We start from the raw sequence: 504,226 nt of genomic DNA on the forward strand, positions 1-504,226 counted from the left end.
CGCCCGCCCCGCTCCGCGCTGCCCGCGGCCGCCGCGACCGCCCCGCTGCCGCCGCGCGCGGCTCGGCGCACCTACGCCGCCATTTTGTCTCGCCCTGTTGTACTTAACGTGAATCCGACATGACACTGATTACAGCCCAATGGAGGCTCATTAAAACCTTACCTACCCCGCGCCCCGCCCACCGCCGCCCGCCATTGGCCCGCGCCGCGCACGCCGCTGCGCGCTCACGGGCCGGGGGGGGCTGTCCGTCACCCGCCCACACCGGCCCCGGCCCGCCCAGCAACCGGCCCGGCGCTCCCATTGGCGGGCCCTGCCTGTCAATCACGCGGCGCGCCCCTTCCCCGCGGGCTCAGCACCGCCCGGCGGCGGGAGGGGGCGGGGCCGGCGGCTGACACTGGCCGCCGCCGCCGCCACACACTCGCCCACCCGCTCGCTCCCGAAGTTTGTTCGGGAGCGCGAGCGCTGCCGAGGCACCGGCGGCGGCCGCCTGAACCAGCTCGGCAGGGCGGGCGGGCGCGCGACACACACTAATGAGCCGCCTTAAATATTGAGCGTCACGCGCGTGCCTCAGAGGCTGGCACCGGCCCGGGCGGGCGAGATGGAGCGGCACGCTCCCAGCAGCGGGCTCCCAGGGCGCCTGGCACTGGCAGCCGCTTATCGCGCACACACACCCCGCTCCGCCGCGGGAGGGAGGGAGGAGGGAGCGGGAACGGGCACCACGACAATGACTCCCAGCTCTGCAGCCACATGCAGGTCCCTGCAAGTTTCGCCATGCGAAGCGCAGGGACTCCTCTGTCACCCCGTCTGCGAAGGAACAATCGCCGCCTCAGAGAGACAGGGTGGGAACATGCAGCACAAAACCCTCAGCCATCCACTGCCGCTCCGCTCCCCCTCTCCCCAGCCCATGCAGCCCTGCCGCTCTCCCTCCCTGCAGCGCGTTGCAATGCATTCACCCAGCGCAAACACGTGCAGCAGCCTCCGGTGCTAAAGGAAAAAAAGTACCCAGCCTGGTGACAAGCCCCCTGCGCTGGGAGAGGGGAGGGAAAGGGGGTTATTATGGCAAATTGCAGCCTGTCACCCAACGCAAAACAAACCCCATCGCATGCTTCCTATTATCCCCCGCGTAAACTCCTGGGAATCTAACCTCCGATGCAGGTTCCCCCCTTTGCTCGCAATGACCTCCTTTCTCTGCCCGTGTGTGTTTCTGCAGCAGCGGTTCCTGCGGAATGTGCTGCCCCTGAAACGCGATCGCGGCTCCTCTCTCTCTCTCGCTCGCTCGCTCCCTCCGCTCTGTCTCTCGCTCGCCCGCTCGCTCTCTCTCCTGGCTGCAAGCAGAGCCAGGAACACAACAACAACACAGCCTCCCCCCACCCCCTTCCCCAAACACATACACACTGGAGAGACCCAGCCAGGAGAGCCAGACGAGCCGGGGAGGGGGTGGAGGGAATCCCCAGCCAGCGGATTGATTGCACCAGTTACCTTCCCTAAGCCCCTCCGCGAGAGGGGAAAAAAGAAGATGAATACAGAGAGAATACCTTGTCTCCCCTCCTCCTCCTCCGCGGGGCTCCTCTTCTCACTCCAAAACACTAAAAGGTGGACGGGCAGATCAGACACACGCGTTCGGCTCCCGGCGGGGGAGGGGAGCCACGCGAGCAATTATCATTAATTTAGAAATTAAAACAGAAACCCACCCCAGACCTCCAGCCTCCCCGGTGCGGGCGGACGCAGATTGCGAGGACTGGTGCTAAGACACAGGACCTGATAACAGCTAATTGAAAGGTTAATCTACATAGGCTGTGACAGAAGAGGTCCCTCCCCACTTTTTTATCTGCTGTTGGCAAGTGGGAAATTGAGCTCCCCCCACCTTTTCTGCCTCAATAAAATAAAAAAAAAAATAATTTAAAAAAATTATAAAAAGAGGGGGAGAGGGAAAGGGGGGAAGGCGATAAAGTTTGGGGGGCGGCGCGTGCCCTGGGCGGGAATTGGCTCCGGGAATTGGCCAGCGGCGCCTCCCGGGGGCCCCGAGCCGCCCCGGGGGTCGCGCTGGGCTCTCGGTCCCGCGTGGAGCCATCGGGAATGCCTCGGTGGAAGCCCCCACTGGCAGCCCTTGGGGCTCCAACATTCCCCCGGGCCGGGGCAAGAGGGCTGTGCCTGAGCTGCCATCATCGGTCTGAGGGATGGAAGCAACGAGAACAAATCACAGATGTTGTCCTCCCATGGAGTTTGTACATGTAACAAGATGTTACGAGGAATGGATATTAAATAACAAGGTGATAACACGTAGGCTCTTAAAGCTGGGTTTTCCCCGCGCTGTCTTGGCCGGTGCTGCCAAAGGCCTCTCACCATGTCAAGGTTTTCAGCAATACAGAGTATGCTGAGTTGGAAGGACCCAAGGGAACCATCGAGTCCTACTCCTGGGTTTGAGTACTCCTTGTGATGGTTTTCTCACCTGTGGGCAGCAAACTGCACTTTTCACCCAAACTGCACTTTTCAGCCAAGCGTGGCACTACAAAATACCATGGGCTGCATCCCACAGGGTACCACACAAGGGAGGGAAAAGCAGAGCACCCACCTGAGCATCTACCCAAGCAGGCACAGCTAGACATTCCCCATCTTCCCAAACCTGAAACATGATTGTTCCAGACGTCTCCTCAGCATCCTCTTCTCCACATCTTGTGGATGACATGTTGTGTTAGGTGCCTGCTTGCAAAGTTTCCTAAAATATCTGGTCCTGAATAAGAAAATATAAAAGTAAAATTCTAAAAAAAATCTCCTTAAGAGTGGGTGGAAAATGACCTTCTACAATAAATTACGAAGGTCTTCCCTGGATGATGCACTGCCTGTAGACTAGTAAGGAAACAAAGTTTCCATAATAATAAAAAAATCCATTAAGATTTAGTGCAACTTCTTTCAGAGTCAGTTTCTGGAGATACTGTGTAAGGAAGCTCTTTGGTGATGTTTCAGAGCACTGTAAAATTGTATGACCTACTTACAGAAAGCTACCTGGTGAAAATAATATTCCAGCATGTATCTATCACACCATAACCATTGACTGAGGTTTTAGTCTTTTAACTGCCAGATGCAGCCTTTTAAACATAAAGAGGGAAAGTGAAATGTGTAGTGACCTAATACTTCTTGGAGAATCCGTCAAGGTTCATGTATTATGCAGGACCTGGCAACGATTTAAAATAGTTCTTAAATTATTGGAAATGTTATAAATCATTTCAGCACAATTTGTAGCACAGCGTCACCTTTGCAACACTATTCTGAATGTTGTGTCAACATTTCCATCAGAAACTTTTTTTTTCTTTCCGGGAAATTTACAACTTGGTTAGCGGTAAAAACATAAAAATAATTTCTTGAAACTGAAACTTGGCATGGCCACATCCCAGTTCAGGAAACAAAACACTGGAGAAAACTCGATAATATGCTTGGCCATTTTGGAATTACGAGTGTGTCATGAAGACATAAGTAACAGCACAGAGAAAAATCATAAAAGTCTCTGGTTTAAATAATTCCATTCTTTATTCTCCATTTAACTATTCTCCTAAAATAAATTTTATAGGATGATATGTCATTGGGTGTTGTGGTCCAGTTTTTAACATATTCAAGAACCTTTTGTTTGCAGAGAGTCCCATGGATCTTGACATTTACAGGTGTACCTTATATTATGTAAACTGTGAAGTTAAGCACATGAACTTCTTTATCCATGAATCATCGTCCAGCAAACTCAGATCCACTGTCACTGTAAATTATATTATTTTCCAAAATTATAACTTCAAAAGAGCTACATCATGGCAATTTAGTGCAGTTCAGTTTGAGATAGTACATGTTACACAGAGAAACCTAAGCACCTGGTGTGCTTTGAACTGAGAATGTCTATAAGCATTTTGGTTTGTCATCTAGACAAGAAATATTTTTGGTTTATTGTATGAAAATGCCCTGAAGCCTATATTAAAAATATCTATGGAAAAGTAATAAGCCCATCAAGGAAGTTAGTGCAAACAATAAAATTTACACTTTAGTATGTATTTTATGGGCAGACTTTGTGGGATTTCTCTCCCATTTCTCTCCTACAAACTGATGAAGTACCACTAATTCCCCCAAGGGGTAACAGGTGTCTAAACACTTATACATCGAATACACCCATTCCACGTGCTAAAATCATGTCCTTAATATTAAAAAAGAGTATCTAAAATCAAAATAACTTTCCCATGTATTCTTGTAGAAAGAACTATTTCACTATTTCACTACCATTCCACTTTGTTCTATTAGTCTCTTTGCTTCTATTATATTTTAAATAATCTTTTTTACAGGACTTTCACCCCACACACACCCCCCATGGAAAAATATATATGATTGTACATCTACATTGTAGAGTATGTAGTAAGCATATGCTTCTCCTCAAAAGTCCTTAGAATTATTCTAAAAATGCACTAACACTGCTATTTTTTGATCACAAGTGAGAGAAAGCAAGAAGCTAAGGACTCTGCATGGTCTCAGTTAAATTCAGTTCTCAAAAATTGAAATCTGAAAATTGCTGTATGGCTGTGGTGTAAGACATGCTGGAGACTACTGCTTAAATAAAGCCCAGACATGTGCAGAACAAATTCACCAGTATAAAAAAGAACACCAAATTAGAGTTTGAACACTTGCTTGAAATCAGTAAGAAAATTCTTGTGCATGAGATTACTGCCATATTAAGAATTTCCCTGTGAGGGCTTTAATCACTGATGCAGTTCCATTAGAACTAGTGGGGCTGTTACATATTTAGAAACAATTATGTAGTTGTCCATGTTGGTATGGTGACAGATCCCTATTTATCTTTGGAGATGCTGGAGGGTAAAATCTTGGCACCCATCGAAGTCTGGCAAAACATCCCATGACTTCAACCAAGCCAGGATGTTCCTTCTGTTATTACCACACACAACCACATATCTGACTACAGTCACCTGGAAATTTCATCCCCTGGCATATGCTGTTGATAGAAGTGACCCTGGGGAGAAAAGTCATCCTAAGAGTGCAACAAGTTTTGTCCAGCCTGTAGTCATCCTGCATGTCCCTGCCTAGGAGCTGAATGCATAAATTCTTTACCTGCACCACCTCCTCTGCTTAGCTCACCTGCCAGCAGCTGCCCTGCAACTCTAACCTTCAACCTCATATTTCTTCTGGACTAAAACAGCTTTTCTTAATATTTTTTTTTTCATTTGTGATTTTTTTTTTACCCCAGCCTTTTATATTTTAATTTAATCTGCAAGATTGATCGATGAAACTACGTCTGCTCCTCTGAACACAAGCAGAATGCTTCTTGGTTTATGTATGGGATAGGCATTGCTGCACACAACAGAGCATCACCGCCCAACTTCAGCACTATAGATTTCATTAATATATACACACTCATATATTTATATGCACACAAAGTGAGTAACCTGTGAGCATGTTTTCTGATCATTTGCTATCTCATCTAGTACATTTAATCAAATTGAATAATAGTGTAAAATAGTCTCCTGCTGCCATTTTACTGATTCGGGTGCTTTTTAATTCCTGAAACTAGCAGATTATAAGGTAAATGCTATAGCAGTTTCAACTCAGGAGTTGTAATTGGCATAATACTGTAATTTGGAAATAAGTGTTTGTGGTAGATCAGCTGTCATCCCACAGGGATGGAGACAGTGACTGTTTATAATAAATCCCACATGTTCCTTTCTACTCTGGCAAATATACCACACTGCTATATCAAAGTACTTTACAATCCTTAATGAATTAGTTCCTGTAAGAGCTTTGTTAGGTGAGTGAGGATTATTTTTCTTGTTCTCCAACCAGAGACAGACAAAGTGTAAAGCGAAGTGGTTAGAAGAGGATGCTGGCCTCAGGAAAAATCTGGGCACCTGAGTATTAAGGGCTCTGCTCTGGGCACAAGAGATCCAGTTTCAGAGGTCCTGTGCTAGTCGTGGAGAAACTGCTGGCCTGTTAACACTCATTTCAGACCTTAGTGGAACATGTCTTTTTGCTGCATTAACTACGCTACATGTTAAAGAAGCCATGGGATGAATAGAATTTGGGAGTGCAAAGGGAAATGCTGAAAGCAAAGAAGGATAAAAGCAGGTGGCTCTTATACATGACAATGTCTATAAGATGATGTCTTTCATATACACAGTGTCTCACAGTACTTGATGTGGAGGTTCTATGTATGCATGAGAAAGGATTAGTGAGTGATTAATAGATGTTTTAATAAATGGCAATCAATTGTTACGGGTCCAATGGGTCAATAGGGTTTTTTACAACAATAGCTCATCGTCATCTGAAACACCATACCAATGTATTTAACCTCTATATTCTTTACATTGAAACACCTGCTAATCTTGTGTTAAACCTCACAAATGGAATCTTAATATAATGTGTGACTCAAAACAAATTTGCTGGAGAGAAAAGGATTAGCACCTAGGCTCCACAGTAAATTGTTAGTTATAGCTGCACTGAATTTAAGTTTCTCCTTTTGCCATGTAAAAGGCACTGATATGACAGGAAGCATTTTGCTGCTGAGTGCAAGAGTGGTGTTTTGGAGGCTAATCCCAAGAGGAGGGCTGGGATACTGCTGGACTCTGTACCATCCAGCATCACTGAACTTGATGCAGCCTTGTGTTTTTACACACATTTAAGGCAATACTTCGTGAGGACAACTGACAAGATAAAGGATGAAACTGAAAATGAATAAAGATCAGTTTGCTCAGAGGTAGTGAAAACTGCCATAATCAGGGGCTGCCCAGGTCCTTCTTGCTACTGTCCTGCTGCGTTTAGTTAGTCTGGTGAAAGGGGAGGATGCTGATGTTTGCAGGGGCCATTTTAACACCTCAGCTTGTCTTTGTGGGCTTTAAAGTAATTAACTCTACAATCATTACCGGTTGACTTTGTCGACAGGTTTAGGTTTCCCTCCTGCTGTTCCCTTTGGGGATATTGGGTTGTCACTTTATGAGAGGGGGGATTCATTTTAAGGTTCACACCAAATCCCTTTCACAGCTTCCCAACAGCTCATTGTGTTCTCCATACTGCTGGAATATTCTCCTGGTCTCTGTTTTAATGAACATGACTTATATAACATTTTCCAGATTGAACTGGACAAGCAAGAGGGAGGGAGAAGGGGGAAGCTTCTCCAAAAAGACAGGTAGCACACTTGCTAAGCCCTTCAGATGAAAAGAGGGCCATCCTTGGTACTTAGAAGTCAATAAAAGAGACTGCAAAGGCAGTTTTGCTAAATAAAGTTACTTTGACCTGCAAAAGGATTCTGACAGTCCTTAATGTAACTGAAAGAATCCTCACAACTTCCAGCTGTGATATGGTGTACTATATTATAGTGCAGTTTTAACCAGAGAAAAATTTCCAGATCTGTAGTTGTTGCAATTTTTTATTGATCAAAGATTGCCAAGAAACATGGAGAGAAAAAGGTAGGAGAAAGCTTGACCATATTCTTGTTAATCCTACTCTCCTCCAGTTTCCCCTACATATTTTTTTAAATCCTATTAATAAGCTGAAGAAATAGTAATGACCAGAGAGGCTGCTACCAGCCACACAATTTGGAGACTTCTGCTGCCACCCAACTCTTGGAGCATGGCAGCACCAGAGTTCTAAGAGATGTGACTGATAGGCACAACGACCACTTTTCAAACTCAGTGACAGTGAAAACCCTCACCTACTGCAAGGCTGGTTGGAGTACTTCCCCTTTGAACTTCTGCTCAGCACCTCCTGCACACCAACATTCTCACTAAGGGTGGGAGTTTGGGAAATAATCCATGTGGCAAACCAGCTCTGAAATTGCTAATCCCAATTGCTAAGCCCAGGCTTAGATAAAACTTTGGTCTGCTCTGCAATGTTTGGAAATTGAGCAACATCCATTCTAGTTTTTCTTTTTGCAGCTTGAACCAAGAGGAGTTTGACTGGTGTCAAGGACCACACTGCTATCTCCAGCTGGATTTTTAGTGGTGTCTGTATGATGTTTTCTTTATTTTCTTTGTTGGCAGCATTAGTTGTGAGGTTCCTTTGCTAAATAAAGCTCTGGCTGCACAAACAATTTATTTCAGTCACTTCCCATAGCTGCCAGTACTGCAGCAACTCAGGCTCTGTTAGCTAGACTAGAAGGCCTGTCAGAGTCAGGTGGCAATACACCACATCATTTCAAATACCCTTTCAGGAACCTTTAGATCTGCTCAATGCTCCCTTAAAAATTGCCACTGGCTTGCTTGTATTAGGGCTCCCAACCTGACAAACTCTGGTTGTTAAATTATCATCATACACAGAAGGATTTTGTATTAAATATCCTTGGGAAGGAAAATCTGAGTAAAAAGGGGTTTGGAGGGCCGGAGAGACTTGTTTTTCTGTGTCAGGTAATACGAAAATGTGAAGTAGAAGCTAGGAGGAACCAAGGTAATCACATATCAGTGTTGGAAACGTGAAGTGTCTTCATATGCATAGAACTACACAAACTCCCTCCTCAGGGGTACACAGGAGAGGTAGCTGATGATTTATCAAGGTGCCAGTTGCATTATCCAGCATAATGAAGGCCTTTGTTTATTTAATAAAAAAAAAAATAAAAAAAAAAGAAAGTTCTACTTCTGAGCTGATGGCAGGACCTGGGCAGGCTGTGAGCTTGTTCCTCAGCACTGGCCAGATCCCCTCTGTTATCCTGATATTATTCCCCTTTGTTATTCGATATCCCACAGTGCCAGCTAAGTCAGGAGTTGTCACACTCCTCACTGGTGCAGCAGGATACAAAATAGCTGGGGGTGGGGAGGAAGACTGGAATGGTTAGGAGGTGGAAGGGAAAAGGCCTTTTTTTTTGTGAAAACAGTAGCACCAGCTGCATCCTGCAAGTCGCTAAATTAGCCAGTCAGTTGTTTTTCTTTTAATTTTTGTGTGAATTCAAGAATAGGTTGTGGATGTCTTGGCAACTCATGAATGAGGCTCTTTATGAAAGAATTCACCTTGCAGAGGGGCTGCTGTCAGATGCACAAGCCTCTTTCCATTAATTAAGCTGCAGAACATCCCCTCTTTTTTTTTCTCTATCCCTCTCAACGCCTGGATAATCAGACCCTGTGTCTTTCTGTAACATCCACCACTGCCTCTCTCTCTCCTCACAGTATTTCACTCACTCTGTTAATTCTGGGCTGCCAGATTTTTTTTTTTTTTTAACACAGCTTATTGCTGCTAAGTGAGATATCATGCTGCCTGAGCTAATAACTAAGATGAATATTCTGCTCCACTGCAACTAGTAGCATTCTCTACGCATTATCTTCAGCTGAAGGGTGGCCTAAGAGCAAAGTTGGATATTTTCAAAAGCTCAGCTGGGAGTTAATCAACTCTTATTGTTTTTCGACAGGAGCTGGATGCTTAACTTGCATCCAGTGAGTCATCCCCTGGCTTGTCACCCACACACAAACAGCCCCACAGAGGGTGCACAGAACTTTTCAGACGCGCTGGAAATGACCGGCCATTAAAAGAGTGTGAGCTGAACTGCATCGGGTCAGGGAGTGACTGCAGATGTCATCATGCCTGAAGAGACACTCTGGGAGTGAAGGTGGGTACCTGCCCAGGAACCTCCATCAGCTCTCAGCTTTGCTGTGGTCTGAACAAGATGTGTGACTGCAGCTGAGTAATCTGGAAGTTTTTAGTGGGGATGTTTAGATATTCATGTGTGCAATTATGAATTTACACACCTTGCTTCAGGGAATAATCCCAAATCTTATAAGAAATGAGGAGCTGACTATCATACCTTAAGTGTTTGCATGTTTGGGCTTAATTTTGTATGGCTGATTTAAAATCCCCGTCATGAGGAATAGAAAAATATGTGTATGGTATTAATGACAGGCTGTTATAAATGACCTGTTCATTTTCCTTCACTTCCAAGTAATGCTGAACATTAATTTCCTGCAAATGAAGCAATCTGAAGTAGAGCACACCAAATAATTAATCTTTGGAAACTCTGGACTAAATTAAAATAATTTGAAGTTAAATAAAGAGCTCATCTGTGGCCCCAGTGCTCTTTCTGGGAAGCAAGGGATACATAAAAGAATCAAAAAGAAAGCAAATAGTGAATTACCTAACAGAAAAGGAATCTACAAATATATGTAATAAATTCCCACATTACATCATAAAACTAACTTTCTCACAAATGCTATCATTGCAAATGCCAAGGAGCATTGGAGACCTTTCAATTAATAGTAAAAGTGAATAAGCAAGTGGGAAATTATTTGCATTGGACATATGCATTTTATATTTTGAGGCTTGCTGGCCTGTTTGGATTTTTTAAAAGATATTATCAAATTATTGATTATACTAGAGGTCTCCTTATACTGAGAATTGGGTGTGGTAGAATTTGAAATACCATTTAAATGATAAACTAGAAATTCTCTTTATTAATTCAGGCAGCATATTAAAGAATAAGTACCCACGATAAACTTTATGCTTTTATTAGCAAAAGTTGACTTTTTAATTCAGTGCTGCAATTTGGTTAAAATTAAAACATAAGTAGAGTTGAAGAGTTATGTAAATTGGGACTATTCAGGAATATAAGAAAAATAATTCCATCATTACTAGATCCAGGAAAAATGAATGTCTATATTTCAGAAAGGATAGAAAATAAGCCTACCAGTCCTTTGTTTCTTTAAGAGATTCACTTGTCTTATTTTTTTCAATCTTTCCTTGGCTGTAAATCTACAGCTATCCCAAACTATCAGAGACAAATAGTCTAATGGGAAATAATGTGGGTGAAGAGATGAAATACGATACGGGCAGCAGGATCTTTTGAGTTTTAAAGGCATGGCATTGGATCTAGACGTGCTGAAAACTCCTTGCTACAGTTTTCTTGTTTGTAAAATAGGAAAGATATTAGCCTGACTCTTGGCAAAGCTCAGAAATGCTCCTGTCTGTATAAATGCTGAGGATTATTAGAGAGAAGATGTTCAGCTTGGGAGTGGGGTTCTGAATATAGTGATGAACCCACTCAATTTCAATTGCTGCATATGAGCTTCTTTCTTCTTATAACAATTAACCTCTTAGAAAAGAATTAACACCGAGTTTACATGTTGACTCTATAGACATTGGATAATTGCTTTTAAAAAAATCATCTATAAGTCCAGGAAATTACATTTCTCCTTTTGCTTCTAAAATTACAAACTTCTGACTTCCCAGCTGGTAATACAAGCAATCAAAATCAGGTCTCTTGAGTGCAGTTGCATGACACACATGAACAACAATCTCATTTCATAAAGAATTAACCCACAGCCAGCTCCGTTAACTGGCTCCAGTTCATGCCACAAAGCCTGCCTGTTCCAGGCACTGTAGTTCCTGCTTTGCACAGGCAGAAACGCACTGGTGAAACAACAGCAAACCTTTTTGGAGTCCTACCCTAACAAACCTCCCCGGCAGAGGGAAAGAGTTTGGAATGAAGCACCAAACTGAAACCCAGAAGCTTTGGCTTCATTTTCTGTCTTTGTTACAGGCTGCCTATCAGAAAGGCAGTCACTTAACCTCCCTGAGTTTCATCTTCTATCATACAGAGACAGTAATGCCTCCTTTGGCTGTCTTTTTGATCTAGAGTATAAAGAAAGTGACATTATCCCTCACCCCCCCATCTCAGCTAAGACGTCTAGGCACTACTGTGATTCTAATCAGTAACAGCATTAACTACTGTTTAAACAGAAGGACCTACTTCAGTTTGAAACTTCCTTTATTTTATCTAGTTAAAAATCTCTTCACAATGTCTCTGATTTTTTTTTCCTTCCTTTTTGAAAGAAAATAAGAAGAAAGAAGTGACTTGTTTTGGGGTGAAGACTTAGTTCCATAAGTGCTCCAAGCATAGGGTCATAGAGAAGAAGCAGAGAACATAGATCCAAATGAGGAAAGCTTGGTAAACTTAATTTCTTTCATCTGGACCTCTCCTTAAAATGTGTTCTCCAGAGCTTAAATTTGAAGATGATGTGCAAACGAAAGCCCAGAACAAACATGTAACTCATTTGTGTCCTTTTCTCAGTGAGCTACCTTAAAGTGACATGGGTGGAGGTTCCCTCAATACATTCCCAACACTTCATGGAATACACACCTTGCAGCTTTCTGGTATTTTTTCTTGATGCTCAGTCTAAATCTTTCTCTAATGTCTTTCAAGACATAGCAAGCTTAATTATCATCCTAAATCAGTTCTTCTTAGTGTTTACTGCAAATGGTAATCTTGGGTAAGCAATTTGCATAGTCCTTACTAGTAACCAGTTAGGCAACCTGTAGCGACTTTCCTTTCTGTTTTGAAAGAGTTTTTAACTGGATGATTTGAACAAACTACACCACATTCAGTAGTGCCAAAGACCGCCATTTAGAGGGTTTTATGCCACACTATCCTGTCTAGAGAAAGGTTATTCATACATCCAGAAGACTGGCTTTGCAGGCACATGTACGTGTTTGTGCTTGAAACTTCCAGACTGACAACCCTTCAAATCCAGTTGCCTTCTCTTGGGACAGAAACATGAACTTTTATTTCTCTTTGATTTGAGAACTGACACCACTGTGATCTCCATTATGAGTCTAGCAATATTAAAGTGTGTTGCTCTTTACAGGCAGGACTGACTGCTTGAGTTGAATGACTACATGCTGACCTTGGGGGAGCTGCAAGGGTATGTGTTTGCTTGGCTTTTAAATTCATCTTCTCCAAGTGTGAGGGGAAAGAAGCTTTTAAACATTGCAAAATTCACATGGATTTCAGCAACAATTGATTTCAGGAGCAACTTATATTTTTCAAGATGGCATTGTGAACTGATGAGGCTTAGTAAAGTTTTCTTTAAGACCAAAAGATGTGACAGTTCACAAAATACCCAGTGAAGAAATAAAATCATTCCCCACCACACCAGGAAGCACCAGCAACCTCTGATAAAACTCTCTTCAGCACAAGTCCAGAAAATTTTCACTCCATACTATGCACATACTTCAAGACAGACAGGTGTCTGCCAGTGCCCAAAGTCTGTCTCCTCTTAGGAAGAATTACAGTGGAGCAGAGCAGTCCTTGCCAGTTCAGCAAACAGGGAGGGGTGTGTGGTGTGCAGCTCAGCTGAGGGGCATCAGAAGGACTCAGTAAGAGCTGAGCTGGCACGTTCCCCAGGCCTCCAGCCTGTGCTTCTGCCCACCCTGGTCCCCTGGTGCACTGCTGGGCAGAGCAGCCCGTCACTGTTCTAGGTACAAGGCTTCTCTGTTACGTGGACAGCCCTATGGCTGTATTTAAGCAGGCAGGATTATTATTTCCTATGGCTAGACAGAGTTAACCCTCTCAAGAGACAAATATGAGCACTTGTGACAGAGACAGACGAGTGACATCCATTCATGGAAAGAAAAACAATCTTATGATCATACAACTGAATTGTTTCTAATTAATTAATGATCTATATTTCATACTGCTGGAGCAGAATCTGAGACACACCAGAAAGAATCCTTCATGTGGCCCATTCTAATAGTGGCAAGGGTGTTGAGACACAGATTACTCCCTTATTAACAACCTTTTTTGAGCTTGTAACTCATCCCTTAGTTTCATTCTCTTGTTGCTGGCCACGAGAGGTTGGTACTATGTCAGGGAGCAGCTCCCTGCACCCCAGGAGCTAAAGGATATCCCAGGACTGGCAGCAAGGGAGCAGGGAAGGGCAGACCCCGATATTTTACCCAAAATCAAACTCACCAGGCAAGTCTGTGGTGATGAGGCAGGTCCCAGGTCAGGCCTGGCAGGGTCTGTACTGGCTCCAGTGATCCTTGGCAGGGCCAAAGTCAGGGCCAAGCTGCAGAGCTGCTGTGGGCTGGGGCCTGGGAACACAGCTCCCATGGCCAGGCACAGGTGTGGCTGCAGCTGAGCTCCTGCCACACAGCCAGGGCTGAGCCAGGATGGGCTGTGCTGGTGGAGGTGCTCCAGCTGAGACTGCTCAGGGCTGTTAATGGTCTCCCAGAGAGATGCTTTGTGTCTTCAAGTTTTCTTGGTAACTACAAGTCACGAGAAGTGCCATATATTGGCCTGCCAGATAGAGCAGGACTTTAACGTTGCACAAAAAATAATCTGATCCTACAAACCCGTGTATATGTCATTGAGATCTTATTACAGCCTGGGTAAGAGGATGCTGGGTGTTTGCACTGATGAGGCTATTTCAGTATGATAAGCTGCACTAAGTGGGCTCAGTTGTGCATCAGTGGAGTGTATTTGCATATTGCACTGCCAGGGAAAAGAAAACCTTACATTTCGCAAGAGTTTTCGACGCACAAAAATGCCACTGCAAATATCTGAGTATGTGAATGGTTCCCATGAAGGCAATATTCCATGGAAGGTGCTAGCAAGGGTGAATTAAAGGGTATGTGACATTTCCAGGATTTGGGATGCTCAGAGGAAAACTCATCTATATACTTTCAGAACTTTTTACAATATCCAATGCCTTTTGATTTATAACATTTCACATGGATAAAGACTGGTAAATATTTTTGGCTATAAGAATTCAAATAGTCTTTTGAAAGAACCATTATTAGAACCAGGCTGAACTCCAGCCAAATATTCCTATTATCTTTCAGCCCTTGATATATGCTTTCCTGTAGAAAGGAAGCCTGGAAGAAGTTTTTTTTCTCCCTACCAGCTGCTGATTTTCAAGTTTGGTGTTTGTTCATTTGGGTTGGTTTTTGTTTGTTTTTTTTTGTTTGTTTGGGTTTTTTTTTTGGTTGTTGTTGTTTGTTTGTTGGGTTTTTTTGTGAGATTTGTCTTTTTTTAAGTTTCAGGGGTTTTTTATATTTTATATGTTTTTAAATTGACAGAAGAAGGCAAAATGTATCTTATATTCTCAATTCTATGTTGTATTTTGATCTTAAAATTCTCCCATAAGTCTAATGCCATCTTATTCCTACATAAATACAAGTATTTTAAGCCAGGACCTTGAAAAGCTGGCACTACATGTAAAAATCTAAGAAGACAACTTTTATATTAAAAACCAAATGACTTCATATCTCTATAAAATTGTAGAGACATGCTCATACATGCATATGCACACATATTTTTGGTGCAATGATATATGGTTTACATATAGGCTATTAAAATAATGTAAACAAACTAAACAAAGCAGATTACCAGCAAAACGTGCAGTAACAGGTTTAAGATCCCAGTTGTGTTCTCTAAGCAAGTTGAGAAGAGTCACAACATCAGTGATTTCTCTCTGCTCCTACAGCATTTGTGTTCAATGCTTTATCTGCAAAGGGATTTGGGGGACGGGGACAGATCCTAAGGCTCCAAGATTGTTTCTCCAGCCAGATTCAGGCTGGGTCTTGTTTGGCTGCAGTGTAAAAGCACCTTTCACCGAGTCTGAATGAGAGACTCTCTGCCTCTCTGCAAACAGCAGCTCTGACAGAGGGACAGCAGTGTGGGAGAGGCCTTTAGGCACCTGTGGTGCCCTGGAATTTAAGCAGAACCTCTGATATCAACCAATAGCCCAGGTGGAGCACTCATCCCTCCCTCGGCCATCCCAGAATGGGGCAAACAGGAGGAACCCTCCTGCCCACAGCTCAGTGCAGGCTGGCAGGACAGGGCCAGTGCAGAACAAAGTGTTACCTCCAGGCATCTCAGGGGCAAGGAATTAATAAACAACCTCACCCACGAGCTGAGAGTGCAACAGCAATGAAAATGAAAGTGATTGTATACTGTGTTAATGCATGGATAATTCTCCTAGCAAACAGAACAGAAGGCACACAAAACATTGCTTTGGTAAATGGTGTAGAAAAGGTCTGTCAGCTATAGGTGTCAGATATATCCTTTGTAGTTTCACTGAGGTATTTTACAGCAAAACAATCAAGACAAATATGCAGATCCCAATTATGGGACAAGAATCTTCTTGCAATGTGGTGCTAGGAGTTCTCTGCCAGTTTGCTTTGCAACATTCAGGTTTTTTTATACTGTGCTGGGACTGTCTGAGAGATCAGGTCCCAAGTAAGACCCCAGTCCAGCTGCCAGGTGTGTTTGTGTAGCCTTGAGGGCACAGGGGTTGCCTGAGTGAAGTGGAATCACTTTCCCCATTTAAACTGCGCACGTACAGAAAGAGCTTGGTGTTTAGTTTGGGGTTTTTTTTCTTTTTTGTTTTCCTATTTTTAATTTTTGTTTTTGGCTGTAACAATGTACTTCCTTTCTTGCTGATCAGCTTCTGTGCTTTAATATTGATGACTCTGCAGCTGGACTCCCCAGGTGGTCGTCCATCTCACATCAAGCACAAACACAGGGTGCTCTCCATCCCATATCCACCAGAAGGTTCACCAGCAGGTGCTGAGTAGCCTCATGATTTTGTCAGACCCCATAGGTTTGGAAAAATCATTTGCCAGACCACCAGGCAACAAGCAGCAATTACATCTGGCAAGCCTAAATCCAAAAGGGAAAAATATGGGATTTAAAGCCATCAGGGACCATGCCACACCACAAAGCAACTTTCTGACTCATTCCATGCTTCAGCAAGGGCAAACCTGAGAGCAGGTCCCCTCCTGGCTGCTCGGCTGCCTGAGCTCAGGGCCAGCCTGGAGCTTGCAGGGCTGAGAGCTGCCCCACTCCTTTGCTGGCCTTGGACACAGCCAGGGCTGATGCCACTTCCTACAGGACTTGCTTTTAAGCCAAGCCTCTTCCATCAGGCCCCATCTGAGCTAAAGCTCCTGCTGTGTTGCAGGAGCCTGTCCCTGCCTTTGGGCCCATTGCTCTGGACCTAGACCCTGACCTGGAGCTGAATGCAGCCTGGTCTCAGACCTGCCTTCTCACCAGGAACCTGCCTGCTGTTCCCAGGGCTGTGCCTGCTGCTTGCTCCCTGCATGGAGCTGCCCTGCTTTGCCCACTGGGAGCTGTGGGACTGCTGAGACTCCTGCACTGCTGGCCCTTGGTGTGCTCAGCTTCCAGCTCACCTTTCCTTGCAGACAGCCAGCTCTTGCTGCTACCTGACAGCCTGTTCCTCTCAAAATCTCCACAGCTTTTTAAAGACTGATGATCTCAGCAAAAATGTTAACCCATTTGTCTTCACAGAAGAGCAGAAATGGTGGATTCAACCAGGAATCAAAGCTACCACTAGTGATACTGAACCATGGAAGGAGAAAATGAATAGTCTTACATTGTTTCCGCTGCCCAGGGATAAGAACTCTGGCCTGGACACTTTGGGAACTCTTTTTCTTAGACCTCCAGCCTTTCTATATACAAAGTATAGACGTGTCCTGGAAATAATGCCATCAATTCACAAGCAGAAGAAAATAAATTGTGAGATCAGTGGCACTTAGAACTCTTGGAGTCCAGTGGGTCTTTCAGTTTTGTGCCCTTCCACCCAACATTGGAACTTGTATCACACAGGTGCCATAAAGAGTATCACTGCCCCAGCAAGTGGCATGAGACTAAAAAAAAAATATTCAGAAATTGCTCTTTGAACAGTAAGTAAGACAGAGGGGATCTCAGGAAGCTGTGGTCAACCCATCAGGATCTTCTTTTCTTCTTCCCATTCTTTCCTCTCATGCCTTCCTCCCTCTGCCCCTGTTGATTTTGCTGGAGATTCAGCCTTATTCCTGGGCTGAATCTCTAATTGTGCCTAGTGCTACACTCTGCAGCAGCTGCTCAGACCTTTTCCTACCACTGTGTTGTGATGCAGTCATGATTTTGCCAGAAAAGTGGTGTTTGCCTGCCATGAACCCGAAAGAGTTCAACACTGATTAGGAAGGAAGGCTGGCTGGCAGGCAGGCAGCATGACTGACTAAGCCTGGTTTCCTTAGGAACCCAGACTGAAAAAGTGAGAAAGTAAGAGCATGTGTGTTCTGGTAGGCAGTGAATAATCCATTAAAACTCTTAATTAAAAATTTAAACATGTGTCTGCTAATTACATCACCCTTCTCCTGCCCTCAAAAAGCAGCAAATGAGCATGGTTGCACACCTGCCTGTGTGTTTATTTCCTTAGGATGCTGCTCACTTGCTCAGCAACACAAATACCAGCTCAGGTAGCAGCTGCCATTGTAAAAACATTCTGGGGGAAAGTGATGACAAATATTTTCTTTTTGTTAATGAATGGCCAAACTGTTCACAGAAATCCTGCTCACTGTTGCTGCATGTCCTGAATTTGTTGATGTTTTTCACATATCAATCCTGATGCTATGAGTTCCTATCTCAGGCAGGGCTATTTAATGCCAGCAATACACACTTGGCTGAACAGCTACCTGAAGACCTGTAAAAAGAGAAAGAGATGGGGTAAATGTCTTAAAAAGCAGGCTGAAAGGATATGGAAATGAACATGGGCATTGCCTGTAATCTCAAAACCTGCAGAGAATGGTCTGCCTAGGCTCTGGACCCTCTGGAGCTTCTCAGTCCTGCAGGAAGAATGTGGTGCTTCCCATTTGAAGCACACATGGGGTGAGGAGCCTTCCTTAGCCTGGTAAAGGGACAGCTCACATTAACTGTTATCCATGCAAATGGGCACTCCCAGCAAATGAAAGCTGCTTCCCCTCTGTGAGTTACCCTGCAGTGAATCTCCTCTGGTGTACGTAGCCTCCTCAGCTGCTCTCAGTTGGCTGGGTTGCAGCCACTTGACATCGGGCCACAGCCTCTGATTTGGGAAGGCTGTTTTATTCACTGCCTAGAGGAGTAGGATCATGTTCAACATTGCTGTTGTTATTTATTACAGTCATGAATTTGGCAGGAATTAGCCAGATTCTGGCAGGTAGCGTATGTCTCTGTACATCAGCATAACTGCGCTGCACTATAGTGGGTACACTGGGTGAAAAATCATTTCCCTGGTTTTTGGCTCCTGTCAAAACAGGCAGAGGCCAGAGCAGGAGGGCATGTGTGTCCACTGGCACACATATGGACACTCTCACCAGATGCTCCCCCAATATGTTCTCCTTGAGACCTGCCTTCATACCATGGTCCTGCTGTGGCACAGACTGCTGAACCTCTGAGGAAAGGGCCAGCTGGGATGTGGGATTGTTTCCTTGGGGGTACTGAGAACCTTGCTGGTACTTCTCGAGGCCCTCTTTGACTCAGCCTAAAAAGGACTCAGCAAGAAACTCTGAACTCCTCCACCCCGACACTGTGCATCACTAACAAAGCACTGCCTCAAGACTGAATGACCTTATGAGGTTATCTTTAAAGTGATATTTTAATGTATTCACTGACTGTTTAAAAGCTTCACAGATGATGTCTTGGGATTATGTACCGGAGAAAGCTTTATTATCCTCAGGAGTACAGACAAGGAGACAGCTGCTCCACTGCTGAGTTTCCCATGTTGAGAACACGTTGATCCAAGAAGGATGGAGTCAGGCAACTCAATTTAGGGGCTTCCATAGTGACTGAATGATTTTTCATTGAAGTGAAGCATCTTTTATTGCAGGGTAAAGATATTAACTGGCCCTTCATTTTAAAAAATGGGGGGTTGTTAAAATCTGAGGTATATGCAGAGTTTAGGATGCCATAGGGCAAATCTAGGAGCATATGAAAACCCCAAGCAAGGCCACAATGTTTATTGGCTCCCGTCAGAAATATTGGGGCTGGCAGGATTGGGCTCTTGTCACAAGGGAGGGAGTCCAGAGGTGCAATTCAAAACAAAGGCCTGTGTTTACAGGGTGTCAGCACCCAGTCCCAGGGCTGAAATTCCTGAAAGCTCACCTTTGCTCCCTTTGTCTTTCCCCACCTTGACAGGAGTGTGGTGTGAGTATCTGCATGGCTTACTTGGTAGAACCCTGCTGGACAGCCCTGCCCTGCTTTGTGGGGTTCAGGGTAGGGGAGCTGGGGTGAGGGAGCAGGTCAGAGAGGCAGGTGACTGACACAGGCTCATCCACTCTGCTAAATGCCCTCAGGTCACTCTGCTGGCCAATACTCACTCTGCTGGCCAGGCTGAGTTTTCTATATTGCTTTTACCCAGCTGGAAGACCGTAGTGGCAGAGCCCTTGAGGGCAGCCTGAGGCTCTTCACTTGTTTGTCCTCTCCAGCCCAGACTGGACAGCACAGTGTGGTGGGGGAAGCCAAGACACAGGCACAGGGCCTGGGTTTCTGCAGGCCAGCATCACCACCCTGTGTGCTGCAGTGGAGGAGAAGCACCCAAAGCTTACACCAAAGCCTGCTCTGAGAGTGGGAGGATGTGTCCACAGCTGCGCTCTCCAGACAAAGCTCAATTATGTTCCATTTGTGTAAAGAATGAGTGCGTTTAATCCATAAAGAGTAACAAGCAAAAAGTCATTTCACTGAGTAGCAAGATCATCCACCACTTGGGAGTACCCAGAACTATTTACAAAATGCTTTCATACTTCAACAAGGAAGAGGCTGCATGTTTCTGACTGTGAAGCAGAAGGCAATCCTATAATAATGCCTCATCTTTACCAATCATTCCAAATTATTCACATGAAATATCCTGCTTTCTCTTTTGGACTGTAATGAAGCTCCTGTTGAACCAATTATTCACTAGCTATTCATGTATTGTCAAAAAGGAAATCACAGAAGCTTTGTCATTAGGAATAAGATTTGATTGGCAAGGCACATGGCTTTGGGGTGGGTTTGCTTATTCCACCTTTTTGCTCTCAAGCCATAGCTTTCAGCTGGCAATTTCCACTGCTATAATCTGATGGAAAGTGATAAAATGCATCAGACTGCAGTACTCAAATGAGAAAACACTCCAGATTAGTAGGAATATAATTATGTTTTTCATGACATTGATTTTTTATTTTCTAACTGATAAAAGTAAACAACTGAGGGGAGGGGGGGAGTGCCAAAAACCAACATTTAGACTTTAGTGGGATAATTAACTCAGCAATTAAACATATTTTGTATGCAGCATTTGTCCTCCAGAGCACACAGCATATGTGACGTTTGTCCTTCATTCAAATTCTTGCTTCTTGCAATCTTTTTATTTCAGCAGGAGTAGCAGCCGGTGGGAGTCCTGCATGAAGGCCCCTTCCACAGCACTTTCCTTTTAAAGTTGAGTATTCACAGCTAGGATTTGGAAGGAAAGGGGCAGCCAAACAGAATTGTGAAATGAGCAGAATTGAGAGGCAACAGGCATTTCAGTCTGTTTTCTTCTTGCCAGTGATGTTTGAGGGGAAGCAAACCAAGCCCCTTGTGATCCTTTCTGCCCTGTGTGCTACCCAACAGCTGCACAACTCTGTGATTGGGGCTGCAATGGCAAATGCCCTGTGCTCTGCTCCCACTCAGTATCACGGCATTGGGATGGGCAGGTTATATCCATGGAAAATTAAAGAACAAGAATTAAAGCAAATTAAATCAAAGAGGCCAGTCCTAGGGCTCCCTGCTGATGTAAGAGAGTTGATTTCTCACTACGGTGTGAAATATAGGAAGACACATAAGAAACAATGGATTGTTAGAAATCTCACTGGCCTTTTTAGCACAGGCCAGTTCTTCGGTCCTCAGTTCATCAAAGAGTGAGTGAGTCTTCAGGGAAGCTGATTTTCTCAGATTTTCTCTCCTGTGATACAGAGGAGATATCCTCCCCACTGGCCCATCTTTATCCCTTTTAGAAAAATGAGGTCATTAGGAAAAAGTTCCTCATCTAGAATAAATAAAGCATACGCCTTATGACTTTGTAGGCAGGATGAAGAGGGCCAAGCAAACACTGTGTCAGGAAGAGGTGAGCAGATCTGTCATGCTCAGGATGACACAGTGCTTCTGTATGTCAACAGAAACTGCAAAGCTGCAGCTGATAGTGTGCAAGTTAATACCCAAGCACACCACAATTATCTTTTTTCTTTGAAACAACAATATGCAAAGCTTTCTTAGGGCAGAACTCTGAGCCTCAGGGAAACCCAAATAACTTTCAATTCCATGACACTCCCATGGCCCAATTTAAGCTGCTGCTGCTGCTGCTGCAGGGTAGAAGGGCTAACTTCTGAGCTCGCATAAATTTCTATAGTAAACACACTATGACAAGTCATTCCAAATTAATTTCTCCCTTTCCCAAGCTGAATTTGCTGGGTTATGTGCTAAAATCTTGTTTCTTGCTTTGTCCTGAAACATTGTGGTGCATAATAAACATCAAGTCTCAAAAGGCTGTTTTACTGCTAATTTCAGGCAATGAAATATATTACGTACATATTCACGTTACATGCAAAACATTCTGTATCTGGAGCACAGCCTTCCCTAAATCCAGAGTGTTCATCTTGTGAAATCTGTCACCATTTACAGAATGCAAAAGTCGCACTGACAAATGCTTTTTACTATCAGACATAAAATGTGTTTGTTATTGTACTGACCTTGGGAGACAAATAGGGAAGCTTTGTCCTTACCCTGCAAGACAGCCACAGCAGCTGGCTATGCTTTAGGACAGGCCAGACTAAAATAGGTCTGTCCGTGTGAGGCTGATAGAAGAACCCTGGAAATTCTGCAAGTTATTTGAGCGCCATTAATAGACCCCAAAATAAATAATATCTCTGAAAATGAATACTAAAGTAAAAAATTTAATTTATAATTCACTGATCCACAGACTAACAACAATCTATTTTTTTGAAAAAAGCTATTGTGAGTAACTGCGTAATATCTCTGAAAATGAATACTAATTTTAGATCAGTGATTTAATTTATAATTCACTGATCCACAGACTAACAACAATCTATTTTTTTGAAAAAAGCTATTGTGATTAGTAACTGCCTCACCTCTTAAAAAACCCCAAACCTACTCTTTTTATAAAGCTAACTGGGGCAGGAGGTGTGTTTGAACTCTGCCTTGTTCTCTGGAGGAACACTATGTAGCCAGAGCAGCACAGCCTTCTAATCACATACATTTGGTAATTATCACCACAGAGGAACAGCCAGCAAATATAGAGGGGATGAGGGAATGTAACTATTCCCAGGGACCCAAAAAATAGGTATGCTCCAAGTAGAGCAATGTTTAAGTACAGTGAAGTCTTACTTGTAGCATGGATAAGAAAAATAATAGGTAGAATGAGAGGTGATTTTCAAGCTGAACTTTTCTTGAAATATTCTCTCATATGCTGTTATTATTCCACAGTAATGCTTCTTTTAGGGCAATATTTTACACCAATGTTACCATCTCCATGGCACCACAGACAGGGAGGCTTTCTAAGCACACAATTTCTCTCACACTCAGTTTAGGAGCTCTTCCATTTTTTAATGCATTTACACTGCACCACTGACTTGAGATATTTGATCCAGAATAATGATAATGCTTTGCTTTTCTTCATTACAGCCCTTACCCAACCTCCTTTACAAATGTCACTCCGGAGTGCCAGGGCCTTGGGAGGCAGAAAGCCCAGCCAAAACTTGCCTGTGAGTACCTGGTAAAGTGAGGACCTGAAGACAGATACACTCGATCCTTCTCTCACTTGAGAGGCAGCTCAGGTCGACATGACTCTAAACTTCGGAGATGATCTGCCTGCTAAGCTACAGCACATTTATGATTTGCAGGCTTTGAGTTTGACTTGGCTTCATTTTTTAACTTTTGCATTTGGCAGCTGACAGCTATTAACTGTCACACTCCAATAACCAGGGGGTAGTTAGAACAGCATTAAATATTAGCACTGTGCAGCAAGGCTATACTTCATCTCAGCACACATGAATCCCGTGCTCTTTTCACACTGGAAGAAAACCCACCTTATTGCTATTCAAATCTATCCGTCTTTCTTCCCACCCTGCCATTACACATGCAAGGCTCGTCAGTGTCACTGACACAAAAAAACCCTCATGCTTTATGCCAACACCAGTGACACCTGAAAAAAACCCCAGACACAAAAGAATTACTGGTTTTTAAGAATTTTGCTTGTTTGGTCTTCATTTTCAAAAAAAGGTCACTTATTCCATGTCTTCATAAAAGTATTTCTCCTGCCCTGCAAGGCTGTTTTATTTCACAGGAGCAACATATAGATAATTCTGTATGAAAAGTGGATTTTAGTAACTGAGGTTTGTCCATTTTGTAAGTCCCTAGTAAATTATGGAGCTATGTTTTGAAGACAATTTTTTCCCCTCCTCATCTAAACTGCCATTTTGAGTCTAATCTTTTAGCAAATATCCTACATAGGCACTCCTTGTGGTCCGCTTTTAAAAAAGCAAAATTTATTTTGGCCTCTGCAGGAAGCATTTAAAGCACATAATGAATAATGTTTGACACAGGAGTCAGTTAGCAGTCATTTTAGATTAATAACACTGCCCAGAAAAAAAACCTTGCAGGGGATTAGACCAAGGGAAAGATGCTTAGGCAATAACCTCTGAGCCAGCTGGTTGCTGAACTATTCACAATAGACATAACTATCTCTGAAGGTCTTAAGTGTGAGAATTATCTCTGGGAAGAGAACAATGAGTTAGGGAGATATAAAACAATAGTCTCATGCTCTAACACAAGCAGTTAGCACTGCACATGTTCTCTTCTCAGTTAATCTGCAAGACTTTCAGACAGTAGCAGTTGGTGCCCAAATTAAGACTTCCTCTTTCCCTTTGATCTTATGTAAAAACTAATGAATTGTATAATCTCCAACACCTCTGAAATCCCGCTGGTTAAAGGGAAACTCTCCCTACCTTTCCCATGCCTGTCTCAATTCGCTAAATGGGAGCTATATTTAACAGCAGGCCAATCACATGATCACTGAAAAGGAACAGCACAAGGATCTGTAATCCTAATGCTCTGGAGCTGTGATTGCTATAAATCCTTTGCAGAATGATTTCCTTTAAATCCCAAACATGTCATCACACTTTTAATTAACATTTCTTTATGAAAACTGTGGATAAGACCCTTTAAATTAAAGATTGTTCCCAGACTTGTCATCTTAAAACAGTGTGCATTCCTATTGTCATTTTCATGTAGCATATTTTATTTCACTTTCATATAAGTAAAGCTTTTTACTTCCCCTTTCCCCTCCTTTGCCTCTCCTATCTTAACCCTCACACAAGGAGTAAGAGTTAGCACTATTTTTCAAGGGTAAGCAAATAGCCCTACCTTAGTTCACACACAAAACAGAGCATTCAAATATTCAAAAAACCAGCAATGAACACAGGCAGAGATGTGGCTGATACTGCCTTACTTGAATTATTCTTACCACTTTCAGTTCTCAAGTTTACCATCTAATTGAGTTTATCATCTTACATATAGAAAGAGATTGAGAGAGGAAAGTGATTTGCCCAAAGTTACACAGTGGCTCACCTGCAGAAACAGAAGCACAGCCTTTATTTCCTGAGTCCCAGCTTATCATGCTGTCCAGCTATCTAGCATCTGGCTTTCAGAATACTGGGCCTGTTTCCTTGCCTGCTAGTCTGAGCAGCATTGCTACACACCTGGTATTAAAACAAGCCTAAAATGCCCAGTGCTGGGCTCAGGAGATGCAGTTCTATTTCCAGCAAAAGGAAAGTTTTATACAAGTGAGGGATGCTTTGGCTGTTGGCTAGTGGGAAGTGGATTTCCAATATTTGTTTTCCTGACAGTAACCCAGGTAAAATTCTGTGTTTGAATAATGGCTGAAGTTCAGTGACAGAGACACTTCTGTTATCCCATCTGGGATTTGAGAAGTGGCACACATCACTGGCAGACAGCTCTTTCAATGATGTTTTTCAGAAAGCCCAGTTTTCTAACACACCTCTGTGTGGAATAAGCTGGAAGAAAGAGGTAGACTATTTGTGACAGAGAATATGAAGGGTGACAACATTTTCCATTATATAGATAAACCCCCCCTTCAGCAAGAAGCAGGAAAGGAATACAGATCCTGCAAAAATTCCAGAATGAAATCATCAGGCAATCTGACAGCACAACCTGAAATTATTTAGCATGATTTAGCAATATGTTTCTAAGTATCTATATAACATCCAAAAATATCCATTGACAGATATTGGAGACATAATGAATGGCTAAATAGAGGAGGTCAGACTCTGATGCCCTTCTATGAATGGGGTAGTAGTTTATTCCACAGCTGCTCCCACTGGCTTCAAATCATACTTTGTAGCTGACACTCAAAGCCAAATGTCAGGAGCCCAAGCTCATTGAACAGATCAGTGGAAAAGCTCAGAACAGAACCTCTGACTTGACTCTCTTACATCCTGAACTGAAACCAGGGAATAGAGGAAGGTGAGAGGGAAGGCGGGAAGGGGAAGGCAGGAAGGCAGGAAGGCAGGAAGGAAGGAAGGAAGGAAAGGAGAAAGAGTCTCCACAATGTTATGACTACTTGCCTTTACATATCCTCCTTTTCACAGTATACAAGTGTCTTGTAGTTTCTTTGGTAAAATAAGCAACGTTTACATATTTATATTCATCTTAAATCAGCCATAATTATCAGGCCAGGACATTGGTAAAGTTGTTTCAAAAGGAATGGAAAGTGTCATGGACGTAAAGCAAGAGGAACAGCAAATTCAACCATCAAACCATTGGGGTTTTCCTTACTGACAGGCAAATTCATGCAGTAAGAGTGGTGTGGCATATGTGACCATATATTAAAAGCAGGGACTGCAACACATCCATCTTCAGCCTGTCAGTTTTTCTTGATTAAAACATATCACATGGATACATCAAGTTAAGAAATTAGAAATTAACTATGAGATGTAAAAAAAAAATCACATTCTTCTAATCAATCCATAAAGCCTGAAGACCATGCACATTGCAAACGTTTAGTTTTGTTTGCCATTCTATTTTCACTCCAACATATCAATTTCTCTTCCTCTCACCTATGCTAGAACATGAGAAATGTACAGCCTGAAGCTCTTTTGAGGGTGGCACTATGATGAAACCAGAGCAGTCTTACTTGCACAGAGCTGTACCCGTTGGCAGAGAGACAAGGGCTGTGCATGGAGCCTTTCTCAGGTAGCCAGTGTGAGCCAGAGGCCCTGCAGAAGGGAGGGACTCACCGCGCCGTGCCCGGTGCCGCAGTTCCACGCACCCGTGAGCAGCTGCAGAAGTCGCTGGTTGATGCACTTGCAGGAATCCCACACCAGGTGATCTCCAAGATGACAGAGCCTGTTGTCCAATGTGTCAGACAGGACGGTGACCAACAAGGGAATTGGAATCTCAGCCTTGATTCCTCCCCATGCTCTTTGCAATAGATAAACAGCAATAACAGCATTCAATCTCTGTGTGTCCTTTGTTCCATCCTGGGCAGTAAAGTGTGAACCCTGCACTGACTTAACATTCTATGGTGAATATCAGCCTTTAATTTTTCATCTCTTCTGTGGTACAAACACAAATTTGATGTTCCTTCTCTTCCTTACTGCTGAGATCACCCATGAACACCCACCTGGACACTGAAAGTCATGTATAAAACATTGAGATTTAGCAGGCACTGTGGGTTAAGCACCCATGTCTTGTTCCCATTTCAACAGGATACACAGAAAAAAGACAGACACATACCACAACAAAACCAGGAGATACTGTATGACAATTTTTTATTTATCAGTATCAAATTACATAGCAAAGTAATGAATGCAGTGTCAGATCACCTTTTTGAATACTGTAAATACAAACAAAATCCACCATATTGCTTAATTATCCAAAGTAAATTAAAAGTTTAAAAATGTGCGTTTCAGAGATTCCATTTGGCATGTCCTGTCAATATATCCTGCATAAATATTTCTGTACCTCATTTTCATTATGTGTACCTTAATGCAGCCTCTAGAAAACACACATGGAGGAGATAGGACCTATCTGTATGTTTATTTTCATCACCAACTCATGCATCTGCCCTGAAATCACTGAAAGTACCTATCTGCTAGCTCACCTGACAGATAAAAGTGACTGTACCTATAGACCTAGAGATGTACTGAGAGATAAAAGTGGCCAGACCCAAAGCTACTGCCATCAGTGCAAGATGGCTGAATGCAAGATATCACAACTGTTGATCAGGTCTTTAAATTACTGACAAAACAGTGATGTACTTTCATGGAAGCTGGACTATCTGATGGCCAGATCTTGTACACACCAATATGTATGGAAATTATTGGGACGTTACCACCACTCTTTACACAGGTCTGACTCTATTAGATAGATAGAACAACTCCCTGTTTATAAGGTTAAGTTATGAATAAAGTCAGGTCTGTTGATTTCACATAAGTTGAATAGGATTTGGCCACAGCTGGATATAAACTAGATAATTCAACAGAAGTATTTTAATGGTGTTAATCAGCAGTGTCATTTAAATGGGACTTGTTGGAAACTGTGTAAATAGAACACTTTTTCCTGATGGATGAGATAATAAGCTTCACTTAGCACTGTTCCCAAAAGTTAAGACTACTGAGACGTGGTAGATGTATGAAATGGAAAACACCATAGAAATATACATTTTGTTTAGAATACAATGAACAGAAGTACAGAAGCGTTGATGCAGGTACTGGAAAGGTAAGGAAAGAGAAGGAGGAAAAATTTAGGCAGCAATCCCATGGCAACACAGAAGTTACTCTTGATCCCTCCAATTCACCACTATCAGTGGAAGTCAGGCTTCTCTGGGAAGGTGCAGCCTGAGCGCTTGATAATGATGCTGGCTGCGTAATGTCCAGCCCGGATGCACTCAGTCACCGGCCGGTCGTAGACGAGCTGGGACAGAAAGCCTATGGGACACAGCGGGAGAGAAAGAGAAGGAAGAAAATGGTCACATTAGTTTTTTGAGTGTATCAGTTTGTTACAGGGCAAAGCACTGAGCTACTGGCCTGTATGTGCCCCTGCAGCCTGGCCAGTTTCAATTGAGAACTGCTCTTGAATGAACTGCAGGGCTGGAGTGGTGGTGCTGCTATTTCTTCATGAAGTCTCCATTTGGTAGCTTCCAGTAAATTAAAGATTATCAAGACTGATCATTATTAGTGTTCTCAGAATTATTTTAGCAGAATTCCTGCTCTCTTCTTTATAGAGATAACCCCTGATTTCTCAAAGAATATTTTAAAAACAAAGAAGAAGTTTTCCCTGCTGAAGAGAGTTCCTTCTGCTCTTACTGGCTACAGCTACAGCCCCAACACAACTGTGTGCAAGCATTTCTCCAAAAAAGAGAAAACACGTAATAGAGAAACATTATATTCAGAGTTACAGGTTCTCACAGTGCAAAGAAGGTGAAACATTTTTATCTGATGAAGAAAGTTAGATGATATCTGTTGCCTTTGATAATGGACATTTAATCTAAAACTAATCTAAAACTTCAGCAACAGTAGGTACCCCTGAGCATGTGCAGATACACCCCTGAACAGCAAACTTTGCAGAGAGCCAGGTGCCTCTCAGAATCAGGGCACACAACCGTGGCTTCAGCTGCCACAGCCTGCACAGCCTGGAAACTCAACAATCACTGGGAGCTGAGTGCTTTGAAAACCTGAGCACCTCCTAAATGAACAGAGGTAGGCAGTCCTAAAAAGGCACTTGGAGAAGTTTAGTACAAGCAGCAGCAGAAATTTTATGGATTGAGTCCCTCGTTTCTGAAGCATTTTGTCTTGGCTGAAGCTATTGTGATCAAAAGCATGACAGAACTTATGGCAGAGGTGAAATATGTATTTTAAATTTGGAAGAGGCTTTCAAGATGTGAGAAGTAAACTTAGTATCTTATAATTTAAAACTCCACTCATTCTAGAGATAATATTTTATTCACTTTTATCCTGTTTTTAATATGTTTCAGATGCATCTCTCTTCCTTGTCCAATCACAGAAGGAAAGTGAGACTTGCCCAAGAAAATCAGAATTCTAGCAAGCTGAAAGATGTTCTTTTTAAAGATTTCATCCACCATTTCAAGTTTCTGTCATGCTCAGGCTTTGTGCCTTGACAGTACAAATGTAGTCTTGAAACCATGTCTCTGCTAAGTACTATGTAAAACTCGTAAGTACCAACTTTTGACATATTACAAATTTTGATTCTAAGCTGATATGTTTTGCTAGCTTGCTTTCATATTCACTTTCTCTGTTCATCTGGTTTACAATTGGGAAAAGGTTCCACATCGTACTGTGATGCTGTCACTTAACCTGTGCTCTGCTTCTAAATATTTCATTTTGTGATATGCTACAGCATAATCTCTGAAGATAATAAAAATATTTCATCCTATGCAATGACGTCTTCTCTTTGGAGATTAAATATCATGTGAAACAAGAAAAATAAGGTTAGATTAATATACCTGTTTCCATCAATTACCAATATCTATCTTGGCTTCTTGGTCATGACTGGGATAGTGAAAAGAAGCCTAACTGATACAGTTTTCTCTAAACTGCACCAAATTGGAGAAGAGTTTGAAACTGCAAAATGTATAAATCAAACACTTTTCATTGGAACAGGGAGGCTATAGAGAGTAAGCAGATTACTTAAAAAAGGAGAAAACTCATATGTTTCTGACATCAATACTTTTATAGAGAACTATGTATTGGCTGGAATTTCACAGATATTGACTGACACTAGCTGGGAAAAAAATGACTCATTCACCAACAAAAGGTAAGTGCATAAGCACAAGCAGAAAAGACAAGAGTTATCAATATACAAAGAAAAGAATCTGAAACAGGAAGAAATTGTGCTGTGAGTACTATCACTGATGGCAGTCAGGGATGACAGACAACACAACTGTGGCAGGATGGTCCAGCTGCAATAGTTGGGTAACAGTTGAGAAATTCAAACAGCATGCCTGGCAGAAATCAGATCGTTTCTGAATAACAAGATGAAAATGGTCTGCTCTCCATTAAATTAACATGCATTCTTAGGAGAAACTTTCTTGGATATGTGGAGGGTGTCAATCATTAAATTTAAACTGCCTGGGAGGCAGGAGCTTGCCAGTGTGCTTCTGGGTGGTTAAAACTTGAGAGAAAGTTGTAACCATATGTAAAATGAGGCTGTTAAGACAGTCCATTTCTGACTCAGTAAGTATGAAGATGCACTGGGCAGGTCTCCAAAGGCAAACATGGGGCTAGGTTTTGTGCAGAGCATGAATTCAGAGAGAGAGGTTTATACAAGAAAGAACAACTACCCTCTACGTTTATGATCAAGGCATCAAACATACATGAAGATGAGAAAATCCACAGAACAAAGGACTATAAAACATGAATTACTTTTCAATACCAACTAGACTGACACTGTCATCACCTCCCAGGTTCATTGTAGTTTCAGGTTAGTATGAGTCTTTTGTCTTCAGTGAAGCTACTTCTTATTTATTTTGATCTAAGTGAAAGCAGAGTCAGGTGAAAAAACATCTTGTTCTAATTGGGGATAGAAATGAGAGATCTCTGTGATTTAAGAGTGTTGCAGAAATGACATTAAGTACAGCTGTCATATATGACATATGTAGAAACTGCATTGGGGAGTTTGCCCTCAAACCATTCTCTTGTCTGCTGAGTTTCTCTTAAAAGGTATGTGTTTCATAGATGAAATGGAAATAGCAGTATCTGACACAATACTGCATCGAATGACAATACAAACACACATATCACAAACAGAACTACATCACATAGTAAGACTAGGCAGTTGGCAAAGCAGACCCCGAGGGAACACCAGAAAGCAGTGTTGTTTGAGCAGAGAAGCAAAGAGCTCTATCAGGTTGGCTGCCTTAGCTACAGAATGTTCTTTTTAGTTAATGCAGTAAAAAGCAACATGGTCAGAATATAATTCAGAGTTTGCCTCCCCCAGTGTATAAGGCACAGTGATGCAAAAACCCCATGAGTCATACTCTCAAGGCATCGATTCAGATCTGAGTTCCAGCTGAAGAAGTTACTCCCCCATCTGTTTTTCACCATGCTGCTTTGCTGCTGGTATAACCTGATACCCTGTCAAAAGGAGCCAGATCAGTTTAAACAGTAGCTGTTGAGCAGGGGATCTTTGCTAACACAGCTGATTGAAACTGAAGTGGGTTAGTGAGCACTCAAACAACCCAACCAGCTAGCAGGGCGGCAGAGGGAAGATGAGAAGCAGTTGAAGGCTGTAATCTCTTAAGGTGCCATGATTGGAAATGCAAGAAGATAAGTGAACATGGCTTTAGACTTCACACTCCTACCACTTCAGAGACCAAAAGGACAGGATTGAACTCTGATCCTGTATCACAAGCCTGGGATCACACACCTACATCATCCCAGCACATACTAACGTAGCTCAGCATCTACTTCATTCCTTTGTGGTCTGAACAGAGTGCAGAAAGCAGTAGTAGACTTTGGCTACACCAGACAGCCTCACTTCAATATTTTACCAAAACAACTTCAGGCAATATTGTTTACCATGTTCTAGCTGCAGCTGTTGTGCAGCAGCATTTCTGCACTGCTGGAGCTGTGGATGCTGCTGCAAGCTTTGTGCATCACTCTCATCACACGAGCTTGAGGCTTTCCTGTCTGCCTCCTGCCCTGTTATCTAACATGCCAACTGTTTGTGGAAGAAGGGAAAATGCAGTGGCAGGATGTCTAGCAAGCCACCTTGATGTAATGAGCCATCTTGGTAAGCTTTCAGAGTAGACTGGGATGCCTTTTGCCCTTCACAGGCATGGATAGCCAAGTAACCAGCTCGCACCCACTAATGGTGAGAACTTCTTTGGAACTGGGTCCAATTCATCACACTTATCTTCCTAGAAAAAAGACAACTTTGTTTCAAAAGTTGCTTTAAACCTTGGAGTGGAACAAAATGTATTTGCATTCTCAGATGACAGAAGGGATTATAACACACCAATAGCTGTTTTTGGCCCTTAATTATTTCTTTTCTGCTCAGGAGAAAAAAAGTGACTCTGGAATCACTTTGCTTTGAAAAGTGTGCCTGAAATAATTGAGTTAATCTTTATTACCTCCAGCTTCCTTACTACATAATCTCAAAGACAATGTTTGTAATTGTTAGGTCTACAAATAGAATGAGGGATGGAAAAGTGAAGTTGTTTTGTTCCTTTTTGTGCTCCCCCCAAATGGAAAGTCCTGTAAGGCAAGTGCCAGAAGTGGTGCCAGACCCAACTGAGACCAGCTGAAATCTCTTTGGGGGTGTCAGTAAAGTTTGAAAAGACACAGCAGGATAGTCCACTGACTGATACAAAAGGTGTTGTATTCACTTTGTTACTCCTTAGAGTTGAGTAGAACTTAAACATCATTAAAGGAGAGCCAAGTTGATTTTCTAGCAAAACAGATATTTCAGAGGCAATTTCACTGAAATCAGTGATTTCTTTGAAAGTTTTATTTCCAGACTGTTAGTGATAATTCTGAATGAACACTTAGAACCAGTGCAGTTGGGCAGAAATGTGGGAGTCTGATAGTGGAGATTTAAAACAGTTCTGGTCTGCTCCAGTAATGGTTTAACAACACTTTAAAACAGCTCATATTGAAGCCAAATGTTTCATTTCAAATTGTACACTTGAAAATTAATTTTAATGACTGTTAATTACTAATGCTGGCTGAAAATCCATTTATAGCCTCCGACACCCAGCTCCCCACTACTTGGCTTTCTGCAGTTTCTCTCACACTCCCAACCTTTATAAAATGCCCATGGCAAAATTAATTTTTTTTTTTAATGCAAGAGAGAAAAGCTGAAAAAATCCAATTATCAAATGCATAACTTATAAACAATTACAGGCTGACCCTGAGTCAGAGCCCCTCAAAACCTTTTTGCTATGTGATGTTCCCAGACAATTCTGCTTCCAGATGAACCCTGAAGTATATGACCTATGCTAGCCAGGCCATTCACCTTCAAAATTGTCCCAGCCACAAAAAGGATCCTCACCAGGATTAGCTGACTCCTCTTTTTTGTATTTAAAATTTCTACAGCCTAATTTGTGAACTGCACTTTTAAAAATGGTGTCATTTCCCCATGGGGACAGTTGCAAGCACCTTTTCACACCCTTGTTCATATACAGAATTTATCACAGTTGCTGGGACGCTTATCTATTTTTATGTGATCCCACTAGATTTCCAGGCCAGGAGTGTGGGAAGATGCAGTTTTCAAGAAACATTACCCAGTCAATGCCTTGTGGCTGATATGATTGGGGCTTTTTTGAGGTCTTTTAGCACTGTTGGAGAGGGCTAATGTTGTAGCATGAGCCTGGTCAGTAGTAATGGGGTGGTTGGCAATGCTGCTGCCAAGAGACAACCAGCCACCCTAGATTTTGTAAAAGATGTTGGCATCAGTGCATTCTGCAATACAGTCACTGAATGACCGTACGTCAACATGCTGAGGTTTCTCCTTTTTTAATTTTGTGGCAGATGGTGGATATTACAGCCAAGAACTGTGGTAAGCCAGAGGCCCTGCCCATTGCTATCAAACCAAATGTTGGCTATTCTAAATGGAAACGTTTGTGATTAAGGGTGGGATTTGGCTTCTGTTTTCATGTCTTTTGGCACTGTGGTCTGACACATCAGACTTACAGTATATAAGACAAATTAAATGTAAGCGTCTTCAAACACTCTATATTTCTTTCAACCTTTAAGCACTTTAGCACTTTCTCTCACGAAATTTATTGTAAAAATGATGCCATACATGCATATATTTGTTATTAACTACAAATGTATATGCATAGAAACATGTGTCTTTTTCTCTCCTTTAAATGAAATGGCTCTGTGCTTATACAGGACTCTAGTGCCAGGCTAATTACAGTTGAGAGAAAAAAGGTTACCAACCCTTCCATAAAAGTGGTCATTTAAGATGTATATCTAACCAGTGGCAACCTTGAAATCCCTCACTGGAAAGAACATTAGAAAATCCTTCCTGACTATTCCACTGGAGGAAAGTTTTAATAAAAACTAATTAAACTACAAAAATCTCAAGTGGTTAACTGATTTTAGGGGCTAAATTTCTGGCAATTCTAATTATCCTCTTGTGGCTTCACTTAGTGTTTCACAACCATGACAGATGACAATGAAAAACTGCAGTTAAATTCATCCTCCCTGACACCATGCTAAGCACTAGCTTCTCCCTCTCCAAGTAAAATCAATACCATGTTTGAGTAAACACGTTTACAGCTTTATTAGGATGTCTTGCTTGTTCTGTAACAGCGACTTGAAGCTGTGGTAGCAAATCGACTCAACTCAGTTAAACCTAGAGAGCTGAGTAAGAGGCTCATCGATAAGGTTGTTATATAAATAAACTGCAGGAGACCAGAAAGCTGGAACAAACAGCTTGGTAAATGTCAATATTTTTACTTCCAGAGAATGACAAAACCATGAGATCACGACTAAAATGTTTCAGAAGTCTATATTTACTTTATTTATAAAATGGTCACGTGCTAAAAGCATTTCACTGCTTTTGTACAAGAAACTTCTTATTTTATAATCAGCAGCATGAATACTAAACCAAGCACGTTTTAAGAAATGCAGTGATATTGGTATCGCTACGCCTATCCCTCTTGTTTTCTTCTTATTTATGGATACATTTTCAATGCATTGAGTTTCTGTAAGGATCACTCAGATGGGTGTACATATTTTTCAGTCTGAGGTTATACAGTCATTTATGGACACATGCAAATAATACAATTTTGCATTTACTAGACAACTATGAATAAGTGAAAGGAGTGTTTTCAGTTTAGCAGCCTTTTCCTGGAATGGAGAGGAGGTGTTGAATACACAAAACAAAAAAAAGAACGCAGTGTCTAAAGCTTTAAAGCACTACATGTGGAAAATGTTAATGAAAGATTTCTGCAGAAATGTGACAATAAAAAAAAAAGATATAAAACTTCATTACATCCCTATTATTCCATTAGGAATCAAGGCTGAATAATTTCATTGCATTGATTGCACGTGATTGCCACTGTTTGGCTCTACTGGGCCAGCTCACTGCAGCTCAGAGAACAAGGTGTCATCACAGTTCCCAGGGCCTGTACGTGCCCAGGCCCACCAGAGACTCCCTCCAAGGAAAGTCAGCAGTGTCATTTCTCTGATGTTTTCATTCAAGTAGGAATGGTGTATACAGCTCTGTGGTGGTTTGTTCCTGAAGGCTGTGCCATGGATTGAGAAAATAGACCCTGAGGTGAAGCCTACTTAGATTGATGTGAGATTTTCTATCACTGCCCTGTGCCTTGACTGCATACTGTCCACCTTCTGAGAGGGAATAGCTCAAAGCTGGAGCTTTGTTATATTTTGTTATAAATATAAGCAGTATTTTATACTCTGACATCCTTCCACATTAATCATCCTCAGTGGACTCTATAACCTGTTGCATATCGCCTCTATTAAATTCCCCAGTGCATCTTACTGTCCAAGAAAAGAGCCATTTCAGTCTATAATATGCTCCAAGAATAATGTGAAAGAGGAAAATGCTAACACACTTATAACTTCTCATGGTTTGGTCCTATTTTTCATTTTTGAGTCCACATGATGAGCTTTGGGAAATTTCCTTTAGGATCAGGATCTGGTTGCCTTAGGCTTGTCTCCGGCAGCCTCCAGGGGAAAACATTTAATTAAAAAAACCCCCTCCAAGCTTACAAGGAGTATCCAAGGCACTGCATGTGCCAAACCAGAAACAGGTATTTTCATTGCAAGTATCTTCTCTATTTGAAAAAAATACTTTCCAGGCTGATATTTATATATTTATCTTTGTTTTTCCTAAAAGCATTCCCTAGAAGTGTTCTGCAAAATCTAAAATTCATAAAAACTTTTGAGACAGAAGAGTAAAATAAGCTTTCTTTTATTAGTACCTGTGGAAAGTTTCTGAGCCTCAAACCAGATCTGTTGTATTGACACTAAATGGAGCCAATTATTATATCTACTGCTTGGAATAAAAGAAAGAGAACTGCACTAACTTACTATAGATACAATGAACTTCTAAGGGCAATAAAATTGAATAATATGTCCTATCCTCTACTCAGTTTTTAACGTATACTCAAGTGCAAAAAAGGTTGCACAAATGTAACTTCATAGCCAAGATTCATATGCACGAATCCCAGGAGAGTTTTATTTGCAGGTGTGCTTCCACACAGCCAAGCCAGCAGTTTGTAAAGAGAATCAGAAAGCAACACCCAGTGCAGAGGGAATATGGGAGCTAGGCAGCCTGTGAATTTCCTGACTTTTGTGGGCTGAAAGAGCCTACCCTAGCATTATATTCATAATGCTCCTATTTTAGTACAGTGACACTTAATATCTTTTGCCTCTTTAAATATCTGTTACAGTTCTGGATTGATAGCAAAAATTTACTGATCACCAATAACAGTAATGTCCCTTTCCACTGGGTCAGGGATCAGTGTCAAACCAACCTACAAGCACTGCTACTACCTCTGCTTTTAACTGGGACCACATTTTTTTCTTCTAATTCCTTTTTACTGCAATCTTGCCATCTTCCCACTTGAAGTATGAGCCCATTGCAGTGTGGGGGAAGTGAACAAATTCTGGGAGACTTTACCATGCTGTTTATATAACTGAGGAGCTGTAAGTGAGAGAGGACCCAGCTTGTGAACACCATGGCCTGAGAAGTGTCCTTATGGTCATTGTGCCCATGCCCTTAGCACCCACTGAGGCATGTTAGATGTCAAACAGACAATATATTTCAGTGTGTTTTTGTATTTCATTCTGTGGTGTTTTATCTCCTGTGAATATAGCATCAGCTAAATCTGACACATCATTTCTTAAGGGACTATATCCTGCCCTGATTCCCAGGGGAATGTTCTTGATGATCCAATCTGACGAGTGCCTCTGTCTCTATTCAGAATACATTAAAATAACACAAAAATATTGCCAACAGTCTGCAAGCAAGGTAATAGTAACTCATTAAAGTAATTTCTAACCTTCCACATGAACATTTTCCTTATCATTACATGATTTTCTAACACATGACACATTAACATAAAATGAAATGTTATGAGGGTAGGCATAGTAGGCATGACAAAGTATTTTAAACGGTGATGACTTGCTTTGAAGCGTTAAGTCAATTTGTAATTGTCCCATAGCTATTACAGCAAAAATTGGAACTTTGTAATTGGTTTTGAAAATCTATTTTTAACAGAGTAGGTTTGTTTTTTAAAGTGTACACAACCTATTTGACGTTTATTTTTCATAAAACCTTGTCCAGAATGTCACTGAATTTATGGCAAGGTAAATTAGGCCTTTTAAAAACCAATTTTGCAAAATATTAATCCTCTTGCTGTGTACTGAGGCTCCCTTAACACTGATGGTGTCACTGACAGGAAGAGAGACACAGAGGCTAAAGGAATCAAGTCCCACTTCAGTCTAATTAGAAACTTCTGAGGGTTTTTAATTCCACACGCTGATCCTTTTAAGTGGATATTTTGCTTCTACATGTTATTTAAGAAATGACAGCAAGTATACTCTGTTATGCCTTACTTTTATTCTACTATGTCTTTTTCTAGATTGCCTTTAAATGGAACAGGTGAAAGTGTGAATTACTATATTTACATTACTGTATTATAAGAATACATATGTAATGAAATTAGGAGGAACAGTTAGAGACCAAGAGAAGGGTAGCAATTAAAACAATGAAAACAGTATAATCACAATTATACTTGAACAACACAAACAGGTTTATGTGTAATATCAGCACAGAAGAGGGTATTCTTTCCAAAGAAATAATTTGGAATAGAAAGTGGTAAACAAAGAAGTAGGGAATTAAAAAGAAAACAGAAATATTTCATGTTTTTTCTAAGTGATATCTATTTTATGGTTTTAAGTAGCTGCAATTCAAACTGTGGGAAATTTCAAAAATGAGCCAATACTAATGTTGAAATTACTAGCAACTGGCTACACTATTGATCAGAATAATTATGTGCCTCTAGCTGAGACTGAGAAAAAATCAACTGGGAGCATATAATCTGGTGATTTTCTAGTTTGTAGAAGGTCAGTTCCAGAGATAAGGTGGTGATCTAATAGCCTGGGTTTCTGTGGGATGTTGATCTGACAGAGTTCCGAATGCCATCAGAACGCAGGGGTGGTAAGTCATGGACATGTTGACAGGCTATCCCCTAGCAAGCAAAGATTGATGCCCTCTCTGCAGCTCAGCTATTATACTCCTGTATGCTGTTTATAAACCAGGAGTGGTAAAGATGGGCAAAATGGGCTGTCAGTCAAAGTGCTGATGACACTAAGTATTTTTATTTCAAAGCTTCCTATCTCACCCGCCATGATCTCAGTAACAACAGGATTGCTCAGAGGCAATTAGCCACCAAGGCTGTACAAATGAAAACCAAGAGAGTGCTGCTTTCTGTTATAACAGTTATCTGTACTTCAAAGAAAAGCCAGAATGATTCAAAGTAGTATCCCCTCTCTCTTTGCTGGTGAAGATAAATTTTGTAGCAAATATCAGCCATTACAAGTTACATGTGCACATGTATTTAATTGATATCACCACAAAAAATATCCCTTGCTCCCAGTAGCTCTGCATCTCAGAGCTCTGGTGTTATCAGAAGGGAGTACTTCACAGCAGTGACATTTTGTCCACTGTATTTCCCTCTATTAAATGTGATTAAAAAATGATGGCAACTTCCCAAGGTATTTTACACAAGTATAAAAATCTTATAAAAATTAAAGACTGCTATAAGTGGATGAAGTAGCTTCTAATAACATGATCCTGGTGTTCAGTAAAGAATTTTTCCTAGCTCCTTGTACTCCCGTTTCAACAAATCTAGAATGTTCCAGAGGCAGTGAATACTGGAGGGAGAGCAGCCCTTACAGCACAGATTTATACAGAGAGGAAAATACAACAAATAAGAGAAATATTCATTATTAGTGTAAACAAATTCTTTCCCAGTCTTCAAGAGCCCTAGAAATCTATTAAGTACCTTTCTTTTTAATATAGTCACAAGCTTAGTGATAATTTAGTGTTCTAAAAAACCATTCAAATCTGTCTCTGCTGAAGGCATTATCAGATCTTTTTGCATGTTTAGCACTCCTGGAATAGCCATATAGGAGCTATTCATAAGAGCTTATTTCATTTCTCACATGTGCACATGCCTCTATCCCCACAATGCTTGCACAAGAAATACATAAGAGACTTATTAGACAGAGTCATGAGTACAGTCCCCCTTTGCCCTAGAACAGATTTATTGCAAGAGGATGGAATTCCCATACTTTCAGCTTCATTTTTTAATTTGGTCAGCTCCTACTCTGAAGCCACCAACATTGCCCTCTGAAGATGACCGAGTCTGGATTTCCAGAGGAGCAGGAACTGGCACCTGGGAACTTAATACCAACAGGATTAAAATTCAGAGGACCATAACACAATTTAGGTGGGAAGGGACCTCTTTAGGTCACCTGCTTCAGTCCCTGGCTTAAGGCAGGGTCAACTCAGATGATGTCAAATCCCATCCAGGTGATCTTTTTAATTTTAAAAATCACTGGATTCCTTCCATAAATGATGGGTGCTACACAGCAACAGCATAAGAATTATTATTCTGGTTTTAATTATGTTTCCATTTTTATCAATATTACACTTGTTTAAATCCACAAGCTTCAGCCAAGATATTCCAAAGCAAATCTAGTGTGTTCAGAAAACAGAACTAGACCTTTATTAAAAGAGGTTTCTGAATCGAACATTTAATATCAGAGGAGTAATGATGACCAATTATTCTGTGCACTCTGTATTCTTTGTGAACCTGTATTTTTATTTCTTGTACTGTGGTTTTATAGATACACATACAGGTATACACATAATATATTCAAAGACCATTTCATGCGAAATATAGTATTTCAATAATGCAGAAGTATATCAAATAGTTCTGAAATCAAAGCTGGATGTCACTCTATTGAAAAACATTTGCATTTACCTCATGAACAGAGGCTAAAATTTGAACAGTGTGAGAACCTTTAGGCAAACTCCTACAAGTCTAAGGTCTTTATTTAATTTGTAGAGACATTTAGATTAAGATGGAAAAATAATGCTTGGAATTAACCTCTCTATTAAAGATGAGGAAATGGCTTTACTGAGACAGTTTGGCTCAAACAGAACAAGAAAGAGAAAAGTATCTTTAGTAAACCCTGTGGTCCCTAAAGAGGAGATAATGATACCATGAGGCCCACTCACACAAGGGCACATAAAAGAGGATGCCTCCTCTTTTGCTGCTCTCCCTATCTCTATCAGAGTAATTGTCTGTAGCTGAGACAGGAATTGACCATCTCATAAGGCTCATGCTGGTATTCACAAGAAAGAGAACTGCTTATTCTGGAAGAATGTGCACCAAAAAATTGTGACTGTAGCTTTCAAACTCTAGCTAGGAGCTTTATGAGATTCCCCAGCACATGACAACTGCCAGTGCCATTTTTAAATTGACAGGTGGTTTGAGCCATTGACCTCCCCTTTGATACTGACAGAGGCAAATTGCTATCAGCTCCTATCTGGCACTGTACAATGCTTAATGAAGAGCTCCTTCTACCCTGGGATTCGTTTTCCTTGAGAATGGTATAACATCTTCATAGCATGGTGATAAGTAATACACTTTCTGCGATCGTTCTGTCACTGCCTTATCATGCTACTTGAGAATGATTTGTGGTTCCATTTCATACTCTAGTACTTTCCATGCAGTATATGACTAAATCATAGCAGATTATTAGGTCAATATATTTATATTGATGGAACCTGAAGAAACATTGATTTTACACCTTCTCCTATTCATTTGTTATGAACTCTGTACTCAGTTCCAGTGACTAGACAGATTCTAGGGGAGAGATTTTGCAGGGAACAATGGCAGCAACTATCAGAACAGATGCTTATTGTTTTCATTAGTTACGGTGGCAATGACAAAGGGGAGTTCAAACAGAAGGCAAGCCTGCTCTGGCTGAAGAGAGCAGGATGGCATAAAGGAAAGCATACGATGGTCAAACTGTTCATATTTATTGCCATTCAGTACGCTTTGATTACCATCATTGCAATGGTTCAAACTGGGGCTGACTAGTAATAAATAAATGTTAATTTAATGAGCTCCCCAAACTCTACAAACTAAGGCTGTAATTCCATTAAGAGGACTCTTGTGGCATAAGCCATGTCAGCAAAGCTCAAGTGATTTTTCAAAGTCATAAGAATCTGGAGGTGGAATTGTAACTTTAAATTATGGGTATTTTAGGGATTTATAACCAAGTATCTGCGGTACTCCTGAAAACCACAAGAGGTGCTGAGACGCTACAAAGTAAACCATTATTTCTTAAACCTGTAAAAGGTAGCAGTGTTGCTGGTAAGCAATAAAAGCAGAACTGTATTAGTGTTGTTTAGAGAGGTGATTTTAGCATAGAGATACCCGTAGCAATTTTAAAACCCAATTTCTTATTCATGCAATGCACCAGCCTGAGTGGCAGATGACCTGATGCCTGAAGTAAGAGGCAAGAAATTCAGAGATATTCCTGGTGCCAACCTAATAAAACCACATTTCAACTGAAGAATGTGGTTTATTTCTTGCTGCTAGCTGTTGGGGTGAGCTAGTTCTCCTTGGAGGCTGGCAGCTTCAGAAATGCAGAATGCATGAATCAACTCACAGAGTTACAACTGCCCAGAAACTTTGTGTCTTTAAACTTTGTCTTGACTTTAAGGTCTCAAGAGTTTCAGTAGTTAGACTGGTTCTAGTGAAAAACAACCACACAGTTTTCTTTTCTTCAGGTTTTACATGGAGAAACATATGAGGGGTGATTTGCCAAGTTGGCATAATTATTGAAAAGGAATTTCCCTATGATCTGTGAGTTATACCTCTGGAAAAGAGTGCCTCTGTAAAAGATCTTTCAAAATATGATAGAGTCTAACAAATCTGACCCCCTAATACAAAATAAATCTTGTGTGATGGGGTTAGTTCTCATTATATCCCATGTTTCCATCTCAGCCAAGACACCTGCTCCAGAAAAAACACTGCTCAGTCGTGTTAATATACTGGTTCCAGAGAAGTACGGGAAACTTTGCCATGGGAGTCTTGTTCTCTGCTGCTTGAATAAAATATCTAGGTTTCCAGGAGGGGATATTGTCACATTGAGTGACTTTTTAGTTAAGGGATTAATTTTGAAACATTTTACTACAAGGAATCTGAAATCAAAACATTACATGTACTGTTGCCTAGGTAGTAACAACTGATGAAAACCTCAATCAAAAAAAGAGCAGAAAAGCACTGACGAGAATATAACTTTCCTGTTGTAAAAATTCTGTCAGGACAGTAACACTGCAGCTGGCTCAGTGCTAGACCCAGTGCTAGAAGACATGTATGTTGGGCAGTATCACCTACACTACTGCACAGGGCTTGCTGCTAAGGAGATGTTCAAGAACTTCTCCAAATGTGCTCCAAAGACACAGCTTGAAAACACACGACAGGTGTGCCACAGATAAAATACAGACATTTCCCCCAAATGAAACACAGACCAAATCAAAGCCTATCCAGTCCAATATCCTATTTCCTACATATGGGAAGGAAAATTAAGTGACTCCTTGAAGAAGGAGACCACAGTACACATAAGACTAGAATCAGCTGTGTATTTAGACTGTTGCGTCCCAATTCTCCCATCTGGACTAAACTCAGGAAAATCTATTTTCTGAGGAGAATAAATGATCAATTTATTATTTATGGAGTGCCAGAGGAGAACTGAGATATCCCAGAAGCCAATGGAAGAACTCTGGACAGGTATTCTAAAGCTCATGTTGCATTGAGTCACAGGAGATTCTCAGGTAAGTGTCTAACTGCAAGGACAGCTCAGACAGATTTGCCATGGCTGAGCTGACTTCCATTACAGAGGGAAAACCAGCTGTGGTCCTTTCCCTGACAGTGAGGGAGAACTGTACAATGCACTGGACTGCCTTGCACTTGTGGCCCAATGAAAAAGCATCTGATGCCTCGGGTGTTTGTGGGGCAACTGAAGATAATACACATCCATAAGCTGTGATACAGGACTTTTGTTAAGATTATCCCAAATATACAGGATCTTGCTGTATCTTAACACTTAGAATGGTAAGGGAGAGTTAATATTTTAGAATATGTCCCTTCATCCCTCTCTTCCACAGCTGAGCATTGTCCTCATCATTTTTCCCCTTTGAGAAAGGAATCTCACAATTGATCCAAGACCAGCCTGACAGGATGTGCCCCAACTCCTTACACTGCTGGTGGAAGGCAGTAGTTTAGAATAGAGACTGATCTGGTTTATATCAGCCTTTCCATTCAGGATATTCTGATTAAAGTAAATGTTTTAGCCCTTCTACAGAAAACCAGCAGTTATGACTGTACCAGGGAAAAGGATGCAACCTAAAGAGGAAGGCTTTTGAGAGTTCAATTTTTATATTTGATCTATTATATTATAAAACAGTTCTTAAAGCTCTGATTTAGTTGCAATATTCTTTCTGCAGCTAACATAGGAAAGAACAAAATTAGGATTATTAAAACAGAAGTCCTGATTTCAAGAGGCCTAAAACTGAAGAACGGAAAATAAATACAAACGGAGATAAACATGGCAGACACATGAAAACAAAATAGGCAAGACCTATTCTCTCTTCTTTTCTCTGCCCTCACAAGAACAGCAGCTTTGTGGCACAGCTGATAAACAGAGCAAGTGTATACAAGGACAAGCACTTGAAGATGATCTTATTTATATTATAGTCACTGTTACCTACTGGTTCAAATTTAGTCTTGTTTGTGATTTAGGAACAACAGACAGTGACAAGCATGCCCTAAAAGGTGTATGAATAATATGACCTAATGTGTTTCCCTCTATTTCTGTCCTTTTTGATTCATGAAAGCACTGAAGTAATGAGTAAAAGCATTCCTATTCTCAGACAGATTTAAGTGTATACTGAACATACATCTTTGGTTTAAAGGCTGTATTAAGTAAGGATGGAATTACTCACGTGCTTAAGATTAAGCTTATGTTGAATATTGTTTTGAAGTGGGACACAATTCTGAAGCTTTAATTTGGTAACACATTGCTTGCTATCCCCTTCATAGCTACAAGAGTGAGCCCTGCAATTCTATTTATAAAGTCTCTTTGTAATATTTCCAGTAAATTAGTGACTAATGGAGCTCCTTACAGCTACTACAGACTGGATATTGGAGCCTTCAGGATGCAATAGTGCATCACAGAACTACATGGATGAAGGTTACAATGAATGACAGAAATCTTGGATTAGATTGAGTTTTGGCTTATATAGAATAATTTTTTTAAACAGGCACAGACATAACATCCTCTTTTTTCCTTAGAGCTTGCGCCAAAAAAAATAGTAAGTTTGCAAATGGATATTAAGCAATGCCAGATATTTTCAGGGTTTGTTTTAACAAATTAACCCTTTGCATTCTTTTCTGATGTCCAAATAATTGTATCGGAAGCAGATGTTCTACCAAAATTTACATGATCAGAGACATTATGCTCACTTATTATCATACTGTTTAATATTCACTACAACCTGTTTTAAAGAACAACAATGTGTTAACATTTAAGCCAGGAGGGATTTCTGTACACTATATAGTACTTGATGCAGCTTGTTTATGCAACAGTCTGACAGATATAATTAATCTCATGAAAACTACCAGAGTACAGCATAATGGCATATTATTTTTGAAGTAATAGAACACACTTTCCCTTTGCAAGTCAGAACTTAATTAAATCATATAACTTCAGGATGCAGAGAAAAGCTGTAAAAGAATGAAGCTTGTTCTGAAGGACAGCTGAATGAAAAAAGAGTAGATTTTATACAGAGAGAATAATAAGATAATCTCCAAACAACAGAGAGAAGTAAGAAATACCTCCAACAAATGCATCTCCAGCTCCATTGGTATCCACAATTTCACTCTGATCACTCACCAACACAGGGAAAGTAGTCACTTCATTTTCTGCAGAGAAAGGGAAGAATAAAACATTAGTTACTTGGGAATCTGACTTTGAAATGCACAACAAACAGGGAAAATCAAAACAATTCAAAACTATGACCTTTAGCATGATAATTTGGGTAAAAATAGATTTGGTTTGTATTTCTGTCTGTATTTACTTCATAGGAATATGGGAAGACATTCAAACAAGCCATAAGTTGTGGGCATTTTCATTATTTACTTCTAGCCTAATTTACTTCCTCTACCTCCTAATACTAAGGACAAGAGAAAAAGAGTAAGGAAAAGAGTAAAATAAATAAATTAAATCAGAAGGAACAACATAAAACAGCTGGACATATGGCCAAAACTGAGAAAAACCCCTCCTGCCAACACCAGTGCTTTCTAGTAGTTTCAGCAAGGCGAGATAGCCTCCAGCATGGCCAGTACATGCCTCCAAAAGATCAACAGAAACTGCTGCATTGTTAAAACCAAAATAGATGTGAATTAACTGAAAGAAAACTGTGAAATAAAAAGCAAAATCAAGTGTAAATCAAAGTACTTTCAAATGATACCAATTTAAAAGAAACCATATATGTAAGAAGCCTTGGAACTTGCCATTTGACTAGATTTGGTTTCAAGATTTCAATGATTTCACTCTCTTCCTTAGTATTTATATTTTAAAAACCCCAACTATTTCCTTCAGCTCCCTGCCCTCTACTGGCACTCATTAAATGTATTGCAATAGGTGGATACTCAGCATCTTCACCTCCAATTCACTGCCACACCACAGTTCAGCATAATTACACCACTTAGGTATGATAACTTTAGAGTTCCAGGGTTATAAATTTAATATATGCCACTAATTAATCAGCTATGGCTTTCCAGGTGGTAATGTCATAATGACGTGATAAAAATATAATTACCACCTTGTCACAATACCTTGTTAAAGTGTAAATTACCCCTGTAACAGAGCCAATGGAAGTTCTGCCTCTGGTAGTCAGTATGCATTAAACTGTCTCAGAGCAAACAGATTGTCCTTTGGCAGACAGCAGGAATTACAAAAAGGGGAGGGGGAAGAAAAGCCTGTCAACCAGTGAAAAGAAAAACCATCAGAGCCGTTTTCTTTTAATTTTTGGTAAAAATAGAAATAAAATGGAAAACAGAGCTTCCAGTAGCTGCAACCTGGAGATGAGTAGTTTCTTCACTGTCCAGCAACAGAGCAGATCAGAAAAATCACTCTTACACTGACATACACAGGAGCAAACAAGGAAACCTAGTTTGGCAGGCATATAAAGAATTCACAGTCTCAAATCAGGCAAGTCTGTGTATGCTGCAGAGGTACCAGAAGGATCCTGGTTTCTGTGAAATGCAGTGTATCAGCTCTACTGCTCTTCACCATCTGCTACTAAGTGAACCAGGCAGATATAATGATGCTGCCTCCAGAGGGAACTGTTGGCTGGCCCACCAGGAGGGGAGGGGAGCATTAGCAACAACCATCCATGAGAGGCAAAGGAAAAAGGGTAATGAAAAACATAAGATGAATATTCCAATTAAAGAACAGGTTTCAGTCAGTTCTCAGGGCATCCTACTCTCTACTCTGTTAAGAAAGCTATTTAGAAATGTGCTTCAATGCTGTGTTGTGCTCTTAAGATAAGTCTTCAAGAGCAATGTTTTTTAGTAATTTTAACAGCATTCATTTGAATTGGAAATCATGAAAGAGAGGTCTTACATTAAACTCTGCCAGACAAGCAGAATGTATTCATCCATTTCACAAGAAGGTATATTGATTTGCTCTAGATAATACTAAAACAATGAACAATGTGCTAAGTCTGTTGAAAACACATTGTAATAAACTAACCTGCTCCTTCCCAAGTGTGCATGGGCACACACAGATGTTCCATGCTAAATGCACAGCAGACAATTGCATACGCATACAAATGTCTGTGTTTGGGCACACAGAGTGAATAGTGCACACTGTATTTTGAAAGCTGTAAATGGGGTATGGCATCAAATAAGATTCTGTTCAAGCAAACTAGCACAAATTAAAGTTCTCATCATCATCTTTTCCCTTTCTTTTCTTCTGTCTTGACTCCTTCCCTCAGCTCCCTCTAGTATGTGCAGGTAAGTATTGCAGTAGGAGCTCCTATTTTATTCTTTCTGTAGTAGATATAATTATAAGTAACTGAATTAGTCTAAAACCCCAAATCTTTTAGGAAACTCTTCCTGTGTACAATTTTTTGGAATTTTTTTTTTCTGGTCACAGTTTTCAATGTCTACTTGGGTAATGCATTTTCTTTCTGCAATTTCCTATATATTTTCAAGCAAAGCAATAATCTCAAATTTTGAAGTACTGAAGTTTAAGAAGGAGCCAGCATGGCTTTGGAGCACATACTGAATTACAAAATATTACCATCTGCACATATCCACTAGGCAAATTATTTTTCTTTAACCTTAGAAGAACTTCTAGCACAGTAGAATCAACAAAACTACAGCTGACAATAATATATACTGTAAGATCAACAGAAGAATACCGAGGTTTGGGGATTTTTCCCTTTCCTTTACAATAAATGAAGTAAGTTAGAATTAAAGCTGCCATTAAATTACATTGCTATGTCTGTGTAATAGCACCAAAAGAGCTAATTTCTCTTACTGATCTGTGTTTTGTAACAACTAAACACAACAAGATGAATCACAATGAAGCAGAAGTCTCTCTTCTGAATATCCTTTTTTTTTTTCAATTTAATATTGCTTTAACTTCATTTTTGATCCATTATGTTGTAAAACTCCCAAATCCATCATAGCGGACAGTGAGACACCTTGGCTAAGTGCACCGGTCGTCAGTGGCCTTGCTTTTCAAAGTCACTTCTGATTTCATTCATCATTCTGAGAGCTTAGGAAATAAAGAATAATTACATAAGTGTTTTGAAGTCCAAGTGCTGCTGCTCTGGGCATAAAATCCAGTGTTCTATTTTTATGTAACAAATATCTTCTATGATACAACATATTCCACTTGGATATAATTTCCTGGAAGCCCAAAATTGCAAACTGCAACAAGGTGTCTACAATTAGGGAAATTTTAGAAATAAGCATTAATGAAATCTAAAATTTTGGGGCTTTGATTCAACTTTCAGTGACTTTACATTTCTCAGGAACTCAACTCTTTCAAATTGACATAGAAATAATCAAACCCAGACATTAATGTGACTGCATAGGCCAAAGACAAGGCAAGTTCACAGGTAAGTCAGAAGGATACAGCTCATTGGTAAATTTAGTTCTTGTTAATCCCTCACATTACATATATAAAGAGGTGAAATCTCTAATTTCCTCGGCAAAAATATATTCTAGCATACCCAGTTTAACATATTATTGTAAGTAAAACAGTCTGGAGAGATAATAACTGGACAGCAACAGTAACTGAAAAAACCCAGTGCTCCTTCCATTCTAATACTCTTAAGCTCCCAAATGAATACAAGCCTATTTCACAATGTTATCAGAAACAATCGAACTCCGATGATAGGTGCAAATACTACAGGTCTGTCTCTAAACCAAATTGGAATCACAGACTACATGTCTACTCTTAGTACAGTAATAAACACCAGCAAGCAATCGTTACATCCAATTAGGCTGAGTACTTTCCTTAACTGGGTCATTTACCAGTCTCTCTTGCTCTTAAAAGTAGATTAAATGTGTAAACTTACATTTAATTACCTGTAACAGAACTCTTATGGGCAACATGTTGGAGTGTCCTTAATTTTGTTTTAAAATAAAATGAAAGGAAGAACGTAGACCTAAAATACATAGAAAAAAGTCTAGCTATTTCCTCAAATAATCTTTTGATCCATGGCTTGGTAGTGGTAGTACAGATGCTTACAAGATGGAGTCACATTCATGTTTCTTTTGTGAGCTTTAACTTGTAAAATAAAGGAACAACTGTGAAACAGAATTCTGTCCCGTCTCCTCCCCACCTCCACCCTCCCTAACTTTCTTTAGATCAGGGGCCAAAAAAAAAAAAAAAAAAAAGGGATAAAAGAAAAAAAAAAAAGAGAAAAAAGAAAAAAAAAAAAAGAGATAAAAGAAAAAGAAAAAGAGACAGGAAGAACTTAACAGAACATAGAAACCTGAACTCAAAACCCATAAATGTCTCTGGGCAGCTGTAAGGTAAGAAGTAATGAGAAAAGTATTTGAAACCAGACCATATTGCTTAGGATGATTTTTAGCTCTCACCTGTCTCCAGAAGGTAAACCCCAAAAGGCTACAGGCTCTAAGTCTCTGTATCTTCTTCAGCACATCAATACATCTTCAAAAACCCTCAGTACAGCAACACTTTCTCCTGTTTTGTTCAACAGTAATGGAATGCTGTTGCTGTCCTTCACACAATGACACCACACGTGCTAATGTACATCAAAGAGACACTGCAGCTCCCCCATCCTATCAACACAGCCCTGGCCAAAGCTACAAGGCAGCGTGGGGCAGGGCACTGATCCCCAGCTAGGAATCCTCCACACCTGCAGGGATGATGTGCTCCAAACCCAGCACAGCTGACGCAACCTGTCCCTTCAGAGCGAACAGAACGAGAGCCTGCATTTGCAGGCTGGCGCTTGCAGGAGCCAGGTCTGGATGGCCACTCTGGCACTTTGTGGTGTGTGTTGGGCTGGCCTTGTTCTGCACACCAACACATCCTCCCTCCACCAGCTAGCACCACTGTGGGCCTGGTGCTGCAGCTATGCAGGGCTTGTCAGAAAACGAAGGAATCTCTTTGTGCCATTCAATGGAGTTACAGCATGACAAGCGAGATTCAAGTCAGCTACCTGCTTTGGGATCTTTCTATCTAGTATTTTAATAGTTCACAACAAATGATGCTGTATTCTAATGAACCCTGTATGTATCCAAAAAATCTTTATAACTAGTAATGCAGAAGTTGTTTATTCTTTATTGCTATAATAAACAAATGACCCAAAACAAGTTACAGAGCAGTTGTCATTTATAATGCTTTTAGTATGTCTGTGGTATGATACAAGTAATGCAAGTATTAATTGAATTCCATAATAAGAACCCCAATTAATGGGTCTCTTTAGCAACAGAGCTAAAATTCTCTTTGCAGTTTGCTAAGCAAAAGTGTTGATCAGGATGCAAAGTGCTGTCCCTCAGAGGCAGCTAGTTCATTTTCAGTAGAAACAGAAAAATAATATGATGCCACAGACTTTGAATCTCCTGTGGCTCTAGTCATAGTCCCACAGATACCCGTAGGGGAAATGACAGTGTGCAGACCCCATTTTCCTCTGTCCTAGGAGGTAAATGAGACTTGTCTTCTCCTTACAGCTCTCCTCAGACATACAAATTGTACTATTATCTGGTCAAGAGCATTTTGATTCAGAAGTCGTATTTGTAGCCTCTTACTGGAGTGTGATTCATAGGATTAGAGTTAATAGGAGAAAGAAGGTTCATCTGAATCAACTTGTACACTCACACACATTAGCAATGATGTAAAATTAAACATTATTTTTGCACACAGCATGTATCCTCTGAACCTACACCAGATTCTCTCTGCAATCCTGTTAATTCAACACCACTGCTTTGAAATAACTCTTGATTTATATCAGCACAAGATTGGACTCAGAACTCTGTTACAACAGAGTTACAACAATTGTGAGAAATGTAATAGCATTGACTAATGGCTCATGAACATCTTCTATAGGCAAAATTTGTTTTGTTTACTTTATTGAAGTAAGTGGGACACACTTAAATGTCATGATTTTCTATATCATCAATGCCAGTGCCAACACTTGAATCTCTACTTTATTTCTCATATTAAATAATTTTTAGCACAAGTAAACAGAACACTCTGCTTAAAAAATGGAGAAGAAAGAGGTCAACAGAAAATACTAGTTCTGCTTCAGTTTGTTGCTAATAAAACATTTTTAAAAATATATATATGTGCATATATATATATGGAAAAACTGCCCTAAAGAACAAGCTGCTGAATTTTTCTGGCATGTGTCACAATGTTTAAGGTTTAGAATGGCAATGAACTCTGTTGAAAAAGCCTTACGAGCACACAAGAGTATTGCCATTTGCCCGCCAGGCACTGATTTCAGAGGCAGCTGAAACTGCGCCCACTGAGCTGCCAGGACTGCACTGCTCTAGCTCGGCATGGCTGCTGGAGACATAAGGTCCTGCTCAGAGCTCCAGCCTCTCCTCTGACTTCTGTCTGGGCTCACACAGGGCTTCAGCACTCAGGAAAGGCCAGGGGTGTGGAGTCAAGGCACCAAAACCAACAAAAGGTTCTGCAGGTATTTCACTGCTACAACACAATGACTGTCCGGAAGTACTGTGAAGAGCTCAGATCAAAATCAGTCCTGGAGACTGGAGAGATGGGTTACAATAAACAAAGCCCTTAAATTGTATGATCCTGGTCTCCATGAAGAGCAATCTCTACCACAGTGAGCTGAGCCACACCAGCGAGCACAGGGTGACACAAAACCACATCTGGCCTTGGACAGTAACAAATGTAAGTCTCTCTCCCTGCACTGTAAACCCCACATGCATTGCTGTGGACACTGTACATCTTAGTTGATCCTCACATGTCAAAAACCAAGCCACGCCCCTCCACCATTATTTTTTTGAGCTGTGTATAGGAATTAGAAATACAAACAAATCTATTTCTATTTGTAAATAGGCAGCCAAGACTTGTGAACACACACAGATGATGAGAGCTGGAATGTCAATGCCCAGTGTAAGGAACACATCACAAAGGTGTGTCTGGCTTACAGGGACACATGTTTTCCTCACACACACTCTTCAGCCTTCTGAAGCGTGGCTGTGAGGACTGTGCAAAAATGAAACATCTCTCGGCTGAGAAACCAGACCTTGTGTGCATTCACTGACCAACAAACCAACAGGAAACATGTATGCTTGTACTTCACTCCGTGGTATTCTACAGATGTATTTTAAACCACTGCACAGCTAGGCCACCAAAACACCGTCCTATGGGAGAGTCTTCTGACAAGTATCAACCTATAAATCATGTCAATGCAATTCCTACTCAAAAGCTTATCAGGGCATTGGCTAAAATCAAAACAAAACCAAAATAAGAGAGAGAAAAACACATTATAATTTGTTTTTGAGTAGGACAAAAACTGTATTCTGCCTCACATTTTTCATACATTAAGCATATTGCCCTAGCGGGGTAAACACACCTGTCAAAACTTGCAATCTTTCTTAGCTATACCTCAGTTTCAGAGTGGTGAACACAGAAATCACATCATTTAAATAAATGCCATGTTACATGACAGCTTTTTTTATGCTACACGATAATCTGAGAAGCATGGGTTGTCAGTGGAGGCAGAAATGGGCCCAAGGCACTTCCATTTCACTTGAGCATCAGTAAGACTGAAAAGAGAAGGAGTGAGCATTAGGTCACTACAGAGCAGTTCTGAAGGAGATTTTTCTTCTGGGAGAATTTATATTTAGTTTCATAACTAAAATCAGTCCATTGGAATGAGAGAGACAGCCTTCCCTAGATATATTACTAAAAATAAGTTAATGTATATATCTGCTTCTCCTTGAAAAAAAAAATTGTTACTAGCTGAACATTCATGAGGTAGCTATACCACAGAAATTCTACAGCACTGCTGTTAAAAATTCAGATTACATGTAGAAATTTCCATTTTTCACCCTTTTATCTCAGAGCTCAGCTCTAGAATTTTACAAATTTTTTTTTCTTCTCATTCTGTATTTGTAAGCTCCATGTTTCCTTTAATTAAGATCTCCCAAGACTACTTGTTTGCCTTTGAAGAATAAAACATGCTTACTAAATGAATTTTATCAGACTTTAACAGGTTTTAAATCTATTTAGAAGATGTCACTGCAGCAGAGGCCAAAATTTGTTCTAATGTCAATGAGAAAATATCCTACTCTTAAAATGCCAGTTGAAACAGAGAAATTCTGCTGTTTCTAATGGAATTCTTTAAGGGTTATACCAGCCTAAGATAAAAATCTGACACAAAATAAAGGAGCTTATTTTTCCTCTACATTAGTTGCAGATAATTTCTTTGATAATTAAATACCTCAAACTATGATCTCTGTAGTATCATGTTATCGGTTTAAAAGTATTACCAAACCATTGTCATAAACAGGATGGTAAATCTATCACCTTTTTAAAATAACATCACTTGTCAAACTCAACTTTTGAGCCTGTATTGATTTATTCATCCAGTCTCTTATTTCCTTTCTGTTTTAATTCTTAAATACCTGTGCATTTGCACATTGAGGACGAAACAGGAAGAGTGGTGCTCTCCTGTAGCTCTGAGCTTTCCGAGCAGGCCTCTGGTTCCCAGGGAATCCAGCAGTGCCCCCTCCACGGGGAGGGGGCTGTCCCTGCCACCAATGTATCTGACTCCAGCAAAGGCTGAGCTTCAAGCCTAAACTATTCCTAAAGTTTGGCTTGGCCTTAGAGAGCCATTAGTCCTTTCTCTTTTTTATCAACTTCTAACATACTTTAATTTTTGTATACATTTCCCTCAGCTATTTGAGACCACAGCTTCACAGACTCTCATCTTCTTCTCCTCTCACTTCAAGCAGTGCAGTGTCTCCACCAGAAGCCAACACACAACACAGTCCAGTACAGATATCTAATATGCTTTGTCCTTCCAAACACCTGTTTTGACTGCACACACACAAGGCTATTTTATGTTTTCTGTATGCTACTTTTCACAACAAAACAACTGTGCCCTGATTTTTGAAATGTTCAAGCTATCTAGACAAGCAGGAAATCAAAAACAGTTCTTAGGTTCTTTTATAATATTTGGTTTTAGTCAAGTACAAAAATGTCAGTGCAAAAGGCAGATACTTATATTTCATGATGTGTCAGAAATTAAAAGAAATTGCATTTTTAGCATTCTACTAACTAAAGCGTTTTATTGCTCACAAAAGGATTTTCATATTTTTGTAGCAATTTACAGCAGGCAATAGGTATTGTAATCTAATCCACTGCAATTGTGTAATTTTTGACCAAATTGCTGTTGATAAATAATGCAAGTATTACGTTATTAAATTTTTTACAATTAGGTGACTAAGAAAGCTGTTTATTGCCTTCCGTTATACCCTCTGTTAATAAGATCGTTGTTGCAGATGTTCATGTGTGCTGCATTGATGTTTAATGGTGCATGATGCTCTAGGTGGTTCCCATAACCTTGCTTTGTCTACTATGAGCTGACTCAATTGATATGATAATAGAGAAAAGAGGTCTGAAACAAGCTGGGCTGTACTGGCACAATTTGCATAACCTTTAAATTTGCCATCACTTGATAGCCAACTGCTCCTAAAAATTCTTATTCAGTTGTCAGCGATGACAATGTACTGTACAAACAGCATTCTGCAGTTGGACAGGTGTGGAGGCAAGAGAGGGCATGCACACTTTGCTGCACTGTTATATTCTATCAAGAAATGTACTTATTATCAAATTTATAAAGCCAACAATTTGGAGTATAGTTCTGCAGTTCCATTTCTGACCAATTGCTATTAGACACAACGCATGGCCTGGCATCTTTTCAGGTTCACAGTGCAGGATCACAGTGTCACATTACAAGGCACATAAATATTTGGTTCCATAGACTCCTCTCTGATTTACTTTTGACTGCTAATCACTGGGGTAGGCAGAAGAATCAGGACGGATTAGGAAGGCAGTGGGGGGCACAGGGTAGTGAGCTACAGCACACAAAATCTGTGTATGCAGCTTCCCAAACTTTAAATCTGCTGTCAGACTACTCTGTGCACTCTTTTTGAACAAACATTAGCATTATATCGCTGAGCAGGTATAGCCAAAACATAAAAATATAAAACCAGTCCATGTTTACCCTATTCAATAATCTGCTGCTATCTGTGTATACTCTGTGCCAGGTCTGCTTACTTTACTGTCTTTATTATTCATAGCAAAGAAAACAGTTATGGTGAAAATAAGACCGACTCTACTTTCATTCACATGGTATCAACTACATAAGCATTATTTTTGGCATGCAAAGGTTTATATCTTAACTGCCACTTCATAGTCTATAATATGCTCAGGTGTGTCAAGGCCAGGTCATTGGTATCAGACTGAAATGCACAGCCTATGTTTCACATATGGCATTTAAATAATTTCCACGTTCCATTATCTCTAAAACCCGCTGTGGAAATCACTGAGCCAAACTGATCATAAAATCTCACAATTCCATTTTAGACAATTAACCATTTCAAAGCACTCCAATTAGCCTCCCACGTGCCCTCAAAGTTCATTCTAGACATTTTGTCCTCTTACACAAAATAAATTCCAAGTCCCCAAAGTCAGACAAAGCAGGACCCATTCAAATCTCCCCTTTGTCTGCTTTTTCTACTATTGAGGATCTCTGCTCTGTCCCTCCTGGAGTTAAGGATTTGTCTTCCATTCAGCCATCTACTTCCCACAACTTTCATTGTCTGAAATTGGATGCTACAGCAGAGAAACTTCTAATCAAAGGGTCAGTTCCTGCACTTAATTTTCATCCAGGGGCACCAGAGATACCTACATTTTACTCTCCTTCCATTCTGTGCAACTGTTCTATAGAGACTACTTGAGCAGGTGAAGATTAGAGGCTTAAAAACATAAGTTCCATAATTTATGGCAAAGATAGCTATAGTTTAAACTTTTCTACATTGTTCATTCAACTGTAATCACAAGATGGAAAACAAAATCTCTAAATTAAAGATGATGGGCTACCAGAGTCTGTAGGGCACCTTCTGAGTACAGATTCTGCTGTTCAAACTCATCTGTGATGATTTGTTATGAAGTGAACTGCTAACTAGTAAAAAACAGGCTAACACTGCCAAAATAATGGAAAAAAATATCACCTACAGAAGGTAATCTGCCTAGGTGCCAGTGGTCAAAGGGTGCAGTTCTTTGTGCCCTTCGCTTCCACCACACACGGACCTCCAGGTAAAATGTGTTATCAAATCTTTCTGCTTACATGAAGTTTGCTTTCTCTATAACCTCCAGGTAAACTACAAAAATTGAATCACAGATTCCAGACAAGGTACAACACACAAAAAGACACATGAATCAGTATAATCCATTAATATTCATGAATGTTTTAAGTTCTCCATGACCATAATCAATAGCCAATGAAGTTAATGAGATCTTTCCATTGATTTCAAAAGACACAGGGTTGAGCCTCAGAGACAGCAACATTCTCTCAAGCACTCTCAAGCTGATAAATTCACTTTGATAATTTGCCTCTTCCCACACAGAATTTCAGGAATGAACGAGAGATTCTATCTTATTTCAAAGTGGTTGTGTGGAATGAGCAATATACCATTATAAAGGTCCATATGGAGCATTTAGTATCTCTAACTGTGGAGTAGTCAAGGCCACAGTAGTTACCCATGTTGTTAATGCCAACGTGAGATCCATCAATAAGATCTGTTATTTATTTAAGGAAACACACACAAAGCCTGAACGTGTCATCCTCCCAAAAGTTTGAGATTTTGATTTGCTTTAACTTTGGTCCCTGGAAAGCAGTGATTCTAACTCTTATGTCTTCTAACATATGTAAGCCCATCCAATATATTCAAAGATTGATAAGCAGAGTTTTTAGTTCAAACTGGCCTTGACCTTGGGCAGTGTGACATTATCTGAAAACCATTAATGGTCTGAAACTAAAGGAAAAGCTCATTAATAAAAGCAAAACCATACAAAGGTACAAAGGCAAAACAAAAAAACCAACAACCCCAAAACAACAAAAAAAGGAAGTTTTATTAAAACTATTGATCCTGACCTAGGGCACTACAGACATTGATCTTTCCACATCTCCACAGGAAAAAAACAACTTAAGCCAACAAATTATTGATCTATTATGAAACCTGCTGAACAAGCCATACATTTAATTTCTTACAATGAAAAAAATGATCACACCAAATTAGGATACCGAGAAAATCTATTTCTCAAAAATTATTGGTAAAAAAATACTATTGGATTAATTTCATAAAACAGACATCCTGTTGGCATGATTCAACCCTAAAATGTTGGGAGGTGAGAAGTGTAAGCACTGTAAACCTTTAAAGCACAGGTTTCAGATTTCAACTCATTAAAACACATGTTCTTAAGGAGAAATGGCAAGTGTCCAATACTGAATATTGCAGGAACATCAAATGACTGCACAGAAAAGGACAACGGTGAACTTTAAACTTCAAGCATAAATTTAATTAAAAGTGTTTAGGATTATTATTTTCTATGAAACAGAATACTACAGATTTGGATTCTCTTCAATTTTTTCAAAAACTCAGACAGATATATTTAGACTGACATAACATTGTAGATGTAGGAACAGTTGCTGAAACACCAAAAGTCACCAGAATTCCCTATTTGGTGTACATGGAGATGGGTGGGTAGGTAGGTAGGTGTCATTTTCAGAAAACAGGGATAACCTTGACAAAGTTATATCAATTACATGTATATGTGAAAAGCACAATTTAAATTTGGAAGGCTGCTCCACTTCCAGTGCTTCCCAATTACTGATTCTGCTGTTTCACCATCCTTTCAGTTGAGTTCTATAATAAAATTGGTGGTTTTCAGCATATGAGATAATAGAGTTTGTTTTCCTCCTGTGTCTCTGTCCCCACATTCTTTGCTCTTTGCTTTGCAGATATCATTCTACAGCATTATCAGCCAGTGCTGAAGCTACTTCTTTTCCAGCTTTGGAACCAGAGTCTTTGTTGCTAGATGGAAATTCAAAACAAAGCACCATGTTTAATGCCTCATCCTCCCCAAAACACTGCAGTTTAGAGGTACTTTCCAGAAAGAGAATGCTTATTTGGGATTTAATGGCCCCTGAATCAGTATGTTACTGTAAATTCCTTCAATTTTGCTCTCCAGAGTCAAACAAGAAAGGCCTGAAGTGATTTAAGGGGTTGCCTTACCAAAATCCCCCTTCCTAAGTCCAGTTTCAATGCTAACTGTGTGTGTCTGCTCCGGGGTAGCACCTCCTGCCTATATGCACCATTTCTGAGGGAGCAGTGCAGCAGGCACCATCTTCTTATGAGATATTTAGATTCATTTGGGATAGTAAAAACAAAAGTCGAGTGTGAAGAACGGCAAAAGTGTCCAAGATTAAAGGGCTTTAGAATTCTTTGTCAATCAATGTAAAAAAGATGCCCATTTAAAAAATGATCTAGCTTTAAATGCACAGTGATGGGCTCTAAACCACAAATTACCATACCATAAAGAAAATTTGAAGTTATAACAGATAATTCTATGAAAATGTCAGATCAATCATAAGTGGCAGCTAGAAAAGCAAGTAAACTGTTAGGAACTATTAAGAGAGGAATACAGAACAAAGAAAACAACAAAATTATGTCACTTTGTAAATTCCTCAGGAACTTGCAAGTTGAACATTCTGGTCCCCCACTCACAAAGACTAAGCAGACCTGCAAAAAGGCACAGTGAAGGGTGGCTCAGAGTGTCAGAATTACGGATCAAACACAGAACAAGTAAACAGAATACAAAAAGACTCTGTAAAAAGACTAGTGCAGGGGAGGTAAGCAAGAGTTCTTCAAAATCAAAAGTAAAAGGACATTGTACATGAATTGGTTATGGACTGGCCAAGCAGCATCAGCAGTTGAAGGCAGACAGGAACACTCGTAAATGTCTGAATCCAAACAAATAAGGGGATGTATTTATTTACATAACACAGTCTCTGTGACACTCCTTATCACAAGACATGTATAATAAAATCCTATTCTGGCCTATTCAGCACAAAGACAACATCTCTAGTTCACAAATCCCCAAACAACATTTTGCTGGAGTGTAACATGGAGCTATTACTCCAGATTTGCTCTGGTTTTATCCTCTTTCCTGAGTTCCCACTGTTGTACACTTGCAAACATCATGTTTGAGATAGATCTTTGATCTGCCTCAGTCTTGCTTCTACTCTTTCACTCTGTATTGCCACTCCAATATAATACAATTTCTACTACCTAAGCAGTGGATTTATTTATTAATAGTTATGTCTCCAAGAATCCTTTTTAGAATTACAATATAAAAACTGAATTCCTAAATCTATGTATCAGTACTTGAGAAACAAGTACAGAAATTCTTCCTTGGAAGAATAAGTACAGCCTAGTTCTAAGGAATGGAGTAGGGGTCCATATTTATTGTTATTTAATAAACATGCATTTTTCCACAGCCTAAGAGGTACTTTTTCCTCAGAATTCTAGAATGTAAACTCATTGTAGCACCTGAAAATGGAGCTAGGTTTGATATTCCTTACTCCTAATGATTATACATGAATAAGGGAATTCCCATCTTACTCTCAATTTTCCGGCTAAATTGGTGTATTGACACAGTAGAATAGAGAAGATAATTTTCTTAAATCAATATGAAATTACTGAAACACACACATGTGCCTATTTACATATGTGCATACACATTCTTTGGGGTGCAACAGTTGGTACACTTTTAAGTCCAGTCAAGACACCTGTATCCAGGAATTTAGGTTTTAATAATGTGTTTCACCTGTCTAATAAAATGCTCAGTCTTCCACTCCCACGCAGCACAAAAGCATGAATGGTCTCAGTTACAAAAGGTATTACTAGCTTTGCTTTTCATTAATCCCTACCAACAAATGCTAATTATTAATTTAGATTTTGTGGTTTCAAAAGACACAAAAAACCTGATTATTTTGGGCTTTCTGGCTCACTTGTTAAGCCATTAGGGAACTAAAATGTCCTTTTTTGTCCTAAAACAAATCTTGTTTTTGAAATTATCCTTTCTATTTGTGAATATAAATGGATAGGGAAGAGTGAAAGTATGTAATTGTGTGAAAAAGAGAGCACATGGTAATAAAACTCAGCTGCTGTTCCCCTGGGTCCAAGGTACTACTCTGGTGTGTATATACGCATAGGAAGACTAGTTGATAAAAAGGGCTAGTCAAGGTTTTCCTGGAAAGCCAAGCATGAAAGCTGTAAGCAAGGAAAAAAAACCCAAATATCTTTTCTTGCTTCTTAGAGAAGAACACATTATAGTCAAGAACTTACAGAAGAGGAGCTGCAAACAGACCCACCATAAAATGTCAGCAGTGTCAATAGTATTAAAAAGTTCTATGTTATACAGATAGGCTTACAGGGTAACATCTTGGTCTGTGATTGCAGCACAAGCTGACAAAGAAATCCTGCTGACCTCTGTTTACAGTGAGCTACATGCTTGAAGATCAGCCCTCTTTATTCCCCCCCATCATGCTATTATGATCTAAGAATGGCTCTTAAAATCTCTCATTCCATATGCAGAATGTGATAAACCTTCTTAAAGGAAAGGTTTTTAAAAAATCTCCTAAAATACTTAAGACCTAACATATACTTAGAAAGTAAAAGGAGTTTTATAATTCACAAAACATACTATAATTTGTCATTATTTTAATTAAGAACAGGTTTTAGTTGTATTCAAACACAGAAAATTTAAATTTTATGAAATGATGAAATTTATGAGCATATCTGCATATATTACCACAAGAACAGTTGTACTGGGTGACACCAACACCTATACAGCTCAGACAACACATAGAGCAAATGCCTTCTATTTCTTCAACAGCAAGAGCTTGGTAGGCAGGTTCCAAAATTTGGTAACATTGCAATTTTATTGTGACATATTAACTTGGCTACACTGCTCTGACTTTAATTTATGAACTAGATCAAACAACAATGATAACACACAAAAATCTACAGAACTGTTTCTGCATGCACATGTGGTAGGTGCACTAACGAAGTTTTAGGATGAACCTCTCTCTTTCTACCACATTTGCCTGGACTGCTAATAGATTTCCCGAAATATCTCAAGAAATATGTCCCAAAAAATGGAGATTTAAGTGGTTAGTAAGCCCAACCTGAGCTGGCTTTGATGCTTGAGTCCTTAGAAAAATCCATTTTCACTGTCATAGTCTAGCAAATGAGGTTATTACAAACATGCCCTTAAATAGAGGTGGTCCTGCAAACACCAGTGGGAAAAAAGAATGGAAAATTCTATGTTCACCCCTGAACACGCCAGATTTCATCATTCATAAATTGAAAAATGCTGAAGTGATTTTCTTTAAATTTGGATTGTTTTTCTTTCCTCTATTAAAGCTATAAAACAAGCCAAGTTTAAAGTTTGTAGCTTCAGCTGGTCTTGAATTATGCAAATATTTCAATATAAAAGCATTTTCCATTGCTGAACTGATTTTGCTCAGACTTTCTGAAGATTTCCCTTTGAGCCAAGACCAGTCATAAAATGTATTTGACTAAAAGTAATTTGTTTAAAACTGTTATGAGCAACTCTGACAAACATTAGAGCACAGATATAGATAGGACATATATGTTCCAACCAGAGCTTATGATTTTTGGTACATTTCTTAAAAGCTCCAACTGCTGAAATCAGGAGACTGCACATGTTCATTAACTTTCCCCTGCTCTCTTATGTATTCCTTGTGGTTATAGAAGCAAGTCTTGAAATGTCAAATATATCCTATAAGCTTAGTTAAACCTCAAAATTCAGTCAAATCTGGAATTTCAGGCCTGCTAAGGAGGGATATCATGGAACAAGGCTGTGATAGTGGGATCAGAGTCTTGATAGCCAAGTAATTCCCAGGACAGCTGAGGAGTATCCACACAAGAAATTAACCCAATACTGTTCCTCAAATAAACTTTTTTTGAGAAAGTCCATAGATGCCATTTTCAACTACCACTCCCTTTCCCTAAGCATAATCCTCTGTGCTGAAAGGTTTTGTCACAGGTGTCTCTCACAGGCTGGTTTTTCCAAAAGAGTTTTATCAAAATTCAGTCATGTTGGGGATCAATGATAGAGGAAATTACAATCTTTTTGTCCGTGCTCATTCTTAAGGTCACTCAGAATGTCCATCATCTCCCAAGTTTTTCAGTAAAAAGATAAAATTCAACATCACCAAAAATGCACCTCTGGCTGCCCAGAGATATTGCAGATATTCCCAGCCCTGGAATCATTCAAGGTCAGCCTGGACAGGGCTTTGAACAACTTGTTCCAGTTGAAGATGTCCTTTCCCACTGTGGGGGGCAGGACTAGGTGACCTTTAAAGGTTCCTTTCAACCCAAACCCTTCTACAATTCTATGACATGGAGAGACACACCACAATCATTCCCTTGTGCTCAGTGGAGTCTTATTACAAGGTGACAGTTAATTAAGTCAACACTTCATCTGCCACAGCTCCTGTATGCCAATCCTAAACACTCTTTTCCTTCCCTCTAAAACACACTGATCACACTCAGCTTGAATTTGAGCTCGCCTCTTCCTTGCAATGACAGAGAACAGGAAGGAAGGGGAGAGAAAAGGGGCCTTGGGGCTGGAGTACTGTGATGGAGCAGATATGAACAGACAGCAGAAAGACCCAATGCACTCCAGGACAAAGACAGAGAAATTTTTCCTCTGAAAACACAAATAATTCCGACAGGCAAAGAAAGTGGACTGACAAATGGGAATGGCTTAGATTGAGACTGCTGATGTAGTTTTTGCTTCTTACTGCTTCATTGATCTGCTCCAGCTGCATGGACCTCTAAGCTGTCTGTCAATCCATACCTGACTTCCTACAGCTTGTGGTCTGTTTGAGGTAAGCCACCAGTATTTTTGGTTGACATTAAAACAATGTTGTATAAACTGCAGCAATTCATAAGACGACAAAATCTTTGCAGTATGGCTAGGCCAGATTTTTGGAGGAAGGTGTTTTTTCAGCTGTCTTAGTCTAAGCTCTCTCTCTCATATGTAAGAATTATATTCTCCAATCTGTTTGGTCAAATTTTTCTTTTGGTAATGTGCACAGAAGCTGTGCCCTTCTGCCCTATGCTCCTCTCCTAAAATACCTGTTGATACTTCCATTCTCTGGAATGCCCAGGAAGCAAGAACTGTTGCCACAGTCCTCTCCACATGTAGTGACCAGCTGTATCTGAACTTCTTCAGATCACACACACATCTACCGTGCCCTAGAAAGTCCAGGTCAAATTTTCAGCATGTATCATTCTGTGCCCCCTTCATGAATGGCCTGGCAATCTGCAACAACCCCTTTTATCCATCTTATTTCCTCTCCTTCCAACCAGAACTGTATCCAATTATATCCCTTCACTATTTCCATAACTTGATCCTCATTTGACCTACACATAACTCTTCAAAGAGGTGCACGCTCCTCTCACAAGCCAACCCTGCCATGGCTGCCTTGGCTTGGAACATCCTTAACAGAACCTCTGAGAGAGCAAACAGAGCTCTGTTACAGATGTCCTCACAGCCTCTGTGCTGCCTGCCTGTCTCATTTTGCCATGCATGGGGGCAGGGGTAGAACCTTTGACAGAGCAAACAGCTCTGTTACAGCCTCTGTGCTGCCTGCCTGTCTCATTTTGCCATGCATGGGGGCAGGGGGAAAGGGAAGGAGGATGGGGGCGGCCATCTGGCTGTGACTCTTCACAGAGCACAGCCTGATCCAAGCCAGGCACGGTTGGCCCTCCTGGTTGCCAGGGCATTGCTGACTCATATCCACCTTGCCACTGGCCAGGACCTTCAGGTCCCTTTCCACAGGGCTCCTCTCCAGCCTCTCCTTCCCCAGTCTGTACACACAGCCAGGGTTGCCCTATCCCAATTGCAGAATCCAGCACTTGCCCTCATTAAACTTCATATAGTTGGTGATTGCCCATTTTTCTAATTTGTCAAGGTCTCTCTGCAATCTGTCGAGGTCTCTGCATAAATATGTTGTTCAACATAACAAACATGTTGTTCTTATTATTGTTAACCTGGACAAAATATAAAGCAGAAGGTATGAACAAGCACACCCAAATCCATAGCTGACTTTGCAAAGAGTACTATAATCTAGGCACAAGCTCTTTGAGACTTTACTGTTCCCTCAGAAAGGCAATATAAACAAGTACAGCCTGCTTTTTCAAAAACCATACTCCCGTGCATTAGAAAAAAGATAATAATTTTATACTGGTAACTCTTAAATGTAGTATTTTTTTCAAGATAATTTAAAAACTTTTATACATTCCACAGCAGGTTTTAAGTGTAGACCTAGTTAGTTCTTAATTAAGTGCATTAGCAGCACTCTATGCCATCCTGTGGTATAGAATATCATGTGCTAAACTAAGGGACACATTTTCCTTCTTTCATTATTATTTTAATGTGAGGAGGTGGGAAAAAGATGGTCCACACCAAAGGAAAAGGGGGAAAACAATAACAAATTGGTATATCTTTCGAGAATTGCCCCACAGGCCAAACATTTTTATGTTCTTAATCATTATTAAATGACTTAACATGACACACAGAGCCTGGCGAATGATTGCATCCTGACACAAGAACGAATTACAAATGAAATGAAAGATCAAGCTGTATTAGAGGACTGCCTCTGGGAAATGAAAATCTTTAATTCTCTTTTATTATTGACATTTATTTGGCTGCCATGAATAACAACATAGCAAAGAGATTCAGCTATGCTTATGCACTGAATAGCTTATCCCACGGCTCAAAACTGCCTTAACATTTATCATGTTTGCTTTTGTAGCTGACACCATTGCATACAGTCTCTATCCATCTCACATTTATCATGCATATAAAGTGCATTCTCTAATTTAAGTTCATTTCATAGCGAACAAACAGCTAAGATTAGCAAGTGTCAGTCCTCAAATAAGCTCCCGGTTGTAAAAATATCAAAGAAAGGATTAATGGATTTGTTAACAACTCCAGTTTGAAGAATAAAAAAAGTACTCAGTGAAAATTAAATAAGAGCACAGGAGGGTTACACATAAGATTTAGGTTTACCACATTATTACTAGCTCATGTATAAAAACATTTTTATGCTGCTATTTTTCAGTCAAGAGTACAATACTCAAGTGGAGTGCCTCCACATGGGCCATTCACATCAGGCAGTAACTTTGTGGAAGGAACACTTCCATCATCATCAGTGCAATACAGATACCCAACTCTCGGTGACTGGTATCTATTTCCTTTAAAACAGTTTGTAGCTAACAAAATAGGGGAAGGAGCAAACTGTTGAAGAAATAATTCAAACTGCTGCTAGGAATGATCTTTATAGCAGTGACATACCTGCTTAGTGCATAGCCCTGAATCCACAGTCTGAAGCCAATTCTGATTTTGAGGCAAATATTGTATGAGTAAGCACCAGTCCCCCAGGTGCAAAGCTTCCTCTACTTCATTTGATTTCCAAAGGAGGAATTCAGCCCAGCCTAATAACTCACCTTGTGAAGGAATGAGCTACTAAAATGGCTCGCCACAGCACATGTTTTTAATAGCTTTATTTAGTCTAGCAGCAGAGGTGGACAGAATTAAAGAGACTGTCAAAAGGTAGGCAGTCATGTTTATAATGCTTAAATCTGTGCGTCGTACATCATCAATTTAGACAGCAGAAACTACTTGCATCCCTGCTAGAACACCTTTTTCCCACGTACTCTTTTGAGAATTGAAGAGCAGACGGCTGAGAAAAGCTAAAGTGAGACTTTCTGCTCAAAGCAAAAAAAGCCTGGAAATTCACTTAGTACTGGATTTCACTTCCTCCTCTTTGCAAATGTTTAAATATACTACACTGTTGCACAGCTGTTCTCAGCAGGCACAGTGTATTCTTGTTTGCAGCAAAGATGGCTACACAGATAAAATCTCAAGTCATAAAAATCTGAGTAAAACCAACTGCATCAATATTTTAAATCTATGTTAAAAAAATGTTCAGAACTAAATTCTCAGGCATTCTTGTGAAATAATAGCTTCTTAAATTCAGACTCTTGGAACAATTAAAAGCATAAAAGACAAGAAACACGGAGTAACATCAAAAGGCAAATGCTTGACTACCATTTGAAAATTGTAAAACCTCAACTTGTAATTGATTAACCGGAATCTTTACTGTGAGTGACAGTGGAGATTTGAAAAGCATACCTGTAGCCAATATAGTGTCGTCTTTGCCTTGGGTGAAGACAACAATTCGCTGCCTTTTAGTGTTCACCTTCGGCAGGGCTTGTGTCTTCCGGGCTATCTCTTTAATGTCTTCAGTCTATTAAGAGAGAGAAAGAAAATTCTTGTTACAGCATACTGGAGTGGTGGGAACTTTATTAGCAGATCAAAGATTTATTTTCTTACAGCTAGGTATAAAATAGACTTTACTGTCAGTAGAGGAAGATTTTTAAAAGGAAAAAGGGCATTCTCCTAAGGGCTTATGTAGTACTATGAGACTATTGTTTTTAATCTTGATAATGATAGTTCAGCTATTCCAACCACTGCAAAACTCCAAAGCTAACAAAGGAATTACAGAGCATTTCTTAATGAGCAATTAGTGGGTTTCTTTGCTGCTGACTGGATTCTAACCATACCTATCATAAAATTAAAAATAAAATTGGTAAGAGAGTACTTTGGATAAACTCTGAACCTGGTTTTCATCCAATTTATCCAGGTTTCATACTATTGTAACACCTCTGACTTCAACATGTTTACAAATACATTCTCTAAGTTCCCTACAGTAACTGATGCCATCAAGCAAACTGCACACTGTACCCCTGAGAGGGTGTGCAGCCCAGCTCCCACTTGCTGGTTGCACAACTGAGATGCAGGCAAGCAAAGGGCAAAAGGCATATTCAGTGGGGCACAGAACATAACAATTTTTCTGAAGGAAGGCTCACCTGCAAAAGTTTCAGAAATCTTTGTTTTAAAAGGACATTGTACTTTATTCTGCATGTAGCTAGGAACAGAGAACCTGGCAGACTGAACCAAATCTCTCATTCATCCAGTGTCTTATACATCAACAATTTTGGAATGTTTCAAACAATGCAGTAAACTCTAACAACACTACTTGTCACCAGAATATTATAATTTCAATTCTCACCATTGCCCTACAATCTGAAACAAAAGGGTTTCAATTTTTAATTGACTTGGTTTTCAAGCTAATCTATAATAGGTATTTGTGTTATTTGTATTAACAAACCCTTTTATAATGCTATATGGGAAACTTTTGTTCTCAGATTTCTAACTCAAGTCAGTGTGTTCTACAAATTAACTTTGGTGTAATTTATTTCTTGCCATAATTGACAGATATATTTTTTTCTTCTATTTTTCTAATATTAGGAAAGGAGTAAGTATGACTGCAATTATTCTCTGTGCTATTTACTGTGTCCCACTTTGTTCACATCTGTGTTAAATAATACTGTCTTTTTTGCCCAGTTTCTTCTTCATACAAGGAGCTGTAGTGAAACATAGCAATGGCCTAGCCTTGAATATATGAAAACATAATAATAATTTCTGCATTGCTTTCTGTGCTCTTTGTTATGAATCCAAACTCACTCCTTAACACAATTACTATTAATAGACAGAGAATATGCCTGGGTTAATATATTTACCAGCACCCCTTTATGTGAAAATACCTACCTTTCAGCCTCCCTTGAATTCCTACTCTAACCTGGGTAGTCAGTGAACCCATGGATTTATATACATTTGGCAAACATGAAAATAATTTCCTTTTATTTATTAGTCTCTTCACCTCTTTTAAAAATTCTGTCCTACTTTTCATTTCCATATATGATACTCTCACTTGTGTTATTTCTTCCCTCCTCCTGCTTAGACAGCTAATAAAGCTTTCAGAAGGCAATGTCTGCTACCAGAACTGAGCACATTTACAGGAGCCATCTTACCACTAATTCTCAGAAGGCAAGGAGTCTCTTAAAGAAGACAGAGAAAAAAATTGAAATTGTTGCTCTTCTGTTTTGAATTTTTAAGAGGTTTATGAACAGCAGGTATCAGCTGGTGGCACAAGATGTTGAATATGGGATGGATGGAGAATGCAGCCCCCAGCCTGGTAATTCACAGGCTTGCCAAAGCCTTGCCACAGGAGGTTAACCTCAATTCGGAGCTACTTCAGGCCTTGGTAATTAAGAGATACACAAGCTTGAAATTGTAATAAAGCATCATGAAGATCAAAGGAAACAGGGGAGAGGTGTTTAGTTTTTGCTTAGTAGGAAGTGGCTACTAGTGACTTTATTAGGCACATTTTCAGTGGAGCAAAGCAAGCGCAGAAATCAAAGAGCTTGAATATATTTGTACAATGTATTTATGGGCACGATGAATTTTAAAAGAAAAATGATGAAGTTATAATAGGAGAAAATGGCATGATCAAGAGATGACTTCTTAAGCTTAAGGAAGAAAAAAGATTAACTTAGATGAAGAAAAGAGGACCCCAAGGAAAGAGATTAGTGAACAGTGATGGTAAGGATGAAATAATGTAGACAGGGAAAAAAAGTAAAAAGCACATATGTTTGCAGGAAGAATTAAATAAGCATGTAACAGTAGAAGGAATGTATTTAGGACAAAAAGGTAATTATTTTAAAAAGCAGAAATTTCAAGACAGAGAAGTTTGGACACTTCTGATTTTGCAGACTTTAGAAATAATTGAACAGTGTCTTCTGTGAAAAGTAACTTGACTATTTTTCACCAAAATTACTTCCCATACTAATTTTTTTTAAAGGAAGAGAATAAAATAGAGCTTCATGTGAGTGTTGACTATGTGAGTATTTACAGCTGAAGACTGCAGAGGTACTAATGCCTCTTATTTCATTGTTAGGCAAACATCATCAAATGTTGTCATCTCTGATTTCTATTCAGAATAAATAGCCAAAATGTACAATATTTGTTTTGCAGTGATTTTTACCTGCCCATTTACTGAATCTTTCTTACACGTCCTGTGTCTATGGACACGGCTGAATGATAAGACTGCACTGGTTTGTGGTCCTAAAGCCTCTACACACTCCCCAAATTCACAGGATTCTCCCACGTCCCCACTTACATACTTGAATCTGATTTAACATAGCTGACATATAAATCTCACTAAAGCATGATTTGCCTGTTGATGCTGCACCTGAAAACCTGGCAGGTGGCATTCATGGCAGCAGGTAAGTGGGATATCTGCACGTGAAGGAAGCATGCCAGACAGCCAGGTCAGACACAGGCATGCCAGAACCACTGTCAACCCGTGTCTTCTGATTCCTGCCTCCAAACAGATCCCCAGTAGCTGGGACTGCCATAGCCCTGACCTAAACAGGCATAAATCCTTCCACAACAGTGCACTTATGCAGTGTACCTCATTAACTTAAAGACCTAAAGCTGGTCCAGGGTAACAAAACTCTCTCTAATACGGCTCCCCAATGAATATGGACTTAGAGGAGACCTCTAACAAGAAAAGTTATTTTGCATGGCTGCTGCTACTAACCCCTTAGATATTTACTGTCCGGTTCATTTCAGTTTTCTTCTTGGGTGGACAGACAGAACTGAACCCTAAACTTGATGTTTAAAGTAGTATTTTGTTTTCCTAGTTTCTACATAGAAGAAACAGGAAGTTACTTTTCTGTAAAAGCAAAACCTGAGAAGCCTTTGTTATTTGAAAATTATTAGACATGTCATTAAAATATACAGCATATATATATATACACACACACACATATATATACATATATATGTATATATACATATATATATATATGTATATGTATATACACACACACAACTACACACACACTGTAGATATATGAAGTTTAAAAATGCCATAGAACATAAAATTCACCAAAAAAACTCCAACCCCACAGTGATGCTCAGGAAGAGACAACATCAGAAGTAATGTCCTATTTTTTATTATTACAGATAAGTGTTGGTCAGGGGGTAAAGTGAAGGAAATAATGGTCTTCAAATATCATGACTGATTTTACAAAAATACTTTGTATTTCAGCAAAGTACAATGGAAAACTAACTGTGGGAATGGTGCAGCATAAAAATTAGAATGCCTTTGAATGGAATTTCCCTTACAAAGAAAAGACCAGATTTGTGTCATGGAGGTGTTGTCTCTCACCTATAACAAGATTTCATTTCTTCAGAAAAGGTGTTTATTTTACTGAAATTCTCTTAATTGTACTTTTTTTTTTAAAAACTGTTTCAAATACACTGAACTAATTTCATGTGTAAAAGATGAACTTAGTATACAAAGCTGTTGGAATTACTGTGAGTTAGAACAAAAAAAAACATAAACAAACAACTAAACAAAAGAAGCAAGTCACCAACTGATTTTCTACGATAAAAGATTTTTGATAAAAAATAAAAGTCTTTCCAGGTGGCAATTCAAATACAGCCACCAGCAACTTTTAATCACTTCTATGGAAAACATCCTCTTGATTTTTGTCCTGGTCAATCAAGTGCCTTCCTTTAATTTGCCATACTTTACCAGTTTTCTATTCTCAATATAAAAATCAAGCTTTTGAGGATTGCTGGGAATTTCTCTTGGTTTATTTGAAAGATTAATTGAAGCTCTTCAAGTTTTTCATAAGATGCTTTATTATCAGTGTCTTTTTTTTTTTTTCCTCCACAGCACAACAGGAAAACAAAACTGTGGACACTATCAAGTTTTATGCATCTCTGTCAGCAAACTTGACATGTGAGTCGTTGCCAAGCAAGGGAGTAATAAGAGATAAGATCATAATCATTGTGCACTTTACTGATATGCTGTAATCAAATGTGGCAGATTTAGGATGTTCAGCAGGAACTGTGCTAAAATCTCTAAGCATGCACTAATGGAAAGGTTAATATGATGGTAGTTAGCAGACACCAGCAAAAGCAGTTTGTCACTAGAGCTGAATTTAAACCAGGCACATTCAAAGTCTTTAGCTCAAGGGGGCAATAAAAATATAGAATGGGTAGACTTAATACACTACTTCCTTTCTTTTTATTGTCTAGCTACCAGAGGGTACCAATAATTTCTTATGCTTCATATTTTGGAGGCATCTGTGAAGTTCATTCATTAGCATAAACTCAAAGTGTATTTTTATGCCTAACAATACAGATTATACAAATGAAAATTGACAGTGATAAAAAGTCTTGATTTCTACAAAGCAGCCACGTGAATTTGGGAAACATTAAATGAAATTGGACAGCCCACAGTTTTAATAACTAAAACAGTGATGGCATTGATGTACCTGCTGGAGTACGGTTCTAAAGAAATCTAAATTGTAGAACAAAAGCTGTCAGTCTTTCCCTCTTTTTTTCTATGCAACCAATCACACACAGAAGTGGCACACTCTGCAAGCAGTGCGGTTTGAATTGCGCGGCTGCCATTATTTATGCAAAATGGGTGTTGAGCAGTCAAACTCCTTTCTGTTGTTTTACACTGCAAACAAATCAATTAAGGTGGCTCTTATTCCAGTGAAAAAGCAACATGTAAAAGGATTTATGTGTGTTTGGTTCTGCAATTTAGATTTCAGTAAGATCACTTACTATCTGCAAAATTAGCACAAGCCTTGTCACATTAATTATAGTATTTAAAAACTGCCTGTTTGAATTGGTTAGAGACCAATAGCTGATGGTTCTCCAGATTAAGCTATCTGAATGCAGCCAATGGGAGGTACTAGTCAAATAAATATCTTGAGAAGAGGAAATCAAAAGCTCTGAAAATCACTGTAAAATCAACAGTATTTACTTTAAGAAAGTAGAGGATCAGACATTTTTAAAGCTCAGATGGAAAACACAGACTCGAGTATGTTTTGAAACAATTTCCACACTACCTTTATTCTAAAAAGCAGCTGTTTGTAGAAGCATGGTTTACATTAATCAGTACCTAACGATTTTATATACAACCTTTCTAAAATTCATTTGCATAATGATAATCCGCATATGGCAGGGTTGAAGTTATTTAAGCGGTGTTATATTTCACTATTTAGTGTTGCTTCACCACTGCTTTAGCAGTGAATCCTTCTGGAGTGTAATGCAGCTAATGAGGTAGCTTTTTAACTGAACAAACTGACAGGTCCCATATCTGCAGAGGCAGCTTGAAACCGTGCCCAACCTCTCGGCTTCCCAAGAGGCTTTTCAAAATTCAATAAATAACATCTGTAGGCGATGTTGGGTGCAGACCTAGCAGAGTGCGTCATAACACTGAGCTGGCAGAACAAAGAAACCATGACGACTGCCAAGTTTCCATGGCAACCGCTGCGAGGCTTGGAGAGTATAATAGCACATCAATCATTGTCCAAAAGAACTTCATTATCAGCAAGAAAAAAACCTTTAGGATCTGTTTAGTGTGCAATTGTGGGTTAACTCACCTCAAAGCCTTGCTCTCTAGCAAAAGTGGCAGCTTCCTGAAATAATAAAAAAAGAACAGTTAATTATAAAGTGCTAGATAATGAAGAAATAACACATTTTGAAACTCATTCAGCCAGTTTTCCTTTTACACGATTATCTCAATATAGCCATATACAGTTGTGCAATTCTGATAGTCGCACCAAAAGCTTCTCCCTCTTCCCTCAAGCCCAACAACAGTAAAATGTCAACACATTTCACAAGTTCAAATAAAGAAGGTACGATATGTTTTTTTCCAAGCAAGGAAAGTTACTTCTGCAGATAGGACCTGACTAGGAAACATCCCTCAGACATATTTTTAATTGAAATTGTATCATATCTCCATTTATGAATGGCACTTCATGGGATACATGCTATCAAGCCATTAAAAAAATAATTTGTCATCTACAGTGCATTAAAAAATCAGGATCACTAAATGTGTTCAGGCCCTTGTGGTAGAATCAGATGAACATTTAAAAATATTCTGATGTCTTAATCACCGCTTTAAGCAATTTAAAGACATTCTTTTCCTGAAAGAACAGAGGAAACATCATGGTATCACTATGTGCTCATGTCTTATTTATATTAATTGGTGCAACTAAAAATCTGTTTTGAAATAAAAGCAAAGGAATGGAAGACAATAGCAATGTTTTTCCCTTACTTACTTTCTATCTTAACATTGGAAATATTACAGAAAACCCTTGAAGTCTTTATGATTTAACTTGCATTCCAGATTATCTTTGCCAAGTAATATTAATAGAGGGATAAACTTGAGCCAAAATGGTGAATTGATCTAACTAAACAGAAATAACTACTGTACCAAACCAAGCCAGTGTGCCTACGAGAGGTTTTAGTGCTTCAGAAAACACATAGTTGTGGACCTACATGATCTGTCAATTTGGGGGCAATAGAAGAATTTGAAGTGGGTACAATTGATTATAACAACAGTAAGTTGAGGTTAATAAAATGTGATAAGCTGAAAAGCACAACTCCTCAGGCTGCTTCACTGCAGAAACATAAGGCTGACCGGGTTACCCTTAGCTGATGTTGACAGAAAAACTGAATCATGGTCCTGACAATTGGGTGCGGGCAAGGTTAGCCACTTTGACAATTTACTTACAATTGAATCCCTTCTTGTACATCACACAGTCAATGACATTTGCTAGCCCGGCTGTCAAGAAGGAGTGTAGGGTTCAAAGATATCATGCAGTGTTTTCCTAAACCAGCATGTGATTAACAAAGCCTATGCTCGTATGAAAAAAGGAGCCTTGCAAGCTTCCACTCTGTAGTGATGCACTTACAAAGAACTGCAAGACAATCAAGAAAGCCTCAAATGGGACCGTGACACAGAAAAAAAATAAAATAAGAGAAATAAGGGAGTGATAAGGGGGAAGAGAATAAGAAAATTGACTAAAAATTATGTCTTGTAGCCAAATAATTTCTTTAACCTCAGGTTTTTGGTCATACAATTGAAATCGGAAGTTACACTGATCTGTCCTAAGGGATTTCTTTAAAATCCCAATACAGCAGGACATTAACATCTGTGTTAAACTATTGTCTGGCCAGGAAATTGGACACCGGTACATGAAATAAAAACTGTTCCAGTGAAGTGGTGCTTTCTTGTGTGGGAGACTTTGAGAGAATTCATCTTAATTTTCTGTACTGGGGCACCCATGCATAGCACATGTGTTTTGGAAGACCTGGCCCTTCCACAAGAAAGGATAAATGATTGCACATTTGTTAAAAAGTATCTCATCTTCAGATTCTCCTGTAAGAGCGTCATCTTTTAGCCTGGTCTGCTGCCCAGCTACGTGAATAATGGCAGCCAGCATAAAATCATAGATTTTCCTGCAGTTGACCTCTAATCTAAGGGTGCCTGAGCACGCCAAAGAACAACAGCAATCTTAATTTTCTTCTCTCCTATCAAGTGAACCTCAGAATGACTCCTGAGCAGCTTATTTCAGTAAGGATTGTGCCTACAGTCCCCTAAAAACCAGCCTCTCTCAGAACGAGATCTCTTTAAGAATTAAGGCCTTTCCAGTAAAAAAAAAAAATTAATAAAGCTCAAAACACACATTTGGACTGTAGAGTTTAGTGCTTGTGAAACGCTGAGAAATGTGAGGCAGGCTCTGATTGCCAGGGACAGTTCAAAGTAAATTAACCAGATAAAAGCGATGAGAACCTTTTAGTATCTATTCACAATAACAGTGAGAACAGGAAACAAGCAGAACCCATCTGTGCAGCCCTAGGGCACCTCATACTGAGCTTCACGGCTCTAATAAAGTAGTCAGGTTAAAGTCTAAGTGGATGTAACATGTGGAGACTGCTTGGGTTACAGCGGCCAGCCGGGGCGTTCCCTGGTGCAGGTGATAATCAGTATGATAATCACTATATTTACAGGCTTTCCATTTTATATCTGACATTGAAAATCACGAAGAAGGAGGGATTAAGGAAATAAACAACCCACACAGAAGCTTTACCGCTCCCCAGAGAATGCAGCATTTTCATTCATGCGTGACATGCGACAACAGCAGAGCAAAACAGCGACAGAACAGAATTTTCTTAGGAGGCTTCATTTCACATCAGGAGTTCTTTCAGTTTTGATAAACTTTACACATTATTCATTCATTACTCCAACTCAGCATTTTCAGAGCTGTTTTCTGTTACTGCCTACAGAACATTTCATAAAACCCTCTCCCCACCTTATCACTGTTTCATACTAAATGTATTAAAAACTCACACTCCTTTTTCTATATAACCTTTTTACTAACTGTGACAGCAAATTTATTGTTGCACCTCCTAAAGTAAAATGAGATTTGTTTTTTGTTGTGAAATGTCATTTGGCTCATGCTGTTTGGGGAAAAAAATCCTAAGTACACTCATGCTGACAAAAACTGTGTGCAATGCTACTTAATGGGAGTAACACAATGTCACCAAAGTTAACACACACCCTCTCTTTGCACAATAGTGAGCACTTTACACAGGAAAGTGAGATTAATTAAGGAGATAACAATAAAAAAGACAACTTCCCTTAGTGCTGGCCTTGCTGTTATGTTAGAATTTGCTTGCTAGCTGAAAACTATTTACATTCTTGAAAGTATTTTACTGCTGTTGGAGTGCCAGCTGAAAACTATTTCCATTCTTGCATGTATTTTATTGCTGTCTGAGCCCCAGCACTAAGTAAAAGGAACTGTTTACAATCTACACACAGGCTAATTTTAACAAGACTTGTTAAAATCCTGAGCCCTTTTATCAGAGGCAGTACAAACTATTTGTTTATAAGTAAACAGAAACATGCCCTCCAAACACAGAACCCATCAGCCTCTGCAACCCTAGGAGTAACATATAATCCTATGTCAGCCCCCTGTGTTAGAATACTTTTATGATTATAGAGTTAAAATGGCTCAACTTCAATAATTGCATGTTCAGTTTGCCATGAGACACAGAAGGTCCACCATATACTGAATATTCTTGACACATCCAAATTTTTTTGTGTTGGTACCAAGGTTTTATGATTACTTGATCAAATTACAGCCAAAATGGTAACAACATGCATAGTGGGTTAAAATTAATTCATGTCGCCAACATAAAACTCACACAATTGCACTGAGCAGAATTTGAAACCATGTATTGCCAAAATTAGCTGACAAAGGCTGCTTCAAAAACACCAGCAACATTATTATCTACAATATGCATTTTAACCTTTGTATGGGAAAAAAAAGGAGCACTGAAAACTAAATTTGCATTTCATTGCCGAAATCAACATTATCTCATAAAGAAATGATAAAACAGCAGGACAGCAATGATACCCTTGCACACTGAATGCATTTCCCATAATTGCACAAAAGAGCAAATGCAGGGGACGCTGAAGATAATCCCTCCCCTGCCATCCTTCTTGGTAGGGAAAACATCACACAGAATAACCTCAACTCACATATTACAGTGTACCCCCTGGATTTACTGTTTTTAATTGGGAGATTACTGACAGGTTTTGAGGGAGTTCCTACTTCATTAACTGTAAACTTCCTGACTTGCCCAAAATATACCCTGTTCACATTTGCAGGAATACCATCCTCTTTTCTCTGCACAGCAAGTCTGTGATGCAGAGGGTTCAGCCCAGCCCATGAATCAATGCAACCTGAAGCCTGCACACACACAGAGCATGTGGAACTCCACAGGAAGGTCCTTGCAGCCCAGGGCAGAGCAGAGTGCATAACAACAAAAAGAAATAAAAAAGCAAACTCACTCAATGAGAATCAATAAATGATCATGAGGACCATATACTTTATGTCAGCATTTGATGGGACAGTTCCTACTGGCAACAACCATGTTTGATTGTAATTTGAATACTACTTCCAACACTGTACCTTATAAGCCTTTCTAAACTACTAAAATCTTCTAAAAATTACTCTTAAACATTTTCTTCCTTTCTTACATTTCAGAAGTATTGATTGTTAGTTTTCTTCTATTTACATTGTTTCCTTGAACACACTGAATGCTATGATTTTCTCGCTCAGGTAATTTCCTTTTTTTCAGTGTAATCATTTACTACCATTCCTCCCACTCCTGAGTTCTAATCCTGGTGTAAAGTTGTGTTCTTTGCATCCTCCCTTGCTTTCCTACAGATTGTACTGCTTGTGACAACAAAGTTACTTTCACAAATCTAACATTAAAACCCTGTTATCTAAAAGGAATGGATGACAACTGAAATAAACAAAGATATAGGGAAGATTTTTGTAGAAGTGATGCCCACTGATATTGATAACTTCATTCTGTAGAAGACAGACTCCAATAATCAAGGTGGTCTTAGATTGATAATTTCCTTTCTTCAATGTAGGTGCTGAAGATTCATATTTCTGAAACAGACATTTTTATACATGATTTCCTAAAGCAGAGCAGACTTGTAAAACAAAAAACCAAAACCAAACAAAAAAAAAAGTTTTATTTGTCTCTCTGCACTATAGAGATGTATGTCTTTATTGTAATGTAATTACTAAGACTTGTAGTTCACCTTTCCTTAAGTAGACACATTTGTCCTTTGATCTGTCTGTCCCTTCTATCATCTTTCCCTGTCCCTGACAAAGAGCTTTCTTATACAATTCTGTGGTTTTAGACCTATACCGTTGTTTTATAAATGTCATAGGTACTGAGAACCTCTGATTTCACTGGCATCTGTTGTGTCCTGTAAATCTGAGTATGAGCCAAAAAAAAGATACTCTCTTTTGTTAAAATCGCTCTTCTTATTTTCTTGGAACATAAGTAATGAAGAACGAATTACCATGTGCCCTCCTTTTGGTATTTCCTTCCTAAAAAACCTGTCACAGTGCAGGAGATCAACTAGTTTTTAAAAAAGAGACCTAGTGAGCTGTGCCATGCCATATCTTGTACTCTTCCAGCTTCAGGCCAGTTTATACTAAATATGACCCTGGGCTTAAGGCTCAGGGAGGACAATGGATTTTCAATTGCTGCCTTTGAATTATAACAAAGATGTCATAAATACATCCACTAACTTCACGGCAGAGTTGGTGGAGTGTTCTTCTATCAAATCATCAGGTATTTAATACAGCCCATGAACGTGCAGCAATATGATCTGTCTTTATACCACTTTTTCCTGTATATGATTCACAAAGTCAAACTAAGGTAAATCTGATTTTATTCCCTGCCCCAATTTTAGGGAAGTAATATATTCATGTACATACACATAACAGAGATAAAACAGCAAATCCACAGTTCTTAACATGGTGAGTTAACAGCATATAAGAACTACAAGTACTTCCATGTGATGCAAATAGGGGTGATGTCAAAGCTGTGGTAATGATAATCATGACTTCCTTAAGGAATTAGAGGTAGATTCCACTAAAGAGTGCTGATCAGTTGAAAACATGATTTCAACAAGTGGCTGCTATTATTCTGCTACTTAAAATAAATGGATGAAAAGTCTACAGGACACAGTTCCAGCTGGATCACTAACCTTTAGTGCCAACAGTACATTTATTGTAGTTAGTGGTAAGATACATGTGTTCATCTTCAATCAGTGCAGAAGAGCTATCAGTGGTTACTCAAAACACTGTAGATAGTCCTATCCAGCCTGTTCTGTCATTGTAGTTGGATTTAGACAGGCATTACTTTAAGGTCAGCTATTACTACATTTCACTGTGTAAAGGCAATACAACCTCATATGCCTTTATTAAAAAATGGCCATTTATGAAGGCATTAAGGCTCAAAGGTAAATGTAATTTCATGCTTTTCCTTTTTTTTTCTTTTCCTCAGAGATAGTTGCTTTAATATGGGTCAATAATAAAGAGATTGAGAACAGAAGACAAAAGAACCACCCAGTATATTTTCTGAAACACATGGTGAAATTCTGCTAGAGCTGAGAAAGTTTGCGATACACATGGGGATGTGCTACACGGATGTAATGCTTCAATATGATTTTTGTTTGACAACACAGAGGTCTAATCCTTGATTCAGTCATTAGTGTAAATCTGTTCATGTTTCAGAGAAGATCAGTGAAAATGGTCAGAGAAAGGACAGACCCCACATACAGCTTGAGAATCAACACTGAGAACCAGCAAGTATCTCCCCCCTCCCAGGTTATTACTGGAAAAAACACAGCTGGCATCAATTGGAAGGGCAGATTATCATAAAGGAACACTGAGGGGTTTTTTACCCCACTTTCCTTTTCTTATGAGCAGTACTAGACCCTAATTTTATTTTTTTCATGAAGGATAGATAGTGAGAATTCATATCATATCCTAAAATATTATTTCAGCTTGCTCCAGAAATACTGAAGACACTGGCAAATATATGCACACTGCCTTCACCCAGTAGCTGAAAATATAAAATAATAAGAATCAGTTCAAGTGAATAATCAGAATAAGTATAAATACCATATGGGGTTAAAGTTGTAGTGTTCAGAGGGGGCTCTGGCAGAGTACCAGAGGGTTTTGTCTGAAAAAGCCTAGTGTGAAAAGAATTGAGAAAGAAACATATTTCCTGTCCTGCTTGGTTTCACCCTGGAGTGTTTGTATCACGTACAATTCATTAATATTCAAGCTATTTATTCTCCTATTCAGGTTACTACCAGAACTATAGTTCCTGCCAGAATCTTCTGTGGAAAGAATCACCCTGAGTCAGAGCTTAATGCCATTACAGGGTCTGCCACGGCTGCAGCAGGGATGTGCCTCTGAGCCATTTTGAAATTTTATGATGGGTAAAGTGCTATTACTTACATCTCTATCTTATATCCTTACCTAGAGAACAGAACTTCTTATGACTCTGCATGTGTCTCTCTCCTCACATATTACAAGCATGAAATTAGTAAACAATACTTGTTTACACCATTTCTCTATAAAAATATGTCTGTTTCTACCTTAAAAATAAATGCATCAAAATCAGAAGTGAGAAAGAAGAAAAAAAGACACCCCTTCCTTAAATATCATTGAATCAGGAGAACATAATAAAAATGAAAACAAAAATATTAATAGTTAGAATATAAGAGTTTTATTTGTATATAAAAATAGAAGATGTGTGGGGTCTTTTGAATCTTTAATACTACTCATGGAATGCTCCCAGTGCTACCTTTCTGGCTGGAGGGTGGCAAACAGAAATAAAAGCTTGCATCATTTTCAATGAGGCCTTCTGTGATTGTAACCACTTAAACTAGCCTGAAATCAGGCTAGACATTCTCATCTAGCAATTTCAGATGAAGAGAATAATCAGATACTCTGCTAGAAGTGCTAGGATCTAGCAGGATTCTCTCTAGTCCTGGTAAAAGGTTAATGTATTTTTAGCAGTGAAATTGAGTTGTTTTATATACTTTGTTTAGTGTGATGTCATGCACAGCCATTTAGAATTATAACTCAGGCAGTGGCATTGGGAACTCTGTAAAAAGCAATCATTGTGTCACACTCTTATGTGCTGGGCTTGCTTTGCTTGTTAACTCTAGCAAAAAAATAAAGTTGCTCACTGCAATCTTCACCAATAACAATATGTTTTAAATTGATCTTCAAATTACATATTTTACCTTTTCAATGAATTTCAAACCCAGCTGACTTTAGGATTCCTGTGCTGCTTAATGTAAATTCAATGATGCATTTATCTGTACTCAAGATACGAATACTCAAGATGAATTTTGTTTTCTGAAATTTTCAGTTTTAGCTAACTGTAGCTACTTTATAGAAGGAAAAACCCAGTTCTCAGTCTGTACCAGCAGAGCCCTCTCACAACATGGTCACTGCATAACAAAACAACATTTCAATCTGATCACAGTTAGATCACTGTGGTCCTGAGTGAAGAACCTAAATTCTAATTCCAGATGTGACTAGGGCACTATTTATCATCTTGGACAAGTTGCTAATTTCTTGGATCAATTTTTAAAAAATCCATAGGAGTTAGAATTTAACTGCTTTTGACCATTAAGTATTTATGGATGAGGGAGTTTGGTAAAGTTTATTTTTCTGTTAGAAGCCATCCTGAACTTGAGACAGGTTCAAACATATCAGAGATTGAAAGAACAGTCAAATAATGAAATTAAAGGCATATGATTCCAACATATTTTAAAATGGTATTACAAAAGACATGCAGTGGTTGAGTTGGGGAGGGGCCTCTGCACATCATCTGCAGAGTCCAGCCCCATCCTCAAGCAGGGTCAGCTAAGGCAGGCTGCCCAGGACCACTCAGTTTTGATTATTTTCAAGGATGGAGTCTCCACAGCGTTTCTGGAAAATCTGTTTCAACACTCGACCACCATCAGAATAGAGCTTTTTTCTTATGCTTAAATGAAATGTCCTGTAGCTGAATGTGAGCCTGTTGTCCCTTGTCATGTCACCTCCCACTGCTGTAAAGAGCCTGCCTCCATTTTATCTACTACCTCTTGTTAGTGTGCCTTGATAACATCCCCCTGACCCTCCTCTTCAGGCTCTCACTCTCCCCTCCTCATACAACAGATGCTCCAACCCTCACTCATCTTTGTGGCCCTTTGGTGGCACCACTCCAGTAAGTCCCTGTCCTTCTCACACTGGGAGCCCAGAACTGGACCCAGCACTGCAGACACATCTCATCAGGGCTGAGCAGAGGGGAGCAATCTCTGCCCCCCACCTGCTGGCACTGCCCTTCCTAAGCAGCCAGTGATGCTGAGCCCTTCCTTCCTTGTTGTGCAGGCACATCACTGCCTCATATCCTTTTTTTCCACTGAAATTCTGAGGTCCTCTTTTGCAAAGCTGCTTTCTACCCAACTGCTTCCCAGCCTGTCCTGGGACTAACATTCCTCCCTAGGAAAGAGGACCTTCCATTTCCATTTGTGGAACTTCATGAGATTCCCATCAGGCCATTTCTTCCCTCTGTCAAGGTCTTTGAAATTTGATATTATACCGTGATTTTTCTTGAAGAAGCGGGATTCAGAATTCCTATGACAAATGAAACTACAAGCATACTGAGCATTCCATTTTACTTTTAAGACCCTTAAGAAAAAATAACAAAGAATAAAATTACAAAAAAGGTAAAAATAATAAAATGGTGTATGAATATGCATTAATTTCTATAGGAAAAAAATTTTGAAATTAGATATCGTAATGATGGAGATGTACATTCCTGCATTGAAGATCAGTAATCTTTCACCTAATGCATAAAATAATTATGACAACAACTTATTTGTCCAAAGTGCATAGTTTAGCAATGCATTACTCCATGGATAACTGTATGCAGATCCCTTTCAGTGTGATCATTTGCCCCAAGATGTACTGGGTAAGCAGCAGTAATAATATTGATATGCTGAATTCACAGTGGTTTTGCCTGATGGGTATTTGCCTTCCCTGTTAAACCAGCTTTATGTACACACATATATATACATACGCATACATGACTTTTACAAATGCATATATAGATAATGACAAAACAAATGTGATCTCCCTTTCCAAAGATTCTTATGTTTCAGTTTTCCATATGCACCCATTTTCCAAGCCCTTCCTTGTTAAATCAGTGGTTTTCACAAGCAGATATATTCACTAGACCTCCAGCTAGGGAAAAACATGGTGTCTGCAATGGCATCCCACCCATTTATTTGCACCCTCGCCTTTTCTGAGCATTTGAAGGTTGTGAAAAACCTACAGCTATAACTTGAGATACAGTGGTTATAGCACCATTCATGTTAAATAGTACTGATAGATCTTTTTGTTACTATGAAGTTATTTTACCTTGTTAATATAGTTGCGATGACTTATTATCTGTTCCTCCTTCAAAATATTATTTGATATATTCATAGTTATAAAATATTAAATTATAAATACATTTTTCTTTCAGCTTAATGACTGAAGTTGTTGTACAATTTGCTATGTTCATATGTTCATAAACTCACATAGATAACTTGTAAAGTCAAGCTGAAAAATGAAATTTGGACTCAGTCCACACAGAATAGAAATGAAAGATTTGGTCAACATCTTAGTAAAATAAAATTGTGAGTTTTGACTGTGTTATTTTTACAAGAACAGTTCTAAATCTCTGCTAAGCAAGGATACCATCCTAGTGGCACCAGTTGTATATTCTAAAGGATCATAAAAATCCATCACAGTTTTCAATCAATAAAGTTTTATAAACTTGGTACAAAATGATACAAAAAATTACCATTTCTGATTCCACCATATGTGCATTCTCCACATACTTCCAGACTCAAGGAAAATTTTTTTAAGCTTCAGCTATACTTCAGAACATTTATCATTTAACCTCTAAATCTATGACTTTAAAATGCTACATTTATTTTAGGATTTGTCTCACAACTATTTTTTAACTACTGAGATAACAGATTGACATTAAATTTTAGTATACATTTATATATTTGTTAACCAGTACTACATGCTTAGTATATGTAAGCAAATGAACCTGCAATTGCACCTGATACCTTTCTTATTTTATACATGACAACTGGAAGACTACAAATTATTCTGAGGCTGAAATTAGTAGTCATAGTAATAGTAGTAGTAATTCAGTTTTGGACAGGTTATTTTTAGCTATGTACTTGCTCAAGCCCTTCACTGCAGATTTCTCACACCTCTGAGTGTTTCAAAGTATAAATAATCTATTTTTTCCTCTGCCTCTAGCATTACATTTGTGTTTAAATATAACAGAAGTTATTTCAAGCTATTTAGTTTGACTCACACTTTCCAACACAAAGGATTCCTGTGATTTCTTCCAAGATGCTGTGTCTCTTCCATTTTATGCAAAATTTGAAAAGAGCTGTAGGGTCAGCTCAGTGCTGTTCTTTTGTTCAGACTGCATTCTGAATTGGGCTCTAGAAATTTACTTCTTTCTCTTACATTGGTAATAAATTTTTTGGCCAAATACCAGATAACAAGTGAATAAGAACATTCTAAAGCAGTAGTGCTATACTCTCAGAGCAGAAGTAGTGGCAATAACAGCACACCAGATGCTGCATTGGAGTTTTTTTTCCTTCTTCTTTTAAAGACAGTTATTTATGGATTTAGGGAAATGAAGAAAAAATAGGCTGGGGCCTCTGAAAAGTGGCACAAATTTGTAGAATCGGATTTAGGGAAATGGAAAAAAAAGAAAAAATAGGCTGGGGCCTCTGAAAAGTGGCACAAATTTGTAGAATCTCCTTGGTTTGAGGTTTATTTTTTTTCTAAAGAGCTACAAGGAATATAATGCTCACATAATGTACTAAAATCTAATTATGTTATAAACAAGTCAGAACAGATATTCAGCACTAGCAAACATGTATACTACAACTCCCTAATTCCTTACCTCTTGTCAGATTTTTATTTCATGCATGCTCCTCTTTCAGTCACATTAATCAACTCTTCTGAACTGTGCTTAAAGAAGCCACATATGATATCTACTATGCCATGTTTTGAAAATCACCATGTTCTAAAAAGGCATTTTGATCTCAGGTTTAGACCAGGAAAATGAACAGTTTATTTGGAGCCTGGATGGCTTACATGGCAAGCAGTGAACAGTTTGCAGAGGATACTGTGCTAAAAGTGTCACTTTAAAAAAATAATATTGAAGCAGTTCTTTACAAACATGGCACTTGTCCAAAGCACATATGGAACGTAAATATAACCGTAAAATTTTATGCACCAGATTTGACCAAGGTCTTGAGTGCTAATTTATATTTTCTCCATTTTGCTGGAAGACTAGCTGCATTTGATAAAGCTACTTCATAAGGACTCTGTTCTCCTAACATTTACACATCACACATCTGGACTTGGAAAAGGATTCTGAGTGAAAGAGCCAACTAATGCAGATCTTGTTTATGTTATGTGCAATTACTCTTGTGTCATGAATCTCCCTGGGATATCAGAATGTGCTGAAGACACTCAAACAATATATACTTCAAATAAAAGTGCAAAAGCCTGAGTGTTTCTGTCCCTGTCAACGATCTTGGTACACACGATCATGGAAGAAAATTAATGGTATTTGTATTTTCTAACAATATTGCACTTCATTTTTATTAATTATTTGTATGTAATTAGAGCTGCCCTCAGCATCTGAAGATCTCTGTTTGGATTGTTTTTCTCTCACAACTCGCTCACTGCAGCCAAGGGAACTAAGTGATGGCAGTTGCAACACTCAATTCAGTTACATAAACACATCTTCCTTGCCAGATTCCCCTGCGGTGCTCCCATTTCATGAAGTCAGTCTGTAGCATTTAGTAATGTACTGTACCAGCAAGTTTCTTTTCATGTCACAAAAGATTAGGTCCTCTGCTCCTGGCAGCAGAGCAGCATGTGTGTGAGCATCACACACATGGAATCTACCCCACACCAGGTGGCTGCACCAGCAAGAGAACAGAGAAGAAATACAATACTTGACTAGCTACAGAACAAGAACTGGATGTCAGATTTTAGCAGGAGAAAGAAGAAAGACAGCCTTCACCGAGAAAATAAAGCAGATTTATTCCTAAGCCTGTTGCAGTGTCAACAACAATTATATGTTACACCTTCAACCGTACACAAGATGCATTTGCTTCAGTCTGTACTGAGTGTATTTGGCAGTAATGATAAATAATGCTCTGGCCAGACTGTCCCTGTAGATGTAAACAGTTACACTTTGTAACATCACAGCTGGAACAAACACACCTCTGACTACGAAAGCAGTATGTGGTAAAAGAGGTGACATAGACAGAGTGACCTAATCCATCACACAGCCCCTCAGCTGCAGGGATGAGAGGCTTTCTGGACAAAGTTTCCCCCACACCGGCCCATCAGCGTGAAGCTGGGTGGTCACAGTCCATTGATTTGCCAGATCTTACCTTCCCCATGGACAGGTCACTGGCAAAGGCTAGCTGGGAAATGAGTGGCTGTATGTCTGTGCAAGGATCAGGCACAACACGGGTCTCTGGGCATGTTTAGAGCAGGCAGTGGAGCATCACAGAGGGCTCACAACTACCTGAGCTACCAGGCTGAGCTGGTCATTCATGCACAGTCACAGAGCTGAAGGTACTTTTGAAGCACCAGCAAATTGAATCATCTAGTTTTGCAGGTTGCCTGTCATGGGTCAGTTCAAATGTCATTGGTTGAAGAGTACACCTATGCACTTCAAGGATTAGTTGTAAATTCCACTTGCTGCCTAGATAAATATAAAAACACTGAGGGTTTTTTTCTGAGAAAGAAACATAGGAGAATGGAAAGAATCCAAACAAACACTGGAGTAGCTGAAATTACTTATTAATGGTTAAGAACTACAACACAGTGAAAGAGGCTTTTTTGGATCCTTTTACACAATTCTCAGTCAACACTGAAGCTGTGTAGAAAAGCTTCCTTCCTTCTTTCTAACTTAAGACTTCATTTTCCTTTGGGGTCCTCTGATCAGGTTAAAGAGTCTAAACAACAGCACTGCTATATTAAGGTGGAATGTGGTCCACCTGGTCCACATGTTCAGTTCAAGGACTTAGGGAGCTTGGATCAAACTTCTAGCTAAAGTGATTTCCTTACTGTTCTGTACAACTCCTACAGATAAATGTAATCATTAACAGTACCATGTCCACATCCCTACCCAGCAAAGTGAGATTCTTTCTTTGTGAGAATTCTGACACTACACAATGCAAGGAAGACAAGATCAAGCATTACATGAATGTAGATCAATTTTACTTTCACATTTTCACATGGAATTGCTAAAGGCTGGCTCCAAGTGTTGACATGTTTGCTCGGTAATTCACGTGCCATGCTTCTCTCCAGTTAAACAGGAAAAAACCCACTCCTGTTCCAGCATAAGATTGTCCACAAGTGGACACAATACAAATCTGAGTTAAAGCTGTTGTGCTTAAAATGCTGTGCTCTCTCAGTTCAGATTAATGTTTCCTAGTAGACCAGTCTGTATTAAAGGAGAATGATGGATATGGTGGATTAAGTCTGCAGTCCTGCAAACTGCTTTTCTTCAAGTATCCATACTTGTAATTGTTATATGTATTCAGGTTAACTCACATGCCTACACATGGGAAAATCTAGCTATAAGAAGAGTGGCCTACATGTGTGGTAAGTTTTCACCTTTTACTTGCCCAAGTCATATTGAGGTAATGCACTACTGCCCAGTGGTTAATGCTGTCTTGGGAAATGTCGTAGCCGGCTTCTCAATTCTACTGGTTAGTGAGCTGCACACCAAGGTATAGAAGTTACCACCTAAATTCTTCATAAATTTGCCATTTCTAAAGTAAAAGAAGCAGCAGGTAAAAAATCACACCACTTTCTGTGATGCTATTTTATATAATACTAACAACCTGTAAATAGCCAAAGGATAGTTTCATTTAGTTAACACTTAAAATCAGATAAAGTGCCTTTCTTAATAGTACACATTATTTCCTTGAAACATTGCAATATTCCACAGAAGACTACAGGTTAAGTATATACTAGTGGAGTCTTTTTTGATAGGAGCCAGTGAAGTTTTTCTTGCAGCTTGGTGGCAAAGAATTTACAGTACTAGGGATGCTAACAACCCAACATCCATTTGCAATATAAAATCTTCTGTAAATCAGTGTGCTGCTGTTTGTTTAGAAAAGTGTGTGACACTCTCAACTTCTACTTTCAATACTTGTGCAGAAACTATTCACAGTTCAGGTGGCATTTAGGTATTTTGTATTTCAGAGCTAGCAAAGAAGTCTGGTGACATGGTCATTGCTATGGTAACTATACTTTTGTAGTAAACACTGAAGTAAGTAGGTACATAAAACATGTATAAGTTGTCACTATATAAGTTACTGTTGCCCTGGGGCTGCAATAATTTCCTTCCTTTAAAATCGTTAAATCTAGCCATAAATACTTGGTATCTCTCAATGTCCTATAATTTCAATAAGATGACAAGGCTCCTCGTACATAATATAGTGCAAACACACAAGCACATCAATTTATCAAAATAGGAACTTTCTGAAGAAGTAATTTATTGGTCTGTAAGTAGCAAAGTATGAACAGGCTTCTGGCCTGAATAAAGAAAACCACTTCCAGGTTTGCACTCAGGCAAGACTGAGCTGTTGTAAGTATAAAATGCTAAGGTAATTTTTCCATCACTGGGAAATACAGAGCCATTTCCAGGCAGAGAGCTTCACTGGATCTTCTTATGTCTTTCCCTTATTCTTTATTTCCTCCTTTCCTCAAATTATCCACTAATGGCTGAGACGTTGAATTAAAAGACAGGCTGGACCTTTTCTCCTTCAGCTAACAGCAGTAATGCGCAGAAAAAGGTTTCGGTCCCCCCTTTGTGTTCTGCTTTTTAACATAAAGAATGCTTAACCTAAAAAGGTCCTCCTTTTGTCCCAGCAGAGCAATATAACACTATTGTTAATGTCTCATACACAAACTTGTTTTGCAACAGTGAAGCACAAGCTTAACATGTAGCTTAACACAAGCTTCTCACACATAGTGACAATGAACTGATACTCAGAGAAGGCAAGCACAGTTGTCTTCCAGTTTAGAGCAGGACTGTAACTCTGCTGGTCTACCCATGGCACAGAATGAAGCAGGCACTGATAGGTCAAGTGGATCCCTTGGGATCATTTCCTTGGCTTACATCACATGTATGGCTTGGAAGTCTTAGGCTTCAGAAACAAAGCGAACGCTGTTCTGCGACAGCTGCGTTATATCATCATATCAAATGGATTAGGATGGCCATGGAGACTGGAAGGCCCAGCCAGCTATCAGTGTTGAGGGAAGTACAGATGAATAAGTCTCTTACAGAACATACACCAATGTGTGCCCAGCGACTGGACACACATCAACAGTCACCCTTGTAAACTAGAGAATTCTGCTGCTGCAAGAAAAAAAAAGGTGCTAATTTTATGTATGATGAGAAAGTATGCACTTTAATGTATAATTGATGTTCTGGTCATCTCTCTAATGCCAATATTAAGTTCTTCACTTAAAGCAGATATTTGACCTCTCTTTGCTATGATATATACTGTATCATAACCTTACATACTTTGAATATATTTTCTGAGTGTACAGGAACTTATTTATGAATCCTTTGACAACCAGGTCCTTTACCACAGATACTCACTGGCTGTATCCCAAAGGGTTTACCAATTTACTTTCCCAATAAGTAATTATCATTTGAAATTTGACATTTGGGCTATATTCAAAGATGGAAATTTGTACACAAGGTATTCATGTTGACCTTACCTAATTATATCTACAAGGACTAAAACAGTGCAGGCAGCTCTAACATGGGATCATTGAAATGGTAGTTATCAGTCCTCGCTGCACAAGTCCTTTGCTGATATAGAAGGTACACAAGCACAGATTAACAGGCTGCTGCACTGTGGCTGTTTGTCTAATGCTCTGTTACATTTGGAAATCTTTTCCTATGAGTCAACACCAATAAAAAACAATTTAAGGTTGGTACCACTTGAGAAGAATAGAATTTTTGCATTGCTGTGTAATCCTCAGTCTCTTCTTTAGAGTTCACGTATGATGCTTTAAAAAAACCATAATGATAATGATGATAATGATAAAAACAACAACACTATTAACAATTAATTATAATAAGGACAATAACAATAATAATCCAGGATGAAAATTTACATCAAGTCAATATCCAGTAAAAATCAGGGTATGAACGGACAACGTCAGTATTAAGAACTGCAAGTATGCTATAAGAATTTTGCAATCCACAGCTTGAATATAAATTCAGAAAGCCCAGGGTAAGGCTGACATTGAAAAAAATTCAACTAAATTTTACCTTTTACTAAAGGTAAAAGATAGACAAGCAAGTTACTCATACATTAACTCCTGCTTGCCTTGATACTATGAATGAAAACATACATGAACAAAGACCAATGTTCTGAAAACATAATTCCCAGCTAATTTACTTCTCCAAACACTAAAATATTTAGTAGTAACAATAGCTATTCTGCAGTTTTACTACAGGATACCATATCATTAGTGCTCTCAACAGTAGGACTGAGACACCTCCCCGACCCACAGCTCCTTCATAGTGCTCTTGTGCTGACAGAGAACCAACTTAACAAAGAGCCAGCTACTTCTCACTGCTCTTGCATCACACAAACCCTGCTGTCACATTAAAAACTAATGTGGAAATGAAGGGAAGCCCAATCTCCTTTCCCTTTGCTCCCCTGCATAAGAGTTAGGTATAATTCATTTAATGTATTCTTAGTCCACAAGCTCTCACTCGTCCCTTTGCTCCCCTGCATAAGAGGCATAATTCAGTTAATGTATTCTTAGTCCACAAGCTCTCACTCTCTTCTGCTAGAATTCAACAGTTGTTTTAAAACATGGGGACTACTACTGAAAGTTGCTGGAAGTATTCAGGCAGAAAGCTGAAAAGATTGACAGTGAATTTTTTTACTTATATAGCAAAGACTAATTTGTATTTTACGCTGTTTCAGCAGTCTTTAACTGTTTTCTTCAAAATCACTGGCTCAGTGGCACCATATGGAGCATGTTGAACTTAAGGTACCAAGAATGTGTCCAAGATATATCTCACTCCAGTGTGTTAAAACATTCCACCCTGCAGCTGTCATTATAGGAATATAATTCATACCCTAAAGTTTAAAGAAAAACAGTGTAGCTTACTATGCTTACAAAAATACAAGATTCTTTTGGTTCCAAGTAACAGTCAGTAAATGGAAAACAGTTAATCTTAAAAACTGCTGTCTTAAATATTTGAAATTTCAGCTGATCATGAACTGCTTTAATTCTGCACTGTATTTAAGACTGAAAGCAAACAAAAAAAAAACCCCACCATGGAAGAGAATAAGAGAATTCCTAAAAAAATCATATAAAGGGACCTGTATATCCCACTTTTGCACAGAGCATCATTACTTTTTTTCTTTTCCATTCACTGCATTTATTTTAAAAATTGATATATGAGATTACAGAGCACCTTAGCTACATTTTGTAATGGCACTGAACAAGTGTATCATCAGTGTCATGAGATTTCACCTCTCTCTGGTCATTACTTCTCTTTATTAATTTTCTTTAACTCTGTTTAAAATGTAAGTTTCTCAGGACAAGACATGCCTCTAACTCTGTTTTGCACAGTGTATAGAACTGCAAAAGTCAGCTATAAAGTTAATTGCTGTAAAAAGGATAGGAGATAGGCAAGAAAAAAAAAAACACATGATGGTCTCTTATAAAAGCTGTCTTGGGATGGACACACAATTCAAATAGTCAGTTCACAAGACAGTAATGCAAGATGCCTCAGAAAAGGATCTGCAAACCCCCATTTTTATATGCCAACCCATAATCTAGTCTGTATAAGATATGTTTCAGGTGAAAACTATTTTAGAGATTTTAAAAATTTTATTGATAAAATTTCTCACGGGCCTTTCTCTGCAAAGCCAGGAAGTTGCATGAGGCTCAGGGGAAAATGTTTCAGAAATCTTCTAAGGTTATCTCACGATTGCTTACTGACAAACAGCAAACTCCTATAAGGCTTAATACCCTGGAGGCCTCCGTGGGCAGGCAGTGAGCTGTGTGTGCCCTGCCCCAGGCTGGGCATCTCCCCTGGACACCACTGCCAATCTCCCACATGCAGCCACCCAAGGACCACGGGCACTGGGCTGGCCTGAGCACTGCGTGCCTGTGGCTCCAGCCAGGCTAACAGGAAGGAGACTGATCATATTTGCAGAGAGCTTACTGGGAACATGGGAAGGGCTTCAGTTTATGACAGCAAGAGGGAAGTTCAGTGGTTTGGAGCACAGAAGCTGGCTCCTGGGAGACAGCAGCAGCTTAGACTCAGTAATAAGTGCTATCAAAGACCTGGGTATGCTCTCCTCATAGCTGAGACAGGCAACATAAGATCCACACAACTGTCTGAAAATGTGGAATTCAAATAGAACAACTTTGCAGAGTTATACAAAATTTGCACCCTAGGCTGTGGCTGGATATGAGGTGCTTGATTCTAGAAAAATGAAGCCATTAAGGAAATGTTATGAAAAGGTAAGTATTGCAATTTACTCCAATGTCAATTTAAATTAGTAACAGGGCTTGGGCAGCTTAGCATAAACAAAATTAGTTACATCTCAAACAGCTTTCAGGATGAATTGGATATGTTTCAAATCTCCTTTTATGAATTTTATTTACATAAAGAATAATTTTTCTTCCTTGTAATCCTGAACAAGGATTTATTGCAGAAGATCTTACTAACAAATAAAAAAACAGTAGCACTAAAAATATTTTTCAAATCTAATTAAAAAAAAATTTGAAATATTTCTACATATTATATAAGTTACGCAATTCTCTGCGTTCACCTAACACTCAAAATCATTACATTATCATTGAATGCACAAGGTTGTAAAATACAAAAATTAGGGGGTTTGCTTTGTGTTTCATTAAATTAAACACAATTCTAAAAGTTGTTATCTTGAACAGCATCCACAAGAGAGAATGTCTGTATAGCTTACTCCTCAATTAAGCATTTCCCTGGTCTAATAACATTGTTCAATAATCTATTACCTGCTCTCTTCCCACTAAATCTATACAAATGTCCTCCAAAGTAGGTAACTTCTGTTAATTTATGTTGTAATATTTTACACAGTGCATTTTTCAAATTCAAGTAACAATAAAGAGAAACTTGTTTAAGAGTAGAAGAGGTTAAGCATGGCAAAAAAGCTATAACTGACATTTAAGTTCTTGAAAAAAATCAACTCCAAAGGAAGAGGTACGAAATTAATCCCTATGGCCTGAATAAAGTCTGTTACAATGAAGACCCTCCCCTAAAATACTTCATATCTTTACCATAAATGAAAAGATAACTTTGGGATAGGTTATGTTGTCACTTCCTTGCAAACTTAAAAATTATCCTAAGAACACGTCTGAAGATGGTGTTAACACCCTTAAGACTTGGATCTCGATTTTAGCTTGTTCCACCTGAAATATATACATGTACCACTCATCAGAGTTCTTGTTTGAAATATTAAAATAACTCACCTGCAAGTAAAGCTAATATGGACTCCTGAAACATAGAGTTTTCATGGGGTCTAAATAATGGGTCCAACCTCCCACCCGCTTCTACACTTTAGAATGCTCCTAAGCATGTCCATCCACCTCTCAGGTGTTCAGAGAGGGGTTACAACTGGCAGCATAAGGCTATGCACTTCTTCAGCTCTTTTCATGACTTTAGATTCTAGAAGAAAGGAATTTGGTTCCAGATGATGAGTGTTCTTTTTTGAGCAGTGAGATTCAGTAGTTTGACTCATTATCGTAATTCACATACACCAAGATGCAGCTCTATCCAAATCTGGCATTTACTTTGATGTTCAAATCAAATGCATAGTGTTTGGCAACTATATATGCAGAATTTAAATTGACTGATCCATTTATCTGAAGCTGGTATGTGTCCAAGACCACTCACAGATGTATTTCTCCTGCTCTAGTAGAAATTCCAGCAAGAGGAAAAAGACATGTTAATCATAGCTGCTCCAAAATAACACATACAGCAAATATTGTGTGTTAAGACCATCTGACTGCCCATCTATGTTTCAAAAGAAGTTAAGAAAAACCAGGTAAACTGATGGTAAAGGATACCTGTGATTCCATGAAAATTCACATATTTTTTCAGTTGCAGGGAGGTCCTCCTTGCAGAGCAATCAGGACTACCACAACAACACATTTTATGGCTACCATGTAATTTCTCATGAAAATTCCAGGTTGGTTTTTTTTTTTTAATTTTTTTTTTTTAAATTTAAAGGACTGTTGGACACTCTGGAGACATCAACAGTCTGACAGACAAGTTAAACATGCCCTGGTTTCTCTGCGGAATTCTGGAGCAGAAATATGCTTTATTAAAAGAGATCCTGAAGAGAACCTAATTCTGTCAGGTCTCTTACCTGCCAGGGATCAAAAATACTGTCCCATAGCCTGGCCTATCAGATTCTCAAAACCAGAATCCTAGAGAAGGGCAGCCACAAAGAGAAACGAACATGCTGTTGATTGGTGCCTACAGACTGGCTTAGACTCACAGGGCAATAATAGCAAGATGAAGAAGCAGAATTTCTCAGGTTCTCAATAAAGATAGTGAGCTTCCATTGAATTGAGATCCATGAGTTTCGAGCATCAGAAAAATTTAAAATAAAATTCCTAACTCCAGAAATACTTGGGACACCTTCAAACAACTTATTCAACTAGCAAGGCTATACCGTGGCAACAGCAGAACAGCTTGAGAAGGACTCCAAAGGAAAGGATGATTTGGGATCCTAAGGGCCTTCCCCTGGAATGTGTTCCACCTTGCCAATGCCCTCAAGTGAGTTTGCCACTGCTGAAGGTTTTTGCCTATTGTGAAACACAGCCCAGCTCATTTGGTGGGACCAGAAGAAGATGCTGATGAATGGTTCCTTTGCAAGGGTGGACAGGACGTCCTTCTCCTTAGCTGTGGAGGAAGAAAGAAACTTTATACTTGTGAAATTATGGCCTCCAAAATAACATAAATTTAAGATGATGGACACAACTGTTTGTAGAACTTTGTAGGGGGTTCCCTTCTACACCACTAGAAACATAACCAACAAACAGACAGGTTTATATATTTCAAAAGTTCTACTGTCCCAGTCATCGAACTCCTACAATTCTGTCCTTCAGAGGGAAACTCCTGCACCCTGAAACCACTTCAGCATGGAAAGCAAAGCGACTTGCGGGCACTTGCTTCCCTGATGGGATTGCATATGCTGCTGGTTTTGACACAGAATATAAGGAGTCAAAGGAGGGTTTGAGCACTTAAAGAGCAACATTTTGACAATGTCACTTATCGCATATGGATTAGCAGTAGTTTTACTGAAGTACAGGTTTAATGGACCATTTCTCTCGAGAACTAAAAAAACTCCAAATGTAATGACTAGGAGGGATAAGTTCTGTTAACTTACAACAAAAAACTTATACAGCAAAGTAGTATCTCCACATTGCTTCCCTGGGAGGTCAGTACTTAAACAAATGTTTTTTTTAAGTCAGAATATGACCTTTAAAACTGAAAATACAGCTTAAGGACACACTTTGATGTGGCTGCAAAATTATCACCCAAAGGCTATTATAAACGGGGTGGCTTAAGTTTATAAATAAGGCAAGGTTTTAGAGATCAATTAATGCCTTTGGGAAAACCAGGGATGCTTTTATCTATCTGTCAAATATTTTAGGGATGCTGCAATATATTTTTTCTATTTCTTTTACAAGCTTATTTCCTGCTTTTAGGAAAACTCTGGAAAAAAATTAAAATTAGCAAAATATTTTTGCAATCCTTACATATATTTATGCCCCATTGCATACGCTTCATAATATATGCACAATTAGCTTTCAATTTAATGTCATTGCCTAAACTAATTATAACTAAATTATAATTAAAAAATAAAATACAGATTTTCATTAGTAATAGTTTAGCATAAGTCCATCCTCAATGCTTATGTCAGCACATGAAGGAAAAATCTGTCTTCATTGATTTACTTATACATAACAACTTTCCAATAGTCTTTAGGAAACATCAGTGGATTAAATTTATTCTTATAAAATCTACAGAAGGAATCCTCATAACAGAAGATTATATAGCTAATTGGAAAGAAGAGAGGGTTCAAATGCCTAATTTTGCTCTTTGTTGAAGCAAGCCAGAAAAATGAAACTAGCTAATAGATTTATAATGAGATGTGAAACTCTCTTGAGGGAATAAAAATATTATATGAGCTATATAAACAGAGGGAAGGAAGGTGTTGACAGAGAAAGATAACATGAGAGAAAGAACAAGGCTGAAACTGCAGTTTTGAAAAAAATAGTGCTATGCAGTAATACAGAAAAATAGGTTAACATAATAACGATATTGCCAATTCTATTCTAAAACCCGCAAACCATGTTTTCAAGATTCTGAACATCAGCATGGACCTACTACTGTCTTCTCAACTATCCTTCCCTTTTCTCCTCTTTCAAGAACCTTTGTTCAGACTCAAATTTATAAGCACAGGAAGCATCAATACATACTCTTCAGGTAAAAATGGTCTCTTTTATACAAAAACCTCTGTCCAAGAACATTTACAGATAATATACAACTTAGCCATTCATAATAACATTTAAGTCAGTCAATAATTGTTTCTTTGCTGTAGTGCCTGGGAAACCCTAACAGCATTGGCTGCTTATATCTGATGAAACAGAGAGGTTATCATGCTTTCTCTTTCAAAGTCCTTTGTACCACATGCATTACCCTCTCATCTAATCAGATCTAGTGATTGTGTTGTTTGAGAAAGCTGCACCAGCTCAGTGATTAACAGCGGTCTGGCCCACAGAACTCACTCTTGCTCTGGATGTAAAATTCTTAATCTGACTAAAGGGGGCAGATGACATCATGTGATAAGGGCAGGTGAGAGAGGTCTGCATCTGCTCACAGTTAGATGCTATCCATGGGGATAACATGGCACTGCAGCCTTACAGTCTACTGCAAGGACTATCTATAACAGGGGGAGAATCTCCGGCACAGGTTGCCATAAGAGGCTTTAGCATAACCTAATCTTCTGAATCAGAAACCGGCTGTATCTGCCCCAAACAGGGCTTGAAATGTGGAGGCATTGAATTAACCTTAGCTGGATTGGAAAACAAAGCTTTATTGTAATGTATTTTTCACCTGCATTGTTATCTGCAAATATCTCTGTGAAATTGAAAAGTTCTGAATTTACACTGATTTGATGAAGCTTTTGTGAACATTTCAGCTTCTATTCTTCTTGTTTGTATCAACTGTGTAACTCAATTTTATTCATACTTTTATTTTTGCAGTTCTTAAATTATACATTAGATATTATATGTTATACATTTTTGCCCCAGTGATCTGAGTATTAAAAGGCATATGTAGTTTACCTTTGAAAGGCACTCAGAGACATATGTTAATATTAGAGTAAAAACTGAAAGCCAGATTCTGCAGGTTTTTTCCTCCAGACAGGTGAGTTTTGTCCAAGATGTATTCAGCAGCTGAACACACTTCAGGACACTTAACTGAAGAAAAAAGTTAGAATTCAATCTTGCTTGTTCCTGGCTCTGCTCTTGCTGTATGACCTTGGGCAAATAACCTTTCAATTGTCCACCTGTAAAACAGTCAAGACTACACACCCACCTTATTGGTTTATTCTGAGCTTTAATGTTTATGAAGTGTTATGAGATGCTCTGGGAAGTGCTACAAAGTGAAAAGGGTTATCAATCATTGTCAGTAAAACACAAGCTGCTGAAATACCGTGGAATCTGCTTTCCTCTCTCAAAGGACATTTTGTCTTGTGCTGCGTGTTCTCCAGTATGCACAGTCTTAAAAGCACCTCAACACTGCATAGCATAAGGAAGGATAAATATCCCTAAGCATTCTGAGAGACTAGCAGAAAATATTTTTAGCTTTAAGAAATGAAGTCTGTTGGAAAGTATAAGCTTTCCTTCTAAATACCTGCTTGTTTTCCATAACAGGAAACAAGAAAGACATTTTTCGATATAGGCTTCCTAAATTGCTTAAATAGCTAGACATTAGCTGAAAGCAGCATTAAATATAAATTTAAATACTTGGCTCTCAATTTTCCTTTCATTCATGATGTACTAGGTAAACTATACTAAAATAATTACTTGCTTATTACTCATGAATTTCAGTGCAGCAGCTGAGACAATATAGATAAATAAGATGATTAATTGAGACAGAATGAATCACAACAAAATATGTTGTTGTAAAAGGTATGGTTAACTCCACAGTGATTCATATCATTTCAGATAACAGGGCTTTTATCAAAAACGGCTGCAAGGTTGGGAAATGATTTAAAAGCATTTTATCTTAGAGAGCCACTGCAGTTCACATGGGAGGGGAAAAAAAAAAGAGGAGAGAAGAAGCAGCAGATTCAGTGTCTGCAGCTGAAATAGCCTTGGGCTGTTTCAGCATCCTTCCCACAGCACATCTTTACAACACACCACTGACATTATCAACCTCCCTTGTGCTAGAGACTCTCTCATTTTTCAGATGGCCACAATTTATTAGATATTTCACTACTGAGAAAGTTAATTCTATGAATTAAGGAGCAATATTACAACACCATAGTTGTCCTGTAATTGAAAACACATCTACCACAGGAAAAGGGCATAAAAATTCTACAAAGACATAAAATAAAAATAGTATTTATTTTTCCTTCATTCAAAATTACAATTTTTAATTTCCAGGCTCCCACCAAAGGTTTTGCAGAAATCTTAAGTGTAAGATTTATAAAAAGAAATACTATCTGTTTACTGCAGTTTGGAAAAGCAAACACCAGCAGCAGCTGACCTTAAAAACCTCTACCTGTTAAAATAGAAGGGAAGATGAGATGTCTCCTTATGAAATTTTTTCCCATGTGTATTTAATAAACTGGGTCAGAATATCTGACTACGATTTTTAACTGAACCACAGACTCCCTGTAGGGAACTGTGCAAACCTCAGTCTCTCACCCAGCTTAGGAACTGAAGATAATTACCCTCACCTGTGGGGCAAGTTTCTGATAACTGAAAGCACAATGAAAAATAAAATATCAGTATATAAATTGAAATGCAAAACACTAACACCCAACTTAATGTCATTTAAGATTACTGTTTCTGAAAAATTAATTCCAAGTGAACAGATGTAGAAGGTAAAGGCTGAACTCTTAAGGACCATCACTTGCTAACAATCAGTGACTGAAAATAACCTCTTAATATAGACCAGGTCCAGTAAGACAAGAAGAAAATGTTTCTTAAGGGCTCTTTACATAACATACACGCAAGTCAGCAGTACTAAAATGAGCATCTTCAAGATACTCTGTTTCAAATACCATCTATTATTTGCCTTTCAATAAAAATTATAAATGCTTACTTGAAAATACTTCAAACAGAAACATCAACTCAGTGATATCTTGCACGGCCAGCAATTCTTTGCTATGTTCCTCACTTCTTAGTCCCATCTGATACTGAAGAACAAACTGAAATGTTGGTCTCTATTTCATATTTTTCTTGGAAGTCAAACTGTATTTCCCTTCTTCTCCACACCAAATTACATCTGCCATCTGATTTTCTCCTGACTCCTACTTCTTAATTGTTTCCTCAAAGTCAGACAACTCACCAGTGTAAAAGGACACTCGTGGTTGTGGAAAGCTACATGCTAGGTCTAGAAACAGTAGGAATTGCACTGTGTAAATTCAAATCAATTCAGTTATGCCATTATGAACGCACACTAGTTTGAAGAGAATCACCATGAAGCTCATTTATCTTACAAAAATGATTATGTCTCATTCAAGATTTTCCTGGGCTGTGGGCAGATTCCTAAGCCTGCAGGTATCAATCTGATCCCAGGTGATAATGCAGCAAAGTTGCAGATGGAACTGAAGGTTGTTCTCAGTGTCACATCTTAATGCAATATATCAAATTATGTGGAGTGAGAGTTTGCAGCACGGAATAGACAAATTTGTTTGGAAACTGCCATCTAGGTGTAAATCCTAGTGTGTTGAACACAGTTTATGCCAAAAACCTTGCTAGTATTTCCATTCCCTCCCTCAGCTAAAACAAGCACAAATCTACAGACTGCCTGCAAGTTCAAAACAAGTTTGTTAATCTCACCAAAATCCTACCAACCCCTTGGTTTTATATTTACTGATTTTTATCACCATAGAAGAGAATTCTCCATGTAATTGAAGAGAATTGCCTTTATAAGTACTTAAAAAAGGTATTAAAGGTTGCTGTCCAAACCACCTACATTTGTAGGGATCTTTCTGTTAGTATTTGATATCTCAATTGAAAATATTTTAAACAAAGGAGGCACAATGAGAAGAGGAAATGATGACAAGACCCATTTGCTATCTTATTCCAAAGGCAGTCATCTCTCTAAAGCTCAGGATTTCTAACTCTAGAACCACCACTCAAGCTATTGTCATTGCTTCTTAAAATGTACAAGTCTTGTACACAACCTGCTTTTTTTTCAGCACATTTGCTGTCACACAAGCAGCAATTTCCCAATGGACTCACAGATGCTCTGTCTTTGTAAAACTTCAGCTTATAATCCTGTAATTAATTTGTTCAGAGACTGGGTGTTTAGAAGTAACTGCTCTTCACACTAGAGACAAAGAGGATCAATTTTTAAAGAAGAATTCTTATCTTAGTTTTCTTTATTATTTTGTATTAAAAAAAAATTCACGATTTCTCATTTACATAACCTCCTCAACCTCTACAGATCACAGTACACTGAATACCACAAGTTATATCATTGGTTTGTTGTTTTTGTTGTAAAGCACCAGATGAAAAGCTCAACGTGTCTATAACTCCAAAGTTTCTAAATTTTAAATTTTTTCAGTGATGTCCTGCCTACACATAGCAAGAGAACCCAGAAGGTCTTTACCACATCAATATCAACAAATATTCCTTTGAGTCACGAACTGGTGCCAGATACGAAGATCAATCATGTGAAGGCCTTGTAGTCTCCCTAAAATGCTGAAGAAACTGCTATTCAGGTGCACATGCAAAAATATACAGACTGTTCCCCCAAGGAAGTTCCTTCCCTGAGGAGATACCATTGTAACTCACATCTTTTGGGGTGACTGGAAATTTAATTCAGATTTCTGTGTCCATTATGGACTTTGGTGGGTCAGGTATTTAATATACATCACCAATTAGCCCTAACCAGGAAAATGGAAAGTGATACATACAAATTTAGTCTCCTTTACTTGCCTAGAATAATTGCTGTGTAGGAAACTTTCTACAATGCTGCATAAAGATGTTGCCTTCAAAACTTTCACTCTTTTGACCAGCGTGTTACTGGAAGTTACTCTGAGTTGTAAAATATGTATTCTAAGGTGAGCTTTTACAGCCAAATTAAGCAGCAACTTGTGACAAAGCAGTTATCATCAGGAGATAATTGACCTTATTTGAGAGTTAAGCATCCTGAGGCAAAGTAGAGTGTGCTTAATCCTGGCAGGTTAATTATCCAGTGATTATGGTAGCTTGGAAGGTATTACTGCTAAGAACCATTTGCAAAATGACACTATTAAAAAAACCTTAATTTAATAAAAATTAAAAGCAATGACAATAATCAAGTTCTTCAGTCATGTACTGCTAGATAATGACTGCACAATGGCCCTACTTGGTTACTGCAATGACCATATAATTACTCCTTTCCTGAATGTTCTGTACTAAATTTGTTATATGAAGTACTGTTAATAAATACAAAAAATTCAAGACAAGATGTTTTGGTAGTTTACAAATGAGATTTAAATAAATTATCAAAACACCAATGGTCACTGAGTTAATGCTGAAATTGATACATATACTGAGCTGTTACCACAGCATTCAGTGTCTAAACTGCATTTAAGGGTATGCTGGCATTTACATTCAAAACTAGAATATTTATTCTGAGAGGTTTATAACTTGCCCATTTTAATTACCATCTGGCTGAAACTTGAAATAACCAATCTCCATTGAGATGTAAATTTTTAAGTAGAAGATGTAATTTAAAATCACTTTGCCAATTGTTTTTAGTTTAGGAACGGCAGCAATTTGGAATTTTGCTGCACTTGGATGTTTTCGTATTATTCAAAAAATAAACAGCTCAGTGCTAACAATATAATTTTATTGGACTATAATGTGAAGATAAATATAGGGAAGAATAAAATTGTGTCTAAGAGTATTGTTTGTACTAATGAAGTAACAACCACACCACCTAGTAGGCTTTGCTTATTTGTTAACTTATGCACTTAAGCTGATGGAAAATGCAGCATAAAGCAAAAGGAAATCACACCAAATGGACAAAAACTTGGTGTTGGATAGCTGAAGTGGTTTGTGGCCCACCAAGGTATATACAAACCGAAAAAAAATATCCTGAATATGTTTTTAGCTGAAATTCATATGGGAGGAAAGAAAAAGCACGAAAACCAAGGGTGGAAGCTACAAAGGCAGAACATGCCAGACTGAGCTTTGAGTTTTGCAGCTACACTTTATCAAAAACCATAGGCAGAGAGCAGAAATACTGACACTGAGAAAACACAGAAGCTACTCAAAACTAGAAGTACATCATGCCAAGAGCATGGTTTCAAGTCACACAGAAAGGCAAGACAATAAACCACTGCAAGCAGCATTTCAACAACTCCAAAGCAGCAACAGCCAGCAGGAAGCTGAGACTAAAAAGTGACCAGGGTTTCATGACTAATGTAAGCAACAAAGAGGCTGCTACTCTGAAGTATTTATATATATTGTACTGCCAAGTTTAAGGATGATCACCTAAGTTTAAATAATATTTTATCCTGAAACACACCAAAATGCTTCAGAAATTATATACAGAAAATGCAGGGAGTCTTTCAACTTTAACAAACACAACAAACACAATATGTTTGACAGCAGATGAATAATACCATAACGAACTGAAATGACAGAGGTGAATAATGTAGTCTGAATAAAATTTCTGAAATGGGAGTATCACCAGTATCATGGGCTTCTGCTTATAAAGTACACAAATGCACAAAAAGCAACAACCTACGAAAAATAGCACCTAATGAACCACTATGATCTGAATTACCCTAATAGGTGAGTGCAGCAATGTTTATATAAAAGACCCTCAAGTTTTAATCCCAGAAATTTCTGGGAAGCTCTTCTACTCTAAAATTATCTAGACTTGGTATTACATAATCTGTGAAGTCTGACAGGACTTTGTGTTAAGATTACAATACTATTTAATAAAAATAATACCATCTTTGTAAGGACTGTATCAAGAAAGATGCACAAAGGAAATAGCAAGAACATGCCTGGAAAATCCTTTTCTGTACAGTTAACTTTAGTTAAAAGGGTTTCCCTTAGCCCATGCATTTTAAAATATTTTCTTTGCTTTAAAAATAAGTATTTTAATTTTTTTAAGTCCTATCTATATCTATAAGATATTTAAATATCCATAACAATGCTAGCCCCTATGTGGACAATAGTTTAAAGACTGACTTGTGTTGGTGCAAGTCCCTTTGTCACAATCAGGAATAACTACTCACAGGAGTAAGTTGCTTTGCCATCATTTTCCTGTACTCCAGTAGTTATCTTGAGTGACAAACCCACATTTCATTTAGGTGTGTCACACATTTCAAGGCTTTTTTCAACATTTTCCTGCTGAGAAAACTAATAAATATTTAAGAACATATTCTAAAGTGAAGAAAAATCAAAAATTATGAGGGAAATCTGAATTAATTTGGTCTATTAACATGTACTTCCAGGCAGAATTTCATGCAATGTGTTTGCCAACTTACACAGCAAAGATAAGCCTTCCTCTGATGGACTGCCAGTCCATCCACCGTAAAATCAATGAGAACCTTTTAAACCAACCCTCTATTCCTTAGTTTTCTCCTCCCACTTCTCCCCAAAGAGTCATCTTCATCAGAGAAAATGCTATTAATAGCAGAACTATGGGCAAGGAATGAAGTTACAGGAGCTCAGTGGCAGCCCTTTATATGTTTTCTTGCAGCAGAGTTAAATTCAGGATGAGGACGTTATGGACATGGACATTTATTACAAAGCACCAATGTGTTGGGTGTTTCCTGCTAGAATGAGCAAGTTGTAAACCTCTAACAGGTCAAGTGACATCTTTGGCATCTACTGAAATATCCAGTCCAGTGACCATAGATTTAACTTTCTAGTGACACCTCACACGGTCAGATTCCCTCTATAAAAAAAGAAGGACCATGAATTACAGAATCCTCCAGGTTGGAAAAGACCTTCAACACCATCAAGTTTAACCTTTGACTGACCATTACTCTATCACTGGATCTGCAGCACTAAGTGCCACATCCAGTCTGTTCCTGAACACCTCCAGGGATGCTGACTCCACCACCTCCCTGGGCAGTTTGTTCCAATGCCTGACAACCCTTTCAGTGAAGAAATTCTTCCTGATGTCCGACCTCTGGCCCAGCTTGAGGCTATGTCCTGGGGAAGTAGGTTCTGAGTCACAAACAGCTAAGTGCAAGAGACAGAGACTCACCGTTTCATTTCCAAAAAGAACATCCACGTAAGGCATGACCTTCATCATCGGCTCTTTGTAGAACTGGCTTATAAATGGTGCAGAAAGATTCAAGCTGAAGATCTTGTTGTTGGCAGAAGCCTGAGCAGCCACTTTTAATACTGCTTCTGGTGACACTGTCAGGAAGAATCCCTGCAAGCATCAAAACAAATCAGTGTATGTTACTAATTTTATATTAGGTACCACATGAAGCATGCTATTTCTGTAAAATCTCTCCCAACCCACGTTTGTCATACACGTGCACAGATAAAAACTTCTGGGAAATACTGCCTTTCCATTAAGGTATTAAAGAGTTGACAAAGAATCTGCATATACCTAGCATCACATCCTTTCAAAATGAAATGTAACTCCATACCTCTGCATTCCATGGACTACACTTTCCCATGGCAGCTAAGACTAATGTTCATATCTTAAAATGTGATGTATTATAATTCTAAATGCTCCTTTATAGTACTAGAGTCAATCAGACTGTGCTGCTTAATTCCAAAGTCCAGTCTGATGGCTCTATACACAGCTAGGAGTCTAATTTAAATCCCTAACTTAAACATTAGTACCTTGTTTACAATAAAGACCTTGGAGTGCTGACTTTGTAGCACTTGTTACTGTTTTGCAGAAAAAAACCTAGGGATTTTCATGTTTTTATACAGGTATTTTATTTGCCCCCTTCTTCCAGAAATACTTTCCGTTACCCAGAACATCCACAAAAATCACTACTTGTCTACTAAATTGTGAATGCTGATTTCAGCCCTATGAAGAACAAGGCTGCCATTTTGAATTTAGCATTACAGATGGATACCCCAACCACGCATGGTCCAGAAGCCATGTAAAGATCCCCTACAGTTTCATTAATCTACTAATTAAACAAAGGCTTAGACTCACACTGCATGTTTTATTTGTATAATTCTAAAACTTATTGAGGCTTAGACTCACACTAATTAAACAAACTTTGCATGTTTTATTTGTATAATTCTAAAACTTATTTTACTAACTGTTCTCCAAATTCAGTAAATAATAGCAATTTTCAAGCATGAGCAGCAAGTGTTAAATTTAAGGCTGGAGATAATGTCTAAAGCACAGTGAGAAACAACTTTGAGGAGGGTCTGACAAACAAAACACCATCTCAGTCCTATCTATAACATCACCACCATGACACTCCAAAAGATGTAACAGTGACACAGTCTTATTTTCCAGTTTTCATCCATATGATTATGCCTTTGAATCACAGAATAGCTATATTTTCATCCTGCAAACTTCAGTTATCAGATCATTTTAGGCAATATAATAACTAGAAAAAATAAGCCTATAGATTAAAGACTACTTTGAGAGTACATCTATTTATTTCTCCTTACTCCAAACTCTCCAGTCTAAAATACATGACTGATTTCAAAATCTGGGCATGATTTGCTAGTTGACAATCAAAGTCCAAAGGGCATAAGAATCCTATGCATGCTATGGAGCTAGTTAGTACTCTGAAGGACTGGAAGCCTGTACACATCCAGGCTTCTTTGCTAATTTTACATTCAGAAGAATTAAAATGAACAGTTTCTATAACTTCTAATCTCCATAGCAATCTCTACCATATTTCAGGTTTTTATGTAATGAACAGAGAGATGGATTTTTAAAAAAAACTGTTCCAAACACAAAATAAAAATCTTTTAAGGGTGGTGTGCTGCCAGCTCTGGATAAATGACAGATTGCTCTCCAGTGGTCTCTGTAAATAGTAACCTGGTCAAATAATTAGGCTTCTTACCAATTTTAGGCTGAAAACTTCATCTGAAGTAAAATACATCTGATTGTAATTTAAGGTACAGAACACTATCCCCATGAGATCTAACTCAGGCCTGCATCCAACTCCATTTTCCTTGTAAAGGCATCATAAAAGCGCTGAGATACAGACAGGAGAGTTTGCTTTTTAGATCCTGCAAAGTAAAGGCCAGGAAATCTCAAAGGGTATTGCTCTGTCTTCTGGGTTTCTTAAAAATCACTTCTGCCATTTAATTGCATTCCTCCATGGTTTTGTTTATATTTTTAAAATAACTGTTTGACATTAAAACATCTAGAAATTAAGAGTTCTGTGTATGACAACTCTTTTCCAAGTATAACATTTTTTTGCAAAACAAAATTGTAGCAGTACAATCCACATAATAGAATTAAGAAAGCAGGGAGAAAATAAAATTTGATCTGAACAGATATTGATTTAAAGAAACCTAATTCAACCCCCCTCTTCAGGTATTTAAACTGACTTTGTCTCTACTTTTAGTGGAATTCCATGCAGCTATGGCCAGTGTAGTTACAGTAACCCAGCTTCCTAAACTTAAATTACAACCAGAAAAGCCACAGGCCACCCTACTGCGGCATGCTACAATTGTGTACAGGAATGAATTCCCCTAAAACCCCCAGGTTTTCTTATATGTCACTGGGATTCAGAGCAAAGTTGCTCTGTGACTTCCTTAGAAACTCAGTTTGCAGGCCCTTGCAGCTGCCAGTGCTTTTGGTCCAGAGAGATGGATACAAAGGAATGCCTAAGCCAACTACTCTTACCTACTCTAACAATTGACTGTCAGCCAACATTAGCTTAGAGTGGGAGAATAAGCATGTCCTGTATCACTGGTATAAAAGACTTTGTATTTCACCAGTAGGAAGCTCTATTCCCACCAGCAAGAAGGTTAAGGGACTCCTCAGAAGATATTCTATACCCACCTACATACCTTAGACTACTACACAGAGTTCTGGGGTCCTATTTACCAGCAAAACCCAAAGATACTTAAAAAAAAAACTATGAGGAAAATACCTTTAGTCAAAGGATGAGACAGTTAACAAACACAAACTCCAACAGCCTGGAAAACGTACATTACATGAAAAAGATGCAATTACTGTGTATGTATCTACTTTTGTGCGGGAGGGGTGAGTACTGCTTTCAGTTCTGGGCCCCTCACTTCAGAAGGGGCATCGAGGTGCCCAGAGCCTGTCCAGAGAAGGCCAACCAGCCTCAAGAAACATCCAGAAAACTTGTCTTACAGGAATGGGTGAGGGACCTGGGATTGTTCAGTCTCAAGAGCGGGCCAAGGGAGGACCTCATGGATCTCTACAGCTGCCTGAAATGAGACTGCAGTGAAGTGCAGCCAGCTCTCTTCTGCTCTGCCTACAGAGGACAAGAGGAAATGGCCTAAAGCTGAGACAGAGGAGACTCAGATCAGATATTAGAAGGGTTTTTTTCATTGTTAAGGTGGTCAGGCATTGGAATACGTTGCCCAGGGATGTGGGGAAGTCACTATCCCTGGAGGTGTTTAAGAGGCATCAGGATCTGGTGCTGGGTGATGTGATTTAGTGGTTCAGGGGTTACAGTGGTAGCGCTGGGTTGGATTCAATGATCTCAAAGGTCTCTTCAAACCCTGATGATTCTATGATAGAAGGACATGTGACAATTGGGCAGTACAGTCACAGGAAGTGAAAGGCAGGAATACTGTATACTAAGAAAACGTATAAAATATTAAAAGCTGTCAGATATATTAGCAGCACACAGCATTCCTTTGGCACGCACTGATAGAGTATACCAGATGCTACTGCTTCATGATGTGCTACTATTTTCTGCTGCTCGAAATGTAATGAGCGTCTTTTCTATGCCAGGAGGAAGGTACCATTGCACCACAAGCTAGAGAGCAAGGCTGAACCAAAATCCAGACCAGGAAAATAGGATGGTAGGTTGAATTATGCATATGCATGCTTGTATGTACACATGCACAAAGCAATACCATTCTTATGCACTGTAAACAGCCCTTTTATTTAAGTAAAGTCCTTTGGTGAGGAAAAAACCCCATTTTTCTTGTGGGAACAAAAAGGAAGAAATAAGAAAAATAGATTCATGTATTGCAGACACATGGCTATGGGATACAGTCACTTGTTTGTAACTTAAGAGCTTTTAAACTTCAATAAGATGCATACAACAGCAGAGAACAAAGTCAATAGAGAATATCACATTAATCTCACTCCTACAATATTCAGGAATTCTTTGATGCACCTCATAAGATATGCCAGGGTACTGTGAATATTGGATAGTCTTTCACATTCATGTCTTTTCTCTTTGTAGACACTGGCATTACCAGAAGGATTTGGTGAGTTTACACATCAGTAATTTGTCTTGTAAGCCACCTCTCTCATTTTTATCACACACACAGACCCAAAAGGTTTCTTCTGACCTACACTAAGCCCTTACAGCACCAGCTATAGCAGATGTGAAGGCAGCAAATTAAGGGTGTCAAAAGTGTCAGCAGCACAGAAACAGAGAGTGTTGAAGAGGTGACCTCATGAAACCAGCACAACTCTGGCTTTGGTGAATGCAATTCTGTATGAGGTGATCTGCCCAAGCTGAGAGGCCTTGCCTTACACTGCATTCGTGCACACACATTCATCTGGATTACGCACATGGAATGTTTGCATGATCAGGATCAAGATTTTTTTTTCTGAGTATTTCCAAACAAACGCAGGGCAAGATGATAACAAACAGCATTGCAATTTGGGATTTATTACTGCTTAATTGCAAAGAAGCAACATTGCCTCAAAAACATACAGAGATAATAAAAATTGGGATTTCTTTCTAACTTACTACCTGTTAAAATGCATTTCTTTCTTTCTAGCTCTCCCACTTTCCTTGCCACTCCTATTTGCAGAGGGGATTACATGAAAACAACTTTATCATATGAATGACAGGATTTTGAACCATGGTATTCTGAGCTGATTTGGGAATGCCATTTGGTAACAATGTAAAATCAATAAATCATAAGTGTGAATCAAAATATTTAACTTTCACGAAAATAGATACAACAGTCTGCTGCCATTTAAGACAAATTATATTCTGCCAACAGGAAAGGAACACATCATTTAATCCAAAATTATTTTATAGCAAGCATTTACATAAAAATATAATTATGATGACATCACAGTCCCATCCATCTAAAGGGTGGAATTTTTCAGACACACAGAAAGCTTGACAGTTACGTAGTGACAGTCCTGATAAATACCACAATTCAGTAAAGCCCTACAGAAATCATCTAACTTCAAGTGTGCTGGCAGTTGCAGTGAGAGAGTGAGAGTGCTGAGGTGCCAGAAAAACTTGCTCCATTATATGACAGACACAACCAAGTGAGAGCTTTTGGACCTGATTAAGTTTCCTATATTCTGCACACAAAGAGAGCTTGAAGCCACACACTTGGGCAGAAGAGGCATCCCTCAGCTCTGCTCTGCCATCAGTCTCAGCTGCTGCAGTTTAGCAAAAATTCCAGGGTTTGGAAAGAGTGAGGCCAAACACACGGCAGTTCCTGAGCTGGAGAATGACCCACCAGGTAACTGCTCCAGACCAAAGAACCTCCACAAGGCTTCCAGGTGCTCTTACAACCAGAAGAGTCTGAAAGACTTTTGTATTCCAGCCTCTGAACTGCCTGAGCACAGATGGGGTGCAGCCCATGTACCACCCACTGTGAGACACGGCAATGAAATCATCTTCCCTCAGAACAGGAATCAGAAGGAATCTTCTTGGAATGACAGAGCAAAAACTCTTCATCTGTCTTAGCACTTATGTGAGCTTAAAAGGGCAGGGAGCAGTTTAAAAACTACCTTTAACATTGAAACATCTGAGCACATCACTTGGAATGTGCAAGACTGTCAAGTTAGCAGATTTATTGACCCCTTACCTCTCCAATCTCTCAGTTTTGAGCATTTATCCTTGTATTCTGTTCCTGCTTGAAATTATTGTTAAATTATTTTCTTTACTGAGCTATGAATAAAGTAAAGAAAAGAATAGTCATGATGATGCAGATAATAAAATACTTTTCTTTACTGAGCTACGACAGAATAGTCATGATGATGCAGATAATAAAATACTCACAGTATGGGGAAAAAAACCCTTCAGAAATAATTAACAAACGCCTACAAATTAAATAATCAATATGACCTTTACTAATAAAAGTTCTTGTGGCTTTAAAGCAGCATTTTACTTTCTCTAGAAAGGACAAAAGCTCTCTGTAAGTATCCACCTGGGAAATGTTCGGTCTGTAAATTAGTGAAATACATATAATGTTATTTTAATCCATGTACCTGTTCTTCCTGTAAAAGGCAATTTAGGAATTTAGAAAGTACTTAGACCTAGTATCAATTGCATTTTTGAACTGTATTTTATCTCAGTGATAAATCTGATCTCAGTGATCAGCAAGCAGTTACTTAATGAAACAAAACCCACTGCTTGTTGTCCAGTTCCTACTGGAGACAGTTGTTTTAAATCAGGAAGCAAGGACAGCAAGAATGCAACAATTTCTCTGAGTAATTGTTTTGGCTTGTTCCTGTACGCCTTGTTTATTTTTATGAAAGTATTGCTTTATAACTGGAAAATGACTAAGCCATAAACTATTGTTTTATCATTCTGAGTGGCCAGTGTTTCTGTTTTTGATAAAAGCCAAGTTTCAAACAGTTTTCAGGAACATAGGAAAAAACCTAACTGTCAGTAAATGTGCTTATATTGACCATGACATTTTCCTCTATGATGGTGCCAACATGTCAGAGGGAGAGGATTGCTTTCGGACTTGAACAGCTTCTTTGTTGCTGAAGTGAACTCTCATTATTGCCATATTTGTGTCTATCAGTAGGAGAAAACCTTCAATATGTGGCATTGCATGCTAAAGAAAACAATTATTTTATGCATATATTATCAATCTATTTTTAATTTTAATCAGTTTGGAAATATTTTTCAATTCTGTTTACTACTGTTTAAATTTGGCACTTTCGAGGAGTTGTTCTAAGCCACACTAAGGAAAAAATAATTGTGTGACTTTATGTAGGAGATGTGTACTCACAGTGTAGATGTGAAATTTAATAATGAGGTGTAACACATGTGCCAGAGAGCAGCAATATACTTTTGGTGTAGAGAAACATCATCCCAAATAAAAAAAAAATTCCTCTATTTCGCTGAAAAGTACAAAGTTACTTAAGATCTAAATTCATCTTGCCAGAATGAGCTTAAGAATTTGGTTTGACAATGCTCCCTTAAGTTGGCCCCCCTGTGAAAAAGCAAAAACACCTCACAAATATGCTCTCTCAAATTCAGTATATAGTTTTACATGAGTTTATTGAACTCAGGGATTAAGATGTATACATTTAATTATACTGAATTTTTAACAAAATTTTTGAGGAAGTACTCAACATCATCTGGGAGCTAGGAGTCCAGAGATTTTATTACTTCAATTAATAATTCAACCTCTTTTGCCTCTGTTTACCCACTTGCAAAATAGTAATAATGATAAATACACCTCCATTGGCAGAACCAGCTGGAGGTTTAATTACTTAACATTACTGAAATGACAGAAATTTTGTGTTGAAAGGTATTATAGAGTATAGGGTATTACCATCAATAAAATATAAGCTGCAGATCAAGCAAGCTATGATAAAGAGCAAGCCACTTCATTCCTCCTAGTGTCCCAGAACCACTTTACCACACTTTTTTTCATTGAAAACCAATTTAATCCTTACTGAGAAAGCCATGCATCTTAAAAATTTGTTAAATTGCTGATTAAAGAGAGAAACTATTTCTTTCACCTTTCATCCTTTTAAAATAACTCTTCATTAGGTTTGTCTAATTTGATTATTAATATGAGGATGATGTTGTGTTTAGACCAAAAAACAGACTTGGACATACTTGTTATTGTTTAATTAAACAATATCCAGAAGTCTAAAAATTGGCATCAATATTATTGATGATGTTTGGAACAATGAGATAACTGGTTTTCAACCTTAATTGCCAAAATTTTGAGCACAATCCCAGGATCCTCATCCCAGCAAATAAACACTTCAGGAAGCATAGAATAAGGTATGGTTAATTTAGGCCCTCGATGATAGTGCAACATTTGCTTTTTTGTATATGGTTAGTTCCGTTAATATAATGTGGCATCTCATAAATTATGTAAACATCAACCATATGTTGAATTCATTCAAGTTTGGTGTGTACATAATATTTACAGTATATTAGTAAATTGAGAGAATCTATGTAACTACAAATGCATAGAGAATTTCTAATTCTCTAGACAGTTAATCCTCAGTTTGAAAGCTCTCTAAGTAAATACTTTAAACAAGCCCATTTCTTGCTTATTAAAATAGCCTTGAACAAGAAGAGAACAAATAGGACTATTTGCCTAATTAAATGTGCTTACATCAGCACAATGGTCTGTTTCATGAATACAGGTTAAACACTCAGAGTCAAACAATGACTGATATTAGTAGATAATCACTACTGACTGACTGGGTGTCAAAAGGAAAAAAAAAAGTCTCACCAAGCTCTTGCTCTGTACTGGTATACACTGCTATACCTGCGGCCTCTGTCATGATCCCCAGGTGATGCAGAGGAATGCAACAGTTACATAACAAACACAAGAATGAGTCCAGTGCCATGGACAATAAGTCCATCTTACAGATTTCCCTGTCAAGACTGGGGTCACGGTACAAAATGTTTCATTGCAATTCAGGTCTGAAAGCAGATACAAAGTAATAAAATATAGGTATCTTTCTCCCTAAGCGCTCTAATACTGAAACACTTCAGCAGAAACCTTTCTTCCCTCCCCCAGCTACCTCTGAGATCTTGTAATTTATAAGAACACAGCAGCATGGGGATTAAATATTAATCAAAGTCATTACCATCATCGTTAGAACATATTTCAAGAGCCCCAAAGAAAGAGCATATTATTTCACTAATAAAGATCCTATCATCAGAAATATGTAGCATGGTAGGTATGAAGAGGAAAAAAGAAATGATCAAGTGGTAAGTCAAAAGATTTCTGAAGCTTATAGCACTATTCAAATGCTAACTCATCCTTTAACTGAGTCTGTTTAAACAAGGCAGACTCACCATGGGCAAAACTGAGCTCTATATGGAACCAGAGAACCCCACAGTATATTTAAAATAAGTAACTTTGCTGAAGGAAAAAACCCACCTATGCTAATAAAATATTTTTTTTTAAAAAGAGGGACCCAAACTCCATCAATATATTAGTGAAAATCTGGAGCAGCTCCAAAGCTTCAGTGGATTTCTGAATTCATTTGGTGTGCAATAGGGCTTTCCAAAGCACAACCAGGGCACCTGAAACCAACACTGATCACAGGATGACTTATTCTTGGCATTAAAGAAATTACCAGCCTTATGAAATAGTAGAACTTCCATTATTTGTAAATTAAGGTATAAATGATTAATAAAACAAATACCTCTCCCAATCCCAAAGGTACTTCCTAACTGATTTCGAAGGGCTGACATAGTAGTTTCATGTTTAAGCACCACTATTGCATAGAATTAAGTGCATAGTGCATCAGAAGAGCTAAAAATATAATTGGCATAATAAAAATAAAGGATATATTTTTTCAATTTCTGGCTTAGCAAGTCGCAAGAAAGTGAGTTAAATATTTCTTTCAAGTATCACTCTTCTCACAACTCTATCCTCTGACCACAATTCCAATAAAATGTCTTTCCCAGCAAATATAACATTTACTATGAACATGCAATTAGGTCCTAATCACTTGGATTAATTACCACATCAGGGTTTACAATAAAACATTTATTGCTCACACTTCCACACATTAAAATTAATTATTTAAAAGAACATTAATGTTATTGCTTGGCCTTTTAATTTTCATTATAGAAAACCTCTTACATGGCTTTGTTTCTGAACACAAGTAAATGAGGGTCAGGATCTATGCTAATTCTAATAATTATTAATATAGTTGAAATGTGGACAGTTGCTAAGCTCTAAACAGAGATATATTCACTTAAATTAATTTGGGTAATAATAACTGACTGTAGAATATTTTGAATACAATGAGCTATGTAAGTGTTTTGCATTAATTATTACAGCCTAAATAAGTACTTCCTTCAAATTCCAAGGGTGAGGGGGAAACACCCTTAATTATTAGCTTTTTAGATACAAATAATACATTAAGTTTCTATTTCTAATGAACTTATGAGTCCATACCTCAGAAACCTGCTTTTAATAGCACGACCTGTAACCAGGGAGAACAAAGTAAGTCTTTTACTTTCAGATCTTATAACCTCAGGGGAAACTTCCCTGCTAAGACATTATTTACTGTAAAGACATTATTTTTTGTAATGTCATATTATTGGGGGAGTAAGAGACTTTAGTAGGGGCTTCACTTTGCACTGCTATTCAGGATACTTCAATACCCTAAGTAAGTTTTAATTTTCTACTGAATAATTTCCATGCTTCTCTACCTGAAATTGACTCCACTCCAATCACATTATTTGCCCACCTTCAGAGAAAATCACACTCCAGATCCATGCAATATGACAGAACACTTTTTTTTAAAATTTAATTGAAAATGAAATGTTTTAAAAACAGTTTTAGATCAATAAAAGATCACATTAGACAGTCAACCTATGACAGACAACTAACCTTTCTTGATGCAGAATATCAATGAGATTACAAGTCAAATGATTCTGAGAACAGGAAGCCCCTGAAACTTAGGGAGCAAATACTCAGGGAGCTCCCTAAGAATGTGTGACAACACCCCCTTGGAAGTATAGGGCAGCCAGGTTCCTTCTGAGCCTTCAGGAGCAGGAACTTGAGCTCAGTGGGACCCTTGAGTGGATGCTGTGCTGTCCCTGTGCAGCACTGCCCATCTCAGAGACTGCATTTACAGCACTCCTGTGCCTGGCAGGTGGGCTCAGGGAGCACTGGCTGAGGCTGCACAGAAAGGCAACACAATGCGATTTTTCATAGTAGGATTTTGTGCTACTGATTTTAAAAATACTGTGCAGTGTTACATACTTCTTCTGAAACAGAAACATATGGGCACTATTTTTTAATGTATGGCAAAAAATGGATTTTTAAACTGCCATGTAAATGAGAATTTATAGTTCCGAATCAATTTACAGATTAAAAACAACAGTGCAGAATACAACTAGCAATTAAGAAAATCACTGCTAACTAGTAATTAAGTGACTTCTTAGGACTCATTTAAGTCTCCAAAACTTTTACTTTACGGAAACAAGGTTACATTCAAGGAGATACTTCCAACATGGCAATTCTAGTTTTATAAATCAGACCTAACCTCCTGAACCAATGTTTCTTCTTGCCCAAATTAGTTTGTGTGGTTTAATTCAATCAGCTTATTTTTGAACTGTTGAAATGCATAGGGAAAAAGAAGAGATTTATATGAGTTCATGTTCTTAAAAATGGAATTTAAAATTATATAAATCAAACTGCTTTTGAAACTCATGTTAGTTTCACAGTATAAAGAAATTTGACATGGAAAAAGAATTTTTGTGACAGGGATCAAATACTAGAACATGCTTGGAAATATTCAAAATGACTGAACAGAAAGCAACTGAAAACTTCAAATTTGCCCTAGCAAACCTCTAAGGGTCCCTTGCAAAGTGAATTACTGTAAAAATATGTATATCTATGATACACTGGATCTGTGCATATTTGAAAAGTATGGACAAAACACATGTGGACAAACAGTCTGATGTTCTATCATCTTCTACAAAAGTATCTCAAAGCAGAGCATCTCAGGTGGTCCTCTAACAATCAGAAATTAGCTATTTTACCCTGAAACAAACACCACAAAATGCACTTTGCAAACAAACCACGTAGATGCGTTAGAACACCTGAGAGTTTGAGATCCTTCTGCAGCCCTTCCTCTTCACATGGAGCATCTCTGAATTCCAAATTATGAACTCAATGTGATCTTAATAATGCCTACAACCCTATATGTAGATAGTCCTTTGAACAGGAATGAGCTCTGTTACAGAATATTAATGAAAATATTAATTATGAAAAAGTGTTTCCAGTTCTTTTTTACCCTTTGCTTGAATCTTTGCCCATTCAATTTGTGGCCCTGAAAATAGAATAAGAAAAATAGACACTAAAGCTATCATAATGTATTTAACAGTGTTAACTTGTGTGCTAATTTATACACTATAACCATGATTTCTGGATTAGACTATCACTGAATAACTTTGACATATTTGAGGCACATAGCTAAGACAAATGAAAAAGCACTCCTTTTAAAATCAGCATTTGAGCTCATGTTTCAGTGCTTTTACAAGAAAATGAAGTTGGGATCTCTCAAAATCACCTACTTAATTCAGAGAGTTTAAATCCCTTCCTTATGCTAGATAAACAGAATTTCTACTTTTTAAACAGCCAAACCAGAACATTTTGAAACTGTGTAACAGAATAACCTCATTTTAGGGAATAAAATTATTATGGGCCATGTCAAAGTAAAATGTGGTATGTGTTCTTCAAACATGGAAAATGTCTGTCTCAGTGTTTGATATATTTTTATGCATCTGTATCAATGACATGCCTTAATTTACAGAAAAGTCAGATGATTTGGTACTTATTGGAGCTTGCTCTCTCTTCAAAACAGCTAACTATGGAAATGAAGGATTTCCTTTTTACTCCTGTCCCTGTTGATGCCTCCTGATCAACATCTCTGGTCCAACCCAGTCAAGAATCTAGTAAGAAAACAAAGCTAGCAGAGTGGAATCAAACACTTCTGTAAATAATAAGAAAGAGAAGTGATGATGGTACCTTGAAACCAGTGCTCAGCAGTCATAGATAAATTCTTTACATTTCTTCAATTTTCTGATGTTCAGAGCTCTAATTTTCTTCAGTAAAGGCAGCTGAGACACAAATTAGCTATTTTTACAAAACTTTGCCCTGGAGAGCAGTATTTATATGATACTATCTAAGACATCTTCTGCAGAACAAAATTAAGCTTAAGAAGTTTCCTTCTAAAACAGATGTTCAGAACTGGTACAAATCACAGAAAAACTTATTACAACAGTCACATTTACCCATAGCAATAATCACTGATAATCAAAGGGTTAAGTAGTTGGCAATGACATAACAACAGAAAAAATTATTTGACAAGATTCCACCCTCATTCCAATCTCTACCAAAGCATCAATTGTAATTATAAATTTTCACCAAAGATGTCAGATTCTTATGTTAATCTCTGCACAATCTGACATTGCCATTCTTCCACTTGTATAGATGTGAACAGTTATCATTTTGTTTGTATGTCACCACAGACAACATAATCAATAGTTTTCATATCTTTCTGTTCATACTTTTTGTTAAAATGAATTTCATGAGTGCTGCTTACTTTTGTTCCACTATGAAACTTGTTACTGCTTGAATAGAGAGTACTTAATCTCAACAATAAACATTATAATGTATGATGGAGCAGTCAAGGGAAAAAAAAAGTTTCAACATTTTTTTTCAGTCCCCATTTTAACACAGTCTGTCCTTATCAAATTAATATCTAACAACAGTGACACAAATGCAACACAATGGATGGCTTTGTTCATTTTATTTGTACTAATCTGAAGCACAAACTGCCTTTCACTCCTTTTCCTTTTATGCTCCGTAATTCTGTAGTATGGAAATCTTATTTCATGAAACTCAAAGCAAAAAAAATTTAACTGGAAGTAAATGGTTTATAAAATATTACATGTCTGGATCAATGATTTAAAGAAGATCCACAAAGAGATGGATTGCTTGTTTATTGTTTCCATATGCAAAGAGCCACCAGGAAGGCTGGAGCGCCATTCTTTCTGACCTGTCACTCAGGTGAAAGAACCATGCAGCACATTCAGCTCTTCCTGCACTTCTACAGCAGTACTCCCTCACCTCTGAGCTGCCAGCACTGGAACAGAAACAGACACTGATAGATTTTCATAACAGTTGCAAATGACCCTTATTGAAAAATTGTTCATCACAGGATAGTGGCTCCTATGCAGGTAAACTTGATCCTTACTGTGCTGATCCATTTACTTATTCTTCATGGATAGTACTTTAGAAAAAGGTAATTTTTTTAATCAGTCACCAGAGACACAAACTGAAATGCAAAGAGGAGAATAAATTTCATGCTGGCATAGACTTTACTTCAGCTTTTACTAATGATCACTACTGCTCCAATGGTGACACTGGTCTGGATTTTATGTTTGCTGAACTTGATTTAGGAAGCTGAATTTCTTGATACACTTCCCTACCAGGCACCAGCCAGGGGAAGCTTCCCTTCCAGGCACCAAAAGAGACCAAACTGCTCCAACAGAAAGAACTTCTTTTGGGTATAATGACTTAGCTAAGGTTTGAGGCTCTAGCTTCACCAAATGAGTACTTTAGACACTTAATACCCAATGAACAATGTCCAAATCTTCTATCATCAGCACTCAACTGATTTTATCCACTGTGAAGTAGAACGAGTTAAGAATTCTTCCACAACTTACCAGCTTACAACTGACACACATAAATTATAGAATATGCTTATATCACCTAACTGCTAGGTTTAGCCAGAGGCAATTGCTGTTAGAAACTGCAGGTCTGGCCTTGTCTAGAAGCAGAGAAATTACAAGTTCCCCTTGAATGAGAGCCTCAGGCCTGTGAAGCTTATGCACTTAACTTTGTAAATCCAACAGGACTCAAGCCTAAGCCTAACGCACATCCATAACCTTGGAGTAATAATACTTCAGGCTGCTGAAACAGCAGACTTCAGAGAACGGTTTGCAACACAGCAGTAATTGTGAATATTTGTAATAAAAAATCTCTGAAGTGTCTTCTGACCCTATTTACTCCTGACAAACTGCATTCATACACATAGGAGTTGCAGAAGTCTTCCTGTGAACTTGCTTTTCTAGCAATTTGCTCTCCACAACAATTTCTTACATCTCTTGTACCCTGCCATATCTCTGATCACTCTAATCGTGGAGAGAAAGTAACTTTAGAATATTCACTGTTAATAGTAGCCCTTGGAGAATTTTCAACAATTTCAAGACTCTGACACATTTTAGAATTCAGATATTTAACACCACTGATGATTACCAATTTTCCACAATTACCACCATAACCATTCTATGAGGATTCTATGCTGAGAAGAGGATAGAGATGACAGGAGATACTAGAAACTTTTATAAAACATCTTCAGATCATCTGGCATTTTGACAGACTTTTCTGCTCTTCCGACGGCCTGCTACAAATTTGTATTTGTCTTTGGATATTTTTCTTATGGCAAAAGAGTCTGTTGTGAGGAGACATTACCTTGGTTTTACTGCAGTGAATTATGCATCCATTCCGAGATCATGCTCTCCCAAATGAACATCCAAGCCTGCTAAAAATGTCTGCCAACATACTGTGAAGATCTGGGAAATGGCACACCCTCACAAATGCCAGATGTAATTCTGCCCACAAGAAAAGTCAGATGGATTCCTCCAATAAATTCCTACTTCTTTTGTCTGCCTCTTGGTTGATATATGATACCACTGCAGATGTATCCAATTTTATTAAAATTTGTCCCATCAGCTCTACTCCAAAAGGAGAATTTTCAGATTTACCCTGAGTTTGTGCACATTTGTTACAAGTTGTTTTTAAGCTGAAACCCAAGTGTTAAGCTTTATCCCATTTAGTTCAGCAATGTCCATATCTGGTTAGGCAGTCTTCTGTGCTTGTGGGTGTGAAAAACAACTGTATTTTTCTAAGACTGCTTGGATATTTGAGCTCCCATCTCAGTAAATTTTTCAGTTAGCCTTGAAACTGGAATTATTCTGTTGAATTTGGCTAAATTTGAAAATCTTCATAAATCGTGGAGTTCAAACTACAGTACATCCCATGGGACTACATGCAAGCCACAAAGATCTCCCCACAGCTAGCTCTTCATATCCTAGCAGAAGCTTCACTAAAGAACTAAACTGGAGAATAACAGTTTTTAGTGTTTAAAAATTAATACTGAAAGCTTTTCTTTAATGAGTGGCTAATAAAGTACTTCACTATGGAGGTACTGGTAAATCTGTAATTACAGATACCACTCAATTCTCCAGTTCCAAAGACATCCCTAATGTTAATGAGTACACAGGAAATTCACACAGTTGAAAGCCAAAACAGTTGTCTACGGTCTTTTCTCAATTTGACACTAATCAAACTGTGAACTACTCTAAAAACCTCATGTCTGAAAAATCACCACATATTAGAAAAGTATCCATGAGAAAATTAAATGAAGTGGCAATTCAAAGTAATTTTTAAAAGGTTTTGTGAGTGAATGTTTACTAGAATTTAAGCACAGTAATTTACAAACAATCATATACACTGGAGAACAACTGCATTTGCTACATATTCAAGAGTTTCCTAAGAGGGAACACTGAGGAGGCTAGGTCAATTTTTTTTTAATTGGGAAGTATTAAGACTTGATATTGAACTAATATCGTAACATCTTGCACTGAATTACCCATACATTTAAAGACTGATTAAATAACTCCACATAAATAAATTCCCCTCCTTCCTCTACCCCCCCAAATACAGCTACCCAAATACACTGCTTGGTCTGCACTGTTTTATATACAGAAACGAAGCTTTTAATTCAACTTGTCCTTCTGTAGTATTACTACCCCTTAGAAAAGCCTGTGTTTTGTTTCTAAAAATGACATTTTTGGCATTATGCCCACATTACTTAGGATTCTGAAGATATTGTCCACAGTCATCCTCCCACTTGCACTCATTCATTTTGCAACTAATGTTTGCAGAGACTGATGATCTAGAAAGTCCCTTGTGGTAAGATTTTGTATTCCACTTTCTTTTTTCCCCACTGAGGGTAGTAAGCTCTATTCTATTCACATTTAAAGGAGCACAGAGTGTAAAAGTTAGTGATGCCCACGGGAAGATACTTTCTGTTTGGGACAAATAAGAGATTAAGATTGTGTGAGAAACAGGGAGATAAACTTCAACACAAGTGTGAAAATGAGTTGGGGTTACCATTTTTGTCACTGTGGGGTCACATCTGGCCTTGTGATGGTGAGTCTTAGTCTGTGTATGAAATTAATGTACACAAAAAACTTTATTAATGGAAGTATTAATTACTCCAAGATGATAACACACCTTGGATCTAAATCAGATACTGCTCAAGAGCACACCAGGGATAACTAAGTATTGTTACACCAGTGCCTTTCTCACATTAAAGATTCTATACATTTCAGTTCTTGCAGAAAACTATCTAAAAGCATATTGGGGCTTCCTGTAGAAACAGAAAAAACCTCTGAAAGGGGCCTTTAAAGTTGGCAAAATCAGTAAATTTAATCTATCCACTTTCTTCTGACCTTTAAACCTGACCTGAAAAAAGTGTTCGGCAACATAAATTTGATCTCTAAAGGCTGCTGCAGATCTCATTTTCTGCTGTTTTTCCATTAGGCATTTATGGGACTTGCTGGTGTTACAGGGGACTAGTAAAATGTCGAAGTAATCCTGCAGTTCCTGTGTATGAATTCAGCTTTTCCCTGTGAGATGACAACATTTTTTTTGTCTGCCAGGGTTTTTTCAGATACTGGAGAATAAGATTAATACCATAGGTGTGATGCTATTTTTTTTTCATTTGGTAACATTAACCAGATCTAGCAGTTCAAGTGTTGAAACAAAAGAATTCTTTCCTGAGCCAATAAGGTGGCTTGGTGCACATCTGCGCTAATTGAAATCACAGCATGGCTTTTCAGGATAGGAATTGTATCCAAAGCATACAGAGGATTTGAAGATCTTGGTTGTGTGTTTGTACATTCTCACAAGTGCAGAGGAAAGCAGCTGCTTCCATTTATGAACTGTGCTGATACATGTGCCTCAACATACCAGTGACATAATGTGCAACTTAGCAAGCTAGAGACTGGCCAACTGTTTTAACAAGGGACAGGAAAGGACAGGTATAGAAGGCAAGACAGTAGAAAAGAATTTGTAATAAAGACATCTAATTTTCAAGCAGCACATTCTATAATTTATGCTATAATTTTCAAGGATTAGACCTAGAGGATAAAAATAACAGGTTAATACATCATCCTGCCCCTTCATCCACCAATAATGGCCCTTGACTTCCAAGTTCCCTTCTCCCATCTTTTTGGCTATTGCACTTCTTCCATAATACAGCCACCAACTTCCAAATTTTGATGTAAATTCTTCTTTCTGAAGTGTTCTTTTTCTCTTGACTTTGCTAACCTCTCCCTTTTAGATGCTCTTACCTAACAACTCCTTCAGTACCTCTTTTGCAAGATGCCCTTCTGTAGTACTGAACATGGTTCTACAGAGGTTGAACACATCCTCTGCCCCCCTCCTGTTTTGAGGTAATCATCACCAAACACATTTCAGCTGGCAGTGGAAGGATCTTTATTTCTTCTCCTTTCTCTGTTTTAGTCCTGCCTTACCCTGTACTAGCTGAGATCCGTATTTTTAAACCACATTCTCAATTCAAGTATTTTTTTATGTTGCCACTTGAATTCTTCTCATAGTTTCTGCAGAAATTTTCCCTTACTTATTAGTCACACAGCTTAAATTGAGCAGACATCACCTTATTCCAATTGCGTATGAAAAAGAAATACAAATAATTTTCCATTCATCACCTTCCTGAATTGAGTGTTTGGGATTTGGCTTCTCTTGGCTCTGATACCCATCTTAAACCAGATTATCTGTGAGCATACAGTGCTTGCTACTTCACTTTTGAAACAATCAGCTATCTTTTTTTATCCCATTCTGTCCCACAAGCAGGTGGGACAACTTCCTACAAGCTCTCCCATTCCAGGTCCACTGTAAAGCTTTTAGCACTGGAGATTTTGGGAATACTGGAATACTCAGACCAACATCATTGCTATGTTCTTATTTTTATGTGCTGTCCCTACTGCATGCTCTGCAACAGGAAATATTTCTTTGAGTAGCATCCCAGCAGGGCTTGGATCTGTCATTGGGCTCCAAGGCACTACAACAATAGGATGAAAAAAGAATAAATCTGTGTGAAAGTTTATAGAGAAAGTTCCTGAAAAAGAGAGGAAAGAGCACAGTTTTGAGTGTGTTTTACTCCATACAACTCAGACAAGACTGACCATATGCTGCAATTGTAGTAAAACAACAGAAGTAATGGAGGGGGAGATAGCTGCAATTCTTTTGTTCAACAGAAAAGTAAAATCACTCATTATTGATTTAGTCCTGGAAAACCATAAAAGTATTTCTATACAATAATTAAATACTGCACAGCAGAGAGAATTATACCAAAGACAGTTAGGATCCTCACATTATTACAAGAGAAGTAAAACTTAGTTCAATCAATGAATTTCGGTGTCAACAGAAGAAAATTAAGATTGTGATCACATAGAGTCATAAGCGTTCCTATGGAGAAAAAAAAAAAAAATATAATTAAAGGTGCTAGTTTCCACATCAAATTCCACTTTGGATGTGGTTAAATTCCAGCTTGGTTAAGTATTTCCTGTCTATTTAATTTCATCCTGTAGATCCAGCTGCACATAGTTATTCCACACTTCCTGTTCTAAACTATCACACAGTGCCATTGTGAGTTATTGAGCAGCTTCATTCTTTTTGATTCTTTATATGATGTATCAATTACATAATCTAGAAAGTGCTTTGAGACTCTCTGAGAAGTCACCAGAGCTGTCAGGCTGTATCCTTAGCAAACAACACATAGCACAAACTTTCAAAACCCCTGACTTTCAAAAGGTAGTATAAGTAAAGAAGGAATTGTTAGATTATGGCAAATCATGCAGTGACACCCCCACCCCAAAAAAAAAAAAAAAAAGCCAAGTAAAACTTTATTCCAGACTGAGTTTTCCGAAAAGTTACCTCAATTTCATCATAAAGATCTTGCAGTTTCTACAATAGTATCAGAGGGGAAAAAGAGATTTAGAAGAGATTTAGAAGTAATTATACAAAACTAAAAAACTGATAACTCTACTTTTCTGTATTTCCTCTCTTTCACTTTTTTGCATTATATAAGAAGTAGATGACCAAACACAAGTAGGCCCTGCCAATCAGTAATACCTTAGCATTCCTACCAGCTCACAAAGGACCAGAGAAGCGAGTCCTCACATAACACCTGGTCTAAAAGCCTTAAACACACTTAAAAATACTGATCAATATATAAAACTGCACCATATACAATCCCCATAGGGAATCAGTTCACTTTTATGCTGTAGTAAGAAGTAGAAATAGCAGTCCTTGACTATCCAGCTTCCACAGACTTGGTAAACCTGGGCTTACCAAATAGGTTGCTGCTATTGACAGTTTTTAATTTTTTTAATCCTCTCTTGGCTGTACCACAGTGACGAGTGAATTCTGCAACACCCACATCAATCCATTGCTTCAGAATTTCCCTTCCTAAAGACTGACAGAGATTCTACAGTAAAGTCCTCAGAGCAGAGGACATCACCTTAGACATCACCTATAACCACGCAACCTGCTGATGGGCACATGATTCTTGTGGGGACGGAAAAAGGGCATGGATATAACTTCAGCAGAATGCAGCCTCCTGATGTCAAGTGTTTATTAAAAGGAATGAAACTAGTTAATGCAGGCACCTGGACACTGCATGAATTCTGCACAAACATTTTATATAAATAAATACTAGCTGGTAACCAACACACAGGAGCATAGAATTTATTCTGGTTTCAGCCACCAATACTTATATAAGGCCTATCTACACATCACCACCCTTTTCTCAAGAAACCTAATTATAACACCACTTTTCTACAACAGTCTAACAAACAGATTTTGAACCAAATTGATGTTCTTTAAGAAAGCCAGTGCTCACTGTGTCTCTAAACCTAGACAAACACAAAGAACAACATATGCTGCCTTATGATACCACAAGGCATCAAAGGGTTTGGATGTGGTAGCAATACTGGTGGAAAATCCACTTCCTACCAATACCAGGGACAAGTAAGATGTTAGTAAGACTAATTAGTAAGACACATTAGAAAGACAAAGACTTGCTATGATTCCTTCAGCACATTTTAGGCTAATGACCCACAATAGTGAAAGACCTATTGGTTTTACAATGCAGATCAATACTTATATGCAGTGAACAGCTTTTCCTGACTTCTGTTATACAAATTACAAGTTGCTCTGGAGAAATGGTAACAGCACACTGAATAAATGTAATTTCTCTTTTGTTTACTCTTCTGTAAATCACAGTACTAGAATACCAATAAAGTTTCTCCGCTCTAGTGAGGAGAAATGGAAGAACTTAACACCATGTAAAGTTGCAAACATGGAAATACATGTCAATGAATCCATGAATGTAAAAAAAACCCTGGACACATAGAGACACAACCTGGGAGACATCAGCTAAGCTATTTTCACATTCAACCTCAAATCAATTTTGCTGCAACACACACACAATGTTTCACATCGGGATAGCTTACAATAAAATTTACTTTATTCTTTCTAAATGTATTTGCTGATGTAGAGAAACATGACCAAACAATGAGTCTCGATTTAGCAGTAGAAACACAGAAATTATATTTGCTTTTTTATTAGAATAACATGTGAAAGATGTATTACAGATTGAACTTCCTTTTGGAAACTTTAGCTGCCCTGGGAGACAACACAGCCTATAATATTTCTTTACTAAGAATATCCATAATAGTTTTGGGAAGGTCTTAAAATAAAATTTAAAATATGCATGAAATATATGTTTTTCATGAGTTCTTTTTTTCCCTGTCTTTTCCTTATGAGCTCTAAACTGCCAATTTTAATGTTTTAATATTTAATTCAATTCACTTAGTCTTTTCACCCTTTGCCTTGTAGGACTTAGGAGAGAAAGGTTGAAAAGTTACAGAAAAGGGGAATTTATCTAATTAAATGGAAATCTTTTAATGATGTTATGAAACCACTCACAGCAATGTTTTAGATTTGCTCCTGCTGTTGTTTGAAGCTGTGGTGTTAAAAATGCCCTGGTTAGAGTTACAGACTGCTCTAAAAAACTGTGAGGAATTTATGTAGGATTTAAAACAGACACATGCTTTTAAAGTCGAGAACCTTCAAATACTACAGCTAATCCACACAATAATTCAACAACCAACCATGCTCAAATTCCTAACAGATACCATATGCAACCTGTAATAAAAACTGCATCAAGGTATTTCAAGCAATAGGATAATTTCATTTTCCACTTAAGAACCCTATTTACTTTTAATTAACAAACTCTTATAAGGTGCATGAAAATTATTCCATCATTTTGTATACAACTCTTATACTGGAATGGCTCCTGAAGATATTTTACATTCTGAAGAGATTGGGTTATTAAGTAGATTCATTTTGAGAAAATTACTGATCATTTATCTAAATACACTTGACAAACACAGACCACAACAATGCCTTTTATTTTCTGTAACTATAACAAAAAGATAGGACAGTGACACATCTGGTTCAGAAGAAGCAAAGGTATGTTAAAAAGCAATAAGAAAAGCAACCTCCATAGTTCAATGTCATATCCTGTAATGGAAAATGGTGCTTTGACAATATAGGAACAAACCATAAGGATACACTGAATTTAATGGTTTAGCCTTTACATTTTTCTATCTACTTTTTCATTCTAATATTCTCTCTCTCAACATTCTCCTCCTCCCCAAGGATTACACGTCTTCTGGAATTGGACTTTCTCACAGGAATAACTGTGGTAATAAAGCTGAACCCAAATTCCTGTAGTAGTTAAAAAATGTACTTCATACAAATAACAGGATGTAATTCCTCTTTTGACTGTCTCTTTAGTTAAGCAATATATTTAGTTGGCTAAATAATTAGGCCATTGCTAAATGTGAAGATTTTTCAAATGTGAATCTAATTAGCCTAAGTAAAGAAGGTATTTCATGGGAAATTATTTTTTGCCTTCAAGGAGATGGTTCTACACTCAGTGAAATTGTGTCATCTTATTAACACTCAGCTTGTCTGGTATAGGTCCTGAATGATTTACTCCTGTACTCTGTTCCAAATTACAGATTCAGTAGTTCTTGAATACTAGCAATCTCTACTGAATTTCTCAGGAATTAAATTGCTATACTTTGCAGAAGCAAAAATTTGACAGAGTGAATATATTTTTTAAAAACCAGTACAGAATTCTATTATATCAAATGCAAAATTTCTTTTAATAACGGAATTAATTGTTCATTACTATGATGGGAACTTGGTGCTCTTAACTGAGAAGGTTCAACTTCAGATCAGTGAAGTCCAAAACAGCTGACAGCCACGAGCTCTCAGAATGCCAGAAGACAGACACAGTTTCCCCCCCACATCTCCTTGAACATTTAAGGAATAGCTGACCACTGTCAGATACCAGGTATTTGGCTACATGGACTTTTGCCTTCATCTACTCTGATGGAATTGTTTTGCAGATATGAGCAACTGGAAAGATTTTAATGTATCCTTGGGCACAGCAGCCTTTTACTCTATGAACAGATTATAATTCAGCACAACACAGCTATTTAATAAACACAGCATGCACTAAACAAAGTATTTAAACTCTTCCATAAAACACCAAGAGCTCAGTGGTAATTCCTAAAGATGGCACATATAACAATACAGCTGTACAACTCCAGAGACCAAAAAATCTTACACTGTCCACCTGAAGTAATCATAGTATTTTGCAGCAACTTAGATTTCCTCTCATGAGACCATATGAAAAAAGAAACAAAATTAATAAATACCCCACATGACAAAAAATTATTTGTCCTAATAAAATTACTTTCATTTTAATTCACTTTATAACTAATTAAATGGCCTAAATTTTGGATATTTCCTACTTCTGCTTCTGACTGGCCAATTCAATTGTGAACTGAACAATTGACGAAGCTTTCTTTGGACTACAGAGTATCATTTCCTCTGTAGTAACACTTTGAGAAACTTCAGCAAGTTACTGGTGTTCACTGAGTGGAAGCATGATCAGTCCATCTTTCAAAGTCTGGTGTACATGTCTCTTAAAGAAATTATGTGGGACATAATGCTGTACTTCAGCTGGGACTTCCCTTAAAGAACTACTTTTCAGAGTCCAAACTAGAATTAAATAATTCTTACTCTTACAAATTAAACATTTCAATTAAAGTATTTCTAAATTATTGCTTAATTCTATGTTTGAAAGCTGTGTTTTTATGCATTTATAAACTACTCAATAAAATGGTGCTTTGTCTTTTTTTTTATGAACAGATGAAGGAAAGTTGTTTTATGAACAGATGAAGGAAAAATGATCATAAAACAAAGTAATTTCTAAAAGCAAAATTATTGACTTCAACTGAAATGCTTTCCAAAGATTTTTAATTGCCCTAAATTTGTGAAAAACTACCCAGGAGATCAACAAATTCATATCAATGAACTGCATTATACTATTGAGAGAACCCTTGGCCTCAAGCCAGGGAGAACAAATAGAAAGGACCATTTTCACTTGGCTGCAAATTATCAAAAAGCTAAGAGAAAGCTATGCAGTTAAAGTGACATGTTTGTATGGTGGGAAAAAGATCAAATATTGATCGTCCAAGCTGAGGTAATTAGAGCAGTTGTCAAGGAGATGTGATGCATGTCGTTAGCCCTACAGAAATGCATCTTTGTTTTATATTGAGTGAATTAGCTGTTCAGCAGTTGGCAGCGATTTTTTCTTTTCTTTCTTTAAAAGGCCATACACCATTCACTAGCAACATATTCCTGCAATACAAATTTTAAAAAAATAAACATACACAAATACATGTTAAAAGCTTCTTTTAAATACTCAAAGTTTTTCTACTTAGGCTTTTATGGCTATTTTGTCAAATGCATGTGTAAAACATGCATCTTCCCATGCTTATACCAGTGTAAATCCTCCAACTGTAAATGGAGAGAAATACGCATGGCATGGAATGAAGCGCCTGCTGCTTTATTAGAACCCTTCCACCTCACCCTAGGCAGCAAGTCCTTGCAGATTAATGCCAGTCCACTGAGGACTGGAAGCACACACCACCATGGACACCACAGAGACCCATCTGCTGGAGCAGGTGCCACTCATGCATTTCATCCAGCATTGCATGGTGCCCCTCCCCAGGAGCGAGCCCCGGTGCTGAGAGCTCAGTGTGCCTCCCCTCTGCCCCAGCAGCAGAGCCCAGGCTGGCAGCAGCACCTTCTGCCATGGCCCTGGGACACTCGTGCCAAGGAAGGTCAGAACAGAACGTGGCACCTTCTAGAAACACCTCACTCTGCAGGGTTACCAGACTCCCCACAAAGACATGGGCCAAACCAACAGCTTCAGCTCTGCAAACTGGATTTCTACATTTCAGTCACCAAATCTGTATCTATCAACAAGGAAGGTCATTACAGATAAGACACACAGCCTTTGTGGCAACTGCATGAGTCTGGTGTAATCTCTTCAGAAAAAGAAGTGTTGTTTCTGGTAGACATTTACTAAATATCCTCACCTACTAGACTAGTGGCAACCCCCCCGTCACGCCCCAAAATATCCCCAAAGATGAGATGCACAAGATCTCAATTCACAACCATAAAATACCCCCAGGAAAAACAGCCCATGTGACACCTAACTGGGAACATCATTTGCTATATCAGGGATTTCCCTTCAGTGTCATACAACTATTTAAGTGGTTTTGTACTTCCAGTTATAAGACTGTTCTCAGTTGTGTGTGTATGGCTGTGTAAAACTTCTCACTTGGGTCAAAATTTGTCAGCGCTGGATGTCTTCTTTAAGCTAAAATAATAATCTATCCAGGAAATGTTACACAGAGGACTTGAAAGGAAGGCATGAAGTAACTCTGACTTGCATTCAATTCTCCATAGGATGACAAACATGTGAGGACTATGCTTTATCTTAATGTGATACTAAACTATGTTTTTAAGTAGTAAAGACTGAAAGATATGAATTTGATCAAATGCAGCAATTTATTTTTCCAAAGGGAAAGTCACCTCTACAGTTCTATCTTGCTGACATTTCTCTCAAAAAATCTGGTCTGGAAACCATCAGAATAGAGAGTACAGCAAACAGCCACCTTCCAGAATACTGAACTAAGCCTCAAAGGCTTGTTTCCTTACTGTGATGAATCCAAATTTTTATTTTTTAAATACTTATCACCATTTTAAAGCTTCAACAGTAAGCACTAATGATAGATTTTCATACTGTTTTCAAGAATTCAAAAAATTGTTATAAAGAGAAAACAAAACACAGCTGCTCAATCCACCACCAAAAAAACCCTCAGCATATTAATATACAAAATGAAATAGCCTGTCTTTACTGCTTTGCCATGTCTTTAGTTTATTCCAAGTAATTCAATAAAAATAACTAGCTTTAACAGAAGCAGACCAGGTAGTGGAGTTGATACTTTTTCACAAGCCTCTGTTCTTTTTAAGCAGAGCTGTATGGAACGCACAAACCTTTTGCTTCCTTTGGTCATTTACTCCTCCCTACACAAAATCAGATTCCTGGAATACCTATTTGCTGGAAAAGGAACACATTATCACCACCTAGTTCAAATACTATCCTTCTTATAAAAGACAAATGAAAGCAAAATCTTGAGCCAAGTACAATATTTCATTGGTCTGGATGCCATGGGGCTCCATAACATGGCAATGCTTTATAAAGACCTACTGAGCAATCAGACACGAGTCTGAGAAACTGGCAGCCATTGGACTGCACGTTGTTAAGGAAACTTCCCTGTCTGACCATCCAGGAGCCCCTCTGGCCGTCACATCTGCATCACCCATGCTGGCACCGAAGGCCCTTCACAGCAGGAGGCTCCAGTGGGACTCCCTGTTCATCCCCCACGCACCGGCAGACGAGGTTTCCTCATCAGCTGGATTCCCAGGCTTCCCACAGCAGAGGCTCAGATGACCAAATCCTTCAAACAGTTTAATCTTGGTGTAATAACTAAATAACACAGTAACAGTTTGAGCTGGTCCCAAGAAGGGACCATGGACAAAGAATCACTGGGCTTGTACAGGCTCACAGTCCAAGCATGGGAAGGTCTGGGGTCCTCGGCTCCTGCCGTGTCCCTGAGTGAGCTGTCCCCTGGCTGGGACACAGCTCCCTGAGCCCTTCACTGTGCCACGTGTTGGCAGCTCACAACCTCTAGACTGGGCTCCCACCCAGAGCTCAACCTGCAGCTGCACCCTGAGCTAGCACTGAATGTGCTCCTTAACAATATCCTCCCTGATAAATACTTAAAGTACCTATTCCACATTTGCATTCCTGTCATAGCCCAACCCAGAAAAGAGTCTTCATTCTTTCTGCCATTAGAATTTGATTAAAAACATGATGATCCCTAAGTAAAAGCTATCCCTCATATTGTGAAAAATTGCCCAGAAGAAAAAGTTGTTGTTTGGATTGTTACAGAATTTTATTTTCTTACTGCATATAGAGGGAAAATATATTTCTTATTTGTCATTAAAGTAACAACTTCCCTAGTTTGTCCTAATGGACCCCTAGATTTGGTATTCCATGAAAACGGAAAGAAAAGCAACTCAAAAGGCCAAACAAAACACTAACCCAACAACCACTGAGCATAGCTCTGATATTCCAGTTTCTTATATCACACACTTGGTCAATACTTGTCACACAAAACAGCACAATGATTCAGAGTAGTCTTGTCCTTCTAAGACAACATTTTCATGCATACTGTATACTGTAAGTTCACACTTATTCTTAAAGAGACACCAACATTATCCAACAGAGGCAATATAGTAGTAAAAGAATCATGCCACTAAGACTCTTTCATAGATACTGCCAGCTAAATGTTGAAAAATGCTGAATTTTTAATGTAACCAACTGCATATTTACTATCTTGATCAATAATTAAAGTATACTTGTCAGAATACATAAACAAGAAACGTGATTTCAAATACCTTCATTTATTATGTTTGTTTACTTGCTTCATCCAAACCTGATCATATTTACTCATCACTGAAGCTAAGAGTTTCAACAGCACAGTAAATACCACACATTGTGTTTAGCATAATGAGACCTTTAGATCTGCACAGTATTTCTGTTTCAGTACCAGTGCTGAAATTAGGATTCTTCTTACAATATAAGTCAATTTTTCGGCCAACAAAAATGTTGTTTCAAAAACAATCAGCTCTTTTATTTACTACAGGCACAAGGCAGCTGGCCTCTGAATAGGAACAAGGAAAGGGCAAAATTTTCCTCTTCATATCCCACTCACAACGGTAGAACTTTAATTTTCTGTGCTGAAAACTGCATTAAGCTCACAAATGTCTCAAAAAGGAAAGCCCAGCAATGGGCCCTATCTCCATCTGCTTAATAGCAAGCACAGACAGTTCAATGGCTGCAGAAAAGAAATCATAAGGTGGCATGCACTGCCCTTTAGTGGTTGGAGAAATCCTCACCCATAAAGTACACAACTGTTAGGTTATCACTAAGAACCTTACTGTGCTTTTCCAAAAAAAGTCCCAGTATGTGCTCCCCAAACTTGCATTTCTTGACAACATGAAAACCACTAGTCTCATTTCAACATAACAAACAGTTCAACAGGAAAGGATTTCGGGGATATGTCTAAATGTGCCATGGTTTCTGACTCATCCAGTTGAAGAGCAGGATAAGAAAGGAGTAGGCTTGAGAAGACAGGAAAAGAGAAGAGCTGAAATTAAAGAGGAGAAATTTATTTATTCATCATTGTAACACTGGACACTCTCAAGAGCTTTTAAAAATATACTGGCATGTCAGTTATTAACTACTTCTGAAACTACTCTGGATGACCATCAGTATTACAAGGCACCCAAGTAGCTTTGAGTACTGAACCCTTAAACTTCTCTTTCAATTTACTGATGTTTTTGTTTATGTAACTTCACATTTGTTTCCCACTCATGCCTTTAGATGGCCAGTGATAATTGCTATTTGACTTCAACAGAGTATGTAATGCTTCAGTATTCTTCCACAGTTATTTTTTGCACCACCCACAGTTCCAAAATTGCAGGAAACAGCAGCATGAACTCTGAAAGACCTGATCTACTCAGACTGTCTACAGGTCAATGGTTGTCACAATTTCCTCTGGTTACTGTGAGACATTGAAAGGTTTAAGAGAAGTTTAAAGCTCATTTAAAGGAAACACTACCACATCTAGGCCAGTAAAGGGGGAAATGAATTTAGTTTAATTTTAACGTCTTCTGTGGACTAGCTGACCAGTCATGACTGTCATGTAAGTTTTATCTTCTACATGTAAACAGAAGGGACATATTTATTATCATGCATAGCAAACATTCAGTTCTGAAAATGCTTTTATATTAGCCACCTAAGGAATTAGTCTCAAAGTCTCCTGAATTTTTGTCTGAAGTCTTTCCTTAACCTTGCATTTGATAAATGAGTGAATGCCATCCTGTATTTTCCTCAAAGCTACAGTGAAATAATGTTTACTGTGAAATTCCCAGGTGCACATTCAGAATTACAGAAGATGACCTGCTGGCCCTGAAAACACCAAAACTGAAGTTGCAGATACAGAACATGAAACTGCTGTATCTTCCTGATGATTCTTGTATTTCAATAATGATTACTTAAGTCTCAGTACATTTCTTCTGCCTCTATCAACATAAAACCATTCAGCAATTCACAGAATACCACGAAGAAGAGTGAAGAAAACACAGAAGTGTATCACATGCAATTTTTGCTTGGGAAAAAATAGGGCTGGAGAAGGAATGTGCGTGTCAGATTATAAGTCATGACTACATGGTAAATATTTGTTAATTACATCATTAGGATGGCATACAATTAAAAATATGCATTTTCTACAAAATCATGTTATTTCTTATTATTCAAATAGGAGCAGATCAGTACTCAAAGTCCTTCCAAAAACATTTCATACTCACCCTGTGACCATGCAGACCATGGCACAAGTCCATAGTCCCTCTTAGGCAACTGTCACCTGATTTATTTTGGTTTTTCAAAAGATTTTCCCATAGTGTTATTACATGGTTATTTTACAGTTTTGAGTATAGAATTGCCTTTTGTGGTAATTATTATGGATTTGGTAAAAAGGGTATGCACTGAGAATCCAGTGGCAGTTGAAAATTCTGCTAGCTGCTCATTTACTTACGCAGCCTGCCAGGAAAAAACCAATACGAAAGCCTTAAAACCAGTCTTGTATCCCATGTGACTGGAACACTAGAAAATATTTTAACTTCATTATGTTAAATTAATGTTCTAAATCTACATCGTTCCACTGCCTTTCTTTCTTAGGTACCTAATATATGTTACCAAAATGAAAGGCAGTTTTATAGTATTTTCCCAAAGAAAGAAGATGCATTTCCTGTTTACAAAGGGAAAAAAATTACACTTTTACAAAGCTTAGATTTTCTCCAGCTCTCTCCTGTATGTGAAAAACTTTTACATTTTGCACAGAATGAATTTTTAACAGCATAGCCTTGTTCAAAGATGGAATTGAAGTGTGGTACTTTTTTCTCTTTGAACATTTCAAAACTAAAATTAGAGTGCGAAGTAAAGCAGTCTTCTTCATGCATTAATGTGCTATTGACCAGCAGATAAAGTAAGAGGATAAGACAATTAGTGTTGACAAGTAGTCAAGATAAGAAATTAGCCCTTAAAACATGCGCCTTAAAAACATTATTGCTTACTAAAAACATTATTGCTTAAAACAATTTATCCATTCAGTTATTTCCACTCTTTTCTCAGAGTCAGCATAGTGAGGCTGGACTCATCCTGTTTAAAATCTGCAAAACCTGGCATTCACTGTGTTTTACTGGATAAATCACTTGTGAAACAGAGGCAGCCAGTTGGGAGTACTAGACAGAAGGTCTTTGGCAGAACTTAGTTAATGAATCTAGACCATGACATCCAATGGAGCACTTGGAGCACCTAAAGAATAGCAAGGAGTTAAATTCTATAAGCTTTAAGTTATTATGGGCTGCTTTCCAAAAAGCATGACTTGCAATACTTGAGCATGCAAGCCAGATTTCATTTCTGGCTCCATCTCACAATGCTGTAATAGTTTAATTCAGTTGAACTAGAGATTCTCTTTTACTATAAAAAACAAGAGCTAGAACAATATAAGTGTTTCATTAACTGCAGCAAAATGAATTAGCAATTGATGAGAGAAAGGAAAATCAATAGTGTCCTGCAGCAATTCTGTATGTGTTGGCTTCTTGCAAATTCTGCTGGTTGTTGAAAACCCTACAGTGACAGAAGATGCTTTTTTTTTGTTAATAATATATTATATATTACAATGGTTTTTATTATCTTTATCTAAAGTATGTGTTACGTCTAGTGTATGTGAGACCAGGAAACAAAGTTTTCCTTAAGTTTCTCTACGAGTACTTTGCAGGCTGAAAGTACCAAATCTAACATTCACTAGTGTAAACACTTCATGAGATAAAAACTAAATGTTATTTCTTATGTCTGAAAAATTGTTTTAAAAATGACAATCAGATTTCTAGTCTAATAAAGCAAAAATTGAAGTTACATTCAAAATAAATTGCAAACTATATATAAAGTAGTTACCATCCCGGTATCTTTAGGAAAAACAAAGCTTGAGACTCTGAGGGATTCCAGTTAGAACAGGAAGACAGGCATCTCTGCGTACACATGTATGGAACAGATCTGTACCCTTGCTCACATGGCCAAAAGTTCCTGATGGTGACATCTCTCATGCAGTCATCACCTCTTTGAAGCACTGCCCAACAAACTGATCTTGGGACAGCAAAGTAGAACTTTGTCAACAACAAGTCAAATAACACTAATACTTTGCAATTATAACAGAAGCTGAGACGGTTTCACAAGTGTTATTGAATTAAACCAAACAAGTTTCCCAGACAAAATTCTGCAAAAAATTCTAATTGTACAACCAAGAAGCAAGGTGTTTTTTATGGCTACAGACATGAGATGAGTATTTAATCTCAGACAAACTTTCATTCCCCCTCTTCCTCCTAATAATTCTGGAGAGAACACTTACATTTTGCAATTAAGAGAAGACTCACATTAATTACTTGCTTCCACCTTTGTCACCTTCCTGATCTTTCTTGCAATCTGCCACACGAACATTCAGTCATATTGAAAGGATGACACCACACCAATGCTGCTTTGTGAGAACTTTGTATATGCACTGAAAAATGCAGTGAAACAACTGACTTTTTGGTAAAAACGAATTATAAACTTTATTATTTACTATTACAAAGTGATGGACATCTGAAGACCCAAACACCTCTTATTTAATTTTTTTTTAGCTCTCAAATGTCCTGAAGAGCTTGTGCAAAACCCACTGTTTTGTTTTTATTAAAAAAACCTAAGTGTATCCTAATAAGCCAAGCTTTTTATGATGAGGTAAGAGGTACAGCACAAACAAGCGTGGGTGAAGCACCTTTCTCTTGCTTTTTCAGCTACATGCCATTTTCTGCTATCTACTACACAAAGTAAGCCCAGAGATATTAACTGAAAATGACTGAAGAACATGTATTGCAGAAAACCTGTTGAATAAGAATGAAACTGATTGCCATTCTTAAAAAACTGAATAGGCAAAAAATACAGAAATTACCTGATTTTTCTCTTTCTTTTTTCTCTTTCCTTTAAAAAGAGCTAGTGGGCACTCAAGTCATCTGCCTCTAAAGGACGAAGAATTTTTCATTCTAAGAAACTGCAGTTTTTTCAGCTTCGTTTTAATAGTTTAAGCAACAAAACCAGTTCTCTATGTGTAGAAAAGTAACTGCCTGATTTTGCTGAAGTTAAATGAGACAGTCCAATTTTCAATGAGACAGGAACAGACTGTAATGCACATTTTGTATAATCTCTTCCAACACAAAGACAAAATGCACATAGCTTTTATCTGCTCTTTTAAGGAACCGCACATAGATGGACAACATTTAGCCAAATACACGAGGATCACTTTTTCTTATTCATTTACCAACATCCTAAATTACAAAAACATTATACTCACAAATGTAGTAGCAAACAGTACTATCTGCCTTTGCTAAAAATGGACTGCTGTTTTTGAATCTGTTGTGCATTATGTTTCTTAACCTGAAAGTACTCAGGAAGAATTACAGCCCAGAATTTTCTTATGCAAATACATAAACAAGGTGAGGAATCTTCTCCCTTCCCCAAACCACAAGTTTCATTCAGTCTCACACTGAATGAAAGAAGCAAGTTACAATGACATAGTTAACAATTCATATAAATAACTTTAACAAGAATTACTCTGCAATCATCCCTTATTTACAAACACGTGCTTTAGTATGTAATTAATCATAAAACAAATATACAGTATATAATATTATAATTAAGTATAGATTTATTAATGACACAGAACACTTGTAACTAATTAATGCACACAGTTAATCATTAAGTATCTTGCTAAGTGCTTATTAGGGTTTTCCTACCCATGGACATCTGATATTTTTCTTTGTCAGCTGCCTGATATCTTCACATTTCAAAATAGCAAGGAATATAAAGGAAGGTAAGATCTCTGAACAAATTATTTTGTAAGATGAATATTATTTCAGATTTCACTGTGCTACTGCTTTACAATTAGAAATGACCCAACAGCTTATATCTTGGAATACGTACAATCCAATAATTTAATATCTCAAAAGCAGGGAGTTCTGTTAGATCCAGATAACTTCTTTCTATTTTTTGTTAGAATATGCATGGGTTTTTTTTTTTTAATAGATATTTGCACACAAAAGTAGTTATTTTTCAATGACAAATCCTTTTATGGATTGAGGAAATTTTCTCTACACCAAAAATATGCAATAACTCATGAAACCCAAAGCTAGAAACTCATCTACAATTGACATGTATAGAATTTAGGATAGTTGTGCATTCTGTGCCAATGGGCTGCTGTTTCTTATTAATAATGTTTATTATTTATTCATGTTGTGGTAATGTTCAAAGTTTCTGATCTAGATTGCAACTTCATTATAGTACAGGTGATCTATACAAAAAGGCTGACTCAATTCCTTCCCTAAAATTCTAACTTCAGAAAAACCGCAAGTGAACAAGATACAAGCAACGTAATTAAGAGCACAGAGAAACAGTAGTTACCTACTGTTTTTATAACCTCTATAAATTCCCTATTGCCTTTCCATTTCCTCCTCTGTCACTGTAAATAACATAACAATTACATCTCTTTTCTCAATTTCATGTTTTAGCTACAAGAGAAAAAGAAAAAAAAGAAACATACGGCACTGAATGAGAACTGCTCAATTTACTCCCAGGGATAGTTGTACAAATCTCCCACAGATATTTAGCAGCTCCTGGTACCTCCTCCTGTTCAAGGGGAGTGATGGCTATTGCCATGTATGCCACGATTGGTCATCCCAGACTTTGGAATCAAGCCAGCTGCTGTTCCTGGTGCCTTCTGAACATAGTACTGCTCCAAGGATGTTCCTCTGCCTTGCCCCTGTGGGACACACCCTGACTAAAAGCTGTCTAGGGGTTATACTTCTTTCATTTCTACTCAGGTATTATGGAATGTTTTCCAAGTGTCAGCTTCATCGCTGTGAATATTTTTGGTGTGATTTCATATTTTCAGCTGAAGACACACCCTCTGTATTCCTTTCTTGCCCATCTTTCCCCATCACCTTGTTTCTCCATCCCTGTCTGCAAGTGCCCTCTTTCTGCCTTTGTTAGTCAATAACTTGTCAGCATTTATAAAACAGTACAAGTGTCTGGAAACAGGAAATGAAGCTCAAGGATTGGGAGCACAGAGGTATCCAAACATATATTAATATTTCCATTGGTTGTGAAACCTGCAGACATGACAGGGCTTGGTTTAAATGTATTTTCCTGTAATAATAGTGAAAGTAACAAAGGTCCTCATGATCTAATCTCACTGGTTAGTAAAATCTTCACTAGTATCTTAAAATATCAGACAGATATTATAAAATTCATAACCAATGGATCACATATTCTTTATCAAATGCAGAAGACTGGATCCTAAAATACTAAGATTTTTTAATTTATTAAATGAATAATTCTGTAAGCTTTTCAAATATTTCAATAAAATCAGTGATAGGTTTTTAGCAGAAAGCTGGAAGAGATGCAGCTGCTTAGCATGTTTGTTTAGGTAGCTTTTTTTTTTTTTATTACATTTCCAATAATAGAATACATATCCTATTTTAAAATATATTTTATCATGAAGGGAACTTCTACTACTGCAAATACTGGAATAAATCTTGGTGGCATTAATGTGTAATTTATATGACAGTAGCTACATGATAGATGTCCAGAGAATCTGAGATCAAAACACTGAATAAGTCAAGAGCACATGCATGTCATTATCTTAAGAGAAACAGTATGCTCCATTTCTACTTCTGAAGAAATGATTCAAATTTCAATCCAACAATCCGAAATTTCACTTGAAAACAATTAAGCTGCTTTCTCACTTTGAAAAAAACCAGACATCATTAATATCTAGCAAGCACTAATTTCTACGGTGTTTGGTTTCTTGGCGTTCTAAGAGGATTTTTTGTTTCAAAAATAAACAACCCCCCCAAAAAAACAACCTCATCATGAGCAAAAGCTAACGGATGACTAAAATTGTCATGTTCAAATTGCCCAGAGAAGTTTTTCTTGACCTGAGACCTTGCAGAAATAAATACATATACACTTATCTCCCATGCAGAAAACAGGACAAAAATGCATTGTGAGCAGTGCAACACAAGCACTCATACAGTAACAAAGGCACTGTAAACAGAACATATATTAGAACTTTCTATCAGAAACCAGTAAATGTGTGAAGCACAATATATAATTTATTTTTTTTTCCAGGAAGAAATGCATGCTGTGGGACTGGCACATTGATCTCTCTCACCGGCCGCAGAGCCCCCGGCCAACCTCAGCATAAGACAGCATCAGATGAGTAACAGGCACTCATCAAGCCTCTTTGTCATGCCCTTATGATTTGAAATCCCTGAGCTGAGACAGGACAATAAATAAAATAGAGTTAGAATTATATGGTTGATGGTCAAAGACACTGATAAAAATGGCAAGTCCAGTGAGCAGTGATAGCTTCACATACACAGACAATTCTACCAGTGAAACATGCTTTAAAACACACCTTACAATTTCAGGGATGCTGTTTCACTTTAAACTATTACAGGTATCTTTCAAAACCACATGTGTAAAGACAAGCCAGAGGCAGATCTTTACCTGGGAACCTTTCAAAAGGAATTCAGAGTACCCCAAATTATTTTTGTTTTAGTATCAATTGAGGTGCAACAAAAGAAAATGCTAGTATAATACTGGTGGAGGGGCAGGCATTGAACTCCTTTCGCTGGTGACAGTGACAAGACCTGAGGGAATGGCCTGAACTTGGATCAGGGGAGGTTTAGGTTGGATACCAGGAAAAGGTTCTTCACCCAGAGCGTGTTCAGCCACTGGACCAGCTCCCCAGGGAATTGGTCACAGCACCAAGGCTGCCGACAATGCTTTCAGGCACATGGTGTGATTCTTGAGGTGTCCTCTGCAGGGCGAGGAGTTGGGCCAGGAGTTTCATAATCCTTGTGGGTCCCTTCCAACTCAGGATATTCTATGATTGTAGTTTTTGCACATCTCACTCCCAGCAGAACGATGTGTTGCCATTACAGTGCAACATCTGAAATTAATTTTGGATTTTAGCTTTCTTGTGCTTAAAGATTTTTCCAATTACTTTTTTTTGGCATGAGCCAAAAATGGGCAACATATAGTATTTGAATTAGTGTTATTAAGTGTATTTGATCTGCAAAAATAGATATTTCACTCCAAAGGAGGCTCTGATGGATGAAATAACTGGGCTTACATAAAGGGACTTACATAAAGGGTAGTCTGCAGCTCTCCATTTTTTCTTATGTAAACTGTTGCATTTTCCCACATAGCTGAGCTTCAGGTGTTCATATCCATATTATTCTACCCAAACCCTAAACTCGTCCATGTTAGCAAACTTACTACTTCTACAGAAACCAGAAGTAGCATGGAAACAAGGAGCAGTAGCACAGTTGCTCCTATGAGCTCCATACTCAAGAAAAGTCTGTCTACAGAACAACAACTTATTACAAAATTTTGAATGTTTCAGAACATTTTGGAAAACAAGCCACAACCTTCAATACTGAGCACAGCTATACTTATACAAAGCTTTATCCAGTCCCACGTCCTACGTCCACAAATGGCCATGAGGGGACACACACGGGGAAAACAGAGAACAAGGCATGCTGCATTTTTCACTTTCCCCATGTAATCATTCAGCCTCCAGTTGTTTCCAGCTCAAAAAATTTCCTGAGCATGTTGTCTTTTCTCATACAAGGCTGTGGATCCATCTTTCAAGAACTCATCTTGTAAGTAAATATTTTGCATCAACAAATACCTTTGCCAAAGCTGTACCACATGTCTACTACCTGTATTTATTTTGAATCTGGTTTCTACTAGCTTGACTAAGTAACACTTTAGTCTCACCTTGTAAGAGAGTGAACAGTTGATTCCTGTGTGTCCTCTTACACTATGACTGATTTTTTCAGCTTCTGTAGTTTCCTTCTTTCAATTGTTACTCTTTAAAAAAGACAATTATGAACAATTATGTTCCTCCTCATACAGGAGCATTAATTATCCAAGGTGTGGATTTCTCTGATGACTTAATATATTTCGTCTTCTGTACCTTTTTGTCTAGTCCTTGCTTTATGGTTCCTAATTTTTGGGTTGGATTTTGTTTAGTTTGCTTTTGTTTTGTAGTCCTGTCAGCCAGCTGAGGACTGTGCATTCCTTCCTAATGCAGACATAGCTGTATTAGTTGGAGATCCCTCTCCCACAGGTTTGTTGAGTCCCTCTAACAGCTAAAATCAGATTTCCCTTTGCAGAAGCCATACTGACTTCTCCCACGTGAGCTATATTTAGCCAGGCATTCACTAATACTGTTTTATTAGTCTCTGCTAAATTTTCCTGGTAAAATCTCCATCTCAAGTGCATGCAAATACCTAGAAACTTCAGGGACAGCTTCCTGCTTGAACAACAGGATTATCTCTAATAATCTAAACTACAATGTTGAACTACTTGCTAGGGAAAATATTAATACAGAGATTCCTTTGTGTATGATTAGAATCCTTAGACAGTGTGTTCTAAAAGACATACTCCTTTTTTCAAAGAAAGGAAACACTAGATATGATTTTATCTTGACCTCAGGTAAGGTGGTAATAGATACAGCTGTCAACCAAACCAACAGAAAATATTTTTAGACCCTAAGTGTATTTTCAGTTTCAACTTTCTGCCCCCAGAATTACTTTTTAAAAAAAATATATTTTTAAAGTAAAGATATGACTGATAAAAATATTTGCTACAGATGTGAACACAGTCATACATGCTTCTTCTATATTAACATATGGGAAATGTACTAACATACATTTCAGCTACCACTCTAACTATGAAGCTTGCATTTTCTGGTAGAAGGATGAAATACAATTGTATCATCTCTGATTGCCACAAAGCTGCAGGTTAAAGTCATTTGTATTTATTAAACAGAAAGATACTGGGAAGTCAGAAATAAATATAACTGACCAGGATAAAACTTATCAGTTATCAATAACTAAGGAAAAACCACCTAAAAGTTTATTTAGCAACAGCTCTGACAAATCTATTCAGTAGTCACCAGAGGTCTTCTCCAAAAAATACTCCCTTCCCCACAAAAGGTATTTTTTGATTCTAAAACATTGTTGCTGGCAGTTTCATGGTGCTCATGATCTCCCATGGTTGGATTAAGCCTGGTGAAGCCTGGTTTGGCTGAGGAGCTGGCTGTGCACAGGAGTGACCCAGCTGGATTCATTTGTTCCTGGTAGCAATGTGTCTATGTGCTCCAACATGTCTAACTGGATGGGATCTTCTGTGCATACCAAGGGTTATCACCGGACTTTTACTTCCATTAAGCTCTCAATGGAGGCTCTTGCAATCTAATCTTACATGTGTTTTGTGTTAGTCACATTTGCAATTATCCAGGTTACCCCCACCTCCTCATTACTCCCCATTACGTTATTATAATTGAGACTTGACTAATTGAAACCATAGGTGCAGTTTTAGAGCAAGACATAATTTTCCTGTAATAATGCACAACTCGCCCTTCCTTCCTTCCTCCAGCGGAACCATGGGAAATTCAGAGACGACGCTTTTCAGTAAAAAGCTTTTAAATATTGATCATATGCAGAAAGTCTACTGACGAATTGAGGAATCATCACTTTCTTACCCTTCACCTCTCTGTTCCTCAAAATATCAAAAGGCAGAAATTTGATGAATAAACTAAAGACACAATGCCATCTCAGGAAGGCATCGCACAGGAGACACAATGGAGAAAGGACATCTACCTTTGCATCTCACATAATTTTTGACTTCCCCAGGGGATGGATGAGAGCATTTCAACATATGCCAGAGCAGTGCTAATTGCTGCTCTGACGCATGGTGGTTGCCTTCTTTCAACAGCTGTTCTACAGCACAGAACACAGAGTTGAAAGTGCTCCATCCTTTCAGGCCCAGATGCTCCCATCCCCTCCCCCAGCAGACTTCCAGTCTGCATTTTGGGAAAGCCCTGGGGAAAAGTGGCTCAAGGGGCTTGTTACATTGCCTTTGAAGCTGGAGATCTACTGCAGAATGAATGCACCATTACAGACCTGCCCTAACACATAATGCATAAACAAAGGCAACTCCAATTTTATGTAGAGTTTAAAAACCAACAAAGCAAGCAAAACCAATTAATATTAATTTTTATATAATTATGCTAAGTAGCAAAATTATAATAGGCCCATTTCTTTGAAATCTTTCAAATTTAACTTTCTGTGTATATAACAATTTTTATTCAGTTACTACAACACCATCTACCCACCTCTAAATAAAAATATATTTTTAAGACTAAGTTGTACATTAATGTCTTGGAAGTTCAAAATAATATATTACAAGTATAATGGTATTAGAAATGGGGGTCAATTACACATACAATTTTTTTCATTTTTAAAAATGGAAAATGTGATCTAAACAGTTGGACCACATTTACTTAAAAGCACACATACTCTTGGCAGTGCTAGAGCAAGTAACTCCTAACCTCTAGCTTCCCCAACTGCTCTTCAATATCCCTATACCATGGCCAGTTTTATGGGAGAAATGTTTCTGGGGTTGCTTGATAATTGACTAAAACCCCAACATTATTTTCTGTTTCTTTCACTCAGCTCAGTTCCCTACTTCATTTCAGAGTGCAGACCAAAAGATTATATTAGTTCACAAGTGAAAACAGAAATTAAGGATAGGGAGAACATGCCTGGGATACACTATATTCTCCATAAGGAAGGCACAGACATTTCCTAATTTTTTTTAGATACAGATATGGGAAAACACTGCTTTTTTTGTTGTTCTTAAAGACTAAGACTATAATGTCTGCCATGGAAATGCTGCAAGCACTTTTAAAAATAATGCATTTATACATAGCTGTACAACCGTACCATGCCACACAGCAATTTTTTTTTTCAAATGACCAAATGAATTGATACAAATTCACAGCTGAAGGACTGAAGGTGTAAGACAATTAGTGCTGGTGGGCACAGACATTTTTCTGTGAACAAGCCACCTGTATGGCAGGCATTTGGGGGTAGACACAGAAGGGAAGCAAGAGCAGACTGCACTGCTATCCCCCCTCAGCTAGGAGGCTTTCAAGGCCTGCTGATCCTCAGCACAATCCTGCTGCTCTCCCTCCACTCTGCTCCTTCCCACTAGCCACAGGCTCAGATCTTGCCATCCCTGAAAATTACTCAGACTCAGAATCATGTTTTCTTCTGCTTCTTACCATTGTTTCCTTCAAGTCTGGAGTCACTCCTGGGGATTCCTGTAACCTTGAGTATCTACAGCTTAATTGGCCCATGGATTTCTGTTTTTTTCTGTGCTTGCAGAACCCTGATTTAACTGCCATCCCTGCCTGGGGTGTGCTCCTCCCTGCTGGCTGCACAAATTTTAGGCTCCTGCCTTCCCATGCAAACCAAAGGCAATGCTTCCCAAGTGGTCAGTGAGGAAAAAATGCATCATCTCCTAGTGCTCAGGCACACCCATATCAGAACCTAAACACACAAATGTGTTCATTACACATAAAGTAAAAATTACTATTACATTAACATTCACAAGACCAGGGAATACACTTCATCCATAGCTCTGAAGTGACAGCAAACAAATATGGAGATGAATGCTGATTTGGGAAGCCTACACCTAAATACAGACACTGGAACTGGAGTGGGGAAGAAGTGCACTCAGATTTCTTAGAGCTCCCACAGTCTGAAACAATTTGTACATGTAGTTTGTACAGTTACACACTCAGGATACAGTCATGGTTTCAAGCTGGCAGCCGGTGTTCAGGGATGAGTTTAAGTATTAACTTCAAATTATTTCTTTAAAACATAAATACAAAAAAAATCTTAAACACTGGAAAAGCTAGTCTTATATATAAGGAGTATAGTAGAAGTTTCTGCACATTTCTAGTTAAATGCTGAATGCTTTAAGCACTGTTAGAAACATAAAGGCAACACCATTTTTGCCACTAAAAGAGGCAAGGAAGTTGTTCTTATCTACAGTATATAAGTGCTATTGTGCAGTATATTTTGCAACATCCTTAAAATGAGGCAGATCAGATTAATTGCACTCACAGGCATCACTGAAACCATAAAGCAAGCAGCAGCTTCAGCCAGAGCTCTGAAACTATTTTGTAATTCTGAAATTATCACTATCATGTACTAAGGACACACTTGCTCACTACATTATTATTTTACAACCAGTTCCCCCAGGTACTGGTAGCTTTCCAGATAAATTAACTTCTAATATGTTATGGGAACATTGTTATTTCGGGTCAACATTTTCAATATGAACTCATTGTCTCCATGAAGCAAAGAAATATTATAATCCATTAATATCTCTTTCAACAAAAAGGATGAAATCTTCCCCTGGTTATGCTGATAAACACTTTGGTGTCAAAACTAAGCCTCTTTATCATGATAACCTAGAGTAATGGTCTGCTGCTCCAGGCACTTTACTTTACAGATGAAAAATCAGTTCTACTTTCATGGAATTAGATTAATGCCATAACAGGAAATACTTCTGGGGCTGAACTTGCTTCATGCCTTCAAAGCTGGCTGTAAATTTAAAATACTTCCTGAACTCAAAAGATAAGACAGGAGAGAAGGAAAAAGAAAAACAGTGAAGTGACCCTCTTTCTGATGAAAAATATTGCTTCCTGAAAAAGCTGTCGAAAGCTACTTGCTAAGGGCATTGTGCCCCAGAAGGCCCAGGGCAAGTCTGGTTTAGTTGAACATGAGGATACTGGGTATATATCAGACACTTGCCATAAATCTGTTCTTTCTGTAATCCTTTACAATAAACTTTTCTTTTTTAGTCATCTTACTTGGCAAAAGCTGGAGTAATAACTTTCTCAGCTTCTCACAAATACAAAACAGCTTGCTATTTTATGTACAATATTTTTCAAGGATAAGAGTTTTGCAAACTGAAAAATGCTGACCCCAAGCCTTAAAATTGGATTTCAGTGGTGAAAATGGACATCAAGCAGCAAATTCAGTAACATCTTTATACATAAATAGCCTAACAATAGAAGATGTAAGGCACTCTTAAGAGAGGAATTTAACATTTATAAGAACAGAACCCAAAGTCTGATACAAAATATTACTATAAAGGTAGACTTTAGGGAATTCTGTGTTAACTTTGTCAGGACAGGGAAGGATTTCTTTTGTTCCCTTTCCCATCAGACAGTATATACTAAGGAGTGTGGTATACATTTGATGTGGCATGCATTTAAATGTATGTAATATCATGTCATTAAAAACCAAGGATCAAATATCTTAGTGAATTTCACAGTTAAGTACTGAATAACAATAACATTTACATACTCAGAACCTTCAGTCAGAAAATCTGAGGAAGATAATAAATATGATTTCCATCCTTTCTAGATCAACAGTTGTGCCTACTTGGGCCAACATTTTTATGGATTATATAATCCTTTTTGCCTTTTATGTTTGTTGCACTCAGTACATTTTTTCTAGCAGCTGGAAAAAAACTCCACTTACTGTCTTGGCTCCCTGTTCCCACTTCCCCCTGTAACATTACTTGGCTAGGTTTATTCCTGTGCTAAGGCACCCTTCACTTAACCATGAAGCAAAATTATTAGTTTGAAAAAGTAAACAGGAAAGGAAGTTTATTGACCAGCTCAAATCTACAGCCAGCACAAAAGGGAGAGTCAGCTACCGTCTTGTAATGATTCACGTTCAGGCTTCCATACCACGTCTTGAGAACTGCATGCTATTTCTGAATGCCAACTTTACCTCCAGGTTCAAACAGGTAAATAAGGAGCCCACCCACAAATCACTCCCAGCCTTCAAAGGTCATATCAGACCCACAAGGTGCATAGCCTGCAGCTCACTACTCTCTATTCATCTCTAAGCATCAATTTAATCAGTAGGAAAAACCACAGAGGTTTGCTAAAGATAAGTGGGATGTGAGAAAATGCTGTGAAAAGGGCACAGAAGTAATGCAACCAACTGACTTTTATCACAGAATTGTGTAAAGCATGCATTTACACATTTTTGAGAGATCAGCTTGAAGCTGAAACACATACACAGCTGTTCAAATTTTCAGAAAGACTGTAGCAAACCAGATGTTTTTCTTTGTAGATTATAACTGAACCTTTCACAAATTAGAATTGGATATATTATTCTGCTAGTACTTTCTGTAATATAATACAAGACTAGATGCTGGAAAAAAACCCCAGCACTGCAGCAGGACCTAAGATACAGGCAACAATTCCATCTTTGACCTTACAGTATGCTCAGAAGTCCAGGAAATAGAAAGAAAAAAATGTCAAAAATCTATTTTAAGATCCCCCCACTATGAATTGCCCCCTAAATACCCATTATTATCCCCATATACAAAATCCATTCATAATAGCCAATTCTCGGAATTAGAATTTTTTGGTTGTTTTTTTTTTTTGTGGGGAAATGATTTCAATACTGCTATGAGTGTTCTTTTTGGTTTTAAGTCCCCAAGATCAAGTACTTCCTCCTGGACACCTTATGCTATGGCAGACACATGCTGCAAATCAGGGACAAACAAGCTTAGCAGCAGGGAAATGCAGGATTTCAGACTAGCTTTACTCAAGTAAAATAGTACTTTTATAAACCACATCTACATAGTACTGAAACTTTCCTGTAAAAAATTGCAGGTACATTGCACCAGTTAATGCAATAGGACTAGCTGCTTGTAGGACAAAGCAAACTTGCTGAACAACACATCACTGGCAGTTAACTCCTCTGAAAGCCATACAGATTTAAGAAGATTGTTAGGGAAACAGAAGTAGATCTTGTATGTGTTTTTCCTATCAATGTTTTATTCCTAAGACATATGGAAACCACAGGATTCAAAGGGAAAACATAATATCACATCTGCATATTTATCTTAGGTAGCCTTATGGAGCAGAATATGATCTTCTCCACTAATTTCTATAGAAATATTTTATGCTGATGCATTATTAAAGAATAATAAGAACATTGACTTCACAAGAAAGTTAAATTAACAGTGATTTTCATCTCTGGGGTGGCAAATGTATGAAAAAGTCACTATTAAAAGAAAAGGTAGGATATTACAGTGACAACAGAAACACACACATAAAAAAAGCAATAATAAGGAATATAAACTAATTGGTAAACTAATCTTCTCCCATGGGTTTTTTTTTTTCCTTCATGGGTTGCGTTTGACTTTCTTTTAGAGATGGTTTTGTTTTATGAAAGTCTTGCTGAATCTGAGACCTTAATTTTCTACAAATAAATATGTGAGTTTGATGTCAGGATTGCTGATATGCAGGGTTTGTACAATAGGCAGGTATCCTGCTCTGTGACACTGGCGTGGGACGCCTGCACTCCAGAAGTGTCAAGTTTCCATAGAAATCTCTACAAAGCTATAGATAGCACTGCACCCCATCTCTAGTCCACAACACATCCTTATATTCACAGACATCTGTTACTTTTCTCTTTCCTTCCACAGCACTGACATTCCTCTTACTGTGGCTGCAGACCACACATGAAAATACTGAGGCTATACAGGGCACAGGTCACTTGAAAGAAGAACCATTTGGATCTACTATATGGAACAGTATGAATTAAGGACATCCATTTCAGTAACCTATTCATTTGTTTTTCTGAAGTTAAAAGCATCATTATGAAAGGATTAAGCTCCTCTGCGCAATGGATATGTCATGTGGAAACTTCAGTGTAAGACTTTAGCCTTATCTATTATTCACATGTGAAGGAGATTTTTATAAATTAACATTACTCCTGTCAGAATGTTGTTATATTTGCATGTGTTGAACAAAATGCTGCCTTCTTACACCTACACTGACTAGAAATAGAGCAAACATTTCAGTCTTTTCATTAAAAAAGACACAGAAATACTGCTGTCCTAAACCTCGAACCCTCAATTTAATAAAAGGGAGGCTTTTCAAGCCTGAGTAGAAGCTGTATCTTTTACTCCTTGAATCTTTCACTGTGAAGTTTATTACTTCAATTATTGTAATACATCAAGTCTAGAGTAAGACAAGATCCATAAGCAGAACATGTGATCATGACAGGCACCAGCTGTAACACTCATTCATCTACTGGTGTCTGTATTTGTTACAAAAGGGGTGGAAGACTTCACTTGAGTGAGCTCAAACAATCCTTTTCTGTCCCACATAGATACCACATCAATATCCACTTTTGTAAAAGACTAGTCTTCCAGAAAATATTTGTTTTAAAAGAAAAGAACTGGAATACTCAATTTGTTTGGTATATTTAAGAAAATACTCTCCGGATTTTCCCCTGAGAACATATACTTGGTATTTATGAGCAAGCTTGTACTACAAACAGTGATTCACAGGAAAAAAAAATTCTTGAGGTGGCAACAATGTTACTGCCTACCATTAGCCCTTTTTATGGATGGATTTTTTTAATATATATTTCAGAGTTCAATTCTAAGTGTGAACATTATCTTTTGGAGTGTTGTGCTGTGGGTGGTAAGGGAAGACTGTCAGCTGGATGCATTTTGCCACAGCAGAAATGTTTATAATACAATATACAGTAATATTCAACCTAGAAAAACTCAATTCCTACTAATGTAACTACTCTGAATGTGGATGCTGACAAGCTCCATGACAAGACTTCTAATTCTTTGCCACATATACTTATGTGCCCCAAAAGGACTGAGTAGCTGCTTAGGAGACATGAGATAGTGTTTCAGCTAACCCTGTGAAGAGCCCCAGGCAGCTCTGTCCCACACCACAGTGCCAGGGCACAGCAGCTCAAGCGCTTTTTTACACACTGTGTGTCCACCCTCGCCCAAGGTAAGTGACCTACAGTGAGGCAGCTTGGGCTGAGAAAATCTGACCTAGCAGTGTAAATGTACACAATGTCCTTGTACAGCAGCACAGGGCCCTTCCAGGGAGCACTCAGTCTGAGTGCAAACATTGGACATCAACATTTATTTCACACCAGGCTCTGTGTGCAAAGGTTATGCTGACAAATGCATATTTGTAATTCAAGAACAGACATAAAAAGATGTGAATGAGTTTTTGAGGGTGAAACAGATTAGAAGATCTGTACAGAAAAAAAAATTAGAACAGGCTCTCATGGCAGACAGGGCAAAACACTGGCATGGTTTTACTGAGACCACTAAGACCATATCCAAACAAAAAGAAATGAAATTAACTGGGCAGAAATACAGCCCATTCACACTTCACAGAAGCCATGCTCAGACTATTTAAGAAACGAGCAGCCCTGCAAAAAAAGCATGCCACAAAGTATCTCTGAATGGCTACCACATCCTCCTTGTCTTCCCACTATTTCCCTTCTGAAAGTGTTTGTTGATTACTTTGTTAGGTTTATCTATAAATCTAACCTTACAAATCATAAGTGGTCTGTACAAACAGCCTGTATGAGTAAGAATATTTGGTTCTAGAAAACATGAAATTATTTTTTAGCCTCATTTTGAGCAAAGCTACAGGCAATTGGTAGGGTTAGGTATTAGGTGGCAGTGTGACAAACTTATTTTCAGGCTACAACTGATTCTTTGCAAATGACTGACTGTTCTGGCACTAGTAGGAGGGTGGCAGCGTGACAAAATTATTTTCAGGCTACAACTGATTCTTTGCAAATGACTGACTGTTCTGGCACTAAGCCATGTGTAGCAGCCCACATTTTATAATTACCAAGTTTGTTTTGTTGTTTGGGGCAATTGTTTCATGTTTTCTTTGTTGTTGTTGTTTGTTTTACCTTTCTGCTACTGGATATGCAATAGTCTTAGGCTTTTAAAGCAGCAGAAGTCTACACACTTGGGAGATATCCACATATGCAACATTTTGTGAGTTGTCTAAACAACGTAAAACAAAACCACAAAACAACTCTAAAAAAACCCCCTTTGCATACCAATTCAAAACAATGAAAGCAAGATTGATATTCTTTTTTTACATACAGGATTTTCAACTTCCTGAAAGCTAAACTATCAGAAACCACTTACAAACAAGCAAACTGATTTCTGATCAGAGAGTCTTTCAGTTTGCCCTCTTCTTCACCAGCAGCACCAAACCAGACATACTGACTCAGGCCTTAAGGCAAGGACTATTCTCCCATGCTGTGAATTGATTCACTCATTTTGTCTTTACCCTCCCAAAAGCTAGATGAATGATTTTTTTTCTTCTATCTTTTGGGGCTCCAATTCTCCATTACTAGAGTATTTAGGAAAGCGAAACACTAACCAGATACACCCACAAAAAGTTCACCTTTTTGAGAAAAACTCCTTGCTCAGCAACTGTAAAAAAAGCAAAATTCAGGAAATAATTCTGAATAAATTACAGTCATACATCCTCAGCTGAAATATAGTGTTCAGTTCATGGGAGGCAGAATCAGGACTCTGCGATTGCAGGGAAACCTGGTGTATGAAAACAGAATAAGAACCACAACTAAGAAATTTAGAGCCAGGATGCCACAATCATGTGGCATCATATAATTAAGAGATACTATGTTTTATACGAGATTGAAAAAATTGAAGGATAATTTATACACAAAAAGAAATATAAATCTACATACACCTGCTGTATTAGGGCTTGTCCACATTGCAAAATATATATACACAGTAAACTAGACTGTAATAGAATCATAGTTATTAAGGTTGAAAAAGCCCTCCAAGATCATCAAGCCTCATCTCCAACAGAGTTTGTACTCCGTGGTAACTCACAGCAAGATTACTCTTGGAGCTTATCCCTGTTTTTAGGATGAAAGTACATCTTGTTGCTCCCTCGATGTGGAGTACCTCCACCACCACTGAGTGGGACAGCTCAGCAGAGTGACTGCCATGCTGCTATTGCCCGGCTCCTGCAGGCAAGCCTTGGGACTTCACAGCCTTTGCACACATTAGCCTATTCCACCTCAGAAGGTAGAAGTGTTTTCTCACAGCCCACACTAATGAGATCCATATGGGGTCACTCTCACATAACTGCTTACTCCATGTCAACCACCTCATAGAGCATCATTCTTTCTAAAAGCCACAGCCAGCTTCGAGCTTCAGGAAGGACACAGAGAACAATTACTCAGTGTCTCTGATGCTGTGGGGACTAAAGGACATCCAATAAAACCATGTGGCGAGTTCAAAATTAAAAAATTCTACTTGATCCATACACTACTTAAGTGTACAATTTGTTACTCCAGGAGGCCACAAAGGCAGCAGTTAAAAAAAAACAAAACTATTTACATTTACTTGTAGAAAGCTGATAAACCTCAAGAACTCTTGAGCAACATGCCACTGCCTTTAGCTGTGGAAGACCCTGAGCTGCAGATTACCGAAAGCTGAGAAGGTATTTTGTGCATATTTCCCTACAGTATGGCTATGATCTCCTGCTCTTCCCTTAGCACTTTCTGTATTCTATCAGCTTGCTCAAGAGCTGTAAATGTCGCTCCTGCTTTGTTCCAGTTTTATTTCTCATTTACTTTTCTATTTGATTCTGTTGAGGAAAATATTTAAAAGAAAATAAACAGTACCTAAACTGTTTTATATGTTTGATTATCTAATGAGAGTGATATAAAAGGAACAGTTTATGTAATAAACAGCATTGATTTAAAGTAACTAGAGGGGTTGAGGCTAATTCTTGGTTTTGAACTTAAAAGGAAAATCAATGACAGTAACTTTGTCCAAACCATGCTGAACATTTGTATTAAACTATGTCCCTGTAAGTTTGGAGAGCACCTTAAACTATCAAGATCAGAGCACAAAGTAGCCCTGAACAAAGCATTGCTCAAAGTAGCATAAGTCCCATTTAGCTAAATCCAGCTGACAGCGGTCCTGCTACATCCCAGCTGGAGCAGCATGGTCACCTCGGAAAGCAGCCTTATCCAACTGCTTTCAAGCCAGTCATGAACAGCTACAACTGCATGAAATATCAGCTTTGAAAGTGATAATAAATGTTGTGCATTTCATAGCAAGTTAAGTAGTTTTCATTATTTCTGTCACGTACACCACTTCTTGGGAGAATTCACTTAAATCCACAGGAATTTCCCTAACTAAATCCATTTTGACAAAGCAGCACCTTGCAAGTGTGCTTAATTTTGCATCTGACTTGTTAGTATCTGAAAATTTATTTTCTGAAATGAAATTATTTTTCCTTTCTTTTTTAGGATTAGCTTGCCAGAGTCAGATGACAAGTTATATTTTTATTAAACTCAGCAACATTTATATTAAAAATTCAAATATCCATTACGAATATATGACAGTGTTGAATAAAATTTTAATAAAACTTTAATTAGCAATTCTGCAGCATAGTCAACATAATGCATCAAATATTTGGGTGATCTTACCAGCACATAATCTCTTATAGAAGAGATATGAGATGTATATAACAAAAGTATGAGTAAAACTGGGGAAAAATTACACTTAAATTTATGGCTACATTTGAACCACCAACCACAGGCACTCACATTAGCAAAAGCACAGCAACCACTGCTGGTCTGGGGCTCCTAACGCCAACAATCACTGAACTTTAACCACATATGTCTGGAGGAAATGATTTGTTTGCTTTATTGTACTTAACCAATGTTACCCTCTCAGGAAAACCACACTGTAAACCGAATGAGGTATCCCACATCCTAACAAACTATCTTCAATATGTCGAATAAAAACATGAGTAGCATTACCTATGGTACTTTAAACTCTCTTATAACATACTCTTTGCCCCCTCTCATTTCCCTCTATACTGTGGAAAAAGTCACACCTCCTATGTATGACAGCTGCTGCAGACTGTACCGTTCCAGCTCTTTAGATGATTTATGGGGTCCATGACTCAGTTTTAAAGGCCCACGTGACTGTGGGCTACCGAATCCTGCAGCTCATCAGCAAGAGGGATTCCAAGAATGACAAGATGAATTTTTATATTTTACATCGAACTACAGCAAGCAACAGAAATCTTTCATGTGACACAAGCAAATTAAACCATAAAATAAATGACCAAGTATAGAGAACATTATCTTGAAGGACATTTTAAAAAAGAACCTCTGGAGACTAAACCAACCATCCTTGCAGTGTAAGCACTCTGCTTCCATACACTTAAAATCCAGCATTTTGTTGCAAAATGGCAGCAATCTTTTTAACATGGCAAGTTAGAGGGAATAAAGATGACAAAAGAATGAAATAGAATTTTTCTAGCCCATTATTACCAAACAGCAGAGTTTATTAGTGGGTTGAAGGATCTGTGGTGTTCCATTATTTGCAACATTATGCCAAACAAGGCTATACAAAATAAGACAAAGGCAGATCAACCATATGTGTGCCCTTTTACAATGAATTTTAGACAAAAAACACTTTTTATCAGACATTACAAGCTAAGAGCTTTTGAAAAACAAACAAACAAACTATAAAGTTTAATATAAAAACCAGTGCACTGAGTAATTTTGGGAAAGCTGTTTTCTCATCAGAGGTTTTGGTAATGAAAAAATTTTATGGCAATTACAAAGCCAAATGAGTCATTAATAATAATCCTTAACATCTGGGAAGAACTGGGTAGTTTATTATAATATATTCTCAAACATTTGTGGCAATAAACATTGCACAGAAGATGAACTCACAATGTTTCACAGGATTTCTAAAAGCTTTTCATTGTTTTTCAACAAGAGATTTTAATTTGGGAACCTCTTTTATGCCTGCTCTAAAACTTCTTACACATTTGTCATATCAGGCAAATATTAACTCCCACTAATTTGCACAAGGCTTATTTCTGTACATCATCCATTCCAGGCCAGTCATCATTTTTGAGTATTGCTAGGCAAACTTATCAGTGAAGGCAAACAGAACTCCAAGCAAATAATACTCTTGTAGAATTTACAGCTAACACATTTTATGCATTTCATCAAAATTCCATATTTAGCTACAGCTTTTCAGCTTGAAAGGACTGTAAACACAGTCCTAGATTAGGCCCAAAATCTGTACAGGATTGTTGTGTAAGATTTTGCCTAATTCATAATGCATTTTTTCAGTTTATTCAGGTCATAGTAAGTATTTAATCTTATTTCATCTAAAATAATTATGCATATAAGCAAAACATAAGAGTACACACAAAGTAACCGATATTTCTTTTTATTTAGCTGTGGGCTACTGTTGCCCTTCTGGTACAGATGAGTCACTCTGCAACACTAATTTTTTGCCAGTGGCCACATCAACAAACCAAAGTTCTTATTATCTTGAACCCCATTTCCTTGCTGTACTAAAACCAGAAATTTATTTCCACTAGACGTTTTGAATTGGCAAAACCAAAACCACAACCACACAATAATACTAAGTTTTTTTGGGTTTGTTTTTCTTGTTTTAAGATCCTTCCAGCTACCAGTGGAAGCATCTTCCAGGAATTCCCTGTGAAGATATGTATTTTCTATTATTTTTAAACCTAGGCCTATTGTTAAATTGAAAACTTATCTGAATTGTAACAAGAGGACAAGACAGATGCAATATTAAATAGTGCCTATTTACAATAAAATGTCAGTGACTACTTTTAGCATTATAATATATACAGTACTAATAAGATAGAGAAGACAAAATGATGACTGAGCTTAGATTTTCAGAAAAAAAACCCTCATACTATAACAATACTGCCTAATTATTGTTAGGAGCAGGAAAAAAATTACTTTCCAAATTGAAATTGATTCATCAGTTGTGTACGCACAAATCTATTTATGAGTGAAAAAAGAGCAAGCAAGAGCAACATCTAAGGTTTGCTCTGTTCTAACCTCATTGGGATGTGAGAGAATGGGAAGAAACATGGAAATACTCTTCCTTCCTGGCAAGTATCACTCAGCACCAAAATATCCTGCATTCTGTCCAAAGGCCTGAACAATTTCTCTATATGAGTAAACAAAGAGGTAAGGATGACTCTGAAAGCAGCTCAAATATATATTGACTGTGATTCAATTACAGCTTTTTAGGTATTATGACCATTTATAGCCTACAGCTAAGAAAATGGAATTCACATACTGGGTAACATGCTGGGTGTTGTCTTCTACATGTAAAAGTCTAAATTCATCCCAGAATTTTCTAGTCAGATGTTATTACATTGTACTATCAGAATTAAAACATTTGCCTTCAGGGCAGATGTTAATTGTCGAGTCGCTTTCTAATTGGTAACACAAGTTTAAAACAATTATAGCTCACCAAAATCTATTTTCAAATCTAAAACCAATAGCTTGAACAGTGTGAAAAACACATTAAATGCTCTACCATGGTTCACCAACTTGTAAGTTGTATTCTACTATATTAACATTATCACAATATTTCTGAAAATAAAACATTAAAGCACATATATTCTTTTTATGCAAAAGAGAAAGACACTACATTATAACATGCCCAGGAGAAATTTTTCCCCAACATCTAAGGATTCATACTTTTCTTTTTAACCTCTGACGCTTTTGTCTTACTTTTCATTATTGTTTCCATTTCAGTTCTCGCACTAGGTCAAAAAGCAAGAATGAGAGGTGCAAGCCATGAATCTTTTGAACTTAAAAGCTGCAATAGTAAATTATCAGTTCAAAGTCCTTCCTAGTCCAGTATAGCATCCCAACAGCAACCACACGTGGATGTCTAGACAAGACTAAAACAAGAGAAGCACATACAATACTCTTGCAGCTGCCAACTATTTTCAGCAGAGAAGATTTCCTACACAGATCTGCAGTTGCAGAAGGACTGGAATACTCTTCTGATACTCTTTCCTGTCAAGCCAGAGGTGATATGACTGCTCGTGATACGAAAATCAGCAGACACAATCAGATTATCTATTAATTAGTAAACAAGTCTCCACAATGCTATCAATCTCAGGTTACTCTGTTAAAATCTAGATATAATTCTCAAGTGGTTTTGTTGCTGTACCTGTCTCCTCCAACCTATGATGTCACTTTAGCAACAGAGCAGCCAATAATCCCACGTTTTTAAAACAAAATTGAAATTAACTTTCTTACAGATGAGATCAATTCAACCTAGTGCTGTGAAAACCCCAGCAAGACAACTGTTAAGCCTGTAATTCTACATTCTATAAAACAGGATATTTGGTTGGGGAGCTTGACTGAAGTTTAATATAAAATTGATACAGTCAACTGACTGAATAAAGCAGAGAATATGCCTGCAATTACAGGGGCGTTTAATACCCTTTTTACCCTTTCTATTATCTGTCTACTAAATCATAATACTGGATGTTTTTCTGTTTTTACTTTTACCACTGTACAACACTTGGTACCAACTCTGCAATTGGGCAGATTACTATAATGACATTCTTACTCAAAAAAAAGAAAAGATGACACATGCTTTCAATTTTACCCACATAATTTTATCATCATACTGATGAAACTAAGTGCTTATTATATTCATATTTTGAAGGTCTGTAGGCTTTGTAATAAAAGAAATTCAATGTTTTCAAGATAATTAGAATCTGATTATTTTATTTAATGTTTTTTACCATGCTAATGTTCAAACATTTGACTCTGCAATATAAATTTCACAATATTCCAGAGCCGAAAAAATTTTAACATTTTCTGCTCCTCTTCCATGAACTGCATTTTCTACTTCTGCTGTTACTGTGAAATGCATTAAAGGCAGGTCACATGATTTCCCTCATGTCAACAAATGATGGCTCAATTAGGCAGATAAGAATCTACAGTCCTCAGCAGAAACTCTCTTCTGCCCATTCTCAGCAGTATAAAGAAGCACTTAGGGACAGCACTAGTTCTGGGGAATGAATCCTTTATATACCCACTCACTGAAAATTTCTCTCTTTCTTCAGCGAAAATTGGATCCTTCTTATTGTTGAAAATTTTCCATCACTTATAGTTTGTAATTATTTTTCTACATTCAGTTGTCATTCATTATTAAAATAAATAAAATAATGAGGAATTTAAATTTTAGTACATTGGTCTATTAATTCTAAGCTGGAATTTTTCCTCTTGGAAATAAGCTGTCTTAATAACTAAACAAATAAAAGGTATTTTGCTTTGACTTCAGTCCTCAAAGGACAGGGGAAATTCATATTTAAGGAACAAAGTTCATTCTTACCTTACTTTGCTGTGATCAATGACAGTATGCACAGCTATAAATGCCAGTATTGTCCTGGGCACCCTCAGTAGATGACAAGGTTGTCTCTGCTTCATTCCAATTCCTCACACAATCTTCCATATCCACTACCTGCCACTGTTTTGCTGAATTTCTTTATTTTAACTCTACTGTGAAGAGAAATCTATGAAAAATACTGTGGTCTCCCTTATCAGTTTATGCAGAGAGCAAGACAGAGTATTCAGTACCACCCTCTTTCTCCCATTTCTTACATTTGCCTCATTCTTTCAGATTTTATGACTCTTTATAATGCTTAGCCTTTACTTTTCACAAAACACCTCAGTGTTGTTCAGCACCAATTATACTCCATATGGTCTTAAAAAGACATGTTCAGAGGCATATGCTGAGGCATATTTCATTATAAATACTGTTAACTGCTGTTTCCCACCATTTTCAAATATGCAGGAAAGCATTGTTATATTGCATCTGGCAACATCATAGTTGGAAAAACTATTAGGAGCAGTGGCATCCTGCAAAACAACTTCTGTAACTTCAGCATAAAAAAGTGGTAACAAGACACATCTCATCTACACATCTTCAAGGGTGAGAATTGTTAGCCACGTACTAACCGTGGGAAATCTGCTGACTTTGGAAGAGTTTTGCCATATTTGTGGACCATGAGGTCTGAGTATTCATGGTGAATACTCACCACAGTGAGTCTTCACAGTGTCTATGGCCAAGTGCTTATTAAATTGTTTTGTTCAAGCAACTAAATTATTTAGAAACGTAAAAAACCCACATTGTCCTTAACCAACACAGTCCCACCAATAGAAACATGGTGCGAGTATGACTGGGAAGGTGAGAGCACTTCTGCTGGGGCAGCAGCTGTTACCAAGTGACTCCATATTAGGGTGCTTATGCCAGAAAGAAGTGTAAATCCCCAGGACAGTTTTCCACAGCAGCTGCATCAGCAACATCCTTCTATTATGGAAAAATTCTGAGGGTCTTTATCTTTTGTTTAAGTCAAACATTTGCGAGGCTTAGTACTGATGTTTTTATCTTGTTCGTATTGCTAAAATGATGTTTTATCTGTCAAGCACTACCTGCTACCATGATGGTCTGTATATTCCTTAGAAAGAAACAGTGTCTCATAGCCACTCTTCCAAATTAAAAAAAATTCTTCAAAAGCAGTACTTATTCCTTATTCAGAGAATGTAGTATTTCCTTGAGCATTCTACCCTTAATTAAATGAAAAAGAAAAGAAAAAAGGAGGATCTTCTTTCTTTTGACCAAACCAGACAGTCTGAAGCACATTTACCAAGGTGACCTGGTGCACTGCTGATTGAACAGTAGCCTGACCAGAAGGATTAAAGCCACACCACAAAAACTCCTCAGCAGCTCCTTTCAAATGAACTCCCAGAGCCTGCTTTTGGGATCAGTCAACTCCTGTTTCAAATAAACCTGATAAACAAAGCTGGCAGGACTCAGCCCTTCTGCCTCCTAAAGGCCCAAAGAATTTATCACAAAGTTATAAAAAGCCCAATCTGCAAGGCATACTATTTATGTGTTTAATGTATTGTCACTGAAAATCCACGCAGAAGCATTTCTGCAATACTCGTTTTTTTACTAGTTTTTTTACTCCAAGTACACAATTACTAAGGACAATATAGCACAAAATTCTTCTTGACACAGACTTTTAGGATATTGATTAGTTATGCTGTAAAAACATTTTTACGTTCTATAACGGTTTGTTTCTTGCAGAATCAAAAAGTAGCCTGCAGGTTCCTATCCTGTTATTTCAAAGCACCTGTAGCCTACAGTGACGATCAATGCCCCTCAGCACAATTTAACTTTTGGGATAAGAAGCAGCATATTTGAATCCCCTTGCATTATGTGCATGCATATTTTAACATTCTATAATTTTACTGCATGTTACTGGCTTTGAAATATCATGTCCAAATGTTACTACTTCAACATTCATTTCAAAGCAAATAATTCAGCACAACCACTTTCAAAAAAAAAGTTTTGTATTTAAACAACTGCACTGTCCTTATTATGCAAGGAAACAATAAATGAAACTGTAATTTTCACTTCAGATCATGTAGCGGGCTATTATAAATAACTTAGTTCTAAAGTTATGCACAGTCTTTGCTGCTAAAGAAATAAACTTTTTTCACGTAAAACAGAGCACAGTTGCTGCAGAATTTGTATGTTTTTTTAATGTAAAAGTTGATGACATAGATACAATACATATTTCGGGGTTATGTAGACTATGACATTTCCTCATGTTAATGAGATCAAGTCCTTTAGAAGAAAGAAGGAATCTCACATTTCAGCCAACTGTACTCAGAGTGGAGACTATGAATTTATGATAAATTTTGGTGGGCAGCAAACAAAACAAACAAGTTTAACTCAAACTAGAAAAATTCACAAATTTGAAGTTTTGGGCTTCAGAACAGTCTCAAATTAGTAATTATTTTAAAATGTTATCAGATAAGTACTGAAACAAAAATTAATACAAGACAGAATCAATATTGTTTCAGGGCTTCAAATGCCTTGATTTCATGGCGCTTCAGTTTTGAGATTTTGCTCTAAGAAAGTTGACATGGTAACAGACAAAATTCTTATAAGGAGAACATTGAATAAAGCCTGACATGCAAGAGAAGCTACAGTAAAAATTTCCCTTCCAACTGAGTCACCTCACCACTTAGAGTATGAAGTCTTCCCTTTTTAATTTACATTTAAATAAGTGTGTTAAGTCGGCCCAGACTTTACATACGACTTGAGACTCAGTGTCCCTGAAGGCAGAGACACCTGGGAGCAGAGGTCTCTGCAGTGAGCTGTGGGTGGCACAGCAGGTCCCTGTCCCTTGTGAACACCAATGCTCAGCACTCCCCAGCCTGCTGCTAAGCCTGATTCAGTCTTTGCAGACAAGTAGCTTACAACCAAGAGACTGATTTAGTATTTCAACAGATTTACATATTCTATTAATGAAATAAAAGCATGCCCTTTCCCTTCTTCTCCCCAACCCCCCTCCTTTAAAAAGCAATATACTTTTAAAAGGGTAATGCAATCACAACCATTATGTCAATGAAAATTACACGCTGGGTTTATCTCTGTAGGTATCTGTCAAATACAAAGCATGCACAACATCTTTGGAGTAATAATGATGTTTTATCATTTTAATTACAAACACTTTGAAAAAAATCCCTAAAGTGTACCAATTGGGGTGGTCTGAATTAACAGTAGCTTGATAGCCCAATGGTAGCAAAAATAGATTGAGCTACCAAATTTCATAGTAGTTATAGCAGCTGTCTTCTTGCCTCAGGGAACCTGGGTATTTAACAAAGCAGACAGCTTGGCATTGGCATCTGATTAGTAATGTGGGTTTTGTTGGCCAGAATATGCACAGTTCTATTGTCTCACTGTTTGGTTCGGAATTCAGAGAGCTATGGAATCATTTCATTTTTACAGTTAGCTTCTGTGTATTCACTTGCAGGTATTGTAAAAGGTTATTTTCTCACTTATCACTTGCTCCAAGTAGGGAATATTGTCTTGAAACGAGCAATGAAACATGACAGGATTTAAATGTCAGGGTCAGTCGCTTTCCCATTTTTGTGCCAAAATTTTGTTGAACCAACTGTGTAAGTTTTTCTAATTGGGCAGAAAAGTGAATAAGGTGAAAGCCTGTTCTCCCCTTATCACAAAATTATTTGGAATTTAATATAATTGTAAAACATCATTTATTCTAGCCTAACTTTATAAGGTAAAATTCTCTTCACAAAAGAAGTCTCAGAGGTAAAATCCAACTATTGGGGCTTCTGGGAGAAGGGACTGATTTTTATTTTTCTAATCCCACAGTAGCCTGCCAGTTTGGGTAACTACTAGGGTAAGAGAATCTCTAGTTCAAATCTAATCTGCTTAATAGTAAAAAATCTCAGTTAACATGCTTCATCTAGAAAGGTTTGATCTCAGGACATAACCTTAGCACATACAACAATATTACTCCAAGGTTTGTGTTTGAACTTCATACAGCCAAAAAGACCCCCCACGTGGCTCCTCTCTCTTTCATTCTTTAAGTATACATCACAAATTATTGGGGCTTGTTGGCAGAGTTCAAATCACTGAACTCATTGCAAATAGTCTATTTCAGCTAGAAGTACATTCTTTTACTCTATCAAATCCATCTGAGGTAATAAGACTTGATGTTTTATTCAACAGTGCTGAGGAAAATTGTTGCACAATAGGTTAATTCAAAATGGCAGCATAGAAAATGCATCTGTCAGTGGGGATCAAATTACAGGGCAAGCTCCTCTCAATGCTTAGAAAAACAAGTCTGCAGTTCTACAGATTATGTGCATGTGTGTGTTTAAAGGGGTGGGAAAGGAGCTAAATATCTGAGCTAACCTCCAATTAAAGTCAATCATAAAAACAGCCAATTTAATGAGTACGGATTTCTTTGGGTAATTATAACACCAACCACTTTTTTTCTCCCTCTCTTTTAAATCTGTAATTCTGCCTTCTTTTTATTGCTTGCTTTGTCATTAATCGCCTCAGGAACTTGATTTCCTAGCAACAGACTCTGCCACCAAACATTTGGCTCCTTTTCAACATTTTCTTTGTGAAAAATGGCACTGCTATTGCCGCCTGGCTGTTGCAGCTAGACTGGCTGTGTAAGTGTTCTAATAAGGCATTCTTCTGAAAAAACCACACAAAAATCACATGATAAAAGGAGCGATGACTGAACTTCACTAATTACTGTGCTGAAGAAACATATCTGCAATTTAAAGGCTACTGGGGTAGGAGAAGAAGGACTGAAAAAGAAATATGCATGTTCTTCATCTTAAAAAATACAATTATTAACATAGAGGTGAACATTTAGAACTAAATATTTTTACAATGTTAGATTGTCCTTAACTTTATCCTATAGAAACAGGAGGTACAACCTTTGTTAAAAGCTGATGATGTATTTTTCTCCAAATTTCACAACAAAAAAATAACAAAGAAGTTTCTCATTCATTTTTTCAAATAAGTTAGTTGAGAAAACACTAACAAGTTATGCTTGAGACGTTATACTTGAAATGGTAGCATAATGCACTCCCTAAATATATCACAGGATTACACAACATGTGGCTGGTTTAGACACAGCTTTTTTTGCATTTTGATCAAAGAAATAAAGCTGTGGATTTCTGTATTTATGAGAGAGAAAGGCTTCTTTCCCCATATTTGTTTTGGAAGCCAGTAAATGGCAGATTTACCTTCTGGTTAGACACAGAGTCTACCATCTCTCCACAATAAATGCATCCCACTTCAGCTATGACTTCCAGAAAACACAATGCCTCAAGATGGTGGCTTTCAGTAAGAGGATATTATCCCAGGCCACCAAAACAGGCCACAACTAACTGTTGCTAGCTGCACCTTCTTCTCTATGGCTAACATATTCAGTATGGTGTTTTCCTGGCCATAAAACCTATTCATTATTGTGAGAAATAGTTTTGCATGTCAAATGGCATAACACACCAGTTCCAGAGCACTGTGGCAAAAGTTATCAATGGGAAAAAAACTATGGTGAAGTCATCCAAACAAATGTCCTTTTTAAGAGATATTTTGCTTCCTGCCAGTATCTTGTTTCCAGTGATGCACACACAGACCTAGCACATCTCAAAGGAAAAAGCCTATCACAATCCATTGTAAGTCATCATACTCATCATAGCAGTAAATTACAATAAAAATACATTCACTGAATATGCCTCTAAATGGAAGAGACAGCACAAAAGAAATTTCATTTATACTTACATTGTTGTAATAATCAGCATTTTTTCTCAAGTAGAATAACCAAACCCATGTAAAATACTGTAGAATGTTATTTAAGCTTTGCTACTCATTGCTGACATCAAGCTTATGTTTTGACAGACTCATGTTGAAACCAGATAATTCCTCCATCAAGCCCACTATACAACCACAGTATCTCTCTGCTTAGACAAGCACTTAGGCATTAAAAGAAAATAAATATAAAAATACCACAATGTTCGTTGAAACAGACCTGGGTGGTTGGAGTTTTGAAAATTTCTCCAGCAGATAGGTGTGTTGCATTGGGTTCATTATGATTTGCTGTAATAAATGGCATTTCCTCCTGGAAACCTGGCCTAAGCCCAGAATTCCTGGTCATTATCAGAACCGTCATTATCATCAAAATAAATAACACTTGATATTAACTTTGAAAGCACAGAAGATACTGAAGGTGGTGAACGTAACTCAACTGTGGGCTAACAAATCTAAGCAGCATTAGAAAATTTTATACTTCATGTGGTACAACTAAAGGGCATCATCACTGAGAAACTTCAAGTATTTGCTATGCAGAAGTAGGAGAAGAAAATAGTTTAAACTTTTACAGATGATGAAATAACAACAGCAAAATAACAAAGAAGATTTGTTTGGGTTTTGGAAGCTCCTGTAATGATCCATTCTAAGCTAAGACTCACGTTACCACAGATTGGAAACACAACTGCAGTCAATACTGCCATTTCAGATGCCTAGTAAAGCAAAGTTCTTGGGAAAGAAAAAGAAACCAAACAAAAAAACCCAACTGAAGCACAGAAGGAACTTTCAAGAAAAAATACATTACTTCAGCACCAAGAAAATATGAGCATTAAATGCCAGTGTTCCATCCACCTCATAATCAACAACTGCAAACATTGAACAAATGCAGGTGTTGGACCAAAGGACAAATTGAATCAAACTAAATTACTGGCTGATATAAGGATGGCTAACTGGAACAGGAGAAAACACATCTCCGGGAAGCCACCACACTTGTAAACAATCATGTTCATGTACAGGGAGAAAGTTAAAATTCAGCTGTCTGTATGAACAAGCCATATTATAATATGTATTAACTGATATAGTTAAGATTTCAAAAGGTTAAGTGCAGCTTTTAATGAAGGAAAGCATTTTCTCCTTTTTCATTTTCTTCCCTTTATGGAAGAAGAAATGCAAAATTTCTTACTTATATACAGTAACACAGAGTTACCCTTTGGAGCCAATTCACTAAAATTCTCCTCAATTTTTTTCTGCTCTTCTAAGTAACTCTTATCAACAGATTTATTTTTTTTTTTTAACCAAAACCGCTGAAAATAAAAATATCTTTGCATTTCAGGCCTTTGTAAAATATGAAAATTACCAGCTATATACTGCAAGTTGCATTAATAATGTCAAAATGTTTGTGTGCAATGTTAAAGAAGCTGAACACCAGCAACTCCCACAGATGCCTCTTAAAACAAGACAAGGTGCACAAATATGGAGTTTTATCACCAAAGTTTGTAAGATGCAACTCTGACAGTTACGATTTCTAAAATGCAAGTCCTGACAGCAAGCAGAAACTCGCAGAACAAAAAAAACCCAAACAAACCAAAAGAAGAAAAAAAGGGAAAAAATATTAATTTGCCTGTTCCTCCCCCAAATTTACAATTAGTTTCATGTTGTGTCCCACTCACAGCTCCAGAGACTGAATGACAGTGTTTAGTGCTATGATGACTCTCAACTTATTCTGAAATAAGGCAAATGTCTGAGGAAGAGACATCTCCTAGCCTCAGTAGGAACCAAATAAAATTCCTCACAGCGAATTCTAATCAGACACCAGCAGCACAGCTAGCTGATGCACAGCGAAATGAATATGACAGACTGGAAGATATTATGTCAATGGTATAAATTTCCACAAGTATAGGAATTATATCTGGAGAAGGGAAAGAAATTGCATAGAGTTTGACAGTACATGTAGCCTATCTTAAACGATACAAAAAAGAGTAATTTTAAAGGATTAAAATATACCTTCAAAGTTTACCATCTTTGAGAAAGCTGGGTCAGCCTCTGTATTTTGCTTCTATCTGTGATTTTCTGGGTCCTATTCTCTGCTATCTTTTCTATAATTTGTCTGCTGGATCTGATTACCAGATGGCTAAAATAAATGTATTGTATTCATTCATGGTAACAGAAGTTGTTTTTAAGGGTTCTGCCATGGCTTCAGTATCTTTCCCTTTGTACCTACTCCTCCCTCTGGGAAGTGATTAGATTTCAGAGCTAAGTTTCACGTGAGGGTCATTCTGTTGAATGCTGCATTGAAAAGCATATTATCTATTCTAGGAAGAACATACAGATGACCACAGGATATCAGAGACCTGTCCCAAAGCAACAACTGCTCAGTTCTGCCAAGAAAATAGATTGTTTGATAATGTGAGGACATGGATTTCCAGAATAAGTATCTGTCACTGACATACACTCTAATGCAATCCCAGAAATAGGTGACAGTTGGATAGAAAGAAGGAAATGAAAAGCAACATATGCACAGTACAAAGTCAAGGAAGGTAACAAGGCTAAAGTCAAGACAGACAACAGCAGACAAATTAATGACTCAGAGCTACCCTCCACCTCAGGAGTGGTAATTGCTCACTATATGATTTTGTTTAATCTGGTAATCACTACAAACCCACAAGAAGCTAAATGAAAGAAAAGGGCATGAGCACACTGTAGCATGAACTATGGATGGTTCTACACTTCTCCTGTGCTTCAGTAAGGTTACATATGCAACCTGTAATCTGAAGTGATAATACTGTCCTAGAAATCTGAGTCATCCCATCCTTGAGTGTTTTTGCTATACATGTGAACAAAACACCATTCAAAACATCTCCTGCAATCATATACTTCCCTAATCTGAATTTCATGTTGTAAATATATAATACCATTTATCAGCAGTTCAATTTAATTTTTTTATCCATTATCACATGCTCATCTTGGGGTTTATTTTCAGTTTAGTACAATAATTCTGTGTCCTAGACAAAGTCTGGATGTTGTAGAACTGGCATCTGAGAAAAACAGCTTTTAATATATACAAGAATCAGTGTAGTGAATCACCTAGTCAAAATCTAAGTGATCAAACTGACTGAACACACAAGAGTGACTTCAGAACTAAAATAAGAGGAAGATTTTATCTTAAAAAGTACAAATCTGTTTAGCACCTCATGTAATGTTTCACAGTTTTCCTGAAGCATCTCCACTAAGCTAAATTTTTCCAAATTGTACATTGGAAGCTTCATTGGGAATGATATACAGGCAAGGGAAAATTAAATAAAAAAACCCAACCCCAAACTTAGTGAAGTAAAACTTTTGGAAATAATTGTTGTTCTTCTTTATTTAAACTATACTCTTAGCATTTCAAATTTTTTCAGTCAACAGCAGGAATTCCCAAGCATGGCATTTGGAAAATAAAGAACACAGAACATGTGAAAAAACCTGCAATAAAAATTAGTAGACAATACACCTACATATATTTTAACCACAGCACAAACATATGGTCATAGCAGTGGGATGTATTTTCTTTGTACACTGAGAAGGTTGTAAGTATGTTTTGACACTTATAAAGGGGCAGTCTTGGCCATACCCAAGAATCAATAACAACCATGTAAAGCCTACAGCAGTGCACACTAACTGGTTGGAGGAGACATTAACACTACCTAAAAGAGGTAACTGTATTTTCAATGAACTTGTTCCTTCTGGGTAACCAATTTTTTACACTTCTTGCCAGCTGTTCCCATACAGCTCAGGTAGCAGAATGGAAACAGTTGTCATACAGAATCCATATATTACATGCATGTTATGAGGTTTTAATCTGTCATAGATGTTCCATGTTTGTTAATACTGATCAGTCATATCAACTTAAGAGAAAGGTGAAAACAAATTCACCACTGCTATTTAGGCGAGACATAATCTACACAAATACATTTATCTGGCTTGATTCATTCTGGATGGTAAAAAAAAGAATGCTAATTGAGAATCTGCTAATGCCCCATCCTCAAATCCCCCTTTATTCCAAAAGTAAGATTTAATCATTAAAATCAGTTTGCCCCACCACCCACATTTAAGAGATTTGTCAAAATTATTGTTTCTGAAATATTGAGTTATAAGGTGCCACAGTAATTACTATGGAATAAATAGCAATTAAGATTGTTCACACAAATAAGCTCAAACTGTTTGCAGTGAATAATTATGCTAATAGTGTTTTTCTACATAATTTGTGCATCCTTCACAACGATTTACTAGAAAATGTGAAATGTAAATTTGATGCATTACTACAAAAGCTCTGAAAATATGTTTAGTTCTTATGATTTTTCCCATCAATTTAAGTGAACATACAACTAAAACATACTTCTGCATTTGTATATCTGATTTTCAAGAAAGCAAACTATGCTGAAATTGAAGTAGTCATTTTCTTTCCCCGTTTTCCTGTAAAATCATTCAAAACCACATGCAACAGACATACTCATTGCTTAAACTTCAGGATACTGTAACACAAACTTCAGCAATTTGAAAGGGGCTGAACTTACTGCGATATAATAAACTTTGGCCTTTTCCACCAGCTTCCAGTTCTTCTCCAAATCAAGATGCTTTTCCTTCTTATAGCAATTAGCAGCAGCGAGGTTAGCTACAAGAGACCTGAAAGTGATTAAAGAACAAGTATTAGACCCTCTGTAAACAACAGTACTGCCAATTTCTCACAACGAACACAATTTCACAAAGATCCTACAGAACATAAAAGCAATTAACAAAGAGCACCACAAGCCACATATACTTCATTTGACCATTTCATGAAAAGTAAATAATATATTTAAATAATAGGTTAAATATAATTTAAATCTTACATTAAATAATGTATCTTAAAGCCAACTACATAGTTCAGGTAACCTATCACTATTATATTCTTCTGAAGGTCCCTTCATTGGTTTTGAATCAGCCTTAATTTCATTCTGTGATCAACTCCCTCTGTATGCTTTAGCATCTACACATTTCCATTAGAACTCCTCTAGTACCTAACACCTAAAGAAAAGTAGTTACTCCAGTTTATCTTCTGAAAACTAGTTTCCCTCACTAGAAGCAAAAGGTTGATGGATGTGTAAGTCTTGCCATTTTAATTTTCCAATGAATAGTTATATTATTTTAAAATGGGCTTGTTTTGGGGTTTTTTCCCCCATTAGGTTCACATTTTCCTTTAGCAAATAAAAAAGGGTCAGGTTCCTACTTTTAGATGATGAACTGTTAAAAAAAACTTTGGCTTAGCTGTGGATTACTGGAACACTACCAAAAACTCATTTGTACTTCCTTCTTGCCTAAGAAGTTATAACACAAGCTGTGGGACACAACTTCCATTACCGAGAACAAAAATACTTCTATCACATTGCTTCTGTTACATGCAAGATTCATTCTATTTTAAATCATCCTCTTAACCCACTCCATTCAGCCTTATGAAACACACAAAACTTACACACGTACTCCTAAAAAGAGGTCATAACAAGACCTCTACCTCTCCACTCTGGCTACCATGACCATGTTCTTCTATGCAATTGTATTATGAGAATGTTTAATAATGTGCAATATTTGAAGAAAGGGCATTGGTAAACAGATTATTACCATGCTAGCATACAGAGCTTTAAATATAATTTTCAAAATTTAATAGTCAATGGATGCCCTTTTAACATTAACACATCACTATTTTGTGATATTTAAGTGCATTAGCCAGATAATGAATGTGTAATTACAGATACAACATTTGGCTATTGAAAACTTTGGTCTTCTCAAGGTGCATGCAACCAATGTTGTATACATCATCCCGTTCCATAGAAGTGCTACTACAAACCAGAGATAGCTCAGGTGGGAGCACACTGCTCATCTGCCTTCACCAAGGCACGCTTCTGCCTCCAGGCTCATTACCATGGCCAGGTGTTAGGAGGTAAGTAATGAGACATTCTTTACTTAATGAAAAACAAACAGAAGACCAAAAGAAAACTTTTATGAACAGTGCAAGCAACTCTCCTGGTAAACTTCCTGAAGTACACATCACTGACAATCCTTGTCAGTTAAACAGATCACATATATAAAATGACAATGAAGTTAGACCAACTTTATCTGAATATACCAAAATTACTGTTCTGTGTTATTTCATCACATGAGCAGATTTGGGGCTTATCTCTTTAATTCTAAAATCTAAATGCAATGAAAACTAATGCACATTTGGAAAAGAGGAAAAAGGAAAAAATGAGAAAAATTTATGAACAAATACACCAAGCCTCTGCAGCATTATAAGCAACAGGGAAACAAGTTTCATCCTTCATGAGTATTACCATTTCAGTGACAAGAAATCCAGTGGAGAACCAAGTGAATCCAAGAAAGACATGTGCATAACTGTGGTAATCTTCTGTAAATCAAACTTTAAAGCAAATTAAATCTTTCAGTTTTGGCAAACCCTAATATCCATCAAGGACACAGTTTGAAAAAAAAAATAAATCTTGTCTGTCTACGTATGTTGCTAAGTGAAAAGCAATTATGTTCCAGAAAACTGAGCAAAGACTTTCTATATGTTTCCTTTCACTTACCACATGCCCCTGAAACTGTAAACCTAGCTCTGTGTGGCTACATCCAACTGCAGAGATGCTCTGCACATATGGGTAATAAAAGACTGCTACACTGACGACAAAGCACCGAACTTTTCCAAATTAAAACTGTAAGTCTGACAGCACTCAGTTCAACATGTGGGGCACAGACTAGGTAGATATTTTTCACTGAAATACAGTAATTGGAGACAGCCAGAGTGCTTCAATTGAAACAGCTTAATGGAGACACTGTGCATGTGGTTATTTCTAAGCAGAATGCACAAATCAAAGTCATAGACTATGACAGAGCATAGGTATTACTTTAGAGTTTAATCATGTGTTAGGATTTTCTTGAAAAGCTCTGAGAAAACAAAGCATATTAGTATTGCTAAACTAGAGAATTCAGGACGGTAATCACACATCAGATCAGAACCCTTTCCTGCAAAAAGCTAGACAGAGTTAGCAGAAGCAAGAAACATTTATATCAGGGGATTGGGAACATAAATATATACAGCCACTTCCTAGGAAAAACAGAAAGAAGTTAGCACATATCTGAGCTGGGACAAGAGATTAATCAATAGTGTTATCAACTGGGACAAAGTTGAAATTATTCTTACCAAAATAGAAAATGCTAAAAGCAAAACACAATCAGAGGGTAATTAAAGATTGAGAATAAACTTGCTTTCACATGATGGACAATTGCACAATAAAGCCTTCAGCAGCAACTATCAGCTATTTTTTCTTCTCTCAAGGAGCAGGAACTCCCTGACGCTCTCAAGCATCGCCTGACATGAAGCCACTGTCTAGTAGCTGAGCAAATATTTGATATTAAGAAAAGAGTGGTTTATGTTATCAAACCAAAAATATTGCTTATTAAGTCAAAGAAGTGTTTGCAGACATTCTTATGAACAAATTTACCTAAACTTTTAAATTCCATTGAGATGCACATTTTTCTTGAATTTATACATGTGCCTATTGATAGTCTTGACTTCAGTTTCTCATCATCTTATCTAGAAAATGGTGATTGCTGCAGCATGTATACACAGGCACTGTGTGACTGCAGGCAGAGAGAATCACAGAACAAAAACATCTTTATTGCTTTTCTTCTCTTTGAAAAACTGAATATGGATCTTAGAGACGAAGGGGGAAGCCTGTAGACATAATTAGTGTCAAAACTCCAGATGAAGATGAATGAACTTCCTTCCTCCACAGAGTATGTACATTCATTCCAGAGAGTAAGACATTATGTACAACATTAAATTGGGAGGGACAGGTTGATAAGCTGGAGGACAGGGCTGTCTGTCATTCAGTGTATTTGCAACAGCCTGAAGAATTGGAGTGGCAGAAAACCTGAAGGTAAATGCAGTGTCATGCAATTATACACAACAATAGGGGCTGATTGTTGACATGATTACACACAATTTTCCAGAGAAGGACCTGGAGATGCTGGTGAGCCAGGCTTGGAACATGAGTCAGCAGTGCATGACACAGAGAAGGCAAATCACATTCAAGTGTATATGAGCAAACATGCAAACAGGAGGACAAAGGAAATTATATATCCAGAATGGAGGAGAACCTCTGTCTGCACACCTTATCTGGAGTTTGTGTCCAGCTTTGACTTTTCCATTACAAGACACTAACATGGAGCAGTGAGTCCAGCAGTGGGCCATCAATATTATTAAGAGGCTGGAACACTTAAATGCAGAAAAGCTTTGGGTGAACCTTAAGAACAGGTACCTAAGGGGAGACCTTCCTGCTTTCTTCAAATATCTAATAAACATTTACAGAGCAGATGGAGCCAGACTCTTCTTGAACACAAGAAAGAACAGACACAAGCTGGAAAAAAGAATACTGCAACGGAGTACCATCAAAATAATTTCTGCCATGGAGAGTGCTCAAACATTTGAACAGTTTGCCAAGAGAGCTTGTGCAACCTCTATACTTTGTGATATTCAAAACCCAGCAGGACACGGCCATGAAAAACCTGGTCTACCTTTGAGGCTGGTCCTGCCTTCTGCAGGGGTTTGTCTCAGATGCCTGCTTTAATTAAAATTGTTCTGGAGTTCTACATGTTATATGGAAAACACTTCCTCCTCTGACTCTCATTTCAGTTCATGTTGCTCTCACCACCTTTTCTAATTCTACCCAGAATATTCACCAACTTCTCTGGAATTATGGTGTGGACCTTAATTAGGGGACTGCTATGTCGCCTTAATAAATTCTACTAACTCCTGATACTGCTTTGAAAGGAAAAGAGCAGGTCCTCAGGACCAACGGCATTGAAAGCCACAGAGGGAAACCAAAAAGGATAATGACAGACATTTTTATCTTATTCTGAGCCAAAAAGAAAATATTCTTCAGGGTAAGTGATGCAATTTTCATTATTGATTCAGTATGTAGTACCAGAAAATTTAAATGCGTCAGAAATCAGGGAGGGCTGATGTGTGCCAGTAACGTCTCAAAATAAGGCTAACCTGATTGGCTGGTTTGAAATCTCTAAACAAATTGTCAGAAGGTAATCAGCAAAGAAGTAGAATACAAGTTCAAGAGTTCTGAGTAGAAAGTGAAAGAAGAAAGCAAAGGTCAAGAAAAATTAATAGCAAAAAAGTAGCAATGGAAAACATCAAAGACAAATCCAGAAGAAATTCTCAAAAAGTAGACAAACAGAATTACAGGCACTAGGAGAATTTCTCAACAAGTGCAATAGCAAAACAAAAAGCTTTTTTCTTGTATAAAATGAAATTAACCCTTTCAATCTGGCTATATGCTGACAGCTATCAGCATACAGCTAAACTCAGTCTATCACTAAATTCAGTATCACCTGAGGTATATTTCTCATTTGCCAATCAAGTGTAAGCCTTATGTACCAATCACCTTACACATAGGCTGCATGAACATACTTGTTAACCAGCTGTTGTCTCCCACATACTTTCTCTCTCCAGAGCAAGTGGAAGCTATCAAGTGCAGGAAGAAGCAGAGATATTATTATCTCACACTTTCTGGCCATAATACAACTGCTATTCTCTGAAAGTATATTAACACTGCCCAGCCCCAAACTATGGCCTAGGCAGTCCTGTGTTGTCTCAAACCAGTGCTAACACTTCACCGCTCAAATCACAATTTTTCAAGGCTGGATACTCCAAGCCAATTAGGCTACATTCACCATGCCAGCTGCATTTGTATCTTCAGAAAATAACAAAGGCCCCTGACCTGTTATCACTAGTGATGCAGGCAGCACAGGTTCCTGTTGGCTCTTCACTCTGCTCATAGTAATGGGCATCCACATGAGCTTCCTCAGCCTTCTTCTTCAAGATCTCTCCAAATTTATCTTTGCCGATGCACCCAAAGAAAGTTGCAGCTTTGTGAGGTTTCTGAATCATCCACTGCAGATTGGCAGGAGAGAAAAAAAAAAACAACAAACACAACGTTAACTTATCTGGTATATTATTTTTGCCATTTTTCTCTCCACTCACCATATTTAACTGTGCTTACATTTCGACTTAAAGAATATTTGTATGCCTGAAGTGAAAAACATCTTGTACAACAAAGGAGGAAAGGGCAGCAAAGAAAACAAAATTTACCCTTAATAATCCCACTGAGCCTCTAACACCTAATGTAAAACCTAAATAAATGTAGCTCATGATAAATAAAGTACATTAGTATGTTTTTACAAGGTATACAAAAAGAAGTTCCCTTGCTCAAAGGAGTTGCCTCTACACTTACATTTAATCAAACAACATATGGTATCTTCAAACAAAAATTGTAGAAAATACAAAACAAACAAGGAAAAAAATAGTCCACAAAACCCCTCCAAACAAACAAACTAAATAAGTAAAAAGAGATAGCACATAAGAAAAACAAGACATTTGAGAAACGTAAGCAACATCATGCAACATTCATAATATATATAAAAGCTAAGTGCTACTGAAAATAATAATTTTGCCTATCATTTAATTGCATGCACAAAGGAAATGCTCCCTCTCTACACTGTTAAACCACACATGAAAGTATCTAATCTCCAACTTTACTGAGAGCTACTGTATCACTTGAATTGTAAAGAAAGATGTAGATGCAATGTTGCTAAGGTGCCAGGTCATTTCATAAAGTTCTCCTTTTATTAATAAAAAATGTATCATACAGCTGTAAACGTTACTCCATTTTCTGCTAAGTTAAAAACTAGCATTTATCAGCAATGTGAAATCAAGAATGAATTCAAAAAATAAATGTGAAGAAACAATCATAGGCCCTACTCTGCTGGTGGTGAGTCAGCCAACTGAAGTCATTATAATTCATTCTAATTACAGTCAGCAAGCTTATCCACTCAATCTATAGTATGAATTAAAGGCTACAGCAATTTTCTGCTATACTAAAACCCTACTTATAATTGTTTCCTAATCAAGATTTAAATAAATGATAATGTCTCCATTACAAAGCAGCATTAGTAGTAGCTGTGGGTTGTAGAAAGGTCAAGTAACTAAGTTGCAAATATATACTTAGTCACATCTTTACTACTATCAGCTCCAGAGGGAAGAGAAGAGAGAAAAAAAACCCAAGCCTTTAGTCATGTAAAGCCTTTATCAATAAGACAATGGTGGACAAAAGTTGCCAGGTCTCTTTCTTGCAGCAATTTTGAATAAAGTTTAAGGAGAAAAAAGATTTCATCATTTAACGGTTGCAGCATTAAATCTGTCATTCATGAAATGTATATGCTCTGCTTATCCATTCCATACCATTCCAATATAAATTAAGAGAACCCCTAATAAAATAATTAATACATTTCATACAAGGATATCAATTATATCCTTGTGTTTGACACCTTTGCACGTACATAATATGCATTTGCACAGTGTTCATTTAGGATGTCTCAGGAACAATAATCCTTTCTATTTGGAGGTATGATTAAGTGGAATAGATTATTTAAAAAGATGAAGACTGCTGTGACCAACTGTAAGCAAATATGGAACAAATTTCCACATGTGTAAGAACAGAAGTACCTGAAGCTTTGTGCCCAATGCAAACACACTTTACTGTCACAACTAAGAATTAATAGAGATCACTATGAACAACATTTATCAAAGAATCAAACCCAAAAAAATTTCCAAAAACATAAACTATAAACTTCAAACTGCATCTTAGACTTACAACATTTTATCATATGATGTTACTTTATATATATATATATATTTATATATAAGTCTGACAACATTTATAGCAGTAGTAACTAATATTTCACAGAGATCTCTTAAAAAAGAATTCCCATTCAAATATCACAAGTTTCGGCTATTGGCACCAGCTCAGTTTGAATTCAGATGTGATACATGCCATATATAAACTGTCACAATCCTGACTTCAAATTTAAGTCATACTTGAGAATCAAAAGTCACGATCCCGACTTTCCTGAGACGAATCTCTGTATGTGGTGCAGACTACTTCAGCAGCTTTACTCATATTCATGATTATTTAAAAGACAGGTATTACAAAGTGAGAGGATACTCCCACTGTACAGGTATTATTTTCGTTTGAGTATATGAGTTAAGCAACACTGAGGAAGATGGGAAAGCAGTTCAGCAGTGTTTCTGCCAAGACCTGCTCATCACAGACCTCCAGTTACCAAGACTCCTTGGAATGATCTCCTCTAATTACCACAATAAGAGTGGTGAGGTGCTGTCAGCTGCAGAACTCCCCAAGCTGATTCTCCTCTCCTCAGCGAAAAGGCTACATATTAGTAACAGTAAAAGCAGAAATCACATTACAGACTTGATGAAGCTGAATGATAGAAGTATCTCTGTGGTACACCACTAAAGTTGCACCTCATGGAACGAGCCACAGCAGGCATCTTTTGCATACATGTGAAAAAAACCAAGAGAGGCTCTTCAAGGCAGGCACTTGGGGATTTCTTTATTAATTTGACCCAGAACTTGATTTTAAGTTCAAATAACCTGATACGGAAAAACAGGCTTCTTTGGGCTACTTCACACACTGTTGTTATTAGTGACTCTGTGGCTAAAACATTCTGAATGGGAATGGGAGTTAGTCACCACAAGATGTTTATCACTGTGAAGCAGCCATGCAGCACTACAGCCAGTACCATATGCCGGCCAATAACAAACTGCACACATTAATGCCAGGTATATGGTTCTAGAGACTGAAAATTAGTTTTATAGATTTATGTGAAATAGAAGATTTAATTGAATGAAAAAGACTCTCAACAGAAACAGAAAATGACCCAGCTCAGCAGGAATCAGCATAATGAGTTAATTATCCAGGGTTTGGCCAGGCAGAGAGGCAGCTACTAACAAACTGTATTGACAGTCTGGTCAGGAGAGGTTGGCACCTGGCCACACCATGAATCCTCACCAGCACCCAAGGGAATTTGAGGCTGCTAATGGTCCAAAGACAGAAGTGTCAAAAGTAGGAACTTATCATGAAAGAACACGACAGCCTCAGGAATGGGATACCACAAAGGAAACTCAAGGAGTAGTTTATGAAATCTAATGTGTTTCTCTGCTCTAAAGTTTTCATCTGTCAATGCAGCTTGGACATCAGGTACACACAAGGACAGGTGCTGACCTTTTCAGTTAGCATAAACATCTGTGACAGAGAAAGGAGCACAGGAAATAGAACACCTTTCAGATGTTATCTTGAGTTAAACAGATTGCATTTTCCTCACATTTTTGTTGCATGCACTCTGATGAATGCAAAGAAAACTTTAATTTCAATTATTATTTTTATATTTATGCCTTGCCTTTAGCACAAACCTGTCTTAAAATTCAGCTGATTTGAAAATAATCTAATATTAGGTTACCATATCCCTACAGACACATTATTTCTTATGATCAAATACCGAGGCCAGCACTTGCAAAAGAAGCCAGCACCCTGGCTGCTCTAAGACACACTAGAGGGTGACAAAATACTTCTCTCCTTATTTTCATGAGGTTAACTTGGGTTCACAGCAGCAGGACTATCTGTTCATGTGGTTTTTGATGATCAGAGTTGAAGAAGATGAACTCTCTGGCAAGCTTTAGCTATCAGAGAAGTGTAAGAACCTTTGTGTTCCAGGGAGTGGGTGGTAATTGCAGAGAACAGCACCATCTTTTCTTGCAAGACGTTGAGATGCCAAGAAAGCTTGGTAACAAGAAAAGCTTCTGAAGAGTTGCGACTTTGTGAGACTGCCTGGTGTGAACTATGTCCCACTCTTTCACTTCCTCAGACTCGAAGATATAGTACACCTATTTCCCACTTTTGTCTGATTAGAAAATGGCTTTTGGAAACAACCTTTCTCCTTTCTTCTCAGTTACAGAAGCACTCCTAGATGCACTTCTAACATTAGAAGTGACTTGGCTTTGATTGGATACTCAGTGCTGTCTTTTGAGAACCAAAAAGGGTCCTTTCACACCCCACCAAAAAAACCAAAAAAGCTCCTTAATATTATGTGAAAGAAAATCAGTGGCCTTATACAATTAGAGAAAGGGAAAGTTCTTAACTTTGAATTTCCCAGGCTTACACCATTTACCTTGAGAATGTCATCCTTGACATTCTCAAGATAAATAGTGTAAATCTTGAGAAATTCTTGAGAATGTCACTTCTGCCACAGGAGCAGAGTCCAGCATCCCCTATTACAACACTTGCTCTGCATTCAAAGCTTTTCTTTACTGTTCCTACAAAGTTCATTGTAGAGGAGGACCCACCTAATTCGCCTCACTGTCTTCAGTTGCAAAGACACCTTCCTTGTAAAAGGAGAGTTTTCTTATGCTGGGTCTCAGTAGATATTACCATAAGACTTAAAAAAGAAACATCCCACAGATGAACCTTAGCGCAGCTTTACAGCCTTCTGTCTATAACAAAGATCCTTTAGAAATCATTTCATTTAATCCAACTCTCTGCTTTGCTTTAAGTGCCACCATTAACTGGACAACACTGATAACTGGAACAAGGAGGCTGATGAAGACACTCACAACCACATTGTTCTCTGCCTGACTTCCTGAATTAATTTTTTAAGTAGCAGCTAGTAGTGCATTTCCACGTCTGTCAGTCATCATAAACTAACAACGCCAAAGCATCCAAAGCCTTGCTTAGACTGACATACCTTCTCTGCACACAGGAGTTTTCAGCTGTGGACTTGAATCCCAAATGCCTAGAAACTGACAACACAACAGGAAGCATTATGCCCCTTCACAGTGAAGGATCTTCAAAACTCATTAACACTGAATACAGACATCTGAAGTGCATCTGAAGTATGTTATTTGAAGCTGGACTCTTCTCTGCATGACCTGTCAAATCTGATCTTATTTTAAATTGCAGTTCACAGAGGAGAGGACTCCAAGGACCTAAAATTAGCTAAGATTTAACATGCCTGCTAAAATCTAAGCTAAACAATGTGAGCAACTACTCATGAAGTGTAAATCAATACAGGAATGCAGCATCCCTTATTTTGATATTCTAGGTTTTAGAATAAGTCCATGTATTTTTCAAAGGGTTTCATCCATCTGTTGTGCCCCTCACCAGTTGTGTCCCTGTTATGTCCAAGCAACCAATATATATATATACAGTCCATTAAATCTCTGTCCATTAAACCCCTTTGAAATACTTTTAGGAATATTTTAGATGTTAAAGGAAATTACACTACAACTTATCTTAGATGGCCATGTAAAATGAGAACACACGGGATAAAAAATCAAATCATACATCTTAAAAACTCAGAAGCCTGATAATATGCAAAACAATACTAAAGAAAGAAAGTGTCACTGTTCCAAGTGGGCTCACTTATTTATTGTGTATGATATGATACACCCAGGGCTCAAAAAGAATGCAACAGTCTGTTACCGTTACACATTCAATTTCACAATCATTTAAAATCCCTACTGTGGTGGGGTAACCCCAGCCAGCAGCTAAGCCTCCACTCAACAATTCTCTCAATCCTCCCTCTTTGAGGGATAAAAGAGAGAATGAGAAGTGCAACAGTGAAAAAAACACAAGGCTCAAGAAGAAATGATGCAAAGACATTAATTCACTACCTTCCATCAGCAGATTGATGCCCAGGCACTGTCTGAGCCCATGGCTACTTGAAAAAACAGCCCCTCCCTTCCAGTTTTATTGCTGGCCATATTCTATGTGGCCTGGTTTATCTCCTTGGTCAGCTGTCCTGACTGTGTCCCTTCAAAACCTCTTTCCCTCTACTTGCTGGGCGCAGCAGAGTGAAAAAAGCAGAGAAGGCCTTGATGCTGTGCAAGCACTGTTCAGCAATAGCTAAAACATTGCTGTGTTAAATAACACTGTTTTGATGACAAACCTACAACACAGAACCACATGGGCTGCTATGAAAAATTAACTTCATCCCAAGCAGACCCAGTACACCTAACTCCAGAATCACTGTTATGAGACAACATCAGCAAGATACTGGAAAACACAAGTTAGTATCGTTTGTTCCAATACCTTCGCAATTTTCTTCCTTTCTCTTATTTTCATTGATAGATTTTTAAACATTGAGGCAGCTATTACCACATAGCAGCCATATAAGGAAAAAAGTGGGAAAAGGAAAAAATAAGCTTATCTTTATAAAAGCAGGCTTGTGAAAAAGAGCCCCATGTCCTGTACAGTAATTCTTCCATCATTAGTTGAAGCTGCCAAATCTTGCATGAGGAAGTGATATTGTTAAAATGCATGACAACACCCTCAAGCAACTTCCAGGCAAATTAGATAAAAGTGATAACATTTTTTAAAGGAAATTACTATTTAAAGCCTTGCACTGAGACCAATATCTAAATCTTTTCAGCATTTGGCTCAACATGTGCGATACAAACCCCTGCACAGGAACATCTATTAGTTTTAACGTGATGCCACAAGAGCCTGTTGCTACAGCTTTTCAAATTAAGATGCCTATCAAAATACTAATCATTCAGGAGCAGAACTTCATTCACTTCTACATTTACAAACAAATTTAACAAACTGCCTCTAAAAAAAAACTTCTATAATCCAAATAACTATTTTCAGTGCTGCTATTCTACTGTATTCCATTTCCTATTCATCATTGCTCTTCATCTGCTTGTTCACTGTTTTATTTTTAGTCTAGCTTGTAAGCTTCTTGCTGTACAAGGAAATACAAGCATATTTTGTGTAATTAAACATGTTGTAGCCATATCCCAAAGTTTCAATGTGACCAAAAGCAAGTGCTCTTTTTTACTGCACCCTTTAAATAACACTTAATTCCAATACACCTTACTCCATCACACTCTTATGCTGTATTTATAATGTTACAGTTCTGCCTCAAATACCTCAAGTGCTGTAGCCTCTCTTCTGAAGGTTAATTTATATTATCTGAGGCCAAAAGCAGAATGTCTTCTGCAAGGCCTTACAAGGCACACTACTGAGACCAGCTGCCCTTGTGTCCTATTCCCATTTGAAGGGCAGAACCTGAGACAACAAGCACTGCCCCACTGCCTGATCTGATGTGTCACTCCCTGTCCTCAAACTTTCTGCATTCCCATCCCAAAACCAGGTTAAAGATGATAGACCTACAGAACAGGGCTGGTCACACCAGTTCTTCATCACTGTCACAGATGACAGTTACTTGAAGGGTGTCACAACAGAAAGAATTCCAGATTTACTTGGGACTCTTCTGCAGCTGTTTCAGTGAATACAACTATTTAATTAAAAATCACCCATATTGCAAAGCTGTGCATGAAGTAAGGATTGAGAGTATCTTTATCAGTAAAAGAAATCAAAATATACCAGCATCCTTCTTGAAGAGTGGGTGTGAAATAATGAAAAGTGGCAAATAAAGTACAACATAAAGTCTTGCTCCTCTCTGGTCAGAAGCAGAAGTGCTCAGATGTGAATAGGATATAAAAAACATGAAAATGGAACATCATACCCAGGTATAGTAAGACAGGCGCACTGGGCAACTGTAAGATGCTGTTAACAATGCCTAAGGCTACTCGTAAAGAATTAGCACTTCAAATAAATTTTAAAAACAGATAAGCAATTGAAAAATACCTTAAAATTCTCCAGTGTAAAATACTGTATATGTATGTAGGTACTACTCTAAGTGAAGTTGATGCTGTTGCAAAGTGACATTTTTAGGATATTTAATGTATGATTTTGCATATCTGTAATAGTAAAAAAAAACTTTTCAAAACCTATGCATATGTCAGCCACACTCCCCTGCTAAATGATGTGCAGTCTCAATGAATACACCCACACTCAGAAAAGGACAGCATAAAATCCACAAGTGGTGAGATTTCTTTCATTGTCTGGCAGCACAGAATTCACACAGCACAAACTGTAAACAGCTGCCTATCAGCTTCTATCAGCAACAGTATCAAAAACAGATGGCAAAGGTCAAGTCAAAGTTTATTGACAATGATGAACTTGGACAACCTCTATTAAATTACTTCTTCCTTTAAGGTGTATGTGATCAAAGCAGCAGAGAGATTTTCACTCAGTCACATAACAAGCTATTTGTTGAGATTGAAACATCTGGTCAATATCTTCTAACACTGCAATTTCATGCACAGTTAGCAATAGGGTACATTTCTTTTCTTCTTCTTACAGGGTCCATAAGGGTGGCACATATGGCTGATCATTTCATTCAAAAAGGTTTCAATTCCAGGCATTACATACAATTGTCTCTATGCTTTATAGTATTTTAAGTCTACCTACCATCGTTTTCCATCATCACTGCTGTCTGCTCTACTCTTTGCTATAAAAGCCCACAAATATGACAGAGCACTTAAAGCTTAAAAGCTTTTGACTAGTGGAGTTAGAAAGCAGTAAAGGCAAGGGAGTTTTTAAAGTGGCAGGTCTTCATCTATCTGTTGTCAGGAATTCCCAGTGCATTAAACTATTTACCAAAGCTCTCGTAACACAGATTATAATTTTTGTTGTAATAGCAAACCTTTCATTTTTAAGGCACGCCACAGCAATTGGAAATCACCCTTTTTACTAATTTAGAAATTATTATACATTTTACAAACATAACATACATCGTATTTCAAGCAAATGTGTGCTAGTTATAAAAATTTGACATAAGATAAATCCTGTTTCTCAATCTGAAGTAGGAGAAAGACAAAATGCTATCTACCCCAAAGGCTAAAAAATGCTTGCCTTTAAAATTATGCATCTATGTTGCCACAGCAACAAGTACTGGATAATGTAAAATGTACTTCACCCTTCCATTTCTAAATCCCAATCTTTCTGGACAAAAAATGAAGTAGGGCTAGTTGCAAGCCTGCCTAAACAAAGTACATTTCAATGAATTTTCTGTTACTACTAAACAACCTTCTATTTTATTCAGTCAATATTTGATTTCCACATCTTGTTCCCACAGTGACTGACTCCAAGTAGTATCTGAACCTTAGACATTTACCCAGCAGTTGTAGGAAGATATTAATTCTAAAACTCTTTACTATAATGATGCATCATGCCCAGATGTTGTACCAAAGACACAATGGAGGCGTGGGCTGGGAAAGAAAACAGTAGATAATTTCCATGAGGGAAAAATGCACAAAATGCTTGAACAGAGACTTCTCTCAGAGATGTCATTGAAGATGCCTCAGGAGTGTGTTGCTTATTTTCACTATTTCTTAAGCATATAAATACCGTATGTTATCTGTTCCAGGCACAAGAATCTCTTTTTGCAAGTTTTGTCCATAATGTCTTTAGATTTACTGTGGTGGTACAACCAATACTTTCACCAAATTAATTTAGGAGGGTTTCTATTTGCCACAAAATAAAAGACATCCTATTCTGATTCCCAAGATACATTTAAAAAATAACAACATAGATTTATTTTAAATTGACGTATTTCTTCCCTCACAGTAATTTTTATATTTCATTGTAACAAATCTAATTTTTTTAAAAAAATTATTTTAACAAAATGTATTACAGAAGTCACATATAATTATTTGCAGTTGAAAGCAGCGCTTGACACTACCTGGATTTCTTGGCACATAGCTCAAACACTCCAGTAAGTTGAAATAATTTTCACAGAACAGATAATTTAGTTGCCAACTCCTGTGTACTTCTGAAAAAGAACTGCAAATTGCTCTTAAATTTGTTTTTTTCCTGAATTCAATCCTTGCTAAGGCACTTGACACTTTACTCCCACGATCAGCTCCACCTCAGCACTGAACTCCAAGACCTAATCTGCAAGGAGTGGAAGGCAATGGAAAGCTTACATTTACTAAAATGCTGGTTTTTATTTAAAAAAAAACAACCAACATTTTGGCCAGTCATTCAGCAAACTATTGTTTTCTGTTCAGGGACATGGCTGCTTTCAGCAGCATCAGGTAAGCCAACAGCCCCATACCCTGCTTGCACTGGCTGCAGGGCCTTCGACATCCAACATAGTAGGCAGCACGTACTTCATGTGAAATTCCAACTGTACATGTGTTAATTAATTTGGATCTATGATTAACTTTCATTACTCTGGTATTTTGTATCATTTTCTATACAGCACAAAATGTATTATATTGGAAGTTCATAAGTATAATTGTATTTAACTTAACATCCACGGAAAACTAAAATCAAGGGATTTTGGACCATAAGTATCTTGAGATACCTCCCTTCTCAGAAAGACAAAAACTGCAACATCATTTACAGGATTCCTTATGGAGTTTCTATCTTATCATTATTGTTACCTGCTATATTAATAGTAATTACATCATTAAATGATTTGCCATCAATAACAACTTGTAATTCCATCTATTTATTCACTTCTGAGGAACACAGTAGATTAGGAGGTCAAAAAGATAACCTGACAAAAAAAAATCCAAATTTGCTTTTTTTAAATACAGCATGCAAGATTTGGAAATGCTTCTTAAAACAAAAGCACCAAAGTAGCCACAGGCACGGAACACATGCTTCAAGCAGCCTCTGTACAAAAAAATGCTAATGCATTAGAAGATATAATTCAACAGCAACAACAACAAAAATCTATCTAAACTTCACTAAGAGGAGAATCTGTCAATAAATCAACTGAAAGATAAGGACAAGTATCAATATTGAAATATACCAGCTATAATGAGCATAAAACTGTTTCCTTTATGCAAAAGCTAAGATGAAAAGGTGAACTCATTAGCCCCTATTTTTAATTTTCCAGAACAAATCCCTATACATTTCAGATGCTTTTAACCTAAAAGCCTATTTTCTGCTCATACTTATTTTGACGGAATGTGATTGATATCAGTGGGATTATACCAGTATGCATTAAAAGAGAATTTGGTCCTATTATCTCAATTCTGTTGGTAAATTGTTAGTTCTACATGGTGTACTACTACTCAAAATTAAGTCCTCAGGATGGAAATACTTCGCTGCATTAGTTGGCTGTGAGGACATTAATTAGTAACCATAAAACCATCTGAAACCAAGTAGACCAGATCAATGCCAGATGCTGGTATGAAAGTTCTCCCTATACATATGATTTCAAAGGCAGCATCACCACCTTTTATTTCTAAGAAAATACAAACACATTTCTTTTTACCAGTTAATGTATGAAAGGTACTTTTACTAAATCAAAGTAATTTAATATAAAAAGTTGAAATTAAGTTAGAGCAGCCAGATGTTAACAAAAATTATTTCTGCAGATCCATTATTTTAACAACATTTATCCCTTTAGTAACATGACATAACCCACACTCTAAAAAATGCCACATTAGTAAAAACAATTGGGGATAATACAACAATGTGATTACTCTTATTTTGAGGTGGTCTAGGACTGGACAAATTGCTACTGAAATCTAAAAGCCACCCATGACTGGCCAGTAGCAGCAGTGGCCAGTAACAGCAGATATCCAGGTTTATAAGGAGCATTCCCATGCTCACAGGTCGTTGTAACTCATATGAGAGTAGAGCAGTGCCCCGTGGATAGATGGTATGAGATGACCAGGATGGGTTCCCTCTCCAGCACCTCACTCTCCAAGGAGAAGGTATGGATTGTGTACTGTCACCTCATCACATCATCTGACCAGGGACTAGTTACTATCACCACCACCGCTTCTATTTCTAAAATGATTATTTACACTTCCTTTTGCCTTTTTTAATGTTACTATTATTTTCCAGAAAATCAAACACAGCGTCACATTAAATGAAATTTCAGAGGAGCATGACCACCATTACCAACTTATCAGAGGGCCTGACAACTATTTACATTTAAATTTAGCCTACTAAGCTGAATATTTCTAGAGATTAAATGCAACACGGTAATGAAAAGTCTTCATTTTCACACCTTTCCAGTTGTCTCCTGGAAGTGCACATCCACTAGATTTTTGCTATACAAATAAATCCAGAGAGCAGAAAAGAATTTCTTAATTTCATTTCTATGGACCACTTAACAAGTCTTGATCTAAAAGGATCACTTGATCCTATCATGGACAAACACAAGGCAAATACTAAACAATATCCTCCTTCAAAGGGTAAATTAGAAATTAACCCAAATTCAGCTATTTCATGTTGATATATTCAATAGCTGCTCCTATTCCACCACCATTCCCAAACCAACAGAAAGTTACAAAGGAAACAATTATCTTACAGCTAATCTTTGCTGAAAGACTGTGTCATGCCTGCCGTGTCTAAATCCAGATTTATTAACTCTTAGGTTGCTTCCTCAAAAAACAGAAATAACTGCAGAAGTGAGGATTCCTTCTTGATTTAGTGATACTAAAAGCTCACCCTCTAGAGCAGTATTTTTTATGACTTTTCTCTCAACAACTCAACTCCAGCCCCAGCATACCATCTTCTAGAACTTTTTATCCAAGCCAAAATAAACACTTGATTTTTCCAAATTTTATCTGTTAAAATCCCTGTCTAACTCAGCATTTTAATATTTTTGAAAGGTTAGGATGACAGATGTAGGAAAACAATGCTGTCGCAATCATTCCTGCAATTAAATGACTTATAGCATCAATCACATCAACTTCTTCTTTCTTTCCTCTGCTAAAAGCCAAAAGAAGAATTCTCATGTCAAAAAATTGTATCCAATTTCCTTGCTAATCTATTACCCATTTTAAAAATTGCTCAAGCCAGAAGAAAAGACAGCAATGTTAAAAAATGAGAGCTATAGATACAACAAATCTTGGACTGTTCAGAACAAGGGTTTAAAAAGACAACAACTCTGATAGTACTGTAAGCTGCACATTCAGAAGATACCAAAATAGAGAGCTGTAAAAATCCTTTTTACCCTGACCTTACCAGACATCACACACATCTAGACAACCCTCTGTGTTACAATAAGCTAATCTTCAACTTCCCCCTCTCAGAATAACAAAACCAAACCAAGCCTCCAACAAAAAACCAAAGCAAAAGACCAAGCAAAGACCAAAACAAACCTCAGCACTGATACAGAAGTCTAAGCTTACTGCAAAAGTGCTTTGGATTCCCTAAAAACAAAAACAAACACAGAAATACTCTTAAATTGTTACTAATCTGTCTGTCCACATCAAGCCAGTTTGCACATTTAGGATTAGCAGATTTCATTCCTGTACACTGAGGAAGAACTGAAACTGAGAAAAGGCATTTCAGGCAGAATTCTGCAGCATATCAATGAATTGCAACAACTGGCAGTGTGCAGTGATAGATCCCACTTAGCACTAGCAACTTCTATCAAGTATGTAGAAATCAGCTCATTTATGGAATTCAGACTCTAACACTGCACATGAAATTTCTAAGAGAAAAATCCTGAGTTTTGCTAAGATGGAAACTACCTTAAAATAAAGAAGCAGTTATAACTGCAGCACATATGGCTGAGCATTATACAGTTATTCAATATTTTGTCACGTTACCAGCATAAATATATCTCAAGATGTACCTTCTTTATTGTAATTCACAGCTATTGTACAATCACCTCATTATAGCAGGGGATTACTTCTTACTCACAATTGCATCACCAGAAGACCATGCTGACTTAATTGATTTCCCCTGTAAAAATTCTAGTTTTCTGTCTAGGAGAGTACACCACCTCAAAACTTCCTATTGTAGCTACTTGCAAAACAATTGCAAATTGTTCCGCCTTGAACAACCTATTATTCCAAGACAAGGTCTCCTTGAACTGTACTAATGAAACAAATGTACCTGGAAGAGAACCAAGCTATTGTTACTATTACATGGATAAAATTTCTTCAGTCAATCACAATATATTGTTCCCAGGCATGCCTATAAAACTGTTCTGCTTTCATTAAGACACAGAAAATCTTCAGCATCCCCCTAGAAATGTAAATGAAAGATGAGCCCTGGGAAACCATTATAAAGCAATTTTCCATTCCTACGTTTTGTACCAAACTCCATTGAAAGCCTAAAATTTGGTTCAGAAAAAATGGTAGATAAACATTATCTACCATCTTAACATTGGTAGATAAACATTATCTATCTATCTCAAACATTCATTATACTGTTTCATATCAAAAAGAAAAGAGATTCTGCATATTCAAAACTAAAATATTCACCTAAACCAAGCAAGAAATACATACAAATAGTTTTATATGTGCTATTTATTGTGTTCTGAAGACAATGCCTAGCACAAGTCACAGTAAAGATGGAATTGCACCTAGTATTTGAAAAACAAAATTACTTCAAGTCGATCATCCAGAAGAATTTTTTCACTGAAAGGTTTATTAAGCATTGGAAGGGGCTGCCCAGGGAAATAGTGGAGTCACCATCCCTGGAGGTATTCAAAAAACAACATGGTAATTGGAGCTATGGTTTAGTTGTTTTGGTGGTGTTTGGCCAAGGGTTGGACTCAATCTGGAGTCCAACCTTAATGATTCTATGATCCTAAATGTGCAGTCTGAGATCTGGATCACTCAGTGAACCCTTCTACATGAACACTAACAGAAACTATGGTTTAACTTCCACACAAATTGCAGGGTGTTACTTCCAAATGAGGAAAGAAAAAAAAAAAATCAAGCTAGTCTATCTACAAATCCATTTTTTGTTTCAGATCATGCTGCACTCAAGCAGGCATTCATATTTATTTTGAGATGTTATTTGACACATGAACACTAACAGAAACTATGGTTTATCTTCCACACAAATTGCAAGGTGTTACTACCAAATGAGGAAAGAAAAAAAAAATCAAGCTAGTCTATCTACAAATCCATTTTTTGTTTCAGATCATGCTGCACTCAAGCAGGCATTCATATTTATTTTGAGATGTTATTTGAAGTAACAGATGCATGGCAGAGAGAACAGGTTACAGAATTTCCAGAACAGCCAAAATAACTGGATTAGTTTGTGTTTGATAGTGGGGCTTAATATAGATGCAAACAAGAAAACAAGAACTCCAACTACCCGTAACTATCTGACTCAAGATACAGAGAACAGGAAAAAACCAAGCACAACACTATTAACGCAAATGGAGCAGCAGAAGGGGCTTGAATACATACCACAGTGGTTCTCCTAATTAAAGTTCCCAAACTATTTCTGTGAGTAATTCTTCATGAAGTTAGTATAAGCATGTTAGATGTCAAAATGGCTAGCAAAAACAAATCATATTTTTCTTTATAAGCAACCTTCAAAAAAGTCTCATTTCAGCTTATTTAATTGCACAAATAAAATATGCTCCTTTTACATCTCATGGAACCATTAACCAGTCTTTTGTCATGCTACACAATCACCATACTTATACAGGAAACACCCAAATTTAACTGATCTTCTAATAGTTCTGTCTCAGCAAATCAAGAGGTTTCAGCATAATACAAAGCAAACTAGTCTATCACCCTAATAGGTTTTTTTTTTCCCTTTGAGTCTAATGATCACATTTCAGTAACCAATGAACCAAACACAGCTTAATTAATTCCTTTACTGCATTGGGAAGTTATTCTTCTCTTGACATTCCAACACAGCTCCCATTAATGCTAATGGAAGTTATGCACGTTCATTACAGTGACAACAAACTCTTTCCAATACGCTGTATAGAGTCTGCAGGCAGGGGGGAAGATACTTTGATAAGAAACTGTGCTTCCCAACTCTAAGACAGAAAAGCTCTACGCTTCAGATCCTGAGCTATTGATTCACAGCAGAGAACAGCTCTAAGTGGGGACAGTCCTTGTGACTGCTGGGAACTACTTCTGTTTCCTTATTCTGAACAGCTTAACTGTTTCATTTGAGAGCTATACAGAGAAATGCTGAAAAGCAAGAATTTTGTCTTAATTTCAACCTATTTAGATATAATAGCTTAAGTTTAAGGTATTAGAGAGTGTCCAAAAAAGGGCTATGAAGACAGTGAAGGCCCTTGAGGGGCCATGTGAGGAGCAGCTGAGGTCACTTGGCCTGTTCAGCCTTGACAAGAGGAGACTGAAGACAGACCTCACTGCAGTTACAACTTCCCCCCTTCTTTGGGGGAAGAGAATGGGCAGACACTGATCTCTACTCTGGAGTGACAGTCACAGGGCCCAAGGCAATGGCCTGAAGCTGAGTCAGGGGCAGTTTAGGTTGGATATGAGAAAAAGCTTCACCTGGAGAGTGGTCAGGTACTGGAACAGCTCCCCAGGGAAGTGGCAACAGCAGCAGCGTGACAGAGCTCAGAAAGTGTTGGGACAATGCTCTTGGGCACATGGTGTGAATATTGGGGGTGTTCTATGCAGGGTCAGGAGTTGGACTTGATGATCCTTGTGGATTGTGGATCCTTTCAATTTAGGATGTTCTATATTCTATGAACTTTGAACATATTAAGAAAACACAACTTCTAACTATAAAGAATAAGAAAAAATCATATGATGGGACAAAAATGACAACATATTAATGTGGGTGGATTTACAGGTCTGAGAAACAAACCTCAAAAGCAACACACAAACAGAATAAGATCCTGAGGAAGAAGTACAGGTGTAACTGGCAGGGAAGAAGCTGAAATAGTTTTAATATATAAAGAGAAGTCTGAGTAGATTTAGATGACAAAATGTTCTAGACACAAAATAATTAGATTTAAGAGTTTGACACTGAATTTAATTTGGCTAATGGAAGCTTACCTGCAACTCTACCTTTTTTTTTTAAACTGCAATTTGTGCTGTCATTTTGTCCATTTATTATTTCTTTATTCTGAAATACTGATGAGAGTAAAACAAAGTTATATATCAGGTGAAAAACTGTATGGTTAGATTCCTTCAATTTAAGTTTTCAGAATAAATTGTAACTAATATATTTTTAAATACTTCATAACAACTGTGATACCCAGTTCAGTTTTACCACTACAGTTTGTATAATCTAAACTCAAGTTATTTTTAACACACTGAATAGAAGACTGGATTGTTTCAGCCACAAAAGAAAAGTTTCTTTGAAAGACTGCCAGAAATACTTCCATAGCTGATATGTAGCTGACACATTAACCTGCTAAATGTTTGTGGAAGTACTAATGACTAAGCAAGGAATATCAAAGAGAGTGAATAAAAGAACAAACAGCTGCCAGCACTTGGCATTCCATTCTGCTATCATAGCTCATATGATTGGCAAAGGAAGTTACACCTACTTTATAATAATAATACTACATTTGGCAAAGACTTCTAGATGGAAGTATTCCAGCACTCACTTTTCCAAAAGGTGTTGTATGATTCATTAGAAAGATCAAAATAAAATACACTACTACTCTAACTGCAGTACTGCAGAGAATTAGAAAATTAACACAACCAGATCAGCAGTCCACTAGGATATATAATCAGTATTATTTTGACACTGAAACACGTTTTACTATCACCTGATTTTGATCTCATTGAAAGCACTCACTTTAAATATATATTAATGGCCAACTGACTTGGTGTTGAACACGTTACTGAAGAATGTCTTTTTTCTGGATGTTATGATACAATGAGATTCCAATTTTAATAATCCATTCTACATTAGTAATGGTAGGAAAATTTAAAATTTCAGTGGACTATCTATTGAAAAAATCCAAAAATTAATACAGAAAAGCTACTTACAGCTTTCAAAATCCCCCAAAGATCCTAAGTAGCACCAAAAGTAAGTTGGACTTTATACCTTACTTTTATTCTTGGTCTAGTAAATATTCAGTGTAAAATGAACCCAGTTTGTGATGATCAATATTCACAACTTATGTTTATTTTACCCAATATGCTAATCGTGATAATATAATTTCATGTGCCTTCAACATTTAATAGATTTCAAGTACTGATTGTAAATAATAAAGTGATATTTTAAAAAATTATGATTTCAAAATATATGTTGGAAACCTGTAGGTTATAGAATCATTATTATGATGATGACAGGAAGTATCATCATAAATCAGAAAAAATGAGACAAATATTGAACTTAAATTGAATCCCTTAGAGTTACCAAAAAACTAATTAATCAGCCATAGGTAGTTTAACAGATTAGGCCAATATAAGTACAATTTATAAAAAATGTACGCTCTCAAGTAATACAAGGAGTTTGTTTTCAGCACGTGAACATAAACACTACTGCTCACATAAAAGTAATTTAAAAATTAAAGTTCTGAATTTAAAAACTATTACTTTTAAAATCTGAAAACACTAGTTAAATACGCTGTCACAAAACTCACAAAATAATGCTTCCTTAAGTCCTTTGTGGAATTTATAATGTGAATGAGTATTCAGAAATACTGTCTTCAGTGTCTTTGTCTGACTTAAGACATAAATAGAATCACAATATCATAAATATTTAAGCAAATGAATAAAACAATTCCCAAGGGGGGAAAATTATTTGTTTCATGTATTTATTTTTCAGTACCCTCCTGTTAGTAAGCAAAAGTCTAGGGATCTCTTATCAACAAAAGCACTACCATCCCCATGTGCTTAATTAGCTCTTGATTGGGATGAAATGGGAGAGTAAAAATGAGCTACATGTATTCTACTTAAGCATTTGTACCAGGAATAATTACTAGTGTAAAAATTGATAAAATGATAATTCAGATTCAAACACAAGGCACCACAGGAAATGATGGTGCCATTTACTCCTTGCTGAACACACCTACGGAAAAGAGACAATCCCTCTTCCCAGTAAGAAGAATGGACCAACTGCCTCTCGAATAAGGAAAAAGCATCACGAGGCCACAAAGGACTGAGTGTGATTCTCTGGCAGTCTTTGCAGGGCACACCAAGGCTACCACTCATGCTGATGGCAGAAGCTGGCTCAGCAGAACCAGACGCCAGGCGTGTGCGCTGCATGCAGGGACTGGCAGCAGCTCCCACCACCCACCCTGCCTTACTCCCACCTTCACCGCGCTCTCCAGTGTGCTGCTCTCACGCCAGCTCCAGCAAGGCCTTCCAGGGCTTTCCCAGAAAAGCAGCAGCCACTCCAAGGGAATGCATTTACACAATATTTGTTCAACATACTGTGCCCAACAGCTGCCTGCCATTGGCTTTCCTGCTAGTTTTCACCTACCCTTCACATGCATTGTTTTCTGCCTGTGTTCCAACACTGCAGCACAATTTGAGCATTTTGAGCAGAGAGGCACAAAATTTCAGCTGGCAGCTTTACAACAGGCATTCTAAAATAAAAGCCACATTTACATGTCCCCACCAACTTCTTGACCATCATCCCAAACCCTGAAAAATGAAGGGTATTTCCTGATATAATTTATTTAACTTTTATAATTTAACTTTTAATATTTTTTTAAAAAACAAACCATCTTAAGTAAACCAGTGAAGACTTTACACCACACACTACCAAGTTTTCATCTGGGCGCTTAGGAAAGCTTTGGAAATGTTTATTCCAAAACAGATAAAAACATTTGTTGCAGGATAAAAATTATGCTCCAGATCGAAAACTTGAAAAATAGCAGAGTTCTACTAAAAGAAACTATCAATCTGTCATTTAATTAAAACTAGTACAAACTTACATGGCTCATGAAGTAAGAATATGAAAAATGCAGAACAAATTTTCAATACAGCTACTGGAAACACCATCAAATACCTCACGCATCATTTCTCACAGAACACATCTGCTTCAGATGCTTCAGTTTAGGATACCTATACTTCAGTATAGGATACCTATTGTATCCTATAATTTTTTTACATGCCCACAGATATTAACTATTTAACAGGCATGTAAAAAAATTATAGGATACAATAGGTTGACTACTGATACAGTAGACTGACTACTGAAACATCATGTACTGCCAATATGGGGAGAAGGAAATAGCTCACACACTTAAGACAAAACATGGCATGGGTAAGTGAAGAAGTGCAATGTGACTTCAACATCATGCAAGACTACAGGCACTCTTCTTGAACAGCTGAGTGAAACATATGGAAGCAAAAGGGAGAAAACTTGCATGGACTTCATAAAGGTAGATCATGTCAGACAAATAGGACATTTGTCTTCGATATTTAATATATCTGGGCTTGACTGAAGTATTTGATTTAATGCTGTAGAGGGAAGTATTAATGAAGCTTCAGAAACAGCAACTGGTAGCACACAAATCTCAGGAAGTAACAAGCAGTAGTGCCTGGTAAAGGGTTACGCTGAAATAAGGATCATGAGGCCTCGAGCAAGTTAATGCTGTAGCTCCTCCAGGATCACCCCTAGGACAGATCTTACAAAACACTAATGAAAGACACCCCAGAACAGTGGAAATGAGACTTGCTTACAAAGAAACTCAATAAAGAAGAAAATCAGAAAACTGTACAGAAGAACAAAATGACTTTGAGACCCATTGAACTGTGAAAAGTGATATGAAATGTTTCCACATGAAATGCAAGCTCACATGCTAAATGCGCAGTAAGTTTGTATGTTGGTTTATCTTTTGGAGAAAGATCTGGACATATTAATTGACCACAACCTTAGACAACCTGAGATGCTGTGAAAGACACTGTTTCTGAAATTACAGTAAGCAAAGAAACAAAAAAATCAGGATGCATTTCCAATATAGGGAGTGAAGCATTAAGGCTGTTGTAAGCATCCCTGTCATGACCACAACCAGAGTCAGTCTGGTCACTGTTTACAGAACAGAAAAATAAAAATTGAATAGAACACTAAGATTATAAGAACAAAGAAGGTATAAATGGATCCAAAAATACTCTAGCTTTGTGTAGCTTAATAAAAAAAAAAGATTACAAGGATTTTATACTTTAGATGATACATCTTTCTACAGTGAGATTACTAGGTCAGTGAATGAAGGGAATGCAAAGGTGTTGTTTATCTTGACTTCAGCAAGGTTGTTGACAGCTTCTCTCATAACATTTCTCAAATGATGAAGTATGGCCTCTGTAAATGCACCATGAAGTGAACTGAAAACCATCTGAGCTTCTGGGCTGAAGGTACATAGGTTTTAAATTTTTACCTTAGAAACTTAGTAATCAACACACCTTGAGAAAAAAATGATAATGGAAGAAACCAAAACCAACCAGCTTCCAACTCCCAACCCCCGCCGCCCCAGTGATCAACTTCCCTCAAACACCAAAGCCCGAAATTGCTATTAGAATTTTTTTAATGCCTGCATTGAGAATGATTTCTGCAATTAAAGATCACATTGTACAAATAAGCACCAGCTAAAAGTTGCTAGTTTTCAAATGTACACCTGCAAAAATGAAAATATTTAGAACATGTGAAGCCACCTCTCCTCAACTTCTGGGTCTCAAGATCAGTTATGTAAGAAGCCTATCTTTTCTTGATTCTATTTCACTCCAAAGCATCTTCAGTGCCCCACCAACTATGGCACATCATAATTTCTGAGCAATTGATTTCATGGCAGCAAGCAATTAAACATACTTCTGAATAAACATTCAAAATCTACAAAAGTTAAGGTTTGGGGGTTTTTTAATAGATTAAGTTATCCATTCAGTGTATGACTGTAATAAGGAATTATCAAACAATTTATGGCATAGAATAATGACTACTAGTCATTATCAAATGTTTTGCATACACAACAAAACAAGTATCTGCAGACATCATCTTAAAACTGTTTTCTACTGAAGTGCATTCAAGTACAGCAGTTTGTGGAGTTATCCTGCCTTTTCCCTGGCAGTTTTTAACTGTTATCACTAAATTTACTCTCTTGCAAACAGCAGCTGTCCACACAATACACAAAATTGAATTGTAATTACTTTGGAATTGCAGTATTTTCTTACACATTTGACCTATGCTGGCAATGAACATATGCTCTTTATTGGCTTTTAAAAGTCAGCCTACTTCCAACAGTGTAAATGGACTACTGTAAAGTTAAGTAAAAATCTGAAGTTACTACTTTATCACAATACCCTTTTAGTAAGCTTTTACTAGACCCTGATCTCACAAAATGAAAAAAACATGAAAATATTGTCCTTCGCTTCTCATCACACTTCCATAAAATACAAGCAACCAAGGATTTTCTGAAATGGCTGTTGCGACAATGACACATTGCTTCTGAATTTAAAACTTTCATAAAACACCTCAAAAAAATGCTGAGGTATCTAACATAATATATTTTTCCAGGGAGAATACATGGATACTCTAGTTAAAGATGATGTGTTATTAATTTTTGCTAAACCAGAGAAATTCTGCCAAATACTTCATTTGGTAATATCCTGCATGGAAATATGTCAGAAAAGCAAATATATAATAGCTGTAAGCAAAAACACCTTGCAAGGCAAGGAAAAAAAACCCAAAAAAACAACTACTTTGGGGAAAGAGTTATATTTAACTGTTAAGAAGCCATGGGACAACTTTGTCAGAAAAGCAAATATATAATGGCTGTAAGCAAAAACACCTTAAAAGGCAAGGAAAAAAAACCCCAAAAAACAACTACTTTGGGTAAAGAGTTATATTTAACTGTTAAGAAGCCATGGGACAACTATATTTCGCTTAAACTGATAAAACCAGACATGTATTTTTTTGACAACAAACATATAGAAACTGTCAGTTACACTGTCTAGCAATCTTTCATATCTGTAACAAGTCTTTGTAGCCACATTTTCAATCCTAAAAGAAGGCAGCAACTTAACTTTTAAAAATGTTTCATTTTACTAGAAATAGCTTTTGTCAGGATTTCTTCAGGGTGAATCCACACTCATAAAAATTTTCAAGTCTACATGCCTAAATAACTGAGGTTCAGTATTGAATATAGTGGCTGCCATGTTCAACAGAGTTAGATAACTCCTCCATCCATTTCCATTGATTGGAGATAAAATACTGAATGCTAACATTGAAAGGAACGTGCTCACTCAGTGGCTCACTCTCAGAGTGTTTCTGTGTGACAATTTAACCAAAAGAGAATGTGAAATCTTTCATGAGGAGCTCCCATTCTCATGTACAGTAAAACCAGTGATGGTCTCTGACACAGCTGAGACTGGCTGTATCAGTCCCCATTAGCCAGCAGGATAAAGGATTTAAAGAACTGCCATCACAACATTCAATTCTCATTTAAATAGTTATGGTTCTTCCAGCTTTACTGTTAGAGAGTGGGGGCATAGAGGCGTGCAAGAATCATTTTATACTCAAAATACATCTACAATTCCAAATAAAACTTCAGACATTTATTCAGTTCTACAGACACCTAAATGGTTCAGAAGACAGCAGTCAAGACATAAGATGGGAAGAAGAGCTAGATGGCAGGAATGCCCTTGTACACTTGTGTGGAGGCTAAAAGACCCACCAAACAAAAAGTCCCAGATATGTAAGAATGGTACTTCAGGCAATCTGCAAAAACCAAGAGAAAAAGCAAAGGGAAGCCAGGAAGTGGCAGGCATCAGGCCCTGCCTGTTGGTCAGCTCCCTAGCAATGTGCATCTCCTTGATTCCTCAGGCCTTTTCCATACACATATCTTAAGTACAATCTAGCAAACATGTGCAGGATGAAGATTTCTGGGGTATGCCACCCACTCTTACTATTTAAAATTATAAAAAATAATCAACATTTATTTAAAATGCCAAAACAAGTGGTTCGTATTCTTTGTAAAATTCAAAACCACTCAAAAAGTGGCCAAGTCAGTTTGGCTTCAATCTATGGTGAATCTAAATTCCTTTTTTACCTAGTTCAAGAACTGAAACCAGCAAGTCAAATAAAACTACTGGAATAATTTTCTGTGACATCAGGTAACCATAAGCAGAATTAATACTGTAAAAATAATTTCTGTTTTAATAATCTTCAGAGCTAGCTCCTGTTCTGGGCAAATGCACAGTGGTAAAACAGTTTTTCTTTTAGTAGCACTGTGGGCTTCCTATTCTTCATGTTATAACATTCAGTACAAAGTTAAGAGAGACACATGATCTTATGCTCACTTCATTTCCTTTTCTACTGTAACTATATGAATAAGACAATTTTTATCAGTCATCCACTGCATTTCTAATGTTCAAGACAAAAGTACTCTAAAAACAAAATGAAGACATTAAATACAATGTACTTAATCACTTTGATCTGGAACATGGCTGTTTTAGAAGAAAATAAGACAGCTTTCCTGCATGCATAAACAAATATCCCTACTGGGTTTTTTTCTTAATTGGCACATGAAAAACACAGGTCTTGGAAAAATAGAAGAAATAAGATTTACCCTAACCTGTATGCAATGTTCTTAAATAATATGTAATTTTACCACTTTTGAAAATGTTAGTTAAGAAACAAAATTGATAAAAAGAAAGTAACAACTGCATGCCACTGTTGTAGTTTTTCACTGAACTACCAATAACACACACTGAGAAAGACTGGAGTTGAAAAATTACTGCCTGCTAAAATGGATTTAGTACAAACCAGAATGCATAGTATAAAAGAAAATTGATCACTATGTACAGAGTGCTATAAATGAGCACAGGGCTTTACAGATAAACATTAACAGGGTTCCTACCCCTTAAGAGCATATAATTGAACTCAAATGGGATACTCTGAATGACAATTAAGGATTGTGAGAATGAGCAGAGACATTGTTATTGCAAAGATGGATATAGAAAGAAACAACAGAGACTTGCATACTCCCTGCTTGATTTCCTGCAAGAGCCATAATTTGCACACTGCTATTGTTCTGATGGCTGTATGGATTTGTCCAAAGGAAAGACTACGTACCTTTAATTTAAAGGGTAGCAACTGACTATTAGAATGATCAGATTTGATATTTCTTTTATTAATACAGAACACTAACAGAAAATATAAGAATTTTGTAATTGATGCAGTTCACTGTCTAAAGTAAAGCATTCTTTTTCATCTCAGAACAAATGAATGTAGTTATAGCATGCATTTTGTTCACCTTCTGGCTGTGGTGGAACAGACTGAAAGCTGTTTGACACAGCCAAGGAGATCAATATAGATGAGAAGACAAATGACCACCAGCTGTGTAGAGTACATCACAGATGCAATACACAAAACCCAGAAGAGAACAATCAGAAATAAATGACGTGAAGTAGGAAATGGTCTCTGTCAAAAGACAATTTTAGAACAGTTCTTTTGAGGGTTCTGAGGCAGTTCACACATTAATTCAGAGAATGAAACTGTATGTGAACCTTAAGAAGTAAATAGGACAGCTGGGGCTAGTCCTCCATCACTGGCAACAATATAAAGTTAAAAAATAAAAATCAAGTGCCAGGTGAGGTCATAGGCACTCTAAAAGACAAGCTATGAACATTTTAATGCAAATACTGCATTTGAGAAAAATCAAGCAGATACTTTTTATAGTTTTGGTAAAAAGCTACTCCCAATTCCAGAATCCATTCCAAATGCACCAGCATGCAAAGAACTGAGAAGATGATCAGAGACTTTCTAATAGATTGCATAAAAAGGGATAAATTCAAAGTTTTCTTCAAGAGTTAGATACTAGACTGGGAAGAAAATTCTGAGGGAGCAGATGGCCTTATTGTTAATACACATGATGAGCACTAAAGAGAAAACCCCAAACACCCCAAGATAGAAGAGGAGAAAGGTAAAGCACAGGTAAATGTAAAACCATCAAACCAACACAGCAGGCCTGAGCACTGAAGTACTCAAGTTGTTTGACAAGTACTTGAATAAAAGCTGCTTGGGTGGTTGTTTGGGGGGGTCATTGTTTTGTTTGGGTTTTTTGACAAACAGGCAGAAAACTTGAAATAAGTAGGCAAGAAGAGAAATACTGATATAGCAACAGAAAATACTCCTTTTCCAGTAAAATCAGTTTAATTTACAAGATAATGTTTAGGTACCTACAGAGACAAAAGGAGATATAAGAGTATCTGAAAATTTTTCAGACAAATAATGAAGTATTCTTAACCATCCATTAAGATGTTGAGTTTCAAATATCATTCCTTGACACAAGGGGAAAACCACCTATTTTTAAACATCCTCATTTCTTATCCATGAGAAAAGGTGTCCACCCACATGTAACAATATCACAGTGCAGAAGAACAATTCAACCACCGAAAAGGAAAAGGAACTGTAGGATCATCCAAAAATCTACAGAGTTGTTACTTATGACACAGAAGGCAAAAAAATAAGGTGAAAGGTATGTATACCATTGTAAAACTTTGTTAATATATCTTTAATTGTATGCTAACTTTTCTCCCTAATACCCAAAAGTATTGCAATTTTTTTCATCTGGAAATGGAAAATAGATATGCATGAAATAAAAGATTCATCAATACTTATCTTAAAGATAAATTAAGCTACAAATAGCATTCCATATTTAATCTGGCTCAACAAAGGAACATCTGAAAGGGGTGGCAAGGAACAAACAAAACGCCATATGATTAGGTAGCTAATGCTTTTGCAGTACACCTTCATAAGCATTTGATTCTCTTAGTGATGGCTCATCTGTTAGAGCCTCTGGTTTAGTAAGTAGGAATTAAACACCATGAGAGTCACATTCAACTACACAGATGGGCAAAAGAAAGCTGTAAGCAGCAGCAAGAATGAATTACTGAAACATGACACTACAAGCAGCACAAGCAATGCTCCCAACTTCTGTAACACCATAACAGTCAGTGCAGCACCGAAACATCAAATCTCACTGGTGCTGTTGCTTTAAGCCTTTTCAGCTAACACAGGTCCTGAAATAATATAAAACTTGAGGAAAAGCTGGAGTGCTATTTTAACAGGATTTTCAGGAACCCATATTATACATATGTTTATGCTGTTTAAGAAGAAGGGGCTTAGAGGTGCCACTATACCAATATTATTATTCATATATTTGAGAGAGGAAAACTGCATTTGGTCTGCGAGTCCAGATTGTCTGATCTCACCACAGAATTTCAACTGTGACCTGAAATACTTCCTTCAATGTAGAACTGCAGTGTACCACTTGAAAAAAGCTTTGAAGCAGGTATGACCAATTTCTTCTTTCAGTAAAATGCAGTGACAAGCTGATAAAAATTTGTGGATTAAAAACCAGTTAATACACAAGAGTGATGAAAGCAATGCTGGCATTTGCAATGTTTTTGTTTATATTTGTTTCTTTTTGAAGAGAAAATTTGAAATATGAGCAAATTTTCAATGTGTTTTATGCAGAAAAATTGAAGAGAACACAATACTTATGCTAGAAGCAAATCACTGAGAAAAAGAAGTGCATTTAAATTAACCACTGAGAACAATATACACATTTAGAGGGATGGGTATTGAAATGTCAATTCCTTATGCTATTTAAACATGTAATAAAAGCAGGCTAAACATTTCAGCTTCATGCATAGAATCTGTTTTACAGCACGCCACATAAAGTGAATCTAAATCTATCTCTTAATTGTAGCAGATGCAAAATTAGTGAAAGCTTATCCTTTAGTTATTACAGGACTGCACTCATGTCCATAAATACTGGCTTCAAGTGACAGCTGTATTATGCAAAATCCTCAGTTATAAGAATCCTGATAGAAGCCTCACTGCTTTTATTGGATAATAAAATGCAAGTCACTCCAGTGGAACCATTAGAAGTAATTTTTTAATATGTCATTAACACTACCTCATAAAATAAATTATTGATTTGAAAGGGCTATGAGGTAAACAGCCCACATTTCCTGGTGGACAATTTACACCTAAGAATGCTGTAGTATAGTATTTTTACTTTTTAAAAGGTGACTTTGCCCCTGTTCTTATGCCACACACACTCTATTGGAGGGACTTCTCAGGAAATTTAATTTCTAGAAATAATGTAACGCCCAGCATTGGCCAGGTGCTGAATTAATAGCTGTATTACTGATGATAGTACTCCGCAGGACTACATATTTTCCACTTCTACAGTGTGTTTTCCGTCTGAAGCTTAACATGATGCTGTTGCAATAAGATTTTATGTAAGCACACTTGCCAGTACACATTGTACCATTACTTTATACAAGTTTATAATACCTCTAGGTTTGAAAATACACTTGTTTCCCCCACTAAGTATAATTATTTTCCTCTTTTTCGCTCTTTCCCAACAGTTTTCCAAGTTACCTATAAAACTCTTACAATTAAGTGAGAAGTATATTTTCTTGAGATTTTTAAATGTTTTTAATAAAAACAGAGTAAAGTCTCAATAGCTTGCATGGGCTAATTAAAAAACACTTTAAAATATGGTATTTGCAACATTTCTTTACAAACACCCAGACACAAACACAGGCAAACCTGCCTGTTCCATGCATGCACATACAACCAGAAGCTCCATTTGAACTTCTGAATTTTGAAATACCTCCAACACTTTTTAAATTGTTTATGGAATATAAGAGTCCATTCAATGTAGTGAGTTAGAGAAATAATTTACAACTTTTATGCACTTGTTTAGAGCTGCTTCTGAATCGCTATTCCTGCCAATGTGCAGCTCTTGGTTTGTACTGTGGCTATTTTAGTGCACTGTGTCTCAGCTAGGAGAGGCTTAATCACTTTAAATCATTTTCCCAGCTGGATACCACAGACTTTTCACCTTCCTCATTAAAAAAAGTGTATTTCACACCCATTTAATGCATGCTGGTAAATGTGAATTAAATCTGCAAGTCTTCCTCTATTTGTCAATATTAATATTGAGTTGATATATGGGGGGAAAAAAATCCTATGAATAGCTACAAGAGCTTGTTTTCTCCTGAAAACAAGCATAAAACCAAAATAGATTTAAAGTGATGGAGAAAGTGTTCCACTCAACATATATCTTTTAATTTTTACATTCCAGATCCCAGCATTTTGCAGTTCTCACCACTAATACAGCTGATTATGGTAACTTAAAATATTTTTCCATCTTGCAATTAAGAAACTATTAAATACTGGGACATGTTAATAACTCTCTCTCATTACCACATTAGAAATCATTATTGTCACCACACAGTATAATGTAATGCTGGATTAATATAGTGGAAAATTGCTAATCATATAATAACATTTCAATGTTTTTATTACATTAACAAAACTGATTAGGAATAAAGTGCAAATAATAAATAAGACAATTTTACAAGCAAGTAGAAAATTACAAGCAAAATGACAGCCCTGAGAATGCTGCCATACCAAATAATATAAATATCAATTATGTTATGCTTCTGGCTAGAATTTAAAATACTTCAGAGTTGCTGATACACAGCACTTTTGGAAATTAAATCTATTCTTCTATGTCTTAAATAAAACTAAAAACTGTTATGGCCTTTTCTAATTGCAATGGAATTTGCAACCAAATGTGAATTATTTTAAAGGTTGGAAACCATCTACAATTTTAACTTCTGTTAAATTGTACATATTTTTAAGTGCTACATTACAGCAAGAAAGTTAGCAGATAATTTCAAGTTTTGGCTAGGAAATAACTCTGTAATTTTAATAATTCCCTGTAGCATATTTAGATACTACACTTTTGACTTAGCATGCATGAAATGGAAAATGCCAACAGGATCCCATTTTTGTTAACATCCAAGTGATTTTTTCTAAGAACTTTCAAGCAACCACAAACACTTTTAATTTAAAACATCCTTTTTGTAGCATGCAAGTTCCAAAAAGCATGATGAAATAGGAGATTACAACACAAAAGTCTTTCCCTTTTATCAGGCTTAATCTTGAATACTCTTTTAAAGTATGAAAGATTTATTATAAATGGATTCATTAGTTATTTAAATATTCTGAACAGTGCATATTGCTTCAAAAGCAGTTAACAGCATATATTCAGATGCTTCTGCAATTTCTTTTGAAATAAAGAATGCAAAACAATTGTAAAACAACTTTTACTAATTCTAGCAAGTCTACTGCAATGCAGCTCACAGGATTTGAATTTATCTGAATAAAGTATAATTAATCTGACTTAATCTAAACGTAACTTTAACATTTAAAGATAACAGGAGACTTTAGACCTTTATCCATTTCAGTAAAGATGTTTTCAGAAGTACTAAAAAGAAGAAAATATTGCTAAGTATTTCATTTTCTACTTCTCAAGACAATAATACTAACCTAATGAAAGTGAAACTTTTATTTCCCCTTGCTTCCAGCCTCTCTGCTAGATTCATATTAAGTTACAGTACTAACAAATGTTGTTTCCATGGATCAACCATGTTCCCTCAGTCTGAGTCGAGACAGCTTTTGGCACTCAGTTACTGTTAGAGGTTAACTCAAGCTCCATGCAATGCCAAAAGCCACTTTGGATTGTTCCCTGTTGTTAAATGTCCTCTCTTCTCACTTGGTTTTAAATTAGAGAAGAAAGTGGATCATAAATCCAGTAGATTGGGAATTTCATTTAATTGTGCAGAAGGGTATATTTATTTGACAAGACTTTTGTCCAGACTGCTCATGATGAAAATGCATCTCCTCATCAGAGAGACAGACCTGAGCACATCCAAGAGTTTTGCTGCAGATCATCTAATTAGGGTGCTAAGAAATGGCAAAGGACATTCTGAATAAGGATTTCCTGTACCCAGTGACTGCAGGGACTACTTCAGTATTCTTTGGGCTGATTATTTTTTGTCATAGAATGGTTTAGGTTGAAAGGGACCTTTAAAGGTCATCTAATCCAACCCCCCTCTAATGACCATTTTGAAGTAGACCTAGATCTTGAAGTAGATTAGGTTGCTCACAGCCCCATTCAACTTGACCTTAAATATTTCCAGGAATGGAGTAACCACCACCCAGAGTTTCATTCTATCATTCTAAAATTTTTCTTCCTTATATCTAGTCTAAACCTGCCACCTTTTAGCTGAAACACATTATTCCTTGTCCTATCCCTATAAGGCATATTAAAAAGTTTGCCGCTCCCTCTTTCCTACGAGCCTCCTTTCAGTACTGAAAGACCACAATAAGGTTTCCATGGGGGTGCTTTCTCCAGACTGAACAAACCCAGCTCTCTCAGCCTTTCCTCACAGGAGAGGTCTTCCTCCCTCTGATCATCTTCATGGCCCTCCTCTGGATGCAGCACCCCAGGTGAGGTCTCACAAGAGCAGAGTGGCAGAATCACCTCCCTCAACCTGATGGACACGCTGCTTTTGATGGAACTCAGCCTTTGGGCTTTCTGGGCTGCAAGTGCACACTGTTAGCTCATGTCAAACATTTCTTTATACTTCAATCAATTTCTTTCTTACCCTATCAGATTTGGCTCAATTGGTAAAGGCTCTTAAAAAGCTGGCTCTTGAAAATCTTGGAGTTTCATAGGAAGGAAAGAGTATTCGTTGGCAAAGGCATAGCTGAGAGGGTGAAGTATCACAAAACACGAGTGAAACTTCATTTTCTGACAGATGAAAAGAAAAAGCTTCTCCATATTTTGTTTCTTAAACTTATAGAGATACCAGTCTTCCTCTAGTAAATACCAGCACCAGGTATTTCCAAGTGTGAATACATTCATGATTCCTATATACAGTTGGAAATACTATGTTTTACACTGCTAGGAAACCTTGAGAAATGCAGAGGAAGGAGTAATGGGATTACAGTGCTCTGTAGAATTAAACCCTTTGTCAATTTCTAAGTTCTCGACTTTGAAGATCCATTCTTGCAATGCCCAAATTAAAAAACCACAAATACAGAAAAACCTACCTAAAATGTTAAAAAAGGACTTTTAAAGTAAAACTAACATCAAAATTAATTGCTATTATTTGCTAGATTATATTTTAAATGTTTTTTAACCTAAATGTTAAAATGTTAAAAAAGGACTTTTGAAGTAAAACTAACATCAAAATTAATTGCTATTATTTGCTAGATTATATTTTAAATTGTATGTTCCAGTTCATTTTCCATATGAGATATTTAAATACTTACGGTCCTTCATTTCAGTCTTATCACCATGCTTGTTCAGCACTTCTTTAAGAAAAAAAACCCAAAGCTCCAGAACGAAAAAAACTTACCCTGACATTTATTGTATTAAATTCTATTACAGAATCACAGACTCACTAGGTTGGAAGAGACCTTCAAGATCACCGAGTCCAACTCATGCCCTAACACCTCAACTAAACAATGGCACCAAGTGGCACATCATCCTCTCTTTTTTTTAAACACATCCAGGGATGGTGACTCCACCACCTTCCTGGGCAGGCCACTCCAGAACTTTATCACTGTTTCTGTCAAAAACGTTTTCCTAATATCCAACCCATATTCCCCTTGACACAGCTTGAGACTGTGTCCTCTGGTTCTGTCAGTAGCTACCTGGTGAAAGAGACCAACCCCTGCCTGACTACAACCACCTTTCAGGAAGTTGTAGAGAGTGATAAGGTCACCCCTGAGTGTCCTTTTCTCCAGGCTAAACAACCCCAGCTCCCTCAGTCCTTCCATAAACGCAAAGGGTTTATGTTCCAAGCCCCTTGCCAGCCCTGTCGCCCTCCCCCAGACATCTGGATGTCCTTCCCAAACTGAGGGGCCCAGAACTAGCAAAAGTGTAGTATCTGCACACTAGGATTACTTCTCTCATGAAAGACTCAAGTAATGGAATTAAATCCATATCTTATCAAGGTGGCTCATATTTTGGCATGGGGTATTTACAGTTTATTCATTTTTATCTGAAGTGCAATCTCAGAACATTGTTCCTCTGAAGAATGAGGTGATAATTCCTGAAATTTGCAGGAACAAGGGAAGACTTGAGAGCAGGTATACAGCAACTCATTTATTCTTACAAAACATATTTGTAAACCAATCATTTTCTATTCTATTGATAAAAAACAACCACTTAAATTATTGATATAATACTTTTTTTGTGTCCTGAAAAAATTTTCTTTTTTATTTGTCGCAGTGGAAATTTAAGAGTGTCTACAGACTCTGCCTTGCTGTAATTCAAAAGCATTGCTTCAAAACCAGTTTACTCACATAATCACTGTTTTAAAATTAGAGGTTTAATAGATCCCTAAATTATTTTGTCATATAGTAGATGGGGCTTTCAACTTACACAAAGAAAATATTATACCATAAAAAGGCCAACACTCAAACAAGTTGGAACAGGCATTAAAACTCTGAGTTTACCAACAGAAGCAAAGGTATTCTGGCAGGATTCCTCACCTTAACTGCATGGTGTCTAGGTAATGCTCCACATGCCATGAAAGATCAATCAGAGATACGTAATTGTTATAACACCTAGACACACATACTGCACTGAAGACAGCAAGTTGGTACACACTGAAAAGCTGTTACTTGTGCTTGCAGGATATTTTATTTCCTATTAAAGAAACATCAACAGTCTTGAAAGTAAAGAAAGCAACATATTTGAACAAAAACATCCATTTGTTTTGTTTCATTATCCAAAAACCCGAAACATTTGAGCAGATGCAAGTTAAGCTGCTACTATGATTAAATAACTGCTCTAGTACCACAGATAAAATCAGTAAGGAGAAAGCACATTTTTGAGAAATTTTACAGTATTGTGGATCAATCCCAATTGTAAATCTTTTTATTTCTAAGTTGTTACTGGAAGTGTTTGAAAGAGAGGTTATTTCTACAGACAGAGTTGACTTTTCTCATCTATTACTTCCCCTCCCGCAATCACCATCATGAGAAATTGATGGGTGCACATGCAACTTAATATACTGAGAGACAGGTACAGAATGAGACTCTGAAAGGTCAAAGAGAAAGTAGGTGAAATAAAACTGCCTGACAGCATTCTACCAAGCGACGCTCCACTTCCCCAGGAACAAATACTTTTACCTTCTAGCCCAACCACAGAGCTAAATATTTCTAAAGCTTCAACAACAAAAACCAAAAGACAAATGAAACCCACACAATCCAAACCCAAAAATCTTTCTTTTCCACTTAGCTGCCTTTCAGTCTTCTCTGGACACTTTACTATGTTTATCTTGCTTTTTTCTTGCGTCTGTAATTCTTTTACTCTGTAGAAAGCATTAAATAAAAATGGTTCTTATCATAAATAGCTAGTGAATAGCTACCTAGATTTCAGTTACCACTGAAAGCTTACAGGTGGTTCAGAAGATCTGAGCTCACAAATTTCTGTGCAAGAAAATTTCTGGAGGCTGATCATCAGAAAAATGTCTAAGCGATGTTCCAAAATTATATAAAACTCTCATAAAATATATTGCTTTACACTGACTTGCCTTATTTAGCCCCTGTTAGAATGCACACATTAGAGTTCACACCTAGAAATTACTTCCCTGTGTCTCTAAATTTGATTATTTATTTCCAGTTGTAATTTTTAACAGCTCCTCTGTTTCTGTGGATGACAGCCATCATGGGAGAGGTAGAGCAGTGAGCTTTAATATTTAACACCATGCTCTGTAGCCAGTTTCAGTATGGAACAGCATGCTGCTAGTAAGCTGCAGCTTAGAACTGAAACTTTCAGTTGAACCTTAAGTTGCCATGTTCTGGACCAGAAAGCATTACTTTAAGCCTTAGGTCTTTTCCAGGTATATGACTGTTAGTCAGAATAACAAGCATGCAAGTCTCAAATGTAAGATCTGTGTGTGTCACAGTAACAGCACAGACTTGTAGTCAATAAAAAGCAAATTTTAAAAGCTCTGTCCTAGACTGGAGATCTTAAGCTGTATATAATTTTTAACTGTGACATTTGAAGCACTAACTTCCAGCAAAGGTTTCATCTTTCCATTGGTATCAGTACTACAGTAAGTTCAGTCCAAATATATTGATTTTCATTTATGCTCAGATTCTTCAGAAGCCTTTGACACTCCCTGCACTGACTTAAAGGAAATATACAATTATTTCATGTCTGCATACTGGCAATATTTGATAACCTCCTGGGGTTTCATGTGAACTCAAACTACCATGGAGAAGAAAACAGAAGTCTGAAAGACTCTGTACAAGACAGCTCATGCAACAAAGATGTCACTTCCCATAACATGGAATTACCAAACTTCCTGCTACTGACAGTAGCAACAGCATTTGGATCCCTGAGCTGTGAGACAAACAAATAAGAACATGACTGTGGAAAAGTTGTTTCCGCCTCTTCTTTTATTACATCTCTGATTATAACCCTAATATTAGCTCTGTTAAAATTAATGCTTACCCATATCCAAAGCCAAACTAGTGAAAGGGCCAAGTGGAACAGCTCTACAAGAATGGCACAAGATGGGCATTTTTTGGAATTGTCCTTCAGTCTGCTTCTAGAACAGATTCTTCAGAAGTGAACAGCTATCATTCAATGAGAAATACAGAAGCATCAAGTGTTTTTATTTTTAATCTTCCCTTACATCTAAATTACATTTCATACTTATATGTCATATATATTACTATTGAAAAAAACAATAACACTCTCCTTGAAAAAGTGAAAGAGATGCAAATATCTACACTTCAAACATAACTCTATGTTTTAGGCAGGATCCTACGTCTGGCAACAACACTTCCAAGCATATTGCAAAACCCAAGCAAAAAAGGAACAGTTTGGAACTGTTTATAAGGTACTCTTTCCAGAAGGACAGTGGAGTCTGCTGCTTGTTGACAGAATAAGCAGCACCTGACAAATTTTGTACTAACAAAGAGACATCAGATCCCCCCTAAGCAGAAAAACTTTCTAAAAAGAAAACTTTCTAGTAATGACATCTTGCCACTGTGGTCTGGGTCCCACTGTTTTAAGAGGGAGATTTCTACTGTCCTGACAATAACCTGGAGTGGCTCCCTTGGAAAAAGAAATGCTCCCTTCTTCAGATCAGAACAAGGGAAGATTACAGACTCCTAAGAGGTACAGTGGGCTTGTATTAGAGAACAAATCCAAAAGCAAACACTTGCAGAGATCTCAGGGTGAAGAGGAAATTGCACAGAATTTGTCTAGTGTCAGAAGCCATTTCAGCCCCTAGACTACAAAGCAAAACCATCAAAAAAGCCCTAAAAAGAAAGAACAGGGTGGGATTTATTTTAAAACTTTTTTGTTTTGGCTGCCTCACCCATATAATTTTAAATTATAGCTTTAGAACTGGGAATATTTGATGTTGTTTGCATGCTCACAACAAAAAAAGGCATGGAAAGAGATCATGGAAAGTGGAAGAGGTCACTTCTTATGAAGCCAGACACATTATAAAAGAGAACTTCGATGCCAGTGGTCAGAGAGTAGTTCAGAGCATGAGTTAGAAAAACAATTTTATGTCTTTTTTGTGTCTTTGATGGAACAGATTTGTATTTTAATAGGCAAAAGCCTGCTTTCAGCTGACTAAAAGCATCTTAAAAACTAGACATTTTTCATAATGCTAATTAAATAAGAAAAATCTGACAAGAACCTAGGTCAGACAACTGTCAAATTCTTCCTCTCCTTCTAAACCTTCTAGAAAAGAAGAAACAATAATTAAAACTCATCTTGATATGACTAACAAAATAGTTTATCAGTATGTCTCAAAGAATGGACAGGAAAAATTACAAGACTAAAAACATTACAAGAGTAAAAGAAAAACAGAGAACCCAAAATGCCAATTCACTCAATCATGTTGCAATTAAAAAACAATCATCTCACACATCTTATTGCTTGCTTGTCTTGGAACATGCTCAACTACTATACCTAAACATGGGTAATAAAGCATGCCATGCCATTCTCCATTTTGTGAGGGAAGCTGCTTTGGAATTTAATTATTAATCTTTAAATTGATCTAAAATTTAACCTGGCCACAATATTTAACAAAAGCAAACCTTGATGTCAAGCTTGTGCTGCCTCACTAATTGCTCTACTGAGCTTCTTTTATTTGCAAGAAAAATATTAGGCTATTGACACAGGGGTCTCTTGGAAATGTAGCTTCTGATGACCAGGTCACAACTGCCTATTCTTATAAGTATCTTAATTCTCTGTATCTTCAAATCTTTGAACTGTATATAAGAGTTAAATAAAATACCACAAAACACATCTCATGGACAGAAGCCCACTTTTTTTTTCTTCTATTTGCATATATATTCTGAATTTGTGTGTACAGCTCAGATTTTAAAACAGAAACCTGCTTTATTTTTAGCAGGGCAGCTTTGAGTCATCTAGTCTACAATTCTAACACAGTTAGATTGTCACAGAAAATCACACTTAGTCTACTTCACAGCAGCATTCCCAGCATAAAGCTCAAATTTACATTATGTATGTAAATTTAAAAACTGTCATTGCTACAGTTTTTTAAATCATGTTAGTTCTTCTGAAAAATTATATGTGTCATACCTAAAGCCATTATCCAACCATACCAGAAATAGGGTAGCAGAAAAAGAAATTTTCCTTTGATTCCTGCCAACTTGCTCTTATTTGTGACCCATCAGTCTCTGTTCATTCTGATCTCTGGATCCTAGAACATGCTTAGTGGAAAACAGGGCATGCAGTTTCTTACAGAATTACTGCAAAGAATTTAAACAGTAGATATATCTTCATCAATAGCAATGGCAAAATTTTAGACGTTCCCAGTTTGTAGGGCCAAGGCTTGGAATAAATAAACTGACAAGGTTATGAATCTAACTAAATAGGCAGAATAAATGCTTATTTTAGACTAATTATTTGAGAATAATTTCTTTGGAAGTAAACCAAAACTTTTCACGTACTGTAAAGCACATAATTGTTTAAAAATGCAATTAATGATACGATAATTAAGTACTAGATATAATTGTAGCATAGGTATATTTCTGCAGTGTTAATTTCTTTCCATTTTGTATATTTCCATTTAATAAAGTTTTGAAAGTAATAGTTGGAAAAACTTCACAGTGACTTAAATAGGCAAGCCCTGAAGACTTAATCATGTGTTACCATCTTATGTCACTTATAAGATGGGAGTAGGGCAGATTGTTATAAGCAGCAGTAGTTAGCAACTTTTCACAGCAATTTTAAAAGGTAATGCATGTCACCATGTTATCAAGGTACCTGCATTTCATACATGATAACCAATACCAAAATTAATTTGAGGAACAGTTACTGTAATTAGACTAATGCTAAATCTTGGACTACCTCACAAATATCTTTAGGAATATTCATAAACAAAGGATGCAATAATCTGAGATCAAATTCCCTCTCACAACAGTGCAGGGCCCATGCAGACATAGCTGGACACCAGTGAAGGATCCAGATGAATTCCTGTAATGTGCATCCCCTCGGGAGGAAGAGCTGATTTCCTGGGTTCTCAACTAGGTGACCAGCTCTGACTTACAGAAGGAACACATTTCCATGACAGAGTTTAGTGGTATTTAAGCAGCAGCCTACCACTGTCTTTCCCAGGAACCCTTGCCCTCACTGCAGCAACAATTCACTGGCTCATGACGTATCTACTGAGCTACCCTAGGTGACAGCCTGGTAAATTAAAATAAACCAGCACCTATGTTCTCTCAGAATTCCAGCCTGCAGGCTGCAGCAATTCAGCAGCTGTTACAGAATAAGCTGACCCATTTTGAGATCACAGATGAGAACTGCTGAGGCCACACAAAAGTCAGGTCTGTTCATCCATCACACCCACTGTAGTCTCTATTTGTACACAATGTATTTTAAAAACTTGAACAATCAATACTAAGAACGTTAAACATTCATATCAACAAGTTTTCTTTCTCATTTAATAATTATCTATTGTAGACTATGGAATTAATCTACAGTCATGCAGAATTTACTCCACAAAAGATGCATGAAAAAGGAAGAAAATCTTAGCTAATCTTAAGAGTTGCAGTGAGCTCTCAAAAACTGTTTTTAAAAACCAAAACTCATTTATTTTATCTACAAATGAAGAATATGAGATCGCTGATTTCAGGCTGTATTTTTAAAAGACAAGCTAACCAACTTAATTGATCTTACAGCTCAATTATACCACTACAAAGACAATAAAATAAAGATGTTATTCTTAGGGTTCATAAATAAGTGTCAGCACATTAATGCTACCATTGGCAGAACAAGAATACATAATTTTATTGAATTAGTTTATTTGTCAGACTGTAATGTCATGAAGAAACTCTGTATAATTGGGTGTAGTCATTTCACTTCAGTAGGATCTCAACTTCACTCTGCTTATACTGATACGTATGTAATATAAACAAAGTCTTCTATAAGTAAATACAATTCAATTCCACAAAGTCTGCTTCTAACTCCTAAAGATGCCTCAGTAAATCAGAGTGGTTTTCTTATAAGAAAAATGGAAAAAAATAAAACTGTGTAGAAGCAAACAAGTTAAATAATTCAGACATTGTTCAGTTAGGCCAGTGAAGATGGAGGAAGAGTGATAGATCCTTAGGAACAGGATCTTGCACAGCAAGGCAAAGGATGAAGAGTGCAGCTATTACACATAAAGGTCTCTTCTTCGCTCACAAGTGAAAAAAACCCTCAGTTAAAAGCAGAACACAAGCACAGCACTTGAAATGAATAACTGCCAGCTTTCAGTACTTTATGGGTACAATACAGCAAAAAATTAAGTGGAGCTGCTGAATATTTTTTTGTGCTTTAACAAAATCACATTATACAAGAGCCACATTTTTACCCTTCAGGTCTTGTGACCATTTTGAATGGCACTCCAGCAACATAAGGTAAATACTCTGGTACATTTTCTACTACAGTTGAGATGATAACAGGCCTAATCCATCCAAATATTATTTTTGCAGCAAGAAAAATAAAACTGTGAAACTCAATGCATGTCAATGAGATCAAATTTTACAAAAGTTTTTTTTGTTCGTTTCTTTTTTTTTACTGGACATATGTACCAATAACAAGATAACCTACAGGCCTACTCTTATGGGTCAGGGTGTAAGTGAATTGCTAATTGAGCAGTCCTAGGATTAGACTTCTCTGTGGGGAATTAATTGCATTGTCCCATATCCTTTCTTTGAAGAAAGCAGCATAATACTTGTTACTGCAAAAGCCACTGAATCACAGTCTGTTCATGTAGTTGACAGTCTGTCCCTTTGAAATCATGCTCAGGATCCTAAAAAAACCACTACTGTACCTCCTGACAAATCAGTCCTTACCTCTGTGCCCTGTTAAAAAGTTTAAGCAAATTCCTGTATCAAATTTCTATTCTGATAAATCACTATTACCTCCATCATATCCATAAGAAAGAGAAAGGTATACTAAGTTTTTACAGGCCTACAATATAAGTTAGCAGTAATCAAAAGTAGAAAATGAGACATACAACCTATTGGACTGAGCACAAATCATTGAAGGACAGAAAAGAATGGTTTCAGGCAACAAACCTGTGGATACAACAAAAAGAATGTGTAAAGAACTTATACCAATATATTTAAACTTTCTGAGGGAAGAATTTCCAGGAATAGTACATGATGAAGCCTGCACGGAGTTCTCAGCTAACAGCAAGATTGTCAATGTTTGTGTTAAGGGGGAAAAAAAAGTATACTTGCAACAGGAAGCATGCCAGAGATGTGCAAGAAACCTCTTTAACTTGGCATTTCAGATTTCCAGGGCAATTAACTCCCCACTGTATCACATCACTTAACATTAATTAATTGCTAAAGATGTAGTTATGTAACTTATTGAGCTGCTAAGGATAAAACAGCTCCCGAGCTCCCAAGGCTTGAGTGGCATGCCAAATTAATATCAGCGAAGCACAGGGATTTACCCTCTCTTCTGAGATTGCCAAATCAAGCACTCATTCTCCTTCCAGTGTCAACCAGTGGGAGCAAATCAAATAAATGTCAGTCAAGCCATCAGCCCACTGCTGCATGGAAAGTTTTATGGGGCAAAATGTTCTGATAAAGTCCTATTGTCATTCTGCACACAAAACATCATCGGGGGGTTCACATCATGGCACCTTGGGAAGCAGGTCCCCTTATTGTGGGTTACTGATATTACTGATACTTTCAGATTTTTGCTGAAAAGGACAAATCCCAGCCTGCACTAATTACTGCATTGCCTAGAAACAGCTTAATTTTCAGGATAAGATAAATTAGGCCATGTGCTAATTAATATCACTCATATATAGCATGTCTTACAAGTTAAAGGTGGCATTGACTCAGGGAAATACAGAATAAAAAACCAATAAAGTTTGAGTTCCCTCATTCAGCATTCAGGTGGACATTAGCTTAGACACAGAATCTAAATTCCTTCGTTGCTTTTGAAAAATTAAAAAATATTACAGCTTCAAAACATGAGGTTATCGTAGCTAAAGAGGCATATGAGCTGAGTCAAGCAGCAGGCAGCTGAAATGCTTACCCAGAAAGCACCAACTGCCACCATTGTTATCATAGCTAAAGAGGCATATGAACTGAGTCAAGCAGGCAGCTGAAATGCTTACCCAGAAAGCACCAACTGCCACCATTTATACAGTGTCTTCTGATTCCATGTGGGTAACTGATGTTTGATTACTCCAGAATACAGAAACAGTTTCTAATAATTTAAATAAATTACAATTTTGGATGGATGCACAGAGGCTGCATATGTACACCAAAGCTCACTCAAACACATGAAGAAGAGAGAGTTTCAAGGTTCTATCTGAATGGATTTAGCAGGAATGTGATGGTACAACTCCTTTTCTGTTTTTCTAAAATATGTCACATCCAAAACCACTTTGAAGATCATCTTCCTACAATGCTATTGATGCTGCTGCCCAGGAGCAAGACCTGAAAAAACAAGTGAATATGGTTCTGGTACATCAAACAGACAAGTCCATGAGACCAGCAGTGAAACCACTCAATTCCACACCAAAGTGATGCACATAAGGACGTTTGTCTTTCACTGCTTAACAGTTACCATCTAACAAAGTCTGTTGTCAAACTGACAATGGTGTAACTGGAACTCTCATTTTTGAGAGGACAGATTTAGGGATCTGGCATTGCAGAATCTGAAAAACAAAGAGCCACAGGCTCTTTGGACGTTTATTTTCTGAGCATCCTGATATTGGCTGAAATTATATTCCCAGGTCTATAAATATACACAGAGTCGTACACAGCTATTTTCCAGCATACAGAAAAAAGCCTCACTATCACCAGCCTCAAAAAGTCAGGTCCTCCAGTCCACTGCTGCATCTTGCATCATCTGTTCCATAACCACATAAACAATGGATGAGCTTCCTTCACAAGCACAAAAAAAGCTTGACAAGTTCCCAGCTTTGTAATCTGGGGGGAAATTTGCTTACATTTTTGCAGAGTTTGTCATTAGAATGAAAAGGTTTTGTTGCCTTTTTTGAACCGTCCACGTAGCTCTGAATAAGGCTTTGAAAATCATACTTACAGCTGTGTAAAAGGTCTGGCAATTTTCTCTAAGACGTTCCAAAAAAATCTGGGCAACTCTCAAATGTTACAAAATTTCTCTGACATCTGTACTGATCAATTTAGGCATTATACCAGTTTCCCAAGATGCATGTTTTAATCCTGATGAGGAAAGGCTGTCTGTCTGTAACAAGCAGGGACACATCACTCTGATGTTCGACACAGACTGGTTCAGAAACACACATGAGTGACAGAACGTGCTTGAGAGAATAAGTAGCTCGGGAAACTGATGCCACCGGTATGCGGCACTGTCTGCTGTGACACTATCAACAGGACATCATCTCTGCCATAGTGGGAATAGCCACTGCTGTATTTCCAGAGAGACAAACTTAAATGACTGTTTTTGTTAGCTCTGAGGCATGTTTTGCTACTCCTTCAGCACATATACATCTCATTAATTAGGAATGATCACACAGAGCATTGAGGTTTAAGAATTCCACTAAATGTTTAAGAAATCCACTTAACTGACTAGCAGCACTTAAATTTTAGTAAGGTATAAATAAGAAAAAAAAACCAGCTGTAAGTCCCAGCTCTTTGTCTGGTTTATCTTCTTTTACAACAGGTTTATCTTCTTTTGCAACAGGTTTGAGAAGCAGGCATGTGCACTTGCAGGACAGCCCATGGCACTGACAGAAGATCACACTGAGAATGCTAGCCCAGCACGGCAGAAACATGTGAGATCTGACACAGAAAGAAGCACACACCCCAGGATTTTTCTTCTGAAGAGAGGGCAAGGCGATTACCCCTAAGTTTATTAAACCATACCAAACAGAAAATGGTTTAGAGACCTTTTTTGTACATTTTCTTAAACGCTGGATTAAACCACTGAAAATATTGGAAACACATGTTTGATGGGGCCACCAAGCCCATATGAGCAGAGCTGCTTAAAGAACGAAAATGAAGCTGCTAAAAGAATATCAAGAGTATGGCCAAAACTAACTCTGAGGAATTTAACATTCTGGTCCAAATGGTTCAGGAAAGCAAAAAACCTACCTCTCTGAGCAAAAAAAAATTACCTATTTCCTTTTGGTCAGAAAGATACAGAGCTAAATATTCTTTGCTTCACTAAGTAGGAGGGAAAAGTTGCTTAGGGGACTTGCTTGCACTTTCTTGGAGTGATAGTCCAGAAAGAGTTTTTGGAGAAAGCTATTTGTTGTGTAAGTGGTTTTACGCACACACTTAAGCAGCACATTTCTAGTTGATGGCATTGTTGATTTCATTAAAAAATGACAGTTCCTGCAAAGTTGTGTCAACATGAAAAATGCAGAGTATGCTTGGGGTGACCCCTCTGATAGCCTTTCCTTTATCTCCATGCCAGTTACGCATGTTCAATACGCTTTAAAGCCTGCTCCTGAGCCAAATTTTGCCTCCTGCTATGCCTCAGTCTAATCTGCTGCAGAGAAGTAATCCAGAAATTCTCACAAGTGAGGAAAAGATTAAATTCATTAGTTATATGCTCATTTATACAGAATAACAGCAGAGTGAGGAGCAAACCACTAAAGGACTGATGGACCCCTGTGTTATGGATCTTTTAGATTACATTCAGTAAGTACTGTTTAACCAAGGGTATTTCTTGGCAAATAGCTATAAACTTCATTTTAAAAGCCTGGAATCAGTTGCAATGAAGCTACTTAGATGTTTACAAGATGACAGCTCATATTATTTATAAAATGCAGCTCTGTGCCTGCAAGTAGATAAATTTTTAATTTTACATATTATTTTTGGATTAAGCATGAAGTGACCCAGTAGACAGATGTGCTTAATATAAATCCAAGGTTTGGCTAATTACACACATAACAAGTAGTAAAAATTTAAAATAGTTCCAAGCCTTTAGAGCATACCACTTTTTATAAACAAGCAGGAATCTGTTCATTTTTCAAAGCTAAATTCTCGTACTTATGAGTTCATTAGAATGCTAAAACGCACAATCCCTTTAGATTAACAGAACAAGTTAATCATAATGGAAAAATGAAAATTTGGATTAATTTACAAGTGCTTGAAATAGAGGCTGATATTCAGAAAAGTGCCATACTTCCCTGATGTGAATTCAAAAGTTCAACATAATTTAGTGTATTATTCTCTCTTAATGTTATCCCTCATTTAAAAGTCATTCCAATCAACACTTTATTTACTCTTAATAAAGACGTACTCTAGTTCAAAGCCAAACTTCTTTAAAGTATCTAATGACAGGATGTAAGCTTTTCTCAAAAATATTGTACAGCTCCAAAATTGAAAGGTTACAATTAGATGGCAAGATGTAATGCAGAAAGAAAAAGGAAGTTATGATGCTTTTGTCAGGTGTCATTACACAAACATTATTGTGAATTCCCAAGAGTTATCTATATGAAAGCTTCCCAAAAATTATATTTTACATTTTTCCCTTTACCTGCCAGTCCTACCAATTCAAGTTGAAATGTGTCAACTTCCAAGCTCACATTGCATCAGCAATAATAAAACTTCTGTAATGAGAATTTCACTATTCTACCAAGGATTAAAAAATAACAGAACACAGGTTTCTCTAGCTGCTAAGTTAGATTCACAGCAGTACTAGAATTGCTAGAATAAAAATAAGCTTTTAAGAAATAGGAAAAAAACCAGGAGCATCCATTCTGAGGATGAAGATTGTGGCATTCTTTGTAAGTTCTTCCAGAAAAACAAAAATGAAAATGTGTTGTTTGTTGCCAAGGTCATGTAGTTTAAAATCCAAGCTATAAAATTCTATCAAGTTGAACTTGAAATCCAGCACTTCTGTTAGAAAGATAAAACATCAAAGACTATTTGTTGCAGTTCTAACCTCAGCACTCCAAAAGCAAAAGAAATGCTGATAAAAATCTCACAAATACAGCCTGGTCACCAATACTTGCCCTCTCTGCATGTGTAAGCTATTTGCTTTACATACTTTAAAGTCATGAGCCCTATTAAAAGACTCAGAAGTTTTTTCCTTTCTAGATCAATGTCTGTTGTTAGATGGGCACAGGCTTAACTAAAATTACGGAAGGAAGCTGAGTAGTAGTAAAACACTGTCTCTATGAATCTGAATTTAGTTTGTTGGCAGAACCCTAAAATAATACATTATTTATGAACTGCATGCAGTTACATGTATGCATATTTTATAGATTTAATATAATGGATCCAATCATCTGGAGAGATTGCAAGAGCTCAGATTAAAGCAAGATGTCACATATCATATTAGATATAAAGCCAAAATTTAATGAGACAAGTAAAGGTCAGAGAAGCACACTCCAGACTCCAGTTTCAATTTGATACCCCTACACTTCTTGTTCTTAAGCACGCATCACAACTTCAAACATACAGCAAACTAAAAGTTAGTATAAAGGGATAATTCTAATGCCAAGCAAACAGCAAAGTTAAACTTAGGTTTCTATTCCAGAAATTAAAGGATTGCAATTCAGTCATCATCTCTAGTCCTCATTTTCCAAAGTATTATCAAGGAATTTTTAGTGACTGATGCCTGATCAATTGAAATTTGATCCTAAGTTATCAACATGGCTTCTTGGTGGGTTAAGAAAAAAATTTAAAAAACCAAAAACAACTGCATCTAATAGTAATATAGCACCATTAGAAGTACATTACCTGCATTTTACTGATCACCTGGATTCCATCTGTTTTCTGTATTGTATTGCAGTCAGGAAAGCCCTTTTCTTACTCCTTTTACCCTCTTCCCATTGTTTACATTCTGTCCCTATTTTTCCGCTGAGTACTAAAGTCTCAAACAAAAAGATGCTTCAACAAGAGTTGTTTTTAAGGCCTTATAAGTACTCAATCTGTCGTGGTTAGCTATCTTTATTTGCAGGTGAACAAATTAACATGCAAGAAGGATTAGAGTTGACAAGGAAAGCAGATTGGTAAGGGAGAAACAAGAATGGGACAGTGAGGGAATACAGAATCAGAGCAACAGTGGGATTTTTATACAGTTTTTCTCTCTCCATATTACTTATTACCTCTTCTCTCAGTTTTGTCATTTCTCTCACATTCTGTCTCCACTTTCTTCACTTCTTTTCGTCACCATTACTCTCTTAATATGAATTAGTATTTCAAAAGCATAATTTGCTGTTAATTTAATCTCATTAAGGAATGACTAAACTGTTGTCTCATTTATTTTATCTTTTCCATTTTTATGCCTGCTACTGTCATTTCAGGAATATATCAATCAGTTCCCCCCTGCCCCTTTCACATCATGAGTCAAGCCATGATTATAATGATTCCCTAACTCTTTCCAGGATCAGTTCAAAGAACTTTAATATTACAGAAAACCTAACCATAACAAGCTTTAGCACTGCCCTTCAATACTTTTACATTGTTCTTTGTACTCTCTTTCACCATTTGCAGGTATTTTTAAGAAATATTATTGTACTTATAAAAATGCTTATATAACACCATTTTGAAGAGCGTTATATTTCTGAGTTTCAGCCCCTTGGTCATTTATCTTCCATCCTCTCAATGTTTACTCCAACAGTCTTCTGTATTTCTTCTGCAACATAATTTTTCTTGTGCTCTTTCCTTTTACAGAGCTTTTCCCTCTAATGTATGGTGTGACCCTGCTTCCACATTTCATTTCCTGGAAATATGACTTCTCCATTGTACCTTAGAAGCATTTCTACAAAAAAAACCCCAACTTTTCTACTGAGCCTCCTGTGTCCAGACCTTTCTCTTTTTCTGACCCTGCTGAGATACCCTGTCCACATAAAGTCTGCTTTGGGCAGTTGACAGGGCCAACCTTCAGCTTTCTGATTTTCACAATGCTCTCTGACTATTGTTCAGTCCTGCAGAGTGCCACATGCTCTCCTGCTCTGCTGCAAGACAACACTGAAAAAATACAGAGATTCCCTTTTGTACCCTACCAGCCAAATTCCTCCTTCTCGGCTACACTTCACATCTTTCCTTTCTGTTAACATGCTGGAAAAAAAATAAAATCTAACTCTGTTCTTCACAGCTTAACTGTAATTCTGGTTAATTCTTTGTAAACTTCTAAAATCTTTGCTTCCTTTATAGTTTATGCTGCTTTAAATTTTAGTTCCAAACACCATGATTTAAGCTTCATTTTCTTCCCAGTTTTCTTCATAGTTCAGAACTTCTTCCTATTGGCTCTTTCTGTGATTACCATCTCAAATTTTTCACACATGACAAAACAGTATTTCTAAGACTTTTTTTCTTAAAGAAATTGGCTTACCCTGCTGAGAAACAGAGAGAGCATTTCTTGAGTAGATGATATTACCTTTGCAGGTACAAAGGAAACATCCAAAATATATGAGCACATGTAGCAGATGATGATGTGCTCATACACCATGAGCAGATGATCACCACATGATCACCGTACACCATGTAAGCAAGCATCTGACAGGTTCATTTTCCCTTTTTAAACGCATTATATACTCTAAAGTTTCTCCACCCATTGCCAGTTGGTATTTTTGTTTCAACATAGTGTTTTCTGACCTTTAAAGAGCATCTACCTAGCTGAAACAAACAATTCCATAACCTTGAGCTGCTTCCTAAGTTCTTCCTTTTTTTTTTTTTTTTTTGCACTTTTCCTATTACAGTCCTCTTTCCACTGAGAACTTAACTTCTAAAAAAGCAATGTGTCAGACTTCAGGGCCCATTTGTTCATTTTCAACCATTCTACTCAGTAGCATTTCATTGTAGTCAGGCTTTCAAGGACGCCTTTCTTTAACATGTCATTATTTCTGACCAACTTTTAAACAGTTGGAATAAACTCTTCTAGGTTTTAGCACTCATTTTATAGCACACTTTTTCAAGCTTTTCCCATAATGTTGAGAAATTAGTAAGAGCTGTATTCTTAGGATTTCTTCCCCACATCTTCTCACAGAGAATCCACATTCACCCTAAGTGTACCTTAGCACTCTGAACTTATTTATTGGTCCTTTATTTCTCAGTCACCAGATAAGCTTCCTAAAATAGTGTTCCTTTCTCCCATTACTTTCAACAAATTAATTGCTCTCTCTAAGGTTACTTAAAAAAAAATTCTCTCCAATAAGCCAATGAATATTGCTGCAAAAATTCTTCCGGAATTTAATTTTATTTAATTTTTTGTTTACATTTCAACTACTTTTTTCCTATCCTTGCTTTTTTTTTTTACTTCTCTAAAGCTTACAGAATAACAGCTCCTTTCAAGATTTCCAAAATTCACTTTTTTTCCTCTTTCTCACTCTCCCATCTCTCTTTTCAAAGTCCTTTAGTGATGTTATGTTATTCATGCACAACTGTTTAAGTTTCAATCGTATTTAAAACAGAAACTAGGAGATGACAAACCTTCTGGAGACAAATACAATTCCAGATGGCAACTGGAGCTGAATGAGGCTCCCAGCTCCGAGCCAAGATAAAGGAAAAGTTCACTGACAAAACCTGATCAGTGTAAGAAAGGCACATTGCCATAGAAATAACTACATTTCACTGGTTTAAATTTGATCTATTTCCTCGACTCTATATGGGTTCTGTGTACTTCATAATATTATTGAACAATATCTGGACTGATAGATTAATGACAGTTAAAGAATGAAACATAGTTTACTAATAAATTAGCTAATGCCACAGAGGTCACTTCAAGGAGAGATGGAATTAAAATTCTGGGCTCTTTCAGCACTTCAAAGTTTAGACTCTGAGTTTCTATCACATACATTCGCTTCTAACCTCCCCAAAATAAATGCAGCAACAGAAGCAGAATTTCATGTCTCTCAACTAATAAACAGTTCCAGAACTCCCTCCAAAAGGTTCACCTCTAATCAGCTGTCATGAAAAGGCACCACCTTTACACCATTACCATATGTCAAGCAACAGTGATATCTAACAGAAAATTATTCCAATAACTTGAGCTCCATTGATCAAGAGATTTTTCAAAAATATCGGATGCAAAAAATTGTCTTGACCCCATGGTTAAAAAAAAAAAATCTCAGAAAGCTGACTATATTTTAAAAACATAACCATTTCAGAATGCCAACACTATATACATTAAAACATATGCAACTTTTTTTTTTTAAATCCAAAATATTTTCAAGACATTTGTGGGTTCTGAAAACTTTAGTAAGGAAGCAACAACTGTTTTGTAGAAAGGAGCAGTAATTATGACAATAATTTTTTCCTTTTTATGGGGAAGCAAAGCAGGGAACAACCTTTATTATAATATAATTTTATTTCTTCCAAATGTGCATTTAATGTTATCTGGCAGTCAGTTTTAACTACATAGGGCGCCTCAAAGTTAATATGCCAAGATCATTAACAAGAAGATCCTAAGTGCCATTTGTGTATTTTTCAATAGAATTTTTACATCTCTCACAATATGAAAATATGCACACAGGTATGCTTGAAAGTGTTGTGACAAAAAGCATACTTATGGAAAACCTAATATACCTGAAACTAAATTCATCATTACTGTTGTTCATCATACCCATAGCCAGAAACATTACCGTTGTATAAAAGAGAGTTTTACGTTTCAGTCTTTTATGGACAAACTTTGAAGTTCTTACAGGATAAATGTGGTTAGAATCACAGAACAATGCAGGCTAGACAGGATCTCTGCAGTTCTCCAGTCCAACACACCAGTCAAAGCAGAGACAGCCTCACATTTAGATTTGCCTGACCAAAGGACTCATCCTGGTACATTATGAAAATCTCCAAGCACAGAGACTCAATAACTTCACTGTTTAACTACTGTCATTGTGACTTTTCTCACTGTAAGATTGCTAACTGCAACTAGCGACCTTGTCCTCCTCTTCTCCTTCCAGCACACATGTTTGACAAAAGCTTTTTACTCTTGGTACACTGGAGGTGTAGCTATAACCTTTGCAGAACACTTGGGAAAAGACTAAAGAGCACAACTACAAAAGAAGTCACATACAACACTACCAGCACAGGCTGAGCAACAGAATCACAAGTAGCCACTCTGCAGTGCTCGTGATGAAACAGACAACACAGAGCAGATTCAAACACAACACTTGAAATTATCAATAATTCTTTGCTAAGGAAGAACAAACCTGGGCCACTTTAACGGAATTTTGAGTGGAGCCACCAGCATGATATTCTACTTTGAACTTTTTCACAAGTTCTTCAAATCTGTCAAGAAAAAGTAGAGAAAAAAATTAAACTCTGCAATTCTTTTCCCCCAAAACAAGTAATGAAGATTAGAAGTAGATGACATCACATTACTTGAAAACAAGAAATTCACATAGATCGAGTGTTACACATAATGCAAGCAGGAAACATTCATTTAGAGTTTGTCTAAACCACAATACAAAGTATGACATCAAACTGAACTCTTCACCTAAAAGTTGTGAGTGGAGTAAACAACCGGGGTGGGAAAATTATCTGGAGCAGAAGCTCAACTGCAAACTGTTAGAACTGAACTGTTAGATTGGTAAAATATATGGTTGAAGAAAAATTACATAAATAAAGATATTCAGATGCTTATTCCACCTCATTAAATTTTATATTCTGTTTCTAGCTTAAGAGAGACGATTGAGGCGATCTGGTGCCTAGTTCAAAATTAACTTAACCCAAACAATAGTGCTATAATTTAAGATTTCATATGAAACAGTACATTTTGACAGATGAAGAACTTTGATGAACAAATCCAGCAGTATGTGAGAAAATTTAATAACAGAAAAGGTGTCTCCAGGTGAACTTTCAAACCCTTCAAGCCATCTTACTATGAAAATACAGAATTCTCTATCAACATTCAGGAGTATATTAGGTTTGAATACTAAAACAAATATTTGAACTTTTAACAGAAGTATCTACCCTCATATTTCAGATCACACTTTCTAGTTAAGACGCAGTGTTCTTTGTGTAGGATATGTGTTACAGCTCTGATCAGAGGATACAACCACTCAAGAACAGTCTTCTCTCTGGTCACAGGCTCTAGAAAAGGGAACTGGAATGATGGAGTAATGGAGACTGCAGGGAGGCTGTGCACAAATAGTGCATCACGCCTTTAAATTCCAAACACATTTCAAAATGAGTGGATTAAACAGCAGGATTAGCAACCTCAGAGGATGTCAGACTCAGAAGTACTCCTGCAAGCCAGTCAAAATGCTTACTGTAAACTTTGTTTGCAGATATGAGGTTCAAAATTACCTCCATTACCCTAATTTTAATAGCATGTATTTGCTTTTATTATTAACTTTTCACGCAACAAATTAAGCTTGCCCAGTTAGATGTATTCCAATATATTTTATTGTGTTTAGCTTTGTTTTAAGGTGTGACACATCTTTATTTCAATCACAGTGCAAGTTGAATGCTATCTACCATTCCTACCCTTTCTCTCCTCCTCACAACTCCAATCTTCTTACATTATGTGAACAAGAGCTTTGGGGATAGATTTGTCAAATAGCAACTTGTTTTTTTAAAAGGTTTTTATTTTCAATACCATCTTATTAATAAGAGCATTTTTCTTTTTGCAGTACTTTCCATTTTAAGTGTTTGAGTAATGAGCTACTTACCCCTAGCGAACTACCAACGGGCAGACAATTAGAAAGAATCAAGAACTAAATTACTACATATGCTTTTCACAGTTATCCACACTACTAATTATCCACCAGTTCTAAGTCAAGCAATTGAAACCTTAAATGATAGCAAGTAGCTGAAAGTGGGAAAAAAAATAACAAAACCCAACAGGTCTCTTAACAATTGTTTTTCAAGCAAAGACAAACCATTATGAACCAATTAAGAATTATGGCAACATTTTTTCTTCAATTTAACTGACATTTTGCCTTTCCACTCAATTTGAGTAGGTACTGGGCAAGTCACATGGTTATTTTTGTATTCTTGTATATCTATAAGCATGCAAGTTGATACTTCAACTCTTTTACCTAAAGGAAATTCAAGACGTTTCCATGTCCACATTATTTAATGGCATGTTAAACCTTGTAAACACAGTATAGTTCAGTTGAGCACCTATATAAGTAGCTCTGTGTCTAGGAAAGTATGTGTTCAAATAATTATCTTGTAGTTCAAATGAAGAATAAAATACACACCATTTGAATTTGGAGGAAAAAAAATTGGAAATTGCCAAAAAATACCATCTGTATTATAAAAACTTCAAGGTGACAGCTATGCAATCTAATAAGTAATCTGAACAAATTACTTTACAATTACTTAATACAGCAAGACAAATGATGGTTAAACTACTTAAAATTTAACACAAAAACACATATGTCCTTTTCTTCATGGTGAATTTAACATCTCTAAATATGTGTTACATAAAATATAATGAGTTTATACAGCTGCAACTAAAGTAAATTTTGCTGGTCATTTTCCATGACACGTCAGAAGGACAATATAAATTCTGTTGGTTTAATCTATAGGAGCCTGAATTGCATCAGAATTGAATGACCTCAAAATTCAGCATGCTCATAGTTTTTTATCTCCAGATGAACAGTCAGACGGACATTTTTCCGAATGTCAGCAGATGGCACAGGCAGCGTGGGAACACAGACTTTGTCACTGTGTGCTGCCTGCCTGACCTGCAAAGGGAAGACTCATTCCTGCACGCCTCAGAACCACGGAGCTTGCTTTTAGAAAACCCTCCCCTTGAAAGAAGCAAGTCCAACTGCAGAAACTGCTCCACAGCTCAGGAATGCTGAACAGAGCTGCTGTGTGTCCTTCAGAACTAAGCTGTTATCACACTTAGGATAATTCAAGAAAATTAGAATCTTATGAGCATAACAGAATATTATTTTTGCTTTATGCTCCATAATTGCTGGTTTTTCTGAGTATTTCTAAGGCTGTTCTGTATCTGAGAACCGTGACCCTTTTTCTGACCTCACAACATACCATTACCTCAAATAACAGAATAATAAATCCCACAATCGGCACCATATAAAGGGCCTCTATTTTTAGTACCATGAATTTGTCCACCACATTAAAGCATATTTTAACAAAAAAAGTTTGCATTTGCAGCAGCATATGTTTTCAGCTGTGGTACTGATGATCACCTCTAGCACTGACCAAAGAGGATATGTTAATGTTTTGCTCAGTTACAGTAAAGGCAATAACACTTCTGTCAGTTGCTTTTTTTTCCCTTCTTCAAAAGAGAATGTACTCCTAATTGAACTTGATACTGAAAGGTGAGGCTGTTCACTGGCCTCACTTTTGACAGAATTAATGGTTATTTTAAAAAAAATTATAAGGTGGTAGTAGAAGAAGTTATTACACAAAAGAACACAAACAAGAATGAGAATATAATCTGCCCTTTTTTTTAACAAATACACCTCCTTACTTTACAGGAGGTGGAAGCTGATTTTTAGAAGGCACAGACTCTTCTAACATATGCCATGCCATTACCTCAAACTGGAGACAGCTGTTAGAGTTTCTCCCAGTAAATATCACTGCTGACAATTGCACCACCCTGTTTGACTCTGAGACCATTCATAACCCGAGCATCACTAGTCACTTTCTCTGTGTGCTCTTACTAAACTATGTGTAAACCTTACACTATTCCTTCTCATAGCACCTCTTTAAAAAGCATGATTTACTATACTGTAGAGAAAATGCATTTGCTGTAATATCTAATCCCTTCAGACACCTGCAAAGATCATCCGTGCCAGCTCCCCCTCTGACCAGCTCTTGCCTCTCACAGCCCCAGCTCTCTCACAGCCCCTTCTCAGTCAATGCAAGCAGAAGTCACTTCTCTACATTTTCAAGGCCCTGCAGTGCCATGCACTGAACACACCATCCTTCATTCGGTACATTCACATTTACAACAGCCTCCGGGCACAAAGCTGTCAACAAAAATAGCTTTTCTCTCACTAACCCATGATATCATCCAATGTCCAGTTACTAGAATTTTCTGTGACTATTAGCAAAACTACTTTAAATCTTCCTTCAAACTATCTTTCACCATAATGTCATAAAAAAGTCATCAGCAAGGCTGTGTGATTTCCCGAGGCTACTCTCCAGCCTAATAACTGGCAATCCTCTCGTGGATCAATACCCGTCTCATAACTTGCTTTATACTCAAATTCTGAGGGGTTTGGAGCTGGGACTGTCTTCTTGTTACACAGCAACAGATACACTCATGTATGGCTCACCATGGTTCCAAAATCAAACTGACAAGAAAAATAAGCACATAAAACATTCCCTACAACCAAAAACAGTCAACATAAGGCAGTGGAGCTACACTATGGAAAATTAAAGCAATTCAAGTAATGCTGTTAGGTTTTATGACATAATTTATATTAAACTAAAAAAGCCCTTTTTTGAAGAGGAAAATAGCCACAGAATACCAGTCTTACATTAAGAGTGCACCAGGAAAAAAACAATCCTGATGCATATGTCAGAAGCTACTTATCTGCGAGAAATAGAAAAAAGTAATCTCTTGTTTTTCAGCAGGGTATGTTGCCCTGGATATCTTTTGATATATCTGCTTATTACCTAAGATGTACTCAATAGCACACATCAGCAGGAGCAACACATGAAAAAATCACCTGCCAAAAGCAGGTAGAGAGGAGAGAAAAGTAATTTTTTCCCTTTTGAATGCCAGATAACCAGATAATGACAGCCTGAATGTAAGACAAAAATCAGACTACTTCATATAACAATAATAAAGTATTTTCAGTGGACTGCATATTTTGTTTGGTGTTATAAAAATCCTCAAAACCATTAAGACTGAAACCTCTTAAATAATCAATAAAAAGTTGCAAGCTGCAAACAAGTCTGTAACTCCTTTTCTTTAAAGGTTATGTTCTGGCTGAGGATGCGGCCATTGTTGATACCTCTAAGAGAGGGAGGTAGACAAGGATTTGGTATGTTTTTAAGGTATTGGATGCATTTTAATTAGACTTTAATTAAAAATCATAATTAATGGTGATTCTGACACCTTTGCCAGATATTTATTTTTACTGGCAAGAAGCAGTCATATTAAGACATGGCAATAGCTTTAAATGTTCAGCTGTGAGAAGAGCCAGACTAATACGCTGACAGTTAGATGTTTGATCCTTTTAATTGCATTTTTTTAAAAAATCTACTTAAATCTTCAAATTAAGTAACCTGTGTCCAATTGCCTATTAAATCACTCCATAAATTAAAGAAGAAAGTATGTAAGAGAGCGAGAATCATATTTTACAGCCTGTTTTAATAATAATAAAAGCTCAGTAAAACTACAAGAACAACACCAAATATTATTTCAATCTTTAAGGAAACCCTGAAGGAATAAACCAACACAAACAAGGAAATAATGCCAAACCTGCATGCTGATTGTTTTGCAGGGCATGGCAGAAGTAGTTATGCGTACATCTGGACAAGCCTGTCATCTGTCACATTCTCAGTTTCATCACAGCCTGGGCCAGTGCCAGAACAATGCAGGCAGCCACACCGCCAGGCAGATGGGGCACATGTTGTTGAAAGACAACCTTCCCTGGTCAGTGTTAGCAGGCAAGCTCAAGCCCTCATAATCTCATCCTAAGGAAAATCTAATTTACATTTCAGAAAAAAGGTCTAGTCTTGAGATTCAAACATGATAATTAAATCAGAGAGTATTATTTTAAAACAGAAGAGAGAATATTTTAGAACTGATCCTGTGGGTTTTAAAAAAGCACAATTCATATTTTTAACTGTAAATAGTGTATCCAATTTCTCTACCTATATTGTACAACTCTGTGTTCAAAGTTCAAACCTTAGAAAGGATAGATACATATATGAACACTGTCATCCCTACTCTTTGAGATAGAACAAATTGAGATACAGATGTAATTGGTTGCTCTTACTTAAAATTGAACCTGAAAGAGCAAAAATCCCCTTTTGAAATGAGGTACAATCACAGAGGTACATGAGGAAACTTCATAACAGCTGCTTGGCAATGACTGACTTTACGCAGAGCTAGTTCTTCTTATTAGCTTGGCACAGAATTAAAGAGCTTGGGAAGGGGTAGGGGAGCAAAGGGGAAGAACGAAGCATGCTAAGAAGGAAGTATTGCAGACAGGTTAGCACCATAGCCATATAACACAACAGAAAGCTAAATTTGTTAGGAATAGGACTGCCACAATTGAATAGAGCAGATCATCATATTTTTCTCCTTTATTTACTGAAGTTCACAGAACGGTGACTCTTCATGGAAGCATTTACTGCTGCAAACTAGAATTTCACATGAAGTATTTTCCTAATCACCTCATCCAAACAAACACCAAATGAAAAAAGCCAGTAATTCCAACCAGGTTAGGATTATGAGTACCAAATGTTATTATATGAAAAAAGAAAAAAATGCATAGGCAAATTGCAAGATTCATAGCTTTGAAATATTTTACCACAAATGTTAGTGAGGTTGAAAAAAATGCACTTAAATGTCAGTTTGATAAAAGCCAAAAGAACATTTTCCACATGTGTTTGCATTTAGGCATATTGAAACAAGATGGAAGAAGTAACAGTCATTCAAATGTAAGGTTAAAACATCAGCTCTTAAGATCATGATTTAAAGAAATTTCTCAAAGTTGGGTTGTTGTTTTTTTTTTCAGCAGAGGCAAATTTATGCAAGTGTTCTTGAAAAGCCCCCCCTTATTCCAGATTATCTGGATGTCTTCCTCCACATTATCTCAAAATATATATATGATTACACTCAGAAGTATCAGCCACAAGGCCAGTTTTTCTGCTGATATTTTATAATGGTGTAGGAAAATGAAAACAAACAACCCAACCCCAAACAAACAAGCCCCACAACCCCCCCCACTCTATACCACTAGATAATTAAAGAGCACATTTCTGATTCTGTCTCTAAACACTACAAATACATACACTATAGATGTACAGAGCACCTTTTCAAGCCTTAAAATTTGTGTATAATATATAACTACTATAACATCCCTCCCTCTATTAAATTTCTATTCAAAATATTTTAAGAAGTTTCATATAAGGGCAGTAATCAAAACCACTATTAATAAAGAAATTCTGTCAATTCAGTAATTCCCTACAACTGCATGCTTTCCTCCCACTGTCTTTTTGAAGGAAGATCTTCCAAAACAACAGCCAAGACTCAAACATTTTGTTGATACATCTAGGGATTTTCACCATAGAGCTTGTTGCAAAACACCGTAGCAAGAAACAGCTCTCTGCCCTTATGCATAGCCAATAAGGATCAAAAGGCATTGCAGGCAGGGAAAAGAATGTAGCATTTACCTTCTTCATCCTTGAATGCATCAAGTCTGTTCTGGAGCACTAAGGAACATGGTCATTTCCTTTGTCATTTCTCAGCACCATTACATTTACACTTGTTCCTGATGTTCCCAGTATACATCTGGCAGCTTGTGTGCAAGAATACTACCACTAAAAAAACTATGGCATTTTCTGTTTGCTTCTCAGAAGTAGCATGGGAAGAATATGTGCTTTATGAGACCTACCAGTAAATTTCTCATGTCCAAATTTACTTGCTAACTAAAAACAGTGAAAGGGAAAATTGTTTATCATCTTACAAAGTAGTGAACTTAATCCTTTTATCATCACCATCTTTGATCTACAATAAAAATGCAGGAACAAAAGTAACACTAACTGGTTTTGAAAGTAAGACTAGATTTACAAAATTAAAAGCAAATTAGAGATCATAATCCTAATTATGCAGCAAATATAAGAGACTGCAATAGATGTTTCCCACTTGGCACAGCAGAGACCAGGTGTTAACTGTCAATAAACCTTTAGTGAATGCTAATTGAAACTGCTGTTTCACAAGCATCAACTTACTCCAGCTCACATCAAAGTGAAAATTTGTTTAACTTAATAAGTATTTGCCAAGAATATTTTAATATGAAGAGTATTTAGTCATCAAGAGGTCTTAGATCATATCTTTACTACAGTTTGGATTATCTAAAGCTCTAGTACAAATCATATTAAACTGGAATGAACTGACAAGAAAACTCCACAAAAAATCCATAGGCACACTCACACATGGTAGACAGAAATGTTTTACTATAGAAATTTTATAGTTTGTACTTTAATCTGTAAATACATAAAAATTGTAAAAAATGTGTTAGGTGCAAAGTTTGGGTTCCAATTTAGAGCCAAAAAGATATTAGAAAGTTTTGCAGAGCTGTTTCAAAACCAAATTATAAACTAATTGTTCCCATGCATCACTCAGATTAATAAACATTCAATCTAAGTAATATTCTCTATTAGCACAAAATCCAACATAATGGTAACAGTCGTTAACCAGAACCTAAGCCAATTTTTTTTGCATTGCAGTAATATAGATGGTTCGTGTCAATGCAACTCCACTGCTGAAAGACCTATTTTTCTTCAACCCTTGTGCTATTTTAAATTCTTTAAATTGGTAGACAGTTGGCACATTTAAACCAGGAAAACATTAAAAATAGATCAGGAGATATGAATATAAGAAGACAGTATGCATCCACTCCAAGCTCCTATTAACATGCAGTGAACTGTAATAGTTTTCCTCATGAACAAATGATGAGTGCAGAAAATCCTGCTTTGAGCACAACCATCAGTAAATACCAAGAGATATTTCGTGTTTAGTTCTCTTTATCCTCCCTGTTTCTCAGTACAGCTCTGTCTTCAATATACATTAAGACAGTCACCTACTGATAGTAGGAAAAAACTTGCATGCTATTGAAGTTAAACTGACTCTGATATTCACACAAGCTTATTTATAGGTTTCTCAACTGTTTTGACCCAACACTCCTGTCCACAGTGTAGATATTTGCCAAATTTCTAAAATGTCAAATAATTTATCTTAACTAACCCAGTCCAAGCATTGCGAGTTAATTAGGAGCAGCACACACTGGTAATATCAGAATCATTACACTGAATTGGTTTAAACAATTTTGTAGAGTGATCACAGCAATATGAGAAGCTGAGTTAAAACAGTACACGTTGAATGGTCAACACCTGCTAATAAGGCAAAAATATTTATCTCAATAAGGTAAGATAAAGTATTCCTTTTTATCTCAGTACTTCATTTATAAATCAAGGGCAAACCCAAACAGCTTAATAATCAATAGAGAGTAAAAATTATTAGCTCTAAAGGAAATATCCTTTCACCACCAAAAAAGAAAGGAGTCTTCAGATGTGTAAACTGCTTTACAGGAGGAAGATGCCTAAACAAAATGAGACGTGTATAGATGGTAAGTGGCATTAGAAGTACCAAAGGTGACAAAACACTTGATACTCAAGGTATTCTTTAAAACATTCCATTATAGAAGAGCGCTTGGGCGTCTTTTTTATCTTGTCTTTCAACAGTTTGCCCTAAATATTTGCTTTTTTTTTTTAAACAAATGATTCATCTGCACTACCAAAGTCTGAAAATTCAATAACACAAAAACAAAGCAACCAGATCAACAGCTTTGATTAGTTACTCTTACTTTAAGTTTTTTACTTGAGTGTTGATATTGTCATCTCCAAAACAAAGCCTCCCATGCTACATCAACACAAAACTTTGAAACCTTGAGGGAAGAAGTTGAAGGAGAGACTACAAATTGCACACAGAAAAGTAAAAAAAAAATTAAATACAGTCTTCAGTAGGGAGAAAAGCAGAGATGCTGGTTAATCCTTAAAATAATACATAATGTTAATGAATTTGGAGTTCTCTCAAAGATGCAAGCTTTTTGTAGTGCTCCTCTACTTAGGAATCTTTTCAGGAGATTCCTCTAGAACTAGGGAACACATTTAAATTTTAGAAAGTCTATGATGTTCTCAATTAGGAAGCAACTATATTTTCCTCTCTCTCTCTAAAATGTGACTGTTTTCAATTAAACTTCTTCCTCAAAAATGTTTCACTATTATACCATTACCAAAACTTACTTCCTAAGTTTTCCAGTTTTTGAGGCTTTCATATACATGATAATACAAAAATAATAATAATACTGAGTGCATGCTTATTCTTACAGGGAGATTAGTCTCCATTTCAGCACATTTTCTAGTTGAAGTTTTAGTTACTTGACAGAGTATCTCCTGCAGAGATTAGCCTATTATTATTTGCTACAGACCCTCTCTGAAAGCAAGCCCATTTTCTCCAGATGACTCATTAACAGGCACGACAGAATGAAGTGTTCCAGCCTGAAATGCCAACAGCTAAAAATAACTCATCCCACAGCCTATGACAACTCAGTCCGTCTCTTCACTCCACAGGCACCATCTCAGAGGGTCACCTTTTGGAGGGGAATTAGCATATGCAATGAACGGGGGAGGGCAGGGCAAGGCACAGGGTCACCAACCTAACCAAACAAAGAAAGAAAATCACAAGTTACAGCAAAGCTACAAGGAGATAGTACTGCATAAGTCATTTTGAAAATCAGTGTTCCACACAGCACTTAAAAGACTAATTTCACAGCAGAACAACAATTAATGGACTGAAAGGAAAAATACAAATATTTGACACAAATAAGAGAACTCTGTGTTTTCCTCTGAAAAAAGTAATTTTGACTTTCTCTGTCTGCATGTACCCTGCCACTGCAACACTAACAAGACATGTTTGGTGACATCCTGTGTAACTTTTCATGCTTTTATTAAGAAGCTTATGGTCAGCTGTCATGTTGCACAGAATTCCACCAGCCCTTTTGCTGAACAGTATTTCTAAAAAAATAGCATTTTGTCACAGGAGATGTGCATTAAAGAATTGTCCTCCACTCCCAAGAAGGCTGCAATGAAAGAGAAAGAAACTTACCTTCCTACCTTTAGGCCTGCAAAAAAAATTAATCTCTTTATGAAGTACAGAAATACATTATGGACCTTGAAATCATAGACTAGCTTAGGTTAGAGAAAACCTTTTAAGGTCAACTAGTTCAAGTGCAATAAGTAAAGTATCTTTACCTGGAACAGGTTGCTCACAGCCCCATCCAACCTCACCATGAATGTATTGAAGGATGGGGCCTTTCTCCTTACCCCTTCCAACAGGTGTGTGTCTTTCCTGTGCTGGGGACCCCAGAGCAGGATGCAGCACTCCAGGTGAGGTCTCACAAGGGCAGAATGCCTTCCCTTGACCTGCTGGCCATGCTGCTCTTGAGGTAGCCCAGGATGCTGTTGGCTGCCTGGGCTGAGTGCCCACCGTGGCTGGCTCATGCTCAGCTTGCTCTTTGCTCATGACCACAAGTCATCCTTGGCAGGGCTGCTCTCAGCCCCTTCACACCCCAGCCTGATTGAGAGCAGGGGCTGCCCTGAGCCAGGTGCAGGACCCTGCTTGTATTGGGAACTGCTGAAGCTCATCAGGCTCACATGGGCCCAGTTCTTGACACAACAAATCCCACCTAGGAACTCAGCAGCCAGTGAAAGTTAATTTCTTTGTCGGGAAAGCCACTGAAAAAAACACCTGTGCATAACTACCTGGTAATTAACTGCTTCACAGTTACCACGAATTTGATAATAACATTTTCTTCACAAACTAATTCTTAAGAAAAGATTGAAAAAAATTGAGTTTAATGGAGAAAAGAAATATCTAGAAACAATATGGACAGCTTAACAATGACTCTTCAACAACAAACACTAAGAAATGCTTGCTGTATTTCACAGCCCTTCTCTCTAGCCTCAAATACTAGTAATTAAGCCTTTGAACTGACTGGATGTGACCATAGCTACATTGTTACATAAAATCAAGCAAAGGAACCTGAGCCACTTCAGTTGTTTTAAGCAGACTTGGTCACCATGGCACACTGCTTTATTATTGAGAATACTTGGTGTATTACACTAATGTTAGTGTGGCTGAACTGCTTGCAAAACCACAATTGCTCTTATGCCCAAGGTGGCTGGTGTTTGCCACACTACAGCAACAGTACCCAATCCAAACACATTTCAAAATGTAGTTTTTGCTGGCCTTGTGAGACAATCCACAAGGGAGCATTATTGAGTAGAGAGCTTAAAGATAGTGTCACTACCTATACACGGTGGGTGACTCCCCTGTAACCTTGAATACACCACTCTGTTCACAGGCAAAGTCAATCTTTTTCTAGCAGTGTAGCATAGGAAGAATGTCTCAAATTGCGCAAAACTATTTCCCTCTCCAATGTTTATTCATTAATTCTACAAAAATAGTAAAAATATAAAAGCCTCCCTACAAACACTTTCTAACATTAGAGAATAGTAAAAAAGGAAGTTGAAGAAACAAACATTCTCTCTCTAGGTTAGAATGACTGAAGGTTTTCTGCAGAGAAATTATTTGTATCAAGACCATGTACGAGTCAGTAGCAATGGAAACATATAAAAACCCAAGCTGAACAGATGTAACTTACATTTTCTCACTTTGTATGCCATGTAATCTTTCAAGTACGAATTTCAACCAAGGTGAATTAAGACCAACAATTAAACCAATTTTATCTATTTTATTGAAATTCTTAAAAATCAGGCTTTTAAAAACATGTTCTTAACAGGTTGTAGTGAAAGTCACAGTCAAGTAATAAATTCAAAATCAGAGTCTTCAGTTTTAATAAATAGTTTGATATCATGGTGAACTCTAATTTGTTTGCTTTTCCTAGGGAGTAGGAACAAAGCAGCTTTGAATCACAAACAATGCCCTGCAGTCAGTAAAACTCATGAGGTATTAATTTACAGTTTCATCTGTGATCAGTTAAACTGAATGTGAAATCTTAAACATCTTTTAAAAAAACACCACAAATAGCTCAATAAGATTTTTTTCAACAGTGCTTTAACAAAAACCATACATTATTAACTACTATTGTCAAAACAAAGCCAAATGCAAGTTGTATTTAAAGCCTGCATTCTAGTAACTAAACGATTGTGAAAAATGTTATCCTTCAATAATATCTAAGAAGTTGATACAGAGGTAACCAATACAGTCTTCAAAAATCACTTTACTGACTTTTAAGTCATACAATCAAAAGTAATATTAAAAATTAAAAACTCCAGTTATCAGAAAGAAGTATGTGTATGTGCATATATATAAAATACATTGTATGTATGAGTGCATGCATTTAGATCACAAGTCAAACCCTTGGAAGAGAAAAAAGAATCATGTGTGAAAATTGGAAAAGTTACACAGAAGACCAGAAATTAATTTTCCAGGAGATTCTTCAAATCTGCTGTACAGGAACCTGCACAATTGTCACTCTCCCTCTTTTCATTCATATGCACATATTCCATCTTCTACAGTGTATGATGCTCTGTGCACAAGGACATCTTGTCTTTTCAGGATCACCTTCCATTTCATACTGTGATCTGAACAGTTCTACATAAAAAATAGTGTATGATCATATTGTCAAAGACCACCGGCATGGAGATACCACTTGTTATGAAGACTAAAGAATTTAAGACAATCCCACTGCTGACAGCTACTGTCACCTTAGTGGAGAAGGCAATAACTGCCTGTATAAATGGGGATGGTCAGTTTCGGTGTAGAACAAGGCAAATTACTTCAAATCACTTTCAGAGATAATGAGGAGGCACATCCACACTGAATACTCCCAAAAGCAAACCCTTGTGTGTCATATACAATCATCACGCTGTTACTGGAACTGATATTAACCATGCATTTGTTAACTTGAGAAAGAACAAGTACATCCACAAAATGAAAATATAAGATATTGCTAGACAAAAATACAGAAAAAGAAAATAAGTCTTAGTCATGATATTTTTTGTTCCTGAACAGGCAGAATCACAAAAAAGCATTTCTTCAAATCCTTTTGTTTGCAAACATGCATGTTATCCATAACAGCAGGCCTGAGGATACAAACCATTATCCATGTGTTCTCTTATTCCTGTTTTTGAGTAATGGTTTCCAAAACATTTTTCCCAACCTAATTGTCTTCCTGCTTTTTTTTCCAGCAAAGATACATGAGAACTTATCATAATGTCCTCTGAGCAAGAAAATTTAACCTTGTTTATTATTCAATTTCATTCCTACCTAGTATTTTATGAAATAGCTGTTCAACTCCTTTAATCCCCTTCAACTATTTCTGAGAAGCACAGAGGTTTTTTAAGTGATCTCATCTGCAGACTTTGTTTTGTTAGCTAGGCTGTCTCTTCTATTTGGAAGAATTTTCTATTTGTCTGGTTCATGTCTTCATTTGGTAGCCCTTTTGGAAACCATATTAGCTCTGTGTGGCCTTTTACTGTTCAAGGTAAATGCACCCTGCAACTCAAACTTTTAGAGAGTCTCCAGGTGGCAGATTTCAGTCATTCCTAGGCCTTGCACAAGGAGAAGGAAAAGAGAATGTGCAGACAGCTCCTTGCACACGTCTGTATCACTGGTAAGTGCAGTAGATAGGTTAAACTCCTATGAAGAGTTATATATGGATAAAGCCTTTAAAAGTCTGAGTAGAATTTACACATTTAATTTATAACTAATCATTTCAATAACATTAGAAGTGAGACAACTGCCTCTATTAGATAATTAGGTATAACATTCAGAACAAGCACCATGATCTGCTTAAATCTATTATATTATCAGTGGTTTCAGCTTGTAACAATAATCTGTTCACAAAGAACTAGTTTCAGTTATACCTCCCTCAGGAAAAATTAAATCTTCTATAACACATTATTGATAAGAAAGTATTTATGTACACTGTTTGGCCTAGTAACTTCCTTTATTTTCCCCTACTTGAATGCACCAATTTTTTGGTTAATACAGTAAATCTGTTGTATTAAATCTGAACCTGATTAATGATGCACTGTATCAAGCTAAGTAGAATTCAATTAGTGTATAATTGATTAGTGTGTAATTGGAGCAGAGCTCTAGATTTACCAACATTAATTAGGACGGCTTATTACAGATAATTTATGTTATCATAATATAAAACAGAAAATAGAAGTACTTGGTTTATCAAGAAAGCTTAACTTAAGATCAGGTGGACATCCTCACAGATTAGAGAGCATACAAACTAATGCCTGCAGAGTTCTTCAAGACACGTAAATCATAACAAGCTGAGTCTTTTAAAGAAAGTTAAATTGCTGATTAACCTTTTACCCTGGATTTCCGAAGCAATTAGACTGTTCATACTAATTTACTATAATAGACCATTCTAACAGAAGAGGGTACATCTCGAAAGCTGCTACAATTAAACATCAGATCCTTTCAGTCAGTACACAATATTGCCAGACTGAGAACAGAAGGATGATTACTACTATCAAAAATTAAAACCAAACCAAAATCCACCCCAAAAAACCCAAACCACCTTGCAGGTTATAGTGAACAAAGCATATGCTTTTATTAAAGCAGCAGAGGGAAATCAGCAGCAGCAACTCAGCTACTAGACCTCATCCATATTTGCTTAAAGCTCCTGTGGATGGTAACTCCAGTCTAGACACAGGGAAGAACCTCACATTCCCCTGAGTACACTGCCACAGTAATTATGTTCATTATCTTGCATGCTAACAACAAAGATATAATAATCTACCAGTGAATAATTCATACATTGTCAGGTCCCTCTATGATGTTCATTACTAATGGCACTACTCACAGCACAAGTTAGAATGCAATTTTTTTAAAGACGCATTTACTATATAAAAAAAATCTTGAAGTCTTCTTTACCTTCTTGGCAATTTAACACCCAGTAAAAATATGGGTGGTTTTAAATAATTTTATTATATATTTAAATTAATATCAAGCAAGACAAGTGAAACAACCAGTTGGTAACTTCACAGATAAAAGTTAAAAAAATACTTTAAGAAGTAAGACCTTAACATTTTTTATTTTAATCTAACACCAAAAGAAGACTCAAAAAGCTTCAAGAACAATCAATGGTTCTCTCCCAATGCTCTCTTCATTCATGACCAAAATTAAAACATCTTACCACTATTTTTATCTAAATAAAGTACTTTTGTCTAAATACTTGCTCTCTTTATCAAAGAATCTAAACAAACATCAAATTTAAGAGCATACATTAACATAACTGACCTACTGGCCCGCTATAATCAATAATTACAGCATTTGTTCATTATTAAAACTAAATTCAATCTCTACACCTACTACTTTGCCTCCCATTTCCACTTGCATTTATCAATTTCTTTTATTGTATCTGCTGAACTTTGCTTGGAAAAGTTAAAATCAGTGCATCTTGATCTTTTTTCAAAAACTGTTTCAGGTTTAGAACTGCCATAACTTATCTTACAACCCACACATAGAACTGAATTCCCTGAGACAATGTACTTAGCTTCAATAACCCCAACGCAGTAAGGTACAAAATGCCCCTCTTCATTTTTTTCTAACTCCTGCTCTCAAATTCTGTACTAGTCCCTCCCAAATATTGTTATAGGCTAACAGATAGTCTAACTACATTTACTCTCACAGCTTAGCACCAGTGCTGCTCTCTGCATATACAAGATATTAAGTCTATAGTGAAACATAAGAGGAATAACCACAATTGATCATAATGTTCTGATTTAGTTTTTGCACACTTGGGAAAATCCATTCACATTAAACAAACACAAAATCAGTTTTCTGTTGAAGACAATAATGAATTAGCCGATGTCAAAAACATGACTTTGGCAAAATCAAACACCAAAATGATGAAACTAATATGAAATTAATTCAAAGCATATGCATCAGCAGTACCCTTCAGCAATAAAATATTTAGCATACATAATTGGTTCTCAGGCTCCCCTTGCACATTTCTATGACCATTAACAGAGGATGCCAGGTAGCCCAGACCTAGGAAACTTCTGGCTTCAGTAAGGAACATCACTAACTAGGACACAAGCCCCCTGTAACAAAGGGCACCTTCACAAACCTGGGTCTATGCTTGGCAGCATTAAGAATCTAAGACAAATAAGAAAAAGCTCAATATGCAGACATTCAAATTCAGTTGTACAAAAAAACATTTAAAGTTTAAGAGCACCCTGTTGATCAGAGGTCACAACTTACATGAATGAATGAATAAATGAGTGTACTTCTTGCCATTAAGTAATCCAAAGTAACAGAATTAACTGCCTCAAGTAGTTAAAATTTTTCTATAACATAAGAGCATTTTCCAATGTCACCTACACTTGGTAATCCACTATTTAAGTTGCTTGAAGACTGTTATACTCCACATCTGTGCAATTTCACTTTCTTTCATTCAAAACACAGTGTACATTTCCTCATGGCCTACCTGTATTTGCTGGCTCCACAAACTAGCCACAGCATTAACAGTTTACCCAGAATATTACTACCAATTGTAAAGGTTTAGAAACAAAAAGAGTTCAAATTTTACTTTCACATGCTTCCCCCCAACTGTTGCTTCATGGGCTAATTTCAGTATCTGACATCTTTTCAAACTTTCCAGTATACTTAACTTCCTAATTTTCCTAATCAGCATTTTCTGAATCTAATATGCTAGCGTACCATTTTCACTTATTACACAGGAAAAGCCTTTTGTTTTGAAGGTTTTATTAAACAGACATAATGCTTGCCAACCAAATCTTCAAAGCATACTGAAAAAGGAAAGGAAAGAAATGCAATGGTAAAAGATGTGATGGTATGTGGAAACACATTTTAACAAGAACTTCAGAAATATTGAAGTATGCTTGATTTTTAATAGGTTACAATGAAATTATTCCCTGAACAAACTGTGATAGCCCTTTTATTTCTTTTCCAGCACTGCTGTCACTCCATTATCTACTTTATTATACAAGTACTCATGCTCCAGTTGGTCTCTAAATAAATCACCCTCATGTAAGTAAGAGAAACTAGTTCCATTCTTAAATTATGAAATTTAGATCAATTTTCTGGCACTTTAAATCAATGTAACTAATGGTCCAATTTCAAATCAATTTGATGCATGTAATTTACAATAAGCATGCACATCTTTCCTCTGAAAGGCTAACAAATGAATTTTACAACGACCACACCATGACTATGATAGTAATTCAAACAAGTTAAGAACGCTCAGCTACAAAGTTTAAGAAAAACACCCTAAACAAACCAACAAGAAGACACAAGCCTCTTCCTCCAAACCTTGGAAATTTAGCACATGGGCAGCACATAACAGGTCAAAGTGCTGCTCTTCACCACAGTGACCCAAATGTACTGTCTGTACTATCCAGCCCCTCTCATCCACAGAAGTCAGTCATTTTTTTCATGCCTGGTCTATTGACAATTTGAGACACACTGGTACTTTTTCCAGAAGTTTAAGAAGAGAACTGATTTCTCTCTCTCTCTCTCTCAGTCACCAGTGATACAATAACAATACTCAACAGAAATCCCAGTTCACTGATAACTCACGATCTGGTAGCCATAGAAAAAACCCAAAACTATTACAGGCTGAGGAACAGTCATCAAAAAAATTCAAATCCTATACATTAGAGAATCAAGCTACAGTCTAGATGCTCAAGTCTAACCTCAAAACCAAAGCCACAAAATAAATCCCAAAGAAACAGCTCAGTAGTCTATCAGTTCAAGAAAACTGATGATTTAACAGGCTTCAAAGCAAATAACAAGAAAAAGAAAATAAAAATTAAACATCAGAGAGGACAGTAGATGCATCTTCTATAAAGTTCCTCCTCCCTTCTGTCAAAACTCAAACCACTTTCTCTCATTTATGTCAAGAATGAGAGGTGGCAACTGCCAAACAATGCTGCTTGTATCACTCACTACCTGGATGGTGCAAAAGCACAACTATTCCATGTCTTTCTTTTGCTACTCCCAACAATTTTTTCTATGTTCTATTGTTATTTAATATCTGTGAACTTTGTTTTACTGAATTGATTTTTCAAGCAGCAATTATTCTGACATCTTAGTATTGCAACTGAAATTAAAAATAGAAATTATACAAAAAAATCCTGCAAGTGATGTTGGTCTCTATTAAAACAGTTCATGTTAAGCCTAAATGTAGAACTTAACTTGAACTGCAAAAAGAGGAACCAACTATTACTAGTCCAGAACCAGTTCCTGTAGAGCTAACTTTTTATAAAATCTTAACTGTATGAAAACACCCATAAGCTAACAAACAAGCATTATTAACATCCAGTAAATGCATTCCAGTCCAGTCCTGATTTCTGTATTTTCCTTAAATCCAACATTGGTAGTTATTCTTTTCCAAGAACAGTGTGAACTCTTCACCATGTCTTCAATCATTTATTCTTCACATAAGATAAAAGCCTCAAATGCATTAACTATGAGCTTAGCAGCAGCAGCCCCACATTTGAAAGGTTAAACAATGCCAATATAAGCATTGTTTAATAGCAGCACATTGCCCCAGGAAGTCCTAGATCTAGAACTCATTTCAAGCTCCTATATGTGGAGCCATGATGGAGCCAGACTATCAGATGGCTTTAGCAGTAGCCATGCATTGCACAACTATTTCAGGGCAGCTGTCAGACTAGCTCTTGCCTGCTCTCAGAGCCCTAGTTCACAGCAGCTGAGGTAGATAAGGCATGCTCCTGGCATATTCTATTTTGTTTTGTCCAAAGGAGTTCGGTGTATGTGCTCACAGATCACTCTGCAATGGGAAGTGAAGTGAAAAAGGTGGGGACAGATGAAAAAAATCAATTCAGAAGAGGAAATCCAAACTAGACACTAATATCAAGGCACCTACAGAACACATTAGTTCCATCTGTCCAGACAGAACCCAGATTAGCTAAAGGTCTTTTCCTCAAGGGCTAATTCCCCACTGTGTTTTTAGGATTATACATAACATCCATTTCCCCAATTTGTATTCCTGCATGTAATTCCAGTGAGTCAGCTTAATTAAGCATCCTTCATTTATGTATGAACACTGACTGAGATAACCTACAGTCTACTTAAACAAACAAACTAAAGCAGCATTCCAAGTCCAATTTCCAGAGCTGTAGTAACCTACAGGTAGCATTACACATCAGACAATCATGATACTTCCCCTCATCTCCCAAAACCAACCATAATCTCACCTTTCCACTGCAAAGAGCACAGAGGAGGTAAGGTTATATCAGAGTGTCTGCCCCCAAGGTAGGGTACTTGGAGCAAATTACTTCCACTCTATCAGCACCAGAAAGGATTAGGCTAACACTCCTTTGCATCCTTGAAGGTCAAGCCTATACCACCTCATTCCAAACCCGTATTTGCATGATGAGAGAGCAGGAAGAAAAACGAAGTCCAAATGAATTCTGAATGAGAAATTGAAACATCAAGCAAATTTAGAAAGCAGTAAACATACATATCTTGGCTAACAGAAATGTGCATATTAACATATAATACACAAAATACGCTCATTTTAAATTGTTTAGATATACATTTAACACTTGCAAACTATTCTTCAAGACAAACACCAGTTGAAGTCTGCACTTAATTCAATCAAATGTTCTTCATTAGGATCAAAGTTCATACAATTCAGCAAAGTTGTTTTAAATAATGCCAAGCATTCAGAGACAAGTCATGATGTAATACGCGAAATTTCCCCGCTCTGCTCCCTCTCATTTTACCTTTGGGTGTTTAATGCAAAATTTAACATCTGCATATGTCCTCTCCTACCTCAGTTTATTAAGGACTTAACAAGAAAAAATAATTCATATCATTAATTGTCAAGATACTGCTTGCAGGATTTTCATTCCTTTATCCAACCAGCTTACCAATTTCAGCATGCTTCATCTTAGATCAGTTTGCATGCCTTAAAATTCCAGACTGGTTTGATCTTGGTTAGCTTCTCTTTTCTATTAAAAAAAAAAACACTCTCCAACAGTCTGCATTTTCTCCCTATCAAGGCTGTTGTCAAGTCTGGGACAACATCCCTAACACTGAAGTTTTAAGGCAGAAGAGGCAAGCTGTTCCTGGGAGAACGCCAAGATTTCCACCCTCCTCTTTTACTTGTGCACGTGTCTGCACACAGTGAAAGACAGAGCTCCCCCAGACAGGACCAGTCACAGCACAACTGAAACAGGACAACTCCAGCAATTCCATCTTTTTCTGAAAGAGTGGAACAACAACAAATGAAAGCCAGCTTACAGATTTAACACAAGTGCTATATGGATAACAGATGAAGAAGAAATCAGGATATATTACTTAAAAAAAAATAATCAGAGGAGCATTACAAAAGGCCAGTTTTCATCCTCCTTATAATGCATCTATTAAGGATTCTTACTCTTGCAAGACAGAGCATTTGTACAGTATCCCAAGATGCATGAGGTTACACTAAGGTGTAACCCTGAGTTCTAACTTCTTTTACGTAAGAGGTTGGAAATGATAGTGGGGAAAGAAAAGTTGAAATAATTGCATAACTGAAAAAAAAAAAGGAGAAGGGTGTTCCAATAATTAGTGAAGATTCATGAATTTACAAAGATGCTGGACCCAAAAAACATGAGGCCTGGACAGACGGTATCTTTAAAGAATTGTCTTATTCATCAAATGAAGCTGGATGCTCTCAAACAATATCTATTTTATAAAATCTATCACAACTACTGTACATTATAAATTTTAAAAAAGACATGTTACTACTACATCTTGATGCTGAACATCCATCCTATCTATATTCACAGTCACACTGACTAAAACATGAGTTTGTGATGTGTTACTTCATTAGACTCAGAAAATGAATCTCTAGTAATAAGAATTTAATTGAGGCAGACCTATGACACACTGAACATGAGAGCTCCATGTGGGAATATACCTATGATTTCATATTCCTTCAAACAAGGGACCATTCTGTTTCACTATTTCACACAGGAGCTGGACAGCATAGCAGCAGTCACATAATAGAACATAATGACTCCTCCACATGCAGATCAAATAATCAAGAAAAACCCTGAAAAACTGAGGTGTATCTGGTATCTGGTGTAGCTAGGTATCTGGAATCACATACCTAGCTACAGTGATTCAGAAATTTCATCCCAGTTTATTGACACTTTTTTGTATGGCCTGGTCATTTTTGAGCCTATAGTAAAAAAAGAGGAATTTGAAAAAACTAGAGGGGTGAATAATGTGCTTTTTTCCCCATCATCAAGTAACATTATCTTATAGTGACCTACCAAAAAAAGTGATAAAAACTATGATCAATGAAATCATAAAATACATTAATCAAATTCCTTTAATACCTCATAGAGACATGACATTGTCCAATAAACATGCACAGAAGATTTCCAATTTCCAATTACACAAACATGGATTCTTGCAGATGATCTCAGTTTGTCCCAGGAAGAGGGACACAAAGAAGAACACAAAGGTAATTTTTCCATTTTTTCTTTCTGAAACATCATCTTCAGGTATTCAAGAAATGAAGAAACAAAAAATATATCACACTAAAAGGAGTCCATCCAGCTTACAGGTCCATGTACATAGAATAAGATTACCATTGACCAAGATCTTCACTTTATTTTAAGCATTTTAGGTCCTTTTCAATGCTAAGCAATTTTTTAAAACTTCAGCCAAGAGGAAATTTAAAAAAAACAAACCTAAAACAAGATCTAACTTCCCATTTGCTTGTATCAAGTGGGAAGAGTTACATATTCCATTAAACTATTTAAACAAAACAAAGGGGATTTTCCACTAGAATTATATCTCTTCTGAACCCTCAATGCAAGAGGAATGGGTCCATTATTCATAATCTTTTGAGGTAATGTCCTAGACATACTTAGTCTAATACTTTGCATCTCTTTTCAACTTCTACTACCCACAACATCTACCTGCTTCAAGGAAGTACAACCTTCCAAGACTGTACAACCAACCAAGGAAGCCCAACAGACACTCCAAGTGTGAGATCAATACCACTTATCACTGTCATTAAATACTTTAACATGGAGCTCCAAAGTGTGCTGGTCAACTCCCTGTAAACTCCTGCATTTCAGCTTCCAGCAGGGATTCCCTGCATCTTCTCTTGCACCCCTCCTGGCACCAACAGTCTCCATGTAGACCCAAGAGTAGTGGAACATGTCCCTAAGCCTCTGAATTTCTTCCCAGACTTCCTTCAGAAATAATCTGTCAACACTTCAAGGCAGCTCCTCACAGTCTAATTCCATCCTGCCTTATCCCAACCCTGTTCTTGATCAGAGCTCTAGGAAGAGAACCTAGAGCTTGCCTTCTCTTTGAGAATTTAAGACACATAGCATTACCTCATATGACTATACATTTACTGTTATCTCAAAAGTTTAAGTTGCCATTGACTATGTCAGTGCTAGATAGGGCTAACATCTACAACAGCAAGTACACACAGCAAAGGAGTTGATGTGTTGAGACACGAAAGGAGAAAAATTAACATAAATAATATTTTAAAATTGCATCAGAAAAAGAAGACTGAAATATATACTTGTTAAACAGAGACTTTGGGACAGGTTGCCTGACAACAAAAAAAAAAATTTAGAAAGAAAAACAAGTTTAAAAAAAAGCTAGCTACTCTCATATTAGAGAATTCAAATAATAAAAGGAAAATTAAAACTCCAGGACAAATGTAGCATAAACAAACTGAGATCTTTTGGGTGCAAATTGAGCAACCATACAGCTTCTGATTTCAGCAAGTAATGAACATATCCAAGAAACAGCCTCTTAATAACCTGCTGAAGGTAAAACTGCTTCTAATAAGGAAGCCTGTTTTCCTAACAAAGCATATTTCTATATTTGTAATATCAACAGACTTACTTCTCTGCCATGTTCTTGAAGTCCCTTCAAAGTACCTTTTGACCCTCATTCTTCTCCCCATCTCCTCCAGCCCAGCTGCTTGGCTGGTGGAAGGGAAAGAACCGCTGAGTTGTGGTTCCCTGCATTGTGGTTTTCTGAGCAGTGCCCATCAGCTGTTCCAGTCCACCAGGCCTGATCCTGCTGCAGGAAAAAATGTCTGCGTTCCACCCGCCTTTCCTGACATGTGACTCCCTTCTTTATCAAGCCCCTAACTTGCCTGAGACCTTCACCAACTTCTTACCCTACACATTTTTCTCTCCCCTGTCAAACATGGTTCTGATATTGCCCACTGAGCCTAAGAGTTATTAGAGACAGACACAGAATAGCTCAATTGGTAAAACAGACAGGCTATAATACACGAGAAGATGTGTTGCCAAATCTCATAATTTCTTCTGAAGTCAGGACTGACAACAGCAATAGTTTTCTTAGGTTCTAGGGACTTTCTTTCCCTTCCTCTCCTCTCCCAGGCCTCTAAAAAATTTACTCCAGTTGCTCCAGACAGATCAAAATATGTGAATGAAAATGGAAGGGAAAGAGAAAGCAAGCACAAGAAAATTTTTAAGCCAGCTTATAAGAAAATTGGAGTATGTTTTCAATTGTTCATAGCATATTCAAAGATTAATTTCAAAAATTTATAAAGCCATTTTAACACTCAAATCTCTAGCTTATCAAACTGCAATCTTTAAAAGAAAGTGCACCTTTTCAAGTAGTTATTTACTTCTTGAAATGCAAATTTGTAAGAAGAATTCATTTTCTCCACCCTCAAAAAAACATGAAGGGCTTTCAAAAGCTGATTTACCTTCTCATTTATACAAGGTAATGCAGTATATTTGCATAAAACAGTCAAAACTTTTTTTTTTGTAATGTAATAGGTAGCTAACTATGTAACCCCTGCCGTTTTAAAAGACAGTCCCCTCGTTAGGAAACCGTTCAAAGTGACAATTTCAGTAACTCAGCATCTCTTTCTGGATAATTAGATGTATTATGAATATGCAGATTTCACACAGCTGATTGGCTTAAATGTATCCCATTCCTCAAGAACATCACCTTCCCTACAAACAACTGTGTTAGCAAAGGCAGGCTGTCATCCAAACTTGTTCTAAACATTCATCTGCAAAGCTCAAATACAGATCACACCAGACAGAATTACCTGCCTTCATGAAGGTGCAGGCTGTGGATAACTATTTTACTACTGGTGACCTCTATACATAGGACTTTGTTGCAGCAGATATTCACAAAATCTTTCAGGGGGACAGGGGTGGAGATTTCATGCCATCCACATTATCACAGAAAGTAAGTTAAATAACATAACAATAGCACCATCCAGTGGCAGTACCTTCCCTTTGAGATATTCATCACTCGTAACACTCAGCATAAGCCACTGAAGCAACTTTAAAACAGATAAGTAGAGTACTTCCACTTCTAATCACAGTTTTTTGAGCAGCCACCATCCAGAGAATAGAGGGGTCTTGATAGGAAATGCAGTACCTAGCAAAGAGTTTGAAAAGAGCAACTGCGCATACAAATAACACGGGGGGAGGGGGGGGAAATACCAAAAAAAGTAACAAATATAATTGTGCAACTTGTAAATATTGCAACATCTGTAATTCAAATTTGTTCTGATACAGAAACCTTCTAATATATTCACTGAAAGTTGAAAATACTTTTACCTGAACTAGGCCATTTCTTATTGCTTTTTAGGCAGAAAAATATTCAGTGTCTTCTCAGTATATACTTTAAAATTAAAAACCAAAACAAAAAGACAAACCTGGCCATTTCCTCTAAAAAAAATATTTGAACAATGGTATCCTGTGTATTTTACACCTGCTTCTTCCTCCCTCTAGTTATTTTTATTCATACTAATTTAAGATTTTCCCTTCTATTCACTCATTTCATGTCCTATTTTCTCAGAAAAACAAGTATTTTATATTTTCGATACCAGAGTGGTAAACTTTACTCGTGGTAAGCACATGTGGCAGAGCCAAAAGAAACCCCATAAAACAAAGAGGAAAAAGGCTGTTGTACAGTAATTACTAATGCAATAATCAGAGCAACAGAAATAAAGAAAGTACTGGTTTTAAAGATATTTTCAGGGTATTTTTCTCAGAGTAGACAGTAGATAAACAGTCACAAAGTTGAATAGTTCAGTGTCCAACCCTTGACACGGGCACATCCTTCCAGCTTAGGAAGGATTCCCATAAAATGTATCAACCAGTAACACATGTATTTGGACAGCTATGCTGGAATTATTTTCTCTTCATTGTGAAGCAGGATATTCACACTGCAAAGTTTTAACAAAGCTGCTGTTTGTTTCTAAACATTCTCATAGCTGCTGCTGGAATTCTAACCCAAAGTTTTTTTCTTAGAATTCAAGAAATCTGTGCAGGACTGTGTCAACAGATGGGAATTGGTAGGCTTATTCACTGATGCATACAGACTGATATATCACTGTTGTTGAGTGCTAGAAATGTTAGCTCAAGAGATCGCCTACTTTTAGAAAAGTTCTTTAAGTTAGTTCAGAAGCTTTCAACAAATCTGTGAAAAAAATTGTCACTACAGCTTAAAATCACAGTGTTAACTGCTGGAATTGCATAGCCTGTTTAGATACTGAATTTCAACTTAAAGCACCCAGCACATTTTTGTGCTAATACTGAATTTCCCCAAATATTTTTTCCCATCGTGAAAGACTGTGATTCTGCCCTCCAATCTTTGATAGTCCAATATTGGACCTGAACTACATTGAGGACAAGCAAGATAGGAGAACATATGTGCCTTCAGGAGGTTTTACACAGACATTAGAAATAAGAAATTGAAATTAAGTAATGCCATTATATTGCCACTGTCTGTAGCTCTCTTGTCACTCCCCTCACAACCAGAACCAGTGACATTAGTTAAAGAGACAAGATCAGGCCAGGACTGACATAATGGGTGCAGGGTGCTTCAGATGCTCAACTGGCACAGGCAGTTTATGTCCATCACCTCCCACACACCCCTGCACTCGCCTGTATAAGGTCTGTGTGTTTCAGCTGCTCAGCAAAGAACTGGCATCTGCAGCTGCAACTGCAGCAGCTGACTCATGTGACCAGAAGGTACCACTGAATCCCTTGCAGCAGCTGCACTCCATCTGTGATCGCTGGTTTGGGGACAGAAGCTGCAGTGTGTCAGTTGCTGTTCCCACTTCTTGTAAACAAGGTCATCTGATCATACAGCCACAACAGCATCGGGGCAGGAGACCCCCTTCAGAATGAGCAGATGGCTCCATCGTTCAGGCACACAGCTTCTGAAAGTGCAGCAAGTTTCCCAAGCAATTTAGAGCCAGCTACATTCCCTGTTTGCTTTGGCCACAGATCCATAAAATTACAATCTTATCTTGTACAAAGCTTCAAGAACAAATCAATTTAGATGTCTGAGAGACTATTACATGATACAATGATTATTGAACTATATAAGTATGTAGGTCAGACAATATTTCCTGGCAAGTCTTCAATATTATTCACAAGCAGGAGGAAAGCAAAACAGACATACATCTCTCTGCAAATGCAAAAGTGCACATCCAGACCGGACACATAACCTTAAGACTGCTAAGCAGGAGCTTCCAGATGTTCTGATTAAATCAGATGGTCAACTTTATGCGACCTCTTCCATCACACTACTAAAATGGCTCAAGTCTCATATTTTCCTCACACTACAGGCTACTCTGTCTGCTCTATGTTTTTACCTGTAGGGGTGCATGGGTGCACAGAACCTCACCCTAGCAGAAATACATGTGCACATTCTCTTTGCACACAGCCTTGTGCTACGCAGTCCTGGCTCCCCTGCTTAAAACCATTGCCTTTTACCCCCATTGCAATTCCTGTGCATTCTGTAATCCATCCAACTCCCTTTTCACTGTTATGGGCAATAGTTCTCTTTTCCATCCTGCAAGCAAACTTTTCAGTAGGAATGAAGGAGCACACCATTACAAGTAATGTAGTAAGATTGCACTGTCTCCACATGACATCTTACTATTTCCAAGGACCCTTAGAGACAGCTAGACAAATATCTGCCAGGAATGACAAAGATGCATCTCCAGTTGGATTGGGGGATTGAAACTAAATGATCTCTTGAGGTCTCTTTCTACAGTTCTATGAAAGGAAAGGCAATTAATGGGCAGCTACTAAATTATTTTCACACAAGCCGTTTAATCTGCTCTGATAGATGACCACCTTTAAAATAGCAGAATTCACTATTCTGAGCACTAATTGGTACTCTTGGGGCTAAGCTTAACTCAGAAAAGACTGAATGGGCAATAGAGACTTATCTATTCTCTCACTTGCTAACAAACTCTACAGCTTATTTTACATTTTATTTGTGGTGCTTACATCTCTAAATGAGGATACTTTTAGAGCCAAATTAGCAGAGAGAGTGATACTGCATTAACTGCTTTGGAAATGGAACATCTGATGTGATTCTGCCATTTTTATAATAGGGTAACATCAGTGGGCATTCTCTGGCAAGTCAATTCTTAAGAGTTTCACTAAAAAAAAAAGACTTCAAGTGAGAAAATTGAAGTCCCAGCACAGGAAAAATTTATACCATGTTATTAATTGCACACAAATGTCACAACAATAAAGCTCATTACCTGATTATTTAGGAAAAATGCTGGCATTATATCCTAACTATGCCTCTTATGGAATTATGAAAAAACAATACACAATAAACACATACTTTATTGATGTAAAAAGAGCAGGCAAACACAAGTGCCACCAATAAATAAGTCCTATTCTTAAAATCCTAAGAGTTCACAAAAGCCTCAGGCTACTCAAAAATCAAATGAAATGTGCCTGCATTTGAAAATTCAGTTATAGTGTATCTTCTTTTACAGTAATTTTTTTTTTGTCACTAAAATGCAAAAATATAGGAAATTCTCCATCTACTCTCAGGATTATTAAAAAAATTACTAAGAATAATTAATATTTTTATTCTCTTTGGTATTGACCAGCTTTTAGATAATTATACCAGCAACACGTTAAAAACCAGAACAAAATCAAAACTGAGTTTAGAGATGATTACACTCTTATTCTGGGTTTTGCAATTTCACTTACCAGTTAACACAGCAATCTGAACATGAAAGATGTTTGTGGTCTGTATTACACAAAAAATTCCCAAGCCCCCACATCACTGAGGTGTATCTCATCTCAAGCTCAAGCTGCATGCACATGAAATACGCATTTCTTACCTCCACTGGTTTGAAAGAGTCTCAATGGAAGCAGAAAGCCCCCTCACCTCAAGCTTAGAAGTGTTTAAGCAAAAAGATAACAGTGCTCTGTCAAGTCCCTTCAAGTGGTTAAAAGCTTTAGACATTTTACACCTTTTACTACAAGTTTCAAAGGGCTGCCACCAAGGTGGCAGCGGCTCAAAGCATCCCCTCAGCTGGTGGCACTCCCAGCACTGACCACACCTTCGCTGGGGCTTTCAAACAGCGCCTCCACTTCAACAGCTTTGATGTTATGTCATTAAAATCAGAAAAAAAACAGAATTAAAACAGGATCTGCCAACAGAAGATTATCTGAAGGCTCTCCTTCACACACAGTATACTTAAGGCAATAAAATTAATGTAATTCCACAAAATGGTTGGGTGAGTAAACAGCTTTTATGCTGATTCTGGTGCTATGTCTAGAGGACTGTGAGCAGAATACATGTAAGAAATACAGTAAGAGAACGGAATAAAAATCCCATATTAAATTCTCACTCTTTGTTTCAGAATATGCAGTTCTTGCTCCGTAACTTGCAGCTTGAGGTTAAACAATTACTCTGACAGCTCCAACCTATCCCACAGCCATCTTTAATACATTCTCTTCTAAGAGACACTAAGACAAATGTATCTTCTAGGCTATTAGAAGGTCCAATTAATAATTTCTAAATTTTAGAAAATCTTAAGCTTAGTGCTACATTGCATAACACAAAAATTAATACTCTCAAGAGAGATCTTGTCCAATTCTAAACTGTGCAACAAAGATGCAGAAACCTTAGCTACTTTAGCTAAAAAGCAGCAATCCAAGGAGATTTTGCATGTTCTGTAGCACAAGGCTGCATCTTATTCTAAAAAGAGTGCACCCCATCTTCTATTGGAAAGAAAGCACTACAGTGACAGAAATATGCAGCAGCATGGAAAAAAAATAATTCTGCACATTCAAAACTCAGTCTTCAAATACATCTGTCACTGCACACAACGCCATCACTACTGCATTAGCACCACACTTCATCAATACCAGGAGTCAGTGCTGTTGAAACATTAACACCATTCTTTAACAAGCTGTAAAAATAAGAGAAGCGCCAAGAGAAGTGATGAGGAAAGTCGTCTTCTGGACAATCATGTCTTACTGACTGCCCAAACTGCATCTATTGAAATGAACCCCAGGAGGACAGGAGGTGCAGCCATCCTGTGCTGTCTGTGAAGCCTTTGCTCTACACTGGCTGAGAGGCAGGCTGAAGGGCTTTACAGGAGTTCAGATCACTTGAGCCTTCCAAGTCTGAGAGTTCAGTTCAGGGCTGTGGGTTCTCTGCTCAGTCTGTGCAGGAGGGTGAGCTTAGGAACTGGCAGCAAAAGGAAAAACATTATTTCCTTGCTTTAAAGCATGTATGTCTAGTACAGAATGAGGAACAGCAATCACTGTCAGGAATATTATCAAGAGCTAAAACAGAATAATCTGGCCTCATTAACTCACTACAGGGAAGAACCAAATAGGTGGTCCATGTCAGTCCACCTATTTCTGCACAAATTGTCAAAGTAAGAAATCATTACAAGAGATCAATTTAACTCAGCCACTACTGCGAGAGTTCCCGTAAGCAATGAAATTTGAGCTGGAATGTTAGAAAACATCTTCCCCTTGAAGGATCTTTTGATATCTCTTCTGTACCACCTATGATAAGGCTGTGGTAATCAAAGCAGAGGACAGAAGACATCCTCTGCTGAAGGTAAGAAAAGAAAAATTGATGTATGCAATTAAGAGCAAGACTACAGAAAAACAGTGAATCTGACATTAGGAGCTTTTAAGCAAATAAAGTTTCAATCCTTTAGCATCTGTTTTTACACTGTGTGTGTCACATACATAAAATATTTTGGATTCTCCATTGGCTTTCATAACCATCCTTCTCTTTCCCCTCCAGCACTCCTCCTTCCCACTACCATGGAAGTGTTGTATCACACAACAGCCTCAGATAAGCATCTCAGGCTACAAAACCAAGCTCCCCAGAGGAACATAAGCCTTGTTCTTAACTGCCAGCCATAGCTTTTATCAGAAGTTTTCTTCTATTTTACATCAAATAAGCCCTGTGCCATACAAGAATGAATTAACACTGATTTCCAGGAGCTGTTTAACAATACAGACTGTTCTAATAGAGCCTTTAAAGCCACGTAGCAAAGCTGGGCTTTAATGTACTATACACACAAAGGAACATGAACCAAGGCAGGAGGCTCAATTAAAACACTGTACTGATACATACACACAGTTTTAAAATACTGACACAATCTGCTTACCACCCTGTACAAGTATTGTGCAGATTACTTATTTAACATCTCCAACAGCAGGATGCAAAATGAAATTATATGCTAAAACTAAGCTGAAATTCTCTATTTTAAATTTAAGCAGATGCAAAGACTGCTCCATGAAAGAAGTTAAAAGTATGAAAAATGAAGGAAAAGTATGAAAAATGAAGGGAAATATAAAGAGGGAGGAATCTGTAATAAATTCTGTAGCTAACCATAAATTATTATTTTTGTATATCTGACTCAAGCTTTTATGTGTGTGTGTATAATACACAGAAGTGATAAAACAATTCTAGAGAAATCAAACTGCAATTTGAAGTAGTTTCTACAGAGGGAGCCAACAACTCAAGGAACTGGATTAAGAAAACATTCCAGATCAGTACAGAGCTCTTGCCAGCCATCAAGCTCATTCCTTAAAAGTTTCTCAAATATTGACAGCACATTATCCAGATTCTTACTCTACAGAATTCCCAAGTACTTAATGGAAGTTTAATTAAAGAAGTGCTTAATTACATGTCATGGAACAATCAGAGTCAATATATACAGAATTTTATTTGCTTGGGGAACAAGTGGCAACTAGTCATTCTAGTCATTCTAAATTACTATTTATTCACTAAAAAGTGAAGTTTAAGAATTTTCCTCTCTAAAAATTCTAAAAATATTTGATTTTGTAAAAGCCAGTATCACTTGCACAGTAGAGATTTTTATTGAAATTTTCTAATGAAACTCTACACCAGGAAGCAGGTGAATCTGATACTTGATTAAAAAAAAAAAAAAAAGGAGGAAATCTAAAATAAAGTCGTGTAAAGGTGCGAGCTGGCAGGTTTTTCCATTAATCTGGGTGCCTTGTTATAACTGTCATAACAATTTTCCACATTAATTCATTGCCAAATCATATTTCATAATATATATTAATCCACTCAAATGTAATTACAAGTGAGGCATATTATATCAAGTAGCTCAACAGCTGTGACAGATTCATATATCACGTCATCCATACAAATCACACATATTGTCAGCAATATATGTTGAGAAGGCCAACAAAAGACTTAAAGCTTCATATTTCTGATATTTTACTCTCTCTTCCACAAACAATTTTCTACCCTGTATTTTAGCTTTAGAGGGAAAGAGGATGGATAAAAACCATTTTAGAGGGACTTCAGCCCAACAGGACAAATCTTTAACCCCACACATGGGGAAGGATTTCTGAAGACAAACTGCCCCCTCTAGTGGCACAGAGCTCTTGCTGTTTGCAGCAGCCTTAGACGGACTGCTGCACCCCTCTGGTGACACAGAACTCAGGTCTCACTCCTTGCAAAGTATCAATGACACACGGTTGCACTCTAATTGTGCTCGGGGTCGAGTCCCTTAGCTTTTGTACTGAAGTACTGTGATGGGCAGTGACTAACACGGGGTAGCCCCCCTGCCCCAAATACAAGGAAACTGCTCTTCAACATTCCTGTGACATGGCTCTAATCCCTTTGACATCCTCGAGTTCTCTGACATACCCAGACTACTTCTAAATCCCTACTGTAGATTTCTCTACTCTCTGCCAAGCAACAGAGGCCCCCTGTAATCCCCAAACATCCCTATTATGACTCCAAGATTGACCCTTCCACTTAAATATCTATATTGCCTAAGCAAAACTAGAAAATACGCGCACATCACCTCCTGCCAGATGTTACAGGTAAATTAAAACTCCATCAGTCACCCAAACAGCCATCCTCAAATTTAAGAGTGCCTCTCTCCCTTGTTCAGTTTCACTATGAAAAATATCAAGTGTGCAGGTAAGAATGAAATCCCTCTCAGCTAAATTAATCCCCCTCAGCCAACTTGCAGCAGAGCAACACATCTGCTCTCTCCCTTCTCACCAACACATCAAAAACTGACTGAAGAGAAAGAAAGCTGATATCTATCTTCTTCCTCACTTCATGATCTTGATCTTTCAAAAAAGAAAGCTTAAAAAATCAGAAACACAATGCGGATTCCACATTTCTTACTCTCTCCTTCAACTAACTTTCAAAAGTGTCCCATCACAGGCAAAACTGCTTAAACAGAAGTTTATAAAACTGTTCAACCAGCAGTCAGTCAAAGCTGCACTAAAAGAAGTGTTCTGAAGCATTGTTTACAGACTCAGTTGTACTACTGAATTCCAAACAACGTTTTTAAAACTCACAGTGACTATATTTCAGTCACCTGTATTCATACAAGCTAGTCAAGCTACCAAAATTTGGCTAATAACCCCTAGTTTAGTAAAAGAAAATATTAGTAAGAAAACTCACCTCCTCTGTCAACACTTACCCTACACAGAAGATGAACTCTGTATTCAAGTATTCCTACTCTGTATTGAAGTATTCCTACTTTAATATCAAGACATCTTGCATCACACCCCATTGCTGGCTACACCTAGACTAAATTTATTGTCCTAAAATTTTTTTGATGTGGAACCATAGTAAAAAAATTTAAAAATATTAGCCTAGGCAAGAGCATACACAAGTCTCTACTTGTTAATATGACCTTCAGTTAAAGCAAATCAGGCCAATTCTGAGAATTAAAAATAGAAACAACTCTTGTAAAAGGACCATACAATGGGTCAGGAAAAATATTTTTGTTTGTCTCAGAGTTTATATTTTTTATTGTCCTCAGAAGGAGAAGAAATATATGCAACATTAAGGCCTCTTCAACTTTATTACATCTGAGTTTCCCTAGCAGTCCTGCAGGACTCAGAGTTGAGGGGGATAAGCTGGGTTAGGGAAGGTGGGAAACACCTGCAGGACATCCCTTGAGCACAAATGCATACTTCCCTTGTAAAACACCAATGCAAACAGAAGATACCAGCTTTGTTATTCCCGCTGCAGAACAGCAGACTTGCCACTGAAAACAAGTGTGTTGCTCATCTGATTCCCTACAATATGGGCATGGCTTGGCTTGATCACCAGTGCTGATGGCTCTAACCTGCTAATTTTGATGGAAACAGGTTGAGCTGTGGGACAGTACCCTCCACCCTTCATAAGGTACATTCAGGAGTTGATTGGGGTGGGGAAGGAGTAGACATTTCCAGCTAAATTCTGAAAAGAATGTATATATGCACAAACTTAATAGTTTTAATGCTAATAAATTCCTGTTGAACAAAAGAAGTGTACACAAAATGAAAAGATAAATTTAGAAGGGTGCTACAGTTGAAGTGAATTGAAAGCAGGAAAAAAAAAAAGGTGCTCTTTCATACCTTAGTGCTTAAAATAGAAGTTAAGCATGATGCCATGCCTGTAAACCAATGCCACTCTTAGTGGCTGTACTTCTCTCTCTAGATAACTAAGACTCAAGGACTAAAGGATCAAGCCAAGTCAGGGTAGCAGGCTCAGTTACCTTTGGAGGTAAGGAATTCATTTCTGAAAAAAATTTACATTTTTATGAACAACAGCTACACTGAAGTATCTCTGAGAAGCTGAAGGACATTTGACAGCCAGATAAATCACCATGATGGATTTCAGATGAAGAATGCAAAAATTTCTTTAGTCTACTAGGGAAGACAATATAAAGGCTGCTGACATTTCAAAGACTGAAAGATAAATTATTTTAAGTAGGAGGATTTTAGAACAATTTAGTAATATGTAGAAATTAACTTCGTATTTGACTTAAGAACATTACAACAGGGTTAGAAGCATATCTTAATTATAAGGGCACTGTACTCAAAAATAAGTTTATAATCACTTCAGCAACAGTTACCCTAGTGGTAAGTTGTCTTTCATGTTTTTTACAAGTGGCATTTCTTTTAAACATGAAGGTCTACTTAAACATCAGAAAATGTTAATTAATTATCTAACAGCCTATCTATACGTTAAATCAGAGAATTTAGCTTGAAGGACTGAAAGTGCTCTGAAGTTCAACAATGCATAATCTGTTGTGTTCACATGGTCCAAGGAGAAGAGTACACAGCATTAGAAATGTTCCAAAGGTCTCTCCTGAAAACAACATGACACTGACCTACAGGAGTTTTTCCCTGGTCAAATGTCCAGTGACATTCAAGACGACAAGACTGGTGGAAAAAGCATGTTAACCTCTTTCATTATACCCAACAACATATCAATCATCTCGGGAGCTAATGCAGTGTGTACAACAAAACACCAAAGAAAGGCTTCTGTTGCAGCTGATCCATGTAAATGTTGAGTTTTACTGAACTTTCTGTATTACACAAAATGTAATAAAGAACTACTTAAATAAAATTAGTTCAATCCTCCATTTAAGAAGTGACTGTGCTGTAAACATATCAGTAACAAACATGCAATTAACTAATATGCAATATACCTAAAATAAAAAGCTGAAAGATAACTACTTCAAATGAAATATCTGACATCAAAAGGCTCAGTTTAATCAGTATCTATTGAACAAATAAAGCTTGTGTACACAGTACAACTTGTACTGTCCAAAATACAGACCTGGATGTGATTTACCTTGTGTTTAACCCCTCTGCCTTTTTTCTGCAGTACTTTTAACACTTCTAGCTCATAGCATCCAAAATGGGCTAATGGGTTAATCAAAGCTCTACTGTCCATAAGTGTTCTATCACTAGAGAGTGTGCTGTGCAGAAAACCAATCTTCTCACTCATCAAAGGAAACTGATGTTGCCTGTCTCTTGCCTGGAGCTCAAGTAGTTTTAATGTCACAGGTGCATTACCATGATGTACTAACTTAAGTTAAATGTTATACGTCTTTTTCTATCCTCTGAAAGAACAAGGGACATTTGGTTAGTAATTAAATCACTAAGGCTTTTGGAAAAAAATATTTCCCAGAGGAATTAAATCCTTGTTACCAGAATACATTTTTACTGTTTGAAATCTTTGACCTTTCTAAAAGCATCCAAAATTTAATATGGGAAAACTTGACAGCTATAGATGTGATTTCATCTGAAACAGGTACATTATCTTACACGAGGATAAACTCCATAAGTCTTCTCGATGTATCATGAAATAATGCAAAACAATGCTAATGTAATAATGGAAACAAGAGAGTTATGTGCAAGAGCCTAAAGTTTAAAATAGTAAGGGGGAAAAAAGGGGTGTTATTTTTATATCTAAGCATGTAGATAAACACAAAATTCCCCACTATCTCTACCCTAAAAACAAGAAATCTGAAAGTAATCCTAGAAATCTGTATCTAATTTAGAAATGAACATAGGCATTTAGGATGAACATTTAAATGAGGTATTTAAATTGCATTAGTACCAACTGCAGTTAATTAAAGAATTTTCAGAAGAAATTAATGAAAAATTCTTAAATCTCTTTTTATAACAAAGTCTTCAGACAAACTTTGAAATTTACAGCAGACTAAATACTAAAGAACAAAAAGTAACATTTTTCCCTCAGGTATTTAACAATAAGACGTGTATATACATTAAAGAGTATATAGGTAACATGCATGTATATCATCACAAAAAAGCTTACAGTTCTTTGTGCTTGTCTTCTGCCAAAATTTGGTCATTTGGCTTCAGCCCATACCTTGGGGAGGGGAAAAAAGAAAGAAAAAACAAAGTTACTCACGTGAGAATATGACCATAAAATGAAGTTTTACAGTTTTAAATTATTAAACTGTGTTTGTCGATTCAGATACCACAGGTATTGCAAACGGTCACAAAACTTTCTAAAAACTTACAATGTGTTTATCAAAGTAAACTTAACATCACACAAAATTTTGCTTTATATCTTGGCTTCAAACTCTACTGGATACTTCGTCTGACACTATCTACCAAAAATCACTGCAATACTTACTCTTACCTTACATTCATCTTTTAACTTGAATCTGCCAAAACATGAAAGGGAGGATTACAGACAATAGAAACACTAAATATGGCTGTAGTGTTTCTCCCTGTACCAAATAAAACTGTTAAAATAAATACCAAAATAATTCTGCAGGAAAAAATACAATTTAACAACAGGCTATTTAGGGAAACTTCTGCAGTCCATACAAGCAACTTCTGATAAAAGCTAGTGAGTGCTTGAGAGAAACTTTCTTTTCTAGCTTAACCTAATAGCTGATTTAACAGAATGGGTTGCCAGCACTGCCTGATCAGAGGGAAATGAGAATGCAGTCTCTGCCAGGACAGCCTACTGCCAGCCTGCACTGTCACTCACTGTGGAAAACCCTTAAGGACTGACCTCACTTTTGTTCTGCATCAGAGTAAAATCTTCTGACATCTCAAAATAAATTGCTCTAGTATTCTGCGGGGTTTGTTTTTTTCTCTTGCATTTGGTGGGCTTTTTGGTTGATTGATTTGTAAACTATCAATCATAATGTAGCTAGAAGTCAACTGTCCATTGGACAACTCTGCAAATGACAATCTGCTGAAGGTTCCCACTGTCCCTTTCTTCTCTGGTTTTGTTCCTTACTCGAGACAACTGCAGAACTGTAAGTTATTCCTCCTGAGGAAAGACTCGGGTCACCGACAACTACACTCAATCTACCTTGCAAAATTATTTTTGTTTATAACAAATAGGCAAAATATCCTTTCTCTATTCCTGACAGCATTTTCTGATGATACTCTCTGAAACTCTTATTTTCAGCATCCATTTAAAATGCAAGCACCAATGCTGGACACATTTTTCAAGCTCACTAGTGCTCACTGCACTCAGACATACAAGACACTGACTGACTGATTTTTATTGTTTACAAACACAGAGACTTCCCCAGGTTATTTGCTACAGTATCATGCTGACTTGAATCCATTTATCCACTTTGCTGCTAAATCCTTGGTGTAGACACTCCTAATCAGGATACAGCGGTTCATCCATGTTCTCCTTCCAAGTGCAGGGCTTGTGTTTGACTCAGGGTAAGCAGGGTTTCCTGCACAGATTCAGGTCACTGTTTAAATTACCAAATCTTCTTCATACTTTACCATCCTGTCAGTCTTTAAGACACCCATTTTTACTCTTATGATCTTACATTTACTTCCAACTTAATGTTTTCTGTAATCAACCACATCAGGCTCTTTTTCTTAAATGAGAAAGGGTCTAGCCCAACACCAGTCTCTTCATAATGCTGCTACACCTACCTGATATCTCCATTTGTCATGTCTTAATATGAATTTCACTGATAGCAAATACGTATCAGAGAAAACACAATGAGTTACCAGGAAATTCTAAAAGGAACATCTTTCAGAAGTGGAAGGACACTATCTCTTGTTATGAAACTTAAAATGAAATCAGGTCTTTGTCCAAGGATTTATCTGTCATAGACAGATGCACTAATATGCAATCCATTTTGCAAATGGATCATTTTTCCCATTAACAAATATAGCCACAGAAAGTCACAGACATTCTTCATTAAAAATTAAGCTGCCTGCTTTTCCTCTACCAGTAGTCAGACTACTTCAGCTTCAACAGTATACCATTTTCTCTGCTGAGAAACAAAATCTATCTTTGAGCTTTTCAAGCTTCCAGAATATTTGTAACTACACCTTTTTTTTTTAACCACAATTTTACCCCCACAGTTATTTAGAGGGGAAAAAATTCAAACAAATAAAACCTGTCACTACTTACTCAGCCTAGTAAGTCAGCTACGACAGAAATCATGTAACATAAGGGGAATGCTGTTCAACAGTTGTGTGATTTTGGGCTATGTTACTGACATACCGCAGAGGGGCTGGGAGGGACACAGTTGCTACCCCTAAGGTTTGCAGAATGGTTCATTTGGTGAATCTCAGCTTCCACAATCTTTTTCACCATCACCACCATCACCTTTTTCTACTGTGCAAACAGTTTTCTTAAAATATTCTTCCTTGATCCCTAAAAACATTGTTTTGATAGCAAGTTGTCAAAGAAAACTTCCCACAAAGGGACATGCTTGTAGAGTTCAAATTTTTATGAGTACTTTACGCATTAAGATTTATATTACATTTCATACACAGCTGCTGAACTATTTAATGAATTTAAATGTGCAACTAGCACAGTGAGCAGCTTACGTAATATTTTCCAAACATATGCTTCATAGGCAAGATTGATAAGCACCAGTTAGGTCTTCCTAACTAATGAAGGTTAGATTTGTCAGAATTTCTCTGAAGAACATTTAGGAGCTAACAATACTAAGTGCAAAATCAAAGCCCAAGATAAGCAATCAAAAAAAAATTAAAATAAGGACATCTAAACTGTCTAAGCAACCAGAACAACCAATTGTGTATTTGTTATAGATTTAATTGCCTGATATTGAACTAGTGAGTAGAAGAGAGCCATATATATGGAAGTAAGCAAAGGAGTGACCACAACTTCATTTTTTTCTACTCTGAAATTCAAAGTTCAACACATCGTAGAACACAAAATAATTATTATTCTTTTCAACTATCCAGTAGCAAACGCTGATAGTTTTAAAATGTTAATAGTCTCTTCCTCACTGCTTGAGGTCCTATTTAAAAAAAGGAGTCTTAAGAGTAAAAATATGCAAAAGGGTCTACATCCTGACTGCAGGTAAGTGTCAGAACGCACTGCAGTGCCTTTCAAAAATTAAACATTTAAGCCCTTTGATTTTTCCTTCACAAACATTTCATCTATTGGAAGAGTAGCCAGTGTTCCAGACACCCCTTCAGAACAGCAGCTGTCCATGAAGCTGGGCAGCAAAGGGTTGGACTGCAGCGATTCCCACAGCGCACAGCTGCCCTGCACACCGGGCTGCCCTGCTGCCCTGCACACCAGGCTGCACAGCTGCCCTGCACACCGGGCTGCACAGCTGCCCTATGCACTGGGCTGCACAGCTGCCCTGCACACGGGGCTGCGTAGAAGCGTCCCAGCTACAGATAGAATTGTAGTTTCTATTAACACCTATCACCCATCTCTAATGACAGTTTCAATTGTGAGTTTCACAGTGCAATACAGTAACTTTTCCAATGTCAAGGTAATTTTTTTAGACAGTATTCTTTCTGACCCTACAAAAAGACATGTTTACACATTCAACTTACCAGGACAAATGAGCAATCTCATGTGCCTGTAATTCACCAGTAAACAAAGACACAACTAATTATAAATTCACAACTATTGAAATCTCAAATATTTTTCCTCTCCACAAGCCTGGAAATAAAGTAAGACCCAGACTATTGCAGGCATTCTGAGGACATGGTATCGGGGAGTCAGACGATGTTGAGGAAATTTGCCCTAAGTACATCTAAACACACTCTACGAAAAAAATGCCACAGCCACTTGGAATAGATCTATTACAGCAGCTAAAGTACAACTCTGACCAATACATTCAATTTTGTTACAGTGGTAGAAAAGGTGGTATATTCTTCATTTCTTCATGTACATTGAAGAACTTGCCTAGCATTTACCTGCATGTTTATAATCGCAATTTCAATTTCTGCCAAAATGTATCATTTTTATTATATGCCTGTTTTTCATTTTTTAGAGCATACCAGAACTTCCAAGTTCAACTTCAGCAATTTTTAATGATATAATGAAATAGTAATCCTACAACTCCAGGATTTTTTCTTTTCCAGCTCCTAATACAAGACACAATGAAAATTCACATACTTGGAGAGTAGTGAGCATTTTTACAGAAATATTTTTAATGTAACGAACAGCCATAAGGCACAGTTCCTTTCAGGCAGCATCCAATTTCACAAAGCCTTAACCAAATTAAAGAAAACACAGCCTGCATAAAATATTGACTGCTGATAAATTCCAAACATATATCAAGTTCAGATCTACTCTATCAAAAATTTCCTGAAAAGATGGTAAAATTCACCTGTCCAAAAGCCCAATATGTAACTGGTAATGAGCAAACAGGTTTAAAAAATGGCAATAGATCTTCACAGCTAGAAAATCAGGTCACCTTTCAAAATTTTTGACTTGAATCCACCAATCTAAGCAAAAAATAAGTAATAATTGCACAGATATCAAAATGAAAATCAGCACACACATATATATGCTTGGGCGAGAAGACTCAAGATAGAATGCAGACCATCCACAAGGAAGTATGAAAAACTGCTTATGTATGACAGTAATATTCTGATCACTGTTTTCAAGAGTACTTGTGAAGAACAAGACACTAGAGATAAAAGTATTTTTCTAAGCATTAGCCATCAACGTGAGTAGTCAGCAAAAAACCCCTATATTTAAACTATTTCCGTGGCACAAAGCTGGGACAGTAAAGCATTCCAGGAAGCCCTAAATATATATCTGCACTGACATTCCTCTGCTTTGGTTGATGTACAAATAAATACAAACTTCTCGCCTCAGTACATGGCTCTGGCTAACCTTGCTCACCTTTAAATGCACTTGGGCTTTGCTATTCCATAAGCTTATTCTATTTGACATGCTTTGCTGCACTTACTGCTTTAAATATTCCCCAGATTGATTAAAAATTCAATACATGAAAGGGCAGATTTTGTGTTCTTTGAACTTTGCAGAAAAGTTATCAAAAAAAGGAACAGAGTGTGATTTCTCCATCAGACACCTAACACCCATTGGTTGCATTAACTGGACAATACAAGTAGATTTTATTTACACTAGGCTATGCTTCGTCAATAAAAGAAGATACCTGTTAAGAGAGCTCAGCAGAAGCATTTCTTCATAAATTTTCAAAGAAGTCATTAAGGAACCTTAAGGATTTCCCTATAGTCTTGTTATATTTCAGATTAATCTAAAGAAGGTTGCATAAGAATGATTCAGCAATTGTGTTAACTTCAACTTCCAAGTGATGTTAAGGCTACCTTCACTGGTTTTAAAAAAAAAAAGAACCGCAGTCCTTTTTTTTCTTTTTTCTTTATTATTAATCTTGTCAAAACCAGAACAAGCGTCTTTGGGACACTGTATTCCCATGTCCTTTTCAGAGTATATTGACTGATTTCTATGCAGCTCTCACATCCCACGAGATCATTCAGGTCAGGAGCACAGCCATGTGTGAACCTGCTACAGCAGGGCATCCTCATGAGCATTTACAAGCCAATGCACACAGCAAGCCCAGCTCACAAAATATTTCTAACGCCTCAGATTTATGGGGGATGGGTACAGAAGGTCAGCCTGTTTCTCAAGTTCCATCTGCAATTTATCAGACAGAATAAGTAATGCTGCCATAAGTGCTAACTCCATTTCTTCTGACTTGATCTATACAGAGATCAAAAAGCAGTAAGGAAATTTCTTTTCCTACAGTAGTAAAATAGCACTTGAAGTATTTCTATATTTTTGACAAGGCTAGAGCTGCTTAGAAATTTCAGTTAAAGCTAATGCAGCCTTACTCTTTCCACTAGCACGCAAATACAGTGTGAGTGTCATGACTTGTACGTATTTGGATCATTACCTTGAGCTTGCCAAACCAGATTCTAGGGCTGTGAATTTTCTAAATCCAGACAAAAACAAAAAATCCACAACCCAGACCATACCAGGGTTTTTAGTTTAGCAGCCCAATTCATCATGGACCAGATGAAACCAGCTAAACCAAACTAAAGTTTTCTGTAACTGGCAGATACAAGTACCTTAGTCCAAATATTTAAGACATGTTTTTCCCCACCATTAAAAAAAAAGACACACACAAACAGTAAAGGCCTTTGATTCATATTCTGAAAGTCTCAGTGTCTTCCCTGACTTGCAGTGTTTTTACTCCACCAGTTTGATACATTTACTTTTTTTTCCCCTGTAGATTCCACTGTTGCTTAGTCCCCCAGTTTTACCATCTGAAATGCACCACACTCTCGATCCCCTCAAAGTTTCTTCCCTTCTTTATCCTCTGGGCAGCTGGTCCTCCCTATCTTTTCACATTCCTTCTTGGCCTCAAGTTGACAACAAAACAGAGATCTTTTCTACACTAATTTCTGGGTTAAGTGACAGCTCATCATTTTTCACTCTTACTTAAGGATGATCTCGTAACAGGCGAGACCATTTCAGAAAAATTCCTTACTGAATGGATAGTGTTTTGTTGACAAATATAAAAGTCCAGATTGCCATCCCTGAAAAACTGAAAGATTAAAGACAGACTGTACAACAGCAATACAATCCCAAAGAAAGCTTGCTTCCAGAAAAAAATCCCAAGTTTTACAAAAGTCCATTTATACCAACAAAAGAGGAAACTGCTTAAAACACCTTTCGGACATTTCTTTGAGAAAATATTAGAACTGTTATAGAATGCATAAATCAGACTGATTTCAACATGGATCAGTGCTAGACCCAACACTATGCCACACAACCACGAGTGAGCTGGCCTTAAGTATAGAAGCTACCAATGAAATCCACAGATGACAGGAGACTGGCACAGGTATGTCATGACAACAGAGCATTCTAGCAGACAGTAAGAGTTCAAAATACTGACACATGTGAAGCCAAATAGGTAAACTAAATGCATAAAAATATGGGTGAGGTTAAAGGCATCCCACTAAGTAGTAACTTGGGGAGAGGGGAAATGAGATGTTATGAGCTGCAACTAATTCAACCTGAGCTTCCAACTCACACCAAGCATTTAAGACCGCATGAACTACTACAATACAGAAAAAGGAACAAGCAAAAAAACAAAACCAAACTTATCAAAAAGACCCCAGAGTGAGCTGTCAGTGTCACTAATTATTTCATTTTCCTCAATTTTCAAACAGAAAAACTTGTAGCTAAAGTGTTCATCTTCAGAAGAAGAAATGTAGGTAGGATGAAAGCACACACCAGTGGTAGTGGAAAGAAGACTTGAAAAAATAGAAACAGAAGGTTAAGATACTTCAATCTTAAATTCTATAGAATGTAGAAAACAAATTACTTCAGAAGAAATAAATTAGTTCATATTTAATAGGAAATAAGTTACTTCATAGTTATCAGTGACAAAAGATCAAGTTCGACTTGGGAAAGGGCAAGTAAATTGACTGGCAGAGAATTACACTGCTGAACTAAACAAAAGCATCTGCTTAGGGAGAAAACTAACTGCAACTCAAACCACAGGTACTGGGCACTCCATTTAAAAAAAAATCCAGACTTTAAATCTTGTTATGGGAATAGATATGTCAGAGCTGAGAGAATTAAGGACCTCCTTGGAGAACACATGGAATAAATGTCTAGTGTTTTCCTTTTTATTCAGTTCCTGCCCACTGTTATGACTGCAGTCTTATTTGGCTGCATGACTCCCTAACAAACCTCTCTTCTTCAGAAAAAACAGTTGGAATTTCTGAGAGAAAGCAATTCAAAAAATATTAGCAGATTTTTTTTAACACATTACTTATTATGAAAGATGGATTATGGATTTGAATTAGCTTAAAATGACACTACTGAAATCTAAAAGAAAAAAGAAATACAGTTATTCATGTCATAAATTAAAGCATAAATTTTGTCTCCCCCACTTAACGCGTGGATATGATCACTACTTTGAATATAAAAATTGCTATGTCCAGTTTTTCTGATGTTTTTTTTCTTTCACCCTTGATCAATATATTCCTAGCTGTTTCTGAATTATTCAGTGCAATAAGGTAAGACGCCCCACTGATAATATGGGTGAAAATCAGGACTTTAATCAGCTATTAATATTGTAAGACAGATTTAAAGGGCTTTTGAAATTGAAGTCAAAACAATAATAGGTTTAAATGATTAAAAGGGATTAAGAAAGCCAGGAAAGTTCAAAGCCTGTTAATCACCAGACTGTGAAAAACTATGATCATTTAATAGGGTCAGCCCTATCACTCTGGACTTAAGCATATAGAAGTGGCCTTGTCAAAACAGTTTCCTTAACTACAAACTAGGGAGCTAAAAATTTAGGACAGCTAAACATATGCTGTATAGAGATATAGATGTTTTAAAAATTATTACTAAAAACCATTTTTCTGACTACAAGTACCTTTTTAAAAGCTGTACACACTCTGTACATTTTTTTAAATTGGTACCCTGAATTCTAGACTCATTGTACCAGCAGAAATACATTTTGTTGACCTTTAGTAACTTTATCAAGGGATAAATTGTTGATTCAATTTGTGCAGAACTATAGGTATTCTCCTTACAGACTGAACTCTTAACATACTCCATTACTATTATTCCTTTGAGCCTCAAATATTTAAGCCACTTCTTTAGTTTTTCTAGTTCTTCTTGCATTGTTCCTGTTCTGAAATGATCATCTAACATTTGCATACGTATTTTCTTCAAATAGAAGAAATTTCTTCAGAAATTAACACTCATATGCAGTTTAATTAATTTTGATTATAAATACAAACTAGTTTCCACAATCATGTCTTAAAGTTTACTTGCATTAAACTTACTGAAAAACACCAACTAAATTAACATGTAGATAACCTAAATGGAAGGGTTTCTTTTCTTTTCCTAGTTACCCACAATTATTTGCTATTATCACTTGAAAATGTATTGTTCGGACAAACTTGTACCAGCTCTACAACAGATCCTGTCATCACTAGTACTGAAAATCCCCAAATAGTTGCCCCATGAGGAGCTGTGCTTTGAGAATTTTATATATATACACACATGTATATATCTAATTCAGAGAAGGCACAGTAGTGTGGTTGTTTATGCAACCCTCAGATTGATATATTTCTTCTAAATATTGATTATTTAGTCTAAATAAAGAGTCCCTGTTTGCCATATATGAATAGCACTGCCAGCTACTCAATTTACACTTGAAAACACACTCTTCATAGTCTTCTCAGAGAAGGCAGACTTATAAAAAGCCATAGGAATGAACTTCAAAAGGCTCTATACTTACAATAAAATACAGCTTCATACTCTGGATACACCAACAAAGACAGTAACATTACACTGCAAACATAGGACCATGCTGGGCTCCATTAACACAAAGTACATTTCATAACTGAATTACAACTCTGTCCCCATATTAGATCTGTACTATTTCTGTCTCCAAAAAGAACAAATGAAAACAGAATCTCTAAAATACAATTATTTTAGTATCTCTAGTACAAAGAAACAAATGCCACGTCAATAAAAATCAATTAAGACAGAGCAAAAGACATTTATTCGTCAGCGAAGACCTCACAAACCACAAAGTCAGCCCAGAATATTACCTTCAAGCAACAAAATCCTCCAGAAGGAAGGAACTGAAAGTTCTGAGACTGTATTAAATCTTGATTGATATTAATATTTAACTGTCTTCAAAATGCTAAGAATTGACCTTATCATTCATAGGTAGACACAGAAAAAGACTGGTGTACATTTAATAAAATCCACATTGTTCCCATTTAGAAATTATATGGAAACTAACAGCAAGTCTTACATATCAGTTAAAACCTCTCTTATTTCTTAACAAAATATAGTTTAAACTGTGTTCCATTTTCCTGTTACACAACTTCATCAATGTGCTTCTGGTTGTGACAGGCTAGGCTGAAGTACTGACTTCATATTATTACTGCAACCTAAATGAGTCTCAGTGCTGTCTAAAAGCTACATCTCTCTCATCAGCTGTCTCTGCACCCAAGAGCTCAATACAGGATAGTCCAGCTTACAGTAACTTAGATAATTGTCAGGGAATTCATGTACCATAACTTGCCTTCTCTAAAATTATTTTAAACACTGTTTAGAGCAAACAGAAAGCTACAAATAAATGTGACAGCTACTGTGAAATTTCAGCCATGCTCAAAGAACATACCCAAGCCAATGAAGTCATCAGCTTTCTGGGAAAAAGTAGCATGTGGAAAATGGCAGAGAAGGCTTTTTTACTGCACTGAAAATTTTGATTTTACCCTGAAAAATGAATAAGCAATACCAAGATGGAGATTTAGGGAAGTGTTCTTGAGAGATTAACTCCTTGCTCTGTTGCCACTGGGGCATACTGAGAACTGCAATTACTCTTTGTGGGAAGAACTGTTCCTCCCTTTTGCCTCAAGACACTGCTCAGTATATATTAATTCTTCACCCACAGTGCTACCTGCGGCACCAAGTCCAGACATGCAAGGGTTTGGCAGAGGAAAGAGACTGACTGAGGTATTGGGACAGCTCCTTTAGGACTGTCACTTCAGGCCTAGGTGAGTGTTTGTAGAATTAGGACTGGTTGTAGAATTACATGCAGTACTTGACAAGTCCTGACGATTCTGTTTAGAACTTTGGGTGTTGTTTAACACTGCTGCATATAACATCACAAGCACATTCCAAAACAGCTTCAGTGAAACACACCGGAAGATAATCTGGCAAAAATGGGAGTTTCTGCAATCGTATTTGGGGAAAGGTCTTTGATCTCTGGTCTACACAGTAACTATACAAAGTAAACTGTCAGGAGACGTGAGATTTTGGAACACTTTGTCACTTTTGCTGGGAAATATTAATGGCAGAAATCAGAAGATTTACATTTGTAACTGTATTTCTCATGTTGACACAGATCAGAAAAGGAATGCTAGCCTGAAGCCAGATAGGACACCAGGCTTAACTTAGTATTCACAGGTGAGACTGCATGCAGCCTTTACTTGGAGTGGTCTGGAAGTTAATTTGGGTATAGTTTCATTTCTAAAGGAGGAAGGTGACTGTACACTTTCAGACTACAGTGACAGCCTAATGTTGGTAATCTTTATTGCCTACCTTCCCACCAGTGCAAAGTTTCTGTTAATTAAAAGGAATAAAACCCAGCCTCAAGATTGAAGAAATAAACAGCTTCAATAATACAAGAAGTGAAAAAATGTTCATGGTAATATTTGTATTTCTGTGGCTTCATGCCACTGTTCACTTGTTACACCTTGTCATGTTAGACAGTCATTTGCTCCCCTTCACACTTCGTCCCGTGCACCTCAGATTCTTACATTGAAACTTAATCACTTTTGCTGTCACAAAACAAGGGAAGAAATAAAAGGGAAAAAATTTACTGGAATAATCTGTTAAAATAATCACCAAAAATTGTTTAGCACTACTCCCTAGTATTCAGGCGCCATAAACCGCAAGTTTCAAGTAAAACTAAAAAATGAAAATAATTTGTATGCTGACACACTGAAGAGAGGAAACAAGGGTTTATAAAATGATCCCCAGCTCTGCATTTAATCTGAATTTATAAGGGAACTGCAGACTTCATAACATCCTGAAGTCTACAACACAACCAGATCTCCAGTAACTTGGAATACTGATGATTCTGCCCTGACAGAAATAACATAAAAGAGCACTCAAACAGCTAGTTTTTCCTACTCCGCTCTTGGCTAAGGGAAAACAAGAACACCAGTAATTAGGAGGAAGATGGGCTGCCTCCACCCTTTCCCCGTGGCTACAGCAGAGACCACAAGGCCAACAGTTCCTTTTTTAAATCCAAAAAGGAGCAGGACAAGAAGAAGCAAAACACAGAGCAGGCCTGGGCAGGGTTCTGTGCCGAAGAACAGAGGCACAGGATCAGGGATCGTCAGTGGCATAAGCACCTCACACCTCAGGTTACAGTTACCTGTAACACCAATGTGGTATCTGCACTTTGTTCAGGAATAGCCTGACGTAACAGCAAGTTACTAAAAAGAAATGGTAATTAACAGTATTTAATTTCAAAAGGAAGGACAAGTTTCTCTCTTCTTCATTAATGTGAAGTGGGAAGAAAAACCGTTGAGATTGTATATTGCCTGACCTGAATTAAGCAAAACTAATCAAGTAATAATGAGCATTATAATTTACTTAAATACCTAATTTTTTTTGAAACTGAAGTTTTTAGAAAGATGAAAATCTTTGTGTTCCAACCAAAATGTTATCACTAAAAAGCCATATTTTCTAAAAGATGACAGATCAATTTCATCTAGAGTAAAAAACCTGAGACTATGTAAAATAATTGCTAATTTTTGACTGGGCTTTTTTATTCTTCAAGTCACAAGTGATGAACCAGTTTCACTTTATTACTGTAGCAGGAAAAACCCCTCTAATCCGTACTATGCTATTGAAAATTTTGGGCTGGACAAGCAGGATGGGAATGGAAAACAATATTAAAATTACATCTTAGAAATCTGTAATTAAAAAGAATGCCTGAAACCATATCCAGAATATGAATCACAATGTTTGTTTACTGTATCCTAAATAAAAATCAGTCTTGTAATTGTGCAATCTGGAAACTCTAAGATGCAAGGTTCTTCAGTACAAACAGCAAGTAACACTTTCAAAGAGAAAGTTTTAACCATTGAGTTTAAGATGGATTCCGGTTTTCTGCTGACAAGATCCAGCTTTTTCCACCAAAGACATCTTCAGCAAGGGTCTTTTCATTTAATATTATTGCCTAATTAAAACCAGACACATAGACCTCTTCATAGACTCTTCCACTTAAAGCTCCTTGTTTGCATTAAAGAGGGAAATGGAACCCATTATTTTATCATTTGTCTTGTAATGAAAGTCACAAAGTTTTGTTAAACAAAGTTTTGTTAAACAAATTTTCACTTGTAAGCAAAGGGAAAATACAGATAAGCTCTGTGTGTGTGTGTATCTAGCATGTGCTTAAGGTTATTCTAAAGAATACAACTAGTCCATTAGACATGTTCTACTGACATACATTAAATCTATAATGATTTAATTCTTCTGATGAATGGGAAAAATAAAAGAATAATTCATTATTTACAGTTTATTACTAAACAAGTATTTAAGAAAGTGAAAACACACAATAAAGAAAAGAGTGGGATATTTCCCATTGGTGAACATCTTACATTCTATTTCACAGGAAAATACATAATTACAACCTCATCTATAAACACTGCTCAAGCCCTATATACTCTGAAAACATCAGCTCTCCTTGCAGTACTGTCACTCCATAGTAGATTTTTCAAACAGCCTTTTCTAAATGGATCAAAACTAAAATCTTTCACACATTTAAACTACATATTTCACTAAATGCACTAGGAGAAAGCATTAGGGCTGTAGGAAGCTTTAATTATGTTGTCAGGAGTACTACCAAATTTATAGACATATTAGTATGAAGAGGACCTTCTTAAGACAGCTATCCATCCTAAGTTTTTGCAAGCAAACACTGTAGTTTTTATCATTTATCAGCAGTCAGATGATGCAATTGGGCTCAACAGTTTCAACAATGTTCTATGTTCAGACCTTGTGACTAATTAAATGGACTTCTAGATATACAACTAAAGCCACAAGGTAATAATATAGCACTCAGCTATTCAGCTTCTTTGCCAGATGACCCAATGCAACAAATACTTTCAGGATTAATCTTTCCCAAGAATTACTGAAACAATGGAACATCATACACCAAATTATCTTCTGCAGGGGGAGGAAAAATACAGGGCAAAATTTTCAGGAATATTTTAAAGTTTTTACCATGTACTCTACATACCTTCATCACTGTACAGACAGTACACACTAAATCCAAAACACACAGCACTGCAACACCTACTAGAAGGAGAATTAACCCTGTCTCAGCCAAAACCAGGAAAACAGGTAACACAATTCCCAGCTCAAAGCAATACAAAAACCCATTAACCTCTCCCAAGGGCTGATGAAGAATCTAAGTTAAGACATTAATCATACTGAAAAGGCTGCAAGTCACTTAAATCTGGGGGGATTTGTTTAAATCAAACAAAGCCCATGTTTGCAGCCTGGGCATTCCTGGATACTGCAACTTCCAAGTTACAAAATCGCCATTTGTCATTCTCATTTTTCAAGCTCACTCCAACATGCGTTTTTGGGCAAGGGTTTGTTTTGCATTGAAGCTGAGTTTGGTGAACAGAGAATCACCTCTGAGTGTCTAAAAGCTATTTAGACCCTTGGCCACTTCATGAGAGTTAACTGCATGAATGGCCTTCTGAATTTTTTTGCTATCGGAAGCCATAAAGGCTTCTGTTAAGACAGGAGCAAAGGTAACAAACTGAAAATGTTGAGACTAACACAAGTCACAGTTCATACAGACCAACCTAAACTTAACACAAGTAAGCACAAGTTTTTCGTCATTGTCAACTGAAGCTGCTGCAAACTTTTTCATAATTTATATAATCCAAATTTCCACAAGACTGGAAAAAGGATCAAATATGCACATCATCTTCGCTTTCATCACGGCAAACACTAAAACAGCTTCACACAAGAATGTTTAATTTACTAGATGTTAATGCTGTTCCATCACATCACAAAAGTTTGTGCTCAACTATAACTCATCACCCTCTGCCAGTACTTTGCAGTGAGGAAAGGTAAAGGATGCTCACACATCTTGGGATCTCCAGGAAAGACCCAACCACTTTCAGTGCTACAGTTAAGTTGGTAGCACACTGCAGGAGATCCATATCCATATTGTGAAATTATGGATCACAATGACAGAACTTCTTCCTTCACTGAGATATTCTCTTTTCATATAGCAATCGTTACCACCACTCCAAAGGCCCCACTCATTCTTCCTTTCCTGTTTCTTCAAACGTGTTCTTTCCAGTGAAGAGGAAAGAGAATACAAACCCGTTTCTTGATTTAAAGATAGCTTGTATTTACATCAGAAAAGGCAGAGAAGGATACTAAGGAACAGATGGTAGAGGGCATGAAAGTTATAAAAATTCCAATCTTTACTGAGCATCCTAAATGAACTTGAGCAAAGATTGCCACAGATCCTAATTTTAAGGGGGAAAAGAAGAGACCAAAAGAGAAAAATACTTGTCTGCTTGGGCAACCAACAAGAAACTTGTAATCCTGGACCATGATGGTGACAAAATAGTCTGCAGGTGTTAACTATAATGGAATTTGGCAGCCCGAGTAGTAAACATACCTCAGCTTATGAGATCATGGCTCTGGTCACGAGCCCAGAAATACAGTGAAACAGAGTGAAATACACCAATATGGTTCTTGAAACTTGCTGTGATAAATAAAACATATATCCTAATTTTCCCCTATATCTCCACTTCTTTTTAAGAGCATAGGCTGAAAGATATTTCCATACAGGTGATGGCAATTAGAGATATTTTCCTTGCCTTGCCCCTGATCAGGGAAGATACGAGGTTTCACATACTGAGAAGTTTCAGGACTGGCACAATAGTCCTGTCAATGTCAATTTGTCAACATTGATTCTCTTCTCCCCTTCAGATCATGCAGCCATAGACCCAGCAGGAGAAGATTTATCCATACCATGAACACACATTTCTCAACCACTGAAGTGCACTTGACGTGACAAGCAATGCCCAGATCTCTTCAACCTAAAAATTATCTACAACTAGGTAAGCTAAATTCAGTGTCAAAAACTGAATATTTGCAAAACAGATTGCTCTAGGGAGAGCAATGAAACACATGCCATCTCCTAACTTTTAACAGCAGGACACTGGAGCATTTACAATAGTTAGCAATACTGAGTTTAGTCTTAAAATGTCATTGACATGTTCATCAGAATTTCTTTGCCCATTTTAGCAGAGTTTAATATACATAGTGTAGATTAAGTTATTTTTAAATGCCTTTTGGAGTTAGAAGGTAAAAGAATCATTCCTGTTAAATGTCATAGGTAGAAGCAAGTACACCAAAAGCTTTAATGAATACCTGTTAGCAAAGTTATTTTCACAGATTAGCATAGCTATAGTTAGCAATTCACCCACAATGCATTAGTTCTTCTGTTCCTTCCTCTCTCACCCCTAAGAAGCTGCTCTTTGAATAAGTATCCATATCTTGATAAATTAAACAAAAATACTCTTAGGTAATGGAGTTGATGCAATCTAAAAGGAGACAAAAAAACGAAAACAAAACCACATTTCTGATATTTCTTTCATGCAGATACTAAAAATACCCAAAAACATATGGTGGACTATATTTATTTCAAGTCTTCTTTCCAGCTCTGTAAACAGAAACTAAAGTGGTTTGTGGTATCACCAGTTTTCAACAGTGCCATCAACATTGCTAACACTTTTCCAGATTGTCTCCTTGAAGAGAGGCAAGAAATGAAACCCAGAAATCATAACAGAGGCTAAAGCTTCTCTGGCTCAGGTAATGCCAGCCTGCTGATGTGGTCTGAAAAAGCTCAGATGGGCATGGTGAACTTCTGTTGTGATATAAATTAAAAATGCCTCTCCTAGGAAAGGCTTAAACCCCCCAAAACTTGTTGGGAAAGCAAAAGACTTTGGAGATCACATTAAACCAAAATCCACTTTGAAAGCAAAGTATCAGGGTTGTGCTAACCCAAGCCAAAAATACCCACCCAGACCTCCAACACTGCTCAGTTCCTCAAACCAGTATTACATGGCAGCAAACTCTTTAGAATCTGCAAGAGGACTGCATTATATGTTTATTTTCAAGTTTATTTCTATGGATTGTAGGCCCACTAAATATTGTTTAAAAGACTTTCTATACTTCCTTATGCTATTTAAATTTGTACTTTCTTAACAGAAGTCACAAAAATAAGCTGTTTACAGGACTCATTTTAATACTCCTATTTCATTGACAATATATGTTGATTAAACTTGCAACATCAAGTCCTTTATTCTGAATTAAGGTATTTATTCTTAAAACTGACTGTATGAGAGATGGATAAAGTAACAGAAACACTGTCAAAGTTAAATGTATAAAATTCTTATGGGTGTTTACATAAACTTTTCTTATTCTCCTAAGTTACCTTCTCAAGTCAGAGCCCTGCTGGCCTGACAGTCCCATTAAACATTCCCATCCAGCAGAAGAGGTGAGAAACAGAATCAAGGTTGCCAGGATACCAAAACCTGACGCTACATGGCTAAAGATGGGTGCATGTCTTGCTTGACAAGAAAAAAGAGAAACCACAATGATCAACAATTTTCTCTTTCAAATGCTTCACTGTCCTGAAATGCCTATGCTCTTGCACCTCCCTGCAGCATTTGAATAGATAAGTTTGTTCTAGGAGTTGTTCTACAGCTCCATTTTCTATTTTATCTCCCTTCCCAAGCTGAGGAGGCGTGGGATATGATCCCCATTTCAGGAAGTGTTGCAAAAGGTACCTGGAGTAGAAACACTCTTGTCCGTTTGTTAAATGGACTTCTCTGCATATCCTGACAAACAGGGAGAGGGATATTAAATCAGGTGCAGGAGAAGGTAAACAAGCTCCTCAGTTTTGAGGTTATTACCAGAGTTATCACACTATCAGCAGGCTCCTGTGAAACTGCTGGAGGAAGACTGCTTATGGCTTTCAATAATGCAATACCCCACAAACGCATTTCAGCAGTAAAAAAATGCTCACAGAGCATATGCTGCTCCAGGAGATAATTTAATTTGTCTGACAGGACTCAAATTTGAGTACATAAGACTTCTAATTTTTAAATTAAATTAAATTCTGCACAGCACGTCACAGCCAGTAAAAAGCACGATGCACTCCTGAAGGATTTCAGGACTGCAGTAGAGATCCCATCATCTCTTTTATGTCAGCAATTTATAAGGATTAGTTGGGGAGTACTGTTGGGTTGGGAGAAGGGCATTACTTATTTTTAGAGACTGGCTTTCAGGTTATTTCAATGGAAACATGAGGCAGAGAATTATACCAGATTAATTCACTTTTTTGAATATTCAAGACATAGACCTGATTTCTAAAGTTCCAGGTGTTGGAATTTGAAACAATCCATTACATTCTTGTCTTTTGTTTCCAGCTTACAACATAGAGGCTTTTACTTAAACAAGCCTTATGATAAAATATGAGTGATGAAATATTGATGACATGTTATTGCTATTAAAAGCTGCAGAACCAAATATTTGTGGCTGACAATACACATTCAAAAACAAAAACTCTGGACCTGTTCCTTATTTGGTGATGTGAACAAAAGAAAGAATAATAAGAGAAAAAATTATTAACACTGTAAAAATTAAAGAAAAAATTGCAAACACTCTGAAAGATCAAAGCTTCTTACAAAGCAGAGAAAAAGTGGCAACAGCAATGAAAAATGGAGCTCAAGCAGAAAGATTTAAAAGAACAAATGTATTTTACACCTCTGGAAGAGACAGATCTCTAAGCTGATGCAAGAACAAGTAAGCTTAATGCCAATTAAGCAATCCAGCAATATGGTTATATGGACGGTAGCGTAACAAGTAGGCTTAGCAAGATAACAGACAACCTGATAAGAAGCAGTCCTGTTCCTGACTGATAAACTGGAATATTTTTTTAAAGGTGTATTTGCACCTCTAAAAAAACCTTTTCTTGGTGTGTTAGAGAAATGGCCTATTTACCCTACAGACATCACTGAGGAAGAGTACAGTAACAGTAAATTAAAAGTAGCACACGAAGATTCATATAAGAGCTACCTAAATCTTACTGAAATTGATGACTCCTTCAAATTAAAGACTAACAAAGACAGCATGAGGACATTAGAATAAATCGATAAAAAACCATGTGAAAACACTGAAAGTTTTCATAGATACCATCACCACAGTTTCATAGGGCAAGAACAATCTAATGACAGATACCATGCTGGCTACTTCCAGCATAAGGCCAGAATCCCAGAGACCAGCCTAAACACAGCATTATACAAGCAGGTAGCCCACCATTTATTTATAGGCATAATTCTGGAAACAAAACTGACATTTAAACAAAAATAGATATCACGCCTTACTTGTCAAGGAAGTCCTTGTCCACAACTGCACAGATATCAAGCAGAGGATTTCCCATTCCAAACAGGACATTTTCACTGTAAGAGAAGCAATTATTTCACATTAGCTTTGCACTGGTTTATTCTTTCCAGTATATGTAAAGACTTTTTTTTTTTTTTATTAGTTTCCGGTATACGTAAAGACATTTTTTTTTATTAGAGAGAAAAACAAAAGAATACACATTTTGCCCAGCACAGTAAACACACACTGACCTGGAATATACAAATCTGAGTGAAGTACCATCCTACAGTGATCTTTGATCAATACACAGACTGCAATAATTAACACATTATTCTGTTAAACTGTCACTTACTCAGACAAAGAATTTAAGCTGCATGCCATGTTTTGGAGTTTTAAAGGATGACATTCAAGTTGTAATACCAAATTTTAGACAGAGGAAGCATCACACCAGAGTAATAAGAATTTCACTGAACCCACTCAGTTGTTGGGTACCAACAAATAATTAACAATTTAAGTCTCTTCTACTAAACTGAAACAAAGAGACTATGGATTCTGCATTGTCAGCCATTTTAAACAGTGCAGCTGCTATTGAAAGTTGGATGTACTTTTTAAGCAATTTGACAGTCATTACCATGACTTCTTTCACATAGAAAAAAGATATCAAAAATACTGTGAACAGTATTCTTGAGAAAGATAGCTTTAACCTCTTTTTTTAGATTAATTCAGAAACCATGTGTTACATTTTCCTGAATAGCATGTACTTGGGTGATAATGCAGTAATACCAAAGGATTAGATACGTGGCCTAGTGTCAAGTAGGAGTGATTGCAGCTGTTCTCTAAAACTACATCCAAACCCATCACATTCCTTGCCAAACTAACACCTACTGTCTCCAACCAGCAATGCACACCCATGCTCCAGCTACCAAAGGTAGCTTCAGTATGACCACCTATATGGGGTTTGTGTGGCCAGGTTTTGGTAGCCAGGAGCCTACAGGGGTGGTTTCTGTGAGCTCCAAGTAGTGGCTTCTGGTAGCTCCAAGATGGGCATGCCACTGGCCAAGGCTGGGCCAATTAGAAATTATCATTATGCCTCGGTGATAAACAGATTTCAGAAGAAGGGGGGAAAAGTTCTTGTGTGGATGTAATGAGGCCAGAGTAGAGCAGGGTGAGAACATGTGAGAGGAACAGCTCTGCAGACACCATGGTCAGTGGAGAAGGAGGGGCAGCAGGTGCTCCAGGCGCCTGAGCTGAGGCTCCGCTGCAGCCCATGGCGAAGATCCTGGTGAAGCAGGATGTCCCCCTGCAGCCCATGGAGCTCCACAGGGATGCAGAGATCCCCCTGCAGCCATGCAAGAGACCCACTGGAAAAGGTCGACACCTGAGAGGAGACTGGGATCTCATAAGATGCCCGTGCTGGAGCAGCCACCTGGCAGGGAGCTGCAGACCCAGGGAGAGAGGAGCCCATGCTGGAGCAGGCTTCCTGCTAGGACTTGTGACCCTGTGAAGGAGCCATGCTGGAGCAGCTTGTCCTTGCAGGACTGCACTCAGTGGAACAGTGACCCACTGTGGAAAACATTATTAATAACCTTGATACTGAGACACAGCAAACCACACTTTAAGTATCCTAGTTTTTGTAGCTTTAAGGACAATTCTTTAGAGCCCATTTCACTGTAAAGAAAATGTGGAAGATGCTGCTCGAAATGTGTGTTTGATGCTGCTTGCAGAAGATGGAGCCAGAAATCCAGCTCACTCCTAACTGGAATAGTTAACATCTGCTTGGTAAAAACCTGTTAGACTGACTAAATACTTTTGTCAGTGTGACAAATAGCACAGTGTTTGAAATAGCATAACCATAAGTTACACCTGGCTAGAAGACAAGAAGAGTGAGAGACAGATGACAGCTCAGAAGACATAAGGATAAAGGGGATTGCAGTTGAAGTCACAAGACAGAATATTCTCTCTGTTGTAAAACCTAAGTATTGCATAAGTAGTACTGTAGGACAATGAATGAAGTCAGAACTTTTCAAGTGTTGAATGCAGATTTGTCCCAAGCTATATGTTCCTGTACTTAATGTTTACCTGATTCTCACATGCTATGAAATTCTACACATCAATACACATTTATACATTCTCTCTGTTGTAAAACCTAAGTATTTCATAAGTAGTACTGTAGGACAATGAATGAAGTCAGAACTTTTCAAGTGTTGGATGCAGATTTGTCCCAAGCTATATGTTCCTGTACTTAATGTTTACCCGAGTAATTCTACACATTAATACACATTCATAACTACACAAAAAAAAAAAAAAAATCAAACTGATTCTCACATGCTATGAAATTCTACACATCAATACACATTTATAACTACACCAAAAAAAAAATCAAACCCATATCATGGATAACTTCTGTATAAGACAAGAGCCAGCACTTCAGTGGTCAGCATGCCAGAAAACAGCAGCTGTACTTACAAAAAAAAATCTGAAATACAGCTGACATGCTGAGGTCACCACCTATGAAGAAGTTACCACATTCAATGGAAAAGCAAAATAGAAGCTAACAAACATGCATTGAGCTGTGGGCTACAGAACCTGCAGGTCAATGTGCTCAAAGCAGCACAAGAGCAACTTTGTGCAGAAGCTCTATGAAGCCAATAACATGTGTACAAACTCCTCACATGTCAGCAGCAGCAGGAACCAGAACTTTCGGTGCCATTTAATCCAGGCAGCTCTTGACATCACATGCAAGTCCTGTTCATTCCCAAGCCTTCCTTCACCCTCAATATTTTATAATCATCCCCATTCAAGTATTCCAGAGGCCGTATGTAGGGCACCATTTGGAATCAAGTTTGAAAAGCCAAGGTAGCTATCATTAGATTAGTAAATGTATGTTCAGAAACATTCCACTGAAACTTCCAGGCAAACTCTCCTCAGATTCAGTACAGTTGTTTCTCACAACTAAATGCAGGACAGCAGAACTTGACAACGTTTTAAACACATAAAATTTTGAGTAGATTAACATTGAGTTTGCTGAAGAAATCAAGTTAAGTGTTATAAACTATTTACCTATTTTTGCAAATAATCTAAACAAATAAGGTAACATGTACTAATCTCTAGCTCTCTGTCTTCCAAATTAATACGTATTTCTACTTTTTTGGTTCTTTCTAAGTCCTAAGATACTAGAACTTCTGTGCTTAAAAATATGTATTAACATTCCACTGGGGAAAAAAAAAAAGAAAAATCCATACACTCCACCTGGACTGGGGACTAGAGTTGTATTTTTCCTTAACTGTCACCTGTATTTGACAAAAATACCTTTATGGACAAAATGGGAAAAGTCTAAAGAAAAGTCTAAGCACAATTTTTTAAAGGTCAACAAGCAGATATTTAAGAGTGGATTCCATCTCGGAAGTCTTTTCCAACATAACTGATTTTGAGATCCCCCACTGTGATCAGCATTTTCTAATACAAGCTTTCTGAACCAATCTGGAAGGTCCTACTGTTAAAGAGGAAGACTTGACTGTGAAAATTGTTAGCATGTTCAACCTGACTAACCCAACACTGGCTGCATTTAGTGCAATGCAAATCACCCTTCCCTTCCTGAGGAGCTGCAAAGTTTGCACACTGTTACACTATTGCACTGCTTGTGGCACTACATGAGGTACAGCAACTACTTGGCTTCAGGTTGATCCTCAGTAAAAATAAAATAAAAATTAAAAAAAAATCTCATATACTCTGTAAAGCCACATAAGCCTCTGCAAAGGCATAAAATAAACAAAATATTTATGATTCTGGAGAATGCTAAATTTACGAATCTCCAGAGTGAAAAACTGAGATATTAAACTGCTACATTCTCACCAAGTTAAAGACTTTGAACAATAGATTTTAACCTTATAGGCCTTATCTTTGTAGTTCAGTCACACTGGACATCTGCAGTTATTAAAATTTCAGTGATTTTTTTCCAACCAGCTAGAGATAAAACATAGTGAGGAAGCAGTAATAATTTTCCGAAATCTGAGATTCCACAATACATAGGTTATTTGGGAACACATCTCTACCACAGACACAGAACTCACTTTTGTAGTCCCTATCCTCCCCAGTCCCTTCTTCACTGGAGTATTGGTATCATTCAAAAAGGATGTTCTTGTTTAACTCAACTAACCTATTGCAAAAGAATATCTGGATCAGGTCTTCAAGAAGCAGGTGATAACTCCTTCACTGGTACAAATTAAGGGCACATATAATTGACTATACAGTCAGCATCCATGTGTACACACATACAGACACACAAAGAGTACACATATATGAACAAGATATATACTTTTTAAACTCCAAACTACAAAGAAGATGTTCATACAAATCTAAAAGTTGTTGGACAAAAATACACCATCCATCTATCAGGCAAAACCACAGAACAGTAACTACAGAGAGCTCTGATGTACATCACATATACATTCATAACTACTGACAAGCAGCATCATATTTTAGGAGTTTGGATTTCACTTAGGACTACATGAAGTGTGAGTTGCAATTATGAATTCAAGCAATGTAACTCATTAGGTATAAATAAATCTTCACTTGTTAATTAGGTGTTTTGTTCAGACATTACTAATATGACTGATTTTACAGAAATGGCCAGTGTTTCACACCTTACTCTTCCACAAGTGGCAGAAGTAATACAATTAAACCAAAGTGGATAAAAACCAAACAACAAATCCAAACAAATAAACAAAAAAAGAACCCACAACATCAGTAATGAGCCACCCTTGAACCTCTTTTAGGAAGTCAACAAAATTAACTGCAACTGAATGAGCAGGAAAGCTGTGTCCAATCTCCTGCTCTACTGCTGCAGGCATTATTTAAAATGTGGTCCTGATTCAAGTTGGCTGCTGAGCATTAGCAGCACTATATCCAACTATCACACAATATTGTTATCATCCCAGGCTGCTGCGCACTTCCGTGGAAGAGCAACATCAAAATATCAGTGAAAGCTTATTATTAGTTACTGGCACAGAGACAGAGGAATATTTTGGGCCTTTGGATACTGGCAACTCAGAAAGCCTTAAACATGACTGAGACATTTGGGTGTGCAATTGCATGGCAGCACGCTGTGTGCCTAGTCTTCCTTTTACAAATATAAGATATGGTCTTGTAAGATCTAAAATATTAGTATTTCTAAAGGGTTTCACTATGCCCTTTAAAATGAAGCAAAACAAGGCATGTTTTAAGCCTGTTCTCAGCATATCCATTTCAGTTTAAAACCCCCTATAGCACAAGATTTGAACTTACCTAAAGTTACTTATATATGTAGTTAAAGCAAAACAGCACCAGATTTATAGCACTTAGCTCTCAACTAAGAGCATCCTTCTCTCATCCAACATACCCATGTAACATCACTACAATTAGGATGTCACTTGCAACAGTAAGTAATTCATCTAACGCAAAAATACCTTAGAACTATTATTCCTTCCTTCCAGAGTTCAGAAAATTTCTTGCATCACTGGTCAGCAAATCACTTTAGCATATAGACTTAAACATACAAGGTGGCCTGCAGGACTGCTCACATGCTTTCCTGACATGGGTCTTAAGCAAAGACAATATTTGGCTAAGCAGTTACATATTTACATATTGACTTAGAGAAACATCTTCAGTGAAGATTTCATTTATTATGAAACTTTCGTAGGGTTCTAAAGTGACACACTCACAGGCTCCAACTCTGAAAACAAGCCTAAAAGCTGTGGCCTTATATAAGCAAGGCTGCCGCAGAAAAAACTGTTCCACCACTACCCAGCTCCTCACACAGCTGCGCTAACTCCGCAAGCCCCAACAGTGAAATACTACTGCAATTTCAAAGTTATGGTCTCGGTCAGAAACAGTGTAAATGAAACCTGATACAGAGAGTTTGGAGGCTGGAGAGGGGAGATGGGAGAATTGCCTTGATTATCAAATTGAACTTGGAGTCTGTAATATTAGGCATTTCTTTAGCAGCAAATGGCGTGATCAAAGGTTACCGATTTACCTCACAATAAAACCCCATCTTAAGTGTTTGGGGGAGAAAAGCTGTTCACAGTAACTCCTTTCACTGAATGTTAAGTTACGGGGGTTTGTCATTCTCCGGGTTTCGCTGACAGGCTGATATCACCGCAGTTCCGACAGCCTGCCAAGACCCTAGCCTGCTATTAAGACCTTGCTTCTCGTTATCGGGGATTCTTTTAAAACCTAGTCCCAGTCACGGCAAGCTACAGCGAGGGTTCAGGGTTCCATCGCGGCAGCCGGGGCCCCTCGACACGCATCCTCCCACGCCCACGGGCGGCACCCCGCGGCGGGCGGCGGCCGCCCACGCCCAGGCGCTACCTGTGACAGCGGCACCGCCGCCGAGCGACGCCGCACGCAGCCCCCGGCCACCGCCCCGCCGATCACCTGCGGGCCCGGCCCGGCGCAGCGCTGCCCGGGGCTCTCGCTCCCGATGCCGCTGGGCACCGGCATCGCGCGGCGCCGCCGGGAGCGCCCACCTGCCCGCGAGAAGCCGACGCGGCGCCCCGGGAGCGCTGTCCCCGCCGGGCTGAGGGGCCGGCGGGGCACCGGCACAGCTCTCCCTCCTTCCTCGCCCCAGGGGAGCGGGCGTGCAGCCGCCAAACCAACTCGCGGCAGAGCGAGAGGGATGGGACGAAGCCGCGCTGTCCCGCACCCTGATTACACAGCGGGGAGAGGAGCCCGGCTACGGCGGAGCATCGCGCCGGGCGCCTCCGCCCCGCCAGCGGGAATGCACCGGCACCAGCCGCCCCTTCCCCCGGGACGCGGGGCTGTGCTGCGGGCGCTGCGCGAGGGCTCGACATTACCTGAGAGCGGCCATGGCTCCACGCGCGCCCGGCCGCCCGCGGCAGAGTCTCCTGGCAGCGGCACCGTCACCTCCCCGCCCGGCGCCCGCGCCTCAGCCGCGACTGAGCGCCGGGCAGCGCTCGGCCGGCCCACGGTTCGGCAGCGCCCGGTACCGAGCGGTGCCGCCCGCCCGGCACCCCCGGGCCCCTGGCCGCCATCTTTGGTACGGGCGGAGAGCGCGCGCCTCCCACACAGCTCCTGCAGCTGCGGCCCCTCTGCGAGCCCCGGCGGCGAGTGTGGGAGACAGTGACAATTGGCCAAGGGAAAAAAACCAAAAAGTTTAGCGGCGGTAGCCCCGCAGATGTGCGGAGCTCGAGCCGCACGGCCCACAGTAAAGATGGCCAGAGGAGCCCTGGCAGCGCTGCCCCTCGGGTGTCACGGGCCGTGGGAACCGAGGGGACCCCCCGCCCTGGCTCTGTCCTGGCCGCGGGCTGGCGCCCGCCCCGACACACCATCGCTACACCCTCGACACGAAGGGGTTTTCATTCTTTTTATTCAACTGCGCCTTGGGTCAGACGCGAAGCCGCCGCGGGTGACCTCCTGCGGAGCCTGCCTTCCCCCGCAGGCGGCGGCCGCCGGGCGCGGGCAGCGCTGCCGAGCCCCGGCGCTCATCGCCTCCCTCATTCCGGGCTGCCGGAGCGCCTGGCAGCCACCTGCGGAACGCAGCGCTCCGGGCGCCCAGCCGGCCAGAGGACACGACGGGAAACACGGGAAGAAAAGGGCAGCCCGGCATTGCTCACCCCCTTGGCTTATTCGCCTGACGCTGGCAGAACTGCTGTATCAGAAAGGGAAAGCCTCGCTAAAGCCAGGTTTCTATCGTCACTCCTCATTTGGCTGTCAAAGTTACTGCCACATTGTGCAGATTTGGCACTTACTTTGTTAACTTACTAGCACCAGAAGCACTGATTCATGAAAGTGAAGCCAATAGGTTGTTTTTGCCAAAAACGAACCCCATGTTGTTAAGTACTGCTGTGTCACCTCTAACTAAATATTTAAGCTTCACAACTTCATAATCCTGTGGTTATTAGTCCGAAGTTTCCCTTCCTTTCCATCTACAAAATGGGAATATTGTACTCAGAAACATTAAAGGCAAACTTTCCATCTATTTCTGATTTTGTGGTCTCTCAGAAGAGATGATGCCAAAATATGACAAATTGATGAAGGTCAAGGACCTGCACTGTCACATGAAAATAACAGAAAAAAATATGCTTAATACCTGATGTAAGACAAATCTCCTAGGTTCTCTAAATCAGACACTCAAAAAATAATCACCACTTATTGAACTCGTCACAAAATTCTCATTATTGTAGTGTGTCAGGGGTCCTGAAAAGTCAAATAAGTGTAGGAAACACATCCATCTTTTTACTGTTATTGCAACACAATGTATAAAAGAGGTCCTCAAATCCTGAGGGAGGATTTTGAACTCTACTGAAATGCAAATACATAGATACATAATGGTTGCATCCTCTGATTCACATTGAACAATTTATTATATCTGGTGCTTAATAGCTAAAACTCTGTTTTGTAGCCTAGAAGGTAGGAGAGGAGGATCCCATCACCAGCAAACATAGCAATATCTACATAACTTGTTATTGTACATAACTATAGGATGCAGCTGTCGTCTTGATTCTATTGCTGTATTCAAAATATTAAAAACATTTTTTAAATATCTAGTTGTAGATTCCCTCATAAATAATTGCCTGATTTTAACAAGCACATAAAGAGATGCAAGGAGAAATAGTTATAATACTTCAACATGAACTATATTTACAGTAATTTGCAATATACAGCTGTATATTACAAATATTAAGCTACAGAGTAAGAGGCCAAATGACGTACCATCAAATGTTTCTAAATTTTACCACTTGAGCATATTTTCTCTAAAAAATGTTAACATCTTTTCATGGAATAGCACGTATGACACCTCAACAGCCGTCAACAGCACTTTATAAGCTTCCAGCTATTCCCTGTGCCCAATCATCTCACCTGTGCTACCACATACACACAAGTTCTACTGCTACTGACATCTTCGAGACACCACCTGCCCCTACTGCCACTTATCACTGGGCTTCTAGTCATTTGCCAGGGAACTGCTACACATCCAGACCTAACATTAGCCTAAATAAGTGGAGAAACGGCAACCAACCAGAGCATTCCTGGAAAAATGGTCTGTTATGACTTATGATCATTCAGAAATGAACTTAATGCTTGTGCCCCAAGTCCAGCTTGCAGTCAGTCCCACCATGTATGTGTGGCCAGCCAGTTTGAGTTTGCTGAGCCTTCCTGCCCCTGACCTTCCAAACTCCCTCTGCTTGCATGGAGCAGCTGACCTTGCTTTCAAATGTGATTTGGCCTCAGAAATCCCTGAGAGAAACGTGAAATTCACAGCTTTTGTATCTGTGAAATGTACAGCTGTTGTTACTATACAAGAGAGAAATCTTCATGACCATGTAAGTTTCTCTATATATAAACAACTTCCTCAGGTGATTTCACTAAAATGTTTCCTTTCAAGAACACTATGAATTCAAAATAAACTCCACCCCTACCTGATAAAATAACAGGCAGGCATTTGAGAACATTTAAAATTGTACTTCAGTAAAGTTATCCATGAAACTCTACAAATTATATATTTGTAACTTGTGTATCCAAGAGATAAGCAATCCAGGCCTTAGCCTTGGACTAATGTGTTACACTTTACACCACCAATATTTGGTATAAATCTTAGAGTTTGCAATATATAAACAAAAAGTTCTCTATTAACCCCCATATTTTCACTCAATTTCTTCAAAGTACAAAAGTAAGGTTTATCACAGATAAGCTGCCCATCTGTTTGCAAAACAGAAGGGTGATCTTTTACGTAACAGCCCCAGCAGACACCATCAAATGGGACTAGTGAGCAGCAAGTCCACAAATTCTCTTTCAATAACAGCATTTTGCAGAGCTTGCAGATATCTTCTGTTATAACAGTTGTTTTGGAAACTTTTCTACAGAGAGAATTTAATATCTTGCAACATAAAATAAGCATTTTTAGCTTGTATGGGTTCTACTTGCAAAGCACTAAAAATCTTTTCTTATTTTTAAAATTCTGTAACATCATCCCATCTCTTTTCATGTAGCTTCACAGAGTGTTCACCTGCAAAAGCAATGGATATAAATCTGCTAACTCTTCAGCATATTGCAGGCATCTATACTTTTTTCTATTTTATTCTAATCAAACAGCATAGCCCTTGAAAGAGTTACAACTGCTTTGTGCCGTTGAATGTACAAGGAAAAAAAAACCACAACAATCTTTCACTGTAAATGAAATCCCAAGGTAGCATAACGCCAGCAAGTAGCTTTATCTTACCATATCCTTCAAGTGCAGAACAGCTTTGACTGTGGTCAAATAATCATTATGGAAATTATTACAGTTCAAAGTGGAAAAAATCCCTTTCCTTTCCCTGAAATCTGAGTAATACCAAAGACTTCTCTTCTTCACACAAAATGTGTTTATATTATATAAGTAATAATATTTTGTACTACTATTATACATTATATTAATAATTTTTAAGAATCAACTTATGTAAATGAAAAATGAACAGCCTTGAAAAAAACATTGTGTTCACATTGTATCTGCAAATTCAATTTACTTTTTTCACAAGAAGATAAGGTTTTTCCAATACACTGTCAGCAAATAGTAATTAATGACCTTTAGATAGCAACCCATTCCCTGCTTCTGAAACTGGTTTTGTGAAATATTTGTGTACCATGCCTGTGTAAGTAACTACTAAAATTCAATATCACAACCTTGTATCACAAGCCAGAATTTTGCTTCCAAGATTTCCACATGAAATATGCCTTATCAACAGCAGAGTAAGCCAAGTCTTGTGCTACAGAAATTCACATTGCTATACTAACACCACAGTCAGCTAATTCTACATTCATTCAAGTCTCTTTCCTGGGCATCTTCCTTGTCTGTTCATAAGTGATATTAGTAGATCCAATGAGGTAATCCCACACAAACTGTTCCTTTAGTCGAAAAAGAAGGAACTCAAATATCAGGAAAACACTATTTCAAGATTCAAGGTGAAATAGGCCTATTTACACTGGCTCTTCTCTCCCAGGTAATCCAGTTTGCAATCAGCCTCAGGGACAGGACTAGTCCCAGGGACTTAAGGGAGGCCAGGACTTATCCCAGCAAGGCAGAGCTGCACCTTTCTCAGGGCATTGGCCGAGGCTGTGATGTCTGAACCACCGCTGTGGCTGTGACTGCTGCCCAGGTGGGCTGCAGGTAACACCAGTAAGGAAAGAGAGCCTGTGGTCCAGAGAACAAAGAGCCATCCCACAACCTCCTTTTCCTCAGGTTACAGCTCCCTACAATAAAGCAAGGAATTACTTCCATCAAAAGGATGAAACGCCACAGCAAACAAGAACACAAAATTGTGGAAACATGACACATGCTGTGCAAAATCCCAGAGGATTACATCAAAGGCCAGGTGAAGACACTTGACAAGGGTAATTTGAGAGTTACACATCTGAACAATGGAAACCAGTGCCTGCACTGCAAGAGCACAGGAGTTTCCATGCCGCAAGTCATTCCGGTTTTGGATGTATTTCTGTCAACACAGCTTGGAAGGGAAAGTAACTGCTGTTACATCCTAAATAAAACAAGATTAGCAACATTTGTTGCTAGTGTCCTCTAAAGTATTTGTTTGATTTCTAAAGGGGACTAAATATGCATCTGAAGAAAAAGTCTATTGCTTTAATCCTGGGAACAAATGTGGCAAAGTGCTTGAGTTTCAGATCTTTCTTTGACCTGAGGACATTACGAGTACCAACATGGAAAATGTTACCTGTGTTTGCCGATTAAGAAACAGAAAAGTAAGAAAACTATAAGCCATGAAGACAAAAACTGAAATGAATACAAATGGGGAGAAAGGTGAAATTAAAAAAACAAACAAAAAACAAAAAACCAAACCAAGAGATAAAAGAGGAAGAAAAATTATTTACTAAATTCTAACTGAAAGCTTAGTCACAGCTAATTTAAAATATTCAGAATCTTCTTTCATTTATAAAGAGTTGATGAAGGAATAAGCTAAATTAAAAGTCAGCTTATTTAAAAAATTAAAAATGCGTGAAATTAGCAATATTTTTTACAGCCGCTAGTATCAAGCTTTCTAAAATCTAGTGGAACAGTAATGACAAAGGACCACTTTTGATAACAATTATGCACAGAGTATTTGACAATTTATTCTTAAAATGAAGAGATGTCTAATAGTAGCAGAAGAGGAGGAATATTGTACTTTTTACTTTTAGTACAAACTATTTGCCAAACTCAATGCTTACACTGTCATCTAGATAAACTGATTTGTTCAAACAACTAGCCACGTCATGACTATCCAATCAATAGAGCAGCTGCAGAACAGCCAGAAGGTCATAATGCAGCACAAGGGACTTGACAAGTTTGTGTGCAGAAGGAAAAAATGAACATGCATAACTCTGGACAGACACGTACATATAAGTTCAAACATTTCCACGGAAAACATCCAAATTCTTTCATAACTGTACTAGGCTGTGAACAGAATCTGCCTGTGGTTTTCACAGACATCCCTAACAAAACCAAATATAAAAGGACACAAATCTTTAGTAATTCTCCTCTAAAGTAACACCTCATGATGTTTCTAGTAAGTTGATGCTGCCACTCAGTGACAAGCCATTTGCAGTTTTGCAAGTCCATTTTCTGTTCAAACAGTGCATTTCACACACGTACAATGATATTCTACTTCACACAGCAGAGATGCAGTCAGAAGCCCAAACAAGGCAGCACACACTGATGGCCTTGCCTAAAGCCCATTGGTTTCTAGTAGGGATTTGCAAAAGTCAATAAAGACAATGCAAAACCTGTGGCCCAGCAAATGAATGTCAGCACAACACATTGTTGAGCTGGGACTGCCAGTTTGGGTCTCGGGCTTTGTGTGCTGCTCACTGGGTGGCAAAAGCCAGCCATCCTATACTGCTTTCAAACAAGTGTAGCTTCCTGAACCCAGTCAGCTTTGCCTGCCTCATGAGGGAGCAATATGTGCTTTCCTTTGAAAAGATCAAAAGGGTGTAAAAATGTATCCATGAAACCTCTATGAAGCAAGCCAGTTTGAGAGAGAAAATGACCAAAACAAGACAAAACAGGGGAAGGAAACATTTGCTATTATTGATGAGGTATGGTGTGTATTGCATTGCAGAATTATTTTTTATTTCATTTTTTATACTAAAATAGTTTTCATAGTAATCACAGGAAAGGTTGAGGTTGATATCATATGGGAGGATAAATATGGTACAACCATCCTTGTTGAATCCATTAGACATGGTCTTCTGAAGAGACTGGAAAGCCCCAGATGTACATGTTGAGAACAAGGAATCATTCTCTATAATCTCCTCAAACTCTTGGTATAACAAGTACGATGTTATTGAGCCCCAAAATTTTCAAGTGATTTTTCACTTCTTTTCTAATCTCTAGAGGAACTGTTTCCAAGCTTATCTAGCAGTGTTTTGCATGAACAACTGAATCTCCTTACAAACACAGCCAAGCCATGGAACCTCGACCAGTCTGGTACCTTCTCTAGAGGCTTTTAAGCCCCACAACAGCCCTCAGCCAAACACATTCTTGCCACTACATTCAAATGAGTGTTAAGGTCTGCTAAATCTAGTCCAACCACCAACTGCTTCATGAGTTCAACCTGTGGCAAACAGCACACGTTAACTTTATTTGATCGCTGGTTAATTACGGCATTTCTCCTCTTATGAAACAGAGCTGGAGCCTATTTATACTTTGGCTTGAAATAACTTGCAACAGAATTAGCATATGCAAGTTCTAACAACATTCCTCATGTTTTATCTATCATACCTTACAGAAGTAGTATTTGCAGTTTAGTCAGTCGGTATCAGAGCATGCCACCACTGCCTTTCATTCCACTGCAAACAACCTTTAAATTTTTAATGCGGTACACCAATAATATTCTTAAATTTTAAAATTTTTTCATGCTTCATCTTAAAACGCTGTTTCCTCTAATAAACTTTATAAACAGAAACATTGCAGCTGATGGCCTTGCTGTTTCTTGCCTCATCTTGCTTTAAGGGCCATGGAGATAACTGCTGCTTTTTGACTACAACCTTATCTTGCTGTCTGCCATTTATTTGCTTTCAGAGCTCAGTTACATCTTTCCTCTTCTACTATCTGCAACTGAGCTTGTCAACCATGATTAAACTTGAAAAGTCACTTGGAGGCTGAAGAAGCAAGTACCCTGACTTTGACAAATTTAATTGATTAGCTCTTTCTATAAGGACATCAGTACCAAAAAAGACTGTTCTCATCTCAGTACTCAAGTACATCCCCTTTATGCTATATTTGAGTGAGTTATTAGTTATCAGTTATCGCCAAGATAATTTTGGACCTTTCAAGGCTTATGTCATTAATTCTCTTCATACACTGAACGCTTGGATGGAAGTCACGTATCTTACAATTATATTCATATCTGAATAATCCTGAGAAAACAAACTTGAAACTGTACAAAAAAAAAACCCCAAAAACTCTACAGCTCTCAATACTCAGAGTTCTCATCTTGACTGTGCATCCCCCATTGAGAAACCTTACATTTTTCTGCTATGACATTTAAAAATAAATTACTTATGTCTGTGCAGTCCATCATTCAGATGGGATTGAGTCAGCGCTATTGTACTCTAATCACTGAAATGAGGAAATACAGCAAATCGCACAGATTATTTCAGTATGAAGATATTTTAAAATATACGTTATGTCTTGAAGAAAATGTAACTGTTAACGCGGATTTTCAGTTCCCTGTCCAAGGGGGACAGAGACCCTCGCACGAGAATTAATCGGGGCATTTTTCATAGGCTGTTTTCAAAGGGGAGGCAGACGCAATGACAACCCCAGCTGTGCTCTAGCACGGGGCCATCGTTCCGAGCAGCGTTCCGTTTCACCGCATCCCATCCAGATGCTCAGCAGCACGTGTCTCGCCCTCCGCCGGGGGCAGCACCGGCCGCCCTCCGGCACCCGCAGGGCTTGCTGGCGAAGCAGAGCCCGTCCCGGAGCCCGTTACCTCAGCTGCTTCTGCTCCAGCTTGAGCTTCTTGGCTTGCGGCTCCCCCGCTGCCATCTTCGCGCTGGGCGGCGTGCGGCGCGCTCGGCTCCCCTCGGCCCGCCCGCCGGCCCCGGCCCGCATCTTGGCCGCTGCCCCGCTGTCCCGGGAGCGGGACGGGCCGTGCCGGGCCGGGGGAGGTACGTGGGGCGCGGGAGGCCCGGGCCGTGAGGGAGTGGGGCGGCGCTGCCCTTGCTCGGGGGGACGGGATCCCTGCCAGGCGGGAGTCACCCGTGCCCGGTGCCGGCCGCGCTGGTTGGCCGGAGCCGGGCAGGGGCGACATCCCCGCCAGTGGCGGTACCGGGAGATTGCCACGCAAATCCGAGACTTTCCGCTTTACTCGCCTCCGTTTCCGTTGTTCGGTGCCTATTTAAATACAAAATCGTGCCGTGTTCGAATCCCACCTCCCCCTTCCGTTGTTGTGGGCTCTGGCGGAGGTGCGGAACCGCCCGGCGGAGAGTGAGCAGGGTCGGGCCCGAGCCCCGCAGCGGCGATCTGCACCGCTCCGCTCCGCTCCAGGATGAGGCGCGGCATGAGGGGATCTGCTCCGGCTGTCAGCGCAGGCAGCCCGGCCTGCGGCAGGGGCGGTCTGGAGCCGCCGTTCGCGGCCGAGCCCGCAGCAAGGCCGGGCCGGGAGCGGCAGGGCGGGTGCGGCAGCGGCGCCGGCTCACCTGGGTCGATCTTCAGCAGCCCTGCTGCAGCCGTGGGGTTTCTATCGTGCTCTACATGCTTCATTAGCAAGCGGCCCTGTTAGTGCCCATGTCCGGAATCTGCGCTGGGAATAAACCCGTTATCTTCCACTGCTGTGCGCTGCACATCGCTCTGCCCTGTTCAGTACCCAGCGGTAACTGAGTGGAGGTTGTCGCTTCTTTTCTTTTGTTTCAGTTCAAATCTGCTGTGAATTAGTAATGCGTTTACCATCTTTTCAGTATGATGAATCGCTCGTACCCATTAAGTGTTAATCAAACTGGAGGAATAGCGTCACCATTCAATGTAGCTTTTCTACAACTAGCCAGGCAAAAAAAAATCATACTTGAAAGATGAAAATTTGTGTTCATTAGCAGGCAGACTGGAGTATGGGAGAGGAAAAGGTATTTTACAAGAAAAGCAATGCCAATTTCAATTACTAATGCAAGAGGTAAAATGATGGAAACAATGTTTCACAAAGTAACTGACTAGACAAATCATGAGAATGATTCTGTGGCAGTTCCCAGCAGGTTTGAATCATACATAGTTTTTCATTTATTTATTAAAAAAAAAAAGAGGAAATATCTGAATGAGATTTCTCTATAAAAAATGTCTTGCATTGTGTGCTAACTCTAAAACACAAGCAAACTTGAGGGGGTTTTTTGGGGGGGAAAGGACAAACAGATTCTTTACTGCCTGTATGCACATATCTGAAAATTCTTTGCAAATGGCAAATCAAACTTGAAGAATACTCCATGCCCTCTCATGTTTGATTAGCTGGTTTTATTCGGAAATTAAATTTTCTGTTGTACAAGACAGTTATGCACCAGCTAAATCCCAGTTGTTGTCTCATATACAGATCTCCTTACATGAGGAATCTTTAATAAAAACCTTGCCATGAGGATTCAGAAAAAAAGAAATTGAAGTCCTTGAAGTAGAGAAGTCTGAACAGTAGGAGATGAGTGGTAGCTGTATTTTATGGCTGTAATACTGGCAAGAAACCAAATTAAAATTTGTTTAAAATGTGAAGTTCCCTCCTCTTATATCCCTTTAATTTTCCCCCAAATTACAGCTTCACATATAACTTTAAAAAGAAAGAATACAGCGACGATAAGTTAAATCTTTTTTATGCTTATTTAACATAATATATGAAAGGCAGCCTTTTAACAGGAGCTGCTTAGAATAATAAGAGTATCCATGAGACTCATTCATACAAGATAAAAGAATTAGAGTGCTGCTTTGCTCTGTCTTCCTGGAGGAGAAGGAAGGTACAAGTGCTTATGTGCCTTCTTTCCGCCCTCTGTGCACTGGTTGGGGCAGAGTGTGCACACATTGGGAAAGGTTGCCATGCACAGCAGAGATCCAGGGATGCTTGCTGGCCCTGATGGAGTGGTGCATGGCTCTCTGGCACCCTGCTTGTCCTTTCTGGAGCCTTGAGTGCCTCTTCAAAGAGAGCCTGTGAAAGACAGTAGTATAAAGCTAGTAGCACTGTTGCTCTGGCCTGTCAGACTTACTGGAGGAGTGAACTGGGCGAGCATGGTGGAAAACATCTTCACAAAGAGCTACTGAGTTGGGGCTTTGATAGCCTATGATTGAATCCTGATGCCTTGTCCATTCAGAGTTCTTCATGGTTTGGCTGGAATATGAGCCAAATTATCAGTATTTTCCTGAAAATACTATGAACACTCGATATGTGAACTGATACTCACTTTATCTGTCCATTTGGCCCTGTCAGTCTATTCAGTACTGCTTTCAGAGAGTGAATTTCTTCAGTCATCCCTTAGTAGTCCTAAAACTGCTGATTCCAATGTAAGTTGTGTTCAAATGTTCCAGCTCCATGTAAAAATGCAGTTTTAGCAAAGAATTTTTAATTGTTTTGGTGCGGGGTTTTTTCCTAAGAAACTTGCTTTTCCAGCAAAGCTTTCTATTCTTGCAGGTCCCAAAGGGAATTGCAGTTATTCAGGATCAAATATTGTTTGGTTATTCAGAATCTAATATTGTTTTGTTGACAAGAAATGGAACTCTCTTGCCAGCAGTTACAAGATTTATGCTGAAACTAATTTGAACAGAGGCACCATGTAAGTGTATTATTGGAAAGTTCATCAGACAGTAGATTAAATGCTGCACAAATTCTCATGCAGGCTGTAATTGTTACTGGTAAAAGCACAGAGGAAGTTGCAAATTTTGTTATGGATACCAAACACTGATTTAAGTCAACTTTAGAGTATTCTCAAAGGACTACTTCCTCTCAAAAACAATTTCAGAAAGTTACTAACAGTGTTTTAAATGAGAGCAAAGATAAATAAATATATACTGAACATCTGGGAAGCAAAGCATTTAGTCTTTAATAGGGATGATCTTGCTGATAAAATATGTCTGAATACTTGTACAGACACAAGCACTTCATGGTGTTGAGTAGATATGAAGTTTTGCTTGACTAACAGAGCAAAACTTGTTCTTAGCAGTTCTTAAAAAAGATTGCAAAAATGTTTTTACTTTGATGTGTAGATACCTAAGCTGTGAGCATCTTATATGTAAAAAGATTCATGACACTTGAGCCGCATCATTAAAACACACAAACAATAATAGGAGCATAAAAAACCCTGTGAAATTACAGAACGTTCTTGTTTTACTAAACCTGAGACTTACAGATTTATCAACTTGAATCACAGCTGCTAATGATGTGTCAGGTTGGTCCTGCCAATTATACAGTATTTCAGAGCTGCCACGTTGGCTGTCTTGAAAGTGTTGTTCAGGTGTTTAATGGGACTTCTCTTTATTAGGTTTGCTGGTTTGAAAGCCAGTGAATGGGGTTGGAGAGGTCAGGAACACATTTGTGGCACATATTGAATTTATAGGAAAAGCTAAAGTGCTGACTACCTACAAAAGTACTAGCTTCAATAGAAATAGAACTGCCTATTTTAGCTTATCTCTCCAGATTACTGTAAGTATTTGATTACTTTCCATTCACTTGTCACTAGAAGTCCATTTCCACAAATACATAACAGAGACTCAGACAGTCTACCACCACTAATTCTTCCACCCTTCAGAGCAGTTCTGCCAAATTCAGGGGACATTGAAACTGTAGAATACTTTCCTAGTGATGGTTCTATTTGGAGCTATTTTCAGTAATTAGTACTAGCTCTAAAGGGCATTGCAGAGGTCAGTGATAAATTCCTCACTTTGTGGTTTCAGAGCTTTGTATGTTTTTTCAGTGTTATGAAAAAGCAGCTGTTGACAGTATTTCTGCATTAATTACACTTTAGAGTACTTAATTGTAGCTAAGGACAAGCATGTGCAATCAGTCTTTTTTCCCATACTTGCAACCTCTCTCTCTTGCCAGTGAGCTCCACTTTTGTCTTGTGAGCCTGCTGTGCCTTTAGTCCAGATGTTTCCATGCCAAGAATTTGAAAATCAGTAACACTGCAAATCCAGATTTAGTCAAAAGAAAAGTTAGAGATGTGGAAACAGCTCATTGAAGGCATCTTAGTTGAAATATGTTTTTCTTCTATGTGGACTTCATATTCTAGTAGGATGGAAATGACTGAGATTAATGTTTTGCATGTCAGACAAATGATGGAGAGTTTGTGAGAAGAAGCTGCAAAACTTCAGTTGCTGCAGAGCCTGTAAGGTGCCTTGCAGTCAGGCAGTAACATGAAGGGCTGTCAGTCTACTGAAAATGAGCTTGAACACTTTGCTTTGGCCTAGATGCAAATAATGATCCATGTGCACCTTCAGTCTGCTCTTAGGTAGGCCTGAAAGCAGAGAGATGGGAGGCATGTCCTACAGAATAGTCCTAGAAACATCTTCAGTACCTTACATAGAGTGGGTTTATGCTGACATCTCAAAGTGGTGTCTGTGTACACTACTACATGGAGAAGAATCTCATGATTCCTAATTCTGGTGATGTAGTTTTGCTATTGTTTTTTAAAACTTAGGAACTTTGTTTCAAGACCTTTACCCTCAAAGTGCTGCAGCTCTTAACACACTTTGCTGTTGACCTACTGGTGTGAGGAATTTTAATGTTACTGGATTGATTTCTTATGTTCAGCATTTGTCAGTCTTTTTTGCTTTTCAAATAGTGTTCTGATGAGACAAAAAAGTCAGGTACTGCAAAATTAGTATAGGGATCTCTACATGTGTGAAATGAAATCTAGCACTCAAAAATAAAGTAACAGAGAAATCTTCAGTACTTGGAGCAATGTAAGTAATTTTTGTTAAATAATGGTTTATATATCTTGTATTGATATTTTTGTAGTGCTACCAGTTCTAAGATATTCAACATGAAATCTGTCTTTAATCAGCTAGTGCCAATTGCTTGGCAATGTATGGGATAAATTAAATTACTTAGTCTTGTGTATAATAGACTGATGTCCCCACTGCTATAGGACCATCTTTATTCTACTCAGCCCTGGGAAGTGTACCAGCTGAGCTGCCCCTTGACTGACAGGGCAGGGCTTGTGCCTCTGGAGCTGCCTGCTCTGCACTTAGGCTGCAAGGAGAGAGCTTCAGTTTTCCAGAGCACTTCAAATTAGCAGCAGATTAGCATACTGCTAAAACTTGTGAAAAAAGAAAGGAGTGTGTGAGAGGATTTGAAGGGAGGTCTTATGCTAGAAACAGAATATGTATTATGGGAAATCTGTGATTCCTATCTTCCTATTTAGAAGATGGGATAGGCAGCCAGGGGGGATTTTACTGCTCATATTCCACAGGTACTACAAAGCTGAGTGTGCTCTCTGGATCAGTTTGCTACTCTGGTTCCCCACGAGGCCACACAAACACTGCTGTGAGCACAGCTGGTACCTAGGCAGCTTGGGGCAGATGGGTAAAGAAGGGCAGTGGCCAAGTGCTACCTCCCCTTCTGGCTACCCACACCCTCCCTTGATTGCATATCAAGTCGTGGTCTAATATCCCACGTGGAATTCAGGCAAAAGAAGGGGCCCTGCTCTTACAGTCATTTGGTGCACCAGGAGCTTGCTGTCATTGTGTGGTCTGCTGCACAGCTGTGCTTGTTAAAAGTATATTGTGACAAATGCATTTCTGATCTGTAGATGAATAGAATCTGGATGAATGTTAACAGAAGCACTACAAACACATGTGTCTGATACTCTTTGTCAGCGTGTCATTGGAAGCTGCCTGCTGTCCAACATAGCTCCTCCAGAGCAGGCTGTGGATCAGCTCCTCTGGAAGTGGAATCTTACCAGTGCTGCTTGTACTGGACTCCTGGATGAATGTTAACAGAAGCACTACAAACACTCACATGTGTCTGATACTCTTTGTCAGTGTATCATTGGAAGCTGCCTGCTGTCCAACATAGCTCCTCCAGAGCAGGCTGTGGATCAGCTCCTCTGGAAGTGGAATCTTACCAGTGCTGCTTGTACTGGACTCAGATGCAGCTTTGTGTGCATTTAATAGGAAGTGGGTCTGATATTTGTTAACAGATATGCTGTTGTAGCAATTTAAAAATGTACAGAGATCTATTCTAAGCTTTACAGCTGAGCACCTTCGTATGTGTGGGCAGCCATGGTGTCGAACAATACTGACATTCAGTTGTTGATTATACTTGTCACCCTTGTGTGACTATCGAGGAGATTTTGGAAGGCTTTAATGTTCAATGCTGGCTAAATTCAGAATGTGTTTACTGGAGCTGGATTAAGCAATTGTGTCAAGGCTCCTTTATAAAAATGCTGTGCTCACATTATTAACATTTTCTCTTTTTTTTAACAAACTAAATTAGAGATTAATTTGGTCCAGGAGTAAGAGTGGAAACATGCAATAACACTTCATAGCTTTGTTTCCTTTCCCACTTTTAAGCAAATTTGCAATCACAGTTTCTAAAAGAACTTCCCTTTACATTCCCTATTGGCTTAGATGAATATTTTTGTCCACCTTTTGACTATTGGTCTTTTTTTGTCGACTACCAAAGACAACATGCTCTTGGCAGGAGGTATCTGAGACCTGGCATGGCCCCAGTGAAGATGAGCATGTTGTTGTCATGGTTGTGAAGGAGCAGCTGGAGTTCAGAATTTGAAAAGCTGGATCTTGGCTCTCTCCCCACATCTGCTGACTTAGGTGGAAGGAAATATCATGCTGACAATCTTCCTGAGCTGTCCTTTTTCACTGTCTTTGATGAGCTTTGGAAGACATACTTTTGTTTTGTGGAAATCTGGAGGGCCAGACCATTTTTCATTGTTACAAGTATATTGGTAAATGACTACTGCTCTGGGTAGTTCAGATTCAGACATAGCAACACAAACTCATTCTGGGTGGGTCTAAGTGCTTAATTGCAGAATGAGATTTAGTCATACAGTGTTTATACTCCTAAAATCTCTGTGGGACTGGGCAATGTGCATCTAGATGCTTCCACGCTATTTTTACATTAGTGTGCCAAAGTTAACAGAGAAGGAGCTAATTTTATCTGCATTTTAGGACAATATCCTGGGCAAACACGGTAAAGTTAATGAAAACTATGATGGGTTTTTGGTAGGTGTGTTTGGCTTCTTTTGGACATGGAGAGTTCATGGTGGTCTTCCTATTTCAAGATGTGGACACCCAGTAATTGTCTGGTCTGTTTGAAGTCATGTTTGAATTCCTCCAAAGGGTAACTTTCAATTCTGGATCTCCATTGCTCTTGCCTGCCCATTTCCACCACATGCCCTGTGCCAGCTCCAGCACTCTCTGGCAGTGAAATAACAGGTCTGAGTGCTTAATTGCAGTATTCTGGAATGAGATTTAGTCATACAGTGTTTATACTCCTAAAATCTCTGTGGGACTGGGCAATGTGCATCTAGATGCTTCCACGCTATTTTTACATTAGTGTGCCAAAGTTAACAGAGAAGGAGCTAATTTTATCTGCATTTTAGGACAATATCCTGGGCAAACACGGTAAAGTTAATGAAAACTATGATGGGTTTTTGGTAGGTGTGTTTGGCTTCTTTTGGACATGGAGAGTTCATGGTGGTCTTCCTATTTCAAGATGTGGACACCCAGTAATTGTCTGGTCTGTTTGAAGTCATGTTTGAATTCCTCCAAAGGGTAACTTTCAATTCTGGATCTCCATTGCTCTTGCCTGCCCATTTCCACCACATGCCCTGTGCCAGCTCCAGCACTCTCTGGCAGTGAAATAACTTGCATTAGGAAGCTGGTCTGACCAGCAGCTCCTTTTGCTGGGTCAATTTCTGGCTGGACTATTTTCCTAATGTAGTAGGTCTAGTAGCCACAGACCTACTCAGATCAGTACCTGAGAGGCAGAAGGGAAGAACAGCCAGTGCCAGGGGCAGCTTCTTCAACTACAGATGAGTTTATGCTTGACATGGAGTACCAGGTTAACTTCACCTTCAGAAGCTGCTGTTGGGGTTACAGTTTGGTTTGTTTTCTAAGCCCAAGTTTTAACGTAGTTTTCAAGAGGATCATTATGCTGCAGGTCAGCTAAAGCATTGTGTCTGTCTCATGTGAAGGCTGAAGAGATAAACTGAAGTTTGCTAGCATTTGTCTTCTCTGTAGATCCAGAGATAATAGTCTATTCATTTTATCAGCTACATAGTTCACTTACTATCACATTGAAAGTTGAGAAATAGGCTTGGAATTATTTTTTTAATAGGCACATAAGCTTCTTGCCCTATGAATAAAAAGAAGGATCAGTGGCTGAGGCATGTTATTTGTAAATGTTTAAAGAGATAAGAAAAAAGTTACATTCCTTACCTGCAATTCATACTCCTCTTTTACGTAAGTGACTTTTTAAGTGAAAAACATTTTATGTAAACATATTTCATGCATGCCAAGCACATTTGAGACAATTTTATCCATTAAATCAGATTTAAATGGCTGGTTTTGTGTACTTTTAATGAATTCCAACCCTTTACCCAAGTGCAGCTTGGCATAGATCATAAGACTAATCTGCCAACAAGTAAAAAGCACTTTTCTAGTACAACAGCTTAAAGCTGACAAGCTAAAGAGCTGTATCTTTAAGACAGAGCAATTCTAAGTTAAGTGGGCAAGTGCCAGGCCAACTACCATAGGAAACTTTCTGTACAAGTAATTCTTTCATGTCGGCAAACACGTTTGAGTGAGTGCCAGCTCGTGGGAGTCAGCTTTTCTTAAAGAAATAAATTGCAAAAACCAGATAGGGATGAAAGTGGAAAATGAGGGTGCTTTCTTCATGCTTGAGTTATGATATACATTAGCAATTTAATCCAGTGGCAAATATTTTTTGTGGAATATTCTTGTAAATAAAGAAAATGGAATTCAAATAAAAGCAACAAAGTAGATGTTTTCCCTAAATTCACAGTGCATGTTAATAAAGAGTCCCATCGTAAGAAAGGGAATCTGGGATATGAAATGTCAGTCCACATATCCTTTTATTTATATTCTTTTAATGTGTTTCCAACAGAAAATGATCCACAGCCTGTTTCTTATAAACTGTTCTGGGGATATCTTCTTGGAGAAGCACTGGAAGAGCGTTGTGAGCCAATCTGTGTGCGATTATTTCTTCGAAGCTCAGGAGAAAGCAATCGATGTTGAGAATGTGCCTCCTGTCATCTCAACTCCACATCACTACCTCATCAGCATCTACCGGGATAAAATCTTCTTTGTGTCTGTCATACAGACAGAAGTGCCACCACTCTTCGTAATTGAATTCCTGCACCGAGTAGCAGATACTTTCCAGGTCTGTCACCATTCAGTGGTTTTAAAATTCAGTATCTGAAGGAGGTCTGTGTGGAAGCCAAAGAGGGACTCTTCATCAGGAACTATAGTGATAGGACAAGGAGAAATAAGTACAAACTGAAAGCGGGGAAATTTAAGCTAGATATTAAGAAGAAATTCTGTTCTGTGAGGGTAGTAAAATAGTGAATGGAACAGGTTGCCCAGAGATGTTGTGGATGCCCCAGCTGTAGCAGTGGTCAGGGCCAGGCTGGATGGGGCTTTGGAGCAACCTGATCTAGTGGGAGGTGTCAATGCCCATGGCAGGGGTGTTGGGACCACCCCATAACATTCTGAGATTCTATGTTTCTAAAATGATTTCAAGGGATTTTTTTGTATAAAGTTCTTCTGTGAGTGACTTTTCTGTCTGCAGTTTTTAAGTCAAGAACAGGCTTACAGAGTACAAAAGAAAAAAGAGGTTTATTTTGTGCATTTATTTTAGGCACCAGAACCCAAATCTGACTTTAACAATATGATGTCATCAGGGTATAGAAATAGTCAGTTTAGGCACTAAAATGCCTTAATATATTGGAGGGTTTCTGTAAGAAAAAACCAAACAAACTTCCTGTTGCAAAGCATTCTAACAGGAATAAAAATCCTCTCTTTTGTAATCTCTGAACTTGTTTAGGATTACTTCGGCGAATGTTCTGAGACGGCAATTAAGGACAATGTAGTAATTGTGTATGAACTTCTAGAAGAAATGCTAGACAATGGCTTTCCACTGGCAACAGAATCTAACATATTGAAGGAGCTGATTAAGCCTCCCACAATTTTGCGCTCTGTTGTCAACTCCATCACAGGTATGAAAATATGTAATTTCAGCAATGATGGCTGTTAAAAAAAAAGCCCCATCATTTCTCCTAGCTAAAAAATAGTAAAATGGTGTGAATTTGTAAGGTGAGGACACTGTCCTGCCATTTCTCATCGATAGGAGTTGAATAAAAACATGTCCCTCCATGTCAGCAGTTTATGCCTGGCCCCTTTGCTGTCCTTGGAGGCACTGCCTGGTTCAGCCACAGCTGCTGAAGTCCCTCAGGAACAGCAGCTCAGGACACACAGTCAGGACATACTGGAGACAGGTGCTCTGGGATTGGTACAGAGCTCACCCCAAGCCTTGAATAACTGAAGGCACTGGAGAAGGTTAAGCATTTTGTAAGAAATTCCTATAGGAAGGTATATAATAGATATGTAATAAATCCTTGATGGGTGGGAGCAGATACATGAAGGGAAGCAAATAGCCTGTCCTCCTCTTCCACCCTGCCCCCACCACCAAGCAGCACATGGATTCATATGGATTTGATTTCGCAACTGATTTCAGGCTGTTGAAAATGGGTCTGTATTGCAGTGATGAAGCCAAATGTCTGTCAGCTGAGCTGGTGGAATCTGCTTGTCTGGCAAGCGGGTGCAAGGGAGGTGAGCCATGAGTGTCACGTGGGGGCAGAGAGATGTGAGACGGTCACTTGTACATTGTGTTAGAGAAGGGAGTATGTGTGTGCAGGGCCACACACATAATATTCAGAGGAGCTGGTCTTTAAGGTTTAGTCTTTGGGTATAAATCTCATCAGTTTTAATTTCTGTTATTTGGAGTTTAATTAGTTTTTTTACATGTGGATTGGAATGCTAGTATTTACACTTATGAAAATAAGTGTTTTATCCAAAACTTTATTAAAATTCCGTAGGAGCCTAAAGTGCCTGCCCAAGGCAACCTGCATTTTGTCACTGTCAACAGCTCAGCTCTAAGCAGGTGGAAACAGCAGCCTGAGATGTCTCCTGTCTACCTGGCCTGGCAGGACTGCTGCACCCTGCAAGGCTGCTGAAGGACAGACACAGAAACTGCTCCTCTTCAGAGATGCAGTGGGAGTGAAGAAATGGTTGCAACTCCTCCTCTCTGAGTTGTAGTACATATAGGGGTGGACTTGAGGAAGGAGTTTTTTTGAGTAACTATTTCTGCTAGCTCAAAGGAATGAAAACTTGTTTTTTGCCTGCCAGGCTAGGGTCTGCCCAAGCAAGTTTTGTAGAAATGATACCTGCTGCCCATCAGCTTCTCAGTGAAGCTGTTTCACGTGGCACAACACCACACTACCATGTTCATTGTGCTAAAGGGCACAAGTCAGCATGAGCCCTATCCCAAGACCTACTTCTAGCAGAGGGAGTTGTTTACACTGTGCTGGGATTCCAGCATCAGTCACCTAAGCCTCAGAAGTGATAAGATTTTTTTTTTCTTTTTAAAGTATCAATTTACTTTATAACTAGGTAGCTCAGGAAGCCTTCTACTCATGCTGGATGGTATTGAGAGCCAGGGGCCAAGGGTGAGAGCAAGGCAGGCAGGGACAGTGGTATTGGTCAGGAGCCCAGAAGGTGAGGCAACAGGTCAGGGACTGGATCAGATGATTAACAGGTCATCTACAGCTCAGTGATTGCCCGTAACATCCATCAGAATGGGACAGGTCAAGCCAGAAAGTCCAGTCTAGGCCAGGGTCTGGATTGATTTGACACATGGTCAGGTATAGACATGGCTGTCATGTTGATGCAGAGTAGCTCAGATAGGTACCAAGGGTGAGATCCTCAGCCTACACCAGCTCCAGGCAAAGACTGTAGGAGCCCTCCCTAAGGCTTCTTACACATCTTTCTTACTAATGACTCTTACCTGTTAATCAGCCCTGAAGTCATCCAGCTAAAACTCTTACGAGAAGGGGGAAGCAGGCTTAAGGCTCTCACAGGGAGCTGTCTTGTCTTGAAATTAGGGATTAAATCCTCCATAAGATCTAGCCCCACATCTACTCCCACTCAAACCTCCTGTTGACTTGAGTATTGTATTTTGCTGTGCAAGATGTAGTCTGAAAGCTATTAAGTCTGGACACATGGCTCCAGTGCCTTCATGTCACCTCACAAATAACACTGAAGGGTCCAGGCTCTAGCCTACAGTACCTGGGGCAAGCCTTGCCTTGATTTTTAATTTTGGCAGTCGAAATATTCCTTTTGTAATTAATTACTGATTTTAAGTTCCTTTTAATTTTTAAGGCAGTAGTAATGTGGGAGACACACTTCCCACTGGACAGTTATCCAACATTCCTTGGCGCAGAGCGGGAGTCAAATACACGAACAACGAAGCCTATTTTGATGTCATTGAAGAAATTGATGCAATTATAGACAAATCAGGTAAGATGTCTTGCAAACGGGTATTTGTATCTCAAGTGTGTTTACATGTAGCTAATGATGTTTTAGAGAGAATACAGTCCAACCCTCTTATTTTTTTTGCATATGTTCTACATGCATGCATTTATATCTTAGGTAGAAATATTCCATTTAAAATGATGGGCTTAAGTGTATTTCTTCAGTTCTTGTTAAAACAGCAACATGCTCTGGGCTGCTTCGAGAACATCCACAAGTATGTTTTCTGTTTGTATATTGATTATCTCATAACAGATATAAATGGGGAAAAAAAGTAGTTAAAATGTGATGAGAAAATTATCTCCCATTGTTCCTGCCAACAATGTACTGTAGTCCTTGAAGGCCCTCAAGTGAGCAAGACAAAATCCTTCATTAGCTTTCTTTTGATAGCAAGCTAAAATTGGTGCAAAATAGTTGGACAGTATTGTTTTCCTTATATGTAAGGAGCCAGATATTATGAAGCATAATAATACTCCTTTCTTTTCTGTGAATAGAACATTTCCAGCATTTTCAAATTTGTAACATTTTCAAATACAAAAGTCTTTTTTCTGAAATTTAACTTTGAGGAGGAACCTGATAACTTTTATGCCAAGAAAAATAAAAAAAAATTATGCAAAAAGAAAACTGCAAAGCTGTGGGCAGGAACCTGCTGTTTTGTTCAGTATTGGGGCCAGCAGCTAGCAAGGGTGAAGACTGCAGGACACCCTTTTGTGGTAGTATGGGGCAGGGAGCAAGCCTCTGATTATTCTTTCAGTGCTGCTGTTGTAGCAGTGTCAGTGTTGGTTTGATTCTGTACACCACTTCAGCAAATGCTTTGGCCACCACTGCAGTGGATAGTCATAAATAGCCATTGTGCAGCTCTTACTCTCCCCATCTTGAAGCTAAAGGAAGAGGTGGCCCTTATAGGGCCCTTAGAGAACTGCTGATGACTGTGTTACTGTCCTAGCTCCTTAGGATTCCCAGGAGCAGTGTGAGTGCTTAGTCTGAGAAGGTACAATCAACACCATGGTGAATTTCTGTGTGTATTTCAGGCCAAGTCAGTGTGCACTGAGTGTTTAATTTCCTACTGAGGATCTGCTGCAGTAGTCATAGCTACTCTTTTCTGCTCTGATCCCTTGGGGACCAGCAATGCAAGAACCCCTCTTTATAGCCTTCACCAAGACTAAGATAAGGTTGCTCCCCTAGAATAGGGAGGTTATCTCGTTTCACAGGGATATGGTCGACTGCTTTAACCTGAAACAGGATCACTTCTTTTCAAACCAAGTATAAAGCCACCATTTCTCCTTTCCCTTGCCTAGATAAGCCAGTTTCTACCTATCTTCTAAAATTACCTTTGCATGTGGAGTTAATTAATTAGTCCAGGGTCCTGCTTATGCCTTTCTATACTTAGAGGATATTTCAGGAAATGAGCATTTCCTGGGTAAAATGCTTGGTACTCTTGCTTTGGGGTTTGGGTTTTTTTGCTATAGATTTATTTAACATCAAGATGAATATTTAATTTCATTGTTAAACAACCATTACTTGTGAAAGCCAAAGTTAGCACCAACTTACTGCATTTTGACATTGACTGTTTTTATGTGCTTCAACTTCTAGTTTTCTGGAGACCAGGGACAGGGATGAAAAAAAAGATTCAGAGCTGCTGTGTTATGACAAATTCTTATTTGCTTATTGCTGGCAACCAGTTCAAGCACATCCAGTACAAGTTCTGTGTAACAGCTGGCACAAGTATCATGAACCAGTTTGGGACAGGCTGTTTGCTCTGGCTCATGTATTTTAGCAAGCTGCCCAGGACACAGGTAACTGGAATGACCTTTCCTAGCTGGGCTTGGCATGTTGTTGAGTGTTGTGCAAATGTCATCTGTGCCCTCTAGCTGCACTTCAGCACATCTGTTAAGCCTTTCATAATAATGTTAAGTCAAGTGTCTTGTTTTTCCCTGCAGGTTCCACAGTCTTTGCAGAAATCCAAGGCGTTATTGATTCGTGTATTAAGCTCTCAGGAATGCCAGATCTTTCTCTGTCTTTCATGGTAAATTCAGCCTATATTTGGGAATCTTAATTGCTCAGGATTTCTTTTTCTTAGTGATCAGAGTTAAATAACTTTAAGATCACTATCACAATTTCATGTGTTACACATATGAAGTAACAAGTTTTGCATGATATTGTAGAAGCTGCATTGTTCAGTAGTTGGAATGGCTTTTGTGTGTACATAAAAATACCCTCACAGGAGCTGCTGTACCGGGTCAGATCAGAAATCCATCTAGCTCAGTAACATGTCTCTGACAATGGCTACTCAGTCTAAGATTAGGAATTGGGTAGAGTTCAGTAGCTAGCTCAAGCTGCTGGTACTTGCTGAGATTTCACTGACCGTGCCTCTCCTTGCAGAACCCACGGCTGCTGGATGACGTCAGCTTCCATCCGTGCATTCGGTTCAAACGCTGGGAGTCCGAGCGAGTCCTTTCCTTCATTCCTCCCGACGGCAATTTCAGACTCATCTCCTACCGCGTCAGCTCCCAGAAGTACGTTTCCATCCAGCCACACTGCTCCTGCAGCCACACCACCTGCTGCTTTCCACCTTGTACAGGGGGAATTTGCATTGGTCTGAAATGTGTGTGCTCAGGTTTTGTCTCAGCTGTTGCTCTGTCCCTACTAAAAGAGGAAAACCGTTTTTCAGTGACCTGCAGATATTCAGCAGTAGTTTTTCAGTGGAATAAATCACACGACAGCGATATTGGGCTATTCAGTCCTAGTAACTGTAGTTGATGAGTAAGTCTCTGTTTACATGGAGGACTCTGAGCTTCATGAGGACAGTAAAGCAAAAAAGTCCAAATTGCAGATATTTGCAAACTAAAGTCTGATCTGACTAGTGGCTCTTCTGAGATTTGGGTCAGTGAGATTACTTTAAAAAAAACAAAACAAAACAAAACAGCAACCAGATGTCGAGAGAATAGGACAAGGTATTTGGATGAAAATAAGAAAATATTTTTCCTGTGATTCTCTGCTGATAAAATAATTTCAGCCATGATGCTGAAGAGCAGAGTATCACTTCACTTATTACTTCTGAAACAAACCAGTTCTAACTTGAACACCTACCAGAAACACAAGAACCATTTATGAGAAAGTGCTTTAATTTCTCAAGCAGAGAAGTAGCCAGGATGCATTCAGCTACTGTCTTCTCTTTCCAGCTTGGTGGCAATTCCGGTATATGTGAAGCACATGATCAGTTTTAAGGAAAATACTTCTTCAGGAAGATTTGACGTTACCATTGGACCAAAACAGAATATGGGGAAAACAGTAGAAGGAGTAGTCATGACAGTTCACATGCCAAAGGCTGTACTTAACATGAACCTCACTGCTACACAAGGCAGCTATACATTTGACCCAGTTACTAAAGTAAGTCTTGAATTTTTATTTATTTAAATATTGAAGATGGCATTACTACAAGTCATCCATATTGCAGAATACTGGAACAGTGTTCCACACTTGGGAGAGCTCACTTAAGCATATGTTTCTGAATTAAAAATTTACCTTTAAAATTTGCTTTTTCAAACTCAGGTACACATCAGCTCTGATTTCTGACTTTGACAGGATGCTTTTCCTTCCCTTCCTCTCTTCACCCTGCTTTTTCACCCACTAATATCTTTCCTTAGTGGATGCAGCAGTATTTTGCTGATAGTTTTAGCCATTATATTTTTTGCATATATGTTGTGGAAACATATTTTCTGAAGACAATGCACTAGCCTTGAAAATGGGCAGACAGAAAAACTGAAGCAGGAGATGAGAAAAAATTTCTTCTGAAAGATCTGCCTAAAGACACACAGGAAAATGAAGTGTCTGAAAACACATCTCTTGGGCTCCTGATTCCTTGCCTCTGAGTTGGGGTTTGAGACCTAAATTTCATAAAGCTCCTGAAGCCTTTTAGTACCCAGGAGCCATTTTGCTGAAAAGCGGTTTGAGCCAAACCATTCTGCTGGCTCTAATACCCTGCTCTGAGCTTTCTGCTGCCCTTGTAATATCTCAGTCAGCAATTCATTAAAATTGTTAGGGAAAGCTCTCCAAGTAGCATTTTGTTTCAAAAACAACAGAGCTTGATCTTTTTAAAAGAGAAAAAATATACTTTTCTTTTTAAAAGAAAAAAAATAGTTTTTTACCAACAAAAAAACTTAAGGTGTGCTTTCCTCTCTGCAGAAATAAATTTTACTGTGTTTTTATCAAGAGCTGGGATAACTAGGTGAATTGAAACTGCAAAAAATTTTAAAAGCATAGAGAATTGAGGGCTTTCTGTATTTATGACTTTATGATAAGAACAAACAAACCACCTCTTGTGGGTGAGTAAAGGACCTGCTTGGTTCCACATTTCTCCAAGGTTCCACATTTCTCCAATGACTGTAAGAATCAATGGCAAACAAGTGAGCCTTGAGAAAGTTAGTCTGGTTTAGACAATCTCCTTTGGTCCAGTGCCTTGCTCCTACCCTCCTCATTCTTGTGTTTAAGTTTCTATGGTCTTTGTGCTGGTTCCTGTCTTGGCTTCATGGATCCAGCTGACCCAAACAGGCATCAGGGTCAATTATCCTTAGCAAAGGGAGCAAGATGTTCTCAGTGCACAGACCCACACAGACAGGTCCCATATCTGCAGGAGCCCTCTCCCAGCCAGTGAGGGAATTCTCAGGGCTCCCAGGCTACTGTTGGTACCCAGCCTGCAAACTAAAAGCTGGACATAAACTTGACCTCATAGGTTGTTTCCTAGAATGCTACTACTACTATTATCTCCTTCCTCACAAGGTGCTAACGTGGGATGTGGGCAAAATTACCCCTCAAAAGCTACCAAACCTGAAGGGCATAGTGAACCTGCAGTCTGGAGCCCCCAAGCCAGAGGAGAACCCAAGTTTAAACATCCAGTTTAAGATACAACAGCTTGCAATTTCAGGTGAGTGGGGGGGTATTACATGAAATTGGTGCTGGCAGAACAAGTTGGTGTAGGAAATGAAGTGGAAAACTGTTAATCATTTAATTGGAGGTGCAGATCTGAAGTCAGCTTGATCCAAAATGATAAAGTCTGATTTACCCAAACCTGACAGTTACCCTTGATGGAAGATGTCTTTGCTGGGAATTGTGAATTCCCAGTTGTTTTGCTCAAGAAAGACTGGGAGAAGTATACAGAAGAATGGATTTTTCTTTGTTGACTGGTGCTTTAAACATGCAAACATATCCTTCTAGTGAAGATTGATGGATGATGATTTAGTGTGCTGGTCCTGACATGCTTTAGCCTTATGCCACTAAAGCTCTTCCTAGTGGTCATAAAAATGCATTAATTTTCAAGAATGCCCTTCTTATTCTTTCCTTCTGGAGCTGATTAGTTTTTCATCTTTGAAACAATTTGTAAGTAAAAGCAGAATGAAGTTTATAGGGTAAGTGCAAAAGTAAATTTAAAGCAGACAAGGCCTCAGTCTGCAAACACTTAAATCATGTGAGTTGACCCTGTGTAAAGTGCTTCTCCTAGCAAGCTTTGCAGGATTAAGGCTCTAACAATGCAAGAACTCACATTCAGAGAGGCAGAGGAGGAGGATGGCTGAAGGCAGTTGATGAGAGTTGGTGGTAGTACATGGTACCTTTCTGGATAGGTACCAGGCTATGGTCTTTTTGGCCTCCAGACTATTTGGAGTGAACAACAGCTCCTGTGTAAGAACAGAATCCTGCAGTTTCCTCCTAAACTAGTTTAAATCTAGCAAGATAGAGCTGGTCCAGTGGCTGGACACCAAAGATAACAGACCTGTGAGAAAGCACAGAACAGCCTGAAGCTGTAGGTATTTAACAGCTACTGGCCTTCCTCAAGGAATAGCAGAGGGATTGCTGGTTCTTGCAATTATGACTTGGAGTGAAAAGAATTCTAAAACTTGTCCTTTGCTTCATCTCCATGATTGGAAAGGAGTGCAGTGGACAGGAGCTGTGGAAGATAGACTCGGTTCTTCCATAGTTCATCTCTTGCAAGGAGGATGTTTGCTTATGGAGTAGAAGACAAACAAGGTGCTGCCCTGCCAAGACAGCTGTGATTAGGTGACAAGAACGTTCTCATCTGCCACTCCAAACCAGATGAACTTGTGAAAGAAAGGAAAACGAGCTTCCTAACCAATCCTAATGTGCTCTCAAGACAGCCGGATATCTGATCAGACTGCTGTGATTCCTAGCATTCTGCTGTTAACTTTCTTCTTGTCTCTGTCTTTTTTCAGGACTGAAAGTGAATCGCCTTGACATGTATGGAGAAAAATACAAGCCTTTTAAAGGGGTCAAATACATTACAAAAGCAGGAAAATTCCAAGTCAGGACATGAGAAGATGCTAAGAGGAAATTCCCCTTAAAAAAACTTGACTGCTTAGTGACTTATGTTGGTTAGGTGCCAATTAATTAATAGAACACTGATTAGTTTGGGATCAAAGCATTTGTGCACAGCAGCTCTTCAAATGAAAGCATAGCTTAGGTTTTCTTAATATAGCTTTAAAATAAGGTACTTTTTTTCTATTACACTTTCACTCTTTTTTTACTGAATTGTTGTGCTGGTGAATAGTTTGATATGGGCAACCCACAGAATGTTGCAAACACTACACTGCCAGTCGGATACCAAAGCCCTGAGGTCAAGCACATTTTGAAGACCAGACAGGCCACTGGAAGTCTTCTGGTGGCATGTTTTGCTGCTGCAGCCACCTGCAAATCAAGCTCAGTTCCACCCACAGCCAGCTGCAAGCTGGCATTCCACAAAGCAATGTAATCTCTTCAGAAATAGAGAACAGCAGTGAGAGGGGCAGGGGTCCCCCCAGGGCCTGGGACATTGCAAGTGTCACTCCTGAAAAAGCTTCTGATGAAGTAAAAAATAATTTCTGTGTTGTTTACAAGAAATCGCCTTTCTTAAGAAGCATTTGCCTTAATCAGCTTTCATTTCTGCCAGCTGCAGATGAGCTGATAAAAATAACATCCTGCATTAAATCTGGGAGGTGATTGTTGCTTTAGTAATCCATTTTCTTTCCATTCAATCCCATCATCCCCATCATTTTTTTTAAGAATAGAGTTGCAGAGAGCAAGATCTATTTTTTATGTGAAGCCTTTGCTTTGATTTAGGTGTTCCACTTGTCTGAAGTGGATGCCACCAGGTCTGTGCAGTGTGTACCTTCCAGCATAGCTTTTTAGATAGCACAGTAGAAGTGTCAAGTGTATTTAATGGTTGTGTGCTTTAATGTTCTGAAATAAAGGGAACTCCACTGCAAATATGTCTCACCTTATGAAATGTTCATCTCTTGTAAACGATTCATGGTGCTCTTAAGCAGGAGGCATCTGATACACTATTAAGCAATGACTATTTGCTGTATCTTCACTGAATTTGAGCACTGTGCAGCTGCTTAGTTTTAAAAGGCTGTTAAAAGCACAATAGGTAAGGTCTCTTTCATATTACTTATTTTTAAACGGAGGACAGCTATTTATTTATGATATTTCAAAGGCTCAACAGTCAGAGCAAAGCTGAGTGAACTTCTTGTTATACACCAACAAAACCATCTCTCTAAACCAATACATACTCCAGAGTAGCTATCAGGTTCCAAACCATGCATTTGGCCATTATTAATTAAGGATGGGATACTGGACACCCTTTGTTTCTCTAACCTGTTTGGCTTACTAATCAGTGAGTAGGTACTAGCTTTGGTTCCTACTCTTCATCTGAAGCAAAGTCACTTAGTCAAAATTTCAAATACTGGGACAAAAATGATCCAGTGTGGAAAGAAGAGGGGAAATCCATCTGAACCCTGGCAGCAAGTCAGTAAGGAAAGAAATGGGCATATAGTCTCTGTAGCTTCAGTAATATCATTAGGGTAAACTTGGCCATAAACAACCATTTTGAATTTCTAAAATTACAGTAGATAAAACAGCACCATGAAGAACCAGTGCTCTGTGTTTCAGCAAATGGCATCCTTCATTACTGTACTTGTAGAAGAAATGTCTTCAGAGGTAATGGCTAACCTCCCAAGCTGAAGTCTGAGCAGCTGGAGCTGCTCTGTGCATTAGCAGCCTGGAAATGCTGCCCCATGGCCCTTCAGAGCTGACACCCTTCCTGAGCTGAGACACACAGGAGTGTCAGAGCTCCAGTCCTGACCCCAGCACTGCCCCCCAGGTGTGACTGAACAAACCCTGTCTGTTCCAGGACCTTGGGCACCAGGGAGGCTCCCACAACAGCTGTTATCAGGGGCAGCCCTGCTCACCACCACAACTCACTGTCACTCACCTTCAGTTGGGCATGGAGATGTGTTTTATCAAGGAAATGGTTGCAAGTGTGTGAGGCCAGTACCTTTTCTTGTACAGGTGCTGGTTTCCTTCTGTATCCTTCTGTTATGTAAACACACAAAGCAGAAGGGGGCCTGTGTTCCTGTTCTGTTTAAAAAAAAAAATGTACTAGCACTTTTCTGAAGAGTAGAGTTTAGAGAATCAGATGGTATCATTAGCAAGGTTTTCTGCTAGGTTTTCATCTCCCCTTCTCCTCATATCCAGTTCTGGGAGTGCTGACAAAGCGGTTTTCTGTCAGGGTCTCATCTTTCAGATATGGAGAGAACTGTGAACAGTACAATACTCTGAATTTTACCAATTATTACTAAATACCAGGTGCCCTCTGGGACTATGGGGCTATGTTTGGTCCTACAGTACCAATAAACATTGTAAATGTACTAGCACTTCTCTGAAGAGTCGAGTTTAGGGAATCAGATGGTATCATTAGCAAGGGATTACACTGCTAGATTTTGATCTCCCCTTCTCCTCATCCAGTTCTGGGAGTGCTGACAAAGTGGTTGTCTGTCAGGGTCTCATCTTTCAGATATGGAGAGAACTGTGAACAGTACAATACTCTGAATTTTACCAATTATTACTAAATACCAGGTGCCCTCTGGGACTATGGGGCTATGTTTGGTCCTACAGTACCAATAAACATTGGTTCCAACAAGTCACAACATTGTGTGCTGGTAGAAATTTTTAGCAAGAAAAAATGTAAGATGTTCTTACAGTGTCAGAGTGAAGGAAATATAACAGTGGTTTCATACTCATCACCCTTGCATTCATTTTAAGAAGTAAAGTTCACATTAACAAGATGCTGGTCAGAGTTCTTCCCTTACTGGCAGGACCAGACCAACCCCATTTTAAGTTTTCTTAACAGATCACTGTCAGGTCTCAGGAAAATCTGTTCTTTCCCACTGAACACAGCTTCCAGTAAATTATTTAATTACTAGTTTGACAGGCACAAAAGACCAAAAAAACCCCTTTGTTTAATCTTCTCATGTTTTAGAAACTTTGCACTTTCTTTCTATTCAGAACATGCAGACACAACTGTTCTTTTGCTTTAGTCTTTTTCTGCTCTTCTTGTTGCAGCATCATCCACTGCTGTTATCATTAACACTCAGAAGCTGATTTTTGTACAAATGCTTTTTTATTGTTTTAACAGAACCAAAGAAAGGTTGAAAACATTAGACTATACAATACATTTTGGTTTATAAACAAAGTTTTATAGTGGTAAAACATTTCTAAGTGACATTCATGGTCTTGTTGAAATTTTTGCTGCACTTCAGCTCTGAAGACCAATAGTGTTCAAAAATGCAGTAATTGCATAAGGTGGTCAAGTATCTCAGCTTCTATAAACAGTTTGAGAACTTAGAGCAAACATTCTGGAAGAATATCAAAGGCAACCGCAACCATGATTCATAATTCTCCTGCAAACATTCCTCAATAAACAAAAAGTGATCTTTGGCATAAACAATTATGTATTAAAGGCATTAGTAATATTGCATTAATATCATTCAAGCAACTAAACAGTGATCTAAAATAATAATAATTAAAAAAAAATCTCAGAAGCCTGGATGGCAGGAGCAGGATGAGGGGATGTGAGGAGCATTGAAAAGCAAAACAGGAAGACTATTTAGAAAATCCCTTTAAAATAATCCCTACATATTCAGTGTTATGTACTATTAAATAGAAATTACTACATTAAAATTATGCTAAAGTTTTGATATAAACCAACCAAATGCATCCAGGTTAAGGCTCTGGCACCCCTTCCTTCCTCTTCCTGTTGCAGGTAACTGCAAGAAGAGAGTACTAGGGAAAGATCCTAAGTACCAAATATTTCATGATACCCAGACACAAGGAGCAAATTCAAGAAGAACACGCCTTCTCTTGCTGAGGTCAGTTTGAGACAGTTGTATTATCAACAGTTTAACTTCCCTTTTTAGACAACAGTGCAATGAAGGGGGTGGAGGGGAGAAGGTCCAAGCACAGAATAACTGTTGCAGGCAGGTAGAGGACAGCTGAGTGTGCTGTGTCTCTTCCTTTGAGCTGTTAAGACTGAGAAGTTTTTTCCCAAGGACACTTCTATTCAAGGTGGTTTGATCATGCAATGATTCTCAGCGAATTAAGAGGGCATTATGAGGTCAGTGCTGATTTGGGCAAAAGTCTGCAAGTATTCCTTGCAGATGTAGAAATTCATTCTCAAACAAGTTTTCCTTTCCATTAAATGAACAGATATGAATATATGTGTATCTGTATATATATGTATATATATGAAGGCATATTCAATTATGGAAAGATATAAAACATAAGTCTGTTTTAATAAGGGGAGGGAGTTTGAGGGGGTTTTATTGTTATTATTTTGTTTGGGATTTTTTTTAAAGATACAGTAACACTTTGTTCAATTCACTTGAAAAAAAGATTTTGAAGACTCCAAACTCCACAAACAGTAAAAATAATGAGGTATGTGCAGCATTAGGAACCACCATTTGCTGGTAGGCACCAGCTTACCTAAAGAGGGTTTCATGTCCCTGCAGAGCTCAGGTTTCAATAAGCTTATGCATTTTTGGAAAGAAGAGCAGTGAGGCTAAAGGTATTTTTAAACTGAGTATCTTTATCTTTTAATTTTCAACTTGAGTGGCTGGAATAACATTAGATAGAGGGATGAGGGAAATAAAAATAATTGCATGTGCTCATTTGGTTTTCAAAACGAATGAGCCAGCATGTGGCATTTTCTGGTCCTGGACATGCAGCTAAGTTAACAGAATCAGGATTTTTCAGCTCAACACATTGCTTCATTGAGCAAGGAAAGAGTTCCATGATTAAGGTCTCCAGCCATAAGGCTCAAGCTGTCAACAGTGTGCCACTAACAATCTGCAAAACCTTTCCATACAGTACGAGAGTTCTGGAATGCCTTCCTACAGGGTGACAGGAGGGGAACACAGACAGCTCCAGTTTCTGCTGAAGTACTGTTGCCAGGCAAGAATCAAAAGCAAAAAGCATTTCAGACATGGAGCTTTAATCCTCAGTTTACAACTGTTCTTCTGCCCCACCTTCCCTCTTTTAATCAAAAAACCCCAAACCTTCCATCATTTCTGCATGGTTTTAGAATAGCCAGATAAAGTCCTGTTGAGAAGTTGAATGTTTCTGTATCTATGATTGTCCCTAAAAAACTGCCAAGTAACCAAGTGTCCTAAACTCTCAAGACAAGCTTAAAGTGAGGTCCATGTTTTATATCATCACATGGAAACTACTGGAATATACAGTGCATAAATGAAATGTGCTTCTGGGAGTACAGAATTCACTAAGAGAATCTTGACAAGAAAAAAAATTAAATATAAGAACTGTCTACTGTTGGCAGCAAATTAGAGGTCTTGGATATCAAAGGTGTTCCAAAGACATTTGAAATGCAGTATCTTATAATTCATACCCTTAGAATGGGGCATTAGCCATAAGCTAATCTTAAACTCATGTATACAGCACCTTCTGCTGTTAATACATCTCTTCTGTTTCCAAAAAAGGCATTTTATGTTACAGAAAACAATACTAATGTGGCAAGTATTTATTGATACCATGGGGTCTTTCTGACCCAGCGGAGAGTGAATCCAGCATCTGTTCTTATCTTAATGGATGCTGCTTCAGCTTCTCTCACAGTTTCCTTCACAGACTGCATGAGATTCTGGGCATTATGAACCAACATCTCAGTTGCCTGTCAAAAAAAGGAATTTCCAATATATCAGTAAATAGCATGATTAGGACAGTAGCATGTCAACTCTTTGTGCACAAAACCTCCCAGTACAAATATATTAAATCTGCTGCCTGAAACTATGAAAATACAAGTGAAGTAACTATCTCTGGGAACCAGCATTACCCTGACTCAAAACAAAACCTTCCCGTTCCTCACCGTGTACTTGTACAAAATCTGAATACAACCTTCATATCACTAAGTAGAATAACCTCTCTCAGAAGCCAAAGCTGTGAGATTTCTCCTGAAAAGATGCATTTGGAAGGTAACTGAGCTGCAGGGGACTCGAGATGATGCTGGAAAATAAACGTTTCCCCTGGAATCCACCCGAGGGCGCCCCTGCCCCTCCCAGGTCCAGTCTGCGGTGCCGAGTCCTTCCCTCAGCTTTTTACTGGCCAAAGCAGAAGATTAACAAGTTGTTCGTCACAAAATTGGAACCCGAGTAGCATTTTGGCTTGTTCCTCTATTGAACTGTAGTGCTGGAGCCAGAAACCAAGGTGCTGTACTAAAGTTATCCTCCCTACACAGCTGAGGTGAGCTTCAACATCAAGTTCCCAGAACACATCTGAGAACAGGTTGTATATTTGTCTCCATAAAAGTGATCAACAATTCCATGCTACCATCAGTCTTTACACCTCTTACCTGTTCTGACTCTTCATCACTGATATTAGTTCTGCCCAGCATGGTAGCTTTAACAGTGGAGAGAATTTTCAGCTGTGTACTGATGGTTGGGATTCGCTCACAGACCTAAGCAACAGGGATAAAAAAACCACTTCATATTATAAATGGAACCAATACATTATGCATTCATTTTCTTCAGATAAACTTTATTTTCTTTTACTATTAGACAATTAATGAGCATAGAGATGATCCTACAACCTTCAAGACTATCTGATAAAAATTGGCAGGATATTTGAATCTTATTTTACTTGCTGTGGGAATATTTGGCATGGACACAACATTTTTCTGTTCTTCCTTTCAAATTCTGCTTGGTTAGGAATAGCATGATATATATACATATATTTGCCTGAGACTGAAAAAACATTGTTGCATTTCTGTTACTATTCTTTGATACAAAGAAACGAAACGAAATACAATACAATGCCAACATAGGACAGATCAGTATTTCTAGCACAGTATTTTTTCAGAAGTTCTTTTGACATCAAATTCTAACTTTACAGAATATATGTTCACATAAATACATATAGATATATATTTTTCCATGGGATCTAAAAAGACAGACTTCGACAAAACTTCCCAAGCCAAGGGAAGATACCCATGATCTACTGGCACAATTCCTGTGCTCACCCCCACTGAGAGAGGCACAGGAACAGCAGCCTCGGAGCGGTTACCTGCAGGAGGTTGGTTCTGATGCGCTTGTCCGTGCACTGCTTCGCCACCTCCTTGGCGAGCCGGGTGACCTCGTCGGACGCCTTGGCGATGTCCTTGGCGCACTGGATGAGGGCGCGCTTGTTGCCGCTGCCGCCTCGCACCAGGCGCGACATCTCGGCCATGAGCAGCGCCATGCGCTTCGCCGCCGCGATGATGTCGTTGCCCTGCACGGAAGGACACAGTCACTGCTCCTGCCAGCACGTCGCTCGGCAGAAACACTCCGAGAAGTTAAGGATGGAAGAACCACTTGTGAACACGGAAGGGGTTTCTTCAAGGAACAGGGAAGATCTGTACTAACTACTTGTTTCTGACTTTTTTTTTTAAACACTCAGGGAAAAAAGCTCACTTCAAAACTGAAAAAGAAGTTGTAAAGTGTTAGTTTGTCCATGGAATGAATTACTGCTCTGATGACTCGATTTTAAGATAAAGCATGTTATTAGCATTTGAAATTCCAGATTTTCCCGCAAAAAAAGACTTCTTTTAAAGTTAAAAAAAAAGTGCTAAACAACCTGTTAAACCAGTTGTTGTCGTAACAGTTGAGCATGGAGTTTTCAATGGCATCTGAAACTGAAGTTGTTAAAGCACCAGCTATGCTGCTAATAATGCCAAAGGATAAACGGAAAAGAATCCAACACACAACTTTTATCACTGGTAATGTGGAAGTGAGATGCAACTTTTACTTTTTTCAAGATTATTCCTTGAAAATAAATGTTTTTTGATACAATCTCTCCCTTTAAAATAAAGCCTCCAGGAGAGAAGAACATGGATTATCAAAAGATAATCTAGTGATATTTCTTATATGAAAATCAGGATTTCTTGTACATCAAAATTTACAGTCACAGAAATACATCTGAGAAATATTTGATACGTGAATTAATTGTGACCAAGGCAAACCCGTTTCTTACACACTGTTCCAAAGAGAAACCTAGTGCAAGGGAAAGCAAACCTAGCTGATTGATTGTTAGCAGTCTGTCAGTACATTTAGTGTATTTATCTTATTCCCTTTCATAGAAAGTTGTTAGTCAAAAGAGAACCATTTGGTGCTTTGAAGCATTCCTACTGTGTGGATGAAATAGCAGAGTGAGTTTAAGTATTAGTACACGCTTTCCCTGGAATAATCCCACAGATTATGACTGATGAAGTTCAGAGCAAGGAGTACACAGTGAGAACCCATCTGAGCCAAGGTATCCTCTAGCCTGTGCACACACTTCTGTGACTCACTACGAGCAAGTTGAAGATGATATCCCAGGCATTTTACAGATAAAGTGACCAAACAGCTGAACTATTCGTTACCGTGGCCTATTAGCTAAACAGTTTGCTACTATAACCAGTTAGGATATAAATGACATAACACAGAGCTTTTCCATGTTTTCACGTAGAAGGATCAGTGTCTAACAAGTTATCCAAGCACCAGAATCTGAAAAGGACAAGAACATTTTTAAAGCCCTTTTTATTAAAATGGTTTAGTATAACTATCTACGTAAGTATACACACACATACAGATGCACACTCCCCTAACTTTTGTTTGTTATGAGACACCAACCTTATTTTTTGCAGCATGCTATAAAAAGTGCCCAGTCTTGCAAACATTTGTGCTTAGACAGAAGACACGCTACTTGTGAATGTCTGAACCTCGTTAGATTTCCACTGGTTTCATACAGACAGGATCTCAATTCAGCAGCTAACAGCATTCAGTGCAGCTTCTTCAGAAAAGAATTCTCTCAAGACCAGCATTTGCAATACAGCCCAGTGCAAGCCAGCAGTCAGGCAGTCTCTTCCACTAACACTGCCATACAAAGCCATTCCTTGTTGGAAGGGATGTTAATTGGCGGCATCAATTGAGGCCAAGCACAATAGACACCTTAAATGACTTCTTGAATTCTGTAACTGCTGTATCCGGAAGTCATTAGGAAACCATTAACCAAGGCTTCCCAGGTAGCCCACATGAACGGAAAAAGGAGCCGAAGGGGAGGAAGACAATCCCTATTAAAATTTGAAAACTGCCATAACAAAGAAGACCAGGCAGATGCAAAGGGAGAGGAAGTCTTTGAATATTAATAAGTGACCCCAATCAAGCTTCAATCCGGCACTGACAAACAGATCTAGCAAACTTGTGAAGCCACTCTCAGTCCTTAAAATGAAGTGCAGACACACTTATTCATTCAGGATGGCGGGGCCCAGCAGGGATCAAGAGTGATGCAAATGTGTCAGCGTTCCAAGTGGCCGGACGCACGCGGATCAGTCCCGGGACTCAGGAGTACCTTACTAGACCACTTGGTTGCTTCCCGGTGTAGAGACTGAGCAGCAGCCAGAATGGGCTGGTTAACGGGCTGATTGGTTGGCATTAACAGCAGCTCAGGCTCGTAATCATCTTCAATGTCATAGGGGAGAGTGAATTCAACATCTGCATCATCCTCCTCATCTATATCTACACCAGCCTCAGCCGCTTCATTAATCACAGTCACATCAGGCTTTGCAGGTGGCAGCAAGGGTGGAGAAACAGGGGACAGTTAGTACAAGAAGCAGAATTTGGTAGAAGAGCACAAACTGAGCAGTTTTAGTGACCAAAACATCCTCTTGGCCTCTCAGGATCTGACAAGACAGCTCTAGGATCAGGTCAAGGGGAGGAGGGGAAGGATAAGATTAGCAGAAGGGAAGAAACAGTTCACCTGTGAACCAAAGTTATCCAAAATACTAAAAAATTACAATTCAAATATGCAGCAACATTTTCCATTTGAGCATTCAGCTTCTATAGACAGAGGCTGACCCACAGAACATTTTATTAGCAGGTCAACAATGAAATGAATGGCCTTTCTGTCTCAATGGAAGCTGTTCTGACTGCACAGGAGCAGGCACAGCAGCTGATGACTGTGGTATTTGTGCAGATACAAAGCTTTGTATGGAAGCCCATTCATATGTGTGATAAGAGCAGATAGCAGCAGAGAAGCCACTGACACTGCTTGCTGTAGAGTAAAAAAAAAAAAGAGATGGGATGGAAGACACTGTAGAAGCAAGTACTGAGGTACCACACAGAACATGTAAAAGAGCAACACAGGGTTCAAAAAAGAAGAGGTGATGTTGAATGCCATGAATACTGTGAATATTACAGTTCTTAAAGAAGACTGAAATGGAACTAATTAAAAAAGAGGATTATGAAGCACATGATACTGTTTTGCCACGATATGTTGTATCCATTACCTTCAAAAAGAAAAAAAGAGAAAGGGGGTTCAAGCAAATAAATTATGTCAGACAAGTTCTCAAGGAAGAGGTAAGAGGTATAACAATATAGGCATTAATAAGACAGCAATATTTCTATACAAAAGTGGTCTACAAGTTTACTAGCTGTATTTCTTCAGCTAAAGCCAAGTGCAATAAAGTAAAGGGATGTTACCAAAAACTCCATTTACAACTGTGTTTTGCTTAAGATACAGTCTTTTATAGGAAAAAAAAACCCTTTGTCAACAACAACATACAGGAATTTTGGAAGTTCTAACACTTGTAAGCCAAATCAACTTGCCTTCAAAGGCAGCTTTTATTTAAGTCTTAGTCTAAGGAAAAGTAACCAAATAGTCCTCATTTTCTGATTTATCCAAATGAGGGGGAAGCCAGGGAAATTAAAGCAGTAGACATTGTTCAGCTGGTGTTCCATGAGAAAAATGGAGTACATGAGAGCCCAGAATCCACCCAGTGAAGAGCAGCTTTTGTAAAGAAGGAGAAAAAACATCTTCATTCTTAGAAGAATGAACAATGTTATCAACATTTTTTAAAGACTAAGTACTTGGTCCACCCACCCCTCCCACTTTACTACAGGTAAAGTACCAGTAGACCGTGATCAGCAAAAAGGTGAAAGAGTTGAGACACAATCTGTTGAGACTTCATATAAGCAAGACCTTATAGTGTGATCAGCAAAAAGGCAAAAGAGAGTTGAGACACAATCTGTTGAGACTTCATATGAGCAAGACCTTATAGTTCTGTTTTTTCCAGGTCTAGCCCATATTCCTCAGTAGCACCGTCCATTAATCCCTCTCCCAACCAATCAGGTGAGTTCAGAGACTACAGAAGTGTTTTTAAAACTTCTTCCTCCAAAACAGACTGAGAATAACTGAGCTCCTATTGCTAAATTGATGCTGTTAAAAAAGAATTAGAAGTACAATTGGCAGGCTGACTTACTGGTTTGTTAGTCTCAAATGGAAGAAACAGCAATGAATACAGTGTTTTATAATCTAAAGTCACTGAGCTTGGAGGTCTTGTATAATCAGCATGGATTTTTAAGGTATGCTCCTTGGCTTTGCACTATTTAATTTAGAATGCATATAGTATATATATGGTAAAAGCATTTTGTTACCTACTCTATATTGTTAAGTTCAGGAATTCCAACATCAAAACACTTTTAGGAAATGGAAATTAAAGCTTTTAGCCTCAACATCACCTTCTGAGATCACTGATATATTCCAGTACTGTCTATTTAGTAATATAAAAATGTGTTTGGTATATCCAGGAGTATGGTGAAAATAGAGATCTGGATTTTGGATAAGAGACACCCAAAGAGATTTGCAGAAACTTCTTTTGTATTATTTTATCTGTGCTTCCAAAACAGATGTTCCTTTAGCCCAAAGCACTGAAGTTGATTCTGTAAACTATTCAAGTTTCTCCTTACTCACCACCTAACTTAGTGGAGAAAAAGGGAGAAATTATAAAAGCCAAATTCTGACCCTTAAATTTACACTTGCAGAAGGCTAAATCTCTGAACTTCTTACTCAGCTTCTGCCAGAGAAAAAAAATAGCTCTTGGGGGAAGAAGGGACAAAAGAAAAGCAAAACAAAGTGATATGAGACCAGCAAATTCACACTTCTTCATAGCACTGAAATGGGAAGGAAATTCAGGATTTCAGCCTTAATAGGAAAGGCAACTCACTCCAAAAGAATGAGACCAGGCCACCAATATGTGGTCACTTTACTCATCATAAATGCATCAGATTAACTGCAAAGTACCTTGCAGCTTCTTCCAGAATTAAGACAAACCAGGTCACGATTTCTGCAGCTGGCACCTGCACCATCCATATGGACTTTTCCATACAGACTTTTCAAAGTCAATTAAATATAGCAATTAGCTTGTCAGACTGCACAAGCATAAGTATTAGTGACTCTCTAGGCAATACCAGCACCAAGGATCACAAACAGCTTGACATACAGAGCATATTTGTGTTCCCAGGGGTACGTTAATAAAGCAGTCTAGCAATCCTAAGTATTGCTGACCCTAGTTCACTCTATCTTGAAAGGGTTTCTAATTTCTCCTACACCAGTGTTTTTACTATTTAGTCTGTGAAAGACACTGTCAGAAGACAAGACACACTGATCCTGAAAATAAAATTAAAAGAGAATCCATTTAGCACAAAACACTTACAACAATTTCTTACCTTGCTAGACCATTTCCGAGCTTCATCATGCAACTGTCTAGCAGCCATCATCATGGGCTGATTGATTGCTTCTCCTGCCTTTTGCTCTGGGAACTCTTCATCCTTTTCTTCAGGTGGTGGTGGTCTGGGTGGGGGAACCTCACCCTCTGGCAGTGGTGGTTTCGGAGGAGCAAGCTCATCAGTCAGCTGAGGAAGGGAAACATCTTGGTGAGTGCAGTGAAACATAGCAAAGATTGAGCGAACAATGGTGTCATGGCAAGACATGACTGTATGACCTCAGGTATTTTTCCAGTTTTTCAAGTGCTTCCTGTTAAAGAAAATACCATGTTTTAAACTTTCCTTTTGAATGCTGGATTAATATTTTTTAGACTTGAGGCTATTTGTATGCATGGCTGGCCAGACAATACCTTTTATTGCTAAGGAAGAATAATATACTTAAGTAATTTCAGTGTAATCCACACCTCAATGACTACTGCGTATTTTATTACAAACTGCCTACACTTACATGAAGGTGCTCAAGGTCAGGAGGAGGAGGAGGAAAATCTGGTTCCTGAGGCTGGAAGGCTTCTCTGACTTTGGCCACAGCTCCCAGAATTTTGTATCCAGAATCCAAGAAACTCTTCTGCAAAGCTGAACAAAAATTCCAATACCAGTTTAATACCAATTTAATAGAACTTTGTAATACTTAGAACACTACCCCCAAAAATTACTCCTATAAAGTACTGTGCCAAGTACACTAATATGGGTGTTTAAAAACTACCAAATTGTTTACAGCAGACTTGCATGCTTGAAATGTTAGTGTCATATGCAACATGCATACAATAAAGCCTTAGTTCAATAAGAATCACTATCAATAGCCGAAGTAACTCCCTGAACAACTTTTAGAATCAAAAAATTTACATAATAATTTCTTCCATAAAGTAGTATTACTTAAAACAAGTAACAAATGCTTCTAATTAAGAACATGAAATCACATAACATATTAGAATGCTGAATCCTTTTCCCTTGAATATGCCAAAGGCCTTTGATTGCATTTTAGAACAGCAGGATGCAGCAGTTAATGGTGTGAGCTTGATTTCATCATTCTGAGATATAAGTGTGCACCATATTTACATAAAAGGAGATACACAGCTGTATAAAAAAATTGAGCACTACTTCACATCATCTCCAGTCAATAAAAGGCACATGTTAAATTAGCTGACTGGATTCTTACCAGGATCAGAAATGTTGCCTGCCACAGCTTTAGCATCCATTACCATGGGTGATATAGTTTTGCTCAGCTCATCAGAGGCTGCTTTAACAGCCTCCCGAAATTTAGGGTCTTCGGAATTTTCCACCTCCCGTTTTGCCACCAGCAGGATGCGGTTTGCTCGTCTGGCAATGCTGGTGGCACCTGCTACCAGCATCTGAGGTTGCATGTTGGCCATTGCAACTTTACATTTATCCAGGTCTTTCTTAATAGCCTCTTCTGATGCATCCAACAGAGATTTAGTATCTATGGCTTCATCCACCAACCCTAGAATAAAATTCAAATACATTAATATTCTACTTTCATCCGTGGAAAGGGATATTTGGTATTCCAGAGATAGCTCAAAACCAGAAAAGTATTTTAAAACTGGGGTCGGGGGAAGAGTAGAAGAGGGCATGGAAATCAGATCAAAGCATTACTGCAGTTTACCTCATTCTGTTGTACCTCTGTGACAGTCACCATGGTGAAGCTTGTTAATGACAGCCCAAGCTCTCATTCCTCTACCATGGAATGTAGTTTCAGTCAAGAGCTGGCTTACACAGTATATGCAGCAGAGACTGTTTCTTCACACCAAATTTCTTTAAGCATATTCAGTACTTTTTGTACTCTCCCATTCATTCCAAAGGAAATATCCCTCTGGCTGTGCTTTTTACACAGGGGTTGTTCATAGTGACAAAAGGCAGTGAGATTTAAAATACCCAGGATTTAATTACTGGGATGAAGGAGGAGATAATACAGTCAGCTGTTCAGTGGGTCAGTGCAAAGGATCTGCACTTGGGAAGTATTTGTATCTGGGAAACATTTCAGTGCCTCAGCAGGATCAGTAGCTTTGTCTTATTCTCCATATCCATCAAGCTGTTACAATATTTTGAACATATTTTCTTTCCTTCAGTTAATTATCTGTCCTATTTCAACATGCCAAGATTATACAGAAGAAAACCTCTAGTTGTCACAGTGATATGCTGCTAGAATAGCAACTGCAATAAAAAATGATGGTATTCCGATTTTCTCAAAAAAGAACTAAAGCAGGGTTTGCTCCTCTGCAGCTCAGTATTAACAGATAAGAAGCCAGCTGTTTTGTATATTCTGTAACATATACATATTCCTGGAGTCAGAAAGCACATTCTCACTTAATTTATTTTTAATCAGTCATTGTTCTTTGCATGTTTCATCAATCCAAACAGCATGGAGAAAAATCTATACAAGCTAGTTAGCTGCAGGTAGGCTCTTCAACAGAAATTCCTACTTTACCTGTCATTTTCTCTACATTATCAATCCATTGGTTTTTCATGGTTTCAAAATGTTCATAAGCAGCTTGATTTCCAGGATTTCTCAAGAGGATACGAGCTGCTGATACTACCTGCCAACAGAAGACATTTTAAATTATCAGTACACATCAACATTATATACATGCTTGAAAATGCATTTGTTTTTTCAGGACTGGATGTGCAGCTCCACATTTGTAAACCTAGTTCATTAATTCTAGTGCAGTATGTAGCTCCTTGAAGACCTACCATACTTCTGAAATTAGCTGGCACAAATACTTTTTTCTGGAACTTCAATTACGTACTAATTTATCTTACAAACAATTCTTGAAAGCACTAATTTATCTAAGAAACTCTTGAAAGCTTACTACACTAAAGTGTAATAAGCATTACACTACTAAAGTAGTATAATGTTTATTAAATTACCAACATTTAGATAGAGGTTCATTTTGGAAAAAAAAAAGGAGCATTTTTTTTCCACTTACATATTTTACTGAGCCTCAAAATCATTTTGTTTCAAGTGTAAGTCACAGACACTTCTGTCCAAGAGTTGAAAAATAAAACATGTCATCTGATGATTTTGTTCTGCTTTTAGTATCATGTATAGAAATATTTGCCATTCCCTTTTAACAGTGTCAGCACTATGTTCCTTGTTGGTATTAACGACCATCAATCAACAACAATCTCTTTCTTTGAGAACAAAAGCATAAGGAAAATTCCCCAGAAGTCATCCCCAGCCCTTTTAACAGCCCTTCAAACCCAGCAAGCACCTGTGGGGTGAGCTCCCTTGCTGATTTCACTGTTGCCTGAATGCCCTCCACAGTAGTTTTATTGGCAGTTCCAACTGCAGCTGCTTTTTCTGCTGTAGCTCCCAGTCTAGCAGCATGGTTTTCAAAGTTTGCTGCTCTTTCTTCAAACACCTACTTGTCAGAAGAGAAAAAAAAATCATTAAAAAAAGCCTAACCTCCTTAACAGAATACACAATTTCTTCAAAGTGTCAGACACCTACGTAACATTCCCACTTAACTCATCCTGAGAGGATGCAAAAGGACACAAAAGCTTTGAAGGCATTTGGTTTTTTTAATTTTTACATTATCAGACTTTCTTCTTCACTAACTCAATGGGACAACTAAGGAGATGGCTATACACTTTATAGCTTCAAGGTATGAATTTCAGTAATTCCTGGTGACTACTGCTGCAAAAAATACTCTATTCAAACAGTTTTAGCTCAGAGATTAATCTTCAAACCCATAATACAAAAGTAACTATATTTGAAAGGTAAATAAGGGGCTTTACACTAAAAGTTCACACTGGAAAAAAACTGCCTCCTTTTACAATGCTTAGATATTCAAGAAACAGAATACTTGCACAAAAAGCTATCCTGCCATAAAGCTGAATTCTCCAAGGCCTTGGGAATTATTTTGATCATGTATTCAAAAGCCAAAATAGCCAAACAGAACTGCCAGACACTGCATTTTAGGTACTTCACATGGAGCCAGTGGCTTTCAAGTACAGGAAACAATATCCAGCAAGAGAACAGGTTTAGTCTGTTGATTAATTCTGGCATGAATTTCACTATTGTAATCAGCTTATGTAATGCTGGGATATAAAAATCCACCATCCAGTGTGTCAGGGATTTTTGCACAAGAATTTTGCAGCAATGTGTACCAACAACATAGGGAGACTTTTTTGCCATTTGTGAAGTCAGGGACAAAACTGTTTCCAGGGTTATACAATTCACAGTAAAAGGGGTCTGAAGAAGTTTGCATAGTAATCTTTATGTTGTCAGAATTAATAAGCATGTTCCACAAACTTGATAAAAAATACCAATTCATTTTTCAGAACACTGATTAATTTTTCAAAATACCAATTCAGGTAAAATTAAACAATAACTGAAGTTTTACATGGACAGAAAAGACCACCTGAGTATACTTGCCTCATCTCTGTTGGGAGCATCAGAGGGAGCAGTAGCTGCTACTGCTAACAATTTAATAGGAGTTGTGGTGTCACTAAAAACATCAGAAACTTCCTGGGTCATTGCTTCTTGCATTCGTGCTTTAAGATCCTTAAAAAAAGTGGAAAATTATTAGCATATGATAGAGAGATATAAAGTTATAGGGGTTCAAATCCCATAAAACCTTCTCGCAAAAAAATGCCTGTTCCAATGGCAGACATTAAGATACAGTTACCCTAAAATATGACCAGTTAATCACCTTTTACATAATTTGAAATATACAAAGCTTACATACCACTCCTTGAAGCAGTAGTAGAAGCTACGAACAGCATGATATGAGACCTTGTCTCTCAAACTTGCAATGCTAGCATACTATTTTCTTTTAAGAGAGACTTAAATTTTCCTTCTGAACTGTTCATCTGAAATTAACCCCATGGCATGATAACAAGGCCTTTCTGGAAAGTTTGCTTTAAACAGCTAAACCAACAGGTGTGTAGCTGCACTGTTGTTTTCATGGAGGCCTCGCACACACGAGGCAGGCTCAGAGCAGCGAAGGGCTGCAGTGCATCATCGTGTGCTTGCCTGCACAGAGCAGGTGCTTACCTTCAGCGAGTCCTGGAGCTGAGCAGCGATGGCCCTGGCCTGGGGGGACTCGCCCTCCCCCCGAGCAGCCAGCTCAGCCAGCTGGGCAGAGAGCTGGTCCACGCGGTCACACTTGGCCAGCAGGTCCTGCCGGTACGGGCCCATCATGACGTTGGCCAAGCGCCGGCCTTCGGCAACCAGCCCGCGGATGGCAGCCTGGCCTGCAGGGGACAGGGCACGGGCAGTGACACACAGGGGCACAAACACCACCGGGAAACACCAAGAATTACACCCAGCCCGCGGATGGCAGCCTGGCCTGCAGGGGACAGGGCACGGGCAGTGACACACAGCAGGGCAGTGACACACAGGGGCACAAACACCAGGGAACACCAAGAATTGCACCCAGCCCGCGGATGGCAGCCTGGCCTGCAGGGGACAGGGCACGGGCAGTGACACACTGGGGCACAAACACCGGGGAACACCAAGTACTGCACGCCTGTGTGCACACATCAGGACTCTTGGGTTTTTAAGAGCACTTCCCTAGGTGGTATAAAAGATCTTACGCAGTTTATCACTGCATAATTACAGTTCAAAACCACAGAGGAATTCAACTGTCTCCAGTTTCTTTCTGCTTAATTTGGCAACTCTGGCTAGAGATACATCCTTTTTGATTAGAGTGGTCTGACAAAATTAACCATGGAAGTTGTCAGGTATTTCTACATAACTAATCTGTTGACTCCAATAGAAAGCATTTAGAAATTTCAAATACTGCAATTCATCCCCACATTAGAAGATGAGCAGCAAGAGGGGAATAAAAGACAAGTAGAAACATAACTTAAAAAGCCAAATGCCCTCTCCCAGAATTCCAGAAGCCATAAGTAAAAAGTGTTAAGTAGTCTGGATTGGAAGGGACAGTGGGGGTAGGGAACACCTTACAAAGCCTCCAGTGTGTCAAAAGCTTTTCCATTAAAAAAATTATTTTTAGCATTGGTAATTTCCTTCATTCACTTACAGATGCTTCCTGGTCATTCACAGGAATGTAAGTCTCTGTTCTTTCAACAATACAATAGCAGTATTCTTTTAAAAGAACTCGTGTATTAAGTACAAAGGCCTACTGAAGAATAATTTTAAACTAATGCACAAGTAATCCAAGTTTGTAATCAAGCTTTAAATTACTTAGGAAGTTGTCACAGCATCAGACTTCCAAGAATCACTCAGCACTACTGGCATCTTTTACATTCCTAATTTACTTTTCTTAGGAGTATGCTGCCAAGTGCCAGCAATTCCTGAACCAGTGTTATACACTCATCAAGAGCATAATGGGATTATCAGATCCCCTTTCTCTTTATTATTAGTATTCTCCTCAGGTAACCCAGAAACCATACAAGAAGTGATACTTTTTGGTCAAGTTTATGAATGTTTTTCTCTTCTCACAAGGACTTAATTACTCAATTTGCTGGAGTAGGTAAAAATTCAAATTTGAGATACGATATTTGCATAATAAGGAAAGCAAGGAGCAATCTTTTGTTTTCTCTACAGCACATGTTCTTCCATACTTTAGGAAAGAACACAAAGAGAATCATGGGCCAGCTTAATTCTGTAATTGCAGTCAGGACTTAACTATAACTCTGCGTCTCCACACCAGTGAAGTTTCAGTACACCCTCAGCATCTCAGGAGCAGTAGTTTCCACCACAAAAACTGGCAACAGGTTTGATTCTAAACCTGGGGGGAATCACAGAGAAACACTTACCCACTCCCCGATCAGCAACTGTGGGATTGTCTATCCACCTCTGAGCTTGTTCAATCTTGCCCTCCAAATGGACAGCTGCTTTCACTGGCCTCGTATTTGCTACAGCCCTGTTTGTTTTGGACTGTAAATTCTGAAGTGATGTAGCTATTTGCTTAGCCAAAGCACGGGCCTCAGGAGAGTCACCCTTCCCACTAAGGATTAAAAAAAAAAAGTGTAGTTATAGAAAGATCATTTACAACAGGAAAACACACAATAAAAGGTACTTGATATTTTTAAATAAGGTTGAATTTGACACTTGGGTTAGACTCTGAGAAGCAATTCTTTGCTGTGGTACCTGGACATTACATATGCTCAGCACAGCACTGAGGTGGGGGAAGGCATAGACTGTCATTGCCAATACTGGTGTAAGAATTGATTTCCAGTTTCTATGGCTGTTTTATGAGCAACTGCAATCAGCCACAGAGCAAAGGCTATATATAAACCTGACAAAAGGTAGCACATTAAGACCTACAGCAGCTAAAGCTCAATAAAAACTTGATTAAAGCATCTAACTAATGAAGCAAGAAAAATATTTATTGCAATATTGCAACCAGCCTTAGGTGAAGATCACAGTTTGTACAGTAACAGTTTCTTTCTCCTCTTCCATTCCCAAGCAGCCTCTTTGCAAGTGATACAGAAATTAATTTCTGAAAGTCTCATCTTTTGTATAGTTTGCAGTTACAGCTGAGAACACTGACAGCAATGGAAGTGGTAGATATTCCACCCTGATATTTAGTGAAGTGCTTAGCAAAAACCAGTGATGACACCCATCTGCATAAACAAACCTATCTTTTTCATTACCTTGTTTCAACAGTACAAACAAGCTCACTTTTGGCTTCAGTTTCCTTCTCATATATTCCATAGGCAGTAGAGAAAAAATGCTTCTATGTAATACGTGTCTGGGTTACCTTTTTTTAAGGAAGCTAGTGCAAGCTGGGCTTTGAGATAGAAACCACTAGGCTGAACAACTTAAAAGGGTTTATTTTAATGATCTGATCTGAGCAATATTCTGATCTTGCTCAGCATTGGGAACTGCACATGAAAGTAATTCAAAGAAATAAATGGTGATAAAACAAATACTTACTGTCGTCGCAGATCTGACAGCTTGGCTGTCAAAGCAGAGATTTCCCCCAAGGAACGAAGGATATCATCTCTCTCTTTAGGCTCCTCACACAGTTCTGCAACTTTCCTTGCTTCAGCCATAATTCCCCGAATATGCTCCTCTCCTTCACTGCCCCCATTAGGATCTGCAAGCCAATTCTTAATAGAAAGAAGTTGTGTTCAAGTGAAGACAAAGTAATGCTTATTCTACACATGATTTTATAGAGAAAGGAAATACCAATACAGCTTTCAAAACTTTATTTAACAGAAAATACTTCTCAAAAGCAATTTCTGATTTTTAGGTACCATGAAATTATTCTATTGCCTCATAGTTTTTCTGTTTTGGAAAAAAAATGCCAAACTAGATGAAATCTAACCAAAGATTTTACATTCTCTCTCTCCCTTCAACATTTGCCAACAATATTTTAGAAGCAAAACTGAATCACTGCCTTTAGAAACTGATTATGTGGCCTCCCAAAAAAAATTTAAATGGATGCTCTTGAGCCCAGGTGGTACACAGAGCTTCTCCTAAAAAAGTCCCATTACTATTTCATTTGATGCATACATAATATTAATGTATCGTTATACATTGATACTAGACACATATAGACATTTAGATAAGGTGTATTATTTGATGACCATCATAAACATCACTGGGTAAGACTGACCATTGAGGGATATTAAGAGCAACAAAAATAAAGGATCAATTGAAAGAAAGTTTTAGTTCCATTAACATCATTTCTCTTCTGTCATCAACATACAGTTCTAAATCCTGAACTCCACTCCCAAAACAGAACCCAAAGAAAGAGCTCTGGCTTTATCCACAAATAAGTCTGTTCAATCTAAAACTCTTCTTTTCTTTAATAGGATTAGTTTATATGCAAATTTAGGGTGTTCCATCATTTTAATTTAATCACCTTGCAATTTTTAGCAATGCCAAGTAAGCTACTAAAAAAGATCATCAACTGAAGCAAAATGGACCATATGCTGTAAATCATTGAATTTAAGGTCTTTCTTTGTTAAAGCAAGTATCCCCTCTATGTTCTTCCTATCAAGTAACTGTGTTTTGTTTGGAAACAACAACAGCAGTTCAGAAAAGCAGCTCTGACAGTAGCAATGTTCTGAAGTATTTACTAATCACTAGTGGTACCTGAGCAGCATCAATCTTCTTAGCAATTGCCTGCTTGGAGTTGGTCATGGCCTCCAGCTTGCGGGCTGCGTTCTCCACTTTGGCAGTGAGCAAGTCCAGACCCTGGGACACCTGCTGGGCTTTCTGCATAGCCATGGGTGTAGCACCCTGTCCTCTGCCCGAGACAAAAAGAGCACCACAGATTCAGCTCAGCATTGACAAAAGGTATTTTCTAGTCAAGAGGCAACAAAACCTGTTTATGTTTACTCCCAGAAATTATTGCAAGAGAAAGTATTTAATCAGATTTTGCTTCCTCTTTAAGGAAACAAAAAATAATTGAGGAACAGAATAAGAGATAAAAACTAAGAACATATTTTCCCTATTCCAGAATGTGACATTTTGCATTCTCAGAAGAAATAAACACTTTTAAGAGTCAAAAAGTAAAGCAATTTAAGGATATAGTTCCATTAAAGTACCCAGGACAAGGCCTCTTTTCTCCTCATGTACAGACTGTTGCAGAGAGTCAGAATATGCAGGAGTTGAAGTCTTGCCACATCTAAGTGATGACAGCAAGTCAATTAAAAAAAATAAATATGAAAATAAAATGTCTTAGCTGCCTCAATCATGTGACACACAAAGTTCAACAGAATTTGCCAATGAAGGATAGACAACAACCACCATATGTGATCTAACATCCCAAAATCCCTAAAAAGTAGAATATCCATGTATCTTACAGTAATTGGGGTATATCCTCTTTGGAGAACAGACTTAACAGGAGAGTTTAACATTTCCTTTCTGCCTAATTTGAAGGAAAGTTATGTTAGACACAATCAAACTCAGAATTACCTACTTTAGCAATTCTGATCCTCATAATATGTAATTAACATTTCTCTTATTAAAACATGTTATTCTCATCAGAAAAGAAGAGATTGAAGTAAAAGAGGTAAAATACAGTTCTGGCCTGCTTTTCTAGAAATTAGGAAGTGACAACTGCAGAGAAAACATTTTAATAGCACTTGGGAAGTGTCCATGCCAAGCAAGAGCTTTACCTAGCCCGGAGGTCAGCCAGCTGATCTGTCATTTGGCCCAGGGTTTTGCACGTGCCCAGGATCTCTCTGCGCTCTTTGCCTGCACACAGCTCTCCTGCTTTGCCAGCTTCATCGAGGATCTGCCTTATGGCCTGCTCACCAGCATCCCCTGAGGCACAGGGCAGTCAGGACAGCACACAAGACATTCCGTGACATGTATGACCAAACTACTGATATCATCATGTCACCTGAACTGTATTAGGTTCAGTTGTGAAAGCACATTTATCAAAAATGGAGATAGACACCAAAAAACAACAACTCACACCCAACTTTTATAACTGAATTAGTTTGGCTTTGATTTCAGAGAAAGTCAATCTGATAAGGTCTTTCAACATTCAAATGCAACAGGCTTCTATCGAGTTTTGTTTAATTAAAACATACATACAAAGGTAAACAAACCCCTTATATAAGTAAAGGTGATTGCAATTAAGCATATTTATGGCAGATTTTCATACTAAAAATTTTATGTCAAGACAAAGAAAAACAATGCAAGATATTCTGTTAGGGAAATCTTAAGTTAAAAAATTTGAAAATACAAAAGAAGGATTTTAAATATTAGCCATGGCTACAATTAAGTACTATTCAAAACATAAGGTTTTGGGTTTACTGCTGGAATGCAAATTAAGAACATGTATGTTCCATGGAATACATGTATTTTAGAGACCATTTAGAAGCAGAAAAGCCTTCTCGGTCATTAGATACAACTTGTTCAATTCCCAGTACCTAAAGAAAGGAATAAATACAGGCACCTTCAGAATGATCCACTGTCTAAGGGTTATTAATGCTTAAAGACCATTTTGTCTTAAACAAAAGAAATAATGAGACCTTCAAAAATCAAAAGACTTTATGCTGTTGTTTGTGTTTAAATATTACCTGGAGGTGCATTTGGATCTCTCAGCCAACCTTTTGCCTGATTCATCTTTGAATCTATTAAGGCTAAAGCTCTCTTCATGGCTTCAGTGTCCTTTACAAAAGAGAAACCAGCAAAATAATGCTCAAAACCAAAATATCAAAGCACAAGTAATGAACACAACCAAATCTGACAAAGGTTCTATAAAACAGAGTCTACTTACAAAAACCCATTTGTATAAGCAGCTCAAAACCCATTTTCAAACTAGTTTTCAAACAAGAAGCATAATTGCTTCTTTCCAGTTAGAACAGACATTTTCATTTCACTCAAAATGCAAAAATTATGCATGCAATTTTAGTGGTTTTTGTATTTCTTTATTTACTAGTGCTTTAATTCTAAAGTTGGAGCTCTAATAAGCACACATCTTGGAGTTAGTTCCATTTTACTTCAGGGCACACAGAAGAGTTGTGATGCAACTGGAGTATCAATATCTGGTAATTGGCCAGTGAATTTTACTACTTACTTCAGTGTAGGAGGCTGCACATCTGCATTTCTCACCTGCTCTGCTGCTTAAAGTCAAACAGTTACTGTTTGCAGAGAAGTAAGACTACCAGCTAATTTCTCAAAGTCTCAGATACGGAGTTGAACGTCTTTGGAGACAAACACATGTATTTACGTGTGATTGTTTAAAACTCTGAACTCCTCTGCCAGGATGACCAAAGAAGCTGTTTCTGTCACTATAATGCCACTACTGTTCAACACCTCTGGCTGCAGGGGAAGCAATCTCCCAGTTCTGATTTCTCTGCACAGGCTGTACATTGTTCATGTGTCATCCCTCCACTAGAGGCCACAAGTTTTCCATCTTACATAAATGAGTGAAAGCAGTTAACGTGTACCCAAGTAAGAAGTTGCAGAAAAGCCAATATAGCTTTTAACCACACATATCATGGAAGTGATTTGAAATGCATCTTAGATCCCATGATTGGTATAGAGATGACAGAAAGAAGCCTGGCTCTCATGTAGCATCTGAATCAAACTGCTCATGTCCAACGATTTTAAAGAGAAGCCTACTACCATCAGTGACCAGAATCTTGCTATAGCATGTGCTACCCTGACAGCACTAAAGAAATGCCATATTTTGTGGAGTTGTTCATTCTGTAGGCTTAGTCTCAAACATACAACACTAATATTCTGACATTTTTATTCAGGTATGTTGGTCTGTCAGCTATTCATAAGGTGCTATAATATAATTCAGCAAGCAACTCTCTAAAATGTCATGTGATGTAGCTGAATATTTTTAAAGGCTCTTGAATTACAGCCTGAGAGAGAGCACCAAAAGCAGAATTATTTTCACCTGGATGACTGGGTCACAAATCTAGAAACTGGGTCTCCAAACTTACTTGGGACCTGTTTGAAAAAAACTTCTGAAAGGTCAGATATACAGCTAGGGGTGGGAAATGGGCACGTTATTTTCAAAGTCATCCTCTCAACAGCTCAAGCATTGTGCATTCAATGGATTATAAGAGACAAGCAAATATTCACTGAATATTCAAATGTGTATATAAATCTTACTACCTATGAAGGTAGGTGTTACTGTGTTCTGGTGTTTATATCAGGCTGAAATCACTTTAGCATGAAATGAATGGTCTATTTCAGGCCTGTCTACCCAGAAATAATTTGAAACAAAGTGAATTTCTTAAAAGGCAACAGATGTTTCTTATTGTGTCAATGAGATGGTAGGAGTGGGCGGAGAAAAGCAGTGCTGGGAAAACTATCATTGCCCCTCCCTTTTTACTCTCACAGCCTTTTGTATTGTCTCAGCTGCCTGCAGAGTTGCAGTTTCAGCAGAATTATATAGAAGAGCCTGTCTACCCAGAAATAAATTGAAACAACAAAGTGAATTTCTTAAAAGGCAACAGATGTTTCTTATTGTGTCAATGAGATGGTAGGAGTGGGCGGAGAAAAGCAGTGCTGGGAAAACTATCATTGCCCCTCCCTTTTTACTCTCACAGCCTTTTGTATTGTCTCAGCTGCCTGCAGAGTTGCAGTTTCAGCAGAATTATATAGAAGCTTCTGAATCTGAAGTCTGATATCTGAGGACAAAATCATGGGTGTTCCAGATTTTGCAGTCATGACTTTTTAATTGCCAGCACTGCCCCAGCAGCAAGAGGATCCATCTGCCCTGTCATAGGGAGTTACATAACTGCATTGCTCTGCAGGGTGAGTCTGGCTAGCCTGGGTTCCTCTGCACTCATGTTGGCAAAATACTGTCCCCTTTTCCTATTTTAAAAAAAAAAAATCTGGTGAAATCCTAGTATAGCAGTTGAAGTGTTTTAAGACAACTGCTCAAAGCACCAACTTCCCATCTGCAGAGCCCAGGGAATCCCTGTCAGCTATAGCCTGATCAGGAGTTTTCATTGCAGTGAGCTGAATAATGCAATAGAAAACTAGAATGCATCCTTAACTAGGTTTGTTGGTACAGCACTTCTGTGTCTGCCAGAGTTGTGGCTGGTGTCAGATACCTGGCAAGCAACAAAGCCATACTAAAAGGTCTGGACTCACCAACTAATAAAGGTTATTAAGAAAGAAGGAAGACAAAAGCAGAAACACTATCTAAAAAAAACCACAGCAACTTGCTTAAGGTCTCACCGCTTAGAAGTGTCTTGATAGTCCTGATTTCTGTAGGTGTTTAAATACTTGATTCCTGCCCTAAACAGCCACATATGTTTAAAATGTAACTCTTTGGGATTTGCCAACAGAACATTGTTTGCAAGCATGAATATTATTTTAATTCCTACTGCTCTTCTGCAAAAAAAATTATAGTTTTATCAGCAAAAATTGATTCTTTCCCTCCTCTCACTGCCAACAGTTCCCCTGTTACCAAAAGGAAGTTTATTAACAAAATCAGCACTACTGCATTTTCAGAAGAGGTAAACTATTTCAGTTAATCACATTAAATAACTAGGGCAACAGTGTCTGAAGGGAAAAGAGAAAACTGGATTTGTTCCAAAACAATTCCTAAAGCAAATATTATTGAACACACTTCCATGCATCATTTCTGCCAAGAATTTTGAGCTTATTCAGGGAGCAGGTAGTATTGGCTCTGCTATGCAAAAGAGCAAAATAAATCCTACACAATTCCTTGCTGGATGTAAAACACAACCTCTGACTCAATAAAGTGGTCTAGTCTAAGGATATCTGCATTTCATGACCAAAGAAGGCAATGTTGGAGGAAATGGGCAAAGCCAGTGTTCTGGCAAGATAGACAGCTTAGTCACCATTCAGGGTTCAATCCTGCACAATATCTCTCAGCTTCTTACAACTGTTAACTCCCTCCAATTCCATGGAAATGAAAGATATTTTAATCGAGTATTACTTCAAATTAATTTAAAATGAACACTGACAATACACAAGAGAAAATTAAATTCCTCTGTAAAACAAAAAAAAAGAAAAAAGTTCAAAGCTATGAATGAAAAAACAGGTACAATTCTTTTCCCCAAGATTTTGTCCAAGAATAGTATTTCAGTTCTAAAGCACCATACTATTTTTAAAATCCAGTGTAAACAGATTATTGCAATCCAGTAATAGTAATGTGCAGAGTCCAGAAAGACCAACAGAATAGTTTACCTACTGCTACAACTCCTACAAAACCTACCACTTTAGCTCCATACCTTGTTCATTCTCCACTCTCTAGACAGACTGTGACAACTCAAGGTATAAATAACTCCAGATGAAATAAACATAAAGTCCAACATCAGCAATAGCATGTACTACACAGATAAAAATTCAAGGCTGGGCATCCCCAAACACCTTACTTTATTCCAGAAAAGCATGGGGAAGATCTTTTCTTTCACCACCACGCACAAAATGCATGCAACAGTGACCTCAACTGCAACTAAACAGCTCCTTCATCTCCCTCCTAGCAAAATAACAAGTCAATTATTAGATATATGTGCAAATACAGGATAATGTCTGTGATAGGTGGCTGTTAGCAAACTAGTTTCTGCTTCTTCATTCCACTGCATTTTTCAATTCAAATGCTTTGTCATCACTGTTTGATTAATGCCCAGTGCTTCAGTTACAAATCATCAGGATTCAAAAACAAAATACAATTAAAAAGTTCTTAGTTCAGAACAGAATGAAACTTTGATTATACTAATCCACACAACATACTTATGCATTAAGCATAATGACCAATATTTTCCATTAGGAAATACTGCTAATATACCAACTGTTTTCTTAATTAAATCCTTTATTAATCTGCCTCACCCACAGTGTAAGAGTTTCCTAAGCCTAAATTGCCAACTCTTTGCAACAGACATTTTTCTTTACCACAAAAATTTCCAAATTTGTTGTGTAAAATAATATTCATATTTCATAAAATACAGGAAAGCTTAAATCCAAAAATAAAACCGAATTGAAAAAGTACCTGTACAAGACTGCACCTAGAACAAGCTTAGACCTAAAGAACATGAACCATCTGAAATGAAGGAAGGCTATGGGTGAAACACTATGGAATAGGCAAAATTTCTGACTTAATAAAGCTTTCTGGCCATGCAGAAAGCTCATTCCTGTATGACTGGACCCTTTATTTGTCCCTACAGAGACTCATTAACATAAAAGCATTCAGCAAGAATGTGCTGTAAAATCTTGCCCTAACTCTAATCAGATTCAGAAAGAGTCTTGATGCAGATCAGCTTGCAATTACCATTCTCAGTGACAGCCAATGCTACACACAGCTAGACAGAGCTATTATGATCTTTTTAAAACTGTGTGTGTATCCATGAGTATAATGCCAGTGTCACAGCTGGCACACAGAAGTTGCACAGCACACAGTCTGCACACAGCACAAAATCCCACAGACATGCTTTTTTTGGGTTTAGTACAAGGTAGAGGTGGAGGGTGTGGAAGAAAGCTTACCTTCTAAAGGTGAGAAAAGGGTAAGAAACAGGACAACAAAAACAGAGATGCATACAGTAGTCATAATAAGGAAGTGATAGTGACAAAATAAATCAAGAGGCAAACTAAGGGTCAAGTGCCAAACAACATAGGCCAAAGTGATTTTATATCTTGGTTACATCAATGTTAGATTTCCTGCTAGGCTAAATTTACTAACCAGTCTGGCTTCAGGTCTCAGTAAGTTTTCTATAACATTTATGCTTTTTTGTTGCTCATAGCCTTAACCCTTAAAAAAATATCTTCAGCAAATTTACTGCCAAGTACTCAAAAAGAACTTGGCAGGAATTTCAGTTATGCAGCTGCATTTATTTGTAAGCCTACAACACTTATGATTCTGTCTGTCAGACCTGCTTTACAGTCTTCTAGACACTTGAACATCACTTCAGAGCAGCAATTAGCTCCAGGTAAGTGGTTGCCATCACTCACAGAGCTGAACACTGAGGTGTAGGAACCAATCCTGTCCATAAGCCAGCTTCACAGACATCAAACTGACCCAGATAGCCTCTTCAATCTAACACATTTCTTTGAGATAAGACAAAACCCTGAAATTTACTCTCATGCCCAGAATAAAAATGGGACAGGGAGAAACAGGGCATGTGTTCAAGGAGGAAGCCCCCAAAATTGACTAAAATGTCTCAATTCCAAGCCTTCTGCACAAGGAATACAACAGTAGCCTATCTTTTCTGACAGGATCTAGAAGGAAAATCTCAATCTCACTTATGAGACCAGTTGAATGAACAATAACTTTTATACCTAACTTTTCTATGTCAAAAATTATTATGTAGGGTAGTTATAGAAATGGAAAATATCCTTCTCTGAGTGGAATACACTATATTCCAGGACTTTCTAACGATGCTGAAACTAAAGCACGAATAAATCTGTCTTCTGTTTGACCACTGAGTTACAGTAAACCATTGAACTACCTTCAAATGCCACACTAGCTTAACTTTATGTATTGAGAGAAAGCTCATTTTGAAAGATACATGAATGTATTTATCTCTGAAGATATCTGACCTTTTAGAGATTATATGATGTGATTACATAGTGTTACAAAACTGATGCACTAATACATATTTCAGTGGTCTCAAAAGCAAAAATTTAAAAGGGTAAAACACAGTAGACAAAAACTAGACTTCTACATACAAATGTTGATATGAAATACCTTGCTTGCCCAGGCATCTTCATCCCAGGAAGTGAGTTGCAATACACGAATTATTTCATTTATCTCAGCACTCATTTTCTCTACTGTGAAATTGCGATTTTTCAAGGCCTCTTCTATTCCCTGGCTTTTAGAATTTTTTGTGGTTACAAAAATCTTCATAGCTGTAAAAATACCAGAGATTAGAAAAAGGTATATGCAAGACCAATCAGTGGTCAAGTTGACCTTCTACTGTATTTATATGGAACATTTTCTTTTGCTTGGACCATTCTATCTGAAAGAGATTCCAGTTTTAACACAAGAAGCACAATTACTTGCAATTGATTACAGATGTCGAGATTATTTTTAATTAACATAAAACACAGGAACTCCACTTCAAAACAGTAATTCAAAATAGTATTAAAACAGAAAGCAAAAAATACCTGAAATAAGTACTGGCAATAGCTCCTTCACTGTATTCATGGAGTTTACCAGCATAACCCTGTGTTCCTGATGAGTTAATTCCTGTTGTCTCTCGTCAATCATTTTGGCCATCTTTGTCATTCCTAAAGATTGAAGTAATGGAAAACTGAAACACTTGAGATTTCTAAAGAATAAGGCATAATGATTGATGAAAACTCTATTGAAGTTTAAAACTTTTGTATTAGTAGTTGTTACTTTAAACACATTCCAGATACTTCAGAGATATCATTTATTCAAAACCTAGCCACACTATGTAAAGTAGAAAGACTACTCAAAATTCTTGATTTAAAATCCTATCAATAAAATAGGATAATACTTGAAATTACTGGTTTAGGACATGAAGTCACTTAATGAACACTGAAAACTGATTTAAGGGGTGGAGGGAAGGTGCCATGTTTTCTGTTAAGATTTGATCCATGCCTTAAGTGAAGGACAAAAAAAGGAAACATCAGGATTCAGTTTGTTTGCTTGGAGGTTCTACCAGAGGTCAAGAACTGTATTTATTTACATTTCATATTTGCTAGAAATATTTCAGTATCCTAGAAGCCTGAAAAAAATTAGAGTTATTCTAGAGCAGTAACTAAGACCTGTGAGGTTTACCACCTAGTACACGTGGAAACTTCAGACACAGCTTCATAAAAACTTAAGATTATTTAAATTGGTGCTGTTGTGCTCCTACTCTTTTCTCCTCCAGGGTATAAAACTGGAAGGAAGTTGCATATTCTTTGGTAGAATTACCTTTGCGCTGGTTAGCATCTTAGGCACATTAATACTGCTTTCATGACATCACTGAAAAGTAGTAGGATCCTCACACTGACAGCCCAGAGAGGCAAGCTGTGCAGAATCACATTTCCTTTCAAATGACAAAAGCCTTAATAGGTAATCATGTTCCTCTCTCTAGCTCCAGCATAAAACCTATAAGCACTTCAGTGACTTGAAGTGTACCTGCTGATACTCCTGTTATTTATACAGCATTCACATGAATGGTTAAGTTCAAATGCTCATTAATATAACTACAAAGAACAAGGACTCTGGGCTTTATATTTTGTGGGCATGGGCTGCAGATGTTGAGCAGCAGCCAGCTCAGGCAAAGACAGAGTTTCTCCAGTATTCCAGAAGCACAAGGTTCACTATTTATTCAGAATACCATGAGTTTAAGAGATCATTTGCAATAAAAGTAACAGGCCTACATCACACTCTAAGAAACTAAGACACTTACCCAAGACCTCTGTCATACATATGTAACAGCAAATTATGTATGTGAGGTTCAGTGAAAAGACCCAAATGCTTGTACCTGAGCCCAACAGAGCAAACTGAATTTAGGGGAAGCTTCCATTTTAAAGATATGTAAGGCAATAACCACAGAGAAACTAAAAGTTTATAGACCAAGTCAAAGAAAGTTTCAGGGAAAGAAGATTGCCCTTTTGTTTTATCTTTTCCTGTTCAAAACTAGGCAAAAACTATTTAACTGAAGGTAATTTCTGATGGGAAATAAAAGTTTAGAAAATATTATACCTCCATATGGAACTTCAAAGTTTTTCCACATCTAGAAACAAGGTCAAGTATACACTTGTTAAATAAAAACAGCATAATCTAGAAACATGCTCTGTGCCATGACAGCTCTTAGTCATTTCATTTATCACCTAGCCACATTACACAAGTATTTATAAAGTACTAAACTAGATTCCTGCCGGTTTTATATAAGCATTCTTTAGTTCAGTGTAATTTTAATTCCAACATCTTCCTACACTACCACCACCTCTTGATTTTACAGAATGCATTTGTTAAATACTTCAGCTACTTCATGCTGAAGCCAAAGCATTTGAGCTGGCAGATGACATAGATTAATGGTAGGTTTCCTCTAGAGCAATAAAGAGATAGAGCAGCTCCTCACTTACCAATCACTTCCACCACTCAAAGTGTGAGTTAACACAGCGAAGTAACCAGTAGTGAAGGAGCATCAAAAAGTAGAGAATTTCCATAACAGCTGGGCTTTTGTATCATACTTCAAGACAGCAATTTCTGCAACCTCATTAAGATGTTAACATATGACATGTAGCATATACTATTCCAAGAAATTCTTACTGGGCCTAACTATCTCAGCCAGGGCAGACATTTTATCAGCTTAATGGATTTTATATCTGTGAGTGCTTAGTTACACAGCTTATTCTTTCTTTTTTTTGTTTTATCCTTACTTCCTTCACAGTACAGGAAAAGTACAGTGCATATCATTCACATGCACATCTCATTTAGCAACATCTTCTGCATTCTTAAAAAAGACTGTGAAACAGAAAGAGTCATTCTTTCCAATAGAAACTTCCAAAGCAACTGCTTTACCATCATCCCAGGGTTCAAAACTTGGGGAAGGAAGATGCTGGCAGGGAGTAGAGGAAAAGACTATACTTAATATATTTATTAAAGACTGGAGCAAATCAAACCTGGCCCCAAATTCTTCGTGTAAGTCACCAGATCCTCCATTGTCTCTACCACTTCTGCCACAGTCAAATATTCCAATATTCCTTTGCAGACACGGATGATTTTACGGACCTAAGACAGAAACATCCTGTTACTTCTTAGCTGAAGCTAAGTTACACTTGCATTAGAAATGCAAACCTGTTATTAGAACAGTTTAGTTATAGCACTTGCTAATAGGACAAATGGGCAATCATAAAGGTATGAGATGCTGAATAAGCTACCCAAATTCCATTAATGAAGTGCTGTAGTGGCAAGCCAATATTCAATCAGCTTTCCACTACTCAGAAATGCAAAATCCTTCTTCTAATATTTTCACTTTGTATGATAAATGAAGGATAGCATTGAGAAAATAGGTTAGAAAGAGCTTCATCTATGTATGCTGTCACGCTTGAACTTTTTCATCACAATTAACTTAAATCACAAAGCAAAGCTGCTTAGAAAGCCGACTTCAGACTTTCAGAGGAAGTATCATTTACCATACAGCTTTACATATGGATAAAGCATTACCCAACATTCCAGCAGGGAAGATAGATCCAACATCTTAAACTTTCCAGAAAAATCTGTGAAGGCTGTACTTCATTTGCTTCTGGACCTCTGCCTCAGCTTAACTTTTTTCAGTCTACGTTTGATTCCCAAACAGTTCTCAGTCAGTAAATATTCTAACCTCTGAACCACATTACTTCTGACATCACTACATACAATTATTATGGGAGAAAAGTTAATTGACATTTAATTTGTATCAACCACATGCAGTGTTTAGCACCTAAAAAAGACCAAAGGTTCTTCTGAAACTCATTTCAGTTTGGCCCAATGTTACTTTATATTGAAACATAGGACAGACACCTGTCAACTTAAGTACTTGTGAAAAATCAATCATTCCTGAATAATGGCTTTCTTTTCATTAACAAGGAGTTGTCAGGTGAGTCCCACAAAGCATTAAATTCACAAAAGTCAATTCATTTCCTAAACACCAGAAAGAGAGATTAAAAGCTATTACCTTCCTTGAAAGCCCCATAACACTTCGATTAGTAACACTTCTATTAAAAACCATTTCAGAGGAACACGCTAACATTGCCATGAGATAGTTAAATGAAACAAGGATACCATGTTAGATTACTCAGAACAGCAAGAAGAGCAACACCATTCCATAGGTTAACCACACAATTCTATAGGTTAACCAATTGCAGCAGAATTAGGACTGCCATCAGCATTTCTAATAGCATCATCTTTCTTATTCAGAAATAAGCAAGACTACATCCCCTGAAAGAGCATGAAAACTATGATTTGCAACAAAAAAAAAATTCAAACGGGAGACATTTACATTTCCTTGCAAGTGTGACTTTTTTTTTTATACATACGAGGATGGACAAACAGCACTTCTGAGTCAGTTTCTGGCTAGTGCAACAGTCCAAATGCAGCAACTGTTAGATTTATCAGAATACATATTCTGCCTGACTAGCCAGACATTCCACATTTGAATTACCTCCCATGCCCCAAGGCCAATTAAATTGCCAGATAAAACTATGATTTGTAACAAAAAAAATTCAAACATGAGACAGTTACATTTCCTTGCAACTGTGGCTTTTTTTATATACATATGAGGATGGACAAACAGCACTTCTGAGTCAGTTTCTGGCTAGTGCAACAGTCCAAATGCAGCAACTGTTAGATTTATCAGAATACATATTCTGCCTGACTAGCCAGACATTCCACATTTGAATTACCTCCCATGCCCCAAGGCCAATTAAATTGCCAGAGCTAATGAGCCAGACAAGCACATTAGAAAGTGGCCTAGGGCTTTTCAAGGAAGGGATACAGATAATATAAGGATCAGTAATGGGTAAGGTGAAGGGAATACAGAAAAGCATCAGGAAGGTATCAGACAGGTGATGAGATCTGGCCTTTCTGAGCAATAATCACAGGCAGCACCTAAATATTATGTCACGCAAAAATGCTCCTAACAAAACAGAGCAACAAGTCTTAAGCTCCTTCAGACAGAAAGGAATGCAAAATATGTTTCCAACCAAGCTGAGACCGTCAAAACCTCATTAATCTATTTAATAGTTTGGTTTAGCTAATTTAGTTGGGGGACATTTTAATTAATAATGCCCTTGTGCAGGCACTTAAGTCAGTCAGGCTGGGATTCCTACCTCTGCTTCATCGAATGTCAGGAGCAAGTCTGATGTTCCAGAAAGGATTCCTCTTGACCCATCAATGAGATAGTCACGAGCTGGTACTGAGTAGGGATCTGCTTGCAGCATCTGGGCTGCCCGCACCAGTTTGGTGCAGGCGTTCTCCACTCTGTGGAAAGCCAGCAGACAACACTTGCTGATTACCTTCTGTCTGTGTGACAACAGGCTTGAGAAAATGTTGCATTTATTTTTAACTTTACCATCTGAAGCATCACAAGCAAACTGATCATTCTACACCTTTATGGTTTGAAAGGCGAGAGTATTTATTGTATTTTTTCTAACAGAAAGTCACCAGCAACCATACAATCCATTTTTCCAGAATTCCCACATAGGGAACATCTGAAGTACCCCTTACAGAGCACAGTGTCATTCAGGAGAGCTCCCAACCCAGCAAAATACCTTACATTCTTCACGACAAGAGCAGGGAACAAAACAATAATTCTTTTAGGACTTCACAATCAAAGTAACTGTTAACTTTTATCAGCCTTGTATATGCATTGCTATTCAATTCACTGTGCTCTAGTCAATGAAGCTGTAGTCCAGGTCTTCAGAATGTTAACACTCATAGAAAGAGCATTTTAAATAACCACAAAATGAAGTGGTAAGGTACAATGTTCAAATGCATCTTGCAATTCCAGACATAAAAGCAGAAATATTTTGCAAGACATTACAGTATGTAACTACAGTAACACAAAAGGTACTTACAATAAGATAAGCTCTGAAATTAGGTTCCATCAAACCATTTAATATAACAATTTTAAAATATCAAAAATTGGAAGACTGAAAATGTTTTGATTTTGTTCTCTTGTAACAAAAGAGAACTTTGTGGCACCTTTGGAGAATAAAATATTCAGACTTGCCTTTCATGTTAGCTATGCTACTCATGACTGTGGTCATTGACTGCACTTTCCTTCACTGTCTCCCATTTAAGTGTAGTGTAATTGATAATGCACTGTGCATGTGAATGCCATGTGCTCATTCAATAACATGAGGTTCCAACAAATATATGTGTCAATATATGTGGCAATGCCACCTCTTATGATCACTTTTACATGCTTGTCACATAGCCCATTTTCTACTGACCACTTGGGCACACTCTTATCATACTTTAATAAAAGTACTTTTGAAAAGTTATAGTTAACTCATTTCCCCTCCCCCACCCCCGCCACATTCTTTGCTAACACAAATATTAGAACTTAATGGTTACATCTAAATTTAACAAGTAGAAATAAGACACCCATTACAGGAAAAAAACCCTTTTGTCCAAGAATAAACTTTTCAGCTAATAGCTCTCTAGAACAGATCACATTGGACCAGCTGCATTATCATAACCAGGTCTTTTTGGGAGACATCTGCTCAGTGTATCAGATGGCAGAGGCTCCTAACAGAGCAAGAAAATGCTGAAGGACTTCAAGGCAGAAAGTAGAAATGGTCTGCTCATCACTATGCAATGCACTTAGTTGTGTTATCAAAGTCAACTGACTTCACTAAATTACATTTCCATGCCTGCTTCTCACATTTATTCTCTTCAACTCCGCCAAGAAAGGGATTAAACAAATCACCTATTCAGCAGCTCAGAGCTATAGGCTCAGAAATACTTAATTTCCTACAGTTTAATTTCATGGTTGTCTGTTTAATACTGATAATTATCTCAAGGCTGCCTTTTTCATTTGTTAAGACAAGAATTAACATAAACGCGTATTATACCAGAAGCCATCATAATTAATGAAAATAGTGTTTCTAAAGATTCGAGGTTTTCTTTTACAGTTTTTAGGGTTGAACCTCTTAAAAGTAAATATTAATTTCAATAGTATAATGCCTATTTTGTATAAACTTCCCAATGCACTTAAAATGCTTCAGGAGTGTAAGCTGTGTACAAGAAAATCATAGTGGTGTTTGAAAATCAGACATTTCAGCTCCTGCAAAGCACACATGCTAGGAAGCAAAAGATTAGGATTCATTTACTTCCATGAAAAAATCCCAACCAACCAAAACAACAACACAAACAACCAAAGCCCCTAAAAATGCAATGAAGGACTCGTTCTATCACAAGAATCAAACCTTCAGAAGTTTAGAACAGAAGTGCATTGTTATGTTGATGTTTCTAATCTCTGTATTATATTGAAACATAAAAAACCCAACAGCACATCTTAGTAAAAAAGAGTATTTATTTCTGAGGCATGATTACAATAAAGCTATCTTAACACCAGCCAAATTCTTTGTGGGGAAGAGACTGGTCACAATATTTCTAACCACACTACTTTGGATAGTCAATCCACTTCATTGCTGTTAAATGTATTCCCTACAAAACATGAGGGGAAAAAAGTAGCTTATGCTAAACTATCATTTTAGATTTTAGGTTTTAGGATTGACCTCTGCTTTTTCCTAAGTTTGTTTTCCAGTTTAACCACTACAGTTTAGATTACTTGCAGTACTAGAAATAGAAAGTAAAAAGCAAATATTTTACATTAACAATAATTAGTTAATACAGACACCAGCATTGCAGCTACAGCTCAGCCACCAAAATAACGTTATCATAGAATAGCATTATTGATTCATTTGTTAAATGAGCTTTTCCATGAAAGTCAAACAAACTTTTATTCTCAGTGTAAACAAATAGTGTAACCCTGTTCTTTGCCTAGATACTGCAGTTCTTCACTTCTTTGCAAGAGAAGCTTAACAAGTAATAGGAACACATTGCAAAACATCTGATGTAAATTATATGCATTACTTATACTCCCTGGTGATTAAGACAATTAAGATAAAGAACTCAGCAATTTTTAACTCTAAGTCAACAGTTCCAACGTGGTTTATGTCAGTAGCAAGTGAAGGGAAGCATGATAACTTGCTGGTTGCTGAAAAGCTATTTTGCTGCTCAGTCACACTCCTACTGAAAAGCTTTACAGATTACCATAATATATATTTATTATGAACCCTTGATGACTGTATCAAGTCTTTCAAAATAATAAACAGATCTCTTCATCCTCCAGGACTGGTGATCCTTTTGAATGGAGGAAACACGGACAGGGAATGCAGTGCTAGCACATGTGTACTGCTTCTTACCCATCATCCATGCACCAGTACAAATTCTGCCAGAGCACTCCCTTAAAATGGAATGCCAATTCCTGAACTAATGCTTTAGAAACAAAAATTCCCTCTCAGGAAAACAAAACCAAAAAAACCCTCATCTGTTTCAATTCTGTCCTATACAGCAGTCAAAGATAAGGCTCCCTTTGTAACTCACTTGTGACTATCATTTGTCCCCACAACCAAGACACCCCGGACAATACACTCCCCATGTTAACAAGAAATTGTTAACTTGCACTAATTCATTTTTATATAAACTCCAGATTAACGAAAACCCACAAATGAAACATGCTGCTCATAAAAACATTCCTAATTCATGTTACTGCATCTAGGATAGCAAGTACTCTGAGGAGTGGGTGTCATTACTCTGACAGATACCTTTGGTTCCCATTTTACATAATATCACAGCTCATGCAGTCATGAATTGCTGCAGAAAAAGTTCTTTCACCCAGCATAAAGTGGTATTATTCAGCAGTACTTGTGTCACACTTCTACAGAAATTTAATTATTCAAGTCTTGCACAATTTGCTACATTTTGATCAAAGGCTTAATACAGTATAGCAATTTTTAAAAATCTCTTTTCCTTAATCCTTTACTTGTCTAGGTGAAGAAGAATCTGGAAATTAACTAGAAATTCCACACATCCTAGAAAATGAGCACAATCAAAATTACACATTTGCATACAATTAATAAAGAAGTAAGAAAAAAGCTTTGATCTTATTTAATTAAATAAACACTCCCCTCAAAAAATCGAATCCCCCTGCAGCCACACAAGATCACACAGCAGGAACACGGCATGATGAATACTGTAGTGGTTTGTATCAAAGGCCCATTTAGCTCAGCATCCTGTCTCCAATAGTAGCTGCAAGTAAAAGCCTAAGGAAGGTTAAAAGCAGGATAAGCATTTATCATGCTTCCTCTAGGCACTCTCCCATCCTTCAACTATTTCCAGCTCTTGGGACTTCCTGCAGTTTGTGCATTTGATGACCCACAATGGATCCCTGTAAGTACTTAGCTATTAACCTCCAAACCCACATAAAGAGTTTTAACAGTACTCAACCAGCTGTACAAAGAATCTCTCCCTACTGTTGGCTTACAAACTGCTACCTTAAAGCAATTCCCCCCATGAAGTTCTGCACAGGAAAACCACAAGTTTTCACCTTCTCCACACAACTCATACTTAGACATTGTCAGGGTCTCAATCCCCTCTGTCATTTATCCCAGGCTGAAGAGTTCCAGTCTACTCAACTTTGCCTTATACAGAAGTAATTCTATGTCTTTGTTCTCCAAGCCCTTCTATGAGCTTTTCCAGTCCTACTACAATCTTTCCAAATTTGTGTGACTACCAGGACATGCTGTATTCAAGCTGCAGAACAAATATACTGTGACATTTTGATCTCTCATTCTTTGATGATAAACCTAATGTTTTATTTACTTTTATATTATGAACAGGTAAGGATGCTCTTCACCAACGTACAACAGCTCAAAGACTTTGCTCAGTATTGGTAAAGGTCAGTTCAATCATCCTATCTGCCACCAGACCTGCTGCTCTCCCAAGCATGCATAACTTCAGATATTTAAAAGTAATTTAATCCACACTTAACATCAAGTCACTTCAATTAATAAGGTACTGTAATTTCCCAGAGTCATCCATTAAACTCTGTCCTGCATAAGACTTGGTGTCACCACTCAGTACTTTTTCCTCACAAGTCAGCCTGGTCTCCAGAACATTTATTAATAGGGTGAAAAGCACAAAACCAAGAGCTCCACAGTCCTACTGACTTCCTCCTGCCATTGTCAGGGTTAACCATATAATCTTTTCTTGCACTTTCAACTTTTTTTCATACAAAAATTTTTCAAATTACCCTGCAGCTACTTCACCTTCTTAAAAGCCTCTAGACCCTGCCAAGTTTGGAAATCAGTGTACACTGTATTACCTGAACTACCCTTTCCCCTGTTTGTGATATTTCTAAGAATACCAACAGATTTATAAGGCAGAATTTCCCTCCACAGAAACACTGTCACTCAAAGCACACTATGTATAGGTGAGGTCTCAGTGTTCTCTAATACAGAATTTCTCATCATTTATTCCAAAAGAACATCAGACCTATACATCTCCTGTTCCCCAGATTTCTCTAGAAAGTTTCTCAGACTATAGCATCCCTTTGATTGACATACTGGTGGTCTCAAGTGACAGTGCTTCACCAATAACTCAGCTATTTCATTCTTTAACTCATATGCTAATACCACCTGGTCCTAAGCATTATTTTAATAATTCATTTTGTCATCCTAAAATGCAATAAACTAAATCCTTATTCACTGCCTACCATAAATCTTCTCCTTAGACATCACCTCCCTTCTCCCTTTTATTATTTTCCCAGTTGTCTCAATTCTTTCTTTTTGACTATCTGCCTGTTTGGTGTTTGGAAAGAACAGTAAAATACTCAGAAATTCTGTATACACTGGACAATGCTAATAAAGAGATTCCTATAGCTAGCAGAAGAAAGTCACTTCACTAGAAGTCTGTTCAGGTGGCAATAAGCAGCTTGGAAATTCCACAACAAGCTGTGATGTAGCATTTTTAAGGCTTAAGGCAACAGAAAGTCAGCTGTCCTTTACACCAAGACATAGAATTAAGAATGTCTGCTGTAAGGGGACTGTCTACTACACTTTGCAATGAGTCACTGCTCTTCAAATGTTTTAGATTTCCACGCAGTTATGCTATCAGCTGCCTATACTGACAAATTCACACTTTCCCATCAGCCAAATAAATAGAAAAAAGATTGAGACACCACATTGTCTCTGACATTTCAGGTAAACCTACAAGAGCACACAGCTAAGTACCATTGTTAACCTGATTAATTTTCGTAATCATTTTTAAAGGGAGAAATACCACATATATGTATTCATATATACAGAATGTAACAAGACAAATCCCTGCTGCCAAAGAGGTTGTTCCTGACATTGGAACAGGTTTCCTGTACACACAATACAAGATTTACAATAAAATTAGTTTACTTGATAAATGCTGGTGGCATATCCCTTTTCAAGATCTGGTCTTCTGTTGTCTGCACAGTTTCTTTTCCAACCTGAAGGAGAAAAAAGACATACTTAAGAATCAAAATTTTAATGTCAAGGCCAGATAAAAGCAAATCGTGAAATAACAAAAAAAAATGCTTTGTACTAATGACAGCTCCTTTCACCAGGTTCCTGTTGCTGTGTCTACTTTTGAGATCACAATATACTGTGGTTAACTTAATCCTTTAGAAATCATAAGTTGTTTCCTATCGATATCTCTAAATTAAATGAGGACACACCAATACACTTCTTCCTACTCTCCATAGAAACAATACTGGTTTTTTCCTGCACTTAGTTGTAAAAATTTAATCTCTGAAGGTTTCCCTCTGAGCTAATCTCCACAAGTCAGAAATCAAATTCCAAGATAAAAAAATTTATCCCGCTTTTGCTAGCAACTTAGTCTATTAGAAAAATGTAGTTAATTACTGAGAATGCACCCCACATCCACACCATCCTTTAGGCAAAAAATAATTATGCAGAAGCCAATAAAGAGAGTAAGATCTGGAGCTTTCTATACACTAGCTCTTGTGTTACACAATAGAAGTCTTTATAATTGGTAGCTGACTCTCTGAACTGTGAGATCACCAACTTGACAAAATATTTCCAGCTCCTTTGTTCGCTGTATTTTCCCGCTGAATAAGCTATTCAGAAAGGCATCACAAAGCAGAAGGTCTTTAAACCAGACACCACTTTGTGTTAAGAGCTGCCAGACCTGCTCAAGCTAGACAAGATAGCCCTGAAAATCCCTGATCAGCTGGTGCTTAAAGATTCACTGGGTTTGGACAGAAGATGCAGTGTGTCAGTATGCACAGCACTTGCCAATTCTAATGCCTTACAGCCTTCCAGAACCACTGTTTCCTTGCAAATTTTTGCTGCTTGCCAAAAACTGCTTCCCTGGTCTGCTCCTTTTCAGAGGAACTTCACAGAAGTCCACTGGCCTGAGTATTTTATTTGCTTCAATGAGATTAAGCCTAGCCTACTTAATTTTTTTTTTTGGACACAAAAAATTGAGTAATTCCCAGTAACTCTGGATTACACATTGTTAGACAAAAGATTCTCACCAGGTGAAAGTTAAGAGCAATCCTATATTTACAAGGACCATGCCTTCAAGATTTATTTTTCTGCAGCTGTACCAACCTGCATACAGTTGAGTATATTGAAAAAAACAGTAATTTTAAAGAATGCAAAAAATAAAGCTTACAATGTGGGGGGCACTTCAAGTTGACAGCCATTTTAGCAATTGTTATTTTATATTGTCCGGGTGTATTAGACCATACAAAAAGCATTTAATCACTCGATCTAGAAAGGATAAATCTCTTCCATAAAAGGCTATACATCCAGGTTCAGTAATCAAAGAAGCATTATCAACTAATTGTAGGCAGATGTATATCTACTTTATATGTCTACAGATGCACATATATATATATACACACAAACACACGGACTTTTTTGCTATAGCTAGCAAAGTAGCTTTAGTCTCCAAATAGAAGTAACATCTAGGAGAAGAGTTAACTCCTCTTCTGTTGTTTGGGGGTTTTCTGTGGAGACTTTTAACCTCAGAAAAACTGTCCCAAACTCCAAAGACATTTCTCTTCCAAGTCCATCCATATCCTCAGTACTGCATACCACAGAAAGAACACAAGATTTCAAGCAGCTTCAATAGTGCATCAATTGAAAAGGCCCCCTACCTTTCTAGTAAAAAGGACTTTCAACCTTGTTTTAAGCACCAACATAGAATGTACTCCTGAACTTGTTTAAATATAAAACCTTGTTTGCATAGCTGTTATTTAACCTTTCCAGTTATTGCTCTTTGCAGTCATTGCCAAGGTATAGAAATGGCACGTAAAAAACAAATCTACTCCACATAACACTTAACAGGAAAAGTTTCAAAACATGAAGACATTAATAAGTAACAATATACATCCTCAAAAAAATTGAGTGGGTTTGTCCTTCTAGCTTTGTGGTTAGGGGTTTTTGTTGCTTTGTTTCCTACTTGGTTTTCACAAGATCCTCTTTCTTCAGACTGGACTTTACATGGCCTAAGCAAGTTTTGGAGACATTGCAGAGTAACACAAGGTAACAACTACCCTCTTCACAGTCCAACACCAAGAAAATGAGGATTTTTTTGTTTTCCCTTGAAGATGTAGTATCTTCATTCCTTATTTCAGACAGGTAGCTTGTCCAGCTTCATGTTAATACAAAACAATCATCTGAGAAACATTTTATTTCTAGCCAACAGTACACATGTAGAAAAAATGACAGGAATCCTGCTGTGGTTTTGGATATTCTGACCTCCTAAGATAATCTTTCCTTAACTTACTGGGAAGTGACAGAGTGATACAGAAGCTTCTGCTATTACACAGTGCTGGAGTGGCACTTACTCATGGTTCCAAAGAAACTGCCCTGACTAACACACTAAAATAACCATAATTTCAACATGCACATTACAGAGTAAGGGGAGCTCTCAAGCAAACCTGACCAAGACAGTTTCCTAATTACAACTTCTACCCCATATTAATTTTCAAACTCTTTGGAGATTACAGACAAATCAGCTGAATAAAGAGTGAGCTACTTTCCTTCTTACTCCCTGCCCAAAAAAGCAGGGAACAAGAGGCAGACAAGTCAAGAAATTTAAAGGAAATGGGACACACAAAAGTCAGAGGGCATATATATGGCTGCTGAAAAACTTGCTAGGAATGTAGCTATAAGCAGGAGGAAGAGATTGAGATTTCCTGCTCCTGCTTTTAACTTTGTTTGTCAGTCTCCTACAAGTCCTATTTGCCACTGATTAGTATGAAACCAGTATGCTTTAGGCTTTCTGATGTGGAGACTTTTCTTCATGGAAAAGAAAGAAAAGGTTTTCTGGCCAAGTTTCTTCCTTATAACCAGTTTTGCAGTTTTTTAGCATATTTGTGTCTACTGCAGGAAAAATAAGACAAGGTCCCTTGCCCACCTTCTCAGCCTGCTAGATCTAGCAAACAACACCTGCTCAGCGTGAAGGAGAAATAACTTCATTTTCTGTAATTCTGAGAGTTTGTGTAAACAGACAAGCACCCAGCATCTAGCCCTTTTTACTTCTGCAGTTTGCAAGTAAAAACTGCACATATAACATCAAATAAAACACAAAAATAATTAAGATGGGAGTCCAAAATTGATTGTTTAAGAGTAATTTTATTTTTTTTAAACAAAGACTCCTCTGAATGCCTCTGTTGACAATACTAGTTTGACAATTTGCCAAATGCTGGAAGAGACATTTTCCTCACAGCTTATATGATTTCCTCTGTTAAAAGGGAAGATGACCTTAGAAGAATTAGTTCTTGCAATGTTCCAGAAGCTTAATTCAAAACATCTGTCATTTTAGCAAGAAGCCTAAAAATATTCCTTCACCATCATCCAGGGAACACAGAACAGCCCTGGCTGTTACCCCCATGGCTCCCCCAAGACATAAGCTCAAGTATGAGTTTTGCTTGACAAACCCAAGTGCCACACAAAGTGATCTAAGTCTGTATGCTGTAAAAGCAACTTTACCAGAGGACAACTCAATAAAAATCCACTCTCTGGTTTATGCATTCATCCATGTCTTGCTTCCAGGAATGACTGTGACACAACAGTAGGAACATTAAATCTCAAATAAAAAAATGTTTATTCACCAGTTCATTCCTATCAAGTTCCCTACAACTCCTTGACAAATTTCTTTAGATAACTATCCTGAAAAAATAAAAGTATTTGCTTTAATTCTACAGTGACAACAGTCTCTACTTTTGCACAGCCACATCTAGAATCCATCTCAAAACGGAATTAACCAGTATTTTCCACACATCCTGCATCTTAAAGTTGAACAGACCTAGATATTGTGACTAGGAACAAAGAATCAAGTTGATCTAGAAGCAAGCCAAAGTTACACCAAATTTATTCTAACTCCTTGCTGGCATAGAAGAGATATATTTCAGTCTGGATTGAAATAATACCATGTGGACAGAGAAATAAACCCTCATGAAAGAATTTTTAATTCAGGTTCCATACTGAGGGGTCTTACACAAGACAGCATAAAGAAAATGATGACTGGAATTTACGCTATCCAGTTGTGAATCCTACACCTTTCAGAGTTCACTCCTTGGACAAAGCTTGTCCACTGAAGGCCTAGAAAGGAGGCTCTTTATCCCACTGTGATTCAGAGAGCAGTTTGTCTCAGTGGCTTCAGAAGTGGCAAGGGCCCAATAAGTACTTTCCAATTGTTCAGTTTTCCTTTTGTGAAACCAGTCATCAGAGCCCAATTACATGGAAAGTTTTTTGGAAGAAGCTCTGGCAGGAAAGAGAAGCAAAACAGGACTTGGCTGTTTACCTTTGTACTTATCAGTCACAGGATTTTGATTGCAACCCACACTGGCATTATATACACTGTAAAGAAGATCCAGCTGTTGGTATTCCTACCTATTTCACTCACCTCTTTTAGAAATACAGGTGTTGGAGTGAATGTTTATCATGCCCTAACCCCTAGCTGCCATAATCCATATGGTAAATCTGTCAAAATAGGATTGTGTACATCCTGGCATAGCAGCCTAGCACCAAACTTCATCAGACAATATTCAAAAAGTTTTGGGGTACATCAAGAAATTACTTTTATTCTGAATTTACAAGTCACTCAAAAATTATCATATACAACCAGCTTCCAGTAAAGACAGGACTTTTGTAAACTCTTAACAGAAAAGTCAAGCAATGTTGAAGCATTTTTAGAAGAATCCAAGTAAACAGGTTTACGTGTCACTCCTCACAATCTCATCCTTCGCCTTTAATACAACTGAGAAAGTGAGTCTTAAACTACAACTATTTTTTTTAAACACAAACTTCTGTTTTTCTTTTAAAGGCTCTCAGAAGCCTTTAAAACACGCAGATTTCCAATCTCTTCATCATTCTACTCATCTTGCTTTGAATTATAAGTAGAATTGATATGTCACTTGCAATCAGCAAGTTTACCACTGGTTTAAGAAGCTTTAGAGTTTTCTACTTCTCTGGCCAAGAGATGGAAAGAAGTCCAAAGAAATGTGCAGCTGAATTCTCCTCCTGCTTTTAGTTTACACCAAATGAACAATGCACATATCCCAGCAGTGAGCCAGTCCCAGCTCTAGCTTGAAGCCAGTCCCAATGCTAAAGAGACAGGTGAACCAGAGCCTATCCCTTGTCCTTTCAGCCAGCCTGGAAGCTGTGTCCTGACTCCTGGTTTTCTCATTATTGCCCTGCAGACTGCATTCCACCCATAGCAGGGTACAATTCCAAAGTCATCTGGCAAGCCAATTAGAACACACCAGCCACGTGGTCCCCAGGAGCAGCAAACTGACCTACCTGTCTGCATTGATGATTAAGAAAAATTTAACTGGCTGAAGGCTAAGAAATCCTGCTGTCCACGTAAAATACAGAACTATGAAACAAGAACCATATGGAAAATAAAACGCAACATCATTTGGATACCTAAAGACTTCTTCACGCTGCTAGTACCTACTAACTCTGTTACCAGTACAGAGCTGAGGCCCGGATGGTTTGGCTAATTACAGGATTAATTTAACAGAAGTTAAGTAAACACATACTGATTATATGATATTTTTAACAGAACTATTATAATTTGGAAATTAGCTCTTTTATCAAAAGAAGAGTTTCTTTTTCCAAGCCAGTACTTCAAATTAAAATTACTTTAGGACATTATAACTCTACTCCAGTCAAACAACATAATTCACATAAGTCATTGCTAACCCTTGAGCATTTACAAAACTCACCAGGAAAAATAGGATACAGCAACTGTAGTCTACAAATTAGATTGAGAACTGCAAACAGCCACCCTTACAAGAAAATCTAAAGATAACACCACATACCAAGCAGCATTGCAGACTCCAAAAGCTCTTCCAGTTCATTTCCATGTACTCAGATCTGTGGTCAAGAATTTCACAGCACCTCTTAACATAAATCCTGCTGCATGTGTATACACATATTAGTACTGTACTAAAAGATAACACAATTCTGGAGCTAAGTTTTCTCATTATTCAGATGCCTGGCTGAAAAACAAGAAACCAAACACCATGATTCTGTTGGTAGATTTACACCATCTTTGACAGTATGCTAATACCTGACTGCTGCAGAGGATTTGGTGGATGAGGATCTCCACCATGCCCCAGTAACTCAGATGCATCCTGTCCTCCCAGCATTTCAAGTGTTAAGTAGAAGCATCCAGAAAGTTTACTAATCTTGAGGCCTTTTGGCCCTGTTTGGCAAAAGACTAATACTAAGAAGTGTTATCAAAGGAAGTGTGCAGATCATATCAAATAGAAGGCAGGTTTGGTTCTTATAGGCAGGGCTGGCCTATAAGAATCTATGATTCTGATACAGATAAATATTGTACTGCAGCATCTCTAAACCAACCCAAGTTATAGCTAGACATAGATAATAACTGAATCCACCCAGTCAGTTTTTTCCTTCATCAGAAAGATAAACTAACTTGTTATTTTTACACAGATCACAACATAAGTTAGTTTGCCACTTACCCACATGTTGGCACAGATATTCAAGAAGCTAAAAAAAGGCAAAGCAAAATGTGTTTTCTATTACTTTTTGAGTAACTTTCAAATGTAGAACAATAGTGCAGTTTTTTTTCTCTACCGCTCTGCATCTGAAATTTACTGATGTAGTAACTGACTGTATCAGCTACAAGGCAGATGCTCAATAAAAGTGCCTTAATTTCCCTTTGCCATTTAGTTAACTACAAAATCTGTTGTTACCTTTTATAACCTATTTTACTCTTTGAAAACACTGCTGATTTGATAGGTATTGCTACCTAAATGAGGCATCTAAATATGTCACAACTGTAAGTGTAGGATGGCTATCAGGCCCTGAATTTTAGGATCTTCCAGTTGTTACATGCTTGTCCTGACTTCTGAACACCAGACTATTCAACACTCATTCTTCCCCTTCCACAGAAAGAACGGCACCACTTCCCTTATCAGCTCCATCCTAGAGCATCAGTGGTTCCAGAGTACAGAATTCTTTTCCCCTAAGTTCATGGCAGGAATGGTTCCCTGCAGGAAAACATAGTAAGAAAAAAACACTCATCTAGAATTCCTTTACTGATAAAGTAGTATTTTTCACTATGCTTTTTAATATATTGAAAATATCTAATATATGACTGAAGCAACAGAAATTCACAGCATTAAATCTTTTGGCATAAGCTCTGCAACAGCAAATGTATCTTGCCCAGTGAGATACATGCTACACAGTGTTCTATAGCAATTATCCACCTTCTGCAGCACACTGGACAATTGTAGGCACTGCATTCTACACATGCTTGACAGGACAGACAGACTTTATCAGTAGTAGCTTCACATTTGAGCTACACTCAATTAACCATGAGGGAAAACTAGTTAGGTAAAATAAGCAACTTGAAGGTTACAGTCCAGTGCCACATAAATATGTAGGCTAAAACTGCTGCTTTAGTTAAGTTCCCATGATTAGCAAAGCAGGTCAAAGCCTGGGTTCACCTCTAGCACACAAAAGGAATAAAACTAGTCACTGTTTGTTCAGAAGTTGTAGAAAAGCAAAGCTTCTATGAACTGGTCTTAAATATTTAAATTTGACATTCAATCAAAAAAGACATTAGAAAGTTCAACTTCTTCAAAACAACAGCTTTTTTTTTTTCTTCTTCACTGAAATTTGTTAGCATTTTAGAACTCCATCTTGCCAGGCACTCTACAAACACACAGTATCATCCATTTCACACATAAACTGTGTCACATTACAAGAAGGTTAACAAATTAACTCCACAATAGGGAAAATATATTAAAGGGCCACCCATTTCTAACTGCTAAAATCCTCTTACAAGTTTAACAGACATTAATGAAAAAGTCTTCAAGTCTTGGTGAAATAAATATATTAGAGATGAGGTTTCTGTACTAGCTACTAGACAGGAACTACAATCATCACAGATGTCAAGCTGGGAAGAGGAGGAAAAAAATAAAAATCAGATCAACAAAGATACATTCCTGTCTTCCTGCTGCACGGGCAGTGGGCTGGGCCCAGCTGGTCTGACAGCTCAAGTGCCAGTGGAATCTAGTCTGAGAGCTAAGGAATGCAGGTTTTGCCAGCATTAACTAAGGAGAAATTAAAGAAATGCACATGTTTTTGGTTTTTTTTTTTTTACTCAGAGAAAAAACTGAAATTGAAGTGAAACCTACCTAAAATTTACTGAGGTTCCCATTCACCATGCTTTGATTTTCTTGAGAAAAAAGGAGCATTTTATAGGTGTGGCAAAGACTCAAAGAGCACTTCACTTGCTACAGTTAAGTCAGTGGTTTGACCTTCACAATCCATTTTCTGTCATTGTGTCAGGGCAAGCTAAATAAAAAGTGACCTTTTTGCTACTACTCTGTAATTCGAGAGAAACCCCATTTATTCATCTCTGTTATTCAGCACAGCTATTGTGCTGCAAAAGCTGCAAAGACAGCTATGCTCGTGAAAGTGATTATTACTGTAGTCCAAACACTAGTCAGTTTAATTTGTCAGCTCACCTAAAAACCTGTAAGGGTTACGCAGTAATTTGAAAAAGCAGCACTTGGAAGAAAACTTCTTATAAAGTGTAAAAACAGAAGCTTTTTGAGACTTAGCTGAAGAGCAAATAGACACCTGTATACACATTCAGAGGCTGAAATGTGAAGCACCTTTGTGATTTATCTTGACCAAAGTTACAAAAATCCCTATGATTTTAATAACAAACATGCACACCAAAACAAGCTAAACTTCCAGTAACTTCTATCCAGGTGCTTGATGCAGCTTTTTCTAGTGATAAATCTTTAGATAAATATTCAGTGCATCACACACTTCAGTATTAAAAACCTGCTGTAAGCTAGTACACAAATGTCTGTTAGCAACTTGCAAGGTTTCCAGAGTTTAAAGAGGAAGATTGTATGCAAGCTGGTGTGTTCAATTACCACATTTTTTCACTCAGTTATGTATTACTACATCCCATTTTGCACTGAAGAACTTAACCATTCCTTGCCTATGAACAGACAGGTATCATACTCATTTATAAGAAGTCCATTTGTAAGTTTGTGATCACCAGGAAGCAAACCCACCCAAAAATGCTCACAGCTCACAACTTATTTGTCTCACATGTACTGACTATCAGCCTAGTCGAAGTCAGTTTCTGCTCCTTGTGGCAAGCATTTGTACAGGTGAACAAAACAAAACCTGCATAAGACAAGAAAGTTTTATGTCACCAGGAAGCATATCCACCCAAAAATGCTCACAGCTCACAACCTATTTGTGTCTCACATGTACTATCAGCCTAGTCGAAGTCAGTTTCTGCTCCTTGTGGCAAGCATTTGTACAGGTGAACAAAACAAAACCTGCATAAGACAAGAAAGTTTTATTAATGCTTCCCTCATTTTATTAATGCTTCACTCATCAGTTGCAATGTGCAGCCTCTTGAAAATTCAGGAAAAGTTTGGAAGCCAGGAGAAGAAGCAACTCAGCTGAAGTAAATTCTAGATGGCAGCTTTTAACAGCTCCCCTGCTAGACAGGAAGAGTCAGACTTGTGAAACTGAAGTTGATACCAAATGATTTGGCTGATACCAAATGGCTGAAACATGAGAATGGGCAAGAAGTTGACTCAGCCTTTAACAAGCTTCCCATTTTGATGCACCCATTTAAAAAGAAAGGCTGAGAACATTCATTAGTTTCCCATCACATAAGACTTAACTAAGGTGAGCAGAGTGCCTCATCAGTTCAGGGGTGAGAACACACGACCACTTCTCATACTGCTACTATAGCACCTCTGTGACTATACTCATTTATGAAATTAATGACCACAGCTGTTTTCTTGCATGCTTTTCAGCATTTAAGGAGGGGCAGGCTCATGCTAAGGTTCAGCTACTAAAACGAAGTTCAAATGGAATACCATTGTATTTTACTATTCCCACAAACACAAATTAAACATTGAGCAATGAGACAAGAACAGCTGCAACATACCCAAACATTTTAAGCTGCATACACAAAGATATCTGAACATAAAGCTTGTAAAGTTCACCAAAGCAGTACTTTCTCAGATCTGCTATTCACCATTTTATTTATGTACCATATGTATCTCAGGTCAAAGATTAATCATTATACTTGCTGAAATGAAACCTTCTTAAGCCATCCCAAAAATTCAGTTTAGAATGAAAACTGTTTGCCTGTACTTTTGCTTTCACAGACTCTAAACTGTAATCTATTAATTATGTATTATACAATTATGTATTAATTGGTAAATACTGACTGAGGAGCTGAAGGCAGGAAGTGCTCTGCTGTTGGAAACAGGGAACAATTGATTTGGAATGCCAATGACAAATTGAGCAGCCATTAGATGGTAGAATTAAGAATCCTGACAGGAAAAAAATAGACAAATCAGAGCTTGAGCTTCAGAACCAACTTCAACCTCTTCAGGGACTTAACTGGAGAAATCACATAGAATACATTCCTTGAAAGAGAAATTCTGGAGAGCTGGTTCATCCTGATGAGCAGGAGGACAAGTAAAAGTGCAGGCCTGCCTGAATGAACAGTGCTCCTGCTGGATGAACAGAGATGTTAGCCAAGCACACAGGGATGGGGTCCATCCCAAGGTGTACCTAGAGTTGAACCTAGTGAAGGCCATGAAAGACAAACTGCTTGTCTAAATACAGCAGCAAAATAAGGACTAGGTAAAATGTTGGCCCACTGTGAGACAGGTGTGGATGTCTGACCACAATAAAAAAAATATGTGCTCAAAGACTTATTTACCTGCCTTTTCTGAGAAAATCTGCCTTCAGCAATCCCAGGTCCCTAAAATAACCTGAGAGCTTGTCACAAGAAAAATTTATATTTGCTGAAAGAAGCTCAAGTTACATTTGCTATTCTGTGGGTGTAACCATTGATTTAAAAGGCAATGCAACATTATTACAATAGGTCTCTTCATAAGTATCCTAGGCCAACACCAACAGAAACAGCTTGTTTCTTTCTCCATTCTTTACTGGAGAAACCCAACATGAATCATCAGTTTCCTATCCTACCCACGAAGTCAGAATACTGGGAAACTGTTCCAATACTTGTTTTTACAGTGAGAGAAACAGATATCGTCATAACTAAGTCAACAAGCTGACAGTTTCAGAAACTCTGGAATGGCTTTGATAATGAAGAGGTTTTTGGTTTTCTGCTTTTGTCCCCCTTCATTAGCCACTATTGTTATCCATTGTTCATTATTCATGTTGTAAATAGCTCTCCTGAAGCATCAGAACAATACTGATTTCTGAATAGGAGATATGTTACAAAGTGAATTGTTCAATATATTTTGACACAAATCTTTGGTTCTAGTCTCAGGATGTGGACAAGTACAAGTTATACCTCAGTACACTTTAATTATTAGGCAAAGTAAGCAAAGGAAAGGTTTGTCCCCTGTATTGATTCTCTAGTCAGTCTTTCATATCCTCACAGATGCACTAGAGCCTGATTTACTCCAGGGACAAACTGGACCTACTTCCAAGTACTATACATGGAGGGTCATGCCCCCATTCTCTCCCCTACCAGTTCAGTTTTGAGCTACTGGGAAGCTCAGCTTGTGTTTAGAAGAGATCCTTATTGATGAAACATCTGTAATAGAAAAGAAGATGCAGCCTTCATTTGATCATTTCATCTCCCCATGCAGCAAGTCATCTTGTATCCACAAAGCATCTTCAGAAATTAAGACAGCTGCAATATTCATTCATCTGTTCTATTTCCATGGTACAACACAAGTTGTTACTCTACATTCCAATTACAGGACAATATTTAGAGTTAATTCTCTCTCACCTCTTGTCATACAAATTAAGGAAGAAATTATACATCTAAACATTACAATTAATGTAATGGATAAAATTTAATAGTTATACAGTCACAAAAGAATAAAAAGACACTTCACTGTTCAAATTCAATACCAACAATACTCCCATGGCTGTGTTTAAAGACATGTCAGGAGGGCTATCAATTAGCAGAAATTAAGAACTGTGGCTGCAGTGAAGTTCTGTATCAAGAACTGCTTCTCAGCATTTGACTGAGCAAGTAATAGACTATAATTTCTGGCACAAAAGGAAAAAATATTATATTTCAATACGTGCAAAGTACTGTCTTCTGAAGGTACACATTTCTGACCCATGTTTTGTTTGGGTAATTTTCTATTAACTTCTAAAAGGAATTCCACACCTACAGTCCAATATCATTATGTGGAGAAAAGTATCTTCCCATTTCAAAGTACAACGCAAAAGTACAGCACTCTCTAAAGTTACAAGACATCAGGAAGAATACATTCCTAAAAACACTCTTCCTTAACACAGGTTTAACTCTTCCCACACTGGTGTATTTGACTTATGCAGAAAAAGGCTTTTAATAAGTTTTTCAAAGCAGGAGTGGTATTCACTAGATTCTTGGCATATGGAACTTTTTAGTCCAACTGCTACTTAAAGACTATCCATTCCACAATAATAATCTCTATGTACATTTAAAGAAAGAGAGAACAAAAGATTTCTTTTAAAGCTGATGGAGCAAACTGGAATAAATTAAGTATCCAAACACAATAACAGAACAAAGATTATTCCATTCAAATCAGAAACTAATTAATCACTTATGTAAAGATGATTCCTAACAGATAAAAGCAAGAAAGAAGTTTATGATGTGCTTTTGTTATTACAAAGTTGCTTTCTGTCTGATTAATCAGCCCCTCCCATACATACACCCTAATGGGGTTTTTCCACTTTCTCAGAGCATATGGCCACAGTTCCCAGAATGGTAAATGATCCCTGAAGAAACTGCTGTACACTGAAGGATGTTCTAATAAAAAAAAAAAGGAAATTATTATTATTTGAAAAACACTAATGACAGTCTTCTACTACTCATAGGTAAGACCTAGAAAGCTGTAGTGAAAAGACATTCTCTCATGAGATCTTCAAGCTTATTCTAGTGCTCATTCACATGTCACTAATTTGGAGTTCTGTAGAGTTCAGATGATCTGCTTTTTCAACCATTTCTTTCAGCTTCAAAATGTAACAACATAATAAACTGGAAATGGGCAGGCACAGATCTATACATGTCCCATGACAAGTTACAAACATCAAGGAAAAATGCAAAAACCACAACCCCCTTGAGAGTCACCTTGTGTGCTGTATAGAAATTCTGCAAGGAAAAAAGCTTATCTTGTTCCTTTCTTCTCCATCCTTTTCCAAGATACAAAAAAATATTGCAAGCTAATTTTTCTCCTCAAAGAAGAGAAACACTAAGCTGCTCACAACAGCTCACTCCTCTCTTTGTAGGCCGAGTTACAGGCAAGTCAGCTATGCCAAAATAAAACTTAGGATGATAAAGCTGTTTTACCATCCACTCTCCTCAACAGTCAGACCATTTCTCCTCATTCCAGGTGTTATCTGTGTATTTGACTTTTGCTGCTGGAATCATGACAAGGGTTCAAGGCAGGCTGCATTCTTCACAAGTTCATTTAAACAGGTGATTTTCAAGCTGGTGGTCTGCAGGTATCAGTAAGCAATTCACAGCCTGCCCAGGGAAGATGGATAGCCCTTTCCAAATGGCCCTACAACCCCAAGAACTTCTCACCTGCCAGAGGCCCATGGATGCAGACAGAACATGCCAGTGGCTTCAGGTGACTACTGCCTGTTCCTCTGCTGAGACACGACAGCTGCTATAGCTGCAGTACATGCAACACTCCCACAGTTAACTCTTTTGTTCAGTTTAAACTTTATGTCTCTGCCAAAGCACTGGTATTAAGTTCCATTTGTTTCAATATCTATCTGGGTAGCTTTAGCTGTGCCTAGATGGGGTGAGCTTTCAGCTGGTGGTAGTTTAGGAGACTGACCTCACAACTTCAGGAAGCCACAAAAACCTTTGACCCACATGACTTGGACTCAGGGTGTTGTTCCCATCAAGTGCAATCTCCAGTCAAGCTTAATCTTACTCTAGACTGCTTTTATTTACATTTTAAAATAGTACTTGGCCCAGACCTACTTAAAGGAAGCATCTGATAAACCCTGACTATGAGACAGGAGATTTATAACCTAAGAGGCCCTTCCTGATGATTACCTGACCTAGCCAGGCCTGACCCAGCTAGTCACAGTAACTGAGATACAGAAAGGTATCAGTAGTGTTTCATAAGCCTCCAAACCTCACTAGGTAAATAAAGTCATATCACAGCATCCAACAATAACATCTTCTTGAGGAATGCAGTCATCAGCAATTTAGTAAAGAATAAAGCAATTTTTTCCCATTAAAAAATAATATAACAGAAACCAGAAGCATATAGACACTTGGGAAGCAGACTGACATATAAAAGGACAACACAGAGGATGGAATGGCAGAAGTTCCATCATCAAACAGACAAACACTGTTCTTTCAGAGCAGATATCTGTTCTGAAAGATCTCAGTCACTTCACTTGTTACCATTAGTGTCTTAAATCTTCCATTATGAGCATTTCATAAGAGTATCACTTTGCTCAGATGCCCCAAGCTCTATGAAAATTAAGGACATTAAAACAGGGTAAGCCTCAAGCAATTGGTCTCAGATAAAGCAGGTCTTTTAGGCCATTGACCTCATTCAATAGCCCAGACTCTGAAAAATGAACACCTCCTTGAGCTGCTGAGCCTGCTCCAATATTTTAAATTGTGTGCTTCCCAACTCGCTTCTACTCCCTTAATTTTAATGCAGAGAATTACAACCCAATCTGCCAAACTCAGCAGCTTCACCCATGGCATTGTTGGCATTTGGCAGAGCAACAGTGCTCTGAGGCAGCTCTGTGGGAAACAGCAGAGAGAAGTGACCAGAGCCTGTACTGACAGAATGCCAGGATCCATAAAAGCACTATGGAGCTACAACATCAGAGCAGCATTTGCTTTCTCTGTTTGGCAATGATATAACACTGGTCTGAACATAAATGCTTGTAAATTCACTACTGCCAAGCAGCAATCTTTTTTCTCCTTCATGAAATAAAACCATATATATATAATGTGTGTGACTGATTCACCATTTCTGCATTATCATCAGTCATCCTTGATAAAAATCCCAGTTTTTAAAATAGGCTAAAAGTCTGGTGAATTACTAAAAAAAGAAAAAAAAACCAAAACAAAACAAGAAAACCAAACAATTAGGAGGGAAAGAAAAAGAAGCCTGAAACAACTAGAAAATCACCACATAGTTAATTTCTTCCCTGGGAAGTTTGACTAGTTAAAATTCAATTTCCTTTCACTCTCCTCTAAACTAATAGGATATTTAGCAAGCTCAAAATTATGCCATACCTATTAGGTAGCCTTGATATTACCCACCACCAGCATCACTTCTGTTGACTTACAGTGTCACATCTTTTAGATAAAATAAATACCAAATGCCAGCCTTCCTGTAAGGGGCCACACATTCACTACAAATATAAGCCAATACAAACATTAATATTTTCAGTTAAAAGAAGGACCAATTTAGTACATTCATAATCTTGTGGTATCTGAAGCCTCTCCCTCAAATTCCTGGCTCCGGTCAAAGTTGATTCCTGTGTAAAAAAGATTCTGATGCTTACCTCTACATTATATTTCTGCACAGGCAACAAGGACTTCACCCCACAGCTAAGAAATTTCATCAAAACGCTTCAAAACAATTTGAGAATTATTGTGTAAAAGCTATTCCCCAACAAAATAGTCACAATGCAGTGGAAGCAAACTGTTGCACACTGAGAAAAGAATACCAAGTCTTTCTTTGGTATTTTACTTTAGCAATGACTAACTTGTAAAAGATTTAGTCATTTCATTAACATCAGCAATGACTTTGACTCTCTCTTCTCCAGGTTTACTTTACAATTAGGTTTGGACAAGCAGTATCTCTAGGATTGGTCCACTTGAGTGTGCAAACTTTACATTAAAAAAGCCATGTCATTTAAGATGGCTTCAGGCAAACGCTGAAATACAGCATAACCATTAATGACAGAAAATACAGAAATGCATGCCAATGGAAAAGTTCTCTTATAGAGATCTCCAGTCAGGGTATTTAAGAGGAGGACCCCCTTGTGGCTCATCTAATAGTCCTAATGTAAGACTCTCATATCTATCAACCTCTAGTCCATCTTGAATAGTGTATTGTGCTAGCTCCATCTCAAGAATGTTGATATTATTGCACAGAGGTCCTTCCTTATAGCCATACAGTCATTTCCTAGCCCATTTCCCCTCACAGTACATCTTCCAGGCCTTCAACAAGAATGGGTCTCAAAACTTCAAACACTATTACACACAGACATGATAGTTACATCAATTAAATATTACGTTTTCCAAACTGCAGAACCCTTACTATAGGCTGGGCAGCTGGAAAGTAATGCTGCTGTATATGAAAATTCATCACTAAAGAACTCCCTGCTCCTCAGGACTTTTCTTTATGTACTTTGTGATACTCACAACACACTAAGAACCCCGAGCAGACAGCAAGCAACACGAGCCAGCAGCCACGTTACTCTCTTGGTTGCACTGATAATTCCATCTTCACTGTCACCTGGGAAGCCACCAGAAGGCTCGTAATTTGAGAACCTGTCTGCACAAATTCTTCTGCTCCTGAGAAACTGCTGTTTCATAAATCACCTTTACACTTCAGAGAGATGCACTGAACACAGAGCTCCAGATAGGGAACAGAACTTTAATTCTGCATTTTTCCTAATACAGACAAAGCTGTGTTTTAACAGATCAGGGAATCTTCCTGGTAACTACCACCTCAGATGACACCACTTCTAATTGCTCTTTGTGAATAAACACAGAAAAAATAATTCAACAATCTTTCCTTTTATCAAAGTAGCAGGCAAGAAGAGAAAAAGAGAGGCTTCCAAAACAGTCCAAAATGAAATAAGAGCTAGCATTAGCAAGCTGTAGAATGAAACAAAATCTGTTTCTGCATTTCTCTAATAAATGAAATTTTATCAAGTTTCTTTTGTGAGAAAGGTGGGGTGAGGAAAAATAGTCACATAACCCAATGTTACAGGGCTAGCTCAGAGAAGCAAAGCATTATCCCAACGTCTTCCTTTCAAGGAAAAGTATTTCATACACACAGGCTTCACACCCTTACAGCCAGAACACCTATTACATCAGTGAACTGCTACAGAACAACTGTTCTTCATAAAAAGATGGGTGTCTGCTATAGTCAGCAAGAAGCACAAGTACTCTAGACAGCCTGTAATACTTACAGTCATGGCGACCAAGAGACCTAGTTACACTGTAGTAAACTGCAAAACCTCCAAGTGGCAAGTTATTCTAGCAGCAGTGAGTAGTACAGGCCAAAACATGATTAGCACATCACATACATTAGTCATCTTGACAGCTTCTTATGCCCACAAGTCTCATGATTTCAGTGCACTCAAACATTGGTTAACAGTGACACAGTATTTTAACTTGCACAGTTATTCAATTTAAGGCAAAGTTTACTGGCAAGAGGTATTTCTTGCTAGGAATGACTTCAGAATTTAACGGGATTAAAAATGAGCAAGGAATATGTGATATTTAAAAATGTACTCAGTATTTGTAAACAAGCTTAACAAGGGTGCAAGGTAAGTATTACCAGGTAATTCTTAATGCAGTAGAAGAGCAGGCAATGTCACAGTGCTTTCTATATCAAAGAAAGTATTTCTGCCTTGCAACAGTTTGTTATTCTTTTGTTTATTATAAAAGTGCTAATACGACTAAAACATTTCAAATGCATTAGTCACTTGCACGTCTCATACTGCAGTGTCCATACTGCATGTACTCAGCTCTTAAAGAGACAAGCTGTGCATAACCACCTTCAAGAAGTCGAAAGAGTCAGGGCAAATTTCCGTCACCTTTAGCTTACCACAAGCAAACAGTAACTCATACTCGAGGCTAAGTAACAAGAACAATTTACAGCTCCAGACTTTGCCTGGAAGCCACAGGTCTGTCCCGCCTCAACTTCTGCACTGATAAGGAACGGCCAGCCCTCACCGATTTAAAAATGAAACGCAAATGCCTGGGAGGTTTGGGCTTTGTTATTGGTTGGGTTTGGGATTTTTTGGATAGGCTCACGCCAAGTAAGCATTTTGCCTTTTATAGCGCATACACTTAAAATAGGAGTTTCCTAGGCAGCAAAGAACCACAGAGCGTATCAGAGCCATCTGCGAAGCGTTTCGGGGCGGGTATGAACCGCAGCAATACGCGCTTTACTGAGATGCCGCTCCTCAGGTGGGCAAAGGCTTCTCCGCCCCGGAATGCGAGCAACTCGCTGCCGGGACAACTCGCTGCTCCGCTGCACGGCTCTCACGGCTCCTTCGCCGGCCGAGCGAGAACAAACGAAGGCGGCTTCCAGGCAGAGGTCCAGACAGCCTTCTAACTTAACCCTTTCCCGGGCGCCGGCCGGACACCTGTCCGCGACAGCCCGGGGCGGGCGGGCGCCGCCGGACTCCCAAGTTGGCCGCGGCGGCCAAAGTCGCTCCCAGGAGAAGGCGCGGAGGAGGCGGGCCAGCCGCCACTACTCACCCGCACCAGGTTGCTGACAGCGGCCTGCACGGCCGACACGGGGGCGGTGAGGTCCGGGATGGCCTTTCCGTCCACCTCCCCCTCCTCGTGCATGATGACCAGGTGGGAGATCTGCTGGGCCACCGGCTCCAGGATGCTCTCGATGGTGCGCGTGTGGAAGACGGGCATGGCGGCGGCGGGGTGGGGGACCGGGGCCCGAACTCAGCACAAACTCCTGGCAAACTCTGTCCCTGCGGGCTGGCGCCCTACAGAGAAAGCCGCGGCCTCCACGCGAAGAGGAAAAGGAGGAAGAATAGGAAACCAAACGCCCACTCCGAGCTCCCCTCGCCCCGGAGCGGAGTGCGGCACACGGAGAAGCGGCCGCCGGCTCGGGCTCGCGGAGGCGGGACTCGAACTCGCTGCCCTCCTGCCACCCGCTGGCAGCACCCACCCCACACTGGCGCCGCTCCTCAGCCAGGCGGCGGCTTTTCAAGCGCCACAACCCGCCCCTCCCGCGGCTCCCGCCCCCGGCCGCCTCGCCCAATGGCCGAGCCGCGACCGCCGCTCCCAGTGGCGCAACGCCGCGTCCATCAACATTCCAGAGCCTCCTTCCCCCTCCACCCCCCGCCTTTCCCGCACCGCCCGCCTTTTCCCAACCAAGCTTGGTTGCGCGGGCGCTGGTTTCCCAGCGTCGAGATGACGTCAGACATTCTGGTGTCCATATAAGGAGAGGATTAATGCCAGGGTGCCGGGATCGCGGGGGGCGAAGGCGGTGGGATTCCTGCGCCACGCCCGCCGCCGGAGCAACTTCGCTCCGCTGGGCTGAGGCGGAGCGTGACCGCCTGGCTGGGCGCGTGGGGCTGGGCATTGCTGGGGCGGGGGTGGCCGAGGGGAGGTGGCGCTCCTGGCCGGACCCGCTGTCCCCAGGCGCTGCTTGGGGCGCGGCGCTTCGTGCGGGGTGTGCGTTCTCCCCGCAGCCGGCGGTGCGCGGCCCGCCCTGGGCGCGGCCCCAATCGCTTCCGCCCACACTGAGGAAAAGTGGCGAGCGGCTGCGGGCGCCGCTTCTCGCTGGCGCTGCGCTTCAGGTGGGCAGGGCTGTCCCTGCCGTCCCGCTCCCCCGCGCCGCCCCTCAGGGCTGAGGGGACAGCCGGACAGCGCTGAGGCGGCGGCGGCCCGGCGGGCGGCACGTACCGGGAGCGTGAACCTCGGCTTGGGTTTTACCGCTTTGGTAGTAACAGCGAGCGAGAGCTTGTTTAAATACACTTAGGTGAGCGGTGTGGTGTCGGGAGAAGGAGTCAGAGAGGAACATAAATCCCCACTTTCCCCTGGGCTGCCAGTCCCAGCACGGCTCGGGTGAGCCCTACGAGCGCTGCCTGCTCTCCGAGCACGGTCTCTTGTGGCACTGGCTGCACTCGTGCTAATAAAATAAAACAAAACAAAACGTGAGTGAGGAGTTACGCTCTACACTTCTTACTTTCTCTGATAAACTAGCACAGGTTCAGATTTGGAAAGTTATTGATGGCTTGTAGGTGTTTTTATCCTTGTGCTGATATTTTAAGCTATACATCCATGTCCCTGTCAGACTGGGTTGCACTCAGAAGTGGTCCCGAGCAAACACAGCACAGGTTCAGATTTGGGAAGTTATTGATGGCTTGTTGTTTTTATCCTTGTGCTGATATTTTAAGCTATACATCCATGTCCCTGTCAGACTGGGTTGCACTCAGAAGTGGTCCCGAGCAAACAATGTGTTTTCTGTGCAGTGTTTGAACACAGCCACTCCCACCAGAAGATACAGGGACGTGTAGAAAGAGCAGCTCAATCAGTGCGGCTGGTGTGAGCTCGGGGAACTCTTTGTAACTTGCACCAGCGTTGTCACTGTTGGAGCTACTGGGACAGCTACAAGTTGTAGGCCTAAAAAGCTAAGAAAAACAGGTTTTGTGCAGGGTTAAGACATCTTTGCAACACCTTTAGCTCAGAAGTTTTTTTTGTTTTGGTTTGCTTATTTTTTAGTATCATGGAAATTGTATTTCTCTGTGTGTGTTTATTGACTCTCCAGTAGTAGATATCATAGTACCAACTTCCATGTTGTACAAGTCCACTTGGTTTGGAAAGAGGTATACCTGTAGGCTTGATAATAGGTAATCAAATTATGCTATTGGCATGCAAAATGTAATTACAGTATCAGTCTTTCAGCAGTAATGAGTGTTTTAAGTTACTTGAACTGTGCATCATAAGAGTAGCTTATGTTGTTTGCTCTTGGCTGTATAGCAGGTACCATGTTTAGCATAGACGTGCCTAGCAGTACCTCTTTCACATACTGTGGATCAGTAATAATGAGAATAGATAAAAATCCTCCTGGACAGCAGTATGCAGAATCTGGGAATTGCAAAAAGCAATTAGTCCATGTCTAATAATCTGCTAAATTCGGTTTTATGGAAGTATGCAAACTTAATAAACCCCACATATTTAGTCACTTATGTAACTTGCATGTTAGTGAACCTCTTTGATTAAAAATAATTGCTTTAGGTTTAGGATTGTGTGTACTGACTTATGGCTGAAATATGCATGTTTATGCATATGACTTTCAGGAAAAAGTGTTATCTGATCATTATAAAAGGCTGATCTGGTAGCTCAAGTAGGTACACTTACTACAGGCAAATTTAAATAGAGAACAGATGGAAATTTTTGGTGGCCTCCTGGAACTTTTCCTGCCTACAAGACCCAAATCTGTACTTGTATTTGGGATGTGTTGGTATTAAGACTTTGTTTCACTATTTCATTGGTGTCAGTGGGTTACATTTCACTTGGGTCATGGGTTACATTTGTTTCACTGGTGTAATTCTTGCCCATACAAAATTTAAATTTTATTCTTTGCATTATGTTACTGTACTGTATGCCCATCACTGAAATTTCCTCCATGCTGTTGGTGTGGCTGCCTAATTTTTGAAGCCACATCCAGCAAAATTCCATGCAATTAACAGCAATATGTGTAACACTGCTTTTCTTGTTGTTGGGTTTTTTTTTTCCTTTTGAAGTTCCAAATTTACACAGTTTTCTCTTTCCTTTGCAGTACTCGCAGCTGTCACATTGATGTCATATGAGTAACAGCTATGAGGCAGGTACTTTTTTCAAAAAGTTCTGTTTCTTAATGTGATGTTGTTTCCCCAGGTTCTATATTCATCATTAATTCATTGGGTCCTAGTAGATTGTTAGAAAGTAATGATAGATTTGATATTTTCTGTTTATAAAACCCAGGATGGAAACATATAATTTCTTTTGTCCTCTTCCAATATGGCATTGCATATCAAACAAAACAAACAAAGGGATGCAAAATCTCCTTTCCTTTCCACACACTCTAATTGTTAGCATTATTAAGAAGTATGTATGTGGGTATGTATTATTAGTATGACAATGGTGACCAGCATCTCAACTAAGTTAATGTGCTTAGAATGAAAGGATTAGCTTATGAGGCATTCTTTGCATGTCTTTTATTATTTCATATGAGCTCAGGTGAGTCCAGTTAATCCCAGTTCTGCAGAGAACCTGATGTCAGTGGACTCCTCTGCTTACAGAAATCTCCATTGTCATTAGGGGTATAATGTCCCTCTGACCCAAATGAGCAAAGAAATTCTGCTTTTTCCACAAGTCTTTTAACAAAGCAAAGAAATTCTCTCTTTACTTCCACTGAGGTGAGATGCATGAATACAGGCTTAGGTGGAAAAAGGGAGGACACTGTGTGCTTACAAAATGTGTAGCTGCAATGCAGCCTCTGCCACAGTGTCTTTTGGAGAGTTCTGTATCCCATTCTCAGAGTACATGGCACTGCAGCTGCAAGTGGTGGGAGCAGTGGAACTGAGCTCTTTGCAAAGATTTTCAGGAACCTGCAGTTTTCTGCAGTTATAAGGCATTTTGCAAGTGTTGATACTTTATGGAAGTGAACGTGTCTGATTAGCTCAAAGCACTAGCTTCCATTTGGTAGTAGTTATTTTCAGTATTAGGTACCACAGCAGAGAAGAATTATGCTTTCTAGGCAAATACACTTGTCTGTGATTAATCACTTTTCGCTGGATCATCTGATCTTGTTCCTTTACTGCACCAACTTTTAACTTTTCTGACTAAAAACTAATTAGCTACCTGAGGAAATTTACAGAAATGCTATTTTCATATATTGCATAAACTGGATTGTGTAAATGTCTTGATCCTATGAAGATTTAAGCATATGTTGAAATTTAAGGTTTAGAGTCTCTATTATCAGCTTCTGGAGAATTGGAGGCTACTGTCAATCAGTGGACATTCTGCATTTCCCTCTTATCAAGCATTAACTGTATAATTTATGGAGTAAGCAAACCTTTAAGTAAAAAGGTGGGTTTTTTTTTCTTTCTGTAGTAATGTGCACTTTAAACATAAATTTTAAATTTGTCATGAGTTTGTTGTAGAATGGTATTAATATATTGATAGCTCTTGTGTGTAGGTGTCTGGCACAGGAGGAATAAATTTCATGCCTAATAAATGACAACCTTGGAGAAAGAAAGAGCAGATTACTAAGGTGTTTGACAGTGTAACTTCACCACAACGGCCTGTCAATGTGCTTTGCCATTATTTAGATGACTTTTGCCATGAAACCAGGTCAGGTTCTATTTAGTTCTGCCTCTTGGCTGGCTGTGTTCTAGGAACTGCAATGACACCAACACTTCAGAATTTTTATACACTGACTCATCACCAGTCACTATCTGAGCTGGATGGGGGCAGCCAATTCCAACTGGAAAATTTACATCACAGTTGTCATCCAGCTCCTGAATACAAACTTTGTTTCATCATACAGCACCACTTGGTTCCCAGCTGCCCTTCTATAGCTGTGTTCTGTTGCTGTGCAGACATGGTGGAGCTTAGGTCAGCAGAGAAGGCTGCTGCCAATTCCCTGTCTCCTGCAAGGGGTTTCTTGCTAGAAGTTCTGCTGGGAAACCAAGAGAGCAAATGTAGTTAATTTTTTTAATCTTTTCAGTTACCGTGTCAACTGCACTGAGCCCAAAACTTTTTTTTTTAACTAAACTACATTATGAAGTGCTTTATTGTGGAGTAAGTATCACAACAATTATAACAATAAAATTCAAGGAATGCTTTTAAGAACATCAAACATGTAGAAAAGAAAGATAAGCATAATAAATACATATTTTTGTGTATTTATTCTAGAAATTGCTAACTAGGGATGAGGTTCAAAAAAGCATTTTTCAACTTTTCTTCTAAAAAATTGCAGGTCAAAATATATAATTATGTACATGCAAGGCACATATGATAGTGTATGTGCAGTTAAAATTATACAATCTATTCACAGTAAATGCAAACAAAAGGTTTTCTACTCTTGTGCTAACGTTGATATTAACCTGCAGTAGACTTTGGTGTTTCATAGAGCAACAGGTGATTTTCAGGAGCTTGACTCTATACTGGCTCAGACCTTGTCAGTGTAATTGACTACCTGGTAAACAATCCAAGTGCTTTATTTACAGTAGGTGACCCTTTTAATAGTCTAAACATGCATTTTTCAAATAGGGACTTTGGCTAATATTTATGGTCCTTTCTACACAGAGACACAAGGAAATTGAGGTGAATAAACTGAAGATGTCAAATGTGTTTAAGTTAATACTATTAAACATCATGTGGACGTTGTTGTTTGGCTTGAAATGGCTTTTGCTGCTCCATGATTCCTTTTCAAGAACATGCTTTGTGAGAGCGGTAAAGCTCTTGTCATCAAGCAGTTTACAGAGCTGCAGGATCTGCCAGCTGAGATGTGGCAACTAACTTCTTGTATGGTCTTGGTGTACTTTCTTAAAAAGAAAAGGCTGTTTTAAATTACTCCTGCTGATCAATTTAAGCTTCCCTTGTTTTGCTTTCTCTGAAAAGGACAGATATCTCAGGTGAGATGCCTCCAGTTAAGTTCTCACATTTTATATCTGCCTTGCAAGAACACATCTTGATACTCAGTCTTTGATTAAGTATTTTTGCATGCAGATATGTTCCATGTCATTTCAAATACCTCTGTATTAAAATCAGCCTCCAAGATGATCTAATCAAGCAATACGTTATTTTTTTGGGAGCAGGGGTACATGTTCATCAGTGCCTCTGCAGTTTTTTTTCCTGATTTCTAATGTTATGTTCTTGTATGTATCAGCTCCTTTCCTAGTGGTTCCTTGTATTGGATTTGACTTACTCAAGTATTAAAGCATGTGTGTGTTGGGAAATGTAAGTTTGGTCTGAAATTTTAAAAGTTCTGCTGGTTTGGAGTCTCATAAGTTATTTCCCTACTACAGGATTAACAGGCTCAGGGAGTTCTGCAGTTCTGTGTATGTTCAAATTCACCACGAGGTCAAAGCCTTTAGACTGGGCCATGCTTCTTGAAAAGCCACTGACTGAAATTAATACTACATGGAGTAATCATTAACTCTTTCTATGTATGCCTGTATGTGATTGGCTTTTAATTGCATAATTGTAGAGATGGTTAACATTTTCATAGATTCTTTATGGCTTATATAATGATCTGATTTAGTGTGCAAGCTAAAGATTTGTAGCCATATATTAGTAGATATAGGAGTTTAGTGACATCAGCAAATACTAAATGGCCAATTTATAAACTCCCTCCATATACAGTGGAGATATAAATCCACAGAATAAATATACTTTTTTGACCTACTTTTGAGTTTCTTATCTGTGTTGTATTCAGTAATACATCTTGACTGAAACTCTTCCAAGTGTCTCAGAGAAGCTTCAAGTAATTACAATAGAGAAAGACAATTAACCTAATGCAAAAATATTTCCCGCTTCCTGCCCCCACATTGCAGTTATTTTCATATAATTGGACCTTGTACTTGGGGAAAATTCAGTAGGACTCATTGTAAGATTGCGTTGTGAACCTTTTTGTTCTCTGTTCTACATAAAATGCAGTGGCATTACAGAAAGACAGTGTGTATTCAACACTGGCACTCATTATTTAAAAGATCATTAGGATTGTAGTGAGAGTTTTATTCCACTGCAAAGGGAAGAATCCAAAATTACATAGATTCATGTGGATAGATAAAATGTAGGAGAATAGACATAGTGGTGAAGGTAATCTCACCCTAAGGAGTTACAGCTGTGCTAATTATCAAGCATTAAGAACAAGCCTGCCCTTAATAGGCCACAGCTGGATCCAATTAAGAGGGGTATTATAATAAGAGCAGGTTGGCTGCTCGAGATGTGAGATGGAGTTTGTTGGCTGTGCTGAGAAGAAAGAGTCAGTGCTGTGAGGAGCTGCCCATGAGCTATCACTGAGAAGGTACGAAACCTTTGCAATAAGATGGCAACAGATTCATGCTACATTACTGGGCCTGAAAACTCTGTTGTCATGGCACCTTTTAAAATTTCTTCAGTCTACCAAAAACATGATCATCTTTCTCTTAGTCTCCTCTACAGCTAGGTTCCTAGCTATTAAGTATCAAACTGTGAATCTTTTATCCATAGGGAAAACCCCTGTGATGTGTCTTGCTTTCCTGTAGGTGTCAAGTGTTAGTGGCATTTTGCCCCATACCCCAGGTGGCATTGCCATGTCAATATTCAGAGTTAGGAATGAGTGGTTTATAAATCCTGTCCTAAAGGAGCTTGGCTATAAATATTAGTTCTGTTAAAATGTTGCAAAATAATTCCTATTTAAGGCATTATATGCGATACAATATCATGTATTCAGTGTACTTATAAAAGGCAACAGTTGATTAATAAAAATTTTAATGTTTTTTGAAATTAGTCGCTGTTAGGGTTCTGCTGTCTTGAAGCTGCTGGAGGATGAGAAGCAAAAATTATGGGCTATTAAGTTTGCTACAAATGCCCTAAAATGCCAGGGGTGAAATTAAATTCCTGGTTTGGTTTTGGGCTTTGTGTATAGAAAAACGTCCCTGATGCCAGGCAGCAATATTTTCCATGTGAGTTCTCCCCTGTTGCATACTGTGTCAGCACTGCCAACTCAAAGGTAAAGTGTGTGCAAACTGGTGCTGAAAGAGGGGAAAAAGCCTCAGCAATGTCCCACTGTACAAAGCATGCTGTGCTTGTGAAACGTTGCCTCCTGAGACAAACTTTCTGCCTTCATCACAGTTCCCCTTGCAAGGGAGTTAGCCAAGCCTAGACTCACATTTTTCACTCATACTGTATTTGATTTACATCAGCTGAAGGAAATGGCAATGTGCAGCAGTGACTCTGGAATTTAAACAGAAACCCACAAGGGATCTCCATGCTGAAGGCCAACTTCCAAATATGGGAGAAGAGAAGCAGCAGTAGTAGCCTGGGAAGACATCCTCAGCACAGCGAGGGACAAAATAGTTGGAAGTATGTGAGCTTTTTGGAATTTGTTCAGAAAGGTAACTGCTGTCATGTTTTAGTCAGAGTGAAGGAATGAAATACAAATACTGTGATTGCAGAAAGAAGCACGGTTTATGTTAACTGTCTAGGGCCTGAACAGCAGAAGTGCAGCTATTTTTTTCAATTCTATTTTTAAGTATGTAATAGTGCACTTGCTCAAGATCCAAATGTGTATCTAAACACTGCCAATATCAATCTGTTAGGATCACAGTTTAATCAGGAAAACCCCTAAGAAAAACATTTGTGAGGAAATTAGTGGGGCTCAGTGCCAGGTCTGGTTGAAAATCTGCCAGAACATTTTCTCTCAATAAAAAGAAATTCACTAATATTTAGACCCCACATTCTGTAAATTCTGATTCAAAGGCTTGAGAAGAGCTTTTAATATACATATAGCTCAAAAAATGTAAAGGCTCAGCATATTCCTTTTGCTGGCAGACTCACTTGTATTTAGCTGTTGCAGGTTTTTGAGGTTTCTGATTTCTATGAGCAGCACTGGCCGTGTGTCAGCCAGGCACAAAGAGAAGCAGTGACCTACAGGTCAAAAGAGTACAGAGCCAAAGCAGCAAGGGCAACTGACAGAGTAGGGGAGTGCAATGTGGTTCACATTTCTACTGGGCCAATGTTTACAGAATTCTCTGTAAGTGGTACCCTTGTTCACTGCATTATAGACTAGGCTTAGAACCTTTTGTTAGCATGAGGATAAATCGGGCTTTTAGAAACAAACAAGGGGAATTAATCAAGCCAAATTGAAATGCCATTAGAAAAGCCCTACCTCTTAGGGATGTGGGCTTCTTATGAAGGAAAATAATTTGTGGGCTATTTTTCCTACTGATTGTGAAAGAACTGTGAGTTTTCTAGCATGCCTCAGGCAAGAATGGATGTGAAAGAGACAGGCTGCTTGTTGTCCTGGGACACTGTCAAGGTGAAGGTGGAACGATAGATTCTATTTTTTCTTTTTAAACTCCATAAAAGAAATGTCCTGTGTTCTGTCAGAAAATGAGAATTGATTGCAATGTGTTTCAAACTTCTTGAACTGACTCTGCTATCTAAACAATGAGTGAATTTGAGTTTCTTTAAGGTCATATGGTGGTCCATATAAAAGTATATTATTTACATGTCATTAGGTAAAACCATCAACACTTTTCAGGTTGATGAAAAGTGCAAGTTGTAGTGGATAGGGCTCCTAAAGTCATAAGGGCTCTTCAAGTCATAAGTCTCTTAAATTGGGATCGTATGCTAAAGTTGAGTGATTCTGCTACTGTGCCATCAGTGAAAGATTTAGCCGGAGTGCTACTAAATGACACCCTTATCTTTCAGAGATGTTCAAAATAGGAATGTAGCAACTTGGATAAAGTTTTCTGCCTAACTGAAGAGATTTTGGACATTAGTCTGTAAGAAGACATTGTTGTAGAATGTCTTCTTACAGATGTGGCTTCTGTTTGGCAGATGTGTTTTATGCCTCAAATGTCTTAAACCCTAATGCCTGATTTGTTTCTGCTTTTCAGCCTCTATTCTGGTACATGATCATAGAATCCAAACATTATTTTTTAATGTTAAAGATTCCTCCTCCCAGTACATGCTAAAAACTGTTCTGACTTCAGTTGAGGAATTAAAAAAAGAAGTGCTACATATAGCTGCAAATCACAAAATATCCTTGTGCTTATAACTTCAGTAGAGATATATTTTCACTATATCATAATCAAAAAAGTTATTGATTCCAAAAGCTTTTATTAAAAAAAATTTAAAAGTCATTTGTACAAATTCACAAATAGACCCATCAGGATCTATTAAATACCTAGACACACTCTTTTAGTTCAAATCCCCAGCTTTAGATTTTTCAGCTGAACACATGTACTTTGGGAATTTTTACTTTATTCTTTCCCCCGCTTTTGTATTCTTTCATACACATTTACTGTTGAGCACTGTCAGATTCAGGGTACTGTGCTAGATGACACTCATGGCCTGACTGGGCATCTTCATGTTGTTCCTGGGAAATGGTTCTACTCTAGCACCACTATTCATGAAAGAAGCACCAAAATTTGTGTCGGGGTAATAAGAAACTTCAGGGTGATAATGTGTGATATGAAAGTAACTTGTTATCTGCTGTTCCCATTACATCCTCTCTTCTGTGACTGAGCTTTTCCTCTCCTAGAGTTGACTCGTCTCTGTTGCAACAGATATATATTGTATAAACACAGTACTGTTCCCATTTGATAATTAGTGATAATGTGAGGAAAAACAATGCGTGCTGTGTCATCATATCCTGGCACTATGGACAACCATGGGCACAGTGATGTGAGAAGCACAGCTGTGGATCAGGTCATGGAGTGGGCTTGCATCTAGTCATGTGGCAGGGACTACTTGCTGAACAAACTTTTAAATGCCATGCATGCTTTTATCATGCAAAACATGAGCTGTAAGAAAATAATTGTACATATATCAAATATATGCACATTATATATTAAATATATGTACATAAATATTTATATAAATCTATGTACTCCCATGCACCTGATTGACATGCTTATCACAAAATGGGTAAGGTTGGGAAGGGATCACAGGTGAGGTCATCTGGTTCAACCTCTCTGCTCAAGCAGGGCACATTGCACAGGATTGCATCCAAATAGTTCTTAAATATTTCCAGTGAGGGAGACTCCACAGCCTCTCTGTGCAATCTGTTCCAGTGCTTGGTCACCTGCACTGTAAAATTCCTCATGTTCAGGTGGAACTTCCTGTGTATCAATTTCTGCCTGTTGCTTCTTGTCTTGTTGCCCAGCACCACCAAGCAGAGGCTGGATCCATCCTTTTAACACCCTCCCTTCAGACACTTACAGACATGGATGAGATTCCCTCTCAGTGGTCTCTTCTTGAGGCTGATCAGGCCCAGCTCCCTCAGTCTTTCCCATGAAAAGAGATGATCCAGTCCCTTAATCATCTTTATCACCTTCAGCTGGACCTGTGCCAGGAGCTCTGTGTCTGTCATGTGTTAGGGAGGCCAGAACAGGACACAATGCTTCAGATGCTCCTCATTAGGACTGAGTAGAGGAGCAGGATCACCTCCCTCAGGCTGCTGGCAATGCTCTTCCCAAGGCACCTCATGATATCTTTGGCTTCTTGTCCACACTGCTGGCTCATGAGCAGTTTGTTGTCCACCGTGACCCCTGAGAGCCTTCCCTGCAGAGTTACTTTCCAGCAGATTAACCCCCCAGTTACAGTATTTATGTCACTCTCTGTGAAATATTTTCCTTGCATCTCCTTTATGTAAGTTGGGAGTGAGCTTGTGGCATCTCCTAAAAAAGAAGCCTGGAAACAACTTCCCATGGCTTCATGCAAGCCTATTTTCAATCAAAATGTCTCTAACTAATGTAGACTAAAAATGCCATGTGTCTTTAATTAGGTTTGCATTTCTCTTGGAGACTGGGAGCAAAGGCAGAGAGAATTTAATGCAATAGAAACGCTGGGAAAATTACATCTGAAAATGAGGTAATGAAAACAGATTCTGAACACGGGACTGAGGCAGAAAATTTATTTTGGGAACATTATTTAGGCATTGTACTGTCAGAACTGCTTTGAGTAGCTGAGAGAGTTCATGAAAGGAGATCTTCTTTTGTCCATGAAATGACAGTGAACATAGGAAACATGATTTCTGTATTTTAGTTTCAAATTAATGAAAAAGGAGAGGAAAAGCATAGGTCAAAACTGAGGCACAACATTTTAAGAAGTTACGCACGCGCACAGACGCATCTGGGTACATACAGTTCATGTGTCCACAACAGAACCCCTTGGGATGTCAACTTCCTTCTGCTGCTGTAGGAAACCAGTACTTCTATAACTTTCAGGAAGAGTTTAAAATAATATCACTAAGTGTATTTCCAAATGTGAGTTTGAGCAGGGAAGGCCATGTGCTGCACTAGCTGTTGTCAGGAAAGCTCTGTAGTGAGTTTCTGAGGACTGCTTGGACTCCCGGATGGTTATGAAGTGTATCACTGTGGCACAGCTGCTTTCCAAATCTTGCAGCTGAGACAATCCTGGGACAAACATAGTAACCTTCACCACTGGACGCTGAAATCTGGTTCTCCTTTTAACTGTTTTGTTGCAAAATGCAGGAGTGTTAGTTAAATAGCTGAAGTACAAAGAGAATCATAGTTTGTGGGTTTGTGAGGCTCAAACCCTTAGAGCAAGTGCCCTTCCAGTGGCTATGGAAAGGGCTCCAGTACTCTGGGGAACCCTTTGATTGCATGTCAAATGTACAGTGACAAGATGAGATATAATATCAATTGCCACATGTTATGATAGGAAATAAACCTGCCAATGAAAGAGCAGATGTCATTGCATGAGGTCTGTCTTACATGGACTAGGAAAGAGATTATTATGTCTATAACATTGATCAGGGTTGCACAACAGATAAGAAAGTAATGGAATTTGTGCATTTGGGGTTGGGTTGTAAGAAAATTTAAGTCCTATTCCACTCTAGCAAATAAATGTCATTAGTCTTCTTAAAAACAACAAGAAAAGTGAGTACAAAAAGAACATGAATATATTTTTTAAGAAACAATAATATCACAGATGCAAAAATCTGAAGCAGATATACTGATTTTATAGTTGTAAGAGATGTCCTTTTTTCACAAAGCATCTAGTGGGTGCAAGTGGGTGCACACAGAGATGAAAAGCAAATGGGGGACTATGGCCTTTGCACTGAAATCCAGCAGATCATAGGAAACCATGCAGCAAAGTACACCACAGAGGAGGAAGAGTAAACACTGCATCCTGGCTGCTGCCATTCTGCTCTCTCTGCCCACAAAATAGGAAGGAGCAGAGCTGCAACTCAGACCTGTGTCTCTAAGAGAACATTAATAAAACACTAAGAGAAGAGCAAATAAATCTAAAAAAAAATAAATTTATGCCCCCAAATACCCCCAGATCCAACTAGAAAAACCCCCTTCAAACCCAACACAAAAAAAGCAAAGCCCCCCTGACCTGCAAAGAGCCCAACAGGCTGAATCTGCATAGTTCACATTCTGCTCACAGTCTCTCCACTCCAGGGCTGGAACTGCAGGAGGTGCATAAAGGCAAGAACTTGGGGGGTCCAGGAGTAGAACAACAGGGAGTGTAGACATGCAGAGAGAGAAATCCTTAGTAAATGCAGGACTAGAAGAACAACAGCTGCCAGAGGCCAAGGGTTGAGGTGCCTTGTCCCAGAAGAGCTATGTAAAGAATCTTGCCCAGCACCTGTCCATAGTGTCCTAGGCTGGGTAATTTTGTGATAACATCTAAAGTTGCTACTATATATTGGAAAAAAAAATTTAAAAAGAAGGAGAAAAAAAAGAACAGTGATAATAGTGACATTCATTTGGAAAGAGTTGTTTAGAAAAGATTCAACTCTGGCACAAGCTGAGACCTAAGGAGAGTAGTAGCCATTATGATAAAATAATTTGGGTTTTCTTACTGATAACAAAACAACTTAAAAGTGCATGTAAACATAAACTGCGTTTTATTCAAAGTGGTGATAATTGCCTCCAATGAGCTTTGAGCCTGCTATAAACTGTTAAATACAAGTTATGGCTTACATTGAGTGCCTTTGAATATAGAGATACTGTAGGAGCATCCCAGGGAATTAACCATGCAGCTGATAAAAACTATAGAATGGAGAAGTGTGCTTCTTTGCTCCATATCCAGTGTGTGGCTCTTGCACCTCCCCCAAAATCAAAGGAGTTTTGTTTCTTTCTACTTTACTGTTTCTTTCTACTTTCACCTTCTGTTCTCTGTATACTGAATTTCAACCAGGTCAATACATGGGAAATTAGGTCTGCAAAATCAGATGGCAGCTGACACCTTAGAAATGTATCCTCTCGCAGGTACCATGGCTGGAAGATGGCTTCTATGGTGAGAAGAGGTAATTTGGCACTACTGCTAGTGCTACTGCAAATGTATGATGTATGGAATATGTACGTGTATGGAATGTTCCAGAGCTTCATGAAAATCTGCAGGTTGTTTCTCTTTTCTCTTTAATCTTTCCCAGCTACCATCCAACAGCCACACTGACTTCTTAGTATTCCAAAAGCAGAGAAAGCTATCTTCATTTGAGATAAGAAATAGAAAGTACTTCCTCTCCATGTTCCTAGGAGCACAAATGCTTACACTGGCATTCCACAGGAAGGTAGCAGTTGTCGTAGCTCAGACCACTAACCCCTCCAAGTTCAATCAGACTGTGGCCAGTCCTGACACTTTCAGAGCAAGGTTTAAGAAACCCCACTTTGTATTTCCCATTCAGATTTCCCATTCATGGGTGTTCTTTTCACCCCAATAATGTGGCAGTGAATTCTTCCTGTTACTTTTGTTATAACCTGAAGATAAAGCAAACTCCTTTTTGACATGAAATTGTGCTGAATTCAGAATTTAGATAGATTCATTCTCCTACACATGAAAATCCTGCTAGGGTGGGATTTCACAGGCTGCATGATTCACATACTAGCAAAATGACACTCATAAGTATTTGGATTTACAAAACTGATCAGCTCACAAAATTCCCATTGTAATCTGCAAGAAATACAGATACAACATAATGATTTGAGATTATGAACAGTAAATACTTCTATCATTTTGCTGCCACAATTTACAGTTATTAAGAAACTGGAAGTATTGTTTAGCAGTAATAATAATATTAATTTATCTGCTGGTAGATTATTCTCCATGGTTGTGGATTATCTGTTTTATCTGCAAGAAATCGTATTGCTTGTATCTACTGATATGCTTTGCAAGTTCATTCATCACTGTATTTTTCAAAGGATGGTTTAGATATTAGCTAATGTGTTGTACTCTCTTCTGAGGTTGGCATGGGCTGTCTTATTTTAGCAAAGAAGGAACTGAGACTTTTTAAAAATAAACAATTTTTCCTTCTTTAGTAGTGCCTGAAATTGCTAAGTCATGTTTTTAGGCTTAGTCTATGCTGCCTCTTTTTGAAATATTTAAGAGCACTTTCTCTATGTGCTTTTATTTTACATAGTTTGACATGAACAGAGTAATTACACATCAGACTCAGAGGTGTCAAGAAGTGGTCTCAGAATTAGTTTTGTAGTCCAATCCAATTATGGGTTTTAGCCAATGGTCTTGGATACATCTGTGAATAAGCACCTGATTTGCAACACCCCAAGGTGTTCAACATTGTTAGCTCTATTTTGCCAGTTCTGGGTATTCTAAGCTAATTCTTTTGACCTCTCTGGCTCCAGTAATATACATGGCTGAAAATCCATTATCTGAAATTCTTAACTATAGGTGTTAGATTTCAGATAGCGATGGTATGATACTACTTATGTCTTGGCAGTGTCTTTTTCTGTGAGCTCCCATTCTTGAAATGTTTGGCATAGTTAAAGCTTTCTTACATGGGGGTGGTTTATTTACTCTGTTTAAATTATACTGTTATAAGACTTCTGCATATCTCTCAAATATGAGTATTTGAACCATGTGGAAGAGTATTTAATATAAGCTACTAGCTTTATATCTATTTAAACAAGACAAAAAAAGTGGAGCTTTTACTTCAGTCTTCTGTAATTTCTGCATAAGCCATTATTTGACCCAGATTTCCTAAGTACTTAGCCCAACTTTGCAAAATTTTATCCAAGTCCTAAGCACCCAAGGAAACATCTTTACTGAAATCCTCATGTCACTGAATTAAGTAATAGAATGCACACATACTGTAATAGAGCAAGGAATTTACCCTTGAGCTTCAAAGAACTTCTGTGACCAGGGAAAAAAAATCTGGAGACTATTTCCCTGTTTTAGTATTACCAGGAGTAATGCAACAGAATTATATTTTTAGGTATGTGCACATTATTCCCAAACACATTCAGTCTAGACTTAAACACTCTTGACAGTCCAGAGGTGCTCCTGGATATTGCAAAGGGAGCTGTGAAGCAGAGCAGGAGCTGCCCTTGGACTGTGTGCATAAACACTTTGAATGTTACTTAGTCTGGTTAAAACTAAATCCATCTTCTTGAACCGAATAAATTTCTTCTTCTCTTGTGGAAGTTGCAGGTAGCAGCTCAGCAATAGATAAGGTCAGCAGTGTCTGACCACAATAAATAGTGCTATGGTACTACACAGTGCACAGTCTGTGCTGGCTAGAAAACTGCACAGAGCTTGGTGTGCCCGAGGTTCCTTTGTGAAGGGTCGTAAATGAATAAATAATGTATAGGAGGCTTTACAACTGTGGATGGAAGTTGGGGAATATCCATTCAGTCATGAGTGTTGCTGGTGAGTTTTAACATCTTCCAGAATATCTCCAAGGGGTCTGCAAAGCTTTCAGACACTCTGGGAGATGACAAGCGGCTCACATAAGACTCTCAGACAGAATTTTTATAGTCTGTGACATTCCAACATGCTTTTTGGTAACAATAGTCTGTTACTGTTACAAAACTGCTATTAGCATTCTTCTGGGAGGTGAACATATCCCCTTAGTTATGTTTAGATTCCTGACAGGAGCAGCAGTTGAGGGCAGTGCAGCTCATTTGCTTACAGTTGTCCCATCGTGCAGAGTATAGCTGTAAACTTTTCCTAGCAGATCGTTTATGCCATCTCCCCTAGTAATTCTAGGAATAGCCTGCCCACTTCATGTGGGACAATATTAATGTTCTATTTGCTGAAGAACTGGTAGCACACAGAAGTAACACACAGAAAGCCAGCAGAAACACAGATATTCTTGCAGTGGAAATTGTACAGAGTTACTATGAAAACAGTCAGTGAGGTGATGTAAACATATATTTTATTTATGTGTTGTCATCTGTAAAGACACAAAGGCCTTGCCTTTGTTTGGAATTTGGCCTGCAGACACTGAGGTAGAGGAAACAGTACAACTTCCAGTTCTGTAAGAGAGAAAGCAAACAGGTGCTTTGCTTGATCCTGGAGTCATCTCTGCTCACACCATTTTTTTCCTTGTTTCTTGTGAGTTTACCTTGTGCAGGGACACGAGAAACTGTAACTGTGGTTTCCAGCCCAAACAGTGCCCTAGATTTTAAATGATCTGCAGTGTTGCAACAATGTGAGCTGCGGCAAGGTCAAGTTTTTGAAGAGCAACACCCCAGAGCGTGCAATTCATTTTGAATGAGACAAGAGTTCTCACTTCAAAGTATTTATATGAAGTAAAGACTTTTTAAAGGAAGTAAAAATAATGTGAATAAAAACTAGTTTAAAATCCGCTTTAGAAGCAGATCACCCTTAATCTGTTCAGAAATAGAGTTAATAACTCTTTCTGGAGACTCAGTGACAGGCTCCCTTGGCGCCATGTGTATCATCGCTCCCATCTAGCCTATTGACTAATCTACTTGTTAATAGCTCACAGTTTGAAACAAATTCATCACCCACATCTTTATTGCTTAGGTTGTAGCTTTGTCCTGGACCTGACGCTGGTGGTGCAAAAGAGGCATTAAAACTGAATGCTAATGCAGAGAACTCTTCACACCCACAAACTCCGTGGTCAGCCAGATCGGCCTAAAAGGAATTCCCCTGATTGTCTTCAGACACTCAGCAGTGGTTTTTGTTCAATGGCTGCAGTGTTCTTGTCAGGCTTTTGTTTTGAGAGGCATAATTTTGTCTGTTTATTTTCTGATGAAAAAATCTGCTTTCATTACATCATTTTAGGTAATTTTCTAATCTCAGCTAATTTGACATTAAGTTTTTCTGACTACAGTTTCAGGTTTTGCCTTAGCATTTGTATTACTACTAACTGAATGCTAGGTTTTGAGTTTTCTAATTATTTAATGTCTTAAAACTTCTTAAATTAATGTGCCTAATCCCTGTATCTCATTTGGAGAGAAAAGCTCAGAAATGGGGCACTCTAATTCTGAAATCCCAGACAGTAGTTCAAGTCACAATCCTTAATTAAAACACTACTCTTAATTACAAATGTACATTACCTTTCAGGATCTGACTCAACTTTCTGTTGTCCCCATTAAATGTGGTAGTTCATTAATGTATTTACTTTGCATTTGGTTTATCTTTATTAGTGGTCAGCATGAGCCTAGAAAAGGATTCAGAATTTTCTTCTATTTAATGTCAAATATTTTTGTACTGTGGATAATGTCTATAAATCTATTGCAAAGAAAGTTCCTGGTACCCTGGTGCCTTCTGAGACTTAATAATCTCACAGATGGTGACTCCTAAAACATACCTTATTACAGCTTGGGAAATGAGCTTTTCAGTGCAGTGCTGGAATTCATAAATATGAACCTTACTTCTGCAGAAGTTCCTGGTTTTCACTGGGGCCTCCAAGGTCCTCCAGTGCTTCCATAACAAATACTGTCAGGGAAGCTGTATTACCTTCTCCAGCTTAAAGCTGTGTGGTGACTAAATAGCTAAACTTGTATAGAATATATCAATCATCTTTATGACGGTTTTTGGAAATATTTCTTTGAAGTGTCAGGCCATTTGATGGTTGAAGAGAGTTCATACTTTTTAAAGGACTGTTTTATAGTGCAGTTCAAGTCTCAGAAGGAATTATGAAGTGGCTTTGGAATGCTTTTTGCACATTGGTGCCTACCTCAAATCTTATCTGCTTATAAATAAAATGCTATTTTTGACAGCTACTCCTACATATTTTGATTGGAGAGTGAAAGCCAAGAAAAGTTTTCTTCCTGTTCATTAATTCCTTGCAGTAAAGGACTCAAGTTAGGAACTCAGATTAGGAAAGATGCATCATGAGGACCCTTGTAAAGACTCTGTCTGTTGGCAGCCTTGGTAGCCAGAATAAAGAGCACAATCTCAGAGTGGCATATGATGTGCAGGTACAATAGGAATAAAAGATTCCAACTTTTCTCACTAGTGTTCATAGGTCTGGTTAGGAATAGTCCTTAAAAAACAAACCAAACCAGCCAACCAAAGCCCCACACCCCTCACACCCCCTCCAAAACACACACGTACACACACACACTCTCTCTCTCTTGGGTTTTAGCTGTCACTTTCAGAAGTAATGCAACTCCCACTATAGAAAGAACCAGGTGTCTTTTGCTTGGGACAGTGGCTGTAGTGGATTCAAATACAAACTTAACCCAGGCTTTGGCTTAAAGCTATTTGAAATAGAGTGTCAACAATTAGGAGACTGTTGGATTTTAAATTTGGTGGGATACTGAGTTATTATACAGAATCCCTAGATTACTACTAATCTTTTGAACAACCATTGATTCTAGCAACATGTGTAAACAACTCAGCAAATATTTCATCCAGATTTCTTGCAAGGGTAGTACATGCTTATTGCAAGCTTTCTCCTTGTCAACACCAGTTGTGATAACTTAATTGTTGTAGTTGTCAGAAATGTTCTGTATTTCTGAAATCTGCAAATCCACACTTCCTGTCATACACAAAACAGAAGGATTCAAAAATAATAAGGTTGAAGAACTGCGATAACAACTTAATGTAGCTGTCAGAAATGTTCTGTATTTCTGAAATCTGCAAATCCACACTTCCTGTCATACACAAAACAGAAGGATTCAAAAATAATAAGGTTGAAGATTGCTTAAAAGCTGAATCAAATTCAATTTAACAGCAACCAAACCCCACAAGATTTTATCATCAGATGTTTTTTGTTTTAGTGGAAAAAAGAGATTTGGGATCCTGTAGCATCAAATCCTAGCTTTTCATCCCACTAAGTGATCTGTGGAAATACTTTCTGTGATCTAAAATAAGACATGTACACCGGAAGTATAAAGATACTGTTTTTCTGTGGGAAATCAAATGCAGATTCAGAGTTCCTTGAGTCAGGCTTTTTGCACTGTTTATTTGGAAAGACCTTGGTTTCAGCTGCTCTGTCAATGTAAATCATACAAGAAGAAAATTAGGAAAAAATTGTTCACCGAAAGAATAATAGAGTACTGGAATGCTCTTCCCAGAGAAGTGGTAGAATCATCCACCATCTCTGGATGAGTTTAAAAAAAGGCTGGACATGGCACTTAGTGCTATAGTCTAGATTCTGAGTTGAGGTGTTAGGACTTAGGTTGGACTTGATGATCTTAGAGGTCTCTTCCAACCTCATTATTCTATGATTCTGTGAAAATTCTTCAGTATGACAGCTTTATGGAGAAGAATTCCTTTTCCTTGCCCTGTTTCACTCGATTGTTACTGGTTGTGTAATTGGCCAATGCACAAATGGTCTATCCTGTCCCTGAGAAAAGCCTTGAGGCAATAGTTGCTAGAGATATTAAAATTTTGGTTTTTTCCTGTTTTCCTTTTCATTTGACAGAAATATGATGCTTATATCTCTTTTAGACTAATGTATTAGAAAATTTTCACCAGGGTTTGTGGTGAAAAATTTTCACCATGCTCTGCCCCTGTGAGAAAGTACATATATCATAAGTAAGTTATTTTTGATGTTTTAGTTGCTGTATTTTTCCCAGAAATGTTAAAAGACTAGTTCAGGGTCAGGAATGCCCATCAAATAGGAGAGACAGAATAGCCTGTAGTTCCTTTGGGAAAGCAATGCTGTCTTGCTGCCAGTGCCTTTGCCAGACTGTTACAGGCTGGAGCTCTAGTGGCTCTCATATAGGGAAGTGAATTGTTGCCTATCAGCTACAGCTGCTGTGTGTCGCAGTGGCTGTGGGTTATTTCTTATTTTGGGGGAGAAAATTGAAGGTGGGAAAATGGAGCATCTGTTAAAATTCCTAGAAAAGTATTTATTGATTGGTACAGATATCAGGGCCCTTGAAGACCACTCAGGAGCTGACTCTAATTCACAAGGCTCAGCACCACCCAGCCCCTCAGTAGTCTGAGAACATGCTGAGAGCTTGTAGCAGCTCTGTGTGAGTGAGGGATCTGCTCCACCCCTGCTGGGCATCAGGCTGAGGAAGTGCTGGGGAGGTCACGCTGCCCAGAACTGTGGGAACAGTGTGGATATGAGGGGTGGGGTTAAGCCTGTGTATTGGTGCAGTCTCCACTTCATCATGGTGCAGCTCCTGAATTGTTAACAGTCAAAACTGCCCTCTACTACTTTTCTGTCTTCCTCACTGAAGTGGATACAGCTAAACCATGCTCTCTCTAGTGATTTTCTTGATCATTGCAGTTGTACACTGCTAGGGTATTTTCTTGAGCTGCCGCATTCCTGAGGTAAATACATCCTTCTTCCCACTCTTCAGCCATACCGTATCTTTCTTGATAGGGAATCTTTTATGTCAAACCCAAAACATTTTCATAGCAGATCTCATAAATAGATGGTTATATACTGCTGTGACTCTTTTTCTGTATACATACATTTAACTTATCTGCAGTATTATCAGGGTAAGAGTGAGACTTCGTGTGATTTTTATCTGTACTGCACCTTTTTTCTGATTCTTGCAGAACCGATACTGATGTGCACAGTTATCCAAAATATTACAATTTCTTTGTCTTAACACTCAATGGTAATGGCAATCTCTACATTAAACACAATTACTATTGTTAGTATTTTTTTTTATATATAAGTGCCATGATTTTATGACCCCCGTAGACAAATTCAGATAAGTTTGACTCAAGGAAATCTAGAATCTCCTGACATAACAGTGAAGAAATTTGAGAATGTTATATATATACATATATATACCTCATGCAAATTTAAAATGTGTTATTTCACTTTAAAATAGAGTCATCAGCAAATGTAACTGTCCCAGTATTCACTGATATGATTTTGTGACCAGCAAGAGGGGGAAGAATGACTTAAACTTATACAGGCATTTCCTTATCTTCTAAAAAGTAGAGCCTGCTGCTCCTACTATGTGATGTCTTCCTTATAGTGGCATATTTCTTGAGATTACCCAGAGAGCACCAACATTTCTTACAGGGAAAATAAAAACCCAGATTTTTATTGTCTCTTTTCTGCTCCACGTCTGATGTCTGTCTATTTTCAGACAAATCTGAGCCTCCATGGCTGAAACAGGTTTAGCATTTACACAGCTCAGAGCAATGAGTCACATCTTGGTTCTGTTCAGTAAAGCACATAGAGTTCATAATGAAATACAAAGTTATTTCCAGACAGGGCCCCTCTCTGAAAAATGTTAACAGGTGGAAGCCCTAGTAGATAACTTAATGTCTGCTCTTCAAGAGAGGGTTATTTTTACCACCAGCCTGAGTTTGGTGAGTGCAAGTGTACCATGCAATGATATACAGAAAGCATTTATAGCTGGAATGCTCTGGAGTGCCATGTCCCTCCCCATTTTTAAAGCAGAAGAGGCAAACAGTCTGATAATGTGTATGCATTTGTGCTTTCATAACACCTACATGAGGACGTGATTTGATTTCTAGGCACGGAATTAATTTGATCACTTTGAGAACTGGCTTATGATTAGAGAGTACCCAATATCAAGTCCATAGGTGCTTTGATGAAAAACAGTGTACAAAAATATTTTTCATGAAAATGCAGTTTGTCTTTTTGAAGTTACTGATCATGATCAGTACACAGCCATGTAAACATTTCTAGAATTTCATATGCTTATATATAAGAAGTCATCTAAGAAAAATGGTATTCTTCTCCCTCCATTCATTTTTTGCTTGAGGAAAGGTTATTAATTTGTAGCTTCTCTGAAAATTTTGCTTTTTTTCCCAATGTCTGACTTTGTTTTTTAACACTTGAAGAAATGCATGCCCATGAAACTGAGGAACTTTATGAAGACATTTGAGCTGGTAACTGAATGCAAAAGTCTTGTCTGAGAGCTGCTTAGCTGAGGAAGAAGAGACTTGATCACTTGTGGAATTCTCACTGCATCAACCCAGTGGATGGGCAGTGACCTGCATTCTCCCCCTGGCTTGGCAGCTCTGGTCAAGGCTCATCACAGTGACTTCAGTGCCTTTCACAGCACTGTCTGCTGAAGTACTGAGGCCCACCAGTGTCCCCTGTGAATGTGGGATAGCAGTGTCTTATAAAAGCACAATGCATTCCCAGTGTGCTCCTGAGAGAAAGGAGTCCAGCTTTGCTCAGGTCCAGCTCTGTGGGGAAGGGCTGTAGAAAAGAAAGCCCACAGCAGCAATGTAAAATGGTAAGTCCCATTGTGGTTTAAACAGAGTTTAGGTTTAGAAATGAAGAATTCAGTGGTGAATCACATGAACTCTCCTTTCCACTTACTAAATACAAGTTTTTAGAAAAAATCTGCATTAGTAATGCTATAAAAATCTGCTTTTATTGGATTATAGATTGCATTGCATATCCTCAACTGAAAAAAGGGAGGTTGTCCCCCGCACCCCCAGGATTCTAGCTAGGCCACTAATATATCTTATTTTAAGAGATCTGATCTGTGTATTTTCATTTCTTTGTCTTATCTGAAACACCCAGTTTGCCAGAATGCCAAATAGAGGCATGTTTTTGATGAGTATCTTTTCTTTAGAAACTGGGCTGAGAGCCACAGACTTGCTTCCAGTGAACCACCAAACATTCTTTTAATTTGATGATTTCAGTATTGTTGTATTTGGATGAACCCAGGCAAGTTTATATGTGAAAGTGTCTGTCTTTCATTGCTAATCCTTTGAGCTATTCAGTCTTTTTAAATCCTTGTCTTTTTAGGCTTAAGAGGGTTACAAATCTACCCAGACACTTACAATATTCTGTTTTTAGGACTTAAAAAAGCATTTCAAGGCACTTCCTGTATTTAAGATTGTACTGATAACTGCAAAGAACTTTTTTAAAGCAAAGATTTTTGCAACATCAGCCAGCATACAATAGTATTTTTTTTCAGGTATAGATGTGCTTAATAAGTAAAGAATATTCCTTGCACAGATTAAAGTCATCTTCTGTAGGAAAAGACATCAAGCATGGAGTCAGGTTATCTGATGTCATGCTTAAAAGAATTCTCCAGCTATAAAACGTGGACTGAATGTGGGCTTGCAGAATGTCCTTTAAAAAAGGAGAAATAATTTCATGGTTTTCAAGGTTACAGTTACATAACTAGAGACTGGAATATTGGACAATAGCAGTGAAATGGAATAAGGTGTCTGCCTTCAGAATAGTCAGTGCTTCATATAAACAGGCTTTGAGATGGTAGAAGAAAGGTTTGTGCCATGGGCTCTCAGATGTTCAGCAGACTTTGGCACTGCAGTCTTCCTTCCAGACCTGGGCAATCAAAGTGATCACTGTTTCTGTACTGTCACACTGCAGAAAAGTGAGAGTTCCCTGAACCAAGCTACTTCAATCTCTAAGTGTCTAAACTTCTCAAAAATTACTTCTCTGTTTATTATTAGCTTTTTTTCTATTTTCAGTTCTTATTTTGTTTCAGCTAGAAACCAAGACCTTTGATGATTTCAACAGCCAAAAAAGTATAAATAAAGAAAGTGTAAGTATGGTTATTAAATCTGGGGAGTTCTACAGAGTTTCAGTGGTACTAAAGATGTTCTGGCAAGTATCCATATCTTTATCTTAAAGCTTGCTGAATCAAGATGGTGATCATTAATTCAGCTGAATTTTAAGAAAGATAGATAGTGACATGAAAGAGATTATTGTCTTCCTTGTTTTTCTTGGTTTAGTGAAAATCCAGAGTATCACAAAACATAATATATATTTTCATTAATTTCTCAACAGCAGAAGTTGCCATCTTTTACTGAACAAATTACAACTTTCAGCTACTCATGGAAATTGCTCTTAGAATACTCTTTTAAGGTCATGGAGAGCTAAAAGTAATCAATTATGCTGGAAATGGTATCTGAGAGAATCTGAAATTGCCGGAGTCTCTCAGCATAAGAGACTCTCTGCTTGCTTAGTGGGAAATAAAAATATTCACAGTACTATGAACAGTAGGAGATGCAAGATACTTAATATTCTTAATATTTTTCTAAATTTCATAAAGTGTTTTAAAGCACTCATATAGGTGCTGTACTCTGGTAAGGTGGCATGGTGGTAGCATCTATTTGTTAATCTGGTTCTAAATTACTAGGTAAACACATTCCTATGCCTTACCAGATATTAAAAATGTATTAGGAAATATCAAAAATAGAGAGGAGGTTCATCCTTCATCACAGTAGGTCTGCATTTTCCTGTGGTGGAAGACAAGGGTTCAAAGGAATTACCCTTAACCTTTTGGGTTCCAGAAAGAACTGCACTGAACATGGACTTGCTTTAGTTTTAAATCCCTTGTCTGACACCTGCCCCTCCTTCTGCAGTACACAGTGATGCATACAGGTCCAAAAGCTACAATAGCCTTTAAATCCTGAAACAATCCTGGGTGCTTGCTGTTGTCTCTATCATGGAGATGAATGCTAAAAACTTGGCACTTTCCTCTGTGAAACAGAGGATTTTGAATTAAAGAGAAAAGTTCAGTTTAAGGTTTGCTAATAAATGCAAACAAATTCCTGAGAAGCAGACCCTGACCTCTCTAGTGTGATTTTTTTCTTCCTGTGTCTTACTCCACAAACTTTGAGAAAATGCTTCCACTTATCACAAAGCCTCCCTTGTCCAGAAAAGGAGGGAATGCCCTGGTTTCCATGCACCCTGAGGGGCTCCCTGAAACACCCCTGTGTTGCCCTGTCTCGCTGGTGCCCTGGGGGCAGCCCGACTAAGCAGAACATCGGATTGCTTCCAGGCACTGCTGCCTGCCAGCACATTGTAGGACTAACTTGCAAGGAATGTTCCCCTTGGCAGGCAGCCTCCTCCTGGCATCAGTGCCAAATGATATCAACCATAATTGTTACTATTTATGTTTTTTCTTGTTGCTTTTATGAATCACTGCTAAGACAGGTTATTCCAAAGCTTTGAACAACTCGTACAGTGGAAAACCTGATAATAGGTAGAGGATAGTATGAATTATTTGGAATTGAGTCTACAGTTTTTTGAGCTGAGAGATAAAAGCATATTCTCCTTGAGCTGGGAGCTCCAAATAAAAGAAATGCTGAGTCTTAGGACTCCAGCATTGACACTGTCTTGCTATGTGCCCTGGAGAAGTTTCTTGAATGTCTTTCTTTGTTTTCTTATACTTTTCTCTATATTCTGTTAATTTGCACTTTTTTCCAGCTCATTTTAAACTAATGTAAGTAAGCAAACAAGTAAATAAATATTTCAGCACTGAGAATAGAATCATCTGTATGCAATGGGTCTAACTGTGTACTGAACTTCTTAGTGTGTGGATGAAATATACAGATAAAAATGGTAAGTCTATTTTTGCCTGAAACTAACACACAATTGCAAATATAACAACTCTGTCCTGTTTTGCTTTTTCCAAGTAAGCAAAATGCAAATACATATGAAATTCCTGAGGTGAGCAATGCTGTAAGTGCCCAACAGCTCTGATTCAGGTTTGCACTTCCAGAAACCCTGGACATGCTGTCACAGGCATTCTGGAAAATGTTGAGTGAAACAGCTATGCATGCACAGTAATTCTGGCATGTCCTAAAAGCAGGTGACTACTGTCAAGTACAGTGTCATATGAATGCAGGCAATTTTTATCAGGAACTCCCAAGCAGAAATTTGTTTGTCCTTTTCTATGTGTCACGACTAAAGCAGACACAAAAATCCATATTCTATAAAAGAGAGGACATTGTGTGCAAGGTGCTCTGGGCGTGAGTGGATTTGGATGTCCACTGTAGCAGCAGAGGAAAATAAGTCCAGTCTTTGATGCTGAAGAATGACCTTCTGTAGCACACATGGGCTAGTAGAGGCTTCTATGGTAGTACTTGAAGGATGCTTTAAGTTCTAAACAAGGATGTTTATAAGTGTTTCTCTCCACTTCTTGTGATTGACTGTGGGAAAATATAGTACCCACCTCTTCTTCCATTTCTAGTGTGTTTAATGCCTCTGCAATGATGTTATATTAATAATATTGCTTTTTAAACTTCCATACTGTTGCTGAGTAATACTCATGACAGAATTTGAGCTTTTTATTGCTTTTAGTTATTATGTATTTAATTCTAAATGCAGTACTACATATTTCATTTTGCAAATGAGAAGTACCTATCAAACATCACTGTTTATACTGGCAAGGTTATGAAATGTACTATTCAAGCAAGATACAATGTTTTTTAAAATTTGAGATATCACAGGAGTGCACATGCTAATGTGGGCATATAATGCAACTGCGTATATCCCCAAATATTTGCATTTTCATCAAATCACCCTAAGCTACATGAGGAAGTGGGGCTGTTAGCCTGTGTAACAGACAGACCACAAATATGAAGCATCTGGAGACCCAAGCAAGGCAGCACACTATGTTATGCCATCAGAGGTCATGACACTTGTACAGAAATAGAAGAGCTGGTGGCTTGGAAGCAAGAGGCAGAAGGTTTGAGCTGATTAGGGATGCCCTGCCCATGCCAGTTCTTCTTCTTGCCTTCAGACAGGCATTATGGCAAAGCAGGCACAATGTTTATCCTATGAAGAAAACCAGGATATTTCTTAGTACAAGGCATGGAGAGCAGTGGAAAAATGTTGAGGTACACTGCATAAGTCACTTACTTGAAGGAAAGGAGATGGTAATTTTTTCAGTGTCTCAAATCAAAGACTGAACTCTAGGGAAGTCTCTAAAATGCTCTAAATGCCTATACTGGGGCAACATGCAAATCCTCTCCATCAGCTTTAGAGAGTGCACCCTCACCCCTGGTGTCCAGTGCAGCAGTCTCCAGCTCACATTGCAAGGATCTACAAGTTCAGTTGTTTATTCTCCTGACCCAAGCCCATAAATGCACAGAAATATTTTTCATATCTTGTTTACTTTATTCCAAATTCTAGTTAGAGCAAAACTCTAGACAAAGTTTGGTGGGTAACCAATGAGATGCTTTATTATGATGAAGTTTCAGAGTCAGTAATCAAGGGATTTTTGGTGTAACTCTGCCTAGAAAAAGTTATAATACAACTGGGAAGTGTTGATGTTTTGTAAACAGGAATTACAGAAACCAGAACCACTACATTAAGTTTGAGGCCATTCTGAATGGATGGATCTAGACATACTGTCATTTTAAGTAGTAACCAAACACAAACTTGGTTTTAGTTTTTCAGGTTCCTCTTTCTTTTTTTAAATCTTTGTAATTCTTAGAAAACAGAATGCAGCCAGGGGAAGGATGGCAGGGAAGTAGTGGTTCATTTGGTCAGTGCTACACTGAAATGTTTTTTCTGTCTTTTCTGAAGAAAAGGCTTTTCCAGAACTTTTTTCCCCCCACTCCAGTAGTAATGTTTCAACTGAATTACCATACATGTTAATTTTCAGCAGTCTTCTGGCCCACCCAGGAATGTGAGTCGTGCATTTTCTCACTGCTAAAATCTTATAACTAAAACTCTTCCATGTTTTAGCTATGGTATCAAAGTATATGTGTAGCGTGTCAAATTGCAGATCTATCAACGTGTCAGCCATTTAATTATGAATAGTTCTGATTTATTAATTGTTTCTGTAAATGTTTTTTCTTCCATTAATTTTCCTCTGACCTGAAGACAATAGGCCCCAGATTGCAAGGTGTTGGCTGTGTGACATTATGTATGGTCTGTTCAGGTGTCTCTTTTTCCTTGATAAAAAGAGTCTTTCTGCTGCTTTAGCCCTTGGATGTTCTTTGCTGATGGCTGAGACAGTTTTGAACACACCAGGAAGTCAGTGGCCAGAGTGATGATTTTGCTTTAATGATGTGTTTCTCAAAAACCATCCAACTGCTGTAGTGATTAACAGCTTTGAAATACATATTTAGCTTATAAACTTTAAATTAAGTCCCTGTCTATTGTGCCAGAGCAAGAAAAAAGCTTTAGAAATCAATTGTAGCAAAGCAAAAGGGCAAAAGGTTTGATTTCTTGGTCTTTCTCACTTCTGCCTCTCATATGTTGTTCCTAGTGACTCCACTGTAACAGAACATAACATTCTTTTTTTATTATTATTTTGTTTTTTCTTGAGCTATAATGTTCTTTAGAGAACTCTGTATCATTTTCGTAACCTTTTTCACTAGTGTAATTTTTCTTTGCATAGTGATTAATTTTACTATAAAATTATTTGCATCAGAAGTGCAACTCTTGTGTTAGTTACTGATGCAGGCCACAGCACTGCTTCTTGTTTTCATCTCACAACTAACTGAACAGAAATAAAAGGAGAATAGGCAATACACAGACTAACCAAAATTTCTTAGGTTTCTATTCAAAGTTGTATTTGGAATCCTTATTGTGACAAGCACTGCTGAAATTATGTGGGTTTGCTGTGGTGATGGGGAACTGGCATCATTCTGTTGCACTTGGTCACCATAAATTGTAGCTTTTATAACACAATACCTTTGCAAATTGTACTGGTAATGCTGCTGGGCTGTCAGGGCCGCTTTGCAAAGAGCATCTGCTGGAGTCTCAACAGGATGTAACACATGTGGCCTTGTGATCAGTATCTAGCAGTTTTTAGCCACCTACCTGACTACATTTTGCTCTGTAGCAATGCATGTTTAAATATACATATTTTTAAATTAATAATAATGTCTTTGCTTGCTCTTGATGATTTAGGTATTTTCTGCACTTTAAAATTTCAAACTATTGTCTAGCAGGTAATAACAACAGTTAAATACAGCATGTTTAGAACACACATTACAAGGCACAGAATTCCAGCCTGGAACATCTGGCTGATAAATTGTGTTGTACACTGATCAGCATGTCATGATGGTCAATGGCAACTCTAAAGCAAATACATCACTATTTCTGTCTCTCCAACCACAGCCCTATCTGTACAGTAATTTTATTAGCACCCAGTAAGCTGTAATTTCCTAGTTATCTGGAGAAAGATACAGTTACCAGTAGGGAGAATGGTTCTGGGGGGAAAAATCTGAGTATGCTTGCACAGCTGAAAAATTTCAAAATAATATTAATAGTTTGGGAAATACATTTTTTTTCTTGACTAGGAGATACTGTTTTTCACATGAAACAACACAATAATTCTAAGAAGTGACATTGTCCTCCAGATCCTCAGAATCAAGTTGTGATGTGGTTATTGTCTGATTAGAAGCAGCTCTTGTAGAATCAGCTCTACTTCCATTTCATACAGGAAGGCAAACATCAGACAGCAAGTGTGTGTGGCTCTTGCACATGAGAGATGTGCCTGCACATAGATGTCACATTAAAGCAGATGGAGACAATCAGTAAAGGTAACTAAAAAGAAACAACTAGGAGTGAAACAGCTGCAGTTTGTTGTTTTTCTTCATTATTTTTGTTGCTTTCCAATGGCTAAAGATTTCTTGCTGTGTGAGGTGTTAGTCCTGGCAAAAAAGAATAGAGTTGATACAGCTCTTTAGTTGTTGGGTGCTGTTATAGTACTGATGCACCTTATGAGCTGTAGAACAGAATGTTTTAATTCTGGTTATAGGAAAAATTCAGAGTTCTATTTGTCAGCTCTGATTTTATATATTGTCTGGTAATGGGCCATTGTGTTTTTCAGCCACTCAGCAGTGCAGTGCTAATTCTGGATGACTGATGAGCAATACTAGCTCATCTAGCTAAGTTTACAATGACTATGCTGAGCTGGGGCTTTCTAGGCACCAGCAGAACTCTTTTTTGTTGCTGCCTTGTGTACATGCTGTTAGGCAGCAGCTGCACAAAATTTCAGGTCTAAAGCTCTTCTGACTGAAGCACAAGTGAGGAGTAGAAGTCTGAAAGAAGGAATGTTTCAGCTTTTGAGAACTTAACTGCCTCCTTTAATGACCATTAGATAAACTTGTTTTTCTATTGGTTCTGAAAATTGCTGCAATGCTTCTGTTATGTGGATCTATCCTGTTGGTAAGGCACAAGTTTGTAAGGAAGTGACTAAGCCATATGGTGGCTGGGTGATTGCTGTGGTTAGAGATGGTGCTGGTGTATGGGAATTTACGGAAGTGCAGCACACAGCTGAGCTCCTTGTGGCTGGGGCTTAAAGTCAGGGGTAGTATGTGTCAATCTGCTGAAGGAAGTGCAATGAAGGCATGTTCATGAGATATACTGTGCTTCTAAAAAGGAATCATAATTGACGTTTTATTTGTGTAGCCTTGCCTCCGCTTGCCTTCATTTTGAAATCTTTTTGTCACAATGAATGGAGACTCCCAGTAAAATCTACTCCCTAACTGCTGACTCATGTAAATTTGTTTTAGATGTTCTGACTTTTTGCTTATGCTGCCTTAAGCCTGAATCCAGAAGCAATAGCTATCATGGCAGTGCAGGACAGAAAATGAATGCACTTCAATAGAAAATAATACTAGCTCTATAAGAATTTTCTTATTTAAGATTTGAGTCACACCACATTGACAAAATTACTTGCTCCTCTCAGTGGTTCAGCTGCTATTATGTCTGATTTTGGGTGTGCATGTGTTGTAATGTTCTAATTTAGGCGGGGAAAAAAACATTACTTTCACTTATGTTTAGAAAATTATTCATGAGGTAATGATACTATGGAGCCTGATTTGAGCTTTCAGGAACACTGACTTCAAGGACTACAAACATTTGTAAATGTAGTTAATAAAAATTATTTGGAAATATAAATGGCAATGAGACAAAGAAGCAGTATAAAATTTACTCCAAATCGAGATTCTACCTCTGAATTTGCTAAGACTCTCCTTAAATCTATGTCCATTAATTGATGTTGCCTCTCTCCTAGGGATCTTCAGCAATCCCAAGGGATTACTTCAGGGGGAGCTAAAAATTGTTCTTGCATTATTTACCAATGACTCATTTGTAACCATCTGCCACTCCTCTTCCTTGAGTAAATATTGGCAAATGTTATTGCTGCAAAAACAACAGTCAGCTTTACATCACAGCTTTCTCAGATACTGGCACAATGGCTGTGCCAGGATAAGGCAAAGTGCTTTTCTGGAAGCTGTAAAAACCATCTGGGGCTTTCTCCCATAATGCCGGTCAGAGTAACCCTAAAACTGTGCCATCTGATGAGAGGAAAATCATGACTGAGGTCAGGAAATCACAAAGAATCTATTCCTCACTTGTTGCAGTTGTGCCAGAGGACTTGATCTGTTTTACCTTGGCAAGGAACAGTTTTGTGGCTGGAAGAATAGAACACAGACAGATGATGGTTCTGTGGAATCCATTTGAGTTCTCATCTCTCAGAGAATGAGGAGGTTTTTGATCATGCTGAGTGTTCTTGCTTTCTTCTGCAGGGCCATAAAAGAGGAAAGACCCCTCATGTACAATACTTTCATGCTGTGAGATGCAGTTGCATTTAGTTTCTATGTTTTCTGCTTCTACTTCATCTTCATTGTAGAATTGTGAAATTCTCTGTGTTCTGATGCTGTAAATAAATTACTCAAAAAGTGGCATTTTGGTATAAAGCAGCAGACAGTACTTTTTTTTCAGTTCTAACAATTGGCCTGGTTTTTTTTCAAAAATTAATAGAATATTTTTGCTGTATTCTCACTCAGTGACCTAAAATTTTATCTTCATTGATTTGGCATTTACCAGCTTTCCCAAATAAGACAAGATCCTTAATGGATGTACTTTTGTGGCTTAGAAGCGGACTGGCTGCTGCTGTTTGCTTTCAAGGTAACCTTTCATGTTTGTTACATTTTTAGAATACTTTGACTGTGTGCCCAAAACCACCAAAGACATTCATCCTGCCCCATCTAACTGAAAAGGCTATTTCAGCCACTCTCATGAGCTAGTGAGGTTGTTGTAAGAGGAAGATTTGTCTAAGAGTTTTTTTCTCTTTGAACTGGTACTTACTCAATGCACACCAAATCCTGTGCCTTGCTGCATAGAGGTGCCCTGCTAAACTTGGGCAATTTAGCTTGGCTGCTGGAAACAGTGCAGTTATATGAGTGTGTATGTCTTCACCCTGGCTAAAATTCTCGACTTTCTGTTCAGCCTGCTCGTTCTGAATACAGTGTCAGTCCAGTGAAGTGCTGCCTAGCCAAAAAGAGGAAAAAAAATACATTATTCTTTCATATTATCATGTGTTATCCTGGTAGATTCTGGTGATTAGGTGCTGGGTTTTTCCAAGCTGGCTTTTCAATAAAGAAGAAATCGCTGCTGTGGAAGTCTACTGCATCCTCCTTGCTGCATACAAGCCTAGAAAATAAGCTTTTCTTCTAGGACTTAAAGCTTGCTCTCACAAGAAGAAAAAAGATTCTTAAAATACAGCAGTAATATTGCTGGGTAATATGTAGACCTAGTTTGTGGAAATTAGCTCTTCAGTACAATTACTGGTTAATGTGAAAATTCTTAGAAATAGGCAGGAGATATTTAAAGACTGAATTATAGCCTGCTGGTTGGCTACAGCTTGAAAAGTAGGGCTACAGACATGGTGTGTGAAAAAGCCCATTTAAAACCATGCTCTACCATATTTAGAGTTGTGTAGGATGAAAATTCACAGTAAATATTCATAATCTATATTCAAATATTAGAGCAGGAATTTAGATTGTCCTGAGCCCTCGTGTTGTTGCAAAAATATGGAAATTATTTTCCTGCTTCCATTACTGAGAGAAAATAACACTAATATTGAAAGATTCTGCAAGGCAGAATTAAATATGCTGGTCTAGTTCTGTGGGTTTTTTCATTTTGGTCAGCATGTGAAAATGAAATGTTAGCAATCTTAGAGCCACTCAGATTTGTCTTCTGCTTGCTTAGGCTTCCCTGTGGATGATCTTTAAAATACGTTGCAAATACAGTTATACAGGATTCAAGTATGGTAATATTGTGTGCAAATCCCTCCTCTCTCCTTCCCCACCATCCTGTAAAATCATGGGCTTCTTTTGTGTGATCCATGGGTCTTTTTTACTTATTTCTTTGTGTTGTTTAAAGAAACACCTGAGTCATGATTTTACTTTTTCTGTCCAGCCATGAGGAATGCAATTTTTCTTGTGAGTGAAAGCTTAAATCCTTTGACTCTGGGATCTGAGCTCAACAACAATTTTAATTACAAGTTCTTATAGCTTTTCTTATTCCACTTTGGATGAGTGGTATTATTTCTAATTAAACATGCTGTTAAATAGCACTGGTAATTCACAGAAAGCCTATTTAGCTTGTTCTGCAGTACAGGATTCTTGTTGACTAGGCTGCTTGTTTTAAATCAAGTCTTATCTCTGGCCATGAAAGATGCCGAGTTGAAGGAGGACAGATCATTGCAGGTTCAAAATGGGGACTAATTTTATATTCTATACTTGACACGCAAGCACCAGGTGACAAACACAATTCAGTTTATTTAATTGCTTTGCCATTATCTTTCCCAGTATGATAATAAGCATTTAGCAGCTTGGTGACACCCTCACAAAGTTATGTTAGGAAGGACTCTAGTGTTTCCTTTGTCAGGGATGCAGAAGCACCCTTTCACTTCTCTGTATACAGGGAATAGGAAAAAGCATACCACATGTCTGCTGCACATCATCTTCTGGCATCACCGTTTGCCTTCCTGTCATCATGTAGGTTTGCATCATAACTGTTTCCCAAAGCTGTCATTATCCTAAGACCACTGAGATCAATGTCTGCTGAAAGAAAATGAAGATAGCTTTCACACTCAGAGCTTGCTTTGATAGTTGGTATAAAGTCTTGCAGTCCCTACACAAAAATAACCACTCATGAAATCTAAATACCTCCTTCCTTTTGGTTTATATATGTTTTAGCTGGTTTTTTTTTAATTTTTAAAAATGTTACTTATGGCTAACCATGAGTGTCAGAATGTCTTTATATTAATATCTATCTTCACAACCAATATGCCATTTTTAATGCTTCAACTACCCTTACAGATTTCAAATGAAAACTCATCTCCTGCACATTTTCTTATTGTTGGAATTACCTGTTTTAGTGAGTTTTCTGTCTTCATACACCACTGAACTTTATTTCCTTCTGAACATACAAGCAACCAGCCAGGTACAGAATAGATGACATTTTAATATTGTTCACTTTGATTAGTAGTGCAGCTTCTGCAGAAAATTCAATCAAGGCATCAATTTTAGACTGTGATGATGATAATAAATTCCCTATTTAACAGAATTTATGTTTTCATGCTTTTTGACAAGACATTTTAATTAATCAGTATAAGTGCTAATGAAATAATGAAGTGGTTTGAACCATAGAAAAATAATTGTCATCTGCTAAGTACCATGTGAGAAACAATAGCAGGACTTACCAGATGGATGCATAAATTAATGTGGCTTCCCTGAGTTTATGGTTTTCAGCTTTTTTTTATTTTGTATTTCCATTTGTGCTAGGAATGTGTCACAAAATGAAGTAACGTACAGCATGAATGTCCAGTGCAGAAAGCTAATGCTTAAGTTGTGTAATTATAGTCAGTAAATTATGTGATTTATAAGTGTAATTAGTTCTTACTGAATGCCTTCCTCTATGCCTTGAAATGGGAGTCTAGTTCAAGTGGGAATACATTTGTACACAAGATGTAGCCTTTTGATGCAGTCATGGCTTTGAGAAACAGAGGAGATGAGTTATCTGCCTTTTCATGATGTGCAGGGCTTCCAATCTCAGTCAGTCTCAGAACAAAGCTGAAGCCACAGACATTCCTCCATTAGTGTTTGCACTCCATTTGTTGCTTGGAGCTGGGGAAAGTTGCAGTCAAGTTGGTGACTTGTTACCAGTCTCCATGAATCTGGCAATGTTGCTGTTTGCTTCTGGTTGATTCCACTTGAGTGCAAGCACTGTCTAATTAGACATGAAGAGATTTGTTGGATGATATTCCCTTTGCTCGCTCGGTCGATGCTCCGAGCAGGAATCTTTCAGCAGATATGGACGCTGACTCATGGGACTCCAGCTGACGAGGGACTGTGAGGGTTGTGCATCTGCTGTGCTCAAGGTCGTGTCATGGGTTCATGTGTTTGTGGGAAAGCACAGAGCTGCAGGCAGCTGCCCGGAAAATGTGCACTGCTGCCACGTCTGCTCCTTCTGAAACACCACAGACGAGGCACAGCAAAGATCCAGAGGAGAATCCCAGCCCTGCAAATGCATGGAATGCAGACTGAGGCAGAAGTGTGAAAGTGCATCAGCTGAGGTCTCTGATTGAGTGAGTCATCATTCACAGCAATGAGATTTGTCAGGTCTCAGTGAGGAAAGGCCCGGAGGGCTCTTCAGAGAAAGAGCACTCACTATTGCTACCACAGTTCAGTTCCTTGTCAGCCTCTTGCTAGAGCTGCAGCTTAGCCTTGAAACCATGACTTGCAAATGTTTGCAAAAATAAACTGCATAAGGAATTCATACTTGGGCATTTTGTAGTTCTGAATCTCTTGTCTTTGCAGGAGTTTGATTTTCCTGCAGTATATTTCTATTTCACAGCAAACTGGACTTTAGGGTAAAAGCGAGTTACCAGATTCTGCCTCTGGAATGAGTGTGTGCTGTCTGTCAGATTCTGTGGGAACTGCTGGCATTGAGCTGAGGGCTGAATATTTGGGATTGACCCAGAAGAACAATTTCAAGTCCTGCTGTTTTATTCATTGGGACATAATCTAGACAAACATGATTTGCAGAGGATTTTTTTTTTATTTAATGAGATTCTTTAGGATGTATTTTATATTTGGTAAAATAGTTGTTTGAAAAATGATGTGCAACATAAATACCATTTCTGAATTTGACTCCAGCTGAAGAAGACACATGCAGAGGAGATGGGGGAAAAGAAAGAGCATAATGGGAAATCTGATCTTAACCTACTCCTTTGCTGGGTTCATGCTTTTTAACTCAAGAGATACCCTTAAGTAATAGAAGTTTTAAAACTCATATTTTTACATTTTTAAAACAGTTAACTTAAATCATTTGAATAAACATGTTTAGCCATTTCTTTGCAACTTACAGCTGCCATGGTGTTTGGTTCCCCAACATTGCTATTAAAGCAATTGCAGGCTAATTTATTCCACACCTACCTGAGTCTTGTCAGTTCTGAGAAGTCAAGCAAGTCGACAGCTTAGTTTTTATTCCTTTCCTGTCACAGAGGCAGAGAAATAGCCCTGCTGCTGGGCTTGTTCAAAGATGAAATTGCTCTGGAGTCTCATTAATATAGTGAATCAATATGTTCTCCTGAACTGGCATGTTTTATGTACTTAGTCTCTCCTCCCTAGGAAGACACTATTATTTAGGAATCAAATCTATCCAGCAAACTAAAATTAAGCAATTTTCCCCCTCTCTTTATATATTTTTCCAGCTAAAAAGTATTCCAAGCAGCATTCTAAATTATTCAAAACTCTCTAGTCTGTGGAATTTTCAATCTGACGGAAACAGCTAAAAAATAAAAACCACATGCTCCACTGGCTCTGCATACAAGAGTCTGCATTTTAATCCAGAGCTGCTGCATATGCTGTAGCATGTGCCTCTATCATTTGGTGTTGACATCTGCATTATGATGAGAGGAATTATTCAAAGCTAAATTACTATTCAGGGTGGTAGTGTGAAACAATGAAAATGAGATTGCTAGAGGGGAAAATATATGCAACAGTTTGTATAGTTAGGGAAGAAAATTGGATTCATTTGCTGAAGTGCTGCTTTCCTCTTTAGCAGATTTTAACCCCTTTACAACAGCTAAAATAAAGCTGTGACATATTTCATGACAAAATTCAAATACTTTTTCAACTGATATAGTTGTAATATTTATGGACCAAATCAGAAAATGTCCTATAAGTAGAAAATGCTTTGTTTAGACACACATCTACACTTTGTTGGGACAGTGGGAATAATTTGCATCAAAAAGTAAAATACAACCAAAGAATTACCGCCTTTCCTTTTATTAAGCTGTGAATGCACTGATTTTCCTTTTTTGTTATAAAAGGAAAAGCTTTTCCTTCGGTGTGGATCTTTAGTGAACTGGGCCCATGCATTGTGGATATTCTGCCGTGTCCTGTATTGGTGAGCTTCATGGCACAAGCTCAGGCTAATAATATCTGTCCCTAAAATAATTTTCTTCCTTAGCTAGCCCAGACAATCTGACTAATCAATACTGAAATACAGTATAGAAGTAGTGGTTGGTTTCTACAAGTTTGTGCTGGTCTATACCCCTTTTAGAACTAGAGTCCCAACATTCTTCATCTATTTAGAAGTCCTAATGAAACTTTTGGAAAGTCATCCTTGGCCACCTGTACACTCTGCAGAGAGCAAAATAGGAAGATTCCTTCCTATTCTTAAAACTTATCTACAATAGCCATAAATTAAAGAGTTTCTCTGTAAATTTTGGTCAGAATTCCAGGTTTGCTCATCACATCTCACAAAATAAGATGTTTAGAGTTTACCATTGTTTTATAACTCCTTGGCAAAGAGCAAAATTTCCACCCATTCTTGCAAGGTTTATGGCAAAGTGTAGCTCAATCCTAATTGCTGCCTCTGAATCCCCCTCCTTTTTTTTTTTACATTGTCTGTCCAGTTATTTCACAAGGGACATCAGTACGTCAGGTCTGGGAGGTGACAGTGTTCCCATTTAATTTCTTTACTTCTTGAACTGTGTGCCAGACCAAACACTGGCGTATGGACACATTTGAACTGGTTGCTAAATAAGCAATAGACACTTGTCCAACTCCTTGAGGGCTGTTTGCTTACCTGCAGTTTAACTTCACTTATGTGTCCTCTAACTGATTGCAGTAACATCCTTTATGTGTGATTACAAGAGCTCACAAAATTCCTTATTGACCACAGAGATAATTTTAAAGAGACAATAAAGAACTGGAAATTCAGATTTAAGACCTGGGACAAAGTGAATAATGGTTTTAAGGCTGGCTTTACTTTTATTAATATTAGATTTGTTAATGTTTTGGGTCTTCATTTATACAAACAAAACCTCCTGAACTGAGTTGTTTCTTTTCCTGCAAGAATGATGGGTTTTATCAATGTACATTTCCAACAGAAAAAATAAAGTAATTGTTACAATTTTATGACTACTTGAGAAAGAATTATAATAATCTAACAAGGCAGTGGGGGGAGAGGAGGACTGGGCTGGGCTGTGATAAAAACAAAGTAAATAACCAGATTTTTTTAAGATCCTCTATTCATGCTGTGTGGCACCTTTTCTTCTAGTGGAATTCTGCACTTTCTTTGGAATTTTGTAGTTTTCTTGCACGGGGAAGCAGAAGGACAGGCACTAATCTCTTCGCTCTGGCTGCCAGTGATGAGACCCAAGATAGTGGCATTAAATTGGTTCAGGGGAGGGGCATTAGGGAAAGGTTCTTCACCCAGACTGTGGTTGGGCACTGGAACAACTCTCCGGGACAGTGGTCAGAGCACCAAACCTGCCAGAGTTCAAGAAGTGCTTAGACAACACTCAGGCCCGTGGGGTGATTGTTGGTGCTGTTGTTTGCAGGGCCAGGAGTTGGACTTTGATGATCCTTGTAAGTCCCTTCCAACTCAAGATATTCTATGATTCTATGATTCTAGTAAGAAAATCTTTTCCATATATATTTGCATGATATGCCTCCTTATGTAAGGTGGACATACCCAGTGAATAGAGAAATGCTGCAACTGTTAAAACCTATTTTTAGAGATGGACAAGCACAGAAGTATAAAGGGAACACACAAGTTAGAGTAGGTTTTGTGGTGAAGAGACCAGGAGTACACTCCAAAGAGTGCAGGAAATGCGCCCCAGGCTCTTGAGATGTCTGTAACTACTCTTAGATTGAACATCTGATGTTGAGATTTGAGAACTGAATGTTTGATAGCTGAAGAGTGATGTTTCTGCACGGTGTTCCAAAAGATCTGAAGAAGTTACCAGCTATGTTCTTGCTTTGAAAGGCCCAATAAGCTTTGGTGTCAGAGAATTAAAAAATCAGGAGCTGGTAGAAGAATTAACTTATGCAAGGCAATAAGGGTGCTTGCACTAAGGTGCACAGTTCTTCTTTTCATACATATGCTAGAAGAGATCAGTTCTCTGGACTGTGTTCATCCCAGCGAGTATCTGCCATTGCTGTGGCTTTCATCCCCTTCCTGCAGATGCTGGGAGGCTGCCACACAGAGTGCAGCCCAGGCAGTAATAGTAGGAGTTGCTTCATTAGACTCCCTTCTTCACCAGGGCCTGGGAATGGTGGCTACTTAATTCCCATCTTTTGCATGAGAGAGATCTTTCCTGTGTAATGCAATCTTGAATTTATGTAGCATATGTTAATAGGTCACATGAATCTCGTTGAGGAAATTTATTACTTGATGGATAGCATTCATTTAATTCATAGCTGAATGCTCTAGAAAGACTTCTATGCTGAATTATCTTCACATTCTCAGGTAGAATTTATCTTGAAAAAACAAAGCTATAAAACTATTTACTTATCCTTGGCATTTAAATCACCAATTTTTGCAAAATATATCAATTCTAGAATTATTTTTTTTAATCACTGGAGATTATGACAATTATTTGCCTCTTCCTTTAACTTCTGAATCAATACTGGTTGACACAGCTTGGTCTCATTTGCTGTCAAAATGCAGTACATCATGTATCTGTAGCAGAAATAGCTCTGAAAGGAATGTAGGATTTGGCATCATTTTAGAACTTAAGTGATGCATAAAGAAGATCAATAATAACCTAAAAACTGGGTACTTTTTATGTGCTGTGCTCTTGTAATAGTCTAACAGAGTAAGTAACAAACCTATTTAAATGTTACAAAAGCTGTTTCTAATGAGGGTGAGTAATTTGTGAGAAATGCAGAATATCTCAGCATTCTGACTGATGTCATGTTTGTGTGACATCTGCAGAATGAGATGAAATAAATGTTCGCTTTTGTTAATTTGCTTCTTTAAGCAATACTGAGTTCTGTTCATGTGTAAAGAAGAAAATAATATTTGAAGTAATCTTTAATGGAATTATAAATTAGGATTCTTAATATTTGCCATATGTCTTATATTTATTAAAAATTTGATCATTCAGAGCCTGAAAAAGTTTCTTAATCTTAACATTTTCCAGTCATGGATGCTTTAACAGTTTCTTGTTTCCAAGGTTCAGAATGATAATGTTTGGGTCAATGGCTTCCTAAAATTTGGTAACAAGCGATAACACAAATCAGACAACTGTAGCAAAGGCGTATGCAGACTTATTTATTAAACACATTCAAGTGCTCTCTGGCTGGATGCTCTGTTAATCTTTGTGTTACACCTATTTTGATATTGTAATGCCATTCTTAATTTCAGAACGGGACAGCTTCTTGATCAAATTGATAAGATTTGTCATTTTAGCTGTGCACTGATGCCTGAATAGATGCCAATAATTGGTCAATGTAAGATCAGCTGGGTTCTGAAAATGTTGGTGCAGCTTCCAGTGGCAGCATGTTTTCAGAAGTCACTTGACCATACTTTGCTTCCCTGCCTGAATGTGTCAGATGTGAAGGCTCATGAAAAGTAAATTGTAAACAGACTTTTACCCATTATCTGAGTGTGTTTGCACTACCTTAAGAAAGCAGTTAAGGACTGAGTAGAAACTTTGTGGGTGTTGTCTTGAAGTTAAAATTTCAAAAGTCCAAAATCCAAGCGATTAAACCAATTTGAAGCAAATTGCACTGTTGTTCTAACTCGGGGACAGCAAAGTACTTGTCTCTGTGTGAAACAAGTGACAGAAGCAGTCTGGAGAAGAGTCGGCATCTCTCAGGCCAGAGCAGCGAGTTGTTTCCTACTTAGACATGGCCAGACAGCCTGAAGTTAGTATTCTTATAACAATATAGGAATTACTAGTTTCATAAGCCGGGTTACAGCCTGGCACCACTGCGGGTGCCCGGGTGTCCCTTGGGGAAGGCACCATCCCCTCTCCACGGCGTTTGTATGGCAACGCGCACGGCTGCCGCAGCCTGGGCCGCATGGCTCTGTCCTCGCCCGCCCGGCTGGCCGAGGGCTTCCTGCAGCCGCCGTGCCCATCCCGCCGTGCCCATCCCCTCTGTGCCCGTCCCGCCGTGCCCGTCCCGCCGTGCCCATCCCCTCTGTGCCCATCCCGCCGTGCCCATCCCGCCGTGCCCGTCCCGCCGTGCCCATCCCCTCTGTGCCCATCCCGCCGTTCCCATCCCGCCGTGCCCGTCCCGCGGCGAGGCGCGGGCGCCCCCAGCGGAGCCGGCGGCGTGGCGGCGGCGGGCGGTGCTCTCAGCAGATGCTCTCAAGCGGCAGCAGTTGGCGGGCACGTTTTAATGATCCAGAGCTTTAGAGCGGCTCAGGGAGGATCACCGTCAGCGCTCCCACTCAACACAATTATAACTGCTCTTCTTAGGTAAGATTTAGTGTTGCCGCGTTTGCTTGTGCTTTGTGTGCCACATTATCTTTGGCTGTGCTATTTCAGTGGAGCTCGTGCTTTGTTGGAGGAAAATGGTTATGTGGTGTTGTGCGCTTTTGCAGGTTCTTCTTAAACACTTTTCCCGCTGTTTCCATGCTTTCCATGACTTCCTGTGAACGTGACATTAAATAATTGCTTTTATTTGGTTTTGGTTGGTTTTGGTTTTGGTCGTCGGTGTTTTTTGTTTTGGGGGTTTTGTTTGTTTATGTTTTGTTCACGAAGTAAGTGTCTTTGTTGTAGCAAGGGGTTCTCATAAGGACAGCGTTCTGGCCATTCTGCTGCTGTAAAGGGTGCTAGCATTACCTGAAGTGTAGATAGATCAGGGAAATGCAGGTTTATCAATGTCAGTGAGGAATCACAGACTTGTCTGGCAGGACCATAGTTAAAGTGACAAGTTATATACTTAAATAGCTGAGTAACTATTGTTTGTCCTATGCTTACCTTTTCATAAGTACTGAGGTGGAAGAGGGGCAAAGGTTATGCTATAAATAAAACCACTTCACCGTGATTTACGTGCTCAATGAATTGCCTGTGCGCTGGCTGCGAGCGACAGCGTCTCCTTTTCCGAGGCTGCTCCCCCATCTAGCGGCAGGTCTGTACCTTGGCTGCCGGGACAGGGATGGAGATGCTCGCTGCCCGCCGTAGGCACCTCACGTACTCATGGATTTCAACAGCAGCAAGTGCAGCAACCATCAAAGTTGGAGTCTATCTAGACCAATCAATAAAAGACATACTTAATTTTTCTGCAGATGTTCATAAAACTTTTAATAGAGAAGAATGGGATTTAAATCAGGGAAACCATTTTGTCTGCTGTGAGTTTTGTAGGTGTGAGATTATTTTATGTAAAATGAGAGATGAGGCTGGCCCAAACACTTAGTACTAAATCTGGGGATAAGAATTCAGTCAGTCTTGTAGATCATCCAGTATTAAAGGTGTGCTTGTCAGTGCTATATTTACATTCTCCCTTTAAAACATTCTTTTAATAATAGCTCACAAGTTTCCAAATTGATCTGATTACATGTACCTTTGAGCTGAAGACTTTTACATTTCTTTTTTGTAAAGCTTAGTGTATAGTGTATAAACCCTGTCTTGATGCATCTTTGTTTCCATACCAAGATTCTGTTACTAAAAATACAACACTAAAAGCTCTGTTTGGCAGTGGGTTTGTTATTAATAAAAATTAGCCATTGGCTCCTGTGCAGTGATACCAATAACATGGTTGGGTTACTGGTAACCTTCTATGAGAGAAAGCTCCTACAGAAATGTTCTTTGGAAGAGCCTGAGACTGTGACTGTAATTTTAATGATAGTGTCCAGGCAAGTTTAACAGATACCAGACAAAGAAAAACCAATAATTAAATAGCATCTAATCTTGACTGTCCATATAGAAACTAGAATATACCAGCAGATATAGCTATTTTCTCATTCAGGCTGAATGCAGGAGTTCAGATGCTGGAGATTTGTGGGATTTTTTGGGATTAAGTCAGTAAAATACATTACATATATATAAAAACTTCAACCCTTGACATGACTGTTTGGTAGGAAAAAGCATAGCAGAAAATCTCTGGTATTTGTGAAATTTGAACCTTGTTACCACAGTCTTTGTAGCTGTGAAATTGTCCCATCAGGCAAAGATAATTAACTTATTTAAACTGATGTAATGAAAACTATAATATTTCATTGTGCCTGCATACTTGTCTCTTTATTTATACTGACACAAATTCTGTCAGTGTAAGTGCCAGCACGGGTGTGTATAGCCTGGCCCTGCAGTCTGGCGTGTTTTCATTGAGATTTTGTATCTGGTTCCAGAGAGTTCTTTAAACAATGCTGTCTCCTAATACATTTTCAATGTATTATTAATGCATGTTTTTATTATTATTACAGGTTTGTTGCTATAAAAGACTGCTGACATAGATCACAGTCAGGTGGCAAACTTTGGTTTTAAGCTTTGCAATTCAAAGCACTCATAAACTTGGGAGGCTGAAATCCAATATTTCTTTATCTTCTTCCACTACTTATGCATCCTGTCCCACCTTGTGTGTTTGACAGCTCTGTTGCCTCTGAGCAGTCAGTATTTTTCCTGGCCATATGAATGTTTCCATGCTTGAGAAGGACATATGTGTATTTTATGTCTAGAATAGGACTGTAAAAACAAAAACTGTTCCAATTTTTGAACAGTAAAGCTTGTGGCTGGTATAATTTTCCCCGTGAATGTTTTAAAATTGCTTTAATTTAGTTTTAAGGCTGAGTCAAGTTGACCATCAGAAAACATTTCTGTAGCCTGGTTTCAGCTACAGAAAAAATTCTCATTTGTCTCTCCAGGTAATAGACACAAGATCTCTTGGTGCTGTGTGTATTAAAACAAGCCCATTGTAAATAGAGGTTACAGTTAATGTAAGACAGTGTTCTTAGAGGGCAAAAGATTTAATATGTAAGATAAAACTAATTGCAGTTATTTTAGATAGAACTGGGTTGTTGTGGACAAATATTTCTAATATGTCTGATTCGAAATTAAGTTAGCAATTGCTTGTTCTTTAAGAGGATACATAAAATGTGATGTCTTTTATCAAATACACTGATCCTAAGTGCAAGGTGCCTAAGGAAAAGCATTTCTGAGATAAATCAATTCAGTTTTGAATGGCAGCTACTTAAACTCTTTGCTGCCCTGCAGGTGTGGTCTAGCAAGTTCTAGAGAAAAATTTGACTGAGATGGTCACAGGCAGCTGTTTAAAGCAGTCCTTCATGTGGCTGGAACTAGCTGCTGTTAACATAGCACATAAGCATGTAAGCATGTTTAAAAATAAAAATATTGTCCAACCACACAAATTTGCAATGTGTCAGACTTTGCAGGTGCATTTGAAGATGAAGGAGTTGGAATATTAGTGAAGATGTTTTTATCATGGGTGCTAACATGCTGTAGTAATGCCAAGTACATGCTGTGATCTTCATGGAACAGCTGCAATTTCAACAGCTGTAGTGATGTTCTGGTTTAGGTTGCTTGGGCAGGCTTTGTTTTAACTTAGGCTAAAGTTTTGTGCCACAAGGAAAGAAAATGTAGGTAAGAATTTGTGGTAAGTAATTCTTAACTACTGCTGTTGATGTTATGAATTTACTGCACTTGGAACATCCCAGCTGTGACTAGCAGAGATACTTGGGTTCATTTCTAATAAAAACTGCCTGTGGATGTGTAAATCTGTCCATCTGGTTTTCTGGAATTATAGTGTCACCAAACAGGCACCAAGTCCCAAAATGCATAAGTCTGTGACTAGCAAAGTCTCATGATTGCCTGTAATTTTCATCTTCTTCCATGATTACCTCTTACAATAATATTGAGCTTTGGGAGATTTTATCATACACCCAGAGGCCTGTAGCTCAAACCATACTGAGGTAATTCATGTGTATGGTGCCAAGTCATAGCATTACATACAAACCACTTTTCAGTTACTCAGTAGAAAAAATAACATTTCCACTATCCAATGGGGAGTAATAATTTTACTCTCTTGCCAGATGCACATGTTATTCCTTGACATTATTTTGTCCAGTGGGACATGGAAACAATTTGATTCTAGTCCTTTCTAGATGATTTTGTTAAGAGTCTATGAAAGGTTTGCTCAAAATTCTTTATAGTTATTAGTTTAGCATTAAGAGGTTTGCCTTTAATTATAAATTCAGAAATCCAGAATTTTTCTTTCATAGGACCCATTTCTTAAAGCCACTTTTTAAAAAGATGGGTAAATTGTGTAATATGATTTCTAAATCTCCCTGCAATGTCTGTATTTTCATGCAGTCATCTCAGTCACTGAGCATGTTGTTTGATTTCATAACAAAGCAGGGAACCTGAGGTTAGATGATTTCTCAAAGTACCTTTCAGTTGCATTGCAAGAATCCAAACCAACTATTTTATTTCTGTTTAATTTTTTCTTGAAAAATTCCAGTGAATGAGGCTCAACACCACTCAATTCCATTTATTTCATGCTTCACTACTTTTACCAGTAGAGTAATTTCATATTTCAGTTCAGTTTCCCTTCATGCAAACAAGACTTCTGTTTTTTGCCCCATCTCCAGAAGATGCAGAGAACAGTTTATTCCCTTCTCTGCTTCAGCCTTTTCTCTTTTGAAGAAAATGTCCCTTGTAGATTTTGCTTCTCTGGAATGTTTTCAGTCTATTCTCCTTGTCATATTCTCGACCACTGATTACTGTTGTCTTCTCATCCAGAAGAATGACACTCAAAACAAAACACAGCTGAGTGTTTGCCTTCTCCTGAGGTTTACAAACTGTGCCCTGAAGTATGTGTCAGTATGTTTACAGTTTTTTACTCAACACTGTTGACTTAAATACAGCCTGTGGTCTGCAATGCTTTCTGGATCTGTTTTAATACCAGTCATCACTTGTCTAATTCTGTGCATTTGGTTATTCCTGTTTGTCTTCATTATCTTGTTAATTTTCAATGACTCTGGATTGCTGCATTCACTCTGGATTCTGTTTGGATACTGGTATTCTCACATTCCTTCCCAGCTTCAAAGATCATTAGAGTGTCCTACCAGGCAGATGCTGCCTGAATCCAGATGAGTCAACTTGTTGGCTGTAGCAATGGAACTGCACACAGGATCTGAGCATACTGCTCATGTGGGTCTGCATCTCATTTTGCTGTTCTTTAAGCTCATAGTCCTTGTTCTTCAAATGCATGTGTTTCCATTTCTTATAGTTCCATTTCATTCACTTGCCAAAAGGTTAAACAGCCCAACCCAAATTCTGCTCAGATTGTCCACTTGTATATTGCATGAGATGTGGTGGATTTGGAAGGATTATGCCAGACCAAGTTTGAACTCAGATTTTTTCTTCATGAACATGTAGTGTTTCAAATATGTAACTTTTTTTACTTCAGCTTAAGATGGAGATATCTGAAACCTGAAATTACAAGACTGATGTATGCAGAAAGATTTTATTCTCTTTTTATAGACAAATTCTGTACTTGTTAGGGCTAAAACAAGAACTGTGGTTAGGTGTCAGAAGTGAGCCAAAGGCTTAGTGAGCAAATAGTCACGTTGGATTTTTAGTTCAGGTTTCAATATGCACAAGCAAAATACTCTCGTGCATACAATTCCACATGGAAGTGGTATAACAAATAGGTGATCATGCGTTACATTTCCTCATCCCTTAGTATTTTTAAAACAGATTTTATTTTTAAGTGTTTTGAGTCACATTTTAGTTTCACTTCCATGAAGAAAGCTTCAGCTATATAAGGTCAAGTGGTCTGTTCATTCAGGATGCATCACTTCCTTCTAAGAGCTGACAGGTTAAACAAGCTTCCTCTGTGCTCTGGCCACATCGGATACTGCTTTTTCCTCTTTATTTGATGTGTTTCTTCTGTGGAAGGACTGAAGATTAGTAGGAACTTGAGATCATGTTAGACATGCTTCTAAGACTTCCGAGAGGGTGATCTCTTCACTTGGGCTGATGCCCTCCTCTGAGCTGTTTCTAAATACTTGTTGGACTCCTATTCTGTTCCCCTCTAGCACCAGCAAATACCTGAAGTCAATGAACCATATTAACTAAGAGTAGCTTTATGATATCAAGTTTTGTCTTGCATGTTTGCTTGTACCCTGCAGATATCTAGTATCTTCCAAAACCATTCTGTCTCTGGTCACACTCTGGTCATTCTCCAGGGGTGTTTGCCAGCCTCTATGCACAGTTCTCTGGGCTGTTTCCATCTTCACCAGCACCTCAACCTGGATCAACACCTGCTCACTCTCTGTAACATGGAAAGAGAGTATTTCCTGTGGATTCTATTGCAGGAAGAGGAAGTTTTGCAAAACTGTGCTCTCATCTTTGCCCTTCATTTTTCCAGGCTCTCATAACTAGCCAGGCAGCTGGTACTGTAGCTATGGGGCCAAATTATGCAAAGGACATTGAAGGAGACTATATAAAACGGTATAGCAGCCAGAGCAGAGGTTTATGTATAGTGTATATTTGTGTAAAAATTTAATTTTTGTTGGAATAACTTATCCAATCTAAACTAAACAAATAAGATGCACACCCAAACAGCATCTAAACGCTCTCTACTTTCAAGATGTCTGTATTTATACTTTACCTAGAGTTCCCTAGACTTCAGATTGAAAGACACCGAAATGCAAGTTTTATTTTTCACTCCTTTTTCCTTCTTACTTATATTCATAATGATGGAAATAAGTTGAAATTTAAGTTATATCTCTGCATAGAAAAAGCCTGGAGAAATTGATTATAAATGTGCTGTTCATTGCAATGAAAATCATGTGCAATGGCCATGAAAGTATTGATATTCTGCACCTGTTGAGGATTCACTGACCTAAGTATTTTGATAAGTATTAAAGTGTAACAGTGAAATAAGAAATTTGTAGCATGCCAAAAGACATGCTTAAAACCTAGAATATTTTTGTCTAAAACTGTATTACCATTGCTTACTTTGGGCACGAAGCATTCTCTGCCAACACTGGTCAAGTGGTCCTGGTAGCTGCTGCCAAAAGAAGCAGTGAAGAGGTACTTTTCTTCTCAGTCTCTTGTCAGATCTCTCACATGAGATCTCTAACTCCAGGAACAATGCAATTATAACCAACTCCCTGCACAAGCTTTGTTGTACTTGAATCCGGAGTCCACAAACTTACCCCAAATAGCTTTACCACACACAGTGGTCAATTCCACCAATAAATTTATTTGCAGATCACAACCACAAATTGTATTGCCTCACAGTTTGCGAACCAGCACTGTCAGTAACCATTTCACGTTTCAGTAGTGCTTGGTGTCCCTGTGCACCACTGGCTGTCAGGCCATTAGTCACAGTACAGGCACACAGTTGTCAACTCTCGCTCCTGACAGCTCAGAGCCAGGCAGAGCTGTGGGAAAAGGGAAGTGCTGCCCCATCCCTTTTATAGAGAGGGGACTGAAGTCTAAGGACACATGACAACAATAACAGCACCGCAAAGAGCAGCAATGTTACTTAGTTGAGTCTTGAGTCTCAAGGACCAGACTTCATCAAGGTTCTTCTTCCTATCCTTCCATCACCACTGTGCAAGACTCATGTACCCAGACCACATGAAGCTACAGCTGTAGTAGCCTTTTCACAGGCACCCATGTGCTTTTTGGAAAAAAGGGAATTTAGCTTATGCATCTCAAATCCTTCACTAATATTTATCTTTTTACAGTCAGATTAGAACTTAAAATATCAATTCTCTTTTGAGTCACCCATTGATTTTCCAGAGAGGAGAAACACACATAGGAAGAAGGTTTTTTTAATGATAGTTAACATCCATAATACAAACAATAAGTTAAACACAGTAAAAATAATTTAAATAAAGCTTGAGGTTCCAGCCCTCATACAAATAATTCAAATATACAAAACAAAGACAAGTTTAAAAATAAACTCAGAGAAGTCTTGGAGAAAAAAAAAATCACTTCCATATAATATCAGTTAAATGAATGGAAATAAATTTCTGACTTTTGATGCCTGCAGCATTTGATAAATGCCAACTCCTTAAATCTTCTCCAGGGTGTATAGGTAGATGTAGAGGTTGCATAATCAGACTTTCCAGGGGACACAGACACCTTCACACTTAACCTGGAAGTCCAGCAAGTTTCCAATTTGCCTTCTTGCAGCACAATTCTTAAGTGAAATACATTAAGTGTTTGTAATGCTGATTCAGCTACTACTTTTCCCCCAGCATTTTGATGGCAAGTCTGATCACTCTCTCAGTACTGGCCTTAACAGGCTAGGTTTGAGGGACTTGAGACTAAGTATTATTCAGTACAAGGAGGGGAGATTTTAGACTCAGGTCATGTATAAAATGAATGCTTGAGTTAAGTAAGTTGAAACTGTATCAATATTTCCAGAACAAATGCTGGTTCATAAATGAAGTAGACAGCTAACTTGCTACGCATAGTATCATGCATGGGAATACTCATTTAAATGTTAAATATTTTAGCTTCCCACTGAGTGGTTTCCAGGTAACTCAGAGTAGTAAGATAATGTATCAATCCTCTCTCTGCCTCATGCCTCAGGAACACTGATGTGACTGCCTGACCACACAAGCATTCAAAATGCAAGCCTCTTATGACATTCAGGTCTTCACAGTCCTGGTGTCAGTATAGACAAAATTTTGTTCATTTCAGTCCAGCTGTCAAAAATAAGTCACTTTGGTTCAGGAAGAAAACGACTCTTGGCAGCTAACCCATTCATGTTGAAGTCAATCCAGTTAAGGTATTGAGTAACTCTGGTGTAAACACCAGGCTTGTTTTCCTTTGCACAGCCATCTCCCCAGCTGACAATCCCATAAACCATCATCCTGCCATTGTGCTCACAGACCATGGGGCCACCGGAATCTCCCTGACAACAGAAAGGGAACACATTAGGTCATTTTCTGCAGATGGAGGCTGCGATTATTGTTTTTCTAGAGTTAAGCAAGCTAGTAAGGACCTATGAGCTAAAGCTTTGATCTTTGAGAACATTGCTTAGATGGAACAGAAGGTTTGGCATCTGCTGTGACTTGAACAGTCTCTAAAGCTGAGGAGGTCTCTAGTTCCCCCTATCAGGATAGCAGGAGAAGAGTTACCTTAGAAAACCACCCTCCATCCCCACCCTAAGTTTATAAGCACAGATATTAGACTAGTGATACATGGTCAAGGCCAACATGCCCTATTGTTCATCACAGAATCCCCGTTCATCACTGTCTCCCTGTGCATAAGGTACTTTTACACTTGAGGATGCTTGTTCTTTTCAGTGGCTCCTATGGTCACTCTGCCCAGTAAGGTGCAGGGAAATAAATCTAGTTTTGAGGAACCTGAAGGAGCTCAGTGTCCCCTGTAACCTACCCATGCAAAGCTATAGTTAATGTGCAAGCTGAGATTAGAACAGTTGCTATACAGCTCTGATGGATACCTACTAGCTATTGCTTGAATTGATTGAAAATAAGGAAAAACAGTAGCTAAGACACTGCACTTCTTGCACCTCCAAAGGAAGACCTGGAGGGGGTAAAACCTAACTCTGGGTTCCATCTTTATTCCAGATATTTGGCCACATGACAGGTGAACTCCACTTGCCATAGTAATTTCTAGTTACATTAGAGACTCTTGTGACTAGTAGAATTACAAGACGCTGCAAACTGATCCATGTAGCAATGTACGCGCATTTGAAATTATTTAGAAAATAAACCAAACCAATTTTACCTTGCAGGCATCAATCTGCCATGCGGGATCCCCAGCACAGACCATGTTGTCAGTAACTCTAATATTGTCATAGTATTCATATTTGCATTTTCTCTGTGATATTAAGTTCACAGTGGCTGACATCAGTGTTTGAGCATAGAAGATGTCATCTGCAAAAAAAAAAAAAATCCATTATTTTCACCCTCCAAGAAACAAAAAAGTAGCAAGAAACCCCCCATAACACAATTTCTGCACTGAAATTAGCATAACCATTCCAATTCTCCATTTAGGTTCTTAATTCCACCTTATACAGTATTGGTTTGCTTTTACTGTTCATAAACGAGTTTCAAAGAGAAAAACAAATGATCTAAATACAAAATATAAAGTTTAGGTTTTAGAGGGAGAGTTTAATAATTTTTTATGGAAATTCTGGACAAATGGAATCCTTTGCTAATCCTCCTAATAAATTTTATTATTTTTTTCTGCTCCTCATCACATCAGGAACAATAAAAATTATGATTTATATCTTGCCTTAGTTTGTGTGGTTGATAAGAAAGAAGCATCAGATAGGAAATGCCATAGACAACTAGAGAAGATGATAGCAAACGTTATCTTCAAGAGATGAACATGGAATACATACAACAGAAGAGAATCCTTCTTTAATACTTCACAGATCATAGTGTAAAAATCATCACATTCCCACCATTGTGGAAGACCAACTTTGAGAAGAGAAGCCATTTACTTACAAAAATCTTTTTTTCCATAGCCAGCTATTTCACAGTGTGTATTCTCTTTTAAGTAAAGGTTCCTCTCTGGCAAGCAGACTGTTCTGACATACTTGGATTCTACTGCACACTGTCCAGAAGTTGTCCTTATCCTTACCAAAGCTATGAACCAAGTCAGAAAAGATATAGTTAGATTTGTAAAGTAAGTTTTTCCCCTCAAGTTCTGACAGTAGCAGTACTTGGTACAGTTAATGGGAATAGCTGCAATTATATTTTGTTCTGGTTACACACAGCTCCCCTCATTGCTTTTGGAATGAGTCATTACTTAATAACAACATTAGTTTCCCAACACTAAAACTGACAAATGTTCTAACTTAAACTTGCTTCCTCAAAGGATCGGGGCTGATAACAAAAGAGTCTTCTGCAAGAGTATCTTTGGATGTTTTAAAAGATCAACTTTCTGGCTGGCTGTAGAGGGCAGTACCCACTACTCTGAATGGCTTACAATGACATTATTGGATTTTCTTTACTCCAGCAGCAGCAGGAATCTGGAAGGGGTGGTAGAGTTCTAAATGTCAAGTGCAAGAATAAGAAGTCAGGTTTTTGCAACTTGAACAGACCAATCTCTGACATGGTTACTCTAGGAATAGGCTTGTGAAACCCAGACTTTTAAGAAAGTCTGAATTAATTCAGGATAACCTTCAGCTAATGAGGTGGCTCATATGGCATTCCCATGCTATATAATGAAACCTACTATGCATGCATTTTTTTATTTTTTATTATACATACATTTTTTCATCTTTTACTGATCTTTAGATACATAGCAAAATGGCAGAAATGCAATGTGCCACCAGTGCTTATGGAAAAGCCATGTCTTCCACAGATCCAGAGACTGCTTGCCAGGTAATGCATCTGATATGCACCACAATCAAAACTTATAAAAATGCAAAAACTGTCAGCACAGGCCTAGTTTTCAGACTGTTCCCCTTCTTCCCATCTCTGGTTCTACTTCTTTTAAATGTATGCCACAACTGTGCAGCCTTCACCTATCCCAGTGTTTTAAAGGCTTATGTTAAGACAACACTTACCAATATCGTTCTCATTGCCACCTGTGTCATCTGTAAAGTCCGGGTGAGAGATGATATCATCAACCATGAATACTTGTTCCTTATCATCAGTAACATTCAGTATGGACTTTCCAAGGAAGACTTTGTAGACAGATTTGTTTATTGGTCTTTTTGACCTGAGTGAGAGATTGATGAAGACTACTGATTTCTGAAAGTAAGGTCAATAGCTGAAATCTAGTCCCAGTTCTGTTTCATATTTATTTTAATGTTGATAAGAAAAAGTAAGCTTTAGTTTACTTTGAAAGTTGATCCAATATTCTGAAGAAAAGCATCCTAATTTTCCATTTGAATGGATTAAGATGGATATTCTGACATTTTGAAACATGCCTAACTATTTGCTACTAATGAAAGGCGCTGGCCTTAAGAATCCCCTGCAGGAATGCCAAAAGGATCAGCTTTCCATAGAAAAGTCAACAAAAAATAGCCATAGATGTATTACACAGATCATCATCATCAGTACAATTATTAACTTGGGGAAGGGCTGAGGTAAAAATGAAATCCTGGCACCAATATACACTGAATTGTTTAAATTGTATCCCACCCAACTGTCCACATCTTGTTAGTTCATTCTGCTGGATGTGGGCTCCCAGAGGCTTACTGTTTCCTTTGCTGCTCTTGTTTTGTTCAATCAAAAGAACATTCTTATTGTGGTGCACTCCATAGGATTGCTCAGGGAGTATCACACCAAGAAATCAGTTGAAGAAAGGGTGAAATAAGAAGCCCATGGAAGTGGAAACTTACGGAGTTTGGAAACAGTGTGCTGCTGTGAGCACCCAGCAAGGGTCGATGAGGCTGCCACCGCACAGGAAGTGGTCCATGCCCCTTATGGTTTGGAAGATGCCTGCTATCCAAGGCTGAGACTCAACCTCTGCCTGCTTTCCACCAACAATCTTGAAGTTCTTGCTGATGCTCCTTTGACCACATGTAGGCCCTGCAAAAAGAAAAAAAATTGTTTATTTGGAGGAACATCTGAACTCCAAAGTCATGCTATTAAAATTAAAGTAAAAAAACACCAAAACCCCAATTGTGTTGAAACTAATATTACTTACCACACTTCTCTATGTTGCAAAGTGTTTCTTGAATGGCAGCTCCCCTTTTGGTGTAACACCAGGGTCTGCTCCTTCCATTTGGGTTTCTAAAAGATAAAGAGTGTTCTTTTCATAAAGACAGTTTTAAAACAAGTCATAGTATCTTAAAATTCCAACTGTTCTGGAAAAAACCAAAATATTTTGTTGCTAGATATTCGAGGGAAAATAATGCTTCAGAAAGCCACATTCCAAATATTTTTAGTCAATAATTCAGCTCTGTGGCACACCTCTGGAGCTGTGATAATAGAAGTTATCACAAGAAGAGTGATGCTTTCTTACCTGCAGTAGCTGTGTTTGCCCAGCCCAAGCTGCAAAGCATTCTCTGAGTAAGCATGGTAACGACTCCTCCTGATTAGTGAGGGCGAGTTCCATGGCAGACATTTGTCTTCTGTTGCCATCCCTCTGTAGTCCTCCCCATTTTCAGTATAGCATGTGCTGTCAGTGTCTGAGAAAATAAATATTTTATTAGCAGCATGCTCTCGTTTATAATTTTTCTGTGACAGATATGGACAAATCCTTCTAATGAGGAAAAAATTCTTGCATTACACTCATAACCAGATGCAAAATCCAGACTGACTAGATACTGTTATTAAATTTGCTCTGTATGGATTTTGAGCATCAAGTATCTTACAACTGAAAGCATGCATATTAATTCTTTAACAGTTTAAGTGAATTTCACAGTCTAATAAGTTTTTCTGCTTCTGACCATCCACAAACTAGTTCATTTCTTCCACCCCAAACCAAAAGTAAGGTTGAGGTAAGCAACCTTAGTGAGAAGGCAGGGACAAGGAAATTAGACATCCTGATTTTGCACAAGCATTTTCTTGCTTCTCCTCATTTAGTCTGTTAGCACAAACTGCTAAAGGCCATCCAGTCATATCTCTGGGTAATGTTTTCACTTGGCATTTCATTTTTTTACTACCTTTTAGACCTTTCCAATCAATTTAGTTGGCATTAAGGAAGACAGATACTCTACCTAGTTCACAGTGAATCCCAGTGTATCCATCTGGACATATGCAATGACCAATTCCACTAAAGAGGTAATAGGTAATGCACGTTCCTCCATTAAAACAAGGGCATTCTGTAAGTAAAAAACATCACTAATTATAGGCAAAACATTTGAATGTAGAGGGGAAATGTAAATGAAAATTAAGTTTTAGTTGTTTCAGTATCATTAAGGGTTTTTCTTCTTGTAAAAGTACAGGATAATAAGTTCTTTTTAGGTTCAAAAAGAACAGGCAGATGCTTACCCTTGTGTTCTGATCTGCGTTTATATAGCTTGTAGTATTTCCAGCTATAAACCTACAGGAAAAGAAAAGAAAAAAAAAGATGTTTAAGGAGGCAGTTCCTTTTATGTGGTTTGATAATCTTTACTCTACTCTGTTCCCTACTTCATACCTTCAACAGTTTAGTTTTTTGCATGTAGCTACCTGCTGAACCTGCTCTGTGGAATCTGGATACGAATGAGAAGTGAAGCTCTAATCAAAGCAAAATGGGGAATGATAACTAATCCCATGTCATGCAAACAAAAACCACTAAAAATACCCTAAAAAACTTCAGGATCAGAAAAGCCCCACTGATCTGTGCCACAGCATCAGGTCAACATTGCAATTATTTATACCCTAAGAACATGAGCAGCTCTTAATGGCCATTGGCCCTAAAACAGGGAAGGAAACTTCACCCTCTCCACCAAGCAGTGCAGCAAAGATGCAACATTCATCAATTGCCCCATCAGTTTGCTGACCTTGGTGCTTCACATTTGTGCCATGGAATGAAAGCCAGAAAATTTATTTAACAATGGATTCTTGTTCTGTCCTTCAAGGTTTTCCCTCTGCTTTGCAAATTGGGTCTGGGTTTCTCCATGAAATAAGATTAGGTTTTTGATTTACTTAAAACTTACAGACTCTAGTCCCGTGACAAGTGCACCCAAGGATACTGTGAGAAAGATGAGTAACTTCATGTTGCTAGTTAACTTCTCCCTTTGTTCTTCTTCTATCTGTATTATTTGATTCTGAAAATAAAAGAGGAATTTAGTGTCACGCTACAGCCTGCACTGCCAGCTTTCTTACTTCTGTTGTCTTCATTTGGTTTCATAATAAATTACAACACAACTGATGAAGAACTAAGCTTTTACTTGAAGCAGGATATCTGCTTCTTATGTACATATATTAAATTAGAGGCTATACTTTGAAGCCTTTTTTTTTTGTACAGACAGCAATACAACCAGATTTTTTTAGAGAGTGTAATTGAAGCAGGGAAAGAGAAACTTGAAAAATCCATACTCCATTTTTGCAGTATGGACTAAAAGTTGGAAATTGGCAGATAGATTTAGCTGCTGCCCAGCTGTTTGTACCTGTTTCATTGACCATTGCTACCTTCAACAAAAGCACTAACCATGCAGCTTCAAGGTATGAAAGAGAAAGCTCTGTTTTTCAGTCTCTCTGTAGTTATCAGCTGCATATTGCTGCTGCTCAGCACTTAGGCAAACCTGGCCACCTGACTGAGCACCTCTGACCACTGCCAGCTCTTGAAAGTCTGCTAGTGATGTTGCCTCACTTATTTTCAGAATTAGAGGTTTACAACATATTCTGTCTTGACTTCTTATAGGCAGCTGGATCCTGTGGCCAAGCATGTATAACAATTGTTCCAATGGCAAATAATTATCTTGTAATAACAGTGGGGGTACAATAAAGTCACATATGTCTTTTTCGCTTCTTAAATTGCAATGTAAGCCATGGGAGTATTTTTTTAAAGCATTATTACTTTTAGAAAACTGTAGAACTTGATTTTTAAAAGATTCCATAGGAACTTAACTATAATTACATTAGCAAAAAAAGCAATGCAGTAGAAGAGTATGTACAGAACTGAGCTGGTGCTGTAGACCTGCTCCACACTTTACCTGCTTGAAGTTTCCACATTGAACTAATTCCAGTTTGGTCCTGCAGACTCAATGTCTGCCGATATGTGGATTGCATCTTCTAGTTTCACTTTATTTGGAAGAAATGGAGTGCAAGTACTCTGTAGCTCATTACTGAACACTCCTAACACACATTAAGTTCACACACGGATTCTTGTTCTGTCCTTCAAGGTTTTCCCTCTGCTTTGCAAACTGGGTTTCTCCATGAAATAAGATTAGGTTTTTGATTTACTTAAAACTTACAGACTCTAGTCCCGTGACAAGTGCACCCAAGGATACTGTGAGAAAGATGAGTAACTTCATGTTGCTAGTTAACTTCTCCCTTTGTTCTTCTTCTATCTGTATTATTTAATTCTGAAAATAAAAGAGGAATTTAGTGTCACGCTACAGCCTGCACTGCCAGCTTTCTTACTTCTGTTGTCTTCATTTGGTTTCATAATAAATTACAACACAACTGATGAAGAACTAAGCTTTTACTTGCAGCAGGATACCTGCTTCTTACTTACATATATTAAATTAGAGGCTATACTTTGAAGCCTTTTTTTTTTGTACAGACAGCAATACAACCAGATTTTTTTAGAGAGTGTAATTGAAGCAGGGAAAGAGAAACTTGAAAAATCCATACTCCATTTTTGCAGTATGGACTAAAAGTTGGAAATTGGCAGATAGAGTTAGCTGCTGCCCAACTGTTTGTACCTGTTTCATTGACCATTGCTACCTTCAACAAAAGCACTAACCATGCAGCTTCAAGGTATGAAAGAGAAAGCTCTGTTTTTCAGTCTCTCTGTAGTTATCAGCTGCATATTGCTGCTGCTCAGCACTTAGGCAAACCTGGCCACCTGACTGAGCACCTCTGACCACTGCCAGCTCTTGAAAGTCTGCTACTGAGTTGCCTCACTTATTTTCAGTATTAGAGGTTTACAACAGTCTTGACTTCTTATAGGCAGCTGGATCCTGTGGCCAAGCATGTATAACAATTGTTCCAATGGCAAATAATTATCTTCTAATAACAGTGGGGGTACAATAAAGTCACATATGTCTTTTTCGCTTCTTAAATTGCAATGTAAGCCATGGGAGTATTTTTTTAAAGCATTCGCACTTTTAGAAAACTGTAGAACTTAATTTTTAAAAGATTCCATGGGAACTTAACTATATTTACATTAGCAAAAAAAGCAATGCAATAGAAGAGTATGTACAGAACTGAGCTGGTGCTGTAGACCTGCTCCACACTGTACCTGCTTGAAGTTTCCACATTGAACTAATTCCAGTTTGGTCCTGCAGACTCAATGTCTGCCGATATGTGGATTGCATCTTCTAGTTTCACTTTATTTGGAAGAAATGGAGTGCAAGTACTCTGTAGCTCATTACTGAACACTCCTAACACACATTAAGTTCACACACGCAGTGGGTGTGGACCAAAACACAGGGTATAGAGAAGATCACTAGATTCATTTGGAAAACAGACACTATACAAATGAAAATGCTAATGCAGATGCAACCTTTGCTCGTAAGCAGGTGTCATAATGCAAGAAAGCAAATCATGCCTCAGGTACGGGGCTGTGCATGCTTTTCAGATTCAGATGAAAGTTCAGCAGATCATATACTTCCCTTAAACATTATGACCATTTTTAGCAGCAATAGAAGTAATTTAATCTTTGCTACTATAATTAGTTTGCTAGGCCTAGCCTCCACACCACAAACAGCAGTACCGCTGATTCCTTCAAAAATTCTGACATACCGTGACAACTAGAACTGACCTTCCCCGCAGCTGCAATACTGCATCGCACTAGCTTATTTATTTCTTAAATTTCAATGTAACTTTAAGAGCAATCGCTTCATCCCGATCGATTCAGACGCGGCACCGGTACCTTTAGCCGCCGACTGGGTTCCAAAGACACGGCACTTACCTAGGGGTGGCGGTGCCCGGTCGCGGCGCTGCGGCGGCTGCCGGGGCGCGGCGCGCTGCGGGCTCTATAAAGGCCGGGCCGGGGCGGGGCCGCTGCCGCCTGTGCCGGCCCCGCACCGCCCCGCACCGCCCTCGGCGCTTCGCCGCGCTGCCGGCAGGCCTGCGGGGTGACTCAGGGGGGGAATTTTTTATGCTGCTCTTCAGTTTCGGGGAAGGGGAGTACGGTCAGGGCGAGTAAACAGCTTAGTACGGGGTAAGATTTGTGGAAGGGGCTCCTTGGCTTGCCCGCGGCCGTCAGCAATTCCTTAGGGACATTATAAAAGCAAAGGAGAGATGTGAGTGAGAGCTATGAAAGGAATGACTACAAACATGCCTGGAGACTTGACAATGATAACAGTGATAACATGTATGTATGTAAGCATTAGCAATAAACACAGGACGACTGTGAAACATGCCCGGAGATACAAGCAAATGTAGGGTATTATTCATATGGTACTACCCATAATGAGAGAAGCACAAGTGATTTTTTTAACTAATAGAGGACTAAACTCTTCCAGGTGTGGGTAAAACACAGCCCGCTGGGAGGGAGTATTGGGTCAGAATGTGCGCTTGAAGCACTGGGTGTGTTTTCAGAGAGCTGTCTTCAGCTCCACCACAGGACATCGGGGCGAGTAGGGTGCAGTTCTCTTGCCAGCTGGAATCTCTTAGGACGCGAGGCTTACAGCAGGTGCTAAACTCATCTCATCTCCTCCAAATTACTTATGCTCCCTTGGCCCTGAGCAATCTTCTGCTCGTGAGAAAGTGGTCATGGTTTTCTTATTTTCTGCCTCCCAACAAAGTATTCAAAGCAGTTCATTTCATGAGATGAGGATGGAGATTTGAAGTGACAGATGTCTAAGAATGCAGACCCACTAGACAATAGATAGTCTTTCTTGGCCCAGTTAAATGTGATTTTGTTCACATTATGCTGCAATGTTATAGCAATGCAGTGAATAACAGCAAACCAGTACATAATATTTGTGGGTGTATTCAGAGGGTTTAGCTTCAGGTAGTGCAGGTGACTAAGGTGAGGTAGATCTCCACAGGCTGTGTAGCTGATGAAGAGCAGTTTCTTTAGAGGTCAGATCAGAGAAGTAGTTGACCTGAAATTCCCTCAAGAGAAATGTTTTCATAACTTGACAATTCAGAGCTTAAGGAAACTACCTTTCTATGTTTGCCATGTAACAACTGTTGTGACTATGGCTCAGCTTTCTTCTTCTCTCCCCATTTTCTATCTGTGTCAAATCAGTGGTATAACCATACCTTTATTTAGGTACTGTTTGCTTACATTCTCCATTTCTTTTTCTTCAGATCTTCAGGCTCACATCAGAACAGATCTCATGTTTGCAGAAAGCACATGGAGTTCACTTCACTGAGTGGCAGGAACTGAGTCAAAAGAAACACCTCAAGCTGGAAGTCCATAAGTGAGCGTAGGTAAGGAATAAGCCTTTCTGAATTTCAGGAGAGAAATGTGTCTCATATTCTCTGGGGACTTAATATATCAACAGCACAAGTAATTAGACCCTCTAAGAAACAAGGCAGAAAGTATGAGGGTAGAATCCCCATGGCACTCTTTATTTCAGAGGAGTGGCTATCAACTAAACTTATCCTAAGGAATCAGTTCTGCAGAGGGGGAAATAATCCAGATTTTAAAAGCAGTCTGGAACATTTACTCAATTAATTTTAATACACCAACCTTACACATAATAAATTAAGAAATAGGTCATAGTTTGATTCAGCAGGGAAGAGCTTGGATGCAGGAAGAAGGGAGCTCCTCAGGCCTGGGCAGCGCCTCTCCTTCCTCCTCTGTTCTCCCAAGGAAGAGTCTCTAGGCCTTCCTCAAACTTTCCTTCTGGGAAAAAACCCTAGAGCAACTGTTTCCTCTTTGCTGTTTCCTGAGAAGTGTGATCAGTTATCCTCTCATGAACCTTTGACCAAGCTGTGCAGATGCCCCCGTTACTAATTTTCTCCCTAAAACCTGCAGGTTCATACTTGTTTTCCCGATCCAAGAACCAAAAACTTTTGTCGTCTTCACTCTGGCACAAGATACAGCAGGATTCAAATCTTCCTTTTTCTGCCATTTGTCATATATTCAGGTTTTACTGAAATACTGCACTTCTTAAGAACACTAGAAGGCCCCTCTAGAAGGAGAAGTGACTTGGGCTGCAGTGTCACTGTCTGTCAATCAGACTGGTGACAGCTACAGATCAGAAATTCAGAGGTGTTTGCAGTGCTGTTTTAAAGCTATCCAATTCCTTTGGTCTAAATATTTGTACCGCCTAGATAGGTAAATGAGTTATAGTTGGCACTGGACTGAACTGAACTGAAAATGTGGTTTAGTAGAAAGATATCCAAGCCAGCAGCAAATAAGTTTGTTTTGGTGTTCCAAGTAACCTCACAGCTGCATTATCTCTATGAGCATTAAATGACTCTTAGGGAAGCAGAGATGCATGAGATAATTTCCAGTGCCTAGATTCACTGAGCTGGCTGATGGCTGGCACAACAAGAGATGAAGTGAATTTTCAGGTAAAATAAATCCTTAGAACATTGTCATGTGCCCTGCCTTAAGGCAGAGACCTTGGAAAATCTGTAGCATGGCACTTCTGCCAGGTCCTCTGTCTGACCTCAAAGCTGGACCTGCCAGCACAGATGGGAAATGCACATGCTCAGGGAGTGGGAGGGAGGAAACAGGACCGGTTCTGCTACCGAGGGATTTTCGGTAGCTTCAGGGTCAGCATTTGTTCTGTATTGCATGTCTCAAGAGTTTAGAAGAACCTGGTTACAGGCCATGTCTTCTGTCCAGGACAAGACTGTGATAGGACAGAGGAAAAGCAGGTATTTATAACTCAAAAGCAAAGTTGTTTGGGAAAAAACAGTGAATAAAGTTAGATGCCTACTGCAAGACTGTCAGTGGAAGTGGAACTTACTTGCTCAGTCAATACTGATTATGATAAGTCATGAGGCTTAAAGCAGAAACACTTGTACAGACTCGTGAACACGTTTTGTATTTTGAGAGCCACATTGTGCTTTCCACAGTTTATTTCCTTTTCCTTTTACATGTCCGTGGTTTCATCACTTTGGTCTCTTACTGAAATTTGACAGAGGTGTAGGCAGGATGGAAGGAGGAAAGACTTCTGCAGAAAAAGAGGTGGTAAAGGAAGTGCTAGAGTGACCTTGTAGAAGGTACTTTACCTGCTTACTAGGAGTACAGCATCTACCTGAGAAAAAACTACTCAAAATCTGAAGTAATTTGCTCCTTTTTGTAGTCAGGGCTGCTAATAATAGGGCTTTATATATTTCTCTTTTGTGCACCTGGATTATATCACAGAGTAAAGAAAATGTATATACCTATTATAAGCTCCTAATGTGATTTAAGTCTGCAGTCATATAGCACTTCTCTAAAATAGAAGTCAGATGCAGTGAATCTAACCCTGAAGAGCAAGTAGTATCAGATACACTGCCAGGCAGTTCTTAGGTCACTGTGATTTTGTGTTTTAGTTTTCAGTTCCAAATAAAAATCTTGCTGATTCTTTAAATTTATTGTTGAAGTAACTTGAATGTTTCAGACTAATCAGCCAGCCTGACTTAGCAAATTTAGGAAAGATAACATTCCATTCCGGCTGGATGAAAACACTGACCCTCAGAGAAATACATGGGTTTTATCTCATGGTGGTGTACTAAAAGAGATTGTGAAGTTTGCATTGTTCTGCAGAAGTTGCTGTGGTGGAGGTATTATTGGTTACAGTGTTCATTTTCACAGCTGATGATAAAATATTAAAACTCAAGAGAAATACCATCCACTGCACATTGTCTCTAGTGGTCCATCAGTAAACCCCAAAAGGCTAGAACTTTCAGGGAGTTAAATAACTCTATAAATATTAGTAGCAAGAACTGCTACAGAAGTGCTGTTCTACAAGGAAATTGTAGGCCTGAGGCTTTATATTGCCCGAAGTCTTGTGGTCATGTGGTGCGTGTTCTGGTTTATGTCCAGCATAAGTAACATCAGAATTAGTTCTTTGACTAGTAAAATGTGTGCTTTGCCAACAGGAATTTCAAGTCCTCTCTACTCGTGGTACATTATGAATGGAGAAGTTTAAATTTGTATAAATGCAGTTATATGTGCTTAAACCTCTGTCATCTCAAATGAAAGAGCAGGGTTAAACCACACAGTGAGTATTTGCTTAGTGATTAAGAATACAAAAGTTAAGAAAACACCTAGAAGTCATGCCAAAAGATTGACGTGACTTGTCATTTCTATAACAATAATGGCTTGTTGTTGTCAGTTTTGTTAAAGTAGTTAGTTTGTCATTGAATTAAGTAGCCCCAGCTAGAATTTAAAGAACATAACTGTATTTAGCATTGCTTTGTGTATTGGAGTGTAGCTTCAAACTCGAACTGTGTTTGGTTACAGTCAATTTGGGATTAGGATAGAAAGGATTTTACGTCAGTCAGAAAGGGTGTTACAAGTTTAAGGGAATTTTTCCAGTATAAAGTTGATTTAGATTATTTTGTCTTCATCTTGAAAAACATGGGTACTTTTACAGTAAAACATTTTGTATTCTCTCTCTGATGTTATCCAAGTTAATTTTTTTAATCAGTTTACTTCTAGCTCTGGAGATAATAACTGGAATTACTGAATAAACCATTAGATTTTGAAATGTAAACAAATAGATTTCAAATGTTATGTTATCACTATTCATAAAGTTAAAAATATAAATTTCACTCTTTAATCTTATTTCCTCAAATTACTGTTTGTATGAGTCCCAGGAATTTCCAGAGTAGCTGATTTTAAGTTGAATGTGATTCATAAAAATTCTTGTACTTTAATGACTCTTGATTACTTGTCAGTTGTTTGTGGTTGGAATTTGAAGCAAGAGGTGATCTCATTTCCTTTAGGTACAATTCAGCTACTCAGGTTTCTTTATTTAATTTTTCTTTCCTTTTCCTTGCTGCCTACTGCTTTTCCTCTTATCTCTGTTATCTGTGTGCTCAGAAGCAGCAGCTCATTCTCACTGGAGGCGGCTGGGCTCTCTCGGATGCCTGTGGGCGCTGCTGTGGCTTTGCAGGCAGCAGGAGCAGCCCGGCTTTATCTCGGGGCTGGGGCAGTGTCACCTTGAGCGCCTCTGCAATCCCGGCCACGGGCCTCCTGCGTTCATGCTAGGGAGCAGCTGCCACACGAGTGTTCTTCTTGTATACAATGATTTGTTGTTTCAGTGAGCTGTCCGGATACGGATATTTTTCAGAACAGCGATGATCACATCTGAAGGTTTCTTCATCAGCTTGATGTGCACCTGCTTTTAAACTATGCTTTGTATCTCATTTAACATTTATGAAAATTCATTGATTATGAAAATCAGCAATCTCTCTGACATTTGATCAAATTGCTCATTTGAGGCAGCTAATATCTAAAATTTAAAGTTTAGTTGAGCTACAGATCTTGCATCCAGATCATGAATACTTGAAAATCATGTTTGTGTATAGGTCTAGGCCTGTCTTTAGTTGAAATCAAAGTGCTGTTAGCACTGGGGGAAACACAAAAAAGATTTCTGAGTCTGAAAGTAGAAGGCAGAAAACAAATAACAAGGGTTTTTAGGGATTCAGTTGTGCTTCATTTGGTGATCATAAATCCTGAAGTAGAATATTTTTCAAAGGAATCCTTTTTCTACCCTACCATTACTGGTCTGGAATAGCACATTGAAATCCAACATTGGAAATTTACAGAAACAGCTGAATTTGGACTATTATTTCTGCAGTGCTTCAGTCAATCAGATGTACATTCCACAGGAAACCCAACAAACTGAAAGCATGCCAGTTAGCATATTTCTGGATAAAAAAAGATTTGCTAAAATCTTGGAAGAAAGCAGATTCTGGGGATTGACCTCTGCAAGCTGTGTCCCAGTGATGGCGTATCCAAGGAAGCAGCACACCCTAAACTCCCTGTGCAATACAGCTCTGGAGAGAAAACTGGCACTGTTCATCTCTGGGAAAGGCTGCCTGGGAAGATAATTTAGGATTCCCCTCCCTCTAAAGCATTAATTATCTAAATAAATACAAGATACAGGAAGAATAACTCTTATGTCCTGACATTAATAATATTAGTAATGGACTGTTCTGAAGAAGCTCTGGAGGGAAAATGGCAGCTCTGTGAATTTATAGTTGAAGAAAAAGGTTACTAAATGCAGAAAAATGGTAGAGAGCCCATAAAGCAGTACTGCCTGGTGTGTCAGGCAGTCTCAATAGACTTGCAAGTGAACAGCTATTGAACAATTCAGAGGATAAAGTGTTTTAAGGAGAAAAAATAAGTTGCTTCCTGGGTGCTGTTGAATAACTGCATTCTTCCTGCATAAGCTCATAAAGAAACTGTGCTGAGAAGAAAGGAGAAACAGAATTAATTTGGGTACTCTTGGGTAATAATAGTGTATATATCGGGTGCTCTAATAATAGTACTTATCTTCCCCCCACCACCACTGTGGATGTTTTGGCTGCATTCTTCCTTTTTTTTTAGTTCACTTCCTGTAACTTATTTCTAGTATGGACACTGCTATTTTTCCTAATCTTTGTTTGCTGATCATTGTTTCAAATTTATAGGCTTTAAGTAAATACATCTCTAAAGAAAGCTGTGCTTACTCCGCTTATCCTGTCTATAGCAGTTGCAGATTTTATGGACAAACGAGGTGGACCAAAAAAAACCCAAAAAAGTGAAGAAAAAGGGAGATTGCAGAGAAAAACAAAACTTAAAAAAATATGTTTTGTTTGCAAAATAGTCTTTTTTGTTCTTTGTGCAAAGTCTTCCAGAGGGAGGTTCTGGCATAGAGTGACCTATCATCAGTACCAGCAGGAGTATCCCTGCCTGAAAACAGAAATACTTTCTGCCTCTCCCCTCTGTCTCCAAGGCTTTTTCTTGGCCGTACTCACTAGTCATGCCATTCTGTGATTTTGGTTAGAATGGTTGGAAATTACAATGTTTTATTTCTTCTGAAACATGTGTGGTTATGACCAAAATGTCTCAAATTGAGGTACAACAAAGTCTCCATCATGGAGTTTTTGGAGTGTGTCTTCCCATTGTTCCCCAAGAGGTGTCAGGAGTATGCTCACTTCTTTCTATGGACCAAGCAGTGAGGGAGACCATCATTTTCAGAGGAGATGAAGGCAAGGTGGAGAGCACACTCCATGCTAACAAATCTGTGAGGCTCAGCATCTTGGGCTGCAAGCTGGTACTGTTGTAGTCATGATCAGAAAGGTAGGGAAGGAAGTGGGGAGATGGGGGAAGAGGCAATGTTAAATGTCAGTTGTAGGGAGAAGTGTAAGAAGAAAGTGTTCTTGTCAAAAATGGAAGAACACACTGCTGCAAAAGTGGAAAGATGCTTATCCATAGGTGTAATGGACATATGTGGACAATGTAGGTTGGCCACATGAGTTATTCAGGAGGACTCAGCATCCAAAGGATGAGTGTGAGAGGATAGGCCTAGAGGGCATAGGTGCTCTGAGAGTGAAAACAAATTATGTATAGTTGACTCAGTGAAAAACAGGCTTAAGATACAGGATGACTTGATCAAAGAGAATTCCACAAGAGATGCCTTTGCAGGAACTTGTCTGAGTGCAGACAAGAGAAATATAATTGTGATTTTCAAGGCTTCTGTCAAGCAGAAAATTACATTGCTTTCAATGACAGCCAAAGAAAGTGGAAGATGGATGTTTTGGACCCAAAAGGACTAAGAAAGATGGAGCTCTGTTATAACTGGGTTCAATCTTCTGAAAAGTCTTATGAAAAGTTAATACTAGAGAGATGTTTGAATTTATTCTTTGACATAGTTTACAGAAAGTTTACTGTAGAGATGTGACATCAACCACACCGAGATGGCAAATGAGTTTGTTTCCAAGTGAAAAAAAAGGAAACCAGAAGAGAGCCATTTCAAAGTAAAAAATGTTGTGTTAGAAGAGTATGGAGAGATTCAGTTAAGAAGAGAATTGTGGAATGTGGTCAGTGATGTGTAAAGGAAGCTTCCCAAGCTCAGAAAAACAAGGACAGGACTCTGCTTCTGAGCAGTTCTGTGAGAATAGTTTGAATTCCGTGTAAAGGACAGAATAAAATGGGAGGAAGCCTGAACTGGAGTTGGAGGAGAAACTCCACTGTTAAGTTTGTATTTGGTAAGCTCTAAGGAGGGCACCATGTGAAGGAGTTGAAGTATGCAGTGGGATATATTGTTAAGGTAAGACTTAGTGTAGGAAAAAACTGGATTTTCCCTCATGGCACCTGGTGATGAACATTCATGTTGCCATCCAATAGGAAAGCTTTTGTAGCCCACGTGAATCCCCCTGAGATAAATGGAAATTTCTAACATAGTCTGTGTAATACGATTCATTATATGGAACTACTTCTGTGAATAAGCATTACTCAGTGGGTGTAAGGAACACAGGACAAATCCTGGGCTACTGTATTATGCTGTACTGAATATTACTTAAAATCACCTTGAGCTGCACTGAATATTATTTAAAAGAAAAATAGCTTAGGTAGATGCTGATTTTCTGTTCATTTCAATCAAATATGTCCAAAATACCTACTAAACCAGAGATGTGAACTCTCTTCTGAAACACATGTTTGTAAGCTCAATTGCTCCATAGCATTGTTATACTACTCTAACAGGGGTCAGCATTTGGTCTGTAATAACTCATTACTGTTTTCTTGTATCCACCAAATTATAGAAAAAGCCCACTGTAGAACATATGTTCCAATGGAACAGCTTTTCCTGAAAGCTACTTGGTTATTCAATTGTCTCTTGGGCCTCAGATCTGTTTCTCTCTCTGCAGGGTCTCATCAGAAAAAGGTGGAAATTGACCCTTGCCCTAGACCACCCCCTTCACAAAAGCTAGAAATCCATGCCTTAGATTGACAAGAGCCTGGAATCCAAATCTTTCCTTTCAGGGTAACTGCAAAAAGTGAGTACTGCTCTGCTGGCTCTTTTGTCAAGCTCCTGCTCTTAGGAGATAACTTTCTATGCCTAGAGAAGGAAGGGTGTTTTTCTGGTGCAGACATTGAATGCAATGATTCTACAAATATACCAAAGCACCTGTTTAATGTTTTTAGGGGATGCTCTCATGAGACACAGGGACATCAAATACCTACTTCGGGCATTCTGAACCAGGTCAAGCTTTTTTTTTTTTTTTTTAATGTTTCCATGCCTAAATTTGATACATGCAAAAATTAAGCTGGTAAGAGTGATGATTATCACTAAATTCCAATAAAGGTAATGTAGGCTACTAGGTCACTTGCTTCAGGTAGTTTTAGGTGATTAATTGTTATTCCTTTGCCTTTCATTCTTCCCCCTGTGTGATTCATAATGAAAAAGGCATTTTTTCTTGTCTTTCACAGTATGGTGATATATTAGTAGGTGATTCCACAATAGTATTCAGTGCCAGGTAGAGGTGTTTCCTTTGACCCCAAAGCATGTCACCACATTAAAATGAGATCATTCCTCAAAGTGGGGTTCATTAAACTGACAGTGCTGGCCAGTTACATTTTCACAGCTCTCAGTTCTGGAGCAAGATAATTTGGCACACTTGGACCTTTGTGTTTCTGTGAATTGACTTCTACAGGTATGTATGACATTTTCTCTCTAGCTGCAAGACTGATTCCTAAAAAAAACCCAAAAAAACCCAAACCCAAAAAACCCAAAATACTAAAGAGGAAAGACCCAATCATTTAAGGAACATAAGAAAACCGCAGTCTGAGCATGTGACATTCAAGTCTGTGCAAGCATATATCAAGTCCTAAAAATTGAAACAATTTGTGTAAGTAACTTCGGACTAGACAATGGCAAACTGTACCTTTAGCATCTTCAAATAAACCCTATTAAACTATTAGAAGTATAAGCTCTACTACATATGTATGTAGTATTGACAATTCAAAAGGCAAGAGAAATAGTATAAGCTATGTTTTGGTTGTTAACAAATGACATGAACATTTACGGCAATTTCATTAAGTGAAAATAAGAGTAGATACCTAAACATCTGATGCGACTCATTTAAGAGACAATTTTTTCAGATGTTAATTGGACCAATGCTATTAGAGCCAGCAGAGCCCAGGAGCTGTGACTCATCAGGAGTGCTGAGAAACCTTTGATTTGACAGGTAGTTCTCTGAATCCTGGCATGAAAATTGCCTTCTGAAACAATGGTAATATTTCTTTTAAGGAAGTCTTTCTAGGAAAAGAAGGGGGCAAAAATCTGAGCAGATGGAAGTCAACATTGTATTTTCTTTTTAGCTCTTGATAAAAAAGTATTTATAAGCACTGTTTTTAAACAGGTGATTAACAGTAGGAGTGTATCCTTATCTGTTAACTCTATTTCAAAGCCCTGGAATGGTAGATGCTATGAATGACTGAAGGAAACAGTGAACTCCTGAGTTCTTGTAAAGTACGACTGTCATCTCATCTCTACTGAAACCTGTATTTCACAGCAGGGCAATTATTTGCAGTACACTGTTAGATTATGGCTAAGGGAAATTCCACAGAAAATACTTAGAAACTGGAGTTTCAGATGTATAGGTATATTGGGCATGCAGATCTATTTGGTTGCATGTATAAGCTAAAATTATATTAAATGCAAAAGATTTGGTTCAACTCTTTGTGCCTGGCACATATGCGGCCCACCTTAGGTCATCTGAGAATTCCTGATTTAAAATTTTGCGTTTGCCAGTGATTCTTACTTTTGTCATTCAGGTATGGAATAGGGTGTCAGTGCTGTTACTCTACTGGCAAAAATAATGTCCTAATTCCTTGAGCACTGTATCTCAGAGAAATTGGAATGTTTTAGCAATTAATGGTTAGGCTTATACAGTTGCCTTCTCATTCCTCTACTCTCCTTTCGAACAAGCTTCTTCAGAAATCTAGTACTTAATTGAAAAATTGAAGCTTGAGACTAGTAATATCTTTCAGAAGGAAAAGTGACTTACTGCCCATTCAAGAAGATGTGAAATATTGGCTACTTTGGCAGACATGCAAGTAGTCAGATATATTTTAAATAAGCTCTCAAGGGAGAGCTTAGATCTGGGCTAACAATGAGAAATCTAAACAAAAGTATCTATTACTTACTTAATCGGCCTGATTTCATGCATATTCCTAGGACTTGACAAACATCTAAGCACAACGTGCCAAAACCTTTGCTAATGGAAATTGTAGCAGGAGAGTCACAAAACTGTAGAGAGTGCCCAGGCTTGGCAGGGTTGCAGAAACAGCTCTGCTGTCCCATGTACAGCTGAGGTGGTTTGGACTGGCATGCAGGCATGACCTCATGACAAACTCACTGATCCTCACTAGGAATTAATCATTTGGCTACTGCAGCCAGCAGTCTACCACCAAGAGGAAGAGACTGGTGTCTTCTGTTTGCATATCATAAGGGCAAGTATGTTTATCAGCACTGTTGACCAGAGACTTCGCAATGAATTTATGAGCTGATTTCTGCAATTTCTGATAATAGTAACATGTAAAATTTCCCCACTGGTAATTTATTTGTTTTAAAGATTTGTAATATTACGGTGACCTAAGAGTTGCTTGTTTTGGTTTTCTCTCTTTCTAAAAGTGTTGTTCAGCCAAAGATATGGAGCTCTGACTCTCAGGAAGTTTGAGCTATCATGACTTCCTGATAAGGAAAATGATCCTAATCAATAAGATATCCATTCTTATGAATTGTTATTCATTCTATCCATAACAAAATGCTTTGCCATGCCATTGAAGAAGGACTTAAAGCAAAAGAAATATAAAGATAGACGTGTTTTCTTTTGAAATAAACCCCTTATTTTATCTTCCTAAGAAAAAATATCGTAATAACCTCATTGAAAAATTATGGGATGGAATAGTGCATTTTGAACAAATGTTACACAAACTGTGTGTGTTATGAGATGTTATTGTCTTAAGTTGTGAGGCTGATATTCAGGCAACCAGCCCTTGGAAATACTACAGGCAGCAGGAGTCCCGCAGGAAGTGGTATTTGTGATTCAGTCAGCGGCACCTTGCCCACTGAGTCAGTGTTGAGCCAAAGTCCAAATGCGTTTCTAGAGTGTGGAATATAAAACTGAAGTCATGACTGCTGCAGCCACTGGGAAATTCACTGAACTATTGACGAGAACAGGGATATTAACCGCAACATCCCAGATTCCAGACAGGGATAATTACAACTTTCCCCACTTACTTCACTTGGAGAATAATTCTTCTAATTTTCTTTAAGCCTTGTACTTTTTTTCTGCACTTAACAGATCACCATCCTCTAGGCATGTTGGAAGGATGAGTGCCACAACTCAGATGTGCAGTCTGTCTTTCTATGGGCTATGCTGGAAATGCCAGGTGTGGCACTTGAAGTTTTGCAATTCCATGACTTATCCCACTTGGAGATGTCAATGGACACCATCATTGTAACCTACCTGAGCTTTTCCAGCTAGTTCAGTTCTGCAGCTGAAGGGATGTGCTGAGGCATTTGCAGTACGTTTCCTCTCCAATTCATGACCCACTAGATGTGCACAGTGACTCAGAACAGCCTTTTCTAAACAAAGTCTTAATTCATGGGTAGGAATTGAACAAACCTCAGCTAAGTTTTAAGTTAAGATGCTCCACTTATGTGATCTTTCCTACTGGCTTTCACATGTCAAGTACAGAATTGTTCTCTACTCATTAGCTGGTATTTTCTTCTTTTTTTTTTTAATCCAGTTGTTATATATACTTTAAAATGTAACAAAAATAAGTCTTCTTCAAAACAGATCTCTAATGTCATTCATCCACACACTAATTTACGTGAAGGTTTGTGGCAGTAAATTTTGGCATCCAGATTTCCAAAATAGTGCCAAAAGTTGTGAAAAATCACAGCTACAAATCTGAAGTTGTCCAACAGGCAGTCTAAGTGCTGTAACCCTGCATGTAGTTGATGATACAGTGCTTAGAATTGTAAATATTTTTTGTGTCAATTGTTGACAAACATATTTTTATCCTTGTCTTGATTTTAATTTTTTGTTATTATGAAATAATATCTACCTGCATTTGACTTAAATTTAGAGAAAAATTACTAAGACTTTTGGTAACGTTTGTTTTGGACCTGCTAACATTTTGATCAGAGTCATTGCTAGGTACGTGTAAATGGATCAAATTTTGTAGCAGGCAGATGTGGTTTGGATCATTTAGTTAGACTCTGTAATCTGTATGTAATGGCTAAATTTCTAGGGTTATAGAACATATTAAATATTAGGTAGCTCATTTAGCAGGGGGATAAGTTTGTAGACATGCGAGTTTCTCCATTAATGTAGGGAATGTATTTAAATGTTAAACATATCGTCTTGGCTAGAAGGAGCTCAGTAGCTGGTGATGCAGTAGCTTCCACAGCAGACTAAGGGACATAAGGTTGCAAAATTCACTTCCCTGGACACAGCAGTACTACCTCTGAGCACCTGCTAGATCTGGATTTGCAGGTCCAAGCCTTTTTGTTCTTCCTTCCATTGGAGTGAGGAATAGAGGGTTATTCAGTGTGAGAAACAGTGACAAGATTTCACTCTGAAACTTATCAAGAAGTTCTCGTGGTGTCATATGAAGAACACAAAGTTCATGCACAGCACACCAATCAATCCTTCCCTTCTCCTTCCTTTATCTTTCCTCCACCCTTCAATACAGAAGTTTCCGCTTGGTCATGAAGGAAGTGAGGGAGCCTGGATGCCACCCAAGGAAGAAAGCTAGAGGAAGGGCTGGGTGACTTAGTCAAGCAAAGGGGAGGAGAAGGAAATGATCATTGAAAAATAAAGTTCTAAATACAGGATGAATTTGGACGAGAAATATGTGGAAACATTTCTTTAGAAGTGAGAAATGGGAATAATGTATGCAAAACAGTTTCATCATATGCAATTAGTAAATGGAGATTTCAAGGCCTGGCGCCTTATGTGAGACCAACTGTCAGCAATAGATTTAGAGTGTTGATTCTCACTATGTATTGTACCAGAAATGCATATTTTTATGGAACTCCTGGTACCACTTTGCTCTATAGTCCACCAACATGAGAGTCTGGTTGACCATAACTCCGTTTTGGATTGGAATCTTTGCTGATGCCTTCATCTGTCATATCCTTGCAGCACCTTTCTTTGTGGCTTCTCTCTCTCAGATATGATGATTTAGGCTGTCTGCATTCTAACACTTAAAAAAACCACAACAACACAAAAAACTGATCGTGTCATATCCAGTTACTATATTGGTATACTTTGCATGTGTCTATTACTGTCTGTTTAGTTAGAACATCAAGTAATTCTTGGTATTTATACTGTGCTAGCATACATTAGTGTATTTTGTGTTAGCCCTTCCTAAGGTTTGTCCATCTTTTTGAGATATTTCTTGGCTTGAGTGTTTTTTAAGTTATTTCTTCAACTAGCACTTCTCCCATAGTTCTGTGAGCATCTATAGGAGCCAGGCAAGCTGCTTGTGAGCATGCTGGGGTTTTGTAAGTGTATTGCTCACATTTTATAATGCTGAAAAGAACTTATATAGTGCAGAAAATGAAAACCTTTTAAAAGTTCTTCAGTCAGAAATGCTGGTATTGTACACCTGTACTGCCATGTCATGGAAGCTCACAGCTGACAAGAGCTGTGTGATCACAGATAGTGGAGCCCCTTTGCAAGCACACAGGCTTCCTGAAAAATTCTGCTCTTAAGGGCTGGCAGAAGGGAACTGAAAAAATAGTAGCAGTTTTAGATTTTATGACTTGACTACCTCTTTCCTATCCCAAGCTTCCTTTCATATGTCCTTTCACATCCTGGGCTGCATCAAAAGCAGTATGGGCAGAAAGTCGAGGCATATGATTGCCCCTTCTAGTGCACTCTGGGGAGACCCCACCTGGAGTGCTGTGTCCAGCTCTGGGCTCCCTAGCAAAGGAAGAACATGGATCTGTTGGACCAAATCCAGAGGAGGAGCACCAAGGTCATTAGAGGGATGAAGTGTCTACAAGGCAAAGCAGAGACAATTGGGGTTGTTTAGCCTCCAAAAGAGAAGACTTAAGATGACCTAATTGTGGCCTTCCAGTACCTGAAGGGGGTCCGTAAGAAATGTGGAGAGTGACTTTTTCAAGAGTATGTAGTGACAGAACACAGGGCAATGACCTCAAGCTGAAGGAGAGTAGATTTAGATTAAGGTAGTAGGAAGAAATGCTTTGCTGTGAGGGTGGTGAGGCACTGGAACAGGTTACCCAGATAAGTTGTGGAGGCCCCTTCTCTGATAGTTTTCAAGGCCAGGTAGGATGGGGCTCTGAGCAACCTGATCTAGTGATGTGTGTCCCAGCCCATGACATATGGGGTTGGAACAAGATGATTTTAAGGTCCTTTCCAACCCAAAACATTACAGAATGGTTCCTAGCCTTTGGTGAACTGTGAAGATATCAATACATTCTGAAGTAATTAGTTCAAATTGCACGGAAGAGTTAGTAGTTGAAGACTTATTGAAAAGATCTTGCATTGCCAAGTAGCTAAGGCAGCTTAATTGCCTTAGGAAGATGTTTTACAGTGCATCAGTGAAAATTCATTGAGTGAACAAAGTGCATTGTCCTTTCCTGTACTAGGCCAGATTCATGAATAGGATTTTTGCCCCTTCCCACACTCTGCTATTTCTGAGCCTCATGGTATTGTGAAAAGGAAAATGTTATCTGCTTAAGGGTTGAAAGGACAGAATTATTTCACCCTCTCCTTGGAAATGCAGGTTGAAGGTAAAATGAGTAGAGTAGATAAGATGAACAGCTGGCACCACGCCTTGATGGCTGTTTACATTGTGCTTATAGAACTCCCTGGCTTACAGATGATCTCTTCACCTTATCCATCCCTCATCAACGAGAAGAAATTAGGTGCTGTATCCCCTAACTGTAAGCTTATTAGCTGTACACACAGCTCTCTGGAATGAAGATTAAGACACTGAAGGTTACATAATGAAGAGAAACATGTTTCTTACCCACAGATTTTTTTTAGGTATATCAGGGCAACTTCCCCATTTCCTTCAGACACATAAACAAGAACACCATGTTTAGTGGCACAGGAAATTTCTGTTTCTTTCACTTCCTGGGAAAGTACTTTTCTTGATTCTTCTTTTCCTGTAGTAAAAAAAGCCCTGCTAGCAGATTCTTCTTCAGGTTCAGCCTGCTGACAAATGATTGTCAGTTCATTCCCTGAAAGCAGCTAATGGAGTTGTTTTGAGGTGCAGGAAGATGATAAATTTTAACAGGTCCCTTTCTAGCCATGAGATTTCTTTCTGAAGTGTGAAGTGGCAGCAAGAATAGCCTTCAAATGAAGATCTTTGTCAGATGCAGGCCTCAATACACCTGCATGTTACTTGTCAGCTGAAGATGCTCATATCTTGTCTGTCTCTGCCTCACATATTCATTTGCCTAAACTTCTTACCTATAAGCGGAGTGTAAAGTGGTAGCAGGAATAGCCTTCAAATGAAGACCTTTGTCACATGCAGGCCTCAATACAAATTACTTGGCAGCTGAAGATGCTCATATCTTGTCTGCCTCTGCCTCACATATTCATTTGCCTAAACTTCTTACCTATAAGTGCAGGGGGAAAAGAACGCAAATTTTTCAAGGTCATAAGCATTCAGACTGAAGAGTAGGACAGAGACCTGACCATTATTCTAGTGCTTGAATTTTAAGCCTGAGGTTTCCCCAACTATTGCCTGAAGAGGTCTAGGTTATTATTTACTACAAGTCCCCATTCTGCTATTTCCAGTGATCTGAAAAACCCGGACTTTTGGACACCTAGCAATGTGAGAAAAAGATAAGCTCAACCATCTCCCCTCCAAGCCTTCCACGGAGAAGTAAAGTAATTTTCAGGCCTACTGGGTCAATGTACCCATCAGCAATTTTCAGGAGTACCACAGACAGCAAAGACTGGTGCTGGAAACAGCTGCTGGAAACAACTGTATCTTTAACATTACAGCTATTTATTTATAGCAATGACTGCACTTCTCTACTACTTTTTTAAGTTTCCATGGCTTGCTAGGGAGGTCTTGAATGTAAATGGGCATATGTTTGCAGCTATGAAAGAAAGTAACGTAGGGCAAGCTCCCTGTTGAGGTGTGATGCTCCTGATCAGGGTATTTCTGAAGAGTTTTTCAGTTTGTCCATCTATGTTTCATGGACAAAAAGTCAAATACCTTAGAATAGATGATATTAAAACTTAAGTTCATTTTCTCTGGTGGAACTTCATACAAATTTAGTTCCTTTTCCCTGTTCTTGTTTCAAAATAAAATGTTAGAAATGAAAGTCCAGGTTTAACTCTTTTTCTCTGACTGGTCAGAACTGAGTTCTGTTTCCAAGTTGTGTTTTTAAATGCTTATGAACTATCAGCTTTGAAACAGGAGAACAAAAAGTGGATAGTTTTGACCTTACAAGAACTAGGATGTAACAGACATTCTGAAGCCCATTTCATTTTTGAGGTAATGAGACAGGAATGAGTTTCACATTGTGAAATTAGTTTGCTTCAATTCTGTCTACTAGTAAGATTAATTATTTTCCTGCACAATTAATAATTTTGATTTCTTTAATTAAAACATCGTTAATCCTTTCATGGAAATAATTTCATGAAGGTCTTCTAAGGAAAACAAATATTTTTAATGCAGCTGCTTGCCTAAAAAAGTAGCAGAATGTTCCATAAATTATTATTCTACGAAGATCAAAAGTATCTTCCACACCTGGAAAAGATGTAAAGATAAACAGTTTCATGGTAGAGATCATCTTTCCACTGCACTGGTCTGGTAAGATAGGAACTAAACCTATTGCCAGTAGGATCTTTTTGGGAGAAAGCATCTTTTCTCAGAGTTCCAGGCAGATCAATAAACCAGCTCTCACCTGAAAGTAAGGCGTAGCTGGGTATAACCACTCAAGCATCAATAAATGAAGGAAGTTTATCTTTCCCATATTAATTCTAGAAATTATCTGACATGATAGAGTGATGGGTTGACATGACATCATTTCCTCACAGGGAAGAAATTCTGTGTTACTCCAAAGATATGCAGAAAGCAGGGTTTCTGTAATATGTTTAAAATTAGTCTGTAATAACATAATTAAATAAGTTGTCAAACTCTAAAGCAAGGGGCTTAATTACCTGATGTTGTATTAAAAAGCAAGGTGTACTGCATATTATTTTATGTCCTGTTATGGAAACTGTTTGTTTTCACTATTCCAAATAAGCCAAAATTTGCAAATACATATGTTTCAGGGGATGCTAGCAGTATGAGTTTCTCAATGCAATGCCTTGTGTGGTCTTACTGCTAATCTGCTACATCTCAGAACTCACCAGTGCATCCTGCTGCGTGACATTGCATGGGTATTTGGTCACATTGTATTTGAACTGATTTGGGATAAACAAGAGGAGGCTGTACAGTTTTGTTTAGTTTTTCAAGATTTTTAAAGTATGATAAGAATAGTCCAGTGTGTTGAAATAAATGCCTTGTGGAGTTCAAAGTCATTGGTCATTTATCTTGTAATCTAGAATTAATCCTGACAAGAAGTATGTAAACACAGCTGAAATTGATTAAGATATCTTCTTGGGCAAAAAAAGAACAAACAGGGTTTGGCCTGGCTTCTTTATAATGTATATTTTTGAAATAAAATAGTAGTGAACAAAGGAGTTCTTAAAATTATTGAATTATTACCTGAATAACCAAAGTGACCATTTAAATATAGGAAGATTGAGGCAAGTAAATTCTTTATTATTGTGAAGAGTAATAAAACAAGCAGGCTTTGGAAGAAAGATTTATAACTGTCACACATCAGCTGACACGTTCATGACATGTCCATGAACATGTTCAGTTCTTGCTAGATTTCACACACATTAAAGAACATAGCTATTTTAGGACACAATCTAAAAAGGACTAGTTAACGCCCTGCAAACTGTATCTGGAACTTCCTGAAATCCAGGTGTGAAGTACAGTTGTTATTGGTATTCCAGAGGCAGCTTTACTCTTGCTAGCTTATCTCCATCTAGTAGAGCTGCAGGGACATGGAGGTTCCAGTGTTAGGCCTGGAGTCCCTTCTGGACATGCAGAGCTCAAGCTGCCCCAGCTATGCTGGCAGCAGTGCAGAACTTGTGCTAAAAGCTTTTGGGATATGTTTGTACAAGTTGTATTGCCACTGGATTGCCCTGTAAGACAGATCAAAAACGTGAAGCCCACTCAAATCTCTTCTGCACATCCAGCCAAGTTACAACCATTTCCAGGCTGCTTTTCTGTGAAGTCCACCACTGTCTCAAATCCACAGAGCAAATCTCATTGATCTCCAGTTCTCTTGCAACTCTTTTTGCCAAGGCTGACAGACAGACCCCCTGATCAGCACTATCTTGCTGCCTGCTCAAGTGCCAGCTCAGTGGTGATCCAGCCTCCACGCATAAAGGCAGTAAGATAAATTATGTTCTCACCTAAAGTATATGTTTCCTTATCCTATGTAATTTTGTATCTCCTTTCTGAAATCATTGAAGCTGTATGTGCTTCTGCCATTCAGTTTGCTGAGGTGCGTGAAATGTGCTGTACTGAGGAGATTTGTCATAAAATTGTTTGTTGACTTTGCACTTGAGTGCAGGAAGCTCTTCATTGAATCACTAACCTAGAAGAGGAAAAGCAAGATAGTATGACCAAAGTAGCTGACTGATGGAGGACCATGAATTAATTAGTCATATTTACAGTAGTATGTCATATTTACAGTAGGATGTGTTCCTAAGAGAGATGAGGGGACTCTGAGAAATTTGTGTGAAAGGTATCAATGACTTGTCTATTTTCCTCCTACCTCCATCCTGTGCTTTGTCTTACCATGTTCAACTCTTTTCCCCAACTATCTCATGATGGGCAGTCTTTCTCTGAGCAGGCCAGAATATCCTCCCAAAAAGCTACCCTTGTACCATCAGAGGCATGTCCAACGGAAACCATTATTCCATCAGCCTATGGTTTTTGCTTGCCTGCTCTCATCAGATTGTTTGCTGTTTGAGGCAGTCATGTGGTTATTGAAATCAATTTTTTTTTGGGTCTGAGTGCTGTGTGGAGTTATGACTGGAAAGTTGTGTCACTCCACAAAGATGGGGCAAAAAAAAAAGGGTATCCTTTACTTGTTTTAAGTTGTATGTTGAATGCTGCTGATTTGACTATGTGTCCCACCAATTTTTCACAGTAGAGAGAGACTACAAGAGTGAAGGGATCACAAATTGCAAGACTAGTAGACAACTTTCAGCCTGGATCTGTAAGTCAGATTGATATTTTCTCCTAAATTACAAAAGAATTTGAAAGTTAAGGCTTTCTATTCATCTTTGTTTCCGTCTATGTCTGAGTATTTCTATCTGATAACTCCACAGTCAATAACCAGTGTAGTTCTCTCAAATATGGATCATAAGAACTCTTGCTGCTGTTTTTTAACTGCTGAGGTAGAAGTGGAACTCAGAAATTGCTCGCATTAACATCTGGGCTGAAAACTCAGGAACACCAAAGTACCAAGTCCCCAGATAGGATTTCAGTGAAAAATCATTATTCACAGATGTACTAAAGAAACCGTCACAATGTCTTCACTCTCAAATTCTTTTACAGACTCGACCAAAACTTGTGATTAGAAGTACATAAACAGCTTCCCGTTTTAACTTTCAGGTGTTTCAAAAGAACTCAGGCTGTTACATCTGCAAGTTCCTGCTTATTGTTTCCCATGAGCAAACATATAGCCTAGAGCTGTGCAGTCTTGACCGCTGACAGCAATTTTGCAAAGATGCTGTGGTACTACCAGATATTGTGCTTGTCACACTGTGCTTTAAAATAAAACTATTCCGTGCATATAGGAAGAAAGCAGCCTTGCATTTTTGTTACTAATGTATGAATACCACTTAAATAATTAGAAAAAAATCTGAAAAATGGTAAACGTCTTACGCTGTGATGAAGTAGCTCAGTTTCGGACTGGTCACTATACTGATCATTTACAAATAGTGAGTCAAAATATGTCCCAAGCCACACCCTTAAAATGCCACTCACTGACGTCACAGTGTGTGACCTTCAATCAGTTGTATTCACTGTTCTTAATGATGCAATTAGGAAATGTAATGATGGTGGTATTGTATGCTACTTTTACAGAATCATTAGTTGTAATAGTGAGAGCTCTGGTACAATTAGTAGGAGGAAGTAGCACTAGTAGTCACAGCAAGCAAATACTTCTTTGGTCAACAGGTCATCCATTTTTCTTTTTTTTTTTTTTTAAATAAGGAAGAGGGCCAACTGTTTTAATCACTTGAGATGAACTGGGGAGAAGGGCATCCAATTTTCAAGCCAGCTTTTCCTCAGTCCACTAAAAAATTCATACTAAAAATATAAGTAAAAGTAGAATTTTATTTGCCTTTCTCATTAAACAAAATTTAAAGTATTTAAACACTTCCTAGCTAACAGGTCAGCCCTTTTTAAGAACAAAATACAAAATTAAACCTGAGTCTGTAAAACTGGCATTTACAGTTTAAAAATGGAAGAGAGACCAGCTTGTGTTTTTTCCTGCTCTCCAGTGTAGGTGAGAGGTGGAAGGAAAGCTGTGGCAGAACCTGTAGCTAAGGGTACATATTCCACGGATTGCCAGCTGGAGCTGTCATCTCCCACACCCTGATCCTTCCTGTGAAGACAATCACAGGAGCACATTTGATTTCTTGCAGCTCTGGTCATTACTCATTTCCAGTTGTGCCCTGGAAATCACCTGCTCTACTCAACTGCCAGAACTTTGCCTGCACCGAAACCAGTCCCACACAGAAATGTAAGACAAAGTCTGCTTGCAGAGTTTTAAAGTTCCCCTGAATAGTCTCAGAGTTAATTTTCCATAACACATGATCCAGACTAAAAACCCTAATAAACATATTACCTTTCTGGGCAGCACCTGTTGCAAATTGCATCTGATATTCTGCATACATGAATGCATAAATAAATGGTTTAGCTGAAGCAGGAGGCACCAAAAGTTTAAATTACATTGTTTATAGGTCAGTGGAAAAACAGGGTGCAAATTTAAGTCTTGATTTCCATTCCAGAGCTCTGTTTAGATATCTTCAGTGAAATCATGTGAGCATTGAAGTGCCCTGAAGGCCTTGTGTGTGACTCTGCATGATGTTTTTGGTTTCACTATTTCCATTTTTAATGGCTCCACAGTGATAAATCCCCTCAACTATTATTTCTGTTAGAAAACATTTAGAAAAGTAGCCTCCTGTTCTAGAAAACACAAGGTAGTTATGAAAAAATCATTAATAAAAACAAACCCTTTTGAATTAAGACCTTTTCTGATGCCCATATTTCTCTGACTCCTCCAGACTTTCCTTGAAAATTACAACCTTACGATTTATAATAAATGATAAATATTTGTGGTTTTATGTTGTTGCACAGTCCACATTCTTTCTTAGCATTTAATGTGTTCCAGTTTATAAATACAAGCCATTACAGGAATCCTTAGTACTTACTAATTGGAACAGCTTTGTTTATTTATCGAGTTTGAAATGAAGTGGCCTGTCAGCCAAAATTTCCCATTCTTCCCCCAGCACCTGGGACATTGCATTTGCTCACGCATCTGCTGCCTCTAATGGAGTTGAAGGAGCTCTGGGTCATTCATGGTACATTAGTTTCGTTTGGGTGTGGAGTAGTTTTTAAGGTTACATAAAGGACCTCGATATGTGTGTTCTATATTTAGAATGAAGAACCAGCCAAAGTCATGTGCCATGCTAACAGGGGATTCACATCCATAAGGTGTATGCAATTACCTTGAGTACATTGAAGTGCTGGGGGTTTTTTAAAATGTGGCTCCTTCAGTTCACCTTTTTAACCATTTTTGGAATTGGCACTTAACTTCAATGTTGACTTAAGAATCTTAAGCTGATCACCCCAAAACTTTGTTTTCAGGTATTTTTTGAAAGCTCTTGCAATCTATATATATTTTGTTTATTAGTCCTTCAAAAGCCTACACAGAATAAGATTTTGTGGTTTTGAGCATTTTATAGATGTATAGCAAGTCGTGCTCTAAAATAAATTCACAACTCAACTATATACCATTATTTGGTAGGAGAGAAAATGAGAAGCTAAGTTATGGGAAGTTCAGCTGGCAGAGTGAGGTAATAAAATTCAAGTATAGAAAAAGGAATCAATGACAATAAAATAAAGATTTCCCAAATAATTTCTATCAACTGCTAAGTCAGTTCCTGTGTAACTCTGTCCTCTTAATTCATAGACATCTGCCCACCTAATAGATATCACAAAACTTGACAAATTGCAATTTCAGTCTTAAAGATGATATGTCTATCACAAGCAGTCTTTGCCGTGGTGTGAGATGGAGGTAATTTTTGTGAAGATTAGGGGTTTGTGTTTGGTTGAGTTCCTCCATTTGAGACATAGTAAATCAAGAATTGTTTACTTTCCAATGATACATGGTATTGGCATTCCAGCTGGAATGTTTACTGGCTGCCAAAAATGTGATTATATGCTAGTTCTTTACAGAACAGAGCACTTGAGAAGTGAAACTTCAGACTTTTAAAAACAATATATGCATACTTAACAGCAGCAGTCCCATCTGCTTCTTCCCAGCTTTAGCACTATCATCAGCCATTATCTCTCAATTCCTGGAATTAGTTTCTCCACCACAAGAAAATCTGGATTAGTGTTCTTTGAACTACCATCAGTCAGTACTGATAATGTTGCACTTTTCTAAGTCTGATATTTTACAGATCCTGCATTTCTCAAGCAAAATGTTGTTAATTTAAGTTGAAGTGCCCAAAAAAAAGAGCCCTGTTAGGAAAAACAGTTTCTTGTGTGAGAGACAGAGTCCAGCAGCTGTTAATGGTAACAGTAGCTTAATCTGATCACTGTGAAATGATGAACAAATCTAAAACTGGAACTATTTGGAATAAGGACTGCCACAGAACACAGATGTTGGAGTAACCAAGGCCCATTTTTTTAAAAGAAAATTACAAGCATCTTCATGTGCTGTTTTATTATGATAGATGTTGTGAGTCAGTAGCAAAAATCCCTGAACTTCTGTAGAATTCCTGCTCCTGGACTGGAAAGATGGTTAAAGAACTTTATCCTGCATATAAATTTATATCCTTATAAATTACACCCTTAAACCTATACAAAACCTCTACAAAGTTAATTCAGCAAAGATCTCTCATGTGCCAAATATCCAAAGGGATGGATAAATTTCAACAAGTCTTCTGCCATCAGTCCCTTATTTTGATATGTCTTGGAAGGGAAGGAGAAAAGGCTAAGGGTCTGCTTGTCTTTCTCTTGCCCTCAAAGTGTGAATGGCTGAAAATTTCCCTTTAGCTAATTTGATACTAATAGGAAATACTAAATGAACTTCAACATGTTTTTCCTTGAGAAGAAAACACTTCCCCAGGCACTTAACAAGGGTAATGCAAGGATAATTAGGAGATATAAAGTGAGCAGTTTTCCTCTGCTCTACATACGCAAAGACTTCTCAAAGTCAAAGGGGATTAAGATGGGCATGTTGGAAAAGGCAAATATCATCCTGCTGGGACAAGTGGAGGTGCAACAGAGATGCTAGTGCCTGCTAGAAAGAGAAGTATGTTTGGGGCCTGCTGGGAGGAAATATTTAAATTTTAATAAAAACAGCATCATTCTGAAGTCTGGATGAATAATCAAACCTTTTGGACCATGGAGGTTAAGTACTAACTTCCAGAATCTTTATGTTTTTTCCAGGATTAAGTTAAACATAAATTGAAATCATGCTTATTGGTTAAAAGTGTACTTGCTCTTCTTCCACAATGAACTGCTTGCTCTGGTACCACCCATTAAATCAGAGTCGTAGAATCATAGGTTGGAAGGAACCTTAAAGATCATCTTGTTCCAACCCCATCTGTCACGGGCTGGGACACACATCACTAGATCAGGTTGCTCAGAGCCCCATCCAACCTGGCCTTGAACAGTTCCATGGATGGGGCACCCACAGCATCTCTGGCCAACTTTTTCTAGTGCCTCACCATCCTCACAGTAAATAATTTCTTTATAATATCTAATCTAAATCTACTCCCTTTCACTCTGAACCCATTCCCCCTTGTTCTCTCACTGCATACCCTTATAAAATGTATCTATCCCACTTTCTTGTGGACTCTCTTCAAGTACTGGAAGGCTACAATTAGGTGACCCCAAAGGTTTATCTTTTCCTGGCTGAACAGTCCCAATTCTCTCAGCCTTTCCTTCCTGCTGCCTTCCTCTGACCATCTTGGTGGCCTCCTCTGGACTTGTTCCAGCAGGTCCATGTCCTTCCTGTGCTGGGCACCCAGAGCTGGATGCAGTACTCCAGGTGGGGTCTCACCAGAGCAGAGCAGAGGGGGGAATCACATTCCTCAACTTCCTGCCCACCCTGCTTTGGATGCAGCCAGCATACTCTTGGTTTTCTGGGCTGTGAGTGCTCATCACCAGGTCTCCCACTGCCTCTTATGTAAGACCCCTTTTCCTTTTTTCTGTGTTCTGCTGTCCATTTTCTATCCTTAGCCCTCTTTCATTCTAGCATAGAGATACCAGCACCAAGATTTACACTTGTATTGAAATATTCTAAAAAATTTTCTACTTGCTTGTCATTGGTAATCTTTCTCATGGAACCTGGAAATTTATTCTAATCTGAAATTTTGAAAATTTAGAATCATTAAGTCTTACAGATGTATTCCTAGGTTGTACATAATTCTGATCCTCTTGTAACTCTCAGGGAAGAGTAATGGACAGGTGCTCCTAACTTGTATATTCCATAGCTTTTCTTCACCAAGAACACAGGATTTATGTATGTTAAAACTTCTTGGTTTCTGAGAACAATCAATGCTAATTAAACTTGAACCACTTATTTGATGCCCCAGAAATTTCTTACTGACAGACTTGAGCATATTGAATTCCTGTACTGCTTGGAGCTCTGTGTTCTGCCCATGCAACAGACCTGTCTCTTCTCCTTGACAATATTGAGAGTCTGTGTGCTTAACTGTCCTTGTCAGGACCTAATCTATAGGATTATTTTATTGTTGCTGACATGCACAAATAGAATCTGACACTTGCAGCCACACAGCTCTGTGAGGTTTACCCACCCAAAATCTTTCAATGGATAGATTTTTGCTCTTAAATTGATACATTAAAATGCACATTTAAGTTTATTATGTATAAAATATGCAGAACTAAGTTCTGAGATTCAGTCATATAAATTGAGGAAAGAAGAAAAGTAAATACTTTTCTTGATGAACTTATTTTATTAATTTCTTTTGATATTTCATAGATATCTTAAATGTATAGTGAGGGTCTGCTGTGCATCCTCTTTTAGTACCAGTGTTTATGTTGATGCCAAGAGGCATGCAAATCAGATCTTAAAGTGCTTATATTAGCAATATACTTCATGATATGCCTGATCTGGATAAGAAAATTGGATACAACACCATGCAAGTACAGCTCTCTAAGCAATCTTGCCCATGTTTGTGCGCCAAGTGATGATAAAAATCAAGGCATATAGAGATGTACCTCTTTTGACAGTACTAGTGGCAGAGCAAGCACTGATTGAGTTTTCCATCCAGTTATCAAAGAATTCAAAATCCGAGTCTTACAGGAATGAAATATTGATTTAGCTGTACCAAACACAGGATCTGAAAAACAAGGTTCCCCTAGAAGTATTTCCTGACATTTCATAAATACAGGAAATAGCACTCCTGGGGCATGTTAGAGCTCCTCCTTAGAAGCCATACCATATGGCTTCTTCTTAGGTGTCACCTTATCTGAACTTGAGGCCACACAGGAGGATAGGCCACATGCTTGCAACCCATATGACTCATTCCACAGATGCAACATAAAACTGAGCTTTTGTTGCATGTTCAGTTTTTCTGATGGCAAGGAACAATTTTTAGATATATCTGCCCCGTTGTGACTTTGCTGATCCCCACAGGGGTGAAAGGATTGCAATAGCATGAGCAAGAGGACTGCCTAATATCAGTCAGGTTTTCAACATCTTTTTCAGCTGCTTCCTTTATTTACACTACTGTAAATAAGTTTATGCAATTGCGACTTGACGCTATGTCTCTCTTGCTTTACATAACTGTGGGCTGCCTTTCCTAACAAAGTAGGATGTGACTTAAGTAGCGTTTTAGACTGAATAGACTGTCACCCTTGTAGGGTCATCTTTATTCATTTCCTCTGCACACATAACTGCATTCCGTACATTGAGGCCTCTCTTGCTCTGTCACATGCAGTTTGTTAATGACTATGAACCACCAGCCAAATCACATTTTTTCTTTCCTTTGAATTTACATCTTGGGTCTTGACTGATCTATCCACATTCCTCCATGAACTTTGTGATTTTGTTTCAGGTTTTTTCCCTCTGGCCTGCCTTTTTTGGTGCCCCACTTCTGTGGCATTGAAGCCTGATTATTTGACACCTGTGTTGTTTCGAAATGCCATTGCATTGGAATGATAGATCGTGTTTGATCCTGTATCCATGTGTGCTCAATTTCAGTTAATTTAAATTCCTTTAAAAGAAACTAGAGCAAAATACAGAAGTTTGAAAAACCATTCAATTCCAAAGAATTATTTGGCAAGGTTTGAAAACCCATTAAAGCCATACAGAAGCCTTTGATGGGTGAAATCAGTAAATTACAAATACAAATTGAAATACAAATTTTTACAGGGATTAAGAGGTAAAATATAACAGATAATTGAGAAAAGAGTTAATGCTGTAAAATCAAACAAAAGAATCACATGCCAGCTTAAGTTTATTGGGAAAGCGAAGCCAGTGACTGATTTGGTTAGCCTAGAGGATCACAAGATGTTAGGAAACATGAGGAAATGTTTCAGAGACAATTGCTGTGACTGCAAACCAGCTTTCTGTATCTATCTTCTCTGTTAATTTTGGAATTGCACCTGTCTTAGACATACTTTCTCTTTGTATTGCACATTAAAAAAAGATATATCCAAAAGAGGGGTGCCTGATCAAACCAGTAATTCAGAAAGAAGTCGTGCTGTTAGGAGGCAAGCAGCATCTCAAACTTCTGAATTGACTTTAATATGGAGTACAAGAATGTTAAAAACCATGCTGCTCCTCAATTAAAATTGCTGCTGATGAGGATCAGAATTCATAAGTAGTGCTCTTGGAAAAAAATATTCCAAGGTTAACTCAGTATTTTATACCACAAAACCTTATCTTTATTCCCAACAATTTTTTGAAGCCATAGCTCCAATAGTGAGAATGTTGGAAGATGATGTTCTCAAAGTAAGACAGAAAACAGGTTTTCCAAGGGAAAAATCTTGATTCTCTTATTTGACCATGTCTGTATAATGAGGAATGAATATGAATGAGATTATATAGTGTTATGTTTAAGAATTTTGAATTTAATATGCTAAAGAACTTGAATCATCTTGTGGTAAGAACCAAAAAAAAATTTGGAATGGAATTAAATAAGTAACTTTTTGGACCTTCTGTTGTTTTTCCTGCATATTGGCATGGCTACTCTGATGGCACTGATGTGAAACTAAACCATGATTATACTGGTTTGTTCTGTAATGGAAATAGTCTTTCAGATCTGGCTTCAGCTGTTGTTTTTCTGTTAATTGCTTATGGAATTCATGGCAAAACTGCATAATTCAGTGACATGTTCAGAAACTTAGCCCCCAACACAGGAAATAAAATAATCCTCCCATAAATCATGAGTATGTGGAGAAAGCTGTCACATTGTTTTCCTGACTAGTTTTAAAAGCTCAGGAGTATTGATCAGACAGGATTTTTTCTTCTTTATATTAGATAGAGTGTGACAGTTTGAAGTACCTTGAGTGCAGTTCTGGCACTATACAATGTAAATGTATTATTATAACAATATTCTAGAGAAAAAATATGTTGAAAAGGCCAAATGGAGTTTGGTGAATCATCAATATTGTAACACATAGAAGCACAATAGCTTGTGAGATTTCATTCAAATAGTTTTCAGGTACTTGTGAAAATGTTTTGTTCACATGACCCAATGACTAGATATGAAGAAATCAGAAGTGACTCATTAAATATTTGCAAACCAAAAAAGCCTTCAGTGTAAATGTTAAAACCAAACCCATTTACAGTGCAGTCTCTCCTTTACAGGGCTGTATCAGACTTTTTGTTGTATGCAAAAGCATGGGATTTTGGGGGTAGCCATTGATACAGTTACTATGATAAACCCCCCTGTAGCATCTTTGTTCCCACATACCAGTGATATACTAGAAAAATAGAAGTTTCAGACCTTTTCCATTGAATGGGGCATTGAGGAATACTCTGTCAAAAGTATTTTGTGTCCAAGGTATGCTCTTAAAATTCTGAGACAAATCTGAATTTTACTAGTTGAATTCCTGTGCAAGTAAAGCAACTTTTCCTTGCCTTTGTCAAATGAACTTGAGTTTAGTGAATCTCAAGAGGCACAAGTGACCTACCGGGATGAAGCTGACCTGCTTATAAGTTACTTGTCTTCATCTTAGTTCAACCACATTAACCAGTGGAGTTCTATATTTCCTAATTTCAATTTTTTCTTGTCTGAGATTGCTCAAGAAACATTTGAAGGGATTCTATATAAAGAGACTATAAAATCTCCAAGTCTGTCTTTTCTGCAGGATATAATGCAGATGTGCAGTGGTTTACTCAGGATTTTAAAGAGCTCTCCATGAGTCAGTGTCCCCAGTATTGTTCTTGGCCGTTTTTCAGAGCTGAGGTTGCTGGGTCCATCCTCTGTAACCTCTGGTTTTCTGTGGTTTATTACTTTGGAGGCCTCATTTAGAAAACCATTCCTGTTTGGCCATTTGTCTATTAATATGTTTGCCTTTAAGGTCATAGCATATCTTTGAAATTTCTTGTATGTTACCAAATTCTGTCAGATCGGGAGAGGCAGATAGGAAAGTTCACTCTGAGTGGTTATTTCAGATGCAGAAAGGGGAGCAAGAGCCACCGTGTTACCACACCAGTGTCTTGTGTCTTACCAGTGTCTTCATCAAATTGAATGAAGGATAATTGTCTTTTCAGACAGATTTTTAGAGGCAGTAACAGTTCTGTGCTGGTTGTCTCTCTTGTCCAGCCCAAGAACCCAAGATTTCCCTGGCTGCAGGATTGTGTCCATGTTCCCTGTCCAGAATCCAAGTTTTCCTACTGCTTGTAGTCCTTGCACTATGTAAATCTAGTTCCTTAGCAAATGGTGGGGATGTCTATTTTTTTCTCTTCTGCAGCCTACTTTTTGCAGGATTGTAATCAGGAACTGAGGTTCAATCCCTTAATCCAAGTATTGTAACCCTGAGTATGAATGAGACTTATATATACTTTATTTCTCTCTTACTTTAAATTTTGAATCTCTCTTATTTTGAATATGAGTCAGCATAAAAATGCTCTCATAAGGATTTTCATTATAGTAATACTTCCACCTGGGAAAACGGATCTTTAATTTCAGATGTTCTCCTGAAGAAAATGCATTTATTGAATCGAGATATCTCTTACCTTCTGCAAGTCCTTGAAGATCTTTTAGCAATTACAGAAGCCATTTCTGAAAATTGAAGAAAGTGAGGATTGTATTTTTCCTGGTTTTTGGATATTTTTGAGATTTTATGGCTACCTGAGGCATCTTCCAAATAATACTAAAATAAAATATTGATAAAATACTGTTAATTTTAAAAGCTGTGTGTAATAGGATTAGTTTATATGCTTTCTAGACAACATGCTACTTAACCTAGTCCCTAGTTTTTTATGTATTGAGAAGGAAAATAATGATTTGAGTATATTGTGATGTATCTGTTTACTAACTTTTCTTTCAAGCTTTAATATTCCCAGGATATAAGAACTGAGGCTTAGGGAAATTAAATAAACTTGCAGTCATAGCAAATTAAATAGTTTAACTAATTCCTAGACTTCTGCAGGCAGTGTGTCTCACTGAGGCTTTGGGCTGTGTAATGGATTATGATGTTAGGCAAGGAATTCATTTATGGAAGAAATAATGTTTGTTAGAAAGATTTGAGGTTAGTGTGTCAAAGACTTAACCATTTCCATAATAGGCATAAACCAGAGAATTTTTTTTTTTGTTGTTGGATAGAGAAGGAACTTGTGTTAAAGAGGAAGAGAATGATTTCCTTGAGGTTCTTTTTTTCCCATGTTAGTATTTTTGTTTCTACATATCATAACAGGAATTGGTAACATTCACATCCACATGGTCTTGAGAAGGATGTCACCAGAGAGCAGAGAGTTGTACATAAATTTTTAGATTTGTTTTCTTTTATAGTCTTAAGTTCAGGAATGATCCATCTGCAATAAATGATTAAATGATAAAAATTAATTCTGTTAAATGATAAAAATCATATTCGAAGGAACCTTGGGTTCATCCCTCTGTCCAAAAGCAGGGTAATTCTGTCTGTGACATTGTTTCACCTGCTTTAAAAAACCTTTGCTAATAGAGGCAGTATATGTTTCTCATCAATTTATTCTGATGAAAATCAGGCAGTGCAACTGGAATCCATTAGTTGTTGTCCTGTCTACCATGGGCATTTAAACATTTTATTTCTAGATTCCTGATGTACTGTGAGACTTGTATGGCATCCCACCTCTTGCCTGTGCCTGGTGCAGTGTCTGATCTCTGCCCACAGGCAGTGCTTCCTGAACTCCTGAATGCATTTGCTGGGTTCCCTCTGTCTCCTACTGGTGTGTACCCTTCTTGGCACTTGAAGCCACACTCAGTGCTTCAGCTGAGGCTTTACAAGTGCCCAAGTGGATAGTGAAGTAGGATTATTTCTTGTGCTGTTCAGGCCATACTCCCATGTAGACAGTCAGTACAATCCCTGCTGTTTTCACAATGCCGTGATGTTGTTGACTCATCTGTGAATGATTATAGCCCTGGAATCTGTTCCCACAGACCTGCTGCTGGCACAGGACGATCCTAACCAGTGCCATCTTCTTGTTGAAGCTCATTTTCTTGTACTTGCCAAAAGACATTAGCATTTTTTAAAAATTGTTTTTCTAGTTTGCCAAAATTTCCAAAATTACAACCCGATCTTCACCCTAATACTCTACTATTTGAGCCCTACATGGTGAATAATGATAATCTCTATTCTACCCTTCTTGCTGTTTTGAAGATATTAAATAGTCCTGGGTCAAGGACAAACTAGTTTTTAAAACCCCACCCAGTGAAACCCCAACCCATATCTACCCTATGGCAATTAAAACAAAACCCAAAAAAAGCAGGTTTCTCTGGTTTGCTCTGAAGAACATTTGGTGTGCCAGCATAAGCAACCTGGCACTTGTTGATCATGCAGGCCAGCCTGCAGAGGCTGTGCTATCTGTGACCAAGAAAAGGAATGTGAAGAGCAGCCTCCCTGCACGGAAGGAAATTGAGGTGTGTCTCTAGATGGCCACTGCATAGCCCTGCTCTTCAGGGTGGGCAGGCTGAGTGACAGAGGTTGACACCGAGCAGTCACGTATTCTTTCACAAGTCTACAGGCACCACAAGGGCAGTCTCACGTTCTCTATCCATAATCCCTATTAAAAAAGTGAGACTATTTCATATTGTTGCTACAGTTGATCTGATGTTCAGTACCATTAAGTTACCAGTCTTAACACTTATGAAGGATAAAAAGGAGGAGGAGGGAGCTGGGAGTTTCCCTGACAGTTTTGGGAATGCATACCAATTTGCTCAGTGCTGTGTGCATAGCAGGGGTTTCTCTTATTGAGAGAAATTGAAATCCAATGTTCTGTGTTCTCTCTTGGCTCTTTCAAGACTCTATCAGTTTAGGGAAGTTAATACTTCTGTGCTTTTTTTTTTTCTATATGACTAAAATGATCCAGAAATGTGAAAATGAAAGGGAGGTTTGAGAGGTCATGCAACCTCCCCACTGAGGTATCATTAGTTATAAATTTCTGAGACATATTTGTGTTCAAACCTCCTGTGAATGGGACTTAAAACCTCCACAGCTAACATTTTCAAGAGCTTTTTCCTTAGTAAAGCAGTGTTTGTACTAATCCTCAGCTTCCACATTTTATACTTCTTGTTTTCCCTACCATTAAAGCTGGAGAAAAGTGCATCGCTATTCTTTAAATAACATTTTTTCTTATCTTACAAACCTTAGACCTGGCTTTTTGCCTCATGGTCCTTCATGGTTGTATCTTTTCCAGTTGCTGTCACCCCAATTACTTCAACCTTTTCTTTTAGGCCGTGCTTTTTAGTTGAGTCAGCATTCATGTTGCTCTTCTCTGGTCTTTGTCTAGTTTGCCTTCATCTTTATTTTGCTTGTCTTCCAAGCAATACATATTGTTCTTTACCAGCATTCAGAAGCACTGTATTTTCACCTCCACTGTCTAATTCACAATGAAACTGTAAATTTAGAATAAGTTGAGATTTACCTTTTTTGTAGCCATCTTGATGTAACTACTTTATAATCAGGTCAGTATGGTAGGAGAGCACTTTGTAATTAAAATGTAAACTGTCTTGATTCAAGAAATCATTTCTCGTGAGTTCTGTCTGTAAGTCATATATGTTGGAAATGAAAAATCTGCTTAAATGCATTTCTTAACCAGAGTTCAGGAATTTGAAGTATTTTTATTGGAAGAAAAATATCTATGGTACTTATACTTTATCATAGTGTGAACCCTGGCAGTTTTCAGGACTTCTCTTGTTTATCACATATTAACTGTGGTAGACTGGAAATAATTTGTTTAATTTAGCAGCCTGCCTACACAATCATACAAATCTAGAGGATAAAGTTGTCAAAACTTCTAAACATAAATACTATGGAGTTGATTCTGCAACAGATGGAAAAGTGCCGGAACTGCCACTGACATGAGAGCAGCCTGACATTGGAGGTGAAAGTAATTTATTGTAGAGTGGTTACAATGTAGTAAACAGAGTGTTTGCATTTGGGGAAAGTTCTGTTGTGTTCTTCCATATTTCCCTCTCACGGTCATAACAGCTAAGCAAAAACAGGAGGTGAGACAATAAAACAGCTTAATGAAGGATGGATAAGATTTTTCTGGTTTAAGTTCATGGTCAAGTTTTTTTATTCATAGGTCACATTTAGAAAAAAATACTTTTCACTTTCCTGCCACCCTTTCTTTTGAGAATAGACATTGTATCATCAATGACTTATTTCCAAATATTGCCCCACCACCTTTTCACAGTGGACATTGTCTCTTTCTTGATCTCCTTAGTCACAGGCTGTCACTTCTTTCCACAGAAATGAGGAGGAAGACATCAAATCACCACGCATTAGAACCCCCTCCCCATCCCCCAAGGACATATTTTTACAGAAAGAGCTGGCAGCATTTCAGAGTTTGTAGAATTTTTCCTTTCCCTATGGGTTGAATCAGACCTTGGCCAAGAAAACCCAGTCATTAAAAATAAGCCATTGTAATAGCAATGCAGCTGTCAGATGGAACATTGGGCTGTGACTGGTGTTGTAGGTGGTGCTTCCAAGTAATTGTTTCATTATTTCATTGTTAGTGAAGAGCTTAGGGATAAGGCTGAGAGAACATGACCCTTAAGAGACCATGTGTCCTCCCATGTACAAGTCTGTTACATTTACCCAGAGAATGTGCCAAATTTGCTTGCCCTGAGTTTTGTCATCCAAACCATGATGCAGGCACTGGTGGTCATTGGTAGTTGAGCACTGTTCCTGAGAGGAATCCACGTCCTCCGGCCTCGCGTCAGACGCAGTGCGGAGATGTGTGAATGCTGCCCTCGGGAACCGCGTGCTGGAGCACAAACTGAGGAACAGCCTGGTACCAACCAGTGCAGGCAAGCTCAGAGTAGCTCCAAAGGTGTTGGATTTTAATGGTTTGTAGGGCTTTGGTTTTTTCTTTCCAGAAGTGAATGTTACAGTGATGGACCTATCTCAGTGCAGGTAATTTCTCTGGGAAGCAGATATAGTGGTCAAAACAGAGAAGAGCCAGCATGGCAGAGCAGGATATTGAAGAGCTCTGATGTCAAGAGGAAGTGTTCCATCCCACAGTCTGCCCAAGTGGGCACTCCAAGCAGAGCACATGTCTCTCTCAGACACCATTTCCTGATGTTAATAAGTTAATAAGTGGAAGTGGTCTTCAGGGGAAGTGATGTGTCTGTCACAAGTTTGAAAGTCCAAGGATTTGACTAGCAGAGTTTGAGGACAGCTGTCAAGACTACAGCTGTCAGTTCAGAACCATTCTGTAAAATTTGGTATTTAATTCACCACATTGCCGAGAATACCTTTTTTGTTGTTGTTGGAGTTTTTTGTTTGATTGTTTTATTTTGTTTTTGCTCTGTACCTGTTCAGCATGTCATAATTCTGACTTGCATAAGAAAAGCAGAGGTGCTGAACCCAAACCCACTTATAAGGCACGAGGTAAAGGAGTAAACAAATTAAATCAGCCACAATAAAGTCATGCAAGCCACTCCTTTCTCCTGAGGCTGAATATAAAGAATTTGAAGAATTCCTAAAGTTAGCTGCCCAGCAATGTTGCAGCAGCACCTCCACCCCAGCAGCGCAGGAGGAAAAACCTGTATTCATTTCAGAAATTACGAAAGCTTCAAAAAAGAAAGCAAAAAAATTCAAGAATTTTGAGTTCATGCTGGTCTTGTTCAATAAATTCATGGAAACATCTGAGGTGTTACACAGAGACCATGTCACAAAGTGGACCCAAAGGAGTCTGTGTAATAACTCTGTTTCCTCGCCTGGCTGGGTGCTCCTATGAGCTAATTATAAAGGAGCTGCAAGCCACTCTCATTTGTCAGTATTGCCAAATTTCACAATTTCATGGCAAGACTTTCTGCAGTTCCTTTAATACTTCAAGGTTGCTTGGTGTATCAAAGCAGTGGAGAATGTGGGTTACCTTTTTATACCTTCCTGATTATTGGAAAAAAGAATTGAAGCACAGGAGCATGGATTTCATATAGGAAATCATAGGACCCACAAAATATTGTGTTTTGAAAATGTCATTAATTGAAGCAAAATCTTTCTTTAAAGCATTTGAGGTGATCATTTTTCTTCTTTCAGTCATTATCAGGCTCCCAATTAATGCAGCATGTGATACACTGTATTACAGCTGGCTAACACCGTAAGTAATAATGCAAACTCTTCCCAACAGAAGATTGCGAGCTTGAGCTGGTGGCTTGTCTTCCTTTCCTGGCCACTGATCAGTAGAACCACAGAATGAGTTGACAGGGATGAATCTGCTTTTCTATGGTTTTTAGTTAATTTTTGTATATTCCATCTCAAATTCAAACCTACCAACTTCATGCAACTATGTTGTGTGAAGTCCTGGCCTCTGCAGCAAAGTTTTTAAAGAACAGGCATCCAGTGAAATGTTTATAATCATCAGGCACCATAGTGAGTCACCGCTATGAGTCACTGACCTAGTTGTAGTGCATGGGATTGTGAAAATGGGGTCAGACTTCCCTCTGCCACACAGAGAGGGTACACTCAGTCTGGCACCTGCACTGTGCCGAGGTGAGGATGTGGCCCTGGACAGTGGGTACTGGCAGGATCACAGAGCATGTCCTCAGAAGTTTCTCCACAGGTTGAAGTTAAATGAGATGCCATACGAACTTTAAATTAGAGGTTGCCAGCAGCAGCAACAGAACCTTTACAGTCCTGACCACACTGACCAGTGCTCTATCACCACCAGCAGTGTTATCCTGATGTTTTCCAAGTTAAGGACAGTTATGAACACAGCCAGAGAGGGCTGTCAGGCAAGTTGGACGGTTGTGGTTCAATCAGCTGTCCATCTACTGAGCTATACTGAGCTGTATACTGAGCTACTTACCATACTAAGGGAGAGAGCAGCCTAGGTCAGCTATTGAAATGGCAGGCTTACCCTTATGTATAGGTCACTTTCTTCCTTACTGGACAAACACTTTGTCAGTTGTAGACACATGTTTGGTGTTGGTAGAAGTTTGATGTAAACCAGAAGGTTGTTATAAAGGGTTGATTACATCCTGTTTACTTGTGTCTCTAAGCTCTTTTCCCACTGGGAGCTGGGTGAAATGTATTTCACAAGCACTGTGGAAAGATCACAGCATTTCAGGCATCTTTCCATGAAAATGTTCAATGCAAAAGAGCAATGTGGAAACTTACAGTGAGGATGTATGCACTGCACAGGCCATGTACCAGAAGCTGCACAGCACCCTGGTGTGGCAGAGACCATGAAAAGAGATGAGGCTGGCCAGTAGCAAGAGGCTTACAGAAAAGAAGAGACCATGGAAAAGAAAGGGCTTAGTTGCAAAACCAGTCAAAGGGTGAATGTTATGGTGTGGTGCCCATTCACAGAGCAGCTGCCCTCAGCTTGACCACCAAATTGCTAGACAGTGAACTCAGTGAATATCACAGATTGGACCAACCAGATGTCATAATAATTAATTCCAACTGTCCAGTAATTGAAAACAGCATAGAGACAGCAATTTCTCGTTGACAACATTAATAGGAAATCATCTTTAATTGGAAAAGGCTCAGGTTTTATAGTTTTGAATAATGCAAAAGGAAAGAATAAAATGCTGGGTTCTAAGATATGCTTTGCTAGTAGTGTTTGCATCTCTTAAAAGAGGCTCACTCAGCAGCCATAATTCTAAAATATGCCTTTGAAAGCTGTTGTCTGTGTGTAAGGCAGGGCTTCTTCACAGGTGTGCATCTGTCCATTAAGAAACAATAATTTCAAATCATATTTCACAAAATACTTTGGAATTTTATAAAGTATTTCCAAAAACTTTATCATAGGAGTGCTTTGCTTCTTTTGTGTGAGTTCTAACTTTACTGCATAGTGTAATTATCATTGAAGTAAATAATTCTTAGGCTGCTTTTTTTCTTATTTAAACGTGATATTTTAATGTGTATTTTTGGCTGAGGATTTAAATGCCCAAATTGCATTGAAATGCTTTAGGGCCAGAGCACACAGTTCTTGTAAAAACTGTTGCCTCTGTTAGTAACTCCAATGTTCAAAAGATCCAAAGTGAAGCTTCTTGTCTGCATATTCCTGTTCTGTTTCTCATTTTATTTGAAGGGTGTTAAAAATGAGGAAGGCAAAGACTGTGCTTGTTAAAACACATCACAGTTCATGAAGAGTGCTGGATCTTCTCTTTTTTAGGATGAAAGCCTTTCCATAAAGTAATATGTCAGTCATTTGCATCTGATCTATAATGTTCAGGTCTTTTAATTGACTAGCAAAGCATGGTCCTCGGTACACCACAGGAATTTAATTAAGTAGGGCTACTTTGTTTACATGGTGCAAATGAGAGCAAAATTTACCTGCAGCTGAGACACGATGGAGATTTATATTTTTCATCAGAAAAATAATACTAACACTTCTAAGATATTTATTTATTTAAGAACACTATCATTTCTAAGATTTGTATGTCATTAGTTGTTGATAGTTTAAGAAATTGTTCATTAATAATACAATTGTTGCAATTACACTCTTTTATACTGCCTAGCACTTTAAATGGAAATCTCAGAACCTGGTTTTACAGTTCTTTGTTTGCCACAAGGAAGTAGAGAAAATAAACAGATAAATAATTAAGGCATTAGCTTTAATGGAGACTTAGCAATTTGGTTAATTGTTTTTCAGTACAATTGTTACTTGGTATTATTTAAAAAAACCCAAGGACAAACCAGCCAAAACCAACCAAAAAAAAAAAGTGAACAACTGTCTAGCACTTAGTGTCTTTAACACAATAACAAACATTTCTACAGTTCAGCACTTGTGAGCAACCCTAGAATAGCAAACCTGTGCAAACAACTCAGATCTTCTGAGAACCTTTGAAGTAAAAAATTATTTTGTGCAAAACTCAGCACTTTGTGACCAGTCAGATAATGGCAAGCCAATGTTCTCATCTCAGCACTTGCCTGCTCTTCTGCAATAATATGCCAGTGTGAATGTATGACAGAAAAAAACACCAAAAACCAAAAAACCAAACACTTTAAGATTTCTTTTCCAAGTTCATACAGAGTTAGTAAAAATAGATTTGGTCATTTATAAATGCATTTTATAATATACAGAATCAAGTGCAAAAGGACATACCTGGGATTTTGATATTCTGGAATACTTGTAGTTAGTACAGGAAAATGTGATTTTTTTTTTTCCTTCTTACCATAATCCTAAGGCAACATTAAATAAAGAAGGGTGAGCTAGGTTGGGATAACTGATGAGCTGAGATTAAGTACTTGTTCCATTTCACAGCAACTTCAGGGTGTAATTCTACTGTTCACCCTGATGCTTCCAGGGTGCCTTTCTGGCTTTTAGCAGTGTGCTGCAGGAAACCATTTCAGTGTGTGCTGTGGGTGTAGCAGTGTGGCAGGGACAGCTGGGCAAACTGCTCCACTCTACAGAGCTGGCTTCCATCCCCATTCTCTTCCTGGTCAGAAACATGACTGCCCTTTTCCCATGTTCTCTCTCCCTATTTCTGACTCATTCGCTGTTTCTTTTTATACACACAGAGGAATTGTGCAGGAGAGGTCAGAGCTGCTTCTGCAACTTTGTGCTGCTTATACAAAGGCAGTATCTGGATACCTCTCACTCACACAGTGCTCTGCAGGCCTGGGAGACCAAAGTATCTGGCTCACAACAGACTTTTCCTACAGTCTTCAGGCTCCTCTGTGTGTCTCATCTCCTGGTGGCACTGGAGGAGGGGAGGGAGAACAGAACAGCTGGATTCGCATTTGTCACATGGCAGCAAAAATAGCACATCACCATTACAATTTTGGCCTGAGTTATATGAGATTCAAGGATTTTTTCATGATGGTTATGAAAGTGACCTTTAACAAATATTTTGTGGTCAAATAAACATGAAACTTATGGAAAAGGAAAGTCCAATTGCGTACAGAATATTCTCAGCTCTTACATAGAACTGGGAATCTAACAATTAGTTTACTGATGAACCATCATAGTCAGAACGTGTTTCACAAACTGGAGTTAATCTATGGAGTATTTATCATGGATTTAATCAGAAAAAGTTTGGAAATTCATGTGGAGCACAAGCAGCCTTTGTTCAGCAAACTGCTGACATGTTCCTTCAGGCAAATTTTTCCTTTGGCTGCATTAGTTAAGCAAATAACTATGCAGAGTGCTTAGTCCTGGATTTGCAATTCTGAAGGAAATTTATCTTCTTTATGGGTGCACTGCATATATGAGTATGTCAAAAAAAGATCAAAGTCACAGTCTTTGGGACTATGTTTTGATTCAGTAAAGTTCAGGTCCTTTGAAACAAAGGAGAACTCTGGTTCTGAGTTATCAGCAGGACTACTGGTGGTCATCACCAGGTTGTTAAGAAACACTTTGGATATCACTGAAGTCCTATTCATATTTTTGTGTCCTTTTAAACGAGGAAACAAGATTGAAATCAGGTATTCTGATTTAAGACTCCTGAGGCAAGATGCTAGCAAGGGCACTTGGCTGTACCAAGTAATTCATGAATACACACCAGTTGTCCCATAGCTGTAAGATAATGGCCAATTAAGCATATGGCTTTGGAGAGTCTTGTAATAGTAAACAATAAAATCTATACTTTAGAAATCCTTTAATAGACAATTCAGAGAAAGAGAACTCTGCATGTGCAAGCTCATGGTAGTGAGCTAGCTCCTGTACAGCCAGAGTTAAAAAAGCCAAATACATTTCTTGGGGAAAATAATGTCATTCTCTCTGTATGCCTCTTAGGTGTTTGCAAGGGAATGTCAACATCAGTAGAGATGATGTAGACATTCTCCTGAAATATCTTATTTGGTTATTAGCACTACCTGAGAGATCAGTTTGTCCAAAGGTGTCCAGTGGTGTCTTCACCTAAGTCTTAAAGTACAGTCCACAAGTATTTGGCAAATGGTTAAAGTATGCTTTTTTTTCTTTCCTAAGATCCATATTTTCACTTATCCCAAGACACCGTATTAATTTTTTTAATGACTGCTGCACTACTGTAGAGACTTTTTCAATGATATACCAGGTGTGTACTGTTTTTCTGAGTGTCCTGCATACTTGACTTTTTTCTCACGTTTCACAGACTGATTAACTCAATCCCACCTCCTTTGCCATTAAGAAATTTGAATTGCCATTCTGTGACCACTACAGACTTGCCTGCAGCTGCTTTTGGACTTCGGCAACACCCAGTTGTTGTTCATAGGCCTGAGTGATGCTCTGACTTGACTGGGCCTGTGTCATGTTCTGCAACACGTAAGTTGTGCTTGTATTGTGCAGCTCATTGCCCCACTTTACTTCTCCTGAATTCCCTTCCCCACTGCCTTTTGTGGCTCAGAGTGGCAGAACCAAAGTCCGTGAGACTGTTTGAGGAAGGAACTGGTCACGTCTGCCTTTCCTGTTAAGCTTTTTCCCTTTTACAGCTTTAGTAGCCCTATTAACACATGAAGGAAAGCCAGGGAGTTGTTCCTCCTCAGGGTACTCGTGTACACTGTAGTGGAGATGTCTCCTAACACCCCCTCCCTGTGTGCAGAATGGAAATGTGAAAGCATGCCTGGGTCTTATGAGGGGGTCTAAGCATCACAAGTCAAAGTCCACATTAAGGTAGACAGGGAATAGAGATGCCAGATCTTTCAGAAACCATTTTGAAAATTATGAGCAAAACAGGCAAGCAAGCAATAAGATAATGAGTACATACTAATGCAGACATGCCTTGCACCCAGGTGAGAGGAGTTAACAAAAAGCCAGGTGAGCTCCCAGGAAGGACTACTCAAAGGCTCTGTGTGGGGGCTGAAGAGGTTTGGGAATCTGGAGGTGTCCTGAGAGCAGGAACAGAGGAAAGTGTAGAGGGCTGTGATGGAAGCAGGGCTTGGTGTTGCATACATGAAATAGGACAGAGGTTTGCAGAAACCCACTTGTGCAGTTTTGAATATAAACACACCAGACAGCCCCCTAAAGAGAGTGTGGAGAGACAGGGGTCTGCCTCTCCCACAGCTAGTGAGATTACCCATCAAAAAGGGAAATGGTCTTATCCTTTCTTGCTCTACAGACACTTCAATACATTTCTCCAGTTTATTGTATCTCATGTACTCTGCCTTTCAGGAGCACCCATGTCATTCTCATTCCTATGGAAAGATCCTGCAAACAGACAAGGTATGGCTGGGAAACAACAAATGAGCTGAGATTCACAGCCAAGAGAGAGGAAATTCTATTTCTATGTTGTATCTTACTCTTTTACACCTGCTCTTCAATGGGTTTGTTTCCTACTGAATGCAGCTCTTCCCAAGGTGCAGCTGCCTTTTAGCAGATCTCTCTCAGATGGCCACATTCTTGGTTTGTTTGGCCAAGCTGATATTTGATAGTGGCAGCATCCAGCCAGGACTTTTAATATAAGTTATTCACTATCTTTAGCTGTATCTCTGTGTTGAGAACTGAGATTACAGGGTTGTGGGAGAGAAGAAAATGGCAACATAATGGAAACTACACAGAATTCCCACCTTCTTTCCTGAAACATCTTGACAACCTGTTGAGATTGTAGCTCTTCTTCCATCTCTGGCTGTCTGTGGAAAGCACCCCAGCAAAGAGAAGGTAGTTCTGACTTTTTGGCTATCTGCCTTGTGTCTCACTAAAGGAGAAGCCTTATAATCTGCTCTCTCTTTGCAGTGTAGAGTATTGCAGCTCTTTGGAGAGTATTTGTTTCTTTCTCTTGCTTATTGGAGATTTATTGGCTGTTTGGTTGAGAAAAGCTCAAACAAGCAGATGTGGTGAGGTGGGTGTCCTTCTTTCATTCAATGCACAGGCTTTTCTAACCAGAAAGAAAAACTGTTGAGGACTGGCCTTCTTGTTAAATGTGTGAGACAGCAGAAGCTGTCTGGCTTGACTCATGGGTTTGACAGAGGAGTTAGTAAGTTTACCTGAGGACATTCTGAAACATCATGAGACTGGTAGTAGCTAAATATAAGGCAAGTCTGTTGGTGCCACCCTGGGAAACAGAACTCCTGGGTGTGTGGCACAGAGATAGCAGAGCCTGCTGTGCAGAGGCAGACAGGCTGTCCCACTGACCACTTGCAAGGTGTCAAGGCAGTCAGACTTGCATTTGTAGAGCTGTGGCTGGAGCTAATAATACCCAGTACCTGTAGGACATTAGGGAGTGAAGAAGAAATTATAAAAATCTACAAGAATTAATAGGACAAGGAGTACAGATAGTTAAAAATGGAGAGTATCAAGGGATTCTAGATTCTAGGATTTTGCATCTTGGAACCTGGAAAGATTTTCACCTAAGCATATATCAAAAGAACCAGAGAATAGTTATATATGTGTATATATATATATATATATATATATATATATCTGCTGCTTTTCTTTTGACTGCATACTGATTTGTCTTGCTACCCTATAGCAATTGTGCTATAATACACATAGGCCCAGATGTTTTCTAATAATAAAACTGTAGCTTAATAATAAAACTTAAGGAGGAAAGATGCTGGATCTTCTTCAGGAAGAGAATGGTGTGTCCTGTTTAATGCAGCTGGACAGAGGTAACCAGCCAGAGTATTTGCTGTACAGAATAAGCCAGTCTCAGCACCAAACAGCAGTCTCCAACCCCAGGTACTATATTAAGCTTCTCTTTGTCACAGGTATAAGAAACGTGTTCTGATTTTAACCTGCCCCAGATCTGGCTTCCAGTTATGGATGTGGAAGGACTGTGTTTTGGAACTTTACCCACAGGTAGCTCTCTCTCTTACTGAATAGTTCAAGAATTTAACTAGATTACCTACCTCTGAAGGTCTTGCCATGCGTGTGTACTTCTTGAAACTTAATGTCTTCTCAAACCAATTCTCAGCTGTCAAATCAGGTCACCAGTACTTCCTTTCACCCACTACTTTATTTACTTTTTCTTTCTTACTTAGAACCTGAAATCTTTGTGGTTTATCTTCTTAGGGCATAGCACTTTAGCTTCTTATTACTACTTCCAAAGCTTAAGGGAAGAAACAGAAACAGGAGCACGTGTGTGGGTACAAGCCCATGGTCAGTGAAGGGTCACAAAGCAAGGTTTGCTCTTTCAATGACTCCAGAAAAGACATGACCTTCACAGCTTGCAGGTGGGCCTGTCACCAAAAGAGAATAAGAATTAAATTGCCTCATATTTCTAGCACCTGATCACTGAGCTGTATGAAAAAGTCACACAGAAAGCAGCTACCATAGCAGAAGTTAAATCATACTAACTTCCAAAATCTGAAAAACTTGGGGTTTATTATCTTTTGGTCCAGACTTGAACTAAGGGAGATATCTTCGAAAAAAGTTTAAAAATCAACTAGGTGTTTCAATATATGTCATCATGTGACATATATTTTCAGCAAGCAGCCAGAGGGTGGGGAAACTCCCAAGTTAGCAATCTCATGAAAATTACAATATTCAATGGCAGCACCCACAGAATGTCCATCTCCCTGTAGAAACTGGTTTTGCTGCTACAAGCACATTCATGTTTAGATCATTATCTACTCAACAGTTCTTGATCCTTGTACTTCAGAGGAAATGCTGTATCTGTTTTGAAGGTGGATGACAGAGAATGTGAAGACTGACTTTATATACAGGTAATTTAAAGCAATATTGCACATCTATTTTAAACTAGGACACTAGTAGATTTCATGTATACCATCTAAGGCCAGAATCACTCTCCCTAGCCCTTCAGGATTTCAAAGAATATTACAGACATAAAGATAAAATTACACTCTTCTATAATTTTTCTATATTTCTATGATAGAAATAAATATTTTAGAACATCTTATTCAGGACTAGTCATATCTATGGACTTTTCTTCCTCTCCAGATCTTGGTATGTGAATAACAGTCCCAAGTCTTTCTGTTCTAGGTACAAACAGGTTTCAAAGGTGTTTTCAGCCTATAGTTCCAGGCATTGTTGTTTTTCCAGTTTCATTCCGCCTGACCACTTCCAAACAAGTTGTTTAGAAAAGTGCTGTAATTTTTTGTTAATACAAAGACCCAGAAAAATTCACTTATACATCTAGAGGAGAGGAGTCACAGAGGAAGGACATAACAATTAAAGGCCAGGATGCAAATTATTCTGGTAAGTGCTTAGCACCTTCCTTTGTACTGAAGCAGATACTCAAGTGCCACAGGGAAGCAAAATTTCAGCTCTTGCCTCTCCTACTCTGGACAGATCCTCAAAAATTCTATTCACTATTGCACAGTCCTGTAGCACTGTTCCACCCAAAATATGTGAGGCCTTTGACAGCTGTTTTGCTACAAGTACGTGAAATGTCTTACCTTTTTCCAGGTACATATATGAAACACCATTAGATGTAACTCCTAGCCCTCCTCAAGCAATGCAGAGCCATCAAATAGACAAGGCAGTGAGATAATGATCACTGATAGCATCCAGGTGCTTCACAGGGGAGTTGCAACAAAGTTTAGTATCTCTTGCATTACCTTTAAGGTTTTGCCTGGAGGCCAGTGCTGAATTCAGACTTCCAACCTGCCAGAAAATTTACAAGTGCTTGCTAAGTCACCCTCCTTGCCCTGAAGACTTTCTATTCTAAAAAGTCCCTTTTCTATAGATAGAAAGGTGATGCATAAACCAAAACAAGACTCATATTTTGCAGCAGGTTGACAATGATTTTCTTGATGTCTTACCATGAGAGAATCAGGATTATTTTCTGGGAATGTCCTGAGTTTCAGCCCTGTGTCTTTCCTCACCAACCTCTTTTACATGCCAGAAAGACATGGAATAGTGTGTGACTGAAGTATTTAAGTCATCCTATTCAGTGGGGGCACTGATGGTTATGAAAAACACCCAAAATTTCTGATAAAATGGATATGCAAAACCCCTGTCAGTTCCTATAGACATGAATATTCTACCAAACACCATGTTTTCAACAGAGATCAGATTGGAGCTAGTTCTGTGTTTTGTTCTTTTCTCTTTTAAGTCTTCTCATGGAAAATCATACAGTTTATTTCATCTGTGTGAGAAAGGGCAGGATGTTTTGTTGGTTATTTCATCATGTGTGAAAAATAAAATGTTGCCAAAACCTACATTGAACATACTTCCTTAAGAAAAGCAGGTTAAATTACATTAAGCCTCAAGGGGTTTTAGTCACTGTAGAAAAGTCAGTCTGCAGTTTCTACTATACTAGCAGGTTGGAATGCCCATACTTGCCCAGAATGTCTCTTCTCTATTATACCACATTCTGAATTTTATTTATCATACTAATGTCTAAATACAGGTGGCATTTTTCTATATGTGAGATTTTGGAAACTCATATAAAATCCTTTGAGACAACATTTTCTGTTTCTCTCTACGTATATCACAGCTTGAGCCAGAATTCCTTAAATCTGAAATACCTGTACATGAAAAGAACAGATAGTGTTGAACTGGAAAAATGCAGAAGTCTGATAGCATCTCAATTAGTTCTCATATCTTTATGTTGCTGGGACATGAAGCATGAAATGGCACTTAAAACAAGAAGTTAGGCAATTGAAGGTGATCCGTGTTTGCCACTCAAGTTGTTTAAAGCTTTTATCAATTCTCTGAATGCCTGTTTAAGAGATCTTGTAACTGTCCATCTTGTAGTCAATGATATGTTGTTCTCAGTAAATGTACTTAGCATAGAAGAACGGTGCTTTCTTCTGCATACATTTGTGTATGAGTCATCCACATTATTTTACAGCAGATTTCATGAAGCACCTGCATGAGAAAAAGGTTGTCAGAATCAGTCTTTAATTCAGCAATGTATTTTCACTTTTTTTAGGATTTTGCAGGGTGCAAAAAGGCTCTAAAAAGACAAATATGAGTAAGTCATCAGCAGTGAAATGTGGCAGTTGCAAGTTTTATTATTTGAATGCTGACAGGTCATTTCCCCTTTGCCTCTTGCAGAGACTGTAATATTATCACCAGTCAGCGCCAGCCATCTGGCTTGTCAGCAGAAGGGCAGGGAAATCACACACTAGGCAGGGAAAGCTGCTTCTTTTCTTTCCCAGGGAAGTCCATGACAGGAAACAAAGGAAGAAATTATAAACTATGATCAAATAAGATAGAATCATCTACTCAGGAATTTTGTTCTCCTTTCATTGGATGATGAGAACAAAAGGCTCAATGTTTAGCTGCTCTGACCTCGAGAAAGCCAAGTCAGTTCTCCGAGCACTGGGGCTTTAATGGTGACTTAAAGCAAATGCAGAGAATGGTTATGTTCCAAGAGGAGGACAAGTGGAGTAGGTTGGGGATGGACTACACTTCTACCAGCTGTGAAAGACTACTGAAGAATCCATCTTTGCAGAAAAATATATTGGCTAGAAATTTGGCTTTTTTCTTGGTGCTTGTCAGTCTGACCTATGAAACAAGGTGCAGCATTGCAAGTACTCAAATATGTCACCAGACCTCAACAAAGCCCTTAATTATACAGTGGTTAGGGAATTACTGCTTTGCTAGGAGCATGAAATGCTCAGTAATATCCCACAGCTGTCTGAAGAAACCTTTGTGCCACTGCCAAATAGTTTGTGGGGACATTAAAACAAATAGTGAATTCTCAGCAAAAAAATTAGACTGAGCTCATTTACTTACAGAGAACAGCAGTGTTTCTGGGCTCCAAATCTGGGCAAACCTGCCTTGGTGCCTATGCCAGTAAGAAAAAAGGGCTCTTAAACATTTTCTCAGTTTCAGCTTTTGAAGGGATGTTGAGACCTCCTTTATTTCTGCTTTTTTTTGGTGGATCTGGGCTGTTTATGGTGTGTCTTGTCAGTTACTGTTAGCATGCTTGAGTCCTTTGAGACAGATATATAAAAAACTAGAATGCAGACCCTAAGGGAGTAATAAGTTACCAGATGCCAGGGGTACATCCTCATTGGATGTGATTTAACAATTTTTTTAAAAGCTTGAAAGTAGTGGAGACATGGGCATTTGTGACATGCAAACAATTTTTTGAAACTTAGGTTTTTTAATAGCAGGAAGCCTGTTATTTCCAGCCTAGTCAGTGTAGAATGGGAAGATGTTACAGGTATGGAATGAAGAGATTTATTTTTAGAAACAGAGTTGAAGAGTCCTGCTAGTTAACCTAAAAGAGCAACATCAAACAAAGTAGAAAAATGTTATTGTGTAGATCTGAATGATTTGCTATCACCTTCTTTTGTTGCTTTAGGTGAGTCAGAATTTTTCAGTTTCTTACTGACATATCCATTTAATGGACTATAAACCTTAGTTACTGCCCAGACATGCTTCGCAGTTTGACTAATGACAATGTGAGAAGCATGCTGCTGTCCAAGATAGATCTTACAGATATGCAAAGCCAAAAGTGTTTCTAACAGATGAGAGTCTGAACATCCACAGTACTATGGCTTGGATTTGTTCGCTGTGTAAATCTTTGTAAATCTTTTCGACAAACATGCAGATCTTCAGTCAACCATTCTGTGAAATAGTTCAGAACTAAATCTAACAATTAAGGGGCCAAAATTTTAAATGAAATATTCTGACACTTGTGTAAACAGCACTATCAATTACTAAGCATCAGTCCTGGGAAGGTCAAGTGGTGTTTCCTCATGGTTCCTGTCACACAGGGCTAAAAAAAAAAAAAAAACCAACACAAAAACGGGCTCTGCAGGGCAGAACTGCTGTAGGAAAGGGTTCCTGTCACACAGGGCTAAAAAAACCAAAAACACAAAAACGGGCTCTGCAGGGCAGAACTGTTGTAGGAAAATAGGCTTTGATTATATGCCTCTATCCCATTTTGGCTTCATAAAATCTTTTTCAGGCCTGCCACTCCTTGCTGACACATTACCAGGTCACCTCCGCTTCCATCCTTTTGCTCTCTTTTTCCCAGACAGGCCACCCGCCAGGTCTTTTTGGACAAGTGCCATTCAGTGAGCCTAAGGAGGTCTCCTCTGGAGACCAGAATTATTCTTCAGACCAGATAGAAATCTGTTAAAGCTGCTGTATTTTTTTAACTGCTTTTGTGGGCCATCAGTATTACACTTGTTCATATCCTTTTGTGGAACAATACATATGGCTTCTTGTGAGTCAGAATGAATTTTCTTGGCAACCAACAATGTTCAGGAGGTGAATTTGCCAAACCCTATGTTATTCAGTGTCCTTCTGTCTGTGGGGCATTTTAATCTCTGCAGCCATGAGGTTCTTGAAGTGTTTGTGTCAGGCAGCACTCTCATTGCACAGGAAGATGGCTTTTCTGCCTGCCAGTCCTCGCTGCATTTCCTGCTCAACTCTGTGTCACTGCTTACAGAAATAATTGGTAAAAGGGCCTTACTTTGCTTGCATAGGTTTCTGTTGTCTATGGCATAAGTACTGCTAAGAAAAGAAGTACCAAAAAGCAGATGTATCTTTGAAAACTCTCTTCCAACTTTTCAAATACCTTTGCCTTCAGTTTCTTTTCTATCAAGTTTTTGCATGAGTTCCCAAGGGAACGGTAGGAGTTGGTCTCACCTTGTAACGTGACTGATTATGACACTCTCAGCAACTGGGAATGAACAGTATGGTGAATGTGTGGTTTTAGGAGGAAATGGTTCCTTGTTTCCTTTCACACTGCTTTCCAACAGGATGATCTTACTTTCCTTCATTGTATTTATTAATAATTACAGACATCCTTTATAGGGTGGCTTATCTCCTTCCTCCCTTGAATAATATTTAACCTTCAAGGAGCTAGTTTCTTGCAAATTGGGAAGTACACTCCTTTTCAGGACATCATGGATATAGAGTAGCAGTATATCATAATATTCTGAATACCTTGGAATTCTCATTCTGTTCTGTGGATGGAAAACAACCAGAAGAGCAGTTCTACTCCCACCTGCTGGAAAGAATGTTGGTGGGGCATATAACTGATTATATTCCTGCAAATTGTTGATGGAGAAATTCAAGCACATCACCACATTGTGCTTTAGCGTGTCTGAAGCTGAAATTTGAGCCCGAATGTTATAAGGGATAGATATCTCTAATGAGAAAAGCAATGAATGATTCCTTTTCTTCTGCAGAGAATAAGAAACTCTGTCTGCAGGCTAGCACCTTTGTACACCACTGTCAGTGTAAAGGTGAGCACGTTTGAAGGTGCTGATTCATGTGCTATGTGATATTGCATTACAGTTTTGTTACTGACAACGGCTTGGGTAAGTGATTCCAGAGAAACCACAATCCCCTGTGCTCAATGGATCAGATACTTAAAGCTTTATTTACTTAATTAATTTATCCTTATACTCGTTCTCAGGCCTTGAGTTTGTGGTGAGGGTTAGTGCATTCCTATAGAACTAATGAAAGGTTATGGGCTGCTGTAAAAAATTTGCATTTAGAAGCCACTTTAGTGTGATCAAGTATTTTTTCATAGCATATCAGCCTTTGAGAAGGAATCCCTACTTATTTGACCAACCATATGTGGATCATAGTCTTAAAACAAGTGAATAATTGAAATTCTTTAATTTGTAGTGAATTGTGAGGGATTTTTCAGTTCTATTTTCTTTTCCTAAGGCAGAAGTACCTTACAACGTAGGTATGTGAAGAATGTGTTCATTGCATTCAATCACTTTAAATTTATGGTGCTTCACTTTATTGCAGGGTATCTGTATTGGAGAGGGTTGGTAACCAGAGAGGTACAATTAGCTTACCTCAATGATGAACCCATTGAATAAAGCTGCTGCAGCTGCAAGTGTAAATGGATTAAGCGACTTTAAATCTGATTTATACAAAGTTAGCTTATACCTACACATAGCAGCTTAACCTAGTGTTAGACAAAACACAGGGACACGGATCCTATTGGAATCCATGAACATTAAAAATTACCCTTCAAGCTTTGTGCTTGATCTATTCTTTGCTTACTTGGTACATGGTAATTGGAAAAGCAAGGCAAGAAGGCAAGTACACACTCCCTACGTGGTGTTGGGGGGAGGACCTTGTATGCCAAAAGCTACAAGACAAATATTCTCATTCCTTTCTCACTTCATTAAGCAATGCTGTGCTTTTTGTTATGTCTGCTTTCCTGCTTTCTCATATATCAGTGAGGGGTTTTCTTTCTCTTCAAGCTAAGACAAGACTGAAGGAATGCTGAGGAGCTCAAATAAGGAGTGCTTTTGATAACTGGGAAATTCACCAATATGTAATTATCAATGATCACCTGCACGAGTTGTCTGGATAACAAGAGGTCTAGTCCACGAAAGAATCTGTTAATGCAGTGATATATTTCACATGTTTTTATCAATGTCAGCATATAGATATTTGATGTATCTAATTTGGCCTCCTGCCTTTTGACCTGGCTGTTAACTGAGAGTTAGGTGAGCAGCAGTTTCCAGTCTATTCTCTCACCCTGAAAATACACATAAGCTGCTTTACTGTAGTACCAGTTTTATGTCTTAGAAGGACCCTGGATTCATGAGTTGCAAAGCTAGGTTTTGCTACCAGCTCTGTCACCGACTTACACATTGGCTGTAAGAATCTTCACTGCTGTTGGATTGTTTAAGATGTCCTGCCCACTTATTTAAAGCTTGTCTTTTCTTAGGATTCTTGGGATCTTTTGAAGAGTTATTATTTATTTTCAGTTCCAATCAAATCTATTCAAATACATTCAAATTAATTCCCTGAACCAACATCTTAAAATATGCTCTTTAAATGCAAGTGCCTGAAAATTCTGTTGATAGTCAGAAAAGTTAGCTGTCTGTCAGGCTTGACAAGGTTCAATCTGTTGAGCTGAACGACTGCCCCTGGCTGACCTCTGCTCATGTGCCATGTCATCTGCAGCTTCACCTCTAAGAGATGAGGATGAAGGCCTAGTGTACTGGTGAAGGCTGGAAGGAGGCTTCTTTCCTTTCCTTGCACGTTCCCAATGAATCTGCTAACACTTTATGTTACGCAGACAAAAAGCTAAAAAATACAGACATGAGACCAGAGGATCCGAGGAAAGAAAAAGCAGTGAGCAATAGGTACCTATAGGTGAGTCTGTAGGAAGCTGGGCAGCCAAGGAGTGGAGGGTATAATATCTGTTTGAAGAGATTTGGAGAATTATTGTAAGCACAAAGATGACTGGATGAAAGCAATGTATGTCTCCATTAGCATTTACATGACAGAAGTTATTTTTGAAAAAAGTGTCACTTAGGGGAATCCCTGGAACAGACTGTTCAGATTGTGTCCACTGGTTTTAAGTATGTTTAGGCTGGAAATTGAAATTCTCTGACCATCACTGTTATTGGTCTGGGGCACCTTCCCAAATGATGAAATGAGGCACGTTACTGTTTCGCAGATAAGATCAGTCATTTTAAGAAACAGGATGTTTTGAAGTGGCTTCCTTAAAAATCCAAGGCTCAGCATGTCCCCATATCTGATATTCTTAATATTTGTTCTCTAGCAAATTAAAGCATTAGTTTTCTAAGGATTCTTGTACTGGGGTACTTATATGTTTGCTTTTGAGCATCTGTGTTTGGATAATTTAATCTTTGTTTTCATCTCTGTCACTGGACTTCTTCAAGGAAACCAAAATATTTTGTAGAAAGAAAAACAGTGCTATTAGGCACAGGCTGAAGACATAATGGAAATACACCATGCAGTATAATCTGCTTTTAATTGGTCATATAATTCAACTATTGCTAGTTAGCGAAGACACTGGAAACAAAATGTTTGGCCTCAGAAAAACTAAAATGTGTTATTAAAAAAAATAGAAAATTGATAAATCAGAGTCAAACTAATCATATGGAAAATCTCAGCAAACAATCATCATGCAGTGGCTGGGGTATATTAATATATACCCAATATATAATATATTATATAATTTCAAGTATATTAGAGGCACAAATGGGCTTGAAATAGTATGGGGCTTTTTGCTTTGAGTTACAGCATTAATATGATAAAGTTTTGATTCTTTACTGCTTTATTTAAGGACTAGTTTGTTTTAAAGTTAAACTACTTGAAAAAAGTAATAATAGATTCTGTCATTCTCCCTTTAGCTTAATGTGGTAATTAATATCTGCTTTTTAAAACTGGAAAGCAAATATTTTTTTAAAAAAAATTTGCTTTCCTTTTTCATTCAGATTATTTAGTGTGTAGCCACAGCACAAAACTATCCTACCATTTTGCTTCTACTTTTCTTTCAAAGTTGTTTTCTTTGTCCTATCCTTTGTTTGTCCTGTGACAACCAGCTAGGCTACCTGCCAATTGTACTGGGCAGTTTTCTGATATCCCTTAAATGCCTCAACTATTGAACAGCTGTAGGAATATCAGTTACAGACCAAAGCCCCATTATGCTAAGGAACTGTACAAACACAAGGAGAGGACCTAATGCTTTGCCTTAAAAAGCACAGGCTAAGTGGAGTAACATTCTAAGTGCCTATGTCTAATTAGTCAGCTGGTTTTGAATCTTACCTGTGTACAGCATGGTGACAATGAGTATCTCTTTTTAGCAAGCCAGTGAAGAAGTTTTTCTGCCTGTCTTTTTTTCTTTGGATAATACATAAGGCATTGGCTACAACATTGAGCTACACTTTTGCTTTTTTCCCCAAGCCTGTTTACTGGGGTTGTATGACACAAGGTGAATGTGGTTGGTGTTTGCTACCATGCCCCTCAGCAAAGGCAGGCCAATGTGGCCCAGATGCCAAGGTGGTGTGTTCATCACCCCAAGCCCTGCCAGTGTCACAGGCAAGGCAGGTTTGTTTCAGACCGAGCTGGGCTCTCTGGGTGAGTCAGGGTTGTTCACACAGCACCTCCAGGCCTCTGCAGAATGGCAGCCATCTGTGTGTACGGTGAGGACTGGTGATATGTGCATGTGCTGAAAGCATTCAGCAGTTTCCATTTTAGATTACAGGAAGTTTTTGGGGTGAATTTTCCATTTTGGATCATTTGTGAGTCTCAGCTAGGCACTTGTCCTGTAAGAGCAGAGTTTCCAGGAAGGCTTTCCATCCAAACAGACTTGTTTATCAATTCACAATGAAGATTAAAGCCAGGTCACCACAGGCACAGAAGTATGAAGGGGCCTCTATGAGCTTTGAAGCCTTGTGAGGTCCCCCTGCTTCGGCTTTGCTGGGAGGAGCTGGCTAATAAAGAGGAATGAGAACAGAAAATATTTCTGTTCAGGAATATTACACAGGAATTAGACAGAAAATAGAAAACTGTAATAACCAAAATAACAAACGCCGTGAAGGTACAGAGACTAGGTTTGCCTGGGGCAGGGCAAACACAGCCAGGTACAGGGACAGAAGCTCAATCAGAAAAGCAAACTTAGAAGATGACCTTATAAGAAAAAGGTCTTGACCAACAGTGAAGGAAAACTGGAAACTTAACAAAATATAGGAAGGTTCTATTAGCATACTGGCTCCCAAGAACCTACAGTTCCTACTGTGTCCTGGTCAGGTGTCCTCTCCCCTCCATGGCCTGCCTGCCATGGTTTATGGCCCTCTGTAAAAGCATCTGAGGTAAAATCTTCAGTAGGGCAAGATCCCACAGGCCTCTGCTTACCCAAAGCAACCAAATAAATAATAATTTTTCATCCAGAATAAAGAAATATAATATGAAGACCTTTTTTTTGCACCTTTGATCCCTTTGTGAGAGGGGGAGAGGGGTGCCAGGGAGCAGCAGGGGGGTGCTCACTGAGGAAGATGGGCTGTGCCCGCGCTGGCTGGAGTGCAGTCGGTGAGCGGGCAGGCACAGTGCCACGTCCAGCCCCAGCCAGCTCAGCTGCCAGCTGAGCACACAGGGGCACGGCCAAGGTCAGGCCAGGAGGGCAGCGGGGCAGGGAGATAGAGACCAGGCACGTCCACACCCTTGGCACAGCCTGGACAAGGATGGAGGCTGAGGGTCTTTGCTTCAGCATCGCTCCTCAGCTGTTGGCTGGAATAAAAGGGCAGGTCCCAGTTTCCTAATCTGAATCCACATTACAGTCGAACACTGTCAGGACAGACCTGGAGCACAGGCACAGGAACCCTGGGGCACAGGAGGTGCAGGCAGGGCTCTGGCAGGTAGAACTTGCACAGTCCCATGTTGCCCTGGCTCCAAGGACTGGGTGGTGAAGGTATGGACTTGCCTCTGTTTGCTCAGACCTGTTTCCTGTTGTTTATGCAAGAAAATCTGAAGTGCCTGTTTATTTGCAGACATTGTTCATATCAGTAAGGTATGGCTTTGGCTTTGATTTTAACAAGGTATGTAAGTGCAAATGTTGGGGGTTTTCACTTGTCAAATTAATAGTTCAAAAGCCAAAATCTTTAGAAAAGGTTAAATTACTAATTTGCCTATTCCTTATGTGTGAGGTGGACAGTAATTAATCATATCTACTATTTGCATAGCATTTTCAGGCAAATTATAGGGAGAGGTATCATTATTATGTATATAATCCAGAGAAGGAAAACAGGTCTCACTGAGGTCAAACAAGATGTGAGCCAGCATGTGTGAGGTCAGTCTTCCAAGAATTAATATTTGGCACATGAAAACAACAAATTCTCTTAATTTTATTTTTTCCTAGAGACACTGAACATGTACAGCTTGCTTTAAAATTATCAGGACCTCAAACATTTCTGAAAATCAGTTAATATTTTTTACCCACTTCTAAATAGACATGGTAACTTCTGGTGCTGCAGTTTGAGCCACGCAACTTGCATGCAGAGAATTCACACTTACCTCTTCTGGGTGATTAGAAACTGGGATCCATGAAAATAATTGAAAATCATGTTTACAATCAGGTTTATTTTGAAGTTTCTGGGTATCTGGGTGTAACAGGATGAGAGCAATAGTTTTGCTCCATTACTGTGTTTGAATCTGCCAGTTTATACCAGTTGCCTGGCTGATATTTTTTTCCACATTTTCTGATTTTTCCAGCTCACAGCTGCAAAAGAAAAGCTGTCTGTGGAGTCTATACAATATAGCTTTGCTGAGGCAAGTTTTAACCTTCTGACATGTCATTCTCATTTGGCTTATCTCTTGCTGGTGAAAAACGCACTCTGCATTTGGGGCTGAGACTACACAGTCCTCAGGAAGAAGCCCACACTCTTGGACTCCAAGGGGCTGGATGAAGCAAACTACACCATTTCCCATCATAAGAGCACCCATGCTGCACCTCCAACACACTTCTAGGTGAGTCAATGTCACGGAATACCAATTGCCTAGCGGAGTGAAGCAAAGAATTTCCTTTACACATCACCAGCCGAGACCAGGGGCTGAAACCGTTTGGGAATAGCCTCCAGATGGTCATTAGCCTGGAATTGGAATGTTCCCAAATATTTGAGGAACCCCTCTGAGCCCTCAACCAAGGTGCCTTGCTGGCTACCCATTTCTAACCCAAGTACTATGTTACTAATTTCCAAGACAGTTCTTGCTGGACCAAATAACTTGTGTCAAATCTGATATTCAGTGTCACTTTTACAATAAGAATTAATTAATTAGTATCACCATAGCTCTGTGGCTATAGCTGGCTGTTTTCTGTAGGGTCTTCTAAGGAAGGGCTTAGACTTCTGTGGATACAGATCCAAGATAAGCAGTGAATCAGGCTCACTTCTTTGGCTGGGTAGGGCATGCCTGAGATCCTTCCTTTCCTTCCTCACTCCCCAGAATCCTGTCAAAATTTTGCAGAGAAGCCTGCAGAGCGCATTGTGAACTAGATCTGCTGCACAACAGAGTTTATTAGTGCAGCTTGCCAGTCTCTTCCAAATATCACAGTTGTCTTCACATTTTGAAAAGCAATTAAAATCAACAGCACATAACAGATTACAGCTGTAGTAAACATTTCTCTTGGCCATGGCAAACAGCCCTGGGAGTGCTAAACTGCAAACAACAGCCCCTCCTCCTGTTTGCAATGGGGATGCACATTTAGGTTCAACTGCAAAAAACTGTTTCTCTCCCGAATTTTTGTTTGTCCTTTGTAAGGCACCTGGGGGGCCATAGCCTCCAGAGTATTACATTTAGAAAAATTAAGTTCCCTGAGCAAACTGGGGCTCGTTATTCTGGAGTTTATGAAAAGCATAGACTCTAGTAGAATCTATTAATCATGGATTGCTGAGAGTGATGCACACCCTACATGGTATTCATTTCTCACTGGCTACAGGTTTATCTGGTTAATCCCACACAGTGATATTCATTAGCTAAATGAATACACCCACGGCCAAACAGCATGAATTTGCGGGGTTGTTAGTTGGCATAACTTCAGTGACTGTTAACAAGCCTTCATTCTTTATACACCAGCTGTCAGTCAGAGCCCTGTTTGTGATTTATGGGAGAGATAACTGCTATCACATCTTGCAAATAAAGAAATAAAAGGAAAAAACATAGGGCTTGCTGAGGCTACTGTGGAGCCAAGCGACTTAAAATATGACAGCTCCAGGTCTGTATTTACAAATGTAAATTGTCTAGTGGCATTGACCTTTTCTTACTGGTCTCAACTCCTATGAGGTGCCTTAGGACACAAACAGCGCCTATATTTGAAAATAATTTGAGAATAATGACCTCTCAGAGCCTGTGTTAATTTTAAGCTAGATGTTGCCATAGAAATGTATAATTTTTCATGGTGTATTATCCTTTTGCTCTTTGATCAATTCCTTCTTCTTGCTGGGTTTACAGTTAAGTGTCTTGCAGGAGATTCCCAGTTTTGATTGGATTTGCTGATTACTTGTCTGAGCATTGCAGGAATTAGACTGCAGGAGGGTGATTTGTTCAAGGAGGCGAGCACCACACCCAGCCATTCCCTTGCACTTACAGTGGGGTAAGCGCTGAATTTCATCACCTGCACTACAGTCTGTGCTTGGGGCTGAGCTGGGCACAGCTTCAACTGTACATTTACAGGAGTCTTGAGGTGCTGTTCAGATAGCCAAAAATCCAAACAAAGGCACTTCCTACAGCCTGCATACGCCCATTTGTTTATTTGAAATTTTTCTGGCAGTGTAAATTCTTGAAGAAGTTTGAACAGGTTGTGTCTTTAAAATCTTTAAGTCAAATTTAAGAGACTACTAAGCACACAAAGTAGGGCTCAAAAAAAAAAAAAAAAATCTCATCCGTGTCACATTTTGAACGCCTCACCTGTAAGAAACTAACTGCTGTTGTGTCTTGTGCCACAGCCGAGCAGCACGCAGTGCGCAGCCCGCAGGCCAGTGAGGCACACGGCCCCGGTGGCGGCTGCCCGGCCGCGCCCCTCCGGGACCAGGGTACACCGGGATGCCTCGGGGTGCTCTGGGACTCCCCGGGATGTCCCGGGGTACTGTGGGACACCCCGGGATACTGTGGGACACCCCGGGATACATGTCCCGGGAGGGCCCGGGCCCAGAGCGGCCCGGGCGCTGTCCGGGGGCGCCCCCTGGCGGCCGCAGCCCCGCCGCGTTCTCCTCTCGGTGTCAGGCGGGCTCCGCATCCGCACGAGAGGGTTTCCATCACTCTTCCCAGGTACATGGAATGTTCTTGCTGCCGCAGGTTGCAATAAACTCAGATTGCTGTCGTCTTCACCCGGCTCGCCTGTGCCAGGCATCCCTCCGGATCCCTCCCCTCTGCAGTTCCAGGAACGCTGCTTGTGCTGTCACTGAATTGATTTGATTTATGAAAGCATACAGCAAATTGTCTTTTGGGACCAGAATTTAATATTTTAACCCTGTGAGGAAATTATAAAGAGAATTATATTACTGTACTTGTGCGTGTGTGTTGTTCTGCAAAGGGGAAGTTTGGAAAAGGCTTTAAAGTTCTTCCAGGCATTGGAGGAAAAGAGTGTCTCAATAAATATAAACAAAGTGAGAAGACTATTAAGACTATGCAAAAAATTGCTCCGAAGGTGGCAGCCACTTAGATATCCTTGGCTCTCTCAAGGTCTGCATACCTGTGCTCAGGGTTGTGATCTATTTGTGCAGGCCCAGGCGACAGCTGGAGGGAGCATTCAGAACCTTGCTTGGGATTGAGAGACCTTGCCCAATTCCTTCAGAAAGTACCAGCTCAGTTCTGTCCAGTCCATATCAAGGCTCAGGCTGTGGAGTAGGAGGGTGTTTCTGTCTGGCCCTGATGTACTTTTGGGGAGCCCAGGGTGGCAGCAGCAATGCGAGGCACTCTGGAGGACCGTGTCACCCTGTTGTTCTGGGTTCTACCAGCCTGATACTCACCTAGCAAGCCTAAGGCTACCTGGCTTGCTGAATTCCAGGACCAGCTGTTTAATGGACAGGATATGTTTATGGCACTTATCTGTTTCTTTCTCTTCTTTTTTTCTTTCTCTGAATCCCTTGTTATTTTATATGCAAGTTTCACATAACTTAAATTTGTCACCTTTCTAATTTGAAGAGTCCTAGTTTACTTAATGTAAGAGTAGTATTCCATGTATTTAACTATCCTTGGTGCAGGCAAGTGAGAGGGAGCAGAAAAAGGCAACATGAGTGGAAAAGTGTGGGATGCTGCCTTCTGGGGGCAGTGTGTGCTTGTGTAATTACAGGAACTGTGATGATTTCTCAAATGCAAACACAGTGGTTGTTTCAAGAATTCCTCTTATGCTGGAACTACGTCCCCATAGGGTCTAGCCTGGCTCTTTACACCTCCTGTACTCATTCATGGTGGGGCCATTACTTGAGTAATTGAGTAAAACTTTCCCCTTCCTGCAATCTCCACTTCCCAAAGTTCTCTCTTTTTACTTTAACTATCTTTGGAGTAATTTTTTTCTCAATAGCTAGGCATGTTGATTTTTCCCTTCTTACCTACTCCTAGCAGAGGGATATTTAAGGGGTTCTGCAGGGATACCCTGTGAGGAGGCCAGACTTTCAGTAAAGATTGTCTCAGCAAGCTGCCAAATCCAGTGATCAGAGGTTCTCCTGCCTGTTGTGTCACGGAAGCAAGTGGTATCTTCAGCCTAGAAAACTTTAATTCACATTAAACTGGGTGCTGAAAGGTAGACTTTGGGGTCTTTGATGTCTCCTGTTACAGTATATATGCAATATATAGCATCATTAATTTCTGTAAAGTACAATAAATTGCTAATTGGCATAGGTTTGATTGTTGTAGTACAATGCTTAGAAATGTCTTTCAGTAGGTGCTGTCTGAGATGAATACAAAAGGCAGGAGTACCTCATATTTAGCCCAGCCTCATGTTAAATTTGAAGTGATTTTCAGGGAAAATTACTTAAGTGAATTGTGATGGCATCATGGGGTATGCTTCTGCATTTGTTCTTGTGCTTTTCCCACTCCTTTTTATATGTAGTATTAAAAGGCTGTTTAAAATAGGTTCTTAGAAATTAAATCTGAATATGCATACTTGGCTATCTTGTATAAATCAGGTGTTCTCCTCAAATATATTAGTGGATATTTGTAATTTCTCCTCTAAATAGTTAAAAATACCAAGTGGCAAAGATAAATTCCTAAGTGCCAAAATTTTTTTTTACCTGGTAAACTGAATCTAAATAATGGTTTCTGATTTCACCATTGAGGTAAATTACAGAGGGAATGGGAGAGAGAATTTTCTTGAGTCCCTTCTCTAAACATTTTTTTGTCTTGATTAAGAGTTCTGCCTCTGTAATGATGTCCAGCCATGACTTATTAATGCAACTCTCTAATTATCTCATTGTATTGTTGTACATCACTATGTAAATACTTGCTGACCTGTGCAAATAAGAAGTCCATCTCCAAAGAGCTCTGTTTGCCACCAAGAAGGCACAAAATCTGTTCAGCAGAGGAAATTGTTTATGATACAAAGGCAGGATCATCTGCTTCAAGATCCTATGGTAAGGTTTGATTTTAACAAGGGAACACTGGCAAATGGGCACAAAGAGTTTTACAGGAGCAGAGGGCAGCAAAAGCAGAAGTTGTGGTGTCGAAAGCTGGACACACACACAGCTGAAGCTGATTGAAAGGAATGTAGTTTTGCCATGTGGGTAATTCATAACTCCTTAAACTGGAAGTGTTTTCTTAGCTAATTAAACCGCAGGATTAAAGTGACTGTTGCAGATGCGGCTTTGATCCCGGGCAGTTTGGGGCTGTGGACATCTGGGGTTTGCCCGAGCGAGGTCCGTGTGTCGGGAGCCGCACCGCGGGGCCGCAGGGCGCTCCCCTGGCCGCGGCCGCTGCCGCGAGGTGTCTCCCGAGCGTGCTTCCCTCCGGGCGCCCGAGCATCTCCTGGTGAAACACACAGCTCAGCCGACGCTCTCCTCCTTTTCTACTGACTTTTTTGACTGTTAAGGAAGAAATTTGAAGCTATTTGATTTGGACTGTCTTTCATGGTATTATGTACTGTGATCTCCTGATGGCTTTCACTGTCTGTAGGTCTTGAGATCTTGCCATACTTATGCATGTTCTATAAATGCTAAATTGCATTGGCACTGGATAGCAATTTTTCCCACAGTGGCCTCTTTTTGCTTATGAGTCAGTAGTAGCAGGACTGTTCCAATAGTCACTGATACTTTTCTTCTTCCTCACCCTTCACTCAGATGTCTCACATCTGTTTTGGTTGTATGCAGCTTGCAACTTTTCCCCTGCTGCTTCTTACATATTTACTGGTAGGAAATGTCCCTATACAACACATATGGAGTAATATTCAGCAGTGCTTCCCTTCCCTCTCAGTTGTGCTGTTGTACATAGGTGAAGATGGGTCCCCAAAGGGCATGCCTTCTTCCAAGGTGGAGCTGAAAGCCACAGATGAGTCCTGAATGTCACTCGTCCTGTGCTCCTGTTCCTAAAACAGTTTCAGATGCAAAAATAGTCCCAGAAGCAACACACATTGACAGGGTGGCACACGTGCATGTGCTGCATGTTATTGACTGAGCCAGTGCTGGCATTTGGAGAAGTTAGGCTGCAAACCTGAATTGTGAGTGTTGTTGTAGCTGGGCTTTGTCTTTGTACCAGCCTAAGGCCAGAACAACCACGTGTTGTGTGTTTGAGCAAATCTTTATGCTAATGTGTTGTGAAGGTAGACTTGAGGCACCAAAAACCACTCCTAATATATATCCTTTTCACTTAATATAACATTTGCTATTGTTCTAGCTATACACTTTATAACTAAGAAAGTCCTAGTTTGAGAAGGGTGTTGGAAATGCAGGAGGCTAGACTCTAATCTCCAGCACTGAGATGATTTCTGTAAGGTTTGGCCTGTTAGCAGGTGGACAGAAACAAATAAATAATAAATTTAATGCTCAAAGTGTGCATGGTGTCCATAAGAAGGCCTCCTCTCTAAATCAGCTGGATGGTAATCATATCTCAAAACTGTGTCCATCACAATGTTTCACATACAGAAAAGAACTGCTGATCTAGGCAGTCACCTTTGTGATATCAGTGTTGGTAAATATGCTTTAGAAAATGATAAAGTAAGTTTCAGTTACCAAGAAATGCATACTATCCCAAGAAAACAAGAGAATTAGACCTTTGAGACGAAAGGATAAAGGTATAAATTTAAATAAATAGGCAATATTTAGGTTTTGAAAGCATCTAAGTTGTTGACAGAAAAATATGAATGTAATATGAAGCTCTTCTAAAGCAGAAATGGAATCACATGGGCGTTTCAAATATTTTGTGTGTGCCTGTAAAACTCTTGAATTTCACTCTGAAATTGTATTTCTAGTGACATGCAATATAACTAAGTTTTTAACTCCCCCGTTCTCTCTTGCCAAAGGGAAGTGTGGGCTAGGAATAGGACTTTCGAGTCCTCAACTGTTATCATTCATTCATCAAATTAATTACCCCAGCTCCTGGACTTCAGGACCATCCAGTAGAGTCAGGGACAGTCCAGACTGTGCTTTCACCTACTCCTGTGCATATCTAGGAATAGAGACAGATGCCAAAGCTGAGGCAGATGTTAATTCTGTGAATTCTAGTTATAGCCAGCAGGTGTGATCTCCAGGGGGAGCTTGCTCTTCCTGTAAGAATGACAGCCGAATGTTACAGCTGCATGGGATCACAGAGTGCACATTCTCTTCCACACTCACTCAGAAGCAAAAGCTAAATGGAGTTTGGCTCTTAATTGTATTGACAGCATTTATTTTCTCATGTAAACATAAAAAGCTTTGTCACTCTCTCTCTGACACACCCTAGCCTATCCTTGTTTGCTGCATGGAGCTCTCTCTAAGTCAGTTCCTCCCTATTGTTTCTGGGTCCTTGGCCTTTGCATGTACTGTGTCTTGGAATATATATTTAAAAACACTTTTCATCTTTCCTTGCAGTTTATGGGATCTCTGCTTTTGTTCCCATTTGTGGGACTGCAGTACCTACATCTACGAGGCCTGTGCACCATCCAGGCACATGTACATGTGCACACCTCAGCATGAGTTGCCTTGACCAAAATCATGCTTCTGCTTCATGTGCCGCCTTATCCACATCTTTGTGACCAAAATCATGCTTCTGCTTCATGTGCTTGCACACACCTCTGTGATTTGCAAGTATTCAAGAAACAAACAGCCATGAGCTAGCATCTTATTCTCTTGCTGGGATGTATTTTTTTCACTGGTACTTCTCAAATGTAACAGAAGGTCCTTAAACATGGAAATAACACCCTTGTCTGCAGTATAGAAATTAGATACTTGAGGGCTTCTGAATGTGCAAATATTTGTGTTTCCGCACAGTCAGGTGTGTTTGCCTACTGCCCTTCAAAGGCAGGAAGTCTGTGTCACTGCACACTCACAGTGGTGGATTCTTAATGGGGATCCCAACCCAAAGTGACAGATGTTGGGTGTAATTTTTTTAACCTGTCAAGAATCATCTTTTTTTCCTTTGCATTTTATTTTTATTAACAAGATACAAGGAACAAAGTGCACTCAGAAGGAGGTGTAGAATGCAGTGGCAGTCACAGCCATTCCATAGAAAAGAGACACAGGAACATAAGAAAGGTTTAGTGAGTTTTTAATTGTGGATGGCACTCCATGCTGAGCCATAATTTTGGGAAGAAAGCTGATGAGAGCTGCACGCTTAATTCAGAGTGGCACTACTGCATTACCTTCAGCCAAAATCAAGATCCACAGGAAAGTGTCTGTATCTGTTCATGTTGGAGGAGCAACCTGAATTCTGCCTTCCCATGACAGATGCACTCCCATGAGGTCATGAGAGAGTCACTGTCCCACTCTCTGGCTCATTTCTCTCATTGTAAAACATTATTTACTTCACTTATTCCCACAGGTTTTGTGGCTGTAATGGGGTGTTTAAATCATTATTTTACTATTGCTCTGGCTGGGAAATCAGGCCTGTCTTTCTCACCGTGTGTTCCCTGTTTGTTACACACAGGCAGAACTGAAACCTGGAGAAGCCAGAGAGTCCAGCTGCTGGGTGGAGGTTTGCTGTGGTTCCCAAATACCCTCTTGCTGCTCTTGTTGGCTCAGGCTGTTTTTGTAAACATTCACAGGCCCTCTCCTTTGGATTGTTCCTTGGAGCCAGATTTTCTTTTGATGTGAAACAGGACATGTGTGTTAATTAATTTATTTTACTCAGGGTAGAAAATTACTGCCAATGTTCTTTGAAGAGTCCTGTGAGCCATCTCTCCCATCATGTAAACATTCAGGTAATTTTGGTTAAAATGTTTATTTTTTAAAAATGATGCATAAATGTTAAACTGGCTGTTTTACAGTGGAGAGGTTTTACAGGCTCTTTTAAAAATATCAAGGTCATCTTTGAACAGTTACTATTTACACTGAGGAGGTGAAACACTGGACCAAGAGGATTCAAAGATGAAAAAAAAGGAAAACCAGTATTTTCTGCTAACAGATGTTATTTGAGAGTTTTGTGCTGGTGAAAGTGATGGTGAAATACTCTGGAGATACTGCTTCTGCATTGACTCCTTTGTACTTGTACTGTGGACATTGTTAGTGAAAATACACCCTTCCTGCCTTAGTCCTAAATTTGAAAGGACTTCTGCCTGGTGATGACAGGAAAGCACAGGCTCTGTAAACGTTGATTTCCTGAGACTGCCAGGAGGGGCCAGTTCATGCCAATTTTGGCAGTGACGTTTGTGCTGTGGAAGTACACTACTTCATGGCTTATAATGGACCAGGAGCTTTGATGATTAAATGTTGCTTGTAATGTCTCCCAGATTCTGAGTAATCTCTCAGGATAAAAAGGTTTGAGAATCCCAGTGCTGGATGATTCTGTCACGTTATGTAGTCAGCACTCCCATGAGGGCAAGGAGCACAGGGTGTTCCTTGTGAAAGCCAAAAACTTTCAAACTGCAAGCTTAACAAAATTAATAATAAACCCCTGTATTTTTAAAATAACTTTCTGTTATTTTGTGTTAACATTAAATAACTCCAGTCATGGTTTGGTACTTAATTGGTAGGGTGCTATGATTTGAGAGTTTAAAACTGATCAGTCAATGACATGCTACCAGATATGCACAGTATTTTCCCCAAACAAGACCAGACAGATGTCTTGTTCTGAACAGTCTGCAGTTTGAGATTGATCCATCAATATACTATATGACAGCAAATTCCCCAAGGGAATGATTTGGTCTCTTTGTAATCTCAAGAGTCTGCACACACTTCAGGTGTTTAGCACTTTTATTCTGGGACAATAATCCACAACCATTTAAAACAAGAGCTAACAGAAAACTCAATGAAAGTTTAGTATCTCCCCAAGGACTGTGCCATAAATTCAACTGAGATGACAAGATGGCAAAATGGATAACGTGAGATACGTTAGTCTAGCTTAATTTGAATTTAATTCAAACAGAGCTAGTAATAGCCAAATGTTTTGATGACTTTGGTTGTAAGAGTTAAACTGGAGGTTTTCTCAGTGATCTGTGCTCCCTTTTAAACAGCAGAAGACCAAAATTTGTTGCAGCTGGCACTAAATGGAAGTCTTTTCTTTCAGCAGTAGCAATAGATTGCATTGACTGATCACTGGAAACCAAATGCTCATTTCTCATTCCTTTTGGTTATGGGTGAACCCCAGCAATGAGGGAGTTACTTGTTCATATTCTTCTCAACACTCTGAAAGGCAGCATTCAGCTCTTGTAGCCTGTCCATCCATCATCTTTTTTGCAATATTAGCCTCCCCTGTGACAGGGACCTTAACTTAAAAAGAGGGAGACTCCATTCCAGGATGTGGCATTAGTTTTCAGTATTCATTCAGTAATCAATACCATTCAGCATGGTATATGTATAATTCCATACAATATTTTAAGTTGGTAGAGATATTTGGGATATAGGGAGAAATCTGTGTTCATCCTTTACGTAACAGTCATTGAGTCATGCCATCTTGTTTAAACAAACAGTGTGAATCTTAAAATAGCCCTGAACATTCCACTGCGATGGCCATATTCAAATGAATGTTCAAGATGTTTCCCCACTATCGTATACCCACAGAGTAACCCTTCAGTGACAGCAGAGCTGCCTGGAGTCACTATTAAGCTAAACTGGACACTGAGCATATGGATCTGTCCACTTCCTCTGGTGAAGCAGGAAAATCTGTTTCTCTGTGATCCATCCACCACGGGAGGCAACAGAAATGAAATGTTTTGAGGCTAACCTCATCTGATAGTGATTTTACCATACGAGTTACTGTTACTGGACAGTTTTTAAAGGAGTTTGTGGAACATGATCTTGTTGCCATATAAGTGGTGGGAAACTCGGCTCTTCACCCAATTAACAATTGACACTGGCCAGTTTCAAGAAGATAGAAGTGAAAACGTCAGGTTTTTAATGCATTATTATTAGTATTCTTACAGATACAGAACTAGAGGGAGTTATTACTGCTCACATTATCTGTCCAACTTTCATAATCCTTACTGTTTTCTATAGGGTCCTATGGATAAATTTCAGAGAATAATTTAGATGTAATAAAAGCATAACATGTTGTAAAAACTCACCAGTTAAGAGAGCAGCCAGTAGACACTGTAGCTCAGCATTCAAAAATTGTTTAGTGATGTCTCTCTAGCAAATAAAGTTTCCAAGAAAAATCTGGAAAGGTGAGTCTTCTGAGCTCACTCAGTTTCTAACCTAGAGCTTGTGCTATTATTGAAAGGACTTGGATTTTCATGAGATGAAAAACATAAATCAGGCTGCTGTAGCCCATTCTGTATTGCTCTGTGGGTGAAGTACTCAGCTCTTCCAGGCTATCCATGGGTTCTCTTCCATAAGTTTTGCCTATATTATATGTAGTTGTGCAGGAATCCATAACAGCTTGTGAAATCACTCAATAAACCTGCTATTGATCCCTTATTAAGGTAGGATAGGGCTCTTGAGAAAAGATAGTGTGGAGTGAGCTTTTGCCAGTTATATATGCTGAATATGGACCTAATGCTTCCCTTTCCTAGCTGGGGACCTAGTCCATGCTTCTGACATCCAAAGTTGCAAGCTCTTCAAGCTGAGAGGAAAATACCTTGTGTCTAGGTGACATGGAAAAATCCCAGGGACAGGCATGTACCCCCATGGCTCACCAGGGGTGCCGGGGAAGCAGGCAGGCTGCCAGCAGGTACACAGAGCCTGCCAGAGGCACCCAGGCACTGAGACCCTGCCAGACACAGCTGCCCCCTGCTTGGTCTGAGCTCCTGGGGCAGTGACCCACAGCACTGAAGAGCAGAGATGTACAGAACAGGGCTGGCCACTTGGTCACACTACCTATACTGACCCTGTCTCGTAACAGTAGAAAGCACTCAGAGACATTAAAATAGAACAAATTTGCAATGAGATCAGGTTGTATGTTTTATGAGCCATATAATTAACATGCGACACTCAGAGCCGTGGGATATTATTGACTTAAATAGCTTAGTAACTATCAAAAAGGATTAGGCGTTGACATGAAGCAGAATAGCATGTGCACTGACACAAGCTAGGATCAAAATTACAGGGGCTACCAATCCTGGGGCTTCAGGGCACATTTTGATCATCAGCTTGGGGTCAGGAGGAAAGCCAGTCTCTAATCAAGAGGCATGCAATATGCACATGGGTCATAGTTACATGGATTTCTCTATTGGCCTGCTTTGATTCCTTTCCCTTTTTCTTCTCTGTCTTCCTTTCATACCCTTCTCTTCCCCCTCTCTTACATTTATCATCTGGAATAGGTCACCACTGAAGACAAGACACTAAACTAGATGGATGGCTGAATAGTCCCTACTAATAGGGTAATTTAATATTTGCTTCTCTCCAGAACTCTATCGTTTATTTCAAATATAAATTTTATATTCATTCACTAAAAAGTTCCTCTCTTTCCAATCTTCTTTCTATGCATGCTACTTTTTATTTTTATCAGCCTCACTTATAAATCCTCAGAGGTAGCAAATGAATGTCAGTTTGGGAGAAGGAAGAAGACAACCAGGCACATTAAATGAAATTGATTTTCTTGGTAGATACTCAACAATGGCATAAGCAAAAAAAAATTTTAAAATTTTGAGATTTTGTATAGCCAACATGAATGATCAGCTATGAAAATAAGGGGGCTTTCTTCTGTGAACTTGAATGTGAGGCCATGAACAGTAATGATTAAATGACGCTTCATTTAGGTAACTCTACATATTTCTTTGTAGATTCAGAAGAAAGATAATAGTTAAGGATTTCAAAACTTTTCCTCACATGCCAAAAAAACTCATTTTAAGATGATGGAATATTTCACACAATTTTAGATGTTTGGATGTTTTCTTTTGCATTTTCATTTGTTACTATACTGAAGTAATGTCAGGAAGCCCCACACAATAGCAAGGCAGGTTGAATTTTATGCCCTGTAATATCTCTGTGAGAGATAAGACCTTCCTGGAGCTACTCACTTTAAAGAGACAGGCTGGAGAGCAGAGACATAGAGAGAAAAAATGGTTGTTTCTTTGTGGGACCCCAAGTTAATAGCAGAAATCCAGAAAATGTCTGTTTAAAAAATATGCCTACTCATTTTCTTTACTGCATGTTTCTTTTTTGGTACTTGCTTTGAACCTCCCCGACTGATTTCTAACTGCACCCATTCTTACCCTTCCCAAGTCCTTTACTTTTGCTAACACCCTTTCCTCCTATCTGGTACTAGCCAGCACTGCTCTACTCAGCACACAGATACATACTGCCCATGGGTTTGTTCAACCTTGCTGGAAAGATGCTATCATGCATCTTCTCCAGCACCCTTCCCATCTTCCACAGTGGTTTGAATTCCAGTTAGTTTCTGTGAAATATTTTTTTTAATCCTTCACTCTGCTTCCCTAAAGACCAATGCTTTTGTGTAATTGCCTTCCCACAGACATTCTTCAACATACCAAAGCTGACCTTAGGCTCCATGGACAGATGGGGCCTGATCTGAAGTCCATTAACATCAGAGGAAATGTCCATTTACGCCCATGGGCCTTGCATTAAATCCTTTGCATTTTACTTACTTTCTTTAGTGCCTCTTACTCAGCTCCAGTTATTAAGATCAGATTATTACCTCACAGATCCCTGACAGTTTAGAGTACTGTATAAGCCAAACTGTGTTACTTCAAAGACAGAGACCAAAACTGTCACTCTGCTAATGTGAAATCTGCAGCTGGCTAGTACTAAAAGCAAAGCTTTACTTCCAGATTTCAATCCTGCATGTAACTCAGGTCAGGATCTCACTGTTCATTAGCTGAATTTCCATTACAAGTGCACAGGCTCTCAAAACCATTTCTTACTGTTCAGATATTTTCTGGTCCCTGCAACATTATTCTGACCAGGCACCATCCAGATTCACCTCTGTTTGCAGTTTTGCTCTCAGTACAAGTAGACTGGAATGTCAGCCAGAACATCAATATTTCTTTCTGTTGACACAATACTCTCTTATCCATATTGCCACCCCTCCTCCTGCTTCATTTTGTCTACATTCCTGTTAAAAACTCTACTCCCATAATTTAGTCTCCCACTCAGTACTTGGTTTAATCAAGTCTGTCACTCAATTTATATCCCACTTCTCACTTAACACAAGTTTCTCAGTTAGCAATCTGTTTCTGTAGCACTTGCTATGCAGAACACATGGTTAGCTTTTCTTTACACACTTGCTCCTCTGTTCCCTTTCCGATTTCCAGACCTCACTTTTCCTTGTAGCACTTGAAGATGAGAAATGTCCTCTTGTCTCCCTCTTTTTACGTTCCTCATGTATTTTTATAAGACCACTGCCATCAGAGCTTCTTAAATATCATGGGGTGCTTTGTGTAGAGCATAGAACACTCCATGAGTCCAGTTAAAACAGTTTTCAACTGCAGAATAGCTCTCAGTTTAATACATAGTTTTAGATAAACCTCTCCTGTTGCTGTACTTTTTGGCCATGGTTCAGCTGCTTTCCTCTGCGTAAAAGTAAGATTCACTCCCTCTGGCTGCTTATTCACTATAGCTTGCTAAAATTTAGTCCTAATCCTCCACTCTCAGTTTTGTATTGTTGGAACAGAGCCCCGTTCCAGTTGCTCTGTACATCTTAACATTGGGGAATGGGTTGCATATTTCCTGATGACATCGCCCCGCTCAACCACAGCACAAACTCAACAGTTCACTTTTCCTGCACAAAGGACATCTAATGTCATTTTGGGTGGTGGAAATGCAGTGCCAGTTGTGTATCAGCAACATTGCCCACCTCTGTATATATAATCTTCCCACTTGAGTTTCACGTTATCAGCCAATTCCCCTGGTAAAGACCATGGGTTGTCGAACTGCTTTCCTCCTTGGCTGTAGCTGTTCTGTTAAAGAAACTGGTGGACCACCAAATGAGGCTGTTGGAACAGTTTTATCGTGGCAGGAGCCTGATCAACTGATACCTGTTGGATAGATTATTTGTTGGTTCTCTGAATTATACAGCTGTGTCAGCAGGTTTCCAGGTTTAAATGCTGGCACTGGTGTAAGACGCAGAACGCTGTTGTTTCATAATCACCTTCTAGAGGTATTGCTTTGTTGTAATGCTACTGTTATGTTGTCCTACTTTTCCTATCTACTTTCTGCATAGGAGGAGGGAAATTTTGCCCACTGCATCACTTGGTGTAGTCTTTGCAGCACTGGGTTGGCTGCATTTAACCTGGAGACAGGGAGCAGGGGGTTTATGCAGGTGGCTGCTGGCACTGCTTTTCATATGATTGAATAACATGATGATTTCATAGTCCAGACATGGCACAGAAATATATGGTACTTATACAGTACTCTTAATTTTCAGATCAGTTTAATGCTACTCCTGGCTTATGGTACAGTCATCTGTCTCTCTGAATGTTCTTAACACAGCTTGCACTCCCAGTCACGCAGGAGAGGCCAGTGCAGCCCTTCCCTCTCTGGCTGAATCAGTGACTGCCCTATATAAATCTGCATATTAAGCAGATTTGGCAATTGTTCAGACAGAGACAGACTCACTTAAGTAAAAGGAGAAAACAAACTTGCTTATGAAGGCACTGCAGCAGCAGTCTCAGATGCTGTGCTAGTAAAGACAGCACAGAGGCTGGTTTGTTTTCTTTTGTAGTTGGGAGACTGATGACTTCTGTTTGTCTTCTGCGTCCAAGTCCCGTCACCATAAACCACGCGTGTGTGCGAATGCCGGTTCGCACTCTCTGAACAGTTCAAGTCATTTCGCGTGTTACCGCTTTACCTCTGCACCAGATGGTTCATTTCCTCGGGGACTTCCACACGCGTCCCCAAGGTCGGGCAGCCTGACAGCGCTCGGGAGCACAGGGCCCAACTTTGAGGTGGATCCGCAGAAAGGCTCGAGGCCCCGCTTCCCCGGGTTGCGGCGGCAGCGCAGCGTGCCGGGCCCCCTGCGCTGTGCGCCGGGCTCTGGCTGCGGTCGGGACGGGCGGCGGCGGCCGGGAGCTGCCGCCTCTCGCTCCTCGCGCACGGAGCGGCCGGAGCGAGCCGGGCGGCTGCTGCCCGCGGGCCGCGACACGCAGGGGCCGGGTGGCCCGGCGTTAGCCCCGCTGACGTGCGCCCGGGGGAGGGCGGCGGCGGCAACGGCTCCCTCTTCCCTCCCCTCCCGCCGCACGCAGAAGCTTATCCGGCCGCGGCTGGCCCGGCGCCCCTCGCGCGGGGAATTAAGAGAAATACCCGCGGTGCCCCCGGCCGGGGTCTGCTCCCGGCCGCCTGCGGAGCGCGTGGGGAGGGGGCCCGCCCGCCGCAGTCCGCCCGCCCTTGGCGCGGGGCGGGGGCGCTCACTGCAGTGCCCGCTCCGCGCCC

General features: G+C 38.5%; 5 protein-coding genes across 13 annotated transcripts in view; 1 reads left to right on the top strand and 4 right to left on the bottom strand.

Moving 5' to 3' along the window:
- The window catches only part of KAT6B (lysine acetyltransferase 6B), a 108,217-nt gene extending 106,532 nt beyond the window's left edge, over positions 1-1,685 (bottom strand). Inside the window, exon 1 of one of the 4 annotated variants that reach the window (XM_039727342.1) lies at positions 1,536-1,685. The gene's annotated coding sequence lies outside the window, so the exon portion shown is untranslated. Of the gene's footprint in view, positions 1-1,144; positions 1,474-1,535 lie in introns of those variants that run through there. The other 3 variants (XM_039727341.1, XM_039727343.1, XM_039727344.1) reach the window with 3 other exon arrangements.
- A 25,664-nt stretch (positions 1,686-27,349) lies between these two features.
- Positions 27,350-294,699, bottom strand: ADK (adenosine kinase). 2 transcript variants are annotated; one of them, XM_039727315.1, is made up of 11 exons: positions 294,585-294,699; positions 279,624-279,698; positions 260,692-260,745; positions 224,264-224,342; positions 174,132-174,304; positions 168,882-168,990; positions 104,101-104,271; positions 72,693-72,728; positions 66,508-66,622; positions 45,516-45,602; positions 27,350-28,524 (listed from the first exon to the last, which is right to left on the bottom strand). In XM_039727315.1, the coding sequence occupies exons 1-11, from the start codon at positions 294,638-294,640 to the stop codon at positions 28,400-28,402; spliced, it is 1,080 nt and encodes a 359-aa protein (XP_039583249.1). In that variant the 5' UTR covers positions 294,641-294,699; the 3' UTR covers positions 27,350-28,399. The 2 variants fall into 2 exon arrangements, with proteins under 2 accessions (XP_039583249.1, XP_039583250.1); XM_039727316.1 differs by lacking the exon at positions 294,585-294,699 and adding an exon at positions 286,455-286,584 and having other exon boundaries at positions 28,400-28,524.
- On the top strand, positions 294,695-313,947 carry AP3M1 (adaptor related protein complex 3 subunit mu 1). Its single transcript, XM_039727314.1, has 9 exons — positions 294,695-294,762; positions 303,699-303,974; positions 304,638-304,809; positions 307,031-307,168; positions 309,121-309,206; positions 309,563-309,696; positions 310,363-310,570; positions 311,960-312,104; positions 313,405-313,947. The coding sequence occupies exons 2-9, from the start codon at positions 303,702-303,704 to the stop codon at positions 313,503-313,505; spliced, it is 1,257 nt and encodes a 418-aa protein (XP_039583248.1). The 5' UTR covers positions 294,695-294,762; positions 303,699-303,701; the 3' UTR covers positions 313,506-313,947.
- Positions 313,948-316,609: 2,662 nt separating this feature from the next.
- VCL (vinculin) lies at positions 316,610-373,407 on the bottom strand. Of its 3 annotated transcripts, XM_039727320.1 has the most exons (22): positions 372,984-373,407; positions 354,392-354,462; positions 348,245-348,395; positions 346,058-346,166; positions 343,580-343,702; positions 343,161-343,321; positions 337,063-337,153; positions 336,151-336,298; positions 335,123-335,276; positions 333,956-334,131; positions 332,833-333,023; positions 331,103-331,302; positions 330,482-330,610; positions 329,316-329,465; positions 328,532-328,640; positions 327,245-327,547; positions 326,537-326,661; positions 326,032-326,217; positions 322,877-323,086; positions 320,576-320,779; positions 319,866-319,970; positions 316,610-319,187 (listed from the first exon to the last, which is right to left on the bottom strand). In XM_039727320.1, exons 1-22 carry the CDS (start codon positions 373,149-373,151, stop codon positions 319,041-319,043), a joined length of 3,411 nt encoding a protein of 1,136 aa, XP_039583254.1. In that variant the 5' UTR covers positions 373,152-373,407; the 3' UTR covers positions 316,610-319,040. The 3 variants fall into 3 exon arrangements, with proteins under 3 accessions (XP_039583254.1, XP_039583253.1, XP_039583252.1); XM_039727319.1 differs by lacking the exon at positions 322,877-323,086; XM_039727318.1 differs by lacking the exon at positions 322,877-323,086 and having other exon boundaries at positions 337,063-337,156; positions 372,984-373,389.
- Positions 373,408-422,651: 49,244 nt separating this feature from the next.
- Positions 422,652-432,378, bottom strand: PLAU (plasminogen activator, urokinase). 3 transcript variants are annotated; one of them, XM_039727450.1, is made up of 11 exons: positions 432,341-432,378; positions 430,677-430,787; positions 428,767-428,818; positions 428,493-428,597; positions 427,796-427,961; positions 427,478-427,563; positions 427,170-427,359; positions 426,390-426,544; positions 425,323-425,463; positions 424,598-424,746; positions 422,652-423,758 (listed from the first exon to the last, which is right to left on the bottom strand). In XM_039727450.1, the coding sequence occupies exons 2-11, from the start codon at positions 430,734-430,736 to the stop codon at positions 423,564-423,566; spliced, it is 1,299 nt and encodes a 432-aa protein (XP_039583384.1). In that variant the 5' UTR covers positions 430,737-430,787; positions 432,341-432,378; the 3' UTR covers positions 422,652-423,563. The 3 variants fall into 3 exon arrangements, with proteins under 3 accessions (XP_039583384.1, XP_039583383.1, XP_039583385.1); XM_039727449.1 differs by lacking the exons at positions 430,677-430,787; positions 432,341-432,378 and adding an exon at positions 429,417-429,523; XM_039727451.1 differs by lacking the exons at positions 430,677-430,787; positions 432,341-432,378 and adding an exon at positions 429,417-429,523 and having other exon boundaries at positions 426,390-426,533; positions 427,168-427,359.
- Positions 432,379-504,226: the final 71,848 nt, after the last annotated feature.

Source organism: Passer montanus, unplaced genomic scaffold (assembly GCF_014805655.1).
Source record: "Passer montanus isolate IOZ18808 unplaced genomic scaffold, ASM1480565v1 scaffold61, whole genome shotgun sequence".
Classification (NCBI taxonomy): Eukaryota; Metazoa; Chordata; class Aves; order Passeriformes; family Passeridae; genus Passer; species Passer montanus.

What these genes read in the sequence shown, in the direction of transcription:
- PLAU (XM_039727450.1), bottom strand. Translation starts at nt 430,736, where the DNA reads ATGAAGTTACTCATCTTTCTCACAGTATCCTTGGGTGCACTTGTCACG. An exon ending in ACGCAGATCAGAACACAAGG is followed by an intron (nt 428,598 to 428,766) that starts GTAAGCATCTGC and finishes TTTTACTTACAG; the next exon opens with AATGCCCTTGTTTTAATGGA. An exon ending in GGCAGATTGATGCCTGCAAG is followed by an intron (nt 423,759 to 424,597) that starts GTAAAATTGGTT and finishes TTCTGTTGTCAG; the next exon opens with GGAGATTCCGGTGGCCCCAT.
- VCL (XM_039727320.1), bottom strand. Translation starts at nt 373,151, where the DNA reads ATGCCCGTCTTCCACACGCGCACCATCGAGAGCATCCTGGAGCCGGTG. An exon ending in CACGAAGAATTTGGGGCCAG is followed by an intron (nt 343,703 to 346,057) that starts GTTTGATTTGCT and finishes TTCAATCTTTAG; the next exon opens with GAATGACAAAGATGGCCAAA. An exon ending in AGAAGATTGATGCTGCTCAG is followed by an intron (nt 334,132 to 335,122) that starts GTACCACTAGTG and finishes CTTTCTATTAAG; the next exon opens with AATTGGCTTGCAGATCCTAA.
- AP3M1 (XM_039727314.1), top strand. Translation starts at nt 303,702, where the DNA reads ATGATCCACAGCCTGTTTCTTATAAACTGTTCTGGGGATATCTTCTTG. An exon ending in ATCTTTCTCTGTCTTTCATG is followed by an intron (nt 309,207 to 309,562) that starts GTAAATTCAGCC and finishes CTCTCCTTGCAG; the next exon opens with AACCCACGGCTGCTGGATGA. An exon ending in ACAACAGCTTGCAATTTCAG is followed by an intron (nt 312,105 to 313,404) that starts GTGAGTGGGGGG and finishes GTCTTTTTTCAG; the next exon opens with GACTGAAAGTGAATCGCCTT.
- ADK (XM_039727315.1), bottom strand. Translation starts at nt 294,640, where the DNA reads ATGGCAGCGGGGGAGCCGCAAGCCAAGAAGCTCAAGCTGGAGCAGAAG. An exon ending in GACAAGGACTTCCTTGACAA is followed by an intron (nt 260,746 to 279,623) that starts GTAAGGCGTGAT and finishes CCCCTCCCCAAG; the next exon opens with GTATGGGCTGAAGCCAAATG. An exon ending in GAAGACAAGCACAAAGAACT is followed by an intron (nt 224,343 to 260,691) that starts GTAAGCTTTTTT and finishes TTTTCTTGACAG; the next exon opens with ATTTGAAGAACTTGTGAAAA.